The sequence below is a fragment of the Podarcis vaucheri genome (genome assembly GCF_965113315.1).
Source record: "Podarcis vaucheri genome assembly, chromosome: 5".
In the NCBI taxonomy this organism is placed as follows: domain Eukaryota; kingdom Metazoa; phylum Chordata; class Lepidosauria; order Squamata; family Lacertidae; genus Podarcis; species Podarcis vaucheri.
This window is the reverse complement of record NC_138763.1, coordinates 65,009,447-65,586,162: the sequence shown is the minus strand read 5'-3', so window position 1 is coordinate 65,586,162 and position 576,716 is coordinate 65,009,447. Positions and strand designations below refer to the sequence as shown.

General features: G+C 41.6%; 12 protein-coding genes and 3 long non-coding RNA genes across 52 annotated transcripts; 4 read left to right on the top strand and 11 right to left on the bottom strand.

Annotated features, from left to right (window-relative positions):
- Nucleotides 1-14,873: 14,873 nt before the first annotated feature.
- On the bottom strand, nucleotides 14,874-25,210 carry CYP26A1 (cytochrome P450 family 26 subfamily A member 1). Its single transcript, XM_082224900.1, has 7 exons — nucleotides 24,509-25,210; nucleotides 24,170-24,394; nucleotides 22,319-22,621; nucleotides 22,035-22,184; nucleotides 19,362-19,496; nucleotides 17,197-17,349; nucleotides 14,874-15,630 (listed from the first exon to the last, which is right to left on the bottom strand). Exons 1-7 carry the CDS (start codon nucleotides 24,839-24,841, stop codon nucleotides 15,289-15,291), a joined length of 1,641 nt encoding a protein of 546 aa, XP_082081026.1. The 5' UTR covers nucleotides 24,842-25,210; the 3' UTR covers nucleotides 14,874-15,288.
- Nucleotides 25,211-35,240: 10,030 nt separating this feature from the next.
- On the bottom strand, nucleotides 35,241-55,905 carry CYP26C1 (cytochrome P450 family 26 subfamily C member 1). 3 transcript variants are annotated; one of them, XM_082224936.1, is made up of 7 exons: nucleotides 55,429-55,905; nucleotides 50,807-51,079; nucleotides 49,829-50,053; nucleotides 48,835-49,110; nucleotides 46,423-46,578; nucleotides 42,836-43,399; nucleotides 35,241-40,620 (listed from the first exon to the last, which is right to left on the bottom strand). In XM_082224936.1, the coding sequence occupies exons 1-7, from the start codon at nucleotides 55,534-55,536 to the stop codon at nucleotides 40,222-40,224; spliced, it is 2,001 nt and encodes a 666-aa protein (XP_082081062.1). In that variant the 5' UTR covers nucleotides 55,537-55,905; the 3' UTR covers nucleotides 35,241-40,221. The 3 variants fall into 3 exon arrangements, with proteins under 3 accessions (XP_082081062.1, XP_082081063.1, XP_082081064.1); XM_082224937.1 differs by lacking the exon at nucleotides 55,429-55,905 and adding an exon at nucleotides 51,186-54,009; XM_082224938.1 differs by lacking the exon at nucleotides 55,429-55,905 and adding an exon at nucleotides 51,452-54,009.
- A 148-nt stretch (nucleotides 55,906-56,053) lies between these two features.
- Nucleotides 56,054-155,000, bottom strand: EXOC6 (exocyst complex component 6; the record flags this gene model as incomplete). 14 transcript variants are annotated; one of them, XM_082224917.1, is made up of 24 exons in its annotated part: nucleotides 154,716-154,998; nucleotides 131,319-131,490; nucleotides 130,186-130,233; nucleotides 130,001-130,091; nucleotides 128,695-128,740; nucleotides 126,415-126,619; nucleotides 125,921-126,079; nucleotides 124,688-124,756; nucleotides 121,542-121,625; nucleotides 121,392-121,438; nucleotides 120,579-120,699; nucleotides 119,046-119,117; nucleotides 118,689-118,786; nucleotides 118,006-118,111; nucleotides 116,854-116,963; nucleotides 114,242-114,353; nucleotides 113,372-113,506; nucleotides 107,486-107,665; nucleotides 102,046-102,075; nucleotides 95,356-95,497; nucleotides 90,626-90,699; nucleotides 59,116-59,228; nucleotides 57,987-57,998; nucleotides 56,054-57,266 (listed from the first exon to the last, which is right to left on the bottom strand). In XM_082224917.1, exons 1-24 carry the CDS (start codon nucleotides 154,835-154,837, stop codon nucleotides 57,137-57,139), a joined length of 2,478 nt encoding a protein of 825 aa, XP_082081043.1. In that variant the 5' UTR covers nucleotides 154,838-154,998. The 14 variants fall into 14 exon arrangements, with proteins under 14 accessions (XP_082081043.1, XP_082081041.1, XP_082081046.1 ...); XM_082224915.1 differs by lacking the exon at nucleotides 154,716-154,998 and adding an exon at nucleotides 151,223-151,379; XM_082224920.1 differs by lacking the exon at nucleotides 102,046-102,075 and having other exon boundaries at nucleotides 154,716-154,997.
- A 38,075-nt stretch (nucleotides 155,001-193,075) lies between these two features.
- On the bottom strand, nucleotides 193,076-208,958 carry HHEX (hematopoietically expressed homeobox). Its single transcript, XM_082223807.1, has 4 exons — nucleotides 208,533-208,958; nucleotides 197,585-197,763; nucleotides 196,531-196,581; nucleotides 193,076-194,085 (listed from the first exon to the last, which is right to left on the bottom strand). Exons 1-4 carry the CDS (start codon nucleotides 208,906-208,908, stop codon nucleotides 193,852-193,854), a joined length of 840 nt encoding a protein of 279 aa, XP_082079933.1. The 5' UTR covers nucleotides 208,909-208,958; the 3' UTR covers nucleotides 193,076-193,851.
- Nucleotides 208,959-222,341: 13,383 nt separating this feature from the next.
- On the bottom strand, nucleotides 222,342-243,864 carry KIF11 (kinesin family member 11). Of its 3 annotated transcripts, none has more exons than XM_082224907.1 (22): nucleotides 243,713-243,864; nucleotides 240,657-240,789; nucleotides 238,741-238,838; nucleotides 238,582-238,660; nucleotides 237,700-237,885; nucleotides 237,482-237,606; nucleotides 235,967-236,057; nucleotides 234,839-235,081; nucleotides 233,829-233,924; nucleotides 233,574-233,662; nucleotides 232,435-232,522; nucleotides 231,695-231,883; nucleotides 230,606-230,813; nucleotides 230,273-230,445; nucleotides 229,450-229,572; nucleotides 229,016-229,174; nucleotides 227,917-228,044; nucleotides 226,585-226,864; nucleotides 224,858-225,080; nucleotides 224,610-224,740; nucleotides 224,117-224,233; nucleotides 222,342-222,661 (listed from the first exon to the last, which is right to left on the bottom strand). In XM_082224907.1, exons 2-22 carry the CDS (start codon nucleotides 240,693-240,695, stop codon nucleotides 222,536-222,538), a joined length of 2,991 nt encoding a protein of 996 aa, XP_082081033.1. In that variant the 5' UTR covers nucleotides 240,696-240,789; nucleotides 243,713-243,864; the 3' UTR covers nucleotides 222,342-222,535. The 3 variants fall into 3 exon arrangements, with proteins under 3 accessions (XP_082081033.1, XP_082081032.1, XP_082081031.1); XM_082224906.1 differs by lacking the exon at nucleotides 243,713-243,864 and adding an exon at nucleotides 243,249-243,609 and having other exon boundaries at nucleotides 224,117-224,221; nucleotides 224,604-224,740; XM_082224905.1 differs by lacking the exon at nucleotides 243,713-243,864 and adding an exon at nucleotides 243,249-243,609.
- Nucleotides 243,865-252,457: 8,593 nt separating this feature from the next.
- IDE (insulin degrading enzyme) lies at nucleotides 252,458-301,043 on the top strand. Of its 3 annotated transcripts, none has more exons than XM_082224909.1 (25): nucleotides 252,458-252,603; nucleotides 263,725-263,909; nucleotides 264,912-265,119; nucleotides 266,344-266,513; nucleotides 270,425-270,547; nucleotides 271,276-271,388; nucleotides 271,760-271,922; nucleotides 272,828-272,920; nucleotides 274,321-274,412; nucleotides 274,991-275,071; nucleotides 276,109-276,212; nucleotides 278,413-278,515; nucleotides 279,621-279,743; nucleotides 280,426-280,508; nucleotides 284,529-284,673; nucleotides 286,599-286,709; nucleotides 287,455-287,575; nucleotides 290,444-290,535; nucleotides 292,882-292,993; nucleotides 293,956-294,123; nucleotides 294,600-294,872; nucleotides 295,516-295,577; nucleotides 299,082-299,154; nucleotides 299,461-299,528; nucleotides 300,181-301,043. In XM_082224909.1, the coding sequence occupies exons 1-25, from the start codon at nucleotides 252,473-252,475 to the stop codon at nucleotides 300,274-300,276; spliced, it is 3,093 nt and encodes a 1,030-aa protein (XP_082081035.1). In that variant the 5' UTR covers nucleotides 252,458-252,472; the 3' UTR covers nucleotides 300,277-301,043. The 3 variants fall into 3 exon arrangements, with proteins under 3 accessions (XP_082081035.1, XP_082081034.1, XP_082081036.1); XM_082224908.1 differs by lacking the exon at nucleotides 284,529-284,673 and adding an exon at nucleotides 283,900-284,044; XM_082224910.1 differs by lacking the exons at nucleotides 252,458-252,603; nucleotides 284,529-284,673 and adding exons at nucleotides 252,851-252,871; nucleotides 283,900-284,044.
- A 3,449-nt stretch (nucleotides 301,044-304,492) lies between these two features.
- LOC309533516 lies at nucleotides 304,493-310,858 on the bottom strand. Its single transcript, XR_014220270.1, has 2 exons — nucleotides 307,528-310,858; nucleotides 304,493-304,936 (listed from the first exon to the last, which is right to left on the bottom strand). It is a non-coding gene; the product is annotated as an uncharacterized lncRNA (long non-coding RNA).
- Nucleotides 310,859-312,034: 1,176 nt separating this feature from the next.
- LOC309533518 lies at nucleotides 312,035-320,980 on the top strand. Its single transcript, XR_014220272.1, has 2 exons — nucleotides 312,035-319,515; nucleotides 319,563-320,980. It is a non-coding gene; the product is annotated as an uncharacterized lncRNA (long non-coding RNA).
- MARCHF5 (membrane associated ring-CH-type finger 5) lies at nucleotides 319,820-340,473 on the bottom strand. Of its 3 annotated transcripts, none has more exons than XM_082224939.1 (6): nucleotides 340,351-340,473; nucleotides 329,771-329,973; nucleotides 328,946-329,076; nucleotides 323,778-323,961; nucleotides 323,206-323,372; nucleotides 319,820-322,011 (listed from the first exon to the last, which is right to left on the bottom strand). In XM_082224939.1, the coding sequence occupies exons 1-6, from the start codon at nucleotides 340,431-340,433 to the stop codon at nucleotides 321,895-321,897; spliced, it is 885 nt and encodes a 294-aa protein (XP_082081065.1). In that variant the 5' UTR covers nucleotides 340,434-340,473; the 3' UTR covers nucleotides 319,820-321,894. The 3 variants fall into 3 exon arrangements, with proteins under 3 accessions (XP_082081065.1, XP_082081066.1, XP_082081067.1); XM_082224940.1 differs by having other exon boundaries at nucleotides 323,206-323,342; XM_082224941.1 differs by lacking the exon at nucleotides 340,351-340,473 and adding an exon at nucleotides 340,024-340,324.
- A 73-nt stretch (nucleotides 340,474-340,546) lies between these two features.
- On the top strand, nucleotides 340,547-415,643 carry CPEB3 (cytoplasmic polyadenylation element binding protein 3). Of its 8 annotated transcripts, none has more exons than XM_082224930.1 (11): nucleotides 340,547-340,688; nucleotides 349,271-350,163; nucleotides 372,326-372,485; nucleotides 382,424-382,480; nucleotides 390,040-390,063; nucleotides 395,163-395,330; nucleotides 395,434-395,523; nucleotides 404,279-404,397; nucleotides 407,378-407,492; nucleotides 408,390-408,571; nucleotides 411,207-415,643. In XM_082224930.1, exons 2-11 carry the CDS (start codon nucleotides 349,282-349,284, stop codon nucleotides 411,432-411,434), a joined length of 2,025 nt encoding a protein of 674 aa, XP_082081056.1. In that variant the 5' UTR covers nucleotides 340,547-340,688; nucleotides 349,271-349,281; the 3' UTR covers nucleotides 411,435-415,643. The 8 variants fall into 8 exon arrangements, with proteins under 8 accessions (XP_082081056.1, XP_082081057.1, XP_082081054.1 ...); XM_082224931.1 differs by lacking the exon at nucleotides 340,547-340,688 and adding an exon at nucleotides 347,039-347,152; XM_082224928.1 differs by lacking the exon at nucleotides 340,547-340,688 and adding an exon at nucleotides 348,914-349,037 and having other exon boundaries at nucleotides 372,326-372,416.
- Nucleotides 342,797-351,512, bottom strand: LOC309533517. The gene is made up of 3 exons (XR_014220271.1): nucleotides 351,437-351,512; nucleotides 344,119-344,224; nucleotides 342,797-343,824 (listed from the first exon to the last, which is right to left on the bottom strand). It is a non-coding gene; the product is annotated as an uncharacterized lncRNA (long non-coding RNA).
- Nucleotides 415,644-429,225: 13,582 nt separating the features above from the next.
- Nucleotides 429,226-468,746, bottom strand: BTAF1 (B-TFIID TATA-box binding protein associated factor 1). Its single transcript, XM_082224904.1, has 38 exons — nucleotides 468,210-468,746; nucleotides 459,479-459,602; nucleotides 457,882-457,996; nucleotides 457,360-457,506; nucleotides 456,127-456,290; nucleotides 455,572-455,708; nucleotides 454,081-454,192; nucleotides 453,894-453,962; nucleotides 452,736-452,825; nucleotides 452,183-452,278; nucleotides 451,905-452,081; nucleotides 450,891-451,031; nucleotides 450,638-450,762; nucleotides 450,316-450,436; nucleotides 449,756-449,860; nucleotides 449,330-449,479; nucleotides 448,754-448,896; nucleotides 448,422-448,596; nucleotides 447,727-447,930; nucleotides 446,296-446,722; nucleotides 445,121-445,311; nucleotides 444,064-444,217; nucleotides 443,873-443,982; nucleotides 442,662-442,863; nucleotides 440,783-440,931; nucleotides 439,011-439,163; nucleotides 437,859-437,980; nucleotides 437,595-437,762; nucleotides 437,357-437,434; nucleotides 437,139-437,268; nucleotides 436,905-437,046; nucleotides 436,630-436,760; nucleotides 435,158-435,283; nucleotides 434,520-434,672; nucleotides 433,038-433,249; nucleotides 432,013-432,172; nucleotides 431,152-431,322; nucleotides 429,226-430,842 (listed from the first exon to the last, which is right to left on the bottom strand). The coding sequence occupies exons 1-38, from the start codon at nucleotides 468,221-468,223 to the stop codon at nucleotides 430,693-430,695; spliced, it is 5,538 nt and encodes a 1,845-aa protein (XP_082081030.1). The 5' UTR covers nucleotides 468,224-468,746; the 3' UTR covers nucleotides 429,226-430,692.
- Nucleotides 468,747-473,892: 5,146 nt separating this feature from the next.
- Nucleotides 473,893-499,469, bottom strand: LOC309533498 (uncharacterized protein). 6 transcript variants are annotated; one of them, XM_082224890.1, is made up of 13 exons: nucleotides 499,328-499,409; nucleotides 498,329-498,409; nucleotides 493,324-493,381; nucleotides 487,547-487,622; nucleotides 486,306-486,437; nucleotides 485,228-485,351; nucleotides 483,933-483,993; nucleotides 483,797-483,843; nucleotides 479,894-479,969; nucleotides 478,621-478,722; nucleotides 477,457-478,281; nucleotides 476,906-476,986; nucleotides 473,893-474,558 (listed from the first exon to the last, which is right to left on the bottom strand). In XM_082224890.1, exons 4-13 carry the CDS (start codon nucleotides 487,553-487,555, stop codon nucleotides 474,243-474,245), a joined length of 1,773 nt encoding a protein of 590 aa, XP_082081016.1. In that variant the 5' UTR covers nucleotides 487,556-487,622; nucleotides 493,324-493,381; nucleotides 498,329-498,409; nucleotides 499,328-499,409; the 3' UTR covers nucleotides 473,893-474,242. The 6 variants fall into 6 exon arrangements, with proteins under 6 accessions (XP_082081016.1, XP_082081017.1, XP_082081015.1 ...); XM_082224891.1 differs by lacking the exon at nucleotides 499,328-499,409 and adding an exon at nucleotides 498,804-498,906; XM_082224889.1 differs by lacking the exon at nucleotides 493,324-493,381 and having other exon boundaries at nucleotides 499,328-499,469.
- Nucleotides 499,470-499,810: 341 nt separating this feature from the next.
- CC2D2B (coiled-coil and C2 domain containing 2B) lies at nucleotides 499,811-540,148 on the top strand. Of its 5 annotated transcripts, none has more exons than XR_014220268.1 (35): nucleotides 499,811-500,664; nucleotides 501,767-501,835; nucleotides 503,277-503,343; nucleotides 503,883-503,962; nucleotides 504,212-504,292; nucleotides 505,577-505,669; nucleotides 507,897-508,080; nucleotides 508,693-508,829; nucleotides 508,938-509,063; nucleotides 510,506-510,715; nucleotides 511,043-511,140; nucleotides 512,244-512,384; nucleotides 513,139-513,265; nucleotides 513,560-513,681; nucleotides 515,281-515,458; nucleotides 516,268-516,418; nucleotides 517,440-517,587; nucleotides 517,671-517,809; nucleotides 518,139-518,342; nucleotides 518,857-518,946; nucleotides 519,407-519,501; nucleotides 519,793-519,963; nucleotides 521,399-521,501; nucleotides 522,171-522,280; nucleotides 523,213-523,309; nucleotides 523,842-523,940; nucleotides 524,112-524,294; nucleotides 525,164-525,367; nucleotides 525,725-525,814; nucleotides 526,699-526,812; nucleotides 528,157-528,291; nucleotides 530,344-530,466; nucleotides 531,728-531,786; nucleotides 537,786-537,893; nucleotides 539,063-539,169. XR_014220268.1 is itself a non-coding variant. In XM_082224884.1 (35 exons), the coding sequence occupies exons 1-35, from the start codon at nucleotides 500,617-500,619 to the stop codon at nucleotides 539,849-539,851; spliced, it is 4,380 nt and encodes a 1,459-aa protein (XP_082081010.1). In that variant the 5' UTR covers nucleotides 499,812-500,616; the 3' UTR covers nucleotides 539,852-540,148. The 5 variants fall into 5 exon arrangements, 4 of the variants coding, with proteins under 4 accessions (XP_082081010.1, XP_082081011.1, XP_082081012.1 ...); XM_082224884.1 differs by lacking the exon at nucleotides 537,786-537,893 and adding an exon at nucleotides 539,663-540,148 and having other exon boundaries at nucleotides 499,812-500,664; nucleotides 515,281-515,395; nucleotides 539,063-539,240; XM_082224885.1 differs by lacking the exon at nucleotides 537,786-537,893 and adding an exon at nucleotides 539,663-540,148 and having other exon boundaries at nucleotides 499,812-500,664; nucleotides 517,527-517,587; nucleotides 539,063-539,240.
- Nucleotides 540,149-540,788: 640 nt separating this feature from the next.
- Nucleotides 540,789-557,134, bottom strand: CCNJ (cyclin J). Its single transcript, XM_082224899.1, has 6 exons — nucleotides 553,962-557,134; nucleotides 553,193-553,323; nucleotides 547,519-547,729; nucleotides 545,562-545,861; nucleotides 545,302-545,461; nucleotides 540,789-543,541 (listed from the first exon to the last, which is right to left on the bottom strand). Exons 2-6 carry the CDS (start codon nucleotides 553,259-553,261, stop codon nucleotides 543,145-543,147), a joined length of 1,137 nt encoding a protein of 378 aa, XP_082081025.1. The 5' UTR covers nucleotides 553,262-553,323; nucleotides 553,962-557,134; the 3' UTR covers nucleotides 540,789-543,144.
- Between the last annotated feature and the right edge of the window lie 19,582 nt (nucleotides 557,135-576,716).

The following is a 576,716-nucleotide window of genomic DNA, read 5'->3' as shown; positions in this document are numbered from 1 at the left end:
TTCTTTTAGGTGCACAATGTATTTAATGGTTCTTCTTACTTGGCTTCTGTTCACAACCATTCTGTGTAGAGTTGGGTATAGCAGCACCTCTATAGTCCCTGTTCTCACACGGTTTACCAATTGCCCATGGAAAGCCCATGAGCAGGACCCTTGCTTAACAGCCATCATCACCCAATTGTTGTCCCCCAGCAACATACAGCTTCAGATGCTGGAGGTAATATGGTCACAATGACTAGTACCCACTGTTAGCCTTATCTGCCATTAATGTTCTTATGTATACACACCATATTCTAAAGCAGAGTTCCTCAACCTTGGGTCCTTAGACACTGTTGAACTACAGCTCCCATCATTCCTGATCATTGGCTAAGCTAGCTCAGTCTGATGGGAGTTGTAGCCCAAGAACGTATGGAGACCCAAAGTTGAAGAAGGCTGATCTAAAGTACATTGAAAGCACACTCCCCCCTCTTAGAATCCTGGGAACCGTAGTTTGCCTTTCACAAAACCTCAATTCCAGGCACCCTTAACAAACTACAGTTCCCAGGATTCTTTGGAGGGTGGGAAATGTGTTTCAAATGTGCTTTAATCTATGGTGTGTGCACCACCCTGGTGGCAGCCATTACTGTATCTTGCAGTAGCAAGGTAGCTTGCTTCTTATGAGTGTAGGATTCTATGAGTTCCATGGGGATTTCAACATGGGGCCTACTCCACCCAAACCCATAAGTTCACACCAGGCCAAGAAAGTTCTCAGCACTTCCAGCTTGACTTTGTGACCGACACTTTGCCCTTCACCTCCAGGAGCCCTTTGTCTGGAACAACTGCAAAGCCTCCCTACAGAATTTAGCTAATGAGGTTGTTTGTTTTTGGTAAAACCTTCAAAACCCATTAATTTGATCATGAACTCATTAAAAAGCCCATTAATGGGAATATGCATTTATTGATAGTGTAATATAAAATGCATCACGGTTTAAAATTTAATGGTGAAACGGCAGAGATCATTAAAAATGCCATTTGTAAGAGAAAAGTGGATAGTTCCTTGTCACCTACAAGCACGCACTAAGTACCTCATCTGCTTTCAGACATTGACTTTGCTGGCTTTTGGCTATCATATAAAAGACAGATTAAACTCCCATCCATCAAGGTGAAAGGTAATGATTGCCAGTGTCAGACAACACCTGTTTTTGCAGCATTCCTCAACTTAAAACTCCAGACATGCTGAAAGTTTCCAGTGAATTTTTCAATTGCCTTAGGCAATTGTGTCTGTGAAATACTCTTTTTGAATACACTCCAACATTTGACAGATGAAAATAGGGACATCCCATCCCATAATGATAATTTTACTATTTATACCCCACACATCTTACTGGGTTGCCCCAGCCACTCTAGGTAGCTTACAACATACATAAAAACATAATAAAACATTAATTTTTTTTTTTAAATTCCCTATACAGGGTTGGCCTCAGACGACTGGTGGTCAGAAAACTCTATACCCTCCAACATTTCTCCAATGAAAATAGGGACATGCTAAGGAAAAGTGGGACATTCTGGTGTCAAATCAAAAACCAGGACGGCTTCTCTAAATCAGGGATGTCATTGGAAAATAGGGACACTTGGAGTCTGTTTCTGTTCACATTTTCCTGCTCTTGTTCTAAGATTCTTACAAAACCAAGCACAACTTGTTTAGTGGCAGAATGTCTATAGAATGATGAGGCTCCAAGACCATGATCCTCTGCCAGCATAGCAGGATTTAGAATGGTGCGAATGGTGCCACTGTACCAGGGCCCATGACTCTGAGCTTTCTTTGTTTTTAAAGGCCTAGTATAGATATGCTAGAAGAAAAGTTATAAAGCAAAATGTGCAGGCACCTTCTGAGCAATTTCTATGAGATAAGCCAGCCTGGCTGCTACTGCTTTTCAGTGTTTTTAGCCAATGAGTGAAGTTGGAACTGTGACTGATGAATGAGTTATTTGGATACCAGACTACAGAAATCCCTGAGGTCCTAAAGGCCTAGTGTTGTCACCTCCTCTTTAGTGCATGTTTCCTTCCTGCCTCTGTTCATTTTCTAGTCTTTGGAATCTCTGTAGTTCTAAGTCCTTTCTTCCTAACAACCAAGATACATCTTTCCTCTGGTGCGTTCATCTAAGATCAGGAACTCCCTACAAGTTGTTATAATCTGAGGGCAACGCAGGCACTAAATTGCTGAGGGTAAGTCCATTTTTTGTCTGGTTACTGCTTGGATGAGAGACACCTAGGCACCTCATGTATGTTGCTTTGGGTTCCATGATGGGAGAAAGGTGGAATAGAAATGCAAGAAAACACGTAAATAGTACTAGATGACAACAATCATGACACATAACACAGTGGTTCAAAACAGTTAAATCATAGTGTGTGGGATTTTTTATTTTTAAAAGCCTGGGAGAAATTTATTTTTAAAATATTCACCTGGTATCAAAAGGACCATAAAAAATAAGTCCTTCCATTTTCTTGCAAAAGTTAATAGAGCAGTTGTTGTATTTAGTAATATCTATTCTTTCATATTTTTCAAAACTGATGTTTTCAATTCTATAAGAGTGGAATAACCATGCAATCTTAGTCCTGTTATCTTTCCTTGACCTTTATTTTCTTGGCAAGAAGAATCAAGATGCTTTCCATTCACTCTAATAGCCATAAAGTATAACTCTTGCTGTGAGCAACTGCTTTTCAATGCATTTCTCTGCAAAACATACCACTCTAGGGAACTCCGATGTCTGCTTCAGAATGGGTCATTTACGCATTTCCTCTTGTCCAACGTCACCTAAGGGTTTCCCCTTTTCCCACTGTACTTCTGTCTTGTTCAAAGAAAGAACAGGTGGTTTTGTTTTTGAAAACCAGGTGTCTAATGTTAGATGCAACGGCTGAAATTTTCAAACTATTATTTTGTCTGGAGTTCAAATTCAGGTCATATCCACACCATATATTTAAAGCACATGGCTTCCCCCAAAGAATCGTGGAATCTGTAGTTAAGGGAATTGTAGCTCTGTGAGGGGTAAACTACAATTCCCATGATTCTTTGGGGGACGCCATGTGCTTTAAATGTATGGTGCGCATGTATCCTGGGAGACAAAAACCTTGGGAGAGCAGCTCCATAACTGTCATGACTTATATACCTGGACTCCTAGTATCATTATGCTCTAAAATAATAACAGCCACTTAAAAGATGAATTTGACAGTGTAAGCTGCAGTTAAGCTGAGGGGTGTGTGCCTTTGAGACAGCTGTTGTGAATGTGCAGATGACAGCTGCACTGAATAGGAGTTTGGGGAAATCAAGGATTGTGCATGGGGAGAAGACGTCCCTGCTCCATCTCTGGTCTGTAAAGCAACATAAAAACGTGGCTTGAGATGCAGTGGATGACCTTGCTGGATTTTAAGCAGCTAACACAGTGGTACCTTGGGTTAAGAACTTAATTTGTTCTGGAGGTCCATTCTTAACCTGAAACTGTTCTTAACCTGAAGCACCACTTTAGCTAATGGGGCCTCCCACTGCCACTGCGCCGCCACCACATGATTTCTGTTCTCAGCCTGAAGCAAAGTTCTTAACCCGAGGTACTATTTCTGGGTTAGCGGAGTCTGTAACCTGAAGCGTCGTAACCCGAGGTACCACTGTATGTACATAGATAAAGTTGTAGGCCCCACCTGTTGATTCTAACCTCTTGAGTATTGACTGTATTCTACTTGAAGATTTGATTTTTGTAATAGACCACCATCTAAGGTTGGGGGACCATTTTGGCTCTGCAGGCCAAAGCCTTATCGGATCCTAGCCCCGTGGGCCAAATTTGACAGGTGGTGCCTTAAAGCGCCTAGGGCTTCAGCTTTACCTCCTTGCCAGCTGATGGGTGGTTTCGACTGTGAGTTGCGAGGGAGTTGTGTAACCTGAATTTGCTGGTATGCAGTTGAGTCCTGCCCGCAAAATGGCAACAGTCTGGAAGCAGACTGCAACCTCTGTCTGCTGAACTATCTGTCGGGTGGGGAAGGCAGGGGAAAGATTTGATTATGAAAAGATTTATCTACAATGTACGATTGACCCATAGAAATGGAAGGTGAAGATATTTCAGTACAAAGCAGTTCTTAACTTAATGGTCCTTAGGCAATCCTCGGGATAATTCGGCAGGCGCCAACACTAGGCGCCAGGTTAAAACTACGCTTTTCTCCTCCCAGACGTTTAGTGGTATTTGTGTTTGAGGTATTCACTTTGTGGTCATGATACCAACCCTTGCTTTAAAGGTTTCTCTGTAACTGTGTATTCTTTATTTGCGAAGTTACTATGATTGTTTCTAACGTTTTATATGTATGTTGCCTTGGAGTCCTTGCGGTCAATAGGTGGGAACCAAAAAAATGTTAACCAGCAAACTTTAAAACTAATCTTTTTGAGGACTTTTTTAGCTAGCAAAGTGTGTCACTTTTTTCTTTTTCTAAAGGAAATTTAAAGGGTTTTGTTACCAAACGTTTTATGGCATTTCTCTATGGATAGTTTTGCTGTGTCTAAGGGGTTAGGGTTTAAAACTACAGTATTGTGTTCAGCTGGATGATATAATCAAAAGCACATAGGCTGGCAAAATAAGCTTGAACAACCAGTCCTGGGAGAAACATTAACTTCTATCCATTTAAATATAAATGCTCCATTAACAGAATATAAAAAATTAGTGAACGAATTGCCAAGAGGTGAAAAGGGTCTAATTTCAATAATATGTTCTCTTTTATTAAATGTATCCCTTAATTCTACAGGCATGCTTTTAAAAAGCCTGGGAATCAGACACTGGTGCAGAAATTCAAGCTAAGGCAGGGGGGGAAACATGGGAAACCCACCCGCTGAAATAAGTATCTAGCTTTATATGAGGGAACTCATTAAAATGACTTCATAGGCAGTATGGGGCTACAGTTCAACTGTCAAGAAGAGTGGTTCCCAATTGGTGGTCTGCGGACCCCAGGGGGTTAGTATAACCTACCGGGGGGGGGAGTCTGTGGCACCATTCAGATAACAAAAACTGCCAAAGAGATATCAAAATTTTCAAAAGCAGGGGGGCCATGGCTTGGCTTTTGAAAAAATGGGGGGGGGGTCTGCAGTGTTTAGCTAATTGGGAACCACTGGACTAGAATGTTTTCTTCAATATCACTGATTTGTTGGAGAGGATGTGGAAAACCCGTGTCTTATCATTTAGGGTGGGACTGTATGTCTATTATTGCCTCAGTGACATGTTGCAGAATACACTCACAAAACAGAAAGGAAGAAGCCTTGGTGTGCAGGGCCCTCAGAGCAACTCAAATGAAAGGAATTTGAAAATTTTGAAAGTGGTCAGAATCCATTTAAGAACCGGCAGAGTAAATGCAAGTATTGGCCCATCACGCAATACAACTCTCTCCTACTTGCAAACCTAATAGCTCTTGATAGCAGGTCCAAAAGTAGTCCAGTGTACGATGCTTTTCTGGCATGGAGAGAAAGTGATGCCATTGAGAAATTTAAGATTTTGAACTAAATGGCCTTGTGGAGGGCTCTCTTTAGATGGTAATACTGCAAAATGTGTTGAGCTATGCCTGCAGCATTCAAGGCCATCTGCTGAGTGGGGCCTGGACCCCAAATCATACTCTGATGGCACCGCTGGTGAAGGGGAATAGACACCACCTGCTAAATTTCTACATAGCATTCTAATTCTAAAGGAGCCGTTGTGGTGTAGTGGTTAGAGTGTCAGAATAGGACCCAGGAGATCAGGGCTCAAATTCCCACTCAGCCAACAAAGCCCCCTGGGTGACTTTGGGCCAGTTAACATCTCTCAGCTCACCCTACCTCACCAGGCTGCTGTGAGAATAAAACTGGGAGGGCTCCTTGGAGGAAATATGGAATATAAATGTAACAAATAAATAATACAGTGGTACCTCGGTTTAAGAACAGTCCGGTTTAAGAACAATTTGGTTTACAAACTCCACAAAACCAGAAATAGTGTCTTGGTTTGAAAACTTTACCTCGGTCTAAGAACGGAATCCGAACAGTGGAAGGGCACCAGCGGCGGGAGGCCTCATTAGGGAAAGCAGGCCTCGGTTTAAGAATGGTTTTGGTTTAAGAACGGACTTCTGGAACCGATTTGGTTCGTAAACTGAGGTACCACTGGAAAGGCAAAAGAGCAGGGCCAGTGAAGAAAGTTGGTGCCCATAGTTCAAGTCTCCCCTCAGTCTTTTTTCTCCTACTCATGTTTACCAAAATCCCCATTTCTTGTCTTTATACAGCAGTGGGGCTGAATGCTGATGAGCAGTCCAACTAATGCTGATAATTTGGGATTAAATAAGCATTTTCAGGAGAGAGTTAGACTGTGTCATGTAGCTACTTGGAGCTGTAGAGTATAAGCTAGTAACAGCCAATCCACTGGTCATTAAACTACTGTAATAGTATTTCTTGTCTGAGGAATGGATATCGTCTGCTTTTAAAAACGGGAATATTCCCATTGCCTCTTCCAATTTCTTTTGCTTAACGAAGCTTATTGTGGGCCTTTGTATACTTCCATACAGTGTACAGAAGGCAGACAAAGTGAAACAAGCTCTGCTCTTTTGAGGTTTTCAATTAAGTCTTCTAAATAACATGACAACGCGGCGTATAAAGCAGTCCCGTGACAATGTAAGGCGGTCGGCCATTACGGTGATTTACTTTGGACCATTTTAAGTTCAAGGAGTGGGATAAAGAGGGAAGGAGCTTAAAACTTCTTTCATTCCGATGTAATAAATTCCGAGCATTGCTTTAAAAGATAGGGCAAAATGGCTAAGAAGCGAAAGTCAAGGGTGGAAGGAAAAAACTTGTTTTGTATTCCACTGTGATGGAAAACAATAGATTATGGGAAAGTTCTCCAGAAGGTGATCAGAGGAAAAGTTCACCAGCATCTATCATGAGCTGTGTCTGTGAGGCCTGCTGGGATGGGAGGGAGGGACATAAAGGTGTCAGCAGTGGAGCTGATACTGTAAATCACAAACATGCTAGTTAAGTTAAATGGCTGGCGAGGAAAGCGGCCTTCAGAATTCAACTTCTTTGCTGATGCCCAGAATGTATTCCTTCCCTGAAAAACCACCACCACCACTCGACTAGCCTTGCGTCATGTGTTAGTCTCTCTCCTAGTTAACTTTCACATCAATACCTATTTTCATGTTCTAAAAGAGGTAAAAAGATGAACGGCCCAGAGACCACCAAAGTTTTCTGATAACATCCTTAGGATATGCAACATTACTTCTCAAAGTCTTTCATGATTCTTCCTCCTCTGATTTTTCTCTTCAAGCACACCTATATCTATAGGTGCATGTACACACACACACACACACACACACACACGAGTATAGAACAGGATGGCCACTTCAAACTTTTAATTTTTTTAATCCCTTCTGTACTTCTGAAACTGCAATCCCATGCAATCTTATCTGAAAATAAGCCACACTGTACTCAGTGGAACCTACTTCCAATTAAACATGCAGAGGATTACACTGTTAGTTGTTTTCAGTGAATACCTTTAGGTGCCATGTGTAAAAGTGACAAACACATATGAGCAAATCATATATGTACATCATGCAGGTACACTGAACTGAGAAGGAGTCATAGTTGGCCATTGACACACTAACCAAACCACTCTGGATGACATTGCCTGACCATCTTCACTTCCAGTGCCTGGTAAGGGCATTAAGATCAACATTTGGAACCTGGATAGATTAGTCACAGCATGGTGATTATCAGCTTGCAGTAACACTGAGGCAGGTTTTTTCACCGGTGCACTAGTGTGGTATCCTCTCTGTGTTGAAATGCATGATTGCAGTACATCAGTATTGGCATTCCACCAGTTCTTGAAGACACATCTGTTTAGACAAGCACTTCCCTAATCTCTTGACTTGACTCTCCTGCTTTGAGTGCTGTTTAAACTGTTATGCTGTTTTACTGGACTTGTATATTATATATTTTAATTATGCATGTTTTAATGTAGTTGCTTTACTATGTAGTATGGGTAGCTGCATTTTTATAATTTCTTGTTATTTTGCTTGTTATAATCCTTGCTATTTTGCTATTGGCTTTTGTTTGTTTGTGAACCACCTTGGTATTACTTTTTGAAACTAAAGGCAGTATATGCAGCCTATGGCAAATGCAGGTTTGTCCCTGCATAATGCGTGAAACACCCTTTAACTCTCCAAACATCAAGGAAAATCATCTTGATACATTAATCAGCCCAGCCCTCAATATATCTTCTTATTAGGCTAATGAACTTCTCCATTATGCTAGATGTATAATGCATGCACTATCTTGTCTGTGACTCTGAAGGCAGAACTGTTAGCATCAATAATGCATAGTTGTTGTGATGCTAGGTGGTTATAAAAAGGGGAAGTCAGAAGAATAAAAGTTAATTTACATCAGAGGGTCCATTTTAATAAGGACTCAGAATCAGAACAGTAGTTCCATGCCCTTATCCAATAGCCTAGCATAGAGCCATATGAAAAGAACATAAGATTAACCCTGCTGGGTCAGGTCAAAGGCTTATCTAGTACATAGCATACTGCATCCACAACTAAATGGCCACAAACAGGACATGGGCACAATATTCCTGAATAGAAGAAATCAATAAAGATATGGAAGAAAACTATACTAATGTACTCTATAATGCATGCACAGAGAGGTACAAACAGGCTTCATCTTCTAAGAGCTATTGTATACAGCGACTGGGCCCACATCCAGAGTCAGAATAATTGGGCACCTGGTGAGGTCCATGCCCCTCTTGAGGTCCATCTCTCATTCCTGGCCCAGTCTCCCAGCCCTCCTGTCTCTGAACACACAGACAGTGAGGAGAGTGAGGAGGTGGAGAAGCATCCTCCATTCATACTCTCCCACTTACGGCCTCAGTCCAGTATACCTGAAGGAGCATCTCCACCCCCATTGTTCTACCCGGACACTGAGGTCCAGGGCCGAGGGCCTTCTGGCAGTTCCCTCACGGCGAGAAGCCAAGTTACAGGGAACCAGGCAGAGGGCCTTCTCGGTAGTGGCACCCACCCTGTGGAACACCCTCCCACCAGATGTCAAAGAGAACAACAACTACCAGACTTTTAGAAGACATCTGAAGGCAGCGCAGTTTAGGGAAGCTTTTAATGTTTGATGGATTACTGTATTTTAATATTTTGTTGGAAGCTGCCCAGAGTGGCTGGGGAAGCCCAGCCAGATGGGCGGGGTATAAATTACTACTACTACTACTACTTGGGTTGGAGAAAGGACCATCAAATGACTAGTGGAGACTGTGGAAAGGAGATCAATGACTCTGAGAAGGGATCCCACCTGTGACCTCATTGGCCATGCCCCTGTGACCTCCTAGCAGTCACAGTGGGCACCAGCTGCCACTACCACAAAGGGATCTTGCCCAACGGTCCCCAAAACGTTGCAGTTCACACTATGAACCAGCTACTACAGCTGCCAGGGGTGCCAACTTGAATAAAATATTTGAAGGTGCAGGTAAGCCCCGCCTCGCATAATCAATCACAAGATGCAGTGAACACGCACCATTTGAAAGGCTATGCCTATAAACTTGGGGGGGGGCTCAAGTATTTAAGGGGGGGCAAAGGGACCTCAGCCCCTAGGAGTTGGCTTCTATGATATGTAAAGCAGTTGACTTGCATTGCAAGGGGTTGGACTGGATGAAGTCTTGGAGTCCCTTCCAACTCTATGATTCTATGGACATATGGACAGTGTAATTGTATACACATCTACTCAGAAATAAATCTGATTGGATTCAATCAGGCTTACTCACAGGGAAGTATAGGATTGCAACCTAATCAATAAGACTTGTCTCAGCTGAAATATATGAAAAGAAATACTCTAGAATTACTTTTACCGTTTAAGTTATATGTATCACAATAAATCATTCACTAAATCAATAGTTCATTATCATACCTCAGGACATTCACCTTTGAGAGGCAACAGCTTTGATCTTTGACCTTCACATCCTGATATAAGCTCGTGTCTTTAGACGACTTCTCCAAATTCTCTCTGTTGTTTTTGACCGTCACGGGAAAGGGCCTTTGATTTCATCTCTGCTTCACCAAAGTTCCGGCTTGATTACTATAAGGGAATCAGCTGGCTGTATCTCAAAAGTAATTGTACTTCTAATCATGTCAGATAACAAGTTCAGATGCCACCCATTCTGACCAATAGGTATGTATGAAGAAAATATTGTGGGGAGGGGAGGCAGAGAGATGGTTCTGTGGAAACCATCATGCAGTTGATACAAAACAGGCACAACCACAACTGCAACCTAGGGCTGAAAGCTTTAATCTATGTGATCCGTCAGCGAAAACTTCAATTGCACATTAAAATCTAGTCACTGAAGAAGTGGTGCAGCTGACAAGTCCAGTCTCTGCATTCCAAAAAACCTTACAGTTCCACAGTCTGCCTGAGCTGCTACTATTTCCCAGAAGGGAAATTGTTGTTTCTTCAAGATCCTCAACAGGGCAGTTATTGAGACAATTACCAATGGAGAGATGTAGAAAGTAGAGACCTCTAAGGTTCCATATGAAGACCTGTTGCTCTCAAGTCCTGCTTGGGGGCTGCCCATAGTCATCTAATCAGTGGCCACTGCGAGGACAAGATGTTGGACTATGATGGTCTAGCGAGGTTCTTCTTACATTCTTAATTCAAAGTCTGCCTATATAGTGAGGCTGTGCTATGTATATATATTTTAATGTCTCTTGCTGGCACATGCCACTTCTCTGATGCACGTGACAAACTTCCTTTTTCGGGTGGAACTTTGAGCTGCCCTGCAAAAGGATCTTTATTCTACTGCCAGCCCCCCACCCTCTGAAACAGAATCATTTGGAAGTAATTAAACACTGGTCGTGATGTTCCTGTGCCTTCTCACACCCAAACAGATTTGCTAATTATTTTATCTCACACCCATCCGAGAAAGCTGCATTTATTTCCATTCCACAATGAAGGCTGCATAATTCATACAGCTCTTCAAGTCGTCATTTTTCATGCCAATTTGTTAAACAGTTTGGGCTCTCCTGTCCTGAAACGAGCCTTTTCTAAGCTTGCTGCCATCTACTACCTTCCCTGAATTCTTACCCGTCATGTTAATAGATTCTTGCCCATAAACATAGCCTTTTAGGAGTGTTCTGTATATTTCTTGCACTGCATGTGAGAGTGGGGAGCAGGAGATGTTTAGATCTAGAATGGGGACCGCTAGCCAAGACACGCACACCCCCAGCTCCCACTTACTTTCCGAACCTTTGGTGTTCTATGGAAAATATAGCCTCTTTTCTTAAAGTAGTGCCTTTGATCCCTAAGAGTTTTACAATCAGGAATTATTCTATCCACTGAAGTGTAACCACTTCTGGGTGGTGGAGAGGGGGTTTGACAGTTGTTAAAAGTACACAATATTGCAAGCATATTTGTGATGAACTTAAAATGCTTAAACTTCCTTAAATGGGTCAGCTTGGGCTAATCAGCTTTTGTGATGTATTTAGCAGATAAATTCTAGAGAGATAACTGCATTAGGCTATTGGAGCAAAAACTACAAAGACTCTTGTACCATCTAAAAGATAAACACATTTATTGTTGCAGCTTGTTGGCTGGCGCCCAGCTCATCAGTTGCGTGAAGTGGATCCATTCAGTCTGGAACACCAAACTACATTGGTGATCAAATATAAATACCTAAAATGTAAACACCTAAATGTTTGTGATGGTGACTTTAGTAGATTCCCGAAGTCTGGAATGCTATTGTTAATTAGCAGTGCAATCCTATGTGCGTCTCCTCAGAACAAGTAAGGGAGCATGGGACAGCAGTCTAGATGGTTTTAAGGAATAGGTTACACTGCCTTTTTTAGATGTGATGACTACCTGGATCCATAGACAATAGAAGAAATGGGACAAACTGTTCAAAGCAAGGTTTGCAAATCAAAACACATATTTGCCAGAGCTTTGCAAAGGAATTCTGTGAAAATAATACCATGTTGGATTCTATTTAAATTATTTCAGAACTTCTAAGCCGTCCGGTAAGGAGCATGAAGGAAAAATTGTAATGGTGAGCTTCGGAAAACAGCTGTAGCTCTCTATAGAAAAGGAAAACCAGGAAGTATTTGGAAGAGATGCTACCGATTGGCTTTTAAGATGCAGAACTGGGCAGCAACTGTTAAAGTGTTGAAAGAGGACCTGGAGGCCAGGGTTCAAGCATGAAGCCCACTGGGTGACCTTGGAACAGTCATTGTTTCACAGCCTAGCTTGTCTGGATTGAACCTGAGATGTTCTGCATACAAAGGGGATGTTCTATCACTGAGCTATGATATTTCTCCTTTGATGCTGTCAGACAAGGAACAGAAGCACATGATGTGGCTCTGATTTGGCTGTTGCTTCTCAGAATATTCAGTCTCTCTCCCTTTTTGCTTGTTCCCAGCGGTACAAGACAGCAACTGCTTACACAGAAAGCAAAGGGAGTCAGTGCAAAAGGAGCATAACCAAAAGCACCCTCAAAAGTGACCTCCATTGCAAGAGTTGTTCTGATCAAATGTATTTGAAATGAGGGAAAAATAAGCACCATGCATGCCACCCAACACCCCCATCTCTTTAAATTTGGGGTATGAGATAAATACTTATTGCAACATGCACGGATCATTAATTAGGATTTCCTGGGGTTGTATTGTGTTCTAAATAGCTTACCAGCGGGACAGGAAAAGCACACTTTGCAAGAATCCCCCATCGCTCTGTGAAATCCAGGTCCCCATTGAAATCAGGATCAGAAATGCACACTGGGGGAATGGCTTCTGCAGTTTCTATGGGCAAACGGGAATTTCCACTTCCCTCTGAAAAAGAAATAAAAGGAAAGACACATCCATCGAGTTATCCAGAAGGACCCAGAGGTTCAACAGTGGGTGCTTTATTTGTGTGGTGGAAGTGATGTATGGTGAGAAAGTTTGTGGGGTGTTTTGTGTATGAGTGGTTTTTGTTGTTTTTTGTTTTACTATTGACACAACTGAATTACCTTGGTTAATGTTTTGGTGCTTAGTGAAAGCCATGACCATAGCCAGGACAGAAATGTGACCAAATGTGTAAGTCTTTAAGGTTAGCCAAGGTTCAGAGGGTCATTCCTGGGCCATTTTATCCATCATGGTCATGCTTGTGCAGGATATTAGAAGTGTGTCTGCAGAAGGGTTTTCAATTACATCAGCAAACTGGGCGGGAGGGGCAGAGATAATAGTATTTATGTGAAGGGTACTCTAGAGCCAGGAAGATGAAGGTTGCAATCCTATACACACTAAACTCAGATATAGCATAGAGACAGACTTCTGAGTAGGCCTGTACAGGATTGCACTGTTAAATAGCTCACTTCTCTGCCTATTAGTTATTTGTATGACAATTTGCACTGAACAACACCCTTTGAGCACAAGCTGGCCTCAAAACAATTTCTTTTGATTTTCATTTTAGGCTTTAATAGTTTTTCAGCAGGAGGGAGGAGAAACAGAATCACTTTAACCTTAGGAGTTCACGAATCGATCAAACCAGAAGTTCAACATCCTATCCAATTATCCAACCTTTCTTCCAAGAGCTCAAAGTGCCATACACGGTCCTCTTCCCAGCTCATTTTCTCCTCACAAGAACCCTGTGTGGTACGTTAGTTTCACAGTCAAGCGAGGATTTGAACCAGGTTTCCCTGTCCCATTTCCCTGATGCCTCCAGAAGGCAAGACACAAAGAGTATAGCTCTCTCCTGGTGCTCTGCCCCAAGCAATGGCTAATCAAGGGTATACTATCTCTGACCATGGATGTTCCATATAGACTAGAGTGATCCTGACTGATAGGCTCGTATAAATTGGTCGTACACTACAGCTGAACCCATCCATGGGACAAGAGTGGGAGAGAGTGGTGGTGTGAGCTAGCCTTTGTTTCATACTGTTATGGCAAAAAGCAATGTCCTACTTTGCTCTTAATTTGCCTCCAGCTGCAAAAGGAAGTTTCTGTGTGCTAGATGCACAGTGATTTTTCATAAACAAATCCTGTCTTGTCTCTCTTTCAATCCAGTTTTGGATCTTATGCAATCATCTGCTCGTCTCTCCTTTAGAAGAGTGCAATGAAGTGCATTCGAGTTTTAGTTACAGCAGCCACACTGCTCAGCCAAAATGGGAGTTTTTCAGGGGAGGGAAGAGTTCATTTCAAAGGTGACCTGGGGCAAACTATTCAACCCAACCTTCCAAGCCTATATTTGCCAAGTATGTTGATCTACTTGCCTGTCAGAGAGTCAAGGCTACGGATGACTTGCAAGCCAGACCTGGCCCTAAGGCAGTTATGTATCTCGCCTGGCCCTCAACCAAGTTTTCAGCATGTAAATATTGCTCAGCTTCCTTTTGTAGGAAAGTGATGACGAGTGTCTGGAGTCTTCAGATAAAATTTATTTTGTTGCTTTCTTGCACATGGCAAAAAAATAATAATAATAGTCAAGTAGCTCTTGGAGGGATTTTTCAGAAAGCCCATTAGTTCCTCAGTCCCCCTGCGTCAATGACCTCATACCATGTGACCACATAGGCTCTCATAACCTTCCTTCAAGGTGGTGTCAACTTTCTTTATTAGACGCTGACTATTTATGAAGTGGGTCAGATAATTAACTGCCCCCCCCAAGGTGCAGTCTTCAGAGTAAAGAGGGATGGAGGGACAAATCTATTTCCAGGCCCATCTCTGATTTTGGCCATACTTCTTTAAAACACTAGCAACATTCCACCAAATTCTACTGTTTTCAGTGGAACTGCCAAGTCAAGTCTGCTTAGGCTCAAGGTGTTAACTTGGCTGAACACACTCTCATAGCAGGTCAAAATTCCCCATATAAATGTAAACAAACACCAACATTCTAGCTGCAGAATTTTTTTTTATTTATGACATAATTTGGTTCACAGTATACATATAATTCCATTTAACTTTTGACCGTGTGTCTGGATACACATAAAGGTCCTTAAATGGTTTCAACATAATTAGTAAACAAGCTTTGAGTACGATTCTTAAATAGAAGGAAACTTTATTTCTATAGAAATAAAATTATCCATTTATGAATCCCAAGGACTCATAATTACAGTGCTTGCCTAAAAAAAAAAAAAAAAGTTTAATACATGAAATAGCTTTAAAAATATTCTTAGAAAACACACTTATAAATAACTATTACACATTATAAATTTAAATATATAATATTGAATTTAGGACACTATGAAAAGTCATTGTGCATGTTTTAAATTCACCAAAACTTAAGTTAAGATCACAGTGATACTGTTCCGGAATTTATTAAACCCGACCATTGAAACTTGTGAATTTTGTTGGCAGATTGTCCTCTGGGTACACAGTAGGGCCGGTCTTCATTGTTGGTGGTCCATTTAAAAGTTGCCAGTCACAGTTCCGGGCCAACTCTACAGTAAAGATTTTTAGAAGAATCTTTGCAAATTCTTTGCCTACACAGCTTCTCAAGCCCCCTCCAAAAGGGATGAAGCTGAAGCGTGAGGAGTCTTCTGGGAAAGGAGACATGAAGCGGTCGGGGTTGAATTCATCTTTGTTGGTGAAAAGCTCCGCAACATCATGTGTGTCACAGATACTGTAAATGACATTCCAACCTTTAGGAATCTGGTAGCCCTACAAGAAACAAGAGATGGAATGAGGACACAAAACAGAGACAACGGGTCACATGTATGGAGCCATTTAGGAGAGATTAACGTCTTTTGAAAGATGATGCACCTCACCACAATGGCATTGGGGAAATGGATTCCAAGGCATGGTCTGGGTTCTACTCATCACATAGATTTACAGGCCGTCTTCTTCTATAAGACTAAGGATTGATTTAACAGCGCACCTTTCTGATTTGTCTAACAGCTCCAGCAAGATGACCCAAGTTATCCCCTTACTCACTAAGGGTAATCTACACATGGAAAAGATGCTTCTTTCACTGTTCAAAGCTGATCACCCGCTCAGGGAAGACAGAACGAATTCCATGCACCACTTCCTAGGCACATAGGACCTCTTAGGCTTTGGACCTCCAGATGTTGCTAAACTACAACTCTCACCAGCCTTTGCAAGCATGGCCAATGACCAGGAGTGATGGGGAGTTGAGTTCAGTAACACCTGGAGGGCCAAAGCTGCCCTACACCTGGCACAGGTGATCAGTACCAAGAAAGTTCAGAGGCTACCATGTGTATAAAATGGGGAACAGCTGGTCCTACCATTAGGCAGAGTGAAATGACTGCTTAAGGCAGCAGATATGGGTGGAGAGCAGACAGGGCTTTGAGAATCACATGGCCTGGCCTGCACCCCCATAGCTCATCTGCTGCGGTCAAGGACTCTCTCAGCACTAAAGTCAGTGCTGGTATACCTTGGTACATGAAAGAGAGCACTATTTTGTCCTTTGCCTCAAGTAACAAATGTCTTGGGCTGCCACACTTTCTCTAGAGCTACAGCTAATCTCTGTGAAACATAGCTCCCTAATTCATAGTGCATTAGGATGGCAACACCTTTACTATTATAGGAGGGGGAAAGAGGGCTGCTAGTTCCATACAGGTATTCCTGCACCTTTTGTAAAGCTGCATAGCGGAGATTTTCAGCAGGTAGACTTTCTTCCTAGCATCACACTGGAGAAGCTGCAACTCACAGAATTCTCTCTTGCACATTTGCAAGAGCATATGGTGCTCAGACTGAAAGGCAAGCATTGGCTAAGTTCCTCATACCAAGGCATAAGAACAGCTTCAAGAACTTACTTTTCTGGCATGACAAATGTCATGAAAAGAGCTAGTTATGTCTGACTTATTCCAATACCAAAAGAAACAAGCTTAAGCACTCTGGAACATAACAATTTCAATAGCTGCCATTTCCCCCCAAACTGTGACTCCACAGAAACTACATCTGTGTAACTTGGACCCACATCATAATCCAAAAAAGACCAGTTTTAGTCTCCCCAATCATAGAATCAAAATTGCTTCAGAGAGGGACAAATAAAGCTTATCCCAAGGCATTGCAGCGATGCAGAAAGTGTTGGAAGTTTGCTCTTATAAAAATTCTAAATGTACTTTTTATTATTATGGTATGAGCAGTCCAGTTATTGCTGCAATATTTTGTTGCGATGCTAAGCACTAAAAAAGGATCTCCATGGAAAATCAGCAGAACTGAGATGTTATAGAGACTTAATGAAAATGGGCTTTGCCTGCTTACATTTAGCTCAAAAGTCTTGAGAGCCACTCTGAATCCTCCAGGAACTGGTGGACTCAGACGGAGAGTCTCCTTGATGACACAGCCAGTGTACTTCAGTTGCTCCAAGAGTTCCATTTCCAAATGCTTCTCTTGGCTCATGTTGCCCAACAATCCCTGAAAACAAAGGATGTGTCTTGAGTACCAGTGTAGAGAGAAGGCTTAGCAATCCAGCCCCCACACCCTACAGGACCATCTGCATTCATACAATAGGTCCCAAAGCAAGATCCCACGGAGCCACAGGAAAAGAACTTCCAGGCTAAGGTCACATTCACGCCATACATTTAAAAAGCAGTATCCATGCCACATTAAACAGCCATGGTTTCCCACAAAATATTATGGGAGCTGTAGTTTGTTATGGGTGCTGAGAGTTGCAAGGAGACCCCTTAATTCCCCTCACAGAACTACCATTCCCAGAGTTCCCTGTGAAGAGGGACAGATTGTTTAAAACGGCATGTTAAAAATGACATTTCCCGCCACTTCCTTTTGCACCTGAAGGTGAAAGCAAAGATTTTAGCCCCGTTCTGACTTCTTTCCTCCACCCCCTCCTACTTTACACATACTTTTGTTGCCACTTCCTGAATGGTTGTTTTGTTTATTTTGTATATTTAGTAAAGATTTCTACCCGCATATTTCTTGGCATAATCTACATGCCACTCATGTGATGTACTTCCCAAGAGCCCGGGAGACCCTTGCTCGGTTTGAAATACACACCTGTAAAGTTTGCCACATGCATGGCACAGACATCTGTTGATTAATGGCAGCCACAATAAAATGAGATTTAATCAATTAAATATGGATACAGGCACGTTAACAAAGCTTATGTAACTATAACAGACTATTATATTTGTTCCTGGCAGAGTTGGCCCTGCCATTAGACAGCCTCAGGCAGCAACGCCCCCAAGGCAGGAACCCCTCAGGTGGCTTACCTGCCCCACTGCCTCCAGAAGCAGCGCAGGTATCATGCAAGGTCTTATGGAGAAATCTCACGGTTTGGGTGAGATCTTGCCTGAAATTGCACAGATGCCAGTACTGCTTCTCCACCACTGATGGAGGCAGCAGAATGAATGAAGCAGGGTCACCATCTGCAGCAGTGGCGGCAGTGGCAGGGCAAGGCGGTACTTCCTGTTTCACCTCTAGCGGTGAAACGGGACACAATGGCCCTGGTTCTTGGCAACAATTCCCTTTTAAGAGAACAGAGAAGGATTCATCTGCCAGTGATATTTTCTTATATTTGAAACATTAACCGTCTAGAAAAAGACACTGCCCATTTAAATGGAGGATATCTTTTTTATCTTTAAAAAAATGTGATATTTTAATTAGTAAAGCTAATCTTTATCTCTTTATATCACTACTTCTACAAAGGAAAATATTTTATATGCACTCTAGTGGGTAAGATATATACAAAGAGACTGGCAGAAGTTTGGCATATTCAGTACAGACCTTGGGCAGCAGTCAACTAAATAGTTGCATTACCATACCCAAATCTGCTCCAGAAGATTGGGGAGAACCCTAGAACAGATTTAAGGGGTGAGCTGGGGGAGGTCATTCTGTTACACAAAGGAGAAATCACCTTTAAAAGGTAAAGGTATAGGACCCCTGACAGTCCAGTTGCAAACGACTCTGGGGTTGCGGCACTCATCTCACTTTACCGGCCGAGGAAGCCAATGTTTGTCCACAGAGTTTTTCCAGGTGATGTGACCAGCATGACTAAGCCACTTCTGGCAAAACCAGAGCAGCACACAGAAATGCCATTTACCTTCCCGCTGGAGCAGTACCTATTTATCTACTTGCACTTTTGAACTGCTAGGTTGGCAGGAGCAGGGACCGAACAATGGGAGCTCACCCTGTCGCGGGGATTCGAACCGCCGACCTTCCGATGAGCAAGCCAAAGAGGCTCAGTGGTTTAGACTACAGTGCCAAATGCAACCCCTTTAGCATCATACCTGAGCATCATTCCACCTATTTATTAATAGCTTTGTTAATATGACCAGACTCATTTGTAATCTGTGCCAGCAGGGTTTCCAAACCAAGTCTCCCAGCTCCATTTCCAAGACTGTCTACAGGATCACAGCAGCCTGCTTCATGCACGGTACAACCTGTCTTCCAAACACTTAGACAACACCCACCTTCTCCTGCAATTCCTTCCTCACTTTCTGCAGCACATCTTGGTGAAGGCCTAGGAAAGTAATCAAGGATGTAGCAGCACTGGCAGTTGTCTCGTGCCCAGCAAAAAGAAGCTCCGTCGCAGATTCTTTCAGCTCCTTCAGGTGGAGAGGGAAAACAGGAGAAAGAAAATCAGCCTGTACTTTGCATCAGAATCCTTTTATTTCAGGGATATCACACACACACAAAGCGGCTGCAAAGGCAAACTTCCCAGGGATACAGATCCCGGTACTTAATGACCATGTTGTTGTGCTAAGTTCATGGGTGCCTCTTATTGCTCTTTTCTGCCAGTCTGAATGGCCTGTTCTTCTCCCAGTGCTTTCAAGGGCTACCTCCTTCCCATTCCACACCTTCCCCCTTGGCTTCAAATTGCACACTCAATATCCACCTGCTCTTCTTCACCTGAATATACTGCAATCCACTCCCTTTACTTTCCACATTCCTTTGACATCTGCATTGCTGATTTAAGAAATGAAGGGAGAGGCTGATGCACATAGTTATCAGCCACTCCCTAGTCAGCCACTTTACCCTACTAAAGATGACACCAACTTGCCCTAAAGATGGTTTGATAATGCACAAGAACATGAGGCAGGAGGATAGCAGGTCACACTGCATGGTCTATGGCAGGGTTTCCTATGTTTTTGGACTACAATTCCCATCACCCCTGACTACGGGTCCTGCTAGCTAGGGATGATGAGAGTCCAAACACAGATGGAGAGCCAAGTTTGAGAATTCCTGGTCTATGGGATGGCGCAGGGCATGTGAAGAGAGGAAGGGGGGAAATCCCATTGTGCTACTACTAATCCTTGCACTAGCAGGACTTCCACTTCTGTTCTCTACTGTCACTTTCCATCTGGTTTCCCCACAACAACTGCATCTTGCTGAGTCAAATTCATTAACTATCTGATAATCCCTTGCAATGAGAAGCGGAGAAATCTTCCACTGACTAAGAGCAGAGTTGAAGAAGGTAGGATACAGAGGGAGCCAAGCAAGCAACATTTTGATAAACTGGGTCTAAGGCAGTAGAGAGATCAGGGAGGATGGGAGCACAGTATTCACCTTTGAATCGGGCAAGCAGCAAGGATATCATCTTTGACCTTAGTAAAGTCCATTGCAGAGGAGAGGAGAGAAAAGTCAGGTTGTAAGGCAGGGATGGGGAACTTTTGGTCCTCCAGATGTTCCTGGGCTTAACTTCCCATCAGTCCTAGTCAGCATAGTCAATAATGGGATGTCCACCAACATCTGGAGGGCCACAGGTTCCTCATTCCTGTACTGCAGAGTCAAGGCAAGAATGTGGTTGTAAGAGACAGTAGAAGCAAGCACTTTCCAGGAGTTAAGAAACATGCAAGAGAAAATGGCTGGTAGTTAGATGTCAGGTTAACATTTATCTGACTCAGCCCTCTAGGTGACACTGCCACTATCATTTCAGATTGCTCCCTAACTGCTGCTCCTATTGTGTGATTTTTTGTGTTGCATGTTTTAGGAATTGGTTTGGTGTTGGGGAATGTTCTCGTTGACCCACCCAGGTGTAGAGCAGGATATAAATGGGCTAAATAAATAAGCAAGAGTGGAGCACAGTGCGGGTCTCAAACCCTGTTGTGAATTAAGAGAACAAAGCCGCCATAGGTTTAGCACCCCATTGGTAAGCAGTTCCATGGCTGGGCTGCTCCACTTGTGACTGCATGGGCATAGTCACATGCTGAATATTCCTCCATGCCAAACATAAAAACTCGGCCATTTTGAAAACTTGGATGTCCAGGTGATGGGTTCTAACCCAGTTTTCCGCACATAGTGATTTCATGGGACAAAGGTATATTATGCGTCCTTCTGTGTGTAGTCTAAAAACTAAAGACTAAGAAGTTTTGGGAGAAGGGCATGGTAGCTAAGAAAATTGGAGAGCAGCTCCAGTTGTGCCCACTTCCTACACACTGAGCACTGAGATCCTTATGAGAACTTGAGGACCATAGCAATTCATTGGTCAGCCAGTTGTTTAATACTACCACTACTATTACCTACTACTAATAGTAATAATAATAATTTTATTATTTGTACCTTGCCCATTTGTACCTTGCCCGTCTGGGTTACCCCAGCCACTCTGGGCAGCTTCCAGCATATACAAAAACATATCACTAGGATGCAACTAGCATTTTCACGTTGATTTCAGAGGGGCCCAACTAACCTTATGCCTGTTGCAACAAGAGGACATCAACTAAAACAAATTAGTCATCATCACCACCACCACTATTATAATATTCCAACTGCCCACCCCACCCCATGTGTTGAAGCCAGAGAACACAGATCGCTCCTCCTCACCATTTTATTGTCACAGCGACCCTGTAGGACAGGCTGAGAAAGAGACTGACCCAAAGTCGCTCTCAAGTGGCTTCATGGCTGGGTGGAGATTCAAAGCTCTCTCACTCAGAGTCCAACACTTGTAACCACTACAACCACACTAGCTCTCAAAGCCTGGCAACCCTAACTTCGAAAGAGCAGGTGCTATTGACTCAGGGGCATCCTAGAGTCCCTGGTGGCTACTAGACCACCTCCAGCACTGGAATCCCAGGCCCCCAAAGCTGAGAGAGAGAGAGAGAGAGAGAGCCGGGTCAGGATCCCAGCGCCTTGGGACCTCTCCCCACCTGCATGTTGAGCTGCTCCCCGTTGCCCTGCGTGTGCTCCATCAGCAACTGCAGCGCGTCCTTGTAGCCGTCGGGCGGCTCCTTCCCGGCCAGCTTCGCCTGGATGCTCTCCTCGATCTTGGCGTGGATGACATCGCGCGCCCTCAAGCCCTGGAAACAAGAGCGGATCCCTTCAGAGAGGCGGGCTCCCCTCTCCTGAGCGCCGCTCGCCATGTCCGGGCAGGGGGTCCCCCTCGGGCCACCTCCCACCTCCCTCCCCCACAACCTCTCAGACCACCCTTTACCTTGTAGAGGCCGCTGAAAGGCAAGTCGATGGGCAGCGAGAAGAGGTTGCGGATCATCTCCTCGAAGGCCTCCATGAGGTGCTGCTCGCCGTCCGAGCCCGCCGTCGGGCTGGGCCGAAAGCCCAGTAGGATGCGCATGGCGATGCGGAACATGAGGCGTTTCACCTCCGGGTAAACAAGCAGGCAAGAGCCGCCGCCGCCGGCGCTCACCAGGAGCCATTGGCGCAGGCAGGCGCTCACCTCTTCCTGGATGACCGGCATGTAGTGCTGCAGGGCCTCCCGGGAGAAAGCGCGCATGATTACCTGCGGCGGAAGGAGAGGCGGTTACTTTTAAGGGGACCCTCGGACGGGAGGAATCTTTTTTAAAGGAGGAAAAAAACCCCGCAAAGCTAAACAAGTGCTCCAAGTCTGGGGGAAAGCCGCAGCGCTTCGTCCTGCGCTCTTCTGCTTGCCAAGTGGCTCCTCCCACAAAAAATGGCGAGAGGTTTTTTTAAAAGAGGTCTGCGCGCCCGCGGTTAAAAACTTCGGTGGCGCGTTTGGCAAGGCCATGGATTCGAATCCAGGGGGTTGTTTCTGCCTTGCTGCAAGCCAAGACCAGGGGCGCGGAGAGCCAGCCTCGTACCCCCGATTTCAAAGGCACTTGCTTCCAAGTAAGTCTGCTCAGGAGTCGACCCAAATGCAAACAGGTTCCAGGCACTAAACTCGGCGATTAAGGCAGCAAGCAGATGGCTGGACATCAGAGTAAATCCCACCGAACTCGACGGGGCGGGTCGAGGCTCCAAAAGTCCCCCGTTCAAAGCAGATGAGAGAGAAAACTGTTGTTTCTCGGTTTTGAGTTAGGAGGCGCCTTTCCAAAAGAAAACCTTCGGAGCAGGACTGTGGGGAGTTGGAGGGGGGCGTCAACAGTGCCGTTTCCTCCAAATGTCGCTTCGCATTTTGGCACTCCTGCGCCCCGTGACTTGAAAGGGAAGAAAGCACCTTTGAAATCAAGGAGACTTCGCCGCGTGGTGTGGAAGGCCGGGGCGCCAAGACCTCTTTTTATGGTCTCTCGATTGCTCCCTTTTACTTCTCGAGGCTATTTATGGAAGGCGCCATTCGTTTTATGGGAGTCGCTTTTATTGGAACGGACTTTCCCCCAGATGTGTTTTTAGCACCCTGGCCTTCTAACCTCGTCCTCTTTCCCTTAGAACTCTTCCCGAGAAAGCCAGAGCCGACCTGTGTTTACCCAGAAATAAAAGCCCATCACCGAACACGTCGGGGATTTCTTCCAGGAAGCAGGCAGGCAGGCAGAGAAACGCGCGCTGGCTTGCAATCCCTGAACGCGCTTGGACTGCAGTCCTGCCTGGGAAGAGCCCGACGTGAAATCAGTGTGACTTCTGAGTATATGCGTCTAGGTTTGAGTTGCTACTAGGAAGAAGCGCGTTCCGCAGACCTGCGTGGAATTCTAAAGATTCCAAGTTGAGGCTGAAATCTAGAATTTGGGGGCTCATTTCAGTGAAAATCGGCGCCCTCTCCAAGAGCCGACGGCAGACTTCTGGAGCAGATCCCCCCGCCCCCACTGGCGCCATCGGGGGCAGAAGTCCAGGCCCCCAGTCCGCAAAATGAGCAGAAATGAGCAGCCGGGCTAACAAAGGAAAGGAATCTTCAGAAGTCCAGAATCAAAAGTCACCTAATGGCTCCACAACTTCTCTTCCCTCACCCGCGGGCTCGGAGCCACCCCAACCCGCTACAGGGAGCCCTCCTGCCTCCGGCCCCATCGAGGCTGGCGTGCCTTTCAGAGAGCTGCGCCCCCCCCCCGCCCCGGAGCTGCGGCGGTGCCTCCTTCGTCCGGCAGAGCCGCTCCCCGCTTGCCTTCTTGCGGTGCTTGTGCTGCCCGTCGTGGAGGTTGGAGAGGCAGCCGGCGCCCAGGATGGTGCGCACCGACGCCGGCCACTGCACTGCCACCAGCCGGTGCTCGCCCAGCAGGATGTGGCGCACATTGTCCACCCCCATCACGCGCACCGTGGGCCGCCCGAAGAGGTGCGTCTTGTAGATGTAGCCGTACTTGCGCCGCTTCAGCTGCAGGAATTTCCGCCGCTGCAAAAAGAGAGCGAAAAAAAGAGGGGTGGATCAATCTGGGGAGCTCAAAGGCACCTGTTTGGTTTGTGTTTTTTCTCTCTCTCCCCCGTCGTCCCTCTTCCTTCTCCTCACCTGCAACACTAACTGCAGCGTCTCCCCGAAAAAGGGCAGCCCCATGGTGCCAGGGGGCAGGGGCAGCGGGCAGCTGGGATCGCGGCCGCGCAGGCAGTACAAGTCCCACAGCTTCACTGCGGCCAGGAAGAGGAGCAGCGGCAGCAGCACGAAGGTGAGCACAGCGCTGGGCAGCAAGGCAGAGAAACCCATGCTGGCCGCCGGGGCCGGGCTGCAGCGAGCGGGGCGGGCACCTGCCGTCAGGCTGGCAGGCAGGCTGGCAGACTTCCCCCGGGGGCTGGCGAGTGAGCGCAAGGGCCCAGCACCGCGGCGGGGGCCCCCTTTTATAGGCATCCTCGGCCCAGGTCGCTGCCCACTTTACCTTGGGCCGTGCGATCAATTAGTTCACCGAAAGTTCATCCTTAATTGCCCCTCGGGCCCGGCAGGCTCCGCCCCGTCGATGCACTCTGCCTGCCTTGGGCGGGCTTTGCGCCTTCCCCGTCTCCGCCTCTCTCCTGCGCTCTGCAGAAAGCACTTAGGAGCCAGCCGCAGTTGCAAAGCGGATGCTGAGCGCCTCTCCTGCCTCCGCAGATGTCCTCGCAGCCCCCACCCCAAGCCAAGCCAGCGGCTTGACTGGGAAAGGCAGGTGCGCTTGGGTCGTCTAGGGCGAGCCTAGGCGCAGTGGCTCACAAGGAGACCTTCGCTGGGTTCCCAATAAGGCCTACTCTCCTGTAAAGGCAGCCAAGTGCTCCGGGGCACATCCCAGTGGCTACCAGCAGGAAGGACCCTGCCCTACGGTTGGAGCGTTTATGGACACTTAGGTGCGCAACGAGGCTGCCGTCTAGAGTAGGCGTACACAGTTGGATTGTTCTGCTCTGGTCCCAGTTGGTTGCGCTTCAGGCCATTGAAAAGAGCAGGGTTAGTGAGTTGCTCCTAATGCCTCTTCGGATCACCGGGTGGTGGAGCTCAGCACTTTAGGAAGGAAGGAAGCCCTGTGGAACTGGTTGGTCGGTCGGCGGCTCACCCACCGCTTCGAAGTGAGGATGCCACACGTTGCGCTAGATCCTGCGCGCACTTGCGCAGATGTAAGCTCCACTCCATAGTTTAGGAGTGCATTGCAAAAACAGGCCCGGCGACTCAACCTAAGGCAAGTCAGTCGCGTGCATCCAAGAGCCATTTCAGACGTGCTCCCAACTCCAATCAATGGCGATGTTTTGCAATACATTTAAGAGTCTCCCCCCTCCCTCCCGTGCATTTAAGCTTGGGCTCCAATCCTGTGTCATTTATTTATTCATTTACTATATTTTTTTATACCGCCCTTCATCCGTAGATCTCAGGGCGGTTCACAAGAGAAAAACACAAAATATATCATAAAAAGCATAATTAAAAATGAAGCGATAACCCCCTCCCCCCTGTGCCTTGTCTAGTAGTTCTCTTCGTTTCCATGGTTTGGTAGCCTGGGTTCGATCTTTACTCCGGAGTAAATTATGAGGTTTGCTTCCCAGAGAGGGGCTTTATCTGCTCCTTGTTTTACTGGAGGAGTAAACACGCGCTCGGACAATCCGCACTCGGACAAATAATCCGTTTTCTGTACTAAGGCACCGCTTTGTATTCCTAGACAAATGGCGCTTCCCCATTACGACGGTGCGACCACAGCCAACTTGTTTCTCTAGGATGTATTAATTTGTAAACATTTGTTGCTGTATCTTTATCCCGCACACTCGAGCCGTTCGCTTCTCCTCTTGTTCTCCGAACAACCCTGCGGTGTAGATCTGGCAGAAAGGGCAGGTTACCTTAAACCCGCTTTCAAAACAACTAGACAGGGTGGCCAGACCTGGATCAGGCAGCAAGAAGCGATCCAACGCTGGCCCAACGCTGGTTCCCTGCCAAAAATCTCTCGGTCACACACACACACACACACACACACACACCCAGGTTTGACCTGAGGGTGCTGCTGTTTGAGAGATCACACCGTGAGCAACGTGGAGAGAAAGTCGTGTGTACCAGGGCAACTTTTTCCCATCAGTGGGCAGCAGGCACTCACCTCAGATACCAGCCGTTCCTCTCTTTTTAAAAAAATACTTCCCTGTTCTAGGGGCCTTCCATAGTCTCGGCACTTGCTGATCCGCATTGTAGTTAAGTCGAGGTGCTTACCTGGATTTCACGGGAGATGTGCACCCTACAACTTCCATTGACTTCACTGAAACTTCGGTCAGTATCCTGGCGGTAGCAGCCTGGGACAGAAGTCTTATCCACTTACTCGAGGGAAAGTTGGATTTTCTGCTGTGCAAAGATGCATTGGATCAAGCTATGAGGATCTAACCCTCTGTTAGCAAACCTGTCCACGAATTGCTGACTGAATTCAGCGGCCCTTACTCGCAGGTAAGACAGGTTAGGCTGGGCCGCAGACCATTAAGCGAGTAATAATGTTCCTGAACCGTACATTAAGGTTGAAACAAATTTCTGCGGCCAAGCATTGGGGGGTGGGTTTTGGGGCGCGGGGAGAGCCCCCCACTACAAGGAACCGATCCGGTTGCTGAACCACTGTAGCTCCGGCTTCTCTCTGCCCCCTTTGGCTGGAAGGACCGTGAAGATTTAGGGTGGGAAAGCCCTGGGCCTGCCCCCAATCCGCGGCTCTCCAGCTCCGCGCCAGCGTTGCCTCCGCAGCAGCCGCTGCCTTGCAAAGGGAGCGCAGGATGTTTCCGAGGCTCGAAACCATAAATGATGTCAGCTGCCCGGGGAAGAATGGCCGAGCCCTGGCCGCTTTCTCTAAAATTAGTCCTTGGCCTGCAGTTCACCCCACCGACAGGGGTTGGATATTTACGTTCAAGGGACCTGAGAGGAGGAATCCGCAGCAGCAGCGAGAAGACGAAGTAAATTCTCCAAGCTGATGGCGCGGGGCGAATCGTAGGTTCAAACGCAGGTCAGCGAGGGAAAGGGAGGTTGTTGGGGCGAAAGATAAACACACAGAGTCGCCTCGGGGGGGGGGGGGCAGCCGGATCTGCGAGGGCGGGCGGAGAAGGTGTGAACTCGGATTCTCTCCAGACCTGCGTGGCGGGGGAGGGCGAATCAGGCTTCACTCCGCAGCCATCTTGACCCCGAATCTGCAGAAATGTCAAGTCGGTTTCTCTGGGGCCGGCCAGAGAAGTTGGAACGGAAGGAAGCGAGGGGTGGACAAGAGACGGACACACGCGCGCACCGGGCGCAAGGCTGCGCCCCGTCCCGGTTCCCAAAGTCCCGCAGGGTGCTACGGGTTTTGAGCGCACTTGCCTTGCGCTACTTTCTCCTGGAAGGGAAATAAACCCCATTCCCCACTGCTGCCCTATAAGAAAAAAAAGCCTCGGGCAGAGAAAAGTGCAGGTGCAGGAGCCGCGCAGAGTGGCTGGGGAACCACTCTGGTGGGCGCAGCAAAATAATAATAAAAATTGTTATTGTTATTATGTACCCCGAGCCCGCCGTACTCCAGGCACCTCTGAACCCCAAAGGCCGTTTTATAGACTCTGACCCCGAAGGAAGTCTCCCTGGACTCCACAATCCTCACGGCCTACTGACCTGGGGGAGTAAAGCCTCGTTTAACTGACCGCCCTATAAATCTGCCGAGAATGGCGTGGGGTGGGGCTTCGCCTGGCCTTTAGGATCACCCCCTGCCTACTCCGGTTTAAAGAACTACGATTTAAAGGCCCAACTCGAAACCTTTGCGCCCTAGCCTTGGGTTCAACTTGGTAGCATCCGCAGCCTGATCCCTGGAAAGAGGCCAGCCGAGGGCGACAGACACCTGTTTGCACAAACCAGCCAGCTGACAGTCCAATTGTCTACTCGGAAGTAAGACCCGTGGGCTCCAATGGGGGCAGTGACATCGCTGAGGGGCAAAAAAAAAAACCAAAAAAAACAAAACAAAAAAGCTCTCTCGCTGCTTGGCCAAGGCTGCGACGTCGACTCCCCGCCCCCATTTTACTTGCCCACCGAGACATACCCCGGATATTTGCGTTGTCACCCCCGTAAGACTATGCGTCAAAGGTGACCTGCGGACATCTTCCCTTCATTGGTTTCCCCAGCTAATCGTGCTTGGGAGCAAACTGGCGGGGAGGGAGTGGGGGTGTTCCTCGCTTAGCAAATAATAATAATAATAATAATAAAGCTCCAATACTTTGGCCACCTCATGAGAAGAGAAGACTCCCTGGAAAAGACCCTGATGTTGGGAAAGATTGAGGGCACAAGGAGAAGGGGACGACAGAGGATGAGATGGTTGGACAGTGTTCTCGAAGCTACAAACATGAGTTTGACTAAACTGCAGGAGGCAGTGGAAGACAGGAGTGCCTGGCGTGCTCTGGTCCATGGGGTCACGAAGAATTGGACACGACTAAACAACAAAAAGTTTTAGTGGGGTTACTAGACCAGAAGATGCCGCTTCTCTGGGGACCATCTGGACGCCCCCGCTGCCGCCTTTCTTTGCCACTCCAAGAGGCTTCCCAAGCCAGGCCGAAAATTTCCCTTTCGTGCCAGAGGGCGCTGGGTGCTCGCCAAGCGCTGCAGACACGCATAGCACTTGCATAGCCCGGGAGCGAAAGCAGAAGGGTCAGGGAGGTGGTCCCGCTGCTCACAGAGTCGCCACCCGGGATCGGCCTGCGGCTATTCTAGGGGAAATGCGGCCTAGGTGCCGCGTGTTTTCTCCCAAGGAGAGGGCGGTGGGATTCGTGTAGGACTCGAGTAAATGCATTAGTGCACTCCGTTCCACTGCAAGGCGAGGGAATTCAAGAAGCGCCTTGAGCAGCCAGCGCTTGCTTGCTGTCTTTTTTGCAGCTGATCATAGATTTATGTCGTGCATTCTGATTATGCGGCTGGTTTACGGGGAGATCCCTTTGAGCTGAAGGGGCAAGGGCATAGCCTTTCCCTTTTCTTGCGAGGAATCCTATTCGGAATAAGGGAATTTCCCTTATAAAAAGAGAAACGTTGACAGCTACGGGCAAGGGTGAACCTAGAAAAATGCAGGGGTTTGTTGGGGACGGTCGGAAGGCGCAAGGCAGTGGAAGTGTCTAACTGGTATTCTTTCAATTCCTCCTGGAGTTAAGAATGGAGAGAGAGAGAAATCAAACCGCTACGGGAGGAAGTGTTACACTTTGAGAATCGGGATGCACCCTTGGAGCAAGTCGCTCTGGAGTAAATTCGTGGACAGCAATAAGTCTGCTCTGCAGGGAATGGCTAAGTGTGCATATTTCTTTATCCTGGGCAGTGAGTCTGGTGGGGCGGGCAGATTGCCAGAGGGCACCTGGGAAGAAGCAGGTTCAGATATCACTCAGCCACGAAACTGTTGTCTACCTCACGGGGTCGTGGTGAGGATGTAATATGGGCCAGGCCGGGAGAAGCGTTTTGCTCCTCGTTTTGTTCTCTGCCTGAGGAGCATAAAATGGGACCGAGCCCACCGAGCCCAGGATCCTTTGCAGGAGTTGCAGCAAACCACATACACAGCGGGGCCATCGTACACGTGTCTCCTCAAAAGCTTTGTCTTCTTTTCAGGGAGCCGAAGGAAACGCAGCGCCCGAGAACTTCTGACTCGCATAAACAACGTTCACACGCACCCGAGCATTCTTGGCATGCCGTGCGAAAAGGACGCGGCAAGCCCCTCTCCTCGGAATGGTTTCTTTCGAGAATCGGTGCGCGTGGGGAGAATCGGGTCCTTTCTCTCTGCAAGCTGCGTGTCATCCCAGCCTGCCATTAACACTGGCCAAGTCTCTTACTCAAATGATTATACGTAATTATAATCTGGCTAGGGGTTAACAAAAGTGCGTTGTTCAGTTCGAGGGCAGCTGAAGTCGGTCCCGATCCTCCGGCTCCTCCTGGCTCCTTCCTTCCCGACCCCCCAGTCAACAAGCACTGTCGGAATGGGAGCTGATTATATTAATTATGTTGGAGGGGAAGAGGCGAGGACGGACTCCTGGCCTGTGTCGTTCTTTCCCCCACGGTTGGCTTTTGTTTTTAGTAGATTTTTTTTTTAAGGCTCACTGTGTTCCCTCCTCGCCCCCTCGCCTGACCTATATAAGCCCAGGGCCCTGGAGAGCTGGAGGGGGGCCTGGATCCTCCTCGTGCGTGTGCGCCTAATGGGGGCGGATGCCCGTCCGGTGGTGCGTCTGCGGCTCCGCGAACAGTGGCCTAACCCCGGGGCACTTGCGCGTTCCCATGCGCTGACCTGCCAGTGACCTACCGCCCGGATGAATGAACCCTGCCAGCTCCTGCGCCAAGTTCACTGTCCGCCAAATAACGAGATACGGTGGTCTGAGCACCGTTAATTAACACAGGAAACCTTTATTATCTCCGCAGCCGTCAATCCCGAGGCTGGGGGGGGGGGCGGGATTCTCCAGTGGTCAGAGAGTGAAAGGGATCATTAAAGACATCTTGGAAGAAGGTCAAGAAATTAACAGCCTAATACGAAGGGACTGGGGCGGTGGGGGTGGCAAGTTAACGGTCATTACGTTGCACTTGCGAAGGGGGAAGAAGAAGCGGGGGTGGAGTTCGGACTTCTACCGTGGGGAAAGGTCCGGGCTTCTGTTCTCAAAAAAACAAAAAACCCTATTAACTCCTGCGCAACCTTAGGCGAGTTAAAGGCTGCCACGATCCCCGAGCTAAACCCTTTAAAGCAGCAGTAACAACATCACACGCGGTTTTTGGCACCTCGAAAGACTAACACGTTTGACTGCGAATGAGCTTTCGGGGTCCACTTTACCAAAGTCCCCTTCAGCAGATGCATGAAGGGAAATAATCCTCAGGTCTGGTGGTGGTCCGTGGAAGCTTGTTAGAATTTGACCGTCCATTGCTTTCAGTAGGTCTACTACCTTTGGATATAAACCCACCCTTTGTCGTTAGCGTGCCAGGAGACTCTTCATGTGCTTATGAATGTACGAATTCACACACACATATATATTCATTCTTGTGAACTGCCCTGAGATCTTCGGAGGAAGGGCACTATATAAATTTAATAAATGATAAATAAATCAATATTTCCGCCCCAACACACTAAGAGGGCATTTTTGAAAAAGAAAACGAAAATATTTCAAACGAAATATATATGATCTTCTTATGTTGACCAATCCTATGTTTGTGTTTATTCTCCGAGGTAAGTCAACCGGAATCAAGAGCGCATTAGGTTTCTGCGCTATCCGGTTTTTAAACAGCTTTCTGTTTAAAATCCCGACTCTCGGAGTTCAACGCGCGTACGTCAGAGGCTTCAGAGATTCAATTTTCATTCCAAATTTCATTTCAATCTGGCGCGTCCACCAGCTTGAAAGCCGGATCTATCCCTCTTTCAGTCTTGCTTTTGGAAACGTACCAGCGGCTGCATTCGAGCTTCAAGTGGCCTTCGCGCCTTCGCCTGTTTCAGACTCACAGGTTTCTGCTTTTTATTCGGGCCAGTGAATCTGAGGCTTGCAATGTGCCCTGGAGAGCCTAACTAACTACAGTGGTGTGCAGTGCATGTCTCCTCAGAAGCAAGTCCCAGTGGGACTGTCTACCTAGGAAGGAAGGTACAGAACTGCAACCTGTGTCCTCAATTCCGTGCGCTCTTCCCCATTCAATACAACGGGACTTATTTCCCAGCAGACGGTCATAGGAGTGAGTGCTCTGCAATAGGAAGGGCTAAGATTCGGGGAATGAAGGAAAAGCGAGAAGAATGAATTTTGTGTCTGAAAGCCCGAGTTAAGTTCCCAGGCTTTTCCGGAGGAGGAGAGGAGAACGAAAGAAAACTGGACCAGGAACATCTATAGATTATACCCTCTCCATGCTAGATTGAATGAAGGCAATATCATGGTAGGAGACATTCGCTCTTTCCCTGTCCTCCACACTCCTGCCGGCAGGTTAGTCAACGCGTGGTAGAAGAACCCCTTTCACACGATCCACACCCGCGTTTAGGACCACCGAATTGGGTGTGAACCGAAGCAGTGGGGTAGGTGTGAAACAGGTCTCCAAAACGAAATCCAACAGTCCCGGCGCTTCTTATTTCCATTGTGTTTTTTTTCTTTTAATCAAAACCATTTGATTAAAGGAGGGAAATCTCACCATGACTTCTATCTGTAGCCTTTGGAAGGGGGGTCGTCTAGGGGAGCTGTGCTAATTAAAGTTAGTCATTGACATTTGGCTGTTGTTGTTTTTTTCTCAGTTTACCACAAAGATTCACCTTAAAAGGCAAGGTCAAGAGGGCAGAGGCTTCAGGTTCACTCGAGGGTCAGCCTGCCAACAGCATTTAACTCAGCATTTAAGGGCAACCTTCGCGAGGGGGGGGGGCGGTGGAAGAGAGAAAAAACAAAGGGGGAATTATCTTACACAGGATCCGCACCCTGAGAGTTAATTCGGAAATCTTGCTTTCCAGTTGGTGCTTCTGTACCTCCAGGTAAGTGAGTCTACTGATGGTCTCTCTGACTTATTATGGAGGTCCAAAGGTATTCTATAGACACCCATTGCCAGTTATCTAACAACCCCACTGTTTTCAGACAAGGGTTTTTCACAAGAAAAGGAGGATGAAACAGAACAGAAATCTGTAAATAATAATAATAATAATAATAATAATAATAATAATAATAATAATAATAATTAGACAAATAAGCCCTTTCTTCCGCAAAGGAGATACTTGGAGGACAGGTAAAGTGCCTCCTTCTGAAAAATAGGAATTTCCGGTGGCGGCTAATAAGTCACATTAGAGTGAAAAGTCAATGGTGGGTATTTTTATCCCCTCTTCTGATCCCAGTTTATGATGGAAGAATAGTAGGGCTGTAATGTTTACTTGAGTTATTGTTTAATCTAATTTATTTAATTCATAATTTTTTAAACTAATTGATTGTAGGAAAAAGCCTCAAAGCAGTTTACAAGAAAGATAAAACAAAACAAAAAAATCACTAAAAAAATTGCAACCATAATTTAAAACATACAGAAAGTTAAAACTGAATAGACCGAAACAAGTTAAAACTCATACAAACTTTCTAAAGCTTCTCAACTTTCTACATTTGAAATTTAGCTTAGTCTACTAAAACGGTGGCTGGTTACTCAGACAGATTTTATTTTATTTTTTTTAAAAAAGAAGAGTTAATATTTATTTGTTTATTTCATAAAATTTATATACCACTTGCTTTTAAGGGGGGAAACCGCCCTCAAAGCGGTGGTATACAACTATATAAATAAAACCTACAGCTTGGGAGAACTGTTCCCTATTCTTTCTCATGTAGAAAACAGGTCTTGTAAGGGAGTGCCTTGGTCACATGTTTGTATGCTTTGTTTGTTTGTTTGTTTGTTTGTTTGTTTGTTTGTTTTGGACTACTTAGCTGAAAGCAAACTTATAAAAATGCAGTTGATTGAACAATGACTTAATCAACTAGAACTCATAGAATTAATCAACTACAATGTTTTACTCCTGGGACAACCCCAATGAATACTAATAAAAAGTCACACTAAGAATGACAGTATAAATTCTGCTGATAGCAGTGAGACTTGATTCCCAATAAATCTGTTTCAAGCCATGGTGTCAGGCACATGAAGACTCCCTTAATCAGACACTTTAACTAGATATGAATGAAGTTTATTTAGGCCAGGGTTAAAGTCCAGTGAACCCAACAGGCATCTTCCTTTCAGAATGTAAATGAAATCAGGGCTGGTATTTTGACTCCAGAGGCCCCTGATAGGAAGCGGATTAACGAATGCAGGACTACCAAATATTCTGCAGATGTGGGTTTCTGAAACAGTAAAGATTATACAGGTAATGCTCCATCTGCTGAATTTCTGTTCTGAGTGTCTTACAGTGTAAGTAAAAACAGTGGCAGTCATAGCAGGAAGCAGAAGAAGATAACCTCATTTAAGAGATGATATGTTAAATAAAACTGTATGTTTAAATGCTTGTTTCATTTCATGATTGATTAACTGGTGATAAGAACAAAGCAGAGGATACTTTCACCTCTGCTAACTCCATTTTAAGCCAGCCATTTACTGGCAATAACACTGGAATATTATGGTACAACTACACACTATCAATTCATCACAGGCAGTATCCAAGGTAATACTTTAGGCAATTTTTATCTAAGACAGGGGTTGCAGCAATAGTGTTTCTGTTTAAACATAATAACTGCTAACAAGACCTCACCATAATGAGAACTGACTGTACTGGCTACCAATTAGTTTCTGGGCCCTATTCAAAGTGCTGGTTTTGACCCATAAAGCCTAAAACTGCTCAGGACTGCAATACCTCAAGGACCGCCTCTTTCCATACGAACCTAACCAGACCCTGAGATCATCTTCTGAGGCCCTCCTTCATGTGCCTCCTCCCTGAGAGGTCCAGAGGGTGGCAACACGAGAACGGGCCTTCTCTGCAGTGGCTCCCCATCTGTGGAATGCTCTCCCCAGGGAAGTTCGCCTGGCGTCTTCATTATACACCTTTAGGCGCCAGGCAAAAACTTATTTTCTTATTTTGATTTTATATATTGTGATCTTGTTATGTGAACAGCCCTGAGACCTCCGGGTATAGGGCGGTATATAAATTCGATAAATAAATAAACCTAGTATTGGGGGCCCACAAAACAGAAGCATGAATATATTGCCTTAAAAACTGGCTCTGGGCAGAATAACGGATCCATTCGCAGTTTTAAAAATTGCACAAAGGAAAGTGCCATGTCCACCTGATGACATGGTGAATTGAAGAGTGTTGGAAGCTGGGTAGGTAGCAATTTTTATAAATCTGCAGGGAGGAGGTAGAAATGAAACTTTTTACAGACTCAGAGTTCAGCCTTTTTCAAAATTTAAGGTTTACTTTTTGGCTTTGACATTTGACTTTGCTTATTAATTTTAAGGCAATACTTTCCAGTATCAATTTGCCAATTTTGTTTTTCTCCTCCTAAACCTAACAGTATTCACACCTGTCTCTGTGAGTGGATTCAAATTATCAGAAAACAAATTCCTAACATTTTGTAAAACACAACTGAGTTAGGACGATGTTTTCCCCAAATTTGTTTCAGCTGCAAGAGAAGGAATAGTAACTAAAATCAGGAGTTAATTTCAGACATAGTGATCATCTCAAGCATCCTTCCCCAACCTGAGACTGGACTGGACTGGAGCTAATAGAAGTTGTAGTCCAAAATATCTCAAGAGCACCAGGTTGTGTAAAGCTGGTATTCAGTAAAAATTGGCAGGAGTGGGAACGATGGGCTGATTCATCTCTCCATCCACTGAAGCAAAGAGGTGTAAAATTGATCACAAAGAAAGTTTGTTTTGACTCCTCTTGTTATTAATCTTACTGCTTAAAAAAACCCTCTCCTGTACAAACCACAGAGCAATTAGAAACAATCAACCAGTTATTATACAGTCACAGACCCCTTTAAAGTGATTAGAAATAACTGAAGTCAAAGATGCATTCTGTTGTAGTTTGTTTTAAATGCCACCAGGTGGAGAAAATGGCTATATTTTAACTTTGACAACTGCTTCTTACCTGGAAATAACTCTCTGTTGTGTGCATATAACTAGTAGGGTGAACTAATTACCAGTAATGTCTGTACTAACTTGTTTTGTTATATATGAGAAACTTGTGGTATATAGTTGGCATTCGTCTGTCTCAAGAGAGAATGGAGCACATGGATATGGAGGTTCTGGGCTGCCAATATGGCAAGACCCCCCTCTCAGCCTCACTGATGTGGTCCAAAGGAAAGCAGAGCAAAATGTTTGGCAGCACCTTGGCTGCAGGAGTTGCCGGAAGGAGGCTTACAAGGTGCCATCCAACCAAATAAAAATCTGGAACAGATGCTTTCATGCACAAAAGAACAAGAGCATCAGTAAGCCATTACTTAGAACTGAAATGACATTAAAATGGGCATCCATATGTCCATTGGTGTCCAAGCTGTGCATTAAACAAAATTATACCCCAGTACAGTGGTACCTTGGGTTACATACGCTTCAGGTTACATACGCTTCAGGTTACACACTCCACTAACCCAGAAATAGTGCTTCAGGTTAAGAACTTTGCTTCAGGATGAGAACAGAAATTGTGCAGCGGCGGCGCGGCAGCAGTAGGAGGCCCCATTAGCTAAAGTGGTGCTTCAGGTTAAGAACAGTTTCAGGTTAAGAACGGACCTCCAGAACAAATTAAGTACTTAACCCGAGGTACCACTGTACCCATGGCTTTTGCAGGGAGGACTGTGGCCTACTGTACAAAGTTAAAGGTCATGTCTGCTGTTCTGCCTACATTTGCCTCACCCAGCACTGGTATGTGGTCCCCAGAATATTCGCCATGAAGGAGTGTGGCCCTCAGGTTGGGAGATGCCCCACTCCTGGCTTACTTCCAGGTTCCACTGAGTTCAATGGGACTTATTCCCACGTAAGGGTGTCTAAGATTGCAACCTGAGGGCTTCTTTCATAGGACACTAATAGGCATGCTGTTTTGTATTTTGAAGGTTGTCCAAAGCTATCAAGATCTCTGATATACTCAGTAGATTGTCTCTTCGTAAGGAGGAAAGCCTCCAGCTTAGTCCTACAACTTTAATTTGGTGAGCTCCACTTTGGGGCAATCCAAACTTTAGCTTTGCTGCCAACAACAGAGAAAGTGTAGATGGATGGGCCAGGATGTTCAGATCTCAATACAGAAAAGAAAAAAAGGTTAGATTGAGTGTGGGTGGGACTTGGTGCCCCTGATGCAACCTAACAGGTTCAATATTTTAAAAGCTGCATTTCCTCATATTTCACATAAGGGAGAATGTGCCCTTCTGCTGTTAACACAGACTGTCCTGTGAACACCTGAACTAATTTCAATAGTTGTCAGAATAATTTAAAATGTTGTTTTCTGTTGAGAATAAATCACACCAATGGTATTTAGAAGACCAAATTTTTCAGCCTTAGTCATTGCTGCAATGATAGATGGGCTTTTTTGAGAATTAAGGCTGCAATCCAGCCCCAACTAACCTGTGCATAAGACCCATTTAATTCAATAGGACTTACTTCTGAGAACACATGGTTAGGATTGCAGTGATAATTGCTATGCTAGAAGGCGATCAGCCATACCTTCCTTCTCGTAGTACTTTTGACTCAAACTAAAATCCTCTTGCTTTGTCAGTATACAACAAGAATCATTTTTTGTGAATGTCAGCCACTGTTAACAGAGATTATTTCTCAGGTCTTCCCTGGGAAGGGAATACATCTGGTTGACCGCTCTGGGAACAGGAAGCTGGACTAGATGAACCATTGGCCTGTTTTGGTGGACTCTTCTTATGTTCTTGTGTTTCCTAAAGCATGATTTTGGCAGGGTTAATGGGTGTTCTGGCTCCAAAACCAGGTGAAGTTCTTATCGGAATGCTCCAAGGCAAGTCCAGCTCTCAACTACTCGGTGTGTCATGACAAACATTTTTAATAAACAAAACTGGACAGGACATCTTTCTGACACTGTTCATTCCTGAAAGATCTTGTCCCTGGTGAAAACGTGTACAGAATTTCACCTGGGGGCTATGTTCTCTACAGCAAAGTTACCTCAAACGTTTATTGCTAGTCTGTAGCAGCATGGTGGTCACCACAGTACAATGTTGAACCTACAACACCACTATACAACATCTGATGCATCTAGGCTACTTGAGGTGTATACATCCTAAGGGAAGACAGAATTACAAGGACAGCTTTGAAGTGCTGCTTATAAGGAAGACCTTGTTCTCAAGGAGGTGGCAAACATGTGCCTGGAATGCACTACTTCAGACTGCTGGCAGGGGGAGCCCACATGATGAAAAGTTCCTTAATTCAAAAAAAGTCATGCGCACAGAACACTGACATGTCAAAAACAAGCGTTCTAGGCTAGCTTTCTATCAGGCATGCCAGTTTTTTGCTTTGCTTTGTTTTTGTATGGAATAGCATTTAATCAAGTAGCCCCCACCTGAAATGTGAAGTGTGTACAGCAAGAACTAAGCCCCTAACAAGACAGTATTTCTGGCTGTCTACAAGTAATAGGAATGCCCATTGCAGCCCTGCACATCACAGATTCATATCGCCTGCATGTTTCCTTTAAAAAATATATATATTTCTGAGTTTCTAATTCACAGCCAGCAGCCTGGTTTTCTTCTTCTCAAATCATCCTAAATGCCACAATCCATGGGCCTCTAGAGATGGCAATTCCTAGCAGTAGCTTTAAGCAGATCTCCATCGGAAACGGAAGATGCTATTGCAATATTGTAAGCTACCAAGACATCTTGTCCAACCCATGTCACTAAAGCAGCATCCTACACGCTTGGACATTTGCATGGGAGCTGTCCACAGGTTGAAATTAACCACATATACCGCTTCTACAATTCCACTATCCACTCCTACTTGGCTCACACCAGCAACATAACCCACTCACATTTTCCCCCGATTTCTATGAAGTGCTTTCATAATCAGCTGGAGAGGAGCACTAAAAGCACTCTTGAGCCAAAAGATTGAACTTCAGAGACACCTCTCAGGAATAAGAGATTTTGTATAATACACAGCATTGGCCTATAATGAACAGGGGTACAGAATTAAAGGTATGTACTCATAAGCCACAATCTACAAACCAGTTGCTTTGTGAGTTGGAACTAATTTAAACCCAACCACTGCTATTTTATCTGGGGGGTTTTGGGGGGGCAGAGTGCCATCATTGTGGGAACTGTACCCTGTTGGCAGTTTGGTGTAAGCTTCTAGAGAGCATCTTGAGCAGACCAATGACCAAGTGAAGCTTGATTAAGTGCATGATCATTGCCTAATGGCTTGAATTTACCAAGGAGCCATCACAGGTCAGAAAGCCAGAAATAGGATCTATATATCACCTCAATGTTTTCAATGGAGTTGGCTCATACATTCAGCTATGAAGTATGAAGAAATAAGAAATCGAAAAACATGTATGCATGATGCAAACCATACCTAAGAAATCCTCCCCATATTTCTCCTAACAGCCTAGCATCCCAAATCCATAACTAGTCTGCATTTTTAAATGGTGTGAAATTAAGACCAGCCCATAGCAATGCAGTCTGGCAGATAAATCAGGCTGCAAACCCAGGCACACTTAACCTGGGAGTCAGTGCCATTGAACTCCACCTGAGTAGACCTGTATATGTATCCACATACCATCTTCTCCTTCACCTGCCCTCTGATAGGCACTACCACCACCACTCATGTGACAGTTCCCATGCCTGCCTTGCAGTATACTTACAGCAGATCTATTTGGCAGGCAAGTGGTTGATTGACTTTCCTTCCCATCAGAAACAGACCCACCACTACATTGTGATAACAGAGGAGCTGTTATCCTAAGCTGCAAGGACCTCTGAAGAATCTTTTCCAGGAACAGGTTAGGTCTACTATCAATGCAGAACACTCTCAGGTAACAAACCCTCTACTTGACCTACACAAGACCTACTTGACCTACACATCCTTTGCTTCTCCTTATAGAAAATTGACAACAATGTTTCCTAGGATTCCTTCTGAGACATCTAACTTTGGACCGTGATTTCTCTAACCAGATCCCAAAGTGGCATCACACACACACACACAAAAACAAAAAGTGCAACTAAGAAAGATGCATGTCTCTGAATGGATGCTAATAGGAAACTCACAGCCCATTAAGGACCATAGGCAGGGACTTCACCCTTTCACCTCCCACAACCAACAGACAGGAATGGGCTTGCACCAGCTGAAAAAAACCTACACTGGGAGCGGACGGATGTTTTGTCCTGGAAACATGTTCTGCCATGATCCTCAGCTGGAATTGCATGTGAGGTTTATGGTTCTCAAGTCTCTGTCTTGCTGGTTCCGCTGCTTTCTCTTCCCTGCTTCAGAGGATGGAAATAGAGCTGCAAGCCATCCACCGGGTGCACAATAGGCACCGTTTGCATCTTAGGGAAGTGTGCTGTGGCCAGCTCCCAGCGGGCTGTGCTGACCAGTTCAATAGCAAGCAACTTGAGGACCATCTGGGCCAGTTCTTTGCCTATGCAATTTCGGACTCCCCCACCAAAGGGGATATAGTGAAAGCGGACGGGGCCAGCTCCTTTGTGCTCTTCCCGTTCCTCCTGTGGCACCCAAAACCGCTCGGGGTCAAACATGTCTGGTGGACTCTGATAGATGCTGGCGGTCTCGTGCGTGTCCCGAATACTGTACATCACGCTCCAGCCCTTGGGAATCTGGCAGCCCTGCAGGAGGGAGACAGAACAAAATCAGCACCAGAGACAGCAACCTGCAGAGGGCAGCCTGCAAAGGGAAGGAGAAAGGAAGCGACTTCTATACTAGAGCATCCACAAGGACAGACCCCCATCTTTGAGGAAACCTCACAAATTCAACTCCCCCGTACCATTACCCTTGAGCAGAAGCTCAAGCCTATTAAGATGTTAAGAGACCTATAATGGGCGGTGCAGAAATACCATGGTTTCAGTGATGTGTGAATTACAACTTCAGGGAATGTACACTGAAGTATTCAAAATCCCGTTTAACAGTCGAATAGAAATGGGTATGCAACAAATATTTGACAGAAAACCTGTTAATTTCCCCCCACCACATCGACCTCTATCTTTGATGAAGGGTGTGGGTCTTGCAACACCTTGAGAGCATGCTAATCCTAACAGTGTAAGAGCCAGACAAGAATAAATCTAGCTGACACAGCACCTAAAGACTACTCTGCAGCAATGCTTACAATATTTGGCACATAATTTAATTCTTATGCAGTGTGACAGCTCCCATTATCGGTGAGGCATAACTAAAAAGTGATTTCAGGCAGCAGGGCTGGGGAAGACCTTTGCTTGAAGCCCAACTAGATGGGTCAACAGCCTATGTTAATTTTCAAGGGGTGTACAACTTTTGGATGCACATTATCACACTTTCTCTCCTACCGGCACATATGCAGGCAGCCAAAAGCAACTTAACAAGCATGTTGTGCTATTTATTGCTTTGAGGTTTTGTGACAATCAAGTCGTATGTACATTTTGCTAAATAAACACATACTGGTCGGCACCTTCTATTTGATGCTATAACAACAACAAGATGAGGCTTGATCCAGAGCCCACACTTTTCTGGGAGTTTAATTAAATATATAAATGAGACTAGTACTCATTTATGTACATGCACTGCACAAGAGGTCATTGCTTTGGCATGAATGTTTTGGGGGCTTTTTGTAAAGGGAGCAATTTCCTCTTTCATGCCTTCAATCAAGTTTACTTGAAATGGTATCTGAGCTGATTAAAAGAGCTGTTTGGTAGTTCTGTGAGCCACAGCTTCAGGTGAAATCACCTAAAAAATTATAACTATGAGGAGTTTGTTGCAGCTATGGAGAGTTAGGTCCCTTTTAACCCTAATGTTAAATCAAGTACTTTGTGGGGAACACACTTGCAGCAATCCTTCAGCTTATGAATCTTTAAACATTCTCCAAGCACAGCTTCCATTGCCAACTACTAGTCTCCACAATAGATGCTCCAATTGCAATACTTGTAGTGGCAGCAATCCTGCTAATTGGTCTAATGAACATCCAGGGTGGCCATATTCATTTTGGTAAAAGGTAAAGGTAAAGGACCCCTGACAGTTAAGTCCAGTCACAGACGACTCTGGGGTTGTGGCGTTCATCTCACTGTACAGGCCGAGGGAGCCGGCGTTTGTCCGCAGACAGTTTTTCTGGGTCATGTGGCCGGCATGACTAAGCCGCTTCTGGCACAACGGAACACCAAAACCAGAGCAGCGCACAGAAACACCGTTTACCTTCCTGCCAGAGTGGTACCTATTTATCTGCTTGCACTTTTGGCATGCTTTTGAACTGCTAGGTTGGCAGGAGCTAGGACCAAGCAATGGGAGCTGAACCCCATCATGGGGATTCGAACCGCCGACCTTCTGATTGGCAAGCCCAAGAGGCTCAGTGTTTTAGACCACAGCGCCACCCGAAACCTGAACAATTGCACCCTACCAATCCCCAGCTGTCTATCTCTTGAGGCACCTGTCTCAGTAATCGGTTCTATGGTTTATTCACTGAAACTTAATAGGACCTTCTTCACAACTGCTTTCATTCTCACAAGCCATCCCAGTTACCTATCCACTACCGGGGTCTCCTGTTCATTGTATCTCTCCCATGCTTCCCTGCCCCCCCCCCAATTCTAGTTTCTGCACTCTATCAATCATACTTTCCCACAGCAAACCCCAGGGGCCATTAGGTTTCTAACTTGTGAACCCCAAGTGCCCCTGTTGTTTCTTGCAACATCTTCTGTCCCCAAGTAGGATAAACACATAGCATCACTGGGAAAGGAGGGTGTTTCCCATGGCTCCCAAGGTAGCTGCCATTGCCCCTGTGAAGTGGTCAGACTAACCTTGTGAAACCCAACTCAACCCAGCCCAAATTCCATGCACTTCCACAAAAGCCGCACAACTCACATCCAGTTCAAAGGTTTGTAAGGCTGTCCTATAGCCTCCGGACACTGGGGGCAGCAAACGCAGCACTTCCTTGATGACGCAATCCAAGTACCGCAGACGGCTCATCTTCTCCAGTGTCAAGTAAGACTGACAATAGTGCTCATGTCTTTCCAGCTCGCCAAGGACTTGGTTTGCTTCTTCTTGTTTGGCTGCAGAGCAAGGGCAGTTTGTAGTCTCGTGGACAGTTCCTTGGGCTGCTCTAGCAATGGGACCCAACTTAGGGACTCTGACTTCCCTCTTTGTCTCTCTGTCTAGTTCTCCTTGCAGCCTGGGAGGAAGAGGCGGATTGGAATCCCTGTCTTTGTTGTCTTTTCCATGGATGACCAGAGTCTCTGGGCAAGACTGATGGTTTCTCAGAGAATCTCCTGCAGCGAGGCAATGGCACTGCCCGGTGAGATCATGGGACACCAGCTCCTGCTGAATCTTTTTTATGACCAAGGGGTGTTTCAGCAACAGGAGGATCATGGAAGTAGTAGCACTGGCAGTGGTGAAGAAAGCAGCAAAGATCAATTCAATCGCAGACTCCTGCAAGATAAGCCATTGGGAGAGAGATTAAATACCCTTTTTTTTTGCATGACACCCACAAGCCATTTAAGACAGAGTCCACTTGTGCATCAAAGTCAGGCAGGCACACACATTGTGATTAGAACTCAAATATAACATTGTTAGAGTTTTCAAGCTGTGGGGAACCAGAAAACTCACATCATTTTTTGATTCCAACCTGGCCTGGAAAACATGAGCATCCATAAGAAATTGTTGAGGTGATAGTTTTGGTGAAAGCCATGGGTATAGCCAGGATTTTTGTTGAGGTGGGACAGCCAAAGTTGTTTTATTTTTTTTTTAAAGAAATAATAAAATAATAAATAATAATAATATTTGAGGATATAGCTGTCCCCCTTAGTTACACCCATGATCAGAGCTACAGTAAGGGGCTAAATTACTTATTTAAAAATGGCTCCTCATCCCAACTGCCTTGGGCTACCAATTGCAACAGTGAATCATTCCTTAGAGGCTTGTGCAATCCACACTTGTTACACATCCAAGCAGTAGTACAGCTGGGCCTAGGACCTTGGGGCAGAGGCTTGGGGCTCCACTCAGCAGAAGGAGGGAGCAGCAGCAATAAAGTGAATTGATGCATGTTACTATCTAAGGATGGTACCATCTAAGGATGCACGTTACCTCCATCAGATTATTAAATCCGGAATCAAGAGCCCCTCTCCACCCATTAAATCCAGAGTCTAACCTGTGACCCTCTGGATACTGTTGGACTACACCTCCCATCATCCATGACTGTAATCCCTGGCCACTGGCCTCCTGGCTGAGGCTGATGGGAATTTGAGTTCAGGGCCAGACAACCCATGAGGCCAGGTGAGCTGACCACCTCAGGCGACAGGATCCATAGGGGCAGCAGATCCCCATGTCAATCTTTCTTATATCATTGTTTAAGCCAGCCTTCCTCAAACTCAGCCCTCCAGATGTTTTGAGACTACAATTCCCATCATCCCTGACCACTGGTCCTGCTAGCTAGGGATCATGGGAGTTGTAGGCCAAAAACATCTGGAGGGCCGAGTTTGAGGGAGCCTGGTTTAAGCAACAAATGTTGAAAAGTGTTGAAAAGTTTCTCTTTATGCTGAAAAGAAAATATGAAAATTATGTGTGCTCCAATCAATCTCTTCTTGCACTCACAGAAGTGGGGAACTTGTGGCCCTCCAGATGTTGCTGGGTGACACCTCCTATCACAGGAATTCCCAACCTTTGGCCCTCCATATGTTTTGGACTACAGTTCCCATCATCCCTGACCACTGGTCCTGTTAGCTAGGGATCATGGGAGTTGTAGGCCAAAACATCTAGAGCGCCACAGGTTGGGGATGCCTGTCCTAGCATCTCTGGACACACTGGCTGGGGAAGATGGGAGTCCAACAACATCTGGAAGCTGCAGGTTCCCCATCTCTGGTTTACAGAATAGACCAATTCACACACAATCCTAGCAAAGCCAATTTGCCAAAATAGCCATGCAGATGGGTAATCGTTGACTTCAGTGAAGTCACCACCTATTACAGTGGAGTCAGCATGGCATGGCACATACTTCATTGTCTGGAAAGAGGCCTTTCTAGTTTAGACAGCTGCTTATGTCATATGGAATCCCATCAACCAGCTCATGTGGTTCTGTTTATCGTTTGGATCCTGGAAACACTTACTCTGACCATTCCAATCGATTTCAATTGTCAAAACAAGAATGACTTAAAATTAAAATAAAAACAGCACAATCCCCAACTGTATTCTGTCCTTTAAAGACTACTCCTATTGATGTGGTTCCTGATGGGTGATCAGAGGCCCAGAAAGAAGTCTCACTTCTTTGAAACTGATTTTTTTACCTCTTCCCCTAAAGTGTGTTTGGGACTGTACTGAATTGGCCCTATTTTCAAGAAAAAATAGCTTCTGCTCAAGGCTGCTATTTATAATAATTCAGTTCAATATGATACGTGGAGAAAGAGATCTGGTGTAGAGCAATCAAATAAACTCCACTTCAAACCATTTGCTGCAAAAATCTCCACACCCAGCCTTGTAGGGCTGCCATCCCTCCTGATTTTCCAGGACATGTCCCGGATTTTGCCTCCGAAAATTGCGTCCTGGATTATTTTTTGGAAATCAGTCAAATGTCCTGGAAAACTGGCAATGGGGGTTAAATTGTGCCAAAAATGCCGTCAAAAAAGCTTGGGGTGTCCTGGTTTTTACTTTTTGAAATATGGAAACCCTAAGCCCTGGATTCTATTCAGGATAAGTGCAGGAGGCCATATCAGATCTCCAGACACCAGATTCAGCACTCAATATATCCCCTTCCTTAGCTGAAATTAGGAAAGTTCTCCTTCTGTCAATCCCACCCAGTGAAACCCATCTGTCCCTGTGGCAAGTGGGAGAGGACCGCAGTCACCACAATGACTTCTGGGTGCAGTACTGACACTCATCGGCTTGAGGGAACAGGATGCTGTCACAGTGCTAGAGCTAAGCAACCCATTTCTCCCTCACAAAGAATCCTGGAGGCTGTAATTTGTCAAGGGTGCTGGGAATTGTAGTTTTGTGAAAGGTGAAAAACCACAATTCCTAGGATGCTTTGTGTGTACTGCCAAGAAACCACTTCGAATTTCCCAAAGGAAAAGCATAATACAACCATAATTAACAAATGGGCATGATCCTGATCCATGCCTGGTTCAAAGTCAATGTGAGTTAACTGAACACCACAGAAAAGATGCAGAGCAAAGATTATGCCAGACAGAGTGGGAATAATTATTTCATCATATGTGGTTATTATTTCTATAATATGGTTGGGACTAACTTGGAAAGAGAGTCTTATCAGGTGCTTGGAAGTCCTGTGATAATGTCTTGCTTGTAGACTGTGTGGGATGCACCTACAGAAATGACCTTTGCACATGCTCAGAGGCACTTACACCTTTATTACTTCTTTACATGGTCATTTTGGAAAGGACCATGTTTGGTTGTGTGAACTAGGGGACAACTATGGCCACTCCAGGCGGCTTAAAGGAAGTTACCTTCAGCTCCTGCATGGTAAATTCTTTGCCATGCTCCTTGGCACTGTTGATAATGAAATCCAGAGCGTCGCTGTGAGCCTCAGGATCCTTCTGCTTCAGTTTCTCCGAGATGGCTTTCTCCATGTACTCGTGTAGCAGATTCCTGGCCTTTATTCCCTGAAGGGTTCAGAGAAAAAACAGCAATGGCTAAGGAGAAAGGCGCACGCACACACGCGCGCGCACACACACACAGGTCTAGCCCCTTTGGAGGCCAAAGAAGTCAGAAGTCGCTTATTGCTTGGAACGTTCAGGCAATCTTTTACCGTACTTCTCCAGGTAGGAGCTCATTATAATTAGAAGCGGCGCTTAATATATCCTCTTCCTTCGCTGAAACGGGGAAAGTTCCTGTCAATCCCGCCCAACGAAACCCATAATCAGTGCAGTGAGAAAGGAAATCCCGAGGACTACAAAGCCTTCAGCCGATGAGCTGCCAAATTTTGAAAAGGTGAACAATAAGAGGAAGCCGGGAACTCCAGCGGTGGGGGTGGAGGAATCCGAGATCCTGAAAGTCCACTGGTTGCTAAAGAAAAACCCAAATGAATGGCACCACACCTGGCCCAAACTTGCTCTAGACTTGCGTGTGTTTATGTGAACAATCCCAAATTATACCAGGAAGGGAATCGTTTAAAGCCTTAAATCGTAAGGCGTCGCAGCCGGTGCAATGGGAGCACGGATGAGACAGTGTTTAAATGGATCAGGCATGAACGACTTTCTGGAAGCAAAAAAAGGAGAAAGGGGAAGATATTCGAGGACATCTCAATGCCTTTTCCTCCGCCACCAGGCAGCCACCGTGACCGTACAAAGGCACTCTGCATTGACGACGCCTTTACACCGCAGGACGCAACTTGTTCCTGCCTTTTGTGCAATGCGAATGCGATCGTCTTAACTCCGAAGGAAAGAGTTCAAATGGGATTTGCTTCCAACTCAAAGAATGCTGTTTTGGATTATTGCTTTACTTGTCGGGAGAACCCAATGGATTTCTACGAAACTCGCTCGGGTGTGGGGGGTGATGAGAGAGCCTTAGGCGATCATATGGACCTGGGAAATCAATAAATAAGCCCCAATGAGCAGTCAAACTTGGTGCAGGTCTACTCAGAAGTAAGTCCTGTTGAATTCAACGGGGTCCTTAGGCTGCAGCCATAAATCTCTGTTTACCTGGGAGTAAAACCCTGTGAATTCAAAGAGACCAAGACGCATTGAATTCAAAGGAACCTAGTTTTAGAGGAGAGGTGGTCGGCACTGCGCGACCCGCGTCCACGTGCGCCGCCAAAATCCCTTCACAGCCAATAAAGGTCTTGAGCAGAAGCCACAGAAACTGCTCGGTTGCAAGGAACCGGGTGGCTTCGGCCAGGCTTTGAATCTGGACCAGTAAAGATCTCAGCCTGCCCAGTAGCCTGTCGCTCAGGTTAGAACTGGCACCTGTTTTTTATGGGCTCCGCTGGGTTCCGAATCGTTTGGGGGCTAAATGCAAGGCTCTGCTCAGGTCCAGGCAGCGCTCCCCCCTGACCTTTCCGATCTGGGAATGAGAACCAATTTGCGGTTCTGCCGCTTGTCAGGCAGAAAGAGCCTTTTTTGTGGTGGCCCCCTAAGCGTTGCTATCAGTGTTCCAGCACGATGCGACAGATGCCGGAGTTTGTCCCTTTTAAGCTAGACACCTTGGGCAATTCAGACCTTTCAAACTGAATTTCGCACCGTTCATTCTATATTAGAGTCAATGTGCAAGTGAACATTGCAACGCGGGTGAATATTAAATCCATTTTAAAAAAAAAAAAACAACCTTCCTTTTCAAAGGCTTTAGAATAGGCAGGTAGTTATTTTGTTTTAATTGGGATTTTGTGCCTTTAAAGGTTGGTTGCTGTCTCATTTGTGCTATAAAACTTAATTGCGCCCTGCTTGGGGGAAAAGGGGAGGTTAAAATAGCCTACACAAACAAATACGCAAGAGGTGCATCTCTGAGCAGGTGCAGAATACCTTTCCAGCAGAAAATTATTCCAGCTGCTTGGTCTGAATAGAGGATGGGGCTCCCGAGAGCTCAAAGCCAGAACTTCACCCCACCTCCGACCCCCAAATAGGCCAGAAAGGGGTCTTTCACTCACTTTAATACTTGCTATTGAGGAAAGCCGCCTTGGGACACCCATAGTCTTGAAAGGCGGCCTAGAAAGATGTGAACTATAGTAATAAATAAGGTCTATCCGACGTAAAGTGTAGGGATACAGCCATAAAGACACTTTAGACCAGGGGCTCTAGGATTCTGCGCTCATCAACGGCATTAGCGGGACTTCAGAATGGATCGGGGTAAGTGATCATGGTCGAAGTTGGTTCTTTGGATGGCGACGAAGATGGGGACGCGCACACATGCGCACGCAGCCCTACCTTCCGCAGCCCGCTGAAGGGGATGTTGAGCGGCAAGGAGAAGAGATTCTCCACCAGCTGCTCAAAGGTCCGAGCCAGCTCCTTGAACTGCTTCTCCTCCAGGCTGAGCCCCAGCAGGATCCGCGCGGCGATGCGGAAGGTCAAGGTCTTGGCGGAAGAATAGACGGCGACGGGGCCCGGCTGCTGGCACCAGCCGCGCAGCTCCCAGCGCACCACCTTCTGGATGCGGGGCAGGTAGCTCTCCAGGGCGGCGCGGCTGAAGACTCTGACCAGGATCTGACGCGGCGAAAAGAGAAGGGAGAGAACCGCGGTGGGCGATGTAAAATTAATTGGGGGAGCGGTCGCTACTAGGGACATCGTGCCCCAAAGCCATAGACCCATTTTTCCCTTCACCAGTCCCCCAATTCTTTCCCCCATTCTGGTCTCTTGAATGGGCTAGTCGGTACAAACACCAGAACCGCCGAGATTCTTCCCCGGACTTTGCGCGTTTTTGAATGCTGACCTATGGGGTGGGGAAACTTTCCTAAGCTGGGAGACGTTGCCTGTGTTCAGTTATACGAGAGAGAGAGAGAGAGAGAGAGAGAGAGAGAGAGAGAGAGAATGTAAGAATGGGGGGTTGCAACCCCGGCCACCAGCAGTAGCCCTAAGTGGTATAGTCCTAGCAGCAACCAAGAGAATTGCGTAAGGCGCGGGTCCTAAACCTTTGCGTGGAGTGGCTACTGGAATCTGCGACAGCGCCTAGCACAAACTTCGACAGCCAGCTTTTAGCTATAGGGCTCCCCACCCCTAGATATTGCTGGACCGCATCTCTCGTGGTTCCTCACCATTGGCCGTGCTGGTTGAAGCTGAGTGGGGAGTGGAGGCTCAACAAAGCCTGTATGGGGGAGGTGAATGCCAGCGAGCTGCCTTCTCTTTCCCAGAGGGCGCCTAGGTTCGGTTTCAGGCTCGGCGGCCAAGGTTTCCCTCCCCAGCGACGCGCCCCTCAGCCCCCTACCTTCCTGCGCTGGCGGTGCGCCTCGGCGCTGGCGTTGAGGAGGGTGTGCGAGCCCAGCAGGATCTGGGTGCTGAGCGGCCACTGGGCGCTGACCAGGCTGTGCTCTCCCAGCAGGATCTTGCGCACGTTGTCGGCGCCGCTCACGCGGATCACCGGCTTCCCCAGCAGGTGCGTCTTGAACACGGCGCCGTATCGCTGCCGCCGGGAGCTGTGGAAGCTGGAACCCTGCACAGCCAGTCAGATAAACAGAGGGATGGAGGCCCGGGCCTGGACTCAAGCTTCGCGGACAGTTTGCGAAGAAAGTCGACGGTGTCTCTGAGGTAGTGAAGAGCGCTTTCCCCACGGGGCGGAGTCCTCGCAGCTGCTTCTTTGTGTTAAACATATCCTGGTCCCCCAGAAAGAGCTCCATCGGCCCGAGATCGCCTCCGAGGGGGCTCAGAGTGGGGAATCGGTTTATTATAATTCCTAAACTTCAACCCTGGGACATGTGAAGAGTGTCTCTGAGCCTCACAAAAGTGCTTTCCTCCCTGCATTGAGGAACACCTCTGAAAGTGATACAGCCTTAGGCGCACCTGCTTGGGAATAAATCCCACTGAACTGACAGCTGGGCAAATGCGTCGTAAAATCGTGCAATTGTAGAGTTGGAAGGGACCACAAAGGCCATGTAGTCAGATTCCCTGCAATGTCGGAACCCACGACCATGAGCTTAAGAGTTTCATGCCCTACCGACTGAGATACCCCTGATTTGCCCAACCCCCGTCCCCTCCAGCTCGAGGGCTTTTGTTTTCCCATCCTGAGAAATGGGAGACTAGCGGTAGGACCTTCCCTTGAGCGGGACACCTTCGCTAGAACTCTTTTTCGGCGCCCTGGTCATGTGCAGAGTGCCTCTGGGCTGAGCCCCCGCCCGCGGCCCTGGCTGCGCTAAGCCCAGGAGGCTCGTCCTTTACCTGCCCCGCCCGCCGCCGCCCCAGTGCTCACCTGGACCAGCCAATGCAGCGTCTCGCCGAAGAAGGGCCAACCCATGGAGCCCTTGGGCAGTGGCAGGGCGCTGGCGCGGTCTCGGCTCAGGCTCCAACGCAGCGCCCACAGGTGCCGCGCCAGCGCCAGCAGGAAGGCCACCGCCAGGCAGGTGGCCAGCGCAGCCTCCAGCCAGGAGAGCGCATCCTCAGAGGTTGCCACCGGCGGCAGCATCTTCGTGCTCGGGCTGGGGAGCATCGTCCGGCGGAATTCACTGGCCGACTGTGGCTTCAGCTGGGGAGGGAGAGAGAAAGGGAATATTGGAGAGGGGAAATCTGCTACCAGATGCCAGGGCATCCTACTCCAGATTAGGATTCCCATAGAGGTGGGCTCAACTCACCATACAGGAAGCAAAGAAGCCAACCCATCCCCAAAATGCCACTTTTTATTCAAAGATGCTTTTCCTCGCCACCCGTCCATTAAAGTCCCCAAAGGAATCTGGCGCAAAGCTTGCGATCCAAAGCGGGTGCGCCCGCGCAAAACCTGAGATTCAAACCGGGAGGGAGGTGTCAAGGAGACCTCCAAGACACCTCTCCTGGTGCGTCTCCCCCCCCTCCCCCACAAAACATAAAAGGAAACCCAACAGCGCAGCCACTTTGCTCTCACCTCGGAGGGGGTCTCTTCCCGTTTCCACTGCGCGTCTGGAAGAATCGCAACCTACTTTGAAAGGATCGGGGAAACTACAGCGCACCGTCGTTTCCTTTTGCGGCCAGGGAGCGAGAGGGGGCCATTCTGCTCAGAACCGGCGTGCCTGGGATCGGGATCCCTCGGACCCACTTGCAAGCACCACGAGCCCCATCCTCGACGGTCAGCCCCTAGGCATCCAAAGAGGATTTGACCGCCCAGGCTGCTCGCGCGTGGGATGAGGACTCTGAAGAGGCAGACTTCTTCTTCATCCCCCTCCGCGCTTCCCCGTCTCTGCGGAGCTGTCAAAAACCGCCTGCGCTCGGACGCTCCTTCTCTAACTCTTTGGGAGCATCCTTCGCGCACACACCTTTTAACTATTCTCTGCCTTGCACAGATTTATATAGATATTGGCCAGCCACCTTCGCTGGGGGGTGCGCCTGCTGACGTCTCTCCGCTGCATATTTAAAACGGGGGGCCGAAAGCGCTGCGATTGGCGCCTGAGAGGGTCCGCGATGAAGGGGGGGAGGAGGAGGAGGAGGAGGAACGCGCTGCTGGGACGGACCTCTCCTGTCTCGGGAGGGGGAGACTCGCCTCGCAGGTAACCCAAGAGCAGCCCACTGGGACCCTGCCCGCCCCGCCTGGATTTGGAAAACCAGGCGTCTCATTGGAAGCAGAAGGCGCAGGACTTTATGCCAGGAGAGCTGAGACCTGGAAATAAGCCCCCCGCCCCTACTGAGCACGGTTAAGGCAATCCTAGACAGGTCTGCTCAGAAATGAGCCCCCCACCGCCCTTTAATTCAGTGGGGCTTACTCCCAGGTAAGCGGGCTTAGGGTCGCCACAGGTTAGCTCTGTAATAGTGATTCAGAGCAGGGGCGCGCAGAAAGATCTGTGGGTAATAAGACTTCTTGGTAACAAAGGCAAAGCAGGTAATTCACTTCAGTCAGCCCTTTCTCAATCAGCAACCTGGGAACCTGCCTTATACCAAGCCAGGCCACTGGTATATCTAGGTCATTATTGTCTACACTGACAGGCAGGCGCTCTCCAGAACGCCAGAAGTCCCAGGTCTACCCGGATTGAACCCGCGACTTGTAAAGCAGATGCTCTATCACGAAGCTACAAAGGTTGTTACCTGGTGGGAGGAATTTGCACTTTCAGAAGTAGTGGGTCCCAAGGTGCTGTGGGGGGTTGCCTCTAGCTTCCTGGCTCCGGGTTTAAAAACTCTAAGCAGATTCCACCAGCCTGAAGTCTGTCAACATCTGGTTTACAGAAGGTCAGGCAGGAACACTCAGCTCGACGCTCGCTAGGTGGTCTTGGGCCAATCATTCTCTCCCAAAGCTACATTGCAGGGTTGTTCGGAGGATTAAATGAGGGGAGGCTGGGGGAGGGGGGGCCTCTATGGATCACCCCTCAGCTACTTGGAGGACAAGCGCGATGTACATGAAATAAACCAACTGGGTTTCTTCTGCCGCCCCAAAGAGGATGGCTAGGTCTTTTGTGGATTGGAAGCCGCAGGCGGCAAGCCACGCGTCTCTCCCCGTCCCTCCCTAAAACAAGCCCTCCGGGCCTACTTTGGTGGGGTGTAAAAGTTCCCTCCGTGGGCAACGGAGAAGCAGAGCTACTTCAGTCCGACGGAGTTGGGTCCTGTCGTGACTGCCATTTCAAGCAATATTAAAGAGAGAGGCGAAGACAGGGAGATGAAAGCCTTTGCTTCCTAACTCCCAAATATCACCCACAGGTAGCAATGGGGCGAGGCGCCCATGAGCTGACCTGCAATCTGTGCTTCTTTTCTCTCACTTTAGTCCGGGGATTGTAGCTGGTCGATTCCGGCCCCGTCTACATTTACGCAGGCCGGACTTCCAGTTACCTTAGCTTGAAGGTAGTGAGTAGGGCGAGTCCCGCGGAAGGCTTAATAACTACACAACCCGCCCCAATCCACACAGCTTTCGACCGGGGGACGTTTCTACTACCAACTCTGCACCGCTAATACAACGAATGCTAGTGATTCTTATTAGCAAATATTAATAATATGCACCCATGAAGATCGCAAGGTTCTCTAATCGCTGCGCGGAGAATGCCTGTGGTTTGCGCCGCTTTCCTAAACATTTGCTGCCAAGTTCTGGGTGGGATGACGCCGAAGCGCCGCATCTCTTTTGCAGAGATTCGCTTCGAAGGCAGCAATTGCTCAGCAAATTTATCTCGGGTGCAGCCGGCAAAATTCCTTCAAGGAACCGGCAAAGGCAGGGGAACAGCTCTACTGGAGAGATTAGCGAAGTACGTAAATGCCGCCGCTTTCCAAGCCGCGTTTTGAAGTCACCTTCCAGCTAATTTGCTGGAACTTAAAATTAGGAAATAACACGACACACGTGCTCTTGCGTGGGCGAAGGTCTTAGGTTGCATTTGTGGCAACAGTAGCGGTAAGGGAATTGAACGCTGATAAGTTCATGTAAGCAGCTTGGTGACTCCCCTCCCCCCCCCCCACACACATTGTATCTCGCCTTTAATGCATATTGTATAGATTTATTGCACTTGCTTTTGTATTATTATTATTATTATTATTATTATTATTATTATTATTATTATTATTAAGTCCCTCAACGAAAAGACCACAAAGACATGGCCTGCGGAGAGAAGACCCGAAGGCCACAAGCGACGGGCGAAAGGCCATCTTGGACGGTGACAAGAACCTCAGGCTGAAAGACCTGAGCGACTAGTTTTGAACCCTAAGGCACGGTCGGTTTCTCTTTTCCTGTTCAATCCAAGCGGGACCAGAAACACGCGGGTCCATTCCGCACACCCCATCCTCTCTCCCAATAGCCCAGTTCCGTACTCCCTGAACTTGCTTAGTTCTGTCCCTTCCGTCCCCAGTTTTTTGCACTTATTTATTTAGAATACTTAGATCCCGGCTTTATCCCGCTAAGAGGCTCTATCTCAAATCACCTTCCTAGTCCCAATGGTGCCCATAAGAATGGCTAACGAGTGACATTAGCGGGAAATGCTACAGGATTTTCTCAATACTGGTCCTTTAAAAAAAAAGGCGTCTTTTCTACTTCCCAGATAGGGCTGCCCCTTAGAGATCCAGATCACAGAAGCATCTGTCCTTTGTGCTGGAGCGTGCGGGGCGGGGGGGGGGGCTGAAGAAGTGAAGCTGCACCACTTCCCCCCCCCCCCAGGTGCGTAAGTGCCTGGTGCCTCTTTCCCCGCTGCAGCGCCTGCCAGCTCCTATGGATGCCTAAAGCTCGGGTCTCCGCCTTCATTCAAAGTTCTTGTAGGATGTCAAGATCAAAGGACACCTTTCCCTGTTTCACTTAATGCCAAGGGGGACACTCTGGCTCTCCATCCATCTATCCCACACCCCAGTTTCCTTGTCAAGAACCGGGAAATGATTCCAGGTGCCCGGCTTGGCGCAAAGCAAGCGCGCGGGCCGCTCATCACGTCTCCCAAGACTGTGAAGGCCAAATTCCCGTCGATCTGAGCTGCTCTGTTGGCTCGCTGAGTCTTTGCAAAGCCAAGATTGTTACAGGCGCGTCCTTAGCATATAAGAGCAATTAGGGGCCTGGTCGAAAGCCTGTTCTCACAGTGGCCAACCAGATGCCTGTGGGAAACCAGCAAGCAGTATTCCAGCACAAGAACCCGCTCTCTCCCCTCCTGTGGTTTCCAGCAACTGGTACTGAGAAGCATCGCTACAGCCATCATGGCTAGTAGCCACCGGCAACTTAGAATTTGTCTAAGCCTCTTTTAAAGCCATAGAGGTCTCCGCTGCCTCCTGTGGAAGCGAGTTCCACAGCTCATCCTTGCGCGGCGTGAAGAGGCACTTCCTTTGATCTGCCCTGAATAGCTTCGTTGTCCATTTGACCCTCTCATTCCCAATTCCGCCCCCAAACTTCAGCAGCAAGCTACCGGCCCCCTTTTTAGCCAGATCTGCAGCCCTCCCTCGCTAAGAAGCAAAAGAACTTACCCGGCTGCCTCTGGAGGAAAGGTGGGCTGCAGAGGCCTTGTCGCCGGGCAGATCAAACCCTCCGAGGGTGAGGCCAGGCTGGCCCCGTCCATGCCCTTTGGGGGCCATCGGTCTTGGCCAGCAAACCCGAAGCGACAGCTCTCTGTCTTCGGCTCCGATTGATCCTCCCGGCAGCTGCCCCCATCCCTTCCTTAAAAAAAAAGAGGCACAACCCAACACCCCCAGAGTTCCTCCCTAAACAATGCACGATTGAATGCAGCTTCAATCTTGTCTCCTCCAATGAGAAAAGAGTGGGAAGAAAAGAGAGAGGGAAAATAAGCAAGATGCTCCGAGGTGCCCTGACTTTCCGGTCGCATCTCCAAGGCTGGTGGACTTGGCTGGGGGGGGGGGAATCTTCCCCGGTTGCACACTCCTTGAAATCGCGGCTGCTGCTCCCACAAACCGTAGAGGCCGCCTGGACAGGCAGGAAGATCCGAGGGCGCGGACGATCTCGACTGTGCCTGAGCCGAAGTCAGAAGGAGAGACTCGTTTGATCGAAACCCCGATGAGAGAAGGTCCAGCAGGCTGAGACGCAGCATTTCCCCATTAGGAAAAAACAATGAAACAAGCCACACCAAAGGGAGGGTAAGGTTTATATTACTGTATTCGGGACTGTCCAAATAACTTAATACACGGAGCGCATGAAAAGAAGGAAAGAAAGATACATTCTTTATGCAAGTCCCTCGATTCATTTGGTTTTTTGGAATTTAGGATACATTCGCTTTGCGTTTCGAACGAGGCTGCTCCAGTGCAGAAGTTGAAAATTGAGGGGGACGGAGTGGGGTGGGGAATAGCTAGTCCTAGAAACACCCAGATGGACACACACAGAGAGAGACCTACCTACACAACTACACGCACAACACTGGCATCGCGCTGCCTTATCCCTTACGCAGGCAGAGGAAACTGGGGGGGGGGCGCCGCGGGGGTTTAAGAATTGTATATAAAAGTCCCGTCGCTCAAATACCCGAGAAAAGTCCAGTTGTTCAAAGACCACCAAGGCCGGAGTCTTGATTCAGGTAGTTTGGAAAGGCTCTCTACAAAAAAAAGAAAACCCTCTCCTTTTTTGCCCCCACTACAAAAAAAGAAAAGAAAAAAATCTGGTATAGAAAACCTGTTGGATCACTTAAGGCTAATAATTTACAAATAATACAGGAGAGTGTGTGTAAATATATATATTATATTTATATTTATATTTAGAGAGACAGGCAACTATTGAAACAGAAAAAGTTCCTTGTTTGGGAAAACATGACCTCGGGGTTAGTGTAGGGAGCAGCAAAGGTGGATTGCGTGGCAATCTCACCCCCACCAAGTCCTTTGGAAAAGGGGAGGGGGGAATCTTGAGGCATTGCCCGCAGACCGCAAAGAAAGTTATTTACAATCCCACTGTTGCATGTACAATTTGGCATTTTGCCTTGGTAAATATACAGCCCTATTCCACCCCTACCAATGTATGTGTGTGTGTGGGTTTGTTTTTCCTTTTACAAGTTGTTGTTGTTAAGATAGCATTAATTGACAGCAGTGCAGACGCTCAGGTTCTCTCCGGCTCTTTCCATAGGCCGGTCCCTTTCACAGCATCTTTTCCAGTTGTCCATGGAGCAAGGACCCTAACCGGGGAGACGCAGGCTTAGTTTTCGGCCTGCGCCCGCCGGTCTCCAGAAACGCCCGGCGTTCAGGAGTGCTGGGACATCCCGTTCACCAAGCCTCGCAGCTGCCTCACCACCGTCTCGATGAGCTTCTGCTTGTCGCGGTCGTTCTTCCTGAACTGGGCGAAGATGTTGTTCTTCTTCACGTCTTTCATTCTGAAAGCAGAACGGGAGAAAAGGAAAGAAACAGAATTTAAGTTAGTTCGCTCGTTTTCAAAAGAAGCCCAAATTTCCTCCTCATTTGCGTTCGTTCCCAGTGCGAAGGGTTTAATGTCCGCAGCCCCCCACCCAAACGCGCAAAAAACGGCGCGCTCGGAACGTTTGAGGTTCTCAAGCAGCCGAGTTTATGGCACCAACTTAATCCGATTTTCTTCCAATCGGAACGGCGTAAAGAGCAGTCTAGGCGAAAACAACAGAGACCCCCGTGAACTTCTAAGGCAAAAAATATTTTAGGATGGCATAAACTTTCCGGGACCTGAGTTCGTTTTCCAAATCTGAAAATTCTGAGCTGGGATGACAAAGCGGGATTTTCCAGTGCACATGACTTTTTTTTTTAATGGGGGATGGAGGCTACACTAAATATTATAGATGTGTGGAAGTATCCATGGAATCAAAGGGAATTCTGTTACAATCAGTTGTTTTTTAAAGTTACTTGTACAAGGAACAGAATGTAGTTCATTGTAATTCGTATATGGGCCACTACTTGTAACCATTAAGACACTTTAGTTTGGCTTGAGTTGTTTTTTGTTTATTTGTTTGTTTTAGTCAGCCTTCCTATTAATCTCTTCGAAGCGGAACCTTGGGTGGTTCAATACCAAAAGGAATAAATTCGGAGTGACAGAAGAAGTAAAACCGAAAAAGTACAAAAATACATACCCTCTGTGGACTCTGCAAAACGTTGGGGCGTTGCGAGGGGGGAAGAAAGAAAACGAATCAACAGTTAGAAAGGAAGGGGGTAGTTTAAGGTACAGCTAAATATTTATAACGCCTTTGCATTTCAGGGTGTAGCTGCAAGCGGTGTGCCTTGAGTCCTAAACGCTCTTTGCTATTCCGCATTCGCGGCGAGGCTGAAGCTTCCAGAGAGCCTCGCTGCTTCAACCTAAAGAGGTTTGCTCAGACGTAAGTACCATTCAGCCCAGAGGGACGTAGTCCCAGGTGAAGCCTGCCCAGGACTGCACCTTCCTTCCTCTCTTTCCCATTTTCAAGGCAGCTGCCGCGATCCTTGGAACAGCTAGACTGTGGAGACGTCCATCTTTCTCCCTCTCCCTCTCGATCAAGGTTAGATCCTCAGCCAAGGCCTGCCTGCACTGGGGGGCACACTGGATCAAATGGATCAACTTTTTTGTAGCGATCTGATCTACTATCCGGTTAAATCAAAGCACGTGGACTCCTTGAAAGGGGGGGGGGGTGTTTGGTGATGGGAATTTTGCATAGCGCAACGCAAGCAAAGACCCCATACTGAAAAGAATCATTTTTAATACTGCAGTTTAGTCACATTTGTGTTGGCGTTTTTCTGCTGGTTTCTCTCTGTCTGTCTGTTTCTCTCTCTCTCTCTCCCAAAGAGTAATTACATTTTTTTGGAATAATTTTAAACCAAAAGGTCCTGCAAATTAGGACTTTTACCAATTGCTCCGAGATCCATCCCACACTTTGCCATCTTGCGTGGGCTTCTTTTGGGGGCGCCAATGAAAGGGGACTCGTCCGTCCAAGGAAATTTAGAATGGGCAAATTTCCTAAGCGGGAAGATGCAGATAGTGTGCAGTCCTAATCACCAGAGATCCGGGTGGAGCTGCTAAAACCAAAAGAAGCATTTCCCCGTTTGCAAAGGGACAGGCGGCACCTAAGCGCACGCATTTGGGTTACAACCTAAGCTTTCCCTATGCGTGTCCTGGGCGGGGGGGGGGGTGCCCTAGCATTCGCTCTCCTGCAAGGCATTGGTCTCCTGATAGCGCCTGCAGAGATGGCTAGAGGAGGAGGAGGAGGAGGAGGGCTGTGTGTGACTCACTTCTCCAGGAGGGCCAAGGCGGTGGTTGGATTGACGCGCAGGTACTTGGAGCTGGGCTGCCCGTAGTCTGCTAGGTAAGTCGACCAATCCCACACCATGAAGAGATCCAGAAGCTGAAGTGGGGGGGGGCGAGAGGGGGACACACACAAAGTGACGTTAAGGGCCTCTGGGGTGTGGAGTTTCCTCTCGCTCCCAATGGATGTGGCGACTTTACCCCGTCTCCTTCGACCACCAACTTTCATCCCGCGTTAGGAAGAGCTCAAGATGCACAACACGACCCCCCCGGGGGGGGGAGGAGAGGAAGAAAGCAAACGAAAAAATGGAAATATGCTTCTTTCGTCGTTTTAAAGCAAGCCATAAAAAAATAATCCCCCGTTTTTTCAAGGCAGAGAGCCCCTCGAACCAATTTCTAATGGTATGAGATTCATCAAATGTTACATCCGCTAATGCTAACGAGCTGGGCTTTGGCCCACAGCAGTTTATGCCACGAAATGTATCGCATAACCCACCCACCCTGGGGAAAGGCGGGAAATAAGTAAATAGGCAAAATCGAGCATAGACGGAAGTCAATCACAGAAAACAGGCGCGAACCGAGACCATGAGGGGGCCGAGAGACTTCAGAAATGCACTCCAGACTTTCGATAAAATACGGAGGCGTTAAAATAAAAAAATTCCTTCCTGTAGCACCTTAAAGACCAACTAAGTTAGTTCTTGGTATAAGCTTTCGTGTGCATGCACACGAAAGCTTATACCAAGAACTAACTTAGTTGGTCTTTAAGGTGCTACAGGAAGGAATTTTTTTATTTTGACTATGGCAGACCAACACGGCTACCCATCTGTATACGGAGGCGTTATAAAACATGTCTATACAAATAAAAACCCCAATGGCATGGATACCCCTCATTTTCCAGGGGAAGATGAGCTGCATTTCCAGAGAACCTTAGTATGTAAAGCTCTGCCTCTATTTCTATTTTTCGTATTTTCCACAGCCATTCATGGAGGGCGGGAGGTTGGCTATGCTCTGTGTCATTAATGTGAACAACAATAAAACCATACCAAATAGAAAGAAATGGGTCCTTATTTTGTGGACCTCTAGCGGCTCTAAGTTTATATGTCCATTTTTCGAGTAGGATCGATTCCCACACCTTCGTGCGCCATTAAGAAATATCTTCATTTGTTGAGTACTTTTAAGCTTGCCACAAGGCACTGCTGTGTTGTTTTTTGTTGCAACACAGAACACAGCTTAGTACCCCTTTCGGGGAAGGGCGCATTTCAGCGCTCCGCCTTACAAAGCCTCCGTTTACAAACGCTGTTCTTACACCTTAAAACGGGGGAAAGTGATCACTTAAGTTCCACAGATAATGCAATCGAAAAACTCGTTAATCAGAAAAATTGTTGGGCACCTCTCCTTCGTTTTAACGGGGGTATGCTTTTCATACCAAAATTAAAACGCGTTTGAGTGGAATATGAATGTTCGTTCCAATGCCTCTGTGCGCCTGCTCTTCCCACAACACGCTTCAAAAGTAGCCTTTATTTAAAGTACTGGCACAAGGAAACTGGAGGCGAGGAACAGAAGGAGCCGGGATAAAATAAAATAAAATTGGATAAAATAAAATAAAATCCCTCGGGAGGGACCTCCACCCCGGCTCCTTCCAGCTGCCTTTGCTCGGCTCATAATATCCAGCCGGAGCTGCTGTCAAATCTGCGCGTAATCTTTTAAAAGGCGGCGTGACTCTCGCAGGAAAGCGCCGGGCCCCGCCGCCAATTTGAAGCCCTAATCCCCTCTAAGCCACTTAAACCCAACTTCCGATCCAGGTTTCTCATTGTTTCAAAACTGCCAAGCCCTTCACTCGCTACTTGGGGCGCGGATCGTCTTCCTTCCAGCCCCGGCGGTTTCTGGAGAGCAGGTTGTTTGGCGTCTTTGAAGGAGCCAAGGAAAAGGTGGGGAGGGGTAGCCAAGAGGAGTTTCTCGCACGTTTATTCATCTGCTCATTATCAGGGCTCGGTTTGCCATTTCCTTTTCGCCTTAACCTGGAGACCGTGGGGCAAAAGGAAGGCGCGCGTAGGAGAGGAACGGCGGGGTCCCCCCAGCCATCTACACTTGCGCCGCCTCCGGGGGCTTTTTGACACTCCCAGAGAGAGATTTGCAAGGAGCTCCGGTCTCTCGGCTTCCCAGCGAGAAGAGCCATCCGGGTTTCCCCACGGTGGCCCTCCCAAGTCGAGCGGAATCTTCTTCAGCCACCTAAACTCGAAACCAGTTCCCTCCGGAGGAGGAGGAGGAGTGGGAAGGATGAGCGGCGATGGATGCCAAGCAGACAGCGGCCGGGGAGGTGGGAAGGCTGACGCTAGAACTGTCGCACTAAACCAGGGATGCTCAAGTCCCATCAGCCCCAGCCAGCGTGGTCCAATAGCTAAGGCTGAGGGCAGGCTAGAGGTTACCCTATCCCGCTACACTTTGCGAAGGCTTTCCTCCTTCCATGCCTCCAGTCCCAAGGCTGTGACTTTCCTTCTTAACTTACACCTGGAGTTTCATGGGAGCCCAGGCAGGGATGGAGGAGGAGTGGGTCAAAGCGGTCCTGGGACCTGTTTAGGGTGCCATCTTCCCTTGTCACTGACTGCAAAGCCTGAGTGCACTGCAGGGGTGCCAATTTGAATAAAATATTGTGGGGGCCCAGGTAAGCCCCACCACACATAACCGATCACATGACGCAGTGCACACATATCATTTGAATGGGAATGCCCATCAACTGTGGGGGCCAAGCCCCCTCAAATATTTTATTGTGGGGGCCAAAGCCCACATGGACCCTAGGAGTTGGCTCCTATAGTCCACCATAGATGGCAAGGATGAAGGACAAGAGGTTGCTTCCAGCTAGACTTGAGGCCCGGCTTCTCCTTTGCTTAGAAATTAAAGCACTGCCTATCCCTCATGAGGTCCAGAGTCAGGGGAGAGGAGACTTCACAAGCCTCCTCCAGCTCATCTCCCACTGGAGGCCGGTTATTTCCATGTTTTCCTAAAAACAGGCCATTCCATAGATTATTGTCACAAGTCACACTTCAGTCCGGCAGACACTACCTTAAAAGCCAGAGTCTCACATCTCTCTCTTGCTATTTGTGCCCTGCGCAGTAGGACAGATGGAACTTCAAGCCAGTGCAGTTTTTCCACATCTGCCTCAGAGACCAATTTATAAAAATAAGAGATGTCCCAAATTATGAGTGGGGTCAGAGGACAACATAGGGAAGCACCTCAGCTGGGCAGAGCCACCTGCAACCTTCTTTGAGCCATTTGAATTCTCTTGGCCACAGTGGGCAACTCCTCATTCCTGATCACCTCCCCCATCCTACCCTATAACCTCTTGGCTTCAGAAACCATAGGGAAAACGAGCCCTGCATTTCCATAGCATGCCAACCCTACCCTTTTCTGCAAGGTCTGAAGGAAAGACACATGTATGCAAACATGTTTTAACTAGTACAGTGGCGTAGCGTGGGTTCTCAGCACCCGGGGCAAGGCAAGTAATTTGCGCCCCCTAACCCGTGGATTTTAGCACTCGAGTCTCTTCCGCGCCCCCCCAGATGTTGCACCAGGTGCGGCAGCCCCCCCTGCACCCCCCCACGCTACGCCACTGCTCCCACCACAAGTCTTCAGGACAGCCATCTGAAGGCTGGCGCGGGGAGAAGGTCTCTCCGCCCCACCGCCAGGCTTCGGAGCAGCCTTCCGAAGGCTGGCGGCGGGAGGAGGTCTCTCCCGCCTTGGAGAGGTTCCCACTTCCTCGAGGGGGGCCGGCCAAACGCGCCCCCCCAAATGTTGCGCCCGGTGCAGCCGGCACCCCTGGCACCCCCCACGCTACGCCACTGAACTAGTATGAATGTGGGCACTTCTGAGGTGGTGATGACAGAAAGAGGGGGAAGCCCATGCCTGAGCAGTAACACTGCAAGCTCTGAAATGTCATTCCACCACCCCAAATAAACCTTTAAGTCTGATTGCTACATACCTGGTCTAATTCACAGACTCTGGTTTCTTACCCATCATTACTATTCTTACCCATCATTACCCATCATTGCACCCCTATTCTACTCTTAGAAAACAGAAGTAGGAGAGTATAGTTAAAGTGTCAGAAGGGGTAAATAAATCATGTTTGGTGTCCTTGGATTTCGCTTTAAGAAGAGCAAAATCCAGGACTAATCTGGATTTGTTCATGACCCTACAGAACAGCAATTTCATGTGTAAGACATTTCTTCTGCTGAGCAGCAAAACCCGTAAGTGTAGCATCAGAGTGTAGCATTTCATTCACCACATGCTAAACAGGTTTCTTGACACTATTCATCTTGGTCGGACTACTCAGCCTATGATAGTAAGCACATTGACCTGGAAGTGAGCATTGGGATTAATGGGTCTTTACTTCCAAATAAGGTGCTTATGACTCAGGAGTTCATTTTTGTTGGTAGTGCATCTTCATATTTAAAATTAAAAATTAAAAACAGGCAAGAAAAACACACAAAATGGCCTGAAGAAGCAAAGCGTGGTATGCTGATGAATCAAAAACCCTCAAGAAAACTGCTGGTATACATCAGTAAAAATAAAATAAAATCATATTCAGGATTCGGAAGACAAAAGCAAGTTCAGAAGCATACATCTTACTTAACATGCAATTTTTCACCAGAGTTACCCAAAGGGGAAAGAAAGGAAAGTTTTACTCAGTAATATTTGTCCGAATGAAAATGTCCAAGAATCAATTTATGGTAACGTCTTCATATCTATCACCAAAACCAATATTTTGCCCACAGAAGCTCCATAAGAAACTCTCAGCCATGAAACCCTTTTGAAATTTGGTGACACTCACCTTACTAGCATCACTTTCCAATTTTAATCTGATGTAGGCTATCCTACATAAATGGTTCACATGCTGCTCATATACAATTGGCTCAGTTTACAGTACAAAGTTCTGGAATAACTTTCTGTGTAAGCTTACAGCAGGAGCATAAAGAGCGAAATCGTACAGCCATCAATGTTTCTGTCCTACAAACCGTATTAAGAGCATTTTGCATTGGAAATCAATATGAAACATTAATTCAACAGCAAACCTGAAAATCCCTGCTGTGGAATTAAAATTTCAGTTCTTGCAATGTATCTCAGACTTCATAGTCTCTCCATTTAGCAATCCAGGCATGAGACTGCAAAATAAGATGTTTCCATTTTCTAATGCAGGTTGATTAATGTAGTGGGTTTCTGTATTTTTCATCATTCAGATAGATCAAATCAGTGCACTGGATAATGGAAAGCTTTGGCATAGCAAATGACTTCCCCCTGTTTTCAGTTCTTCCCTTGGCAATCTCTAAATTAAAACATTACTCATCTAGTCATAGAGATGCACAATCTGGTAACGAGCACAACAGGCCACCCATTCTTGCACCTCAACCAATTTGCCTGTCCCACCCTTTAATGTGTTTCTTGGTGTGTTTTTATAGTAGACTAATTAGTGCAGTGACAGTTTTTTTCTGGAGCGCTTTCTGACAGTGCAGCTAATTAGGCTCAACCAAACACCAGATTTATTTTGGTGAGGCATACTGAAGTGCCTGTGCTCTTTTTGTTTTCAAATGGAGAAAATTAAAACGGAACCTGCCATGCAGGGCCGTCCCTGCCACTAGGTAGAACTGAAATGAGGCAACTGCATCAGGTGGCAGAGACTGGAAGCAATGGGTGCCCTGCACACTCATAACTAGCCTGTTGCACCCTCGTGTTTGGCAAAGAGCACCATCTCATTGCCAGTATCAACATAAAATGCAACTGCTAGTCCAGTTGGCTTCTGTAAATGGAAAAGTGGGGAGGGGGACATTTTGCCCTTTGCCTCAAGCAGCAAAATGTCTAGGGGTAGCCCTGTCTGCCTAGTTATAACCCCACCCAAAGAGGGTACCATTTGCAGTGTGTGACGTTTCCTGGGATACTGATGCAGCATATTCCCATATACTTTATCATGCCTCTATGGTTGTGTTAGCTACTGCACCACGTCTCCAAGTATCCAAGTAGACATTGGCAAAATGTTTTGCAGAAGGCTGATTAATCAAATTTTTTTGGGGGGTGTCACACTTCAGACTATCCTGATGTATCATCCTTGGGTATTCTTAAAAGAAAACTACACATATCCATTCAGATATAATGCAGGCCGACTGTGGACTGCGCAGGGTGGCTATTTGAAGAGTAATGCAGGTACCACTCCTCAGATTTATCAAGATCTATGCAAGAAACATTAAAGCTGCACTACTCAAAATACTTCAGATAGTTCCACTGTTTAAAATGACACTTACTTTCACATCCAGTTCAAAGACAACCGAGGATCCTATGCATGTTTACCCAGAAGTCCCCCTCTGTTCCTTAGAGTTTACACTGTTAGGAAATGTAGAATGTACAACACGTAGGAATACAAAAACCAGCCTTTAAAAAATCACACGCATTCTGCATCAAGAGAAGCAGAACACATTCTGTAAAATGGGCATATTTTTGCACAATTCTGTTTGCATCAGTAATGGGACAGAGCAGGGAGCTAGGCAGGACGCTGAAGCTTTGCCCCCGGACCACGGAAAAGACCAATTATCCCCACATGCTTTCAAAAAAAATTCTGCAGCCACACAAAATGGGGAAATTGCTTTAAAAAGAAAAAGAAAATTGGGAATTCTCAGGATGCCGAGTGTGTATCCTGCGTCTCCCTTTTGTGGAAAATAACCAAACAGACCATATAAATATGGAAAACATATATAGAAAAGCAAAATAGATGTACTTGAATGGCATGCATGTGCCACTGTATTTTCTGCTTTTGGTACATATCCTATATGAACAGGAACAACCTTCAACGCCATCGCATCAGCTCCAGCCTCAAAGAGGAGCAGCAGGAGGAGAGTAAGCAACGGCAGAGGATGTAATCGCATCCTATGCTCAGCTGAAAGGTTACACAGCAGCCTCATTAATTCTAGAAAGTTTCTTTTTTTCTGAATGCCACAGCTTTACATGCTGCGGAAGACCAACACGCACAAGCAAATTACATAAGCAGTCCAATTATAAACTTCCCTCTCCCCTCCGGAGGGCAGGTTCAGGGGTTATGTTGGGACAACTCCCGGGTGAAGATGGTGCAGATAGAACAGCGAGCTGCAGCGACAGCAGGATGGCTGCTTGGTGCTATTACACACTTATTCTTTGTCTCACTCTCAGCTTCGCACCTTGCTGTGCGTAATGGACTTTGACAGCATGTATACTGTATGCTGTGGGTGGGCAAGAGCTGCCTGGTGACCTAGTCTTTGCAACCATGTCCTGGTCACCTGCATATGATTTGGCACTCAGGTGATGCACCGTCAAGACAAGCAATGGGATGGGAGGCAGCATCACTCCCATATGTGCCTGTAAGCCATTTCAAGGAGCATCTGTATGGTGGGAATTGCATCTGTTCCTCATAGACTGATATGAAGAACCTTTCCATCAGTTCAGCTTACATTAATACGCAGAGAAAGGCAGGGTATTAACCATCCTTCACAGCTTCTCCAAAAAGAAACAAACAAAAGATTTGATTCACTTTACTCACTATTAACATGACTATTTCATGCCTTCCTGTTTGTGGTATGAGGTTTCAAAGGCAGCTGGCAGTAACGTTAGTTATTTTGTCCACACAAGGCTGCAGAAGATAATCAAAGTGGTTTACTGGTACATATATATCATTTGAACTCTCAAGTCCTTGAAATGTGGGTTGACACCTGCAATTGCTATTAGCTTTCCATACTTCCTATGCAGTTGTCATCTGATTAGACTTCAGAGTCAATAGTAAATACAGTGGTTTAAAAATATGTCATATGTTTTAGCCCTAGGCACAATAAAACCCAGGTATTAAAATATCTCTTTAACAGGATAGTTCTGGGAGTTAAGATGAGGGGGACTGGGCATGAAGGATTTCAAAGATTTGTAATCAGGCGCTAATGCAGCTACTGTGGGGGCACGCTCGCCGGGGATTTTTGCCCTGGTGAAGCCTTCAGAGGGGCACCATTGAGGCGCCCAGCCTGTGTGTGCACACACGTGTGTGTGTGTGTGTGTGTGTGTGTGTGTGTGTGTGCATGCCAAGTGTAATAAAGCCTAGATTCACTTGTCAAATGCATAGACCTAATTTAGAAAATGAAGCAGAACTATTTCTATTCCTTTGCTATATGAATTAGGGAAAATACACTTTACCAGTATAATCGTATACATACTTAATCAGAAGTCAGTCCCACTGCATTCAATAGAGCTTACTCACAAGTGAATAGGCATATACATCTAGGGGATCTAGTATTCTCATTTCAATGAGCAGCTTTCACAGTTAGATCTAGTATTGGTGTGACATTTTGCAGTTATGTCCGTGGAAAGGTCCAGGTTACAGGATCCAGGTATTCAATAGGATCTAGCAAGTTGTTATCTCACTTCACTTTTTACCTCACTTAAAATAAAAATAAGATGCATTTGCTTAAATCTAACAACACAAAGGAAAAGATAAAGTGGAAAGTATGCTATATAATGCATCTGAATGAATTAAGTATGAGAAATTACTGTATACTATACAGTAATCCATTATATACAAGATGCTAGAAAGTCACACACTCAATTTGCTTATGACTGGATATGTATAACAATCTATTAAAAAAAGAATGTCAGTAGGGACAGGGAACAGGGGAGGCCATTGAAATATATATATATATTAATATTTATTGGTCATCTTTGGGAGTAAAAACTCAATTGAGTTTCCATAATAAGATAACCAAAGGGGGTTTTTTTTTTGTTTTTTTTTAGTTATAAAACCAGCAATAACAAAAACATACATCAATATAGGAGTGTTTGTGTAAGAGAGAATGTGTGGGAATATGCATACGTGTGTGTGTTTTTATATTTGTAAATTAGACACTGTGTGTGTGTGTGTGTAGTTGTGTTCTTGAAGAGGTACATGACGTAATGCCTGTAATCTTTTCTGATTTGGCTCAAGATGCTACTGTGACTCAGAATTCATCAGAGGAAACAGAGTGTACATGTTCATTTCCACTGAAACAGTAGAGGCATATAATCCTAGGAGATTTAAGTCCTGTAATTAATATAAAGGTGGAACAGGAAAAGAATTTGAGGGCAAGTCCAATCAAAAGGCAGATACATCTGCCAAAAATATATACACCAGCTTACAATTGTTTATGGGGATGTCAGTGTTTTGAACTTTTGTCTTAATTGTTTCCCAGACTGTGGCACACAGACCTAGTTAGTGTGAATATATGTGCTATTAACATGGTTGTGCTCTACACTAGTTCCCAATTTTGAGCCTTTCCACATTAGCGAATGTTGGCTCTGGGACACAGTGTTAACTTTAAAGTATTTACTTGGAGTTGCTTTTTTAAAAAGTGGCTGTCCTTAACTGTCTAAATATATGCTAAATGCATTGGGTTGGATCCAGAGGAAGTTAGTTATGCACTACTCATAACAACTTGAGTCCCACTGATTTTGGAAGAACTAAAGCACAACTAACTTCCTCTGGATCCAACCATTGATGACTTGCTAGATGTGCACGTTAAGATCATCATTTTCCATAGATGAAAAGAGCCTGCTGCAACTTCATTACTCCTCTCAAATTCAATGCATTTCTAAGGAAAGCATTGCATTAATGGTATGTCAGACAAAGAAAAGATGGGGGGAAATTAAGACAATTAATGGGAAATTAATGTTATCTGTCCTCTCAGGATTCATTTTCTTATTGCACCTAACAAAACAGACAGCTAGAGAAGGACAAGAATAGAGGGGCAAGTAATATCATAGTAAAGGAAACACACAGAATATATACATACTTTGAAAGACACTAGAAAAAAGGCATTATATGCAGGCATGTTTTGCATAATCAAAAAATGAGGTTTTAGGATGTCCATCTTTCCTAAACAATGCTTAGCTAAACCTGAAAGGCACATTCTCATGCATTTATTCTTTTAAGACACCAAAAAGGTAACGGAAGTGTGGAGTCCAATTTAATGCAACAAAAGTGGCAGATAATGCTACATACTGTAGGCGGAACAGGAAATAATGGGCTAAATTACTAAACCACAGGTACACAATCTCTGACCACATTCATCTTAGAGTTACTGAAGATTTCAGAGCCTGAAATCGAAATAAGGAAAAGATTTCCTGGATTTCAAGATCTCTCACATTCAGCCGCATCTGAAATGGTCTTTCAAAAGTCCCAGGTCTGCATTAAACAAAATTATGGCTCAATCTGCTTTTGTTACTGTGTCTTTGATGCTCTGGGAGAAGGGTTCTCTGTCGGCCCTTGGATTATTCATAAGCAGAGCAAACATTTTTGCTGAACGAATTTATAAGCTTGCCATAATCATGAGCTTTTAAGCAATCCTGGTGGTGTTTTTTTGTTTTGTTTTGTTTTTGGATTTGCTCCATCAAAACACAGCTTGTCAACCTTGCGAACAGTTCCTGGCATGTTCTTAATCCAAACGGTCAGAGCTTTGCTATGAGCAGCTGCTTCCATTTTAAGAACCTGCCTTATATACCAAGTCAGTCCATTGGTCCATCTGGCTCAATTACGCTCACACTGACTGGCAGCAGCCCTCAGACAAGGAGACTGTCTCTTCCAGTTCTACCTCCTGGAGATGTCAGGGATATTTCCTGTCCAGTTCCTCTCCTCTCACTAAAAAGGCTGGTATAATACTTGGAAGAGAGAGGACTCATTCTCTTACTTTCCAATGGTTTGACATTTTCACCACCCTCTCGCCTTAAATGCAGAACTGTTCAATACTGAGCAGAGGGAGAGGGATTAGCTTCCAACATTTTACAGCTACCATCCTAACCTCTCCCGTATTCTGTTCCTCCTCACCATAAGCTTGGCATAGGTAAACAGACTGAACTTTCAATAATAATAATTTATGACAAGTTGCTCACCTACACAAGGAAGTGCCCAAGACTTCCAAGCAGGCATCTGATGCCCGTTGGCGAGTGGGACTCTACAATCATATTGTCGGCATAAATTCAAAGTAGCCTAAGAGAAAACAGGTAGGAAATGAAGCCCTTCTAAATTGACTACTATACTATCGATATAAATGTCAAATGGAAAAAGAGCAATAACTCAAGCTGCCGCCTCCTCCTATGGAAAAAGATACGCCATCTGTAAATAATCCCTTTTGACCGTATCATGGGAGGGAAATTTCTTGCAACAGGTCTGGGGTATAGTTGAACTATCAACAGAAGCAGGGCTATGGAATGGAGGAGCATCATATGCAGTGGGAGAGGGAGCTCCTTCCACGCACCACCCATGATTGTACTAGTAGCAGATGGTTGGGGCTTCCGGTCCCACCTGCCTTAATGGAGGTAGCTCCCATGACAGTGGGGGGGATTGTTGGTGAACAGAAAGCAAGGATGACAGAGGGTAAATCACCCTTGCAAATTCCCCCCAGGGACTGGGGGGAATGGGCTTCACTCACAGTTTGTCTCACTACCTGGCTCTTGCTCCGGCATGAAATGTGGGAGGCAGGGAGGTGCCGAGTGCAAAAGCACTTTGCCTGGCGAAAAGCCTCCTATGCCGCCATTAAGGAACAGAGGTTATCTGGTTAATTGGCTCTTTAAAGGACTTTAAAGTACCAGTGCATGATGGAAAACGGTTGCAGCAGCACATTATGGAACATATCAGATACATACATTCTAAAAAAATGTTTAGGGGTACTCTCATTTTCCTACTCATATTGAAATACTGCCCCTCAATGAGGGCAAACTTAGATTCACAAAATGTTTAGGGGTATGCATCCCCCCAGAAAAAAAGGGCTGGCTACATGGATCAAAGGTTTGAATCGAGATAAGATTTTATTCAATGTGAGAGTCAGTTGGGAGGAGGGAAACCCACGGTTTGTTTATTCCAAGTTTCTTTTATATATTTATGATTCAGCAACCCTCTCCGGAATACAAAACAAAAAGATATTTACAAGTGAGGAAGGGACATTGGAGTAATATTGATATGAACTGTGGGAAAACTGTGTGTGATCTGAAATGAAGAAAGGAGGGGAAGCTCAAGTATGACTGTTGGAAAGACAGCATAATTCCCCTCACCTCTGATTCAAAACAAAAGACAAGGAAAAAGAGACTGTGATTTGTTTGTGCTACTGATGGAAAGCAATCCAAAATAATGTTTAATTGGGCCATAAATCTCTAGCTGAAGGAAAAGAATTTGGGGGCTGTGATAAGAATGCTGCAGAGATTCTGGGAGTTGGAAAGGAGTATTAAAGTGCGTTCGAAAACTGCCCACCTTTTCCTAGGCTAAGGGGGAAATGATGAAGATCTGTGACATGTTTTACTAGTGAGACAGAATGGTTTATAGCAGACAGTCGCCTGTTCTGAGACATTGAAGCAAGGGATGGAGAGACAAGACCTCTGAAAAACTTCAAGATTCAGTTCCTCTCGAAGTCACGATTGGAGAAAACAACAGCTAGGAAGTGAAAGAGACACCATACAGTGGTACCTTGGTTTACAAACTTAAACCGTACTGGAAGTCCGTTCTTAATCCAAGGGGTGCTTTCCCATAGCAGCAGGGGACTCAATTTACAAATGGAACACACTCAACAGGAAGCGAAACATGTTCTTATTCAAGGCAAAGTTTGCAAACCAAAACACCAACTTCCGGGTTTGCAGCGTTCTTAATCCAAGTTGTTCATAAACTAAGCTGTTCTTACCACTGTATATGGACAGAAAGAATCTCCAAGAACATAACAGTTCTCACACACAGGGCAGAATGAAGATAATAGTTTGAGTTCCTCACTTGAAGCTATAGATTTACATATTGTAACATAAGAAATGGAAATCATTAAATATGTAGCTGTTGACTAAGGGATTATTGTTATAACTGAAATGCAATTGACATGGAACGCAGTGATATAAGATCGGAAATGCACCCAAACCATCATGCAGGAGCCACTTTAACTAAAATTGGAAGTTGATTGGCATTTTGATAATTATATAATTTAGGAATTAATTGTCATTGTTATAATTTGGCTGTTATTGGGGGTATATTGGAAAATAATTATATATATATATATATATATATATATATATATATGCTTTCGTAGATTTTCACGGGTATAGGAATGCAGGTTTTGGTGTCTTCGGGTGTCTTCCCGTGTAAGAGTCGGGGTGTCTGTGCGACGTTTCGACGAGGTCTCACTCGTCATCTTCAGGCTGGTGCTTTCGGCTTCTTGTTACTGGAACAGAGCAGAGTCTGGTGTTTGAGTTCCTATAAATACTGTTGAGGGGTGTGGTGTATAACCTCCAACGTTCTGGGCAGAGAGGAAGTTCCTAGATTAGTGTGCCTTTTCTTCTTTTGTTCCTTAATTACTTGAGGGATATCTTGGGTGATTTCATGAGTGATATTCTGAATACCACTGGGTGGGTCATTAAGTGTAGATTAGTTGCTAAAGCTTTCGTGTCTTGACCTCTTGAGCTTGTGAAGAGTTTTTCTGAGAAGATGGCTGTGCTGCATTTAGTTGTGCTTTGGCTTGGCTTCGTGTATAGGGGCGAGCTGTGGTTTTGTGCCTTGTGCCAGCCAGATCTGTGTAGGGATTGCAGGGGGGTGCAGCATCCGGAGGTGCCACTATAGTTTGGCTACTGGATGGAGTCTGTAATATGTCTGTGGAGAGGGTCTGGGTTTGGGTCTGGTGTGGTTGATTGGTGACGGCGTTCTGTGTGCCTCTGGTTCTGGTGTCGGTTTTTGTGGGGAGGGCTAATTTCCAGATGTCTGGCAGGCGGGACGTGTCGTCACGCTTGTTCATGTTGTGAGGGTGTTTCTTTATCTCGATGGCTTCCATGATTATTCTCTTGTGGTGATGTTCCATATTAAAGAGCAATTTGGAATCTGCAAAATTAATTTCGTGTCCTGTTTCTTTCATGTGTTGGAAAAGAGAGGAAGTTTTTTCTTCTTTTTTGACGGCATTCTTGTGTTCTGTGATACGTGCATTTATTCGTCTGTTTGTTTGTCCAATGTACGTGGCTGGGCAGACTTTGCAGGGTATTTCATAGACCCCTTGGTTTTCCAGCTGGATTTTGTCTTTTGGGTTTCTGAGGATATTGGCTATTTTTTGGTTGGTGCAGAAGGCTGTTTTGATATTGTGTTTATGGAGGATTTTGCTGATTTTGTCTGTAGTGCCCTTGATATAAGGAAGGAGGGCCATGCCATTGTTTTCTTCTGTGTCTTGGTTTTTGGGGGGTGTTTCTTTTTGGATTAGCTTAGTAACCCTGTTTTTCTGGTATCCATTGGCGATTAACACATTTGAGAGATCCAAACTTTGGCTCAGATATGTTGACGACACCTTTGTAATTTGGCCACACGGGAAAGAAAAACTAGATAGCTTCCTCACACATCTCAACAGCCTACACCCCAAAATACAATTCACTATGGAAATAGAAGACAACAACCAACTCCCCTTTCTTGACGTCCTAATCTACAAAAAACCTGATGGCTCCCTAGGACACACTATCTACCGGAAAAAAACACACACCAACCGCTACTTACATGCACAATCACACCACCACCCTGCACAAATAAACTCCGTAGCCAAGACTCTCATCTCCAGAACCAAACACCTGGCTGACAAAGACCACTTGACAACTGAGTTACAGAATCTCTCAAATGTGTTAATCGCCAATGGATACCAGAAAAACAGGGTTACTAAGCTAATCCAAAAAGAAACACCCCCCAAAAACCAAGACACAGAAGAAAACAATGGCATGGCCCTCCTTCCTTATATCAAGGGCACTACAGACAAAATCAGCAAAATCCTCCATAAACACAATATCAAAACAGCCTTCTGCACCAACCAAAAAATAGCCAATATCCTCAGAAACCCAAAAGACAAAATCCAGCTGGAAAACCAAGGGGTCTATGAAATACCCTGCAAAGTCTGCCCAGCCACGTACATTGGACAAACAAACAGACGAATAAATGCACGTATCACAGAACACAAGAATGCCGTCAAAAAAGAAGAAAAAACTTCCTCTCTTTTCCAACACATGAAAGAAACAGGACACGAAATTAATTTTGCAGATTCCAAATTGCTCTTTAATATGGAACATCACCACAAGAGAATAATCATGGAAGCCATCGAGATAAAGAAACACCCTCACAACATGAACAAGCGTGACGACACGTCCCGCCTGCCAGACATCTGGAAATTAGCCCTCCCCACAAAAACCGACACCAGAACCAGAGGCACACAGAACGCCGTCACCAATCAACCACACCAGACCCAAACCCAGACCCTCTCCACAGACATATTACAGACTCCATCCAGTAGCCAAACTATAGTGGCACCTCCGGATGCTGCACCCCCCTGCAATCCCTACACAGATCTGGCTGGCACAAGGCACAAAACCACAGCTCGCCCCTATACACGAAGCCAAGCCAAAGCACAACTAAATGCAGCACAGCCATCTTCTCAGAAAAACTCTTCACAAGCTCAAGAGGTCAAGACACGAAAGCTTTAGCAACTAATCTACACTTAATGACCCACCCAGTGGTATTCAGAATATCACTCATGAAATCACCCAAGATATCCCTCAAGTAATTAAGGAACAAAAGAAGAAAAGGCACACTAATCTAGGAACTTCCTCTCTGCCCAGAACGTTGGAGGTTATACACCACACCCCTCAACAGTATTTATAGGAACTCAAACACCAGACTCTGCTCTGTTCCAGTAACAAGAAGCCGAAAGCACCAGCCTGAAGATGACGAGTGAGACCTCGTCGAAACGTCGCACAGACACCCCGACTCTTACACGGGAAGACACCCGAAGACACCAAAACCTGCATATATATATATATATATATATATATATATATATATATATATATATATATGCTTTCGTAGATTTTCACGGGTACAGGAATGCAGGTTTTGGTGTCTTCGGGTGTCTTCCCGTGTAAGAGTCGGGGTGTCTGGGCGACGTTTCGACGAGGTCTCACTCGTCATCTTCAGGCTGGTGCTTTCGGCTTCTTGTTACTGGAACAGTAACAAGAAGTAACAACTGTTACAGTAACAAGAAGCCGAAAGCACCAGCCTGAAGATGACGAGTGAGACCTCGTCGAAACGTCGCCCAGACACCCCGACTCTTACACGGGAAGACACCCGAAGACACCAAAACCTGCATATATATATATATATATATATATATATATATATATATATATGTAATGAATGGTGGGGAGGGGAGTGGTGGTGGTTCTTATTTGACCTTCTGCGGACAGGGAGGTCAGCACTGTGCAAACATACCAGCAGGAACTCAATGTTGGCTCCACCAGGGTGCTCGCACAGCGCCACCTTCCTTGTTGCCTTGCGCCTCCCACTCTCACTTCCCGCAAGCTTCTCACTTCCCGCAAGCAGCGACTCCACCATTTGACTGTACCAGTCTTTAACTATGCTGCCAGTGTAAGTTTGCTGGCAGAGCTATTTCAGCTCTGCCAACAGAGCACTATGCCAGCAACTGTTCCACAAGATGGAGATGCACCACTGGCCAGCACAGCAGGTACCTGCAGGTCAAGTCCTTCAGCTACTGGACCTCAATTATAAGATTGTGCTTTTAATACAACGTATTATTTTCTCAGTGTCTAACTGGAGCCACCCAGGTGTGTCACTCAAGTAAAACATATATACAGTATTCAGATGTAAATTTAATATTGATTAATTGTTTTAAATAGTCATTGTCATGGTTTTTATGTTTTTAAGTTGGTGGATTTGTTTCAACCTGCTCCTAATATAATTTGCCACATTTGTAATTGGATTTGCTGTTTTTCAGAGATTAATGCAAGTTCCCTTGAGTGCTACAATACAATGGTCCTATATAAACTAAATTAAAAAATGTATTAAAAAATAGCGTAATAAATGTTTTTAACAAAAGTCTAAGTACATTAAACCTCTATTAAAAGACTTATTATTTTCATGGATCTATACATCTCTCCTTATAACCTGTTTGCCCTAGATCTGATCAAAATCATTTTTCCTTTATAAAAGTTCCTCTAAAGTTTCTGATTTTAATACTGTTAAAATTTTAACAAACATTTTGTTGTCTTCATTGCATTATGCTTAGTACTGGAAGTATTATTCACTGCAAAGGTCCTGGTGTGCCTCTTAATTTATAACAATAAATAAAAATACAATAAAATACTCTCTGTGAGAGAACATATACAAAGAATTGTACATGGCTTTTATACATAGGATTTGAACACAGCTGCATTTTAAAATAATATTTTCTAATAATGATTCGTTCCCAATGCATTGGTTAAAATCAGTGGCAATTGTTTCCCTGTAATATGCTTAGGACTGACGTTCTGCTAATCTGTCTATATTATAAGAATAATTATCTCAGCTATTGGATGGTCAAGAGACAATCTGGTAAACCTGATCCCATAAATTAAAAAGGCATATTCGTGCAAGGCATGGGGGTAAGTGTTAGATCCAAGAGAAGTCTTTGAATTCGCTATATTTTTAAAAGTTCTGTTCCTTTCTAACATATAGGTGCTTGGAAATCCATTTGTTGTATCGGCTGCCCAGTAATGAGTTAACTCCCTGCTATTTGAACCCTCAAAGAGCTAAGGCTGAACCCTGCAGCCTGACTAGTATCAAAAGAACAAAAGAATATGTGGGAAGACATTTGTGTGAGGAATTCCTATAGCTGACCCCAAGTTATGTGCCCCACTATTTGAACCTAATTCACATCTTCAAATACACCACTCAGCGGTTTAGTTCCAAGATAAAAAGGACATTTGTTGCTTGCTTTGAATAACCTTTGGGGTTTAGGATTTTCTTTCCTGTCACTAGATTCCTTTAGGTTCAGTTTGAAAACTGTAGGTAACAAGGCTGAATTTTGATCCAGATTATTTGTTAACTCTCATTGTCCTTAAGTGATTTTGGCCAACATTTCAGCTATTCTTCAGACATAGGTGACCTTGTATTGAATGTCAATTTTTTAATGTATAAATGAGAAACTCACTGTGGTGCATTATAATAGGAACACAGTCATGTGTAAGCTACTCCACATATAGTGAGGTCCCACTAGCCTGCTCTTTCAGGTATATTCAAGTCCCACACATAAAAGCCATACAGTATTCTTTGTAGATAGTCCTTTGAGGAGTACAGCTCCTTCAAGACAGTTAGCTGGGAAAGAAAAGCAACAATGGAAATGCCATATGTGCTGGATTCATTCATGATCAAACTCCAAAATAATTAAAGAAGATAAGGTTCTATATACAGCTAGAAGCTCATTTGCAGATTAATTTTAATTAACAGAAATGGACTGAAATGTCCACAAAGAAGTTGTCCAACAGAAGTTGTAAGTTGAATATTTGTTGTTGTTTAAAAAGGTTATAAGTTAAAGTCCACATCCCAAAATATTTATACCCGTGAGTACTAGTTATTCAGATTTACACAACTTTCCTCCAACCAAAAAATTGTACCCAATGCTTAACAGTTTTATTATTAACCTGTAATCAATCAGATACTTCTAGACCTGATTGCATGTGTAATTACCATTTGTCAGATACAATTTGCCTGATAAACATGTCAGAACACTTGCTGCTTAGTCTGTTTCAACAGGTAAATGCTGCCTTTCCACAGCCTCCGGGCGTAATTAACAGAGGGGGGAAAAGGCTGTTATAAAAACACACAGAAGCTGATTCACTGAGCCAGGAGTTCACAGCATGCAACCTGCCAAGGCCTATTTCATGGCCCTCCATGCTTGCCTGAGCACTTATTGAGTTCCAGCCTGCTGTGACAGGGCAGTGGTGGCAAGCTCTGAAGGACGACAATGTTTGATGGGGGGGGGCGGGATTTCCACATGAACTTCAGGAAGGGACAGGACTAGGCCTCTAATGAATTCTTTGAAAGAATGGATGATAATATCAGCTAGTTCCCCTCTAGAAGCAAAGGAAGCACATGTTAAAGCAGAACAATTTTCAAGGGGCAGAAAACATGTATGTTTGGCACTCCAATCCTAAACTCAGGTGCTTGTACAACTATGCACACCCATTCCCCTCTGTGTTTGTTAGTGGGACACGGTTTTCAGCCGCTTAACTTAACATAATAAAGGAGGATAAAAATTGCCCATTGGTTGTGGGGTGAATCCATCCTTTGCATGCAAAAGGGAGGTGCACGTTCAGGGGTAACTAAATGCACACCGAAGTTGAGATCCAAGGCACACTTTTATTTGGAAGCAAGCTCCATTAAAATAAATGGGGCTTTACTTGCAGTGCTCAGGGTTAAGCATGCTGTTTTCCTTGGCAGATAACCGGGACTCATCAGGGTAGGGAAGATTTGGGCCTCAGCCCAACAAAGCTTGTAAAAGTGTATAGCCCTGCACTATGGGGAGCGAGGAAAGAAATCCCTACCTGACCTCTGGATAACCCAAACAGGAGATTAGCCCATTTCCAAGCAAAGTAAGTTGTCACACTGTTAGGCCAATTGCTTCTATTGACATTTTGCATAAACATCTTACACAGGATGGCCAGAAAGGACTGTTATGCCATTAACGTCTCCCAACCCCCCCTCTTTTTCGCTCTTCTTTCTTTCTTTCTTTTTTAATACCTAAGCTTTTACAGAATAAAGGCCTTTCTGAATTAGGGATAACAAAAGGGTCAAAAGGTCACAAACATTCTTTTAAGTAGGTACAAATCTAGAAAGTTTAAATTCATTGGAAAGTGCAAATTAGACCTTTTTTTTTAAAAGTACAAAACTCGGCACATACTCTAGATTGTTGAAAGAACCCATCAATTCAGCTTACTTTAACTTCGATGACATGAATACTTATGTCAAAAACTTTAGGTTACCGTAGACTGCATTTTTATTATTTACTTTAAAATATTCAAAGCTATTCACATACTCTTTAAGAAAAAAGGGAAAAGGGAAAGGCCAAATTGCTCCACTTGCTTAACGGAACAGATAAGTTGTCACCATTCATGAAGTACTGGCCCCTACACATAAAATGTTAAAAAATAAATCAAACCAAAAGATAGCATTAAAAAAATAAAAGAAAACTCCGTTCACTAACACAGCGGTATAGTGTTCTGCATAAGACACACAAAATATTTTATAATCTTGTTAGTTTTATTTTGGCTTTGATCAGAGATGGAAACAATCTCTTTTTAATAGTATGAAAGCCTCCCGCTGGGAACTGCAGATTACAGCTAATTGCTAAATTCTTTGAAATTCAGCTATAATTGATTGTGACCTTCTTAATTAAAAACCTAAAAGGCTGGCCAACGTTTCCTCCTAAAGTAACCCCTGCTAAACATATGCAATTGTGAACTATGTTCGCTATGAGACTTTATGTCTTTATATGCAAGACAATTTTATATATTTTTTGGCCAACAACGAATATGACTAGCATCCTTGGTTTAATCAGAAAACATTTCAGAGCCATTACATACAGAATTTGACAGAGAACTGAATATGGGATTACCGCTGTCTCAAACATGGCACAACACAAACCCATTCAAAACTGTAATAAATGAACAAAGAAATCAGCAGCACTCAAGTAAAAGAGTCTTTCAACTACCTGTTGAGCCCTGTAGGTTTAGATTGCTAATTGTTTCGGAATATTTATATACCATTTACTAACCAAGGTTCTTGAGGCATCTGACAACAAAAACAGACAAGGGTTACTAGAGAGGGGCAAAGGCATTCATAAGATTTCAGATGTTCCAGCTGCTGTTCTGCACTGGAAGCTCTGGGTCACTGCAGATTTCAGAGGAAATGGCTGCTGGAGCAGAACCTCAGGTCCAGGGGATTTAGCTCTCCAAACCTCTCTATCTGGCCCTTGGGATACCTCCCCAAGTCATATTCCCCACTGGTACATTTTCACATTCTCCTTGAGGAAAATCTGAGGTAGCCTGCCCACGCAAAAACACATCTGTTAACCTGACTGCCTTATGGCAGGTGTGGAGAGCTTCTGGTCCTCCATATGTTGCTGAACTCAAACTCCCATCATCCCTGGCCAATGGCTGTACTTACTGCGGCTGGTGGATGTTCAGCAACATCTGGAGGGCTAAAGGTTCCTCATTCATGCCTTAGAAGGAAGGGCAGGCAAGAAATGTAAATGAGTAAAAGGAACGAGTCCCTCCCTCTCCAAAGGAACAGGTCTATGGGATGATGAAGATAATGTTTTAGAAACAGGGAGAAAGGGGGTATGTGTGTTCTGTCCAGTTTCTTCATTGTTTCTTTATGTACGTTCAGATACATCAGTCTTACTAAAATCCAGATATTCTCCCTGACAATATGTAATTTATAACAAGGACAAATTGTTCCTATGCATAAAGCACAACTAAAACAATGTTAATTGGGGTGGGATACGTCAAATGTATCAGGAGGGATGTATTTTCAAAGATATATTTCATCAGACTTTGTAGTTTCATCTTAAGGGTCAATAGAGTCTTAAACTAATCTACTAAACACTGTGAGGTACATTAGCTATAAATATGAGAACAGGACAATCACATTAACAGGAATGCATTTTTTTAAAAAAAATAATAATTCAATAGTAAAATCTATTTAGATACTGCAGTTAAGGATAAAGTCTGAACATTAACAATAGATTGCCCTTACTTTCCTTTTAAGATATGTACATCTGTTTCAAATTGACATCCTTAAGTGAAGATATTAGCTGTCACTATAATGGGGATATAATCTCTCACACATTTGTAAGTGTATATAAATACATAAACTCAGGGGTTATGACAGCTGAACCACAGGGAATTGTTCTGCTCTGAAAAAGTCAAAAGTTATTTGGGTTCATACTAATCCTTAACAACCTAAATTCCCCCCCAGGGCAGAGTGCTTTCTTTAAATCTAGACCTTGGGGTAAATTCTGAGAGATGCCTGGTCTTGTTATATTATATACTGCTAATTCCTTAGGACTTCAAATGAACTGAGGACCGTATGCAAGGGGTGGGGGAGAATGCAGGATGTTAGGTAGGAATTGTGCAAACAAGGCGGTTGCTCTGCTAGAATACCCAGAAAATATTTTGATGCTACAACTTTTGCTAATCCTGTTTTAGAAGTCAAGCATTATAATTTTTTTCTAAAGAAAGGTCATAGAAAGTCGCCAGGTTGATAAAATGGAGTAAGGCAGGCACCACTTATGCTATAGCAACCCTGAATACAAACACAAAGAAACATTGTCTAATTGTAGTGCCTCCTTTCTCATCATTAAAGAATAAGCTGGACCGGTGGCAAAAGAACTGTCTTTTTGAGTTTACAGCTTGAAAAGGAGCCGTCTGGCAGACAGTTTTCAAAGGGCAAGGGGTCTGGACAAGTTGTTTCTGTGTAGCCCGTTAGCCTGTACACAGAGTCCTTTTGCACAAAGCAACAAAACAATTTTAGAGGTAAAAGTTGGTTGGATTAGTAGTGTTTTAGGTCACCATTTTCCAGAACTTACAACGCAATGTTTAAAACAGTGCATGGACAAATTCCAAACATATTTCACTCTCCACTCATCAGAAGAGTTGCAATAATCCACAACTGTTGGGGAGGGGAAATGTTGCTGCAAAGTCACATCTTTATTTAATTTTGTGTTAATTAATACGATTTATATCCCTTTGCTGTTATGTTTGACAAATAAATGGGGAAAGTAACAAACTGGGGTTTAAGCAAATTGCTGGGAAAACCACAGACAGTGCAATCCTATACATGTTGACTTAGAAGGACGTCCTATTGAGTTCAACAATATTTACTCCCAGGTAAAAGTAGATATAGGATTCCAGCCCCCAAAACATCAGGTTTAAGCTTCAAGTGCTCATTTGGAATATTGTGCCTGCAATAGTATGGACACTTGACAGGGACTAAATCCCACTGAATTCAACAGGGCTTACTTCCAGGTAGAAATTATAGGCTTTACACTGTAAAAGTTTCACACACACACACAGCCAACAACTCAACAAAAACTTTGCCTGTAAAAAACTTAATGAAAGAAATGGGTTCTTTCACAACATGGATGTCTGATGTTTGGTCCTCACACTGGAGTTGCTGTGGCCTATTGGTGGTCATGTGAATTGCAATGTGACAACAGCATTACAATTTTATTATATAGTTGTAAACCACTTAGAAGACATTTGGGCATATACACAGTATGTAAATAAAAAGAAATAAAGTAATAATAAAAAAGTAACTTTTGAGACTACAATGTTTTATTGAAGCAGTTCCTACAATGTATCAAATTATTAACACTCTGACCAAACCAATTTGATTGCAGGCTTGCAAGCAGCATCACAAACTTCAGTGACTAATGGTAATACCTCCAAAACTACTGAATACTGAGCATATGCATCATTTACAAAATGATTTCTCATGACAGAATTTTCATTCAATATCATCCTTCAACCATAAAGTCTCTCCTCACAAGAATAGTGCTCTTCAGATGATACTGAAACACATTATTTTGGGGCAACCAATAACTTCTTTGCAGCATGTGTGTGGAGAAACCAATGACAAACGATCACACCGACATGCAGATTCTTAGGAGAAATTGTCCCTCAAAATTGTCAAAAGAATTAGTACAACAGATCTGTGGGGGTGGGCGGTTTTCCCTCAGCGCTTACTCTGTAGTCTGCTCAGTGACATTTGGGAAGAGGATCATGCATTGTTCTTATTACTTTTCCACATTTATTCAGTCTGTCTTCAGTATAGTAACAAAAAAAAAGGCAGCAAACAGTAGTTTTCTTTATTTATTAAATTTCTATCCTGCTCTTACTTCCAAAGGAGCCCAAGGCAGCAAACGGTTATTCATTCACTCATTCAGCCTTTATTGGCATAATGAGGCTTTGTTTTTAAAGGCAGTCGCTGGCAGTGTGTCTCCAGGGTTTCAGCCAATGAACTCTCCCAGCCACACCTGAAGATGCCAGGGATTGAACATCTACAGCAAAGTAGATGGCTCTATTACTTAGTCAAAGCTCTGCTGCTAACAATTAAAAATGAAACAAAAACATGTAAAAAAAATATCAAACAAGCCACATACCCTCACAGTCAACAACTTCAAGATTACCCTTCAGCCATCAAACGCTTGGGTAAACAGGAATGTTTGTAAGTTCTTTCTAAACATTAATAATGAGGAGGACAGATATAGGCCAATGCCAAATGGGCAGCACTCAGGGATGACACCACCAACAGTGCCTTCCTTGCTCATTGTAAGGCCCAAGATGGTTGAGACTGCTTTATAAAGAACTTGGGCCCAGAGCCCTTTAGGTTACAGTACAGTACAGTACAGTACAGTACAGTACAGTACAGTACAGTTCTGCAACTAGCTGCTGTCTCTGGGCTGCCTTCAAGAGCTGCCCCACACAGAGCACATTACGGCGCTCCAGACAGGAGGTCACTAAAATGTGGACAACTGGGGTCACGCTATCCTGGTCCACGAACAGCCATAGCTGGTGAACCAGCCTAAACTGGTCGTAAGCACACCCAACCACACAGAAGTCACTTGAGACTCCAGTAACTTTAGTAAGTAGAGCAGCATAAGCAGACAGTAGAGACTGTTATTTTCCAGCACCGCTAATAGCAAACCTCGAATTAGGAACACTAAAACATGATAGCATGAGTAGCCAGCTGGCACTAGATTGAATTCAGTGGCCATTAAGCCCAGTACGAGTGGTTTGAGAAAGAACAGGGATTCAGCACATCTGGTATTTAGTAAGTCCTGGCAATTCCTCTGAGGCATCTTGTGCTGACTGATATACCAAAGCACTGAAACCAGATGTTTTGACACACTGTAGTCTCCCTACAATCTAAGGCAGATACAGAAAGCCTCTCCAGAAGGCGGGTGAAGTGTTAAGATCCAAAAGCTTCCAAGGCAATGAACCTGAGTGACAGGGAAAGGTGACCCAGTATGAGGGGAACTGCAATCTCCTGAGGTAACAGGGCTTGCCAGCCAACATGACTTCCATCTTATCATGATTGGGTTGTGTTGGATTTCTGCTGTGCAGCTCACAATTGCAGTTCAGTTACTTGGTAACCACTGTCACTATAGGAACTTTGTCTGGAGAAGAGTCATCAGCAAATATTGACAGGGTGGATCTCTGCAGATACCATGCAAGAGGTCCGTGGAATCTCTTTGCTTCCACCTTTAGAAACCAAAAGGAACACTCAGGTGCACAGCTGTGACCGGCTGTGTTCCATTAATACATTCAGTGAACAAATGTTGAAATTTTACATGCAGTCTTAATGGCTATATATTTTAAATAGTTAAATTGTAAGATTTAATTGCTACTTTTCACTCTAGAACTCTGTACCTGCTGTCTTCCCTACGCAGTACATTCTCAAAATATGTAAATAACACTTCCATATACAGGTAGTTGATTATTTTAATTTCCCCATATCTTTCCAATATTGACTTCATGAATGAGTCGCCTTTGGCATCCTGTCAGCTAAAGCTATAGGGATTGATAAATTCAGTTATTTTTGCTTTTGTTGAACTGTGCCAAAAAGAGAAATATTTTGCCCTCACAATGGAGAGATAATTTCTTTCCCTCATTCAAGCCTGCTGCGATTTAAGGGGAAAAACACACATCACTTATGACCTGCCTCTACTTTGAAATAGCATCCATTCCTGGCAAGTAATCCTTTGGTAGATTCTTGTGTTCCCTAAAACCATATTATTCTAACCCACTATTGATGGACTCCATCCATTATCACTTGGAAGTAGTGTTAATCCCTCAGTAATTAACACCTTCATTAAAGTAATTTGAGCTCAAAAGAAGTTTAAGGTGTATTATTGGCTTAGTTAAATTAAGCTTACTGGGAATATACGTCATTTGAACTTTCAGCTCCTTTCAGTTGAGTATTCCTAGTTTGTACATTATTCTGGATTTATTTGAAAGTGGGTCTAGCTACACAGAACAAGTTCCATTAATTGTAAGCTTAGAATGCTTCCAATTACAGGAAGTATCTATGATTTAGGCTGCTTCCCAAGCTTATTAGAAGAGCAATGAGATGCAAGTCAGCAAGAATGCAAAAATAGAGACCAAACTTTATATTGGACAAAGGAAACAGAGTTGATCTTATCTTCTGTGCCTTTAAGCAAAGTATATAGCACAGTATCCGACAGCAAATTACTTCTTAAATTGAAAAACAAGCATATCAGTGTAAGTATAAGATGGGCAAATAGTGGGGGGGGGGCATGAAGTTTAGAAGCCAAGGCAGAAACCCCCTCAGAGCAACCAGTAGCCAAAGCCATTAACCAATACATAGAATCATAGAACTGCAGAGTTGGAAGGGAGCCTGAAGATCATCTAGTTCAACCCCCTGCAATGCAGTTATATCCATATGGAGACTGAACTTGCAACCTTGGTGTTATCAGCACCATGATCTAACCAACTGAGCTATCCACTGACTATCAGTACAAAGTCCACAGTATCTGGTAAGCATGTGAACACTTAGGCAGTGAGCTATTTAGCATGTTTCAGCATGTGTTAATATTTCTATTCAACATTAGAATTACACGATGGAATGAACCTACAAAAATGTACACTTGTTCATCACCTTTTGGCCCTCTGATAAACAGTTGGGACTGGATTTCACAAAGCCACTGTACCTTTTTCTCACATTAGCTACCCTGAAGAGGAGTGTACATCATACTGAGTGAATGGATAACAGGTCTTAACTGCAGCTGTTTTGAACAGCTTCTAGAACCCAGTAGGATCAAGTGGATAATAATTGGTCCTTGGTGCCAAATACCTGGCTACTTAAGGAAATCCTGCTGACTCTAGAAGGACAGCAGATGGGTAAGAACATAAGAAGAGATCTCCTGAGCCTGCATAATCTGCTTTACCACAGTGGCCAAGCTCAAGAACACTGCATGAGGGCAATAGCTTTCTCCCGCTGTTGAGAGGCATTCTGCCTGTGATATTGGAGGTGTCGTGATGGCCATTTGCTTCATTGATAGCCTTATCCTTCATTAACTAGTCTAAACCTCTTTTAAAGCAAACTAAGTTGGACCATTTGATGCCTTTGAATTATGGTGCTGGAGGAGACTCTTGAGAGTCCCATGGACTGCAAGAAGAGCAAACCTATCCATTCTTAAGGCAATCAGCCCTGAGTGCTCACTGGAAGGACAGATCGTGAAGCTGAGGCTCCAATACTTTGGCCACCTCATGAGAAGAGAAGACTCCCTGGAAAAGACCCTGATGTTGGGAAAGATGGAGGGCACAAGGAGAAGGGGACAACAGAGGACGAGGTGGTTGGATGGTGTTCTCGAAGCTACCAGCATGAGTTTGACCAAACTGCGGGAGACAGTGGAAGACAGGAGTGCCCGGCGTGCTCTGGTCCATGGGGTCACGAAGAGTCGGACACGACTAAATGACTAAACAACAAAGTTGATCCATCCCCATCCAGGGGCACCGACTTATAAAAAATATTGGGGGGGCCCATACCGGGGTCCATACTGGCGGCAGGATGGCAGTGGTGCTTTTGCATGCAAGAACCGGCCTGCCCTCCCCAGGCTCCGCGCCGGGAGGCGGCCACCCCCTCCTACCAACGTCACCTTAGCCGAACCCAGAAAAAAAGCCCCGCTCCGGCGGCGGGAACTCCCGTCCCCTCCATTCTCCCCTCACCCCGGTCCCTCGACGGCGACGAATACACCGTTCCTCGGCGTTCCTCCATTCCTTTCTAAAGTCCCGCCGCTGGGGGTCTTCCTCTGACTGACCGACCTGCCCGCCCCTTCTCAGGAGCTCCCGGTCACTTTGGGAGGCGTGCACCGGAGTCCCCTGCGCGGTTTTTGGCAAGGTGCCTAATAATTTTCTTAAATTGTTGGGGGGCAGAGCCCCCCCAAACGAATTTTTGAGGGGGCTCGGGCCCCCTCAGGCCCCATGGAGTCGGCGCCTATGTCCCCATCACATCTTGTGGGACAGCAAATTCCACAGTTTAACTATGTTAAGTAGCACTTCCCTTTTGTTTGTCCTCACTCTCTCATCTTTCAGCTTCAGTTGATGATGCCAATGGCTTCTAGTATTGTGAGGGAGGCAAACTTGTTTCTGTCCAGTTTTTACACACCACAGAAAACTTCATAAACTTCTATAATGTCCCCTCACCTTTTACTCCCTTTTTTCTACGTTAAAAAAGTCCTGACCATTGTAATCTCTGAAGAGTTGCCTCAGTCTCCTAATCATTTTGGTTGCCAGAAATTTCCTGCACCTCTTTTTTTTACATGTTGTTACCTTGGGCACTTCCCAGTCTTCAGGTAGGAAGGCCAATCTATGGGACAATATACAGTTTTTTAAATGTTAGGTCAACTATTTTACATTTGAGTTGAGCAGGAGTTTGACAGTCACAGGTAGGTCCACTTGTGGCCTTCCAGCTCTGAACTTCTAGGCTTTAGTGTCTGTGTGGCACCAACAACAATTATACCAGCCTTCTCCTTCTAACACCTATTTGCATAATCACAGTTTCCAATCCTGGAAAGCAATTCCTGCAAATTTCAGTCTGTTAAAATCGAAGGCCTGCCTACCAAATCAATTGAATGTGCTATATAGCCTTTGGTCACTTTTGGATATTTAAGGAACCAGGGTTTGAAAAACAAAGAATTGTGCATCTCTGTACATCAAGTTATGAATCACAAGTCAGTCAGCACTGGGTTCAGTTGTGCAGCACTAGATCATTTTAGACCCTGGACTTAATGGTTTTATAGAGATTCCCCCTTTAGATAACCAGAATGTTACCAGTTGTGAAGCATACCATTTTCTTTCCCTCCCACTGCACAACCAACATTTCATGCTTTCCAACTGCTTTGACATTCCTAATCTGTTACAGCAAAAAATAAAACACAAAAAACCTGACAGCAGCACACTTTTTAAAAACAGAGTTGGCAAATTAATGACATTGAGTATGTGCAGTTTCACATTATAAAAATTCACTTAAAACTCTCTACCATAGCTACAGGAACAAAATGGTGTTTGCTTCTGCCTCCCTGATACTAAAATACATTTACTTAGGAATAAGGATCATTTGGTTGTAGAAAAGAATAATTGATTTTTCCATCATCCAATACCACCCATACAAACAACTCTGGGCAAAGTATTTATTTAGGATGCACATATATATAAAAGTTTGCAATCAATAGCTCAAGAAGGCTTTATCTGTGGATTTCTGCAAGAATATGTCTTGAACTGGACCAACTTTGCTATAGTCATTCCATAAGGAATTACCAATTAATTTCTACTTCTCACTTTAGTCGTTCTAGATCAGCTATGGAGGAATATATAAGAAGCAACAGTTAAATTATTATTACAGCAGGTTGCTGTAAGCAGAGGAGCATGTTTCATGTGGTTCTTTAGAGGCAGCCATTTTCACTTTGGGATGCTTGCCCCAGTTTTCGGTCACTATGAGGCCCATGTCCACTCTGACAAAATTTCTAAATGAAAATAGCATGCAAAATGGCATGCAAAACAACAGTGTCAGTCAGCTGTGCTAGCTGGTGCTGATAGGAGTTGTAGTCTAAAACACTTGGAGGGCACCCAGTTAGCAAAAGCTGATATAGGTAGTCATGTATGTTACAGCACATACATGCTGATCTACACAGCTGTTTCATGCTATTTCCTACGCAGAAGTGCTATCTACATCAAGCCTGAAACAGCCCTGAACGTGTCTTCAAAGCACCAAAACTTTACAGTTAACTGCAGTGCGTGCTACGTTTATTAATTTGTGTCAGAAATAACCAGCGAAGGCTACCCCACGCTCCTACTAATCTTGCCCGTTGCCATGAAATCACACAGAAAAGAGTAAGCTGTTGTTGAGATAACTGGCTTCCATTAGTAAGCATGTGATTGGCAGGACGATAAAGTCTTTTCCCTCACAGGTCAGCTACTTTTTAAAAAGAGGGCAACCCTGCTGATCCATCTTTTAGCTACAGTCTCTCACTGAGTCCCAATTCTCTTGCCTTTTAGCTTTGATATGGTTCAAGCTTTCCCCCTTGTATCAGCCCCTACCTGTCATCAGCTCCTCTGTACCAAACAGCAAATATCAGGAGTTTGACCTCAGGGCACAGTCCGGGTGGGCAGGTAAAACCTGACCACTGGACCCACTTCCTTATCTTTCATATCCTGCAATTCATGAAACAGTATCGAATTCAAACTAAAAAACAGAAGCATGACCTCTTTCTGAAAAAGGCTCTGTTGCCTTTCTAAGTATGCTTGAAAAGAACTGTCATTTGGCCTATTAAGAAAGAAATGGATCATAAATAGAAGGGAGAGGAAGAGTGTTAAATCCTTACTAAAAGCTAAATGTTGCTCTTTGTAAGGATTGAAATCACTGCAATGAGCCGCTAGTAGATGAGGAAGAAAACAAAAAGGGACTGGTCTTCATTTACGTTCTGTATTCAGAAGCAAAGCAAAAATGATTGCAACAAATTGTATTAAAATAGTTGTTGCTTAAATACCTGGAAGGCATTCCACTTTTAATACACAATGGTGCACCTGGGACTCTGAATGGCAGGTATAGGGAACCTAATGAAAATATTATGTCATACTTAGGAGAGACACAACTCAGTTCAGCTTTTTCTTACGTAAACTAGGATTTATCATAATGGTCTACCTTCACTGGGTAGTTGTGAAAATGAATTGGGTAATGATTTTAAAGCAAAAGATAGACTAGTTATGTAAAAGAGATTACTAATAACAATAAAAATTATAAATCCTATGATGTGAGGAAATGCAAAAGGTGCACCCTACATAAGGTAAATTGGGATTTTATATATATTTTTGCATTTTCATTTCCGCCTCTCCTCATAAGGCCCTACTAGAATCAAGCAGTCTCAAATATGATTTCAGCCTAAAGTAAAAGATTGACAAGAGATTATATTCTACAGAATAAAATGTTACTTTTAATGATGATGCATGATAACTCCAGCCTTAAACATGTTTAAAAAACAAACAAACCCACACGAAAGCCATCATTTGAACTTACTTACCACTTAACTATTTCACATAGCACCACACAGAAATATGCGTCAAGATTGTACTCATTATGAGATCAGCATATATTAAAACAGCCTTTTCATTCAAATTTACAACTCTGCAAATACATTAGAATTCAACCTCACATCCTGACAACTGAATAGCTATACCCTTTTGCTTGTTACACGTGAAGGTAGTGGGATAGTCATTTCCCCAATTTCCCCAAAATGTCAGAGGGGTAGTTGTGTTATGTCTGTTGCAACAAAATCAAGAGTCATGAGGGGCCAACAAACACATTTATGGCATAAGCATCTGATGATGTGGCTCAGAAGCACCAGGGTTTCTCCAGCCCAGCTTCCTGCAGCGGCATCTTGCTTCTCCCAAGCCACCCTCTAGCGAACTTACAGAGCAGCATGCAATGCAGCCGGGGATGGAGGGTCCACAAGTCATTGTGTGAGTGGACTTCATGTCATCTGCTAACACATAGGGTTGCTTGGACTATGAATCAAAGGCTTGGTGTTCAGTAAAATGTGACCATTAACAGGCATACAAATAATGTCTTACTTGTCTGAGGTCGATGAACGCTAACTGTAAGGTTTCTCCATGGAACCCAGGTACTGGCTCAGAGCTGGCGAACACTGTAATAACAAGAACAATAAATCCTTTCAATCAAGAATCCAGAATTTCTTTTCACTATAACATGGATCACCAAGCACTGGGATATTGACATTTTTAAGATCAATGATCTGGAAACACACCTTCATTGGCATATCCTCCCAACATTTCACCTCTGTCCTACAGTGCAGAGTTCCTGTGTCCCAAATAGCATGAAAAGGAGGCAGCTTTACTTTGTTTTGCATGGTGAATTGATCAGAAAAGCTTTTCAAAATTATTAGCAGTTCCAAAGCTGTCAGCATCTAATTTTGTCATTATAGCATTTGCTCTATAAAATCTTCTTAGCCTAACCAGAGGCAGCACCCTGCCTGCCTGATCGCTTCCACCACTAGCAGAATATCCCCTTCTCGCCAAATCTTGGAGGGAGGAGAGGCGTTCTGGTGTGCCACACTGCCGCTCATTTTCTCGCACCTGGGGCAGAGAAGATGAGCAGGAAGACATTGCAGAATGCCCCTTCACTCAGCAGCTGTGGCAAGGGGAGAGGCATTGTGGCAGCAGTGGAAGGGGGGGTGGCATGGCCGAAGGAAGGCAGTGGCACATTCCCATTTCACTTCCGGTGGCAAAATGGGATGGTTAGTCCCTAAGCCTAACCATGGTAAGAAGACTGACAGTAAGCAGGAGGGAGCATAAAGATCCAAACAGGCAGAATAATCTAAGCCGAGTTACAGAAAAGATAGAACGTTGTGTTTATGCCTTTAACAAGTTGTTCGTAATAGAATTCTACTCTTAAAATTCAAAAGTGTGTAAAAGCTATGTAAGAAGACCATACATTAAAATGCAAACCATACAGAAGCTGAGCAATTACAGTGGTACCTCTGGTTATGTACTTAATTCGTTCTGAAGGTCTGTTCTTAACCTGAAGCACCACTTTAGCTAATGGGACCTCCTGCTGCTGCTGCACCGCTGCACAATTTCTGTTCTCATCCTGAAGCAAAGTTCTTAACCTGAGGTACTATTTCTGGGTTAGTGGAGTCTGTAACCTGAAGTGTATGTAACCTGAGGTACCACCGTAGTATGCAGGTTATGTTATAGACCAGGTAAAGGGAGTAAGCAGACAAGCTGCAATATGACCATTTTTACATCACAGTCCTAACTATGCCACTTGAAAATCAGTCCCATTGATTTCCAATGGATCTTACTTTCAAGGAACATGGCGTAGGCTCAGGTATTTGAATTTAAATGCGCTTCATCCAGATGTAATAAAATTTTATTATTTGAGGCTTCGCAGTAAGCATTGCTTTTATGTCATAGTTACAAACAGATCTCCCTGTTTTGATTCATATTTGGAGTTGATCCAGTTCAATCTGAGACAGAGTCCCCAAACTCAGAGGTATCTCCATAAGACATCTCCAGAAGACAAGTTTATGTCTCTCTCCCTCTCCCTCTCTCTCTCTCTCTCTCTCTCTCTCTCTGTGTGTGTGTGTGTGTGTGTGTGAGAGAGAGAGAGAGAGAGAGAGAGAGAGAGAGAGAGAGAGAGAGAACAAGTGCATTTGTCCATAGCACCCCAAGCAATTTCTATTGGTTAATCAGACCCTGACCGTGTATTGATAGATGTTCTTCATGGTCTAAAGCAAGCCCTTGGTGCATGTGTATAATGGAGACACTGTCTAAATACATTGGGCACCTGCTTTAGCCAATATCTAGGCAAGGGCAGCAATATCAAAGGGGGGCTACTTTAGGTGAGTCGATGGAGTATGGGATTGATTCTTCCTCACAGACCACCGCTGAGTTTCAAATATAGTCTGCCACATGAAATAAGGTGTTGGGATTCAAGAAAATCAATTCTACACCCTTATGGTTCATGGTTTGGTTCCAAGGAAAAAATATCACATCAAGGATTCTCTAATTATTCCAGTGGGTTTTCACATACACATAGATGTCACTTCTGTTATGCTACCAGAACTCACCTCTTTAGCAAAGGGCTCAACCTTTGAGGAATTGTCCACTACACTGTGGTTTGTTCAGCACCAGGTTAAAAAGCTGGCTTTTTCAGTAGGCTGTTGGTCAGTGTTTTGTTTTGTTTTTTTACTTGTCTGGCTTCTGACTGTAACCTAAATATTGTAAACTATTTGGAATTTTATTCTGCTGCTACGTTTTCTGATATATCACTTGGTCGAGGAATAATGATCAGCTGTCATACTTATGATACAGTTGCATGGTCCACTTCAGCTTGTGAGACAAAAGGAAAAACTGAATTTGCTGTAGCAAGCTGCAGTCTCACATCTAGGATATTACCTCCCTGCAAAGCTGCCATTCAGCCATTCAGAATGACAAAATGAGTATTAGCCTAAAACATGAACATCTGCTGCTAAAGTGAGCACATAATCTGTGAATCACTTTGCATGGTTTTAAAGGCAGAAAGCAGTTTACACATTTCTTAAAGAAAATAGCCACCACACTGCATGTGTGGATTTGTTAAGTTATACTACTATACCTTAAACCAACAGAAAGCCTTCCCCATATTGTTTTGTCTGCTAAGACATCCCTATGATACAAAATCCAGGAATGTTGCAGAGGACACTAGGTGATGCTTCACATTCAGTTCACATGGCATTCTGGTAACTGGCCAGGTCTATCATCCTGTGTAAACTGAGACGGCATTGTGTAATCCTTCCAAAACTTTCCTGTGGTTGCACCTTGCAGGGAAGGGTTTGGGAACAGTGCATAAGCTGCCTTTTAGGCAACTTCTACCAGTTGTCTCGCTGGACATTTCACTGATGCATAATGGTGAAATCAGGTAGCAGGTAGAACGCCGAAAGTCAATTAACAATTCCAAAAGGTTTCTCTATCTGATGAGAGAGTGCTCATGGAATCACATCTTGGTATATTGGCTACTTCCTTTTTCCACATCATCTAATCGCATACAGTAGCAAGACACTTCCTAGTGTAAATGGCACTGTCACCAAGTACCAAGCTCAAAATGTTGACCCAGGAGGGGCGAAGCTGAAGGGAGTGGGTGGTAAGATCATAAATCACAGCTGGCACAGTGATTCGTGGAATGTGCCTATGGCACAGCTTGTGAAAGAAATGTCAGAAAGAAAGCAGATTCAGCACATTCTAGAGAGAGAGAGAGAGTGTGTGTGTGTGTGTGTGTGTAGCACACCCGTTAAGCAAGACTGCCTGTGTTTTAGTTGAATTTTTCAGGGAAGAGCTCAAGTTTACAAATGTTGAATCACCTATTTTGAACTTCTTGAAGTGAACTTAGATCTTCTTTTTAATACCTTAAGTAATGAGTCAGTAACACTTGTATGAGTGACCTGAAACAATGACATTTCCTACCAAGCAAAGATTCCGGCTGAATTTGAATCAAGAGCATATTTTACTTGTGGAGTGAGGTCCTACCATCCTCACTTCTCATTACTATTTTTTCCCTTTAAAATAGTATCAAAGCACTTGCTTTAATATAGCCAGTAACAGCTGACGGACTTATCTTACTAAACATGTTCCAGTATTAAAGTCATGGTTTTACTTTCTCCTTCCAGTACAGTATAATCTGTAGACCCAAGGTTACATTTTTCTACAATAATATAAATATTATAAGGTTGGAAGGAACTCAAAGCCATTATGTAATGGTTCCTACCACACAAGATATTCTGTAACAGAAGCATTGCAACAGATGCCGAACCACTATGTTATGAAAAACAAAAAACCCACAATGATCTCTTAGTTGTTTAATATGTCAAACAGGAAATGTGGGGGGCGGGTTTACAAACTGAGCAAATTTAATATAGCTTTATAAAACAGATTAAGGACATTTTAGTATATGAGAAGCAAAGAGTTGGTTTTACTGCAACTCATGGCAGCCAAAAATGGAAATGTCCAGTTGTTTGCTTAAAAACTTTTTTTAAAATTAGTTTTTTTACAGATTTTATTTTGTGTTACAAAACAAACAAATAACAGGAGAAAAATACAATGGGGGGGATTGAGAGAGATGGGGGCAGGGCATTGTGTGCTTACAATTTTAAAGAATTGAGATTCCCTATTCCATTTGTTCCACTGCTGAATTAGTATAATATATTTTCAAACATTTTAAATGTTAAGACCTCTCAATTGGTTCTTTTATAGTTCTGTTGAAAAGAAACTCACCAGAACAGTTTCTGAAAGACAAATACTAACAAATTTTAAATGAATGGCAAATAAAACTCTCTTTTTTCCGTTGCTTAAGTTTCAAATGATTTACAGACTGATCCTAAGACTTTCTCTTTTAGGAATTAAATACTATCAGAAGACATTGCCTACAACTGCAAATGTTAGAAGCTATAATGTTTTGACTGCAGTTCAGAGGAAAAACGAACACATATTAGTGTAAATGTTGATAAGGATTTTAAATGGTTACAGATCTATTAAGTTATTCCATCTTATTCCAATGAATTAAACTACTAGGCTTCTAGAAGGTATCCAACCAATGTTGTGAACTTCAGATGAAGGGTGGCATACAAATTTAATAAACAAACAAACAAATAACTCTTGAACCGTTGCTTGAATAAACAGAAATATCTCATTGATCCCCAGTTTCCACATTTATTTATTACAGTAATGCACATATAATGGATATTTACATCCTCCCGCTAAACAAGAATGACTGTATCATAACTTATAGCTCAGAATCTCATACTTACATTCACACTGTATGACATCTAAATTAAACTGCTGAATGGCTCCCATGCTAATTTGTTTTAAATCATTATCCAACAGCATCTGCATCAGGGAAGTTGACAGATGCTGGCAAGCTGACATACAAGCAGTCTGCGCCACTTTTCCCTATTAAAAAAAAAGGCAAGAAGTTGTAAGAATAGGTAAGTATGTTTTGTCAGAATGGTTATTTTCTTCCACATTTACAAAGCCCAAGAACAAACAGACAGTAAATGCTACATCTTCCTGTTGTACAGTAATTTTTTTAAAATTCTGTTTACGAATAGTAGCTTTATTTAGAATAGTATTTTCAAATGACAATGTTAATATGTAAACACACAACTGAAATCAACATGTTATATACATTCAGCAACACACATCATAAAACAGGTTTACAGAAAACACTTGCCTTAACACTATTAAAATGGATTTCCTGGAATGCTACACATTTCAAGCTTGACAATTCAAATATTCCCTTCTCTATCTATGCACCTATACATCTGGGAGAACGAGAATTCTAAAAATAATTAATCCATGAAGTCATATGCAGCCCTCTGCTGTTCAAGTATACATACATGTTTCATGGTACACATTTCTGCTCCAGTAATTATAGCATAAATGTCAGTGCCAGTGATGGAAAAGGCAGGTTAAACACGCCACCACAACAGCTTATACACATTTCCAGAGAAGCAAGTCTCATTGATTTTAATGGAAATTATTTCTAAATAAGTGGCTGGATCAAAGCACAGGTATGAATTCTAATCTAATCAGAAGGAACAGTTAAAGAATGTTAACAAAAGTTACTGCTAACATTTTAGGGCTCCTCCTCAATTCTAAATTAAATACATTGGAAAATATAAGAATTTGCTTTAATACTTTGGTAATTTGTGAGTTTAAACACTAGTATGCTCAACAGTGTAATCCCGTGCATGTTTACTCAGAAGTAACTCCCCTGGGTTCAATCAAGTTTACTCTTAGGTAAGAATCACTGGGTTTCATCTTAAGACTGCAATCCTACACATCTGGAAGTACGCCCTATCGAATACAATAGGATTTACTTCTCTGGAAACATGCGCAGAATTGTGCTATATAATAAGAATGATGCCATTCCTAAATAAAGCATTAAATTGCATTATATGTCCAGGTTTGTGTGTAATGCTAGGCCATACTGAAGGTAATGTCAGTAAGCCAAGAACAAACCATTGCATTTTTTTCACTAACAAACCACAGTAATAGGGGCATAGTTCACATGTAATGCTAATCATGGTTTATTAACAAAGGCTTACTTAAACCATGGTTTGATGTTACATGCAAACCAGGCCTATATCTTGTTGCATACCAAACATACTGATTCAAAAGGAGAGAAATGACAACCCCTCGCAGAAGATAAAGTAAGTTTCTTTGCTTTCTATAGTTAAGCTGTTGATTATAGATTTGAACTATGACTTAAAGTTTACGGTTATTTGGGGCAGATAACCTACTTAGCATATGTATGTGTTCAGCTACCTTTAGAACCAAACAGACAGAAAAAGACTCAATTTTGAAAATTCTCCTATTTTTGGTTTGCATTTATTGTATTTACTGGATACTAAAGTATATGTCCTGTTCATGGTCCATGACACATCCTCTTTGGTGGACATTTAAAAACTGAAAGCTTTTATGAAACTAACATTTGGCAGGTACAAACCAAGTGTCAACAGAAAAAGAAATAAATGAACACACACTGGAACATGCTTGAAATATCTGAAACCCAGCAATGACAAGACTGGGGGACATGCAGTTCTAATTCCCCAAATGGAACAATATCAATATGAATGGAGGGGGGAGGGGAGAATTGGGGCGGGGAGGAGGAGAGAAGAATCAATGGGCTTAATTCAATTATGATGTAGCTGATTTAAGATACTTGATGGAAATATCATTTTGATTTAATGGAGCAACTGCATTTTGATTTAATGCAGCACCCCATCAAATCAGCTCCATGTCCTATTTTACATAATTTTTTTGATGCCACTGTAATGTAGTAACAGTAAGCATATTAGTGAAGTTATCAAAAAACATAACATCCAATTAAATGCAAAATGCAATTATATTATGGACTATATTGTTATACATATATTCCATTTCACATTTCTCACCAAACCTATGCATTCAGTTGTTTAAAATTGGTTACAATAGTACTGGAGCACAAGGTAATGGTTACAATACACAGCATGATAATTTGTGTGGCTTTTTAAGAGTTAGGTTTCATACAGATACATTAAATGTTTGTTATAATGGTAGACAAATGCTAACCCCCTAAAATGATTTTTTTAAATTGCTTTCAACTATGCACTCGGACTACAGGCTTATTGCTCTCATGGCACAGTAAAGAAAAAAGCAGAAGAGGGAAAAGGAACATGTTATAACCATTTGAGATCATGTAGGTTTTTATTTTGGACCAAGATAAAGAAGCCAAGTCTAAACATTTGAACTTTTAACTGCAAGTCATAGGTACCTGAATCTGTTTTTTACTGCTCAGTTTACCAATAACTTTTAAATTGTTGTAAGTATACAGGTCTTCCAAATTAAAAATGCACAAAACTGGCAAATGAGGGTGGGCTAAAAGGAGGTATTTCTTCAAATTCATCTTGAGCAAGTGAGCCCATGTCTCTAGACTTAACAGGGCAGTTTGAAGCATCTTTTGTTACCCAACGCTTTCAATTTCTAACATGCAAGAAACTATAACATCATTGCATAGATTCTGAATGAATGTTTATCAAAGGGCCTTAAAAATCATCCTTAATCATCAGCATTGGATCCCTGTTTGGTGCTCTTACATCCATTATGTATATTTAACTTAAGTGGGGGAAACAGTTTTGTTTCGGTTCCCTACAATTACTACTACCCAACAACCACTAACACCTTTGTCTTGATTCATCAATTATCCATATTTATACCATCACGGCAAAGTTCAAGAAATAAGTATTCTCTTACATTAAAAAAGAAACCACCAATAACACCTGCTAGAAGATAGGACACCTTCAGCTTACCCACCCGTCACATTTGCTGAAATACAAGTTTGGGAGAAAAAGAAAACCCTTAGACAAACGTCTTAGATTTCAAAGGAACTTGTAAAAGAGAATCTGCTGACATGTTAAATCCTTTCTGTAGTACCCGAAAGCTTTTCTCTTAAGAACAATTGCTGTAAAGAGACATTTGGCTCCTAGGAAATTCCCAAAGGGTCAGCCATATGCATCCTTCTTGCGTGGCACCTTCACGGTACTGCTTTCTAGACTCATAGCTAGCTGTCTCAAAAGCAGCTTTCATCATTCAGTAGTGTGTCAGTCAATATGATTTATGGACTGCATTCAACAAAGTCAAAGCATATAGGATGAGAAATATGACTACAATCTGCTAATTTGTTTTGTATTGAGCCACTTAAGAGTCAAAGACCTGATGTCAGACTGAGACCGGCAACACAATTAACCAGCCGGTGACAGATTCATCCATCCTCCCTGCCAGGCTATGCCAATCAAGGACAGCATGAGACGACATTTGGAAGAATCAGTAAGAAACTCCATTCTCTAAGTAGCCTACGTGGGCTTTTGATTGACAGTTTTTGAATATAGCTTGTGGAGCGCCACCACCCTTTATCCAATAGCTCCTCGCTGCAAGCTGTGAAATAAGGCTTTTACTGCCAATCAAGGGAACAATAAAACACAATCCACAATCCCCCAAGCAAACAGGGAACAACAAGACTTGTCTGTTACATCTGAAAGTCTAGCTTCATAATTAGTTTAACAATATTAAATCACACATTAAGCAGAAGCTTTCTTTTCAATGTATCGAATCTAAAGGGTAACTCACATATTTAAGAATGCTAAATCAAGTATTCTCCTGATAGCAAGAATTGAATCTTCCTGTTGATCTAATAGCAGCACTAAATTACCCCTTCTCATAAAAATATCAGAAACAACAACAACAATCATAATAATAGGTGTGTTTACAACTGTGACTCTTAAAAACTGATCTAAAAGGCATGCTGGGAATAGCTGCAATTTCTATAACACAGAAGCAATTGATTAAGATGGTCAAACTAACTTCCACATGGCAATAGCTGCTAAGAAAGTAATTAGGATGCTTTATACGAGCACATCATAGGCAAATATGCTAGCAGCTTTTTAGGATCATGGTACATGATTGTGATCTTAAAACAAAGGTCTGGATTCTGTGATAATGGTTTCTGAATATATGTTATGAACATAAAGACTCTTGGAAAGGCTTAGTTATCAGACAAACTTTAACCATTTTCATTCCACCAACATCTAATTTTGCCAGTGATTTTTTATATATCATCTTTGAGGGGGAAACAGCATAGTCTACATTTTTTTCAGAATATTCAAAGTCTGTTTTAGACCACACAAGAATTAGATTACGATAACTCAGTTGTTCACCTCATTTGTGTTACCTCCACCATTACTAACAGTTAAATTAAAGCATCTGCAAATGTTTTTTTCTGAGGAACTCCAAGGTGAAAGCAAACACATAACAGCAAAATCCTTAGCAGAGCTGGGGGAAGCCAAATGGCTCACAACAACTGGTAACAACTCTGGAAAGATAAGGCCAATTAGCTCTTAGCAAATCAAGGTGACTGTAAGTTTTATTTGAGAAAATGGATAAGGCTGCTACGAAATCAGTTGAAGATCAGTTTCTAACTCTGGCATATTGACTTCTTCTGCAATGCTGGGCAAACCACCCAATTGCTTTTTTCTTAGTGGAGAAATTATAAATAAACAATCTAATAATACTTTCCCATTCTCCCCATCTGAAACCCTGTAAAGCCACTGCAAGGCAATGTAGTTCTGAGCTAGGTAGACCAGTAGCTTGATGCACTACAAAGCAATTCCCTATGTTCATAACTATCACCAGTACAGCTGGAAGGTGGTTGTAAGTAAGCCTGGACTTCTTCCATACATTAATCCTGTTGCATGTGATCATGGGGACTGTAGTTCATGACAGCTTATGCTATAACGCCTTTCTGTAGTCTAAAGCTAAAAGAAGACTTGTTTTCATTGCAACAGACTAATATGACTACGTCACTGGAAAACACCCATCCCTTCAGTGCCTCTATCTGCTGTTTTAGAGATGAGTCTCAATATCCAGGAAATACATTAGTGTCAGAGGGCATTTTCCCAGTTGTCCTCTCTAAGCAAGTTAGGACACACACTGCATTCTTTCTAAATGTTTAAAATGTACAGAAATTAGAACAGGGGCAGGGTGTGGGGAGGAACAGATTTGCATGAACAACTGAATAAACTTTGAATCAAACAACAGAAGCAACGACTTAGAAGCACACTTTTTCAACTAGATTGAAGACCATGAATGGTAAGAATTATCAATACGTGACTGAAGGATAAATATTCCGCTGAGCTGGATATAAGGTTTCAAACTATACTCTACATACCAATATGCTATTTTAAAGAGAGACAACCAAATGCAGCTTTGCAACATGCTTTAATGGTGAATATGCATTGAAATAAAATACATGTGTATGCTTCAGACAAGTGAAGCTTTATGATGTATAACTGGGATCTGCTCATGTTATAGTTTTCATGCATGAAGCAGCCCTGACCAGCAAATGAAATATTGTGTTATCTAGAGATAACTGGAGAAGGCATGGCTGCCATATGGTAGCCATTTGGGGGACTGCTTTGCACTTAGGACATCAGATTTCCTTATGGCTGCCATCATGACTGTCAGCCAGAATTACCTTTCATGTTATCAATACTTTCATGAGTTTTTTACCCCGGAATTATCTGCAACAATATCTTTAAGCATTTTTATCTTCCTCTAAATTTGTCTTCAGAAAGTCAGAAGTCACAGTGGAAGGGGACGTGGAATGAGTTGACCCCTTGCAACTATTTATGCTTATAGCACAACATGCGTGGAACTAACATGATCATCATATCTCGTTTGTTGCATACTTTTTCTACCAAAGTGTTGGTGCAAAATCGTTATAAAGTAGGGAAAGTGTCCTGTGGGTAAATGAGTAGAACACAATTCTGCATCAGCCTTTTAAAAAAATAATAAAGGAGGAAGCTTTGCAATCGCTAGCAAATCTGAAAGTAGCAGTTATTCATTATAATGCAAATATTTATGTTGGACCAAAGTAAACTACTCAAAATGAGTCGGTGACCTGAAAATAATTGGGGCATGAATCTTTTAAAGCAATCCATCATCTTTTAAGAAATACATTTGGGTGCAGACATTCTCCTCACTTCAAAAAGTATGTTTTTGAAAGAGACTGTCTAAAACTTTCACCAGCTCTTTATTCTCAGCCACTATCTAGCCATTTTAACCTTATTTCGTATGCACATCCCCATAGCTGCATTCTGACACCTGACCTCCCATCCAAGAGGTCTTATGGTCTCCTTTGAATGATCTCATTTCAGATGCAACACATGCCCTATCATGTTTCTATGAGGCTTTAAAAGGTTCCTTCTGCCTTGATGTCCAAAAACCAAGGTTAGTCTTCAACTTGGATTCTGCATGCAGCTACACAATTTAGTATAGAGTCAGATCGGTATAAATAGAGGGGTTTTAAATAAAGTCACTCAGAATTGAAGCAATAAGCCTGCAGGCAGTTCATAGTTTAAGTTTTCCATGTGCATGCTTTTCTTCAGCTTGCATCTACTTACCGACATAGCTGCATGGTCATTGTTGTTATTCTGAGAAGGAAACCAGTAAGGCAATCAAAACAAAACAAAAAATAAAAATGCACTGTCAACATTAAATTGCATTTGGTAGCAGTCAGAGGGGGTAGGGGAGGGCTCTTGAGAAAATAAGTAATGTCTGCCAATAGGCTTTCTTTCCTGAAGATGGGAATGGTTCGAAATTATTATTCGAGATTGATCTGCCATGGTTCAGCCAAATTAGTCTTCTGTTTGCAGCTGTAAGAGCCAAATAGACACAATTTTTAAGTGATATTCTGAAAGTGTAATGAATTAATGCACAGCACAGTGCTAGAAGCCAGAGAAATAAAATATCCTGTTTAAGCAGTATTTTCCGGCAGACAGGCTGGGTAGATTTCGTTTCAAGTGCTATTTGAAGAGCTTTGGGAACATATAATTTCAAAATTCCTTGGATTAATCCAGATCTCTGCAGATGGTCTACTACTGTGTACTGGGGCTTCTGGGATGCCCCTTTATAGCAGCAGCAGATCCCTGTAACACCCCTTGCCCCGGCAAAATGTTGATCTCCAAGATCAGTGCTTCTCCAGAGCAGCATCCCTTGAGTCATGAGAAGCCACTGACAGAAGGAAGCATCAACCCTTGTCTGTGTGAATGGAGAAGGGCTTTCAGCTCACACATGGGGGAAATGTTACATCGCAGCCATCATCAATCTGTTATTTTGCTACTTTCCTAAAAATATGTGTAAGGAATAGTAACAGACAGTGTTTAAAAATAAATACATCCATCCATTAAATGGATCAGAAATGTAAAAAGTCTTGTTTTCAGTACAAATACAAAAAAAAACCCTGCCCTAAAAAACAACAACAATGCTGTTGCTATCAAGTGGCAACACAGACAAATATAATACAAAGACACTTTTAGGGAAACAAAGCTAAAGAAACATATCTAGCAACCAGATGACACCACAGTAGCTACAAGCAATAAGGATAATTGTGCAGAGATGTCATAGTAAAGACAAGCTAGCTTTATTGTGGGCTGCAGATGTACTTTATAGTTAAACGCTATGAGGCTGGAGTCAGAGTTGTGCTCAGTAGTGTTCCACTCATTCTGGAGGTAGAAGATCGGGAGACAAACTTCACCTAGTCTTCCTTTCCTTTGCAGCCTCCAGAGCAGTGTGAGAGATGGAATAGGGAGCAGCAATGGGAAGGAGGGGTCAGGAAAGATCACCTGCCTAGCTTCCTTAGGCAGGAAATCTCCACTCCAGGCACTCATGTGCCCAGAGAAGCCTCTCCTGGTGTGCATGGAATCCACTCCCTTGATCAAAATTAGCCTCAAAAGAAGAATTAAGTTGATGTGTACTTCATTGCAGTGGATCTGTGTGTAGCGCCAACCACAGTTTCTCCAGTTCCAGAAAAGTCAGTGGCTCCTATTCTACTCTACTGGATCTCAGTACCTTCCATAAATGGAAGGAGCATTTCCATCCACAGACTAGCTAAACTGGATCAAATCTATTCATTGTACGCAAAAAGGTGCTAAGATATTAAGAAACTGACCAAGCTACACACTTATGACTAAAAGGCTTTCACAGGCATATGTAAAACACACACACCTTACATTGCTGCCTCTACATTAGTGTCTGTTTTAGATGTTTTCATCCCTGAAGTCAAAAGTAAATAAGTGACACTTGCTTGAAAAATGATATTATAGAAATGCTGGAGAAAGACTCCTCCGGAATCTGTTGTCCAATGAGACCATGTCAGGTCACTTCATGGTTATGCTTCTGGTTGTGTTCTATAGTAAAGATGTAGCCAGGCACAAGTCAAAGAACATGGCTGCATAATATATTTTGTTCACTACAGACGCTACAAACTCATAACTACTACAACCCTACAGAAGTGGCATATATATGGGGAGATTTCCCCTACAGCCATGTGGCCTAGGAACTTACAGTCTGACCCTAGAAACACACTTGCTTCAAGTTTCAATGAACATAGTATTTAATAGTTTAAGATACATTTCCCTACTGAATAAGTGGGGAATGTCCACCCCATGGGCTAAATTAGGCCTGCCGGGCCTCTCAGTTTGGCCTGCAAGTCCATTTCCCCCATGCCAAGTCTACCTGTCACTCACCTGACGGCATATGACGTCGGGTGCCGGACAGTAAAGGAACAATTGGGAATCTTAGAAAATACTCCCAAATTGTTCCTTCACAAGAGCAGCTTACATTCACAGCTGTTGAAAATTGGCATTAAATACAAACTCAGGCTGCGTTTAGCATAAATCAGACACACCGAGAAGCTACCAATTGGAGCCTATTGGGCCAACAAAGTTTGGCCACTCCTGCACTAAGACAAAGCCACCTTTATTTCTCTGATAACCCCATTGATAACAACCTACGAATCCCACTTTCCAGATTAGGAGGCAATGGGCACTTGCAAACCCTGAAGAGTCGTGGACAGTCACAGGTGGACTAGATGGACCAATTATCTGATTCATCTAGAGCAACATCATATGGTCACTCCGTCTCTCAGCAATAAAAGAAGCTTTCCCCCTACCTGCAACTACCTGGGAAGTGCAGAGCATGACGTGGATGCTGTCTACAAACTTGGCTTCTATCAGCATCTCTGCAGGAGGGTGTTTTTGTTTGCTTGATTTTTGGCGGGGCGGGAAGAAGATTTTTTCTAAAGGAAACGTCACCCCGCCCCCATCAACTCCCAAACAAAAACTTTTCAAGAGATATAGATTTGCCCCCACCCCTCTGTACACACACAGCTGCTTCAGATGTAAAACTCGCCCGGCACCTAGGTCTTTTCAGTGCCAGATGAAGGCCTTTTTGTTTTTACAGGCATTTTAAGATCTTTCTTTTTGCACTCTGGAGCACTAAAGTATGTTTTCCTGCTATAGGTATGTATGTATGTATGTATGTATGTATGTATGTATTTGGTTTCCTAATGCAGTTGATTTCTCACTGTATGATTTTTAGAGCTTTCCCTGTTTTCATGGATTCAAACTTCTATTGTTAGCCACCCGAAGACATTGTTCATTGGCCAGTATACGAATGATGTTGTAAGTAAAATTTCCTTTACTTACCAACCAAATGTCAAGACCTTCACCTAAGGCTTCTCATTGATCTAGTCAGCCAAGCCTTTCCATGAATTGAAATCCTGCTTCTCTTGGAACCAAGTCTTGCTACCCCCATCTTTTCAAGAAGGCAACCCTCCTTCATACCTTCAGCATGGTATGCCAGTCCAGAATACATCTGGAAACTCCCTGCAAATTGAAAATCAGCACAGCAGGCAAAGGCCTGGAACAGAACTGTGAATCCTCATGAGCTAGCTTTCTTAACACAGGAAAGATTCATCAGCAATGTGATGTAAAATGACTGTCTATAATCTTGCTGCATGTGAAGATCCAGGAAAGGCCTGCCAAATAATTCTTAGAAGGAACTGTCCAGCATCCATCTCCTCCTTTTCAACTGCCCTTGTTGCTCTCAATCCCTACTAAAGTGCATTCAGCTACAACCTGATATTTGATATACTGACTTCTCTTCCATTGCACAACATCTGCAGGCTAGCCATGGTTGAATATGTGTCAGTAAACATCTGGAGAAAGCCAACTTGTGGGAAACTCTTAGTACAAACATGGCCATGGTGAATCACATTGGTTAAATGTATCAAGTCTAGTCTCTGTCACTTGCCACTGCAGCCAAACACAAGCCACTGAGGAAATCTAACGTGTTTGCACTGTGCCAGAGCATAGCACAGAATTATAGATTTCGAATGACTCTCAGAAGTTTTCCAGCTTAACTTCTTTGATTCAGTACCGTCTAGATATAGTGTAAAACACTCTCACACAAAACAAGAAAACAAGTTGTACGGGACGGGATGGATCGCAGAGACCAGACATAATTTTTATTCTTGAAGCACTCCTATAATATAAGGAGTCCATTGCCTTTAATGAAATAAAATTTAAGTCGAACTCGAGCAGGTTAACTTATATTTATTTTCATAAATATAACCAGCCAATTAATAAGCAGCCAAAATAACAACTAGAACATAAAATAGACAATGACCACATACTTGAAGCAAAGGAATATTTGACTTGATAACAACAGTTTACATACTTCTTATATTTTAGGGGGAAGAAACTCAAAGTGGTTTTCAGCATAGTTTAAAACTTTTTTTAAAAAAATCTAGTCTGGGTACAATTTAAAAAACAAAACAAAATAAAAGATTCAGGGGAAAAGTTTAAAATCTTCTATGTAAAACCTGTGTTGTGGTGTTACAGCCGTTTTACACCATGTTTCCCCAAAGCTCTGTAAACACTAAACACTTTCCTGTTGTAGCAAGGTAGGCAATGGAAGAACAAAATGTAGAAAACATTATTGTGTGCAAACGTCCATTTTTAAAAGAACTTAATTGTGCAGTAGCTATTTCACCTGCAAAACCATTCACAATATGGGATATTGTGCTGGTTTTATGCTATCCTATAGTTTATTTTATTTGTATATACCGTTGGACACCACCTTGATACTTTATATGAGGGAGGAGCAGATTAATATTTTTATAAACAAAACAACTCATCTCACAGCAAGTTATTATAAACCTCAAATCGACAGATTTATAGAAAAGCAGTCAATGTTTCTGGAATGAGCATTTTCATAACATGCAGTGTTTTCCCCCAATGATGTAAGGAATTATTATTGGTTCTCTTATCTTCTAGCAATTATATGTGAATAAGCATTGGTTTACGGTGCATTTAAAAATGAATTTCTTTAAAAGAAGAAAACAAGAACCAAGCTTTATTTCACCACTGTTGTGGATTCAAATGAAATACGGCAAGGTTGCAGTTTCATTGTTAGCTGTGGCATAGAATAATGTTGGCACTGGCACCATGATTAACATTAGTCAGGGCTCTTTAAAAGAAAAAAAAGAGAAAAAGAAGAAGAAGGCAGGACTGGAATCTCATTTGCTAATTCCGGATAAAACAAATTCTGGTTAGCTCCAATGCAGATGAAACACTACAGCATGGTTAATTCTAGCAAGGGAAAGGAGGGAGTGGAGCAACTACTGCTTAGAATATCACAGTGGCCCTGCTAAGATGAAAACAAACCACAACAAGCCTTGGGTTTGCACTTTCCCTGTAAACAGACAGTGTGCTTAATTATGACTAATTGCAAATAGAAAGCAGAAACTTCTGGTACTCTCCAGCGGTCAGACCAGAGAAGGTGGGGAATGCATAATCCTGAGACTAAACAAGACCCAATCCTGCAATGCTGAACTCTTTTTTCAAGAGTTCAGCCCATTTCTGAACTGGGTCTATCTGTGATCGAAGCAAGTTTGATACAGGTCCCAGGACTGTTGTTTCTTCCACCATGTGTGTCATTCGCACCCTTAGACTGTATTACAAATAAAACTTGCAATTACTATGCAATTTGTATACTTACAGGCAAGTGAGTGAAAACCTGAAAGGTGCTCCTCAAGAAATTAATAAGATCCATTAAATAGCCACTGGCTCTCCCATCTGGCTCACTCATTGTCCAATCATAGTCAGCAAGCTGGATGAACTCATCAATCTTTTGGTTAAGTTTGGTATAAATTTCTCCTTCAGCAGCATGTCTCGCATCCTGGGGAGTGGGGAACAACAGAAGTATGCTGAAGTTTTAGTATCCTAGAGATAGTTTCTTCAAATGTAGCAAATGAGGGTCAAGAAGTGAGGGGGGGCAATCATTGCTATTGTAATCCAGACCTATCTATCTATGGAGTCCATGTCTAAACCACTGTTTTATTTTTCTGTTCACAGCATAGAAACATGCTATCCCTCTGCTGTGAAGAGAAAAATAAAACAGGCAACTCAAGGAACAACAAACGTTACAAAAATGTACCATCGTTTCTGTCAGGGAACTGACATTGGAGGGAGAGGCGAAGGGGAGGCTCCCAGATGATGCTGGCGAAGGACCCAGCAGCAGGGGGAGAAACAGCTCAGTAGAGGGGGAAGCCAATCAGCGCAACACCAGGGATAAAGGGAGGCAGACGGGGGAAGTGGAGAGAGGGCTCCAGGACTCTTCACTGGACATCAGTGAGGAGAGCCCAGGTCCTCCGCTGCCCATGCCTTCCCTGCGCAGAAGACTCCCGCGCAGTGAGAGGAGGAGGAGACTGGGTGTCAAACAACTTTTATGTTGGAAGAGGTTCAAGAAACGCCCACTGACGGATTCTGCCATTGACTGAGGCAGCCACGATGAGAAGGGGCTGTGCAGTCAGAAAGGTTTAACAAGGCAAATTAACCGAGAAAGGCACCAGTTTACGCACGAGTAACTCATACCTATTACAGTTTCATATATAAATGTAACATTAATACATATCACTAATATAGAGAGACTGGTTTTGGGTTTTTTCTGACACTCTTCCCCTCTCAGCCTGCTTGCTCTCAGCAAGGACTCTGCACATGCACCTTGGCTCTCACACCCAGGGCCCAAACAAACACATGGCTTGTGAGGAAAGTGCTTTTGCAGTCCGATTTCCCCTGGGCATCCGGATAGCTACTGCAGGAATAGGATGCTGCATTAGGGCGGCCTAATCCAGCAGGGCTCTCCTTATGTTTAATTTGATTAAACTGACAAACTTTGTGAGAGGACGGTAATTGTTTCACGTTTTTAATGTTTTGGAATGATAAACTGCAAATAATACACAACTGTATATTGTTATTGGTAAGGATGTATTTTAGACTAAATCTAAATAGTTATTTATGTAGAGCATCTAGACACGTCACTAATAATTTTTTTAAAAAAAAGACACTGGAAACCAATAAATTTGAAATCTACGAACCTTCTGCTGTAAGAAGTCACAGAACACTATTTTGCATAAGGTGTATCATTTAAAAAAAACAAAAACAGAATGCCAAGAGAGAAATCCAAGTTATTTTTTTAAACATATTAAGACTGATACAATTTGCCTCCAGGAGATGAAGTTAACAAGAGCAGAGCATGCCAAATGGCAGGACAGCTAGGCTGATGAGATGTATTCAGCTTTCCATAAGAAGGTACACAAGGATTAATAAAAAAAGGATTTTCCATCACAAGTGAAGCGTATGCATTGGTGTGATTCTCTGGGGTAAAAATAATACGTTTTTAGTAATATAGAGAGCAGGAGGTGGGGGGAAAGAATCTACAAAGGGGTATGCCTTTATAACCTGGCTGGGCTTTGTTTGCAATTAATTTTGGATTTTTGTTTTGTTTTGTTCCAGGAGCTTAGATACAGCAAATGACAGTCACAGCATGGTCCCACAGACAATTAGATAATGTGCATATAGCTTGATATAGAGACCCTTCATTAATACTTCTACTTAATCCCAGAGTGAAAATAGAAAGAAAGAAAAGGTTAAGCCAAAGAACAGAAGACAGGCTAGTACATTCCTTTCTTGAGTATACACAAGATGCAGCAATACACATAGGCGGCAAACTGTGAACTCTCACAGAACATAATAACGAGGGGGACAGACATTTTTATCTGACACAGGAACAAAAAACAGCTGTTGCTACTACTGGTTTCACATGGAATATCCATTAAAACTTTCACTAAAACTGTCTTTGGGTTCCAGAGTTCCACTCAACCAACTTCTGGACCGTGGTAGTCAACCTTTTTATACCTAACGCCCACTAATGAATCTTTCTTGATGGTAAAATTTCCTTACCGCCCACCAGTGCTGCAGTAACATGTGCCCTGTTCCTATGACCTGTTGAGCTTCCTAGTCCTAACGTCAACATTAAACATGGCACAGGGGAAAACATAATGAATTTGTCTGAGCAAAAGAGTGAAAACTGATGACTGTCAGGAGGATGGGAAGGGAGAGCCAAAGACCCTCTTTTCTTTCGTCTACCTTCTCTCTGCATCAAACCCAAAAAAACAGGATCCATGGGAGGGAAGAATAGCTCTGAAATCTTTTCAGCCGCAAAGGGGTAACCCCTCCATCCATGAACAAACCTTTTCTCAACGATCATAGAAAAGAAGAGTCCATTAGCTTATTGAAAGCAGTCTCGCCTGACAGCTCCTTGCATCATCTGAAGAGAAGAAGGCAGTGCCTGCTTCCTTTCAGCAGGTACAATTTTACCAATTCTGCCCTGCACCTGCCACCACTCTAATTCCAGGCCCAGGTCTAGTAATGTTGAGTCCAGTGCTAGATTCCCTGATGGCCCAAAGGAAGTTTGCCATGTGTATCCTTTTCTATTTGGGGGTTATTAGACACATAGCTGCAGAGACAGCCACTATTTTTATGCGTGGCAGATTCCCAGTAAGAAACAGTTATAATAAATATTTGTATTAAGCAGCTACAGCAACCAGTAGGATTCTGAGGATTTCTCCAGTGCCCTGCTAAGCAAAGGCTGGATGGCTGTCTGTCATGTATGATGCTCTAGTTGCAGGGGGTTAGACTAGATGGTCCTTGAAGTCCCTTCCAACTCTGCAGTTCTATGATTCTGTTATATATATGAAAATAAGATTCTGTTTGGAAGTTCATAAAATGTGGTTCCATATATTTCAACAGAACCAACCCATGGGATCAAAGCTACAATGCAGCAAATCCTGTAGGAAGATCATGCACCCATGGAAAACGTCATCTTTGCCATTTGCCCTGGTTATAAAATTCATAACAGTGCAACTCTTCAAATTAAGTGTTCCCAAGGCTGAAAATTCAGGAGCATGGTATTAATTCCTTTGAGTATGCCTTTATCCTGCTTATGTCCTCCGTTAACCTTGACAACAGAGATTAACATTGGAATTTGATAGGTTTATTTTAAGATTTAGTTACAAAATTAAAAGTACTGAAGACAGAACTAGCCTCAGTAGGAATAATCCTGTTTAGTTTGTTGGTCTGTGAAATCCTGTCGCATTTGGGTGTATACACAATAAGGTAATTATTTGAAATGGAAGATATAGCTGTCATGGAACCAACCAATGCCTGTTTTTGTGTGTTCATCACTTATTTTACAAAATGCAACAAATTTATAGGACTAAACTTTGAACCTATGCTACGCTTTACATTACCACTCCACATATTTTATTTATTTAACATACTCAACAAATATTTTTTGCCTCTGGGAAATACCATATCTAGGATTGAATAATCCATAAAACATCCCATAAGCCCAAAGGGTGTTTGAACCAGGTTTCTCAAAACAACAGCTCCTCACTCTACCTACCAAACTAAATTTGTAGCTGAAGAGTTTGAAAAACAGTATGTGAAATGGGGCTGGGACTGGGGGTTAGAATGGCTATTCAATGGTGGGGGGGGGGAATCGAACATTCCTTTACATTAGCACAAGGCATCTTGTATATACTTATTTGAGAGTAATATCTGTCAAACATTGAGAGCCTTTTGCAGCACACAACAGAGCTGCCTGCAGCTCTAATAAGTCCTGATTTGCAATCTCTAAAATATTCATCAGTCAGATATTCCCGCCATTTTATTTTGGCTCCAAATCGCATTGTTTTTGCTCAGGTGTAAAATATGAATAGCCTGTACAAAGTATCTTTACCTCATTCTCTGGCAAATGGATAATGTTCACTGTCTTGCAGACAAGGAAGGGGAAAGTGCACGCTCTCTCTCTCACACACACACACGAGAGAGAGAGAGAGAGAGAGAGAGAGAGAGAGAGAGAGATTCAACCAGAAATCTGCCAGGATGCTAGGGTATAAGTTATATAGAAACTCGCCTGTACTGACTTAGAGACATGAGGTGGTATTCAACTAAGTCAAGAATCTTCAACCTTTCCAGATCCAGGACACACTTTTAACACCAATATGCATTTGGATGCCAGTTTCTTAATCTTTCCCCATGTATTTGCATGGTGGTAGTGCTCCTGCTATTCCCCACGCTGGATTAGGCCAAGACTTACTGGTGAGTCCCGACCCACCAGCTGAACTAAGTTATGCACAGAGTATACCCACTGAAATTAATGAACTTGACTAAGTTAGGCACATTAGTTTCAATACTGTATTGGCCTGAATATAAGCCTCACTTTCCCCCCAAATTCCGACTATAAAAAGTTAAAGTGCAGCTTATATTCACGAACTTATGGTATGCAGCCAGGAGCGGAGGGCAAACAGCGGCAGGAGCACGGCAAAGCGGCACCTGCCCCATGCGTAGTCCCCCGTCCTCTCCCCCAAGGCCAGGAAGCAGTGGCGTAGCGTGGGGGTGCAGGGGGGGCCGGCCGCACCGGGCGCAACATCTGGGGTTAGGGTTAGGAGGCGCAAATCCACGGATTGGGGGCGCAAATTACTTGCCTTGCCCCGGGTGCTGACAACCCACGCTATGCCACTGCCAGGAAGGGAGAGAGCGAGGAAGGGGAAAAGCCACCGGTAACGCAGCACGACTCCCCCCCCCCACCGCCACCCAGTATGCAGCCAGGATCAGCGAGGAAGGGAGCAGCTTATATTCGGGTATTTTTTCTTTCCCTCCCTCCAATTTTAAAGGGGTGGCTTATATTCGGGTGCAGCTTATATTCAGGCCAATATGGTAGATTTGCTCTGAGTAAAACTCGATGCTAATCATTGTGCATACAATAAGGATACCAGACGTCCCCGTTTCCTGGGGAAATCCGTTTCCCGGATTTACAAATCAGTCCCCTGACAAAATCCTGTCATTCCTACCGAAGTTTAAAAGTGTCCCCGGATTCATTGAAAAAAAATCTGGTAACCTTAGCATACAAGGAATGAGAAACTGCTTCTTATTCCAAGCCCCAATGGCAGAAGAAGTTTGTTTGTGGCTTTCAAACTTCCACAGAAGAGGGCAAATCTAAAGGACCACAATGATGTATGGAAGGCATGCGATGCCCGTGCAATAATTCTAGCCAGGCAACCTGATTAAAACATTCTTTCACATGTGTTTCCTTGGGAAACAATGGCATGCTTTTGCTAATTAAAAACAATCTGAGATAACTACCAACATGTATAATCAAGTTTGAGAAATATGTAGGTGTAGCTTTGACAATATTGGGCACAAACATGTTCCAGTTTTGCCTCCTTCCCAATACGACCCCATCAAGACCTATATGGCACACAGTTCATCATGGATTAACTTTAATGAGATTATCCCAATTTAAATTAAGACAACCATCGAAAAACAATGACATCTGCCCCACAATAATAATGAACTAAAGCCACAGTAGTTTGCATAATATTTTTGGTGGAGTTACACATTCCTGGCTGTTACATTCATAACCTGCCTCCCAAAACAGAGAACTTAAACCAAGCTATACCCAGAAAGGAATAATTGTCTTCCCTGGTTGGGACCTGTGTATTTAAAAATGTTAACCAAAAGATGGTAACTCTTTGCATACCTTAAACGTCGATAGACCATAGAGTCTTGCAGTATGGAGAGTTTCTTGTGAAATATTTGTAATGTTGGTTATAAAGTCCTCAAGGTATTTACAAGCTTGTTCCAAATGTGTTGTGTTTATGATAATTTGCACCAGCTTTAACAACAACAGAAAACACAGAAAAGGAACAAATTCTGATAAAATACATTTTCAATACACAACCAAACTTGAATCGACTATAGCAGAAGAGACACAACTAATTTAAAGGAGATTATTCAGAATGCTTATCAGCAAAAGCTACAAGGTTGTAAATGGATTGCTACAAGAAGCAAAAATTTCCACCTTCAGAGAACCTACTATTATCTACTAACGATTATCTAATACATTATCTACTACTAATAATAATAATAATTTATTATTTATACCCCACCCATCTGGCTGGGTTTCCCCAGCCACTCTGGGTGGCTTCCAACAAAATATTAAAATACAGTGGTCTATTAAACATTAAAAGCTTCCCTAAACAGGGCTGCCTTCAGATGTCTTCTAAAAGTCTGGTAGTTGTTCTTCCTTTTGACATCTGGTGAGAGGGCGTTCCACAGGGCGGGTGCCACTACATTGTGCCAACTACAGAATTCCCATTTCTTGGAGAGGACAATGCATCCTATATCATTCATCACAATTCCTGCAGGGTGGTGATTACTTTCTGGGCTTGTTAAGTGCCACCATTATCCTGAGTGAACCCAATAGTTATACTGGTGGGCATGTTCCCTTTCAGGAGCTTCTAGTTGAGAAGCTTTGGCAGACATGCACGGCTCTTAGGGAAAGTCTGAAGAATCAGCGAACTATGCACAAGAGCACCCAGAACACTGAAGCATGCATTTCAAAACTTACCTCCGTCAAACCTATGTGAGGCTTTTTTATGAGGTTCTGTAAACAACTGCTTAAAGTTCGAGTCAGCAGCAAATTTGTCGATTTTCTAAGCATATCATCTATCTCTGTTGAACTGAAATGCAAAAAATTAAGATGGTTTGAAAACGAATGATTAAACCACTGATGAAACTTTAAAATAATTGTGCTGCCTTTTTTCTCCCTTCCCGGATAACCAAGTAGAAATCTGTTCAGCTCCAATAGAGGGCAGGCCATCAGTCAAGCAACTGCTTTGTTAACAGTTTAACAAACTTTTAAGATATGCATTTATGAAAAACTTGAACTATGTTCATAGCATCATTGGGAAAGAGTAATCATCTGCATATTTTAATAGTTCCTGGTTAGAGATGAGGACCCAGAAGTCTTATTTATTAGTTCAGTATGTGTGAAGGGAGCACAATTTACAGTTGTCAACAGTGCACAAAGCTTGATGACAAACTGGAAATAGCTTCCAGATTTCTGAAAGCAAAAGGGAACAGCACATTTTATCCAGTTAGAACCAAGCAATATTTTTCAGACTGGCTTAAATGGAAGCCTTTTTTTATAATGAATTTTTGTAATGAATTTCTCCCATCTATTAGAACCTGAATGTCTTACTATTTTGAATGGTTCTTAAAGTAAAATGTAATGCTGAAGGGTGGGGGAGGGGGAGAGAGAATAAAGGTGGTCCCTAACAAGGAGACATACAGAAGCTACTCAGGTTTGCCCCAACTTTCCCAAATTGTATCTGTCTCCATGAATAGCACTGGACGATCTTCTGCCCTCCACACCCCTACTTTTCCAGGTGGAGTCTGACTCATTATGTGCCCCAAGTAGGTCAGCTTTTAACCAACATGGTATGGTATATTACTCAGGGTTAGCATAAGAGAAGGGACATGGGTAGCGCTGTGGGTTAAACCACAGAGACTAGGACTTGCCGATCAGAGGGTCGGCGGTTCGAATCCCCGCGATGGGGTGAGCTCCCGTTGCTCAGTCCCTGCTCCTGCCAACCCAGCAGTTCGAAAGCACATCAAAGTGAGTGTAGATAAATAGGCGGGAAGGTAAACGGCATTTCCGTGTGCTGCTCTGGTTCGCCAGAAGCGGCTTAGTCATGCTGGCCACATGACCTGGAAGCTGTACGCTCCCTCAGCCAAGAAAGCGAGATGAGCGCCGCAACAACTGGACCTAATGGTCAGGGGTCCCTTTACCTTTACCATAAGAGAAGAGAGTACGTTGTGGCATTTCTTAGTCACTTTGGAACTGACATGGTTGAATACGATGCTATGGGTTTCACAAAACTAACTTTGCTACTGATGTGGAAAGGATTTTGTTTCCCAGTTCACATTGACCTACCGCTCTGTTTTCCTTGGGACCAGCCAACATTAAAGTTTCAATCTGTCTAACAGTGGAGGGCTCTATTCCCAGGCCCATAAAAACTTTCCCTATAGTCCACATTGGGATGGCAATGAGATGGCCCACAGAGCAAATTCCAGAAAATCCCATGAGGATTTAGAAAAACATGCCTGGTGCTAGCCATATTTCCATATCATAGTCCATCCTGGCTGCTTCGTGGCACAGACCCAGGTCATAAAGTCTGGCTTCTGCAGCCGCCTCCCTGCCGTGAACCACTACTAGCGGGATTGGCAGCAACAGCAGCAGATATGTTCTATACTTATTTTTATTGAACTTCATTTCATTTTTATACCACTTTAAATATTTATGGAACGAAATATCCAAGCGGCTTACAACCTACATTAAAACACCAAACAATACAGAAGAAAACATAACAGAAGGAAGTAAAATATACATTCAAAACAACATAATTATGACAATCCTTTGTTCTTTTGATAATTGTGCTGCTCTAAATGTAGATTTTATATTTGACTTCATTTAGTAATGTTTTCTTTTGAAATGTTCAAGATATTTTTTTGTTAACTTGGCAGCATTAAATGTGCATTCTGTAGTCGCATTAAATGCTTTAAACGTGCATTCTCTCGTTGACCTCCTTCATAATGTTTTATTTTGAACTCTTTTAAGATAATATTTTCATTTCCTGTTAATTACATAGCTTTGAATGTATACTTTGTATTTGCCTTTTTTTCTGAAGAGCATAGCCAAAATAAGTATAAAGTCAGAAACAGGAGTTCTGTGTACAGCTACCTGATCGGATACTAGTTAATACATTTCAGCACCTCTATATGTTCATAACCAGGCTGCAACACTAGCAATGATTCCACATGCTCCCTAGTTGCAAGAAGACTGCCAGCTGTTTGATTTTGATGCAACTTGCAGATTCCTTATCTGGTAACGCAGCCATCTTCATACATGCATTGTTGTACTGCATCTTACCATATTCGCAATTGCTCCATCTAGCTCAGCATCGCCTATGCTGACTGACAGCAGCTCTCAGGGCTTTCGGAGAGCAGTCTTACCTTTACCTACCTGGGATACAATTGAACCTGGGACCTTTAGATAGCACACCTTGTGTTCTGAGTTCCAACCCTTTCTTCTTGTATATATATAGGTCCTACGTGTCTTTTACACACACACGCACACACACACACACACACACACACACAGCTTTTGTAAATGCTTACCTGCGATGAAGTGACTCTGAAAACTTAAGGCTTGCATAAATGAATTCTTTGACCTGGATATAAATCTGAGGCACTGACTGAGACATTGGAAGTTTCTTTGGAAAACCCTGCTGCGGAAACAAAACACATATGTGCCATGTTACGCTGCATTTCAAAGTGGCTAAAGCTAAGCAGGTTGGAGAAAAGGACTGTAATATCATATGCTAAGCTAGGCATCCCCAACTTGTGGCCCTCCAGATGTTTTGGCCTACAACTCCCATGATTCCTAGCTAACAGGACCAGTGGTCAAGGATTATGGGAATTGTAGTCCCAAACATCTGGAGGGCCGAAGGTTGGGGGTGCCTGTGCTAAGTTGTATTTGGCTGTGATATCTCTATAGTCATAAAAGTTTCCCCTCTCTCTGCATAGGGAGAGGCATGCCATTCCTAACATCTGATGGGCAAGGCCGCAAGAGACTGACAACACAATTCATCATATAAAAATATGCTACAGTATTCAGATCTCTCCAAGTTGGGACCACAAATACGGCCATACATTCCAAGCTGTATAAATTGAATTTTAAAAGGCGAGGGAGGCTATAAGTATGTTAAGTTTTGCTTTTTTAAAACAAAAAAACAACAACACACTAATTCATCAGGTTATTTCTCCTTTTACAGGATTCTACAAGTGTGTACTGCTCTCTTAATGCCCAGAACACCTAAGGACTGAAAAAGAGGATTGGGTAGTAAGAGGAAATCTACACACAAAAGAAGATGAGCTGAGAGGAAGGGCCCAGGCACACAATCCCATTGTCCTCGCCTTAATCCCTAATTAATGGTTACGTCTGCACTGAGACAATAATATTTATTTATTATTTATTTTATGTATATATACTTCACCCCAAAGTCCCAGGATAGAAATACATACACTTCAAAAACAAAATTGTGCATATACACCAGACACATATTGAAAATTGATCCTAGCTCGCAGGCAAACTAGGATTTGAGCAAACCAGTTTGCCGCATTCAGACAAAATTACAATGGTTTGCCACTAACTGGAAGAAGCCTCCTCTTCTATGTGCACACAGAAGAGAGGAAAGAGGGAGTGCACTTGGTTTGGAGGATCATCATGATGCCTCCCCAGATGCTTTTGCACAGTGTGTGTTTTCTTACCTTATCAAGTTCCGGATCTTGAAAGGGAAATTTGCTAATGACAATTTTGTACTCTTCTTCATTTGAGACGGGAATTGGGCTGCAATTATCTGCTTCAAAAATATCCCTGTGCAATCAAATGAGCATATTAGAAACATAAATACCGAAACACACGGCAAACGTATATGGGCACAATCTAGCCAAAGTGAAGCACTTCTACGGCTTTCAACATTGAGAGCTAAGCATGTGCTGAACTCTGGTGTCACAGACTGCTCCTGAACCATCTAATTGCTAGCGCTCAAAGTCTGGGGACAGGAGCAGCTGTGAACCGCTGGTGGGAAGGAATACATAGAAGCAGAGGCAGCACTATTTAAAAGTGATTGCCTGTTAGGCAGAGTGTCCAAGGGTAGGAAATAGAAACCCGTGGGACTTCAGGTATTTGTTTATTTTGTGTAATTTAGACAGCTTCTGTTAGCCATGGAGATAAACAAAGACTATGTAGGACACTGTAGTCCTGCTCCATCTTTCACACATTTCACACACACTTTCAATTGTAACTTTGACAATAATTCTAAAGAGCTAGAATTTTTTTCTTTACGTGAAATCCCCTGGCTGGATATATGCAACTATATAGCCATCGAAAGAACAACCAAAACTGGTTAACATTACTTTGAAACAGGATCTTCATATTCTGTGATACTAACCTGAACAATACAGCCCATTTTTTAAGCAGCGTTTCATTGTACTGGTCCCTTATTTCAAATAAAAGATCAAAGAGTCTATTCACAGGAAACCCGTAGCCCTAGGAAAACAGTATTTAAAAACATATTTTAAAAGATGCTATCGCTGCAAGTGAGTATAAGTGAAAATATGATACCGCAAAATTTTAAGAGTTGATGCCTGCTATCAATACATAAAGGCATCCTTGGTATATACATGTCCTTAAATAATACATTTCCTTGGCTTACTGTTTAGACATTGAATTGAATTGAGTTGGGCAACAGAAGGGCTGCAAATGAACACCCAATGAAATGCTTACAACGAAGTATTTTACCACCAACCTGCAAGGTGTCAGCAAACACGACAATCAGATTCTTCAGCTCCAAAACAAGATCAGGATCAGTGCAATAGGACTGAAAGGTAAAAACCGCACATTGTGTTTCAAAAATCGAATTTTAACCAATGGAAGGCTTGGAGTAGATGACCCTTGCGGTCCCTTTCAACCCTACAATTCTATGAGTCTATTATTCTAACTGCTCAAAATGATCCATCTACAAAACAGTCATGCAACAAAATGGCATGAATGAACCAGGCAGAGGGCCTTCTCGGTAGTGGCGCCCGCCCTCTGGAATGCCCTCCCATCAGATGTCAAGGAAATAAACAACCACGTTTGACGTTTTATTGTGCTTTTAATATTCTGTTGGGAGCCGCTCAGAGTGGCTGGGGAAATAAATTATTATTATTATTATTATTATTATTATTATTATTATTATTATTATTATTGGAATGTACTTATATTGATGGATTTGCTTTTGAAATAACAATGTTGTGTTTTATATTGTTGTTTTGTGCCCTGGGATCTTTGGATGAAGAGTGGGTAATAAATGAATACTATTACTATTTTTGTGAGGTGGTGCGAATATTATTTTTTAATCACAATGGACACCACACAGGTTGCCACAGACCCATTCTGTCAGCAACAGTTAGAGAATCTGCTTTGCATGCAGAATGTCCCAGATTCAATCTCTGGCATCGCCAGGTAAGGCTGAGAGAGACCCAAATCTGAAACCCTGGACAACTGCTGCCAGTCAGTGTAAACAATACTGAACTAGATGGACCAATGGCTTGACTCATATTATAGGGCAGTTTCCCAAATTTGAATGCTCCTAAGCAACTGAAGCTATTCCACTCTTTCTCATGCAGGTATTCAGCTGGGCAAATTGAGCAAAAATAACTTTGCATTAAATGACACACATTATATAGTGATTAATTATCCCTCAACCAAATAATGCAGATATTAAATTAACAACACTGTTCCAGTTTCAAGTAGCTGGAAAGAGATCCAAGGCATTGTGTCTATGTTGCAACAGAAGTACCAAAAAAAAGAAGAGGGCAGCTCTAAGGGTTCCGCTGGTGAAGTTTATTTTGGAAACAGGGGTTTTGGAATGATAATTAGGAACTATTTCCTGGTGCTGCTTTCAGCACTAAACTAATTCAATCTGATCTAATGAAGAGGTCAGTTGAAACTAATTAGGACGGATTGCAATAATAACAGCAGATTAACTCTGCATATTCTAAACTGCCGGACTAAAGCCACAGTTTGGAAGACCCAGGGAGTTGTAAATCAGCAAAGGATTATGCAGATAGCCCAGGGCTGTGGCTCACAGCCTGAGACTGGTGGGACAAACAAAAGCTTGGCAGGCTCTCCCCCAATCTGAGCAATTTTTAATTACAAAAAAACCCACAACACCCTCCCAATAATGGACCTGGATTCCCCACCCCCTTACTTTGGCATGATCCTTCCTTTAAACACACTCATAAGTTCTTTAAGTAAATAAACCTAAAGGGCATCTTGGCAACACCTTCTCACTTACCGAATGAGTTCTAAGGACCGCAATAATCTTTGAAAGCGCCATGTTCCAAAGTTCATCAGTGTAAGCTCTCGTTATCAATCCTTGGGTTACGTGTAAAATGTGATCTTCTACTACAAAAAAACTGAACGCATAGAAAATAGTTAAGAGGAATAATCGCCGTTAAAATCATAAATAACCAAACAACAACCCGCTTCTTGTTTGTTTCTTGCTCTCTCTCTCTCTCTCTCTCTCACACACACACACACAGGTTTAAACCAGTGTTACCAATTTTTATGGGGTTTGCTGCTAGAGGGTGTTTAACAGGATTACACAAACCAGCTTGAGGGTGAAAGCCACCCTTTGTCATTTGCCTTGAAACTAGTAACTGAGTTGCAATAGCAGTCATAAAGCTAATTTGTGGCCCCACCAGTGGGGGCAAGGCTGTGGGACAGAACCAATTTCTCCTATCCGAACAGACAGTCAATGAGTTTATGGTACACATACACTGATGAGAGTGACAATTCTCTGTGGGGCCAGGGAAAAGAGGGGGGGTTGCACTGGAAACCCCATTCCAAGAGTAAGCACAAGATTTGCTTTCAAGCAAGCTTAAGCTATTTTGGGATGGAGGTTGAGCATGAGTTATTTGCTCTCCCACACACACACTGCCTCCCAGGCATTTGGCAACATCTGAAGCAGGCAGCAGTCAACAGGTTAGGCAAAAATGCAGTTAGCATTGCTGCAAATCAACACTGAACAAGCTGAAGAGTCAAAAGCTACCACAAAGAAAGGCCTATAAAGCAGGAGAGCAACAGACACCCATGTTTTGGAACTCACCCTACAATCTGACTGAAGTATCTTCTGTAACCTTCCACCGTTTCATGCTTTAAGAAAAGAATGCAATATATATATATATATATAAACAGTTATCTGATATGTTAAGTATTTTAAAACAGACCAATCTCCATTAAAAGGAAAATTAAGTACCATGTTTGACTGTGGCTGCAACACTAGTCTTGCTTGTTTCCTTCTTTGTTTTCTATAGTAATTTTCAAATGTCTCTGCATCACCCTAAAGGGGAAAATAAATATATACATAGATCTTTTTAAAAAAAAAATCTTGTGAAAGTACACAGACAAAAATGTATGTTACGTTTGTGGAATGGCAATACTCTAAACACAGCCAAAAGCACTTCATCTGAGACATTCATTTGTAACATCAGGTGACTGACAGGAGTGTGGACCCGCCCAAATGTCAAAGTGGTCCACTAGGGGTGATGGAGTTCAGGATCCAGCCTACCAGATGGAACCTGTTCCCAACCCCTAATTTCACATTTAGTTCAACAAACTCATTTTGACAATACTATTGAACAGCAAGTTGACATTCAACGACTCCTTACTTAGAACAAAAAGAACATTTTCTTTTCCAATTCGCATCATTTATAAGAAAACTTACAATGCTGATTTGTGACATTTCAAAAGCCATGGGGGAAAATATCTTGCCTCTCAAGGATTTGTTCACTGTTAAGTTTCCACCACCAGTGGATGAAATTTAAAACAACATGAAAAGCTGACAATTATTCCTGATGTCTTGGGCTTGGAAGGGTATCAACTTTATGGAAGGATGCTTTGCCAAGAATCTTAAATTTAGTTGAAAATGTAAAATGGGGGTGGGGGTGTTACTATGTTGAAAGGTCGGCCAAAAGTACTGACTGTTTTTTCTGCAGGTAACAAGAAATCAAGGCTAGCTCCTACAGCATTAAATAAACCCATTTATGATGTTTGAAGTTTAAAATTTCCAAATATGATTTACTACTATTCAGCAACATGGTTAGAATTGATTATATTTTGCTATGAAAAAGGAAATGGGTACCCTTTGGTATATAAATTGAGCAGAGTTGTGTTCTCATCCATCTGAATCTAGCACCAAAGCCATATTCTTGCAAAGTACTTTAGAAATTCAGCACTCACGAAATCTATCCAGATTATGCATAAGTGCAGTTTTGAAAGTATGGGACCGGGGCGGGGGCGGGGGGGAAGAAAGGAAAGAAAAAGAAACCAGCTATTTCTCCCTTACATCATGCTAAATTTTAATTAGATAGTTATATTCAGGTTTGGAAACATCATAGCGTGCCCAGATTTAAAGATGTCACACAGATTAGGGCTACCGTAAATAGAGTAGGCATTGCAGTTAAGGGCATTATCTTCCTTAATAGTTTCAGTATGTTCAAGTAGTATAGTTATGTGGTGTGGAATATCAGTTTGAGAAAAATGAGAACAAACCTTTTTCTGGTGTGCTTTTCACTCTCCTTGATTAACATTGCTAAGACTTCATTTAATATTTAAAATAAACATCTATTTGTGGCACATATTTAATGGCCACCCTCTATACTTCATTGGTTTCTATTTCCTATGAAATGGGGGGGGGGGTTGTCCCCTGACTCTCAGAGCTCTTCATAATGTGGGGGGGGGAGAGAATCTATTTAGATCTTTTTTATTGTGATGATTCATTCAGAAAGAACCATCTGTCTACTTAAAAACCACAACAAAAATTGACTCATCTGTATATACTGAAATTAATGTAATTTGCATGTAAGCAGAATTTAAAAAACAAAACAAAAAACCCCTCTTAAACTGCTCAAGTTCAGCTTTACTACTCTTGCGGTTAGCTTAGCTTACTTATTTAGGTTTCCATTAATTAGTAAATTCAAAGCAGAAAGATATATTGGGCACCGTAATAAGAAATTGCAGACATGGAAATACCCACTACACTCGATGGCTTTCTCAAAATGCAAAGCTGAAAGATTATTTAAAAATACAAGATCTGTAAACTAAGCTGGTGGTTTACATTATCAGATCAAGAGAACTATACAGTACTTTCAATTACTCTAAAAATAGATTCAGTGAACGGACACCTATGTATGTAAGTACTTACCATCCCATGTGAGTTTTCATCTTCAGCCAAGAGCAACATGTAATTCTGAAACAACTACTGTAGCATAATTGCAAATACAGCACAGTATTTACCTAGCAGGAGCATTTTTCAAGTAGCATTCTTCCTAAACGCACAAAGTAAATAGCAGCTGTGGGGGTGGGTGGTCCCGATCAGTTCCACAGCAGGGGGGAAAGGGTTAAAACCCTTCCCCTGGCATGGTCCCAGTCCCGACCACTGCTCCCCATCACCATGACTATTCAAGAAACAAAGCACACAAAAGCTAGTTTCCAACCAGTGAAAAGGCTTGTGATGCCTAATCAGCAACAGTATTACAGTATTTTTACTGTATCAAAGCTACTAGTTACAATTTTATCTTTGGAAAGCTCTAAAGTTTCCATTTTGCCACTTGAGTTGTTCGTGGTCTACCCCCCCCACCCCCATATGAGTCATATTTGTCAAATTAGTTACATGAGCAAGATCTTGCAACTATCCAACAGAACACACACTTTTTCACTCCCGTACCTTTCAATGGGAGCAACTTTAGCTTATGCTTAATTCTCCTACTGAAATTACATCTGAATTTAGGTATATTTAACTCATTTGCTGGAATGTGCTCTTTACCCTATATCAGGAATAGGCAAACTTGGCCCTCCAGATGTTTTGGGACTACAACTCCCATCATCCCTGACCACTGGTCCTGTTAGCTAGGGATGATGGGAGTTGTAGTCCCAAAACATCTGGAAGGCCGAGTTTGCCTATGTCTATGCTTTAGGCATATTCTTACCTAAAACAACACAAGAACCATAATTAATTTGATACGAAGGATGCTCTGTTGGGATAGCAATTACTATTGCTCTGTTGCTACCAAGAAACAGGTTCTCTCTCTCCTGATCACCCAATAACAAAAACTGGAAATCTCTCATGAATTCCTACCCTGGATGGAAGGTGCATATATCGACACAATCTTATAAAAATTCTGGTACAGGTATTAATGGATATAAACTAAAGGATGTCAACAGAGTCTGGCAGAAACAGCACACTCACATTATTTTTAGAACACAGGTGGATTTCTGTTAAGGTAGCTGCAATGGTCTTACGAAAACTCATGTAGTTTTGAGACACAGAAAGAAAACAGAGAAAAGGATAAGAGGAATGTAAAAATTAAAAATCCACACACAAAAAACGAATGATATACGTACCAGAACTGAGTAAATATGCAAGCATCGATAAACAGGAGAAAAATCTACCAGATCATGAGCTGTCAAAACCTGTAGGAAGGGGGAACCAAAACACATTCAGCTTCAGCATGACATTCATAAATCAAATGAGCATTAGAAACTAATAACAGTAAGCCAAATAGGATGCCAGCATTTAGATAGGAGGCAGACTCTGCCATGATCGGCCATTTTGGTAATTGTACAGGTGCCCTTGACAGATAAAGGCCTGATAAAAGTATGATTCCCTTCTATAAATATTGAAGTCAAATCAAAATTGCCTGAATAATATTCAGTGAGCACTTATTTCTCCACTCTTTCCTCATGGGATAAAATTAATGGTTATACTCTGTTCTTTATTTAGTAAAAAATAATAATGTAGTGCTGGAACTCATATATTGATAAAAGTGTCATGGCAGTCAGCACAAAATGGCTGCTGGGGCAGCAAAAAAGATGTGCCAGTACTTTGTACAAGTGAGTATTGTAAAAAATGATAATCCAAAAACCACTTTCCTCAACCAGCAGCTTTCTCCCCGCACCCCATTTGATGTGGCATATTGCTTTTTTAAAACTGAGGGCTTTTTCATGTGGAAAATTGCTATTCAAAATGAAAAGAAAGCTACCGGTTTTTTCGCCCTATAGGGCACACTGGCCCATAGGGCGCACCTCGGTTTTTTTGGGGGAAATAAATAAATAAATAAATATTTACAACCCCCCCCCCAGCTGCGGGTCTGGGGAAGCCGGAGCTTCCCCCGGCCCCAGCCCCTAGAACAGGAAACTCCCGCTGGGCTCCCAAGGCTTGCAGACATCTGTGCGAAGCACGGGGTGTGCTCCGGGGCGTGCCCCGTGCTTCAGGCTGCAGGCTGCTGCCCACAAGCCTTGCGAGCCCGGCGGGCCCTCCGGCCAGGCTCCCAAGGCTTGCGGATAGCTTCCTGAAGCCTGGAGAGCAGAGGGGTCGGTGCGCACCGACGCCTCTCGCTTTCCAGGCTTCAGTGAAAGCCTGCATTCGCCCCATAGGATGCACACACATTTCCCCTTCATTTTGGGAGGGGGAAAAGTGCATCCTATAGGGCGAAAAATACGGTAGATGGTCTAATGGGTTACCACAAGCCCCCTGAGAGACTCTAAGATTCACTTTCACCTATTTCAGGATTGTTTCCTAAAGGCTGAACAATAAGCACAAGTAAAATGAAGGGAAATTATTTGAGATCAAAATACCTCATCTTCATGTTCTTCCTCTTCCTCTTCAAGGTTTTGTTTTGAAACAATTTTATTCCTTGGCTCTGGAATGCCATCATTATTTATATATGGACTCTTCCCATAACGGAAATTGTTTTGCTTCTGGAGACCAGTATTAAAGGTTTTCTGCTGCTGTGCCTGTAATAGCAAAACACGCCATTGAACACACATACAAAAAGATCACATGCAATTCATTATGGTCCTACGAAAGCAAAGACAAGTAATGGCCAAGTCACACAAGACCAAAATATTTTCCAGTTGAGTTAACTGACACAGGTTGGATTCATGCAATTCCTACGTTTTGAAAATGTGAGAGGAAGTTTGCACAAGTCGGGCACCCATGGGGGTGCAGAGGGAAGGAAGGTGTTTGTGTAGCACCTCTTGTCATGTAAAGCCTTGTAAGCAGATGAATTGAGGCTAGATTACGATTGGTTTAGTCAAGCTTGAATATGCTTAGATTTCAGCAAACATACCTGTTTCATCGCTGTCTCACCAATTTTATCCGAATGCTTCCGAATACTCTCTAGGAAGTCCTTCAGATCCGACATGGAAATCTCTTTAATTTCCTCACGAAGTTTTGGAAGGTTTTCAATCATTATCTGACAAAACCGGTACTGACTAACTCTGGGAAAGTAGATGTTTTCTAGCTGTTCCATAGTCTTTAAAGCAGAATAATATCTGGAGAAAAGAAGGGGGGGTTGTTGTTGTTGTTGTTTACCATCCGAATGTAATCCTAAGAAAACTGTAACAGTCTGAGCAGTTTCGTGCAAATAAGATTAGGATCTCAAAAGGAGCAAATGTGGAGGCAGAGGGAGATGAGAAGCTGCCCTAGTACATGTTTGGCCACCTTTGTGGAGAGTTCTACACCATATGCCCTCTAGCTGCTGTTCATTCTTAGCTATAATATCTGCTAAGAATCCTGGCCATAAATGGCTTATTTAGGCTAGCGCAGGCTTTGCCAACCTGACACCCTACAAATGTTTTTGACTACAACTCCTATCAGCTGTGCTGAATGGGGCTGATGGGAGATGCAGTTCAAAACACCTTGATGGTACCTGGCTGGCAAAGATTGGGCATCCCTTTGCTTTGCTTCAGTAAATTCTCCAAAAAGATGTAAATGCAATGCAGTGAATATATGTGTATTTCATGTATTGCCATGTGGTGTGTGCAGCTTGCCTCGCTACTTTGGCAATCTGGAGCTTGCTGTCTGCTCGCAGACTTCACTCCTCTTTTGTCACGTTTTGAGTCTGAGTTGTGTTTGCCCCACCCTTTTCCAGCTGGTCACATCACCCGACTCCGCCCCTAGCTTCACCCACTCATGCTCAAGACTGTACGTAGTTTCATCTGTGAAACGTTTGCCGTTGTGCAAATAATGAAGTGCAATCTCCTGGCTAGAGTGCTGAATTGCGGTTGTGCATAATGCACAGATGCAGCCTAACAAGCTGAGATGCTTTCCCTGGCTCTTCATTGCTTAACTTTTAATCAGTGGTATAGAAGAAAAATGCATGATCAGCAGAAGTGACCATTGTATGCAATGATGATCAGGCTCCTCCCCCTGCTGTCATCTACAGTCACTATCCAATCAGGCTGTGGGACAGGGAGAGAGTTGGGTTTGCAGAACCTCTCCATCAACTCTTCAGAAAGACCAGCAATTTTTTGCTCCTCCTCTCATTGAAATTTTTCTAGGAGCTAGTCATTACAGGAACTCTGTAACTAAGAAATAGTGCCAGCATTTTCTTTTTTTACTCTCCATGTCAAACCCCTTTCCGTTTGTGCCATGTCATAGTCCTTGCCTTCAGGCTTAGAATATGTAACCTGCTATGCCCTCCCTTATTTTGCTGAAGAGAGGGGTTTAAAAGTTTTAAATAAATAGTCACAATTGTAAGAGTGTCAGAGACAAAAAGAGACAAGTGTGTGTGTGTGAGAGAGAGAGAGAGAGAGAGAGAGAGAGAGACTTGCAGGGACTAAATATTAAGAAGCTGCCAAATTAGCATTTTGATAAGTTGCCTTCATACCCATAACTACCTCGCACCAGAATTCATTCAGATTCTTCATGCAAATACACAAACATATATGTATATATACCCCAAATTGACAGATGTAACACTGTGCTTTATTGCACAGCTCCACAGGAGTTACAATTAGAGCAATTACATTAATGCTAAACAGGGTAACAACAAACACTTATAATGTATAAGTAGTAGAAAGGATTAATAACTTTTTCTTTCTTTTTTACAGTTATAATACTGCTTTGGAATGTGCTTTCAAAGAAAAAGTGCAACCCTAAGCATTCTTATTCAGAAGCCACTCCCACTGCATTCAATAGGATTTACACCTGTGTAAAATGTTCAAAGGACTGCAGCCAAAAGCAAATTATGAGCAAGGAAAGCTTCTTTGCCATTCCTACGCTGTATCAGTTATTTGTAGACTATTCTAAAACACTAAAGCAAATAAAGTGATAAATACCGTGACAAACAGAACTTAAAATGTTTTCGTTTTGTATTGCACAAGACAGGGCTTCTTTTCTCATTAAACCCTTCAAAAAGGTTAATTTTTCTCATAACATCTGTTCATTTGTAATGACAGGCATGAAACAAAGACATGAAAAGAGTACAAAGAGCAGACCACAATTCATTATATGTCTTGACCAGAGTAGTCTTTACCATCCCATCGGTAATTGCAGAAGACAAGTGGATGAACCCATTCATTAATAATAAAAAAGCAATACTTCGGCTTAAAGGAATTGTACTCACCTTTTCACATTCATCTGCTCTTTTAGTTTGCTGTACATCTCCAGTACTGTGTAAAACGAAGATATTAAAATACATAAATCCTACTACAAAAAAGTGCAAAGGTTCCAAAATACATATATGTCCTCCAGTTCTATATGCAAATGCACACTTGCCTCATGGATGTTTTACAATGAGAGGATGAAATAATACGGGGTGGGGGGGAGGGATGTAAGGCAATGGAATGAATGGTGAAGGGAGAGGGGGAGTCCATGAACAATCAGAAAAGTAAAATCAAACAGTAAGTTCAAGCCAACATCAACACAAGCTTAACCTTCTTCTTTTTTAAGTTAAGCCATTGGAAGTACCCTAGGATCCATCACAAGCTACTGGGAGCAGCACATTGTATGCCAACAGTACCACCTACTGTAATCCTTGCAAGTTACAGGGCACACACACGACAAAAGAAGGTCATTGCCTTCTACCAGAACAGCTCTTAATAAGCAGCACACCACGTGGGACAACACTGGCATATTCAGAACGGCAATGTGCAAGGGTTCGGCAGCTAAAATATCCACAAACGGTGATTCAGGACAAGGGAGATGGTATTTATTTTAGCTTGCTCCAAAGCCTTTGCTGGTGCTTATTTCCAATATCCCATCCATTTTCAGCTGCATTTGTATGATGGCATTGTATTTTAATTCATGAACTATATATATATATATATATATATATATATATATATATATATATATATTACTTTGTTCATGGCCTCAAAGCTGTTGCGAGAGGAGGCATTAAAGTCTCCTAATAAACAATTTAAAATAGCTTCAGATTTCAGCTATTTTTATTTATATACCGCTTAAATAAACATCTAAGCAGCTAACAAAATATAAAAGAAGCAAGCAAATGTGAAAAATCCTGGAAACATGAAAACAAACATCCATCATTAAAACATGCAATAAAGCAGTCCCATTAAAACACAGCAATTAAAAACAGGAGACTTGGGTCAAGAGGTCAAGGGAATGCCTGTGTAAATAGAGGTCAAATGACATTGCAACAGCATGACAACATTATATATGCATTAAGCCATGATCATTAGCTTCATCCATAATCTTTCACCAATAGCCTGGATATCAAACAGGAGCAGAGCTAAGTGAGCTACATCTCAGCTGAAATGTTCCGCCGAGGACCACAACAATGATAATTCCTTTTTAAAAATAAATAAACGACAATACATGGAGGTAATTCTCAACCAACCGTACTGAAATGCGCATCCTTCTAATTTTGCCAAGTGCTGCTTAAGTACTGCACATGATTTGTAACTCACCCGGAAGACACAACTGCAGCTTCTCAACCACTGTTGTAATATTCCTCTGCTGAAGTCTACAGTGGATGATTTCTTCCGTCTCAGCAATCACCTTGGATATTTCCAAACATACTAGAGTTAAATTGCGCACCTACGGTGTTTCCTGCAAGTATCCATTAAGCACATAGGAAGCGCCATTTTCTCACCTCTCTCCCAGCATCTTGAAGCCTTCGGTTGGTATCAGTAACTTGGACCTTAAAAATAATTTCACCTTTGTTAGACAAATATGCACATATTGCCCTGATGCAGCCGCTCACCCTTGTAATCAGATCATGCTTCATGAGAAACTTAGAACAAAGAAATGTAAATCCAAATTAACTCTACAGCTTGAACTTGAACTTTTGATCACCAAGGGTTTTTGTTAACTTCAATTAGTTATGACAGTTCTTTCTAACAGATTCTGTGGCAAACTTCTCAAATTTACTTGGGATTTTTGAACTTTTTTTGTTTCTGTAGGTCTGTCAAACAATTCAAATCATTGACCCAATTGACCACTGGTCCCTTTTTGATAACCTCAATGAGCTCTATGTTCCATTCATTGTCTGCAAGAAATGGTGATTGCATTTTACGGTAATTAAACATTCATACTTTGCTGAATGCAAACACTGGGTGGTTGATTAACATCAAACGTGGAAATCTCCAAGCCACAGCAACATTTTAATGCCGCAGGTGCAGGCAGTGTTCGACCTCAGACTTTCCCACATATTAAGTGACTCATTAGGTCATCATAATAAGGGAGCACATTCTAGTTTATTAAAAAACTCATTAATTTCTGAACAAAGATGCTCAATGACCTCATTGATGTTGTATTTGGTCTCTTGTTATCTGAATATCCTTTATATAATGCTGTTCTAATCATAACCTCTGGTGAACTATGCTCATTCTGTCTGGTGTGCATATTTTTCTTGCAAATGTGTAAAGAGAGCTAAAGGGACTAGTTATACCATTTACTTCGGAGGAAATCTCACAACATGTTTCTAAAGAATCCCAACAATTCCAACTGCCCTTTGAGAAAGCAGAGAAGCATTTGCTTGAGAAAGGAGAAAGCCTGCTGAATTTTGGGTACTTGTTTAAAAAATAGATTAAACTTGCTAAAATATTTACATCCACAATCTTGCTATGCAACTCTATTATTCTGTCTTCACCACTGTGATACCTACACCAATTAAAATGTTCCAGGCACAGAAATGTATCAATATATTTGAAAAAGGAATGTGTGATTATGAAGAATATTTTTTTCACTACTTTGCAGTAATTGTAATCATAACTAATACCTTACCTTGAGTTTTTCTGCATCAGCCCTTACTTTAAGAAGTTCTGTAATAGCATCTACAAAGCCTTGGTGGTGAAAATTGCACATCTTTTCAATCTCCTTGTCATGGTTACGTATACATCCATCTAGCTTTTCCATAAACTTTTGGTGTGCATTTGGTTGATCATCATATACAGACCTGTCAAGTATATATAAATAATTACATTTGAGTTAGCAATTAGCAGGCTTTTAGAATTTTACTAATAACAGAAACTTCTCCAAATTTGTTTTTAAAAATAATAATCCAAGATTACACATGAACTAATAAATTCGCCACTTAATTCAGTTATCAATACCGTCATAATTGCCTTTCGGAAGTGAAACACATAACCCAAGGCTTGAAGAATAAACTAAGACTTCATTTCATTAAGTCAGGTATTCAGCCAATCAAATCTCAGCTCTATTATTCATACCTTAGTGCTCTTCTCTTAGTGTGCCAAACAACAAAGATCTCCTAAATAGCCATTTATTTAAATAGACAAATTGCTGCTATGCAAAATGTATGGCCTTCAACTATGCTAGATCATATTTCATCATTTTGCATGCCACTAGGCAAATACAGTTCAAAATCAGCTTGCACAATCAGCCCCCTAGCGGAGAATGAATGCCAACTGCTCAGTGTCTAAAAATTCAAAACTTGGCTCCATTGTACTGCCTCACTCCTTCCAGGAAAGCCTGCCTAGACAAACAGAAGTAAAATAACATAAATAATATAGGGCAATACCAATTTTTAGCACAGACATGCTCAAAACCCAGAGATCAGATTCAGCATCACTTTCTTAGATGTTCTTATTTTACAACACCCTCTATTCTACCTATTAAAAGGTACACATGGCTTACGGAATTTATATGTATATTTTTAATTGCATCAAAATGGAGCATTAACCACAGTGATTCCATTAGGCTGTAACCAAAGCTGTCTGAGCTAGAGCGAACGTGGGTTCTGCTTCCAGAGTGGGACGTCACCTTCCTCTCTTCAGTCCCCATGGCTCCCTGGCATACCCTCAAAATCTGCTCTGGCAATTTGAGGGACCTACCAGTGAAGATTTTGGGGGTCCATAGCAGATGTTGGGATGAGCTTTTACTCCAGTTATGTACGTATAAAGCCCCAGATGGGAGTCAGCCGGTGCCCATGGAGACTAGTAGAACGGAAGGCATGAAATAGCAGAGCAAACTAATTCTTGCTTTGTTCACATCCTCCACCCTGCTCATAGACCGATAGAATTTTAGAGTTGGAAAGGACCCTGAGGATCATCTAGTCCAACCCCCTGAAATGCAGGAATATGCAGCTGTCCCATTCGGGGATCAAACCTGCAACCTTGGGGTTGGTCAGCACCACGTTCGAACCAATGCTGAGCTCTAGAAAAGCAACACTGAACTAAGGAGGTGGACAGGGTGGAAGTAAGGTTAGTCAGGTGGGAGGTGGCCTGCTGAAGACTGAGTTTGGTGGGGTAGGAGAGCCTCAGTTGCCCCCTAATCCAGGATATCTCAATAGACCTTCCTGTCAAAATAAAGGTAAAGGTACCCATGACCGTTAGATCCAGTCGCGGACGACTCTGGGGTTGTGGGGCTCATATCACTCTATAGGCCGAGGGAGCCAGCGTTTGTCCACAGACAGCTTCTGGGTCATGTGGCCAGCATGACTAAGCCGCTTCTGGCGAACCAGAGCAGCGCACAGAAACGCCGTTTACCTTCCTGCCAGAGTGGTACCTATTTATCTACTTGCACTTTGACGTGTTTTCGAACTGCTAGGTGGGCAGGAGCAGGGACCGAGCAACGGGAGCTCACCCCGTCGTGGGAATTCGAACCGCTGACCTTCTGATCGGCAAGCCCTAGGCTCTGTGGTTTAGACCACAGCGCCACCCACGTCCCTTCCTATCAAGATACCAGACACCAAATTACACATTTTCCCCTTTGCACCAGCAACAATGACTCAGGGAGTCTTGCCCGGCATTTGCTGTTTGCATCAGTTTGCAAATGTCTCTGGGTAAATGCATATACACACGCATATACAAGCTTATAAATGGCATTGGCTCTGCTGCTGAGCAGAGGAGGGAAATCAACCAAGTGAGACTGGAAAAAACACTCTCACTCGCAAGCCAATGTGTCTGTTGGCAGAGGGAAGCAGAACATATGCAGGAAGGGCATTGGTGGAAGAACAAAAGAGGAATGGAAGTGTGGCCGAGGAGCATGGGAAATGAGAACAAGCAGAGATTGGCAGACACGGGAAATTCAAGTCAGGCCACTGGAAGCCAAAACACAGTAAGAGGCAAAACAACGCCAAACAATTACAGCTGCTGTCATGGGAGGCTTAGAGGATGCACCAGTCAGAGAAGTAAGGGGAGAAGCATTCCTTGTCTTCTCCAAAATAGAACAGGAAAAGATACAGGAAACTCACAACTCTACCCAAATACAATCAAGCCCATTGCCACTCAGTGACCAAACCATATAGCACCACTATCCACAGTTAACATTTGATGAAATGCAAGCTAATGTACAGTGGATGCTTGGGTTGCGAATGTGATCTGTGCAGGAGGCACATTAACAACCTGCAGCATCCGCAACCCGCAGCGCCGCGTCTGCGCACATGCGGGTTGCAATTCGGCGCTTCTGCGCAAGCACTTTTGCACATGCATGAGTACCGAAACCTGGAAGTAACCCGTCCCGGTATTTCCAGGTTTCGGCGCATCCGTAACCCAAAAATGTGCAACCTGAAGCCTCTGTAACCCGAGGTATGACTGTACTGCCCTCCAGATGTTTAGGACCACAACTTCCATCATTCCTTACCATTGCCAGGCCAGCTAGGGCTGATGGGAGTTGTAGTTCAATACATCTAGAGTGTGCCAGGTTGGTGATCTCTGGTTAAGAGGAGCCAACTTCAAAATGTGGTACATGTATATGGTTCGTTTTAAACTAACAGTGGTTAGTGTTAAACAAAATTTGATGGTGCAGGGAACACAGGAAGTAATAAATAGTGAAAACTGAGAGCCATGCAGGAAAACAGAGGGATTCTGGAGGGGAGACTAGATTCACTCACATCAAGCTAAACCATGGTTTGCCATAACAGTATGCATCCATAAATGACTTTGGCCCCAAATATCTGAAAGATTTTCTCCTTCCCTACAGACCTTCTCCAGTATTAAGATCCACAGAAGGGTTTCTCTTGGTAGTTCCACTGCGCTCAGAAGTTCAGGGTGGTGGGGGCCCAGGAGAAGGCATCCTTCACCTAGGCAGCTCCTAGGCTGTGGAATTCCCTCCCCACAGAGGTTTGTCTGGCTCACATTAAGTAGTTTCCGCCATATACTAAAGATACACCCAGCGGCGTAGCGTGAGTTGTCAGCACCCGGGGCAACGCAAGTAATTTGCGCCCCCTAACCCGGGGCAAGGCAAGTAATTTGTGCCCCCCCAACCCCTAACCTGCGAGTTGCCGCTGGCGCTGCCGCCCAAACGACGCCGCTTGCCTGGAGGAGGAGGGGGGCAGAGAGGCGAGGAAAATGCAACATGGCCCAGCAGCTGCAGCAGCGGCGGAGGCGGGGCTGTGAGGAGGGGCTGTCTGGCGCGTCCTCCGTGGTGAGCGCTGAGAGCCGCTGCCTGCCGGGCGCCTTCAGCCCGGACGCGCGCACAGCTCGTCGGTTCCGCGAGACATGCAGCTCTGCTACAGCCTGCACCCGAGGCTCTTCGGCGACTCCGGAGGCAGCGAGCACCCCCCCAGATGTTGCGCCCGGTGCGGCCTGCCCCCCTTGCACCCCCCACGCTATGCCACTGGATACACCTCTTCGCCCTGGCCTCTGACACCTAAGGCCTTCTCAGTAGTCATGCCCACCCTGTGAAATACCCTCCCATCAGATGTCAAGGAGATAAACAACTATCTGACTTTTAGAAGACATCTGAAGGCAGCCTTGTTTAGGGGAGTTTTTAATATCTGATGTCTTACTGTGTTTCTTATTTATTGGAAATTACCCAGAGTGGCTGGGGAAACTCAGTCAGATGGGTGGTGCGTACATCTATCTATCTATCTATCTATCAATCTATCTTATATCTATCTATCTATCTATATCTATCTACTATCTATCTATCATTTTCAGGACCCACTCTATTCCTATGTCTGTAATTCATTAACTGTACCTAATACTGAATTTTAATTTGTAGAAACCTGCCCTGGAACCTCACGGTGAAGGGTGGGTAATAAATGGGGGGGTAATACTATTGTAGATACTTATCTATAGAGGAATAATCAATTATGGAAACTAAAGGGGGAATTATAAAACAGAGAAATCAACAGTGATTTACAGCAAAGGGAAGGCCAGCCAGAAAATTATTGGAAACACATACTAATAAAACTGATACAGCTTCCTGAATACAATTACGTAAACCAGTTGTTTGTGATCCTTATCTATATGTGTGCTTACAATGCACCCCACCTTTCTCAAAGCATTATTGGCCCCATTTTGCAGGCAGAACACCAACACAGAAAAAGAAAAGAAAATGGGTTCCTGATAGCAAAAAAACAAGTGAAAATCCACTATGTATAAGCTGCAGGAGATCGTAGTTTTGCACTGTATAATGAAGGTCCTCCAAGTTTTCAGTTCAGATGTAATGTGTTGTCTCAAGGCATCCTGTCTTTCCAAAAAGATCATAATATACAATGTAGAAAAGTGCCCACCCTTTTACAGGTCATTTGTTGTTCAATATGAAGGTAGTACAGAATAAAGCAATCAACTGTCCATAGCCGTTTTGTGCTACACATGGAAATAGCACCATCTTGTGGGAGTTATAATACATCTTTTCTTGCAGTGTCTCATGAAACAAGACAACCTTTTGCCTATCAGCACACACAATAAAGTATTTTTTTTGTATTGTCTCAAAATCTGTGATCCAAGAGAAATATGAAACAATATTTAATGGGTATGAGTGAAATTAGAAATTAGTATTTTCTTTAGTGAAAGAAGAAGCAAGAAGTTCGCTAAACATTACCGCTGTTCAACCTCCAGTCACTTAGAAGTATAAAGGGTTTTTTTAAAAGTCTGGTTTATGTAGGATTCATTTTAATGCACTCTGCATATCTTGTGTGTTGTTGACAAGGAGGTTTTTTTTAAAAAATCTTAAATTAAAATGAATTATTGTGCATTACCCCATTCATAGCACACACAAGTTGTTGAAGTTACATATGATTAGTCTTAAAATGTTACACTGCTGACCCATTTTCCTTTTCACATGTTTTATAACTCTTCTTAGGCAGTTTACTTATACACAACCTTTGTTTCTACTTCTTTCTGTTGCCCATTTAAATCTACTATGCAGTGATTTCTGAAAAATGCCACATTTTTTCCCTACTCCTTTCCCATTTGAATTAACAGATAAAGCAGATAAGAACCCATTTTCTTTATGAATTTACCATTTCCTCCAAGCCTGTACTCCTGAGAAAAGAAAGACTTGCAGCATTTACAATTGATAGGATTTGTTGGCTTTTCATCCAAATACTTCATTATCTATCCGTGCAAAATTCTACAGATAAGAAAGCCCCACAATAGTAGGATTTCATGCAGTATAATGGTACCTCAGGTTACATACACTTCAGGTTACATGTGCTTCAGGTTACAGACTCCGCTAACCCAGAAATAGTACCTTGAGTTAAGAACTTTGCTTCAGGATGAAAACAGAAATACTCCGGTGGCACAGCAGCAGCAGGAGGCCCCATTAGCTAAAGTGGTGCTTCAGGTTAAGTACAGTTTCAGGTTAAGAACGGACCTCCGGAACGAATTAAGTATGTAACCAGAGGTACCACTGTACAGTACTATGCTTTTGTTTTATTATTCACTGAAGTTCATCAATATCATGTGAGCACTAGAGGGCAGCACTCCTTCACACAAGGTGTGGCTTACTGAATAAAATGAATCAGCAACACTTAAGGGAACATATAAGCTGCTTTATACCATTGGTCTGCCTAGCTCAGGGTTGAGCGACTGGCAGCAGCTACCAATTGTTTCAGTCACTACTCTTTCCCAGCCCTATGTGGAAATGCCAGGGATCAACAAGATCTTGGTTGGGATACTACAGATGCACATTAGGCCAGATTATGGGATAAAGCACCACTTACATTAATTTCTGCAGGGGTACAAGAAAATTCTCCGAAAAGTTATTCATCATTGGCACACGTACCCTCGTTCATTTATTAATTTATTAAATAAAACAACTTGATCAGAAGATGCGAAATGTTGGCAAATGCAGGGATTTGGGATCTCACTTTCACACAGTGATGGACCTCTCCTTAAACAGGTTCTGGGCAACTTTTTGGTTTTTTTAAGGCGACTGAACAAATCATTCTGCTGGACTCAAAGCTCAATCTCATCTCAATCCACAACTAGACAAGGAGATGGTCGCATAAAAACCCCAATTACATAAAAATCCCTCTTGACAGAAGCCGAACGTTTACCATCACTGAACACTGGAGGTCTTTAAAAGCTGACTTAATGGGAGTAAACTGGGAGCATACCAGAACACAAATAATTGTGGCCTGGCTATCCCAGTCCACAAACAGATGGAGCTAGTAAAGCCAACTGGTAAAGGTAAAGGTGAAGGACCCCTGGACAGTTAAGTCCAGTAAAGACGACTATGGGGTTGCAGCACACATCTTGCTTTCAGGCCAAGGGAGCCGGCGTTTGTCCACAGACAACTTTCTGGGTTGTGTGGCCAGCACGACTAAAACACTTCTGGTGCAATGGAACACCATGGCGGAAGCCAAAGCGCACAGGAACGCTGTTTACCTTTCCGGCGCAGCAGTACCTATTTATCTACTTGCACTGGTATGCTTTTGTACTGCTAGGTTGCCAGAAAGTGGGACAGAGCAACAGTAGCTCACTTCGTTGCGAGGATTCTAACTGCTGACCTTCCAATCAGCAAGCCCAAGAGGGTCAGTGGTTTAGACCACAGCACCACCCTCATCATAAGGGCATGGGAACTCACATCACGAAGGCCACCTGGGCCTCCATACGCAAAGCTAGACCCAGGATATGCTCCTGCTCTTTCAGAGCAGTGCAACTTAGTCAAGAAGAGGACATCTTCCCAGTTCTTGGACATGAGAACAGCCCACCCCATCACCTCCTTCTTGTCAGATTGAGCCTCAGGTTATTGGCCCTCATCCAGCCCATCACTGCATAAGTTAAGCACCTGCACAGCCTCACCAGAGTCAAACTGAGAGATACTGGGCCTCATCAGCATCCTAATGACGCTGTGTCCCAAATCCCCAGATGATTACTCCTAGTAGGTAAAGGTAAAGGGACCTCTGAGTATTAGGTCCTGTCATGGATGACTCTGGGGTTGCGGCACTCATCTCGCCTAATTGGCTGAGGGAGCCACCATACAGCTTCCGGGTCATGTGGCCAACATGGCTAAGTGGCTTCTGGGGAACCAGAGCAGCGCACGGAAATGCTGTTTACCTTTCCGCCGGAGTGGTACCTATTTATCTACTTGCACGTTGACATGCTTTCAAACTGCTAGGTGGGCAGGAGCAGGGACCGAGCAACGGGAGCTCACGCCGTTGTGGGGATTCGAACCGCTGACCTTCTGATTGGCAAGCCCTAGGCTCTGTGGTTTAGACCACAGTGCCACCTGCATCCCTAGTACCTAGTAGGTACATATAGATATTAAACAATATGAGTGACAGAAACCCACAGCATAAAAGCCAAGGGGTCAAGCAGAAGTTTGGTAGCAGCCTGATGAACAACCCTACCTCCATGCCTATCCTCAGGGCTGCTAACAAACTTTTGTTTGTTCTAACTACCCAATTCCCAACGTTGATCCAGCCTCCTCATATATACCAACCAGTCTCTGCTGAAACACGGAAACAAAAGTAACAAAGCTTAGCAAAATGTGGTTCTAGTTCCATGTCTGTCTAACAAAACTGCTATTAGACCGTAACCTTGAATTGTGCATGCAAGGGGAAGTTTTCAAATATTCAAACAAAGCTCACTGGACCCTGAAACACACACACACACACACACACACACACACACGATACTGCATTTCAAATTGGATGCTGTCCAAACCGTAATTAGCATAACCCAAATGTGACAGTACAAAAAACAACAACAACATTACATTATTACAGCAATTTCTCAGGAAGCCTTGCCACAGTTTCTGCTCTAACAACCTACCAACATACATTTGCCACTAATCACCAGCTCCTGATGCTAATTTTTCCTGTATTTCATGTAGCTTTCTGAACACACACCCTTAAAATCTTTCCTAAAATGGTGTCCAGGTGCTTCCTGCAATTCAACAACCGATTTAATATGGTCATATTCTCAATCCCTAAACAGACTTTCTACTTGCAGACATTATCTCTTCCATCCCTGTTAAAAAATAAGTCACTGCTCTACTTAGAAGATTACAACATGCCTAAAGAATGGAATCTGCTTAAATTTTGCAAACAGGGGAAGATAATTTATTAATCTTAGTTCTGCCTGATTTGGCACGTTTTCCTGTATGTGCAGTTTCTGTGAATTGTTCTCACTAATAGTATCCTGTTTCTATGAGCAGGAAAGGGCTGAGTACAGTTTGTTAGTTAACATTGCTTCCTATAACCAGGGTCAATATTCTGTAGTAGTGACACTACAGCAGTTATTGTTCAGTCTGGATAAGCATGTATCACACTGATGGCTGTTAATGGACATCCTTTGTAGTGAAATGTCAACGGATAATCAGTAAACCCAGATTTGCAATGGACTTCCTTCTTCCTGTTTTTACAGCGCAAAGCAAGGAGATGCCTCTTCCTGCAAAGCTTTTGTGCTACTTACCAATTTTATACAATAAGCCTTCCCAGTAATAAGCAAGTTTGCCATTTTGTAACAGAACAAGACATTGAAGCCCACATTCTGTTTGCAAAGATTCACTTCAACCGATTGCATCCAACGTGAATCCTACTCATCGAGTAAATCCACTAAAATGAATGAACCTGAATTTATCATGTCCGTTCATATCAGTGGGTTTGCTCTGAATCAGATTAATGTTGGTTACATCCCAAATGCAACTCCACCTTTGCAGCAAGTTATCAAACTGTTCCATTAACGGGAAAGCTGTTTACAAATTTAAGTGTTTGCTTTAAAATGTTCACAAATGTTAATTCCTCTTGCCACCACCCTTTCAACTTAACCCCTGTAAGAAATCAGGCCAGACAGGGAACACCCAAACACACCTAGCAATGTTGTGCTTAATGCGTAAGCTCCTCTTGATATGTCGATAAAAAATGAACAAGAGGTTTACGGTTGGGAAACTGGTAGAATAGGTTCGGTCATATACTACCAGAAAAATATCTGAAAATTGGCCTTGATTCTACACTAAAAGATCTACATTGGCTCCCAGTGTGTTTCTGAGTACAGATCAAAGTGTTGGCGTTGACCTTTAAAGTCCTAAATGGTCTCAGCCCTGTATACCTGAAGGAGCATCCCCATCGTTCAGCCCGGACACTGCAATCTAGCTGTGAAGGCCTTCTGGCAGTTCCCTCACTGCGAGAAGTGAAGTTACCAAGCAGAGGGCCTTCTCAGTAGTGGCACCTGCCCTGTGGAGCACCCTCCCTTCAGACATCGAAGACATAAACAATTATGGTATACTACTCAAGTGATTGGTTGGGAGATGTATTTTATATCCCAAACTCTCACTATTTCTGTTATCTCAACCTTGCAATGAATAGTAAGATTCACAAGAAACAGATAGGGTATTAAACTGTAATTTATGCTGTGACAACTAAGCTCATGCTCTTTTCTGGGCACAATGATGCAAATGCCGCAGATCAATACAGTGGTGCCCCGCAAGACGAATGCCTCGCAAGACGGAAAACTCGCTAGACGAAAGAGTTTTCCGTTTTGGAGGTGCTTCGCAAAACGAATCTCCTATGGGCTTGCTTCGCAAGACGAAAATGTATTGCGAGTTCCTGCGGGTTTTTTCCCTCCCCCCCCTTTTCTAAGCCGCTAAGCCACTTAACAGCTGATCTGATAAGCTGATAAACCGCTAAAAGCCGCTAATAGCGCTAATCCGCTACTCCGTCAATGGGCTTGCTTCGCAAGACGAAAAAACCGCTAGACAAAGAGAATCACAGAACGGATTCTTTTCGTCTTGCGAGGCACCACTGTACTTTAATAGTGACAGCATGGAAATCTTTCCATCAAATGCAGTCACAGGATCCAGTAACATTCCTGAATGGGCCTGGAAGCATACCCATTTCCACATAATTTACTTTCAACACAGAAACCCCAACACAAAGCAAGTTCCCATAACTTACACATTCACTTCTTACAGCAACCACTTTTGGTGGCTTATCTTACACTGCCACTTCTTTACCGGCTTCCTACATGAAAACAAGCTTCCATGATATCATCGTTCAGGCATTAAGAGCAATATTACTTCCTAGCACGCTTCTGCAAAATGGACATTTTCCATTAGCATCCAGCAAGTAATACAGCAAGAAGAAAAAAGTGGACCTTAGGCCATTTAGCCTGCCCAGCTCTCTTTTGGCACAAGCCAGAAAACAAAAAGACCAAGCTTTGAGAAAGGATCTACAGCAGGAACAGAGCTGTGTCAGGAACAGAGCAGTCGGTGTGCCCATTTGAGTCCTGCAAAATGGCCACTGCCTGGTACCCATTAGCGGCCCAGATTTCCATTTGTTTTATTTTAAAGCAAACAATGAGATTTCAGTGCATCTTCTCCACCTCCCTCATGAGTGGGTTGGCCCCTGCAAGGAAGAGACACAGACCCCATTCCCACCTCAAGTCCTCTGATACACACAGAGGACTTGTTATCTATGTTTGGGAGTAGCCAGAAGCAGGAAGAGACTATCGCTAACTACTCTTAAAGGACAAGAAGAAAACAGTCCTTCTCCTTCCATGAGTCCTTTGGATTCCACAGAAGAAGAGAAACGCTTTTGTGACATGCTATGGAGCACCTGGAAGTGGCCAATGAGACATTTGCTGTCTTAAATGTTTCATGAAATGAGAGGTTGACTAACCTAGCTCAACCCTAGTGCTAGAGGGGAAAGGACCCATTGAAGGGGAAAGGTAGGTGGCTTCACCAACAATGAACATGAGGATGCTTGGAGAGCAAGGGGAAAGTCTTTTTCCATGTATTCAAGGACATCACCTATGCCACGTTTGAACATTACAATATTCATCCAGATCCAGGGTCAGCTGCTATCTACCGTATTTTTCGCTCTATAGGACGCACCCGACCATAAGACGCACCTTGTTTTAGAGGGGGAGAACAAGAAAAAAAATCTCCCTCTCTGCGCAGCGCCCCTTCAGCGAAGCGGCAGGAGAAACGGAGCCCCTTCCATTTCTCCTCCCACTTAGCTGAAGGGGCGCTGCACCTTAGCTGAAGGGGCACCTACCCTTCAGCGAAAGGAACCCGAAGCCTCCAGAGCACAGCCTCCAGCGGCTATCTTTGAAGCCTGGAGAGCGAGACGAGTTGGTGCGCACCCACCACTCTCACTCTCTAGGCTTCAGTGAAGGCAACCCGAAGCCTCCAGAGCGTGGCGGGAGCGCTCCCACTGCGCTTCGGAGGCTTCGTGTTGTTATCGCTGAAGCCAAGGAGCCTGCATTCACTCCATAAGACACACACACATTTCCCCTTAATTTTTGGAGGGGAAATGCACATCTTATAGAGCGAAAAATATGGTAAATGTACATTCAGATGGAATGAGGGACACAGGAGGAGTGTGGGCTAAAAGACTAAACTGGTTTGGTGCATTGAAGAAGCATTTACTAGGATGCATGGAAAGTCAGAAAGATTGGAGCATTTGTTCACTATTTCACAATGCATAATAAAAATCTATCAAGTTTAGTTTTATCAGGTCTCTTTGATCTTTTTAAAAAGGATAATCAACATTTCATATTATTGGTTGGCAGCTCCACATTTCTCTGATGAAGTCTTTATAGCAAAAATAAAAACTTTCCTAAAGCACACATGGAAAACACATAAAATATTATATGATTGTATAGGCATGATTATGCGCATCACACCATGGCAAAAGCAAGTTTGCCCTAAGTATACAACCAACAAGAGAAATATAGGCAATCATGACTTGCTTCCAGGTTAGTGTACACCCACCATTGCAAATCTTCACATTTACTCTTTACACTTTTAGACGTGCACTTAAAGAATGTTAGTTACACAGACCTAAAAAACAAGTTATAAAGCATCCTTTACTGTAGTCACTTGTTAACTAAATAAAAGTAGTGTATGGATGAATTGGCAGGGGCAAAACTGAACCTTGTGCTCTTTTGGCTGGCAAAAAGAAACGAAATTACTTCGTTAACATTTTGGTGACCAAATCTTAAAATCAACATTTATAACTGTGGGAATCAACGAACATCATCTCAGATCAAGATTTGGCCACAACTATTGAAACTATAGCAAAATAAAAAGCTTTTAAAGCACAGCACACAGCATGTTTAGACAGGACTTCCCCTAGCTGTTTGTGTGGAGTATATCAGCCATGCACTTGAACTTGCTATACTTGATCTCTAAAACTATTAATTTCAGCTTAAGAGCTAGAGGACAGATTAGACTCTAGATACAACAGCTTTCAAGACTTACTAACAGCAACCCACTGACATCAAAGAGGCACCTGTAAAATTACAATTGTGTACAATGTAGACCAAAACATTGAAGGCAGTGAACTTATTCTACATGATTTTCCCAAATACCAGTTACTTTCTAGACCTAACCAAGTGTTAAACACACCAGCCATGTCACACTACGTAGCCCTAACAAAAAGCTGTGCTTGCTGACTAGTCCCACCTCCTGACATCTGCACATACAGTACAAACATATGAGGCTCAGATGTTGGTCTTGCCCATAACACCATCAGGTAATTCAAGATTATAGGGGTGTGTGTTATTGTACCAGTTTAGCAATGAGATTTATATCGCCTCCATCCCCCATGGTCACTGTAACCCACTGGAGCTCTAGCTTCAAATGTTGGGTTGCAATTCTGTGCACAGTTATGCCTTTGTCACTTATTAAAAGGAAATTTACATACGTAAGACATTGCAAAACCTTAAGAGCTGAAATAACAGAGCTTGGCAGAACTTGAGTATTTTGTGGAGGTCAGCAAGCTAAAGAAACCAAGAGACTGACAGTACCCAAACCAGAGTAATTCTTAAAGGAAGCAAAGATGACCTTATGTACACATTTGTCCAAAGCAGAACCTAATCATATGCAGTTGGGCGAGAGTTCCATTGCACAGGGAGACATTTTCCCTCTTACTCTAGCACTGACAGAGGAAGCGATGGTAAATACACACTGCAGGGTTATTTATAGGCAATTGGGCTACTAGAACTAGACAGCTATACCTCGCTTGTCTGGTAGATGCCTCACTTGCCTTGCCTAGGACAGTTTTAGCCATTCCATTACTCCAGGCAGAAAGGCAAACAACAGAATCTTGTGGCCCCTTAAGGACTAGCAGATTCACTGTGGCATAGGCTTTCACAGACCACACAGTCCACTAAGTTTGTGCCATAATTTGGCTCAGTGGTACTCAGCTAAAATTGATGTTCACTGATTTCAATAGGTCGACTCTTCAAAAATCTTAGTTGAATGCCACCTTTTGTCTTTTAAGTTGCCCCAGGACTCCTGGTAGCTTGTGCTACCCTTCTGGAAATGGTTACAACAGAAAAGGAAATCCCTTACAAAAGAGATTTTCCTTCTACAGCAAGCAAGAGGCCTTGGAAAAATGTTCTTTATTTGAGTTCACAAAGCAGTGAAAGTCAACCCTAGCTGGTTTTAATATAAAAGGGCAGGGAGGAAGAAAGCCGAAGGCTCTGTAACAATATTGCTCAGCTTAATAATCTTTGAAATAAAGGAATATTTACAGAGCTTCAGCAAAAATCCTCCTCCCCTGGTATTGCGAAGACCACCACTCAAGCAATATGATAGGACTTAATAAAAACTACAATTATTATTTTTAATTTCTTGCTCTTCCATTCTTAAGTTATTGGGTTATTATCAACACCATGAGTCCAAAAAGATTATGTTTCCATTCTAGAGATAACCTGAAAAGAAGAAAGGCTCCAATACCTTTTCTGTTTTGTATCTCTCACAAACAGCACATGTTCACTTGAAAGTATATACAAATGTATTTATTCAATTGGATTTCTCCCAATACGTGTGTGTGTGTGTGTGTGTGTGTGTGTGTGTAGTTGTTCCTTCAGTTCTAAGCAATTGCTGAGAGAAGGAAGAACAAATAGGTAAATCGTCTCCAGCTATTGACTGCTAAATCCTCTGCCAGTTCTATTGCCAGCTTCTTATATTAGGTTATCTTAAGCCATGGAATTAGAAATTACACCCTTTCCCACTGCACATCTAAAGTTAATGTTTCTCCTATCAGCTCACTCCAAAACCTTTATTATTTCTGATGGTTTTCTCAATTTCACTGAAGAAAGCAAAATGCAGTGCTGAAATCTGAAGTGACTCCAGAGCTTAGCATGGCTTAAATCCATCCAAAGAAGAGTCAAAGGAAAACATTGGCCCTGCACATATTTGATTCTATATGGTGTTGTGCCAATTCTGAGCAAAGCAGACATAAAACAGGCATAGGGAAAGCCTCAGAGGACACAATCAGCAAAGAGGCTACTGTGAATCATAGTAGCAAACGGTATACTGGGTGCTGTTAAGTGATGAAACCACCGGGAAAGAATCATAACAACATCCCTAGTGCCTATTAGAACTGCTTGGTCTCCCTGAAAAACAAGCTTCATGCAATCTCACTTTCTGTCCAAAGAACCCTAGAGCCACTTTTGAGCAGGACCATTGTTTCTTGGGGCCCGAGGTAATGACTGTCCTTATACCATCCTTCTCAAGTTCACTGAACATCCAAACATCAACAACAGCAATGTGTATGCAGGTGCCTTAAGCACACACATGGCTTTCTTTGAAGTTCTGTTGTGAAACTGAGAATTACAGAGCATTAAGTGAGGCATCGCCACATAATTTGAATGCAGTATTGTTGCAAGAATGTGCTGGCGTTTTTGACCTAGAAAACATGGGCCCATTGTCTTATGCTTCCATCTTTCACCAATAACCTAGAGTCAATTAAGCCCAGGTATCAAATACACTTTTTTAGTGTGGAAAATGTCTTCAATAATGGTAACCTGAATTTAATTTAATTCACACAGCAGTAGCAGATATACAACTCTGCATGATTTCCCTTTTTTAAAAAAATGAATATCGGGGAGTTTTAGATTACAATATAAGAAAGAAAAAATAACTTTCAGACCCACTGGGAGTGGTAAGTGTGTCAAAATAGGACCTGGGAGACCAGAGTTCAAACTGCCACTCATCCATGAAGCTCAATGGGCCAGTCAGAACATCTCAGCATAACTTACCTCACAGGGTTGTTGTGGTGATTAAATGAGGCAGAGGAGACAGCGGCGTAGCAACCCCTGCCGGCACCTGGGGTGGACCAAAGTTGTTGATCTTTTCCCCCCATAGCTAGCATTTTTGAAGGATGAACAGTGGCTTTGCCCCCCTGCAGCTCTCCTGTCGCCTGGCAGCCCCCCTCCGATGCCCAGTAGCCACTGTGCCACCCCCCGCCCCTGCCTAGCTGGGGGAGAACCATGTACAGTGGTACCTCAGGTTAAGAACTTAATTAGTTCTGGAGGTCCGTTCTTAACCTGAAACTGTTCTTAACCTGAAGCACCACTTTAGCTAATGGGGTCTCCTGCTGCTGCTGCTGCGCCGCTGGAGCACGATTTCTGTTCTCATCCTGAAGCAAAGTTCTTAACCCGAGGTACTTTTTCTGGGTTAGCAGAGTTTGTAACCTGAAGCGTCTGTAACCCGAGGTACCACTGTACTGCACTTTGAGCTCCTTGGGGAAAAGGTGAAGCATAAGTGCAGCAAATAACATAAAAGGTATTCCAGCAGAGAAGTATGGGAGACAACAATATCAGATGCTTACTAGACATAAATTGGGGCAGGGGTGGAATGAAGGCCCTGAAATAGGCTCTCCAAAGAATTTAACCATTATCCAAGCTCCTGAAAGCTAAAGTTAGTTCCCCATCTCAGATCATCTTGTGTTAGACCCCTGCCTTATTTCACTATACTGTATAAAGTTGGTGAGTAGTAAACTGAAAACATCTAGTTTTGCAAAGTCACTACTGTACATACTATGTCATTCTACTTGCAGACTTGCAATGCACTTTAGTGAAGAAGACTGTGTTTCAGTCTCCGCAAGCAATGTCTTATGACACAAGGTATACCGACTGTATTAGAAAACCAGATCCTTATGTATAAATGGTATATCTGCCAAAGGCTGCTTGTACTAAAAAAAAGTGTGTGCGTGTGTGAGTGAGTGAGAGAGAGAGAGAGTATACACACATGCACACACAAACCTTGTTCACTGTAAATATTTAGCCTAAGTTCCAATATACTTTTTGCCCTATAATGAAGAAAGTGCCTTAAATACTTTTCATACTGCAGTAGCATATATATATAACCTTATTAAATACTGGTGGGAAGCAACAGGTTCAGCATTGATAAATATCTATCTATTTCAAAAGTTTTAAGAGGGTTTCTACAAGCCTAGTTAAAACAGCCATAACACTGATAGGAACAAAATATATGTTTTAAATGCAACATAAGTAGCATAGTTGGTTGTAGCAAGATGTAACCCATTACTGTTTCAAAGGCATTGTTACAATGGTTATTTAATAAATTGTTGCACACACAAATCTGAAGTTGTAAACTTTACCAGGCAAAGAGTGGATTTCCTATCATATTGTGCAAGAATCTCTTCCACAGAAAATCTGCCTACACAGCTGACTTACGCACAGCATTTCCAGTGGTTCATAATTCTACAAGAGGCAAATAAGCAGTGTGCACAACATGAAACTCCTCTGGGCATAGAGAACATTTGTTTCTCTTTTGTAGGAGAGAATGGGAAACCTAGATAGATGATAGATAGATGAGAGAGAGAGAGAGAGAGAGAGAGAGAGAGAGAGAGAGATGATGATAGATAGATAGATAGATAGATAGATAGATAGATGATAGATAGATATCAGGCATAGGCAAACGCCAGCCCTCCAGATGTTTGGGACTACAATTCCCATCATCCCTAACAATTGGTCCTGTTAGCTAGAGATGATGGGAATTGTAGTCCCAAACATCTGGAGGGCCTATGCCTGATATAGATAGATGATAGATAGATGATGATGATAGATAGATAGATGATAGATAGATAGATGATAGATAGATAGATAGATAGATAGATAGATAGATAGATGATAGACAGACAGACAGATATGGCCAACAACTCAACAGAAACTATGCCTGTAGAAAACCTAATGAAAGAAATGGGTTTATTTCAAACCTTGTGCAGCTGGGGTCCCTGCATCAATCCCTCCTACTGTAAAGGGGAACTGAACGAATTGCTTTCAGGAGACTTGTCTACTCATAATGAAAATAAAAGTTTCATGAAGGCAAGTATTGATTTGTTTTTCAGCTTTAAGGAACTTTAGTTCTGGCGACAGAATGAGTGTGCTCACTTTTGTAATGGGCTTCCAACCTCAGTGGAGCTTGACAGCTTGCTTAAGATTTTGACTGGATTCAGTATGCCAGAGCAGAAGAGAAAGAGCATAGAGCCTGCATGCGAAATCACCTATGTAGCGCAAATAGAGTATGGAAGCAGAGTTTTTGGAGAGGATCTTGATGGCAATCAAGCCCCTTGCTGGATGCAGGAATTGCAGAGCACGCACGCGCACACACACACACACACACACACACACACCAACAGCTGGCTGTCTAACCTCTACTTGAAGACCTCCAGCAAGAGAGATACCCCCACTCCCAAGTACCGGTAATTGGTCCCATTGCCAAATTTCTCCATTAAAAGTTTATCCTACTGTTCAACCAAAATCTACCATCTTTTAACTTTATCTATTAGTTCTGGTCCTGTCCTCTGGGGAGCAGAGAGCAACTATTTGCCCTCTTTTCTGCAACGGTCCTTAGTTAAGTGAGGAGTCCTATCATGTAACCCACCCCCCATCCTCTTCTCCAGCCTAACCATACCCAGTTCCTTCAACCTTTGCTAACAGGGAAAGCAAGCCCTATCTCTTAACATCATTCCACTTTTCCCTCACCTCATCCTTACACTCTTTCATTATTTACCGATTTAATATTTGTTTTGTGAATTCAACAAGCAAGCACTGAGAAATGGGGCACAGCATCTTCTACCTGAACACAATATTAGAATCGAACATATCCTCATTCTAGACCAGCCTTTCTCAACCTTGGGTTCCTGCATGTTGTTGGACGACAACTCCTATCATCCCTTGCTAGCAGGACCAGTGGTCAGGGATGATGAAAGTTGTAGTCCAACAACAAGGTTGAGAATGACTGGTCTAGACAGATGACATAATGAAACATCAGAACCACTATGCGATGAAACATCTACCACCAAAATATATCCTAGCTTCATGCTGTAGAACTATCCCATGGCACAAGAGAGGTGTGTTATAGGCAAGATGAAAGGGGGAGGAAAATCACTAAGACCTAAAGTTATTCTAGCCACCAGAGAGCCACCTTTATCTTTGTGGAGATATGCCCACTGGATGGTGCAGCAATAAGTAATTAGTAAGGAACGCAACAGATTTGCCCCACTTCTTTGGCACAGGTTGCAACTATAAAGCATGTAATTAGGATCAGGACATTGTAGTGAGAAACAGTAAGAGCAGCCTCGTTTCCACATAAGATTAGTGAACACAACACTTTCAAAGGAAGCCGATTTACAAGTCCAGTGACTACATAAATAGCAAGACACACCCACTGGCTTTCACAGGTCCAAAAAAATACAAACATCCAAACTGTTCCTCCAACCACAATGGGTAATACGAAATCCAACTCTTATGTTCCTTCCAATATATTTCACAACTATTTCACACAAGATGAGGCAAGAACCAGAGTCTATCAGATGTAAGCTTTGCAAGTGCCAAGGAAAACAAAAATGGCAGAAGAGAGCTACAAAAAACTTAAAAACAAACGTATTAGAATATATTCATGATAGCTACAGGGACACTCTAATTAAGCAAAACAAATAGAGTGCCAGAAAAGGTCAGGCCAATATCAGTTGCAGAGGAACTTCAGTAATAAAACTAAAAGGTGGGGGCGTTTGTCAGGACAAATGGCTAACTACCAAACCCATTTCACCTAACAGGATTTTCCAAAAAGGTGTCTCCCTTCTTCATTTGATAGCTCATTGGTCTCCAAACACAGGCAATTAGTACAAATTCAGAACTCAAGAAAGCCAAATGCAGCTTCTCTATAGGAGTGCATTTTCTCTCTCATTCCAAGGAGCACAGAACTGAATTTCTCAGACTATTGATTAACCCGATATGCCTGTCCTGGGAGGCCAGGTGAGCTGTCAGATCATGAGGAAGGAGGAGGAGGAAGGCAGACCTCTCCCACTCCCCTTCTTTTCGGTTTAAAGAAGAGCCTGCGAAGGGCAGAGGTAAAGTGTCAGGCTGAAGTAGGTACAATGGACAAGATACACGAGAGAGAAAGGCGACAGAGGAACGGGGGAGGGGGGCACCAGCAAGACAGACCACCGCCCCAAGACGTTGGGAAGGGCAAGAAACTCCACAGAAGGGAAGACTGAAAAGGCTCGGAGGAAGCTCCCTTCCTGAGACTTGGTAGGAAAGGGGGACCTCTCCCTAGAGCCTGCTCCCCGCAGCCAATGTGCGCGTGTGCCTGGGGAGGAGCTGTCATTGCTCTTGCTCCTGCTGTGGCAACCAGAGAGAGATGGGGTGGGGGAGCGCGCGCGGGGGGGGGGGAGCCTGGCACGTGCAGCCCCTGCGCCCGGCCGGGGAGAGCCTCCCCCGCCCCCTCACCTCAAGGTGGGTCCCACACAGGCCGTCTCGGTGCTCTCAATCTCCTGCAGGATCCGCTCATGCTCCGGCAGGCTCTCCGCCATCTTGGATGGGAGGGAAGCGAGCGGAGGCGCGCAGAGGGAAAGGGCGAGAGCGAGGAAAGCGAGGCAGCAGCCCGCGGGGGAGGCTCGAAGGGGCGGGGCGAGCCGCTGCGCAGAGGAAGCGAGCCAATCAGCGAGCCGGAAGGAGCCGTCGACCTTCGGAGGTGCCCGCCTCCTGCAGAACTCCCTCGGGCGCGCGGTGGCCCGGACTGGGGCGCGGGGCGCTCCTGCTGGGGCAGCCGGGGAGCTGGGGCAAGGAGCTTTCCCTCGCTGCGGGTCGGGGAGGCGCTGGAAGGCGCGGGGTTGCTGAGCACTAAGGAGCTCCTAATTTGGAGTCAGTGGCACAAAGTTCAAGAGGACGTCCTTCCCCGCCCAGAAAGCCTGTTTCCAGCCAATGGGGTGGGGGCCTAACTCTGCGCATAGCGCTAGGCTCTGCCCACCTCCGCGCTTATTAATGCCCTTTCTCCAACCTGTCCCTGCAGCCCGATCCTATGCGTGCGTATTTGGAAGCAGGGGTGCTAACTTGAATAAAATATAAGGGGCAGGTGAGCCCCTTCCTGCACAAGCGATCACGTAACGTGGTGCACGTACACCATCTGAATGGCAATGCCCATTAATTTGGGTGGGGGGCGGCGATCCCGTCAAATATTTTATTAGAGGGGGCGAAGGAACTTCGGCCCCTAGGAGTTGGCTCCTGTGTCTTGCTCGCGCTTACTTGGAGGTATTCGGCCAGAAGCCTGGAATTGCTGAGTCCAACGGGACTTACCCAGCCTGACAACCCAGTCCTAGGCAGAGGTCGGCGCACCAAACCCCAACCGGGGAGGGAGGAGGGGCATCACATACTGAGATGCTCCTACCTCTGTACATGACTGGTCTGCGCTCGTCTAAAACGACTTGGAGGCGCTTCCAGACGACCTGTTCGTTGAGCATTCGTCCTGATCGGTCTGCAGAGATATTAGACGGACGATGCTGGCTGCTGAATGAGCGTTCCCGCTTGTTTGTTTACGGGGAGGTACTCTGCGTCGCTTTCCTTATCGCAAACGTCCGATCTTTGCAAGCAGGTTTGTGGGAAAAAAGCTCCCACTCCTCCACAACCTGGATTTGTCGGTATGTGGGCTGAATCCTACCCAATAATATCGGCAGTCTGGAAACGCCCTCAGATGGTCGCTGAAGTTCTGTCTTTAGAAAAGGTGGGTGGGATGGGTGTCTAGTTATCCTACACTAAAACGGTACTCTGCACACTCTCAATGGGTCTCTCCTTTTTATAACACCTTCACATATCCCAGAGTAGAACACTGACAGCGCAAACACTTTCTTGATAAATACAATTTGCATCTATCTAGCCACTGTATCTGGAAATGGGTCGGTAAATACCTCATAGGTGTAAGAAGGAGAGAGGGTAAGGCAGTACAAGCTCTTTGAACTGAAAAAGGCAGGGCCCAAAATAATATATATATATATATATATGCAGGTTTTGGTGTCTTCACGGGAAGACACCCGAAGACACCAAAACCTGCATTCCTGTACCCGTGAAAATCTACGAAAGCAAATATATATATATATATATATATATATATATATATATGCAGGTTTTGGTGTCTTCGGGTGTCTTCCCGTGTAAGAGTCGGGGTGTCTGTGCGACGTTTCGACGAGGTCTCACTCGTCATCTTCAAAGAAGCCGAAAGCACCAGCCTGAAGATGACGAGTGAGACCTCGTCGAAACGTTGCACAGACACCCCGACTCTTACACGGGAAGACACCCGAAGACACCAAAAAAGAAGCCGAAAGCACCAGCCTGAAGATGACGAGTGAGACCTCGTTGAAACGTCGCACAGACACCCCGACTCTTACACGGGAAGACACCCGAAGACACCAAAACCTGCATTCCTGTACCCGTGAAAATCTACGAAAGCATATATATATATATATATATATATATATATATATATGTTGAATTGTTTTGGTTTCTCATAAAGCTAGGCCCAGTTGACGTCCTCCTTACTTGCAGTTCAACCTGAAACACTATTCAGATGAGGAAAGGGCAACAGGAACAAACAGGTCAACTGGATAGAGGGGTGTTAGGGTTGCCATATTTTGAAGAACAAAGAAAAAGACACATTTGCCAGCGCCTGGGGCCAGAGGGGAGTGGGAGTGGGTGCAATCTACAAAGTCCCTTCAAAATATACCAAAACAAGGACCTGGTCCTTTCCTGCAGTGTTTGTGTGTGTGTGTGTGTGTTTTGCACTTGGTTGTCTAGTACTAAGTATGCAACATAAAAAGTAGCCTGCTCCCACACCCCCAGACAGTTTGGCAAATTCAAGAAATCCACCCGGACAGAAAATTTACCCCCCTAAAAAGAGGGCGTGTCCTAGAAAAAGAGGACATATGGGAATCCAAGAAACATCCTCCTATCCTCACAGAACCAGGAGGGAGGGAGGCAGTGTTGCTACTATGGTTCTTCCATAATTTTTTAACAACTTGGACTGAAATACAAATAGATATTAAAAAATTGCTTTTCCACTTTATTTACATTGGGTGAAGAACATACGAAACAGTGGGGAAGTTAAATTTGATAAAACTGTGACATGAAAATAAAAATATCCTGGGTGATGGGCAATGTTTGTCCACTGCTTTCAATGGGTCTACTCTGAGTATGACTTAGTTGGCTCTGTCTCATAGTTTTTCTAGCAGAATCATCTTTGTAAACTGATCCTTGTGGCAGCAGAGTCTTGCTATTTTTAGAAAAACCTCTGTTGGGTACTAAAAATAAACTTGAATATGATACCTTGTAATCAAATATATAATATGGCCGTGGAAACACAAATGTATTTTTTTCTTTGCTAATTGCTGTATTTTAGCCTATAGTAAGTTAATGTGCTACTATGAATGTCAACCCTTTCGGTAATTCACTCTGCACTAATACCTTTTAATCATCAAAGCTATATCTGCATGGGTATGAAATGTAATCCACTCCCTGGGGGTTGGACGGATCAGGGGGGACCTATTTTTCAAATATAACATTTTCTTAGACTCCAGAAGCAGGGGAAATAAAGAGTATACATTCACAGAAACCAAACCAATACCATCAGAAAATCATGTTCCCCAATGCAAAGCTGCTTCCAGCACAGAAATCCAAATAACACCACCGAACAGAAGAACTGAGTCTTAGGAAGAATCTCGCCTTAACTTATGGAACCCAAATACTTTTCATGGAAATAACACATTTCATTAAAATCAAAGGATGTGCTTCAGTTTCAGAGGTGTCCATTTTTACTGGTTGTTTTAGGAACAGCTAAACCTCTACTGAGGTTGGAAGGAATGATAGGATAGCTCTGTATAACCAAACATAAATAAATAAAACCACCCCCACAGGACAGAATAAAGTGCATTCTTTGCGATATGATGCTACTTACCCTAAAGTGATTCCTAGAGGCAGCTCCAAGTACTTGATCTCACCAAGAACAGTTTCATATACATTATCTTTGTTTTCTTCTGCATAAAATCCTGCTGCATTTGGGCTGGTATTTATAGCCATGGTCAAATATTGAACTGTTTCAGTGTTAAGGGAGGACCTTCTCCTCTCTTATTATTATCACTGAAACGAAAAACAGTCAGCAATGAGAGAGTTAGGGATGAGAAAACAAACCCTGGATTGACTCTGGCAGTCCCGAAGACGTTCTGCCCGCAAGTGCTGTCACAGCTGTCATTCCCCTGCCAGCGCTTGGTAACCTTTTGCTTATGACTCCAGTCTCGGTCTTCTCCTTGAAGCCAGGTCTACTTAATACGTATCCATTTTAATGTAACAGGCAATATATTATCTAAAACACCATGTGCAAAATATTTTTATACATCCATAAAGTACAATAACAACATTGTAAAGTATACAGATTTGGGGGGTTTCCCTCTCCCCCCCCCCACTTTATTTTCCCTTCTACACGGGTTCTGTTTCTCTTTCTTTCTCTCTTTCTCTCTTTTACAGTGGTACCTCAGGTTAATAACTTAATTTGTTCTGGAGGTCCGTTCTTAACCTGAAACTGTTCTTAACCTGAGGTACCACTTTAGCTAATGGGGCCTCCCGCTGCCGCCACACGATTTCTGTTCTCATCCTGAAGAAAAGTTCTTAACCCGAGGTACTTTTTCTGGGTTAGCGGAGTCTGTAACCTGAAGCGTCTGAAACCTGAAGCGTAAGTAACCTGAAACATCTGTAACCCGAGGTACCACTATATTTATGTCTCACCACGTTTAGTGCACATATAATTATGTACTTTTTGAACTTTCAATAAAGATGTTTTTTAATTTAAAAAAATACATCCATAAAATAGAAATATACCCCTAGGATAAGGCAAAGCAGAGGGTGCTTTAAAATCAATGACCTTTTTAGCTTCTACATCAAGCTCAGTCTGACTACTACCCCTCATCCAAAGGCATACAGTCATATTTTTCCATGCTTGGCTTTTTCCTGTTGCTTTAATAAAAGTCTGCACAAGTTAAGGAAGCAGATTACATTGGGGAAAATACTGCAACGTGTACCAAGATCAATGTGCGTTGTTCTGGGAACTTTTCATAGTGATCACAGAGCTACATCTTGGCAACTACTATGCTATAAACCAGAGGGGCTGCAACAAAATGTTGCAGCAGGGAGTGCTTATTTTCAGAATTCCAACCACTCCATTTTATTCTCGGTAGTGGCGCCCTTCCTGTGGAACACCCTCCCTTCAGATGTCAATGAGATAAAGAACTATACAACTTTTAGAAGACACGTGAAGTCAGCCCTGTATCAGGAAGTCTTTAATGTTTTATGATTTATATATTCTGTTAGCTTCTCAGAGTGGCTGGGCAAACCCAGCCAGATGGGCAGGGTATTAATAATAATAATAATAACAATAATAACAATAATAATAATAATAATAATTAAATAAATAAATAATATTCTCCCTCCCATCCAGATTTCTGTGTCTCCCGCCCCGCCCCCCACCAGTCAGATTACATGGCTGTTAAAAAGCATGGTCAGATCTTACTTGGCTGGTTTGGGGGAGAGTCCCCTTTGGGGGAAATTTGCAGTCAAACACAACTATGTATGATTGCTAGTTAGTGCATGAAGGGGTTAAGGACCCCAGAATTGTGCTTCCTAGACTCTCCTCCAGTGAAGGAGGAAGTGAAGCCTTATCTTCCTGTTGTTGTTCTTCTCTCTCTCTCTCTCTCTCTCTCTCTGCCTCATGTAACCAATGAGGACAGACACACTTAAGCAACTCTGAACTTAGAGCATGTGTCTGGAGATATCTTTGCTGTATTTTCTAACCAAGAATATTTTGCCTGTATTATTCTAGCTGCTGCATGGAACAATGCATTACTGAGACCTTGAATCTGTAAGTAATGCATTTTAAAGTTACTTACAGTATGGGGTCTGCTCATTGCAAGAGGGATAGAAAGAGAGGTCAGCTGCTGTGTGTAGATGTACGGAATAAAAACGGTTTAGCAACCTATATTCCTAACACTATACTGCTGCTTAACTTTTGTGAGTTTAATCTCCGCTACTGGGGCTCTCTCCTTGCAGGAGAGTGTGCAAAGCACCATGTTTCTAAATTTATTAGTTCTCCACATACGTGGGTCACAGGGATTCATTTTTATTCCCCAACACCCTTTGAGGTTTTATAAAATAAAAAACGAGTACTTCTTCAAACCTTGGGATCCCATCCACCCTACTGATGCCTCTCTCTTGTGTGGGGGTAGTTCTATTTGGGCTGCATGAGCAATGGCATTCAGGCTGATTTTTTTTAATAAACCCCCCCCCAAAAAAAACAGATGGAACTATATGGAATTTAGAGTGTTTGTTTCTTAAATGGATCTCAGAAAAATAAAACCCCAAATTCCATTATCATCCATGATGTTTTGCTATAAGCAAAACATTATTATTATTTTGGCTTATTATTTGCCATTTACCCCAAAGTCTCAGGGCAAGTTATTACAATTAAAAAACAACAACATGCTTGCTTGAGGCATAGCTTCCCATCCTGCAGACTCCAAGAAACACCCTGACTTCTAATTATTATTTCAAACCACAGGCAACAGTGAGAGACCTATTTAACAAATTTAACAAAATAAGCATGCCCCATCTGCACTATACATCTATGCCACTTTAAACAGTCATGTCTTCCCCCTAGGAAACCTGGGAATTGTAGTTTGTTAAGGCTGCTGAGAGTTGTTGAGAGACCTTTATTCCTCTCCCAGAGCCACAATAACCAGAATGGTTTTCCTGGGGAACTGTAGGAGCTATATACATTGTGACAATGAAAAGGCCTCTGTCTACTCTCCCTGTGGGTTTAAGGTTGCTCCTTTCAGAATGATGCATACTTCAGTAGGACACAAGTAAGTTATCTTAGCCACATATGCTTGAATTCAGCTGTATGTGCACATCACAGACAACAAGGTGTTTTAACAAATGTAAGGGGGAAATAACCAGAGGAACTACTGGTTTTGTGCAGAGAGAATGACCTCTTAAATCATTAACCGAAGACAGCATGCTTGTGGCTGATCCCGCCAGCCACTGGATGTCACACAAACACAGATGAAAGGATCGCTTGACAGCAACCGTTGCCATCTGGAGACTGAACATGCACATGCAAAAGATTAGGTATTAACTTCTAGCTTATTGGAGACACCTCTTGAAGTTCAATGATTATAAAATTATTAACCATAACAAAATAATGGCTTACTAAGGGCATGATTCAGTCGTTGCAAACAAGAGTGAGAAACACAGGTAAGTAGTTCTGCTTTGACCCAAGGCCAGTCACTGCCTCCAAAGAAAGAGGTATAATGGGGTGGAAGAGCTCATGGGGGGCTGGGTTTCAAAGAATTTGTCAGGTTCAAGTTCACCCCCCATGGAGCATGCAGTTGTGGAACCCTTGAGGACTCTGTCTGACTCCATCTCAGTCTCCTGCAAGCCTCTGGTACAGGGATGGAGAACTTGTGGACTACAAATGTGTTTCTGGACTACAAATCCCATCATCCCTGACTATTGGCCATGCTTGCTGGGGCTGGTGGGAGTTGGAGTCCAACAACATCTGGAGGGCCACAGGCTTTCCATCCCTGGGCTAGAAAGTTGGAATTGGACTAAGGGCATCTGACTTCAAATTCCTGCTCATCCATAATGCACATTGGACAATCTTTGGCTAGTCTCACACACATTTTCTTGGCCCAACCTATCGCACAGGGTGGCTTTAAATATAAATGGGAGTAGCTTTCATGTACACTAACCTGACCTTCTAACAGGAAGGTTGAACTAGAAATGTCAGAAAGCAATTGTGAGCCTTGTGCGTTAACCTGTAGTGTCCAAAGTGTTTTTCTCAGCTGCTTTTATCTGGCAGAAATGATGGTGCCCATACACAGATTATCCTATTTTCCACTTGGTTCCTGGCTCCCTGCCTTATTTAATGCACGATTGCAAACACACATCGTCAAAACAGTGGTGATCATTTTGTTCCTGGATCAGTATTGTGTGAACGAACGGTTATGCAGCTGTGAAGACATGTTGTTTTTCATTCATCTAGCACAACGGTGGCAGACAAGCAAGCCCCCCAATGGCCCAGTTACCAGACATAAGGCAAAATATGCGCATAGGATGGAGCAGGTGACAAAAGTTGAAACTGCATGCCAAAATGGCACAAAACCTACCCACACAGCCAAAGGAAAACTGTTGCTTGTATAGCCTGGCAAAGGGCTGGTGATGGATGTTCTCTTCTCTATACTCTCTTGGGAAGTAAAGAAGCACAACCTTTCTAACATGAACATTGCTTACTGTAGATATTACCCACAGTAAATTTTAGTGTGGGTTTTCTGTGGGGTATGTGGCCAGGATAAAAATGACGAGGGGGCTTGGCCTGTGATACCACAAGGATTAACGTATTTATTATTATTTATCTACAGCATTTATATCACACCTTTTAGCCAAAAAGTGACTTACAAAAATCAATTCCAAGACAAAGCATGGATAGCTCAGTTGGTAAGAGCGTGGTGCTGATTACGCCAAGGTTGCTTGTTCGATTCCCTTAAAGGGATAGCTGCATATTCCTGCATTTCAGGGGGCTGGACTAGAGTTTCCTCAGGGTCCCTGATGCTATGTCTAGGTTTAATTCCTGCCATCAGTTTCACAATCTAAAAAGACATATCACAAGAGGAAAAAGGAATGGGAAGGAGGAGGGGAAAGCAAGCTCAAGCACATGTTCTTAAGTTTACAGTTCTTAATGTTACAGCTTATGTCAGTCATGGTTCTGAACCTCCTCCAACCCTACAGATCCTTTTGGGGGCTACGTTCAGAAGAGGGGGCTCTCTGGGTAGTTTCACCACCCTCAGAAGTTTGGAGCAGGGAGTGGCAGCCTCTAGGCCGTGGAATGCCCTCTCCCAGAGGTGTATCTGGCACCTTCGTTATGTTTTGGAATCAGATGCCCAAAGCATACCCCTTTACCCTGGCCCTTGACACCTGAGAGATACATATTTTAGCACCTATCCTATGGTCTTGTTTTGCAATTGATTTTCATATTTGAACTGATTTTCATATTGAATTTTTAAAGTGCTGTACCCAGACTTTATGGTGAAGGCCAGGTAAGGAAGTATAATAATAATAATAATAATAATAATAATAATAATAATAATCCCCTTGGTAAAGAGCACTGCACTGAAGCACTGCTTCCTCCATATGAGATGCAGGAGTGGAGCTGGTGACCACATCCAGGCCAGGAGGACCAGGCAGCTCCTGCCACTCACTTCTTCCCTCAGGCAGCTCAATTAGTATCCTCACAGTAAGGGGCTTGTTGGAACTGAATTCCTCCCTCACCGATAGCAAGTAGCAAGTTCCATAATCCCAGTCCACAATCCTATACCCACTTACTTGGCAATAAGTCCAAAGGAACTCTATGAGGTGGATGTCCAGGTGGACACATATAGATATTGTTGTATATGTTTTTGTGGACTAGGTGCCAGATGTTGGTGGATAAGAGGGGAATTGTAAACCATGCAGGGAAGGCCAATGAAACAGCAACCCCACAATTAACACTCCTTTATACCCGTGAGGGGTGTGCTTGTGTTTGTTTGTTTGTTTGTTTGTTTGTGTGCGTGTGTCTGCCACCATCTAACTCTTCCTGCATTAAATGAAGGGACTTTTTCCGTACAAAAAGGATTGGGCCATAAGAAATCTCACAGTCCTTAAGGTGCCAGAAGACAGCCGTTGTTTTTGTTTTTGCTATAATAGTTCTGTTTGGTAATAGTCCTGAAAGCATCTGTGAGAGATGTGTATTAGGTCCTATGGGAAATGGGTCAGTGCAAATGTACTGTTAGCATGTGATTCCTCCCCTAGTTAATAGTATGTTTATTGCTACCACAACTTCTGAGTAATATAATGAGGGCTGGTGTATCATAGTAAAGTGGCAGCTTTATTCATTTTAAACCCCTTTTTATTGCCTCTTCGGACAGGACCCTTTCACACACATACCCCTCCTCAGCCAGGATGCTCACTAGGTGAGCTTCAGCCAGTCACTGTCTATAGGGCCAACCTACCTCACATGGTTGTTGTGAAGATAGCTGGAGAGAACCATGTTCATCGCCTTGAGCTCCTTGATGGAAAGACTGGATATAAATACAATGAATAGATATAATTATATAGTCATTATTGGCTATAATTTGCAAGGTAGTAATCAGTGACTTGTTTGTTTTTTTAAGTGGCTGTGTGTATCTCTAATGCATAATTGTGGAGTGCTATTGCTTTTTTCTTTTCTTCTCAAAGCTACAAACATGAGTCTGACCAAACTGCGAGAGGCAGTGGAAGACAGGAGTGCCTGGCGTGCTCTGGTCCATGGGGTCACAAAGAGTCGGACATGACTAAACGACTAAACAACAACAACATTGCTTTTTTAAATGGAAAAGGCAGCAAAGTTTTACATTCACGTTGCACTGCACATCTGCTTCGGGAGCTATGCTGCACAAAGTCTGTGCTCCCTGTTAGGAAAGAAAGACAACAACAGTAGCCTGGCTTTCGCACTCAGAGAGACCCTGCCTGCCTACCCTCCACATTATAGACTTAGCCCAAGACCTTCAGCAAATGGCTGCCTGCTCCCCACTGCATTCAAGGTCCCCACCCCACCCCCAAAATTGATTGTTTCCCCATTTGTCTTCCTGGAAGAGCTCCATTTAGCAGCACTGGTGGGTGTCTACATCTGGAACTGCCGTTGTATAATGAGCAAATACGTTTTCTGCGGCCTTTTTTTGGAAGTAGCATCCCGTATGGTGCCAGCCATATGGAACAATTTAAAAGGTCCTCTGCATATAATCTGCCATAATCTGCCACTCAAACAGGCAATGATGATCTCAAAGGGGGCAGATAAGGAGGTGGGAGAGATGGGTGTCAAGGTGATTGTGTTGCTCATTATCTATTAACCTCCTGCGTTAGCAGCTCTTCATTATTCAATTGGCGAGGCACTAAAGGAGATTTTCAGAAGAAGAACAGTCAACACTGAATAAAATATCTGCATTGTTCGGTTCTCACACATCACCTCAGAGAGGCTTTCTGAAGGAAAAACAAATCCAGATGCTTACCAGATGCCAGGGACCATTTAATGTATCACACAGGGCAACACTCTAGACAGGGAGTTGCAATCAGCGCTGCCTCCCTGATTGAGTCCCTGATGTGATATCTGTTTGCCACATGCATGTGTTATGTTTTAGGTGAAGTGGGCCTAAGCCATGGGGATCTTGAGACTCCAGATATTGATGGACTTCAGCAATATCAGCCCCAGCCAGCACATTAGGGTTGATGGAAGGAGTAGGCTAGCAATATTTGGAGGGTCACGGATTCCCCACTTCTGCCCTATGGTAAGGCTAACCTGGGAGAAGGTTTGTATTCAGGTAGCCACTATTTAGGCAGTCATACTGAAGCACCACTAAGAAGTGAATGCTTCTGCTAATCATTCTAAGAATTCCTCCTGAGTGAACACATTGGGGAGCTTATTGTCCTGCCAAACAAAACACATGACAGCGTGAAGCTCAAATGATTTTTCAAAAGCACTCCATCTACAGGTCAGGTTTTAGTTCCTCTTTATTACACACCACATAGCATGCTTCCGGCTTGCTTCATGCATGATAATGAAGTAACCATGGAACTATAGTCATTCAAAATAAACATTGTTGTGGGAAATAAATGGGGTGTGTTGCTACACACAATAATGCCAAAACATTGAGCAACGCCAATCACTTAAATGTCAGTTTAATGAGGGCATGACCAGATTGTGTGTTCCTCCTTCAAATTAATTTATAGCTTGGTGTAAGATGCTAAACTGACTCAGACTCAAGGTTTTACTGTTCTCTGAAAAAGTGAAAAGGCATCTTATTAATGAATGCAAGCATAAATATTTTCTCCAAAGTTTCAAAGCACCTATTCCCCCACACACACATATTTATTATTCGCAGACAGAAACAGTTTTTGAAAACAAAAGTAGCTGCAAGTAATTTCCCATGTTTTTTAAAAAACTATTGTGCACTTTGCCAGACTCAAAGGAAACTAAAATGGTACTGAAGGAAAAATGGGGACATATTGAATCTTCCACATATTCCACAGAAATAGCAGGGCTTCTCCTGTAAATATCTTCCCGAGAGAGAGAGAATGTTTATGGAAAGTGAACATCACATTTGAAAATATGTCTACAACAGTTCATTGAATTGTGTAAATTGGTGTATCAGCTTATTTTTTAAAAAGAAACCTAACTAAATCTTGAATTCAAAATGTTGGAATGGCAAACAGATAACTGAAGTATGTGCCCATATTTTAACATACCTTTTAACTTTCTGCAAATGCATTTATTTAGTTCAGGTTTAGGGCTCGTGTATCAGTGTCTGAGTCAAAAGCACAGTACAAGCATCTGTGTTCAGTGCAGGATGTTGGTGCCCAAGTCCAGGGTCAGCTCTCAGCAGAATGAGCAGCAGGGCTACGTTACCATATTTTGAGAAGTGCTTCAGTTAATCCACATTGCCATCTAAAGAGCTTGGGGTGGAGAATGAGACCATTCACTACAACATCTAAGACTGCAGTCCCAAGTACACTTACCTGGGAATAAGCCCCATTGAATTCAATAGGAATTACTTAGAATCATCAAATTGTAGGGTTGGAAGGGACCCTGAGGACCATCTAGTCCACCCCTGCAATGCAGAGATATTCAGGTGTCCCATACGGGGATCAAACTTCTCAAGAGACATGGTTAGGATTGCACTGTAAAACTGCCTAACGGAAGCAGTAGCTATATTTTCATTATCCTTGATCAGGGATTGCCAATGTGATACCTGCAGGCACATGTCCCCCCCCCCCGACCTTCCCTGTTGCTATAGGGTTCTCTCCTCTCTCTGAAAATAGGCTTGAAAGAAGCATTATGTTGTAGTCAATATAATATGCTAATATAATCTGCTTGGTTATGGAGTGTGAATACTGCCTGAAACAGTTTGTCCTGTTTGGCAATGTGCCATAGGCCCAAAATGTGCAGCACTGTGTAAGTTTAACAATTTGCTGTTGTCAAATTGCTTTTTACGTAGAATCATAGAACTGTAGAGTTGGAAGGAACCCTGAGGATCACCTAGTCCAACACCCTGCAGTGCAGGGATATGCAGCTGTTCCATACAAGAATCGAACCTGCAACCTTGGCATTATCAGCACCACACTCTAACCAACTGAGCTATGTTCTGCGGGAGAAGGGCAGGATACAGAAGTGTTGGACAGTGTCAATTCAGCTGTCCATACCACTAGAATCTGCAAGCATTTGAGTGAAATGTTCATATTCTGACCAACTAAGAGCTTTGTGTAACTCAAAAGCCTACTCATTCACCAACAGAAGCCTGTTCTGTATGAAGTACCTCCCTGAGCTTATTCAAGGTAATATACATCTGGTGCCTATCCCCTAATGGAAGAAATGGGGCAGGTCATTTTTCCTGATTCCTCCTCAGCAAAACGTCTCCAAAATCGCTTCTGGAAGCTCCCCCAACCCTCCAAAACACATCAGGAAGGGCAGCTCTGAAGGCTGCAGAGGGAGTCAGCAAAATAAAAATAACCCACCCACATTTCTTCCCTTAGTGGATGCCTTTGCTGGAGGAACATAGCAAGCAGCACCAAGTGGATTCCACCTTCTGCGTTTCTGGGTCTCCAGATATCAAGTGATTCCTTTGCAAAGCAGGTACTGAGGTTATATAGCACTTTAAACACTCAGCTGTGTCCTCGGTGTTTGGAGGAGATTAAGTTCAGAGTTCATTGTGCTGTCTGTCATTTTCAAGATTAGATAATTTAGCTAGGCTCCTACCGGCAGTGTAAAAGTCTCCGTATTTATTGACTGTCTGGAATTATTATCAAAGCTTCTAAACCCCATCAACACCTTGTAAACAAAAATCCCATTATTTTAGTGGGCCCGATAAGATTTTACACGGAGTTTACATTTGTGTTATGTTGAAGATGTTAGAATAATCTGAGGTCAGTATGATGAATGGCTGCAGATTTCATTAGCAGCTATGGGTGCTTTCACACATGAGGCTTAAACTATTTATTTATTTATTGCTTTAATTAGTTTATACAGTGTGAGACACACCCTACATTGCTTAGAGCAGCAATTCCCACACGGCAGTTGAATTAACTGATTCATTGAAGCCTGAGTACAGGACATTTTTCATTCCAACGGCCAGCTCTACTACTGGGCAGAGTGAGGTGGCTGCCCCAGACAGCAGATACTAGAGGGAATTGTGAGTTGCTGAAGCTGTGTATGCAATGGGACCTGCCCTGCACCACCTAGGCCAGCCTGCTACCCTCAAGTGCACTGTAGGATGCTGTCCCATCACACGGGTTGAAGTAAGATTCAACTGGCCTTCTGGTTGGCTTTTGTACAAAATGGGAGGGTGCACCATCTTTCATTTGCTTCAGGCAGCAAAGTGCCTTGGATCAGCCCTGGGACAAGTACATGCTCTGCGTACAGATGATCCCTCATTCAGTCCCTGCCACCTCTAGCTACAAGGACCATAAAGCAGGGCAAGACCATGTGCTTGTATGTACAGTGGTACCTCAGGTTACAGACGCTTCAGGTTACAGACTCTGCTAACCCAGGAATAGTACCTCGGGTTAAGAACTTTACTTCAGGATGAGAACAGAAATTGTGTGGTGGCGCTGCAGCAGCAGCAGGAGGCCCCATTAGCTAAAGTGGTACCTCAGGCTAAGAACAGTTTCGGGTTAAGAATGGACCTCCAGAACGAATAAGTTCTTAACCTGTGGTACCAATGTACTAGGTGTGCTTGGGTCATTTAATTTATTCCAATATAGGGATGCGGCAGAATTTACTTCCTGGTGATGCTGGTGGTGCCTGTACCCAAATTATGGCTGTGGAATGGCCTTCTAATCAAGAGGCAACAGAGGCAGATACTATATTCCATGCAGAGTAATAGCTATGTCTAAACACGGCATGGTGCTCTCTAGATGTTATTGTGTCACATCTCCCATCATCCCTCATCATTGGCTATGCTGACTGGGGCTGATGGGAGTGAGAGTCCAACAAGATTAGAGTCCAGTGTGGTGTTGTGTTTACAGTGTTGGACCAAGACCTGGAAGACCAGGGGTCAAATCCCCAATTATTCAGAAAGCTCACTGAGTGACCTTAGGCCAGTCACAGCCTAACCTGTTTCACAGGGTTGTAGTGAGGATAAAATGTGTAGCAGGTACCATGTATGCCACCTTGAGATCCTTGGAGGAAATGTGGAATAGGTACGTAATAATAAACAAACATACATACATACATCTGGAGAGCACCAGCTGGTCACCCCTGCTTGAAAATAAAACCTTTTAGGGTGTGAGATTTAAATGTGCCGCCAATTTTTATTAGGAAAAAATGTTGCTTAGATCCAAAGGTATCTTTCTTTTGCTCTGACTCTGAATTTATGATTTGCAATCACCGTATTTTTCGCTCTATAAGACACACCAGACCACAAGACGCACCTAGTTTTTGGAGGAGGAAAACAAGAAAAAATATATTCTGAATCTCAGAAGCCAGAACAGCAAGAGGGATCGCTGCGCAGTGAAAGCAGCAATCCCTCTTGCTGTTCTGGCTTCTGGGATAGCTGTGCATCCTGCATTCGCTCCATAAGACGCACACACGTTTCCCCTTACTTTTTAGGAGGGAAAAAGTGAGTCTTATAGATCAAAAAATATGGTAAAATGTATTTAAATAAATCAAGTTATTTCAAGCTGAAAGGACTTGAGAACTAAGGTGTCAGTGGATTATGTTAGTTTGTGACTATGAACGAAAAAACCCACACTCACAGAAATCTATGGATGAAGGAAACTTTAAAAAAAATAAAAATAAAGATCACTTCCAGGAAACACAGTCACTATAGGAGATAAAATGTTCTCTTTTTTTATATTTCTTGATTGGTTGCATCAGGCATAGGCAAACTCTGGCCCTCCAGGTGTTTGGGACTACAATTCCCATCATCCCTGACCACTGGTCCTGTTAGCTAGGGATAATGGGAATTGTAGTCCCAAACATCTGGAGGGCCGGAGTTTGCCTATGCCTGGGTTACATATTGAGTTCATTGTCTTGAGCAGATAAAAGGAAAACCACACTGTGAAGCCTGTGTGAGTGTCTGGAGGCGGTTGGAGGATGGATGGCGGCTAACAGATTGAGGTTGAATCCTGACAAGACAGAAGTACTGTTTTGGGGGGACAGGAGGCGGGCAGGTGTGGAGGATTCGTTGGTCCTGAATGGGGTAACTGTGCCCCTGAAGGACCAGGTGCGCAGCCTGGGAGTCATTTTGGACTCGCAGCTGTCCATGGAGGCACAGGTCAAATCTGTGTCCAGGGCAGCTGTTTACCAGCTCCATCTGGTACGTAGGCTGAGACCCTATCTGCCTGCGGACTGTCTCGCCAGAGTGGTGCATGCTCTGCTTATCTCCCGCTTGGACTACTGCAATGCGCTCTACGTGGGGCTACCTTTGAAGGTGACTCGGAAACTACAACTAATCCAGAATGCGGCAGCTAGACTGGTGACTGGGGGTGGCCGGCGAGACCATATAACACCGGTCTTGAAAGACCTACATTGGCTCCCAGTACGTTTCCGAGCACAATTCAAAGTGTTGGTGCTGACCTTTAAAGCCCTAAACGGCCTCGGTCCAGTATACCTGAAGGAGCGTCTCCACCTCCATCGTTCTGCCCGGACGCTGAGGTCCAGTGCCGAGGGCCTTCTGGCGGTTCCCTCATTGCGAGAAGCAAAGCTACAGGGAACCAGGCAGAGGGCCTTCTCGGTAGTGGCGCCCGCCCTGTGGAACGCCCTCCCACGAGATGTCAAAGCGATAAACAACTACCTGACATTCAGAAGACATCTTGAGGCAGCCCTGTTCAGGGAAGTTTATAACGTGTGATATTTTAGTGTGTTTTTGGTTTCTATGGAAGCCGTACAGAGTGGCTGGGGAGGCCCAGCCAGATGGGCGGGGTATAAATAATAATAAATTATTATTATTATTATTATTATTATTATTATTATTATTATTATGCTTGTTGAAAAAGAAGAAGAATCACATGATGCTTTTTTTAGGTGGGCGATTATGGTGTTGGGCTCTTTAATACCACGTCAATTGAAAATGAGTTTTTAGAGAAGAGGTCACACTAAGTGTGCTGTACAAAGTAATTAAGCAAGACAACATAGAAGCCCGTTACAGATTATTCATATCTGAGACCACAGGAGTTTCTGTGGTATGGAGGTTAAGCAGCTTGCAAGTACAAGACACATAACATCTACCGCACCTCCTCTTTAAAGTTTTCCACACCTGGGTGAGGCTTGGGTCCAGTTTTTCATCAGAGTGCAATGCACTAAATATTATTTATGAAGTTCTGTATGGCCTGGGTCCCAGTTGCTGTGCAACACCTTCTTCTTCATACAGCCTCAGAAGTCAAAATAACAACCCAGGGTCAATGGGGCTTCTTTAGATTTTGCTTGGAGAACATTGTAATTTTTACTTTGCTCTCAATAGATTCATGTCTTAGGAGGATATGTTAAGGCAGTCTATAAAAAGACCCATATATTTGGAACTCGTTGCCTGTTTGGTCCATCATAGTCCTCCCTCCTCCTTCCCTGGCTTTCAGAAATCACGCAAGTTTATAAGCACGTTAATTTTCCAGTTGAAACAGCTGCATTGGCCTCTTCCAACTCTAAGATTCTATGATTGTATGACTTGTTTCTAGACCCAATTTAAAGTGCTGGTGGTTGCATTTAAAGCTTTTATTCAGTTTGGCACACGTTAGCTGAAGGAACACCACCACCACCCAGCTTTCTCAGGTCATCAGCAGAGGGCACCCAGTTGAGGAAGTCTGACACAGGGACAGAATGCTCTATTGATTAGCTTCAAAATATAATCAGTGTTTCTATTTAATTCCGTTTTCATGCTCATTTTATTCATTGTTTATGTTTTGTTTAGTTAATGTGTTTAAATGCTGCTAACGTTAATAGATCATCTTTAGTTAGTGTATGTTTTCCCCCCTGTGACCACAGTTCAATATGTTGTGTTACAGTTTCATTACAGACATTACTGGGCTTGATGGGTCAATGGTCTGCCTCAGCATAAGACAGCCTTGTATGTTCAAGCATATTTTGACAGGGAAAATTTCATCCTGGTAATGAATGTAGATTAAATGCATGCCAGATCCATCATTGTTTGCCAGAACCCCAAACCTGTCCATTCCTGTCTATATTCACTAGCACTGACAAAATGGGAAGAAGATAAATCTACTCTGCCTTATGAATGTTGGGTTTATTTTTATTATAACTAGACAAATCTTAGCATATGTTACATATATTTTTGCTTCTCAGCTTTAAATGTAGTCGTTTTTGTCAAAGTAGTGGACTGTCTTAGACTTCAATCACTTTGCTTAGGTAGTAGTATCATTCCCTGCTACAATAACCTCTTAAACAATTTGTAGCATTCAATGCAAAGTCCTGTTTAATAGGATTGTAACCCCGCAGCATCATTAAGAGCACTTCAGCTACATTTACTTTTTTTTACTGCCTGGATTTATTGCAACCTAGTAAAAGTGCCGGTTTGGATGGCCACACACACAAAAAATCTTTACTTCAATTTATAGAGTAGCCTTTTCTTGAGAGAGATCAGAACTAGCATGATATGAGAGAGAACGAAAGAATTCCGTCTTCTTTAATTAGTCTGTAAAAGGTAGGAGCCCCTAATACAAATATTTAACTGTGCAGTTGTACACCAGTGCTCAAGTCATCAAGGAGAAATTTACAGGCAGCTCTAAAGCCACTTGACAATGATTTTCTTGGGTTACGACTTCTCAAATTGCTGTTTATTGCCAATAGCGCTACATCTGGACATAAATAAGGTTTGTGGGATTAAGGCACTGTCTATGTTAAAATGTTTAATCTTCACTTTACATGAGTTATGTTAATGGAAGGCTTTTCTTTGTGTTCAGGTAGAGTTTTCAAGTCAAGTTAGCTATTTTTACACACACTAATGAATCACTAGTTAAACAGCCTTTTGGATTAGAAGCCAGATTTGTCTTGTTACCTGGTAGTTTCTTTCGGGGAAGAGAGTGGGGAACATCAATCCTTTGTTGAAAGATGTTGTGAGGGGGGACCAGATTGGCTATTTAATTATACAGTGGCAAAGACATGCCTGATCACTATTGATTAAAACTTTTCAAACACTGAAGTGATAGACAAAAACAAACATTTTCTTTTCTATTTCCTGGCTGGTTCTTTCTAATGCAGGGCTGCTTGTTGTGGCTGAATGTTGCTTTGTTTCCTTGTTCAAAAAAAGCCCCACCCATTTAATAGGATCAACCAAATAGCAGCAGCAATAAGAGCATGCAAGTGATATTTGACATCGCCGACCAAATAAAACACCCACTTGTCAGGAGCATACTTGGAGAAAGAGATATTACCAATCCCTAATGGAATTAACAAAGTTAATTTGGAATGTGGGGGGACTTGTTAACGCAATGGCAAATAGCACAGTTAAGCTTCACAACACAGAGAAGTTCTTAGTACATGAAAGCATTGGTTTAGCTAGGACTTTGTCACACAAACCCCCGCTCTGCGCCCACCTCATCCCAGAAGGTGACAGCCTTGTTCATATTGAGGAGGCTCCACGACACACACCCCCACACACCAGGTGCCCCTGAGGGTGAATTAACTGAAAAACTTTAGGGGGGAAAATATTAAACAGACTTAGTAGTCAGACAAGTGTCAGGAGTGCTCTGATGGTGTTTCCTGCTTGGCAGGGGGTTGGACTCGATGGCCCTTGTGGTCTATTCCAACTCTATGATTCTATGATTCTAGTATGTGAAGAAGAGAAAGGGCACTGAAGGGTTAAGAAGAGGGACTGCCGACACAATAGTTACTGGGGTGATGTTCTTAAACCCACAATAGAGAAGTGATTCTATGGCTTGTCAGTCATCTGTGGCACAATAAAGAACAACACCAACATAAGTGTTAAATTGCGTAAGACAGCCATACATGAGATGCATCATCACTTTTGTAGATAGGAAGGCCACATTTACCAAACTGTGAAAGGAAGCACTTTGTGGATAGACCTTAGAACTGTGTGGTTTGCATCACACTTGGGTGTTCGACAACAAACCATAATCTCCAAACAAAATTTTTCTCTAAAGTCTTTGGTAGGCAATTTTGTAGGCTGTCATTTCAATTTTTCTGCCTACCACACATGCACCACAGCCTTGCTTGTCTTTGCTGAATTCAGCACAGTAGAGCAGCAGCTGAAAAGGTGGAGTAGGCTAGTCCCATCTGCTGCAGTAGTGAACTCAGTTGACCAAATGAGTTAATATTAAAATAACAATTTGAGTAGCACACATTTTACAAGACAACACACAAACTGAACTTCTCTGAATTTCATATACTAGGGTAAGTGTTGCATATAACTGCAGTGAAGACCAGTATACAAAATTGCATAATATATGGGAAATTGTGTATACCAGGAGAAAATTGCACTAAAATACCGATGAATTTTCATGAGGGCTTTTTTCCAAATGCAAACAGGTATGGAAATGTGGATCAATTAATTTAAGATTAGATTAGTGACATATTTGCCTGTTTGCACTGACAGGTGCCAAGCTCAACCCCACCTTACAAATCTCTGGCCAGAGGCAACAACCTTTGACCTGTTGGCAGCTGGCACATGGCATCATGCACCAAATGCCATCAGCCAAAACAGACCCGTCCCTCTCAGTCCCAATCAATGCAGCGTGCTGGCTCTTGCTGTATGGTTGCTGCAGTGCTGGACCTACATTTGGGGGGCCGTGAAGCTCAAACTTATGGGGGGCCCTTCTCAACCAGCAGTGAGGTCTTAGTAACCCCGGTTACCTTCTTCAATTGGGTTAATCCACAACAGATCACGGCATTAAACAAAAACAAAAACACTAATACATCTCAGATTTTGATTACAATGGCTGCCCTGGATTATCTCACCTGTCAAAGTCATTGGGGTGAATAAAAATGTCCTATGCCTTATAGTTTTTGAGCCCCATGTTGGGCAAAAGATTCCTGCATTGCAGGGGATTGGACTAGATGATACTTCCAACTCTATCATATAATTCTGGGATTCTTCCCCCCCCCCCCCCGATTTTTTAAGCAACATATTCACATCCAGTTTCATCAGTGGAGAGCTTCCTTGCAATGTCATTTTCTGGAGACAAGATGGGGAAAGAATTTAAGTGCTCTTCAGCAGAGCAGCCAACTTACTTTGCAGCATCCATGCCACTGACTCTCAAACTTCGGGATTGTCAAAATATATACCACAAAAAAGCAGATTTGAGTTATGTGACTCTAATTGGGTCTACTGGTGGTCCTGGGGGGAGATTTCACTTTCTCGTAGACATGTTAGTTTCCTGCATGAAAGTAGATTTTGATGTGAGGACACTTTCAAAACCACAAGCCCCTGAGTACATTCTGATGTGGCAGATTTTCATGGAAAGATTGCATGGTTCAATTAGGCCATTTGACCAAAGTCGTACAGACAGGATCACATGACAAAAACATGCAGACTCAGAGCTGGAAAAGAAGTACCAAGCCAGCATTTATCGTCGTCGTTTTTTAACAGTGGTCAAGCACGGCTACACCATGAGGGCTTCAGACAGCTCCGACCAGCTGCTGGCAAGGGTCTTGAGTAACAGCACTGTGGGGTTTTTTTTCCTTTTCCAAGGAAGAGTTCAGAGTGGCTGTGCAGAGGTAACACAGAAAAGCACAGAAAAAGAAAAGAAAAACCCCAGAGTCAGCAGAGGAGGAGATGGGCCCCCTCACTTGAAGCAGAAGTATTGCTCCACTACACAATTGAATGGGTTTCCTGTGGCTGGCAATATAAGCAAGCATCTGGTAATGCAAGCCTGCGATAGGAAGAGAGAACTTCTCTAATAGAAGGAAAAGAAAATAGAAACAGCAACCACAAGGGGAGAACAGAAACTTTCTAAACCTTCCTACGCGGGCCACGATTTTTGCACTGCTGAGCACAGAAGTACGTAGATCTGAGTTTGAGAGAAGTTCTCTCAGTGAGACTCCTTCTCATTCAGAATCAAAAGGAGAGTGTTTATTTTTCCAGCAGAAGCAAAGGTGGCAGCAAAAACGATTCAGAGTGAAAGCTTCTTTCTTTGCACACAATAATAGTTAAGTATTTTGGTTTACATAGTAAAATCAGCCGAACCATATTTCTTTCCTTTTTTCTTTTTTTGAAAGGGGAAAAAAACAAGGCTTATGAATGTATAAAAAAAAGAAGAAGTGAAACAGCACAGATACCTGAAGCCCTACCAACCAGCCGCCCCCACTTTCTGGGCCTGTCCTTTGCTGCACAAACCAACAGAAATAGCCCTGTCCTGTTGAGATATAATTTGTTTTGCTACATAGCCGCATATGCAGTGAAGTGATATCAAGGCCAGAGAGGGTCCGCTCCTTTGATGAGTTAAGCACACAAAGGACCACATTTTGATGCAATCTGAGCTCATATTTAAGTCCTAGGCAAACTGCAACTGAGAGGAAGTGATAAAGAGAACTTCCTGCACAAAACAGCCTGAGATAACACTTTCCATAGGCTGGGAGGGGGGGAGACGGGGGGCGGGCGACGAGGACGAGAAGACAGACACAAATTGCCACATAACTAAAAGGGAACTCATTCTGCTCTTAATAAATGACCTTTTCTTTTTTCACGTGGCTATTGCAAAAGCCAGAAAGCACTAATTACCTACAGTCAGAAAAGTAAGAACCATTCTCTAACATACTGCACAGCAACACTCAGAGGGGGTTGTGTGGATATTTATTTAAAATGCACTATATGTTTAATGCATTTTTACCCATCTCTGCAGCATAAAAGGGGGAGTTCCCAGAGCAGATCAACAAAAACAGTAGTGAACAAGATACTCCCTTGCCCATCAGCTTACAATCTAAGAATCATGATGCACGCAAAAGGAAAAGCAGATTGGGACGGAAGAGGAATACACACAAATTCAAGGTACCAGTTTGCCAAGGGACCATGTTCCTATAACGACTGGTTAGAATCAGTGGAAAGAATTCAGAGTGAGGAGGAATCAAATGGCAACTGGTCTTTCTGCTGAGCCAATGGAGTGCGCCCTCCTGCTCCCTTTCTCCCTCTCCTAGACCCACATTGAATTAGGTTGGCTGCTTTGGCATTGCCTGAAAAAGAGGAACTGCATCTTCAAAAAAGAGGAGGAGACAAGACACATATTTGCATAAAATTTGCATATGTTGATGCCTGTGCACAGGTGCAAGTTTACAAGTAATGGCTACATTGTAAATAGAAATGCAGTTCATCTCACTGTAGTGGTGTGGAATGTGGCTGTTCAGGTGCTAACTGCTGATGAGCAATATCAAGGCCCCAAAGCTCTCTGTTCTTTGGGTTCTTTATCTTTAACCTGGACTCGGACCAGTCAGTCCTTCAAATAAGGATTGCCCTCTGCAAAGTAGGGCACACAGCCACCTTAGAAGATGGAAGGGCTGCCTATAGCCGGCTGCTGAAGGAAGAGAGGAGTCAAATGGAGCTGGTCTCCCTGCAGAGCTGATAGAGCGGGACGTCTTGTCTCATCTCTTCCTCTGCTGCAGCCGCTTTAGTTCTGGATATGAATTTATGCTGCGGTTAAGTGTTGCATGTACAGAGTTGCAGGCCTCAATTTCAGGGTGTGCAATGAATTATTCACTTACTGTCCCTTTCCGTTCAACTAGAATTCAGTACAGCTAAGTGAGGTTGTGCTCATAGAATCATAGAAGAGAACCTGAGGATTATCTAGTTCAACCCCTTGCAGGAATATGTAGTTGTCCCATGTTTTGAAAATCTCAAAGGGTGGGCAACCTCCAGCAAATGGGCCAGTTTGTTTGGCCCACAAGGCCATTTCCCCCAAAATCACACCCAGCAGTCAATCAGTTGGATCCAGATTTATCAGTGTCTTCCTTATGGGGAAAGCACTGGCCAAGCAGCCCCCTGCAGAGAGAAGGACTGAAGTCCCTGTGCGTCAGCTGATGAGCGGACAGTTCAGTCCTATTGGGTGCTGCTTTACCAGGGGTGCGGAAAGATTAAGGTTGCCCTGCCCCAAAGCATTGGAGATTGTTGCTTGTTGTTTAGTCGTTTAGTCATGTCCAACTCTTCGTGACCCCATGGACCAGAGCATGCCAGGCACTCCTGTCTTCCATTGTCTCCCGCAGTTTGGTCAAACTCATGTTGGTAGCTTCGAGAACACTATCCAACCATCTTGTCCTCTGTCGTCCCCTTCTCCTTGTGCCCTCCATCTTTCCCAACATCAGGGTCTTTTCCAGGGAGTCTTCTCTTCTCATGAGGTGGCCAAAGTATTGGAGCCTCAGCTTCACGATCTGTCCTTCCAGTGAGCACTCAGGGCTGATTTCCTTAAGAATAGATACGTTTGATCTTCTTGCAGTCCATGGTACTCTCAAGAGTCTCCTCCAGCACCATAATTCAAAAGCATCGATTCTTCGGCGATCAGCCTTCTTTATGGTCCAGCTCTCACTTCCATACATCACTACTGGGAAAACCATGGCTTTAACTATACGGACCTTTGTTGGCAAGGTCATTGGAGATTAGAGTGCACAAAACAAGACAAAACACCGAGGTTTAATTTTAGCCTTTGCACCTCTAAGCTGAGCCCCTCTAGATCTGTGACATGATGCAGTCTCGCAAAATCACAGCCTGCTTGAAATATATATTTTTAATCTGCTGCAACTTCAACAATGTATTTATATATTAACATATAAATGCAAAAACTTGCTATTTTTAAATGATATGTGCCTTATTAAGGTGCCATACACAAAAACTCAATAAGTAAATAAATCTAATAAGTAGGGACATTTAAAACATTGTAAGATAAGTAATATGTTTTTAGAAACCTAAAAAGAAATAAGCAAGTCTATAAAATCAGCATCTAAATAAAACAGATCAATACAAAGTTTAGAAGTCTGGAAATTTAAGAAAATTATTCAGCTTCACCAGGTACCAGAAAAAGATGAGGAGGGCATTTCAAAACCAGGGTGCCACCCTTGAAAAGACCCTCTTCCCATTTGTTTTCTTTATATTATTGTGGATTTTTCATCTCATTTATTCTAAGTCACCTAGAGTGCATTTTATACAGAATGACAGGATATAAACAAAACCAACAACTTTAAAGCAATGTGTCCATTTACTACTTCAGCTGTGAAGTAGTTTTGCTTGCAAAGAAATCATTGCCATTAGATTTATTGATAATAGATTCCAAGCTTGTTTTTGCAGGCATAGGAAATGTTGATGAGTTAATTCCCAGGTCTTCCCAGGCAATACAATGGTGCTTACTCACTTGGATTAAAACTAAATGCATTGCAAAATAGTGGGGAGAGACAGAGTGGAGAGAGGGCGAAGGAAATGTGATTTTTAAAATAAACATGCTTCTCATCTGTTGAATGGATTCCAATGTGTAAAATATACTTAACAAATAGCACAATTTCATTACATGTAAATACCCAGAGCAGATAACCAACGATGAGAGGCTTACTGGAGCAGCCTGTTGTGAAAAGCAAACAGTAGAGTACAGGATAGGAAACAAATGCATTCATGAATACAATTGAAAGATTTGGCAGTGGCAGTAATCTTGTAGTGGGTTTTTGAGCATTTTATCTTAACCATGAATGACTTTTTGCTTTCTTCAGCTGCAAAAACAACACCGGTTAGCAGACTTTCTAAGAACTCCAAGGAGAGTCCTTATCCCATGCTAGACTGTGGACAGCAAAGTGCTGTCTGCGTCAGAACTTGGTGCTTAAGGGAGCAAATCTAAGGCAGAGGCTCTGCTAAAAAAATACGACTATAAGAGTTGCAGAAGGAGCCTTTTCTTTTTACAGTAGAAGATAAGGGTGCTGTGGTTTTAGATGAAGGAAGTGCACAAAAGACCTCTCGTCCTCCCATCATGCTTCTGATCATTTAGGTTGCCAGCTATGTCACCTATAGGTCAGTGGTAAACCACATATTTTGCATGCAGAATGCCCCAGGTACTATCTGTAACATCTCCGGTTGAAGGATGTCAGGTTAAAAAAAAAAGAGAGAGAGTCTTGTGGCACCTTGTATGGTTACAAAAGCTTTTCTTGCGAACTGAAGCTGCCTACACAGAACATTTAATTCTAAAATCGATTTGGATACTTGTTTTCTTTAGAGCTATTGCATATTATTTTGTGTCCCTGAGAAACTGGTTTACTTCTGAAAATAATAGCTCATTGCAGTTTGTTTCTGCATCACCCCACAGTGTATCCATTTGAAAACAGATGTAGGTGGCAATAGGGGGTGTATCTACACCTGCCCAGTGACATCCTGGGTGGGGACATACCAAGATTGCAATCGCCACTTCCTTCTTCCTTCACCTGGGGCTTGTGCAGGGAGGAGAAGGCAGAGATAACCAAGCCAAGGGAAGGGTTCTCAAACAGTTTCTGCTGAGGAATAAGGTGGGAGAGGTTAAAGAGGCTGCTTAACCCTTCCCCTTGCCACTGTTTCCTGCTCAAAATCACACTGCCGCAAGATGCTTGTCATCCCAACGAAGGCAATATGTTTCATTCTCCCATTGAAGTTCACAGCCTCTGGAAGATGTTTTCCGATAAGATAAGAAAAGCCCAGAGTGGTCTGGTCCTGGATGCCTGGCAGCTGAAAAGAGCCAGCATTATATTTTAATTTACATTATATTATTTATATCATATCATAATTAGTGGAGAAATTGGGAAACTGTGTATATCTAGATGGTGGGGGGGCTCCATCAACCCCGGCCGAGATGACGGATGTCAGCATCAGGAGGGTCACAGGTCCCCTATTCCTGGTATAGTGAGATGGTGTGACAATTCTTCATAAAGTGTCTGACCTGTGGTGGTTCATTCACATAATGCAAGTCATCACTTGGACTGAACATGCATGTGTGATTGTGAACAAATCTCAAGTTCTAGTTCTGTAACTGTGATGGTCAGTGAGCGACTGGAAGTTATTTGCAAGTGGGTGCTTATGTCTAGAGCAGGCAGACGATTCTTTTATGGGTTTTACCACCGGTGGGAAATGGAACTTCATCCTGTCAAACCATGTGCCACAGGGAAATGCCATGCAGGGGCAGCTGAAGATATTTGGCTATCGGCAGCTAAGGACAAGATGGTGCAGACAAAATGCCATTCCACCTACTGTAGTGGACCAGACTGACAGCTGAACTTTACTTCAGCACTGGAGATGAGAGAGGGCAACTAGGTTAGGGAGCACAGGTCAGGCATCGAGGCAGGTAGGCAAGAAGGAAGCTTCACTGCCACTGGGGTGCTGGCTCAGAAGGACTGGAAATGGCAGCTTAGCAGAAATGGTCAGGGAAAACGACTGCTACCCTCCAACATCTGCCACCATACTCTGCCTAATGTTAGGGCCAGCTCAATAATAATAACAATGCACACATATATAATGTTGCCCAATATTTCTGAGAATGATCCCACAACAAACACAGGAGTGTCTAAAGGAGAGCAAGGAGGAAAAAATCCATTGTACTGATCCCTGCATACAAAGAGATAGTACAATTGTGCATGGAAGAGCAAAGGCCTTCTTGTTACTCTTTCCAAACTTTTCTTTTTTTCCCCTGAAGGCCCCATAGCCTCGCATTTCACAATTCTTGCCTGTGAAATGGAGCAAAACTAATAATGGAGCCCACAATTGACTTGTATATTCTTTAAAAAGCAGAACCATCATCCAGCACTCAGGCACACACACAGAAAAAACTCATGAAATTTGTTCATGGTGTCTCAAATGTAACTTCTGTTGATCTTCTCTGTTGACCCATATTGGGACATTCTGCACATTAAGCATACAAAGTAGCACTTAGAGATCGTTGAGGCAGACATCAGGTGCTTTATAAAGGAATGTCTATCATTTGTCTTGTATTATCCTTGGCTTCCCCGACTCTCTAATATCCAGAAGTGAACTTAAATAAATCTGTCACTCTTCTTGAACACTGCATTAGCTTGGTCAACAGCACAGTAGCCCCTCCACAGTGCAATTGACCATCATTAATGGCTGCTCACAGACATACTAATGGGCTTACTTTACGGTTAAAAAAAACGTTATCTCTGCCCAGGAGTTGTTTTGCAAATCCAGTGTCTGGAGTCAATTTTAACTAGCTCTTGGAGATATACAGAATGGCATTACAAACAAAAGCTTAAGGGGAAGATGTTTGTAACATCGGATTGGATCCTTTCAAGTGCAATTATTTCCAGAATATTGGTGCATAGGGACAACCTTTGGTAATTTAGGAGTCATGTGTAACATCTGTCTGAGATTAGAACAATTGCAAAATCCATCAGCCTTATCCATTGTTAGCAGTTCTTAATCCCAATTCAATTCTAACCCTACAGACACATAGGCTTGGTCTTGACTGAATCATTAGCCCCCCGAATCACTGAGCAAGGCAATACTGAAAATTTTAAGGTGCATGCATCATCCACCTCATTTTGCTTACTGGAAAAGTTAGTAATCTCCTGCAGGTTTGGAAAACAGGTTTGGAAACTTCGTTCAGTGTTATATCAATGTTTAATAAGATGCATGATTTTAAAATCCAAAACCTTTAATTCTGTCAGCCAAGCTCTTGACTTTACTTTAATGTGCAGAGTACCATCTTGCGTATGTTGGACCAAAAGTAAAACTAGCATTCCTTCTTGGGATTTTAACCAATGATATCCCAAAAGAAAGAACAAGATTATTTCTATACGCAGCTACGGCAGCTAGGGTACTGGTAGCCAAGTACTGGAAAAGTGAACAGATCCCTACAAGAGAAGAATGGGAATTAAAGTTAAGCAAGAACTTGGAACTCGGAAAAATGACTGAATCATAAAGGAATAAACCAATCGATGTAGTCCAAAAGGAGTGGGAATGCTTTAACACTTATCTAATGAGACAAGGTTCAACAAGCAAAATTTGGTTGTGCCTAGAATAAATCCGTAAACAGAAAAAATGTTTCCTTATACCAAGATGAGGACATGAATTGAAATACAGAAAAAAATTGTATCAGGTAGATAGAATGAATTGTGGTGAGGTAGATGGAAGTTGAAAATAAATAGAATAACAAAAGAGATCTATTCCAAAAGGGAAAGTATTTTGTTTGAGAATTGATGTTTTGGGATAGTATTGTATACTGGTAGTTAATTTCACTTCATTTTTGTTCATGATTTTGTTTTTCCTTTTTTCCTTTTCCTTTTTTTCTCTTTTTTTGCTTTGTTTCTTTGTTTTCTGTAGATTTGTTTGATATGTCAAGTCTTGTTTGCACAAAACTATAAAAAAGTAAAATTAGCAAGTCAAGTAACTGCTCAAGCTTCTCCTATTTACAGACTTGCTCTGCTTGTCAATTCTAAAAAGCCAACTTACTGCAAAACATCCTGTGTCTGTTCTGCCATAAATGTGGGACTTTCTATGTAGAAGGATCCTGGTTTGATTCCTGGCATATCCAAATAGAACTGGAAGGGACTCCTACATGAAATAATGGAGAGCCACCACAGAGACCAAATGAAGGACATGCACTACCCCACTCCAGCCCAGAGCAGAAGAGGAGTAGCAGAGTGAGGCAGGCTGGCTTCTTCTGCTCTCTGTGCCTGCTGGCTCCAAGGGAATGGGACAACAGCATATATTGGATAACACGTGCTTGGTAGAAATTAGCCATGGGGTTGATCTGCTCCATAGGTCAGGGACTCCATATCCCAATGGTAAGTGCTCACCTAGTCGATCGACCACAGGATAAGAAGTACCGCAGAGCAGAAAATAAACTTGCTTGGCAAATCTCTTTTGACCTTTTAAATGATAGGTTTGCCAAAATGAAGACAAGAGAAAGAAGTCGCACAAGTAGATTTAAGCAGCAGGCGATTCACGAATTACCGTTTTATTAATTATGTGAACGTTCTATCATTTCTGCTCTTGCTTTTTAGCAATTCTAAATAACGTTTGGAATACAAAGATGATTTGTGATTTCCTGAGATTGCAAGGTATTCATTTTGTAAAGCAGAATATATTTATTAATAGCCATGAATTAATTAATAGCTGTGAACGCTAATTCACTAGGTAAGCAAACCATTTGCCTATCTAGTGCATTGATAATGCATGGTTACGAATGAATTTTTCACCATTCAATACCTACAAGTTAAGCCGATATTCCATGTGCTACATTGCCTACTGACAGCATTTGGGGAGGGGGTGCAAGAGGAAGGCCCTCAAGATTGTGTTCTGCCCCAGGTTCTCTGTGGCCCTGTGTGGTATTCTGTGAGCTCCAAAAAGGTTATCTTGCCACTGTCATAGGAGCTTCCTATCATCTACAATCTAGTGGCAAACAAAGTAGATTTGAGAACTTGGGCAGGAGGGGGAAAAACCTCAATCAGACAGAAATGAGAGTAGCAGGATTAGTCAGCATGTAGCCTTCAGAGTGAACAAACACTGCAATGTTGAAAACAACTCCCATTGCCAAGTTGTTCCTAATGCTGATAGTTCTCCAGTACACATTTTCCTACTCCATGCTCTCTTAAGGGCAGCTATAGCCACAACTTACTTACTTACTTACTTACTTACTTACTTACTTACTTGCTTGCTTGCTTCCTCCACCAGCTTATTCAATATTTTTACAGTACTTTTCCATCCCATCAATGGGTGAAATAAACAGCGGTCAACATCAAAAGTTTTAAATGGCATAGTTTAAAAGAAAAGAAATAGACAAATGCAGCAGCTAAAACAGTTTGCAAAAAAAGGGGAGAGGATAAATCTTCTATAATTGGTCATCTCTTAAGATAGGGATGGGGAACCTGTGACATCACCTGCCAGCTGCTGCTGTTCCCCAGATCCCATCATTCTGGACCATTGGCCATGCTTGCTGGGGCTGACGGGAGCTGGAATCCAATAACATCTAAAGATCGTCAAACTTTGGGGAGAAACTGCAATGCACGCACGCACACCACCTCCAACCTAATCTATTGGCCACAACAGATTTTCACAAGGAGAAAAGGTGGAGGAAGAAGACCCTGTGATAGACAGGAAAGGCCTTTGTGGGGCCTATGCACCCAGGAGTGCCACACTGGCAACTCCCAATCTAAAGGGCCACACATTCCCCCTATTCCTTCACTATACAATATTTGGGAGGGGGGGTTGATAGGATCTAGTTGACTCTAATGTTGACTCCATTTGGATGGCAGGCATCAAGGGCCAAACTACATGTTGTATGCAGTTGTGTGCATTTTTTCTCCTCCAGGAAGGAAAAGAGCATCATCCGGAAAGTCACAAGTTCCCCATCACCGGCATAGGATAAAGAAAATAAAAGTTATTACTTGGCATCTGAACACTACTGGATGTCCTGCATCAAGGAGTATCAGTGGTTATTATATGTATATTTGTTTGTTATATTTCTACACCACTCAGCAACTGAGTCCTCCAAGTGGTTTATAAACTTTAAAAAAGCAGTATAAATCAATTCTATACAGTACAAATCAGCCCTCCAAAGCAAACTAAAAGTCAGTATAAGCACAAGCACCCACAAAAAAAACTACAAAAATATATGGAGCTGCTGTAAGTTAAAAGGCCTAGGAAAATAAATGCCCATAACCCACCAGGAGAGCTTCTCTGGGGAGGACATTCTAGAAATTTGTCACCACCACCACAAAGGGTCTGTCCCTTGTGACCAACTATCTTACTTTGGTTAGGTGAGAGAACTTGGAGAAAGGCTTATGATGAAGATCTCAAGGTTCAGCAGGTACATACAACAGAAGGCAGTCTTTCAGGTAACCTCTGTCCTGACTACTATTTAGGGCTTTATAGGATACAACCAGCACTTTGCTTTGAGCTTAATAACTGTTGCCAGGCTATCTCTGCCTAGATCAGCCCATTGCTGGTAGGTCAGCTGAAGCTGATAAAATGTCTTCTATGTCATACGAAGGCTACCTGAGCCACAAGTGGCCATACTGGATTTAAACCCACCCCCACCAAGGATTCCTTTAGCCTCCTAAAGTCCAACCCCATCCAAGGCAATCTGAGCACCACTCAGCATGGGTATCTGCAGGGGCCAACGAGGGTGTTCTCTCAACCGTAAAGGTGTTTATTTTAATGGACATAGGCACACATACATACATCCAGCTAGTCAAGAAGAGGTTTAGAAGGACTACTCCTATTGTGAATGGCTGCCAGACTTGGACTCTCTTCACTTTTCTGGAACAGTCTTCCTGGGCCAGCAGGCAACTGAGGAAGGAACTGAATGCTGCTTGTTCTGCTCTCACAACGTTGCTTCTGCAAATGTCCCAAGGTTTTAAAACCCAAGAAATATAATGGTATTATCCATAAGGGAGTTGTGGTGCCTTTTATGATCAGGCGAAGAACTTGAGGGAGCCTCAGGACCACACCAAACTGCCCCCGCTATTGAAATGGCTGAACAAGAAACACCCTCTCCTGTGAACACCTGCTTCTCGGTCCCAGGTCTTCTAAGGACCACCCTTCTTTTCTGACCCCATGTATCTCCCCTTGGGTCAGTCACATTCATTCAGTACAAATGAGCTGAAGTTAAAGTTAGGTTCTTCAGCTAGTGTTAGGAAAGCAATGGGGATCAGATTCAAGCTAAGACACTGAGTATGAATCAGATATCAACAGACTCCCGTTTTCATGCAATCTTCCCGAATTTTCTCTCTTCTTGTGATACATCTAAATGGATGTATTTATATCTCATACCAGGCATCACCAGCCTTCGGCCCTCCAGATATTTTGGTCTACAACTCCCATGATCCCTGGCTAACAGGACCAGTGTCCAGGGATGATGGGAATTGTAGTCCAAAACATTTGGAGGGCCGAAGGTTGGAGGTGCCTGTCTTACACAATAGTTGAAACAGTAAAATAAAGTCCCCTTTTACACATTTGAGAGGAATGTAATTGATTTCAGGGGAAATCACTGTGTAAAAGCAAAGAGGTAAGCTAACTGTCCTTGCATTTCCAAAGAGGCTAAAGTTCAGGTTTGGCTTGAATGATTGCAATTCATTCTGATTAGATAAACTGTAAAAATGTCCTAGACTGTCTCAATGTACACATATTTGGTATTTCTAGCCAAGCTTCTACCCCTGACTGTTCTCTCTAGTATCACGCAATGGACTCATTGATTATCCAGCACACAGCAAGCCTGCCAGGTGAAGACAAATTCTGTGGTAAATCATTCATCCTCCTCCAGTTACTTGTGTTTACTGATCCTTTTTCATGCCTGCAACTCAGTTATGGGTGGTTGTTTTGTATTTTTCATTTTCGAATCATAAAGCAGGCTGTTTTTTTTTTACTGTAATGGTTTCTTTCATCTTGGTTTTTGTTGCGAGCATCCACTCTATTTTTTTATTTTACCATTTATGGAAGCCACCCAAAGATCTCGACTGGATGGGTGGTATACAGATGTAATAAATAAATAAAAAAATAAATACAAATGTAATAAACAGGGCTTTGTTTTGCAGGGCTTTGGGACTCAACCACCGGTCACTGTTGATTTGGCCTTAATTTCAAGTCTGCTGCTTCTTTCCCTATATCGGTTGTGGGGATAGTTACATTGGCTTTTGCTGCAATATACAGTGGTATATTGTTCTCGAAGCTACAAACATGAGCCTGACCAAACTGCGGGAGGCGGTCGAAGACAGGAGTGCCTGGCGTGCTCTGATCCATGGGGTCACGAAGAGTCGGACACCACTAAACGACTGAACAACAACACAGTGGTACCTTGGGTTACGTACACTTCAGGTTACATGCGCTTCAGGTTACAGACTCCGCTAACCCAGAAATATTACCTCGGGTTAAGAACTTTGCTTCAGGATGAGAACAGAAATTGTGCTCTGGCGGTGCGGCAGCAGTGGGAGACCCCATTAGCTAAAGTGGTGCTTCAGGTTAAGAACAGTTTCAGGTTAAGAACAGACCTTCGGAACGAATTAAGTACGTAACCCGAGGTACCACTGTATATGCTTTGATTATTTTGTCATCCTATTTCACAGTTTTTGTGAGTTGTTTTGAGGATATTTGACCATCTGCTTCTGCTTACCACTTAGCCTATACAGTGGTACCTCGGGTTAAGTACTTAATTCCGAAGCGAGCAAGCTTTTGAGCTTTCCAGAACCCTTCTAACAGTTATTGGTTGGTTGTGAAGGGAAGGAGGGGGAGTCATTTGTGGATATATTTCCTACACTTTATTTTATTTTATTTTATTTATTTATTTACTAACTGCACTTTCACATAAAATTTCACAAAGCAGTATACAGACTAAAAACCCACAGCATTCCAATAAAAACATCAAACAATAAAAAACATCAGATGTAAAAATGTATTTCACCTAGTGGCATTCTACACAGGTCACATACAATATATAAAGGACTAAAAAAAAAAAAAAGGTATATGGTTAAACAGTGTGTGATCCTTCAGTCTAACAATGCATGGACACAGAAATCACTATAATAGCAAAAAATGGGTCATTAATCAGCTCTCTGTCCAGGAGTGGCAAAGCCATATCAAATGAAGCATTAAACGACTAATCTTGAAAATGATGACAAACACTGGCTAATTGACTAGCATAAGCCATCTTGAGTCAAATATTTAGTTTTGCATTAAATCCGTATCCAGCATTAGAACATTTCCTCTTGATTAAAACAGCTAAAATGTGGTTTTTCTGCTCCATTTCCCACATCTAATTAATGCTGAACATTGACTCATTTTCTAATAACATTACAAATGTATTGGCAAACATGCAGAAAGAGGAACCAAACTAGGCCTGTATGATTAATTCCTATTTCTCCATTTGCAAAGGGTGCTAATATGGCATAAGTGAGGCTATTTGCAGACACTTGCCTGAGCTGTATGCAGTTGAGTCCTCTGATTGCTAAGATAAACAGTCATCTAGATCTGGAGATAAGCACTGCCAAGAACACACTGCTGCTAATTTAATTTTAGGCTCATTAGGAGTTAAAAGGTGATCTGCTGCTACATTTGCAGGCAGTATTGGCAGAGCAATTATATCAGCATCATCCAATATGGTTCTGAATAACCTTTACTAGTAGAGGAAATTTTAAAGAAGAAAGCCGGTTTAAGAGGAATATAAAGGGAGATGAGTGATACGTATCTAAAGAGGAGTGTGGATGTGGTCAATAACATTTTAGCAAAAATACTTGCCAGGACTAAGAACAGCTATACTTTATCTACCTACCTGCTTGTCTACACTATAATGGAGGTAGCCAACAGGGTGCATTCCAGATATTTTGGACTACAGCAGTGTTTCCCAAACTTGGGTCTTCAGCTGCTTTTGGACTACAACTCCCATCATCCCTAGCTAGCAAGACTAGTGGTCAGGGATGATGGGAATTGTAGTCCAAAAACCTCTGGAGACCCAAGTTTGGGAAACACTGAACTACAGCTACCATTATCCCAGACCATTGGTTATGCTGGCTGGGGCTAATGGGAATTGTAGTCCACAACATCTGCAAGGCTCCACCTTGTCTACCCCTGCACCCCACACTGCCTTGGTCATATTTTGATGGCGATACAGTGGAGAGGAGGCAAGCAGATGGAAACGGCTGGTGCGGAGCCATTGCACCCCAAAATTTGACAGGTGGCTGTAGCTGGCTCATAATGGCTCGAGAAATTCTGAATGGGGGTGGGAGTCATTTCTGACATTGCTAGTTTCAGTTTTAGAAGACATCTCGCAGCAGCCCGGCATTGGAAAGTTTTTAATGTGTGATGTTTTATGTCGGAAGCCACCCAAGGTGTCTGGGATGACCCAGCTGGGTGGACAGGGTATAAATAATATTCTTTGTATTATTAATAATACTTCTATTTGTTCAACTCTCCCCCCCACTGATCATTTTTCTTAAAATGCATCCTTCAGAGCAGACAACAGGTGAGTACAAAGGGCCGTGTGCCAACCTGATCTGCTATGCATGTACCTCTGTTGAGCTCCTGTTTAGAATACTGTGGTGAACTTCTTGAAGCCCATCCAGAGTGGAAGCTGGTTTCACTCCCATGCTTAAAAAACCCCACTGCAGTGGTTTCCATGTAGCTTCCATGTGCTTTTCAAAATGCTGGTTCCTCTGTTGCTTAAACAATCTAGGACTAGTATATCTCAGGACACGGATGGAGAGCTTGTAGTCCTACAGATGTTGCTGGACATCTCCAATCATCCCCAGCCACTGGCCTTGCCACCTTAGGTTGATGGGGATTCGTGTCCAACAACATAGGGCCTTGGGGTGGGCATTCTTGCATACAAAGTCCCCCTCCTATGTTTGGATCTACTTCAAGAGCCAAGAAATGAATCTGGGGACTACAATGAGCAGAATTGTCCTGATTTCAGCAGCCATTCCTTGGAACTCAGTAACATCCACCTCTCCCAAGTCAAGGTGCATGATACACCCAGGACTTGACAAGATATTCTGGCATCTGAGGTAGAAAAGCCCTTAAGTGACTCTTATTGAAAATAAAAATAGAATTATAATGAATTAAAAACTAACAAATGTTCTTCCATGATACCAAAACTCTCCATGGTGGCTGCCTATGGTGGCTTCCCCACTCTGCTGAATGTGAGAGCCAGTATTGACATTCTCCAGTACATTTAAAGCACAAGATTTACTCCCAAGAATGCCAGGAACTATAGTTTGTTGAAGGTACTGGGGCTTGTAGCTGTGTGGGGTAAAGTATGGTTCTCAGGATACCTTGGGGGGAATTTAATGTGCTTTGTGCATTGTGTGGCTGTGACCATACACTGCTTTGTTTATAGGTGGTGTTGAAAAGTAATCTCTTTTGATCAAGTTGTTTTATCAAGTCGCTGCTGGTTTATTCAGTTTTTACAGTTGTAGACCAGAAGCCCAGTTGAGGTGTCTGAGCCCATATTGTTTCGAGACAGATTTTTTTCTTTTAAATCTATAGAGAGTACAGGATGCAATTGTGCACCAGTGTTCAGGGAAAGAGGAAGCCTACAGCCATGGAAGGTAAGGAGTGGCAGTTCCTTGCTACCTAAGACCAAGGGCAAGGACCTGCTCCTGCTGTTCCATCTCCAACATCCAACCTCATTGGCAGCTGAATCATATTTCAGCAACAGTGGCTGGACAGCATCCTCCATCACATCTGAGGGCAGCAGGCTAGTTTAGGGGGCATATGGAACACAGCTCTGTCCCGTAACACCTTACTGATGCTCCTCACCTGCCAACATCTACTACCTCATTCCAATTGTCCAATGGTTGGGCCAACCCTAGGACTTCATGGAAGCATTTGGAAAACTGGGAAGTCACCTTCTGCAAAGTTCTTTATTATTTCAATCAGGGATTGAGCAGGGAAACTTTTATTTATTAATTGAAAAAAACAACAACAAATGAACTCAAGGTTCTTCCTTAGGCTTTATACATCAAGAATTCAGATCCATACCTCCATCACCTTGAAAGATCCCCATATCTGATACTTAAGGCAGCCACCCCACACAATTGCCTGTTTATCTGAAACCAGGCCCCACTGTGGGGCTTACTTCTGGGTAGGCATGCGTAGAATTTCACTGTTAGTCGTTTTTTGCAACACAGCAATGAATGATGAATATAACCGAGGCCTAATATTATAGGTTAAAAGGGAGAACAACATAATCCAGTGACTTCTTACCTCCTTTCCTCTGCCAACTTGTGATCCTTGAAAATATCACACGTCCTTAATGAGGAAAGCTGTTCTCCCATGTTTGCACTTGCTATTCACCATTAGCCAGATAATTATCCTAATGTGCTAGAAAAATATAGTGACAAGGCACAGCTGCTTCAACCAGGATTGTATGTTAGTGAGTTTTAAGGACTTAAAGAGAGTAGGTAATTGACTAGCAAAAGGCTTTAATAATACTAAAAAGAAGGCTCTATCTTCAGTAAAACAATCAACCATTCTGTACTTCAATATCACCATCTCACCACAGCCACGTACCTGTTATCAAATCTATTTGTGGGAAACCGTTGTCTAAGAAACCATTTCCTCTGTGCTTCTAAACCAGCACTCTGGTCCATTTTGAAAGCATTTGTTCAATTAATCTGCTGTAATTTGCAAATAATGGAATGTGGATTCCATAAGCAGCTAAGGAAAAATTGGACCCCAATCTGCAAGACGGTTAACGGGTTGATTAACTGTTAATCATGCACTTCCTGGTGCAATTGACTATTCATTTTAATCCTTGAAGCTGTAGTGTGGGGTGTGTTTTTCCAGAGCCTGCAATGTGGCAGATACTCGCAACAGAAGTCAAGGTTGCATCTATTTAATCATGTGGTTAGCAACCAAGCCGGGTAGCTGAAGACAATCTCCATAAATTGACAAAATCATTAATGGATTAATCAATAAACTCAACTAGAACTACTTTGTTTTGTCCTTATCTCCTGATGAAAGGTTTGATGACGAATTGAGATATATCTGCTCTTGCTGATAAGGTCATCTGTACAGAATTTGTGAAACACTGCAGAATAAAAATAAAGGGTACTATCAAGTGTTAGCCACACTCAGAGGAGGCATATTGAAGTCAGTAGACTTAAAAGGAGCTTTTAGTGGGACTATTCTGAGTATGGTTTTGTTGGCTACCAGCCAAAGTTCTTTCAGCAAACAGGCCTGCTCAGGCGTGCCAGGCCTAATGAGGACACCAACTCCTCATAGGTCTTTCCCCTATGAAGCAGCTGTGGAGGCTGAAGGTCCCTGCCTTCCCACATCTGCCTAAATCTCCTGCTCACCACCTGGGTCCTTCCTACACCAATGAGCCAGCCTCTGCTCCTCTCTCTTCATACCTCTTCTAGTCCTGGGAAACCAGCAATGCCATTGCAGTAGAGGTGGCGACACCCTCCTCCTTCACCAGCCTGACTCATCTCTGCCTCTTGGCCTCCCTCCTTGCCTGCTTCTGCTTCTAGACTGCTCTCTGCCATAGGCTCTTCCTGCTCACTAAACCCTATCATCTCTTCCGCTTCCAACACTTCCTCCTCCCACTCTTCCTTATTAAGAGTGGTTGGCCACTGTGATGCTAGGCTAGATGGGCCATTGGCCTGATCCAGACGGCCCTTATTATGCTATTGACAGGATAACCTGAGTATCTGTGAAGAGCCAAACTACTGAACTGATAACAGAACCTGGTTTAGGGTTATAAAGAGAACACTTGTACTCTCATGTGAAGAGCTGTTTTGATTCAAAACTCCCTTTTGGTGAAAACGCTTGTACTTTAAACACTGCCATGCCTGTTGAGAAATCATGCACCTTTCCACATGCCAGCCACTCGCCTCAATGAAAACCACTCTGTTCTCCCTCCCTCCACCCCCCTCCAAAATCTGTGCCAGGCACTTTGGTCCAGCTGAACTGTTAGACACTGTTGACAGTCTTCAAAAGTGGGTGTTGTTTAAGGAGTCAAAGTACACTATCCAGCAAAATCAATATCCTATTAGGCTAGAAAGAGTTCTGACTATCAAAGGCCAACGAACCTAATGGCTAAAAATATAAGTACCTGACCCAGAAGATTAATCACACACTGCCATGCTGAAATTGGTGCAATTCTTCCAATCATTAACGTTTTGCTTGCAAAAATGCGCTTCCCATGTTTGTTCTCCTGCTAAATGATAACCGTTTTCAAGTTGAATCTCCTGATAAAATGAGCTCCAAAACAAAATGGGAGCCATGCTGTAAAGGTCACCCATGCCAATTCAACCAAAATAGCCAACCATCAACCAGAGAATGGTCCAGAAAGATGGAGAATAACACACCAACGTACAGATCTTGGGGTCAGTGAGATGAATAAGAGACTGCATGAAGGGGAATATACAACAGATGGTCTGGCACTACAGTATTGTTGTGACTGATTTCCACACTTGCAAATAGTAGTGGGGATTGCAACTATTGCTACGGTGCTGAAAGTTCCCTGTTCAGAATTCCAGCTATTCCTTTCAATCTCCCATTCCCTGTCCCTCCCCCCTCCATTTCTATTTTGAGGACACTGGGAAGAGAGGTGTATGGACACAGGTGCACAACGAGTAGAACTTACTTTCCAGTAATCATGCGCAGGATCAGTCCTGATCGTTATTTCCTAGCCTGTTAGCATGACCTGTCATCCTGTTTGCAAACTCAAAGCAAACTGAGGGGTTTTCCAAAAGATCAGGCTTGCTTCCTCTCCACGATCACCTTCCTGGGAACTGGCGGAAACTCACGTAGGCCTACAAATAGCTGCCTTGTCTGGAAGTCATTCCGTGTACTACAAACAGTTCATCATGAAGCAAGGGGTCAGGGGAATTTACCACTGTGCTAGACTTTCTATCACATCTGATTTATTTTAGATGGCAAAGTGGTGGGGGGAATTTTGTTTGATCCTTGATATGGCTCCTTGGACATAAGTCCCACTGCGTTCAGTAGTGCTTCTCAAGTGCACGGAATTAGCTTATTCAAAAGGGCTTACTTCTGAGTAGATGTGCCTAGGATTGCACTATGAAAGTCTTGGCATGGGGGACTCCTTCTAATTCTTGATCAGGAACAAGACAGATCACCAATGACTTTCCTTTAGCTGACTTGTGCCTCCTTGGGATCATCCAGCCTCCAGCAGTTGAGAATATCAGACAGGCTGCCCACTTAATATTAATTAAGTTCTTTGTGCGTTTTGATGTACAGTGGTACCTTGGGTTGCATATGCTTCGGGTTACAGACGCTTCAGGTTACAGACTCCACTAACCCAGAAATAGTACCTCGGGTTAAGAACTTTGCTTCAGGATGAGAACAGAAATTGTGCGGTGGCAGCAGGAGGCCCCACTAGCTAAAGTGGTGCTTCAGGTTATGAACAGTTTCAGGTTAAGAACAGACCTCCAGAACGAATTAAGTACTTAACCTGAGGTACAAGGGCATGAAAGTAATCTCTTTTGGCCTTTAGAATAAGTACAGGGATGTGACCATAGGAACTGGATCTCAAATCTTTGGGGAGGAGGGGAAGTTACAATCAAATGGTGTATAATTTTTATGAAATGAAATAAATAAAGCTAACTCCTAGAGGATGAGTTTGTTTGTTTGTTTGTTTGTTTGTTTGTTTTAAACAGTTTACCCCACTCTCCCATTAAACAGGGTTTGAGTTGTTCTTTTGCTTATGTTTTTTGCTGCATCTCTTCTCCAAGGAGCTGAGGACGGCATATATGGTCTCCTTCCTTGCGAATCTTATACCCACAAAAACCCACCCAGTGAGATAAATTAGGTGGTGGCATGCGCTTCATGAGTGAGTGAGGTTTGAACCAAGGTCTCCCCACTCCTAGGCTAACACTCTCACCACAAGCCTCCACAATACACATGTGTATATCCCACAATAGGGAATAATAATTTAGAATAATAGAATGGTAGAGTTGGACAATCCAGCCACCCGCAGGAATCTCAGCTAGATCCTCCTTGACAGATAGCCACCCAACATTCTGCTTATAAACCTTCAAGGAAGGAAAGTTCACCACCTTTCATGGAAGTCTGTTTTACTGTCAAACAGCTCCTACCGTCAGAAAGTTCTTCCTGATGTTTAGTCAGAATCTCCTTTCTTGTAACTTGAAACATTGATTTGAGACCTACCCCCAAGAGCAGGAGAAAACAAGCTTGCTCCCTTTTCCATGTGACAGCCCTTGAGATATTTGAAGATGGCTATCGTATCTTCTCTCAGTCTCCTCTTTTCCAGGCTAAACATACCTAGCTCCTTCAACTGTTCCTCATAAGGCTTGGTTTCCAGACCCTTGATCTTCTTAGTTGCCCTCCTCTGCGGATGTTCCAGCTTGTCAACATTCTTCTTAAAGATAAGGGAGTTCTCTTCCTGCCCATGCCATTGTTCCTTCCCGCACTCATATTCCAATCATTGAAGAACTCACTTCACATAATGCCCACATTGATCTGACCAACAGCATACAAATCAGTATAGCTAACCTGACCCAATAACATCCCACCCACACGCAAACAAAACTTACCGCAGTATACTGAAGGCAAACAACCATGCCCTGGTCCCACAACCTCTCTCACTGCCAATAACTAATAAATGAATAGAAAGAGAACCTACCCACATTACACAAAAACTTGCACATACACCATGTAAAAGAATGAAAGTTTACTACCCCTCCCCCTGCTCTCTCCCCCCACCTCTCTTCTTCCCCAACCTTATACTGCATACAGCATTAATGTCTCACATTGAATATAGCTGATATGTAGAAAGGACTTTAGGAACTGAAAATAGAGACAATGTCCATGCTTTTGTAACCCAAGAGAATCTTTAATAAAAACATTTTTTAAAAAAATCATGATGCCCACATTGGTTTTACATTGTTTTCAGTCAGTGGGGCAGGACTTTGGGGCAGAGGTCAAGGTGACCCCACTGAATGAACCAGAGGGCCCTCAAATGCATTAAGGCTGGTTTACCACCTTTTGAAGTATTCCCATCTGAAGAGCATCCCTGTAAGACCACTGGAATTAAGTGTTAAGTTAAATAATACATGATATGATCGAAGGAGAAAGTCCCACAAGCCCAGCATCTGAAATTACCTAACTGCACCAGTGTTTTCAGGAGATGAAAGTAAGGTTATGTCGATGGTATCTGCTACACTCTCTCCCCACTTTTTGGACCCCTGGGCCCAAAATTCAAAACATTTTGTTTCAGTCCTGCAACATTCAAAAGGTCTTTTTGCAAAGGTTCCATCCCAGAAGTGAAATTCTCCTTGGGGAATCAAAAGGGCCCTTTTCATCCAGTTTGTTTGGTGTGGTTTTTTTTCTCTCAGCCAGTTAAAGGTCTTCAAAGAAGATGTAGTAGTAGTTATATTCCCAGGAGGATATAAAAACTGATCACTGTACAAATCTATCAACAAGCACAGGCTCTTTCCTGTCATTTCAAAGTAAAAAGATCTGCCCCATTTTTCAGGTGATTGTCTCAACAAAAACACTGACTTAGAGTTATATTTCCCCTCCTCATTTTTGTCAAGCCAACTCCTCTTAAAGTGCAAGCAGAGGGAAAGTCCGTCCTCAAGGGGACCACTACTGATGAGGACTATTGAAATAGCCCTTGTCACCTTCAATGTCCACCTCTTGGTCTGAATCATCAGAGATGTCAGTATCCAGCTCTTCCTGGGAGGCCGGTGATGGGGTGTACAGTGGTCTCCCTGGAGAAGTCTCCTTATTGTGGTCGGGACTCAGACAGTCCTCTTGTCTTGGATCCTGGTGGTTGTCCCCACTTTCAGTTTCCTCTTTTTTGCTAGCTTGAGGGTTCTCCTGAAAAAGTCAGGGAGAAAATTTACAATGAAGGATGAAGGAAACACTGCAGCGGTCAAGTAGGAGGGAAGGGAGGCAAGGATAGAGATGTTTATTTATAATAACAATTTTTAACCCTTCCACTATCTCACAGAGATACCAACCAATTAAAATCACAACTATTTTCCTTCTCACAAGTACAGGTGGGGCTGGGGTGAGGGTGATCAGGTAAAAACCCTAGGACCACTTACTTGGTCGCAAGCCCCATGGAACATGGTGGAATTTACATCTAAAACCATGATGATCAGAAGGGTTACATGATTAGGCTGCAATTCTATAGAATACAGTGGTACCTCGAATTAAGAACTTAGTTCGTTCTGGAGGTCCGTTCTTAACCTGAAGCACCACTTTAGCTAATGGGGCCTCCCACTGCCGCCATGCTCCTGGAGCACAATTTCTGTTCTCATCCTGAAGCAAAGTTCTTAACCCGAGGTACTATTTCTGGGTTAGCAGAGTTTGTAACCTGAAGCATCTGTAACCTGAAACATCTGTAACCCGAGGTACTTGCTTACTAGGAAGCAAGTTCCATCCATCTCAAAGGGGCTTACTTCTGAGTAAACATGCATAGGATTGGGCTGCATAGTGTCTGTTTTGGATTGTGGCTGACCATGCCCAAAACTCCTTGGTACTGCATTAGAAATTATTTGTTTTTGATTTTCGTTAACAGATTGTGGAGTTTGTTCAGAGGATGTTGGGATTTTTTTTACTCTTTCCTTCCTTAAAGCAAAGAATGCAGCCTGCCATTTTTGCATATACAGTGGTACCTCAGGTTAAGTACTTAATTCGTTCTGGAGGTCCGTTCTTAACCTGAAACTGTTCTTAACCTGAAGCACCACTTTAGCTAATGGGGCCTCCTGCTGCTGCCGCGCCGCTGGAGCACAATTTCTGTTCTTATCCTGAAGCAAAGTTCTTAACCTGAAGCACTGTTTTTGGGTTAGTGGAGTCTGTAACCTGAAGCGCATGTAACCTGAAGCGTATGTAACCCGAGGTACCACTGTAACCTATGTTCACAGCTCCAGGGAGCATGTTCTATTTCCAACATTGCAGGGTGTTGAACCACATGACCCTCAGGGTTCCTTCCAACTCTGATTCTATCTTAGCACTTCTAAGGGCCACTTTGTCATCTGAATCAGAGCCCCGCTAGGTTTGTCACTGGGAAATGATACTTATGCATACTGAACCCCAAGAAAGCAATGAGCCCATTGACTTGGGCTGCATCACTGGTGTGATCCTAAAGCCGGTTATGATGGTGCAGGAGTTCTGCCTGTTTCACTGGGGGTGCTCAGAAATAAATGACTGGAGGATCACACTCGTTTTCCTAACACGTTCAGTTCATGGGTCAAGCCAGATGAACAGTTAGTCAGGGACAAGGCAGGACTAAGTTCTCTATCCCTCTCAATCTCCAGAGAGCTGTTGCCCTCAGATCCTACTTGTGTGCTTTCCATATGAGAAGAGGATACTGGAATAGGGCCTGATCCAGCAGGGCTCTTCTTATGATTCGGAGCGGCTCCTTTTCCTTTTAATGTGGCCATGTCTTTTTCTAGAGTTCCCAAAATAAGTAACATAATTGGCACCCACTGCAAAGACAGAAAGCAGAGCCAATTCTGGGGTGTGGCAGGGGGAGGAATAAGGTTCATGCTAAACAACAACTCAGAGATCCCAATGGGACGGTTCGTCTTCTTAAGAGTAGTCACCCAGAGTGGCTGGGGCAGCCCAGTTAGATGGGTGGGGTACAAATAAATAAAATAATAATAATAATAATAATAATAATAATAATAATAATAATAATAATAATAGCTGAAGAGGGTAAACAGCCTCCTCAGCATTCTGTGTGTGTGTAAAATGAGGATCCTGGAGTACAGGATCAGGTTTAAGGTGCTGGTTTTAACCTTTAAAGCCCTATACAGCCTAGGACCCTCGTACCTACGGGACCGCCTCTCCAGGTATGTCCCACAGAGAAACTTACGGTCTTCAAACAAAAACATCTTGAAGGTCCCAGGCCACAGAGAGGGTAGGCTGGCCTCAACTAGAGCCAGGGCTTTTTCGGCTGTGGCTCCGATCTGGTGGAACACTCTGTCACAAGAGACCAGGGCCCTGCGGGACTTGACATCTTTCCGCAGGGCCTGCAAGACAGAGCTGTTCCACCAGGCCTTTGGTCAGGGCACAGCCTGACTCCCTCCTTTGGCAATCTTCACAGAACTCTAGCCCAATGGTTGCCATCAATTTGATTTGAATTAATTTTAGAATGAAATGATTTTAGAATGTTGTATTATTTTATTGTTGTTAGCCTCCCTGAGCCCAGCTTCGGCTAGGGAGGGCGGGATATAAATAAAATTTATATTATTATTATTATTATTATTATTATTATTATTATTATTATTATAGGAATAGGAGCATCTCTCTTACCTGCTTTAGACGCCGCCATTTAGCCCGACGATTCTGAAACCAAGTTTTAACCTAAGCAATCCAACAACAGCAAAAAGAGACAAAAGGGGACATTAAAGAGAGACCGATGAAAAGACTACAGTCCTCAATACACCCACAGTGCAATGGCAATCATGCCTCCTCAAGAAGTGGGACCCACTGAGTTGACCAGAGAGCTTATTTCCAATAAAGTTTATACAGGATCACAGCTTTAATTCCACCCCTTCACAGTGGGGCTTGAGACTGCAGTCCTGTGCCATGGGCTCCTGCTGGGAGGAAGAGCATAATAAGAAACCTATGCACACTTGCATGGGAGTAAGCCCTGCTGAAATCACTGAATATTGTTTCCAAGTAGGTACGTATGTGTTTGTACTCTTGCTTCCGAGAGAAATTCAGAGAGGCCAGGCTGCATATTGGGCGTATAGTCTACTCCCTACTTCAAGAAATTGCTCCGGATCTTCCTTTATTGTGATATCAAGTTAAAAAAAAGGGGGGGAGACATTTCTTGGAATTTAGCCTAATTCTTTTTTAAAAATGTATTTTTATTAAAGATTTTCTTGATTTGCAAAGGTATGTGCAATGTCTCTCGTATTTTTTTTCACGTAACACTTTTTTTTAAAAAAACCCCACAACAAATCGGATTCATTTGTTGAGACATTAGGAAGAATAAGGGGAAAGAGGTGGAGGGGGAAAAGATGAGTGGGGGTGGGGTGGGGTCGGGTGGTGATGTTTCTATTTTACTTATTATATGTGGAGTTTTGTGTCAGCGTTGCTTGTGCGGGTTCCTTTGGTGGTGAGAGAGGAATTTAGCCTAATTCGAACCAGTCAATCGTTAGCTGCCAATGTAAAGTGGCCAGGTTTTTTTTAAAAAAAAAAAACCTGTTCCTAAAAACCAAGGTATGTCAATATACGGTAATAATATCATATCATATCAACTGAACCCAGGTGATTGCACCGTTCGGGCACGATCACTAAGGAGGTGAAGGGGAAATAACTGACATTTAGTCGGAATCCGTCTTGGAAGGGTCACCCTCACCTGCCTCTCGCTCAGCTGCAGCATCTTGGCCAGGCGCTTCCTCTCGGGCGGAGAGAGGTACTTCTGCGTCTCGAACTTCTTCTCCAGCTCGATGGTCTGGTCGTTGGAGAAGCGCACCTGGCCCCCTTTCCGCTTGTGCAGCGGCCTCTGCATGAAGGGGCTCCACAGCAGCGGCTTGCCTGCGGGAGACGGAGAGGCGGTGGCGCTGTTAAAACTGCCTCGCAAGGGGAGGCGCCTCGGCGCCCGTGGAGCGTCCAGGGGCAAAGCTTTCCACATCCCCACTTGTGCCAAGATCGCAATCCCCTCTTCGCCGAAATTGACGCCCTCCAGCTACAATTCCTACCTGTCGTCCGCGACAGTGGCGAAGTCTGATTTAATCCGAATTTCCCTCTACTTGATTCAAGCCCATGGAACGTTCCGTTTACCCCATAGAACGTTCAGTTCACCGCATGGAACGTTCACTTCACTCCATAGAACGCTCAGCCGGTTCAACTCCAGGGATATTTAATCTGGAGTAATTTCCAGCTCTCTTCCACCACCGCCGCCCGCAAAACCTCAGTGCCCTTTCTGCTCAGGACTTTGGAACAGAAGTCCAGAGGCGGGTTCAGAATGCGCAGAAGGGCACCCTAAGCGCAGCAGGGCTAGCTCACCATATTTTGACATGTGCACTGCCAACTAAAGAGACAGAGAGAGAGTTGAGCCGGGAGGGCTACCCCATAAAACCAGAATCTGAAAATACTAAGAAATAAATTCCCATGGAGCTAACTTGTACTGAAATGCCTATTTGATGCAGGCGAAGGGGTAGTGCGAAAAACCTTAGCCACCTTTTATTCACTCTTATTCTACTTTTTATTTTGGAAATCCGTGCAAACGGCATACATCGAATGAATTCTCCCAAGAAGGTGCCCGAAGACAACACACGCAACAACTTTTGATCCTTTCTTCTTTTTTTGTAACTTCAACGCGCGCCTCTTCGACACTACGGTGTGAAGCGGTCTATCAACCGTTGAAATGAATGAATGAGCAAGATCCGTAAAAAGACGCTTAAGAGGGGGCTGATGCTTATTGAACTCCCTTGAGCTCAATGGGGCCGAGTTCCCAGCAGGTGCAGAATGGATCATTTCTTCGCAAAGGCTAATAAATACACCGTTGTTAGCAAATGGGTCCCACTTTTCGTCCTTCCCTTCACACGAACGTCGTTCGTGCACTTTTGCTTAAAGAGAGAGCCACGTTCCCATACTTTAACCGCTCACTTCTTTCAGGCGCCACTCCGATTTCTGGGTACGCTCGCCCAGCGTTTACACGAGCAGCGCAGGCCAACTCAAGGAGAAGCCGCGGGAGACCCAGACGACTCTTTCCTGTTCCAAGGACTGTATTCCCTTCCAGCGATGCCGACGCAGATATAATAAAAAGGGATCCCGCCTTGCCTGATTGGCTTCTCCCCGCTTTCTAGATCCATGGTCCCGGTCACTTCGACTGAAGCCCGGGACATATCGAGGAAAGGGCGGCGTTTTCCGATTGGGCCAGCTCAAACACCTCTTTTCCTGCACCCAGCCTAATCAAACTGGCATGAATTACCCCAAAGTAATCCTCCATCCTATGATTAGGCTCTGCCTTTTACGACGCAGCCAGTGTTTAGTTGACTCCCTGACGGTGAAATACTTTTGCGGTGCTACCACTACCCAAAAGCAAACTTAAATCGGAGTCAGCCCCATTGAGTACAGCCGGACTTTCTGCTGAGTGAAAATGTCCAGGATCGCACCGTCAATTAAATAATCTAATTGATCAATTAATTAAGAAACTTAAAGGGGGAATGAGCCACCACTGAGTTCTTTCGGAATTCCTGCTGAATGAAAATATTTTCCATCAGCAATTAATAAATCGCCGGTCTAGGAGACGATACCGCAATACAGTGCCTTTTGGAGACATTGAAGGAAGTTCAAAACAGCTGACATGTTAAGAAACAAAAGTCATCACTTATTATCAGAAGAAGAAAAAAAAACCTTCTGTGTTTCATTCCCTGTTACGGTGACATACCTGAACCAACATTTTCTAGATTGATTCAGGTGTTACTGTAGGAGGGAATGAAAAATATACACCTGTTCATCGCTTCCTATGCACACACTCACACACTTGTATGTGTTTGTACATACATATATGTGTACGCACACACAAAAGCAGGCTTCCTATACACTGTACCTTTAAAGTGCATTCAAATCACATTACCACCACGGGAACTGTAGTACCCACCCGGGCTACAATTCCTAGCACCTTCGCTTCCCAGAATTCCGGTCGGAGTGACTTTGCATGTGCTTTAAAGGTATATAGCTTCTACATACACTCACAACAAAAGTATCCTGAAATCGCTTGCCAAGGGGCTAGTAAATGCCTTTTGGGATTCAAATAGCCCTCTGAGGTTGAAACCAACCGGGACGCGGGTCCTTAACTGAAAGCTGGGGGCGGGCAAAGTGAGTCACAAGATTCCAAACCGGAGTCACTAATCCGGGGCGGCTAATCCGCGGTTGTGAGGTCGGTGCTGCGCCCGGAGCCGCCTGGGGTTCCTCGCGGCTTCACTTTCCGCTCGAGCCTCCCCCGATTTGTCACATCAGCCAGAGGGCAGTTTAAGCCGCTCTCCGCAATGGGCTGATGGCAACATTTCCGCCAATGTGTTTCCTGTTGGTCTCTCTTGCTCAGAAGAAGAAGAAACACCCAAGGTTTCCTCTCGGCTCTCTCGCGCCCAAGGAAGCCGCCTCCCAAGGCAAATCAAGGCTCCCCGCAAGCAGAGCGCGGCCAGCGCAGCGCAGGCCGGAGCCGGAGACGCGCAGACCCGGAGGCGGCGCGCCCACCCCTCGCCAGCCAGCCTTGAAACCCCCGGGGCTTTCCTCTCTGCTCCGTCCCTAGCAGAGAGGTCTCGGAGACTTCCGAACGCGAAGTTTCCACTTAGCGACCGCGTCTAACAGCGGTCCGCCATTGGTTAGTAAACACCATTTTTAGTTGATTAATTCGATGGGTTATTATTACACGGGCGCACCCGCCTTTCTTCCCAGGGACTCAAGGCGGTGCCTGTGGGGTAGGTTAGGCTGAGAGGCTGTGGGTGGCCCAAGGTTATCCAGTGAGCTACAGTTGCCGAGTATGGATTGGCCCGCTGGTCTCCCAAGGTCCTAGTGCAACGCTCTAACCACTACTACACCATATTGGCTTTTTTATTTTATTGTAGATCGCAGCTAAGATAGGCGCATCTAAACCCCTTCGAAAGTCATCTGAAACGATCTGCACTTCTTGTGACATTTCGGACACTTAATTATACCTCGTGCGCACTTTGTTTCCGCAGTTCTTAATCCACGTGAAGGGAACCTTTGGCTCTCCAGATATTGCTGGACTACAACTCGCGAGTTCTATACATGAAGAAAAAATTCTGTTCACACGCTTAGAAAATTGGCATCATCTTGATGGTCTTTTTCTCGGTGTTTATTTTATTTTATTATTTTATTATTTTTTTATTATTTTTTTATTTTATTCTTGCGGGGGCGCAATTAGTGCCAGCACCGTCCGTTAAGAGTTTGGGTGTAATCTTCGACACCTCCCTTACCATGGAGGCGCAGATTGCAGCTATAACAAAGGCGGCATTTTTCCATCTCCGCCAAGCTAAGCAGTTGGCTCCTTACCTCTCTCGCCCTGACCTAGCCACTGTGATCCACGCGACGGTCACCTCCAGACTGGATTATTGTAACTCGCTCTATGTGGGGCTGCCCTTGAGACTGACCCAGAAACTCCAGCGGGTGCAGAATGCTGCAGCGAGACTCCTTACGAGGTCTTCGCTGCGAGATCACATTCACCCGGTGCTATACCAGCTGCACTGGCTCCCGGTGGAGTACAGGATCAGGTTTAAGGTGCTGGTTTTAACCTTTAAAGCCCTATATGGCCTAGGACCCTCGTACCTACGGGACCGCCTCTCCTGGTATGCCCCACAGAGAAACCTACGGTCTTCAAATAAAAACATCTTGAAGGCCCCAGGCCACAGAGAAGTTAGGCTGGCCTCAACTAGAGCCAGGGCTTTTTCGGCTGTGGCTCCGATCTGGTGGAACACTCTGTCACAAGAGACCAGGGCCCTGCGGGACTTGACATCTTTCCGCAGGGCCTGCAAGACAGAGCTGTTCCACCAGGCCTTTGGCCAGGGCACAGCCTGACTCACTCCCTCGGCAATCTTCGCAGAGCTCTGGCCCAATGGTTGCTAGTGGCTTGAATTAATTAATTTTTATAATGAATGATTTTAGAATGTTGTTTATGTTGTACTTTTGTACTGTTTTATTGTTGTTAGCCGCCCTGAGCCCGGCTTCGGCTGGGGAGGGCGGGATATAAATAAAATTTATTATTATTATTATTATTATTATTATTATTATTATTATTATTATTAACAAGCTACTGCTTTATTCTACTCTTTCATCGATTGCATTAAAAAAAGAAAAAGGTTCCTGAAGCAACTTGAAGAATAACGAGTTTATTACCGTTATCCGCGGATTTAAACCCACTTCCTCAGATGCATGCAGTCAGCTACATAAAGGGAAAAATTGTAAGGTGGGAGCTGAATGGCAATGAGATGCGAACATTACAGTCTGTGACAATCACAGCTTGAATGTACTGTATACTGTATTCAAACATCTTTTACAGCAGGCATGGCCAAACTTGGCCCTCCAGATGTTTTGGCACTACAGTTCCCATCATCCCTGACCACTGGTCCTGTTAGCTAGGGGTGATGGGAGTTGTAGTCCCAAAACATCTGGAGGGCCAAGTTTGGTTATGCCTGTTTTACAGAAACAGATTAGTGGTCATGTGTTCGGCACATAATCGTATCAACACCCTAGTGGGGGTCTGGGAACCATTCGCAAGGAACGGCAATAGGTAGCACAGATACCAGGGCAGATGGATAAACCTAATTAACAAATGTAGTGTATAATAATTCATTCGTCCCAGTTTTCGCCCACAAGAGGACGGAAGGACGGTCCCGTAGGTATTCCAGATCAACAGCACAGTCCTGGGCGCTTACTAAACAGGCAAAGCTGCAATCCACCGCACACGAATGTGGGAATAAGCCCCAACTAGCGTTGCATAGACGTGTTAGAGAATTGCACTGCCAGTGCAAATATTGTTTAAGCCGGACACTTAAATGTGGGTGTTTCTTGGAGAGGGGGACGTGAACGTTCTAGCTGTTTGTTCAAAGCATTTTGCTGCTTTCATTGTGGATTGCTTTGTGGATTTTTAAAGGAATCGTTATATCTATATCATCTGTCTCTGTATCTAGATTTTACAGAACTGATGCTTATGCTCATAAAAATGGTTTTAAGCAGCTTGGAGCCCTTACGCGTGTGCGACTCGTAAATTAATTCAAGATAAGTAATAAGATCATTTTTAAAGTGGTGCTTGTACACTGGGAGGGAAAGGGAAAGTGGAATATGCTTTGAATCCATGGAGCGCGCTTGCTTGCGTTTAGACTTGATGCCACAAATCCTGAAGTGCACGCGCTTAATCGGAGGAGGGGGCCCCACAGGCCTTAGCACTAGACAGTGGCGTAGCGTGGGGGGTGCAGGGGGGGCCCGGCCGCACCGGGCGCAACATCTGGGGGTTAGGGTTAGGGGGCGCAAATCCACGGGTTAGGGGGCGCAAATTACTTGCCTTGCCCCGGGTGCTGACAAGCCACGTTACGCCACTGGCACTAGAGCACGTCATAGGTTTGCCCTGCAAGGACGGGGAGTCCTCATTGTTTTAACGGAGCCCCGGGTCTTTAACGACCAAGCCCGATTCGCCTAGGCAGGAATGAACGCGCGTTTGAACGGCGTCCTCACGAGCTCGGCAATATAGGAAGAGGCAGATTTCGGTGTCAAGGGATCCCGAGGCACCTGACGCCACGGCAGATTCTCTGGAAATCGCTGGAAATGTCCAACGTAAAAGCTAGACGGGCGCGCTTAGTCAGATGTACCGGTAAATTTCATTTTAACTGGCGGGCTTTCCCTCCATCTAAATGAGCTACAAGGCAGAAACCTTTGAACGAGCAGATTTGTCTCATGATCCTAAGCTCATTGACCTGGATGTCATTTTCAGGTTTAAGTTCCGCAAAAATAACGTGATAAACACAGAACCAGCGGGATTCCTTTCCAAACAATGAAGATCGAAATAACAATAATCATCCCTAGCTATTATACAACGTTTTCAACGTGCAAAGTCGTATGTATTATCATGGGCGTAGCCAAGGTTTTTGTTAGGGGGGCAGAACCTCAGTTAGCCATGTATTTTTATTGATTTAGGGGGATCAGCTGCCCCTCCCTGCCCCCCCGGCTACGCCCATTGGTTTTATATATAGGCCACCCGTGCAACGAACCTATAGATTTCCATTAACTGGTTGGTTGGTTGGTTTGAGTAGGAAGATGAGACAAATTATTAAAAATATGGTATCACGCAAAAATCCAAATACTTTGGTTTGTTGAACGAGATGTAAACCAGTTTAAGTGGAAGCACGCGGAACTCCACCCACGGAGTCCGTATCCCCAAATCTTAATGAAGGCACCTCCATTCAGTTTCCTCTGGATTAAATTCGAGGTGACTTCGATTCTGGTGCACAACAACACCCCATCCCTTTAAAGGGTTATTTTTTAACCGGGGTTTTAGGCAGTGCAGTTCTGCACAGGGTCTACTCAGAAATTAAGTTCTTCGGAGTTCAGGGAACTTACTCCCAAGGAAGCGTGTGCAGGACTGCAGCCTAGGCTCGTTTAATTCAATGGAATTGACTTCCACGTGATTTAGGGTTGCTTCCTCACGGAAGTGGAGGACAAGAACTGTGTAAGAGGAAGCAGAGAAGAGCCTTTAGTTTAGCGTCTGCTGCCAAGCAAGCTTGGGGGCAAAACTCCCGTTGAAACACATGGATTTGTTTTCGTCTCCACGCAAGCGGTTTTGTTTGTTTTTTACTATGGCAGGGTGGTGCAGTGGTTAGAGTACTGGACTAGAACCCGTGTGACCAGGGTTCAAATTAGCCATAAAGCTCACCGGGTGAATGACCCTGCCCGCGTCTCTCAGCCTAACCTACTTTACAGCGTTGTTAAGGATAAAATAAAGAGAATCATATATCTTGGAGCGGGGGAGCAGGATAAAAATTGTAGCAATTAATTGCTACATTCAATTAATTGGTACGTTCTGCATCATATCAAATAATACAAAAACAGTTTGTGTGTGTGCATAAAGAGAGAGAAAGCGTGGGTCTTCAAAAACAGCAGTTTCCCCGTTTGTATAACGGGAAATCATTATTTCCTGAGGTGGGCTCGCTATTCCAGTGTTGCCGCAAGAAAACTATTTGACTCTGGCGCTTTCAAAGTTTTTCCATGAATTTAAGAGCGCACTACTGGCCCTGTTGAATCAGACCAAAGAAAGTTCCACCTAGACCTGCGGATCTGGGGCCTTTACAAGTGCCGCATAATTATCCATCGGCAGAGAGTACCCTGAGAGTACACTCCCTGCCGATTGAAAAGTAGGTAGGCTCCTCCGCTGTTTTCAGCGCCTGCTTAAAACTTTCCTTTTTTGTTGCAGCTCGGACGTGTGATTTTAGTAGGCATAAGGTTTTTTTTAAAAAAATACCGATCTGTATTTGAATTAAAAAAATATATAACTTATTTCATTTCATTTCTAATTAGCATTTCAAAGGTATATTTTAGACTTGTACACCGCGCAGAGGTCTTTCGTTCTACTAAGCGGTGTATAAATTTTGGTCGATAAGATAGAACAACCGTTCCGTCCTCAGCAGCAGTCAGGCTTCTGAGAAGCAGGATCTCGCCTTGGCTCGTTGCTCGCCCCCAGCGTCCCCATAACCAGCTTCGGTCCATCAAGGGCAGCCAAACTGATATCCTCCCGGATGTTAAGGACTACAACTCCCATCAGCCCCACCCAGCATGGTCTAGAACGATGGGAGTTGTAATCCTAAAAAATATGGCGGGCACCATATTGGGTGCTCTTGCAATCTATGGCCACCCTCACAAGCAGCCCTGCGAGGTCGGCTGCTTCTTCCATTACTACGGTGCTGTTTCCCGTGCTTGGCTTCTGTGGGATTTATCGGCTGCCTAAAATCGCAGCCAGGAAACAATAACAGACCAATCCTATGCATGATCACTCGGAAAGAAACTCTATGCCTGTAATCCACTCAGATGCCTGTAATCCATTCGGATGTCTATAATCCACTCGGAAACCAAAGCTCACGCAGACTAAGCCGTTTCCCTTAAATATATTTCTATTTCTATATATAATTCATGTCTAACGCGATCCTAACGACGTTTACGGAAATCAGTGTAATCTACCATTGCTACTGTGCAGTTTAGGATTGCAGCATGAGTATGAAGCAGCGGAAACGGGAGGTGGGATGTTTATCCATAACATTTTGGACGGCACGCACAATATACATCTAAAGCGTATTTAAAGCACATTACTTTCCCCCAAAGAATCCTGGGAACCGTAGTTTAAGGGTGCTGGGAATTGTAGCTCGGGTGCAAACAAACTAGAGTTCCCGGGATTTGGGAGGGGAATCAATGTGGCTTAAAAGTACGCAGGCTAGTAAGGTCATGAAACACATCGCTTCAGAAGGCGGCTGCCCTCCTACGCCGATCCACTTGGCAGAAAGCCCCCTTAGGAGACAGAAGGCTTACTTTCAAGTAAACAGGCCCCGCATCGGGAGTTTATCCTACGCCATAATAAGGAGAGCGGGCGCCCGAGTTTCAAAGGGCCTCACATCCCCTCACCCTGTCGGTCGGTGTTTGTGTTTCTGTCTGGCCGAAGCCTTTGAAAAATGCAAAAAACATTGTTATTCAAGATTTCGTTTGCGTCAGGCCTTAGTAATTCTGGTGAAAACAGGCTTCTTTTTTCTGCATGTGCTGATTTTTTTTAAGGAAGCAACGAGTTATTTTAGCTGTCATAAAGCCCCATCCCACACAGAGGAAATGAACAATATCAGAAAAACGGATCCGGGCTATCAGAAGCCGAGTGTTTCCTGAATTTGTCTGTATTGAGGATGTCGATAAAATAATCAGCAGTGTGCACGACTCCCGGGGAAGAGCCTGCTCCGGGCGGCCAGGAAAACACTTAACAGCTTCTGAACCCAGATTTACTCCTATCAAGAGCTCAAGATATCCTGTATGAACGGAAAGGGTCAGCCAACCCGCTCTCAGACAGCACGAATTCGAGCCAATCCTGCAAATCTTAGACGTTGCAAGGTCTGCTGGCGGCCTGCGGTGACTGGGGGGCGGGAAGGGGAAGGAGGGAGAGAGAATCGGGGCCCTCACAAGCTTCAGTTTTACACCATATGGGGCACAACCTCCCCTCTTCCGGTTCGAAAGAGAAACAAGCGCAAATATAGACAAATAATCGAGAAATCGTAAATCCGTTTCGCCTCCGGAGTGACCCCGCTTTTGCAAACCACCTGAACTTCAACCCGTTAGGCTGCATCCCTGCTTGGAGGAAAGGTTTTTTGAAGTCGATGGCACTTAAACTGGCCATGATTAAGGTAAGTCAGTTCCATTCATTTCAGCAAGAAATGAATCTGGAGCAAGACTGAAAGCCCGGAGGATTCCGCGCCTGTTGCAACTGGAAGTCGAATCCCGCGGCTCCGAAGCGAGCAAGTCCACCAGCGCGAGAGAGATCGCAGCGGACTAACCGCGCACACCCCAGCCTCCGATCCGAATTAACACCTAGAGAAATGCTTTTGAGTCGAATCGGTGCCCAAAAGAAAGAAGAAGCGTTCGGCCTGCGCGCTCCCTCGTCCTAAGGCCCATCCGACGCCGCGGAGCTGACTTCCGAGTAAGCACGCCTTGGCGAAGGAGGAGTGACAAGATCCGACGTTTCTAAACGCACGTACTTAATTCCCAGCAAATCCTCCTGCACTCCAGATCGGATCGTGCAGGAGAACAGCGCGGACACACCCTGCGCGGGGCTGGCTGCTGCTGCTGCAGCGGAGCGCCACCCAGTCCCGGCTACGGCGGCGGGGCGCCTAAGCTCGCTCTTTCACTGCCCCGCCACAAACCATAGTGTCTCCCTTGCAGCCTCGTTAATCAGTTGCAGCAAAAAACAACAACCCCAAAAGGTTTAGCACGACGGTGACCCCTCAGAGATCAAGGCTGCAAAGTCCTCGGAGCCCCCAGCAGAAAGCCAGGGGACTATGAGTCAACATGCACAGGCTTGCACGCTTCGTGCAAAAGCAAGAGGCCAGCTGGGGCTTCATGTTTCGTCCACTTCCCTGGGTTCTCTGGCCCACGAAAGCTGGTGCCGCAAAACCCGGGTCCTTTAAGGGTCCACAAGCACACGCACCGATTTCAAAAGCCCTCCAAAGGCCGCGGAAGAAGCTGAGCTAGTCTTGTCACATTTGCCGTGGAGGCGCTCGATTCCTCTCGGAAGGCCTAAGGCCCAGGAGGAGCTGATTTTTTCCTTTTCCTCCAGAATCATCTGCACTCTTCAGTGCAACTTCTATACTGCCCAACCTACTCAGAAACGTTTGGGATCCAATAGTCACTGACTCGCTCCTCGGCTATTCTAATTTAAATATATATATATTAAAAAGCTTAGCTTGGTCCTTCTTTGACAACCAAGTAAGTTTCCAACTCGGAAGCCCGTTGTCCTCACCACGATCTCAATCATTCCTCTGGATTTTTGGGAGCGCCGGCTTAAGACGCGTGGTAAGTGGGTCAACTGACCGCGGGGTAAGGGGACCAGGAGGTTAGGGGCTGGGGAGAGGACCCCATACCTTCCCCAATCCTCTCCCCGCCCCGGCCCCTTAATTGGTCTATGAATCCCATCCTTCTTGACCAGGAGCCAGCAGATCTGGGAGCGCAACCAATGTGGAAAGCCCCTGGCTTCTTACCCCGGGGTTGCGAGCGCCCCCTCCCTGCACTCCCCCCCCCCGCTTCCCTCGGCCTGCGCCGCTTACCCAGGGGGTCGTGGCGGATGAGGGCGTGCGCGTAGTCGCTGACGGCGCGGGGGAACGGGTAGAGCGGGGCTCCGGCGGGCGCGCCGTAGGGGCCCGCCCCGTAGGTGGCGGCAGCGGCCAGGTGGTGCGAGAAGGCCGGGTGGATCGGGGTGGGCTCGTAGATCGGGGTCCGGTAGGAGGCCCCCGCCACCAGGCTGGTGAAGGACGAGTTGGGGGACGGCAGCGTGGGCGGAGGAGGAGGCGGCGGCGGCTGCGCGGGGTGGGGGAGCCCCGTCGGGGCGCCCCTGCCCAGGATGTCCTCGATGTAGAAGGGCGTGGGGTGCACGGGCTGCAGCAGCGGGGTGGGCGCGTACAGGGCGGGCGGCTGGTACTGCATGGTCGCGATCCTGGCACCTCGCTCTCGCGCCAGCCCTGCTGCCCCAGGCGCTGGGAAGTTTGCTCTGAGTCTTCCCTCCGGGCAGCAGGTTTCAATCGGAGGGGGCGGGCCCGCCTCATGTCAGGCCGCCGGCTAGCCAATGAGGGCGCTGGGCAAGCGGGTAAGCCACGCCCATCGCCTGTGGCCAATCCTCCCCCCTCCCCTTCTCCAACCCCACGGTGCCAATCCACAGCAGCTGATGGAGCGGCCGCAGAGCGAATCCACAAGGGAAAGTGGGGCGGAGGGGGTTGCCCAGAGGATCAGTCCGAGGCCCCAGCTACGCTCCTAAGTGGTTCTTGACAGCAAGAGGGACAGTGAGAGGAAAAAGTACTTGATCCCCTGCTAAATTTGCCCGTTTGCCCTCTGATGAAGAAGTGACCAGTCCATAATTTTAATGGTAGGTTTATTGTAGCTGTGAGAGACAGAAGAACAACAGGGAAGAAACCCAGAAGTCAAAAGTCAGAGATTGATGTGCATTACAATGAGTGAAAGAAGTATTTGATCCCCTATCAACCAGCCAGATGTCAGGCTACCTGGTATCTTCACTGTATGTAACGAGCTGAGATTAGAAGCACCTCCTGTAAGGGAGAGGTCTTACCTGTCATCCCAGTTCGTTACAGTACCTGTACAAAAGACACCTATCGATAGAAGCAATCAGTCCAGCAGATTCCAAAGTAGCTACCATGACCAAGACCAAAGAGCTGTCCAAGGATGTGAGGGACAAGATTGTAGACCTACACAAGGCTGGACTGGGCTACAAGACTATTGCCAAGCAGCTTGGTGGTGAGAAGGTGACAACAGGTGGTGCAATAATTCGCAAATGGAAGAAATACCAAATAACTGTCAGCCTCCCTCGGTCTGGGGCTCCATGCAAGATCTCATCTTGTGGAGTTGCAATGATCATGAGAATGGTGATGAAGCAGCCCAGAACTACACAAGGGGAACTTGTCAATGCTCTCAGGGCAACTGGGACCATAGTCACCATGAAAACCCTGATCTAGATGGCTGGATCCTGCCCGCGGCAGCCTTTTTGAAGGGCTTCCCTCCGCCTCCTCTGCATTCTTTCTACCACCAAGCTTTGCCCGGATCCTGTGTGCTCATAGTGGTTGGTTCAATGCTACCTGTCGCCTGAACAGTCAGAATGGATGCATTTTGACCTGGGAGTAATTCTAGCTGAGTTCAATGGGACTCCTAAGTAAAGGTGCACAAAATTCCAGTGGGATTTTGCCAGCACGGTTTGGGAACCAAACCTTGGGGGGGGGGTCCCTTCTTTTGCACCTCTTCTGTAACAACCTAGAGGGGGGAGGGGAAATATGTGTCCGAGACACATTTTCTTGCCTTGGAAGCCGCTTCATCCTCTAAGGCAGCTTACTCTGATTACCGCAGCAACACGGGAAAGGCACTCTGCAGTCGCGCAGGGGAACGCTTACCTTCCCGCCCTTTTCACAGCTCATCCCAAATATTGCAGAACAGGTTCTGGGGCTGAGCCCAGGTTGGGCGAGTATTAGACTCCGTTCTCCAACGGGCCCTTGTTCCTTCTCTCTTTCTTGCCGATGAGTTTGTTTAAAAGAGTTTCTCCTCTCCCACTACTCTCCCACTAAACAGCGCTTGAGTTGTTGATTCCTTATGGATTTTTTCATCCCATATTTTCTCCAATGAGCTCAGAGTGGTCTCCTCCCTCCCGAATCTTATCCCCAGGAACACGCACCCAGTGAGGTAGATTAAGCCTATAGGTGGTGACCGGAAGACACTTCATGAGAGTGTGAGGATTTGAACTCAGGTCTCCACACCTCATAGGCTAACACTCTGACCATATGTGTATATCCTTCGTGCAATATGGAGGAACAATTGAGAAGCATAGAAGGGCCGAGCTGCAATGCAGGAATCTCAACTAGATCATCCATGACATCTGCTTGAAAACCTCCAAGGAAGGAGAATCCACCACCTCTAGTGGGAGTCTGTTCCACTGGCGAACAGCTCTCGCTGTCTCCCTGATCGTTTCCTCTCTCGCTCTTCTGCAACTTCTTCTCTGCCCATTAATTCTTCCGTTCGCTCGCTTGCCTTTGATCCGACAGATCATTGTTTGAAACTGCCGGCTCCTCCTTCCAATTTAGGAAGATGCTGCGGATGTCTTGAGGCTAAGCTAGGCTCGTTCCTCCCCACTTATCTCCTGGCTGGGTGCTAACTGAGCCGCCAGGACCTTTCGCCTCCTGCTCCTCCTTGCACCCGGGCCTTCCGGGGCTGGCGGGGGCGTCAGACACGGATCCATACACCTGGGATCTCCGCTGTGCCAAGCGCAGAAGTCACCATCAGATCCACGCGGGGGGGTGTATTGACTAGCAGCAGGATAGGACCAGGCGCGAGACAAGTTGGATCAAACGGGAATGCCAGGGACCGCAGTTACCTTCCTCCCTCTGCTCCCCAGGTGTTCGTTCTAAGTTTATTTTTTTATTTTAATCCCCGGAATATTCTCCGGGTCCTCCGTCCTCCCTCCTGCATTCAAAAAAGCCACTATCCCAAACAGATGTTACAGATGTCAGGGGCGTCAACTGCCGGATCACACGCAGGCTTCTTTTGGAGTTAAAAATCCCTTTATTTGGGGGGGGGGACCTCGCTTTCAATAGCCTTGAAATAGCAAAATGTCATGACTGCGAAAGGATTCTTTCTTTCTCAAGTCCATTCTGGCTTGCTTTTGGTCAGTTGCAGGCAGACGAAACCTCGGCCCGTGAAGTCGCCTGGTTCGTTTCCAGTTTGCGCATCTCGTCGAGGGTGGGTGGGTGGGTGGGGGTGTAAGGAAACGCAAAGAAACGTCGCCTTTCATGCTGGGCCAACTTCATTCAGAGAAAGGAAGGCTCCTTCTCCTGTTCCCCACCCTCTCCAACACGCCACGGTTTTGCTGGTTTGTAAACCAATTTCCTCCTCCAGCCGAGAAGGAAAACACGCCCTTTTCGTTGACTCAGAAGTCTTTTCCCGCCGCTGATCGTTGGGAAACTGACTTTTCTCGACTATGAACGTTTAAGGCTGGATGTGGGGCGAAATGAATCCTGCTTTATTCCCACTGCAATCAATGGGACTCGCTGGGCCCATAGATTTCGATGGAGTGTGCTTAACTCGCGAGCCCAACCAGGGCTATTCAGAAGCAAGTCCCGCTGAACTCAATGGGGCTTAAGCCATAGCTGTCAACTTTTCCCTTTTCTTGCGAGGAATCCTATTCGCAATAAGGGAATTTCCCTTAAAAAAAAGGAAAACGTTGACAGCTAAAGCTTAAGGTCCTAGGAAATTGGGGCTAGGATTGCAGCGTCCAAACCCATAGTTTCTCTTCTTGCCGCCACCCCCATTCTTCCAAGACTTGAAGTATCGTGGGGAGAGGGGGGAATTTCCTTCCCTTGGCTTCATTCATGAAAATATGAACATCTATATTTGTTTGTTTGTTTGTCTGTCTGTCTGTCTGTCTGTCTCAGTGTCTCCTGTCTTAAATCAACGAGGCTCATCACAGGAGAGCAAGCGGGGAGCCCCCAAACCTAGATGCAGAACGATCAGAAATCGTTGCGTTTACAGGAGCCCCATTGAGTTCTATGGAGCCAGCGAGGCTTCATCACGCGCGAGAGCCTCCCCCCCCCCACTGCGTTTGCCAGGGTCTTATAAAAATCTGGTATAGGTAACCGAATCTCTTTCTTTGATGACTTTTTTTCTGCCTACCTTAGCGCGCCCTCAAGGTCTTGCCTTGTTGCCCACCCCAAGAGAACTGGCTAACATTTTCACCTGGAAGCGTTGGATTTGCAAGTTTAGTTTCCTTAAGACGCGCGTCGGAAAAGAAAAAATAACACACAGCCACGCCCAACCTCGCTGCCCTTCGGGGATAAACAAAAAAACGACGGGTATGATCGGAACTAATCCAGCCTCAGCCCTCCCTCGATATTTTTACAAGCCACCCAGTTTTTTATTTTTGAAAAGGCGAGAGACCTCAAGATTGAAAGAGACTCAGGTTTGTTGTACTCCTAGTGGTGGGAAGCAAATAAAGAGGGAAGTGCGGGGGGGGGGCGTGGAGATTATTCTTTGCTGACTTTTATACAGGCAATAGGCCTTGTTAAAAGGAAGTTTCAATAGCCAAGTTATTGCATTCCTGGGCTGCTGCATAAGCCCTAGCAAGAGAAGTAGGAGTTTTTTTTGGGGGGGGGGAATCGGCACTTAATTTTTAGTGCCCCCCAAATAAACCCCCACACCATCTCCGTTCGCGATCCCAGCGCCCTTTTTCTAGAGGCTGAAAGCGATTAAGCCCAACTCTCCACAAAACGCCGCATTTATGGAGCTACATAATTTTTAATATCACCCTCGCAGGTTTTTATAGTCGATTGTATTATGTTTTTACGGCCATTCGGGGCTCCAAAAACCCTGCTCTCCCCACCCGGCTCCCTTCCTCCCTCTAAAACTGTCCCCGTCCGTTCTTTTCACACACTCAGAACTCATAAAATGGAACAGTTGTGACTTTTTAATGCAAGAGGGCTTGAAGTTTCAATATTTCCACTCTGCTGGATACTCGAAGCAATAAAAAATACAGGAGATTTTAATTATTTTCTGGATAAAATAAAACTTCCTCCCTCCCTCTCTTCCCCTCTCCTTTAAACAAAAAAAAAGAAAAGAAAAAGTATGGGGGAACATATGTTTGGTTCTGCCGTGGTTGGGAAGGAAATTTGCAACGCCTCCTCAGGCGGCCGCCGAGCGGTGCAGGAAAAGAGGTTGCAGCCCAGCGCGCAGAGCGAACGCCGCGCGAGGCGGGTCTCTAACCCCTGGGAGGCTAAACCCAAGTGAAAGCGCAACACAGACGCTCCCCCGCGTGGTAGCCAACCAGTGCAGAGTCTCCCGGTCCCCTCGTTATCGACATCCATCGCCTCAGTCTGCAATCAGCAGCAATAGCCACTGATTACGGTACCTAGAATTTGGCTCCCGGGCCCCGAGAAGGCTGGCTCTCTTTCAGCAGAAGGGGACTGGACTCCTCAGAGTCCAGGATGGGTAGATGAAAAGGACCCACTGGGGAAACAGGAATGTTCGAAACACCGTGGATTTTTCCAGGCTTCGTGCTTGGGATGGGGTAGGACATGGGCGGGGCCAGGATTTTTTGCGGGGGAGGGCAGACATTTTGGGGGGCATAACCTCAGATTTGTATTGATTTAGGGGCCAGCTGCCCCCCTGCCTACGCCCATGGGATGGGGTGGGGGGTGTTATTTTGTTTTTCAAGCAGACCACAACACAACCTGCACAGGAATTCCACACTCTTCTCCACCTCTTCCTTTTATTTATTTATTTTTTTAAAAAAATATTTTATTGAGGATTTTCTTGTTTTACAGAACACCTCTTCCTTTTAGAATAAAATAGGTTCCCCTTCCCCTTGCTGGTCTGAGCTTGTAGCTATTTTACAGACGTCGGGATCTGTAAAATAGTGGGAGGTGGGCAGGAGAGCAGAGTGAGCCTGTAGTAGCGTTGTTGTTAAATTTGTATGCCAATAATACAGATAATTGTAGGGACGCGGGTGGAGCTGTGGGTTAAACCACAGAGCCTAGGACTTGCTGATCAGAAGGTCAGCCGTTCGAATCCCCGCGACGGGGTGAGCTCCTGTTACTCAGTCCCAGCTCCTGCCAACCTAGCAGTTCAAAAGCACATCAAAGTGCAAGTAGATAAATAGTTACCGCTCCGGCGGGAAGGTAAATGGTGTTTCCGTGCACTGCTCTGGTTCACCAGAAGCAGCTTAGTCATGCTGGCCACATGACCCGGAAGCTGTACGCCGGCTCCCTCGGCCAATAAAGCAAGATGAGTGCAGCAACCCCAGAGTCAGCCACGACTGGACCTAATGGTTAGGGGTCCCTTTACCTTTACCTTAATACAGATAATAGTAATAGATATGGGAAAGACAGATGATGATATAGATATATAGATATAGATATAGATATAGATATAGATATGGAAAAGACTAGTCCAGAAAGCAGTAGCAAATAATAAAATTATTATTATTAGTTATTAAGGAGGAGGAGGAGGGAATGGGAAATACCTGTTTCCAGTCAAGTAGGCAGCTAGTGAGCTAGCTGGACTAATGGTGTGATCCAAGTGATTAAGGCAGCTTCTGATGATGAAACCATCCCTCCTAGCAGCCCTCTCTTCCCCACCATTGCCCCGCCTCTTTTCTTCTCCACATATAGGGTGGCTTTGGAAGATGAAGATGCCCAGTGGCTGGGTCACCCCAGCAGGTGGCCTTGAGGTGCCCCACCCCCGGCTGTCCTATATGCAAAGTTTTGCAAAGCAGAGGCGGGCGACCAATGAGGCCTGTTACAAAAGACCTATCGCTCAGTGCCCCAGGCCCACTCCCTAACAATGGCACACAACAAACCCATGTCCTGTGACTCAATGGCAAAGGTTTTGCATGCTGCTTGGGGATTTAATTTAAATGTACAGCATCTTGCAAAGTTATCTATTTAAAAATAAGTAAAAGGTAACCACAAATGGAAGAGGCAAGATAAGGTTGCAGCCTGCCCATTTAATAAAACAATAGACTATAAATCTAAAAGCATTTAAAAAAAATTGATTTATTGAATTTATATACCCCAAGGGACCAGATGGCATGTCAATAGAGGGGCAAATGGCCCTCTATGAACTTTTGGAAAGAAGGTGGACTAAATGAAAATCAAATCAATTAGCAATTGTTGAAAGCTGGTGTATTTCCACAGGTTTATTGAGCGGAATGTCCATTTATCTTCTCAGATCATTTTAGCTGTAGCAGGGGCTGTTGTCAAAAGGGAAACCTCTTATCTCCGCTGTTTGGGGCCTGTCTTGTCCAGAGAGACTGTCTCCCCTCCTCTCCAGTGCAAACAGTTCACCTGCCTGGGTGGTGCCATCTCACCTTGTTGACTTTCTCCTGTAATTGCCAGTTTATCAGCTTTGCCCCTTAAGCACCCAATCCGCCTGGAATTAAAAGCAACAAATAAACTAAGGCACAAGTGTGCATGCCAAGATAATAGAAGGTTGACATTGGCCATCTTTTGTTGGAATAAGCAGGTCGTTCTTTCAGCAGGGGATTTTTTTTTTTTTTAAGGTATCACCCGATGGAACAGGTTCCAGTTCTGAAATGTACATAGGATTCCATTTTCCTTCTGCCATCTTTGTAATAGTAAGCCTTGCACACCCCCAAGTTTCAGCAGGAACTTTCTTTGTGTTCCCAGTTGCTTTCTATTCCAAATACTAGGAACTAGACTTTGTTCTTCAGCTTCTGCATATTAGTATCAAGCATGTCCCTGTCCCATGTGTACAGTATAAAGGTTTTTAAACCCTGTTTTACCATCAAGTTAAAATATGGTCCAGAAAAAAATCAGGGGTTGCACTGAGCAATAGATCTAGAACAAGCAGAAACCTATGAAACCTCAGAGGACAGAGGTTGCCCATGATTGTGGTAATGTCAATTGCCCCTTGGCCAGAAGAAAGTTAGTTTCACTTTGCAGATGCTCCCTTATGAAGCTTTGCCTTTGCCTCCCAGGGTGGGATTGGGTGACCTCTTGTGGTGGGTTGAATTATCACGCCAAAGCCAAGAAGCATTAAATGGGGATACGGCCCAAACATAGACAGAGTTACAGGCACACATGCATCATTCCGTTTATCATCTGGTGTCCTGGAAACAACTAGAAATAATCTGGGTTTTGTCTGCCTTGAGTGCCATTTTTAGCAAATATCAGGCGATGCCAGGACTCTTTATATTCAGAATAATACCGCAATGAGAAATCAGTTTCATAATCGATTACTCCTTGTGTATTTGGTAGATTCGTTTGAATCTCTTTACTTAAGCAATCCAACCTGGCTTTGTCCAGATTGGGTTATTCCTGGTAATTTCCCCTTTTTTAAAAAATAAAGACACATCAGTTTTCTTTAAAAGTAATAAGAAGTTTACTCACATTTAGTTCACAGTTGGTTCCCTGAAGCTTAAGCTTGTAGCTACAGAACAGAGTTTGAGTTCATTCCATATGGGAATGAGTCCATGTGCTGCTGGCTGAAAGCCAGCAGGCAGCAAAATACGTCAGTATCAGCATCAAAAGAAGAAGAACAAGGAAAGATGGCTGCATGACCGGCCTTTTGATGGGGTCTCCCAGGGTCACGCCCTTCTACCTGGTCACACGCAGGGGGAGGAAGCTCCAGACTAGAAGTCCTCCTGGCTGGAGTAACACCCTCCCTGCGTGTCCACTCTGGGCAAAGAGGAAGTGTTGTACTTGACTGCTTATGTTACATCCCACAAATTCCACCAAAGGCACAGCAAAAAGACTTACTATTAATCCCCTACCATTGTAAGCAAGGGCATACACCATTCTTCTCCACAGGTGGTTACCACCTGGAACAGCAACACTGGTCATTAAATTTATATCCTGCCCTTTATCCGAGGAGCTCATGGTTCTTCCACCTTTTTTTCTTCTCACAACAAACTTGTGTGGTAGGCTAGTGACTGGCCGAAAGTCGCTCACCGAGCTTTATGGTCAAATGGGCACTTGAAACTAGGACTCCCAGTTCTGGGACAGACAACTTTGCTGTGTATATTTGTCCTTCCCACTAATGGTGAACCTGAAGGCATTCAGAAACAAACCTCTTAAGTTATATCTACAGCTAGCACACACTGGGCTTTGTGGTTATATATATATATATATATATATATATATATATATATATATATATGCAGGTTTTGGTGTCTTCGGGTGTCTTCCCGTGTAAGAGTCGGGGTGTCTGGGCGACGTTTCGACGAGGTCTCACTCGTCATCTTCAGGCTGGTGCTTTCGGCTTCTTGTTACTGGAACAGAGCTCTGTTCCAGTAACAAGAAGCCGAAAGCACCAGCCTGAAGATGACGAGTGAGACCTCGTCGAAACGTCGCCCAGACACCCCGACTCTTACACGGGAAGACACCCGAAGACACCAAAACCTGCATTCCTGTACCCGTGAAAATCTACGAAAGCATATATATACAGATCTGGCTGGCACAAGGCACAAAACCACAGCTCGCCCCTATACACGAAGCCAAGCCAGAGCACAACTAAATGCAGCACAGCCATCTTCTCAGAAAAACTCTTCACAAGCTCAAGAGGTCAAGACACAAAAGCTTTAGCAACTAATCTACACTTAATGACCCACCCAGTGGTATTCAGAATATCACTCATGAAATCACTCAAGATATCCCTCAAGTAATTAAGGAACAAAAGAAGAAAAGGCACACTAATCTAGGAACTTCCTCTCTGCCCAGAACGTAGGAGGCTATACACCACACCCCTCAACAGTATTTATAGAAACTCAAACACCAGACTCTGCTCTGTTCCAGTAACAAGAAGCCGAAAGCACCAGCCTGAAGATGACGAGTGAGACCTCGTCGAAACGTCGCACAGACACCCCGACTCTTACACGGGAAGACACCCGAAGACACCAAAACCTGCATTCCTGTACCCGTGAAAATCTACGAAAGCAAATATATATATATATATATATATATATATATATATATATATATATAATTTCACGCAGGTGTTATTTCACTACATCACATGTATAAGAATATGTCCTAGAACAGCACCAACTTTGTCCTAGGTGACAGAGGTTAAAGATCCTGAACTAAACTCTGGGCAAGATAATGAGAGAATAACTAACATAGACAATCAGCAGATCATTCAAATTAATTGATTCGGTTTTGTCTGGCGTCTTTTTCTCTGGCTAAAAGCAGCATTGAAATCTGTAGAAGGGGCTGTTATCTGTCTGTCTCTTCCTGTTATCTGGACCCTGCAACATAAGAGAAGCAGAGGGAGGAGGCAGGGGAACACTGCCTTTGAACAGGATCCTGGCTGTTCACTTGAAGAGAGTACAAAATGGCATCTGAGCAATTAGAGACCATTACAAGGAGGATAACTGACAATCCAGTTAAAGTCAAGGACTAAGATTTAAATGCCAGCACCTTTTAAAGATTATGGGGCAGGGTAACCGGGGAGTACAAGGCAGTTTAAAAAAATACTAGGGCGCAAACAAATTCTGCTTGCAAGTCAGATGTGCATGAATGAGTGGTACATATTCTCTCCATAGCTGCATTCTTGCAATATTACAGACTTTCTACCAAACCATTTGTATCCTTGTAGTAGTACATCTTTTTCATGTAGCCTTACCATCTTCATACTTAGGAGAGAGACTTATATTGTGGTATAGCAGCCAGACCACCTACAATATCATTATATATAACCTTCTGATGCCAGTCCTTTTGGTGAGCAAAACATGTGTGCTGTACTAATTTGAGACTACAAAACCCATGATGCAGAGAGATTGCAAGCAAAATACATGCTCAAATATTTGATGATTCATCCTTAAAATGATATGTAGCTAATAGTGAAATCACTGATGTGGAAGAAGAACTCAATGTCATTTAAACAGCAGCCTGATTTCCCCTGATAATGATCTGTTCAGCTTTACACCTATCCCAGAATATACTGCCTACATCTCCCATACTTCACTTTACTTCCTATCAGCTTGCTGTTCCTCTTGCCAAAAAAACTTTCCTTTAAAAGCAGCAGAAAAACAAGCATCTCTTCTGCTGCTTAGTGGGACTGCTGAGAAGATTTGTTAGCTCAACAATTCTGGACTGTGCTCCACAACTCTGAGTTTTGAAAATGAGCAGTGCTGTCCCCAGTGCCCATCCCAGCTAAACCATGTTTCTTGCCACCCTGGGTCCACCTGCCTTTACCTCTCAGCATCCTTCAGGCTTGGCTGTATCTGAGTGGAGTCAAGGACTTCCTGCGTTTCAATCTTTTGCCCAGCCTACGAACAGGTGTGTCCTTCAAGTCAAAGTGGGGAACCTGCCAACTATAACATTCATCATGCCTGACTACTGGTCATGCTGGCTGAGGCTGATGGGAGTTGGAGTTGAATGATTTCTGGAGGGCTACAGGTTCCCTGTTTAGCTCAAAGCCTTCCATTATAGGCCCTCATTATATATTGCCACTGTCCAACCTTGTGGTCCATCTATCCGGGTCCTGCTGCAAATGCATCCTGTCTGCCCTCAAGTAGTTATGCTGTAACATAGCCAAAGGAAGGTCAGTGTTAGAAGCCTTTAAGTTCCATTCCATCAGCTGTTAAAACCAGCCAGTGTTTTTTTTACTTGGTAAAGTTTCCAGAAAAAAGAACCGTTCGCAATCTTTTCTGCTCTGTACAAAATGATCCATAAGAGCGATTTCATGATCTGCAAGTACAATCTGTGTTTAACAAGCAAGGAGATGGAAAGTTGAGCCAATGACATCTCGGAAGAGTTCACCAGCCCAGTAAACAAAGCCTGAAGAGTTTTTTATTAGAGCCACTAGTAGTCCGAAGTGTATACTTAGATCCTACAAAAATATATTGGATAGAAAAACTAGCCAGAAAGCAACACACATCATTCCAACCTGGACAGCTGAATCGTTTCTTTCCTTTGTACAATTTTGCAGTGGTGTAAAATGGCAAGACTCATTTAAAGAACAATGATAGTCCCTGAAGAAGAACAAGAGGGACAACCATGTCTCAAAAACAAGATTTAATAGGCACTGTAATAACCTGTGAAATCAGAGTCAGGGCAGAAAAGCTCAGAGGCCATTAAATATAATGAAAGCAGCTTTCCCTTTCCACATTTCCACTCTTACAGCAGTTTTACGCGAGCATTTCGCAGGCATAACATTTACAATAGCAACTCTATATAAAGCCAATTTAATTATCTTTATCAAATGGCAGATAATAAATTTCGCTGTTCAACAATGAAAATCAATTGTCAACATAAGCTATGGATAACAGCTAATAAAATGACCTTCTGTAAACCTGGGATGAACAAGACTGGCTTCCGCGTTAACAGATGTAATAAAATTTCCTTCCCTGCTTTCAGGCCACCTATTCAGGTGATAGCTTGCTAGATTGAGTTGCATTATAGATAGAACCTAATATAAACGAATATCTGAGCAAATGCTGAATATTTGTTGTTACAGATTACTGAATCAGTGCTACGTTTGGAAACTATTGGCGACCCTGGACCCAAGAAAGAAATAATGAACTGAAAGGACACATGCAGCACCCTCCAATGCAGTCAGAGTGCATAGTTGCAGAAAGATCGGTTGAAACACCAATGAGATTTGATTGTGTGGGATGTGATACATAAGTAGCAGTCAAGTACAACGTTCCTTGTTTTCCTAGTGGACATGCGGGGGAATGTTTGGTCCAGCCAGTTGAAAACTTCCTGTTTCCTCCTGGCTGGGACATACTTCCTTTGCATGTGACTAGAGGTGGGCGTGACCTTACCTGTCCAGGTAACAAAAGGACAAGGCACGCAGCACTTTTTGACTTCCTCCCTTGTTAGAGCAGTTTTTAGCTAGAGATGCTCTGTTGGCTTCCAGCCAACAGAGAACACTGGGATTATCCCTATATGGGATAGCGCCACTTGTATATACTTTGTAACTAAGTCTGCCCTCAGAGATCCAATTGTGAACTGAATGTAAGTAAACTACTTACACAATATTGTGGTGTGATTACTCTTTTAAGAGGGATATAAGGGAACTTACCAGGAACCTAACAGTGAGAGGCTTACAGAAGCCTGCAACCAGTTATCTGCTGTGCGTTTAAAAGGGGAATGTGAAACTCTGCTAAGTAAAGGAACTTGCTAGCGCAAGTTAGGAGGAATATTAATAAACAATATATCCTCTCCTGCCTCCCTGAACATTCCAACAGATTAAATATGGGTGATGAGAGAGTGAATTTAAAAGTGATTGGAGCTTGATACTAAAGACAGGCAGCATACATGCTTTTAGATGTTTTTAATTGTTCTTAAATGTTCTAAATAGGTTAATACCATTGGAGAGTGTTTGCCTAACAGCAGGAGCATAGGAACAACTCAGTAAGATCCACACACGTGCACTGCTGTAGAAGGCACATGTCCTGGCTTAGCTTCAGGTCTCAGTTGTGGAGAAGACTTGCCTTCTTGTGCTATGTAGAGTAAGCCTCAGGAGACAGAGCTCAAGGGTTTGATGACTCTATACACTGCTGCCAAGGAACCTAGGATCCTTAAGATACAATAGGGTTAGCTGAACATCTTCTGGGGCTTTCTTCTGAGATGGAGATCTGTTGAGTTCATCCCCATATATCTTCACTTAATGAGTGTTATGTGTATGAAGATAGTATCCCTGAGTCTGGGAAAGCCCTTCAGAGCAGAGGCCAATCTGGGAAGGAAGCTTGATACTAAAAGTGCTTTTGGTCATTTGTTAGAGAAACCCAGGTTAATTCAATTTACAAATAAGGCACACATGTTTGACATGTTCAAAAGGCCTGTTTCCCACCCAGCAATGTGTGTTGATTCCTCTTGCAGAAAAATAAGCTTAACGATGCTGGGCATTTCATGTATTTATTAGAAAATAAGGTGTTAAAAAAATTCAAAAATAGTGAGTTAAAGCATTTATTAAGAGACTGGTATTTTCAAACTCTCTTCACAGCTAATTTGGGACACCAACATTATAGCACTACATACAGAGGTCAAACTAATAAGCCGTGAAACATTGAAGAAACAAAGACAAATGCTGTACATCCTTAGTTCTGTACTCTAAATGGATATCTTGATTTTGAAAAAGTAGGGTCTCCTTTGTCCTCCTCCCTGGTCTTTTCCAGGATCAATGCAGATCTGTTCTCTTTATCCTTTTTGATACTCCTTTTATGCTGTAGGGTTAAAGAGCTCAGCTGATCATTTATTCCACTTTATGTTTTAAAATTTACGGTACGCACTACGGTACACAGTTCACTGACTGGCAAAACCACACAGAAGATGACACTGGAAACTTGGCTCTTTTGAAAGGTAAACTTATCACAATTTTAGACTGGCCTAGCAACTTAGTGATGATTTAAAGCTGGGTCAACAAATGCAAAATGAAGTGATAGAAGAGATCGCTCCTCTTAAAGTGGGGGAGGGGGAAATCCAGTGAACAAAAAACTAGCACAGTGTAAAAATGTTCAAGTCCAGGTCTGGGCCTGTCACGCTGATTTTTTACCAGCAAGGAGCTTTGAAATGTAGGGGAGCATTTTTTAAAAATTGCATTCCTCATCTGGAGTCTACCCTACCATCTCTTTCGGCTTGTTGGGCAAACCATGCCTTAATATATGGAAAACAGGGTTCCACTAACCATTTTTTCTAATGCGTTCTGCAAAATTTAATTTTCCATCTGTATGAGAACACTGGAAAAGCCAGATACCTCTACTGTAAGCTGCAGTCAAGGTGGAATACTGAATTTAGTTTCTCATCCTTACAGAGAGACTCATCTGCATTCTGAGACAACTGTAGGTACCAGCAATATCAGCAAAAAAGTTCTGTTCTGTGGTATTTTATTGGCACAGCCGCTTAAGGTGGATTATCAAGTCTCAGCAGTGATCTATGAGAGAACCACACCAACACCACCCAGGAAAAGAAACTCGTAATTATATTCTTTACCAGACAGTATGGTCTTTTGTTTCGAGACAACTGTATTTATCGGGTTGGTGACCTAACATACAGTCGGATGTAACCTGCTCCAAATTCATCCAAGACCTGTACGTTTTGCAACATTACCTGTATTTATTCTCCATCTGCTAGTCATGGGGTGGGACAAGGAGATACACAGCACTGAAGCCCCACTGCCTGGTTTTAGCAGCTGCCCAAGTTTTATTTGGAGCCAATAAGGGTAAGATTCTTGTTTTTAAAAGTAAAAGCTACTCTTCAAGATTAACTCTCTTCCCAGTACCAAATTCCATACTTCATTCAATTCTATCTAAAATCTTCTACAAGCTTATGCCGCCTAAGGATTTTTGCTAGAAATTCTGCAGAGATTCTGCCTTTGGTTTGAAAGTGTGATGCTTCAAAGGTACAAGGTTGCACAGCTTTTGTTTTGGACAACTGCAAGTACACATTCAAGTTCACTTTACCTCTTCGTGAGAAGCCAGACTTTCTACAGCAGAGTCCTAGGCCTATCTACTCCGAAATCAGTCCCAGTGAGTTCAAGGACTACGTCCCTAATCTTCTACATTTCCAGTGTGCTTGTTATACTGAACTATGGCTATCTCCTAGCTCTGATTAGTCCCCACAAAACTGTAGATTGTTACAACCTTGTAATTTTCCTGTTCTACAGAAAATACAGCAGTTACCTGGAAGAAAGGAACTCCTCCACTGATACACACACTTGTCTCCAAGAAGGATTTTTCACTTAGCGGGCTCCCGTTGGTCTCTATTATATCCTCCTCATCCTCATCCTCCAAATCATCCTGGGAACACAACAGTAAGCCTGCTATATCAGTGAATACAGATAGAAGCCCCGTCATAAAGTTAAATGCACAGCCGGAAGGAGGTGTTTGTGTAACAGGCTAGTTTCATGAGTACACGACAAATGAAAACCTTTCATTCCTTGCTGTGTGCACTTTTGCCTCCAGCCCTGCCCACCACTGGTATGTGGTCCTTAAAAAAGGTTTGCCCCCTTGCTCTACAGCTACTTACCAACCCTAGACCTGCAGGTATAGAGTAGTATGATAGATTAGATAGATAGATATCTCACTTCTATTTATGTACTTCTGTGTCCCTGCCATTAAGAATTACACATTTGAAGAAGCATCTTTCATCCTCCCTTCTAATTTCCACAAATACCTTTTCAGGAGCTTTGGGCGTAGCTGTGACTTCTGTCTGCTTTTGCCTTAATCTTTCCAGCAGGACATCGCGAGGTTCTGTTTTCACAACTGTCACTGGGTACTGGTATCCTCTCCTTTTTGGGGTGGCTCCTTCAGGAGAAAAGTAAGTTTAAGTGACACCTAAAACCACGTCTTTTGGCACAGAAAAGCTGCTAAATTCCACACACTTTTGGATCTCTCCATGACTCATCGTTTCCCTCCAAATACCTGTCGGGACATCCACTTTAAGTTCCTCCCTCAGGAAGCCATTAATGCGAGTTGACCCATCCTCGGTTTCTTCAAGGAGTATCTCTTTCTGCTTCAGGAGCACATTCTTATCATTCCTCATCCTGTCAAGGAGCGTCTTCAGGGCTTCTGCTTCAGTATCTTTTTGTCCTGCAATATGGTCTGTGACCTTAGCAACTGACGAGCTGCAATTCTCATCTAAATCCTGAAAGCAAAATGCAAGTCTTAAAACACTCCAGAATTGTAGCAACTGGTGAACATTTTCATTTTTTATCATATGGTTCCTACTAACCACTGTAAGAAATCTAAACACCACACATACACAGCTATTTTTTTTGCTAATTAATTCATGAAAACTCCTAGATGAGCTTAATGCTAGGAACTTTCTTTACAAAATGTGGAATTAATAAATATAATGCTGGACAAAAAGGGCTTAAGCTTGGTTTCATACATACAAAGGTCCATGTTCTCAGAAAACCAAGTTAGCTTCCAGGTAGCAAAAATATTTAAGCTTTCTTCTTTGCCAGTTCTCCTCTACAAAGGCTTCTAAAACTCTGGAAAACCACTAGTGGCACTGCCCAGACATCTCCTGACTTCTTTGTCAAATTATAAGGAGCAGCGTATAGGGTGTTAACAGACACAGAAATTGGGCTGGGGCAAAAGGGAGCAGCAGCAGGTGTGTGGAAGGAACGAAGCACACCAATTTCAGCAATGTGCCCCCGCCTTCTGCATGCTCATCCTGAACCACCTAGTTTGCTTTAACTATGCTTTAATGTATCATGTGAGCCAGGTCCTGTTGCTTCGGCAGGAAGGTTGGCTAGAAAAAGTTGGTCCAGAATCAGGCCAGAGGGCAAACATTTTCTAAAAGCGCTATGTTGTGCTTGAAAGCACACCACACTGCACACAGAAATGATCGTTCCATTGTACATCCTGGCACAACCAGAGCTCAAGGCAAGGGTACTGCAACTTCATTTGCCTTCACCAATATCAGGTGGCCAAATCTGATAGTGCTGCCACTTGTGATCAAACTCTCAGAAGGCCTCATCTGCACTATACAGTTAAAGCAGCATTATACCACTTTAACAGCCATGGTTTTCCCCAAAGACTGTAGTTTGCTAAGGGTGCTGAGAGTTGTTAGGAGACCGCTACAATTCCCAGAGTTCCCAGAGAAGAGGGATTAACTATTAAACCACTCTGAGAATTATACCTCTGTGAGTGGGGTAGATGGTCCAGCACCCTTAACTAGCTAACATTCCCCAGATTCATTGGGAGAAGGCATGGCTGTTTAAAGTGGTATGGTGCTGGTTTAAATGTATAGTGCAGAGGGGGCCAAAATGTGTTTGAATTCTTCCATGTAAAGATGGGCAACTCTCATAGGCCCAGGCTTTTCAACTGTTCTCGATTGAGAATCAAGTAATTTTCACACCCAAATGTTATCCAATCCAAGATGTTTTATATATGCTAGCCACAGACCAGTCTTGTCCATCTAAAGCAAGAGTGGGCAACCTACAGTATTTGGCCTATTTTGTGGGTGGCAAGGGGTGGAGAAACAGGAAGGTACACAACAACAAGAAGAAAAAACAGGAGGCCCAGCGCACCACTGCCCCTGACCACCCAACACGCCACCCCCAAGAGATTCTCCACCCATGGCCTAAAGTGGTACAGTACTTTTGGGAAGTCTGTCATTAGGCTGTAAAATGCTAAGTAACCTTGTAGATTCTTTGTAGGTGTTCCTTTCTGGTGCTGAGGAAGGCTGCCTGTTGATCAACAATGCAGTCCATCTTTGTAGCCGCAATTTCACTCCACTTATTTGTTTCCTGGCACATGTCTTTCAGGAGCCTGTCCAGGTCCTTGCAGTGGCTGGCTGATTCCAGTAATATCTGAACATTTTCTTCGTTGGATTGCCTGATCTCTTGTGAAAAATCATTCAGAGGCAGTGTTAATCTGCTGTGCTGCGAAGTTGTAGAGTTGACAAGGCCAGTAGTCTGCCTGTATTAACAGATTTAGTAATAGATTATTAAAACTTTTGATCCAAGTACAGTCGTACGTTGGCTTTCAAACAGCTTAGTTCTCAAACGTTTTGGCTGCCAAACGCCGCAAACCCCAAAGTGACTATTCCGGTTTTCAAATGTTCTTTGGGAAGCCAAACATCCGGCAGGGCTTCTGCAGCTTCTGATTGGCTGCAGGAGCTTCCTGCAGCCAATCAGAAGCCGTGCTTCGATTTTCGAACGGACTTCCGGAACAGATTTCGTTTGACTTCTAAGGTATGACTGTACTTGCTTTTCATGGCACACAGCAGGCTTATTGCGTTGGCTATCGCTTCCTATGTGTTGAACAGGTCACATTATTACTGTGGATACTTTCCTGCATTTATATAGTGAATGAGTCCTCAAAAGCACTGAGCTGCAGTCCTTTCTTGATACAGTAACTAGTAATTTTGGGAGCCCTCTGTAGGACAAAGCCTAATCATAAATACAGTGCTTCACTGTGACAGCATCAATGAGTATCCTTAAGGGTAGCTGAAGAATGTAGCAAAAGAAACTACCTTCGTCAACTCTGTTACACGAAGTTTTATTTCATTCATCCAGCAGGCACACCACAGCTTACAACTACCAACAGCTCTCTGATTTTATGTTTTATTAAATATATAACCTTTGGACAACTAACCACAAAAATAGGTCAGGCACCCACATTGTTCAAAAACTAATTTAGACCATTTGATAATAGTTTGGAAGCAGTCCTAAACTTAAGTTTTATTCATTCAACTCCCACAATTACGCATTACTAAGTTCATAGCAGTCACAACTAATTAATGCAAGTCCCCAAAAATGTACAATAAGTCAGTTAGTTATTACTAGGCACTGCATTCAAGCATGCTTAGGTTTTGAGATTTTTGGAATCAGACTTCTACATTTAGAAGGCTCACAAATTTGAACCCTTACATAGCCTACCTGCAAAATTATTGCAGGGTAAGCCTAAGGAACGTGTGCGTAGCCTTTAAAAGACATTTAAGCGATAAGCAAGTTGAAGAGCTTCCTTACAAGGTTATACTTTCTTGGGCAGCCCCAATCCTCTTCTTCACCATTTCACCTTTCTCCAGCACTTCACTTAGATTCTGCTGGGTTTCTTGCTCTAGGAGGCCCAGAGAAGCAAGAAGCTGGGAAGAGGCCTAGAACAGATGCACAGAATTAAAACACAAATCTACTGGTTTTTAGAGACACAGCATAAAAAGAAAGCCAGTGTACTTTTTGATGAACATGGCAAAACATTTTAAATATTCTGCTGCATGTAACGTCAGGCCCTCGACAGGAGCTCGCGAATTAGGAATGGGGACAGTTACCTGCTGCACCACACAAGCTGTACATTAGGCAGACAAGCATATTTAAAAAAAACAACCTATATTTAAGTACACTCTTCTCCAGCACTATTAGTCTCCTTTTTGTTGAATATACGCTCTTATGCATGCTAACACCTCATTGTTTCCCTCTCTCAGATGCACATTCAGGAGCGCAACACTCAACTCCTTCATCTACCTAAATAGGGAGCAGCCAGCTGGCTCTCACATGGTTTCACTGCACACTGCTGTGCAGGAAGGTATCAAGGGCAGCATGTTGAAATTCATGACACAGCAGCATCTAGGCCATATTGCAGAACACACTAACCCTGTTACAAATTGGGGGGGGGGGCAGTGCAGAGGGAACACAGCACACAAGAGTGAAGTGCACAGAAACACCCCCTCCCCCAGCTGCAGGGTGCACAAACAAGTGCTTATTTCTTAAATGAACCCTATGAAATAACAGATAAAGTTCCAGTTCCCATACAAAGAACTGTGGCTTGTATGGATTGCTCAACACAAAAAAGGGCTAAATAGGCTGTGTTATAGCCCTTCTCCTGCATATTGTAGCATTTAAATGGAACCTGAAGTTGAGAGCTGCAACTTGACTTTCCCCACCTCTAAAGGATGGCAAATGCACAACTAGAAACATAAGGTGAAGGGCACCAGAACCAACAACCCTGTCCAGTCCAGTTTGCCTATCAACCATGGTCACAGTTCTGCCTGCCTCTGTCTGATTGCATTGAGAACCTGCTGCAGAGACTAACTTGGCCTATTCCTTATTGTGCCGCAAAAAGCAGAGATACCTTTTTAAGGGCCACCTTAGACAACACCACCTCTTCCTGTAAGCTCTCACAATCATGCTGAAGTTGAGCCAGCTTCTGGGAAATGTCCTCCTGTAGTTTACTCAAAGCAAGAGAATGGTCTTGGAAGAATATAGTCATTTCCTCTCTATAACCTGTCATCTATAAACAAGAAAATGATAGATCAAGGTTCAGAAATACACCAATGTTAGGACTTGTAGTAGGGTTTTTAAAAATTACTCCAGCCACACAATCTCTGTACACATCCACACACAATGCACCATCAATTCACAACACGAAAGAATTTCACTACCTTGCTTAGATACTTTCTTAAAGTATTATTGATGTTGCTGTTATATATATTTTATATCAAAGAAACTTTCGCACACACTTGAGTACAATAGTTCAGGATATGGCAGAAGCTGTTCAAAAATTACCTTTTCAGCCAGGGATGAATATTTATGCAAATTATCATGAACTTGAGAGTTCAGATTCAGAACAAATTTCAACACAGGTGACAGACTCCTCAAGGCTTGGTCCAATCCTGATGTGTGCTCTTCCTAGAACCAAGAGTAGATTGTGGGGTATAAGACAGTTCTTCTACTTTAAATCATTTTGAGTTCAGTAAGAAAACTGATTGTTGTGGGAAGTGGAAAAGGAAATGTTACAGCTCAAAACCACCGATGGCTTCTTGTTCAAAAGCCATGTTGGCTCAAAAATTAAAGCAAGGGCAGCTGTAACCTGGCTCCAGAAATGGCTACTATAACTATACTACAGTCTGGTAGAATGGTCATGGATGTACAGAAGGGTGACAGCTGATTGAGCAAGACTGTGCTTGAGAGCTAAGGCAACTCCCAAGATGCCCAATGACCAAGTACCTCACCTGTCACAATGAGGTAGATAGATCATTTGCAGCAGATCAGTTGCTGGATGACTGTATTATTTGTTTTCTATTATAACTCAGAAGCTTTTTCCCTACAGCAGCTGGCTATATTCTTTCCTAGCTTCTTCCCTGATGCCACTCTGCCAAGGAACAGGGAATGGCTGGGAATAAGGCTGAACGAGAACCATTCAAAACATCAGTAAGTGGCTTCTACACGTCATTTATTTTGCTGACTGCAGAGCTTCTCCTTCCCTGGTTTAAAGAGCCATTATCAGTTACATTTCCACACAACTGTCCATTTCAAGCAATCAGGATATTTTACAGAAACAATTCAATAATTACTTAGAAGTGTTACTGCCCACGGCACTTATACTTACTAAGAGTTTCCGGAGATCATTTTTATTTTGAGATGTCAGAGACTCCTGATTCAGTATCTTTTCAGAAGCTAGAGAAACTTCAGTGGAAACCATCTCCTGCAGAGAGCCGAACGCTGAAATTATAGCTGATGTAGTAACTCCAAAAGCTGAAGAATTGGCAGACAGAAGATCACCTACCGAGAGAGAGATGGGCGCCACAGTTTAAGTGAGTCACTTCTCAACAGGACAGTCTTCCCCATGATTTCAGGAACAAGTCTGACTCCAAATTCAGTTTCAGGGGAAGGGAGGTCTTCTGAATGACTACTGCACAGAAAGATGAATTGAGGCACTTACCAACCGAAGAAGTGTAAGAGTCCAGCATTTGTTGGTGTTTCCAACAGTTCTCATTGATGGAGTTCTTCATATCGCAGAAGAAGGCATTCATGTGTTCTGCAAATGTCCTTTGGACTTCCTCATTATGCTGTTCGACTGCTTTTTTACGATCCAATTTTGCATGCAGACCCGAAACATCTGTGGTTGTTTCTTTAACAGCACTAAGCAGCTAAGGCAGAAAGGTTTTGACAGTTTTCAGTTCACATCACACTGATTACAAAATCAGTACAGATTAGGTGATGTTAAAAAGGTAAAGGTAAAGTTAAAGGACCCCTGACAGTTAAGTCCAGTCGCAAACGTTAAGCCACCTTCAAATCAAACAAACAATTATTCCAAATTGTAGAAGATAGTATCTAGTGTGAGCACCCAAAGGAAAACCTGTGTATGGACAGTTGCTCACAAATGGCTTCCATGCAGTCAGGACTCTCGCACAATTGTGTTCTCAGTCATATTAAACCCCTACGTTTAAGAAGTTTAGTGTTTGGGTATCAGGGGCAGACTGCAGTGCAGTCCAACACTCAATTTTTAAGCAAGTGCCAACATGCAACACATGAAAAAGCTAGTGTTGTAACTAGAGGTGGCCCAAGCTGCATGGAATTGCTGGGGTCCAGAAGTGAAAGTTGAAAAGAGCTATTGAGTTCAGATAGCCTGCTGGGGAACACGCTATTTCCTAGCAACTTCCAAGCTTCATTCCAAGGCAACCCTGTGCCTTTTGCTGCAGGGCATGGTGCTAAAACACACTTGGTGCATAAACAGCAGCAAACAAAAAAGACCTTCCAAACAAAATAAAAGGAGAGATGGAAGGGGTGGGATGTTGAAGCTTCAGTCCCCTCTGAATGCCCTTCATGAGAGAAGTAGACCATTCTCTTCCCCTTTTGTCCCAAATCATTAACAGATCATTCTTATGGTTTGGGATGCATTTCAAGATTTTGAAAGCGGCCTGAAAACCTATGCAGCGCTGACAGCGTAAGTTATAATCATGGCGTTACAACCGTATTGCCCATTCAAGTGCTAGTGAGGGGGGAACTTGGGAGTGTGAATTTTGTTAACCTTGATTGCAGTGCCATGAAGTTTTTCCTCTGTGTTCTCCAAAGCTGATGCTATAAACACTTCTTCCTCAAGAAGAACCTTGGTTGTTTCCAAGTGCTTCTGTGTGTCTTCCAGCTCTTTTTCCCTAACCTGCAGGTTTGTCTTGCACTTCTCCATTTCACTTTTATGAACTGTGAATAACTCAGTGACCTGAAATTGAAAGTAATCCAAAACAGTTAAAAAACACTTGAAAGAAATACTATGAGCTGTTAGAGCAGGGGTGGGGAACATCTTTGGCCCAACTCTTTATTTCTCTCCCCCTAGGGTGAACTTTGTCAGGTGGGCGGGACCACCTGAAGGAAGGGACCCAGGGAAGGAAAAGCTTGCTGCTAATAATTATCAGAACAGCAAGCCATGGTTTGTTGTTGCATCTGAATGGAGATATTGTCAGACTGCTTCGTTACACTAGCTTCAACAAATTTAATTTGCATCTCACAGAAAAGCTTTCATGTGAACAAAAGTTGACAATGCTTTAAATATATTGAATCAAGTGAGTAAAGTACATTATTGTCTCCTTTTTCTTACCAACATTGCTCATTCCTGGACATGCTGAATGCTGTTGGTTAGATGGGAACATGTCAATGTGAAGATGCTTTATTTTCATCTAGCTATTCTAAAGCTTTTTCAGGATGTAAACATATTACCCCTCCTTACTCCTCCCAAAAGGAACCACGTAGACCAAAAACAGTCTACCAACTTACTCTTTTCAATTCTTCCTCCATTGCGCCAATTTTATCAATATATTCTGCAATTTGTTCCTCTTGAACTGTCAACTTCCCATTAAGAGCACTAAAATAAAATAAAAAAATACGCATGGTGAACACTGAACAAGTTGACTCTGCCTGCGCAAGACAATTAAATATTTGTAAGAGCAAGGAAAGAAAGACATATCTGGAAACTCCCTGTTTAAATGCTATTATGATTTTTAATTTCTTCTGTCACTAATTATTGCTACAGATTTCTTCTTAAGATATAGGAGCAGCCCATTTACAATGAAGTCTCTGAGATTAAACAAGTGCAAGTGGGCCTGTAACTTATACTGTACTTTAGGCATTCTAATATATAGATAGGAGCGTGGTACTTAAAACAAAATAATTATGTACAGGAATGTTGCCTAGGCAGCATATTAGTCAAGCAGAACCTGCAACAAAACGTTTTAAGTGTATCACCTTCATGCTCCTTCAAGAAGGTACAAACTGCAAAGGGGTTCACAGTGGTCGATTCATACTCCCCGCCCCCCTTTCCTTTTCCAACTGACACTCAGCAATCTGTGGCTGTCAAAGGCCATGGAACGTCATCACTGCGTTACTGTCATTTTTGGGAATTTTTAAAGAAGCGTTTCACTCTTCTGCATTCCTTGGGTTTCACCAGAGCGTGCGGATGCCTCAATGGCACTGTTGCAGCTCCAACCCTGTTGGCACTCAATAACCTGAGTTCATTTTTAGAGGATATAAGCAAGACCCAAAACAAAACATCTCAGTGTGCATTCACCTTCTACCATTGGTGCTCCTTACTCACGGTTCTAGTTAGCTGAGCCCTCCTCAATAATATTCCATTTCATTCCTTCGCACGTGTTCCTATTTCTTCTTTTCTAACCATCACTCAATATCCATTAATTACTGAGCATGGTCTGTTCTCCCTGGGCTATTGGGGGGGGTACTCTTAAAATTTTTTAAAAATAGATTGGTTTTGTATAAAATCCTCTCATGTTGAAGCCTCCCTCTTGGCTTTTGGCACCAATCCTATTATCACTAACCACCTGAGTTCATGATTAGAGGAAGAAACGAAGATGCCATGCTAACCCACAGCGGCCAAGCTTTGCTGTTTTCAAAGTACTCACTCATAGTTTTCCACAGAAATGTAGACACCATTTTTCTCTCGTGCAGAAGTAAGATCTCGTTTCAAACGTTCAATCTCTTCCGTATATTCCTGTTGAAACATCAGTACAGTGTTGTTACGTATCCTCCAAGCTGACTGGCCTTTGCAAACCCCAATCTCAAGAGGTCTCACATTGCAACTAATTGAACTAGATCTGCCCTGCAATGCAGTAGGTAAGATCTGAAGAGAACTTATACATAATAAAAGTATACTGAACCTTAATGAGTGCCCGTTTCGTGAGTTTCTGGTTCACTTCAGGCTTATTCATGATATTTTTAGCCCTGTGGGCATATTCAAGAGTACTCAGAGTTTCCTGTTGTACAAAAGATATAAAAGTGACAGATAAGTGTTTTCTGTTTCAGCAAGAGTCTTCCTATAAACATATAATCAATCTCCACTAGTCAATCCCAATGGGGAAAGTTGAATTTCTGTATATAGAAATGGCTTCTCACTCTGATCTGCTGTGCATCCTACCAACTTTAATCAGCCCTGCCTACATCAGGCTCTAGGGCTGTAACTCCATTTAAAATAAATCATGGTTGACTAATCATTTGAGTTTTCAAGTTGACAAAATCTGCACATTTGTGTATGTCTAAATAACATGCATTTTAAAGAAAATTGGTATACAGATGATACACATGTCACAGCAACCACCAACTCAGAAGAAAAAGGAGAGTTGTGGCACCATTAAAAAAAATATAAATTTTATTATGAAATTTGTTAGCCTTTAAGGTGCCATGTGACTCTGTTGTTTTTGCTTTAATAGGCTAACTTTCTCGAAATCCTCCTGGAGGAGGCATTCCTGCTTGTGTCAGAGAGAAGGTGGTAGAAATCATTATTATCATTTTCTAATAGTGATACAATTCTGTGATAGTTAATGTTTTTTGTATTAATTTTTTTAAGCCTCCTGCTCAATGGAGATGGAACCTTACTTAATTGAGAATTTTCAAGTTAATGTAGCTCTTTAATCAACCAAACACTGTAGCTTTACCAGCATCCTATCTCCTTTCATCCACAGCAATCTATACGTTCTGAGCCAGTTTTACAATGTTGTAGGAAGGCTTAGATTAGCATGCCCTAACCCGTACCCTGCAGCATACACAGAGTCTCCCTGGAATAGGTTAGGAGTCCAGTGATGAAGTCTTGGAAGGCCACCCAATCACTCAAGTTATCTTTGAAACAAGGTACTTTTCAGCCACTAACAGAGTTTGAAGGCAAGAACCTTACCTCCAGATTGCTCGATGCTGGAGAAACGGTAGCAATTATGGAAGTTTTTGTGCGCCCTCCAAGGGAGTCCTGCAGGATTCTAGTGAGCTTAGACTCTCTGTATGGAACGTGAGGGGTTCTTTCAACAAGTGCGGTAATGACTCTTCCCAGAGTCAACAGGGACTGGTTGATAGTTCCGGCTTCACGAGCTCTTTTGTCAACTGCTCCAGAACGACCAATATTCTCACTTCCTGCCAAATCAACCTGGAAGCAATACCGTGTCTAGGTTAATAAGCTGTGACAGTCATAGGTGAGACCTTACTTTCAAATTTTATAATAAGCCAACACAAGTAGGTAAAGTGTGACCTACTTTTTGTGATGAGCCAAACTCTCCTGTGCTACATGCCTATCTGCTAGGTGTGCGTGCAGATCCCTAATCTGCCTTCTTCTGCCCTAGGGGTCACCCACCCTGGATCTGCCCCCAAAACAATTCCAGGGGCAGGACTAATGGTTTTAAGACCCAATTTTAACACAAATTTAAAATAGGTTTCAAACTAGAGCCAAGGGATGCAATGGCAACACACAAGAGAACACCTTCTGCTTACCAGCTGGCACATCCAGTTCTGTGCAGCAGCATCCACATGCCACAAAATTGATGCCGCTGCTCAACAGCTGTGTGGCATGGATCCTGAGGGGTGTCAGGCAGAAGGAGAGCTGCGACATTCAGTCTACCTTCTCCCATGAAGATGCAGCCACTGACCAGAGAAGTCTTGGCTCTTTCCCCATGGTATTTCCACCTTGCTTGTCTCTCCTTTCTGCCTGATGTCCTGCCCATTCCTTGACACCCACAGATCATTCTGGGCCCATCCAACCAAACTTGCAGCAATGAGTGGTTTTTGTGCCCGACATTGGAGGCCCTCTTAATATGCTCCATTTGGCTCTGGATTCAGGCCTTGGGCAAGTCTGGTGCACTGCCCTAGCACCTATGGTCTCTTAAGACATGCATTTTAAGCAGATCACTTTGTTAAAACATTCAGTAAGAGTTTTCAGTTTTCAAAGCAGCACTGTGTCCCGCACCCCCACCGCTCATTTTTTTTTTGCTCCTAAATATAAACTCTTCTTGGGTTAATCCCAAGGATGAGCACCTACCAAGTTTAGCTTCCCAATTTTAACAAGCTCTTCACCATCTGTTGTCGTTTCTTTCATGTGTAGCGTGACAGAGAACACCGAATGGGAGCGACTGCAAATAGAGTGAAGCATTTCAGATAAATATTCCAATGGACATTTAAACACACACACACAGGCCCAGCATTCACTTACATCATGTCAACTCAAAGTAGAAGGTAAATTAGCTCATTTTACAGATTTTCTTCAACTTAGAATATGTGCTGCCACAAACAGCAGGCCAGAACTATTCTACCACTGCATTTTCCAAACTCTGTAAATCTCCCAGCTACAGTACAGCACCTTCTCTTTCACAAAGCTTCATTAATAAAGCCTTTTGTTTCTTATTGCAAGTAGGGCTGCAGGAAGTACTCTGTTGGTCTCTCTGGCGCCACCTGCTGGCTTCCTGCCTCCAATGCGTTCTTCCATATAAGTGGGCAGAAAGTTCAAGGCCTGATTCAAACTGTTAGATGGGACCCTTATGGGGGCATAGAACCTGGAAAGGGAGAAGGCTTATGGGTCATGGGAAAAACTGCATCGAAAGGTAGCTTGGGCCTTCTTTCCCCACTAGCCAAAACCTGGGTGGCTAGTAGCGGACTCCCACTGATCCACACTGGATTTGTGAGGGTGACATGAGCTTGTGTTGTCGCCTCATTCAAATGCAATTTTCAAAGAATTGAGTTCAGAAAGAGTTCTTATGCTTCCTCGTGAGAAAATACAAAGAAACAGGACAACCAAAGAAACAGGACAACCAAACCAAAATGAAGGACTGTAAGCTCAATAGTATAGTACATTCTTAATGCAAACGCTCCCAGGTTCAATCCTCGGTATATAGCCTGTCTAAAAACCCCACAGAACTGCTTCCTTGCACTGAGCTAATATTTTCTACAAAAACTCAACCAAATAAGAAAGATGTAACACTAAGTAGTGGAGTACTTGATTGTTCTCCCACTGTAGCAACTGCAACACACTATGCTAAATGCCCTATGATTTTTAACTGTCTTTTTATTGCTTCTTTTATTTCTTATGTGGAATTTTATTGTGTTATAATTTGCATTCCACAGAATTCAAAATCAAATATATTTTCCTTGGATGACAAGGGAGTACATAAACTTATGAAATAAAAATGAATAAAATAAATAATGTTATGCTATATTGTTGTAACCTGCTCTGGGTGCTTATGGTAAACCTTATAAATTAATAACCTTCAAAGGTGGAGGTAACTGGAGCAATGTGTTTAATGAATCCTGCAGCAGACAAGGACCTCATAATCCAAAACATTGGGGGGGGGGCTTGCCTAAGGGAACTATTGGATATAATTCTTACATATTAGAATCATAGAATTGTAGAGTTGGAAGGGACCTGCTGTCCCATACCAAGATCAAACCTGGCATTATCAGAACCATGCTCTAACCAACTGAGCTAGCTAGGGGTTTTTCTTTTTTTCTTTACCAATACCATGACCGAACAAAATGCTTCTCATGGAGACATGTTTCTTACCTGGAATACTGGTTCATTAAAGTAGCTGCAGTGGTTCTTTTTGCTGCTCCCCTTTCTAAAATCTGATAAACTTCATCCTTGTTATGCACTGTTATCTCTTCCAAACCCTTGATTATGACACCTCTCTGTCACAACAAAATGCTAGGTTAGCAAGTAATTTAAAATCCCACAGCCTTCAGGAGAAGCCAAATGGGGGGTGGGTGGGTGGGTTTTTTTACCTTGTTACGTGGGTCATCAAACATCTGCAGCTTTTCCCCAACATCTGGAGAGGGATTCAATAGATCAAAGAGCTCCTCGTTGTAGATTTCCAACAGAGATACTTTCACAGAAAATTCTGTACCACTTTCAGCAAGCTTTTCAAATATTTGATGCAGTGTACGGGGAATTATACCAGCTAATGGATCCTATAATTAAAAGTAAAGAAACATAGCATACCAGCATTAACTGGTTTTCTTTTTTGGAGTTTAGGAAGCTGACACAAGAATGCTAGCATGAGCATACACCTTTAAAATGCAAGTGTGTCCAATACAATCCATTATATATGGTTTTATGCTGGAGACAGTGAAAATAATGTTATGAGTTTGAGGTGGTTAGGCTATATTCCTGAGCCCCACATCCAATTCCTGGATCCATTACAATTCAATTGCTGGAATAGCCAGGCCAGCCTGGTAATGGCCTGCTAAGTATGACCTGTTAAGGGAACAAAGGGAGTGGCTGTGTCAGAGGGCAAATGTGTGTGCCTCCTTCCCTGGTTAATTAGAAAGACAAAAGGCCTGAGTTTAGAGTTGAATTGCAGTGATGTGACCTAGACCTAAAGCAAGAGAGTCAGAGCAATGTTTGATTTTTGTTGGAATCCAAAACTGTGGCTATGAGAGAAGCAAGACTTTATTTGGGTGGTAATGCTAGGAACCCCTCAGGTTCCTGTATGTGTAAATAAACCATGTATCACCAGTCTCCACTATGCCTCATTCCAAACGGAAACATAAGTGCCTAGAATCTTGCACCACTTGGAGAGGGGGGTGTGTGTATTTTCCAGGAAGACTTCCTTCCAAATAAACATGCATACGATTCTGCTGTTTTGTTAATTCCTCATATTTTACCTCTTCCCATGTGTATTCTTCATTAGGTGATCTCTCCCCTTCCATAGTGAAGGTCTTTCCTGTTCCTGTTTGACCATAGCTGTACAAAGGAATTTGGAATGTTAACTTCAAGAACATAGATATAGATGGAGTTAGAAGAAAAATAAATATGATACTCACGCAAACACTGTACAGTTGTAACCCAAAAGAACTTCATTCAAAATCGGGCACACAACACTCCGGTACACATCAATTTGTTTAGCCTGAGCTCCAAAAACCTGCAGAGTTCATACAAGGCATCATTGCTACATGTTTTTCAGTTATGAAACAGGAACTCTCCAACTTGCCACATAATTTCACCAGTGTCAGAATTATATTCTGATTTAGCTACAGATTCTCATCTCCCAGCCTGTCATCTCATGCCATTTGCACCTGCTTCCCCCCAAGAAGAGTGGTAGAAGTTCCAATTGTTTTCCAATCAAGAGAAATTTTTGTGGTGTAGCAGTCAGTGTGGTGGTGTAGTAAAAATAAAAAAAAATCCTTCCAGTAGCACCTTAAAGACCAACTAAGTTAGTTCTTGGTATGAGCTTTCGTGTGCATGCACACTTCTTCAGATACACTATCTGTAACTGGTGGTGTAGTAGTTAGTGTTGAACTAGCACTTGGGAAGACCAGGATTATAATCCCCTCAGCCATAAAACCCACTGGGTGACATTGGGCCAGTCACAACCTTGAGTTACCTGAAGGAAAGATGTGAAAGAAAAGTAATAAAAGGAACTTTTCCTTATTAAAGATTGTTTTAAATGAGTTTGGTGGTAAGCACCCATTGTTTAGGAAAGATGTCGGCCAAATCAAAGGTTTTCAAGGAAATGGGTGTTTTGGAGAATCTAGGACTTTTCTAAAATAAAGCTGAGGTTTTGTACTTAACCTTTAATATGTAGGCACTGTCTACCAGTAATTCCATGCAGACATGTGAGCAAGCTGGTGAAGGGGGAACAGATCACTCATCTGTCCTCTTGCTTTCTATGGTAGGCATTGGGGAAGGGAGTGGGAGGAAATACTTTTGTTCCACATTCAGTAAGTATGCTGGTAGAAGGGAGATGGAGTGAGTCATCCCTCTTCCTGCAGTCCAGGTAGGCTAAGCACTTTTTGGGCTTGCTTACAAGGTTGTGCTAGGAAGCCATCCTCTCCCCCACAAATCTGAAATAAATACCCATTTTCTATGGACATTTCATGTTCTATAGGCAACTTAAATAAGGCTGATCAGGTAAGTTACCTGTTACATGACAAGAGACTTGCCACTCCCACCTACCTCTTAATTCTTCCCAGTGTAAAAGACTTTTTTAAAAAACAAACCACTTCCTATCCATATAGTATTTGCAAATAATTTGTAAAGCTAGGTCAATTTATATTATTCCACAACAGAAAGTGCCGCATACTAGCTCAAGAAGTATGCTCATTCAGACATGACGCTCACTTAGGGCTCAGTGTTCTGTGAACGAGCATCAGCCTCATATGCTTCTCGCATTTTCTTCCTCTGGTGCAACTGTGCTGGAAACTGTTGCCTCCATTTTTCACTAAGTGTGGTTTATGATCATGTCTGAACCCCAATAAATCATGAGTCTTAACTATAGTTTAGAGAAAGCAGCCAACTTCAAACTAAAGTTTATGGTTCTGGCTTGGTTCCCTATACCACCGTCAAGACTAACTTCAGTTTCATAGTTTAAAAATGGGAAAAAAGCTTCTGATCTCCTTTTCACAGCTGTACCAGTAGAGTAGAACAGATGGGAAACACACAAGGGCCAAGGTAGGCAACACTAAATCAAATTGTTACATTATGTTCAAATCAGATATGTCCACCTGGTCCTAGTATTATCTTGTGCAGTATCTATTTAGATTGGAAATAAATCCTTAGGGTCTTAAGGCAAAAGGACTGTCTAACCAGTTGTACCTTATCCCAATGTCAGGGATCAAACCTGGACTCTTCTGCATACCAAGAATATGCTCTATTCTGAGCTATGATTCCTGCCCTAAATTCTCAAAACTGATAAGATAGCTAAGACATGCTAGGAAGCCAACCAAATAGTGATACTTACCATATCAAATGTGTACGTTTTCTTTGTTGTTTTATCCATCACCCCTCCAGTGCGAACTGAAATTTCTTTCTTTCCATTTTCACACTCCACCACAGAATAGGAGTTAGATTTGCGCTCAGCTGCATTGAAGGGCCTTAAAAAAAGGTAAGAGTTGATCTCAAATTGCATATGCACTAGTCTAGCTCCAAGCAAACACAAGGCTGACAAGATTGTAGACAGTGGATATGCTACTTTCAGATGTCTTCTAAAAGTTGTGTTGCTCTTTATCTCCTTGACATCTGATGGGAGGGCATCCCACAGGGTGGGTGCCACTACTGAGAAGGCCCTTGGAGCTAGACCTCAGTATCCGGGCTGAATGGGGGTGGAGATGATCCTTCAGGTATACTGGACAGAGGCCGTTTAAGGCTTTAAAGGTCAGCACCAACACTCTGAATTGTGCTCAGAAATGTACTGGGAGCCAATGTAGGTCTTTCAGGACCGGTGTTACGTAACCCTGACCCTCCCCGCTTAAGAACAGAATACAAACTATATAAAATAGAAACTAATTAAAAAATAAAACAAAAAACAATTCAGTTATACTAAAAATTAAATTAATTCCCAGGCCCAACAAAACATTAATCCCACCCCCAACAGAGCAAAAAGTAGACCATAAAACCAAAATTTAAAACAAGATAAATTAAAAAACTATTTAAAAGATTTGAAAGCATTTTTTACATTTGCCCCAACCCCAGAGTTTGTTCCAGTGAGCCTGGGCTCTTCAGCATTCACAACAGGGCAGTGACCCTCCAGTCTCCCAGGAGTCCCTGAAACAGGGCAAGGTGAGCCGGGGCCCTTTCCACCTAGGACAGATAGAAAGCGCCTTGTAGGGAGCAGCCTTCAGCACTAACACCTTGAACACTGAATTATGAACGCAATAGATGCAGGTTTTATGCTGAAATTTGGTTTTGCTGAACTAGCTTTGACAAGTTTAAGAAATGTCAATTGTACACAATAAAAATGGGAAAATCACCTACAGTGATGTGGGATTCTTGGAAAATCTGGAATTGTGGAAAGTTTTCCAATGCCCTAAATCCATTGAGATTCAATACAGCATATTTGCTAGGGTTATTTAGAGAGGATAACTAAAAAGTATGCTATGCATTTAGGTGATGAATCAGTATCTCATCCTCCCCCCCCCCAACAGAAGTATTATGACTGAAATAAGTGACTAAGAAAATATCAAGGATACAATTTGATTTAAATGTTATAGGTAAGCATATTTACACTATACTTGAAATTAAATTGTCCCAAGCAATCAGATAGTGGAAACTGAATTGCTTAAGATTGTCTCCACCTTAAAAAAAGAATCTTATTTTCTATGCCAAGCTAGAAAAAAATGACTCATCTCATCTCTTTCGCTTTGTTCTTAATGAACTGATAGCTTTTCTATTGACATGCACTACTTAAACCTCTTGGGAAGAGGAAAGAGGGAATAAAAGATGGCATAACAAAAGAGGCACAATGCTTTTTTTTTTCTTTTTTAAGCAGATAATGCAAGACAGTCATCACCACTGTCTACAGCAGGCTGTTTAATTTCAGCTCCCATTATTCTTGTCCACTGACCCTGCTAGTTGGCAGTGGTGCCAACTTTAATAAAATATTGGGGGAGGGAACAGGTAAGCTGCACCCGGCATAAGCAATCACATGTCACGGTGCATACAGCATTTGAATGGCAATGTCTTGGGGGGGGGCTGGCCCATCAAATATTTTATTGGGGGGCTGAAGACCCCTTGGCTGCTATGCTAGCTGGGTCTGATAGGAGCTGGAATCTAATAACATCCGGAGGAGCATGTGTTGGCCACATATCAGCCTTCCTTAGGTTTGACATATGAAATTTACAAAGCAAAAAGAGCTGGGAACTTATTCCAACATTATGATTAATATGCATCAAGGAAGAAACAGGATCTACAAATCCCAACGCAACTTAATGCATAAAAACTGCAAATGTGTAGGTTCTGTCTGCAAGATCAAGGATCTTGCTTTCTCCCCACAAAGTATCCAGTAATTGCTAAGCTAAAGTATAACTGATCCTGAATATACACCCTCTTGTTTAAAGATATGTAAGTAAGCCGACTGCTGGATCAGACCGAGGCTGAACATTCTCCGTAAAAATGCCAGCAATCAACAGGAGATGGACTTGGACCAACCACGGGGAAGATGACCAGCTACCAACCCGAGGACCACTACCAACCTTCTGCCCAAACCTACAAAACACTGGGGGGGGGGGAGAGGTTTCTTCAACAACAGCAGAACCCTGTATGCATATTCAGATGTCCCACTGCGCTGCCAAGCCAGTGCGCCCAGGACCGCAGTCTTTAGCACCCAACCTCTTTGAATTTCACCATCGCCGACAACGCCTAGAAAAAGGATCTCTTCGATACCCGAAGCATCCACAACAACACCATCGCGGGGGGATCAAGCCTAGTGAGAAGTCAGAGAGGCTTACATGCACAAGATCGAGAAAGGCGCCTAATTTGGCTTCCGCAGCTAATCCCCCATATTTATTTTCGTTTTTATTTTGCAGGACCCCCCCGCCGCCGCCGCCGCGCTCACCTGCATCTGACCACCACTTGGATGTTTTTGCCCTTCTCGTCCTTCTTGCCCCCACCACCCGCTGAACTCATGTTCAGGCCGGTGCAGGCAAGACCCCGACGCGGGCGGAGCGGAGGAAGGGAAGGGAAGGGAGGCGGCCGCTCGAGTCCCGTTTCGTCTTTAACGGCTGCGGGAGGGGGGTCCCCGCACTTGCGAGCTCCACCGGCTGGCCGAAACGCCCGCGAGAGATGGAAAAAAAGAGCCGCCGGCTCCCGGAGGAAAGAGAAGCGCTTCGGACCGGCGAATGTCAAGAAGAACCGCCTCAAACGAGACGCGCGCCCAAAGCGCCTCCACACTCGCCTACTTTGAACGACTCGCTCCTTCGCGCCTCGGCCAATCAGCGCGAAGGGAGGAGGCGCGCAGGGCAACACGGGACTTTTTCTCCCTCTTTTCGTTTATTATTTCCTCCCAGGAAGCGGACTTACGTTTTTGACTGCGTGATCCGGCGACGCAAGGATCAAAATGAAACATAGACCACTAATTCAAGAGCAGTCCGTTCCCGTTTTGTAGAAAGGACTTCTGGGCTACTTCTGACGCGAACCTCATTAGTCATTAGTCTAATACAGATATCTCTTCCTCCCACGCCCGGCAAAAGCCTGTGGCAAGATTTAAAACAAAATAAAATGTCAGGCTGAGATTTGGTGGCAAAGTGTTTAGAGCAAAGGCAGGAGTTTGTGCACAGGTCTTTACGTTGTATGAAAAAAAAAATGTATGTATGTATGGGAAGCGCATTCCAGCCTCTGGACCTGAGCCGCGGTAAGAAGACCATTTCTCACATTTCAGAGGAAAAAAGAATCGGGAGACGCATCTCTGCTGGAAATATTCGTGTATAACACCAGGACTGGCACGTGTGAACACTTGATCCCAAGCAAACGCTCGGTTATTCGGTGGTCCTGTGCGGAAGCTGCGCAGCATTACTTCTGCAGACAGACACTCTTCTGTTTTAGTCATCTCACGGAGTAAAAATAGAAATTTCCAAATAGGGAAACTACTGGCTGCTGCTCTAATCGTTTATCTCTATGCTTAGGGATTTGTAAAAGCACCGTCAGTTTAATGACAACAGGGCATGCTGGGAGTTGTAGTTTCCACGGCCCTTTTCGGCTTGCCTATCTATCACATAACTCTGAAGCTGTGAAACCTGAGTCCGGTGTTACACGGTTGCTATGCAGGATTCCTTATGGCGGAAACTAGGGAGAGAGAGCGTACTTATTTACATATGACGTGTCCAGTCAGTCACCAGGTGAACAGTTCCCATTCCCTGCCTCCTTGCTGTGAGGAAAGGAAAACTGCAGAGGGAGGAGACTCACCTAGGGCGATTCATTTGCTGGAAGCTACCATTTGTCCTCTGTGGTGTGAAAGGACCACCTTTGAGGCCTATAAAAAGGCATTTCTTAAGTATCATTGGGAGTGACACAAAGAATTTTTAACAACCTAATGACAGTTTACTAGGACCAATCAAAACATAACAAAATTATGAGCCGAGTTAGGCAATAGTAGGCAATAATATAATTACTAGGCAAGCGTCATAATTATATTGTTTTCCATGCCTGCTATAAGCTTTTCTGTTTATGAAAAACTACACAGACATGTAATTTTATCATGCATATTTGTTTTTTAAAACTTGCTTTTATTTAAATTTTGAAAATTGTATTATGAAATTTTAAAGGCTGTTTTGTCACTATTTTAATTAATATTTTGTACTATTTTACCTAAACCACCTAGTTGTTCTTAGTGCTATCTAAACCTTACTAAACAAAATTTTAAAAGGCTTTTAGAGTTCAACAGAAATTTGTGATTTAGTCTCAGTTTACACTCCGTGACTGTGCTGTGAAACCGATGGATCCAGAACTTTGCAGCACCACTGTGGATTTATGTGGCATAGATGTGGCCTGTTATTGTACGGTGGAACTGTGATACCTGCATGTAAAATCATGAGGGCTTGTTCCTTGCATCTTATACGTTTTTGCTTTTCCAGAGCAGATGGTGTTAAGACCATGATTTTACCATGCTGTCTGTGGGCATGAAGAGAAGCCTAGATTGGGGGGGGGGGGGGTGTCATGAAGTCAAGAAGTAAAAGAAGTAGCTACACCCTGTATGGGAAATGCACCAGAAGATATATTGTACATCAATGTGGTGTAGTGGCCTGTCACAATTGCTCCTTCATGCCAGTGACCTTCACTCTCCTAGGCAGCAGTTATCCTTATTTTGGCTAGATACAGCCTTACAGTATTTTGCTAAAATGTGTTACTTGTCTACTTCCCAGCTTAAACATTTAGAAGAGATAGCGTACAGCTATACCATCTTAGGAGGATCACAGCCTAAATACCTGGAAGAGAGAACAGCTGTGATTGGGGGAGGATCCCTTGAAGCAGCATTAGGCTTATTATTGGCAGCTGCCGCACCAATCATGCAGCCCAATTTAGGAAGGCCCCTGTGATTCAGACACAGGGAGAGCATCAGTGCAGACCTGCCATGCTGTGTCATTTGGTGACTACCTATGGGGTCCTCTCCGTTGCTGTCCCTGTGGAGCTCCCAGCAACTGAATGGAGGTGTTGCTTACTTGGTGTAGTATACTCTTACGTATAATCTGCCTGCTTTTTAATAAATCTTAAGGCTTTCTTCCCCAATTGTGCCTTGTCTTGCTTCTGAATCCCAGAGAAAGAGCCCCCTTGCCTTTGGCAGGGCACCCTCCCTCCCTCCCAAGAATCTGGAACAAAAATATTATATCAGCTGTGAATGGAGCTTTGTCACTGTCTTGTGTATACTGTAGCTCTCATCAGAACTTATTTGGATTCTCATGTTCCTGCTTGAACATCTTCAAGATGCAGAGCACAGAAGACGAGGCATTCCAAGACTTTATGGCAGGGTCAAATTTAAATTAGCTGTTGCCCTGGCTTCTGAATATATTTAACAGCCTGTTAATGCAGATTCATTGGCCTACTTTGGTTTCTTGGGTTTATACAAACGCCTTAGATTTGTTTGGACATGGGTGGATAACTGACAGCAGCAGGCAGGAATAACCAGTGAACAAAATATTGCAGCAAGGATCTGCCAGGTCACAGACAGTTCCACCTACTTGAACTACAACTGGAGACAGGTAAGATTGTGTGGTTTAAAATTATTGCCTATCTCTGCACAGGTGACTTCACTGTGTTTTAGTGAGGCTTTCTCTCAAATGAGTGGGTAGAGGGTTATTAACTATGAACCCCCAAATTTGGTATCCCTTCCAAACCTCTGGCTAGCATGTCAGGCTAGGACCTGGAGCTAGGGTTCTGTTCCTCACTCAGCCATGAAACTCACTGGGTAACCTTGGGCCAATCACTGCCTCTCACCCTAGCCTACCTCACAGGGTGAGATATGAATTAAATTAATAAGTAGCACTTCAGTTTAAGAGGAATTCATCCATTGGTCAAAGAACAGCAGACTACAGCACAAGTAGCTTGTGCGCTGTGCTGTAATTGACATGATTGCAATTAGGCATTTCCTCATATATATCATTACGTATAAGGCTTAATGAAAGGAGGGTGTGTATATAATTGGCATGAAATAATCACATTCTTACTAATTACTTTTCGCCTTGACTATGAGTATGAAGCCTTTTTTCAACTAGGTGTTGAGGCCAAGGCATTCGACTAGGAGCTTAAAGTGAGTTCTTATAGCAGAGCCATAGTGGCAGTGGCAGGAGGGGTAGCCAGGTTTTTTTGCCCCAGGTGAAGCTTCTAGAGAGGATTACCATTGGGGCTCCCAGCCTGTGTGTGTGTACGCAAATGTGCATGGGAGTGTGTTTTTGACCCAGATTAAATAAAGCATAGTTTCTTCCCTGCCTACAGCTGATGAGTGGTGGCAACTCACCCTGGTCCTGGAGGGTCAACAAGTGGGGCTTCAAAACCCCATATCACCTCACATCATAGTGACATCAGGTGACTGATAGGACAACCCCACCCACCTGTAAAACTTGGTTCAGCAGAGGTGGAAAGATAAGAATCTGGATCACTAGCCAGGAAAGGTTCCCCCACCCCTTTGGCTGAAGGACTAGGGAGGTCAAGGAAAGAGGGAAATGTTTACAGATTCTAAACAAGCAAAGCAGGAACTAGCCTCGGATGAGGATGTTTACAAAAGTTGTATTCTTTCGGGGTGTCCCAGTCCTGTAATATGTTGCGAAACCTGTTGCAATCACTGAGCAGGTCTGGTACAACAACAGGGAACATGTTGAACATTAGGCTGTTGGGTAGGCTCTCTAGAACAGGTATAGGCAGCCTGCAGGCTTGCAAGATCTATTTCATGGGTAGACAAACTAAGGCCCGGGGGTCGGATCCAGCCCAATCGTCTTCTAAATGGAATCAGTGTGTTTTTACATGAGAAGAATGTGTCCTTTTATTTAAAATGCATCTCTGGGTTATTTCTGGGGCATAGGAATTCGTTCATTCCCCCCCCCCTTCAAAATATAGTCCATCCGTCCCCCAAGGTCTGAGGGACAGTGAACCGGCCCCCTGCTGAAAAAGTTTGCTGATGCCTGATCTATTTTGTTTTCATTACGACCTCAAGATAGACTCAGATGGAGTTACGTGCAAAAGAGGCACATTTAGAATAAAAGAATTTGGAGCCCGGCAATTCATTTTGAATACCGTAACTTAAATGAGCTGACTCAAAAAGCTACTTCTGGTTACCCATTCTGGTTACACTCCCTATCTCTCAACTTCATTTCAGTAGCATGTGGTGGATGGTGAGTCTTTATATTGCTGCTAAAACAACTGAGGGCTCCTTGTCAAATTTCTTCAGTTTCCTCAGAGGTTTACCACCAGAACCTACTCCACCTTCTGCCACTCCTGTTAAAAGAAGGGAGACTGAGATTGAGAGCACAAATCTGTGTATGTACTGGAAGTTCTAAGATTTGTACTCCATTGATTGTAGCTCTTTCTGTGACAGCAAGCCCCATAGTTCCCTTGTTCCTACGGCAAGTGGATGTCAAAAGAACAAGCAAACACCCCAACCTCAAAGCCAGCAGGACTTGCAAGAATGTTGGTTTTTCAGCAACTGGTGGAGGATATTATTGAAAGGGCAGAACATCAGTACTTCCATTAACATATGAAACAGTTTTTGTGCAACTGTCCTCAGTTATGAGGTTCAGCTGTTGTGACGGCACAATGGCACTTTCCCACCTGGTGCCATCGGGCCGGCCCTCACTTAAATATATATGTGCACCCACCTCACAGAACACCAAGCACCTTCACTCTTTCTTTAAATGTGAGGTTTCATCTTCTCTCAAAAATCACAAATTAATATTTCACTCAAAATTCCACATATCTGTGGGCGTAAGTACAGCATCCAGTTTTCCTCAGTAATATTTAAATCTTTACAGGTCCGTTCAAAACTAAACAGGAATGCCTGTACATCATCACCTTTGACATACTTTGGAAATCTCTTTATATTAGTTGAGGTAAAATCTTCACCCCGCAACAATGGTTGTGGCAGTTCTGCTCTCAGCTTAATTTCCTTCATTTTTAAAAGAAACATGTCTTTTTCATGGGCCATCTTGGTCTCCCTTTCTCTGTATTCTTGGGCTAATCTGGCATCTCTTTCTTTCTCTTTTTTCCTCATGAGCTAATCTTCTCTCTCTGCCATATCTCTCTCAGCCTGTATCTGTGCTACCTGAATGTCAGCTGCGATTCTGGCCTTTTCTCTTTCTGCTTTAATTTGTTTTTCTTTCTCTGCTTCAACTTTAGCCAATTCTAATCTTAGCCTCATCATTTCTAATTCAGTATTAGGATTCTCCTCAAATGCAGCAGCTCCCTGCACTGGGTCATCCCGAGTCTCTTTTGCTTGGCGCTTGCTGGTCATTTTCTGACAGATTTTTTTTCTTCTTTTAATAAAATATCCTCAATACTTTATTAAACTGGTTGTTCTGTATCTCTGGGTACATTTCTGTGTGGGTTTTAACTTTGCATCACGGTGCTGCCACCAATTAATATGTGATGGTGCAACGGCCTCCCCCCCCCCCCCGGTGCCGTTGGGCTCATCCTCACTTAAATATAGTGCACCCACCTCACAGAACACCAGTTCCACAAATTCCCACAAACTACCCCAGATTATCTTGTGGGGGACTTGTGTGAGGGAAAACTTAATAATTTGGAGTCTCAAGCAGGATTTGATCAAATAAACAATATTTTATTTAACAAAGGAAGTTTATGACACAAGTGGGTAAAACATAGGATACTTCAGATTATATTTTACTTCAGTGCTCTGTTGTTGCACAGCTGTTGCCACTTAATATTTTGGTTCTTAAAACAAGGTGGTACTTCCTGTCAGTTCCACACCCCTTAGACAACCCTACTCCTGAGATACTCCAAGTAACAGACTCAAGGGATCTCCACACCCCTCTTAAGTGGTTTGGCAGTCTTCTCTTTTCGTAGAAGAATCTCTCCCCTCCTGACTGGAATGAGACCTAAGTAGACTGTATTCTCACAGCTTCTACTTCTCCTGGCTCAGCCTCCCAGTTAATTCCTGGCCTAATTACTCTTACAGGACACCACACACTGTCCTTCACAATAAGCTCAGAGACTCCTTTGTCCAGCTTGTGATATATTCCTTAGAGTGGGTGTTTCTACCCAGAACAAACTCTTTCCTCTCACTCCCCGTCTCCCTACCTATTCTCCCAACCTACTCTATCCCAAACTAAAAACTGTCTCTCCAAATCCTCTCCTTTTCAACTCCCCCTCCTGGAACCCCCAGTCAAATCATAAGCTGCTGTTTGCTAACCATTTGCTGGCAGGGAAAAAGAAACAGAAAACACTTGTTGACCCAACCTGCCAAGCAAAACAAACTTTTCCATCACAGCTGTTGCTTCAGGAGGCCCGACTGGCCTAGTTGCCCTTCATCAAAAACCCACTGGGAGCCATTATTGTTTATAGGGTTAATAAGACCCAGAATGCATGTCAGGCAATGAGCTGCTTCCCTGTGGTGGCGGAAGGCCTTATCAGGCTTAACTGGTGGCAGCAGACCTCCCTGGGCCTTGCGGCCTCCTCCTGATATGTGTGATGTCATACATATGTCAAACATGTAACATCATGCGCACACAACAAGCACCCCCCTCCATGTCACACAGACCTTGGCACCAATGCTCTGTCCAGTTCTGGGTGCCACAATTTGAGGAGGATATTGGCAAACTGGAATGTGTGCAGAGGTGGAATGTGTGCAGACGCCCTCAGGCAGTTGTGGACTCTCCTTCCTTGGAGGTTTTTAAGCAGAGGCTGGATGGCCATCTGTCATGAATGCTTTAGTTGAGATTCCTGAATTTCAGGGAGTTGGATTAGATGACCCTCGGGGTCCTTCCTTATACAATTCTCTGATTCCACGTGTTTAATATTCCTGGAAGTCTGAATTATGTTACTCTAATTAAACCATGTCAAATGTCATCTGTACAACAACTTTGGAAGAAGAAATTAACAGTCTTTTTTTTAAATTATACATCATCAGCCAAACAGAACAAGCTTGAAAGCAGCAATTAAAGTTAATGGGAACTTTTGTACTGATTTTATAGGCCTGTATAATTCTTCCAAAGATTCCTGCCTTGCAGAAATACCCTGAGATCTTCATGACCTACCCCCATTATACTTCAGGATGATGGACTAGGAAAGGGGTATTGGCCTGATCCAGCAGGCTCGTCTTATGAAGTTTGCCTAAATACCAGCCTGCATATAATTTGTGCTTTAAAAGGGAAAAACAACAACAACCCACTAACACCAGAATTTTACACCAAGATCAATAAAATTCTGTGAAAAAAGATGAATTTTATGACCAGGTGCTGGAGACAAAGAACAGGAAGAGGCTGTTGTCTTCATGGTACGCTTTTAAGTTTTCAACAAGTAGCTTGCTAGTCATAGCTGGAAATGTAACACTAGACTCCTAGATGGACATTTGGTCTCATCCACACAAAACTAGTTATATGAATATGTAAATTCAAAACAGGGTATTTGTACTTATTTGCATAATTTGTTTTGCTTTTAATCTCAGGGAGAGGCAAACATGAATGTAGGAAGGAACCTATATTTCAGACTACAGGGCTAGAACTTTCCTTTAATAATAAACAGAAACTCTTAGGACGCTGAAGTTTGTGCCCAAGGCTAGTTTTTGCCTCTGTGCCAATACACGTGCGCCTTGATCATTTAGCTTGATTTTACCGTTGCCATTTCACAGATTACCGGTATTTCTGAAGCCCTTTTTGTCCTTACACCGATTCTATGCAGCTTAGCGCATAGCCCATCGAAATCAAAAGGCATAGGCGCGCCTAGCTGCATCGGATCTGGCTGTTTAAAAAAGGATCCCACACAGGAGACAGGTGATGCTGCCTTCCAACTGCTTCATTACTGGGGCAGCCGATTTCGCATACGTACAACCGTCTAGTAGGCTGTTGTCTGCCGACGCTCGTGCCGAGCAAGCCATCCGCCGGCAACAGCCCCTGCCGCAGATCGCGTTGTTCTTCCGGAATCGGAAGGATGCCGGGCTCAAGCGGTGATGTCTCCTAACCCATTTTAATCGGAAGCAAAATCCAGTGGATGGTGGCAAGACTCGCTCCCCCCCTAGGTAAGTGTATATAGTTAGGAGGGTCTCCCGGAGAAGCAGAATGAGAGCGCGCGCGCTGGGGCGTTCCACCCATATGCTAGTTCCTTTCGCACGTGCATGCTTTTAACTCGGAAGTTAAAACGGGGTCGACTATCGAAGCAAAGCGTGCAAAGGGCGAGTGTCTTAGAAACCAAGCTGTCATCATTCTCCATAACGGGAATCCCTCGACCCCGCGATCGAGGAGAGCAGCAGACAGCTCCGCGGCCTTTTGCTCCTTTTATACCGCAGCAGCAGCAGCAGCAGCAACAGGCGCTTTCCCGCCGCGTCGCTTCTGCAGCCGCCGCCGCCGCCCTCGGTCTCTCTCTTAGCGGTCCCTCCGCAGGAAGGCGACTTGGTTCCCCTCGGCCCCAGGTAGGAGCAGCAGAAGTGCTTCCAGGCCTCGGCGCGGGGCTGAAGGGAGGAGGAGGAGGTGGGCGAGGGCAGCAGCAGCGACACTCCGCCGGGTAAACGAGAGCAGAGAAAATGGCGCCTCCGCCGGCCAGAAGCGGCTTCAGCTGAGGGAGGAGCGGCGGAGAGGTAGGCCGGGCTTGTGCACCGGCGACAACAGGCAGGGCCGGGATATAGTAATGCGGCAGTGGTTCCCCCGGCTTATTCCTCTCCTCAGCCGGACTGTGCTGCTCTCCTGGGGCTGCTGCTTCGCCCGGCCTCTCGCTCCGCCTCGCCTGCTTTCGCTGCGACAGCGGCTCTTCGTCTCCGGGTATCGTGTCTCCTTCCCCACCTCCTCCGCCACGCGGCGCGCCGTTGCCCCAAAATGGGGGTGTTGTGTGCCAGTGTAGTAGTAGTAGTAGCAGCAGCAGTAGTATTAACGGTGTGGGTGTGGGGGGAGATGTGTGTGTGTGTGTGCGCGCGCCCCCCAGCTCCCTCTTTCCGTTGTGTAAGCCGTTGAGGCGGCGCGAGGAGAGAGATATCCACCCCACCCCCCGCCACCCGGGTTTCTGCCCTGGTTGTATAACAGGCGGTTAAATGTGTGTGATTTTTTTTTTGGAGGGGGACCTCTACCTGGGAGCGGGTGAATCAGCGCTAATGCGAGGCCGTGGGGGAAGGGAAGGTGGACTCTGGCACTGAGCTGTTTAAGGAGGGAGGCTTGGCTTTGAGGGGAGGGGGCGGTGTAGCGGCCTCTTTCTCCGAGTCTGCGAAGTGACTCTGGTAGGCAAGAAAGGGGGTCGTATGCGGCTGCGAAATAGCCCCCAAGCGATTGAGTCGGGTGTAGTGGCGCAAGTAGGAGTAAGCAGGTCGTAAACAGCTGGCGCAAATAACGCTCGATGGTGGCTGTGGTTGTTTTCTTTTCCCTACCCCTGCGCCCACCCCTTGTATTTTTTGCTGGGAGTCATGTTTTTAATGGGAGGAATTCAACGTCACATTGGTCGTAACCCGTTTACTAAGGGGAGAACTTAGCAAGCGGCGAACGATCGCTGAAATTCGAGCGAAAGAATGTTTTTTTCGCAGAAAAAAATTGGGAAATCGAGTTTTTTTCTTCGCAAACTGCGATCGTCTTTAAATACTGTGTCGCCGTCGGTACACGAATGCTTTTCTCTTAGTGTGTGTGGATGTCAGAAACAAGAGCACAAAATACATGCATGCAGGCGAGGGTTTTGCAATATCGTGTTGCTGTTCTTTAAGTGCGACTGTTTTGCATGAGTTGGCAATATTAGTTGTTTACCTACAGGGCTGATGGAAAGTACTTCCCTGCAAGTGTGTACGTAACAGGTTTATCAGATCCCCGTTGTCTTTGAAGAGGATTAGCTTTTAATGCTTGCATGGCTTTCATGTGGACTTAAAAACACAGTGCAGACAACTTTGTTTAGATCAAGAATCGGGAACCATGTTAGCCCAACATTATGTAAGTTAGGAATTCATTAGACACCTTTATAAGTTGTTCCACAGGAAGGAAGCTTCTCTCCCCACCCATTCAAAACTGTGGTTTTGACACTGTTTAACAACTGTTTTACTTCATAGAACACATGCAGCAATGCTAAACACACTTACTTGGGAGTAAGCCCCCACTGTACTAAATAAGACTTCTTAGTAGACAGCTGTACAATTGCACCATAAATCATTTTGAATTCAAAAGGTATGCCATAATTGAACAGAGTAGGATTTGGCTTGTACTCAGAAAACATACTTAAATACAAATGAGGCAACAGTTAGTTTAAATACAGTCGTTTAAGTACAATATACAGCAGGTATATAGAGCATCTGTTTTCTGACACATTGGTCTGTATGAGGAAGAACAACCACATTGCTGAACAAAAGCATGCAAAGCTTTGAAAATGTATAGGCTTAGGTTAATGTAAATGGTAAGATGAGGTGCAACAAAGTGCTCTTGGAATTAAGCTCCATTGAACTTGGTGGGAGTTGCCTACCACTAAACATAAATAAGATCAGGTTGTACAGGTTTCCAGTGAATGTGTCATGTAGTAGCAAGATTTTTGAATTTAAGAACTATTATAAAAATTATTTGATCTATTTATTAAATATAAATCTGTTGCTAACATATTGTTAAGAAAGGATGACTGAGAAGCTTTCACCAAAGGTAACTTAATACTCTGATATATGTTTGAAATAAATGCATCCCTTAATTCTGTTGTAATTAGGCCAACACACCCACATCAGTAAATTTTTTAAAGAAGTGGAACAAAGGTTTCAACAACACAATCCATAAAATGAGTTGGCAATACTGCAGATTATTTCATGCTTTAATTATTCTTTCCTGCCTGTGTGTGCACCACATGCATGTACTGTACACAACATCAGAAGTAGGGCTATCTCCCATTTAATTTTTAGTTAATCTGCGTACATTTGCACATTAAAAGTTCTTCAGATGATTTGATATCTCAGCCCTCCTTCTGTGTCTTCCTGGAGGAAATGGTACTTCTAAAATGTTCTTTGAACTTTTTAATACATTATCAATACTGATTTTTTAAAAGGTGAATTGAGGATACCGTTCCAGTTGGGCACAATGTTTAATTCATTGATCAAATAGTAGTTGCTGAATCCCACAACAGAAGATAGCTTCGTTTTGCTGCAGCAATAGACAGTAGTTGGATTTTCTATCCACCCTATGAATGTTTGGACATTGCCAGTGCTAATACAATGAGATCATCCATCCAGGCTCCCATCCTACACTGTTACGCCTTTTGTTCACTTTGTTTGTTATTTTTTCTTATTAACAAGAAATTCTGTCATCTCCAGAAAAAGGTTTAACTCTCCCCCCCCATTTTTTTTGGGGGGGGGCTGTGGCTCCTGTTTGCTAACAGAGTATCTCCATTTCAATGTCAGAGTATGAAATTATGCTCTTTTACTTTATCTTGATCCCATTAGATTTATAGTACCAGTGTATCATTGAATCTGAAATGTGTCACAGTTGTGGGCTACATTGATGTCAATAACTTCTACCTCAAATCCCTGGGCACAGTTCTTGATGTTTCAGATCTTGTCTACTGAGCAGGGTATAAAACCAACCCTGCAATGTAGTATACTACCACTGCTCCTTAAGTCCAACCAGCCTGGGCTGAGAGACCCTTACTGGATGCTTCTAGGATATCAGAGAAAGAGAAGTTAAAAGCAGGGCACTTAGGAACTGGATTCAGTACAAAGGCTTTATCCCAAAAGGCAGACACCCATCCTAAATGAGATAGTTATTCAAAAGAAAAGGGGAAAGCATGTGAAAGTCCCATAAAAAGTGCAGATCTTAAATACAATTGACAATTATGAATGGAATCATGAAACTAACTTTCTAAAACTGTGACCCGAAAGCTTCCCTAGCACAGAAATAGGATCTTGCAGATGTTACAAAGAAACAGGTACAAGCAACAGGAAAGAAGAGACAAAGGGGTGAAGGCAATGGCTAACTTTATAGTAAAAAGGTATAGCAACTGGGGTGAGTCCCCTGAGCCAATGAAAACGCTTAGAAACTTCCTGAACTTGGGCATATGTTCATTCTCACAGCTGAAGTCGATTCTCAATTAGCAGGCCCAGTCGCTGACCTTGAGACACAGGAGGATGAGATAACGCAGGGGCTTCAAACTCATGAACTCATCCCAATTACTGAAATATAACTGTTTCTCACAGAGGCTTAAAGCAAGAGAGCCATTTTTCTTGATAGATCAGGCCCTATGTTGCTGATTTCATAAAAGGTTAGTATTTTGATAGAAAATTTGTGTAGCATGCTAATTGAGTTTTCTCTCTGTAAGGCAGGGTAGCTTTCTTTGACTTGAGGGATTCACTTAGGGGTCCCATTCCAGTAGTAGGTGTGGCTGCCACACACTCATTAATGTACTTGCATGTTGCATGTGTGCAGACACTCTTACACAAAATATCCACAGGCAGACAGCCTCCCCACCCCAGCTGATCCACGCTGAGAGTGATTATCATTCCCTCTCTGCTCAGATGATCAATCTCATGACACTGGAGAATGATTTGAATTCCCTTTGGGGCACTGGGCTCTTCCCACTCCAGCACTGTGTCTGTTTCATTTTCTTTCTTTTTTGCTTCTGCAGCAAAAATCAGAGTTCTGGGAGGGCCAGAAAAAAATTGCTTAAGGGGTCAGATCAGACCTGAACTGAGGTTAGCCATCCCTGTTATAAGGTGGTCATACAGCAGCAAATAACAAAGAGAGGGTATAGGTTGGCTTTTATATTTCTAAGGTACCTACTAGATAAGAATTGATTACAGGAAACAACAAAAGTGGTTAGGAAAAAAATGTGTTACTTTTTTTGGTTAAAGCAGCTGGCGAGAGTACAGTCCAGCTTTTTAACTAGGTTTTTTGTAGTATATAGGGTGGCTTAATATTTAAAATATTGGTTGACATATTTCCCAGATAGAAACAGATACCAGTTTGTCACATGGTTCCTATTTATAAGTACCCTATGAAGTAAGTGAGTAGAACCCTCTCAGCAACCTGCTCATCACACACTTAAACTACCATTGGGATCAATTCTAAGTAGTGTTCCCATGATTAGTAGTCTGTCTCCATCCTTTGTCACTGAAACATTAGATTGTGTGGGCCCTTGTGAAAATGGAAGGGACAGTGGGAAACAAGCCAATTAGAGACAAATACTGTTGGAAGGCCGAAAGAAATGTGATCTTAAACTACAAGGGAAATGAAGGAAAAGGGGAAGCAAGATAAAAAGCTAGTTTCATTATTTTCCTAAGGTGGAGGGGATAATCATAATAAAATGAGTAAATAAGTTCTACAAAGACTAAAAAGAAGAGATAATTATGCAGACCAGAGCAAGGGCAGGGAGTCTTATCTGGTTTTCTGGGATGAAAATTATACTTCAGGTATATCAAAGGTTGAAGGCATTGACAAATAATCAGTAAGATCAGGAGCTCTTGACCCTTTATTTTGTGAGGAAAGAGAGGTATCAGGTGAATATATCTGGTTATTATATCTGCTGGATGGAGTTCACAATTCTGTAGAAAAGCAGTGACCTTTGAGTGGTGCAAGATAGTCAGCTAGGGATGTAGCTGAATCATTTTGGGCTTCCTACTTGTTTTGATATGAGATAGCAATCTTTCTTTTCATTGTGCGAATAAAGTCCTACGTGCTGCAGTAAATTAACCTTTCAGTTCAGCTCTTGCAGACACCTGTGCACCTCACTGATATTTTCCCGTTAAGTTATTGCCAGAGAACTTCAGGCTTTGTGAGTATCTGCTTCTGTGTTGCTGCCCTGTGCATGGTATCAAAAAACATCTTTTCAAAATGAACTGTTGTGTATTTTTCCCTCTATCTTATTCTCACTTCGGTGAAACTTCTCTGTTTCCTCTTCTAATCATGTTAATGCCTGTTATTGCCCCCAAATAGTCTTGTATATGATGATTGAATTGGGGGGGGGGGGCTTGTAAGCCATTAAGCCCAACCCCTTGCTCAGTACATGAAAAACAGCATTTATCCTTCCTGCTATTCCATTTGAGTCACTTCCTTTGTGGCTACCCTTTAATGACAGCACCTGAAATGCCAGAACTTTGTACACCACTTGTGAGGGTTCTTCTTTCAATTAATGCCATTATGTTCATAATTTAATTTTAGTTTATTGTGTTGTATACCGCTATGGGTCCTCTTTATTTCTAGAAATTATAAACATAGTGTATCATTACTGAAAATAAATGCTCATGACAGAAGCATTTTTCTAAATCACTCTAAAAACCTTTATAAACAGCTTGGGAGTATGTATGTGTTTTTGTGTGTATCCTTTCTGTAACTCCTTCCCACGCAATTGTTTAGATCTTAGTTGCAAGCCACTTTCATCATAAAAATGTTCTGTTGAAAGCAACTCAAACTTGCATCCGTGATGTGTGCCATCGTACAACATTTCCTCTTTAATAGTACGGTATTAACTATTTCAGAACTGGTTATTATTGAGAAGCCCCAGGAAGTATAAAGATATGCTTTATATATCTAGATATATAAAGCAAAAAGATATACAAGTGGTGAATTGGGGGTGTTCATATTCTTGTTTAGAAGAATGCTTATTGTTAAAGAGCTCTGGTTTGCCTTGCACAAGCTTAGGAACTAATTTGATGAAAGCCATTTCCCTGTTGAGGTTGTGAGAAGTGTCACTAATATATGGCATGTAAGTAATGCTTTTCTCTTTAAAAATATCCAGGAGGCAGAGAGAGAGGGAAGAATAAGCCACTATACATCCAAACTGTATCTCCATAGGAAAAGTCCTGTTTTTAATTGAACTGGAAATTAATTGATCTCATTATCTGGGTTATTCCGGGTCAGTGTTTAAGCTGCTATAAATATAGATTACTCAGACTGTCACATGCTAGTTCAATACTTGTTCCCAGAAGTATTATTAGGTACCACCTTAGCAAGTGCATTTAGCTTCTGTTGAAAGTATCTTCATAATTATGATGAGTTTTTTGTGCCTCTAACAGTTGCATAACAGGTAGGATTTCAACAGATGTAGCTTTCTGAAGATTATGTACCATTGCTTGGCAAATTTGTTACATGTTTTATTTGCCTGTCACAGGCCTAATAAAGACACAGAGCCCTTGCCAGGACAAAAAAAGTAGGAACTGTGAAAGCCAAGGTGTGTGGTAAATTAGATTCATAGGAAGCGCAAGTAGGGATGAGTCATGCTTTTGCTGTAACATGCAGAAGGAAACAGATTCTTACCTACAGTGAGATCTATCAACTCTAGGATTCATTTTCTTTCTCTGCTTCTATGTAGCATTTGAACAAGAACTAAACTCGGGATTCTAAAATAAAGCAGAAAGTTATCAATTTAAAAACGTCATGATAAAAGATGCCATTTATACATTTCTGGAGGTACCGGTACTTTTGACTTAGATTTATGAATTAGGTAGAGTAGAGATATTTGTAGCTGAGTTTGTCAACACTTTGTATGTAAAAGTCTTTAAAAAATCATAATTCTTAAAGCATTTATGGTGAAATCATTTTTAATCCTGGAAAAAAGTGACAAGTCTGGCCTGTTGTTTAACGTCTGTTTAATGACTTCGATGAAGGAATTGAGGGGATGCTCATCAAATTTGCAGATGACACCCAACTGGGAGGGGTAGGTGATGCTGCAGAAGACAGAATTGGGATTCAAGGTGACTTCAACAGATTGGAGAAATGGGCCAAACTAATAGTGACAAATCTAAGGTTCTGCACACACACAATAATAACCAGCTGCACAAATATACGATGGGGGACACCTGGCTTGCCAGTAGTACATGTGGAAAGGCTTTAGGGGTCTTAGTAGACCACAAACTTAACATGAGTCACTAGTGATTTCTGCATAGCAGGGTAGTTGGACTAGATGATCCTTGAGGTCCCTTCCAAGCTTACAATTCTATGATCTATCTTACTTCCTTGATTACTAGATATAGCCAGTGACTTCCAAACAGTGAACTTGGTAGTTACAGAGATTTTTAAATTACTTGGGGTAAGTAGCAGGTGGTGTGGTGTCGCCACTTACCTGCCCTCATGTTTCTGCTGCTTAGCTGGGAGGGGAAAGGCAGGAGCAAGGGCAGCATGGTACAAACACACCAGTGAGAGCACTGTACCAACATGGCTTCACCTCCTGGTTAGAGCAACAACTGACCAGAGGTCAGGTGAGTGATGGTACTTTACCACACCACTTGCTTGGGACATGAGTGATGATGCAGATATGGTTGAAGTCTGACTCTGGAAATATGGGTGTGACACTGCTAGATCTTTTCCAAGTACAATGAACTTTTGTGTTGTATCACACTGAACAATATAAAAAGTGTGACTTAAAACTACTGAACAGTAATGTATTTAAATAGATGTGTACACTGATGAAAATGCCTCTTTTTCATTACTGAGAATAATATGTCAAAAAAAAAGCTTGTTATTGGCTGATGTGTCTTTAAATGTCACTATTACTTTAGGAAATATGTCACAATATCAGCCCCCTCATCTTCACTCCCTGTCTTTAAGAGTTTTTTAAGGTCAACAAGGAATGTGTATAAGGAGGACTAGGCTAAAAGCTATGTTAGGGAATGGACTTGGTTATTTTTTATTTGTATGTGATATTAGTGAGTTTTAATGAATTCCTCCAAAGCTCTGAATGCTGTCTTCGTTATAGAAGAGGTGAGAAGTTACATTAACGTGATTGCCATTTGGCAGGAATTGTGCAGCTGGTGGATTTTAATTAATGGAAACATTGGCTTCTGTGGGTGTCATACCTGAATTTGTCAGTTGCGGGAATTTCTGACATTGTAGCCATTTGAATTCTTCTGCTCTACTTTGTGCTATATTTTGCAACATACTGTTCATTACAAGCTTTATTACTCTAATTTAGGACTCATCCTTAACTGTGGATCGAAAGGTAAATGTTGTTAACTGTTCCATAATGTCAGAATTCAGAGTCCAATCAGCCAAAGCAGTACTTTATATACAACTTCTTAGCTCCAGTATAAATTGGGAAAGGCCCACAGGTCTCACTTCAAAGTCCTGGATGGTATCTACCAACGGTTTCATGTAGACGTTAAATAGCATTAGTGGCAGAGTGAGGCTTGTGGAACAAAAGTCAGTTCCTTTTATGCTCCACTGGTCACTCCAATACTAGATCTCAGATCATGTCCACAATCTAAGCTAGGAAATCAGCTGGGCAGCTGGCGCACTGTTGAACTTCCAACCTGAAGCTGAATCCCAACATAAGCTCCACAGAGTCCAACTGCTGTCTGCACTGAATACCTATGCAACTCTCAAATATGACATTTGTGTTTGGCTCTATTTCCTTCTGTTCTTTTAAACCCCACTACACCCCTACTTTTTAACTATTATTTCTTATTAAATTATCCTAATCTTCTGTTACTGGAGCAGTTGTTGCTGCTACAGGCTTTCACTTCCACAGCTGCCTGACCCCTCAGTTTGATTCTTAATTGTGCCTGTCTGCAACCTCTGCTCTTTGGCATGGTATCTTGACTATTTTTTCTTTTGCTTGTCTTGTTGACATCTGCTGTTTCATAGGTTAGCACAGTTCTCAATGAGGGATGTTCATCAGAACAAGATGAACACCTTGATTTTAGAAATGCAGTGTGCTGTAGCTGAGATCAAACTGGTTTGCATAAAACATCAGTGTAAAATGTTTAGTATATAAGTGAGGGCTATGGACTTTGATAGTGTCAGTAGACAATGGAATTTTACTATGTGGTTTAACCCATGGTCAGTATGAGATTGACTGGAGAACATAAAAATATTTATGCAAGTAAGTTTATTTATTTTTATTTACGTTTCTCTATTAAAATGTTTAAAAATATCCACTGTTCCATGTGGATGGATGTCCTCTGCACAGTTGCACGAGAATTGACTGTGTGGAACCCAAAATGCTTTTTGTAGACCTTGCTAACTATTTGGGGTGTGTGATTGTGATGGCTGAACGTAGTCTTTACATATGTGGTCTGATTTTGGCCTAGATACGTAATAGTCCTTAAACACACTATTCTCTAGTACAGTGGTGCCCCGCAAGACGAAATTAATTCGTTCCGCAAGTTTTGTCATCTAGCGAATTTTTCGTCTTGCGAATCACGAAATCCCATAGGAATGCATTGAAAATCAATTAATGCGTTCCTATGGTCAAAAAAAGTCCAAACAAAGCCAAATTTGGTACAACAACAGTTTATTAACTGCTCTTTAAAGTCACACATACTGTAAAGAGCAGTTCAAAAATTGAAGGGAAAATAAATTAACTTTATAAACAAAACATGTCTTTGTTTTTAGACAAAGGAAACAAAGTCGCGAGACGTTTTCATCTTGCGAAGCAAACCCATAGGGAAATTCGTCTTGCGAGGCAAATCGAAAACGGAAAAACCTTTCGTCTAGCGAGTTTTTTGTCTTGCAAGGCATTCGTCTTGCGAGGTACCATTGTACTTATTTCGCCTTCCTCTAAGCCTTAATTTTTCACATTCTTCTGTTACCTTTTTTAAAAAAAGTAAATAGCACTGTTCCCAAAATTCTATGCTGTTATTTTTCCTTTTGAAGTTTCTTTACTTTTGTGGCAGTAACAGTAATGATGGAATAGCTTTGTAGTTTTATCAAATGAATTATTTAGAACAATCGTAATGTGATGCTGTTCTGCTCCAAATAGCTAATACACTTTGTATTTGTCTTCAGTGTTTCAGCTTGGTGGTGTAATTGCCAGGAGACACTGGGAACAAATCATTCAGCACTTTAGTTTGCAGAGTACAAGATACTTGGGTGAAAGAGGCGAGAATGATCTAGGAACTGAAAAGGGACCTTGTTAACAGGCTGATCTTGTGTCTTTCTACTCAGAAATAAGTCTCATAGTTTTCAGTTTGGCTTGCTCTTGGGTAAGTGTGGATAGAATGGCAGCACAAAAGCATTTTTATTTGGCAGGTTGAAGAAGGCATGCTGTTCCTTTCAGGCATATATTTTAAATATGTATTTATATGCTTTACATGAAAGCCAAGAAGCAAGAGACTGTATGCAAAGGCATGAAAGAACAAGAAGCTCTTGCAATGATGCCTGGTACCTGGAATATGTGCAGGGATGGTTTACTTATTTTTCTATGCTTCTTCTTTTCTTTTAGCTAAATCAATGACAGGTCAGGAATAGGGTGTATGTAGCATGAACAAATACAGGAAATGCAATTATATTTATTCAGTTCCGAATAAGGGTGTAGTCAGGTAAATAGCCCAGCATGAATGACTTCACCTTTCATGTGGGCTTGAAATAATTCACAGAATCACAGACATTGAAGTAAACTGTTTTTGGCTTGTCATTGGGAGTGTGGTTGTGACATTTTAAACCTGCTTGGTCAGTTCATTTTGGCTCTCTAGCATTCTATATTCATTGTAAAGCAATTCATCATGGATTTAAAGAGCTATAGTAATCTACTCTTGGCAGATGAAAATGATGTTATAAACTAGGCTTTACTGCATCATAACTGAAATAATGCTTTTATTTAGACAAGCATATGTTGATTTTACATTGCACTTTTTTCAATATATAGCCAATATTATCAATTAGTGAAGGCTGACAGCAACTATACTGTTATAGATAAAAAGGAAATAAAGTACAGGTTTTTAATATTATAAAATAGATATTAATAAACTGGATTCACTGTGACCATTATTAGGCCAACTTGTTATTGAAAGCACTCAGAGCTGTTCTACATTTGAAGGAAGTAATATAGCTTTAGTCTATTGATTTCAGTGAACTTAAGTACGCCTTACAGTGTTGGACTGTGGACAATAAGTTTTTGATCTGGACCTTCTAGAGTTGAGTGTTCTTGAGTTGCAAATGCGTCTCCCCCTTTTCTTTCTTAGGCTATTTGAACTGAGATATGGCTTTAACTTTTACTGCTTTTTTTTTTAGGCTTCATCAAGCAACACACAACAAAATGAGTCATCTTGCTATTAAAAGAATAGCAAATGATATTATCAAATCACCTGAAGATAAACGAGAGTATCGTGGGCTAGAACTGGCAAATGGCATCAAGGCAATGCTTATCAGTGACCCCACTACAGACAAGTCTTCAGCTGCACTTGATGTACACATAGGTATATGATCATCTATAATATACTGTAACTTGGTTTTGCACTGTAATCTAATTCAAATGTGATAACTTTCAAAAAAAATGGTTTACAACCTTCTACATACTATACTGAGGCTGCAATCCTAGTTTTGCTTACTTGGAAGTTGACATTATATGGAAGTGCACAAAACCCCAGGAACTCCCAGGAAGATGTGTATAGGTTTGCAATCTTACAGCGCTGGCTATCCATTTCTACTCAGAAGTCCTGTTGAATTCAGTGTAGCTTTCTCCCAGGTAAATGGAAGTAGGATTGTAGCCTTAGCCAGATTAGCCTCAGAAGTTAGGTTTGTTATAAAACTGGCTGTATAAATTACTTGTTCTAAAGCAGGTCTAAGTTTTTCAAGGATGAATGATAGAAGAACTCAATTTATATGCTCCACATCCTTCTGCGCTTAAGCTCCCAGTATGTCTGCCGGGGAATTAAAATAGTTTAATTTCCTGGTATAAATTAATGGCATATGGCATGTCATATGAAAATTATTCCTTGTGTAATATGTTTGAGAAGTCAGATAGTAGGCCTAAAAATGATGTATTTGCATGTTAAGCAAACATGAAATTAGAACATGGTTGTTACTAGATGTTCTGATTAAAAACCAAAAACCAAAATGGTTACATATGTATGTCCTGCTTTATCAAATATCTTTTCTTTGTAGTTTGAAGTGCTTGGGATGCTCACATAAACCACTTGCCTCTGATTTCCAGCTAACACCTTTCCTATAGCTTCTCTAAAGTTAGTATGAAGCAGCTGTATACTAGCAGGTGCATTCCCGCCTAGCTTTTCTGCAAAGGGAAATGGAGCTATATAATTTCTTAAATATTTGCAGTCATAATCAGTAAGATGATTTCTCTGACCCAGAGAAAAGTGTTAAAATGTTGATTGTTCTGGATGATTTGATTGCTTTATACTGAATATGTGTAACAGCTTTTAAAGTAATACTCTATTTCTGCCCATTTCTCCTATTCATAGGGTCATTATCTGATCCCCCTAACATTGCTGGGTTAAGCCATTTTTGTGAACATATGCTTTTTTTGGGAACTGAGAAATACCCAAAAGAAAATGAGTACAGCCAATTTCTCAGTGAACATGCAGGAAGTTCAAATGCTTTTACCAGTGGAGAACACACCAACTTTTATTTTGATGTATCACATGAACACTTGGAAGGTGCCCTGGACAGGTGAGCATATCTATTAATGATTAAATATATTGGTTTGGTTTTGTCTTTCCAGCAAGCACAATTAACATGAGAGTCCTACCAGATGATAACATTATTTAGTGTATTTATTACTTCTGCGTTTTTATAATAATGACTTTAATACAATTGTAAAGACTAAATTACTGAAATACTTTTAATATCTTGGGAATAACAGTGATAAAAGAAAACATATGGAATGAGCCCTTGCGGTAGTATATCAAAATAGGTTCTAAGTGAGGAGAGACTCATCAACAGTATGGCGAGTGTCTTAAAAACTTCATATGGTTTATCATTTTGCTGTTACTTTACATAACCATGAAAGTGTTGCATAGGAACCTCACATATGTTTGTTCTATAAATATATTCTGCTTACACTCTCAGCATATGTTGCATATTTATCAGCTGACTCTCAAAGGCTCTTCTCTCTGTGGAATTTTATATTTGGTGAAAAAAGGGATATTCAAGCTACTTTTGCATACTGTATATTTGATTTTACTTCAGAGTTAGCAAAATAACAGTGCAATCTCTGGTATGTCTACTCAGAAGTAAGTTGAATTTGGTGGGGCTTACTCCCAGGTAATTTAGCATGATTTTTTTCCCAAAGACAAAGTAATTAACAGGTTGCACAGCCCTCACTCATTTCATGGTCTGTGTCCTTTTACTTTTTTTTAAAAAAAAGTTCTTTGGTTCATGTTGAGGGCCAAGGAGAGGCTTAGTAACATTAGCTTTGGTGATTTTGGAAGGGTCCTCAGTACGTCTGTGTAGAGCAGGTCCCAATAGCTCTTTTTTCACAGACACACAGCAGGCCTCTGCTAAGGAAACTTTGAGTGGCTAGTTCATAAGACAACAGCAAGAAGAAGCAGATCTGAAGTAGCAAACAAGGCAGCTGATGGTATCTTGCTCATAGAGTGTGTCCTGTCTGCTAAAAAGGTCATTATAGTAAATTGCACTAGATTAGAACACCCACTTGGTGATGAGACTACTTAGCAACAGGGTGGCTCCAGGTGAACAAAAATTTTAATTAAATTATGGGCATCTGTCCAGAGCATTGAAGACAAAAGGCTCAGACCTGGTGGGCAAATCCTATCCTGAACTGATAATAAATTGTGTGCTTCTCCACACTGAACATGAATTTCATATGTTAAACTATCAACAATGTAATTGTCGAAACATTGATTTGGGGAAATCTGACTTTTTTTCTTGCAGGTTTGCTCAGTTTTTCTTGTGCCCTCTGTTTGATGAAAGCTGCAAAGACAGAGAAGTGAATGCTGTTGATTCTGAGCATGAGAAGAATTTAATGAATGATGCTTGGAGACTATTTCAGCTGGAAAAGGCTACTGGAAATCCCAATCACCCCTTCAGTAAATTTGGAACAGGTATTTAATCTTCCATTACATTTGCACATGATCTGCTTTCGATTGGGGAGTCCCTTTAAACTGTGCTGTGCTGGGAGGCTCCAAGGCATTATTTTATATTGGAAAAAATATTTTATGAAGCAGAATGCCTTGTATAGCTGGAAGAATGGATCACTTTGGAAAAAGCAGATTTATTAGACCTGGAGGGCTTTAACAACAGGTATGGATAGCATGCCTACCTTGCATATGAGAAGATTAAAGTCAGAGCTGCCGCCCAATTAAGTACTTCTGGGGAGAAATACATGAGGACTTGAAAAAAATGCTTAAAATCCCACTAATGAAAAAACCAGAGGCTTACCTATTAGGGAAAGAAATACTGAAATCGAAAAAAAGAATTTTCTTATATGCAACCACCGCAGCTAGAATAGTAATAGCACCTAAATGGAAAGCTAAAGAATTCCCTACCAAGGAGGAATGGATTCTCAAATTAAATGAATATTTAAAATTGGCTAAACTAACAGCATCCATACGACAGCAGTCAAATCAAAAACTGAAAAATGAATGGCAATGCTTTGATGACTATATGGCAAAATACTGCTCCAAAAAAGACATGCTAATATGCTTAGACTAAGAATGTAAATGCATCAAAACAATAAATTATCAGTGACATATGTATGTATATAGAAAAAATAAAAACAACCAGAATGCAATGATAAGGGTAAAATTGATTCTAGAGAAGACGAGTAGTGGTGGAGGGAAGTTAAACAGGGTGGTGGGTTCATTTTATTTTGTTTATGTTCTTTTTCTTCTTCTTTTTTGGATATTGTATAATGATTTAATGTATAATGATTTAATGTTTCTTTTCTGTTATGTATTTTTTTTCTCTTTTTCTCTTAAATTGTATGATGGAAAATCTTTTTTTTTTAAAGAATGTGTTAAAATAAAAACATGTTGTATGGAAATTATTTGATGATGTACCCTTTACACATGGTGGTTTACTGCATTTGATTCATCTTTAAAAGCAACTGAGAATGTGTCACATTTATTTAACAGAATTTATATACCAGATGATAATTACAAAGCCTATAAGTGGCTTACAAGAAGTATTAAAATTACCAATAAAAATCAGTTTAAGAATAAATACTGTAATTAAAAACATTTAAAAGATAATTAAAATTAACAGTAGACTGAAGAGAGATTAAAGCATGTCAACATCTACATGGATGGGCTTGCGTAAACAAAAATGTTTTAAGCAGATCATAAAAGAGTACTTAGGTAGAGAGTTTCAAAGTGTGAGTGCTGCCACACTAGAAGAAATATTTCTTTATAAGTGTGGAAAAAGTATTATATAGCTGTACTGGTGGAAGAAACCTCTCTCAGCACTGCTTCTTAAACCAGAAAACAAAGCAATTCCTGAGAAATTTTCCAGAAAGATATTGTGGTTGATGCCACAGTAAAGTTCAGATGAATCAGTGTGTTTCACTTCCCTTATCTCTTTTTCAGCATAGATCATCCACCCTTTTGATTGAAATGTTCTTTGAATCTGTGATAGCAGAGGGTTTAAGTCTGGTTAAGTGAGAGCAGCATGCAAGCTCTCACTCCTAAGGTTTTATTCCGTCCGTTTATTACAGCGGTATTACCTTTGGTGAACATGTTAGGTTTAAAATGGTGGCAGCAAGATCCCTTTCTGATAATGGTCACTTTTTGTCTTAAACATGATTTCAAAAACTCTTATTTTCAAATGTAGTTGTAGTCTTTAAAATAAAAAAAAGAAAACAGAAGCTTAAAGAGTTATAGCAGCACCAGATACTCTGCCATGTGAAGTGCAGATGTTGAGTCAGATTCCACTAACCTTGTGTGCTAGCGGAAGCCAGTGCAAGGACTCCAATTAGTACAACAGGGCTTTCCTCCCCCTCCACAACCCCCAAATCTGCTCTGGAGGGTCAGGATAACAGGGCATGGGGAGGGGAAGAAAGGGGGGATCATTCTGTCTGGCAAAGCAATCAGGAAAGTGCAATGTTGAATTATTCTGTAAGGGTGGCAATTCACAATGAAAGTGTACGGAGACCTGAACTACTGTGCATTCATCATAAATTGAATAAGACCATTTGTTTATGTATCTTGAATGGTTTTTCTTATTCGTGCTTGTCTGTATTCATTACTACTATTTGTGAATTGAGCTGATCATTTTTTAAATCCCTGTTCTCATTATTTTTAGAACATTATCTTCACCTCACTTATTTTGTGATTTCTTGCATTAAGCTTGTTTTCATAACTACATTTCATCAACCCAGAATGCTGTGTTTTAGCTTTATTTTGCATAGCAGCAATGTTAGAGTCAGCTTACTGGAAATTAGAAACTCTAGTCTTGATTTTCCTTTTTCACTGCCAAAAAAAGTGAAGTAATTTAGAAAATTATTATTGATTAATAAGAACTGGGAGATAGGCACTGGCAGGCAGCCCATTTGAAGTTGCCACATGATGTCAAGTGAGTGACATCCACCCTGACTTAAACCACAGTTTCCTAAGTCAGGTATCGTGGGGAAACTGTTTTAATTATCCCGAAAGTCTTATCTAAGGCCAAGGGTGGGAGGAGGAAGCGCTTGAGCTAACTGCTCATTTCTACTCCAACAAACCATGCTTTGTTGACTCAATAACACTATATCTGACGCTGGCCTGAACATGTCCATGAACTATGAGGATATACACTGCATTTGTTGTTAGGCACAACACTAATTGTATGATTAACATACCTGTATTTCTGCTCTACACAACCTTTATATTATGAATATCAGAATAGGATTTGCCTGTTATCTTATTAAGCAAAACCCAGCAAATTAGTGAAAATGTATAAAAAAGGGTCTAATTTATTCTGGAGGTGCCACGAGATGGAGGGAACCCTGATCCATATGTGGTGGTCATGTAAATATGCTGGAGAGTATTGGGAAATGATCCACACAGAATTAAATAAGATTTTAAAACTCACGTTTCTCAAAAGGCCAGGGGCCTTTCTATTAGGGATAATAGGTGATGATATTCCAATTCCAAAAAAGGCACTCAGTATTTTTCTGTACACAACCGCTGCAGCTAGAACAGTATATGCGAAAAAACGGAAAGAAGAGGAGATACCCACGATGGAAATTTGGCAAAACAGATTGATAGTTTCACAGTCATGGTTACTAATGCTATGTATTCTAAGGAATAAGGATGAGATAAAGATAAGAGTGGAGGTGTTTTGGAGATTATTTTAGAGGGTAAAATATACAATTTAATCCACAAGTAGGAGTTGACATATGAGCAGCAGATAACATCAAAACAGGAAGACTTGAAATGATATTGGTGAAATATCAGGATATGCAGTAGATCAAGATTTCCCTACAATGTTACAGAGAGATGGATTGGGAAGTCTTAGGAAAAGAGATAAGTGATGGATACTGTACGATGTGTGTATAAAAGCTGTTAAAATTGCGCAAATAAAAGTTTAGAAAAAGGATTTGTAGAAGCAATCCCTTGAGAACACAATTCCAGATTTCAATTCTCCTAACTCCAAGCTATTCAAGCTGAGCCACAAATGGTCTTGCTGAAATCATGAAAGCAGGAAATCCGATAAACATCTTGCACTCGATAGAAGTACCATCATGTGATAGAAATATAAATAGGATCTGCATGCACAATGCCCATCATTTGTTGTTATGAGAATAAAGTGAGGGGGTGCGGAGAACCATGTATGCCACCTGAGCTCATTGGAGGAAATGAAGAGTATAAATGTAGTAGTAATATAAAACAATTGAGATGCTGTAATCTGTTTGAGGGATATGTGCAGTATCGCCTCTTGTGATTGCAGGGATTAACAGTTTTTACAGAACTGAGCACATTTAACCCAGTCATGGCTCTTATTGTAACACATCCTTCTTTTTATTTATGTACTGTAGGAAGCAAATTCACTTTGGAAACTAGACCAAACCAAGAAGGAATAGATGTAAGACAAGAGTTATTGAAGTTTCACTCCACTTATTATTCATCAAATTTAATGGCTGTTTGTGTTCTAGGACGAGGTAAGAATGCCAAACTTTTTGGGAGCTACTTTTAATATATAATCAATTTACAATGGATTAGCACTGGAACTTAACTCTGTGTGGGTGTGTAAAGAATGCAACCACTCTCCAAATCCTAAACCACAGGTCTACCTTAAATCTGTAGCATTTCTAATATCTACACTTATTAATTTGTAGGATGACTTAAAAAAAATTATAGGAAGGGATGTATGTACTCTGCAGATTTGTAGTAGAAGAAAAAGATTGTGTGTCTGCTGCAGAATTTGTCATTCTGAAAATGTCTGTTTTTATATAATGTATATGTTTCTAGCCCTAGTATTTTCTTATAGATGAATCTTAAAATATAAACATGCAGTGATGTTCCAGAACTCAGAACATGGAGGGCAGGCTTCAGTGACATGCATTTCCTAGCATGCTCCAATCTCCGTATCTTTCTTAGTCTCACTGCTTTCTGCCTCCCAGTCTAGACTCCATAGTTTTAATTCCTTAGGAAGATACTTACTGTACACAGAATACATTGTGCTGCATCAACAGTACATAGACAGATTTTATTCTGGGCACAGAATTTTTATATTGAAGAATGTGTAAAATGCATACAGATTTTAGATACTGACTTTTCTTAAGACTGTGCTTATCAAGGCTTTCTCTAAAAGGAGCAATCAAGGATAACATCTGTGAAACTTTTGACCATGTGTAACTTTCTTTTCCTCCCAAATATATGCATACAGAATCTTTAGATGAGCTAACAGGTTTGGTAGTGAAGCTATTCTCTGAAGTAGAGAACAAAAACGTTCCATTACCAGAATTCCCTGAACATCCTTTCCAGGAAGAACATCTCAGGGTGGGTTTATTGCATTGTGACTTCTTTTAAAATAAGTTTTATGTTGTGTTTTTAAGCAAGACCAGAAAACTACTGTGATAAGTTGAGTAGCGTCATAGCACATCAGAATTACTTGTACAGCAAGACAAATGTATGTTGGCTGGAAAAGGTGTGGGTGTAGGTGTAATCGGTCCCTTCCTGAAACTTCACTAATTGTTCTGCTAGAAAATGCAGTTGAGCAATATTAATTTTATGTTATGGCCTAAGCATGAAATGGGCATATGTGTAATGAACTGTGGGTGGTGGATTTGAGAAGAAAAGTAGCCTTGTAAAGGCAAAATACTGGGTTCAGTTTAAATCTGATTTATTTTGCTTTTTTGTTTGTTTCACAGCAACTTTACCAAGTGGTACCTATCAAAGACATTAGAAATCTTTACGTCACGTTTCCAATACCAGATCTTCAGAAGTACTATAAATCAAACCCTGGCCATTATCTTGGCCATCTTATTGGTCATGAAGGTCCAGGAAGTCTTCTATCAGAACTCAAAGCTAAAGGTAAGGTGTGCAGTGAGTTGACATTGAAACCTTGGGGCAATTGCTTCCCTACAGCTCAGCCCCTGAAAAGTAGGAGTGAAGTAAACAAAATCCAAGTTGCAGTTGTAATATTTCAAACAATCCCGCATTATATTACTGATGCTCTTTTTGGTTTTTCCTATCAACGGCTCAGTACTTCTTATATGAAAGATTATAAGGGATCTCATTTGTATGCAGTATATCCCCTCTCGCCAGTATTCCATCAACAGGATGACTGTTTGTGATGCTCAGGACATGTTTACCAATGTGTAACATATGTCCCCCTTGCTCTCAAAATGCCCCATTTGGGGGCCTGCACCAGCTTCAACTCCAGCTCCACCAGGAGTGGCAAGGGGGCACAGGCATATTGCCAACTGAGCTGGGGATGGGGACTTGGACTGACATAGCCTAGCTGCATTGGGAATCTACTGAATTCTAAACTGCTCATTGCAGAAGATCTTTACAAAGGATTGCCCCCAATGCACTTAGATTTTGTCTGCATGCAATGTCTTTCTGTCATTTGGTTCTTTCATAGTATTTATTTAATTTCATGGATGTTAACCAAAAACATATACAGCGGAACCTCGGGTTACATATGCTTCTGGTTACAGACTCCGCTAACCCAGAAATAGTACCTCAGGTTAAGAACTTTGCTTCAGGATGTGAACAGAAATCGCACGGTGGCAGCGCGGCGGCAGCAGGAGGTCCCATTAGCTAAAGTACCTTAGGTTAAGAATGATTTCAGGTTAAGAACGGACCTCCGAAACGAGTTAGGTTCTTAACCCGAGGTACCACTGTACCTTCTAATTTTGTTTGTGTGCATGAACAACATAACTAAGAAAAAATAAACTATTGTGTGTGAGTTTTAAATATATTCTATTTCACAGGCTGGGTAAATACCCTGGTTGGAGGACAAAAAGAAGGTGCTAGAGGTTTCATGTTTTTCATCATAAATGTTGACCTCACAGAAGAAGGACTTTGTAAGTGGATCCCTTCTTTTATTCTGTGGAGTTTGGATTTGGAGCACATTGATCTAAGTGGGCTACTCTAAGTAGACATTTTTTACATCTCCCAAAGTGAGAAATAATCTGATGGAAATCCATACTATAATAGCTAGGTCAGGGACAAATGAATTGGCTTCAAACTAACTTCCCCACCACATGCAAAAATGTAGAGATAAGAACAACCTCACTGCCAAACATTTGTAATTTTAAGATTGTAGGTGGGTTTTTTTAGAGGGTTGAACAAATGATCTATGTGCTCATTCTTAATTCTACAGATTTGAAAATTGTTTTCCTGCATCTGAATACTGCTAGTGTTTGCCCAAATATGAGGAAAGTTCTTAGCCCATCTAATTCTGTTGAAATTATCAGGAAGCTAATTGGAGGATTCCTAATTGTATATAAAACTAAGCCAAATTATGGCTTGCCACAAGGAAGCAAATGTGGGTTCTCAGAGATAAGATAGTGGTTGTTTTCTTTTCCTCTAGTGCTACTCCTACTACATGGTTTGCCTTAGCATTACATCTGATCCTGGGCTTATGCTTTATTTTGCTCAAAACAAGCCATGAGCTGGGGGCAAGGTTTGTTCTATGGTTTTGCCACTCGTAGTTTGTGCAGGGAAAATAAAACATGAACCTGGATTCAGACATAAAGCTCAGCCATTATGTTTGGACATAATGCTAAGGTCACAGCAGCATAGCAGCAGCAGGATCAGAGGAGGAGCAAAGTGGCCACAATCTTCTATCTTTGGTTGCTCACAATGAGCCATGGTTTGGTTTTGTGTTACGTGCAAATTGGGCCTCTGTTAAGATCATAACTGATCAGCAAGTTTATCTCTCTGGAAATTATTTGTATATCTAAAGGTATCATGTGCATGTTGTTTGCTTGATACTCTATATACTTTTACATTAGTCAAATAGATGTGTGAATACTGCATACATTCGGTTTGTACAACTTTGTATTAGTTTAGCCTCTGTCAGATTGAGCTGCTAGTTTTAAGTATAAGGGCTGAACTGGAAGATTGATGGTCAGCAATGCAGTCCCAACCATATCTGCTCAGCAGTAAGTCCTGCTGAATTCAATGGGGCTTACTCTCAGTTAAGTGGGGATAGAATAGCAGCCCTAAATGGCTCACCCACTGGAGCAAATAGATCGGGGAAGGGCATCGGAGAAAAGGGTTTCAAACATCCCCGTCTTCAAAGTGCATGCATGGGGCTGCTGATTCGTTTTTTAAAAGCCTTGTACATGCACATAGGAGATTCTAATTGCAGATCTCTTGTGTCATGTCTAGTCTTGGCCCTAAGAAAACTAAAAATGTTCACTTTGTGATTCCCTGAGAAATTGCTTATGCATGCAATATTTTATCTTTTTCTTGAAAGTACACGTGGAGGATATTATCTTGCACATGTTTCAGTATATACAAAAACTACGTACAGAAGGACCTCAAGAGTGGGTTTTCCAAGAATGTAAGGTATGATAATTGCAACATATTTGAGGTTTTCTTTCAAGTAATTTTAGAGATTCACACCGGATCTTCTCTTATTTTAGATACCTTAATTAGAAATAGATTGCATCTGTTAAATTTTCTTGTTTTTAAAATTAATTTATGAACTTATGAACAAACACATGACCTACCTAAAATGATGCTATATTTAATAATCCATAACTTTATAAACATAAATTCATCTTATAGAAGATTAAAATTATTATAACTTCCATTTTCTTTAAATCTGCTTAGTTAAGTTCCTAATGTTCTTGAATTCAATCAATTAGTTTCTAATGCTTTTGAATGCAGTTTATTACATACATTGTTTACTTTGCCCTAAATGCTTTGTAATAACTTAAAGCGGTTTTCACTTATTCTCTTATGTTTGCCTGCATTCATTAAACCACAGTGCATTTATTCAATTGATTGCTAACTTCAGAAAACAAATAAAATTTATGTCCAAGCTTCATTTCCCATTATCGTTTAAAAATACCATTCTTACCCATCGTTTACAATATGAAGAGTGGCATTGCAGAATAACTTAATTTTATTTCTTTTTTTAGGATTTAAATGCTGTAGCCTTCAGGTTTAAAGATAAGGAAAGACCCCGGGGTTATACATCAAAAGTTGCAGGGGTTCTTCACGTAAGTTACAAAATTGGACTGAATTTAATGCTGAAATATTTCTCAACATTTCTGAAATGTGTCAAAAGTTGGGCATCAATGTCATTAGGTTGGGGTAAAGCACAAAAAAATTATGCATGTATAGTGATAAATTACTATGTCCAAGATGAGTATTGCAAGCCAAAAGATGTTGGTATGGCACACAATTACAGTATAAAGTGGTAGTGACAGCTAATTGTCTCCTCACTTAATAACTCCATGGAAAGACTAGTTACCAAGTGTGGACTGGGACCCTGACTGGTGCCGGATATAGCTGAATAATTTGCACTGTTTCCTTCCAAGCATAACTGAACTGATTATCTGTATATTGATTAATCAGTATGACTTTTACAATGCACAAGCATGCTTACTGGTTAAATGATCTTTCCTGTACCAGGCGTTCTTAGGGCCTGGTCCTAAACATATGGTATTGTCTTATTTATCTGTAGACCTGTTAGGTTTTAGTGTCTTCACATCTAAAGAGCCTTGGTGACTTAGATCGAAGGCAGACTCACCAAAGGTTCCAGTTTGCAAAACAACCTTGGAGAAATCTTTGCTTCTACACTCTTTTTTATTTCCAGAATGAATTCATAAGTACTGAATTCTTTGCTTTTTGCTGGGGGGAGGGGGAGGGGGAGAAGATAGCCTTCTGTTATAATTTCTGAAAGTAGGGGTTTTTTTAGATACTGCTACATGGACATGTTTATGTTGCTTCCATTCACTTTGAAAACATCCTCCAGGGGTCAGCATTTGCTTCTTTTTATCCCTTATAATATCAACAATTTAGTCCAGGTAGCTTTTTTTTTATTAGCTGTGTACCTAAATGACAGTGATTCTTTCTGTACTATGGGTGACATCTAACATTAGTCATAACTCTGAGAAGATCTATTGATTTCAGTGAGTCTACTCCAAGTGTTACTTAGAGTGATAGCCAACTATCATAGTAACTATATTTTATCACTTTAGTATTATGCATAATGTCTTCAGTTTAAACTAAAAATATCACATTTTTATTGTAGTACTATCCTATAGAAGAAGTTCTTGCTGCAGAATATTTACTTGAAGAATTTAGGCCTGATTTAATAGAAATGGTATTGGATAAATTAAGACCCGAAAATGTCCGGTAAGCTATATTGCCACATCCAATATTTTGTACAGATTGAGATGGAAATATTTTGCAGGTTAAAACTGCTAATGGATTGTAGATTGTACATTTAAATCCAAAAGAACTTTACACGTGCAAAACTCCTTGAATGAAATATTTAAGTTTTCCTAATCTATACAAAGAAAAATATTTAGCATAGCATGGAAGGAGGGAAGAACACTGCATAATAATTTTAAGAACTGATAGAACCCTTTGTCATATTTACGTAACTAATGTGTAGTTCTTTGGAATTATCATACGATGTTGATAGACTTCATTGAAACTTCACACCCATGTCACTGACTCTTCTGGATGCTTTCACACGAGGGCTCAATTGAAACAATCCTCCAACCCATAGGTGAAGAAACGAAAGGAACAGCAGGCATGCTCTTCCCCTCTAGCGTGATGCTTTTCTTTCTGTTTTCTATTTATTGTAACTATAGTTTGCCACATTGGCAAACTGGTCAGTGCTTGCCCTTGAAATCAGAATCTGAAAATGAGATTCGAATTAGGTATCTGATTCTGGTTGTGGCAGGTTGAGGGGCATAGATGACACAAATTGATTATTTGGGAAACTGTAAAGATGATAGTTGCTGCAGAATAGGGACTGAGAGGGAACTTGTGCTTGTAGGATTAACTGGACTGAGCCCAATGCTTCTACTTAAGGAAAACACACTCTTCTTTGTGCAGCTCTTCTTGAGAATCACAGTGGTTCATCATGGTTTTTACCTGTGATTGTATGCTCACCCCAAGTTTGCACTTGGCCCACATACAGGGTCCATGTCAGCAGACACCCCTGACTGCTGCTTAATTCATAGTAATGTATTGACTTGCTCTGTATTTGTCATATGATTTGTAAAACAAGATTGTTGCAGCGGAGTGGAAACACAGTTGTCCACTGGCAACAGAGAGGTTTTTATTAGTGGCAGGTAACCTCTTCCTGCTATTTTCAATACGATAGACTTTCATACTTGGTGTACATAATTGACTTTTATTTTTTTGCTGAAGCCATGGTTCTCTGCCAGTGTATGCTAGAAACACTGAGATAAGCAGTGTTCTCTCATTGCCAGTGACAGAATTGTTACCATAGTAACTAATTTCAAAGGGAAATAAAGCTTCCCTCATACTATTGTATTGTGCCTTGTAGTCATACATAGTGTGAAAGAAGGCTGAGTGGGGTGCTTCATTTACAGCACAGAATCTTCCATCTTGAGATATTATTTGGCAGCCAAGGACAAGGTTAAAATGAAAAATTGCTAGTTATTTCTGCCTCTGATTCAGCCCTATCCTTTGTTTTTAAGGTTATGTTTGTACTAAATGTTCAGACTGATTAAGTGTTCCATATATCCAACTGTCCTATAGTCTTCTAATTAACTACGAGTTGGCTCTGAGGTGCTAGAACAGGATTGATAGTAAATGTTTTCTCTCGCATATAATTGGCCAGAGAGATGATAATTACTCTTGCTATTCTGCATTATTTCTCCTTACTTACCCCCCCCCCCAAGCATTTCTTTAAAATTCTAGACTATTTGAAGCCTGGAAAACTGTTAAAGCTAATTGGAAACAGTTGTTAAAATGTTGCAGAGAGCATGATCACAAAAGTATGTTGTAGTTTTACCCATGGATGACATTTGCATGGTCTTTTCCTTTGCTTCAAATTTCTGTTTAGAAATGGTAGAAAATGAATTTAGGAGCACCTTGGGTGTGTTATATATGCTCTTAATTGCTGGGAATTTTTTCAAATATTCTGTTAACGTCTTTTTTTAAATACTTGTCATGAGAGCTAGAAATCTTTTATTTTAGTGAAATTTTTAGTGAAATTTTGCATAGCTGCAAAAAACAAACTGAGCTTAATATATTAAATCCTGTAAAATACATCCTCTTATACGCAAGTTCAGTGTATAATCTCTCTCTCTCTCTCTCTCTCTGCATATATATATCTTTTATGACAAGGGGTCGTTTAACATAGCCATTTTGATATGGATAAATGTTGCTTTTTGTTTTACTGACAGGAGGATTACATGGAAAAATAGAATAGGACATATAGAATTTACAGTATTAATAACAGAATCTTTGAACTTAGTGACCAAGCAGAATTATTTGAATAGTATTTTGGGGGGGGGCGGGGGAGGTAATATGCTTGCTTGCTTACTTACTATGTTTTGGTTTTATTTTTTAGGGTTGCAATAGTTTCTAAGTCTTTTGAAGGAAAAACAGATAGAACAGAAAAATGGTATGGAACCCAGTACAAGCAAGAGGCAATTTCTGATGAAGTCATTAAGGTGTGGTGAGAAAGTTGGTGGTAAACTGAACATGTAACCAGTATTTTCACACTTCTTACAATCAGGGAGGAGGAAGGGGGGCGGTGGGGGCGGTTCCAGGGTGTCGCCATTGGAGGGGGTGACAAAATGCTGGGCGGCACTCACTGCGGGGCCTGCAGCACACCCAAGGCAGGCGTCTCTCCTGGGAGTGATGCAGTGGCTTGAGTGCCCGCAGGCTCTGCACTGCCCCAAATGGTCCGCCACCTTCCCCTCAGCTGTAGGGTGGCTGAGTGGGAGAAGGCAGGCAGACTCCTCGGAGGCCCTGCGGAGCGTCCTGCCCTGGGTCACCCCACCCCTGTGGGTGGCTGTCCCGCCCCCACGGGCGGATGGCCTCGCCCCTGGGCACAGGGCACATGTGCTGCCCCAGGCGCCCAATCGGCTTGCTCCGCCACTGCTTACAATAAAGTTTATTTTGTGTTGTTTACAAAAGCAACTGATACTGTTGCTTGTATAAGTGTGTCACATTGGTGTCAGTTAATTTCAACTGGTGTTATGGGGGGAAATAGATTTCACTTCAAAATGTGAACCAAATCCTTGAACATCTCTTTGTGGTGCAGCCAGTACTATACATGTTGGACCCTTAAAACACCTCCCCCCCAAAAAAAATCCTGATTAATAAGCTTTAGCGAGAGAGAAACTATGTGCAGAGCACCTAGCTGAACATACAGCTATGATCACACACGCAGCTGTGTTTGGAGGATTTGTGTAATATTTTCACATATTGCTAAGAGTGAAAACCAGCTGCTCACATGGTGATACATATTGCAGAAAGCATTTCTTAGTAGTTCTACACAGTGGTTAGAGCATGCACTCTAGCCCTCAGTCAGTGCTATGTTCTAAGTGTTTATGGAACATAGTTAAAAGCAAACTTAAATGGTATTATGTGAACTGCAAGGAATCATACAGATTAAATAATTTGAAACATTAGTAATAATTAATTTTGAAGAAGCATGATTCATCAGAGGTCAATAATCCTTCATAGAGCAGCACAATTGCAGCACAATTTTTTTTAACCCACCCACTGGATAATAACAAAACTATCCTCTTGTTTGCACATTGAATGTAGAAATGGCAAAATGCTGACCTCAATGGGAAATTCAAGCTGCCAATGAAGAATGAATTTATCCCTACTAACTTTGAAATTGTACCTTTAGAGAAGGATGCACCACAGTACCCTACTCTTATCAAGGTAAGCATATGTATTTAATAGTTGTGGGTGGAATTTCGGGAATATGTACCATTCTTTCCTGAATTGCTTTTGAAAGATTAAGGTCATTGAGTAGGCTGCTTATAATATGAACAGTATTGTAAGAATAGAATGTAAAAATGAATGAAAATTGGATCTTTATTTTAAGAGGTGACTAGCTCCTATCCAGTTGGCTTTTTGCCCCGTATACAAAGTATATAAACCTTCACATAGTGGTGGAAGTGAGTTCAAATTGCGGAGTTAGGAGATGAACTCCTAATGGGTCATCCCAATATCAGGTAAGCCCAGACCCTGCCATACCTGTCTCTTCTTTTCAGACTTACCTGGCAGTGGTGCAATCAAACGGCGTATGGATTTAGTGTTCATACCGGCAAAAGTCCCACAGGGCTTATAGGTCCTCCTTCCATCTCAGAAATGTTAGCATAGAAGCATGTGTTTAGACAGCACAAGGGAACATCGTAGGGAATAGGTCTGCATCACTGTGTGCTTAATTGGGGTGGGGTTGAGAAATTTGGGCTCTGTTAAACCCTGTGGGACTGCACCCAAACTCAGATGGCCTGGATCTGTATGTTTAAAGAATATAAACAGATTAAAATGATAAAAATACAGTTTGTAATTTAATAATAATAATAATAATAGGAAATGTATGTTTTCTTAAACTCAGGACACTGCTATGTGCAAGCTATGGTTCAAGCAAGATGACAAATTTTTCCTACCCAAAGCTTGTCTCAACTTTGAATTTTTCAGGTATGCACGCATTCTTGTCTTTAAAATTTATCATTCTAAGCAGAGTCATTCAAGAAAACATTTTATCATTCTAGACATGATAAAATGGGGCTGCTACAGTGGAATAACTGAGATTGTCGGTTCCCACTTATTGCTGCAATCCAGCATTATGGATGTGCAACAGTGTGCACAGGTTTTGTGCTGGCTGAAAAGTATTGTCCACGTTCCAGAGGAGCAACCATGTTAATCTGTTGCAGCACAAGCAACAAAGTCTTTTAGCATCTTAATTTGTTACTGTTAAAGTGCCACAAGAGTGTTTTAAACATAATCCAAGAGCTGTTAATGACTCTCCTCCTTCACCACACTCCTACACCAAACATACCTCTGGTGATAGAGCTTCACAGCACAGAGAATATATGCACAGAAACATGCTTCCACACATGTATGGCTATATCCAAGCCATGGGTGTGTGTTTGTTTGTTTGATTGTTTGATTAATTCATTCCTCAAAGGAAAGTAGCTTTCAGTCTATTCAGCGGAGCAGTCCCTCAGCTTTATGATCCCGATGAGTGCCTTGTTTGACCTGGGCAAGTCCACTTTTATACAACTTTGGTACCATTCTACTATCCTTATTTAACCCCTAAAGTAATTTTTGTGTGTGCTAGGAGCATCTGATTTTGGAGGAAGGTTTTTTTAAAAGTAAGATTTGTCCAAGAAGTAGAATGTAGGACTGTTGTATTTGTCAGAAACTGGTATGATAGCAGGAATTAGTATTGTAGAGCCATAATTCCCTTACTGTACACATGCATTTTGTGTCCTACCATATTCTGTGGAAGAATCACTTCTTGAGCCTTTGCAGCACTTCAAGCTGCATCCTAAAAAAGCAAAAGTGGGAATTGTAGTCCAAAAACAGCTGGAGACCCAAGTTTGGGAAACCCTGCTCTAGCCTCCCACCATTGTTTTATCCCCTGCTGTCTCCGTGTGTTGGGGAATATCAATGAGGCCAGTGGATCCAGCTCCATGTACAGTCATATGGAGGGAAATAAATGAACAGGGCTTCATTCTCCTCTCCCTTCAAATGTCCAGAACAATTTTAGAACTGCTTTTGATTTTAAAAACATTCTTTAGCACACAAAATAATTCATCTTTGTTTTGGTCTGTCTCAGCTTGGGAGCTTTGAGAACAGTTAATATGCAACAAGTAATAAAATAAATATATTTAGCATTCCTGTGAACCCATAATCACCATTGCGGTTCTGCATAAACTACGTTTCAGGTCTTGCCTCCTTCCCACCAGACTTCTGGGCCAGATAATACTGTTGCATCTCTGCATTGGCTGTGCTTGAATCATTAAATCATTTCCAGTGCAGTACAACTGATCACCCGCAGAGGTCTCCCTTTGTATCTAGTGATGATGAATTACTCAATTTGAAATTGGGATTTGCTAATATTGCTGATAATATTCACCCCATCAGATAATAGCTCTCACATACCCCAATTTGGAAACTCTGTTGCACTCTTGATTCAATGTCACTGGGATCTCAAAAGGGCCCAAGCACACCTTTCTAATCACCATCCCTAGAGTATAAACTTACTTGTAATGTTAGCAACAACCAGGGTGCCTTTCTACAAAACCTCCGTTTTCTGTCGTGTCTGGAATGTGGTGTGTAGTTTTCCCAAAGCAGCTGAACGTTCAAACAGAAAATATATGTTCCAGAGCTTCTTATGAGCTAAATATGCTCATAAGCCTGATAATTTCTCAGTGTAATGCTGCTCAGTTCATAAGGAAGGCTGAGCATTATGAGCTGGGGATATTTGTATAGACCAGTTAAAAACTTACTTTGGTGAAATTGCTTGGTTCTGAAGTCAAATTTCCTGTTAAAGTTGAAGCATACTTAACATTTTACAGCACTGAAAATGAAATTTAAGATAAAACCAAGTAAGTTAGGGTTTTACACTTAATATAATTGCTAGCTAATTTCATGGTCCCATTTTGATTTTTGAGGAAGCATGTGAACTGCAGTACTGCTTAGTTTTGTAAGAGAGTTTATAGATAGAAACTTGGGTGGTTATGTATCTTGAAATGATAATTCCTATATTAAGTAAAATGCAGTCATCCCCCACAAACTTCTTTATCTACTGATGAGTTTTGTATTGAAAAGGTTTTAAAAATGAGGTCTCAGCCTTTTCTGATTTTGTTGTTTCTGCTTGTGATGGGTCTCTACAATAATAGCCTTGAGATAAGATGTATATGAAAATGCAACATTGTCCAGTGAGTTTTAACATATATTGAGGCCGCATACATTTCTGGGAGCAAGTCTGATTGAGCCCAGTGAAACTTAACTTCTGAATAAATAGTGTTGGTTTGCATGTCAGAAATCATTGTGCAAAGGGTCACTTGTTTCACATTATTAAAAGAACATTCTGATTTTTCTTCAAAAAGAGATGTATGGTTTTAATTAAATGTTTTGTTCTTTGAATCATTATTCTGCCCCATAATTATTATTTTGCTTTAACATGCTGAATATTGTTGTACTTTTTATTTTACTTATGATAGAATTCTTCAGTAAGAAATGTTGCTTTGTGAACAATTTACTTGGGCGATGTTGATGATTTCATATTTTTAACTGCTATATGTATATATCCATAATAGATATTAGACCATACTGTACACAAATTACTTCTGCTCTTAATCTGGTTTGTCACTCTTAATATGTTGGTGCGAAGCAGTATTGTTGAAACATGACTTGAGTCTTTGAGTTGTCTTTACCTTTGGAAGTCTGTGCAGCGTACTCTTCCTCCTTGGGATATTGCAAAAATATATCAGGGTAGTGTTATGTGCTATAGCTAAATACAAAACTTTGATATTTTTGTGCCTAATATAGAAAATGCCAGTGGTTTGGTAGCAAACCTATAACTGCGCTATTTCCTGATTTTGTGAAACCAGCAGCTGTGTTCAGTGAGGTTTAATCCTGATGACAAGCAAGTTAAGTGTGAGACTGTCCTACTTGGCAAGCTTTTAGATTTATCCACTGTGGCGGTTTTTAACTCATTGTATATTTTAAGTGTTTTACATATGTTTTGTACTTGTTTGTAAGCATTTGTCTTTGTAGCAAATTCAGAATAATGTGAGCTAAAAATGGTTTTGTGTAATCTTACGCAGTAGATTTAACATAGATGTAATACGTGTGTGTGTCTGTCTGTCTGTCTGTCTGTCTGTCTGTCTCAGTGTGGAATTGTTTAATCAATCTTTCCCCCTTTAGCTGTGTGTTTGTGTTCACATACAGTCTTAATATTCTCATAACAGGAAGCAGGATTTTCTTTTTTACTGTGTCCTTGAGATCCAGTATGGAGGATCTAGCAGAACTGGGAAGTAATTGCAGCAGATATTTTACTTTCAACATTTTCTTCCAGCCCATTTGCTTACGTGGATCCCTTGCATTGTAACATGGCCTATTTGTACCTTGAGCTACTCAAAGACTCCCTCAACGAGTATGCATATGCAGCAGAGCTAGCTGGCTTGAACTATGATCTCCAAAATACCATCTATGGGATGTATGTAAGTACCAAATCAAGGAGAATCTTAAAAGCCTTAAATTTACTTCCACTAATCAGAAGGAAAAAAAATGATTTGCCGGAAGCAATTTTTCAATGGCTTTTCCAATTGAGAACCTGTTTTTTTCAGTTTCTTTCTCAACCTTGATTTCTAGCTATACTTTCTCATAATTTGAAATTTCTGGAGTCTTCAACATTTCCATTCGCATTCAGCAATTTTTGCACTTCATTTTATGTCATTCACCAGAATATTTGCAAGATTATTTTTTTTTACTTAAAACTCAAATTTACAGTCCGAATTGGAGTTGAGATACTGCTCCATTCCACTAGAGTTCCGAATGAGAAATCAAATTCCCAGTGTTTCATTCCCGAGAATATTAGTTATGAGGCTGCATATACATACTCTTCAGTCATGTTTCTTCATCCATTACCGTGTCGCTCCTTGAAGTATCAAAGCATCCTTTTGTTTTGTTTTTCTTTTTTGTTAGTCGCTACCTTTATGCTGATCCTCTCCATTGCAACATGACATACCTGTTAATCAGGTTATTGAAGGATGATTTAAAAGAGTATACATATGCAGCACGCCTCTCAGGTTTGGTCTATGCCATTGCATCAGGAATGAATGCAATACTTGTAAGTAAGATTGGGGGGGGGGGTGAACAAGCAAAATTTAGATGGCGTGAGAGTTGAGTGCTGCTTGAAAAAATGGCTACTGGTTTTGTCCTCCTTTGCATCCCTATCATAAGGGCGTGAGACTTGTGCAGTTTTATAACCATTTATTGAATGGTTTGGCCATGATTGGATTGGTTTTTTTATGACTGAGAAGTGTGCTGATGCATTACTGATCTGCATTTCTTACTCATTTGTATAGTCTAGTAACCTTGAAAGAGTTGCTATGTTTTTAGTTAAACATGGAGTTCTGCTGGCTTTCAGTCATTTAGATCCTAATGTATACTTAAAAAATAAAAAACCCCAGCCACCACCAAAGTACTGCAGGGCATCTTGAAGACTAATACATTTATTGCAGCATGAGCTTTTGTGTGCCAGAACCACCTTCATAAGACATGCAATTTACTAAATATTACTAACTGCATTATTGGTATGAGAAGACTGCATTTCAGGTTCAATATGACTTGTGAAACAGGGTCCTTATATAACAAATGAGTACATTAAAAAGTGATCTCTAGTACATGACTATTTCTTCCCTAAACTTTCCCAAAACATTGCACTTACTTTTAAGACTCCAGTAATCTCTGCATAGGTCATACATTTTCTTTATCTGACGAAACATGGGGCTGCTAAAAAGCATGCTTTTTAATGTACTGGTTTCAGTGCTAAAATTGGCTGGGGGAAAACAGCACAGTTTTATAGTATTTTTGCTTATTTACATTTGTAGCTTGCCATTTTTTCCATCATGGAACTCGGTGTGGTGTACAAAGTGTTGTTCAGCAGCCTCTCATCTGATCAGACCTATTTAGCACCAGCAAGGTTGCCAAGGTGTTATGTTTTCAGACTGCAACCTGGGATCTAGTCAATATGAGTCAAGTCCATTCTAAATTCTTTCATCATGTAGCACAGGGGTTGGGGAGCCCTTTTGACTTCATAGGCCAGATCCTTATTAGGATCTGCCTCAGAGGCTTAGTTTGCAAGGTTGGCAGAGTCTCCCACATAACAGACATCACAAATGACAGGTGAGTCGGTGCATCTTGCAGGCAGCAAGATGTTGCTAAAACAAAGGTTTTATCTTTTATATGCACAAGGAGCTTTGCAGATGCTGCTAGTCATCAGTACCTGCAAATCCTCTTTTTTCTTCTTCTCCTGTCCCCTCTAGCTCCCTATACACCTTCAGAGTAAGCTCCAGAAGGGTGGAGAAGCCTGTTTAGCATGTTGGGGGGGCAGGAAAGGGAGAGGAAACTGAAGTCACATTGCACAAGCAGCACCCAGTTGGCACTGCGTTCAATACAGCCTTGTGTGTATGGTGGTCAACCGAGTTATGCAATGATTTTATGAACCTGTCATCTTGATGTCTTAAACATTTGAAAGTCCCTACTTCTTAAAAATCAGTATATAATGGACTCTTCTGCTTTATTAACTATGGAACAGAAGTTTTTCTTTCCTATATTCTTTTCTAGATTTGGGTTCCTAGGATACTTTTATTCTTCATTTGGAAAAAGAATGATAAACTACTCTTTTCATTCCAATTAGCATATTGCTTTTCTGATTTTAATCCTGGGAAAGAGCAACAACATTTCATTCCGTTTTCTATTACCTGACATTTGAAGCATTGCTTTGCAGCATGGAACAATACTTGTTTTCCACTATAATTTTGCTTTGCAATTGTAATAGAAGATGTTAAGCCCTGGGAAAAAGTAACACAGTAATAATATCACACATAGACTTCCATGTAGTAAAGGGCAAACCTTAGTATTTCTGGTGAAATAAGGGAGAATGCTTCCCAGTGTTAAGAAGTTGCTGTTTACTGCTTTGATGGACAATCTAGAATTATAGAAAACAGAATATTTCAAACACATAACAGCTTATATATCCTTTTCCTATAGCTTTCCGTAAAAGGTTACAATGACAAGCAGCATATCCTGCTCAAGAAGATTGTTGAGAAAATGGCTACCTTTGAGATTGATGAAAAAAGATTTGAAATTATCAAGGAGGCGGTAAGCCATCTTGAACTTGACTTTGATCCTTATAAATCAGAATATCAAGCAGCCCAGGCTATCAAGCAGTGGAAGACACCATACATGCAATATTTCATTCCTTGAAGGCAGGAGGGGGTGTACAGAGCCTAAAAGTTCAAACAAGTTATGAACAATGTGTAGGGAATGTACATATGCCTGCAGAAAGGTATAAGACTGCAATGATTGGTGCCACACTTGGACTGTCGTCATTTGCACACTTGCCTGAGAGTAAGCTCCATTTGAAAATAATGTGACTTCAGAGTAGTCATCCATAAGATTTAAGTCAATTAAATTTAGTGAGGGCTTTTTCAGCTATGACTCTATCTTTCTGTAGTTCTCTTCCTCTCGCCAGCACATATATGCTGTTTCCCATCCCTTAGTGCTGGTTCAGAGATTAGGAACAGACCACAGGATCCCATGCTTCTTCTCCTCCACCTGCCAGCTGCTCATCAATTACAGGCAAATTCCTGATGTGTTTTATTGGCCCCAGTATTGGTTGATGAATGCTAGTCAGGGTAACCTTTTAATCATGGATGAATAATGATTTGCCATCCAGCTTCAAACTATGATATGAGATCTCAGTTAAGAGGGAGCCCTGCCCATCTTGAAGGGCATTTATTTCTTTTATCTGACCATATAATTTGAATATAGAACATCAAAAAATCAGGCAACGTTCATCGCAAATCTTCATTTCTTAACCATTATTTTATTTTAACCTTGTTAGTACATGCGATCGCTTAATAACTTCCGAGCTGAACAGCCACACCAGCATGCCATGTATTACCTCCGACTACTGATGACGGAAGTTGCCTGGACCAAAGATGAATTAAAAGAAGCTTTAGACGGTGAGCTGCTGCCAGTTTATATATTTTGCCCATTTTAATTACATCTTTTCTCTCTAATGTGTATTTTTACTTGTTTTGATTTTTAAATTGTTGTTTCTTAGTCAAGCATTTTTTATCTCAACTGAACTTTGAGCAAAGTATTTTAATTTCATCTCCGTCTTAAATAGTATATGCCTTCATACAACTGTTCTATGGAGGGTATGGAGATTTTTAGTAATTTAGATTGACTTAGTGGTGGTGAGAAAACCTTTTAAAACCTTATTGTCATGTTCTAGGTTTTTAAGATCTAAATTTAGAATTTAAATAATCCTTAATGATAACCAAAACCACATTTGTTACAGAGGGAATATTAAAATAACAAAGCTTTAAGCATTTAAAATAAGTCCATTGTGAAGAAGCTTAACATAATCATCAAAATATCTTTCTCTAAAATATATCTAGTTTAAAATTATCCACCAGCAATAACTAGTCAATCCAAGAAGATTGTAAGCTTCCAAAAGTATGCTCAGATGTGAAGTTTGAAGTCCCTCACAGAAAAGTCCCACAGTTTTGGTGCAGACAGATTTCAAGAGCTTAATCCCCCTAACTGGGGCTTCATTTAGTTCCAACAATCTGCCCTTAAAGGGTGCCTTTTAAATTCTGGGATCTGGACAGCATAAAAACACTTTAAGAAATTAATTCCATATTCCTGTGGAAGAAGTGGTTATGCAGTATGACCCATGGATATATAAGTTGCCTCTTATTTTTTACAGTTGCAGTTGTGCAGTTCTAAAATTCTGTTTGATAGTCTTAGGAGAGGGGTTGCCAATATTGTGCCGCCCCCCCCCCCCGTGTTTGACTCTTAACTCCCATTAGCCCCAGCCAATATAGTCAGTGTTCAGGAATGATGTGAATTGTAGTGCAAAACACCTAGAGGTCAGTACATTGAATATTCCTGTTTTCAGATGAGATTTCCAAATACTTTTCAGAACCCCAGCATGCTGAATGCCATTCCTTTCTTCCACTCTCAAGTCCTGTTTCCCTGTTACCTTTTAAAAGTCCAGAGATGCAGCTGTTCTAGCTCATCAATTTTCTTTGAATCTAGGGAAAATCAGAACATTGGAGAAAGGTACAGGCACTGCCACTCATCTGATCACTAAGCATAGTTGGTGCTTTTCCAGGTTGGCAAGCTCAACCTCCGTCATTTTAAGTCTGTGAACTGTGTAAACACTCAGTCTCTTTCAAGACAAAGGGAAGCACAGTAATATTTGTTTTATACTCTCAGCCAGACTCGTACAATTTGCTCCACTTTGTTCAGGAACATTGCATGGGGCAGGAGATATTTAATTCACTCACTCCAGTTTGCAGCCACATAGCTCACTCAGGGCTCACGCTGCTCCACTTAAAAGCCCATGTCTGTTATCAGACAAATGAACTGGGCCAACACAAACTCATGAGTGATTCTAATGACAGCAGCAGAGAATGAAGCAAAGGGGAAATCACTATCCAATCCAACCTAGTCCCCATTCCCATCTTCAGGGCCAGATGTAGACTAAATGGGTTAAATCAAACATCCTTCTAGTTTAGCATTCTGTTTGCAGCAGTGGCCATCTATATGCCATTGGAGATGCTCCCAAGCAGGACATGAAGACAAGAGCCCTCCTCTGCTGTCCCCCTCTGTTGTCCTTGCAGTAATGGGACAACTTCATTGGATGCAGCACTGTCTTTAAGTGACACTGAAACATCAGCACCGTCCGGACAATATAATCTCAGTCTTCTTAATATAATCTCATTAAGAAGACCTTGCTCCACTTCACCACCCCACGGGCCTCGCCCTCCAGCAGCACCCAAGCAGGACTTCCTCCACATAGACTGGGCTGGGAGTTATCAGGGGAGGTGCTCCTTTAAATACTTGGATCCCATAACCATCAGTCAGTGCAGAATTTGTTGCAATATGATCGCTTCTTGCCTGCCTGAGTAACAGCCAGCATAATCATTCTGCGGTAGCTGCAGCCTCAGGAACAACCCCAAATACAGCATTCATATGTTCTCTACCTTACCATCAGTGATATCAGAGATCTTATTTACACAGCATCTATTTACTAGTGATCCGTATGCCTGGCTGTAGACAGGCAGGAGGAAGAAATTTCTTTCCAATATTCCCTCCTCACCCCCTGACCCCTATGTAAGTTTCCCATCTTTCCCTTTGTACACTTCTACAAGGGAGTGGAGGTGTGAAATCTAGGTTATGCTGATTGTTTAGTTTCTAAGGTTGATTGCCACAATCCACTCTGGTGGCACTTAAACTTGTATTCACCATTTATATTCATCTACACTCACATGTGTTTCAGTGGGTATTTGGATGTGCCTGTAGCTAAAGGCATTAATCCTACCATACATATCTATGAAAAGTTTAATTAATTTCAGAATAACCACCAATCTCTGAAACTGCCATTCAGAAATAATTGCTGTCAAGATGATGGGGAATGATAAACTACATGTTCTTTTATGTAGTTAACAGCTTAAGCTTTATCTTCAGCCACCACCTGAATGACTGTTACTATTTTTGAGGCTGGATGTCTGTTTAGCCTAACTGCAGTGCAGCATAGTCTGTCTGTCTGCCTTTCTCTTTTCTTTTCTGTGTTGGAATCTGGGTCAAATAACATGTGAATTCTAAGCAAGGCAAACTACGCAGTGAGCACTGCAATTTTGTCCTGGAAACTTTCCCAAACCTGAATATTTGTGAAGAAAACTCCCACTGACTTTTGTTGATTATTATAATTTTCTTTGTCATCTTCTAAGACATGTATTGGATTTTAGGATGATATAGGCCTTGTTTTTCGAAATGGAAAATGTGATTGATTTTAAACGTCTAAATATCTATTGTAGATGTCACCCTTCCCCGTCTCAAGGCCTTTATTTCTCAGCTGTTGTCACGGTTACACATTGAAGCACTTCTCCATGGCAATATAACAAAACAGGTTGGTTTGATACATTTTTCACCAGAAGCAGATTTATACTGATAATTGTACGTAAAATCAAGGGTTTACTTAAGTTTCTCTATCTTTTGATCCATGCTTGCTTTTTAAATCTTCATAAGCTTTTCTGTCAGTGAGTCTTACAGGTTTGCTTGTCCAATATTGTTCTGTGGGTGTCTTTAACTAGACAAATGAGTATAAAATAACACAGAAAGGCTGTGACATCTATTTGAAATGAAATCTTCACAATGCTGTATCCCAGACTTAGGTTTCTGTTTCTTATTACATATCTTGGGGACAGTACAGGTGCACAATCATATCTGTGATGTCTCTTTAAGCTTACTTTTCACATTCAAGATTGAACTGTTTGGCTGTGTGATGCTTCCTTTTTGTCCCAGATAAGTAACTGACCCTGTTAAGTGATTTCTTAAAATCAAGCAAAACTACTTGAAGGTTCAAGGGACTGGCATTCCAACATGTATTGGAATGAGCTTTCAGGCAGTTTATACTTCATGGTATCTGCGCAGTCTGCTTCAGTGATGAAATAAGGCTGTAAAATTGAATGCTAGATCCACACACTTAAGTTCTCAAAGAGGCATATAATTTGAACCAAGAGCATGTATTTAGAATGAAGTCAGTGGCTAATGTTAAATGGCAGTCTGTGAGCTGGAAATAATAGACATTGTGACTTTAATGTTATAGTATAAGATTGCCTGGTACAGCTTTGTGAGATGTTTGAATATCATCTTAGCAAAGGAATTTAATGTAGCGATGTTAATGGTACTTTTGATGAAATTATAGAGCTAGTTTGCTTCCATACCTACCTGTAAAATGAGACTAGGGTCTTACATATTTGCACTAAGTGTGACAGCTCTGTATTGCGTATATTGGTTGGATAAAATAAGTACGAGGAAGGTACCAACAGCCATGTTTGTAGAAAAAACTTTAAGGTTCTCTATCTGTAGAAACTGTATATATTTTATGTTAAAAGACAACAGTGAATGAGCATGTCCAGCTCACTTATTTCTGAGCATCTTAAAATAACCCTTAATGCCATAGTAATGGTAAAATAATTTGACTTAAGGCAAACCAAAAGGGCAAGGTCTCAAAGTCCTCCCGCATGAGCCATTAAGGACTAGTAAAAACTATTTGAGTCTCCCCAGATAGTGAACTGCGCAGTGAACAATGACATCTACCATACCTGGATATTTGGTTTCATGGAAGAGGAAGTGGCTTTCCTTGACATTATTAATTTAATCAAACCACACCCTGGTTTAGCATTTTTAAATGTTGTCTTTTCTATGCAAGGTTATTTTCTGTGAAGTTAGAACCCAAAAGGTTTTGGCTTACTGAATTTGAATTTTAAAGCACATTTTAAATGAGATTTTCTTGAGTTCAGATCAGTTGACCCAGCCTTGTAGTTTTCATTTTGAAGTTGCATATCTTTCAAAAAGGCTTTGGAGTTTTGCATCTCTATAAGCACAGTTAGCTTTTAACAGCCTTTATTATTTTGGATTTAATTTCAATACATCTTGATGAGTTTGTTTCCTCTATAAAGGCTTTCCCTAGAGTGACTTGGTTTGTTTTTTTGTAGATGTGTTACTCATTATCGTAAGGTTTTATTTGGTACTTCAATGCATAGTGATTTTGATATCAACTCCAGAAAGTAAGACTCCTCTCTGGAGATGGTCAAAGGGTTTTATAGCATTGGCTTGGCAAAGGCATTTTTGCTGTTTGTGCAGCTGTATTGTTTTAGCCCCATGATGCATACACGTCTCTCATAGTTACAGGCTTAAGAGGACCATGGACTTGGACCTTAATCAATGCATAAAGTAGGAAATGAAGGGGGAACTAAGGAATTGTGTGGTTTCACTAAACTTTCAGAAACTAAATGCAGAAGAGTAGGAGACAAGAGTAATGTGGGGATGATACAGCAGCTGCTGGCTGTGGACATCAAAGTAGCAATGAGTTGACATATTTTCTGTAAATGAAGAGGGGTGGCAGGGAGGAAAAAACAATTCAGCCTTGTGTGCTAAGATGTAGGGCACAGCCATTGCATATAAAATGTGCATTTATTTATTTTTTTAAAAAAGTTGATCTTGTTTTCTAAAAGTATTTAAAACATAATGTAGAAGCAAAGATTCAGCCTTTCAGTTTTGTGTGCTTCATAGCTGTCACACGTACCAACTTGGCTTTGCATTCCTAATGCTTGCATCTGCTGCAATTAGTCATCTCCTTTTCCTTTCTAATTTCGCCATTTTCCGTAATACCCGTTATCCTTCTGTGTGCTACCACATGGACAATTGCCAGGAGATGAATAAAATCTCCAATGAATTTCTTCTCTTCCAGGCTGCATTAGGAATTATGCAAATGATTGAAGACACTCTCATTGAGCATGCTCATACAAAACCTCTGCTTCCGAGCCAGCTTGTAAGGTATAGAGAAGTACAGCTGCCTGACAGTAAGTTGTCCATTGGGACATAAGCTATAAAACATATAAAGCTGAGGTTCATGGTGCTTGCATTTGCAGTAAGTCAGGATGAAATTTCTTGATTTGTTTTTGGAAAGTGACTTGCTTTCAGTACTGCATGGCAAATATTTCAAAATCAACGCCAAAATGATATATTATTTTGGCAACAATAATGTAGGTCGGTGTTGTGAATCTCTGTGTTAGTTTTGGAGGAAAAGGTCTTCCTCACTGAATAGAGTGCAGAATTACTATACAAATGAAATCACTCAAGTCTCAGTATTTGACTTTCAAATATATATCCTGAATTTATTCACAGCGTACAAAGAGTTAAGCACTGCAGAGTAGAAAAATGGATAGCAATGTGTAGAGGTGCATCATGGGCAGATCGTGCACCATTTTGGGGCTAGTTGCTAATGTGGAAACGAGAACTACTGTTTACCAAACCACTCACTGGCATTGTTTGGGGTAATTATGCACCTGATTATAATATAAGCTGAAGTTCTTTGCTCATGGAACAAAGAAACCATGACTAGAAAAAGTACCGTATTTTTCGTTCTATAAGATGCACCAGATGACAAGATGCACCTAGTTTTTGGAGGAGGAAAACAAGAAAAAAAATATTCTGAATCTCAGAAGCCAGAACAGCAAGAGGGATTGCTGCACAGTGAAATCAGCAATCCCTCTTGCTGTTCTGGCTTCTGGGATAGCTGCGCAGCCTGCATTCACTCCATAAGATGCACATACATTTCCCCTTACTTTTAGGAAGGAAAAAGTGAGTCTTATAGAGCAAAAAGAACGGTAATTCATCTCAGTCCTAGGCTTCCAGATTGTGTTTATATAGAGTACTTATATTTTCTTCTCTAAACTAGTGTACATCGCATAGAGAGTATGGATGGTTCCCTGCTTGACCATCTTTCAAAATGACCCTTTGCATCATTTTCATGTTTTTTTAGGAGGTTGGTTCGTCTATCAACAGAGGAACGAGGTTCATAACAATTGTGGCATTGAAATATATTATCAAACAGATATGCAAAGCACCTCAGAGAATATGTTTTTGGAGCTCTTCTGTCAAATCATCTCAGAGCCTTGCTTCAATACCCTGCGCACTAAAGAACAGTTAGGTAAATAATAGCTTGCCTGTCTTCATAGATCACCTAAATATTGTTATAGTGAGCAGAATTTGGATTGTATACTTCAGCCACTATAGTTCAATGTAATGTGCTGTCCATGTGATGGCTGTGGAATCTTATTGCTGGTTTGGAGCCCTTTGTGCTCAGTGACAAATCAATGAAATCACTGTTTCAAAGAGATACAGGAGAATCATGAAAGTGATTTATACAATTTTAATATATATGCTGTTTTCTTCATGGTCAAAATGCATAATGTGAGATCCCTCCATTAGCTTGCACGAAAGCTAAAACCTGAGATTAGTTACGATAGTTATATCATCTATTCACTTGATGTAAGGCCATTTAAGGCACTAATGGTCATGTTAGAATTTGGCCAGAATTCAAGGGCAGAAATACAAACCCCTTCTGTCTTTTTTAATTATTTATTTAGTTAGTCTAATAGAATGAATTATTTGGTTTTTTTCAAGGTTACATTGTGTTCAGTGGTCCACGGCGGGCAAATGGTATCCAAGGACTACGATTTATCATCCAGTCAGAAAAACCTCCACACTACTTGGAGAGCAGGGTTGAAGCTTTTTTAAAAACCATGGAGAAGAGTATAGAGGACATGTCTGATGAAGCCTTCCAGAAGCACATCCAGGCTTTAGCAATTCGTCGCCTTGACAAACCAAAGAAACTGTCTGCTGAGTGTGCAAAATACTGGGGCGAAATTATTTCCCAGCAATATAACTTTGACAGAGGTAAGAAGCACTCCCAAGCTGGAAATGTAATTTTTTTTGGATGAAAGCTTAACAAAAGTAACAATTCAGACCATCTAAAGTGTACCCACCATGCATGATAAAATAATAATATTTAGTTCTGGAATACACTTAGAAGATTAATTAGTGTCAAAGTCACAATGCTGGGATACTGCACATAGCCGGGGTGACCTGGTCAGATGGGTGGGGTACAAATAATTTTTTTTTAAAATTAAATTATTATTAGCTATTTCTGTGGTATTATCTATTTCTTTGCCCCATCTAGACCACATTCCATTTTTGAAAGCTGCCTGGCATGTATTCTTATAATCGATTATGTGATGAGGGATTTGCATTCTAGAAATTCCAGTGCTCCTTTGCATCAGTCTAAGAACATATGATGCTTGATGCAGATACTCCTGATCCATTAATCATAGCTAAGGACATGGAATGTCACATGTGCACAGGCTTCAGAAAATGTCCTGATCCTTCAGAGTAGCAATATTTTCAGTGACAGGCATATTTCGGGTATAGGGCGGTACATAAATTCAATAAATAATAATAATAATTACAATATGCTGAGGTGTTGTGGTTTGAAGGAAGTGTAAATTTCTTAATTGTATTAATTATAATCTTTGTCATCCAGATAACATTGAAGTGGCATATCTCAAAACTCTTACTAAGGATGATATTATGCACTTTTATAAGGTAAGCTGATCATAATATTTCTGATTAGTTTAGCTTCTGATTGTAAAATTGTGTAAAATTTAAGGGAATATATTAATAACAGTTTGAGAACTTGATAAACATCACAACTTTTATCTAAATGGAGTACATACATATACCAGATGTTAAACTGTTGCTGTGTGCTATGAACATGACAATAGAGCCTGTGAGTATTCTTCTGGTTTTTTATTTTATTCCACATTCTTTTAACCAGGGTAAAAATGTTGTTCCCCAATTATTCCCTAGTCACTCATCAGAATGCTTGCTAACTTAATTCTGTGCATACTGTCAGCATAATTCAAACATGTAAATGATAGTTTTTCTCTTCTTTTTTGCTTGGACAAGCCAAAGCTCTTTACAGGAACAATTATATATATCTGGTTGGGTTAAAATTGTGACACTATATTCTAAAAGCTTTTTAAAGTAGATGGGGGTGGGGAAGAACAACTATTTTTGTTGTTGTTCTTTAGCCAGATTCTACAAAGCACACGTTGTCCTTGGGGACATCTCGGCAGCTACTATTGTCATTGTTACGTATAGCACCTGAACTGTTTGTGTGCTGCATTTAAGGAGTTATAGGGTTTTTGAACCTTGCAATCAGCTCTGTATGTATAACAGTAATTGGTGATTTTGGAAAATTAATAATATTGCCTGATTGAGCAGCTGCTTATTGCAATACAAGTACATAGCAGAGGAGTCCTATAGTCCAACTTGGTGGTTCTCAACCAGTGGGCCGTGGCACCCTGGGGTGGCTTGAATGATGGTCACGGGTGCCATGGACAACACTGGCCTCTGTCTCTCCTTCTTTCCTTCCCTTCCACCTCTGATACCCTCTTGCATCTCTGCCTCCCAAAGGCTTGCACAACTGTTTGTTGCAGCAGCCCTGGCTACGAGCTCCCCAGGTGAATGGTGTCTCTGGGGCTGGCCAGGGGGTGCTTCCCAGGCCCCTGTGGGGCAGTGGAAGGAGGCAACTCTTTTTTGGGGGGGGCAGCTCAGAGACCAGGGGCGGCAGCTACCCAGAGGATTCCCAAGGAGCGAGGAAAAGAGAGGAGGCTGAGGGAACACTCCACAAGGGAGGGTGTTTGAAAAGGGGTGAGGGGCTGGTAGCTCTGCAGGCAGGGGATGACATAGCTGAGCTCAAGAGGCCCACGGGGTACCACAGAAAAAATATTGTTGGTCAAGGGAGCCATGGACCCAAAAAGGTTGAAAACCTCTGGTCTAACTCAAGCCCAGCTTGGAAGAGACGAGGAGAAAATACAACAGGAACACTACAAAAGATAATAGTGTTATTGTTTTCCTGTCCTCCTTGTGGGCTTCCCATATCCATTGGCTTGGCCATTGTGAGAGCAGAATGCTGCACAAGCTAGGCCTTTGGTCTGATCCAATAGGGCCGCTCTTACAATATCAACAGCAGTCAAGCTCCCAGTGTCCCTGGAATAACCTCCCCAAATCAGGGGCAAGACTGCAACAACACTCACATGCCACATGGACACAGAGAGAGGCAATCTGTGCATGCTAAGAGAGGTGTGTAACCATCAAGTCACAATGCCCACAACTTGCAAGAAACACAGAAAGCTAAACAATGCCAAAAGGCACAGTGCTAAAGCAGTAGCGCACTTGCAAAACATTTTGCTTATCCCCTCCAAACTGCCAGTGGAAGAAAGCAGTACGACCAGGTGGCAGTAACAAGTAAGGGTGCAATGTGTGCAGCTTGCAAGGCAGGTAAAAATGAATACGTTAAACATATTCCAGGACTGTTGGTTCAAGTTCAGATGAACTAATTTCGCCCCTTTAATAGCTGATGCTTATTTAAAAAGGTGTGGTCATTACAGTTTTGAAGTGACTCAGACAAATTCATGCATGCTTTTTGGATCTTTGGTTTGAATATCCTAAGCAGAATACATGTTACATATATGCTAGTATTGGTTTTGGGAGTAGTACAACAGAACAAGGTGGAGGTGGACAAGGAAGCACATGACTCTTCAGCAGTAGAAGCCCCACTAATGAACCCTCCCCCAGGCTAGAAACCATACAAAAGGGTATTTCCTTCCATGCCCCAATGGTTGCAGAGCATGAAGTACCGGCAGCTGAAAGAGGCAGCATATAAGGGCAGTGCACATCCCTTTGGGTCCCTGTTTTCAAATAGCAGAGTGGATTAGGAGAGAGCTCTGAATCCTTATCCTGTCTGTCACACACAGCTGCTCGGTGTGCAGTTAAAATGCATGGTTGCAGACTGTAATCAAGAGGTAGAAGATGTGCTTTCAGTGTCAGTTATGAGGATATCCAAGATGATAGCCATGCTCCCTCCTATCAATCCACCCCTTATGCACATGCCCCCACACCATATTCCTCCATCCATACCCCCAGTCCATTCATTCCCCCATCACTGCATCTGTCCAGCTTTTGCATGTGTACACACACACACACACACACTGCAAGAAGGGATGCAAGAAAGGGAAAAAACACTGTGCATAATTTCTGTTGAACAGATTATAAGGCAGCTTCTTTGAAGTGAGGCAAACTTCTTCCTGCCATCTAAAAAAGTAAATTAAAAAATATTTTGGAATTGAAGCCTCTCTTAAAAAAATAACTGTGTAAGGAGCTTGCCATTAACTGCCCCCCCCCCAACTTTGGAATGGAGATGCTTTTTCTAGAACCACTTTGGTTACTTTTAATTATGAATGCTCATTGTGTTCAAGTCAGTGCTAATAGAACTTGACTGTGCATTGCATCATGGTTTTCAGTAGACTTGTCATTACGGCCGATTAAGAAAATGTTAATTATTGATATAAGTGCATTGTAGTTAAATTATTTGATTACAGTTGCGGAAGGCAATTGATTTACTCCCCAGCTAATTCTGTTAATGAAGCTTTTAAAAGATTTGAGCAACTGACAGCTAGATTGACTTTGAATTGCTTACTCTTGCCATATATTTTAATATTGCTCTTAAGTATTGCTGGTGTTTCTAGATTATTCAAAAATGGCTCTCATCTCTAGTAAGTGCACCTATTTTATCATTAATTTTATTTACCTTCCACAGTATGTGGAAGAGATTTTGGCAGAATTTGAGGTTTTCTTGGGCAGGCCACAAGCACTATGTAACAGCCAGGGTGAGTTAATGGGGTGGACTCACTGGCATAACTGAAATATTGACAAGCCAGCCCTGCTCCGGATCAGGGAGGGGCCCAGTAGGTCAGTTCTGTTTAACACTGAACAGGTGTTTTCATGTTTGCAAAAGAGTGACTTGAGATTGTATATGACAGCATAAGAAGCAGCAGTTGGCTGCATATCACAGTGTGCATAGGCTACATATTTCTCTTCCTTTTTGGACATTCCACCCTACTTGGATAAAGTGTCCTGCTTGGGTCAGGCATATCTGCTCCAGGCTAGCAGACTTTCTTGCACACTTTGGTCTGCAGTGCAAATGTTCCTGTGCTTTTGTTGGAATAACCGATTCTCATCTTTCTTTCCTCTGTCTTTCTGTAGGAGATGTTGTCAGTTGATGCTCAAAGAAGGCACAAAGTATCCGTGCATGTACTAGCACGGGAAATGGATTCCTGTAAGTACTGAGTGCCTTTCTTTGTTTCCAAATTATCTTCCCTCAAGTTTGCACAGAAAAACACTTGGTAGAACAAACAGAATCTTTTGCAAAGGATGGTTATGACCTCTAGTGGATCAGCGGGAGTATATTCACTCTCCAGAGTCCTGGAGAATAACAAATGTGAGAAAAGTTTGCAAGTGTGCAGATTTTCAAGCAGTACGAAAAGCAGTTCAACCCTTTGCTTTTAATGGTCTGTTTAATATCTGTGTATAAAAGTAGGTGTTTTCCTAGAGGTTTATGAACTGTTGTTGTTGCTTTAAACAGGCCCTGTTGTGGGAGAATTTCCATCTCAGAATGATGTAAACCTGGCACCAGCTCCACCACTGCCACAGGTAAGATGTTTTTTAATCATTTATGAAAAAAATGAGAGTGCCCAATATACGCCCCAACACTGTTATTACTCACTCAGCCTTATCATGTTTAGAAGTAACTATCCCTGTGTTCAAATGAGGCTGGTGGTGCATATCACCACCAGGAAATGCATTACTCATGGGACCTATCTGGCTGCTATGCTTGGGACAGTTTAACCACTGTGCGAACAAGCCTTTAGAAAAATTGTGAGTGTCGTGAATAGTATAGATTTGGGGTGTGGCACTTCTGGTACATGGAGCTAATTAGGCCCAATTAGGCTTCTGTATTTGGCCATTTGAAGCAAATCACACCTACCCGTCAAGTACAGAGAGATGTTCCTGTCTTAAGATTGTCATCATAACATATTGGATATATAGTTTTGTAAGAAGCCACTTTTTAGGCCATTTTATCTCGTAAATTTTGCATCTGAAGGAAGTTCTTATGTAAGCAAGGTTTGGATCTTAGTTATATATATATATAAGTTATATATTTTTGCTATTGGCTTTTTAACTGAAACTTAAGGACTTGGTCACCCTTTGGCTGATGATTTTAAAAATGAATTTTGCTTCAGTGAATACATATAGCTATGTGCTTGATTCTCAAAGTTTCTTTTTCTAAAATGTTTCTTTGCAGCCAGACGTGATTCAGAATATGACAGAGTTCAAACGCAGCCTGCCACTCTTTCCTCTGGTGAAGCCACATATCAATTTCATGGCTGCAAAACTGTGAAGAACCTTTGCTGGGTGAAGAACTGGAAGTGGAAGAGTCTTGTATGACTTCAGTGGATTTTCATAATGAACCAACATCTTAAGCTGTTGTTAGGACAAACAATCCTGTCCATTATGAGGGTTCCTGATTCCTTCTAGGTTCATTTGGCATTTCTGGTGTGATAGGGTTACAGCAAATTAGGCAAATAGGCTGTAGTCATACGTCATGTTTATTGTAGAGCCACTCTTGGAAACCAAAATCAAGTGGTATATTCAAAGGTCTGTGTAGGTATGGTATATTTTACAATAGTGAGGCCCTTTTAAAGGTTTTGTTTGCATAATGGAATATGAAGAAGCTTACTGAACAAACTGGTGTTATTTTAAAGGCCCTTCCTTTTCTTATGGAAAGTCATTAAGATTAAGCAATTTATTGGATGTGGAGGAACGAAACATTATTAAAATGCACATACTGATTTTTAAAGAAAAGACTTAAGCATATTGATCCTCAGAGCAGCCAACCATTTAGGTACTATATAAATCAGTGGAAATGAGGGGGAAACGTCAACAGATATATTTCAGATAAGTTACCAGGCATATTGACATAGTTTTAATCTTTATACACATTTGAGGACATTTTTCAATATTCAGACTAGTAAAATGCTGGAAACACCTGGCTAGCCACCCTTTTCTTGCCCAGAGTGTTACCTTCTGCTTGTAACCCTTGTGTTTTCTCAGGGTTACTTGGAAAATGTTTCATTTGCATAAATAAAATTGTTTTGGCGCTTTTTCTTCCGGTTGTTCACGTATTGTTTTCAGAGATCTCATCAAACTTGCCCTCTCTTGTTGGGTATGTGACTTGTTGAAAAGGCTATCAGTGACCCTTAATAGGTGTTTAAGCTGTGGACATGGGGCAGACTTCTGTGAGAAGGCATATAATGGAAATCTTAGTCTTTGTCACAAAGACACAGCACAGCGTGTGCCTGATTCCATAAATGCACCATTTGAATGTCCGGAACAGGGTGGCCCTTCAAGGCATGTGATACAACAATACCTTAATATGACCTACCACTGTTTTTGCAGCTCTTGGTGCAAGCTTTCAAGCTTTATCAGGCTTAGATATTTTAAAGTGACAGGGAAGAAGAAATCCCAGAACAAATGGAAGGTTAGCATTTGCTTAGCCATGCCAGCAATTAAACGTCAGCTCAATAGGGCAACATCACATTGAGCCTGACCAAGGCAAACTTCCCTGTGCTTAAAAGCTTGCAGCCAGTATTTTAAACACAGTTTAAATGCTTATCCTGGATCATTTTTATTTGACACTCCAGGCATCTGCAATGCAATAATAGCACAATTTAATAATCAGGGTACAGGAAGTTGGTGCCAACTGCTTTCTAGGAAAACAGCACAAAGCAGAGATTTGTATGCAAAATAAACAGGAATGATAAAATAGAATAATTTTTTCATCTCTAGCCTATTGGTTTTAGTGGAGGTTGTGCTACTAAAAGCTCATAGGAAGACAAGGGAGCCAGGTGCTGAAGTTTTGCTTAATCTGGTTTTTGGAGAGAAAAGGCATACATTTACCAAAGTAATACGTCTTTTAAATGCTGGCTTTTTTCCAAGTTTGTTATATAGATTCTAAGTCTGAAGTATTTCAAAGATCCCAATGGATTTCTAGTCTCAGCTTGGTTTTCTAAGAGAAAATGTGCCTCCTACTTCAGAAATCTGACCTGCATAGCACTAATCGTATAAGAGCACTGGTTACATGCTTTGCAGTCTGAGGCTGGAATCTGAATGTCTTGGCTACCCCGTCCACTGCTTTGTTTTATTAGTTCCAATGTTGATTGCCTTGTGAATTGTCAGAATAAAATTGCGTGTTGCATTTTCCTGGAGATACGATATATAATATCCGAGTAGGAAGTAAACAGCTAACCTTGGGACATAGAATTAACCTGCCTGTATCTTTAAAGGGCGCAATGTTTTATCATTGCTGTATTTTACTTTGCTAAGGTTCAAGGCCCCTCTTGTATCTTACAGCAACGCAGTGAGTTAAAAGAAATAGGACATAATTTCTCAGGGAGTGTTAATGCTATTGAACATTAACCCTTCATGTCCAACAAGTTCATTACTCATTATGGCTGGCATCATGGTAAAGAGGTCATTTGATTGTTTTGTTACACAGAAAGCTGTAGCTTTTTATGTGATACAGATGATAGGTTTTCCACTCCCTTCCTAACCTGCTCAAAAACTGAAAACATGACAAGGAATCAGATGAACGCTTCATGTGATAAGTGGCATTAGACATGACAGACGCTCCATGGATATTGTCATATCAATTATACCTTGATACTTAATTATACAGCAAACTTTGTTTACAGGATGCAAGCTATGACAGAGGCATCATTGGAGTTTAATTATGCTAGTATTGTTGCATATGCATGCAAATCTGTTCAGGGATTTCCTCATCCAGTCCAAGCAAGGTTGCACAGGAACAAGACTTACAGAATTTTATCCAGGAAGCTTTTAATTCGTTATCTAGGGGGAAAGACCCTGTTTGTGGCAAATAGTGTGTGTGAAAAAGAACCATCAAATAATTTCTGTCCTTAGGGAACACTGGCTAAGAGATGCACAGGATTTCAATAGTGGTTTATGCTATTCACACCCAAAACGTTGGCATACCCATGTGTTAAACGTCTGTGCTGGTAACTTTCTCTCAGCGAGAACACACTTTGGGAATTGTATGCTTAGTTCCCTGTAATAGAACATTGGGCATGAGTAAATGTTTGGTCAGTCCCAAGAATGACTTCAGAATGCTGCAGTGGTCTTAATCTCACTTCTCCCACTCTTCCCTCAGTAGTAAAAATACATTTTGCTGGAAATCTTGGAAGAGTGGAGTGAACATGTTGGAAAACGTGCCATTTTACTGTTGCGTTGCCAGCTGTCAACAAAAAAATGCTACTTTTTTTCATTCATACATACCATATTTCTCTCCACTGTGCTTTTCACAAATATTTTAAAGGTTTTAGATTTTTCCTCACAAATACCTCATTTTTATAAGTTTATCTCCCCCCTTTTTTTGTTAAAATCATTTGCACAACTATTTTAAAGAGATTGGAACGCACACTGCAAAAATTATATATTTTGAGACTTGTTAAAACATGCACAACTCTCAAGAAGAACTCAATGACTTTGGTAGAAAATCAGTTCATGAAATAGATTATTCCTAATGCAATATTTTAGAATTTATATGACAACTTACACATTGATGGAAATTGCTCCCCTTATTTTTGTAGAGCAAGCATGAAACCACTTTCCAGGGAACTGGTTGAATACAAGTCTGTTCACTGCATGATTCAAAGTGATTTCATGATTGCCAAACAATGTTTTTTTTAAAAAAAATGCTGGGGTTACAACATAAGCAGAACATTCTTTTTTGTGGCGTGATACTGGTCGTTTGCACATAGCACCACTAAACCATGGGCAAGACTCAGTGAGCGCCCATGTCCCCCCCCCTTCGCTCCTCCACAGCCAAGAGGAGGACTTCTGCCGAGCTTGGTTTCACTTCTAAAACATATTGTCTTAGTCTTACCTACCAACCAGGATTGCTGGTTTAAAACATTGTGTCTAATTTAATTAGCCAACTGCATAACTCATAGTTTGAAGTTGGCTTGTTATGAAACTGACTACAGTTTCATGTGTGCATGCAGTTCACCATTTGTGGCCCCTCAGCACCCCGAACTATATTTATTTATTCACTACTTATAGGAATGGCCAAGGCGGCTAGCAAAATATATCAACAGTATCGTAAAAATAAATAAAAATCCATTGTACAATGAACCTTTATTCTGAAATATCATGAAGTCAGTGTGTCCACATGCTGTGAATGCCAATGTGTCCAGTAGAGAGACTAAATTTCTTTTTAAGTGTTCTCCAACATTTTATGATTTCCAAGTTTGGTAGAACAAAATGCAGTTTGATAACTCAGGCATATCAGTGGATTCTCTCCAGTAGATCCAAAGCTGCAGTGTCAACAAGCAATAACAAACTACCTAGACTACACTGTAATTCAGTTTTAGTGCTCGTTAACAAAATTTATGTAACAAATCATAAATTATGACTAGACTACTGTAATTTTTGCAAGTGCTATTTTGAGCAGTTAATGTGGAATTGGGTGCATGTTGAACACAATATGACAGAGTGCTTGTCATACTCTTGACAATAAACAATCTGAATATAACCTCGAGTCCTGAAATGGTTTTATTTTTAACTTGTCACATTCTGGTAGCAATGCATTTGTCAGCAGCTGACTTTGCTGGGCACAAGACGTCATTTTAGGAATCTAGATTACAGCTTTCAGCGAAGTCTCCTAACGCATTTCACTTTTACCTTTTAGGGTCCACCCTGCTTTTTTGAAACACCCAGAGGATGGCAGAAACATTAGGAATGAGTTAACAGCTGCACTAATCAATTTTGTTTTAAGCTTTCCAAAGTATTTGTCTCCGAAACGTGGTTTGAAGTACAGTGCTTTTGCTTTACTAGAAAGGGATTTGCTGCTCCAGTCTTAATTTGCACCAAGGAGATTTCTGTTTCCTTTAATTCCAGCCTACTTTCTCTAAATCCCAGAGCCTCCGTCTATAATCTTGGAGATTTCTTGGAGAACAGGCAAGGTCCCTGCAGACTTGGAGCTAGGGGGAAAAGGAAGACTCAGGTAACTAGTGACTGGTGAACTTGATATTGATACCAGAAATGGTCATAGAACAGATAAACAGTCAGTCTGTGAGCTAAATAAATAAATAGGTACTGCTCTGGCAGGAAGGTAAACGGTGTTTCTGTGCGCTGCTCTGGTTTGCCAGAAGTGGCTTAGTCATGCTGGCCACATGACCCGGAAGCTGTACGCCGGCTCCCTCAGCCAGTAAAGCGAGATGAGCACCGCAACCCCAGAGTCATCTGCGACTGAACCTAATGGTCAGGGGTCCCTTTACATTTACCTTACTGAGGGATTGGACTACAATCCTAACCATACCTCCTTAGAAATATGTTTCTCTGAAATCAGAGCCTCAGATTGTGTTGTACATAGTTGTTTCCTATCAAAGGTGGACCATTCCCAAACCTGGAGAATATTTAGAAATGGAAAATGCTTGCTGCACATGTAAGGATAAAGCTCTGCTTTTATTTACACAGATTCTAGCAAATCACCTTGCAAGGCTGTAACAAGAGAGGCACTTAAGCAAGAAACAATTGCACTGGAGTTCCAGGCCATGCTGTTCTCTAGCCGAGTAGGTTGTCGAGATAACCCTTCACAATTAACCCCTGGTCGCCAAAGGAATGATAACAAGTGCAACACAACTTGAATTTTCTCAATTGTCCTTTGCTGAAAGAGAATTGGGCCAGAAAATAATCCTGCTGGGATACGCCCTGAAATGTTAAACTAACTTTTCCCAGGACTTTGTTCTGGGTCAGTATTTCAAAATTCAAGTTACGACTACAGTCCTGAGAAGGGCTTGTATTCAGATGTACTTAGCAGAGAGAAAAAGTGCAGGTCATGATGCAGTTATGTTTAGGCATTATACATGCCATAGGTCTGAAGCACCTGATTCCCTTCGACTAACACTTGAAATTTTAATGTATTTTTAAATATTTTGTTGGAACCTGCCCAGAGTGGCTGGGGAAACCCAGCCAGATGGGCAGGGTATAAATAATAAAATTATTATTAGTATTATTATTATTTATTCAAACTAGTTTGAAGATGCTGAGAATTGTTGCTCTGTGAGGGGTGAACTACAGTTCCCAGGGCAAAGACTAGCAGTCATAAAATTGTAGAGTTGGAAAGGGACCCCAAGGGTCATCTAGTCAAACCCAACAGACCTAACTGACCTGACATGTCAATTCTGTGATTGGATTCCTCAGTGTTTTACCTTTCCCTTTTATACCCGGGGGAAGTTTTGACCTTTCTTGGAGAGGTGGTGAAGGAGGTTCTCCAACCCCAACCCCCGTATTTCTATTTTGTTTGTATCTAGAAACTATGAACAGTATACAGTGGTACCTCGGGTTACATACGCTTCAGGTTACAGACTCCACTAACCCAGAAATAGTACCTTGGGTTAAGAACTTTGCTTCAGGATGAGAACAGAAATTGTGCGGGTGCAGCAGGAGGCTCCATTAGGTAAAGTGGTACCTCAGGTTAAGAACAGTTTCAGGTTAAGAACGGACCTCCAGAACGAATTAAGTTCTTAACCCAAGGTACCACTGTACAATGGAGCAGTTCAGCTAAGGCAATAAGCTTTGGCTGTACTACTGAACTTTCCCTCCCTCACCAATCCCTGCTCACTCCATAAATCTGAACAGATTTGGGGAGATTTCTGGGACAGAGGGCAAGGGAAATTCTGCTGCGCTAACAGAACTACTGTTTTGGACTTCACCCTGTGTTTGCATTGAGTGAGGAATACAAAAATCAAAATAATAAAGTGTTGCTAGCATGGCGGCCTATTTTGTATTACAGTGGTACCTCGGGTTAAGTACTTAATTCGTTCTGAAGGTCTGTTCTTAACCTGAAACTGTTCTTAACCTGAAGCACCACTTTAGCTAATGGGGCCTCCTGGTGCTGCTGCACCACCAGAGCACGATTTCTGTTCTCATCCTGAAGCAAAGTTCTTAACCCGAGGTACTATTTCTGGGTTAGCGGAGTCTGTAACCTGAAGCGTATGTAACCTGAAGCATCTGTAACCTGAGGTACAACTGTACTGCTTATGCTGTGTTACTGAACAATTTCTAGGAGCATTAAGTAGCAACCCCCTCTTTTTCTTTTAAAGCTTTCTGTTGTCTTTTAAAGCAAAAAGGTTGAAGAATGACGTGACACACTCGTTTGTCATGTGCGCTGCCAACGCTAAAAATAATGTTGACATTTATAGAAGATGCACATTTGAGCCAAGTTTTCCCCACACGACTATTCTTGAGCTCCAAGAGACTCTGTGTGTGTCAGGATAGGCCTTTGAAACACCTTCTCTTCTCCGCCGCCACCCTGTCAATTTTTTGGTATCCCATCCCCGCATTTTGTGTCTTTTCAGGCTGCTGCAGAGCAGGGAGAATTACTAGTCACCCAGAAGAGGGTTGGTATGTTGTGTACTGCCCTGGAGGGAGATGCTGTCAGCAATACATTATGTACATAAAAGGCACTCTGGAGGATCAGGGACAAGCTACGTGGCATGAGCTCAAGCCAAGCTGGAGAGTTTGTTTAGTAAAATTATTGTCAGTTGTAGATTTGCCACCCTGCACTCACCTGGAAGCAGATGTTGTCTACTTGGCTGCCTTCCAACAGTCTTGCTTAGGGCTGATTTTGTTCTTGTGGTGCTTGAGCAATGGTTTGTTTGTTTATTAATTACCTGCCCTTCACCCTAAGTTCCCAGGGCAGGTTACAGCATTAAAATACAATATTAAAAGTCATTTTAAACAACTTAACAGCCCTAAGGATAAGCTGGGTGCTAAAAACATACTCATTACATATCAGAAGCTGCTTTAGCACTAGCTGCATAAGGTAGGTGCCAGACATGTGGGAAGGGAGTTCCACAACCTAGGGGGCCACCACAATAAAGCCCTCTCCCAGACTGCCCTTGTCCTGAACCTTTGGGGACAGAGGAACTACCAAGAGAGGCCCCTCTTCCAATCTCAACATCCAAGAAGGTCTGTAAGGAAGGAGGCGGTCTTTCAAATATTTGGAGCCTAGGTCATTTAGGGCTTTGAATACCAACATGTGCCTTGAATTGGGCCTGGAAACAAGCTGATAACCAGTGCAGCTGTTTTAAAACAGGGTGGTGCAGTGGTCTAAACCACTGAGCCTCTTGAGCTTGCCGATCGGAAGGTCGGCGGTTCAAAACCTCGCGACGAAGTGAGCTCCCGTTGCCCTGTCCCAGCTCCTGCCAACCTAGCAGTTCAAAAGCATGCCAGTGCAAGTAGATAAATAAGTACCACTGCAGCAGGAAGGTAAACAGTGTTTCCGTGCATTGTGGTTTCTGTCATGGTGTTCCATTGCGCCAGAAACAGTTTATTCATGCTGGCCGCGTGACCCGGAAAGCTGTGTGTGGACAAACGCTGGCTCCCTCGGCCTGAAAGTGAAATGAGTGCCACAACCTTTGACTGGACTCAACCATCCAGGGGTCCTTTACTTTTACGTTTTATATATATATGATGCCATACAAGCTGTCTTGCTCTCCCATGACTCCTATGTGATCTAAATAAACAAACCTAATAATGCACAGGTCCACCATGATTCTGACCTATGATGTCACCTCAGATGAATGGAAATAGCATCTGTTTGAAAAGGGTGTCAAGCTTTGTCCAGATTCCAGGAAAGAGGTCACCAGCAAGATGCTACTTTGATATGGAAAGTGACTGAGGTCCATGGTGTATGTGTGTAGATCAGCCGCTTAGAGACAAAAATAAATGAATACATTTAACATGCTTGTTACAATCGAAATACATTTTACAGGATTGTGATATTTCATTGTGATTTGACCTCTGAATTTCTAGTTCAGTCAATCTTTGTTGTTACTCCCTCCAAAATGTCTGTATGTCCTGAAACACCCTAAAATGGATTGTTTTGGCCCTGCCACACAGTGATGGTGGATTTCGCAAATGCTGCCCATTTGCTAGTGCGGACCACTCACCCACATGAATAATCACATCTCATCTGCTGAGTAAGTGTCCTGAGGATGTGCCTTAAATAATTTCCCAAGAATCTATGATACAAGAATGGAAAAAAAACTGATCGTAGAAAATCAAAACCCTGACCGCTGTGGATTTCACATCCTAAAAATGCATAGGAACACTACAGATTCTGAGACAATGCAGAAGGCACATAAATTTTAAGGCTCCATAACAGATTACGTAATTGTAGATATTTTTTATTTTCCACATGTTTTCATACAGCTGTGGCAGCAAAGAAGTTGGTCTAAAAGAATGAATATGAAATATTTTAGCAGCTTCCCTCCCACTTGGGGTCACCAAAATGTAAGAAATTAAAATCACTGATGTTTTGCCAGCTTTTATGTCACCCATATATATGCTGCCTGTGATGGTCACACTTCACACTGTCCCATGCTAGGATTGATCTTTCAGTGTAGTCAACATGACTAACAGTTTCTTCCACAGGGGTTCCTTGATAGCAAAATCATTTTATTGCGAATTGTGACTGGTGCTGACAGCACTTTCAAAATCAATTGTGCCCAGTACTCCAAAAAAGTTGGCAACCCCTATCATAGGTAATGAGTGTTTTTATACTAAAGTGCAAACTAATATGTGATGTCGGTTCTATAGCCTATGGTCCTGTGTATTTTGTCATTGGATTTTACCTCTCAAATTGTAGCTCAGTCACTTAACACCAAATCCAGTCTTGGCCTTGCTTTTGATAGAAAGCAATACAAATCCCAGATTGGGAATATGGTGGGCAAGAATGTCAATAGCTAATCACTGGAAATCTTGCTCACCTTCCTCAGTTGATTACTGGGTTGGTAGAGCCTGGGATTTAGGTATCTCTGAGCAACTCACATATCAAAGAAAACTAACTACAGGGGAATCTAAATCAGATCACTTTTATGCTACTTGGTCTAAATTTTTTATTTATGTCAATACAAAAGAGACAGAACATGGTCCAATTAAGTTTGTGGAGAGGATAGGTTTCAGAACATTAGGATATAAAGTGATCTATCAGTGTCTTGGATTGTGATGATAAAATATGCACCACCTAATTTAATGTAGGGTATTGCCTTCCCTTTTCTTCCCCTCCGTCTTATCCATTCTAATTTTCCTCCCCACCTTTTTTATCAGTATGTTTGATGTTGTTTACATATTGTCTTTATTTTAATATTTATATTTTTTATTTTAAAGCAAAGGTATATATGTTTGTGTGTCTCTGTAGATTCAAACTGGAGCCACAGGGCTGAGGAAGAGCTATTTGACAGTGAAATGGGCTCCCTTGCAAGGCGGACTCTCCTTCATTGGAGATTTTTAAATACAGGTAGGGCTGGCCATCTTTCAGGGATTATTTAGCTGCGATTCATGCATTGCAGTGGGTTGGACTAGATGACCCTTGGGAATCCTATGATTCTATATATATATATATTTAAGCCCGCCTCAACACCATTTTTATTATTCACACGGCTGCTGTTTGTTCTGCATGTGGGAGGAAAGAGAGAGAGATTCTTGCAAATACTGGTAGAAAGCAGCCTTGCTTTGCACAAGGTTTCCTCTGCTCTTTTCTTTTACTTTTCTCGTTTGCATTTGTTCCCAGCTTTGATCCCTCCCCTCTTTTCCCTGCTACAGCTTAAGCCGATCCATGTAGAAATCCAGATATGCTTACAAGGCAACATTTGTGTGCAGAAACTGTGAGGCACACAGATCAAAGGGTAGGAGAGGCGGTGTCTTTTCCACCCCCTTTTTCTGCTGTGTATGCCAGGTATGCTGTACATTTTCTTTCTCTGCTTAGCTCAATGAAAACATTGGGGATATATTACATTGCTCTGAGCCCTCCAGGACAGTGTGGCCTGTGTCTCTTATTTTGATAGATACAGCTGTCTGAGAGATCATTGTTTTGCATGTATACTATATATATATATATATATGCTTTCGTAGATTTTCACGGGTATAGGAATGCAGGTTTTGGTGTCTTCGGGTGTCTTCCCGTGTAAGAGTCGGGGTGTCTGTGCGACGTTTCGACGAGGTCTCACTCGTCATCTTCAGGCTGGTGCTTTCGGCTTCTTGTTACTGGAACAGAGCAGAGTCTGGTGTTTGAGTTCCTATAAATACTGTTGAGGGGTGTGGTGTATAGCCTCCAACGTTCTGGGCAGAGAGGAAGTTCTGTCCGCCTGCCAGACATCTGGAAATTAGCCCTCCCCACAAAAACCGACACCAGAACCAGAGGCACACAGAACGCCGTCACCAATCAACCACACCAGACCCAAACCCAGACCCTCTCCACAGACATATTACAGACTCCATCCAGCAACCAAACTATAGTGGCACCTCCGGATGCTGCACCCCCCTGCAATCCCTACACAGATCTGGCCGGCACAAGGCACAAAACCATAGCTCGCCCCTATACACGAAGCCAAGCCAGAGCACAACTAAATGCAACACAGCCATCTTCTCAGAAAAACTCTTCACAAGCTCAAGAGGTCAAGACACGAGAGCTTTAGCAACTAATCTACACTTAATGACCCACCCAGTGATATTCAGAATATCACTCATGAAATCACCCAAGATATCCCTCAAGTAATTAATGACCCACCCAGTGATATTCAGAATATCACTCATGAAATCACCCAAGATATCCCTCAAGTAATTAAGGAACAAAAGAAGAAAAGGCACACTAATCTAGGAACTTCCTCTCTGCCCAGAACGTTGGAGGCTATACACCACACCCCTCAACAGTATTTATAGGAACTCAAACACCAGACTCTGCTCTGTTCCAGTAACAAGAAGCCGAAAGCACCAGCCTGAAGATGACGAGTGAGACCTCGTCGAAACGTCGCACAGACACCCCGACTCTTACACGGGAAGACACCCGAAGACACCAAAACCTGCATATATATATATATATATATATATATATATATATATATATATATATGCTTTCGTAGATTTTCACGGGTACAGGAATGCAGGTTTTGGTGTCTTCGGGTGTCTTCCCGTGTAAGAGTCGGGGTGTCTGTGCGACGTTTCGACGAGGTCTCACTCGTCATCTTCAGGCTGGTGCTTTCGGCTTCTTGTTACTGGAACAGAGCCAGTATATATAATCCTTACATTGCCGAGAATAGAGGCCTGAGTTGTGCCTGCTTTGGTTTGCAAAAGGGCAAGTCCATGTATACAGTAAGTCCTCAAGGATAGATTACTGTGATAATTTATCTATCTCTCACAGTCCAAATGCAAACCACAGAAAGAGAGAATTTATTTCACTGGTATTTTATTTCTTCCTTTCCAAGGTCTTGTCATAAAGTGGGACGCCAGCTTCCTTTAAAAAAAGGTATAAAAAGGTGATACCACTAACCAGAGCCTTCCTAAGTGCTTCGCAGCTGTTCCCTTGTATGCATTATGTATTTCATTTACATCCCACCTTTCCTCGGAGGAGCGCAAGTGATACCTGAAAGAGAAAAACAGGCACTTTTTATTGGGGTGGGGTGGAGATGGTGCATCTCCACCCCCATCATCCAGCCCCGGACACTGAGGTCCAGCTCCAAGGGCCTTTTGGCAGTTCCCTCCCTTTGAGAAGTGAGGTTACAGGGAACCAGGCAGAGGGCCTTCTTGGTAGTGGCGCCCTCCCTGTGGAATGCCCTCCCATCAGATGTCAAGGAAATAAACAACTACCTGACTTTTAGAAGACATCTGAAGGCAGCCCTGTTTTTAGTGTTTGACCTTTTATTATGTTTTTATATGTGCTGGAAGCCACCCAGATTGTCTGGGGAAACCTAGTCAGATGGACGGGATATAAATAACAACTTTATTCTTATTCTTTATTTTCATGCCAGGGAAAGGTCCAGTATGGTTGTAGTGAGAAATCAGTGGCCCCATCAGGAGTTTCGGTTTCCTTCAAAAGCAGCTCTCTGTATTTTGTGCGCAAGGGAGCCAGAGCTGTAGCCTCGGCGTTGCTTTTTCTGCGGCTTAGCTGGCCAAATAGCTGGCATTAAATTATGAGCTGGTAGGGAAAGGTTTTGACAGGTGCTGCAGGGCTTGTTTGGCTAGCTAGAGCATTTTGAATCAACATCTGACTTCTGAACTTTGGGAGCTGATTTTTTCCACCCTGTGACTTTGTGCCACTTAGCACAACCTCAGCAGAAATGGTTCCCTGCTGCCTGTGGCCAACTGCATCTTAGGCATGGGTAGGAAGACGAAGGCCCGGGGGCCGGATCTGACCCAATCGCCTTCTTAGTCTCGCTCACAGACGGTCTGGCAATCAGCGTGTTTTTACATGAGTAGAATGTGTGCTTTTATTTAAAATGCATCTCTGGGTTATTTGTGAGGCATAGGAATTCGTTCATTTTTGTCTTTCAAAATATAGTCCAGCCCCACACAAGGTCTGAGGGACAGTGGACCAGCTCCCTGCTGAAAGTTTGCTGACCCCTGGGTCTTAGGAGTGCATCTCACAAGCAGGGGGCACAAGGTGGGGTTGGGGATGTGGATGAAGTGGGATGCACTGGAGTGATGGGGTGGGTGGTGTTTATAGGTGCTTGCGAGCTGTGAGAGTAGAATGGGATGTGTAGTGGGTGCTGTATTATTTGTGTAGAGATATAAGGCAGAATTTGGGTATACTGTGTCTATGGTACTGGGGTGACTGTTGTATACTGGGAGTCAGGATGTGCTTTGGCAAAAGTATTGCATTGTATAGTTTATTACATATGTTATTTCTGTAAACTGCTCAGGCACATTAAGTGATATTAAGTGACATATAAATATATGAAATACTAGAGGCTGCCACCCCTGCGCTCTCTATTCACCAACCCCAACTACTTGCCAACCCCCTTCCTCCATAACTGTTCCTTCTCTCTTTATACCTCAGTGAGTGTCTATCATGCTTTTAAGCATTTTATTGGTTGGTATTGATTTTATAGAAGTCACTTTGGGAGCCCTGTTAGCTGAAGACCAGGATACAAATGTCCAAAATAAAAAAGAGAGGACCTGTGTGTTATTTTTAAAACTGCAAATGACATACAAATCATAAAACTACAGTACAGTGACAAAATAACAGGACAACAGTATGCACAGCAATGTGCTCATGCCGTTTTCACTAATATTCATTTTTACAGACATTTTCCCCAAATATATGCATCTGTACATATTTTCTGGTTGGAGAACTGCATTGCAAAATCAGGAGAAGGGTGAATTTTGGAAACTAGGTAGGTTTGCATCAAAAGGCGAACTGAACCAGATTTATTTGCGTTGCTGGAACAGGCCACATGATTTCTGTGTTCTGTACGGTAATAAACGCAATATCGCAATATCAATGCTGGATTCAGGAACTTATTTCTGAATGCAATATTTCATCAGACATCCCTTTATGGAGGCCCTTGAATCTAAACTATTGATTGTGCAATTAAAGCTCCAAATCCTCACCTTTGTGCTTCTGCTGCAGGGGTATCACGTTTCCTAAGTGCTCAGAGCACAATGTTTATGCCTGATAAAACATAATACCTCCTCTCTTAAGGACTCAATAGCATCAAGCGATTGTTAGACCGGAATGTGGCTGGACAGGAGAAATGAGCACATCAGCTTTTTGCTTTTATTGGTGGGCAACAGAATTCATGTTCCCAGATCTAAACATTCTGTGAATGTGTCCTGTTTTCCCCATGTCAGTTCATTTGATGCAGTGCACAGCTGGAGTGTTAAGAGGCAGCTCTGAACATTACAATTACTTGGTGCATTTAACACCAGTATTTTCCCCACAGAAAATAAAAATACTTAACCTAAGACATTCACCTTGAAATCCATCTTAACCCAGCCAAAAAGATGTGGTGTAGGTTTGGTTTTTTTAAAGTTGCTGTAGGTTTTTAAGCATAAGTTGGATGGCCACCAGTCATGCATGGTTTAGTTGAGGTTCCTTCACAGCAGGGGGTTGGACTCCCTTGGGACCCCTCCCAACTCTACATATTTATGATTCTATGACTAGGGGTTAGTCTGGTTGTGCTCTCAGGATTCCCCTCCATTCCTGTGCTCTTGTAGCTGCTGCAAGAGTGGATTTTGCAGAAAAAGAGACCGTGAAAAGTGGTCAAACCAGTCTGTCTGTGACGTTAATAGCTATAGCCAAGTCTGTGAAGTATCAGATGTTGTTATGTTATGCTTGAGCTAAACTGTTCCTCCGAAAATAGCTGGAAATCTTTCCAGGAGGTGAGCTTAGGCAGGAAGGTATTCTTCCCTCTCTCACCAGGCGGGAGGTGATGCCATCAAGGTGTGGGACTGAGTGTGCAGAAGAACAAAAGAACCAGTCAGGCTAGTAACTGGGAGTTGGAAAGACAGAGAGACCTGAATTCTCTCTCTATGAGAATCTAGTACTAAGAGTCTGTGAAAGCTCCCCTAGAAACCTAATGGGAGAATAGTAAGATCTGTTGGCTGTGTTAATGTTGAGAGCCCTTCCATATTATGCTCAGTCTATGGTGTGTGTGTATATGTGTGTGCACGCTAAACAAAACCATATCACAGAAACACTACAATCACTACCAACCTTCATTCTAAAGAAACGAAACCCAAGGCACTTGCAAGCTCCCTTGAAAAATTCACTGCTCAGAGACTGGGGGTGTGCTTGACAACGTATTGACTCTGTCTAAAATTGATCAGAAATGTAACACCAATTGGCATCTGCTAGAAGGACAGATATTTTTAATTGGCTGTATGTAATTTTTCCTAAATATAAATTTAATTATTATAGGTGTGTTTTTCTCTCTGCTGTTTTAAGCTGCTTTCAACAGATGTTGGGAAGACAGCATTTAATTTTTGTTTAAAAAATGTAAATAAGTCAACTGAAGTAAAAGTTTACTATGTGCAGGTACAAATATATAGGCTCAGCTCCATAAAGGATTTCACAGCCCAATGGCTTCTGCAAATGACTGGGAGATGTCTGGTTTTCCATCAGGTTGCAGGCCTTGTGGTTTATGACAAGCCATGCTGCAGAGAGATCCCTCCTGCAACCTTAATAGTGTGAATGGAACCACTAGACCTGGTGGGGCTGCTAGGAGGTTCTATGGGCGTGGCCAAGTTCTTCTGGTTTTCTCCCCATCCTTCCTTGCAAAGATACTTAAGTGCTAACAACTTGGAAAGTTGCCACGCTTAACTAAACTGCCAAGGCAACTTTAGGTTCAGTTTGGTCTTCCTTTTGGTCCCTTCTGTCATAGGTGTTTCTTGGGGCAGGAGAAGAGAACATAGAACAAAATTTCTAGAAGTGCTCGTCCACCAATAACTATAAAAAGGACAAATCCTATGCCACTACATTAAAAAGATGACCACCACATAGCTGGCCAAAAATCACACCTCAGTGCAATCTAAATTAATGAGTGGAGCAAACAGAGACGCCTTAAGTCTGGTGCCTGCAAGCTGATGATGATGATGATGGTGATGATTAAAATTCATACACTGCCTGTCATCCAAAGATCACAGGGCGGTTTTCAGCAGTAAAATACAAAATGGAAAAACACAAAATGCGTATCATAATAAGAACACCCCAAAAATCCTCCCCCGACAAACACATTTAAAAGGCCATAGATTTAGCAGCCAAGGGTCTGGTTATAGAATAATGATGGCATCATACATGCTTCCCAGGGGGAGAGCATTCCACAAATGGGGAACCATTCCTGAAAGAGCAGGTTCTCAAGTTGCCACTCACCTCACTTCCCTCGCAGGAGGCTCACGGAGAAGAGACTCTGATGATGGTCATGTGGGGACAGGCAATCCTTGAGGTACTGGGGTCCTGAGGTGCAGAAGGCTTTAAAGCTCAAAAACAGTACTTTGAAATGAGTTTGGAAACGGAGCGCAATGCAGTCAAGCCAATGCAGACATAGCACAATGGACTCTGGAAATCCCCTTGAGATTCAGCTGGTCATCCATTATTGGGGTTTGGGCTCATGGTACTCGTGCTTTGATCCTTTGGGATACTGGCAAACCAGTAAATAAAGGTAAAACAGCCTGTTAGCAGTTTAGTATTGGTAACAGAGACAGATCATACAAAGCTCTTAACAACTTGGGTCCAGGATGCTGTAAGGACCACTGTAGCCCTTATGTCCTGGCTTGACCACTGAGTTGCCCATGTTACAGAGGCCTGGCTGGCCTCCATTGAGAGTTGCACATTTTGTGTCAGAAGCCCTGAGCTGTTCCAGCAAAGATTCAGTATGTTAAATTTCAGCCATCACCTTAGATGTTTTTATGTAGACAAGTCTATGCAACCTTTTTCATCAGTCATTTTAATCATTTTATAATGTTTTTATGATGGTTTTACACACCATGTTCTGTTGTCTAAATTGGCAACATATACTCTATAAATAAAAATTCAAAGTGTTTATTGAATAGGAGCAAGAAGAACACATGAAATCTATTTAGGAACCACCATCCTCCAGTAAGCCTTTAATTGAATTGCTGTTGGTCTAACTGCATTCAGTTCAGGTTTTGATGCAGCAGGGAGGAGACTACTCATAAAATTCTATTTTTTTTACTACTGGCTTCCATGCTGTTGTGCTGTCTAAATGATTATTGCTTTGCAATAAAGCTGCCTCTACAGTCTGCAGGCAGTATTTTCATAATATAGCCAGGATAAATGCTCATAACCATGCTCAATTATTTACAGAAGAGCTTAATTAAAAGAAGTGTAGATTTAAATAAAGCAGCAAGCAAAGTTCAATGATGCGTAAGAGAGATGTTGCAGTGTTAATGCTTTCCTCTCACCATAAATGTAAATTGGTTGTCCGGGTGTAATGTGAACAAGATGCCCTGGTCATTCCAGACACAGAACTTGAATTTAACCCATAAGGTCTCACTCCCAATGTCTATTTTATACAACCCACTTTTAAAGCTATCGTCTGTCTGCTTAACCCTCTTACATCATTTGTTTTGACATCAATCTCCCTTTGAGTTAAATTGGAGCACCTTATTAAACTCCTAGATAGCAATAAAGATACAATTTATTTCAGTTGACTCTGTGTTTAACATAATAAATTTATTGGAAATCACAGTCAAAAAACACTGCTAAACACACGTTACTAAGGTACACTGGCCTCCACAGTGTTGTTGACATGATTATTTTTTAACAAAACTGCTACTGAGATTCATTAGAGCAGTTTTGTGTTGAGCAACTGTGAGTCTCAAGCACTTTAGGGCTGAGTATTTATTTATTTAGAGAAACCAACCAGCTGGGAAAAGATACAACCTTCCAATGAGGCATCCTTCATTAGAAATCTCTGGAGAAAACCAAAATTGCCTAGATAAAATATAGAAGGTGTTTAATAAACCCCAGTAGATTAATAATAATAAATAATACAAATAAAACATGAGTGCTAACAAGTTTGATCTCTGAGAGTATTAACTCCTGTGTCAAGATAAAGACAACTTGGAGAAGAATGAGCCTCCTAAGGTTAAGCTTAGCCTGCGATCCAATGGATGCCTGCAATGTTTTATAATGTTGGGGTTTTTTACATAAAGAAATGAAATATAGTCCTTTACAAAAAGAACCCGATTTTGATCAGTTGCTGGAGATAGGTAGTGCCTTTCCTATTCAATTTTAATAGGGGTAAATAGGAACCTTTCTTTTTGCAAGTTAAACAGAAATTTTCTTTTTTTTTTTAAGGGTGGGGATACAAAACACCACAGTGCCACTGGCCTCAATTGTTGAGGATTTCATAGTGCATGAAATGGTTCAGGGTTTTTTGTTTTTAAATTGAAAACAGTGACTTAAAAAGCCACTCCAACGTGGGCAGATGAATCAGTCATATTTTTGTATTTGCCACTTTTTTCTAATGTGTATGGGGGGGAGAGAGAGATCACATGAGCCATCCTTACTATGTAAACAAGGGTTGCTTGAATACTAAACAAACTCCTAGAACCCCATGGATTTTACGCATCTTTTGACGAGACACCTAATGCATATGCTGGAATTTGTAAAGCTTGGGCATGAGCACTCTTAATGGTGATCTAAATGGAAGAAGACCGGGATTAGCAAAGGCTCTGCAATTGTAATATAGAAGTTGGCACAACACAGCAATTCCTTGTGGACAAAGAGATTTTGCTGTGTACACAGAGCTGCCTTGCACGCAATAGTTTCCTGGTTTACTGCACAAATGGGCACAAGGCCAGTGCACTGGTGGATCTTCTGTCTGTGCATGGGAACTTTTGATTCTTCCTTGTGAAATCTAAGCTCCCCCTTCCCACTGCAACCCCTGAAAAGCCACTCCAGAAACTGGAGAAACCCTCTAGAATAGCCACCAACCCAATTTTGAAGCTGCTGTAGGTATACGACATCAGCCAAGCATTGAATCAATTGTGATAGTGCTTCCCTATAGCATGGGGCTCTTTGAATCCTTGATTCCACTTTCCAGTGCCTAACAAATTCAAACCCCTCTTTCCAACACCAATGTCTCAGCCACACATTGAGGCTTTCAATCTCCTACACAGCAATAGAAATATCACTTCCAGAACCACACAACTTGCATTTCTCAATGTTCATTAAGCATAAAGCAATAGGTTAACTAATTTGGGGTTGGAGAAGGTGGGCTCAGCCATCTTATGAAATTAAACAAAGAAAATGGTGGCATGGTCCAAGGATCTGCAGTGGAAAAGAGAAAGGAATTATAGACAGTACAACATAATCCTGCACAACTAAATCTGGGCAGATTGAAGATGCTCTCATAGAACTGGGATAATGAACAGCAAGCACCTTTATGGGAGCTGAAATCTGATGTCGCTAGTTGATGTATGCTAGTAGAATAATCAAACTAATATATTGGTTGTTAAATTAAGCAATGGATATAGTTCAGTGTTTAATAGTTTATTCCCCCAAACATTTAAAGGAATTAAAGCAATCTATGTTACTATATTTGACACCATACACCTAAAGAATATAAAAAAACTTTATTCAATCTAATCCAGTATGTGATCGTAAATTGCACTACTAAAAACATGTCAAAAGCACAGTAACCAAGGAAATGCTTTTTGCTACTGAATTTAAAATATAATCCCACATTCTTCACAGTACATTTGTAGTGATAAAACAATAATTTCAGCAATTTTACCATAGAACAAAATTTTAGACCAACCAATCTATACTTTTAGGTTTTGTAAGAGATAGTTTAAAAACCAGCAGGTATCAAAGAGCTGGTGTATATAAAGTAAAGATCACCTAGAAGGCTTCTTACAACAGGAATTTCTGCAAGAAATGTTTTATAGTGCTGAAAACTCATAGAAAGCCAACATTCTGCAGGATACTGCTGAATATATAAATATATAGATATCAAAAGTCAAATTGACTTACAGTGGGGGTTTTTAGTATTTACAACAAGAAACTAAAGTATTCTGTTATGCTTTAGGTTTTTCCACATATACCAATGCTGGAATACTAGCTGGTCATTATTACCTTTTAAAATATTACATTTTTATATTTAAAGTAAAGCTTGCTATGGAAATAATATTTCTTTAGCATACGTTATTACAATCAAACGAAGACTTTTTTTCCATTTGCATCACTTCTGGCCAACAACTATTTACCAGTACTTTAAAAAGATGTGTTTATTACCTTTTCCATGCATTAGATATTTGAACTGGAACATAATTTGAGAGTTTAAGAGACACTCAATGGTTCTTTAATCCTGCCAAAGCAAATACCACTTGTAAACCCAGAATGACTGTCATTTGTTACTTCGCGATGATGTGACTTGTACAGAACCCAAAATTTAAACACTGATACACTAATTTCTACTGTTAAGAAAAAGTGCAATTTAAATATCTCCCTTATCAACCTCAATCCTGCCATGTACTAGGAAATCCATCTCATTGACTGGAATGGGACTTGTGCACACATGTCTAGATTGGAACCTATGCTCCAATCCAAAGAATTTACTTATAGGTGCCACCAAAATCAAGGACACTTTGAAAATAGATTTCAAAAGAGATGCAGTTAAGGTGAGTGTCAGATAAGTCTTAAAAAAATAAAAATGGAAAATAGAAAACTGACTTCAGTAAAGCAGGATTGACTTGTGTAATCAATAGTCTTTTAACATTCACAACTGAACATTTATACTTCCTTCTAAACACAGCTATGTGTTACCAGTGCTTGTTTTTGAACCCTTGCTTCTTGATTTAGCCTGAATAATGACTCCACAATTTGGTTGTGCTTCCACAGCATACTGGCACTAAGCAACAGTCTAATATTTAAACTAGTCACATATAGATTGTAATTCAGTTTTTCAGTTTTACTGGTGGCAGACAGGAGTTAATTATATATAATGCTACTTGCATGAAAGAGCCAAAAGACTGTTGAATTTTTTTAAAAAATAAAAAAGCAATTTGCTGGTGTTCCAAGTTATCTGACTCAGACAGGTTTTTCTATATTTAATGAAACTTCTAACAATCTGGGCTGTTATGATGGACTATGCGAACTAGCAAGAAAATGAGTTGAGTTCTGCTATCACTAATTTGAGGCTTATTCTTTAGCTTCCTCTATGAATATGGGAACCCTTATTAACTGACATTCCAGAGTTCCACTTGGCAATAATAAACTATGCATATTTTTAGAAGTTTCTTATATTGGCCCATTTAGCAAAGTACTGTGCATTTACTGCAATAAGCATACAAAATATAATTCAATACAGTCTGCACATAATTTATTAACTTCACAACTGTTTGGCTTCTGTTTTGAAAGAAGGCAACATTTGCCCATAGGAAAATGATTCAGATGTCTTCCGCCACAAAGTAAACACATCAGTGAAAACAAATCACATTCTTAGGATCAACAACTAAGGAGGATTTGCCCTGCCATAATAAGGTATTTTATTATTCTATGGGGGTGGGGGGACCACAAAAATCAGCAACATATCCTCCAATTTCAGCTCCTTTAGCCAGATAATAGGTATTGGTACATTGCTGCTGAATATAGCAGATGAGATTGTAAAAGTCTGACATCCACAGTCATTTATGCACCTTCTTGCTCGGGATAGTTTAAAATTTTCCGATGAGCTTGTCGCAAATATTGCTGCTGTTTGAAATAGACCTTGAAAGCTCCTTTTATAGCAACAAAAGCAATTCCGCCCTAAAATAAAAGGGAACAATTATTCAAAACTGACAGAACATGTTTAACACCTAATATATTTTTTAATGGTTACATACACACACACAGGATTGTCAAGCCCCGTTTCCTTTGAAGTTCGGCTAATTAGAGCAATTCTGTACTAAAACCCGAAGCATACATTTCCCTGTCACAATGGGGGTAATCTAATGTTTCTATGCTGAGTTTGCACATTCTTTTGAAAGTTTTCATTCACTTAAATGGGGAGGGGAGGGTTATGGTTTGTTCTAGGGCTGAATCTCAACCTTCTCACACACACCCCGTGGGCCATTTTGACAGGTGGGTGGGGCCACTGACACAAAAGAGAAGAAGAGGATGTTCAATCCTTCACAGCTCATGCCCAGTCCTCCAGTCCATGGTTCACAGGATTGTGTGAATGCAATCCTAGAGCAAGGGTGGGGCACCTCCAGCATGTCCCAATTTGGCTCACAAGGCTGTTTCCTAAAAAAAAAAAAAAAACAACAACCCACCTACCTCCTCCATACCTAATGCTATATGGGACATCATGTGCAGTTAAGGATGCATTCCAAAGGAACAACCAGAAAGTATCCTTGGACCCCAAGCACCACCACTATCCCCCAGACCCTATGCAATAGGACCTACTGGAACTCCAAAGTGCCATATAAATGCTATCTGAATATTTTAACTGATATTAAAAAGGTAAAGGAACCCCTGACCATTAGATCCAGTCGTGGCCGACTCTGGGGTTGCGGCGCTCATCTCGCTTTATTGGCCGAGGGAGCCGGTGTACAGCTTCCAGGTCACGTGGCCAGCATGACTAAGCCGCTTCTGGTGAACCAGAGCAGCGTACGGAAACACCGTTTACCTTCCTGCCGGAGTGGTACCTATTTATCTACTTGCACTTTGACGTGCTTTCAAACTGCTAGGTTGGCAGGAGCAGGAACCGAACAATGGGAGCTTACCCCGTCGCGGGGATTTGAACCCCCAACCTTCTGATTGGCAAGTCCTAGGCTCTGTGGTTTAACCCACAGCACCACCCACGCCCTTTTAACTGATATTATGTAACAGTAAATGTAACTAAACACACCAAGGGTGTTATTTGACAGAAGTACGACAAAGGTGAAAATATGCAGAGAAGCCAAATCTCCTACACGTCTGCCAATCTAGTTCTATAAAGGAAACTTTACACAGTCTTACCAAAATTGTTCGCTGAAGATTAGAGTTAACACTGCTGAACATCAACTTGCCAACTATCGTAGCAATAGTGGGAAAGACAAGAGCTCCACAGAGAATACGAGTAGCAGAGACGTGATCTGCCAGAGGGTTGGCCTCAGCTGGAATACGAGGAACAGGACATCCAATCCCTAAAGAAAAATGCCATTGCTAACCAAGAATTAGAGTGCACTAAACCAGATTTGTATTACAAATTTAACCTCTCCATTCCAATTAGCTCTTCGATTTAATGGTTTTGAGTACTCCTAGCCAGAAAACTTATGTACTACAACACATTCTAATAAAATTATTTATGGCATTTACTTCTAGTTTCACAGATTAGAAAGTGCTGCTCACAATTACACTGTTTGTAGTCTTTATACTGCAATACCTTCTTGCAAGCTGCATTTGGGAGATGGAACTCCACTAACCAAATATTGTGCACCAAGGAGAGAAAAAGAGAAGTGCTATATTTTGGATACTAAAATCTATCTTACCACCCCTCCTCACAGAAACAGCCAAGTCTAGATATTCTACTCAAATTTTGGTAGCATTACCTGGAAATATGCTGTTCAGAATCTGTAGTTTGTTAGAATATTTTCGCCACAATCTAAGCACATAGTCTTCCCAGCGAATCATCTTTCCCAATATAAGCATAACTGGGATGGTGGGAAGTCCAATTAAAAGGAATAAAGGATCAGCTCTTTCCATAACATCGAGGCCTTCTTTATGACCCACAACCTGATGAATAAAAAACACATTATTACATTAAGCACAGCACCATTCTAAATATAGGTAATGTGGCTACTTTACAATGGCCTGACTTCAGGAGCTACAACTAAAGAACAACGTAATTTGAACCACCATCCAGAGAACCTACATGCCACTGCCCTGTACACTTATAGTAGTGCTATTAGCTTCTCTTGCACACCGAGATCAGAGTGCCAGACCTTCTCGGCTGGTGAGCAACTCATACGATTAGGCAACTGTTTGTTTCTCTTAGACTAGATATCCATTTAGAACCACTGCACCATCAAGTCAAATAATCCTGTTTCTGAGTATACGTAATTATTGCATATGAGCTTGGCAGCACAGGAAACAATCTTGTAACTGAAACCTGACAAACCATTTTAAAAAGATATAGATACATATCTGAAATGGACTAGATCTGAAACAAGGAAGTATTTTTAAGCAGCTGTTTTCAGTATTAATTCTGCTATATATGTCCAAAAGCATCTTGATATGAGTCATGAGGAGTGTTGCAGTCAAGAAAGAGCACTACTCCACAAAAACTTCAAAATAAATGTTTTATATATACATATGCTACTCAACCCCTTCATGGATCACTGCCTTGCCGTGGCGAAGGGGCTTGAAGAACTCAGAGAAGCTATGAACTACGCCGAGCAGGGCACCCAAGATGAACAGGTCATAGTGGAGAGTTTTGACCAAACGTGATCCACCTGGAGTAGGAATCGGCAAGCCACTCCAGTATCCCTGCCAAGAAAACTCCATGGACAAAGACAACAGGCATATAAAAGTTATGACACTGGAAGATGAGCCCCTCAGGTCGGAAGGTGTCCAACATGCTACTGGGGAAGAGCGGAGGACAAGTACAAGTAGATCCAGAGCTGATGAAGCGGCTGGGCCAAAGCCGAAAGGACGCTCAGTTGTGGATATGCATGGAAGCAAAAGGAAAGTCCAATGCTGTAAAGAAAAATATTGCATAGGAACCTGGAATGTAAGAACCATGAACCTGGGTAAGTTGGATGTGGTCAAAAATGAGATGGCAAGAATAAATATTGACATCCTGGGCATCAGTGAGCTAAAATGGACGGGAATGGGCGAATTCAGTTCGGATGACTACCATATCTACTACTGTGGGCAAGAAACCCGTAAGAGAAATGGAGTGGCCCTCATAGTCAACAAAAGAGTGGCGAAAGCTGTACTGGGATGCAGTCTCAAAAATGATAGAATGATCTCGATACGAATCCAAGGCAGACCTTTTAACATCACAGTAATCCAAGTTTATGCACCAACTACTGGTGCTGAAGAAACTGAAATTGACCAGTTCTATGAAGACTTACAAAACCTTATCGAAGTGACACCAAAGAAGGATGTTCTGCTCATTATAGGGGATTGGAATGCTAAAGTAGGGAATCAAGAGATAAAAGGAACAACTGGCAAGTTTGGCCTTGGAGATCAAAACGAAGCAGGGCAAAGGCTAATAGAGTTCTGTCAAGAGAACAAGCTGGTCATCACAAACACGCTTTTCCAACAACACAAGAGACGACTCTACACATGGACATCCCCAGACGGGCAACATCGAAATCAGATTGATTATATTCTCTGCAGCCAAAGATGGAGAAGCTCTATACAGTCAGCAAAAACAAGACCTGGAGCTGACTGTGGCTCAGATCATCAGCTCCTTATAGCAAAATTCAAGCTTAAACTGAAGAAAGTAGGAAAAACCACTGGACAGGTAAGATACAATCTAAACCAAATCCCTTATGAATACACAGTGGAAGTGAGGAACAGGTTTAAGGATTTAGATTTGCTGGACAGAGTGCCTGAAGAACTATGGATGGAGGCTCGCAACATTATACAGGAGGCAGCAACTAAAACCATCCCAATGAAAAAGAAATGCAAGAAAGCAAAGTGGCTGTCCAACGAGGCCTTACAAATAGCGGAGGAGAGAAGGCAAGCAAAATGCGAGGGAGATAGTGAAAGATACAGGAAATTGAATGCAGATTTCCAAAGAACAGCAAGGAGAGACAAGAAGGCCTTCTTAAACGAGCAATGCAAAGAAATAGAGGAAAGCAACAGAATGGGAAGAACCAGAGATCTGTTCAAGAAAATTGGAAATATGAAAGGAACATTTCGTACAAAGATTACCATAATAAAGGACAAAAGTGGTAAAGATCTAACTGAAGCAGAAGACATCAAGAAGAGGTGGCAAGAATACACAGAGGAATTATACCAGAAAGATATGGATGTCTCGTACACCCCAGGTAGTGTGGTTGCTGACCTTGAGCCAGACATCCTGGAGAGTGAAGTCAAATGGGCCTTAGAAAGCACTGCAAATAACAAGGCCAGTGGAAGTGATGGTATTCCAGCTGAACTGTTTAAAATTTTAAAAGATGATGCTGTTAAGGTGCTACACTCAATATGCCAGCAAGTTTGGAAAACTCAGCAGTGGCCAGAGGATTGGAGAAGATCAGTCTACATCCCAATCCCAAAGAAAGGCAGTGCCAAAGAATGCTCCAACTACCGCACAATTTCACTCATTTCACATGCTAGCAAGGTTATGCTTAAAATTCTACAAGGAAGGCTCAAGCAGTATGTGGACCGAGAACTCCCAGAAGTGCAAGCTGGATTTAGAAGAGGCAGAGGAACCAGAGACCAAATTGGAAACATGCGCTGGATTATGGAGAAAGCTAGAGAGTTCCAGAAAGACATCTACTTCTGCTTCATTGACTATGCAAAAGCCTTTGACTGTGTTGACCACAGCAAACTATGGCAAGTTCTTAAAGAAATGGGAGTGCCTGATCACCTCATCTGTCTCCTGCGAAATCTCTATGTGGGACAAGAAGCCACAGTTAGAACTGGATATGGAACAACTGATTGGTTCCAAATTGGGAAAGGAGTACGGCAGGGCTGTATATTGTCTCCCTGCTTATTTAACTTATATGCAGAATTCATCATGCGAAAGGCTGGGCTGGATGAATCCCAAGCCGGAATTAAGATTGCCGGAAGAAATATCAACAACCTCAGATATGCAGATGACACAACCTTGATGGCAGAAAGTGAAGAGGAATTAAAGAACCTTTTAATGAGGGTGAAAGAGGAGAGCGCAAAATATGGTCTGAAGCTCAACATCAAAAAAACGAAGATCATGGCCACTGGGCCCATCACCTCCTGGCAAATAGATGGGGAAGAAATGGAGGCAGTGAGAGATTTTACTTTCTTGGGCTCCATGATCAGTGCAGATGGTGACAGCAGTCACGAAATTAAAAGACGCCTGCTCCTTGGGAGAAAGGCGATGGCAAGCCTAGACAACATCTTAAAAAGCAGAGACATCACCTTGCCAACAAAGGTCCGTATAGTAAAAGCCATGGTTTTCCCAGTAGTGATGTATGGAAGTGAGAGCTGGACCATAAAGAAGGCTGATCGCCGAAGAATTGATGCTTTTGAATTATGGTGCTGGAGGAGACTCTTGAGAGTCCCATGGACTGCAAGAAGATCAAACCTCTCCATTCTGAAGGAAATCAGCCCTGAGTGCTCACTGGAAGGACAGATCGTGAAGCTGAGGCTCCAATACTTTGGCCACCTCATGAGAAGAGAGGACTCCCTGGAAAAGACCCTGATGTTGGGAAAGATGGAGGGCACAAGGAGAAGGGGACGACAGAGAATGAGATGGTTGGATGGTGTTCTTGAAGCTACTAGCATGAGTTTGATCAAACTGCGGGAGGCAGTGGAGGACAGAAGTGCCTGGCGTGCTCTGGTCCATGGGGTCACGAAGAGTCGGACACGACTAAACGACTAAACAACAACATGCTACTCAAAAATCATGTTCCTAGAACTATGTATCAAGAACAGAACCCATGAGTAAAGCTAACTTTTTAAAATGTCCGATATTTTTCAATCCACAGTTGTGCTGATAAATAACCACAATCTATAAATAATTGAAAACTCTTATGACAACAGTAGTACATTGAGCACATCTGTGCAGCTGTCAAAAGCCTGCTTCAAGTACTATATATAAAGTGAACAGATGGATGGTGAAGGTACTGCAAGTGACTCCATATCTATACTCAAAGGTAGGAGCGCATCAAAAATGAGTCCTGGCTTGTATCTTTCCTCCAAGTATTCCTCTAGACAGAAAAGATGAAAAATTGGGAAGAGGCTGAGAACAAACTTGTTCATTGAAACTATATAGGAAGTCTATATCCAGGCTGAGGGCTTGCTCTGAATATTCTCCCTTTGCTCTCAACTAGGTATTTATTTCACCTGTTTCCCAGCTTCCCTTGAAGAACAGAATACACAAGCATTTTATCATCACAACAGGGGGAAGGCTAGCCCAAGCAAGAATAACTGGCCCAAGGTCATCCAATAAGCTTTATGGTGAAACAGTGACTGCTTCCTTCCCCTGACCCTCACCCCCCCAAAATGGGAAAGGTGAGCCATAAGCAGCGAGAGAATCATGGTGAGCATGAGAAAAGCAAGAGAGAAATCTCAGATCGTAGGTAGAAGGAATTATCTGTTCGTAGGAATTATCTGTTTCTCATCCAAATAGCCGCAGTGGCTCCCATATAGTTTAGCAGAGCTTGTTAATGAATAGAAAAGCACAAATACAAGTGGGCATATGCAGAGAAATACAGACACAGGCAGAAATGGACAGATGTGAGGCTTTGCAGGATATTTATGATGAAATTCATTCAAACAGATGCTTGTGTGTGTAGAGGGAGGAGTTGAATACAGCTGTGCCTGTTAGATGGGATTTGTCAATCTGTAAGCACAGAGTTACATGAAATAGCAAGGCAGGTAAGGAAAAACCACCACATGGGTAAGGAAAGAAGAATATGGAGTCACGCTCTTGTAAACTGTGTTTTCCAATCCTCTCACGGAATTTTCTTCCTTACAAAAAACCAAGCAAACTTCTTCAGCAACTGTCTAGAAGTTTGCAGCTTGATTAAGATAATGTAACATTTAGAAAGTGCATCTGAACCTGCATCACTGTTACTGCTCCGTAAGTGACAGCTGTCCAGTAGATAGAGCCCACCATTATTCCAGCTGCAGCAAACGGACAGGCTTTTGAGATAAGGCGATCTGCCAGGTCCAAGACATAAACAACTGGACCTATAACATAAAGGAGAAATAAAGTTTTGTAGCAGAGATGATGAATCAAAAGAGTATATAGCATGGCACTACCTCCATTAACTCTATCACTGTCTTTTATGATTGGATGCTATGAGCTGCTCTGAGAATCTCAGGGCAGGATAATAATAGAACAAAATCCAACCCTGAATGTTACACTGTCCCTTGCACCACTGTACATCACCTTGAGACAATTGTGCATAAGGTAAATGATGAGATCTTCCTTATTACATAAGAATGTAAAATGTCACCACCCTCTACAGTTTGCATTGCTTATAGGCAGATGGGAGTTCGCACCCAGCCCCGCACATCTCCTTCAAGCCCCCACTGAGGCTTAAAAGGACTCATGAGGATGTTTACAAAGTGTGGTTTTAAATCCCTGTGGTCCACTTTGAAATCCCGACAATTGGGGCTTCAAAATGAAGCACCCCTTGACATCAATATGGCATAAGGTGATTGACAGGTGGGCAGCATGTGGGTGGAAGGAGCTGTGAGGGTTAGGGGTGAGGTGTAAAAGATGCAGAGTTGCCAAGGGAGGGTGAGGGGGTTGAGGAGCTGAGCAAGCAGGGATGGAGCCCCTGGTTAATATTAGTAGTAATGGTGGTAATATAATAATATTCCAGTTGTGTGCTCCCCGCAACCCACTCTTCATGGATGTTTCACATGCGCATCTTACCTAGTTTTGGAAATACTATTAAATATTCTGCATTGCACTGAGGACAGGCAACACGAGCTGTACTGTTCCCTCTCTGTTTTTCATCCACCCAGCGCTGTAGACAAGTTTGGTGAACCCATTTCGTAGAGCCTCTACACCTGCATGGTCTCACCCACTCTGCTGTTCTGTCATCCTCATCAGTTGCAAAACACACCCAGCAACTCCTGAAAGTTAAGCACAAGTGACACATCAGAAAGCTTTAGCTGTCAATATCGTAAGAATAAAATCCCCCCAACCATTTTATTGCTAACTTGTTTACCTAGAAAGGACATTTCCTAAATGCAGTGCTACTAACTCAAATTCATCAATACCATATTCTAATAGGTAGATTAAAAAAAAAAGTGTGTGCTTAATCCTAATGCCATTTCTTAAAATCATATTTTGCATCATTCGTGTCTGAAGTAATTAAGGTCCATTTGCAATTTTTTGCTTTATTCATAAAGTTAATGTATTCCAACAAATGAACAAATTATTCTACATATAATATTGAAGAAGAAGAAGAGTTTGGATTTGATATCCTGCCTTTCACTCCCTTTAAGGAGTCTCAAAGCGGCTAACATTCTCCTTTCCCTTCCTCCCCCACAACAAACACTCTGTGAGGTGAGTGGGGCTGAGAGACTTCAGAGAAGTGTGACTAGCCCAAGGTCACCCAGCAGCTGCATGTGGAGGAGTGGGGACGCGAACCCGGTTCCCCAGATTAGGAGTCTACCGCTCTTAACCACTACACCACACTGGCTCTCCATATCAAATATATATCAAATACCGGTATATTGATATTTTGGTCTTTCCTGAATAGGGAATGTTTACATCCTGGCAACACTTACAAATAAAGAAAAATGTGATTGTAAAATTAAGGAAGGAAATACACTTAATTCTCTTGTAGATTGATTATTTTATTTTTAGTTATAAATGTGTTTGACAGTAATCTAGCGAAGGGAAAATTGCCCTCTTGCAATTGATCTTTCCCCTCCTGTTCAGATAACGGAGTGATTGCATTATAAATATATCTAAGTCTGTAGAGCCCTTTGCTTTCCACAATCAATCGTAATCACAGCACTATACAGAAAATGCATAGCAAAAGAGACATACATTTCCTTTTCCAATATGGAGAGAGAAAAAAATCCATTATTCTTATCATGTCAAATCTACATAGCTATAGCACTGCAACTAAGCAGAATTCTACCTTCATTCACTTCATTTCTTTCTTACTTCCGTCAAGAATATTGTTACTGGGCAGAATATAATAAATACAGTAAATAAATAAATACAAAAATTTCTAAGAACTACAACTATTAAATGTTATTCAGGATGAGTAGAATGATCTAGAGTTCAGAATAGGAAAGTAAATCCACAAAGAAACTGTACAATTAATTACAACTTTCCCACATTTGCACAGTAAACATTTCTGGCTGATTGTGTTCAAAAAATCCTGCATAGAAATGAATAAATGCTTATTTATGTAAACTATTTTAATCTATTCCATATTTATAATCACATGATAGGGCAGAAAATAATCGTATTTCTTATTTCCAAAATGCTTATCCTGCCTTTCAATGGCTAATTTGCATTCTCAGGGCATCTGAGAAACACAAACATAAAAAACCCATCCTCATCCAGGAAAGATACACAAATAGTTGTATCAGGAGCAAAAACAACAGTAGACAATTTACTGGGAAGATAATCAAAATTGAATCTTAAATTGAAGGCAGGGTGGACTGATCAAATCTTTCATCTTGAATTTCATCTATTTTCTGAAGCAGCATGCATACCAATTGGGTGCTTTAACAATTAAACACATTTTTCTGCAAACAAATATATTTACAATGAACCTCAGACTTCTGCTTGTGGTATAAGGCCTTTACTTCTTCAGCTCAAACTACAGCATAGAAAATAGGTCTGCATTCCTACTTATTGTTCTGAACCACTTTGGTGCCTGCCACCAGGCTCAGAATAATGGAGGCAAACCAACAAGATCTGATGGGACACCCCTGCACAAGCGTTATTTACCATTATTATAAACCGTTTGGCACAGGATTTCCAGAGTTTATTCAAATAAAGATTTAAATATTTTAAAGTAAGCAGCACCAGCTGATGTGGCTGTTAGGAATTTTATAAATTCATGAATAAGGACACAAGGAACTTAATTACTACCACCCTGCCCTCAATAGCATGGGCCAGCAAACTTTTTCAGCCGTAGGCCAGTCCACCATCCCTCGGATCATGTGGTGGACCGGACTATATTTTTTAAAAAGTAATGAACAAATTCCTATGCCCCAAAAATAACCCAGAGATGCATTTTAAATAAAAGGACACAGTCTACTCACGGAAAAACACAATGATTCCTGGACTGTCTGTGGGCCTAATTTAGAAGGCGATTGGGCTGGATACAGCCCCTGGGGCCTTAGTTTGCCTACCCATGCTCAATAGCTTCAGACTTGGCAATCAACAAATTATCTTGGGAAAGTCCCCTAACAAAAAATAACATATACTCTTTCTATGGTATATTCTATCTTATGTACCCAATCTTATCATTACTACCTTTATTTCACTACAGCTCTGTCCACTATGTGTGTGTGTGTGTGTGTGTGTTGCATTCACATCTAACAAACTGTATTCCCTGTTTACTTTCAACTTTCCATTACTTAGGCAACCCTCTCCCCCCAAAAAGCAACGATGAGACAGTGGTAAGATATTGGGACTACATGGCAATAGAAAAGCATTTATCCGAGCTTTAAAAAAAATGCATACAGGAAATAAGTTCAACAACAATTCCATCTTTTCACTATTACAGAAGAACTGGAATTTCTACACATAGATACACACACACACATCAAAAAGCAAAACAGAAATAAAGTCGCAAATGCAGAAACTACTAAACATCCTCACTGAAATTTGAGTAGTGTTTTCAACCAAAAACAATATCAGACTGGTATATCAACTCTTTTACCTAGAAGACACATACATGACATATTTCATAGCTTGCTCAAGTTACAATGTATGATGGCTACCTCTGAACTGTTAATGAGTGCAAAACTGGGCCACACAGATAAAGTTGTGACATGCCTTGGGGCAACCTGACACCCCAAGAGGTCTAAAGTTCATTTGGATGACAGGAAAAAATGACTTTACAATCTTGCAAAATAACACCCTTGAATTAGTTATTAAAGGCTATACTTTGAAGTATTAAAACATGTTTAATACTAGGTTATATGCTTGAAATATAATATATATCATTAAGACTATCAAATTCATTTTGATACAGCAATGGATCAATGTCACATACATTTTTTAAACAAGAAGTTTCATCCAATTTATTGCTCAACAGCTATATTTTAAACAATGGATGGCCTACAAAAAGAATCACATGATATCCTTTATATTCTTAAGCCTTTAGCAAGTTATGAATAATGAATAGTAAATCCCTTGTTTTCTGTCATCAGCTTTATCTTGCTATTGACAGTAGCTACAGCAGAAAGAGCTAAATAAAACCATTGACACAAGGATCTCAGTTCTTGCCAGATTTTCCATTTTCTTGTATTGAATAAAACATTACCCTGGTCTTAGTACAGAATCAGGTCGCTACTCAGACTGCAACCTAAAATAGAAACAGCTAGCTAGGTCAAACAAAACATAGTTTCTGAAAACTCAACATTACTATATAAAACCAAATGAATTAGCAATAGCATACTTTCCCCAACTCTTTTCTACTTTAAGCATTTCAGAACAGACTTATTATTTCAGTCTTGAAAATAAATATCTCTTTAGTCTAGCTACTATTAGCATTCAGCTTCAGTGGAGATCCACAAGTTCTAACATCATGAAAGAGGATCTTTGCATCCTGGATTTCAAGTTTCCCAAAAATGACACTGCTGTTAATTTTGAGCAGCACATCTAGCTTAGCATCCTATTCTCACAGTGGCCATCCTGCTGGCTACAGGATGTTCCCTCTTTTAAAGTCAAATGTGATCGTGTTGGACTTCCTTGGCAATTGTCCACCTACATATATGTCAAAGTTACTCATTACTACAGCACTTTCTTCTTTTGGATGCTTCCTTGATTTCATTCTCCATCTCACTATCATCTTCACATTTTGATCAGTGGCAAGATAGTAAGCCCACTTTTGGGGCCAAGTATAATCAACCACAGCAGCTATGGGGAGGATTCTGCCCCTTTGGGGATTTCTAGCTTGGGGACTCTATGCCCGGTGTACAGTGATGCCACCTCCATGATGTCCTTGCTGTAGAGTTTATATCCAGAAATAACCATGTCCCACTGGTTTCTCTCCGTTCCACCAGGTTTCCATCATGCCCACTATATCAATGCTGTCCTCTAAGATCAAACACTCCAGTTTGCCCACCTTGGCTCAGAGGTGTCTAGTAGCATTAGCACATAAACACACAAATATAGCCACTCTCTCTCTCCAAGTATCTTTTGGCATGTGTGTTTTATGCTACATCATTTAGTAAGTCAGAAATGTCAGCCATGTGCCCCCTGCCCTCTTAACGCTTAGTTCTACCCCTCCCCTATTTAAATCATTTTTTTTCTTCATCTGGTGGGGAAGGGAACACTTCTTCTGAACCAGACCCTGTTTTGTTCCTGTCAGCTTTCCCCTCCACAATCAGTTTAAAAGCCGCTCTGCCACCTTTTGCTTTTAAATGCCAATCGTCAGGTTCCGTGCCAGTTCAAGTAGAATGTATTCAAGTATGTGAGGGAAGAGCCTGTTTTTCAATATAGGTGTGGCTCCATTTGCTCTGTGCCAGACAGCTGGTTATTACTTTGTGTCTTAAGTTCAATTGATAGGGATTTTAAAAAGTAAAATTTCAAGCACCACTAGATTACACCACTTTCCAGCTGTTGTGCACATAACAACTAATTTCAATATTTATGACCCTGTAAGTGAGGCTCTGTGGACAAAACATCAAGAAGATAGATACTCATACCTCCCTTTTCTTGATTTCTGTATTAATCTACTGCAAAGTTTTTCTTAAAAGCAATCTGGGGATTTAAAGCAGTGTGAGCAACTAAATTTTACATGGATGGTGCAGGAAGAAGAGATTCATCTAACTAGTCCTGCCAGGGGAAGCCCACACAAGGACATCTGCTAGCACAATACGGCTTCCCCCCATCTCCTCCCCCTGGTATGGAGGAACTCCTGGAACAGCACATTAGGCGGGAAGGAAAGGGCAAATTATTGCATCAAGCAAACAGAATTGCTTGCTCTGATGGAGTGTTCTGCTTAGCACATCGCTGAATTCTTCCCTGAGCCTTTTCAGAAGACACATAACCATAATTGTACAATATTAACCATTCTGTTGCACACATAATATACAGCAAAAGAATGCTCAATCTTTTTTATACAGAATGAGTGGCATCCTACATTTCTTCTAGCATAAAGAATTTTAGCTGAGCAGGTGAACTATCCTGCCCTCATCTCTCCCCCATGGACCCCAGAAACCTGCTCCAAATGGTTGAGGAAATCTCCAGAACAGATTTAGAGGGTGCACAGGGAAAGAGGGGGGAAGTTCTGTTGTATAGTTAAAAGTCCTTCTACTAGTAGAACTATTTTGCTGGATACATAATTTGCTTTTGAAAATTAATGTTGTTCTAAGCTCTCAATGTTTTCTATTTTCTGTGAGATTACAGTACTGACCTATTTGCCTGACTTCTGCAGTTTTACACACCAAACGTTGTTTTAATTAGATACAGAACTGGTCAGTAAAGGGGAAGAACTAGAAGCATCTTAGGAAACCAAGGTAGGGTTATTACTGGACAAATTTAACAAGATCTGTATGAAGATATTCTTGATTAGATTGAACTATAGTAATGAATGTTTGCCTTTAGTGGAATTACAAAAGGTCTTACGTAAACAAAAGGTAGGTGTGTATAGGATTGCACTGTTAAGTACTTAATCTTGACACTATTTAAAGACTCTACAATGTTTCCTTATCATATTGCACCACTAGGCTAGAACTTTATGCCTTGTCACTGCTACTTACACAACTTTACTAATCAGCCACTCTTCATCTGTGTGCACCAACCATCATGCTCACTCATCTTGTGAGTGGAAAGAGGAAGTAGAAAGTGCCTTTTTTGCTCTTAAATAATTCTGCCACTGGGAAGCAGACCTTCCTCTTTGTGAACATGTAGACAAATAATTCAAATACTACTGGTTGAAATACCTTATTCGTTTTGCTGATTGTGTAAATGGCTTAGGGCATTTGTTTTCTCCTTCAGTGGGTGGCAATTAATTCTAGCAACTGCAGAACTGCTACTCCCAATAATTAAATTTTCTGTTTCCACATATAGAAACTACTTCTAGTAACTGCAGTTGTGCCTAAAAATCCCTTTCTTTATTGAGCACACAGATTGTTGTTTAAATTAGCATACAGAGAACAAAAAAATGCTTCCAGATTAATTTTTTAAATGAGAACTACTTTTTCTGGAAAAAGAACATTAAAATCAACATAAGAGCATATAAGATAAAGCTAAAGTATTTATGCCTTGTACTTTAAAAGATTTATTAAGATATATATTTATAACAAAAAACATTTATCTCCAATTTCATTTACTATCCTGCAATAATATGAGAAGAATTAACATGTCCTTATGACATCAATTGCCCCTGCAGCAAATAGCACACCACCACTGAATTTTAATGTGAGTGATCATTGCCCCCTTTTTTCCATTGTATAATAATTTTCAAATACACAACTTCTGCCAACACTTACAGATGAATGTCTATTTAGAACCAATTCTCCTAAAAGTCCACCAAGCTTACTCCCCCCCCAGGGAAGTGATTTAAAATTTAAGCTAACCAATACTTATTCTCTATTGAATGGCAAATCTTGTTTTCTTTTAATGAAAAAACACTGTCACTCCCATTTTGGAGAGAAAAATGCTATTGTGCCTCTATACGTGCAGATATCCATGGTACATTACAAACATGATGGAAGGGCTGCTGAATGTCTGCACTTCCACTAGGAAACAGACACAGGCAAACATCTGAACCAGGCCAAAAGTCACCAGGGGGAGAGAAGGAACCTAAGGCAGGTTTCCCCAATCTGGTGTCCTCCAGAAGTTTAGAGGTCTACAATTTGAGCATGGCCAACAGTGAGGACTGATAGTATGAGTTGTAGTATAACACTTTATATGGGGCAGGGGGAAGAACCAGGCTGGGGATCTTCTCAGTTTTTCTCTATATGTCACAGGAAACTATTTCCATGTTAGAGAAGTCAATAAAAGATGAAGAAGGGCTGCAGAAGAGACAGATGTTAGAATTTGCTGGCAAAGCATAACTCCTGAACTTTGGTTCAGTCATCATCCATTGCATTCAATGGGGCATTCTACATCTGTGTATAGAACTGTGACCTAAGTAGCCTTGGACAAGCCACTCTCTCTTAGCAGCAGTGATCCATCTGAACTATGGAGATACTTTTGTCCACAGGCAGCTTTCCAGGTCATGTGGCCAGCATGACTAAACCGCTGCTGGTGCACAGAGAACCATGACGAATGCCAGAGCGCATGGAAACGCCTTTTACCTTCCCGCCACAGCAGTACCTATTTATCTACTTGCACTGGTATGCTTTCGAACTGATAGGTTGGCAGAAGCTGGGACAGAACAATGGGAGCTCACCCCGTTGCAGATTCAAATTGCTGACCTTCTGATTGGCAAGCCCAAGAGGCTCAAAGATTTAGACCACAGCGCCACCCGCACCCCTTATCAGGTTACATATATCAGGTAAATTAGGGCAGTTTGCTGCATGTAATGTAAGTTGTCTTACTAACTCACAACATTCATTTAAAAAAGGCATTCCTACCACAAAGATAGGCAAGGCAACAACTTTCCAAAAGAGAGTGATTCCCCTGTATTCACTAAGAAAGACTCATTTCTAAATATGATAAATGAAGATCAACTACATTGCAGTGCTTTTCCCCCTAGGGGGTACTCAAGGGTACACAGTACTAGCACCTCTTTTGTTGTTGTTAAGAAGTGAGGCACTTACTGTAACAACTTCATGGTGAGTACCAGCACCTATTTTTCTAGAAAAAAAGGACTGGTACATTGGCATTTGCCTCTCCAAAATTTCATTTAGCATTCTCTTTGTTTAGTTAAGTCAATGCTAATTAAAACTTCAGGAGTTTTGCACGACGGCTAACATGAACTAAAAGCAAGCAGGCAAACCAATGCATTTCTTCAGTCTTACAAATTCTATTTTGCTATACTATATACGATTTAGCCTAAACAGTATGAACTTAAAAGTCTTCTTTAAAAACCAATGAAACCATTTCCATCAAGGTGGTACAATAAAGAATTGTCCTAATGCTGTATCTCTCATTTTGTGGATACAAACCAACAGCAATATCCCAAGCAATTGGTATTGTACACTATACAACTTCTGCCAATAGCTCATGACAGTGTTTCCTCTTGATTTGTTAATACACTTCAAACAATGTGACCAAAAAAATCCACTTATCTATTAAGTTGGCATCTGTCTTGTCTCCAGAGCCAATGGAATATGTCTCCAGGGGTGCAGTCAAACCACTGGAGAATCACAGTGCCTGTTATGGCTGCAGAAACCAGTAACTTGTAACTGCAGACTTCTGCACTGCTTTTGCTGTGCTAGCAGCACTTAAGTGCAGGGGAAGTCCTTAACACACTGAGGGTTTGAGACCCATTGACTACCCTCAGCTGTTTTAGCCAGCCAGCTGAAGCCATTTCCTGAGGTGTGGCCACTGTTGCATGCTGACAGCTTCTAAGAGCCACAGGTGAGAGCTGACTGAGTGCAGGATGGGAACCAAAGGTGGACAAACCACCCCAGACAGCATGTGTCCCCCACCAGAGGTACTACCCCTCCTCCAACAGCCCATATCAACACCCAGTATCAATCCCTTATATCCAGTAACTACAATACAGGCAACACATGATTTGTGTGGGAGTTGCATGCTGGGTTATCACATGCGGCGGCGGAGCATGCATATGCCTGCTTCGCTTCTGCCCCCTTTCCAGGTTGCTGCAATGCCCTATCATGGTTGTGCATCAGTTGGATACACATAAATTCATTGTTGCCTGTATTATTGGAATGCAATTAAATGAGACTGTGGTTCCTCAATTGACTAATGTAACCATTTTGCCTTACTCAAGTCAATAGGGCCGTTCTCAAAGATACGGGAATTTACCTTCTGTCACTAGGTGAAAAAAAGCACAGGCTAAGTCTGGGTTATTTCCATTATCATGCCACCCACCACAACAAAAAAGCAATATACTTTATATAGAATTACTAACAGGACCCGTCTCTTACATGTTATTACTGTAGATAAAAGGTAAGCCAACAAAAACTGTGGAACTACAGTGATCACTGTAGCAGTACACTATGGAATGAAAAGATCGTACAGCAAGCTACAGTCATATAGCTGGATCTCAACTCTACAAGAATCCTTTGAAAAGTTGTCCCAACCCTCCACATACTAGGTTTCTAACTTAATCTTTATTCTCTGCTTCTCCCCTGCAACCACGAAGCCAGAACAGTAGCACTCCTGTCCTTCTGGGCCACAGAATTCAAACTCTTTTGGAATGAAGGCCTGGGGACTCTGAAGTAGTCAGTGCTGAAGGATAGTGACAAAGACATAGAAAAGGTTACTCGGACATGCAATGGTAGTATGAGCACAAGGTTGCTCCATGTGGTGGAAACATCCATGATCACAACTCATTGTTTTATACGCAAGATCTGTAAGCTACTAAAATAGGGGTTGTGGGTGTTGACATAGATGTTTTTAACAGCACTGTAGGGGCTACTAATTTTAAGATTACTGCAAGGTGAACTTAGCAACAGTTTCTACTGGAAGACATTTGACAGCAAACGGTGTGTGTGTGTGATTTGGGCCCAAGGCCCCATTAACCCTCAGAATGCTCCTGGTGGGGACACAGCAGCAACTCTCCAATCCCCTGTCCCCCCCCCAAAAAAAGACACAAACAGCCCTGCGTTTCTTTTTGTGCCCTCGTTTCCACATCCGCTCAGGCCTAGGGCAAGCAGCTCCCCTCAAATCCCCCCCCCCGTGACTTTCTGCACGCATATAGGCCGTCGCGGCCCAGGAGGGTGCGGTGCCTCCACGCGTGCTTTCCCTTCGACCCGGTTCCTGCTCCAAAATCATCCCCTCAAGGCGCACCTAGAAACGGGCCCGCCTGACCTCCCGCAGCTCCCCTTCTTTCCCCGTACCTGTCCATGGTCTGCGGTATCAGCAAGCCCGTCTGCTCCGACATCCTCTCCGGGTGCGGGGAGCCCGGGGGCTCGGCTACGACAGGCGCCAGGAGCCGGTCGGGGGAAGCAAGGCCTAGAGCCTGCCGCCAAGGAGGAGGAGGAGGAGGAAGCGGCAGGAGGCTCTCCTTCCGAGCGGTGACGGGCTCCTTTGACTAGACGGCGACCTAGGCCGGTAAAGGGGGGGGGGGGCAAGGAGAGCGAGAGGCACAACAGAGCCGCAGCCTCGGAGCGGGCGAGGGGGCGGGGAGGAGCGAGGGCAACTGCGCACGCGCGGGGCCCTCTTACCTCACAGAGGAACCGCCGCGGCGCCTGGTTCCCTTCTCGCCCACTCCGAGCTGAGAAACCGCAGAGCGCGCCCAAGGCACCATGGGAGATGTAGTTCCCGCTCTTCGCCGGCCCTGAGGGGGGGATTTAAATTCCCCTTTCCCTCCCCCTCCCAACCCCCTCGCCCTGCCGCCTTCTTCTCCTTCTTCTAACGGCGCGCTCGCTCGCGACAGTTGCTCGTTGCCCTGCTCCTCCTCGCCCGCCGCCGCCGCCGCTGCGTGAGAGCGCGGGCCGGCCGGGGTTGGGGTTTTGCCTTCGGCTGGGGGAGCGGCGAGATGGCTACGCTCGCTGAGGGAAAGGTCAGCACACACCTCGACGCTGTCAGTTCTTGCTCCTTGCTCCCCACCCTCCCTCCCTTCCTTCCTTGGGGAGGAGGAAACAGAGAGAGATGGGCGAGTGTTTCCACAACTCTCATTTCCCCCGCTCCCTGTGCGGAGACGGTGGTGGGGTGAGGTGGGGTGGGGAAAGGTATTTTTCGGTTACATCATCACATTGAAGCTCCTTCGCCCCCCTTTGCCTTGCCTTCCCCACTGGTACAGGTGCGCCTCCTTTGTCCCAGGGCATTCAGCGGGGGGGGGCAACTCTCTCCCATCCCCCCCCTCGTCACAGACGTCCTTTTGGGGGCAAAGGGGTGGCTGGGCTGTGACTCCTTGACTGACTGTGCTCGCTTAAAGAACTTCATGTACAGTATACTTGTTTGTTACCTTGATCTACTTAGCCTTTCCTCCAGGAGGCTTTTCCCTCTGTGCAAATGGTCCTTCCAGCTCCCTGCCCCACACTTTTATCCTTCAAACTCCCCTATGAGGTAGGTTAGGCTGAGAGGGGGGTGGATGACCCATGGTCACCAAGTGAGTTTCCCAGCTGAGGGGTTTCAACCCAACTCTTCACTGTGCTAGCCAGAACCACTATAGAGAATGGCTACTTTTCTTGCCAAAAGATGACACAATTGCCGCTGCTGCCACCATCACCACCCTGCCACAAAAAAGGTCACCTGCCTCAACATAAGGCAATAAGCAAATACGCTTTGAGTATGTGTTGCGAGTTGGTTAATAATATGCTTTTCATGAGTTTTGTGGCTTCTCGAAATCTTTTTTTATTGGGGAGGCTGTGGCTGTAATTGAAACCAACATTTTATTATGACTGTGTTTCTCAACCTCAATTTCTGAGTCAACAGAAGTACCATTCAGGAGACTTTTCTCCTGGGAAGAGGGTGCTGGAGCTTGGAGGCACTTTTGTAAAAGATGATTGTTTGCGTACCAGTATTCATGTTGAGTAAAGGGGACAAACACCCAGGCTGTAAATTTATGTGAAAATGTTACAAATTTGAAGTACGGTGTAACTAAGTAACCTAACCAATTGGGGCCTACTTTCTATAATGTTCTGTAAAGTAGCCAAAGGAATGCTGCCACTTTTTGACCTTTTATCTTTTTCAATATTTTGATTAAACATGCAGACTAGCATATAGACAGTGATAACCAAGTACATAGATATGATATAGAAATAAGTAGCAACATGGTTCTCTTAGGGGGATTTAGTGAAATGGGAGTACATGCATCACTGTGGCTGGTCAGGTTAGTTAAGGCTGCAACTGCTGAACCAGCTGAAGCTGGTGAAAACATTCCTGGCACCTAATGTCACTTGGAGACTTTGTAACTAGCTCTTCAAGAAGAGTATGACCCCATCCAGAGTCAAATCTAAACATTCTAATTACTAGATTTTCCAAACCATGATATTTAAGAAAAACCTGGATTTTTTTTTACTTTGTTAGCCCTCATCCATTCCAGTCCTGTAATCAGACTGGAACCTGCTGAGGTGTTTCCACACTGGAATTAGAAGGTGAAAAAGTGGTAGAGCTATCCACATATTGATAATATTGCTGCTCAAACAACTGGATCACAACACCATAATTTCAGACTCAACAAAACACTTCTGTGCAAAAATTGTCTTTTTGCTTCAAAATTGGTGCACTCTACAAATGTGAAAACTTAAAATTAGTCAGTTCCTAATAGCTCCTGTTGCTCTGTCCCAGATCCTGCCACCCTAGCAGTTTGAAAGCACGTCAAAGTGCAAGTAGATAAATAGGTACCGCTCCGGCAGGAAGGTAAACGGCATTTCCGTGCACTGCTCTGGTTCACCAGAAGCAGCTTAGTCATGCTGGCCACATGACCCAGAAGCTGTACGCCGGCTCCCATAACCAATAAAGCGAGATGAGCGGCGCAACCCCAGAGTCGTCCGTGACTGGACCTAACAGTCAGGGGTCCCTTTATCTTTAATGTTTCTGTTTGGTTAATTTTATGAAAGAATTAAACTCCATTATGTTTCCCTGATAATTTATCTCCTATCAATTTTAATTTGTACATAGTAATTGATATTGGTTTTGCAATTGTTAAACATGGCAGAACTACGAAGTGGGATGCAATAATTTGTATAACAATTTAGCTATTAGGGTTTGTAACAATTCTTAGTTATTTCTGTCTGCAGATTGGAGTTGCTTTGGGGGTCATGCTAGTGGTATACTTCTACAGAATGCTAGAAGTGTAACCTTCTGATACATTGTTTTGCTCTATTTAAAGCTGCTTGTTAGAATTCATTTGTTTTCCTATTAGCTGATAGTTTTGTATATTTTGAATATTAGCATGTAGCTTGCAGCATTGAGAATGAGTTGTTGTTGTTGTTGTTGTTGGCGGCGGCAGCTGTCTGTCTCGAGAGGCAATAGAGTGTGCTTCCGGGGGTGAAATCAAACTGCTGCATAAGCAGCACCAAAGTGACCTCCTCGTGGCACAAGCCTGGGCAGCTGAGATGACAAGACCCTTCTCTCAGCCTTGTTGGTGTGGTCCAAAGGAAAGTAGAGTAATACATTTGGCACAAGCTTAGCTGCAGGAGTTGTTATAAGGAGTTGTAGAAAGCACCATCTAACCATCTTAGGGACTGCACTCCAGGTTTGTGTAGGGTTAACTCCTTGGCCTTTTCATCTTCCAAAGATGTCCCACAAGGCAGTGGGTACAGATTTTTCCTCAGAGTTTACTCTCAAACTACTCCAACGGAGCATGATGTGTCCCCCAGTAGAGGTACCATCCCTCCCCTAATCCCCTCACACCCCAGAAGTTGTCCTCTTATACCAGGTTCAGACCATTTATATTTTCCCTTCCCCATCCATTTTTATACAGATACCAGAGGGATTGATCCTGGAACCTTCTGAATACAGATTCAATCCCAGTGGTATCTCCAGAGAGTGCTGGGTATGTTCTGAGCCTGGAACCCTGGACAGCTGCTGCCAGTCAGTGTTGAAAATAAATGGTATACCTTTTTCCATAGTGATCAAGCAACAAAAAAGCTAGCCAGGGCGGATCCTGTCTGTTATTCCCTTGTCCTTTTTGTCCACTGTTCCAGAACTTGGAAGATAATTATGAAAAGACATAGTGGACCTCCTTTAACCTGAAAAAGAGAAGGCATGCAAACAAGAGTTATTTCATTGCTGCTGACTTTCTTGGATGTTCTGTTCAGTGCAAAAATGATGCTGTGGTTGGGACAATTAATGCTTTCTTGTCTTAGGGTCTTGGCTTAAGAATGCTTTGGAGACAACCCCATCTTGGGGCGGGGAGGGATACAAAGGCTGATTTCTGTTCACTTCTGCATAGTGGAGGCTGACCCATTGGGGCAATTGGGGCACTACCCTACCAACCCAAGTCTGCCCTTACTCAACCCCTGTATAGCCATCTTCTTACTTACAACCAGTCAAGGGTGGCTCAGTCTGCCATTCACTTTGGTTCCTCCTACTGTTGGTCTTCTTGCATTCCACCCTACCAGTCACGTTGGGCACCAGCCACCACTGCTCCTGCAGGGCAGGGGAGAGGGGTGGATTAAAGGACCTAGGGGAGGAGTGGGCAGAAGCAGCTGCTACTATGTCTCTTGTTTGATCCCTACACATAAAAATAAACACCTGTTTTTCAGGTTACAGTCTGGCTCCCTATTATTATTTTAGTTCCAAAATAATATAATACAGAATGGTTTACAAATGAAGCAAGACTGATGTGGTTAGGCATGCCCTCTCCAGGAAAGGAAAGGGGACATGTGGTATAGTAACCAAACTTGGTAAAAGGCATTTCTAGTCAACTGGCATGATCTGATAATTCAGAAGCAGCATGAAGGAATACCCTCTCGCTGTGATTCTGAATTTTCAGAAAGAGTGCAGCTGCATCCATGACAGGTTGTATTTGTAATCCTAGATCCTACAAACAGTTATTTCATCTTATCTGAATTAAGTTTGTTCATTGGCATCCAGCTTCTCACAGTTTCCAGGCACTAATTCAGGCTTTCCACTGCCTTCCTCAGATCAGAGGCAGATGGAAGATGATAGTTTGTATGGGAGAAAGGCCCGATTGTACTTTCTGGAATTGACATCTGAATAAACAATTGGTGGCTGAAATCTAACATAGCCAAATCCAAACTTGTTTAAAAGTCCTGTATCTTATTAACAGTACATAATGCTATTTAAGCATAGTAATCTTTGGTATATGTCTTTCCAAGGTACTACTGTGAAGTAAAATGCTCATTGGTTGGTAATTGGGAAAACATGCAATTTTGTACATTTAACTTGGCTTATTAAAGTCACGCCATTCTATTATTATTCATAACACAGGAAGAGAGATAATTAAAGTGATTTATGATGATGCTGTACTTTGGTTAGTCAGACTAACCTGACAACCTTTGGGACTGTGGGGTTGGGAAGTAGGTATCTAAAGCACAGTAAAGGAATTCTGATACATGTGATGTGTTGAAAAACAAGGATTTCCATTTCTGCCACTTTTGTTGCAGGAATATATGTTACCCAAATTTATCCCTGCCCAAAAGCTATATGTGAATCCAAGGCATTTGACTAGGATATGCTTTAAGAATGAAGGGCATTATAATAACTTAAACAGTAAGAATATTTTGAAGAAACCGATATGAAACCTGCTTCCCATTAATAAATAAAATAAAACTTTGTGTCAATTGCCTTCCCCTTTTCAGCAGTGCAGTATACAGTGGTACCTCGGGTTAAGTACTTAATTTGTTCCGGAGGTCCGTTCTTAACGTGAAACTGTTCTTAACCTGAAGCACCACTTTAGCTAATGGGGTCTCCTGCTGCTGCTGCCGCGCTGCCGGAGCATGATTTCTGTTCTCATCCTGAAGCAAAGTTCTTAACCCAAGGTACTATTTCTGGGTTAGTGGAGTCTGTAACCTGAAGTGTATGTAACCCGAGGTACCACTGTACACACCTGAAGATGCTTAGGTGGAAGATGAGCATAACTGTTGTTTGATGTGATTGTGTGTATGCATGTACGTAATACACACACACACACACACACAAACAAACAAACAAACAAACAAATACCTTGAACATGGGGGGGTTTGTCTTTGCTTGTAATCTTCTTAGTGTTGTATGATGTGCACTGTTGGAGAAAGTACGGGATAGATTTTTTTTATTTGATCTATTATGGCAACCAGGTGTTTTTGTGTTGTACCTTTTAAAATTGAAAAATACCCAATAATTAGCTAGTAACTGTGCCCCTAAAGGACCAGGTGCGCAGCCTGGGAGTCATTTTGGACTCACAGCTGTCCATGGAGGCACAGGTCAAATCTGTGTCCAGGGCAGCGGTTTACCAGCTCCATCTGGTACGTAGGCTGAGACCCTATCTGCCTGCGGACTGTCTCGCCAGAGTGGTGCATGCTCTGGTTATCTCCCGCTTGGACTACTGCAATGCACTCTACGTGGGGCTACCTTTGAAGGTGACTCGGAAACTACAACTAATCCAGAATGCGGCAGCTAGACTGGTGACTGGGAGCGGCCGCCGAGACCATATAACACTGGTCTTGAAAGACCTGCATTGGCTCCCAGTACGTTTCCGAGCACAATTCAAAGTGTTGGTGCTGACCTTTAAAGCCCTAAACGGCCTCGGTCCAGTATACCTGAAGGAGCGTCTCCACCCTCATCATTCTGCCCGGACGCTGAGGTCCAGCGCCGAGGGCCTTCTGGCGGTTCCCTCATTGCGAGAAGCAAAGCTACAGGGAACCAGGCAGAGGGCCTTCTCGGTAGTGGCGCCCGCCCTGTGGAATGCCCTTCCAGCAGATGTCAAAGCGATAAACAACTACCTGACATTCAGGAGACATCTTAAGGCAGCCCTGTTCAGGGAAGTTTTTAACGTGTGATATTTTATTGTATTTTTGGTTTTTATGGAAGCCGCCCAGAGTGGCTGGGGAGGCCCAGCCAGATGGGCGGGGTATAAATAAATTATTATTATTATTATTATTATTATTATTATTATTATGTATTACAGTTGCTTACTTTGGATCACTGTTGGATCTTAATTTAGATGCGGCTCAAATCTCTCTCTAAAAAAATTATAAATAACATCTTGACCCAAATCTAAATTAAAATCAGAGTGACCCATGCCTAATAAAATGCTTGGCTCCAAAGGTACCTGTTAAACCAGTTTTGCCTCCTGAAGAGTGATCGAGAGGCTTTCAGCCATGAGAGAGCTGCAAGCTCTTTCTGTTTTACAAACGTGCCTTGGTGCTTTGAGCACTCTTCTCCCAGCTTGCCTCTGTTCAAGGAAAGACTTCAATCCCCACAATTCCGCGGTTGCACATGCGTCTTCTGCTTACAGTTGTCAAAGTGCTCTTGCCAGAGCAATTTCTATTTGTCATATACCAAACCCGAAAGAAGGAAATAGACACACTGTCCCTTCCTTTTATTGATCTTTAAATACAGAATACTCAAAAGGTAACTGTTATCGGCGGCTAAGCGGGTTACTGCATGCAAACGAAGTATTATGGGAGTATTTGATTTTCATGTACAGTAGTTTAGACGGGCACAAATACACGGGGGGAAAGGGGGTGGAGGAAACAGGAGGCGCCGCATACCAGCCCAATGCTAGGTATTTAGCTGCCTATTTTTCCGAGTAATACCCAATTTGCCTCTCTTCAGTTTGCCTGCGTGCACGTAATGGTTAGGTATTGACCTTGACAGAGGGGTAGATCTGTAGTGAAATCGTACGTATAAGAAGCGATGGGGGAAATAATGCTAGCTAGTGTCTCAATATGAAGTTGATTAAAAATACCTTAAAATTGTTGTAGCACAGCTTATCTGCTATATTGGAAGCAATAGTTTTACTTTACTATTGGCTATTGTTTAAATGATTTCCTAAACCGGCTGTTAAAACACAGGAGGAGAGCAATATATCTGATTGTCCCTCTTTGTATGAAATGTATTGTATTAATTTTTCTTCCTTTACTGTTGTGGTGACTTTGATTGGAGCGCAGCTAATGGAAAACTACACAAAGCCTTTTATATTATGGCTTGCTGCAGTGCTGCTTTAAAGGTTTCCCTGCACCCCCTACAACAGCAGCAAAGCTGCGTGCTACAGATGCGCTAGTTTGCTCCTTTTCGGATTAGGAATTTAGCTTAATACTCTCTTTATGCACTCCCTGCAAGGCATTATTTTTAGATTGTGTGCACAGATCAGCAATAAAATAAAATAAAAAATACTGCTTGAATATATTTCTTCTATGCCCATTAAAAATGTTGATGTTTTCACTTGATTACCTGTTATGAAGAGGGATTTTAAATTCAGGAATGTTTTGAATTTAGTGGTTATGAGAGAGGAAGTCACTACCTTCATATTTCTTCACACCCTTCTCAAAGCAACCCCTGTTTAAGTATTGGTTATTTTACTGATGCAGTTAAATAGCGTTGAGAGATACATTCGATTTTGAAGGTTGCAATATTATTTGAGAAAAGTATACAGTATTGTTATAACAAGCCTGTCCTGTCTAATTTATGAATTTGTTCAGCGTCTTTTCCAGACGGCCGTCTTTTGTTTGGCCTATTTAACTATTTGCTGTTCCTCTGATAGCGTTCTCATAGGTGCAGAGGTAGGGAATGCTCTTTAGTAACAATAGATAGAAGACAAAATGGTCATTATTACTATCTGGTGATTTATATTGGCAATATGAATTAATTAGTGTTTTATGCCTGTGCGTGGAAAAAATCTGCAGCAGGAGGATGCCTACAAGGAAGTGTTAACGCGTCTGAATACTTTCCCCAGTTTATGCGGGATTGAAGGCTTCAGTATTTTTTGCTCAAAGCAATTTAGTTCTTGGATTATTAAATGCCATATTTAACATGGGAAACAAAAGGACTATTAAAACAAACAAAACTGTATCCCCTAGTTACGTGTAAGATGCCTCCCACCCCTTCAGTAGCTTAAAAAAAAAACCGTTTGGCTTAGTTCTTTTCGTTTATTCAGGGCTTTAAAATCGTGGATCCTGAACTGTTTTTAATTATTTGGTTGAACCGGTTTGTTGATTAAGCGAAATGGGTATGCGGCTCCTTTAAAAAGTCTATTCATAGGAAAGGGGGTGGGGGAGAGTAAAGGCTGCTGTCTTTTTAACCTTGCTGAAGGACGCAGCAGTATTTATTGACGTATGCAAATAACAAGGAAGGAGGAGGGTGCACGGAAAAACAGGAACCAGAATCAGTTTCTCATTGCAGGGCGAGAGCTCTGAGTTCCGGTGTATGAGAAAGAGACGTGGCGAAATTGCTGTATATCTCTGCCCTATAAGCATACCTTTCCTTTACACTGAAGGGAACCAAGACATCAAAAAGGGTGAAACATCTTTAAATGTATTTTTAGAAGCGACGTGGAGCGATTACACTGATTCAAACTGTTACTCCTAAAGGGGTGGGGGTAGGGATTACGTATTAGTCGTGCCTTGCAACTTGCGGCAGCGTTACGCTCGCAGTGGCATTCTTGCAAGCAGCAGAGGCGAAGGCTGAAGCAGCCATATGAATGTTAACAGTCTGTCTTCTGGATTTTTTCCCTTCTTCCTCTCGTTTCAGCTGCGCAAACCATGCAGGATGATTTACTGATGGACAAAAGCAAAGCCCAGCCCCAGCAGCAGCGGCAGCAGCAGCAAGATCCAAACGCAGCAGAAGCCCCTTCTACGCCCATCACGTCAGAGACATCCAAACAGGAGGACAGCAGCCCAGTGACTAGCATCGGCTCAGCAGCTCCTGCCCAAAATAGCAAGGAAAAGATGCAGATGGAGTCCCCCATCTTGCCAGGCTTAAGTTTCCACCAGCCTCAGCAGGAACCTACAGCCGGCACCTCCTTGTCTCCCTCCTTCGGAAGCACCTGGTCTACTGGGACCACAAATGCAGTGGATGATAGCTTTTTCCAAGGGATTACCCCTGTCAATGGGACAATGCTTTTCCAGAATTTCCCTCACCATGTAAATCCAGTTTTTGGTGGCACTTTCTCCCCCCAGATTGGCCTAGCTCAGACTCAGCACCACCAACAGCAGCAGCAGCAAGCCCAGCAGCAGCAAAGGAGATCGCCAGTCAGCCCCAATCAAGCATCTTTTGCCCAGAGAAATGCTGCTTATAGCCATCAGCCCATCATGACCAGCAAACCTTCCTCCTCCTCAGCTTCCACCTCTTCTCCTTCCAGCTGGAATAACCACCAAAATGCCGCCTGGAGTACACCTTCCAATCCTTGGGGCGGGCTGCAAGCTGGCAGGGACCCTCGAAGGGCAGTAGGTGTGGGTGTTGGTGTAGGAGTGGGAGTTGGAGTGCCATCCCCACTTAATCCCATTTCACCTCTTAAGAAGCCCTTCTCTAGCAATGTCATTGCCCCACCAAAGTTTCCACGGGCTGCTCCCCTAACCCCAAAATCCTGGATGGAAGACAACGCCTTCAGGACTGACAATGGTAACAATCTGTTGCCTTTTCAGGTAATGTCTTTTATTTGAGTAAAGGGGAAGTGATATTTCAGTATTTGTCTCATAATATAATTCTATGTTACATCAAACACTGCTTTTGCCATTCTAGCACATGCCTGACTTCATTAGCTATTTTCACTGAAATAATTCAAGCTATATAGTAGCTGAGGGCACTCACATATGTTAAAAATCTCAAGTGAAAATTAGAGTCAGGTTGTGATTCAATATTCTTTGTTTCCCTTTAATTTTGACTTTAAGGATCAGAAATATTTGCTTCTTGGTGCTCCCTTTCTTCCCACCCTTCTTCCTAGGATGTATCATGTTCCAGTATTTTAATTGGTACAGTATTATTTATTTATTTTTAAATCTGAAATATAGGAACATTAATGGATCCATTAAAGTAGTTGGCTTCAAATTTGAAATTAAATGGCTGACTAAAACCGAGAACAGTTTAGGAATCTCGTTAATTACCTTCTGCATATTAAAGGGCCAAACCCTTTCTGCTTTAAAGGGCTTTACTTTATTAGTCCTGAGAAATGAGGTTCAGCAGGATTCGGTTTGCAAAATCAGGCAGATGAATGCAAATAAAATGCTGAAATTGCTGAAGTGTAATCATGATAATGTGTTTAGGGTGTGGGTTTGAAGGAGTTTTGGATGTGTGTTGACTTGAGTATCATTTGCTTTCAATAAGGAAATATCTAATGGCAACATGCAAGATTAAGAAATACAGGGAACGTATTTGTGTGAATGAATTTCTTAAACTTCACTTTTATCAGAGGAAAGATACAATAGGACATGACCTTCACAACCATATTGCAATGGAGCCTATTTACTAGCTACATAAGCCCTGAAATATTTAAAGCAGCAGTGTCCTTCATTGGTTTTGTTATCTAAGATGTCAGGACAGATCAATTGCAACAACTGAAACTGGGGAAAATAGAAGCTCTGAAATTTTAATGTAGAATGGAACTTGTCTTGGTGTTAAATGCCGCCTCAACTGAATAATTGGCACATGCACTTTACCTTGTATCCTGTATCAGATTATGAAGATAGAAGCTTTTTTGTTTTATGTTGGTTGCCCCAAGTTGTTGCTTCTAAATGCATAAATTGGACTCTTAAGGGGCAGTGAAATCACTTTGTTTTCTGGTTTCAAAGGAACACTCTTTTAAAGTTACATTTTCCAATTCAGGCAATAAATTACAATAAACAGTTACTGCTGGGATTGATTTTAAAATCCAGTATATTCAGTAGTGCAGAATAAAATCTTTTAAGAATACCTGCTTACCTAGAGCTTTGAGGAAGCAGCGCTTTGCTGCATGGCAGTGGCGAGGTTCTGGGCCATCTTTCCTGCATGGCCATTGGGGGATGCCAGAGCCTATGGGCCTATGGGATGGGGTGTTTCTTTCCAGGAGCCTACACACGGGGCTAATAGGCCATAGCAGCTTTCTGAGTGGCGGCCCTGGTGGGTCGTCCAACTTGATATATGTCAAGGGGTGACTCTCATCCCAGGGATGACCCATCCCATTGACCAACCAGTAGGCAGGTTGATTAATTCTGGATTCATACCCAATGCCTTTGCCTATGTCTATTTACATCTGTAATCAATAAAAAGTTGGGGTCTATTTCAACCCAATGCCATCCTGTATATTTTTTTACCGTTTGTTTGGCCCCATACCGTGCTGCACACCTTCTCTTGAGCATGCAGTGCTGCTTGCCTCCTTCCATTCAAATAAGAGGATTGGTTTCAGATTTCATTGTGCGGCTTAATTCTGTTAAAGGGAGAGTTGCTTAGTTCCTACTGGTTCTTCTGTGTGAAAGGAGCTGCAGGCATCTTGCCAGTTGATATCTTAAAAGTCAAAGAGGTGGACAGACAGACTTCTCTTGAGACATTTATGTCTGCTAATTGTAGTCTATTATTGCATTCCATGAAGTAAGTGTAAAGTATAATTAGATGCTTCTGTGGTGCCTAATGACAAATATGGTAACCTATATATTGCTATATAGGTTACTACATTGACTTTCTGAAACATAGGTGTTAGACTGACATGCATGACAAGTCATTTTTCCATTAAAACAATGAAGACAAGCTAACATATAGCATTTTCCTTCTAAATAATGAGTGACATCCAGTTGTGGCTGCCATGGAATGGACTTCCAGTGGTGCAATGGTATTTCCCCTTCCTTTCTACTTACTTGTTACTCCCCCCGCCCCCTATTCGCCAGGAGTCCTCCAGTGCAGATTTGGGGAGACAGTAGATAAGAAGGAAGTCCGTTCATTGGATGTTGCCCAATGTTTGCAGTACTCACATTCTAAACATTGATATATCTTGTGTTTATGTCAAGAGTAAAAGAAAATAAAAGTAATTTATAAAGTACATTTGATTCTGACTCAAAATAGATACATTGTACAGGTAATATCAATTTAATGTATTGGTTCTAAAATATGATCGAAACCTTCCTTTTCTTTAAATATCCTATAAAAGTAAAAGCCAACATAAGAATTTATTTATTTATTTTGTAAAAAGAAATATGATTTTTCAACTAAGAAATGGCTTACATTGATGAGGGATGGATTTACGACATGAGAATATTCTCTGAGGGGGGAGCCTAGAACTCATTCCATGGTTCATTTAGTAGGTATGTTAATAGTACAGACTTAACTTGTTTCATAGTTTGTGCTTCTGGAAGTTGGAGGCGGTGTGGCTTAATTTCTAACAGAATTCTTAGCATTGTTATCAAATGACAGTTCCAGATTTATTGGGGAGTATGCACTGATAGTTCCACTGCGTTCAGACTGGGCTATTATAAGTCAGACTTGTTTGGGGTTGCTTTTGAAAATGGTTCAGAAATTTCAACTTTACGAAACACAGCTGCCCAGTTGCTTGACAGGATCAGGCATTTGGAACACATAACACCTGTACTGTACTATATAATACTGCCTGCCAATTCATTTCAAGGCCTGTGCTGGGTTTTATTTTGAAATACTGCTGCTTTGTTTTTGCAATTCTAATTAAATAGCTTTCATCATTATGGTTGTTTTGAGCCATATTTGTATTAAGTTATTGTAAACCATGTTGTGAAGGCTTTTTTTAAAGAGCAGCATATAAACTAACTCAGAATAAAGCTAATTTAAGTTTATAGTATGACTATGCCATCCATACACCTGGGAGCTTTACTAAATACTAAGTACACCAAATGGCACGATTATTATTTTAAACATATGTTGCCAAGTATTTTCCCATAAAAAACAATTGGGCAAATTTGTCACACCTTTTGCTATTTGGTGTTGTTTGAAAATGTTTTCATTTTGTAGCTTTAACTTGGCATGTTTACTTTAAATGATGTTGCGACTAGATAAGGTGGCAGTTCTAAAATTACATATACATTGCAAAAACTCTTTAGCTGCCTAAATTTAAATATTACATTTAACTTACCCTGTATGAACTATGAAAACATAAAGATGCTTGTTAATACCTAGGTGAGGGTGATGATCTTAAAGGAAGACTTTGTTTTTCATCACCATCAATACATGCTTTGCAAATGGTCTCAAGAAGAATTTAAAGAATGTGGGGTGACGTACTGAAAAATTGTGGTTATTCAGTCATATTCAGAATTTGTTATCTTTTTATGAGAATCCCACAATCTGCATGTGGCAGATTTCAGTCTTCAAGGCACACAGATGAAAGTCAAATAAGGGGTCCTTGCTGGAAAAAGGTTTTGAATCCTGCCTTTTTTGTATGATGTCCTATTTAGAATTGGTACTTAAGAATATACAAAATATTATTTGATAGTGTCAGCTGCAAGCACTGAGAAGGAACCTCATTTCTCTACCTTTCCCAAATAATTTGTTTGTAGTAGCTGACTGCTTCTCTAAATGAAAGTCAAGCTGCTGTTCCCAATTATTACCTTATTTAGATGTTGCAGTATTGACATAATTAAGTACCCCATTTTGCTCAAATATTATGTATTAGAGGGCAACATTTCTTGTAATGCTTCTGCTCTTGAGTTACAGCCAGGATATCCAGAGCCTTAGATTTTTTTATTAATCTTATAGTTGGAGATCATTTAAAATATGTGTGGCTACTTTAGTGTCATTTTCATTACTTCCGCATATATCTTTGAAAAATATGCCGTAAGTTTCTAAACTTTTGAATGCCCATCATGCCTCTTGGATTAGGGCCATAGGGGAATAGTTCTGAAATCCTGAGTATACACAACAGAGTATGGCACAACAGATGTGAGCTGGAACTAAATTTCAGTAATGTTGACTACAGACTCTTAATGCTAAGAGTGTATATTTAAGAATTTAAAAATATTTTGTATTATGATTTATGTACTTTGAGGAATTAATGCTGTGCAGCTCTATCCTAGACGATGTTAGTATTATGCCATATGTTGCTCTAAAAATACCTTGCTTATCAAACAAAAAAGAGAGCAAGCAAACACAATATCTTGGCTACCATTTGCTACTGAGCAGCTTGGTTCAGCAGGAACTCTACACATGTCCTGGCACTAAAACTATTTTGCTTTCACACTGTGTGTGTAATATATTCTAACCTTTTAAAAAAAAAACCTGGCTAGTGTTTGAAAGTAATAAGAGAGCTATCAGTTGTTTTAAGGTGAATAAATTCAGTATAGTGTGGAACAGTGGACTTAGATCCAGATTCAAATTGCTGCTCAGCTGCAAAGCTTACTACTGTAGCTGAGCTTGGGCAGTCATTGTCTCTTAACCTAACCTACCCCACAGGTAATAAAGTGAGAACATCACGTGTGTTGCCCTGAGCTCCTAGATGAGAGGAATCAAAATGTACAGCCAGGCCTATCATTTTGGCTTTTAAACAGTCCTTGAAAACCTATTTATTCCAATTTGCTTTTATTTTGGGGAAAAACAATCTGAGATCTTGGGCTGCTTTTCTGATTTATTGCTGTTGGTTTAAAATTCTGTTTTTACTAATGGTTTAATTAGTTGTATCAGCTATAGGGCTGGACTCTGAGTTGGTTTTAACTGCTGAAATCATTGTATTTTATGAGAGCTGTATATTTTAATGTAAACTGCCTTGGGGGGCTTTTTTCCTGAAAGGTGACCTAGGAATATTTAACAAAAATTATTAATAAAAAATAAATGTGATAATTATATTATTGTTACTTGTTACAGATACAAAGCATTATTCTGGGTTCCTTCAAGCTACAGTTGATTATTACTTAAGCTACAGTTGATTATTACTTATTAGGAAAAGGAAGTTAAATGTTTAGGATGATGGCTTTAACACCCCTTATACAATAGTTCTGTTGCTTCTTGATAATATAATAGCAGATGCTGTTGAAGTAGTCATCATATGGGAAAATGATGGATGGGTGGGTTAGAGTGCTGGTTGAATAATTTTTCATGTTGCTTAAACTGAAACATAAAATTAATTCCATGCTAATTTCCACAGTTCATTTGTTGTTGAGACTAGAATATTAATTGATGCAGCAGCTTTTAAAATGACTAAAACTGATGATTTAATAAGTACATTTAAATATAAAAATAAAGAATTGGATGCAGATTTTAGAGAACACTACTTGTTTTGAGAGAGATTTTAAATACAGGCAGTGACCATTTTGCACGTGTTTTATTGGCACACAACCTCTGATGCACACCCTGTTTTTGACCCTAGAACAGGGCGGGCTTATTTGCACTCTGCCAATTCATGTGATAACCCAGCATGCAATCCCTGCACAAATGAGTTGCCTGTAATATTAATATGACCCTTGGTACAGATGTGCATCTTAAAATGCTATGGCATAATAATAAGCCCTGTTCTGATGTCAAAGGCTAGTAATGTGGCTTGTGCATTAGTTCTAAAGCCAGAAATAAACTGGTTATCATACCATACAATACTGTATTGTATCCAATCCCAGTTTGAACAATATGTGCCAGCTGACTTCCAGTTAAGATGGTGATCTGAGGAGCAGTGATTCCACAAACTCCAGACCTAATTTTTAGCCAAAGATATCCTGCAATGGAATTTTTTTTTCTCTTTTCCCGTAGCTTATAATTTTTATTTTGTCTTTTTGCTGTACATAATCAACTTCACTTGGAGTAATTTATTGTATGTGGGGTTGTTTCCTTTGTGCTTGTGGCTATGCTGTGAAAAGAGCCTAAGAAACTGGTGGACTCACAGCACATGCTGAGGAACACACCTGATGTTGAGCCTTTAGTTGCTTCAAGTTCCACTGAAGAGATTATGGATCTTAAAAAAATTATCTGAATGAATGTGACATCTATCAAATCTTCAATTCTGATGCTGCACACTTCAGCACATCAGATTTAATAACATATGGTCACCACTGGGTATTGCCTTTCAGATGTGCAAGGCCGGGAAGATGAGACTGTATTCCCCCTTTATATCCTTAGAGTGGAGAATTCAGCTTTACATGCTAAATAGTTGGAGTTGGTGGGTAGGTCTCATAGTAACAAATTAAGAATTATGGGGTTGAGGGAGAGATTGGTACAGGGGGAACCCTATGTTTTTCTGGCAACCCTGCTAACAGTTACTGGATATCTTGAATGGTTCTATCTTACGGTAGATAGAATGTGCAAAGCACAGCCCAGTCCCCCCCCCCCAGGAAGAGAATATGTCAATATTTTAAGATATCTAATCAAATAGGATTTGTTGCGGAGTGCATGTGAGAAGTGGGTGGTGAAGTGGGGGCCAAATGTGGATGAGATAGTTTGTTTCTGGATTATGTGAAGGAGGTTTTTGAGGCCTGGCAGACTTTTTCCAGTGTGAAGTACATGGCCCAGGAGTGTGACGTTACCTTCTTTATTATATTTCCTGCTATTTTCTGTATGTGCATCAATGGGCAAGTCAGAATTTCTATGAACCAGCAGTGCTGAAGGACTTTCTGCTTACGCTTGATCTTCCACTGGAAAATCCTGTACTGTACAGGAATAACTTTCTGTGCAGGCCTGGCCTTTACAGTGGTGCCTCGCAAGACGAAAAGAATTCGTTCCGCGTGTCTTTTCGTCTTGCGATGTTTTTCGTCTTGCGAAGCACGGTCCGTCGCAACTGCGCCTCTTCAAGCGGCTTTTAAAAAAAAGCGCAAGACGTTTTCGTCTTGCGAAGCAAGCCCATAGGGAAATTCGTCTAGCGAAGCAACGCAAAACCGAAAAACCCTTTCATCTAGCGAGTTTTTCATCTTGCGAGGCATTCGTCTTGCGGGGCACCACTGTAGTTGCTGTCCAGCTACCTTATTCTACCCAGGTTGATTACATCAGCTGTCTTCTGCTGAGAACCACTGTAGACCTGGTTCCTGCAAACTTAACTATAGCCTAGGTTTAACAGTTCCTGAAGTTGTCTGTGACGATGGACTTCCTCATTTTGAACACAGGCATTGCATGGGCGATAATTCTGTTTGTTAGATTTAAGTTTGTTTTGGATCACCATGTTGTCTCCCTCTTTTTCTTTAGTGTGAAATAACACATTCTGGCAATCCCCATTGATCTTCTGGTTTCCCCTTCCTTCTCCTTCATATACACAGCAACGCATTTGCTTTATTTTAGTTATATTATACTGTTTTGTTTTACCCTGTGTTACTGTTATAACATAGGAGAGAGGAGTTGTTGGGCTTTTACTTAGCACACCGTGTAGCTCTTTGACAATCCTGCTATCCCTGTTAATAAACAGGCTCTTGGAAAAGAATCATTTATTGGTTGTGAAGGGCCATACCTCAGTGGTATAGCATTTGCCTTGCATGTGGAAGGTCCCAAGTTTAGTCTCCATCATTAAGGAGGTCTGCTATGCATGATGCTAGAATTGGTCCTTTAGCATTGCAGCACCTACCTTTTGGAACTCCCTCCTATTATATATCAGACAAGTGCATGGTCCAGTGTCCTTCTAAGCCTTTTAAGTGGACACTTGTATCCCTGTTGGTATCTGTTCGATTTGAACTGATTTGGATATGTGTTGTAGCTTTACATTGTTTTTATATTTCTATATTTATTCCAAAGTTGTTTTATACTGGTGCTCAGCAGTGACTTGTGAGGATGTCACATGCCCTCCCTTTTTTGTTTCTTTTCATGGGAAACTGTATTTATGTTACCTAGGGTCTTCCATGAGAAGCATGCTCTTGGGTATGTTTGCATAAAAATTGGGGACAGAATGGTTCTTTGGAAAAAATGGGCTGAAGAGGGACTGCCTAGCTTAGACTGGCTGGTGATCCAAGATCACAAATCCCCGGGCATGATTGCCCCAGTGTAACACTCAAGACCTACAACTTATTCCTTCAGGGCATTGCTAGGCAAAAGCAAATTAGGTGCAACTGAGCTGTGAGGGGACAGAGGGACAGAGACCTGGAATATCCCATGCTTGAAAGGCAATGGAAAGTTGTATAAGGTTGTGCTCCATGGGCCAACCAAAACTTGTTTTATAGGCATGTTGGATTTACCACTGCCTTTTCCATAAGCATATATGTCACCTGTAAATGTGTGTTGGCACTGTGGAATATAATAGGCAACACTGAAAAACACAGTCTTGTCCTGTCCTGTGATGGTGCTATTTTGGTCACAGGTTATCATTCTTTTTAATCTGCTCTTGGGAAAACCTCTAAAATTTTCAGGTGCTGGTCTCATACTCAATTATATCCCAGCACTGTAGAATCTGACCAGGAGCAATGCAATTGGGTTCTTTGTCCCCTTTTGGTGGCCAAAAGTATTCTAAGGAATTCACCACAGCCACAATCATTCAGTGATCACAAGACTTGTCAACTCTTGCCTAGCTTGAAAAAGTGACCTTTGGCAGTAGTAACAGATACACAAGCACATTTGGTCTTCATATATAGTACTGTTTGAATCAGGTAGGGTTCATCAGCCTTTCTGGACCAGTGGACACATTTTTAACTTTGAGAGTGTGCTGTGGATGCCAGTCACAAAATAGCTGCCATGGAAGTGTAGCATAACAATAAATTAGACAGTACAGTCCTGGCAAAGCTTTTCCCATAACTATATTTCCATACTCAAGCCATGACTGTACTGTCTAATTCATATATGAAGACCAAATGTCTGAGTGCCTGTGCACCTGCTCCTACCTGCCCAAGGCCATTTTGGTTAAAGGCACTAGAACCTGGTTTTTCTCCAATACCAACCCCTAAACCAAAGCCTAGACTGCCCCATTAATCACAGAGACGTACTTCTGTGTAGACAATTCACTGCACACTGAATTGTTACTAAGTGTCTGGTCTTTAGCTCCTGTGCAGCATGAGACATCCTAATATTCTTTGCAAAGTTTTCATATTTGCCTGGGGGGGGAGTTATTTAACATCCATCTACATTTAATTGTGTAGTATTATTTGCAGAAAATAACTTCTAGGGACCTACTGATCTGAGATGCATCAACGGCAGGAAAGTTTCATCCTGGTTGCTAGTGAAAAAGGAAGGAGGGCAAGCTACAGATTCCAAGGACTAGAAAGTAAGACAGGAGCAGGAAAAATGCACTAAAGAGGAGGATAAAACAGCAGCTCTTTAGGACGCCGGGGATTCCTATTGCCTGATGTCCAAACAATTATCAATCCCAGCTGTGACTTATTTGATTGGCTAAAAACAATGACAGATGGGAGCAGGCAGCCTGGGTCATTTCACAGAAGTCACTTAGAAAGGTAGTTGCATATTTTTCTTCATAACTTCCTTTCTAGGAGGGCTAGATATTTATTTCTCTTTAAAAAAAAGAAAGAAAAGGGGGGGAGTAAAACTCCGCTGTGCCCTCCGCTGGGGCACTAATGATGGCCTTCACAAATAAGAGTGTAACCCTATGACATGGAGGGTATAAGTAGCATTTCAGCTGGAGACCATTCCCTACCCCTTGCCTCTTCTCTCCCCGTTTTATAATTGTATGACAGTATATTTATGATTTTGCTTGGTTTGATTGTTGCTACTGTTTCATCTTGTGTTCATTTGTATTTTTACAAAATGAATACTAAAAAAAACTCCTATGGATTTAAATAAGTGTGCAAGCTGTCATTGCTGGGAGAACAGCAGCAGAAATACTCAAGGATGCTATTATTAGTTTGGTTTGTGGTCCTCTGTTCTGTTTGGTCAGAATTTCTGAAGTATATTTGGTGGGTAAAAAGTGCTTTATACTTCTCATCTTCTATTAGCTGATGAGATAGGTCAAGCTTCAGAAATGGTGACATGCCCAAGGCAACTGAGATTTGCAGTTGAGCGAAGACTTGAGCATGGGTCCTCCATAGGTCACTTGGCACTTGTCCACTTCACTGCAGGGTTAATTAAACTGGAAAATGAGTTTTTATATTGTTTGTGCCATTTGTGCCTATTGCACCAAAATTCAGTGTCACATTCTAGCGTGGGTTCTCTTATAATTTTGTTACAATAAAATATTTATTGTTCACATTTTCCTATGCTCAAAGACTGTAGGTTGCTATGTAATTCATTTACTTCTATTTAGCTGAAAATTGTCATAAAATTAAAAATATTACATACAGTTCAGGTGATTTTAAATTGCTCCTTTTCAAACTCTTTTTTTCTGGTTCCATGTTAAAATAAGGAATATCTGAAGCAGCTTTCAAATGTTTTTCAGAAGTCAAAATGTGTTTTAAAATTATGTGTGATGTGTGGAATTTTATCTAGACTCTTGCAAGTGCAAAAACAGCCAAAGGTAATATCTGTATACCAAAATCTGCATTGGATCTCTTCCATGCCCAGAGGCACAGTCACCTTCTTCTGTTTACCACTGAAATAAAATAAAGATCTATTGCAGCACAAAAGCTTCAGAAGCCATGCAGAAGATGAGCAATTGCTTATTCCTGGATCTATTGATCAAAAACCTCATCTTTATGAAAGGCATGTGTGATAAGGAAATACAGAGAGAGAGAGAGAGTTTTTCTCTTGTCACCTAAAAGTGTTTCAGTCACTGATTGGTTACTGACTTACAAGTATCAGAATGCAGTAGAATCTGGTTTGAGACCCTTCCTTTAAACACACTTCCTCATATTCCTAGAGGTGTATACCTTTCCTATAGGAGCCTCTAACTTGATCAAGTAGGATAAGCTACATCTGGGCATGTTGTTGACTTAAATGTTGAAATGGACATTGAGGATGAGGTTAAATCCATGTTTCTGGAGCATAGTGTTCCTTTATGTACTGCATCCTCCAGATAGTGCAAAGTAGATGGACTAGGTCACATTACTTTGTAAAGAGTAGTTTGTATCATAAATGAAAACATTATAGGTTGGGGTAACCAATGCAGTGTCCTTCAAATGTTGGTTGTTTACAGTTCCAATCATCCCTGATCATTGACCATGCTGGCTGGTGCTGATGGAAGAGGGGAATCCAACAACATCTAGAAGGCACCATGTTGACTGTACCTAGGCTAGTTATTTAAACTGATCATACAGTGATAAAACTGAAGCTTTCAAAATGTGCTCTTTGATCCTAGTGCAATTTCTTGGGTGTGTGTGGGAAAGCATCATGGTTAACTGACATTGCAGATGTTCTGGTTGTACTTACTTAAACGCTTAAATCATACTGTTTCAGGATACAGACTTGTGTGTACTTGTAAAACGTTAGCAGATATATTGAGAGTAGATATATGTTTGAATTCAACACTTTTTAAAATTGTGGGTTATAACAATAATAGGAATAACCAGAAAAATATGTATTATTTTTCACTGCTTATGTTGATAAACTCTTATGTCCCTGTAGCTTTTGGGATTTCTCTTCTGGAGTATTTCCTGTAGTTTATTGGCTTGTAGGAGTTTTGGATGTTGCTACTAAAATAAGAATAGAATAAATTAACATTATGTTGAATCAGAAGGGTTAGAGGTCTTAAGATGTTCTGCTGCTTTGCCATCATAATAAAATATAAGTAAAATGTACAGCAAAGGTTTGCCCTGGCGTATGCTTTTGAAGGGGGAAACTTCTCATAAGTAAAAACTTCTGATTACTTCAGGATGATCCAAAATTTACTTCACTGGGACTGCATTTGAAGACTGATTCAGCTGAATCAAACTTCAAATTCTTAACCCTGTTAGTTTTAGGACTGTAATATCATAATTATATTGCTGGTTGTCATATGGCATTGGAGGTGATAATTTCAACTATGTTCTACATCTAGTTGTCACGAAAGACTTCATGCAACTGAGCTGCTGCAGAAGAAAGTGGCTTCTTTGCTCACAACTTCATCATTACATGATGACACTTCTTTTGTAGCTCCGGCTTGAACTGTGATTTTTATTTAAATTGCTTAAACACAATGAGAAGATGGATGCTCACATAATGAGTATTTTCCCACCATGAAAGAAAGGAAAAGCAGGCACAAAGCCCTAAACTTTCCAGGAGTTCTTACCTCCTCAGGCTATCCTTAGAGCTCTTCACCTGCTGCAATATGGGATGATATTGGAATACTAAGTGGGTGGGCTTCAAAGAGGGTGACAACTCAGAGTTCCTGCGTGTGCATGAAATAACAATAATGTTCACATTATTAGGCCCCAGGTCAAAGTTATTAATATGTGATGGGAGCAGATCCACAACTGTATAGGGAAAGGTTAGTGTGTTTGATTGTAAGAGCAAAATGGGTGTGTGGATGTTAAATAGAACACCCCAACTTGCATTTCCATATTCCACCGCCCCCCCGCCCCCTGCCCCCCCCCGCGTAACTTTTCTGTTCGCTGTACTCTGAAACCAAAAGTGAGACCAGCTGAGAGAAAGTGCTTGGGGAGGACAACAGAGAGTTCAATGGCTGGCAGTGGTAGGTATTTGCAGTTTTCACCTGTATGCCCCCTTTTCTCTTTAAATTGCTCCCAACTCCTGCTTTCTACATATATTGTTAAAACTTTGCCTATGAAGCCTACTTAACATTGAGTCTTCTGAGTATTGAGAATCAACAGAACAATTATGAAATAAATGAGTTTCGTCAGGGCAACTGAGCAAAATCATTTGCTTGCTGAGTAAAATTCCAGAAGCAGAACATTTCCAGAAGTGAGATACTGTAATATATGTTTCTATAGATTTCCCCCACCACCACCACCAATGAGTTGGAAAATAAATGTACCGTATGTTGGGAGACAGCAATGAATATTCATAATTTGAGGACAACATATTGTTGAGCTTGCATAATTAAAGTCTGTAAAATATCGATATGAGGTCACCCAGACAGGCTGTGAATGATTACTTGAAGCCTCATCAGGGTCAGTCTACAATATTTTAAGCTCATACCATTGGCTTTGTGGTGGCCAAAACCTATTTGGCTTGTAATTCATGTTCTTGTTAATCACCACTACCACCCTGCTTATTTTTATTCATTTTAAGACATTGTGGCATATTTTGGCAAAGGGCCACTCACGTGACTCATTAATGTGCTGCTGCATCCCAGAAACTTGCTACATTGGCTTGGATTGTGACCTAGTTGTATGATTTGTGACGTGTGCCTAAACTGTTGTAGTAGCATTTCTTTGCTAACAAAATGGGTCACAGCTTCGCCAGCATTAAAGATCTGTTATTTTTAAGCCAAGCTATTTTATAGTCCAGGAATCTACAGATTCAAATAACATTTCTCCTTCCTTGTCTTTTGAGCTTTTTAAACTGATGGCCAACTTTGGTATAACTTGTTCTTAAATTTTGAATATAGAAGTAAATTTTACTAGTTTTAGTCAATAGAAGTAGTCATTGGCTTTTTAAAATAGATTCATAAAGCAGAATGTGTGAGCAGATTTTTATCTGAAGCTTGGTGCTAAACAAAATTTAACTGTAACCTAAATGCCACAAGTTCTCAGTCGATCGTAAAAATGTCTGCAGATAATTTGCTGGAGTGCAGTCATAAAAGTAAGAATAATGACTTCCACTTTCTCCTTTGACAAAAAAGGAAAGTACTCTATAATATCTTTTTAATCTCCTGCAGAAATAAGTGGTGTTCATTTTTGAACTGCTGGGTTAGGTGAGCTAGGTTAACTGTAGGTTTCTGTGTGGTGGTATACCTCTTAATCATGGAATGGAAAAGCATAGGTTTTTCAAAATTGTTCAGCAAGCATATTATGAAACTGTATTTGAAATATTGTAAACATTAACTAGAATGAAGTGCTTGAAATATCAGTTACAAAAACCTGCAAGCCACGGCTCCTACAGAAAGTAAGAGGACCAAGAAATGTGTGTATATCAAAATCACTTTGCTCCTAGGCTCTAACCAGTCCTCCTGATTCCTAGGCCTCTGACAACACCGTCCTCTTCCTGTTTCTGAGCTCTGTGGAAGGGGAAGCCCGCTGCTGAAATAAGCATTATTAAAGTTTGCTAATGGTGGAAATTTCACCCCCTCTCTGCTATCTAAGTTGCCAGGTGAATTAAACATGGAAATTGACTGCTAGGCTAGGTCATACACAGCACAGATACACTAATAGAGCTTGAAGAATAACTGCTAATGGCTTGGGGATCAAAGAAACAGACTAACAAAAGAAAACATTTATTTACAATGTATACCCTAATTTACTTCCACAAGTTGGGTTATGCTGAGCTGTACAGATTGAAATCTCAAGTTGCTAGATCTTGATGAGGATTTGTCTTTTACTTCCAGTCCCTTAAAATATCACTGTCACCAACAGGAGGTTGGAGAAATAGTCAAATGTTCCTGTGCATTCTCATATGAATGTGTGAAGTCTTCCTTGCCCTTGGGTTACTGCTGAGAGCTAATTTTTCTCATTTGATTATGGGGCAAAAGTTTCCAATTCCTGGGAACTTCCTCTGGGCTAAAACAATTATAACACAGAAGGGTTTTTGTTGCTCTTTTTCTAACTGTGTACAGCAACATAATAATGCAGTGTGGTCACATAGCAGAAAATCCTCCTGCATTTGCTGGATTGCTTTTTAAAAGCAATAAAAAAATGATTCTACTGAAAGTTACAAATAATCAAGTAAAATTCTGTATTTCACTCACTCATCGGTGAAGAAAGAAAGAGAAGGTATAAATGTTAATTTTCTCCTTATCTGACTCCAAGATTTTATAAAGGGTAGGCTAATATACAATGGCTATACTGAAGACATTATTCTTTTAGGCCTTGTTGAAGAAACTTTGGGGCTTGAGTGTCCTTAGTCCATGGGTGGGCAAAAAGTAGATCAGATGTAGTAGGTATCTAGGCCAAATCAAATATCTTTAATACGGTCAATGACCAACAAGGGTATCTAGGCCATTTGCAATACATCTCCAAGTGTTTCAGAGCGCAATTGTAGCAGCAACAAAATAACTTTTTGTTAAAATAACATTTAACACCTAAATTAGGCTTCTGAAATGAATACATCTTGGGGTAGCCAAGAGTGAACTTTAGTGTTGGAGGAGTGTGTGCTCAGTTCACTTCTGCTACTGGTAGATCTTGAGTTATAGCAAAAGACAAAGTAAGTCTGACAAGCCTGAAATCTGCTCACCGCTGCCCTAGTCACCCTAGCATCATGGGCTTTTGGTGGCTCAGTGCAGATGCATTTTCTCTCTCTTTTTAGCATACTGCATTTTCAGGAGTTTCAGGAATATATGTGTCCTCAGGAAGCACATCCTGTGTGTGTGTGTGTGTGTGTGTGTGTGTGAGTGAGACAGCAAAAGACAGCAAAAGATCTATGTCTTGCTTCCACCTACTTATGTTTCTAATAAATTCTGTGATCATAGTCTACATGTCTCTAGTCAATTAGTCATTGGAATGCTAGTAGCATAGGTAGTTAGAAATTGGGAGTCTTCCAGTTGTTATCCTAAGTGAGGTCTCTTGAAACTAACTTGCCATTCAGTTGCGTTAAACTAACTCCAGAGTATAGACAATACAAACCACAAATTAGTTAAAATAACAGTAAGAATGTTTCCTCAGATACCTTCAGGGTGAATTTTATTTTATTACAAAGCAATTAGGCAAATTCATGAAGGACACTGTTAACCACAGTACTGTAGTTCAGTGCGGATGCACTATGCCTCAAAGTACTGGATGCTGACGGAAGCAGAGGAGGAACATAACTTTCTTGCCTTGTTTCCAAGTACCTAGACATCTGGTAGACTATATACAGAATATTAGATTTAGATTACTGTACTTTAGTCTGATTGTGCAAGACAATTTGTACATTCTTAGCATGATGTTTGATTGTTGAATATACTATTCCCTCCCCCCGCCACTTAATCTTCAAAAAGCCCTTACATTTGTATTTAAGTCAGGTTGACAGGAGGCATATATATATATATATATATATATATATATATATATATATATATGGTTTTGGTGTCTTCGGGTGTCTTCCCGTGTAAGAGTCGGGGTGTCTGTGCGACGTTTCGACGAGGTCTCACTCGTCATCTTCAGGCTGGTGCTTTCGGCTTCTTGTTACTGGAACAGAGCAGAGTCTGGTGTTTGAGTTCCTATAAATACTGTTGAGGGGTGTGGTGTATAGCCTCCAACGTTCTGGGCAGAGAGGAAGTTCCTAGATTAGTGTGCCTTTTCTTCTTTTGTTCCTTAATTACTTGAGGGATATCTTGGGTGATTTCATGAGTGATATTCTGACTACCAAGCAAAACTATCAAATCTACTCCAAGACCCTACCTACCAACCTATAAAAACAGATCCCACCACCTATCTGGAAAAAACCACCAAATCCAAAATAAAAGCCTCTCCTATCAGTGAAGAAATCCAGCTAAGAATCATCCCCAGAGAAAAATCATCCAGATGCCCCAAACTCTACGGTCTCCCCAAGATACACAAAGAAGGAACACCACTCAGACCAATAGTCAGCTCCATAGGCTCACCTCTACAAAATCTCGCTAAATTTCTCGCTAAGCAACTTCAGCCCTATGCAGAATCCATCGCTTCACACGTTACTAACTCCTTCCAGTTCATAGAAACAATAAAGAAGCAATACCTACATCCCGATGACCTACTTGTGAGCTTCGATGTTGTATCTCTCTTCACTCAAGTGCCCATTAATGAAGCCTTGACAGCCATTCAAAACAAATACAACCCCCCCCAAATACATCCTGGACCTGACCAACCACTGCCTAACCAACACGTACTTCATCCACAATGGACAAAGATACAAACAGATAGAAGGAGCACCTATGGGATCACCCCTCTCACCGGTCATCGCAAATTTGTACATGGAACACTTTGAAACCAATGCTTTAGACAAGTCAGAACACAAACCCAAACTTTGGCTCAGATATGTTGACGACACCTTTGTAATTTGGCCACACGGGAAAGAAAAACTAGATAGCTTCCTCACACATCTCAACAGCCTACACCCCAAAATACAATTCACTATGGAAATAGAAGACAACAACCAACTCCCCTTTCTTGACGTCCTAATCTACAAAAAACCTGATGGCTCCCTAGGACACACTATCTACCGGAAAAAAACACACACCAACCGCTACTTACATGCACAATCACACCACCACCCTGCACAAATAAACTCCGTAGCCAAGACTCTCATCTCCAGAACCAAACGCCTGGCTGACAAAGACCACTTGACAACTGAGTTACAGAATCTCTCAAATGTGTTAATCGCCAATGGATACCAGAAAAACAGGGTTACGAAGCTAATCCAAAAAGAAACACCCCCCAAAAACCAAGACACAGAAGAAAACAATGGCATGGCCCTCCTTCCTTATATCAAGGGCACTACAGACAAAATCAGCAAAATCCTCCATAAACACAATATCAAAACAGCCTTCTGCACCAACCAAAAAATAGCCAATATCCTCAGAAACCCAAAAGACAAAATCCAGCTGGAAAACCAAGGGGTCTATGAAATACCCTGCAAAGTCTGCCCAGCCACGTACATTGGACAAACAAACAGACGAATAAATGCACGTATCGCAGAACACAAGAATGCCGTCAAAAAAGAAGAAAAAACTTCCTCTCTTTTCCAACACATGAAAGAAACAGGACACGAAATTAATTTTGCAGATTCCAAATTGCTCTTTAACATGGAACATCACCACAAGAGAATAATCATGGAAGCCATCGAGATAGAGAAACACCCTCACAACATGAACAAGCGTGACGACACGTCCCGCCTGCCAGACATCTGGAAATTAGCCCTCCCCACAAAAACCGACACCAGAACCAGAGGCACACAGAACGCCGTCACCAATCAACCACACCAGACCCAAACCCAGACCCTCTCCACAGACATATTACAGACTCCATCCAGTAGCCAAACTATAGTGGCACCTCCGGATGCTGCACCCCCCTGCAATCCCTACACAGATCTGGCTGGCACAAGGCACAAAACCACAGCTCGCCCCTATACACGAAGCCAAGCCAGAGCACAACTAAATGCAGCACAGCCATCTTCTCAGAAAAACTCTTCACAAGCTCAAGAGGTCAAGACACGAAAGCTTTAGCAACTAATCTACACTTAATGACCCACCCAGTGGTATTCAGAATATCACTCATGAAATCACCCAAGATATCCCTCAAGTAATTAAGGAACAAAAGAAGAAAAGGCACACTAATCTAGGAACTTCCTCTCTGCCCAGAACGTTGGAGGCTATACACCACACCCCTCAACAGTATTTATAGGAACTCAAACACCAGACTCTGCTCTGTTCCAGTAACAAGAAGCCGAAAGCACCAGCCTGAAGATGACGAGTGAGACCTCGTCGAAACGTCGCACAGACACCCCGACTCTTACACGGGAAGACACCCGAAGACACCAAAACCTGCATTCCTGTACCCGTGAAAATCTACGAAAGCATATATATATATATATATATATATATATATATATATATATATATATGCAGGTTTTGGTGTCTTTGGGTGTCTTCCCGTGTAAGAGTCGGGGTGTCTGTGCGACGTTTCGACGAGGTCTCACTCGTCATCTTCAGGCTGGTGCTTTCGGCTTCTTGTTACTGAAATGTCGCACAGACACCCCGACTCTTACACGGGAAGACACCCGAAGACACCAAAACCTGCATTCCTGTACCCGTGAAAATCTACGAAAGCATATATATATATATATATATATATATATATATATATATATATGAATGACTAGGGGATGATCAGAAGGAACAGAGTAGCTGTTGGCAGATGACTCCAACACAGAGTTGACAGTTCCAGTGGGCTGCCCATCTGGCAGCAAGTGACACATAGAGTACTTCTCCTGCCAGGAAATCATGGGGATAGATTACAAGCCTCTCCATTTTGTGCCAGATAATGACTTTCTGAGCATACTTTCTTGCATAAGGAAACACCCACCAAAACCTTCCAGTCTTCATTGGAGCCCTCTGCCCGTTGCCACATCTTCCCCCTTCCCCCAAGTGAATGTTTTGTTCTGGGTGTGTGTGTGGCGGAGATAATCGCTGATGGTGTGTTGATGTGGAAGCATAATTGAGATAGGAATCTGTTTGAAATGAGCTATGCCTGCCTTTTATCTGCTTGTAACAGGCCAAACATGGGTGTTAGTAAAGTTGAGCACTCTGGCACTGCATGTTTGCCCTGTTCTGGTGTTTATTATTATCCAGGGGTTTAAGGAAATCAAAATGGTTGGGTCACTTATCTTCCATTTTTAAAGAGACTCCTGATGATTAACGTTATTATTGGATGTTACATTTCTTTGTGAAGTTCCGGAAGTTTTAGTAGGCAGGAAAGCAGTACAATATGAATAAAGCCATTACCTTGAATGAGAAATTTCTGAAGATATGAGTATTGTTTAAAATTATTTAAACTTTATCCCTTGTATATTCATGTATTTTATCCCTTGAAAAGCAACTAAAAGGATAATATCCTTGAGGAAAGGTGTTGGGTATGACTCTGAAATAGTGTCCATTCCTTTGCCTACCCTTCAATTGCTCTATCCAACATCCCACTCTGGCATAATGAACTTGGGTGGTGAGTACTGAAAGAAATTGAGCTAGAATGGGGCTTTCAGAAACAAGGGGAACATATCAGCAAGTTCAGGGAAATCTCAAAGCCCAGTAAAATGGGAGGAATAAATCTGAAACAACCTGGATTGAGCCTGTATAGTAGCTAAACAATGAGAAGGAAAAGAATGGAATAGTCTGTTGGAGGGCAGGTATGGCTAGCTGATGGAACTCTGAACTGGAGCACTTCAATTAGAAGGTAAAGTTACAACTTATAGTTGAAGGTCCTACTTGTAGGGTCCTACTTGTAGACATAAAAGTGACCTACTTCATAGGTGTCAGCAAATTGCTGAGAATTTATGTAAAGCAGTTTGAGTACAATGGTTAATATTGTTCTTCAGTGTACAAATTCCCATTAAACTGTGAATCTTTTTTGGTGATACTAGAACAGACACACATAATGAGCTTATCTTACTTGAATGTTAGGAAGTAATGGAATCACCCCACATTACCCTTCTGATCCTTATCATAACTGTTAATTAATTCACTTGCAGAAGAGAGAAAACGTGCCATATTCTTATTGAAAAAACTTAGAATATTTTGCAAGCAAATTTTCTGAGGCACTGAAATTACTGGACTCTCCTCTCCCTCTGTGTCAAGTCCTTGTGTGCACAAGTGTACTGTCTCTGGATCATGCATGTGAACAAGGCCCACTTTTAGTTCTGCTGCCCACTCATGGGTTTTCTCTCTCCAGTGGTGTAATGCAATCAATTGTCACATTTTGGCTGTGCCAGGGACACTTTATCTGAGACTACATATTTTGCTGCTCCACTTAGTCAAGAGAGCTAGGCTACTACCAGCTTGAACACACTTGGAAGTCAATTAAAGTGGATCTGTGTTTAGGGTTATTGTGAGAATTAGGTTGCCATCTAATATTTTTTTTTTGTTACAGGTTGGTCTGGGTATATATGGGCTACACCTCCCAAATTTCTTTTGGGTAAAAACATAATTTAAAATATCAGTATAGAAGCTTCCATAGGAAAGAGACAGTATTTGTTGTCATCAGCTTAATTTTAAACGGTCTTCAAAAAAAGAGTATGAAAAGGCTCTTGGATATGGATTAATAATTGATTCTTTGTGCAATGCTTGCTAACACTAAAAAAAATAAAAATAAAAATCAGCTGAAGCTGGCAAGGATTTTAGAGAGGCCACTGTGTGCTTCTTAGTCTTCTGCTGTGCTTCACTGCTTTTATCTGTTCTCAAGTTGTTTGCACAATCTTGCTGTGCCCAAGGGTTTTGTGTCAGAATAATTGCCTTATTTTTGCAAGCAGGCAATGCGAAGCTTCTTATTGGGTGCAAATGGTAAAATTTTCAGGGAACACTGTTTCTGAGCGAGGCTGATTTCCTCTGGCTACCCTATCTCTTAGTTTTGCGTATTAAGATACCAGGAAATGTAAAAATCTACCTTGCACTGATACATTATTTACCTTCTAGCAAGCTTAATGTGAACAGCAATAGGATTAAAACAAATTTAAGGGAATTTTAGCTTTGAATCTCAAGAACTACAACGTTCCAGTCACAGAACAGACCCTTTCTATCTACTCCTGCCTTCTGCAGCCTACTTTGCCCCACCCCCAAGCTGCGCTTGAGTGTCAGAGTGGCATCTGGAATAGGATTTTTATTTATTTGCACGTTTGATGAGGCTTGGGGGAGGAACAACAGGCAAGGCACGTCAGCAGAAATCCAAGAGCTTGCATAAACTCATATGATCATAGAATTTGCTTTATTCTAGATCTAGGGTGTATAAAATAGATTTATTTATTTATTTAGTGCAAATTATGCTTCACATAATTTGGATGCCAATTTCTAAATCTCTCTAAATAAACAGAAATAATTACAGTACATCTTGTTAGTTCTTGGTCTTTGTGGCTTAATGTCTTTATTTCTCAATCTGTGGGGGAAATGGAAGGGATATGTGGAAATCGTTGTCTTAGATGTGGATTTGGTTCCTTCCAGATAATGTTGCAGTAGAAGAGGAACATTCATTATAGTTTTATTCCAGCATTGATTCTGACATTCTGAGACCTTTCTGGTTACTCACTTCAATAAGCTGTCAAGTTAAAAAACTGTGTCCTTTTTTGCAACATTCACACTTGCCATGATCAGTTGCATTTATAGAAAAGAGGATCTTTCTCTTTACATGTTCTGCACTCAAAATGTTCTGAAGGACTTACCATATTGAGCTTTGCATATTTTGCTAATTTTACAATAAATTTGTGGTGAGTGGGAAAAGTGTTAAGTGTTTGCATTATTTAGTGATGACATTGTAACGGTCCTCTTATTTTTTGTTTTTTTCCTAGGACCGGAATCGGCCCTATGATACTTTTAACTTGCACTCTTTGGAAAATTCATTAATGGATATGATAAGGACTGATCATGAGCCTCTTAAAGGTAAACACTACCCTCCCAGTGGCCCACCAATGAGTTTCGCTGATATAATGTGGAGGAATCATTTTACAGGTTAGGAATATTCATATGTTCATACTCACTTTAAAAGAAAACAGCTTTTTTTGCTGCAATAACATTTATGTTATACTTTTTGCTAGTAACAAATTGTTAATATGTTTTATGCTACTCTTTGGCTTAAAAATCTCAGTTAGCTAATTAAGCATATAGTGTGGTTAATGATGCAACTGGATGCTAAATAATCATGATTTCTTTAGAGGACTTTTTTTCTTTTACAAAAAGATCTTAGACTTTCAACTTCTAATTTTTAAATCAATGAAACCTACAAAATTGATAATCCAGTTATTCTGTTATGAAATGAAGAAGAAGAAGAAGAAGAGTTTGGATTTGATATCCCGCCTTTCACTCCCCTTCAGGAGTCTCAAAGCGGCTAACATTCTCCTTTCCCTTCCTCCCCCACAACAAACACTCTGTGAGGTGAGTGGGGCTGAGAGACTTCACAGAAGTGTGACTGGCCCAAGGTCACCCAGCAGCTGCAGGTGGAGGAGCGGAGACACGAACCCGGTTTCCCAGATTACATGACTACCGCTCTTAACCACTACACCATACTGGCTTGGTTGGGTTGCTAATATTTTCAAGTGGTTGTTTAAATATCTACCCATAATTATCATGTTTCCAATGTGGATACAAATCTCAAATGGTTTGGAATTAGGGGGAAAGAACGATTACATTTTTAAAAAATCACTTCTTTGGTTGAGATAATGAAATATTGATATCTCTTCAGCTGAGAAGACCAGGCTGTTCTTTCAGCTCCAGTGATAAAGATTAAACTACTCCTAGCACTCATCATAAACTATGTGAGTGACTGGTTGGGGCAGCTTTTAGTTTAATAATTCATACTAATGTCTACTTCAACATCAGTCTCGCCAGTCTTTAGCTAAATGTGCCATATAGCTTTTAGGAATTACTTAACAGAGAGCAATGGATTTTGTTGGGGGGGGGGGAAATTTTATCACAGATATTTAGTGCACAAATTTTGAGCAATATCTAATTGCTTATCAAACTTTGGAGATCAAGCAGTTTGTCTGGGATCTAGACTGATCTTGTATTTAACTGTCCAGATGGAGCAGGAAATGGATTTGCATTCATTCCAAGCTCCATGGGACACCTAGGATATATTGGAGGTCAAAATCATCAATTTAGGTTGATTGTAGGAAGGCTGAAGGCTGGGCAAGTGAATATGGGAACTGGTACTCAGAACAGTGAAGCGTTTTCATCTTTCAGCCTTTTAATTCCAGTGAAGTTCAGAATGCAAGCCTCAAGTAAAGATCCTGTTAAAAGGATTCACTGCTTTGGAATTACTTGTTCAGCTGAAGTGAACTATTCCTGCAATGCCATTTTGACCAAATGTTTTATTTACACTTGTTTCCCACAATATTTGCATAAACTTGTTTGAAAACATTTACTGTATTTCTGTGATTTCACATAACTCAAGTATAGTTTGGGAATCCAAGTGTAAGTTCTTGTGTTTGAATGCCACCCCCCCCATCTTTGACTGATAGGTTTGGAAGGCCAAGTTTGAGGAACTTTCAGCTGCATTTGTTGGCCTCAGACTGGAAAGATGTAGCTTTAACCTTCTCTTTGTTTTCTTACAAACCAGCCACCCAAATGGCACCACGTGGGCCTGTTTTCTTTCTATTCAACATTATGTGCTTTCTGTATGTTTCTAAAAACAATTGGCTAGCTTTCTTCTTCTTTTTTTGAGGGAATAACTGGGGGGTGGTTTCTTACAGAAGAAAACTACATATACCTGAGCTTAATGGGAACTTAGACCTTTACAGCACACCTGTGCCTCTGAAATGCTCCCCCACAAAAAAACATTCCTGCACATAGACAGCAAGTGTGCCAAGAAAAAGACCCCTGGAAATGGTTTCCCGTGGACACAGACATACATATGAAAGATTTGAGTATTGTACTCAACCTCCTATCAGCCCCAGCCAGCATGACCAGTGATGATGGGTGTTGTAGTCCAGCAACATATAGAAGACCACAGGTTTCCCATTCCTGCTTTTGTGTCTGGTGCAGTATGGCCTAGGTGCTGCTGTGTTATAACAAACTTCATAACGAACAGCTCTCCTACGTATCTTGTAAAGGCAGTACTAGAAAAAGTAACATCAGAATTAATTTAAATACTCAGTCTGAAGTTGCAGTACACTTATTTGTCCTTGAATAAAACCATGTGACATGTCTCTGCAGGGGTAACATGAGAAGTATTCTATGTCTCAAGGACTGATTTACTTTGCATATATGTGTGCCAGATGCTTGAGGCAGCTTTTAATGGGCTGTTATGATGTCAAACTCAGTAGATATTTGTACATACAGTGTTCCAGTACTCCCTATTAGGCATAAAAATGCAAATGCATGTTTGAAGAAACATGGAAAGTTGATAAAAACCTGTGCATATACATTCCATCCTTTTCTAAAGGGGTGTCTTTTAGCTTGGGAGTCTTTCACAGAGACCAGTTGCAGAAAGGCAAGAAAAAGTGCAGTGCAGGCGTGTGAATTGGAGGACTAGTTTTGGTAGAAAGGTGGGATAAAAATAATTTGAATAATAAGGCTGGCTTTAGTATTGGCCTACTAACTGGACCTTAAACAAGTATCTGAGATGTTTTGGAATTTTCGTAGCAAAGGTATCAAACTATGATGAAATAAGAGGCATTTGGGGAAAGTCTGTAGCAGTCTGTGCAGTAAAAATATGCTGGTCTCTTTCTGCTAAAATAAACTATTGTGTTTGAAAATAGACGATATGAATGTGTGCTAGCCAGTTCAGTTGTCCTTCTGTCAGATAAATGAATCTTGGAAGGTCTGCTTCATAGCCATTAAGTCTTTTCAGATAAAATGTCAGCTTGCCACTGGGCACTGTGAAAAGCTTTCAACACCTATTCTTTTATGAAGTGTCCTCCTGACTTGACTTCTGGTTCTATTCTTTATACAATTGTGCCTGAGTATAGCACTGATCTTGCTGAGCCTGTTGCCTTCTCTGGAACACAATTCCCACTAGTCAACTTTACATACTGAGACAGAATCTTTGCTGCAACTTATGTTAAATGAATTTCCCATGTCTCTTAACTGTTGTGTTAAAGACCTAGAAGTCGTAGGAAGCAGCTTTGTATGATAACATATATCACCATATAGAAGCTTTTATTCTTCTGGAACTAAAGGTCTTCTCCAGCTGCTTGGCAAACCTAATTCAAGCACCATATGTGTCTTAATAATCCCAAAGGCCAGAGAAGAGCAATTAAGGTCTTATCATAAGCTGACCAGTTATGACATAGGTAGTTTAGACAGTAACAATTCAGTATTTACTATGATTTTTAACATAATAATTATTTATTAGAAAAGACTTGATCATTATCATTGGCCACCTGCTGATGGAAGCATGTGGACCACTGGTTCCATATCTGAATCTGCATTTGTGAAGTGGGGTGGGGGAACTGAGTATCATGTCCTTGATGTGTATGCTTTGTTACTTAGTCAGTGGGCACATTATAAATTGCCCTTTGCTCTGAACAGATGCAAATGTCTACCAGCCATCACTATTGTTAAACTGTAGCAGATAGGTTTTCTAATGAACTATAGAGTCGTAAAATGTATGTTTTTTAAAAAGTCTGGTTATGTTTACTTTCATTTTCGCCGAGTCATGTACCGTATTTTTCGCTCCATAAGACGCACCTCCCCCCAAAAAAGTAAGGGGAAATGTGTGTGTGTCTTATGGAGCGAATGCAGGTGGGAGGCTCTTGCTGGAGCCGTGCGCTCTTTAAAGAGCTGCGCCTAGCATGTGTGCTGCTCTTGTGGGCTTGCTCTGCTAGCTTTTCAGCGAAGCGGGAGGAGGGACGGAAGGGGCTCCATGTAAGGGCTCCCTTTCATCCCTCATCCCACTTTGCTGGGAAGCCAGCAGAAGAAGAGGCACTGCACAGCTATCACTCTTGCTCTGGTGGCTTCAGCGAGAGCTGCGCAGCAGGAGAAGGGACGGAAGGGTTTAAAGCAAGAAAAGCGAGAGCCATTTACATGCTCTGCGCAGAATATATTTTTTCTTGCTTCTCCCCTCTAACAACTAGGTGCATCTTATAGTCAGGTGCATCTTATGAAGCGAAAAATACGGTAGTTGTTTTGCTCAGCAATATTGACACTGCTGGTGATTCTTGTTTATTGTAGTTCTCTGCATTATTGAGAACCAGGCAGCTGAAGTGCATCATGATAAAGATAATGTTAAGGGAATGAAATTCAGTATTCCTGTAGGAATGCACGAGTTCTCTAACCCAAATCCAGTCAGCTGAGGTCACGTGGCTGGAATTACACAGTTGGCTGCTAACTCTTTTTGGCTCAGTACCGCTGGGATTGCCTGCTAAAAAGCAAAAACTAAAGAGGGCATTGTGTGCTGCAACATAATGTTTATATAAAGTGTGTTTGAAGTCTCTCTGTTTAGAATATTTCATTTATGAAGAAGAATGACCTCTTAGAACTTTAAAATATTTTGGGGGTTTTTTCAGGTACTGTGAGCCAAATACAAGTTCTGAGGCAGTCAAAGTTGTTTTACCTTCCCTATCTATGGGGAATCTGAAGTCCAATATAATATTGTACACCTTTTAAAACCAGTTTGCATACCTTATTTAAGCCATTAAAAAGTTTTCTATTCAAATATACTGTAAATATACTTAAATTCCACATAGATTCCTTTAAAATATAAGTAGTAATATTTAAATTATAATATATATAGAAGTATTACTGGTCAACATAGCAATTTAATTTCCAAAATCTTGAGTTTTTCAAGGCTGCACCCTTCATGTTGACGGCAGAAGTTTAGAACTATCTTGTTGATAAAATTTCAGATGCAGTACATCTGCCATAGATTTAATCAGAATATATATTTTTAATCTGGTAGGCAATGTATGTGTAACTCATTCATGCTAATATCTAAACAACATTTTTTAGGAGTAGGTGGATGGATAGGTGTTGTTATTTTCTTTTATTTTTGAAGAATTTGCAGTCTTTCAATCATGCTTAACAACATGAGAGAAAGCAAACAGCTATTTTGCTACCATTGTACACTGGCATGAATTATTTCTTCCTCCTGTGCTTTGAGCTGCTTGAAGCCTTCAAGTAAAGTAGAAGTGGGATTTGACCCATCTTACCATTACTGCTTATGTTCTCTTAAAGTTAAACATAATGAGAAACTTGATGCACATGAAATTGTTCACTCTTACCTTGGTGCCTCTGGAGTGGAGAACTATAGTCGGACTTACAGTGCTAATACTGCAGTTTCTCTTGAGCCATGCTTATACTGAATCATAGTTTTCGCCATAGGAAGTTTTGCTATATGAACAACACCTTTGTCAAAAAAAAAAAAGAATATGTGCTCTATAGTAGAGGACATCAGCTAATACAGATACTATAATCATTTTCAAAAATACAATTTTGTTCCCTAGTAGTTCTTGAAATAAACCTAATGATTTAAGTAGGGCTACTGAGAATAATAAAATGTTCAAATCTTAAACTGGCAAAAAAAAGTTCTGGTCTCTACTGGATACAAATGGCTGCTTATAACTCGGCACTTCGTTTTGGCATTTTCTAATGGATCTTCCTCCTCTACTTTTTCTCATCACTTCCCCTTTTTTATCTTTTTTAAGCTTGTAAGCATGACAGCAGGGCTTGTGTCTCATTTTGCCAACAGATGTTAGCCTCTTTGGCAGACCTTTGTCTGAAATGTGGGAAATAAATGATTCAGACTTGTTGCAATTAAGCACGTGCCTTGTGGTGAATTAAAGTTGCCCCAAGTAACTGCATGCAGGCCCACCACTGAGGGAGAATACAGGCGCTGTTGGCACAGCTCTCTGCTATGCTTTCTTGGTCAGGAAAATCCTGTCCCCACACCACCTCCCAGTGGCGAAGCTGCATGCTCCAGCACTGGGGGCGGAAAGCAGGTGGGGGCGTGGCTGGTGCGTGTCCCGGGGGCGTAGCATGCCACCCATGGGGGTGTGGTGCGTGTCCCGGGGTGTGGTGTGCATCCCGGGGGCACACAGTGCGTGCCTGCGGGGGTGTGGCGCCTGGCACGGTGGGGGTGTGCATCGGGTGTCCAGGACACAGCCACGATGGTACCCTCCCCGATGGTGCCGGGGATGGTGCGCTCCCCCCTTTCCTCCACCAGTGCCTCCTCCCTGGCCGGAAAAATAGGGAGCGCCAAAGCCAGAGAAGTTGAATGAGGGGAAGAATAAGTGTTATTGACCCAGTCAGGGTTGGCAATAACTGCCCTGTCATGATTTGCAAGCTGAATACCATACATGATGCAAACATTTCAACTGGTATACTTAAAGTTACTTTGTCCTTAACCACTTTGAACTTGAAACTGAAAATATCAACCAAAAAACACAGCTGTATTTGTATTAGTTTCAGTCAGACGTTATTACTACTGTAGTCTTCTCCCTAAAAGCTAAGATTCTTGGTTACAGCTAAACTAAAACACAGAATGCTGACTAATATTATATGTTATTGAGATATTTTTGAAACAGCAGTAATTACTAATTCTATTGCTGATCAACTTCTCAAACAAAAATTAATGTGAAGTATTTTAGTTTTAAGTTATTCACTCAAGGAGCTGAAGACCGAAACTATCATGTGTACTTTCCTATTTAGAGCTCTTAGTATTGTAAGAACAAGTATGCGTGGCTGCTCATACAATTTGACATTTTTGCTTTTCTGGGAAGGTAGTTGTCAAGAGAAACTTAAAAATAGAAGGCAAAGGGCAGGTGACAAAATGTCACACAGGCAGCACCTGGCAGAGTGACTGAATGAACACACACACACCCCCCAGATGTCACACTCTTGATTCTATTTTTATATCTGGTTGAATAGCACAATTCCAGCCTCAGCAAAGGAAAGGAGGAGAGAGATTAAATATGCATTGAGAGCCATAATTCATAGCATGCTCATTTATTCACTCATATCTAACCATAAAACAATTTAAATGGTTGGGTAACCTTTTATTGCAGTCATTATGCTGATAACTATTTTGGCAGACATTTGTGTGCCATATGGGATTCTTCTGCAGACATAGCTAGAGATTAGATTGTATTCACATGCTGTTTCTTGCTTGGGTAGTGTGCACACCTCCCTTCGGGGAATGGGTGATTGCATATTGGGTAGAGGGCTACCCTACTATACCACAGTGAGAAGCCAGTATATAACTTGCTTGTTGTTCTTGGAAATGGATATCCCATGAATGAATATGAAACAATGTGGGTAGCAAATTCCAGTGAAGGTGCCTTTTTTCTCCTTCCAATGTCAAGTGAGGCTTCTATTAAGATTTTTTAAACTGCAGCAGCAATAACAGGCCCATCTGCTTCATCCAACCAAGTTTCTGTTACACATGCCAGGTCAAGTCCTCTCATGGATGGCAGTGGTCTTATGAATCATTGACCTTTCATTGCACAGCAGCACCTTCAGGTCATGTGGGTATCCCTTGCTGATTCCAGTATCCGTCCGGACAAGACCAGACCTGGAAGCAGGGATAGTCCTCAAATAATGACTAAACCTGCCTCCTCAGTAAGGACATGGTCTGGTCTTAGCGTAACTCCTCCTCCTACCCATGATCACTGAGATCGGTTGTCCCAGTGCACCCCCCTGCCCCATGGAACCTGCCCCAGACATTTTGTTGGCTGGGACCCACTCCCAGGCAGCCCTGACCCCTCCCCTTAAAACAAAATAAAACCTATATAAAAACAAAACAACACAATAAAACAATAAAAACCAAAAACAGTAAAAATTACAAACATACCAAAATTAAACACCAGCTGAGTTCATGGTAGGCAAGATTCAAACTAGAAAATTTCTGGTTTAACTGTCTCTTAATTTGCAAAAATACAGCATACTGCTATTGCAGTCCTCTTTCAATCACTACACAAGTTTTAGTGAATCAAAGAGGGTCACAAAAGTTGCCAGAAGCAAGGCAGAGAGAGGATTCTTTATACTAACATCTTGATGGTCTCTAAGCATTTTCTGCATTGCAGCAGGTTGGACTAAATGACTCTTGGGGTCTCTTCCAACTCTACAATTCTGTGATTCTAAGCTATGTGCCTCAAGGATGCTTCTTTTCAGAATAATGGAAGAAGGGATTTATTTCTGTCTGAACTATCAGCATCCCATTAAGCAGGCACTGAACATCTGTGGGTTGCCTTCTTCTTTCCAGTGATTTAGTAGAGTTGGAGTTGACAGTAACAAGCAACAATCCAATAGGTTGAAATAATGAGAATTCTTCAGGTGTTCCTTTCTCCACACAATTAGCATTGCATTGAGGAGGAAATGGGGGCCTGCCATACTTGTCCTTTCCCTTCAGTCATCTCCCTTCATGAGTTGGAGGGTGACTGTCTACAGCAGGGAGCCTATACAAGTAGAGTAGGCTTCCTTGCAGAATTTAGAACCAACGGGAAGTCCACGTGAATGAGTGCTGCAGACAGTTGCCCTCCGACTCACGGAAGGGGATGGTGATGGAGGAGAGTGCTTTTCCCCACTTCCTCCTGAGTGCAATGTAATTGCGTCAAAAGGAACACTTGAAGAGGGCTTCTGTGAGAGTTTTCAACAGCAGTTTTTTCTTGCTGAGCTAGTGAAGAGGGACAAATACTTTCATTTCTAGGGTTCAAGATTTTGCTTAAGGTGTTAGTTACTTGCTATAACTAAATAATTTAAATTATTGAATTGAATAGTTGAAGAATAATAACAATATAATAATTAATATTATAGTATTACATAAATATTTTAGCAGTGCAACAGCCCTGGTTGGTTTGATGGCTGTCACCTTTATCAAGAGAGAGATGGCAACAATGCAACCATGCTGGCACTCCCTGATGTGTCAGCACACTTGACACTGCTTTTCATGGTGTCCTTCTGCAAAAACTCAGGGGTTTGGGAGACACTCTGTTAAAGAGGTTCTGCTCCTGTCTGTGGGGTCACTACCAGAAAGTAGCATCAAGGGTCTGTTGCCCTGCCCCATAGTTTTGGGGCTATTTAGCTATGCTGATATTTATGAAATGATTGGGAGTTGTCATCTGGGTATTTGGATCATGGTGTTATTGGTATGCTGATGACCCACAGCTCTCTTCCCATTCCCTCTGAATCTGGAGAGGCTGTGAAGGTGTTGGAGTGGTGCCTGGAAGCATGATGCACTGGATGGAGGCCAATGAACCAAAACTCAGTTTTAGTAAGGCAGATGAGCTGTGGGTGGCTGGTTCCTATGTCTTATAATTAATTGAATGACCTGCTTTGGGAGGGGTTGCACTTCCTCTGCAGGCACAGGTTCATAGTTTGGGAATACTCATGGATTCCAATCTGTCACTGAAGTCTCAAATACGTTCTGTGACTTGGAATGCTTATGCCCAGCTTAAGCTACTTTGTCAGCTGTTGCCATTCCTAAATGGTGATAGCTTGGTCTCAGTACTTCAAGCTGTAGTAAACTCCAGTCTGGACTACTGCAGTGTGCTCTACATGTAACTGCCTTTGAAGATAGTCCAAAAGTGGCATGTGCTACAATAAGAACCCCCCCCCCCCATATATATGCTTTATGTTGTTTTTATAAATATTTATTGTTTTGTTTGCTGCTCTGGACTTCTTTGGGGTTGGTTGGGATAAAATAATACTAAATGATTAACATAGGTCTGTCAAGTTAATAATTTAAAAAGTGTAAGTCTGAACTGAAATAATACATTAAATTAAATTAAATTAATAAAGTGAAATTGGCAGTGTTTAAAGTTCCTCTGATCTTCCCCTTCCATTTTTCTTTAGCAAATAGAATGCATAATTACTATTAAACATTCTTATAGAGAAGTATATAAAAAGCAAATCTTTTCTAGTTTCATTACCATTTTTTATGTATTTGTGAAATCTAGCATTGAAAAGTAGCCTACTGAACATAAAATATGATGCCGAAATGTTCTATTTTTTAGGTCGTATGGGTATAAATTTTCATCATCCAGGAACAGATAACATTATGGCTCTCAATAGTAAGTTTATATTTATCTTCTTATAATGCATTTTATATAATTTGACTATATGCAATATGCTTTTACATATTTGTCTTTTGGATACAGTGAAGAGAAAGGAAAAATAGATGAAAAGTCTATATACATTTAATCAGTCTCTACTGGTACTATAATGTGAAACAAACAAATAGAACACATCTATGGACACAGAGGTAATATTTGATCAGATGCTGATTTTGTGGAGATCCCTTATAAAATCATGAGGATCCATAATAATCTGTGCCTTATATACATGTTTCCATGGCAGTGCTGGAAATAACAGATCTGTGATTTTTGACAATGCAATCAATGGAGATGGATGTGATTTGAGATTTGATGGTAATTATTGGTGGTGCGTAAAATAAAAATGCAGCTTTGAGAGAATGTTTTGCTGAATCTCTTATGCATGTCTCACCTCTCTTTCTCTGACTCCTGCGGAGCACCATTTTCCTGCTCCCAGTTTTCCAGATTGTCCCCCTTTATACTTACTTTATCCTTTCTCAGTCATTCCACTTTCTATTATGCTGCTCATCTGATTCTTGAAAAGCAAATAGAGCTAACAGACGAAGTAGAAGTGCCCATTGTTCTGGCATCATCATCACTTTGAGCATAACTTGTTGAAAGGCTGCATGCAAAACATTATAATTAAGAACAATGCTCCTTCATTTTCTTGTACTTTTCAAACATGGGGAGGGGGATAGTCACCTTTGCCATCTCACGACAAATGGGGCTCTGAGTGGGAGAGGGCTCAGAGGCTTTGCAGGTACCAGAGGAAGTCCTCATGGGTGTTGTTGTGCCCATGGACGCCATGCTGGCAACCCCAACTTAAAAACCTCTCCCAAAACCAGTAGTACAGGACTGTGGAATGAACTCCCTGTCATAGCTGTAAACTTCTCCCTTTTCTTGCGGGGAATAAGGGGATTTCCCTTTTAAAAAAGGGAAACGTTGACAGCTATGCTCCCTGTCCTTCCCTGGAGGTTTTTAAGCAGAAGTTAGATGACTGTTTGTCATGGATGCTTTAGTTGAGATTTCTGCTTTGTAGGGGGGGATGACTCGATAACCCTCAGGGTCCCTTCCAACTCTACAGTTTTATGATTCTATGTGAAGCATAGGAGTGTCTTTCTACTATGTCACCTCATTCACTTAGCCCAGTATATGCAGGTCCCACTGTCTGCACGCTTGCTATCTGAAAGATCAGTTATCCACACTTAAAGGATTATGCCCAAATCTCACTCAGCAGGTTCACTTATCTGAACAGCTGACTTCCTTCCTTACTTCCTTGTTTGTTCGTGCTTTGTTGGTTGGCAGCAGCCATTTTCCAGAAGAAACCATGGAGAGAGGAAAAGGGGAGCGAGATCAGACAAATCAGAGAGCAGGAGAGATTGGACAAATCAGGGTTTTTTATATACTGTATATAAAAAACTTTATCTCTCTTTTGCTGATTGGCTGCAGCCATTTCAGGAACAAACCCTTGGGGGGGGGGCGGGGGGACAAGAGGAGGCAAATCCAGCTTTAGAAATATTTCCATAGGAAATAATAGAAATTGTGGATATGTTATGTGAAGGCTTGCCAAATGAAAAATTTCCAGGTAATGCATTGTGTTCAGTAAGCAGGACCTGCATGTGCAATGCAGTACCTTTTTTAGTGTAGTGAAACATTTTGGGCTTCAGCAGCCTGAGAATTATGCCCTGTTCAGGTCTTTAACTCTAATACCATATGTTGGGAAGGCAAGAACAGTAGCTTTACAATACTTGTTTATTGGTTAGTGAAGGGCATTCTGCATATGCTCAAAGGCACATGTTTATTCACACCAGAATATTGCAGCATGATGGTTTTCAGTGACTAAAGGAAAAACATGGCTGATTATTAAATTCCTTCTGGCCTAACTCTTCCCTTGCTTAGTGGGTAGCTTTTGTGGTATAGCTTTTGTGGTATGTCTAGATGTTGTGGCACTACCATAGGCAGAATGCCAAGTTGTCAGGGTTGCTGGGAGCTGTAGTTCAACATCACATTGACTATCTCTGTCTTAACATAAAAAGGCAAAGGGACCCCTGACCATTAGGTCCAGTCGTGACTGACTCTGGGGTTGCGGCGCTCATCTCGCTTTATTGGCCGAGGGAGCCAGCATACAGCTTCTGGGTCATGTGGCCAGCATGACTAAGCCGCTTCTGGTGAACCAGAGCAGCGCATGGAAATGCCATTTACCTTCACGCCAGAGCGGTACCTATTTATCTACTTGCACTTTGTCGTGCTTTTGAACTGCTAGGTTGGCAGGAGCAGGGACCGAGTAATGGGAGCTTACGCCGTTGTGGGGATTCGAACCGCTGATCTTCTGATCGGCAAGCCCTAGGCTCTGTAGTTTAACCCACAGTGCCACCCGCATCTTAACATAGTTCTGAGGTAATTCCCCACTGTAAACAGGGACAGTAGCAAAATAGTATCCAAGATATGTCTCTCTAATGTTCTGCCTAAAGGTCACCTAATAGAACCAATATCACCCTGTTGTAGTTACAGGCCACATATTAAATGTTCTATAATTTTAGCTAAGTTCCATTGTGAGAGTAAATACTAGATTTTCAAAAGGAACTGATCCGTTTGTGCTTAAACCTACTTCAGAATCCAATGCTAGACATGTTTTAGGGAATGAGGCCCTTGGAGGCTGACCTCATCATTTGAGAACAGAGTCACACTAATATACAAAATCTCTATTGCAGGATATATTTTAGTAACATGAATGTGTTCTGTAACTACACACAGATCTGGTTAACATGTAATGCTAAGCCAAACCAAGGCTTAGCACAAATGAGCAAACATGCTGGATCTCAGAGAGATTGCAGTTGCTTTGCTCCTCTGGTCCTGCTGCTGCCCTGCTGCGAGTTAATGCATGGTTTGGCTTAGCATTAGGTCTGAATCCAGGCTTGTGGTTTATCTCCCCTAGACAAACCATAAGTGGTAACCCATAGAACAAACCTTGGCTACTGTTTGGGCTTCATTAGGAGCAAGATAAATGTTGAAAAAGTTGGCTTTTAGTGTAGTTGACTTTTCCAGTATAACTGGAAGCTAGACTCTGGAAAAATCAGCTATTAACAATCGTAAGACATATTATCCACAGCAGTCAGTTGATTTGTTCATAGGAAGTTGCTTCAAACCAAAGTATTAGATTTAGATGTGGTTTGTGCACTTTTGCCATGCAGTGACTTGCCAACTTGCTTCTTGCTTCTATTCTGCTCCTATTCTAGGACAAAAGGAGGAATGGGTTGAAATATATTTTTGATAGATAGTATTTAGTTGACTGAGATTAATTAGCATTTTCATTATCCAAGCATTTTTGTCCTTCCTTCCCTAGTTCCATGGAAACGTTTTACTAACATGTCATATTATTTTCTTTATGTTTAGTCATTAGTATCATTTAATTTTTTTTGAGCGGGGGGGGGAGTTATGGTTGTAAGTTGTTTTTAATTTTTTTTAATCTTGTGACCCACCCTTGGACCTTAGATTGAAGACTAGGTAGTTAATAATTATTCATCATTATCATCATTATTCATTTCATTTCTATACTGCTTTATATTGTTAAGAAAAAAATCTGTCGTTTACAACCTACCTTTAAACACCAAACAAAGCAATCCATAATAAAACATTATTGAAGAAAGTCAAAATATAAAGTATACATTCAAAGCAACATAATTACCAGGAAACTAAAATATTATCTTAAAGATTTAAAACATTACAGAGAGCAACTGCGGAATGTACATTTGACACAGCAGAGTTAACAAAAAACAACCCCTTAAACATTACAAAAGAAAACTTTACTAGAAGGCAAATAAAAATGCACTCTTAAAACAGCATAATTAGCAAGAGAATAAAATATTATCATAAGCATAGAACATATTTGCATCTGTTGCTACTAACCACTGTTCATGGCAAGTGGCAGCTGTGGAAGTTCCGGTTTGATGACCTGGGTTTGCCCTAAGAGGCAGCCAAAACCATCTCTCATCTCTTCAGCAGTCTCAACTTTTGTAGCTGGAGTGAATCAGGCTTCAGCCTCCCAGGCCAGGTGGAAAAAGGCCTGCAGGGCAGGGAATGGGCTGTCCAAATCTCATAGCCAAGATGGTCTCCGGCCACAGTTTTCTGGTACTTCTGAACCAGTGAACTATGAGCTCATCCATACTGTTGTCTAATGTGGCTAGTGTAAGCTTCCTATTCCTTCATTATTTCTCTGTTGTCCATATGACATTCTCCTCCAAATCACTGCCTTCCTGCACTTAATGTTTGATGTATTACAGCATTTTAATATTTTTTGGAAGCCACCCAGAGTGGCTGGGGAAGCCCAGCCAGATGGGCGGGGTATAAATAACAAATTATTATTATTATTATTATTATTATTATTATTATTATTATTATTATTATTATCATCATCATTATTTTCCTTTTCCTTAAGTCTGGATTTTCTTATACCTGGGATACTCCAAAAAGTGGAGGAAAGGAATGATGAGCTTTGGAGTGGAACAGTATTCAGGGTCTCAAATAGTGGTTGTTGAAGGGTAAACAGGATCTTGTGGTGAATGGTTGGTGGAAAGGAAGCAGAAGCCGTAGAACGTTTGTTCAAAGGATGAGATCCAAGATATACAGAATGGAAGAGAGAATAGAGATATGGTAGCATTGGGTGTTCGATTTAAGACCCATGTGACGCTCATCTTGCAGGACCCAGTAGGCATGGGGAATCTTAGCTTTGGAAGGGCGAAGGCACTTGTGCAAAAAACAACTGGTGGAGCTCTTCAACTTAACATGATAGAGGTGGATCATAGATAGTCTGTGTGCCACTAAGATGATATAAATCACCTCCCTTGACAAACAAGATTTTGATTTTTTTTGATTAAACGGTTTATAAAATTTCTTAAATATTATTGTGGCTTTCGTGGGGCTTTTTAAAATTGCATTTAATTTTTAAAAGCTGATGCTTCTGAATGATGACTGATAATGTAGCATTAGGTTGGTTCTGGAGGCAAGTGCCAGAAGGTGATGGTGGGAATCTATTGCTCTGCCTCTTGGCCCTTTCATTAATTGGATGCCACAGGATTCCATCTTCTTTCAGTCCTTTTTTTTAAGTTGGCACTTAAAGCACAAAGAAATGTGATAAATAAAAGCATTTCAAAACTAGCTATAATTTCCTCCCTTCCTCATCCTATCCCTTGCCAAGGGGAACAATGATTAGTGAAACAAAATAAATAATACATTAAAAGAAAAGTTACATAACCTGCCCCACCCCATATTTATGCAAACATTAAATTGCATGAAGTTTTCTTAAGAAATCTAAGACTTTGGAAAAACTCAAGGAATCTTTGCCAAATACTTTGAAATTTTTCCAGGCAGTCACACTTAAGATAAATAATTTTCTCTTTCACAGCCATGTTGGTAAAATCTTGTGTCCAAATTTCTGGATCTGAACTAGCTTAGCACAGCAGGACCAATTGTTTAGCTTCAGTTTCTGCACATTGAATCCAAGCTTTCAGATGTTTGTTTGGCCCCGATAGATGTGTTAAGTACCTAAAATTTCATATATAGAACATAGATTAAATGGCATATTTAAGACATGTGAATGAATGCCAGTTCTGCATTCCAAAAGTTGAGGCTGTGAAGTATGTCCGTCCCTCCCAAACTGCAACCCTGCCCTGTTTCTCAATAGCTACATGAAATCTCTGAGTGAAGTCATGTGGAGTTCCAGGCTGAAATATTATCAGAGCTGAGTAACCTCAGCATACTATCTCATTAGTTTCTAGGAAGACTGTGGGCTTATGAGACCAGAGTATAATACTCCAATCCTGTTTGGTCTTTGGGCTCAACTCTGCGGGCTTTTCTTTTAAACCCCTGCTCAGAACTGGAGTACCTTAAGGACACCTCTCTTTTTATATGTTCCCTTCCATGCACTCCAGTCATCCCACTGAAAGCGATCACTGACCTGATTATTAATGTTCATAATCACTGCCTGATTATTAATGTTCATTTACTGCTGCTATGTTTTGTTGCTATTGCTTTTTTATTGCTGTTTCCAAAATATTTATTATATTTTGACCTTATTAAAGGACAAGAGGGATAAAATTTTCTTGCCAGTTTAGTTCTTACACAGCCCACTGCCTACACACCCTTTCCACCAAGGGTTATGCAGTCCATAGCTGAAACAGCAGAACATACCTATTTTAAAAATAAACAGAGTAAGTCATACTCCAAGAAATCCTATTGCCATGATTAAATTAAGCCATTTGATTCATTGGGCCTCCTCTCTGAATGTGGGTCACTTGGCTTACAACCATTTGAATTCTGTTAAGTTTATGTTGTGTGAATGTGAAAATGAGCTACATATTGGCTAGAAGAGTCAAATCTTCTTCAGCTACAATGTCAAAAATGTTCGTCTTGCAGTCATGAGCTATTCACTATTTTTATCTGGGAAGTGCTTTCTGGTTGCCACATAGATAGGGATGTCCATTAAGCTAGCTTCATACAAAGGATTATTTGTCTGGCTGAATTCCATAAAGTTCTGTGTTTAAATCATGCCCCCCTCCGTAAATATAAAAACACCTTTGGACAGTATTCCCCCACCTACCCAGGCTGCTTGCATTTTCCTCTGTGATAGAAGAGAAATACAAGGAGAATACAAAATTCAGAGATTGCTGCAGCAGGGAGGCAGCAATCAGAAAATGAAAACCATATCCATTTGCTGTTCTCAGTGTGATAATAGACCTTGCATTTCTAGGAAAAGCGTGTGTGACTAAAATGCAGAGATGCTATGTCAGGTAGTATTGTGGGAGCTTCATAAAGATTCAGCTGCATAAAGCAATGTATAGAAATTCACACTAACCCATTTAATTAACTCAGAGCTTCATTTACCAAATGGCTTGTTTCAGTTGTCTGCCTCAATCAGATAAGCACCCTTCTGTTTAGTAACCCATGTACTATTATCATAGCTCAGTTTTGTCAAGGTTTGTAAAAAACTATCAAACCCCACTTTGGGGGCTGTAATTTTTTAAAAAATAAAAAAATACGTTGACCATTTTTGTAAGAATTAGAGTTTTCTAGTGAGTTTCTTCATTGACATTATTTTGCCAAGATCTGAGATAAATACTGAAAATTAGTGTTGCTGTGAAATACAAATATGTGTGCGCACACAACTTTTAGTTCTATGTCTAGCCATTTAAACATATACTGATGGGTGGTTATGTTTTGACAATGCACATTGCTGAGTTTTCAGTGCTGTATTTATTTATTTCTACTGAGTTCTGTGAGGAACTCTTTTAAAAATGCTTTCTACATAAAAATCATTCAAGATAGGCATCTGGATAAATGTCTACATCCACTAGACACCTACTACAGATTCTTTGCTATTGGGGAAACGTGTTGCCCAGACAGTGCTTCTCTCAGTCACTAACCCTAGGACTGTTTGAATTACTTAAACTACTTTCTTCAAAAGCTGAATTTTACCGAAAACAATATATATAGTAATTACTGTTATGCCAATACCCACTATATTTTTCTGTATTTACATGCAGCCAGGAGCTATGGGCGGAGACGAGGTAAAAAAAATATTTTAAATTTTACTGAATATGGTGATGGGAACAGCAAATTGAGGCTATGTACAGCTGGTTATTTCTGTGGGGCAACAGGAGTGTTTTCCCCTTGCTGCCATAGTGGCACTAGTCCCAATACTGGATATATAGCTTTATAGTTATATGAACATAGTGGAGAAGTGTTTTTGAAAAGAGAGAGATTTTGTTTGTTTCTCTTAAAAAACACAGTGCTGTAGTGGTAGACAGTAGCTGCTGAACTGTCCAAAGTAAAATATTCATGAAATGTTGATATATTACTAATGGCAAAAAAAGTTTAACTATTTTCAAAGATCTATGTGGACAGGTGTGGACCAACATCTATGATCTCACATGCTTTAACAAAAAAATGAAAAATTAAAGTGCTCAGTTTTCTATTTTTTAAAAAAATTGTTGCTTTTAAGCATGTAAGATTATAGATGCTGATAAAAAATATCAAACATTTGCCTAGAAGAGGCACACCAGAGTATACATGTATTGTACCGCTGTTTCTGTGCCTTTGGGGACTTCTGGAGGTTTTTACTTTTCCCCAGGCACAGCTCCTAAAGCTATGACCCATTTCAGTTTTCATCAGAGACTATGATAGACCATAATAATATGTGTATATACTGTGGATAATTATTATTTTATCATGCCACCCCCAAGTCTGTAATGCTCTGTACAGCTTTCCTGTATCAGATTCTGTTTCTGCAATCATGCAATACAGATTTCTAATTGCTTGTGGTTAATTTATCACAAATCATTGTTTTGCTGCCAATTTTTAAAGTTCTTATTTAATACTTGAAACTGAACTTGAGTAATTTAACCCATGCACATATTCTGCCTTGATGGTTTTTCAGTGATGCAGTATGTTTTATTACATTGTTGAAAGAGCAGCTTCAGTTTAAAGTTATGCTGAGATTTTTTTTAAAGACCAGGCTTCTCATTTTAAAATTGAGAGAAAGGTTTCTGCTGAAATTAGCATGTTAGTCTTGAAGTTTCCTAGGAGAGAGAGAGATGGGGGGGAGGGCAGGCTACTGTGGCCCTTTAAAGGAGAACGTTATTCTTACTGGTTTCTGTGCAATCCCACATACGGCTTCTGTGTTTGCATACAGCAAACTTCAGCACCTAGAGCAGGGGTCAGCAAACTTTTTCAGCAGGGGGCCGGTCCACTGTCCCTCAGACCTTAGAGGGGGCCGGACTATATTTTTTGGGGGGAATGAATGAATTCCTATGCCCCACAAATAACCCAGAGATGCATTTTAAATAAAAGGGCACATTCTATTCATGTAAAAACACACTGATTCCCAGACTGTCCGTGGGCCAGATTTAGAAGGCGATTGGGCCGGATCTGGCCCCCGGGGCTTAGTTTGCCTACCCGTGACCTAGAGCATAGATAACAAACTTTGTGACCCTCCAAATGTTGTTGGAGTCCAGCTCCCACCATCCCCAGCCAACATGACCAATGATCCCCAAAACCAAGGGCTGTCCTTGGGGTACATGCTTAAGGGACCATAGGCTGTACTTTTGTGCTTGGATACTTCATGATGGAAAGAAAGTCCCAAATGTTGATTTGCATAGGCCTGTTTGACAGCACAGATGACCATTTCAAGAAGTATTGTTACAGGTATCAACCTCCCCGCTCCCTCCCAAAATATTGCCATGCTCTCTGTCTGTAGCCAGTCTACTCAGTCACCATTTCCAGACTTGAATAATATGGCCAAACACTATATCTGCCAATCATTCCAACGATGTGCCACTGGCTGGCTGACCAGTGAGGGCCTAAAGGATTTCATGCTTCTCAAATTTCCATATCAGCCATGACATGGCTGCAATCCTAAATACTTAGTTGTAAGTAAGTTCCATTAAAATCATAAGTCCCGTTAAAATATTTCTTAGTAGGCATGTATAGCAATGCACTGTTAATATACTAAGGGCTAGAGTAAAAATATCTTAGTCTTGTTTGCAACCTTCTATTTTAAAAGGCACAAATACTATCTGTCTTTGAAATATAAGCGCTGAAGAAAACTATGTGGAGCAGGGAACACATTAGCAACTGGATCCCCCGCCCCCGCCCCCAGCTAAGCAGAGTTTGTTAGTTAATCAAAACTACTAAAAGGAATATTCTCATAGTTCATATCCTAACTTGCATAGGGAAGTTTTCTTATTTTTCTATCTGCCTCCTTTTTTTGACTCTTACGGCAGTGGATACCTGGCTTTTCCCATCATTTCTAGGCAGGGTTACATGATGGTGCTTGAGGCTAGAGGGGAATATTAGATCTGAGACACCTCCCCTTTTCTACTTATATTTCGTTGCTATTGTTCTGCATGCATGTTACACTTTTCTGTCCTTTTCATTTCTGTCCTTAACTAAATATTGAATTGTTTCACTTTTAAAATTAGAGTTGTGAATGCAGAATAACTGTTCCCAACACCATTATCTAATTAAGAGGGAATGCAAGAACACATGCATTTCAGTTCACCAAAGGAGAAAGCAAAACAATCAACCATTAAAGAGTCATTATCCTATTCTCTATTTTCTTTTACTGAATTTTAGAGAAAATAATAGAGAATTTTTGAGTCATCTTGCACGTCGAACTTCTGTTGTTGTTTTACTCACATGTAAAATTCCATTTTGAAAAACTGTTTCCAGATAATGAAACTTTGGAAAATTATATTTAAAATGATAATAAAACAGGTTTATTAAAAATGAAAAAAGTTTGTAGGTTGACATTTTCATGGAATAGATGTTGCAGTTGCCTTGCTTTGGGGATTGCTGATGCATCAGTGCCATGGATGCTTATTGGATAACGATGGGCACGCATGGAGCAAAATGCCTTCTATTTTGGCACCAAGTCTATGGAATAGCAAAATGTATTTAGAGTGTTTTTGGGTGCTGCTGCTTAGTATTATGCTAGAAACATTTACAACCTTTGACCTACTGGATTTTAAAGCAACTTAAATGATTTTTGTTGCTTATTAATTTGTTTAGCTGGTATTTATTATTTTAACTGTCTTGATTAATTTTTGATAGAATTGGATACAAATACCTTAAACAAACAAAAATCTAGAAAGACCCACAGGGTTAAGACTATCTCTACAATTCTGAACTAGCGTAACATTTTAAAGTGAAAGCTGAGATGACCAGCATTCTTTCTAACAAGCTTCCTTGTCAAGATAAAATTTCACCGAGCAGCGCTGACACATGAACAGGGAAAGACTGAAGAAACTAATTATTGATGAAAATGTTTTCCAACATGGACTTGGATCCAAAGATAAGTTAATTTAACCTAAGGAAGTTTACAGAAGGAAAATTTTATGTTCCTTACAGCCACCTGAACCTCCCAAAAATCTTTTTCAGAGGTTTTGGCATGTGACATTGGGGGCACTGCAGGAGGTGAGGAATTGAGTAGACCTCTGTCTGATTTCGGGCAGTCCTCTACTCCCTTAGCACACCCCATCCACACCCCTTCCTACATTGTTTAGGAAGGCCCTCTGATCCTCTGGAGTGACCCTGGAGTGGGGCACAGGTGGGTATTTGTGGAGAGGAGGGCGGGCATGCAAAACTTTCCTTCCATGTACTTGTTTTTATCTTGAGATCCAACCCATAGTTTTTGAATGTAACCAAAATAGGAATTACAGTATGATTGGATCTTGCAAGGGTGTTATGTTCTGCAGTGGTGTGTATACACAAAAACATGTATACCTGAACTGCTCCCACATGACCATCCTTACCTTCCAAGCAAGGCAGAGAGCATCCCAGAGCGCAATAAGCAAGTCTGAAAACCAAGTTACAAAATGACCTTTTAAGCTCTCCACCTTGCATGCAATTAATTTGTGGGCTTTCAAACAGACTGTGCAAAGTAAAAATCATGCAAGTTAATTGTGCATCAGATGCGATCGTACTATATTGGCTACTTACATTAATTAGGACTTGCTCGTGCTTCCACTTTAGTCTTTACATTTTTAAGATGAAATTTTCTTATGCATCCAGCATTTCTTCAAAGCAAGCACCTTAGCATGGAATGTTCCCCCACGTGTTTAAAATTGTTCAGGTGTTTAATACAACTGGCCCTTTCAAAACTTTTTAGTTTCCTAAATTTATAGTATATTGCCCATTATAATTATTATGAACATTCCAGGTGACAGAATAAGAGATTAATCTTCTGTGTTTGATTTTTATTACAATAATAATAATAATTTCCTAGGCAACTAAAACAAAGATGCTGGACAAAATATACAGTATTAACATTTACAAAATCCTACCTGCAGACCTACATTCTAATCAGTGCTATAAAACATGAAAATGGCTACAGATAAATTTTGTGATCTACAAACAGAATGGGCTACTTTATCATCTTTTATCTCCTCTTTCCATGCTAGCCAAAATTAATTTCTGAACTCACTTGACCACTGTGTGTATTGTGTGCATCTGGATGAATGAGTAAGGGGGTCCCAACATTACCCTCATCATCTGCACATGTTCAAACCGGTCATTGCTGGTAACATGCTTGAAATGTATTGATATCAGAAATGACACTTATTCACACGTATGGTTGGAGGATCAAGTACATATTACAAAAAATGTGTGGTGGTTGGTTGGCATTTGTCTACGCCATCAACTCCAAGGCATGTGGTAAAGCCCCAGGAAAGGACAGAATCCCAGCAGGAGTGCTGAAAGCAAACCTCAACTCGTCCCTCATGATGCATGATGATCATATAATTATTATTCACAGCATCTGAACCCACCTATATTTAACACAGGTGTCTTACATCATCAATTTGACACTTGTAGACGCTCATCTAGAGTAACAGTGTATTATTGGTTAGTGATCTGAGTACCACTGTTCAAGTCATGCTGTAATATGGGGTAGAGGTAGGCAAGAGAAAATTTTTGTAATCTGCAATATAGAATTCACTTACCTCTGGCTACAACAGTGATTGCATAGCATGATAGAAGGGATTTTAAAACCCATTGGGGGGAAGCATGAACTGAAACATTTTAAAACACTCTTAGTTTGTTCATTGAATATGTCTTTCCAGAAAAGTGTAATGTTCTGACTTCTAATACACTACAACATTTTTTGCAGGTCGTTCTTCACTCTTTCCTTTCGAAGATGGCTTCTTAGATGACAGTCATGGTGACCAGTCTTTATCATCGGGTCTTAGCTCTCCAACCCGCTGTCAAAATGGTGAAAGAGTGGAACGTTATTCTAGGAAGGTGTTTGTTGGAGGTCTGCCTCCTGACATTGATGAAGGTACTATGGAATAGTAATGTTCAGTGTGGGGAGAGGAAGGGAAATATTGTCATTTTCCTTGAAGTTCCCTTTCTAAAGGTCTTTACAACTTTTTTTTATATAGATGAAATCACTGCCAGCTTTCGTAGGTTTGGACCTCTTGTAGTAGACTGGCCTCATAAAGCTGAAAGCAAGTCATATTTTCCACCTAAAGGTAATCGGGTTAATATAAGCCTTCTGGTGCATGTAAATGTTCCTTCTGTGTGTGAATGTTATTTTTAAGTATACGTTTTTAAGTGCTTGAAGTATTTTTAAATTAAGCTGCTTCTGATGGTAGAATATGGAATAAACACAAAAAGGATGTCCTTTTAACAGTATTTTTTTTAGAAATGAATTTAGAATTTCAGCACATGAGGCTTTGTATGTGAATAGTTTCTTACTTCTTCTCTTTCTCTAAAGACATATGTGGTTCTTGGCTTTTTCTTTTGGCTTTTCAAAGTTCTTTAATCTCTCTCTTGAGCATGTGCACAGGGTCACTCTAACAATATGCTAGATGCAATATCGTTGTGTTTGCTAGTATTTTAGGACATAAATTCATAACCATTTGCTTGCGTGTCCAGCATCTGGATTGTTTAAAAGAGCTTAAAGTTGTTGCAATGCTAGTCCATGCAAGACTTCATAGTCACAGGCATACTGTATAGGACAGGAGTAGCCAGTGTGGTGCCTTCCAGATATTGCTGGACTACATTTTCCATCACACCTGATGATTAGCCTAGAAAAATGTATGCCACTTCAATAGGCCGTATTTTGGGCTGTGAACGTACATTTCCTCTTCTCTAGCTGGGTTGAACTGAGTTGATTAATAGTAAGTGAAGCATCTCTAGCAGTAATATTTTTGAGAGCATGCTGACTAATAAGATTCATGGTTCCTATTCAGACTATGGGGCAGATCACTGGAGGATCATCCACTTGATCATTGTTTATGCTAAAAACAACTGTATTTTTCCAAAATGATTTTTAACTATAGCAAAAAATGACGCAATGGATATACTATATAAACATGTTGATGAGAAAACCAAAATGAATCAGTTAACCTGCCAGTTTGATTGCAAAGTTTAAAGATGCCTTTTCCCCAAAGAGCATTTGTAGAAGGCTATGATTTTATTTTTATTTTATCATACAGGCCTAGGGTAAAACCAGTTTCTGCTTCACCAGGTGATTCCTAATAGTGTGTGGGTTTCAGAGTTGCCTTTGAGCTCACATAAAGAATTGCAGTCCAGGAGAGACTCCTCCCTGGGGGAACGGTGGGGTTTCTTATTGCCTGTTTCCCTCCCTCTGTGGCATCGGTTTCACTATTCCACAGATTTCTGCATCCCCATAGGGAAGATTTTCAGAAGAGACGGGGGTCTGAAGGAGCAGGGGGAGAAAGAATTGGCAAAAATCACTTCCCTTCTTCCTCCAGCAGAAGCATCCCATGAGTACATGGGAACTATGGAGCCATGCTAGCATCTTTCCTCTTGCTTTAGTTTTAAAAAAATACCTATTGCTGAACTGCAAAAGGCCTTAATTGTTACTGTTGGAAGCAGTTTAAACTACCTTTGAGGAAGCTAAATCAGTGCTCTGTCATGCTTGTAAAAATCTTGTTGAGTAAGATCTATTTTAGCAGAAGACAAGGAAACAGTCTTTTCCTATTTTTATCATGGTTCTAATGTGGGAAACAGCTTTCAAAGCCCCTGCCAGTTGCCCTGAATGTCTGTCTGAAAGTGCTAAAGAACACTCGGTCACAACTGTTCCAGATTATTTATAACTGACTTCTGAGCTGTCAAAGCTTTCAGCACAAACCCTGTAGCACGAATATATTAAACTCTGTTGGTCAGGTAAACTTGGGAACAGGTACTTAATTGACAACTGCAGTACCATTCCTTCTGTGTTCAAAAGGCTAGTGCCTTTGCAAGTATGTTCACATTCTTATGTCGACAGTCTTTGTTATAATGTTTCTAACTCCTCCTGAGCACTCTTCTCACCCATCACTGGTTGTCAGGATGCTTAAAAAATAACCTTGCCAATGTTTCCTGAGATCAACATCTATGCCAGCTAGCTAAGAGTACTTTTTACTGTATCCTTTGCAGCATTTTGTTTTCTTGTGGCTTGTAAATATTTTTAAAGTTTATCTCAGGCTTATAACTGTAGTTGTGCAACACCATGGGTGTCACACCCCTTTTCTATAAGTGTGCTTTGAATCTTCTAGGTAACCCACCAAATCTTTGACCATTCAACCAGCATTGTCACATTCCAACTCTCTTAAGTGAAGGGGAGCTTTTGTGTTTTGATGGCACAGAGACACTTGGCAAGTACTGCTCCTTTTATTGGCTGTAGCACCATAGTGTGGAAACCTTCATGTCACCCAGCAGCTTTTTGGGTTAAAGACTTGGAATCCTACCGAAGGTCTGCTTGCCATCTAAAGTTGTATGTTCCCATTCCTGTCTTAGTTTTGCAGTGGTCAACATTAGGGAAGTCTTTGGTTGTATTTCTGGAATTTCCACCCACAAAGCCTATTATTCCCATTGCTTTGTCAGCCCCACACTTTTTATGTGATGAGTATGTACATCTTCAGTCAATTATGTCCCTGTAATTGTTGGGAAACTCCTCCGTCACTTCTTGGTAATGATGGTTCCAAGGTAGTTGTTGACAGAAGCCCTCCTGGCAGCCTCACTGGGGCAAGTCAGAATGGAATAGTTGACGTAGTGGCAAGGAATACCTGAGTTGTGCTGGGAAGAGGATGTTTGTTGCTTCCAGGACAGCAACACTTCAACAGCAGACATGAGAGCAACTTAACCAGGAAGTCTGCCGTGTACATTAGCAGAATCACCACTCCTCTTGGTTCTAAGTACTAGGAGTTCACATCCAAGGTTGTTGAAGCTTTGCATGAGATGTCAGGTAAAGGAGAGAAAATCTATACGAAAGATTTGACAACTTTCCCCTTGGGTTAGTGGTCCTGTACTGAAAAGCACAACTCTATTCCTTTGGTGTCTTCAGATTTAGGTAATGCATATTGAATCAGCTGCTTTCTCTACTACCAAGTTGTGAAAAACTGCCAACAACACATTCAACAGCTACAAGCAGCTCAAAGATTTCACTGAAAGAAAGCTCATCTTGGCTAGTGTTAAAGAGGCACAGGGATTGAAAGGTGCCAAAGCTATGGAGCCCCTTCCCCCATTCTTTGTCTTTTCTCCACCCTACTTTTTGACTAAGTTAATTTAAGTCACATTCCTGAATAAATACTGGCCAACTCTCCCTGCGACAGTGTTAATCAAGAATCCCGTTTTGAATACCTTGCTTTCCTCTCACTGAAGTAGCTTGATGATGATCCACCCTGCTTCCAAGTTGAATTTATTTTACCAGAGTTTTGTGTCTCGTATGAGTTCTGCTTTTCTTTTCCACATAACATCTGACCCAGCTATACAATCAAAATCCCCAGATCTTCCCCCAATGCTCTCCTGTCATTCAAATTCTAAGCCTTACTTACTAGTCAAGTCGCATGTTGCCGAAATACAAAGTTTATTGATACTTCTCACAACCCTGTTCTTTGTTATCTTTCAGGTACATTATTATTATTCTACCCAAACTCTCGGAAAAATCATCAGGCACTACTACCTACAGATTGCCTTCTTTTTTACTCTATCCAATGCTTAGGAAGCAGTTGCATAGACGCTATATCTTCCTATTCTACTAATTTAACCAAAAGACCTCTAACTTGTTGCTGAGCACTGTTACTCTGAGATGTTTTACTCCTGAGCCAATTACGGTACTAGGAAATGATACCTTAAAGTCATCACTCAAATGTATATGTAATTACTGTTATTTAAACAATCACCACAAATCATTTAAATATTCTTATGGTTTGTATCCTAAGCTAAGTGTGCTGCTTATTAAACAGTAATGCTGTGGATTAAATATTAAATCAAAAAGCTGTAATTGCAAAGGCCAACCATCTTCATACTATGTTAATAAATAGAGTCTTAGAGTGCTAAGAACATAAGTGTTTTCACACAGCTGACTTCTCGGAATTGAAGCTGAGTCCCTATATTTGAACAAGAGATTGCTATTTCTGGTCTCCGAGACATTCAAAAAATGGCTTTCACATAGCATTTTACATTCTCCATATTCTGAAGCACTGCACTATGTGTGATGTGGGTATTAGTTCCATCCATGATTTTGCTTCTATGAAAAACTGAAGTAGCATTTGTTGTTTTGAAGATTCTTGGAGTGTATTATATATTGCTGAGGATTGCAGTACAGTATGTCCAGGGCAAATGGCAAAGTACTGTATTTTTCTGTGTATAAGACTCCCCCATATATAAGACAACCCCCTTTTTTTAAATCCCAAAATTAAGAAATTGGGCCAGAGACCAAACTCGAGCTTGGGCCGCCCACACCAGAACTCAAACTCAAACCACCCATGTATAAGACAACCCCCCCCCCCCAATTTTTGACTATTTTTTAAACAAAAAACATCATCATACACAGAAAAAAATGGTTTTAGAGTTAATAAAAGGTATAACTTAGTTGATGCAGTTGTTCAAATTAAAGTATTTAGTTGCAAACAATTGAGTAAAGTGCATTTTGTGGTTATGGAGATAATTCTGAATATTTTGTGCATAAACTTCCTATTAAGTTATGAAATGCCTGTTCTATTACTTAAAATTTGTATCTCACAATTATTCATAGAAGAGACTCTATAGAAGATACTGTAAAAATCCTAATAGTATTATTTAACATCTTATAGTGTGTTCAAAATGCTTTATATGCATTATTCTGTTGTAATCGTATATCCAACAGTTATATAAGGTAAATCAGTGTCATTATCCCCCATATTGCAGATGGGGAGAAGTTTGATGAGAGAGGGTTGCTTACCTCAGGTCAGTTAGGAAGTTTGCAGCAGAAGCAAGATTTGAAGCAGGGGTGCCCTGATACAGAATTCAATCTCTTAGCCATTGTGCTTCATCACATAAAAATACATTTGGAAATATAATTGGGTACATTAAATAGCAAGCACAGAAAACATCAAAAATGATACCAGCCAATAAAAGTAACTTGCATAAGTGCATGATAAAATAAGAGCTTGGTCAGGTATGTTTTAGCAAAGATTTGGATTGATCAGTTAGTCTAGGTAAGAAAGCAGAGTCATGGAATAGGATAACCAAAGCTCTTTCCTAATGTTATCTTAAGGGGCATAGGCAAAATAAATGTGATTGCTGCAGGGTTTCCCCACTGGCTAACCTGCAGCTGAACTCTTCAAAAGCACATGCTGTGAAACATAATCCTCTTTACTGCTGTCGCCTTTCTCCCTACTTCATGTGCCAGGTATGCAAGTGGCACTGTCTAAATAAAAAACATAAATAGATTGGATGACAAAAAGCTTCAGAGTTTTAATTTTTTGTTTAAAAAAATGCAGAATTGGTAAAATTAGTTTTGAAGAAGCCTGTATCCTTCAATTTGCATATTATATGATCTTTAAAACCACACAACTCAAATTCAGTTACGTATGAAGTAGATGATTTTGTTTGTCCCCTCAGCTTCATCCTGAATGTTCATGTATATAAATGTGTGGGTATGTGTGCATACATAATATGTGGGATGATAGCTCTATCTGTCATCTCTTTACACTTTTAGAATACAAAACTAAAACTTCATTTTCCTATGTTAATGCTAAACTGGTTTCTGAAGTGGTTGATTGTGTTTCATTCACAGAAATAGAAATGTAATTTTCTTACCTGGAAGTTATTCCACCTATTGCTACCAAGTGCCAAATATAAATCATACTTTAGGTTTGTTTTTTGTCTTGTCTATGAAAGACTACATACTATCTTAATTGTAACACTGTTCATCCTTGCCTCATTGAAATCTTTGTTCTTGTTTTCTCATTCATTTGACTTTGACAAATACCATTTTAAAATTGAATATAGGACCTGAACTTTTTAGTATGTCCCTAGTCTACATTTTTAAGGGACGTGGGTGGCGCTGTGGGTTAAACCACAGAGCCTAGGACCTGCTGATCAGAAGGTTGGTGGTTCGAATCCCCACGATGGGGTGAGCTCCCGTTGCTCAGTCCCACCTCCTGCCAACCTAGCAGTTCGAAAGCACGTCAAAGTGCAAGTAGATTAATAGGTACCGCTCCGGCGGGAAGGTAAACGGCGTTTCTGTGCGCTGCTCTGGTTCGCCAGAAGCGGCTTAGTCATGCTGGCCACATGACCCGGAAGCTGTCTGCGGACAACCGCCGACTCCCTCGGCCAATAAAGCAAGATGAGCGCCGCAACCCCAGAGTCGGTCACGACTGGATCTAATGGTTAGGGGTCCCTTTACCTTTACCTAGTCTACATTTTGTTGCAAATTGTTATGGCCTGTACTAGCAGTTTAGTCTGATGCTTTAAAGTTGATGTGATTTTTTTTGAAAGAAGAGCTGCCTTATAAAACTAAGGAGAAAAATGTAATCAAAACAGTAATATGAATATGCGTGTATTGATATTTCTACGTAAAAAGATGTAGTGGCCTGCCAAGAATAACCAAACCATAACAGTTGTTTGTAATGCTGGGTGCACTGATTTAAACAGGGTTTTTTTCTTTAAAAATGTTTAGGGGTACTCTCATTTTCCTACTCATATTGAAATACTGCCCCTCAATGAGGCCGGACTTAGATTCACAAAATGTTTAGGGTTATGCGTACCCCTGCATCCCCCCAGAAAAAAGCACTGGATTTAAATCAAGGCAACTCAAATTAATGATTTAAATCAACAAGAAAAATGGCTTATTTAAAGCACTGACTTAAAATAAGTTTTGTATTGAAACTTCATATTTTCCCCCAAATAATGATGCAAACCATGACCACTAAACAATTAATTTAGAGTTGCAAAACCTTACTATAAATTATATCCTCCCTAAAAGAGGGCACATGTTGCGGTGAGACCTGGAGACCGACCACCTGTGTTGTGGGTGGGTAAGATTGGTCAGCCACAACACCTGATTGGTAGGTCCCTCAATGTTGGGTTCAATCTGGCCATCCGAGTTCCCAGGAGCTGACAACTTCTCAGTCTCCTGGTGTAATAAATGGCTTTTTCTGAGCATCAGAGGTTAATCCCCTGTTCTACAGCTTCTACAGCTCTGGATACCTACACACTCTATGGAGCAGCTGCCACAACAGCAGACCATTCCCCCTCTACCAGTTTATCTACCTTCCCTGATGGGCTGCATGACAGAGGCTACAGCAGTGTGGAAGTTTCCTCTCCTAATCCCTTTTCAGTCCCCTCCTGAGAGACAGTGGTGCAGGAGAGGGTGGGGAAGCACCTAGTCCTTCACTTATCTGACCTGCCTTTTCTTCCTCTTCTTCCAACACATCCTGTGCTCCACCCTCCAGCTCTGAAAAGTCCCCTGCTTTCAACTCTTGTCTCCTGGTCTGTGCAGTACCGCACATGTCATTGACCGCCTCTCTGAGTCAGACTCCAGCCCCCCTTCCCCCAGTGCACACTTGTCAGAGTCCTGCCAGTCCTGGACAGGAAACTCTTTTACCCTGACCCCGGTTCTGTTGGGGGCAGCTCTTCAAAGCTCATTGAAAATGGATCAGTTGACACAAATTTCTTGCATGTTTTCAATGGAGTGTTAAGGCAAAATAGATTTTCTTTATCCCTAGCAATAATTATGCTCTCTCTATGTTGATTCGTCCTTTTATAGATTAACTTTCATTCTTTACAGTGTGCTTCTGTATTTGTGATGCAGAGATGCTGCTGCTGCATAAATTAGTTTAAAGCTTTAATACAAAGAAGTCCAATAGCAACAAGGAATAATGTCTTTTATGTGGCAATTTTCCTGTGGCTTTGTGACAGGAGGGCACTACATAGGAATCAAGCTGTAAAACTATTTTTTCTACCTCATCTGAAATGTTTATGCACCATTTCCTTGGTTGAATGAGTCAGCTGGCACTGCAGTACATTGCCACTGCCTAAAGAAACTAGCTTCATAGCCTAATATGCAATATCACTCTTCTGCAGTAGCTAAAGTAAGATTAGACTCTTCTATTTTGCAATTTCTTTAGCGCTAATGCCTTTGATGTTTTTGGAAAGCAAGTCACAGCACAGCCACGCTTTAAATGAAACTCTGCAGATTTTTTTTTAAGTACCTCTGGGTTCGTATTCTTAAATCAGCTTCTTTGACTTTTCATTTCATCCTTGGATTTTGAAGTACAATTTTATTAGTGTTCAAAGCATACAATTATAAAGTTAAAAAATATGCCTGACTCTAGAGCAATGACCATTTATGCTAATTGTAACTAATTTTTTAAAAAAAGTTTTCTACATTTCTTAAGGGCTGTATTCAAGTAAGTTATATTCGGAGATGGTGAGGAGAGTAAACGAGTGGAGGGCAGAGTGGGCAAGCAAGCTGGTTGTGCAGCAGCGAGTGGGTTGAGCGGGAGGAGAGGTGCAGTAGCATGGGCGAGTGCGTGGGGCCTGTGGCAGTTGAGCAAGAGGGGTGGTGGAAGGGTTATGGCCAGTAAAATGAGCAGGGGCATCTGCTGTGTGTGTGTGCGCGCGTGCGCACGCACACACACACACACACACACAATTTCTTTCTACAGTTATCAGGCCCACTTTACTTATGCCCCAACATAACATTTCTGCTTGTGAATTTATGCAAGTACAGCAATCATTAAACCCCATCCTAAGCCTTCATGCAAATAATGCTTTAGGAGGTCAGGTATAAACAAAACAATTGACCCTGTTCAGGTCTGGAGTATTTGTATATGCCTTGTTTCCACAACAACATTGTGCCTTGAATCAACTGTGTCCACGGCACATCTGTCATACGGAATCCATGCCATGTTTTAATTTTAATATTTGTGTATTTAAATGTATTGCTTTTCCACAATAATTTGTATTTTCTGACTCTATTCCTGTTTTGTAATTTTGTTCTCTTCCAAGGTTATGCCTTTCTGCTATTCCAGGAAGAAAGCTCTGTGCAAGCTCTAATAGATGCCTGTCTGGAAGAGGATGGGAAACTTTATCTATGTGTATCAAGTCCCACTATCAAGGACAAACCAGTAAGTAAATCAACATACTACCTTTTTAAAATGTGTGTGTGTGTGTGTGTATAGCTGAAAGTCAACTACTGTTGTGCAAAAATGGCTGTCTCTGTTCTGTTATTTTGACTGTTATACTGGCATATTGCTTTAGCATATATTGACCATGTTAAACTTCAGTAAATGTCAGAACAATTTAGCATTCAAAAGTCTTTCCTTTGAGATTGTATAATAGATTAATGCCCTGGTCCAACAAACTGATCCATGTACGAGAGCTCTAGTGAGCACACAAAGCAGCTTTATCACGCGTGTTAATGTACTCTTTATGTGCATCCCTTTCCATGTGCCGGTTAGCTCCTTTCATTTGAAATGTAGATACTGCAATGTAAAATTATGTGCTCTTTCAACTGAGTTGTGAGTCAGTTTGTGTATGGGATGTTTCAGCTTGCAAATAACGATTAACCTTATTTTGCTTAAGTTCCATTGCTGCAGACATAACAGTACTGAATTCTGTATAGTTGAAGGCAATCTAGCAGTACTGCATTGAAGTAAAATATCACAAGTGAATGATATGTCATGGTGTAAGGCAGTGTATAGGTAAAAAACATGAGCTGATTTTTCTTCTTAATAGCCTCAATCAGTCTTAATATATAGTCTAATATTAGTGAACAGGCTTTTGGTTTGTGTGTGCTCCTGCCACGCCCCCCCATAAGTATGACCACAGTGAGACTTTTGCTTCCATTTTTAAAAAGCCATGGTTATTTGTATCTGAACCTGGACAAACTGACTTGACAAAATTCTGACTCTATAAAAAATGCATAGATGTGACAAATTCAGATATTATAAACACCTTCTCCAAGTTCACATGGCTTTGTAAGGCTTATGAAAATGACTTTTTTGTTGATTGCTTGGTTCAAAACAATTCAAAGACTTTGTCCCAAATTCAGCCATCTGGCTTCTTAAATGGACAGAGTAAATGCTTTCGGTTTGGGCAATCCTCTTAGCCTAAGCAAAGGAATTAAGTTCTCTACCAACCACCTTTTCTTCAGTTTTCAGAATGTATGAAATGCTTATTAAATGAATCTTGGCCTGTATTCTACTGTGTAATTGTGTATTAAAAGAAGCAAATAGGAGGAAATGCTGTAGATTTATGTGAAAAAATATTGCTCAACCTTATTTCTAGAGGCAGTAAATAAAATAGTAAATTGCCATAATTAATATTAAATTCAGAGACTGTATATGTTGCATTTAACTGAATTTATACTCATTATGGAAGAAATACAACTGAGACTTTTTGCATGAAATGATTTCCTTTTATTAATTTATAAGAGATATGAGTGAGCAGACTAGATTTTTATGTACGAAGCAAATACTTTCTTAGGCAGCATTGTTAAAATAACATGTACATATCTTAAAATCAAAAAAATTTCCTTCCAGTAGCACCTTAAAGACCAACTAAGTTAGTTCTTGGTATGAGCTTTCGTGTGCATGCACACTTCTTCAAGTATCTTAAAGACCAACTAAGTTAGTTCTTGGTATGAGCTTTCGTGTGCATGCACACTTCTTCAAGTATCTGAAGAAGTGTGCATGCACACGAAAGCTCATACCAAGAACTAACTTAGTTGGTCTTTAAGGTGCTACTGGAAGGAATTTTTTTTATTTTGATCTGTAACATGTACATATCTTGTTCTTATATTTTATTTCTGCAAGAAGCTCTGTATGTGCTGCTCACCAGTTTACTAATACAATGTTCCATTCAGTGATGAACACCCTGATTTTAAGTTTACACAATGCTTTTTGCTGGCAAGTCAAATTACCGGTAGCATGATTTGCTATGCCTGGATGGAACCCAAGAGTTGACTGGATACCATGCTTTTTATCTTATTTTTGGTCGGTTTAGCTGTCATATGTAAGACAACCAGTGTTTGGGAATATCTGAACATACTTGAAATCTGGATGATGTATTTGGGAATCCTAATGGAGGTTTTCTAGCTTACTTTGTACCTGCAAAATTAATTGGCCAGTTTGATAGACAAAGCTGGTAGTGAGCACCAAGGAGATACAGCATTGGTTAGGGGCAAGCCTGCTGCCTGCATTCTTTTTGCATAGCTGCATAAGTTGATGCTTTTACCAACTCCACCTGGTACGCAGGCTGAGACCCTACCTGCCCGTGGACTGTCTCGCCAGAGTGGTGCATGTTCTAGTTATCTCCCGCTTGGACTACTGCAATGCGCTCTACATGGGGCTACCTTTGAAGGTGACTCGGAAACTACAGCTAATCCAGAATGCGGCAGCTACACTGGTGACTGGTGACTGGGGGCAGCCGCCGAGACCACATAACACCGGTCTTGAAAGACCTACATTGGCTTCCAGTACGTTTCCGAGCACAATTCAAAGTGCTGGTGTTGACCTTTAAAGCCCTAAACGGCCTTGGCCCAGTATACCTGAAGGAGCGTCTCCACCCCCATCGTTCTGCCCGGACGCTGAGGTCCAGCGCCGAGGGCCTTCTGGCGGTTCCCTCATTGCGAGAAGCAAAGCTACAGGGAACCAGGCAGAGGGCCTTTTCGGTAGTGGCGCCCGCCCTGTGGAACGCCCTCCCATCAGATGTCAAAACGATAAACAACTACCTGACATTCAGAAGACATCTTAAGGCAGCCCTGTTCAGGGAAGTTTTTAATGTATGATATTTTAGTGTTTTTTTGGTTTCTATGGAAGCCGCCCAGAGTGGCTGGGGAAACCCAGCCAGATGGGCGGGGTACAAATTATTATTATTATTATTATTATTATTATTATTATTATTATTATTTTATGATGGTGCTTCAGTGCAGCATAACTCTTCTGATAAATTCTAGAACATCCCATCTTCATTGGTTTGTATTTATTTGGAATTAACTTTGGTTATACTGCTATTAGAAATGGGAAAGGATAAAAAGTTGTTCCTTGACTTTTGTTGCTTTCAAAATAGAAGTTTAAAATGAAGCTAATCTTTTGGCTTTTTCAGGTGCAAATTCGACCTTGGAACTTAAGTGACAGTGACTTTGTAATGGATGGCTCTCAACCTTTAGACCCCAGAAAAACTATTTTTGTTGGAGGAGTCCCACGACCCCTCAGAGCTGGTGAGTGAATATGTTTAATGGTTGCCAAAACCACGACCAACAAAACGTTCAAAGAATGATGCAGTAATAGTCTGTAGAGCTTTTCATTATATTTCAAATTGGCAAGGACTTCAATATGGTTTTTCCCCCTTAAGCAGCAAGATTAAGGAACAAACTACATACTATACAGTATTATTTCAGTCTTGAAAAACCACTTGCATTGAGATACTGACTGCTCTGCATTTTAAACAGTGAAATATAAAACAATTCATTTTAAAAGCGTAATCAGTTGACTGTCATAGATAGGTAACTGATAAGAACTTGTTTACATTTCTGGTATTCCGTTTGTCTTGGTTTATAAAGTTTGTTTTCTGTTGCTTTTGACTTTGTTTGCTTTTTTAGGATTTTTGTCTTTTACACAGTCAATCATTTCCATTTCCTGTTTTAGATTACTTGGGGCTATAACTATCAAGAATTTTTTTTTTTATATACAATGGTGCCTCGCAAGACGAAATTAATTCGTTCCGCGAGTCTTTTCGTCTTGCGATCTTTTCGTCTTGCGAAGCACGGTCTGTCGCAACTGCGCCTCTTCAAGCGGCTTTTTTTAAAAAGCGCAAGACGTTTTCGTCTTGCAAAGCAAGCCCATAGGGAAATTCGTCTAGCGAAGCAACGCAAAAACTGAAAAACCCTTTCGTCTAGCGAGTTTTTCGTCTTGCAAGGCAATCGTCTTGCGGGGCACCACTGTATGTAGACTAGTCACAAATTTGTGGGAGGCAGTGGAAGACAGGAGTGCCTGGCGTGCTCTGGTCCATGGAAGTCACCAAGAGTCGGACACGACTAAACAACAACAAGTCACAAATTAGCTACTGGAAGTTGAATGAATGTATAGGTCTTTTATAGTTTAATATTCTTTTACAGTTGAACTAGCAATGATTATGGATCGTTTGTATGGAGGAGTCTGCTATGCTGGCATTGATACGGACCCAGAGCTGAAATACCCAAAAGGTGCTGGTAGAGTGGCTTTCTCCAATCAGCAGAGCTATATTGCTGCTATAAGTGCTCGCTTTGTCCAGCTCCAACACAATGACATTGATAAACGGGTAAGCAAAATGCCATATGACTGATTGACATGGCTGACAAATTATGCAGGCATCTTAAGTGGGCTCACATCATTTGCCCATCTTATCCACCACCGTCTCTTCCGACTAAAATTTACTCTCAAGAATCTTGGGCTGTGGCCTTTACAAGACCTACTTGAGGAGATCTTTTAACTGGAGATACCATGGAACCTTCTTCATGTAATGCATGACCTCCACAGCAGTGCTACGAGCCCTACCATGAGTTTGTGATTGATCACTGCTTTAATGGCCAAAATTTAGTGTTTGCTAGATTTTAAAATGTAAATTCTTTCCAATCTCAAATGGGTTTCAATAACAGTGTGCAAAATCAATATTGTCTCCATAAGTGAAGACATAGTACAATTTCCTTGTTACTTTTTTCTGTAATATACTTTTGGATATAACAGTTGGGCTGGAAAATACACTAGAAAGTAGTTGGGCAAAAGGACTGTGGTTAAATGTGGGAAGGTGCAGAAATTCAAAAATATGTGAGGTCAAAGCAACAATACCCTTTCCTTTGAAATTGATTTCCTTCATAGTCTTAATTCATCCCACAGTAAAAACTGCTGCTGTTGGTATGATTTTAACAAAAATTGTTGTGAAAATGGCACACATACCGTATTTTTCGTCCTATAGGGCGCACCGGCCCATAGGACGCACCTCGGTTTTTTTGGGGGGGGAATGAATAAAAAAAATTCCCCCCCCCAGCCGCGGCTGCTGCCCCCAAGCCTTGCGGACACCCGTCCGAAGCACGGGGAGCCCTCTGGAGGGCTCCCTGTGCTTCGGGCTGCAGGCTGCCACCCCAAGCCTCGTGCGCCCGGCGGGACCTCCTGCCGGGCGCGCAAGACTTGCGGACACCCGCCCGAAGCATGGGGTGCCCTCCAGAGGGCTCCCTGTGCTTCGGGCGGCAGGCTGCCGCCCCAAACCTCGCGCCCGGCGGGACCTCCTGCCGGGCGCACAAGGCTTGCGGACACCTGCCCGAAGCACGGGGAGTCCTCCGGAGGGTTCCCCGTGCTTCGGGCTGCAGGCTGCCGCCCCAAGCCTCGCGCGCCCGGGAACTCCCGCCGGGCTTGCAAGGCTTGTGGATAGCTTCCTGAAGCCTGGAGAGCAGAGGGGTCGGTGCGCACCGATGCCTTTGGCTCTCCAGGCTTCAGCGAAAATCTGCATTCGCCCCATAGGACGCACACACATTTCCCCTTCATTTTTGGAGGGGGAAAAGTGTGTCCTATGGGGCGAAAAATACGGTATTTTTGTACAGGCTTGACCTTATTTACATAGAAATGTATTTTTAATGAAATAAAATAGGGTATGTGAAAAAAATCTAAAGATTATATATTTTTAAAGCTCTCATTGAATATCCAAATGGCACTGCCACCCCACCCAGGAGAGAGCAAACTCTCTAGACTTTACTTAGAAAGAAAAACACCCCACATAGATTTTAATGAGAAGTATGTAAGCATGTTCCATTGAAACCAGAAAGATACAAGTATGCTTAACTTTGGCTGACTCATATTCTTACAGATTTACAATTTTTAAGTGTGATAAATCTGATAGGGCTTAATCTATAAAGCCATAAATTCTTGCATGACTGGAACCATCAGTGTTAATCCTGAGTCATGCTGTCGCTTTGTCTCAAATGCTGAGCTCAGAATATAATTACCTTGACACTGAATCATTAAAGACTTATTTTGGCAATAGCATCTAATGTTATGAAAAGAAAAATGGGACAGGACAAGAAAGACAAGGCCTTTTCTATTCTGATCACTTTTTCCAGTGATCATGACAAGTTAATGTTTTAATGTGGTTGTTTTATTGGGCTTGAAGCTCTATGTTTAGGTCAGTGGCACTGTCTAGTACTTTAAACTTGATCTTAATATAAAGGAGATCCTAAACATTTGCTATTGTAATAGCAATGTTGTTAATACGTCAAAAGGATTTAAAAGAGCAGATTTTGAAAACATTAGACTTTTATGCTGATATATGAAGGCTCATTCACGGGTTACGTAATGATGCAAATGGAAGTTCCAGCAAATGCTTTGAAGCATAGCAGATTCCTTAGGTCGTTGATGACTGACATTGTCAGTGACTTCTATTTCCTTCCTCCTCCCGCAGTCTCCACGAGGGTTAGTTTTTGTAAGGTTTCTGGGTAGACTTGCTCTATCTAAAAATGGAACTGAGAATTTTGATACTATTAACCTGGAAGGTTAATGTAATAGTAATGAAACGAGGACCCATTCTTGCTGCTCTTGCCTGAGGCTTGTCTTGCAATATGAGTGTCCATGTGGAGGTGGCAGTTGTCCCCCCTCTAGTCCTGATTCCCATCTTTAAGTTTACTTTGCCCCACCCCAGAAAGACTCCTGTGGACACCCATGATGGTAATGTACAATGGTGGGAGCTCTGACAGATCACTTTCTAAATCCATGCACTTCTGTGATGTGACAAACTGTAGCAGCCAGAAGCACCACATTGTCTCTGATACTGAAAAGCTAAGTAGAGTGTGTTGTTACTGGCAAATTTATACACTATACAGGTTGTCCTGCGTTCAGATGAATGAGATGAATTCACAGAGCCTTCTTTTTATTTTGAGTTATTTTGTGTTTCTCCTCCCCTTCTGTAGGTGGAAGTGAAGCCATATGTGCTTGATGATCAGATGTGTGATGAATGCCAGGGCACTCGCTGTGGTGGAAAATTTGCTCCATTTTTCTGTGCCAATGTTACCTGCTTGCAGTATTACTGTGAATACTGTTGGGCCAGCATTCACTCTCGTGCTGGGCGAGAGTTCCACAAACCACTCGTGAAGGAAGGGGGGGATCGGCCACGCCACGTTCCGTTCCGTTGGAGCTGAAGTCTGGGCCTAAATCCAGCAGCAAAGAAGTACTGGAACTGAAGAAACTGAAGGGAGAAGAGAGTGCTGCCTCAGGGCTTTAGTGTTCTGGAAATCTGTGCATTCATCCTTTACTTTAATGAAGAGATGGGTCTTTTTATTACGATTACTATTATTATGATGATGATTATGATTATTTACAGTCACATTACTGAACTCTGTGTCCAGTATAATACAAGCCTAGCAGAGTGTAACTATACTGATTTTGCACTTTGATTCACACAAACATCTGCTTGGTACCTTAATTTCTTACACGAGACTTGTCATGTCTGACAATAAGTAGACTGCCATTCTCATCAGCCTTTACTGAGTTGGTGTGTATGTGAGAAAGACTTTTAAAATTATAATTTTATTTTAAAACTGGAGCATGCACTTATTTTCAGAAACTTATAGACTTGCCCCTAGCAGATGACTTACCAAAGGTAACACTCACAAGTAGGTAGGTGGCAGATGTAGCAAAAACTTAAAATGGATATTCAGCAATCATTAGTTTGGGTCATTTAGACTAGGAATAACCCTGAAAAGCCTTTAGTTGCTCTCCATTTTTACTGGTAAGGTTGATACCTCATAAGCTGGATCACATTTTCTCCACCTCCACCCCTTTTTGTTTTGCTGAGGGTTTCCTATTTGGTTAGGTCTTTTAGTGTTATGTAAATGTATGCTGCAATAGCTTTTGCTGCTATTAAGATGGTATTACTAATACCACAATACTCTATTCAAGCTAGGGTATCTATCAGTTTAAAAGATGATTATATGATTTAAAACCGTGATGGCTGCTGAAAGGAGATCTGTATAGCTTCCAAGGAAGGTCAATAGTTTTGACTGCATGTTTACTTAAATCAGGTTGCTGCATGCAATAAATTTTTTTTATATATGTCTCATACGAAAATCTGCCCACAAAGCACCAATTAAGGATTTATATAGACTACAAAGTACTTGTTATTAAAAACAAAACAAAACCAACACACAGACTTAGCACACCAGACACAAATTACTGACTGGAGGAAGGCATGCCTCAGTAAATGTAAATGCTTCTGAAATTAGGATCAGCCCTTTGCAGTATGACCTATATTACAACAAATATTTTTTTAAAAAACTAGATGTAGAATATCCTTAAAACAAATTTCTGAATGATAGACGAAGTACTTTGCGGTGCTCTGTTATATATTGTGCAATTTATTTTATATAGTAAAAGTGATTATGTCTAGTACTGTGATCAAACTTAACTGTTTAAGCCTCTATATCTAACGTTCAATCACTTCTGAAAGATACGGATACATATGCACACTCACAAAATGAATTATGAGCTCTTTAATTCCAATCTCATAAATGCTTGCACCATTTATGTAGCTGCAGCCCTTGTCCAGAAAACCAAAGAGCTCATGGCAGCGTATGTACACTACTAACTTCACTAATAGGCTGATAAACTAGGCACATTTTATGAAAGGTGGGGGGAAGTGGTGCTAAAGAAATGTCTGCATACAAAAGTTAACTTGCAAGATGTCTACTCTCTGGGTGTGACATTTAATTTCTTGAACCCTGGATGTATCCTGTGAAGCTTGAATATATTTGAGATCTACTTTATAACAGTGGACATTTTTTTAGCATGTATTCTGGGCGTGCAAGACAAACACATAAGCACACATTAGTGTGCGAACTATAAGAAAGTGAGGACGTGTACACTATTCTTCTGCATTTTTTGTGAGTTCCCTTCTCCACCCCACCCCCTGGGAGTTCTGGGGACAATCTGACTGGATCTGGCACCGCATAGTAGATTTAAATGTTACGGATTTTGTGTGTTGTGATGGCCTTGTTAATGTCTAATTTTGTACGTTTTTCTTTCAATGTTTAGTTGCAATTACTGGCTCTGAAAGAAACTTTGTGTTTAGAAAAATAGTTTTTTACTGGTTTAAAAACAAAACAAAACCATTCGTAGTATCCCTTCACGTTTTCCTCTGGGCATTTTTGTGATATTGCTTTATCCAGCCCAGCTGTCTTTTTTCTTCTGTTTGGGGTTTTCTTTTCTTTTCATCTATACAAGATTTGTTATGCACTACTTTTTGTATCTAGACAGTTTTCAATAGTTGGCAGATTATTCTTTTTTAAAAGAAAAAGGCATGCTTTCTGACTGACATGATCTTTTGCAATACCTCAATTTTGAAATATAGGAAAGAAAATATTTTCTAAGTAAGTTTATTCAGAAAAAATATATATTAATTTAATTCTGCGAGGAAATGATTTAACAGATGGGTAACTTTATTTTTTTCATGCTTATTTGCGTTTTTGAAAATGAAGAAGTTAGAGCTTTATAACTGTAATATTGAAGATCATAGCTAATCTACAGAAGTCTACCTAATTATGTGAAATAATAATACACAGTTTTGAAGAAATATCCCTCTCTCATTGTACAAACACCCTGGAAAGAAAGGAGGGAAAGAGAAAAAGAGATGCTGGAAGTTATATAAGTAATAACATGAAAACAAAAACACAGCAACGAAAGGTGTAAAAAAACTGCATTTGGTGCTGGAAGTTGTGAATAGAAGGTGAAAAAATATTTTTTCCCTTAATTTGTATATTTATAATCAAGCAATTATGCACGACTGACCAGAATTGTGAGAGTTCTTCTGTTTGTATTTTTTTAAAGATACTTTTTTAGTTTATTAAATTATAACATGGTCCCTTTTTGTTTTGTAAATGAATGTGCCCCCTAAGTTGTTAATATGTTATATTATTATGAGAGCGTCCTTCAAGAAAAGAAGTTATTTTTTAAAATAAGGTGTTCTGAACTGCAACTTGACTAAGAAGTCCCTGGGTACAACAGGTCCTCTTGTGGCCTTCTCTTGATGTGAGACTTGAACTAGTCGATTTTTTTTGAAGGCAACTTAACCTCGACTATTTGTTGTTATGTGCAATACTGTTTGTACTGTTTGTATAAAAAAAAAGAAAAAAGAAAAGAAAAAAGGCATAAATCTTTATTGCAGATTTATTTTCATTGCAAACTTTAGACATTGTGATTCACTAAGATCATTTTTCTACTGTCAAATATGTACCTTTTCTTCATGCTGGTATTTTTTCAATAGTAATGTAGCCTTTGTACTGAGACAAATTTTCATTGTTATTTTTAGAAAGATTTTTTGCTAAGAGAAATTTAAACATTGACATATTTTTCATTTTTATTTCAGATTTTCTTTAAGGAGTGCTTTCTCAACCATTAATATAGTTGTTTCTGGGAGAGACTTTCATATCTGGTCAATGTCATTAATATTATTTTGTATTTTTACTTGGAATAAATTAATTTTATGATGCTAATTCTTTAAAAGTTTATTTTTTTCATTTTCAGTTATTTTTGAAGCTAAGAAAAAACCTTTGTAATATTGTTACTAAAAGTGTCTAGTTTTTTGAAATGCAAAGCTTTATGTATTAACTCGCTGTTGTGGTTTACAATGGTGTGAAAATGGTTGGATATGTAAAATGATTGAAAAACTGTAATGAATAATTGGGCAATAAAATTACAGAATGAAGCAGGAAAATGATGTGATATTTTTGAGAAGCCTTTTTTTCCTTTGTCAGAATGATTTAGGAAGATATTAGGGATGTCACAGTACCAGTTCGCTGTCTAGATTTATACAACACCAATGCTGATAAAACACTATTGCTGTTGTAATTAACTCCAGTCTACAAAAATAACAGGCTTACAGCCATGGCTGTTTAGTGTAATGCAAATTTGCTCCCCCCCCCCCATTAGCATAGGCCCAGTCAGCATTCCTGCAAGTGCCGAAAAAACAAATGGAGACTACACAGCATTAATGCTCGGTCAATTCCCTGCCTGTCCCCCCCCCGTCCCCTCCCCCGCCAATACTCTTTATGGTCTCTTTTGGACTGTTATTTTAAATCTCTCCCAACATGCTTCAGTGTGATCTGCCATTATCTTATTTATTCCACTCGCCCCTCATGCTGCATTATTCATGCACTTCTTTAAGTGGCAACCCAGAACAAATGGAGGAAGTTGTATAGTATCTGCATAATGTTACAGTGCAATTACCATACAGTGTAATTTATGACATAGTTAGTGCTAAGTAATGCATGTGTAGCAACCGTTATTACTATATATCTGAGCACTTTTTTGAGCTTCTTGTATATTTATCCCTTTGTGTTGGCCCTTAAAATATATATATATATCACAAGTGCAACGTCTGTTGCTGCTATCAAAACACTGCTTCACTTTATGTAGTTCATCACCACCACCCTTTGCCTATCTAATCCTTACCTTTTTGCTGTTATCCTGGCAGATTTTTTTGTGCTGATGCTAGAGGTACTATTATCCACCCCTTCTGATCCTGCAAACCAAACTGGTGTTATATAAACAGAACATCCAATGGCCATCCCTAGATAGATCAGTTGCCAGATTTGATCTATTCTCACGCTGGCTTCTACCTAAGGGGGGTAATTTATTGATCTCTTGTAGAAATGTCTAGAGTTGGCCCATTGTGTCCTTTTTGTAAGAAATGTATAGGGAAAAAATAAAATAGTAAAATTTAGACTCTATAATTAGGTACTACTACTGGTTGGGATGTACACAAATTGTGCAAGTAAAATAGAAGTGGAGGAGAAATTTCTAAATTTCCTGCAAAGTGGTACAAAGTGTGTTCTTAGATTCTGCCTACACACTTGCCTTTTAGGAAGGCAGGGGCTAAAAGACAATTGTATTACAAATATGCAGTTAGCAAATAAACTTTGCTGATTTCATGATCTTTGTTAGAGTAGTACAAAAAGTATAGTGCTTTACTGGGGGGAAATCCCCCATGTTAATATTTCAGTATTGTGACATCTCTATTTGCAAGATATGAGTGAAAGATTAGTCACAGATTTGTAAAACAAATAATAAAAAAGTCTTTTGTTAAACCTGGCTTGTATGTAGTTGCTTTTTACACCAGTTTGTATAATGTCAGCTTAACCTTTTTTTTAACCAGAAAACTTTTCTTCTCAATCTCTGCTGTTGTAGTGTTTCTGTCTTACCACAGAGTATTTTATATTCATGCTGATGGTTTGCTCTATACCCCGAAAGGGTAGCAGATCAGGAGCTTGTTATGTCATTCTGCACATTTTAAATTTACCTAATAATAACGTTTAGCAACAAATAGAAATCCAGGGTGCTAATACGGGATAATCATTTCTGCTATTTATTTTTTTCTGGATGTAGCTCTGTTTGGGTATAAAGTATTAGGTATTTGTAATTTTGCTGTCAAAATAATGGACATAACTTTTAGAGTGTTCACAGCTAAAATCTCTGTACTTGTTTTTTCAACTAACTAATTTTAAATGTATCATATCTTTTACTACATGTTCTCTTAGACTGGTTTTGCTAGTAACCCTAAAAGGCTTTTACCTTTTTTTGGCTTGGACTAATGCTTTGTATGGAACTGCAGTACTGTGACTAAACATGGAGCTCAATGCTGCTATTGCTTACAACTGCTTCAACTTTGTAGTTTGGACAATTTTTTTTTCTGTAATAACTTATTAAATCTAGTTGTATGAAGTACTGACACTTGTCATCCTTTGCACATTTAACAGAAAGCCATGGGGGAAACCCTTCCTACACACTGTATGCTTTAACAACATGCATGTACATTCTCTTGCCCCCTTGTTCTGTTAGTCGATTGTCTACTTAATACGAAATGTCAATGTTTCAGGTTAATCAGTTAAACACATACACCTAATAAGGTCATTTTGTTTGTTCAATTAGTTTAATAGAAGTCTTATGAAAAAGGTGGATGCAAGCAATCATTTACAAAATGGGAACTTGTCCTTGGTATGTGTAGCACTTGGTAGCCACTTCTTTAATCCTGCTAAAGCCATAATGCCAGTTTTACTATATAGTAAGCCCCAAACCTGTGCAGGGGTTATGTTCCAGGGTTTATGCTGAAAGCCAAAATTGTGTACAGTGGTACCTCGGGTTAAGTACTTAATTCATTCCGGAAACTGTTCTTAACCTGAAGCACCACTTTAGCTAATGGGGTCTCCTGCTGCCGCCGCACTGCAACTGTGCAATTTCTGGTCTCATCCTGAAGCAAAGTTCTTAACCTGAAGCACTCTTTCTGGGTTAGTGGTGTCTGTAACCTGAAGCGTATGTAACCTGAGATACCACTGTATAGTCAAAACACATTGGATAGCAGTAATGTGCATTGAGGCCTTTCATGATGCTTTGGATTCATGTGGGAAGTTTGCCCACATGTTATGAACTTTCACATGGAAAGTTTCATTTGCTGCTCTCACATGAGGGATGGGGGTAGGCATTAGGTGAGACTTATTTGTTAAGCTAACACAGCTGTGAAGTAGCATGGAAGACGCCTATAATTTTAAGTAGTGGCTGGGAGGGGGCTGCTTCCCCTGCCGGTCCTCGGCGCCTTCTCACCCTTCTCCGCAGCTGCCTTTTTGACACGTAGCAAACACGCCTAGAATCCCGAATGGTGGTTAAGTGATTGTTGGGAAAAGTTGGCTCATAATTGGCAGTCTGCTGCTTCTTTTTTTAAAGCATGGAGCTGTGCTTTATCTCTCATGACTAAAAAGGATTGAGACATCCAGTTAAATAAGCAACACAGGGTCAACCTCAATTACATTCTAAAGGAGAATATGTGAATGCTAATTAATGACCCAGCAAATGTCTTCATAGAAGCAATAACTAACTGAAAGTTCACTTATCAAACGGTGCTTCCTAAGAGCCGAACAATGTATGATGCGGACAATCCACAGTAAGTTCTGCTTCAAAGCATCACCACTGATTTGATTGGGAATGTAGCACTAGAGTCAGGCCTACCCCTCCCTCCTACCCACAACACACCACACAGCACCTTTTCGCCAGTAAAATGGCAGAGTCATGTATCTACTTTTGCAAGAACAAGAAGTTGGGAGGACTGGTTAGTTCATACATCTCAAACCTGCTTCAGGTTCATTTCTAATTTTGTGGCCACATCTTGAGTTAGAGAATCTCATTGTTTCAGTTGCTTTGTGTAACGTATGATTATTTCTTATCTTCCTGAACCTGCTATCAGCTGCCTTCAGTGGATAAACCCAAGTTCTGGCAAGAGGATGCAATCTCTCACTGCAACTTATGATTTTATAAATTCACAAAGCCCAGCTCTTTAGCCTTTCGTTGTACAAAAGATCCACCAACCTTTGGTAATTGTAGACGGCAATTGCTCTTTTCTGTGTATTTCCCAGCTGTAACGTGTTCCTTTTGAGCCAAGATGGCCAGAGCTGTGTGCTGTATTTCATATCTAGCTGAAATTTGTCCCCCGACTCCCCACACCAACTTCGCCAGCACACTGTGCTCAAGCTCACTGATCCGAAAGTTGCTCTGCTCACAGCCACTTTTGAAAGCTGGGATTCCTTGCACTTGTTTATATCACTTTACTCACATTAATGTTGTTAAGTTGCTTTGTCATCCCATCACTCCTTTTGGAGGCATTCCACATGTTGCTTAGAATGCAGGTAGGGAACATGTGGCCCTACAAATGCTGCTGGACTACAATTCCCATCATCCATGACTATTGGCCGGGTGGATGGAAGCTGATGGGACTTGGTGTCCAACAACAACCTAGAGGATCTCAGGGTCCCCTACTCCATGCCTGACACCAGATTGCTTCTTGTAAATTAATCAGTAGCAATCCTGATCCAGGGGAGTCTAGAGCTTGCATTTGTCATTATGAAGGAAAGTAAATGTATTCTACCCCCATCCACAAAAAGGTATATCTTACCCCATCACTGCTATATTTATTTGATCATCAGAGAGATTAGGATGTTCCAGTGCCAAGTGCAGCAAGTTTTGGCGTCTCTCCTTGCTTTAGCCTGCTTCCCAATCCTGCTTTAGCTGTAGCAGTACTGCACACACTCTCTATGTCTCCATTACCACATCTAAAGCAGCCTCTTAGGCTGCCTATAAATTTGGATTGTGACATGAATGCCAAGATTCAGCCAAGCTCTTTCTAGAACAGTCCAAGATCTCTTAACAGCTTGCGTGGCAACTTGCCAGGGGGAAGTGGAAAAGCAGGCAGGCACTGTAAACCCTGCTTTGTCAGCAACAGGACAGCAAGTGTACATAAAAGCTGACTAATGCTAATTCTCCAGCAGTGGGGGGGAAAGAGCCCCACTAGAACACTCTAGTGCAATAAACCAACCAGCTTCTGGGAATCTTTAGGGAGGGGTGGGGGTGGCAGAAGTCTGAGGGCCAGACTACAGATGACAAATGTGTCTTTTTGAATTTAATGTGCAAAAATCCATGTGACGGAAAGGCTGCTAATGAACAGGATTGCATCTGTTGCAAAGGGAAAACTCAAGCCATTCCTTCCCTGCTGGGGTCAAGAGGGAAATCCCCCTCTTCTGAAGTTGTTTTTTTGCTTTGGGGAAAGATCTGCACCACCACCACCATGCTCCCGCTTTGCACCAGTGAGGGATTTCCTCCTGCTGCAAATACTAAACATAACAGCTTGCTCTTCTTACAGCTATATGTTGAGGATTGTAGACTTATATATGAATGATGCCTCGGTTATTGGAATGCAACAGACAGTGAATTCTCAAATAATGCTCTAAAGAACAGCCTGAAAATAAGTTCATGCAGGAAATATGTACAAGCATTTCACTGTCATAAAAATATATACCAGTCACTCAATGCTGATAGCTGTCTTACAATGGGGCACTTATAATTTGCTAGCTGTGAAACTGACATTGATGTGCTCCTGTAAATATTCAGTTTGGTGTTATTATGAAATAATAATGGTAGACTCTTTCTGTCAATTTTATTTGCTTCTATAGTGATATTAAAATATAACTTGTAAGCTTGAAATACATAAGCTTTATTTGTTTGTTTGGTACGTTCTAACTTGGCACATCCTGCATGCTTCTACAATGCTGGTTGACAACATTTCCCATGAACACTCATGCCATTGTCTTCTTTTAAAAACAGAGTTGTTGTAATTCACACACTTCTACTGATTCTTTAGTTTCCATGAAGTTATAATGGAGAACTGGCAATGTTTCATTTATTTTACTCTGCTTTCTGGTACCCTCAGAATGGTTTTATAATAAACTGCACCATATGTACCGGCAGATATAACTACTATAAAATTAAAATTTGAGAGGAAACCAGGATCAATAAAAACAGCATTAAAGCCCCAAACAATGTAAACCATAAGGCTGCAAATTCCACTTTGTACCTCTATTTTTTTGAACAAAAAATGGTAGAAATTCATAGAAAATATTAAGTCCATGACAAGTGATGCTATACAGAGAGAAACCACCACTATGACAACAAAGCTCACCTGGGTATCCTGATAAGCAGAGGTGGCTGGTGCCCAATGGGGCAAGTGGGGCAGAAGACAGGGAGCCATAGGCAGAGCCAACTTACTCCAGTTTTGTCCCCATCCTCCTGCTGAGTTCTACAATGGCAAAACTGAAGCTAAGGAGGAGGAGGAAGCTGATAGGGCCCCCCCCCAGGTGGGTTGATAGCAAAAAGGCAGGCAGTTGGGAGGTGGTTGAGATCAGACTGATGTTGGCAGGGCCTTAATGGGTCCTGCTCCATGGCTAGTCAGGGTGAAACTGCTCTCCCAACATGCAAAGGCTGCCCTTCACTCTCCATCAGTTTGAGAAAGAAAGAAACAGCATCTTAAACCGCTTTGAGGTTTTATTACAATCAAGCTGTATATAAATGTTGTGAAATAAATATCCAGGGAACTAAAGCTAATGAAGGGTCTTGCTGTGTTAGATGACACTGATAAAGCAGTGGACTAACACTCCTGAGGTCAGTATGTGTCATCATGCATGTTTGTGTTTTCCTCAACATCAGCCTCAGCAAGTCTGCAGTGATGAAACTGCATGCCTGGCAGAATTACTAAGGCCAGATGTTTTATAATCCAGTTAACACTGTCCTGGTTGTAGGAGATAGTTAACTTAGTTGCTTCAAAGAACATTCAATTTTACTAGGCTAATTTGTCGTTAGAATAAGCACAAACCATTGGCTTTTATGCTATATCCAGATCATTATCACTGTATATTTAGCTTATGTATGAAACCTGCTTGTTAGTTTTTAATTTATTCACTTTTTTATCCCAATATTCAGCTCACTGAACCCTCGGGGTGATTTGCAGCAGCACAAAAAATATAAACAAAGCACAAATAGAACAGCTGCTAACAAATCCACCATTAAAACAGCAGGACCCAAAAATCCCCTGTAAAACACAGGAATTGTATAAAAAAACCAAGTCCAGCTGTCATCTCCAGAAGCCTGCTGGAAAAAGAAAAGATCATAGCCGAGGAGGCCTGATGAAATTCCCTAGGCAGAGCACTGCAAAGAACTGGAGCCACCACTGAAAAGGCCTTTCCCCCATATGCCAGCCCACGAAGCTCAAATCAGGCTAGCATCTTACATACTATATCCAGTGCTATTACTCTAGAAAAATAGGTGCCAGAACTCACCATGAACACCTCCCGTGTTCTCTTATAATGGCAATGTCTCCCACCTGAGAACTGAGTTCTGGCTGAGGGGGGGAAAAGCCCTGATTATACCTCTACGAAAGAAGCCCAAGGGCCCAATCCCTCCCCAAAGAGTGCAATGAGGACTGAGCCTGCTCAGTGACCATAGAGTGCTAAATGTCCGTTGGGAATGAGAGCTGGCCTCCCTCACAAGGCAGCTGTGGTAAAGGACGGCATACCTTGAGAGACAGCATGGCTGCCTGAAATACTGAACATTTTGTATGGCAGACTACATACCTTAGGAGATTCTGAAGTCCTGGGCTGGCCCAATACATTCTGCTGCTCAAGACACAACAGAAAATGGCACCCCTGCCCCTGCCACCCTCCCCTACACCCACCAATTCCCCCTCCTCTCCCCTGCTGCTGCTGCTGCTACCTGAGGTAACTGGAAGTGACCCCAGAGAAGCCCTTGCACACTGAAGACATGTGGGGAAGGAGACTGGCGAGGAGCGGGTGGCGGCAGGAGGCTCTGCTCTTCTGAGGCAGCGGCTGAGGGCAGCAAGCTCTGCCCAGCTTCCAGCAGGTCCTGCCCTGCCACCTGGGGCGACAGCCTCGTTGAGGCTAATGGCCCACCTGATGCCAATATGCAGACGGTGTAGTTGACTCCCAGAACCTGCACTTTGAGGAGCTCTGTCTTCCTGAGGAACAGAATAGCCACCACTTATGAAATGAGCAAGATAAGCACACTTGGTGTGCAAGTGACTCTATATAAATGGTACGGTACCCCTCTTCCACAACAGGAACCTCCGCCCTCCAAAACTAGCAGGAAATCACATCCCTGTGCTGCTTTACGCAGATGACACAGCTATCCTCTCGAGAACTCCTATAGGCCTTGAAAGAGCCATGGAAACACTGGCAGCATACTGGAAGGAGAGCAAGCAAGAACTAAATGATCAGAAAACCAAAATAATGGTTTTTGCCAAAAGGCCCAAACCTTGCTCTTGGTAGGTACATCGATGGCCGCAGATTGAGCAGGTCACCTGCTTCATATATTTGGGTATAACCCATCACTCTTTTGGAGGTAGAAAAGCCCAAGGGGATTATGTTGCAGGGAATGCCAAGAGAAGCTGTAAATGCAATACTCACGTACCTAAGGACTGCAGCCTTCAAACTGTTTGAGGCCAAATCCATTGTGCAGCTTACATATGGTGCCCAATTAGGCCCCAATGCCAATTTTGAATTGTTAGAACTGGTACAATCTAAATTCTTAAGATCAGCCCTGCAAGTGCCTAAACACGTCTATAATAATAATAATAATAATAATAATAATAATAATAATAATAATAATAATTTATACCCCACCCATCTGGCTGGGTTTCCCCAGCCACTCTGGGCGGCTTCCAACAAAATATTAAAATACAGTGGTCTGTTAAACATTAAAAGCTTCCCTAAACACATATGCTACCATACATATTGAAACTGGATTTGTAAGAATTGAGGCTAAAATATGGCTCACCTCACTAAATTACTGGCTGAGACTATCCTTCCTTCCTCCCGCATGGCCTTGCTCCCTTAACTTTCAAGGATGGCTTCCAAATGACATGGAAACATGCAGTGCTAAACATAACAACAACTCTAGGCTTCACCCCGCAGATCCTACTCAACGTGGGGTATGAACAAGCCAAAAAACAAAAATGTCAAACAGTGTGTGGAAGATGCTGAACGCCAAGCAGATCTAGCCAGGTCCCTGAAATTTTTAATCGGTGAAACCAGAAGACACCTCACCTCCCAGATGCCATATATGACGAACCTTCAAATTCCAAAACAGTGAAGGGCTTCTGCTCTGGCCCTCCCTTCAGCCGTCCAGGAAAGCCGCTTTAGGAAGACACTGTATGAGGAGAGGAAATGCCCGTGTGGCCTGTCTTTTTTCACTGCCAATACTATACAGATATACAAACTAGGTTCATCTTGCCTATATTACACAAATCCCCAGGTTGCACAGAACAACTTTATACGTACCTCCCTGCTACTTCAAGATGAAAACCCAGATGTTACATACTCAGCTGCTAGATTCTGTGCTGCTATGATGGATATTCGTCAAAGGATGGTTTGCGCCACAAACTAGGCCCAAAATGCAAGGCCTGTGCTCCTTCACGCTCCCCCTCCCTTCTTGTCACTTTTAACTGTCCCTGTTTCTATCTTTTTAAGTATGCATGATATACTCACCTTTCAATTACAGTGGTACCTCGGGTTAAGAACTTAATTCGTTCCGGAGGTCCGTTCTTAACCTGAAACTGTTCTTAACCTGAGGCACCACTTTAGCTAATGGGGCCTCCTGCTGCTGCCACGCCACCGGAGCACGATTTCTGTTCTCATCCTGAAGCAAAGTTCTTAACCCGAGGTAATATTACTGGGTTAGCAGAGTCTGTAACCTGAAGCATATGTTACTTGAGGTACCACTGTACTAGTTTTTATTCCTTACCTGTTTTAAGTCTTATCTGTATGTTTTATCTTATGCTGTTCTGTGAGCGGAATGAAGTTTGATACTGACACAGGAGCTCAAGTTCCCTGATATTTCGTCCTCCACACTTCAGTTCAAATTGATTACATACAGTTTTATTGCCTCTTGTTTAGTCAGCCCATCTTTCTTTCTCCTGCCCAAGCTTTGAGATGGCTACTGAACACTGCTAAGCTTTATCCCAATGGCATCAGCTGCTGCCTCAACTCATTTCCGATTTCAACACTTTGATGGCAGGGAAAGCACCCTGCCTGGTGTCTTCAGGTTGCCTCCAGCTGCATTCCAGTGAATTCAAACGGCTTTTGTAAACTTAATTAGTGGCTGAGCAGTTTCAGAACAACTCTCGAGCAATAAGCTCTCCTTCTGTCTCTCTCATGCCAATACTGTTCCTATCTGGCACTGCTGCTGAGAAGTAATTGAAATGGAAGATCTCTTTAAGCTCATCAAAATACCTGCCAGGTAAGATGTAAAAAACATCTTTCCCACCTGTGCTGTTAGGGTAGAACTGTACATTGTCCGTCCCGCAGGCGGATTAGAATACCTGCAGCTGGGGACTCTTGCTCATGCTGGTGTACAAACTTCTAAGGCCTGCACAAGCCTATCAAAAACAGCCATGGGGGAGAAATACCAGCCTTGTTCCTCCTTCCCTTGAACTGAGGAGTGGTGCAAGGGAGCCTAACTTTGTTTACCTGCAGCAGCCTGACAGGCAACCACCAACCAATACTTCCTTGGGGCATAAATTAAATAAATTTAAACCTGCAGCTAGAGATTACAGAGGAGGACGGGGCATTGTTACCATGGCAACCCACTCACCTTGACCCTCCTGAGTCATGATGTCCCTTCACATCTTTGAAGCAGCTACTGTTCTGTCTGCAAGTTTGCTGAATCATCTCTCCACTTCTTTCACCGATCAGATTATTCGTTATTCAGCAACAATTCTAAAGGTCCTTTTAAGTATAGTAGAAAACCCAGACCGCCCACGTTTAGTGATGTCCACAGCACAATATTAGTGTGGACGGGGAAGCAGAGTTAGCGGAATGGTTTAAGCCAAGATTCTAACAATGCTTATTTCTAGGCAAGGTTATAAAGGGTTCCCTCAAGTTAAAAAACGAGAGGCCTTCAAAATGATTTGTGTGCCCTCCTTGCATTAAAAGATGATTTTCCAAGTTTCAAACTTATTGTACTGTTGTCACTGGCAGCAGCTCTCCAGAATTTCAGACAGAGGCATTCCTAGCCCTACCTGGGGATTTGAACCTGGGACATTTTGCATGCGTACTGCCATTGAGCTATGGCATTTGCCTGTAAGATCATGTAAAGGCAGTCGACGTCGGCTCTAGAATGCTGCTGGGTGATCTGCTTTCTACAACCTAACCTGCAGAGCTGCTGCTGGCAAAATGAAATGTTGGACTTGTACCAACAGGAAGCTGTGTAAAACAAATCAAGCCCAAGGAGAAAAAAACGAGAAGGTAGGGAAGGATTCCTCATTTGCATGGTGCTTTGTAGGTTGCATGCACAAGGCCTAATCATCATGGGGCATTAATTAAGAGACTTTGCCATGGAGGAAAAATGAGGCTATAAACAGCTCCTCTGGCTGATGAAAAACTGAGGCCAAGATGATCACAGCAAATGTCATTTAGCACCAGGGATATTAGTCTTGTAGGAAGACTTGAGCAGTCATCCGCTAAGGGGGAAGAAAACATTTCATTTGCCTCTGAAACAGCCACATTGGCCTGTAGTAGTAAACAAATGACATCGAAAAGGAAATGAATTCAGATGTTGTGGCTGCTGCTGCGGCTATTAAATTTGTATACCGCCCTATATCTGCAGGTCTCAGGCTGGTTCAAAGGATAAAGTCAGAATATAAAACCACAAAATACATAAGCCAAACTGAGTTTTGATAATCAGGACTGAGTTTCAGTTTGATGACAGTTCTTCAGTCTCTTACTGAGCCCAAACACTGGTTTGGCATTTCTACTGCCTCATTTGAACAAGATGAAAAATTAGGATTTATTTTTTGAAGGGGGGCAGGGGGGATAATCTGCATATTTGATGGCACCACATTCCAACACTCTTGATGCGTTCACTCAACCATTTCATGCAGGAATTAAATAGCGGTGGGATAATAGAAATTTAACGCCATGGAGCTAAGCAGGACCCTCAACACCACCTTTTGGCCATTCAAATAGGAAATTCATGCCTGTAAATCACAATGTGGACAGCCTAAAGCCTCTGCAAAGTGACTCACTTGGTTACTATAGAAATAAAATTGCCAGGTTTAAGGTCCCATGGCATTTTAAAGCAGGTTGATGCAGAACTTTGCTAGAACTAGAGCTTAAACAATAGCCATCATTAATATTTACCTCACTCCTGTGGGTGTTGTAACAGAAGCACAGCAATGCCAATGACAACCAATGTACTAAAATAAGTGTAATGTATAAATAGCAACTGTGGGTTATCCAAGGCAGTTTGGTACCCCTTTTGGAAGTAGCCTACTATTTAACAGCATTTTTCTCTCAGAGCACATATATTTAAGGTATCATCAGGTAGTTTATGCTGTAAATCAGGCATAGGCAAACTCGGCCCTCCAGATGTTTTGGGACTACAACCCCCATCATCCCTAGTTAACAGGACCAGGGGTTAGGGATAATGGGAGTTGTAGTCCCAAAACATCTGAAGGGCCGAGTTTGCCTATGCCTGCTGTAAATACTTGAAGCTTAAATGCTGATCATGTACATATTTTACTGTGTTTGACTGGTTTACAAACCACCCAATTGACTAGTAAACTGTAATAAAGGTGATGAACTGATAAGTCAGTGTTACTTAGGGATGCTGGAGGCATTTTATAGCTAGACGACAGCTGTAGTCTATTTTATTTTATGAGTGGGAAGCCTCTGCTTTCTAACCTTATGGTTTCCGTATTCCAGCATTTAATCCCACCTTCGCTTCTTGAATTAAGGCCAAGGTAGCTGCTGCTGTGAGTGCCAATGTGCTGTTTTCTTCGCCCCATAGTATAGCAGTTTCCACAATGCTTCCTACCCATATTTTGTAGCTTCCAGAGGACTACATGCCCCTAGACATCTCTTCCCATTTACCACATTAAGAGTGCGGGTTTATACATCCTTACTTGAATATGTCTGACTGAGCTCAATGAGATTTACTTCCTAACAGACACAGATGGGAACAATTTACAGTAATCCTTACAATGCAGAAAGTGACATCTAAACATCTTCCTAAAAAGGAGTCTAATCTTCCATACAGCAGCCCTAAAATAAACACGCACAAAACTTTTCAGCTCCCTCCCAATATTCATACCGATTCTTAACAGAGCTCATTTAACAAGGTATGTAAACATTTTTAAGATCACAGGTATAATCCAGAGATTTGATGTTCATTTTAGGGCTTAATGGTTTTTGGCTGACTATTCTTTTGTTAGGTAAAGTGCTGATGAACTGGACATCAATAAGTCATCAGGGGCAATTGCTTAGCATCTAGAAGGAGATGGTCTCCTGGCAGTTTGGGATATTTCAGTGTTTTTAAATGAATCAGATTTTGATGTGAATTGTATATAGGGGAAAGAGAAAACACAGAAAGCAGAGTAGGTAGTTTGGAAGAAAACAGAAGAGAAGAAGTCAAGTGTTTCAAGCTGAAGTTAGCTGAAAATGGAGGAATAGCTCAAGATGCTCTTTGAGGACCTGCTTGAGAAGACTGCCTGCCTGCTTGCTTCCACTTATGCACCACTTGTATATTTTACTACAAAGTTGCTTATACTTCCAAATTAAAAGCACACACACCTAAATCTGGTGGTTCTGCATCTGACTGTTTGGGCCAGAGGGACAGCACACAGCAGCATGAACGCAGCAGTAAACTCATTTCCTTGTTTTGAACACATTTAGCTACTGAAACTGAGTTAACCCCTCTACAAACCGCCATGATGTATTCCAAATATGGGAAGAGCTCACACATCTCTTTGCAGAGAAGTGATCGCCCATTGAACGTTAATGATCTGTACACATACAAGAAGCACAGCTCACTTACAATTCACGACCAGGGACCAACACAAGTTACCTAGTTAACATCAAAAAAATGCAGGCAGTGTTTATTGATTCTATAAATAGCCAGGGCTACCTACAATGGCTGCCAGAAACTATAAAGGATGGTGACAAGGAGCATAACCAAATAAGCTCATCATTTCTAAATACACTGCAGAGGATAAGCTCTTGCTGAAAGGTGGCAAAAGAGGTTAGTAGCAGCGTGTGTGAGAGACAGGGGGGTGGGAGAGAGAGATGGCGTCTGACAACATTTCAGGGAGGTGAAAGAAGATAATTTGTATTGTCCTAAAATGTACAGTCTAAATAAAACCTAGATATAAAGAGTAGACCTAAATTTGTGCACACATATTCTAGTAGAAGCCAGACATTTATATCAAAGTACAACTGATAACTATATGCATGCTTTATGCTGCCCAATTTCTTTATCAGGCATTTTCATAAGAAGCTGAATTAGCCTGCAAGGACAGACAGGATGGATACCAAGATCAGTCATTAAAATCCTCTGCTGAAATAGCAGTAGATAGATCTGTGTCACACTGTGATTTTCCTCAGCCATTTAATAGAAAAACCAGATCACACAATCTTGTAAGTGTTCAGTGCCAGGAAACCAGCTGCATTTCCCCCACAAAACAGTCATCCAGAGAAATGCCAATTTTATTTCATTTTTTCCATGCAGCTGTCAGGTTTATGACCAAATATACAGAAAGAACTACATGAGATATATAACGGGATGATTAATGCCAGTTTGGCTTTTTTTAATTATTTTTTTTACGGAATGCTAGTTTAATGTTACAGTATGGCAGTTCATATATCTACTGAAATCTGACACACGTTCATTCATATGCAAGTGCTGCAAAATGACCTTGCTCTGTAGGTCAACATTTAAAACCATCTCTCTATGTTGCTGAAATCTCATGGCTATTCAAGCTCCGATGCTGAATTGCACAGCAAGCGGCAACCCTAGATATGACAACTAAACATATATTTCATGTATGCATTCTGACAGCTTATGTAGGTTTGCCTTTAATATATTTAGAAAACCATGTCCACGTTTGGTACAGACATGCACATCTATGCACAGACATATGTCACTACTGACTCCCTTTTAGAAGACACTTTTTAAAAAAATTGTACAACTATTGTTATTCTTACTCTGTTATTAAAGCTTCCTAAAATTTGTTACATGATTTCAGCTTGTAAATACTTCTTTCCCTCTGATGCCCTGAAGGCATTTCTAAATAGACTACCTCTCTGGACCTCAAAGCTTCTTCCCTCTTTCACTTAAGAGGTTCATGCATTAGAGAGTCTTTCTAGCATGGAACCTCAATTTTATAAGATCTACTGCTAGAAAAACTCTGTTTATATATTTGCTCTTTTGGTTAAAAAAAAATAGGATTGAAGTCTACTTCATACAATTGTTTTCTTAACTGGGCTATGTTCTAGCCATACATATATACATATAGATATGTACACACACAAACTTTAAAAATGGCACCCTCTAAACAGGATGTGGAAATGGCCTAAAATAAGCCATTACCTGCAATTCCTATGAAAAAGTCAACTGCTCTCAAAATGTCAGAAGACTGAAGAGCACCACATACTTAAATATAAAGTTGAGAACTTTAATACTTGAAGTTTCATTTAATTCCCTAATATTCTTCCAGAGTGATAGGCTTCGCCATTATTCTACCATTGTATATATCCTGAAGAGATCTAAACCTCATTCTAACTTGTTAGACTAAACATTCTTAAAGTATACTATGAAAGTTAGCTAAAGTGAGGTTTAAAAGAACAAACTAGTTAAATACTCAAACACTCTGTACAAATTACTGCAGCTTGAGGGAAGAGGGAGCAACAGGCATATTTCAAAAGAGAAGTAACACTTATCAACATGTGCAAAACCTGTTAAGACCTGTTTTATTTTTCTATCAAATAAGAATCTGTAGCTATTCTGGAAATTCAGAACTACCTTACAGTAAGTTTACATTTAGAGGTTTTGTATAATGCAAGTATTTAAGACTTTAACTATCCCAAAGTGACAAAGGCGGCTCTATTCAAAATGCCAGCCCTTTCTCATAATTTTTCCACAAGTATATTTACATGTTATGCTTGAAGTCCACTATAATTGCTTTAAGAGTTGCTGAATATCAGCTGAAAATGTCAACTAGCAACCACTGTATTAAAATGGTCATTTGAGTGAATGCATAAATTTTTCAAGACTATATTCGGTGTCATACTGTTCTTGATCCCACAGGTCTCCAAGATTCTCAAGAACGGACTTCATAGTTGTTTTTCCAGAAGCAGAAGGGGCAGCATCTGATTTTTCATTTTTTCCATCCTTGAAGGTATTTGGAAGGTGAAGTGGAAGAAAAAGAGAAAGAGAAGCACATTGAAATCTGTGTATTTTAAGAGCCAGAAAGCATCTGCAAATACATAAATCAGTACTTAAAAGATCCAACAATCGTAAAGCAGAAGCAAGAGGGTACCTATCTTTCTCAAATCAATGAAATGAAAGACTTACGGCAGAGAGGGAGAATGGCTATAATTCCAAGGCAAATCTTACCAAACATTGTTGACTAATCCAAAGCATTACAACTATGGTAGCATTAGCCGCTTGCTTTCAGATCATATGTGAGCTACTCTTTACCTTGTCGAGTGTGAAGAGGTCAAGTAGCTGATCTGTCCCCATGCTTTGCAGACTAGTATTCTCTTGACTAATCACTGTATTTGCAATATTCATTTTGAACTTCTGCAGACCCATTATTTTTTCTTCCAAGGTTCCCCTTGTAATCAGGCGATAAACATTAACGACTCGTTTCTGCAGGAGACAGTTAATATTCGTGAGCGTTCAAGAAACTACCACAGGGTAAAAGAAAATGTAGGGGAAGACACTCGATATACACTCAATTACACCATAATAGAAAATAAAGGAAGCAATAGAGGCCTTCATCACTGGAAGCAATTTTTTCACTGTACTTTCAATCCAGGTTTTGAACAAGACAAAAATGTTCACAGCATAAGAGAACCCAAGCCTGGCTCAACGGTGGAGAGGAAAGGAAGGAAGCAGACCCCAATGAGGACCTTTAAAGGAATAAATGGAATAAATTGCAAGAAATTATGGAATACATAAATAGTATTTTTTCCTTCCTAGGATAGTATTCTTTCTTCCTAGGATTTATCTTGGATGTTAATGAGATCCTCCCTCTGATAAATAGCAAATATCTATTTTTGGGTAGGGTGAAAAGTGAAGAAACATTTTTTTCAGGGGGAGGGGGAAGACTGCAGTAAACCAGAACTTTTTGCCTTGAATCTCTCTTTGCTAGCTAGTCTATGCTAATGCTTTCAGCTCCACATCTCCATTATTTTAGAAAATGGTGGTTATAAACTGAAATCACAAACTCTGAATGATGGGGGCTATTTATGGAATTGGTTTAGGAAGCTTAAACCAATTTTGGATTTATTGAAATGGTTTTAATTGCTCCCAAATCGGCAGCAATCTATGTTTTACCTGTCCAATACGATGTGCTCGGTCCATGGCTTGGAGGTCTTTCATTGGATTCCAGTCATGTTCAACAAATACCACTGTGTCAGCTCCAGTTAAATTAAGGCCCAGTCCACCAACGTGAGTGGTGAGTAAGAGGACATCTATGGAGGGATCATTATTAAACCTGTGAATGAAAAAAGCCAGTTTAGATTTACATGGTTGCACATGCAGAAAAAGCTTGAACCCACAATGGCAGGGCTGAGCAGACAGAGTGCTGGTGGGGTGGAGGGACTGGAGAGAAAGGGAAAGAGACAGGTCAGAAACTGACGCTGGATTGTGTTAAAACTGTAACAACTTTATTGCTTGCACCTTCCAGAGACTTTGGTGTTTCATGGACAGAAACCACGGCTTCACTAGAAACTGCCCATCTGCTGACAGGGCACTTATAGCCTAACTCTTGAGGTGGGAGGGAGAAGAGGTTAGAAAACCCAGCTTAAGACAAGTCAACGGTATGAGCTACTTCTGAATACCTTCACCAACCTGGGTCTGTAGATAGCGCCATCACCTCTAGATGGGACTGTGGGAGCAGCCAATTTCTACTCATCCCAGTTACAGTCCCTGTCCAGTGACAAAGTGCCAAAATCCATTGTGACTCAAGAGCAATGAGTGCAAAATGTGAGTTCAAACAAAATAGTATGCTAAGAGGAAGGCAAACTCTTGTATGGCTTCCAGTCAGGAACCCAGGCAGAATTTCTGTCCATTAAGTTAACATCTGGTAAGAAAAATGTCATCTTGCAAAAGTAAAAGGGGGAAAAATACCCACTGTTGCTGATTAAGTTCACCTTAATGCCATTTTCATGTTTATGCTGGGCACCAAGGATGAGCGTTCCTCTCCTCTGCATCCAGCATAAAAGCAGGCCATTGGGGCCATTTGAGTTATGCATTCCAAGCTGACGCAAGTGAACCATAGGATTTCATTTCCTTCAGCAACTGTGGGAGCTCTACATGAAAGAGCTACTCTGTTAGAATATATCTGACACTGGATTTACCTTGACACAATGGAATGCCTCTGACCAGCAGGTATGCTGCCATCCAGTCGCAGGTAAGTAACAGAAGGCAAGTGGGGCTTGAGAAGGTCGTGTTCAACTATATCCAGCATACTCTTGAGTTGACAGAAGATAAGGATCCTGTGTTGTGCAACTATGGCTTCTGTGCCGCTTTCTGAGGAGCCTCCGTTTCCCAAGCCACAATCTAGCAGCAGCTTAAAGGCCAAATACAAAAGCATGCCATTAGTCATTGAACTTAGTAGGCATATATTCTTCATTCAAAACGATTACACAGATTTCATCCATTGGGGGAGTCATCGTCGCTCAAACAGGACAGTGCATGCAGAATTCCAATGTTTAATCCCTGGAATTGCCAATTAAGAGACAGGTAGCAGGTGATGGCAAAGATCGCTGCCAGAGAATCTGGACAGCTGCTGCCAGTGAGAAGAAAATACAGGACCAGCCAAATCTAACATAGGTGTCATAATTTCAAAACATGAAACAAATCAAGCTGCAAAGAAGTTAAAAATATTTGATTCTTAGACCCTCTGGAGGTGCACATGTACATGCATTAGAAACTAGAGACCGGCTAGGACACATCAGCTGCAGCACCATTTATTTCTCTTTTTTAAAGTAGTTATGGGTGAAATCTACTTCATACTAATGACCGCGTGCGAGTATTTTGGCATAAGCTTAGAAATGAGACACAAGTGACAAAGCAAGAGGCAAATCTGCTTTTCATAAAAGACGCTGATTCCAGGATTGCAACAAAACAAGAACAGAAATCATGCACATGTGTTCAGGATGATAGAATTTCTATTTCCTTAATGTTTTTTTAATAAACTGATCTATGTTGAACACTTTTATCCTGCCTTGGTCAGAACACACCTGGAGAACTGTGTCCAGTTCTGGGCACCACAATTTAAGGAGGATATTAACAACCAGGAACATGTGCAGAGGAGGGCGACCAAGATGATCAAGGGTCTGGAAACCATCTTATGAGGAATGAGTCGAGGGAACTGGGTATGTCTAGCCTAGTAAAGAGGAGACTGAGAGGAGATATGATAGCCGTCTTCAAATATCTAAAGGGCTGTCACATGGAGCAAGCTTGTTTTCTGCTGCTCCAGAAGCAAGCACCTGACGCCATGGTTTCAAGTAACAATGACTAAACATCAGGAAGAACTTTCTGACAGCAAGAGCTGTTCGACAGTGGAACAAACTCCCACTAGAGGTGGTGGACTCTCCTTCCTCTGAGGGTCTTGAAGCAGAAGTTGGGTGGCCATCTGTCATGTAGGATTTAGTTGAGATTTCTGCATTGAGGGGTTGGACCAGATGACCCTCAGGGTCCCTGCCAACTACAATTCTATGAATTTGATAATTGATACCACAATTTCTTTCCCATCCCTTTGTTACATATAAAAAAGGAATAGGCTTTAAGGAGAACACTTTTCCTAAAACTAGATATGCAGCCAGGGTTTTCCTCACCTGTTTTAAAGCAGAGAGTTTAGGTGCGTGCTGGATGTCTCGAAGGGAAGAATTCTCAACAGCAAGCTTTTCTGTAATCCTCTTGTGCTCTGGATGATGAGCAGTTAAAACTAATGCTGGATGGTTGCAGAGTTTCCTTAAATACTGCAATGCCTAAGAAAAAACCCCATGAAGGAAGCCATTAAACATGCATAACAACTTAATATATATTCAGATAAGGCACAAGATAGTATATTTCTCTTACTCGTCGAAATCTTGCCAAAGATTGGAGGTAGATGCCATACTAACAGCTAACTAATGTTCATTGTTTAATCATAACCAGTTGCGGAGAGCAGAAAAAAATATGATAGACAAATTTGTCCCTGGAGCAATTACTTTACCCTGTATTTTTAAAAAAATAATTTATTTGCTTCCTGTGAATCTAAGAATAGTCCGCACTCTAGAAGTTATAACATATTAATTAATAAATTTTACATTTATGTATCACCAAGCTTAAAATCTATTTTGGAAATTTAGAGGCAGCTCACTGCTTTGGTTCAATATAACTGCAGTGTTTAATCAAACAATCACCAGTTACATAAAAATTACTACTTTTATTAAATGTTTGTAAGGAAGATGTAACAAAATGAAATTTCAACCTGAAACACATGTCCTGTGGCTTTAAGTTTTGGTTTCTCAGTTTCCTCAACCAGTGACACTGCTGAAACAGTTTCTTCCACATCACATTTGGCACGAGACTTGGCAAAATCTTCATAAAGCTGAACCTATTAAGAAAGGAAGAAATTTATGCTTAATAGATTATTGTTCACTTCAAAATTACCTCACAAAGCGGTGTGTTTTTAAAGAGGGTGGTACTGTGGTCTAAACCACTGAGCCTCTTGGCCTTGCTGATCAGAAGGTTGGTGGTTCGAATCTGTGTGATGGGGTGAGCTCCCGTTGCTCAGTCCCAGCTCCTGCCAACATAGGAGTTTGAAAGCATGCCAGTGCAAGGAGAGAAATAGGTACTGCGGCAGTGGGAAGGTAAATGGTGTTTCTGTGCGCTCTGGCACTTGTCGTGGTGTTCTGTTGCGCCAGAAGCAGTTTAGTCATGCTGGCCACATGACCTGGAAAGCTGTCTGTGGGGAAGCGCCGGCTCCTTGGCCTGAAGCGAGTTGAATGCCACAACCCCATAGTCGCCTTTGACTGGACTTCACCATCCAGGGTCATTTACCTATTTACCTACTCCTACATTAACCTCAACAATATAGTTGACAGAAGGTAAGCATCCTGTGTTAGACAGCCATGGTTTCTGTTTCATTTCTTAGGTACTGTTGTTTCCCAAACTGTAATCCAGCAACAATTTAAACTACTGAATGCTCAACACACTGCCATTTTCAGGACTAAGCCGCTGCATTTCCTCTTTGCAAGGGAATATACAACCACAACTATCTTATTCTTAACATAAGACCAAAGTCTTATGCTTAGAAAAGGGCACTCTATTCAACTACAGTGGTACCTCTGGTTGAGCATGGGATCCGTTCCGGAGCCCCGTTCGCAACATGAGCAGAAAGCAACCCATGTCTGCGGGTCACAATTCGCTACTTCTGCCCATGTGCGTAACGTCATTTTGAGCGTCTGCGCATGCGCGAGCAGTGAAACACAGAAGTAGCCTTTTCCAGTACTTCTGGGTCACTGCGGGATGCAACCTGAAAATGCTCAACCTGAAGCAAACATAACATGAGGCATGACTGTATCCAGAGGGGCAGAAGCTTTTGCTCCACACCAGAGCAGCATTAACTATCCTCACTGTTGATTCCCTTCCATTTATTATTATTATTAATTATTATTATTATTATTATTGACCATACACTACATATAAACTACAGCACAAGACAAAAGCTATTTCAACAGTCCAGGAAAAAAAACGGTTTTGAGTCCAAGAAGTTATGACTAACTGCTCATCAATGAGGATGTTGTTATCTTGGACGCAAGCCCCAGCAATATTTTTCAGGCAGGACACAACGTAATAAAATTCCAATTTGGAACAAGTATAGGATCTGAGAAGATCTACAACAGGCTTGTTTGTTGTTTACTAATATCAGCGGAATGCAAACCAGCGCAAGGAACTTGCCTGTAGAGGACTGAGGATGCAGTAATAGTCTTGAATAATTTTGGGTGGAAGATCCTGTAGCACATCTTCTTTCATCCTTCTCAACAAAAATGGCAGTACTTGCCTGTGCAATGCTTCCATTGCAAGAACACCTGCAAATGCCCACCAAAGGAAGAGCATATGGATCAGCAAAGCCACTAAACAAGAACAGGATTCTTCTGGTGTCTCACCCACAGCAGGATTAACTTTCCCCAAGAACAACAGTGCTTCATTAAGCAACAGAACTTGCTTCTTACCGGCCTCCTGTTCTCGACCAGAGCTCCGAGCATCTCTACTTGCTAAGATGGGCTTGCTATAGCGAGCTGCAAACTGGCGCTCAGTACCCAAAAATCCCGGCATAAGGAAATCAAACAGTGACCACAATTCTAAGACATTGTTCTGAAAATAGGATAAACAATCATTGTTTTTAATTACGGCAAACTGGGCCAGTTCTCATGCATTTATTTATTTCAAGAGATAGCGGGGATTACCTGAATTGGTGTCCCAGAGAGGATTATCCTATAATTGGCAGTCAACTGTTTTATTGCTTTGGACAGTTTTGTTTTTCCGTTTTTGATGACATGGCCTTCATCAAGTATACAGTAGTTAAATTTAATATTTCTAGGAGAGAAAACACAACTAATCAACTTAAAATAGCTTTGAAATGTACAGTATCTTTCAAAATAGCAGGAAGAACTATAGCTTTTACCTGAAAAAATCAATGTCATTTCTCACAACATCATAGGAAGCTACAATTAGGTTGTATCTTTTCACATGGTGCTGCAACCTTAAGAAGATAAAGTATAAAAAGTAGAATTTTAGAGACAGAAACAAAAAATAAACCTGTACACTTATTTTTAGTACTTTTCACATAATCACAACAGAAGGAACTGTCACTACAAAGCAAATCTTAGAGCCAAGCTTCTACAATATATTACAGTACTTACCTAGCCCTCTCTGTGGGAGGGCCAGTATAGTGCAAAGGATTTAGATACTCTTTGGAACAAAATTTGCCCACTTCATCCACCCAATGGCCTGTGAGTGTGGGAGGGCACACCACTAAGGATGGGAGTGGAACACTATCGGCCATCTTAGTTCTTGCATATTCTTGGGCCCTTTGGAGAACAAAACCAAATCACAAGAAATGTTACATCTTCTATACTGCAGATATGTTGATGTAAAAACTGACTAGCTGTGATTGTGCATGCTACCTGAGACAGTGATCTCCTGCAAGAATACAGATGGACTGCAAGGTTTTACCCAAGCCCATATCATCACAAAGGATTCCATGAAGCTTGTATTTGTTGAGAAAAGCCAACCAATTCACACCTTCCTGTGAACAGAAAGGAAGAGGAACATAATTTAGGCTTCTGTTCTTATGCCCCCTAAAAAGGACTCCACAATTATTAACATTTAAAATACATTCACAGGCAAAAAAACAGACAGCAAGTAGGCTAGATAAAGTGAAAACAAGAGGCAAAATTGAAATACATTAAAATTCTGGTGCAAAAAAAAAAGTCTTACCATTCATCTAGCAAAAAGAAGAATAAAAAGCATTTTTCTCCCCAGTAACCACACCTCTTTGGGGGAGTATTAATGCTTTTCTTAGAGATTCTGCTAGAAGTAAAAGCTCAGTCCTCTCCTCCCAGCCAGACCTCTGACACTTTAATGTTAACATTTTACCACTTCATGAAACTGCCAGCACTCAGAAGTATGCACTAGAGCCAAGAATTTGATAAATATTTCTAAAATGTCTTAAGTACAAAAAAAACTTAAAGCCACCTAGTACGGTGCTTGCACAGAGGAATTTATTTCCAACTCTGCTCATGTATTTTATGATTAATCTCAGGAATCTTATTAGATACAATTCTTGATCAGTAGAAGCTATACAACTCTACAGTGGTACCTCGGGTTAAGAACTTAATTCGTTACAGAGGTCTGTTCTTAACCTGAAACTGTTCTTAACTTGAAGCACCACTTTAGCTAATGGGGTCTCCTGCTGCCGCCGCGCTGCAGCTGTGCAATTCCTGAAGCAAAGTTCTTAACCCAAGGTACTATTTCTGGGTTAGTGGAGTCTGTAACCTGAAGTGTCTGTAACCTGAAGCATATGTAACCCAAGGTACCACTGTACTTGCATTTTTTTCCAGGTAGGCATTAATTGGATTTTTTTTTTTTAATGTTCAAGTCTTCATAAAATTATGATTGGAAGCAGTGTTCAGAAGACCAGAAATTATATGATTTTCATATCAGGTTCCAAAATACAAATTGAAATAATAAAAGCTATTCAAACCAATCCACAAGACAAATTTGATAAGGAAATTATGTGTGTCTTGAAATGAAAAAAACTTCCCATAAGAATTTACCTGCTGATATTTTCTTAGTTCTGCTTTAATCGGTACTGGAATTTTATAGTTTTCAAGTTTTTTCCCATCCAATAATTGTTCCAGAAAATGGCGCTCTTTGGCTTTAATTTTGATTAAGTCCTCAGGCATATTTGGTGGGTCTGGAATGCCGGCCTGAAACAAGAAAATATATATTTATATGTACAGTATCTTGCATATTTAATTAAAATAAGAAATAAAGTTCATGATATGCTAAAAGTTAATTTTAATTCATGTTTCAATTCTATCAATACTAATATTCTACAAAAATCATAATGAAATCACACAATTTGAAAGTGTCATGGACTTGAAGTAACTCAGCTTTCAGACTTTTAACACAGAATGGGAATTAAACATTCAAACAAACTACTGCCTTGCAGTGTAGTTATTTTCTTGAAAATAATGCTGTAGAAGTGTGTTCAGTTCACAATTAAGAAATAGTGATGCTTCCATTACATGATCTACTCAGGAATCGACAGATAAATAGCAATCAGCAGAACAAACAATTACCATAATAGCCTGAATATAAGCCTTACTTTTTTCCAAATTCCGACCATGAAATTCGTGACCTTACAAAAATTGGCTTTTAGGATATCCCTGCTGAAACAGACATACGGTAAAATGGAACAGGTGTGAGTGCATGCAGAATTTTAAGGGAGCGGCTTATATTTGGGTATTGCCTTTTTTTCCTTTTCCCCCTCTGGAACTTTAAAGGTGCGGCTTATATTTGGGTGCGGCTTATATTCGGACCAATATGGTAATTAGTTGAGATTCCTGCATTGCAGGGGATTGGACTAGATGACTCTTGGGGGTCCCTTCTGACTCTATGATTCTATGAATTGGGAGAAAGGTAAGTCTCAATGAAGTGCAGGTGTTCAAACAGAACATCCCCTGAACTCTGCAGATATATAGGTGTTCAAAGCCTCAACAGCTATGTCATCTAACATGCAGGTTCCATTATTTATATAGCACCATCTGCTATATACACAGTATATATACACAGATCTGTTGTGTAAGGTAACCCACACAGTGGTCTGTACAGGATGCTTTAAAGACAAACTTATGTTGCAACCAAACAAGAAGGACAAACTGTACAGAGAAGTGTTTTCCCAAGCAGATTAAACTATGACCAGGCATTGAGAATTAATGTTTTAAGTGACATTATGACACGGTAAAATCAAAAGAGTTAACGGTGCTTTACGTGACACAGACACCCACTTTGTCAGTTTCAAGCCTGCCTCCTTTAAACCGACAAAAGGTGAGGGAGGAGAGAGGAGAATGTAAAGGACTCATTTATCTTTTCTACAACACTGACTTCTTTGTATGCTGTTATGTTTCTTGTTATTCCTGAGTGGTTTCTTGATCTTTCAGTGTTAAATTTCACACTCATAATAGAGATAGTTTCAGTGTTTGCAAATGCACAAAGACAAATTTATCTAAGTCTAGAAAGGTGCTAGGATCAAGAATGAATCGAACATCATATGAAAGAATGCATTTGAAATTCAAGGAGTGAATGCTCAATCCAAGTATTTGTAAAATATAATATTCCAAGCTCTAAAACTTCCCATTTTATATTCAGTTGAGAAGATTTCTGACACAAAATGCATTACTTGCTGAATCCCAAAACTTACCTATTTACCTAAATAAGATGCAATACCGAAAGACTGCTACTTTCTATCACTATATGCCAATACGCTTTTTTACAGGGCTCGCTCACTGACTCTCTTCAGTCAAAATGAAAGACTTTGACTTACCTCAAGAGGCATTAATCTAATCAGCGTAGCAAAGCACTGGGTGGCCATGAAACGTACACTGTCTGTTTGATCGCTCATTCTGCCCAGAACTGGAACCACAAGGAGAACTATATAGGGAACAATTCCGACATCTAGCTGTTCCATTACACCTGGATTAATAATTAAGGAGCTTCTCTTTACCAGTTTTGGAGCCATTTCCACAACAATAAATCCATCTTATCTAAACCCAAAATGCATCTGAACAGCAAATTACTGAATCACATATGCATGAATCTTAATTTCTGAGAGCAGTGTTGCCCTTGTGGAATGGGGCTTTCCTGCCTCCCACTTCCTAATGCAACCCCTGTTCCCCCTGAAAATATGTATTTTTGATGCAGCTGGTCCAATTATGAATATTTGTGACCCCTGAAAACTTCTCACTTACATTTTCCATTTTCCCTTCAGATAGTTCTTTTACAGGTCAGATGGTACATTTTAAAAAAACTACCTTCCAGCTCAGTGCTAAGAAAATGGCACCAATATAGAATTTTCTATTGCTATAGCATGCTGTGCAGTATTCATCTTAATGGAAAATAACATTGTTTTTTTAAAGGAAACAGGGTGGAACTTTGGGGCATATATAGGGGAGGGAATCCCACTTTTTGCTTTTCAATGGTCAGAGGAAGACTCATGTTGCATAGATGCAGCATGGGATTGGATGCAGGCAGCCCTGCATAAGCTAAAGAAAGCAGACCTGATAAAAGCTGTATTAGGCGCAGCCATGAAGTATCCGCTGGAGTGAATTCCTTCCATATCAATGTGGCGCAGTAATTGCTGTTATCCTTTCCCTCTCATCAGAGGCATTCTTCCTCCCACCGCCCGCCCCTTCCCGAAACACAACTTGGAATTATCAGGTTCTTCAGGACACAGTGGTACACTCACCATGGCAACCACAGCGAGGACATGTGTGGACTCCTGATGATGCTACTTCTCATAGTGTTAACTGTACATTACTTGAATTCTGGCTTCCATTCAAAGGGCCACATGCAATTTTCAACCTGCACACAAGAACAATTCAAGCTATCCTCACACCACACAACTCATGAAGGTCAAGGGATCTCTGGTGTCTTTCAGCACAGCCTTCACTAAATGCATAAATTGTGGCAGTTTAAAAAAATTTAGATGGAACTGGAATCATATCAAGGCTGGGCAACTATGAGCGTAGGCACATGATCTTCTCAACTACTGAAGCAAGATACTCTCATGACTTTGTGGAACTGAAAGCTTGAGAATATGAGCAACTGGGAGTCATGTACCTGGGTCAAGGTAGAAACAGTCTCTGGTCATTACCATCAGAGTTAGTGGGTTGCAGAATGGTTTCCAGGACACTTTCTCTATTCAGTGGTACCTCAGGTTAAGTACTTAATTCGTTCTGGAGATCTGTACTTAACCTGAAACTGTTCTTAACCTCAAGCACCACTTTAGGTAATGGGGCTTCCTGCTGCTGCCGCGCCACCGGAGCACGATTTCTGTTCTCATCCTGAAGCAAAGTTCTTAACCTGAAGCACTATTTCTGGGTTAGCAGAGTCTGTAACCTGAAGCGTATGTAACCTGAGGTACCACTGTACAGGAGTATCCAGTGTCAATATACAGAATTCCAGGCTTTGGACTAGAGCTCAAACAATTATTATGCATTTCCTTAAAAAATATCTTTCTTCTACCAAGCCTGGAATCAGGTGATCATATATACCATGCTAGTAAGAAGCAAATATTTCTGCTCCAGTTCAATCTTGCGGAAGCACTTGCCCTTTTGAAGAAACTCCCCAGGCTTCACAAAACTTACATTTCAGCACTTAAAGTCATACATGAATACCTCTTCCTTAGAATCAGGAAAGGATACAAGCAAGAGCTTCAATTGCACCCTCTTGCTTGGTACTGTCATCAATTGCTCCCAGCCAAGGAAGAATCTTTTCCAAGAAAATGTGCATGGTTTCCAGGGTGGCCACTTTGCTCATTACACCTACACAGCGAGCAGCCATGTGCCTCACTGCAGTGGTGGGGTGTTGAAGGCACATACAAAGGTAAGGCAAGTGCTGGATCAACTGCAAAGAGAAATCACAGCTGTTTTAAAACATACTGAATGCCAACCGTGAGTATTCTATTTTGCTAAATACTGCAACCTGCATAAACTCAAAAAATAACTTTATCATAATCACAAACAGGGCATTAGGTGCCTTTAAGCTACTTGGCTCCTAGAACTTCTGTACAAAGAGGGAAATGTGTAATGCTAGTGTATAGTTTTATATTCAGGATGGAATGAAAATCGGAACATATTAGGTGTTCTGCAGCTTAAAATATTTTGGGCTCATTTCCAGAAGGAACAACCATAACTTAACTAAGAAGTTCATTACAAGAGACTGTTTCAGTAAAAAACAGAAAAAAAGCAAAATATATGTATCATATCACCTCTTGTAGAGAAATCATATTATCTGTGCAGTAAAGTTTACTATGAAGGATGGTGCATCATTCCTAATAAAATGATGAATGTAAAGAGTTAACTGAACTGAACAAAACAAAACAAAACGGTGTTCCTGCAAGGAACTAGAGGGAACAAGAGTAGCCCAATATCAACATGGAGATCTATGGCATATGTTTAGGATGGTTTCTAGTTTTATGCTCCAAATCAAAGGCATCAAAAAGGGTGTTCTGCTTTAATTGGTAATTTAGCGAACATACTGCCTCATCTTGTTATCTCATAATTACAGACCAGTAAGAGTGTGGAAAATTACCTCAGTGGTATTGATGAGTGAGTGGTTGTTGGAGCTGCCGTTGTTTGGAATAGAATAGCAGCAAGGGACTTGGGAAGAGGACTGTAACTACTTGGGGTCTCACTTTGAAAATAACAGAGATTTAAACACAAATATCCTAAACTTACTTCATCCTTTATAATTGCAAGCTACTGTTGCAGAAGCATTTTTTCCCCTAGTTTAGAAAACATGCAAACACCAACCAATTGTATTCTTGAACAGCATCACTTATGTTATCCATTTCCAAACACCTACACTGGCAATTAAAATTGTGTTAGAAATAAATTCAGAACATTTAAATTACCAAAGGGTGAAGCTGAGCATCCATAGAAGCTGCAGTTGTTTCAAAAACCTGTAGAGAGTTCACTAACTCCTGGGCTGGACCATCTCCCTTTTCCAACAGCACTTTTCTGTCTACAAGAAGCAATATCATATTATCAGAAGAGTTTCAGAATTCAGCTTTTAGAATACCTATACCGTAAGAAATACACATACCAAAGTTGTCTATGTCAATACTGTTCCTTAAAGAACCAACCATAGTGTCCCAGAGATGTGGCAAACCCACGGCCATTTCACATCCAAAGTGTTTAGCAATAGTGGATAAAGTAAATTCTGCTCCTCTTCTCTGTACAACATAAGGCTTCTGAGCCTAGAATTTGATAAGGTAAAGAGAAGGGTTATGAAGCAAAGTAAAGTTTTTATCCAACCATACAGCCTGCCCAGAATAAATTAGACTGCCCTAGACTACATATCAAGCTGGAAACAGAAAGCAATCACACTTACACAGAGAGAACAAAATAAGATCAGCAACATTTTGAGGCAAAAATTGCCACTGATATAGGCCTACAAGATATAAATCACTTCTCTCTCAACAGAACCATAACCAGAAGAGACAAACACAATACGAACAAGCATCAGATTAATGTCAAAGGCTGTTGATTGAAAATGCATGTGATCAAGGAACAGGCATAACTGCTAAATCTTCACAACTAGTTGACTATTTCCAAAATCAAATGAGATTCTGAAAATGGGTTTCAAGGCCAGTGTTGCACGTATGTTCATTACTGAATATCTGTGTGTGCAAATGGACTATCATTAATCAGAGACAGGTTATCTCAAATAACTGTGCTTTCAAAAAATGAAGCCTATTCAGAGTTACAATGCATTGTGTAATCAACTTATGAACATCTTGTGTGCTAACCAGTGAATAGAAGAAACCAGGAAAATACTCTAGAAAAGCATTGCCAGAAGCATTATTTTTCTGTCCTTTCTTTTTAATCCTCTATGTTTTCTATTTGTCGTAAACTGTAGAAACTGATGTTGACACATGCTGTATTTGATCACTCACTACACATATTCTATTGGCTACAGCAGGGTATTTCTTTCAAGCCTGATTTCAGTGGTGGGACGGGACACTGAAAGTGCCAGGGAAGGCCTGTGAGGGTGCATGGGCACCACATTAGCATCTCTTGCTATACAGGGTCATATACACCTGGAGTGGAGCACCACACAACGACATTCGCAAGAATGAAAACGAAAAGTTCACACCCACTTCGTCAAGCTCTGTGGTTACATTTCCACTACTGCTTGTAGGTAGATCTCCAATTTGGGCTTTGGGGGCCTTTGGTGTAGGACCTCGCCTGCTTGTGATGGCAAATGCAGCTTTCTGATGCCTGTACAGTGTGATTATACCTCTATGCTTTGTGACCGTATGATGCATCCCATCTCTTTCAGAATTAGATCCTACAATAAAGAAAGGTGGCAATTAAAACATTTTTTCACACCCAGGGCGCAATTATGCTAATAAAAAACAGTGAGGGGAAACCAGGAACATATGTTTTCCTCTCCAGAGGATTGAGAGGGTGGGGAAGGGAGAGTAGAGGAAAAGACATGAAGGAGAGACTAGAAATACAGTCTGGAAATTCAGTTCTCTGATAAAACACTTGAGATGAATTAAAGAAAGGGGCAAGATTAAAACAGAACACTAAAACCATTGTTTTGAAATGCACACCCTTAAAACGAAGTGGCATAATGGGGTGGGGGGAGGGTGGACAATGAAATTCAGATGCACATTCTTTCTAGAGAGAAATTAAATAAATGATATGTCTAGATGTTATTCCTCCCTCCCACCTTGCCTGGAAGAGGGACTTGGATAAAGGATCTCCTCTAACACTTTTAAACTTCCAGGGTGAGTGAGTGTTCAGATAAGGACAGCAATTTCTTCTCCACGCAGTGACAGTAAATCAGGGTAGGCTCAAACCCAAGATCCACTTCCTCAATCTCTTCTAGAAGCCCTGACCGGGACTTAATCCATGGATCAAACACTAATGGTATTCCCAAGAAAGAAGCATGTTCAGAAAATGAATGTTTCCCTTCCTATAAGGAAACTTGAAGCACTGCAAGCGTAATACAATAAAGTTGCTGTTCATTAAGAACGTTTCTCTCATTAAAAAAATCACAGTGCCAAACACAAGAATGATCAACCAGTGGTCAGTTGGTACCACCAGGTTAAACCATTTTAGGAGTTTCTGTAATATTTTCCTACTCTGAATCCAAAGAAAGCATCATGAGCAGTACCAGGCAAAGATGCTGATTTTATTGCTAGCTGGAAAAACTGCTTTGACAGTCTGTCAAGGATTATTCAAATGCCCCAAGCTGTTTTGGACAGTCTCTTTGTAGGTTTCTCTTCTACCAAGTTACTCATCCACAGAATAGCACATAACCTACCTTTTGAATTTTCATGGCTGCTCTGAGGTTGTGCAGGGCATGATGCTAAAGGAGTAAGATGTGAGTCTACACAGAGAGAACTGCAAAGATTTTTTATGATCTTTGAGTTGGGACACGGAGATCTTGTTGTACACTGCTGAAGTAACTTTGCTATGCACAAAGCGGCATGGTTTTGTACTAGCGTGTTCTCTTCTTTCTTCACAGCTTCCATCAGTGGTTTTATGACAGGGTTTAGTTTTTCTGGAAGTTGTTCAAGATTCACAACAGCACAGGCAGCAAAAGTATGCACTCTCATCTGCAATGTTTGCCATTCCTGGTTTGTTTCTGAAACAGTCATTTGGACTTGTTGCCGTTTGCTTTCTAGCTGCTGCAGAACATTAGGATTTAGATCAAGAGAGGCTGTAGCTTCATTGAAGACAGTAGTGACCTAAGAAAATGAAAATTAACCCAAAGCAACATTGCTCTATTACAACAGAAAGAAGGACAGCAAAGTTTGCTGGTTTGTTTACACATGGTGCTAGAAGGTGATACATGTTTTCTGCTTGCCCCCCCCCCCGAAACAGGTGATATTGTACACTCCACCTCCAGAAGTAGCCACGGCAGACAAGAGTACATGTAAGTTCAAAATAAGCCTCCATGGTAAAATCTTAGTAGTTAAGATGCTTAGCACACCCATTGCAATGCTCAATGCATTCTAGAGAAAACTGTCAGAGATGTGGCAGTGGCAAATGCAAGATAGTCCATAATACCCTGGACAAAATTTTGTCCAGATAGATCCATTACTAAACATTGATGCATCATTTCCCCATGTTTCCAAGTTTCATAAGTATGATGAAAAGGAAGGCCTTGATTATGAGCTGAGCCGTATGTGACCCTCTTAATGAGGGTGTGCCTGTATTTCGATATCCTTCTGCCTGTTCTGGAATCTCAGTATGAGAACAGATCCCTTTTCCTCGCAATTGGAAGTGGCTGCAGCAAGTACTTATGAAACGAATTACATGATTAATTAACAAAATTAATCAAAGAAAACTAGTGTACTCTTTACAAAACACAGTATGCACATGTTATTCTCATAAAAACTTAACTGTTGAAACTTTTTTCATGGAGTGAGGGGATTAATATGGGTCCCTTCTGTGAAATTAAGATCTGGCCAGCTCTGTTAGTGGTGAAAGATGTACTGAGGAAGAAGTGCCTTGCTTTGCTTATACGGTCCACATCTACAAGCCAGACACCTCTACAAGATGGAAGGGGATTTCACTCTCAAGACTGGTAATACTTCCCACACTATATTTATTAGTAATATGCATGGGGGGGGCAATATCTTTCTGTGTAGCCACAGGTGAATGCTTGTATGCTACCACGGCTGCTCAAGCTTTTTTTTACACTGCTCACCTAAAGATTGGAGGCTAGCCCTTTCATTGAGTCACTCACCAATTCATTCGCTTGATCTATTGTAAACACACTGCAGTTTACTCTGCTGCCCATGTCAATGTTTGCATCAGTGAATGAGGAGATGAGTTGTTTACATTCATTTTGCATTCGGGTGAAGGGAACAGCAATTTCATCATAATACAGATGCTCAGAAAGGACCCCAAGCAAGCGTGACTGGACAGCAGTAGTCACTTCTTTGTTTTCCTGAAAGCAAACACCATGTCGTTCAGCTGTCAAATTAGCTATTTTAAGTGCAAGCAATCTTCATCGTCCTTGAAGAATAATTTGGATTTGTAAAAATTATATTTTTTTTTACAAAAACTGGCATTTCCAACATATACAACTGCTTATAAGGGGCCAAAGAATTGATGCAACTAGTTCTACATGTCCAATACAGCTGATGGCTTATTTTCAAACTGCTAGTCACCCACCCACTCTACTACATCTCTGAGAAGCTCTGAACGCAGTTTTCTCACTACGTGCATGCCTCGCAATACATTTTCAGTCACAGTCTATGTGCATCAGGAGTACTGAACACAGCCCTGTCAGCTACATGCTTTCAACATTAAAATTAGCACCTTGCTTATCAGCTCATGACAGCATAAAGAAAATGTAAATCTGCTCCAAAAATATAACTGGAGCTTAATGTTTTAACTTTGAAAAAACATGCATTTTTACTGCAGTACATGTCTTACCTTCTGCAAGGAAGCCCACTCACAGATTACTAATGCAACACTAAACCTCTGCAAAGCAGACTTGGAATTCAAGTGGAAAAGCAATAGCTGGGCTAGTGATTCAGCTGGCTTTATTTCTTGGGAAACAGTATTCACACCTTGATCACAAATACAGCAGCAAAGTGCTCCAAGCAATCTGGAACAACAATCAATTTTATATTAGTTACACTTCAAGTAACACACTGTTCTGCACAATCAAACTTGAATTATGTTATGAATAGCTTGTCTATAAACTCATTGATTTTCCAAAAAAACAACAACCCCTGTTTTAAGATTTTCAGTAATAAACTGACTTTGCTGCCATCATCCGGGCTCTCATAACAACATAATCCCTGGTTGCTAGATCTTCGGCGACACTTTCTGCTCCAGCAATATATTCCTGTACTGCTTCTTTAGTCGGGGTTTGACCTTGCCGCACCTTGCCACCTGTCTTTTCCTATGAACAAGATATAAAAAGTTGTTTGTGCAAGCCTCATTTGCTTTCACATCCTACTCTTTTGTTTTTAAATTTGGGCTACAGATATGAGAAAAGCAGCCTTCCATTACAGATACATTTTACACTACAATGTAATACCTTTTCAAGTCAAATAGTATTTAGAAAACAATCCTGACTCTATGTATATAATTTCTAAAAATACGCATTGTGTAGCTTTGTCTTCAATACTACTAACCCTTCTGGTGCAACCCCTGAGCCTTGAATGGTTTCAGGCTCCATGATTCTCAAAGTAAGAGGCAGCCCTTGCCAAAAAAGTGCAAGCATTTAGTTAGAAAATGCCTAAGCTTGTGACATGCACAGTTCAGATTACTCCATAGTATAATGCAACAAAATAAGCAAAACACCACCCAAAGGAATACAGGTCTCTTCTGACCTTTGATCTGGCTTTCACTTCTAGCAACATATTTAAATCAATAGGCAAATGTGATGGCTGCATCATTAAGCAGAGCCAGGCTCCCATCCACGGACACGCAGCTGCTACTACATATTGTAGGGAAGCCTTGCTTAGTAATTCAAGCCACACCTAAAAAAAAGGAGAAACAGGATTATAAAAAAACAACAACAACCCTTCATATTCAAACATCTTACATTACCAATTTCTTTAAGACTTTTCTGTGCACATAAAATACATCCACAATTTTCACCAACATATTCTAAGGAACAGCATTCCACACTGTATGGTACAAATCAGATTTGACCAATGCTAAAACTGAAAGATAGAACATTACAAGACAGCATCCGCACACAACCAGATTTACAAACAGGGCAAGGCAAATTTAAGTTGCAAAAGGGCACATACCTTATGTATTAGTTCCAGAATTTCTTGATTGCTCTCTAAAATACAGAACTGAAATATATGTCTTAGCATGTCTTGCAAAATGGGAGTAAGCCAGGCTGCAGAACTCTAGAAACAGCAAATAAGAAATTATCAAAGCAGATTATTCTAACAAAACAAGCTTATTCTCAAATAAGAATACCAATGGTTTTTATTTTTATTTTTTATTTTTAGGATGATAAAGCAATATAGCTACTGTTTTGGAGAGCAAGCAAAAGTAATTCCTTTCTCACTTGAGTGTGCTATACACACAGTATATGTGAGTGGTAGAAGTTTACAAATTAGTTCTCATACAGTTGGAGGGACAACTCTCCCCACTCCCGGCAAGCCATACTGGAAAGACAAAAACTCCACATCAATGTATTTTTATCCAATAAAATACTAACCCTTTTGAACCAACTTAAAAAAATAGGAGGAGACTTTTAAAAGCAAGGGAAAATGAGAAGATAAACAAAGAAGTAACTGATAGATTAGAAAGGGTCCACCAATGTCTAGAAGACCACTAGAAAGTAAATAACTCTCACCTGATCCTCTGTAGATAATAGGGTAAACAAAGTTTCTAATGCTGCTTTTCGAACAGATGATATTGTATGGTGTAGGAAAGGCCACACACGTGGTACCAGAACTGTGAGTGATTGCTGAATACTGAGGTAAGTGTGGAAGGAAAAAGAAGATCACATTGTAATTCATATTCATTTGTCTTCATATAAATTTATAAAGCAAAATCAGTGCTGCTGTGTAGGTATGCTGACAAGTAGAATTCATTCTATATATTATTAAGACAAGGTATTTTGAGAACAGTGTATTTTTACATAAAAATTAAAATTGTGAAATGAATTAAATTACCTGCATTTTCGGACCTGAGAATACGTCAAAAGGGATGAAAGAAGGGTCATAATGCTATTTGTGGAAGCTGTTAGATCGTCTAGTTCCAGGAGTGCATCCCAAAGTACATTAAGAATAAAGGGAACCTAGATTATAGACACAGAGATGAAAAATACATGAGGTGAAGAGGGTTTCATAAAACATGGATTCCTAAGACTTGGTTTTTCCTTCAGAAGGGTAACAAAACATTTAAGTGTCAGTGTGCTCCACTTACATTCTGTGGCTGAAGATGCACAAGGCTTTCCACAACTGGTACTAAAGATGCTGCAGCAACAGCTCTAACGTCATCATCCAAGTCTTGCAGGCCTTCAGTTATTGCAGGCAATACTTTAGGCAATAAAGTATCAATTAAGTCCTGCAAAAGCAAGAATCCTTAAGCTGAAGATCAACGGTCAAAGCAAATTCTAAGCCTGTAGGCAGGATGACTGTTCCTTTTCAAGCGCACATAGGCTATTTTCACTTTAGGTAATTTAGCATCATTCTGCCTAACAGCAGACACAAGTAAGCTGAGTGTCTATCAGTCTGAAATGGAGTCACTCAAAATATAAGGTAATAGTTTCAACATACACACAATATTTTCTAGGTACACAGAAGTATGCAAGTCATGAGAACACTAAGAAAACAACAAAACAGAACAGAACAGGGTGACAAATACCTGCAAACTTCCAGGAGCAACAGAATTCTGATGGAAATTTGAGCTCAACAAGGAGAGACCAAGGGGCCAAAGCTCAGGCAGACTGTGTGAGTCTACGAATAATATCTACGGTTGGGACATGGTATGTTAGGGTGACAGCTGGATAAAAAGAAAGAGGGGAGGGAGCATTGGCCTGCTGGAGTTCCTAACATCCTATTAGTAAGTATCCGGGAGATGTGCATGTGGGAAACAATAAAGGAACGTTTTTCTGCCCACCTCTCAAAGTGGGGAACCTTTCTATTTCTGTCTTAAGGGGTGAAGTATACACCAACACTACACTGCAAGTTCTATTATTATTATATTATTAACAATGAAGGAAGCATTACCTAGTCTTATCATCAAAGAACACATTTCTAAGCCAAAACTCCATCCTCCTGGTGGGTACTGATCAGGGCAGGAAAGGCCCACAAAACCGCTCAGTAGAGATATTCACATACACATTGGACATGTTGGCACAATGCCACTTTATACAGCAGCCAAGACTTTGAAATCAAAGAAGAAACAATAGCACCTTGAAGATTTAAAACCAATTACCTGACGCACTGCCAAAGCATACTTTATCCCCAGCAGGCCACCATGTCTCACTTCCCACTGCTCCTGTGCCAGTAATTTTAGCAAGATAGCCACAGTTTTATGAACTCCACTCTCGTTCATGTACTTCAGCACTACGCCCAAAGTCTGAGCACAAGTCTCTCGTACTGGTGCCACAACCTAAGGTTTAAAGGGAAATAAACACACCCAGCGTAATAAAACAAAGGCATCAGAAAATTGAGCCCCATATGCAAAGTAAGGTGTCAAAGTTTGATACTTACTTCATCTGAAACAAAATCACCAAATCTGTCTAATGCAAACACACAAAGAAGCCTGATAGCCAAGTCTTCCAGCCAGTCTTGGTGTTGTTGAGTCATCTGTTTAGAAAAAAGGTAAATTTTGAAAAGGTGAAATATTCAAGATTATTACTTACATTTTTAGTCGCTTCCTGACAACAAGTTAACTAAAAGTGACTTACTATATAGTTCCAACATTAAAACTAAATATAAAAACCAGAACACAATAAAAATTTAAAACAAACAAAAGGCAGGTCTAATATAACCCACCCTACAAAAAAAAGGCAAGGAAGAGTCAAGATAAACCCAAAACTCTCAAAATGAAGGTCCAAAAGCTAGCATATTAAAAACAAACAAACATTTTTGCCTGGTGCCAAAAAGTAGATAATGATGGTGCCAGGAAATGACAGTGCTTTCTGTAGCAACCTCTCTCCACACTTCATTATTTTTATAACAAAAGAACAGTTGAGAACTCTGCACTACAGCTGAATGTACAAATGCTCACAATGAATTATCAAGGTCTGCATATTGATCTTACCTCTTCTATAGTGCTGTCTCCTATTTTACCCCCACTTTTTCCATGAGCTTTAAGTACCTCTCTTAGTCCAACACCTGCACCATGCCGAATCTAAACACAAAACAGATTAAGATTTATTTACATACATGAAGGTCTCACTATCCAAACAATGCATTCTCGGGAAATCGTTTCTTGACAATTTCCATTGATTCCTATGGGGAAATTTCTAATGTGTTCCCAACCACAGAATTTTGATCCCAAAATGATGAAACAATTTATGAAAACCCTCTGAAATCTTGCAAAAGACAAACCAGGAAGGAAAAAATGCTCTCTTATTTGTTCAGTCTCCCCCACTTCCTCCTCTCTCAGATCATTCTGGAAAACACCTCCCATAGAGCACAAAAAGTAAGCCTCGTTAAACTGCTTATTTGCTTACAGTACTACACACAGGTCTGGCTGTTTGGATAACTGAATTGGTGGTGTGTATAGTGAGGTTGTCCTGCCAACCTAGCAGTTCGAAAGCACGTCAAAGTGCAAGTAGATAAATAGGTACCGCTCCGGCGGGAAGGTAAACGGCATTTCCGTGCGCTGCTCTGGTTTGCCAGAAGCGGCTTAGTCATGCTGGCCACATGACCCGGAAGCTGTATGCCAGCTCCCTCGGCCAATAAAGCAAGATGAGTGCAGCAACCCCAGAGTCAGTCACAATTGGACCTAATGGTCAGGGGTTCCCTTTATCTTTTATAGTGAGGTTGGGTACTAATAACTCATGTTTGGGCAAGTGATTTTTTGTGTAACGAGCATTTGGATAGTGGGACCTGCCTGCATTCAAAGCACACAGACCTTGATATGCCATGGTCCATTTCACCCTGAAGGGAATGTAGAGCTTGAGGAGGCAAAGGTCCCCCCATCTCTGTACTAAAACCTACACAATTGTCCCACTGTATCCAATGAATGAAAAGGGCATCAGTGGTCTTGAATGTCAAGTTACCTTAAAATGGTTAGAAGTGCACAGAATGAATAGAACTGACTTAATGGTATGGTCTGAACTATTCGTTAGTGTCAATACAAATAACTTATAAATTGGAAACAAAATGATTAGAAAAACTGTCCCAAACTCAATCTTGAAAGTGTCTATTCTTTTCAACCCAATGTAACTGAGGATAAATTATTATTTTTTACCTCCCATGATGGGTTAAAGAGATCATTGCACACTTCTTCACAAAAACTCTCCAGAGGCCATTCGTTGGTCTAAAAGTGAGACATAAATAACATGGACTATTACCACTGTCACCAACTGAATCACTGGACAAAGTTATTGAGGTTGGATTTTGCTGTCAATTCAAATTTTGATGAGGGTATACTGTACCTCTTCTGGCATATTCTCTACCAAAAGTCTGGAGTCAGTTGCAGGTTGACTGATGATAACATTTGCAATTTTTCTTCTCTTTTCATCAGGCTCACCATCAGTGCTATCATTGCTACAAAGAACAATGAAATGTTTAAGTGTCAGTTACTTGTCACATAAGTTACTGTACTCACTATTAGCATTTAAAGATTGATGATTTTAAATGAAAGTGTCTAAGACTCCTCACAGAGCAACTATTGGAAAATTTGGGCATGCAGGTGCAAATATATTGAATGGGAATGCTTCCAAATCAGAAACTTAACAGTATTATATTTGAAAATATAAGAAAAAAGATTGGCTTTGATTTATCACTAGATTCCTTGGTATTATTTTACTACATGAAATAAAAAATGCCATTATTAACTTGTAGGCAGCTGCTAGGATAGCTATAAATCATAGACAGAAACAAAGGGATACATCCTCTTTAATGTAAAGGATGCAGGACATGCACGATTAATGTAAGTTAGATGGAAAACAGTCTTATCTATATCTATCTAACCAACCAATCTTGCAATGGAATGGAATAGAATGGAATGGAATGGAATGGAATGACAAGGTTCAAGATATACACATGGCACTGGGAGTACTGAAAAGGAACTAACAAGACATCTTGTTGCACTGTAGAGTCCTCTTTCAGGATTTCAGCTAGGCAACTTTCCCAGGATACCCCATTCCTCCGCCTGTCATATCAGCATTCTGTGGCTATTAAGAATGTTCTGCCATCTTGGGGCTGTTTTAGGGTTTTTGTACTCGCGCAAACCTTAGGGTTTCCTCAAGCTTGTAGATACCTTCCTTGTACGCACAGAAAGTGCTGTTTTGGCCTCATAATCAATGGCATTCACTCCAGAAATTGAGAAATAGAGGGAGAGTGTTGTAGTATGTCTTTACTGATGTACTTTTGTAAATCAGTCTTCCAAGCTTGGTGCCCTCTTGATTGTTTTGGACTACAACTTCAATTATCCATGAAAATTGGTCTTTCTGGCTGGGGCTGATGGGAACTCTAGTCGAAAACATCTGGAAGGTATCAGGGTTGAAGAAGGCCGTTTTAAAATATTTTATTATAATGGTAAAGGTAAAGGGACCCCTGACTGTTAGGTCCAGTCGTGGACGACTGTGGGGTTGCGGCGCTCATCTTGCTTTATTGGCCAAGGGAGCCAGCGTACAGCTTTCCAGGTCATGTGGCCAGCATGACTAAGCCGCTTCTGGCGAACCACAGCAGTGCACGGAAACGCCGTTTACCTTTCTGCCAGAGTGGTACCTATTTATCTACTTGCACTTTGACGTGCTTTCAAACTGCTAGGTTGGCAGGAGAAAAGACCGAGCAACGTGAGCTCACCCTGTTGTGGGGATTTGAAACGCCGACCTTCTGATCGGCAAGCCCTAGGCTCTGTGGTTTAGACCACAGTGCCACCTGTGTCCTATTATAATGGTAAGTTCAAATTGATACAGTACCTCTTCTCATTGGTTTCTACCGCATCTCTAGACTTCTGCTTCGCAAACAACTTGGCCATTCTTTTAGCCTTATTCTTCTGCCTGCTACTCATACCAGCTCGAAATTCTGAATCAATCAACTCAGCAGCTTGAAGAGTCTGGAAAGATACAAAGGTTCAATGGTTATTCTGGCTTAGATCCACATAAACATGATTTGAGTTCCTCTCACACAAAATGTTATTCATGCAGCTGCCTCCTTTCTGTAGCCTCTTGTACCCAGCATAACCTCTGAGGAGCAAGGGATTCTTTGAGGAGTGCAACACGGGGCATGTACGGCTGAAGTGGTAACAACTGGAAATTCAGGACCACTTTGGGTAAGTAAAAGTAGCTTCTATCTGAAATTTACAGGAGGACAGACCTCCCCCCTCACCTAAAACTTTCAATATCATCCTCCATCAATTACTGTGTGATATATTTTTCTAAAGTTGAAGTTACGACAAGCATAGTATTTGAAACTTAATTGTTTACAACGTTATATCGAGTCTTTGCAGTCAAACAGTCTGAAATTTTACCTACAGGTTGTTTGTGAACAAAAAATGATGAAGTAGGAGTGTAGTCCAAATCCTCATCATTGAACAGGTCTTCTGTGTTCATTCCAATGGCAGCCCCCATATCAAGGCCAAGCTTCTTCTGCAGCAGCTTCCTCTGTCGTGCTATTCTCTCTTTGGGATCAACTTCACCTTAAAAAGTAAAACGGTCTTTAATCTCATGCTTATCCTTTACTAACATGAAAGCACTAAGCACATTTTAAATCTAGAAGCAGAACATTTACTGAAGAATAACTTCTATTTCTCCGCTTCTTTCAATATATACTCTTCACTGCCACACTTTGTGTCTGAAGTATATGTCATCTTGACTAGTATAGAAAGTTTGGTTTAGACATAAAAATGCACATTTATATATTAATATGCTATTTAAAATATTTCATTTTTGCTATTGCCATCTGCAACATGGTTTAAGAGGTAAATTTCTGCTTCTTTAGAAGTGCTGCTATATAGACATTTTCAACACTTCAGACTGTTTTTATAGGTATGGCTTATAAACTAAAAACACATGAGCAATAATTCTGGGACCAAACTGAGAAACAGTGCAAGAGCCATAAGAATATAGGAAGATCTCCAATTTTAGACATTTCAGATCTTAATACGACTTGGTTGGGTATCACCCACACCCCACAATGATACTGTGTGAATTCTTTCATGGACTTAGCTACCAAATGTGGAACGAGTGATACAATTCGCACCTAACACTTAGCCAATGCAAATGTGTGATTTCCCAGAGTGAATATTGTTATTGCTGCTCTCCTCCATTAGTCCTGCTGCAGGTGGGCTACCCATGGCTTGGCTTAGTATTATATGAACTAACCCAGGCTTATGGTTTGTCATGAGCTCAGGTTTGGCTGTAGTGCAAAGCCAAACCACTGTTTACCCTCTAGTACCATGGCAACAGCAGGTCCGAGAGGAATACATTGGGTGTGATCTTCTCTCCATCTGTTTGCTTATTCATGCTAAGACATGCTTTGGTTTAGCATTGCATCTGAACTGCACCATTGTATCTAATGTAGTTAAATAAACAGATTCTATTTCATAAATCTGATATATCAGTTGTAAAACCTGAGTAGACATATTTAATCACAAAAATGCAGAGACTATAAAATATTTTTAATGATTTGAGATAACGAAAGGTGACACAATGAAAACAATGTAGCTGAAGTATGTGGCACAGTTAATGTATTAAAGGAGCAAGTACCAGATGTGTCATCTTGAACCTCGAATTCTGCACCAGCAGACCCAAGAAGAGAAGCACCATGCTTTAGAAGTCGGCAGATATCAAATCGGTCAAAACGCAACCGATCAGAGGCAGAGGATTCTTCCACTGGACTTTCGCAGCCATGTTCTAGGTAAAGGTTAACAAAAAACTTAGAATGAGATTAGTGCTGAAGTAACTGGTTCAAAAATATACAACTGCCATTCAATGTCGTTTCACTAATGGGTTGAAGCTTTACATATGTCTAAGCAAAGTGAAAGTATAGGTAACAGCCACATAAAGTACTTCATAGTAGAGAGGGGGAAATTGTGTTCCATTATGACTTTTTTGTTGTTGTTAATAACCAAACATACAATATTGCAAAGCAGGTTTAGAAAGATGGCTGCAAACAAGGTTTAACAAAAATGTACTTATATAATAATAATTTATTATTTATACCCCGCCCATCTGGCTGGGTTTCCCCAGCCCACTTCACAGTAATACTTTTAGTTCTCTTGGGATCACCTTGCTTTGGTCGTGGAGTTGGGTTCCATTCTGGTACATTTTTCACAATTGCTTCCACAGCTTGTCCAGCTGCAATACGGGTATCCCAGTTTGTACTCCTTAAGTGTATCAATACCTTTAAGAAGTTCAAAAATGAATTCATTATGCTCTTTGTTTCCAAACAGATGTAATTAAATTCAGCAGCCACCAAATATTCTGGACAACACTCAAGAGCTTATAAAGTATGATTGATTAAAAGCTAGTCATTGAAATAGAAGGTCATCAAACGCAGATCACCATTATCTTTACATCCCAATAGCCTATCAAGTTTACTTCTGTTATATATCACTTGCTTTTAAAAAAATTATTAGTAGTTTATAAATGCCTACACACACACACACACACTTTTTGATATATACATGTTAAGCAATGGTCTGGTTCAACTAGCTTTTTTTAAAAAAATGTGGACACTTTTGACATAATTCTCTTTTCTTCCAGAAATTCATAGGGTTGCTACTTACACAGAACACTAGATTAACAAATTTAAGGATTTAATAGCTATTTTTACTCAAAAATAGCTCAACAGCATGAGGCTCTTTGCATCTCAGCTCTTCCTGAAACCATCTGTTTCTACAGAGGATATTCAGTAAGAACTTAAGAATCTGCTGGATCAGCCAGTGGCCCATTTAGTCTAGCATCCTGTTGTTACAGTGGCCAACTAGACCCCTCTAAGTCCAAAAGCAGGAACAGAGTACAATAGCACTCTAGCCACTTGTGATTATCAGAAACTGACAATATTAAGTCACTTCCTTAACCTATCACAGGACAGAAGCAAGGGTGGCACAGAAGCTGGACAGCCCATTTACAAGAAGTCTGCAATATGTCCAACTTACTTCTGTCATTTTTATAAAAATGCCATGGAGGAAATCAATGATTGTGTTCCACAAAAAATTAGACAGTAAATTCTGTGGATTTTCAGTAATGATCTTCCCTAATAAAGTGTTTTACGACTAGTATCATAAGAAACAGCCACTATGCAGAGAGGTTTTATCAATTAAAGCCGCAATCATACACCCACACACTTGGGAATAAGCTACATTACTAAAACTTTATTCACAGCAGACATATACAGGATTGCCCTGTAAATACAGAATTCTAACACAGACTTATATGCTATCTAAAGTGTTCTATCAAGTAAATTAACAAAATACACAATTAAATGTATTTCGGTATTATTCAACTGATTCTAACTTAAGGCTTTCCACCATCACCAGGTATTTAAGGTTACAGAAATTCACATTTGGCTCATTTTGATGACAAGGAATACCTCCAACCATAAGAGGCTAATGGAGAGTGGTGCTACTGCAGAACAGGCTTTCCAGCACTGATGTTGTTGTCATACACCAGTATGGGGGAGTGCAGGGTGGCAGCAAGGTCAGGAAGGTGTTGGTGTATTGGCAGAATCAATCTAGCAGTCCCAGAGGTGAACCTGAGCAACGTCTGCCCCCTCATCCTGGTACACAGCAGCTGTGGGGTTACCAACTCCATGGTGGTGCCCCTCCCCCTGTTCTGCCTAATCCTGGCTCCAACATGATCAAATATTCAACAAAATGCTTACTTTGGCTAAGAGATTATGTAGTTCATGTGGATGAAGTTTCACAACCTCCCCAAGTTGTTGTGCAGCTGCTTTCCTTGTGACTGGCGTTGTGCCAGTGTCCAGTAAGATAAAGAGACGATCAAGCCTAGTATGGATGACAAAATGAAAATAAATATTTAAAAGATGTATCTGCAAATTTTGAGGCAGCCTATGTTCTAAAGATCACATGACTAATTACAGTGCATTGCACTGACTATATTAAAAAGGGAGTTTAAATACCATGGGACTAGACCAGGGGTAGTCAACCTTTTTATACCTACCGCCCACTAATGCATCTTTCTTGATGGTAAAATTTCCTTACCGCCCACCAGTGATGCAGTAACATGTGCCATAGAACCCCCTACCGCCCACCTGGAATCCTAAAACGCCCACTACTGGGCGGTAGGGACCAGGTTGACTGCCCCTGGACTAGACTAACAATTCAGATTCAGTCACATTTCTGTCACAGTGAAATGTAACCATACAGACATCCAGATCTTTAACATCAGGTTGACTTCAAACAAGGTATGCTGTCTCTGAACATTTTTACTCATTATACTTGACAGTGTGAACTGAAATACTGCACAAAGAACTTCACAATCTGCCCAAAGCAAACTACCCAGTATACTACTTTGTAAAGCAAGTTGTGGTTACCAGGTTTGTTGCATCTTCTCTCTGCCTCTATTTGTAAGCTGATTCTCACTTCTTTTTTACTATGTAGTAAACTTACTTTATAGTCATTTTTAGCATAGCACTTATGCTATATGGCTGCTTGAGCAGATGTTGGCTCAGTGATGGACTGCTTAACTTAAAATACTTATAACTAAGTACAGCCTGCAACATATGCACATTTAACTTGTGTGTGTTCAGGGTGACTGAAAAGCCTCTTCCTTGCTGCTACTCTCCAAGTTTCTGCTGGCGGGGATACTCAGATAAGGGTCTCCAACAATTATCTCAGGATCCATGTAGGCCCATGTCAGAACAAACATTCTGCCATGTACAGGAGTCCTCACTGTGCAACAATTACAGGAATAGAGATTGAGAACTCCTATCCATACTGTAGACATATGCAATACACAAATTAACCTGTATTTCTGCAACTAGAAAGTGCAGCAACCTTCATGAGAAGATCACACAAGGCCTTTGCTTTCTTATGAATTGTTGTCTCCATCGGGTGAGTTGTGAACTAGTTTTGAGATACCAGAAGCAAGTGCCCTGCATCTGATGTCCTTTTGAGTTGCCCTCTCCCTTGTGGATGACCTTTTCATCTATTCCTCAAATGCTTGTCACACTGCTACCAAACAGTACAATCCTATGCATGTCTATTCAAAAGTGTCTGGGAATATAAACCCCACTGAATTCAATACTAATTACTTCTGAATAGACATGCACAGGACTGTAATGTAAAGTGCTATAGTTTCAAGGCCTCAATCTTCCTTTTAGTGGAACTAAGTGCCGCTAAACAAAATGGGCATTCTGAGTAAACTTGTGTAGGACTAATCTAGCCAACCAGATGCCTATAGGAAGCCCAAAAGAGCAACTCTTGAGTGCAACAACACTCTCCCCTCCTGTGGTTTCCAGCAACTGGTGTTTAGAAGAAGAGTGCAGCCTCTGACAGAGGAGGTAGAACACATCTATCAGGATTAGTAGCCACTGATAGCCTTAACCTCCATGGATGTCCTGGATCTTCCAACACTGAGCTTCAACTGATATCCCTGAGTTCTAGTGTAACTTGAGAGGAAGAAAAACTTTTCTCTATCTAGTCCCTCTATACAATGCTTAATTTAACATACTTCAATCACGCCACACTTACTTGACTTTTCTCCAAACTAAGAAGCTCCAAATGCTTGCAACCTTTCTTCCACCCCCTGGATCATTTTGTTGCCCTGTTCTGAAACTTTTCCAACTCTACAATATCATTGTTGAGATGAAGTGACCAGAACTGTACATAGTACTTCCAAATTGGTTTCACCATACAGTTGTATAACAGCATGATGGTATTTTATTTTCAGTTCCTTTCTTAATAGTCCCCAGCATGGAATTTGCCTTTTTCACAGCTGCCTCACACTGGGTCAATGCATTCAACAAGCTATACATTATGATCCCAAGATCTCATTCCTGGTCAGTCACTGCCAGTTCAGACCCTGTGAGTGCATATGTGAAAATAATATTTTTCTGCTTCAACATGCAATCCCTTTTTGTTTTAATCACCCTGAACTATTAAGTATCATCAGCAAACTTTGCTGCCCCACTGCTCACCCCATTTATGAAGAAATCAATAAGAACAGGTCCCAATAAAAATTGTTGGAAAACTCTACTTCATACAGCCCTCCATCAGAGAAAGACTGTCCCATTTACTGCTACTCTTCTGTTACTTAACCAGTTCTTCCTGATTTTAAATGGTTACTGTTTATATTTCAATTTTAGATGGTACTATTTATATTTCAATTTCCCCAAAATTGGTTATTTCGGGGGGGGGGACTTGGGGAAATGTTTTTCCTTATGGCTTAAAATTATAGAAATTTTTACATCTCTATACATGATACATCAATGAAATTACAGGATTTTCCCAGAAGACTGAGTAGAGACACATGGGAGAGGGCACTCAGGCTCTTCCATTAATACCAATTCCATCACAGACTTGATAACTATCTATCCTACCTCCCGCTCCCATATCCTGCCTCCCACTCCCATCCACTATCAGTTCACACACAAGGCATTTGGGCATAGTCAGTTTCAGAGTGTCCTTGAGCAAGAGGAAGCAGGACACAGAATGGGAAAGAAGAACCAAGACAATGATCTTTGTTCCAGGCATGGGAAGAACAGATACAAATCAGTGGATTTGGGCTCCCACAATACCAAGTCCTACTTAAAGCAGAGTTCAAGAACACACTGCTATTCATAATTAACATATTTTTGACCCTTGGTTTTCTCAATATGGCTCCTAGTGGAACAGAATGAATATGTCAATAGTGAAACCATTTTAAATACTTTTACCGAGAAATCCAGATAATCTACTAATTTGGAAAATTAAATAATAAAGTTAAGCAAAATTCTAGTGAAATAGTGTTACTATGTATAGAATAGACTAGAACAAAAACCCACCTATACCACAAAAAGGCACAGTGAGTGCTTTCTTCGAAGTCTACCCATTCTGGACCACAGTTAACAAAACAATGTTTGCAATTAATGAGTTTGTTGACAACCACCAGTCAAAGTATTTTCTAGATAACTACAAGAAAAAATAAAACTATTTAACACACATATAAGAACCAATATTTTTTGCTGAACCACAATACATTTTAGTTGTCTCTTGCATTTTTGCTCCATTTTAAAGTCTTAGTATTTCCTTTTACAGTAACACTGTTCCCTCCATCTAAAAGCCTAACAAAAGTAACATAAGACCTTTTTAAAAACTCCCAACGAAGTCTCTGAATATTTTCATTAGACCAAGTGACAGTGTGGACCTGTCATTTTAAGAACAACTAGGTACAAGCCACACAGAGGCTCACCCTTTCGATTTTTTTTTTTGCCAGGTGTCAGAATGGCTTTAATTGGCCTTACACGGGGGTGTAATGAAATTAATCCAATGGTTCAATTTCAAGCTACAATGATAATTGCTGAAGGGGGTCTCGTTATACCCAAGAATGCTGCTGTTATTGGGGCACCATGTTTGGCTACTCAGCAACTGTTGGCAGTAGTTTCTGTGCTGGAAACTTATGTTTCTCTCTGTATGGTATGTAAAATTTGTGCTTTATGCAACACTTGCAGGGATGAGTTGAAGAATTTGTATCAAGATGTGGCTACTTTGTGATTTCATGCTACAATTGCAGCTTTTTTGAAAATAGCATCTTCATGTACAGTATGAGGTACATATGAGCCATCATTTAGACAGGGGGAAACTCTTTTATGCCTGTGATTACTAACAGAAAGAGATGGAAAATCCATCAACAAGGTCCATAGACAACTGCTAGATTTTTTTTGTTTGGCAAAAGACGTCAATTTTATTCATCAGTTTCTATTTTTGTATCACTTTGACCACAAGGTTCCCTACTTCATAGTTTCCTGTCTTCTTTGGATGTTTAATTGCTCAAACTCCTACACCACTTTCCCAAACCTACTGTTGTTTACAAAATTGTAGGTGCTTCATAACTAAGTCAATAAAAATCTTATATAGCTTAATTTTTTTCTCTCATTCATTTTCTAACAGCACAAGATAGTGGTTTATGTCTTATAAACCTTAGGGCAAAAGACGCAGAACAATCAATTCAACCTTTCAAATGAGAAGGGGCTATTTTTCTTTAGCTGCTAGTGAGCATTAATGTTTGTATAAAACATGTACAACCACTTCAGGAAATTGTGGCTTTAAAACTGGGAATCCATGGACTTCCTAATGTCGTTGGACTACAACTCCCATCAGACCAAGCCAGTATGGCTAATTGTCAGGGACGATGGGAGTTGCAGTTCAGCAATATCTGGAGGCCCAAAGGCTCCCATGCCTGCTTTAAAATGTTAAGAATATCATGATTAACTCAGACCTATCATCTTCTAATTTGCAAATGACCCTTACTGACAGGTTACAGAAAGTAGGGAAAACAAACAAACTGCCTTGACCTGAGATGACTATTTGGGCCCACTATTTGGTACTTCAATTGTGTCTTGGCCAAGCTATGGCCTTTCTTAGAACTATTTAATTAGACCTCAGTGATCCATGTTCCAATAACCTCCCATACAGATTACTGCAATGTGCTCTATGTGGGGCTGCTCTTTAAAACAATCTGGAAGGTGCAGCTGGTGCAGAATGTGGGAGTTCAGCTGCTAGAGTATTGTACATCACTCCCAATTTTGAAAGCACTGTACTGAATGCCAGTGAAAGCACAGTACCAGGCCTAATCCAGGATGCTGGTACTAGTGTACAAAGCCCTTTACGACTTGAGACACAAGTACCTGAAAAAATACTTTTCTCTATATGTTCTGAGTCACAATGTATATAACCAGGGTGTGAGACCCTTCTCATAGTGAAACCACCATGGATGGCAAGGAGGATGGGAATGCAAGAGAGGGCATCCTGCCTCTAGAACTCTATCCTGGGAGAGATCTGGTAGACCTTCATTTGCCAAACTGAGGTGGAATTTGAAGAAGTTTGTGTTTGTGCAGGCCCCTGGAAGGGAATACAGATAGCTAGACATTGGAATTTCATGACAGACAATTACTGTATACAGTGGTACCTCAGGTTAAGTACTTAATTCGGTCCGGAAACTGTTCTTAACCTGAAGCACCACTTTAGCTAATGGGGCCTCCTGCTGCCGCTGTGCTAAAGGTAAAGGTAAAGGTACCCCTGCCCGAACGGGCCAGTCTTGACAGACTGTGGGGTTTGTGCGCCCATCTCACATTTATTGGCCGGGGGCCAGCGCTGTCCGGGGACACTTCCGGGTCACGTGGCCAGCGTGACATCGCTGCTCTGGCGAGCCAGAGCCGCACACGGAACGCCGTTTACCTTCCCGCTGGTAAGCGGTACCTATTTATCTACTTGCACCCGGGGGTGCTTTCGAACTGCTAGGTGGGCAGGCGCTGGGACCGAACAGCGGGAGCGCACCCCGCCGCGGGGATTCGAACCGCCGACCTTTCGATCGGCAAGCCCTAGGCGTTGAGGCTTTAGCCCACAGCGCCACCCGCGTCCCTGCCGCTGTGCTACTGGAGCACAATTTCTGTTCTCATCCTGAAGCAAAGTTCTTAACCCGAGGTATTATTTCTGGGTTAGCAGAGTCTGTAACTTGAAGCGTATGTAACTTGAAGCGTATGTAACCTGATGTACCACTGTATTATTTTGTTTATGCTGAAATTACCTTGGGGACCCTTGGGGGGGGGAGGGCAAGATCTAAATTTAATGAATATTTTATTATTTATTAGATTTATATACCGCCCTTCATCACAAATCTCAGGATGGTTCACAGGAAAAAATCTAATATAAATTAGCAGTAGACATTTGAAATATCCAGTGACTTTTGTCAACTTGCTACTAAAGATCCTTTCAACCATCCCCCCACTTACCACTGGCTAAGTTGGCTGGGGATGATGAGGACTGTAGTCCAACAGCAGAGCTAGAATGCTGGGGAGCTGCTCTGTGATAATGAGCTCAAGGTGATTGGTGGACATTTGGTGATTTTTTATTGTTTTCTATTGTATTTTTACTGTACCCTTTGGTATTAATATGCTGCTCACAGCTTGAGGTGGCCCTTGAGCCAAAAAATGGTATATAACTAAACCACAACTTAATAATGTGATATCTAGGGACCTAAAGTTGAAAAACACTCCTTTAAATAAAGCTGCTTTTCCGTGCAAAACATACGCTCTACTAGAGAGCTATGTGAAAAGGATCTAGGAGTCTAACAGAACACAAGCTTAAAATGAGTGTGATGAAGCAGTAAAAAAAAGCTAATGCTATTCTAGGCTGCATTAACAGAAGTATAGTGTCCAGATCAAGGGAAGTAACAGTACCATTCTATTCTGCTTTGGTCGGACCCTACCTAGAGTACTGTGTCCAGTTCCAGGCACCACAATTTAAGAATGATATTCACAAGCTGGGATGCTTGCAGAGGAGGGTGACTAAGAGGATCAAGGTTCTGTAAGCCAAGCTTTAAGAGGAACAGTTGAGGGAGTTGGGTATGTTGAGCCTGGAGAAAAGACAAAAGATACGATAGCCATCTTCAAAGATCTCAACAGCTGCCGCATGCAAGATGGAACAAGCTTGTTTTCTGATGCTCCAGAAGCTAGGACCTGAACCAATGGATTCAATTTACAAGAGAGGAAATTCCACCTAGGAAGAACTTTCTGACTGTAAAAACAGTGGTTGATTGGCCATCTCTTGGTGATTCTTTAGCTGCAATTGCTACATTGCTAGGGGTTGGACTAGGTTACTCTTGTGGTCCCTTCCAACTCTCCAGTTATGAGATTCTATAAAGCATCTTAAAAAGCAGAGACATCAGCTTGCCAGCAAAGGTCCGTATAGTTAAAGCTATGGTTTTCCCAGTAGTGATGTATGGAAGTGAGAGCTGGACCATAAAGAAGGCTGATCACCGAAGAATTGATGCTTTTGAATTATGGTGCTGGAGGAGACTCTTGAGAGTCCCATGGACTGCAAGAAGATCAAACCTCTCCATTCTTAAGGAAATCAGCCCTGAGTGCTCACTGGAAGGACAGATCGTAAAGCTGAGGCTCCAATACTTTGGCCACCTCATGAGAAGAGAAGATTCCCTGGAAAAGACCCTGATGCTGGGAAAGATTGAGGGCACAAGGAGAAGGGGACAACAGAGGACGAGATGGCTGGACAGTGTTCTCGAAGCTACCAGCATGAGTTTGACCAAACTGCGGGAGGCAGTGGAAGACAGGCGTGCCTGGCGTGCTCTGGTCCATGGGGTCATGAAGAGTCGGACACGACTAAACAACAAGAAGTATCGTCACAAGCTACAGTAAGACAATTATGTAAATAACTGCTGGCAGAAGCTCACTAGTTATTGCCAAGCCAGTGTAACACAAGGCAGCTAGGTTTTAATTTACATGATCAGAAAAACGGTGAGGGCTATAACAGAGGCAGAGCACATGATTTACATGCAGTTCCCAGGTTCAATGCGTGGAATACCCATTTCCAAATAGGGCTGTCTGAAACCCTGGAGAGCTTCTACCAGTCATTAGTCTAAAGACACAGATTCTGTGGCTGCCCCCAGTGTTGGTCGTAGTCCAACATCATCAGTCCCAGACAGCATGGCCAAGATTTGGGGATAATAGGAACTCTAGTCCAGTGACAGCTGAAAGTCCACATATTTTGCATCCCTGGTGTAGGCAATACTCAACTAGATGGATATGACAATTTCCTAGAAGTTTTTCAAATCAGGCTTTTCATGAAGAAAGGTAACAGCACTGCTGCTTAACAGAAAGAATAACCAGAAGAAAACTCATGATAAATAAAACACTGATCAAATGGAACATAACGGGCCACAAGTTAACAGCTTCTAGGTTCCTAATTTGGTTTAGGACTACAGTGAAAGCATCTTTACGATGTGGGGACCTCATGCACCAGGATGTTCAAACACTGGAAAGGGCATGATGCACAGCTTCTTCGTATACAGTGGAGGCCTCCGTGCACACACATCATGCATAGACAGGCACACACATTCAAAAAGGGAAACCCTAACAGCCTTGATGACTTCTCATTCATTTTCGTTTAGCCAGAAACCATAAGTGTATGTGTGTGTCTCATCAGATTTCTCCACGGCCCTTTATTCAAACTCACTTAAAGTTATGTTGAAATGAAGTTTGACACCTACCACCCACCGACCCCCTTAAAGCTTCGGGAGTCCCTAACTTTAGGGTGTATGTGTGTGTGTGCAGGGCCTAAGCTCCTTTCGCCTGCACTCATCCTTGCTTCTAGACTCCACAAAGCTTCTAGAATCCCGGGTATAAGGCGGTATATAAATTCAATAAATAATAGCAACAGTAAAAACGTGTGTGGGGGGTGCCTGCCTACCACGACTCCATGAGCAGCCACCTCCCCACGAGGCGTCCCTCCGGAGTAAGAAAGGCAGGCGCCTGCCGATATCCCGGGCTACTATACGAACCCGAGGAAAGAGCAATTAAACGAGGAACGAGGCGGAAACCCTCTTAGGAGTCCGCCTGCCCCCTCAGCCCACTCCTCCCCCCACCACCTCACACCGACCTGGAGACGGCCATGGCGAAGGAGAGACGGAGCTAAGGCCCGGCTGAGCAGGCAGGGAGCCACCGCGCTGCTGGCAGGAGGGAGCGGGGACAGGGCCCCGGCCTGGGCCTCCGGGAAGCGCGGCGCGGCCCGAGGGCGGGATGGCGACTAGGCGAGGCTTCGGCCCGCGGCGGCTCGAGCCCCCCTCCTCCCTTCGGCCGCCTGAACGAGCAGTAGCGACCAGAAACTCCACCCGCGCGGATTAAAGCCTCTATTCTCCCATCACCAGGGAGAAGCCCGACGCCTGGTTTTATATGAGCAGCCATCTTGTATTTATTCCCTTCCTCCATGGAAGCCGCTTCCTGATTGGCATGGACGCCAGACCACAGCCAATGGGAAGCGTCCTCTGAAGAGAAGCGCGGGGGAGGGGACAAGCAGGGGTCCGGAGAGGAGTTCGCGGAGCCTGCTGAGGAGGAGGCGGCGGCGGCCATACTTACGGGGCAGTACCATTCGCCCAACCGGATGGGGGTGGGGGTGAAAGGAAGACTCGGTAGTTTTAGCGGTTTCCCATCCGCGGAATAAAGGGAAATAATATATCCTCCCCCCTACTCTTCCGGTTTCTCCGAAAATAAACTTAACTTGGAAAATAAAGCGGTGAATGTGTTAGTTCCCGGAGAAATAGGTCTGTTGTCCCCTGTTCTTGCTTGCAGGTTTCCCACCGGCATTTGGTTGGCCGCTGTGAGAACAGGTTGCTGGACTAGACGAGCCATTGGACAGATCCCGCAGTCCCTTCTTATGTTATTCCCCAAAAAATGCCCATGTGGCATTTCTAGCTTCCATTTCAGTTACAGAGGGGAATTGAGTACCTGTGGTGCTTTTAACCCCGCTTTCCTAGGAATGAGCTGCACTCCAGGCCTTCTGAATAAACATGGTTAGGATTGCACTATTACTATGGCAGTTCTACATTTGGCTTTCTCTTGCCCTATTTATGGTGAAGGAACGGGCTACTATGCCCCTGGACGAGAGAATATCATGCGAAGGAGTTCAGTTTTAGGTCAGTTTCAGAAGGGAAAAGTAAATCCGTAACGAAGCAACTCAAACTTACACACCCTCATGAAAGTACTGTTGAGCACATTTGATGATGATGATAAAATGGGCAAAAGATATTGGGCATAATATTCAAATTGGCTCTTGGTTAAGGCTATGGAATGTTGGAATTAATTTCACTGCGTGTATGGTCTTGAAAGAGAATACAATGAAACTGATGTACAGATGGTACTTAACTCCAACTAAATTAGCTAAGATGCACAGAATGAAAAATAGGAAATGTTGGAAATGTAATGAGAAAGAAGGAGATTTTTATCATATGTGGTGGACTTGTGATAAGGTTCAAACATTTTGGGAGAATATATATAATGAGTTAAAGAAAAGGTTAAAATATACTTTTCCTAAGAAACCCGAAGGCATCCTGTTGGGAATGGTAGGGGCTAAAATATCCAGATTAGACCAGACATTAGTGTATTTATGTATGCCACCAAAGTAGCAAGAACTTTACTTGCCCAAAAATGGAAATAAATACCAATGATACAGGATTGGCAAAAAAAGATGATAGACTATGTGGAACTGGCAAACCTGATGGGAAGAATCAAAGTGACCAAGTGTTCCAGAGAGACTGGAGTAAATTAATTTCATATATAGAAAATCAGTGTACATATTTAAAAACACTAGCAGGATTGAGATAAAACTTGCAATGTTTATAAGAAGAAATTTTCTGCTTGTATTTTAAAAATCTGAATACTTTAGAAAAATGTAGAATTGTGATGATATAATTGCGTGGAATTAAGATATGTCTTAGAAAACCAGAAGATGGATGGAGGGAAGCGGAGAACTTGGCAGAGCTAAAAGTTAAAATGTGTTTTAAGTTGATATATTAATGTTAAAATTTTGGAATATATATATATATATATATATATAGTACTGTTGAGCTCATTTTAAATCTAAAAATGCAAGAAATAGAAGGTGTCGTCACAAGGAGACTCTGCAGTAGATAATGCTAACAAAGCTGCACTCTTCTTGCCTCTTTTAAGCTTGAACACCATGTAAATACTGAGTGCTATAACAATCTTTATAATGGGAAAGAACATGAGATTCCCGCCACTTCGATAACTTGGGGTATGTTCACAATACCACCTCAAAACTACTTTTTTTCTGGTGAATTTTACAGAATTTCCCCCCCAGCTATTCACATCAGCATGGCTTCATTAATGTCAGATTAATTTCTGTTTGCGTATGCACCATCTTTACCCTATGCAGAGGCGTTCACACCTTGGCTAGAGATGAATTAGGAAGGGCTTAAGCACTCCAATCAGTGTGAAACTGGTTTGAGAAAGAACACATCAGAAAGTATTTTAGAACCAGGTAAAGGACATGTATTTTGGATAACATGTGAACATGGATTAAAACCCAGCACTGGAAACAGGGTGAGTGGACAGTAAACAGGAATGTGAATATAGCCTTAGTTCATTCATCAGTTCTCACCAACTAATCACCTTAAATTTCACATATTCCACAATTCTATAGGTGCAATCTTTAGATACTGAAAGGATTGTGAACTAGCCTAAATTCAACAAAAATAACTACCAATCATGAAAAGGCCACATTTTAACTTTTTTTTTTACACAGCTCAACCAAAATAACACTTAGAAAACTCTAGTGAGCTCTGAAATATCAGCTCCACCAAGACAGACTAAAAACTAATATAGTCCTTTTTACAAAAGCCCTAAACATGCCCACACAATATTATATCCTGTAATAGAAAGTATGAGAAATAATTTATAGGTTAATGTTAACTCCACCCAACCCTAAATTTCAGCAGTCATCAATCTCCAACTAAGTCATAGTGAGAGTAGACCCATTTAAATGAATTGACTTAAATTACAGCCTTTACATTATGACTGTAAAAACAGAGCCCTGTTGGATTCTATGAACATAAGTTTGTAGCATTGACTTTGTTTAAGTCATACTACATACTACATTGTGCTGGAAATTTTGCCTGACGTCATACATTTTTCAGCAATTCATTACAGTATTTTAATGATGTGACCTAAACACACCTTAAAAACATGTTTCCCTGGGCAGTTCCTTGACTGATTCAGAACCTAGATGGGACCTGGATACTATATGTAGCCTAGATTTAAAGATTAAATAACATTATGCTATATTTAGCATTAAGCCCCCAAATAGGGTTGCCAGGTCACAACCCAGAGAGCATGTGCCCTTTTACAGCCCCCAAATAACACAAATCTATGCAGCTGTGGCTTCTTCTGCCTTGATCACGCTTCTCTTTCTGCCTGCTGCGCAGCCTATTGAGAGCCCTGCTTCCTCCAGCAGTGGAGAAAGGTGTGTAGATTAATGGACTGGGGGAGAAACAGGGTGGGAGAAGTGGTGGCTGCATCCTCATTTGCAGATTGGATGGCTTTTCCTCTAACTAGCCTGTGCCACCCAGTGAATGCCTGCTACTCCCATATTTGGTGCTTGTGTCATTGCTTTGGCAGTGTGGTATTAGTTGCTGTCTCCCATGCTGCACAGCACCCACTATTGGTTCCATTTAGTCCCACCATCCCTTTCTCAATAGCCAGTGGCCTTGTATTAGAGTCGGGCTATTTTCTCCTTTCCCGTTTTACTATTCCTGACCTTTCCTTCTCGTTGGATGTTCCAGCCCACGATATGGAAGTGTGTTGTGGTGGATATAGTCTTGTGCTTCCATCAGGAAAATCTCAATTCATTCACCAGTCAGATATGAAACGCACACTGTTCTTGTCCAAGTCTGGTTTAAACACAGAGCGTGACGATAAAGTGGGAAACCTGCTCGTAAAATACCCTTGGAAGAAAAAAAGACATCCTCTCAAGTAACCTGGTCCTGAGTTATACAGCCTTACATGTTAGTACCAATACCTTAAATCCGGCCAAGTAGCAGATTGGTAGCCAGTATAAATCCTGCAGGCAAGGCGATATATAGCGGTTTGCCCCCACAAGCAACTGAGCTTTATGAATCATGGCATTTTTTGTCCTTGCAAGAAACACCCAAGAGTCTCTTCAAGTACTTGCTTGCCTGCTTACTTACCACCACAGGAATGAGTAGCAGCTAAGGCTGTGGACGGACCTCTCTATCCAATCTGTGGCCCCAGATTGGGTCAATTTGCTTTGTGCTGCCCCGTCCCTCCCCAAATCTGTCCCCAAAGCAATTCGTTGGTGGGGTTTAGGATTTTTAAATCCCTATTTTAACACAAAGTTTAATTTAATAAAATAAAATAAACAAATAGTCCTGTAGTCTTGATACTGATCTTGCTTCTAGATTCAAGATTTGTGTTTTTTGAGATACTGCTTATAGTAGTACCTCAGGTTAAGTACTTAATTCGTTCTGGAGGTCCGTTCTTAACCTGAAACTGTACTTAACCTGAAGCACCACTTTAGCTAATGGGGCCTCCTCCTGCTGCTGCACCATCAGAGCACGATTTCTGTTCTCATCCTGAAGCAAAGTTCTTAACCTGAAGCACTATTTCTAGGTTAGCGGAGTCTGTAACCTGAAGTGTATGTAACCTGAAGCGTATGTAACCCAAGGTACCACTCTACTTAAAAATCCTCCAAAAGCATGACAGGAGAAAAATGATGAATGCCTCCAATGACAGTGAGGACTCTACACAGCTATCTTCAAGCCTGAAATTTCTTTACCTGTTTGTAATATATAACACGGAATTTAAATTCAACATGGAAGGGAACCTGCTGCTGAGATTACATGGGCAGGATACTAATAGAGCACAAGTCCTCAAGTTTACAATTTTTCTCAGTGGGTAGGTTCCCTTGCTGTCATGCTTTTAAAATAGGAAATACACTGGTACCTTGGGTTACGAACAGCCTAGTTAACAAACTTTTTGGATTACGAACACTTCAAGCCCGGAAATGAGTGTTCCGGGAGGGGGGGGGGTTGGTGGTATACAAACGTACTCCGGGGGTGCACTTCCGTTTTGAGTGCCACACTTCCGTTGTCCGGCAGCAGAGAGGGGGGCATCACGGCTTTTCCCGCAGCTGTGAGGGAGGGCAGCTGTGCACCCACTAGCCATCTGGTTGGTGGGCGCAACTCCCCCCCATGCTGCTGTGGGAGACACATGCTCTAGGGAGCATTTCCCACAGCAGCGTGGGGGATGGTGGATCTGTGTGGATCCAAGTTCAGCTACTGATTGATTGTGTGACTGCGGAAATGAATAAAAGTCTCCCATCCAAACAATGACTATCATCAGTGCAAGTAGGAATGTTTTGTAATTTTTATTTTTATCATCTACAATACTGTTTTATTTATTTTATAGTACAGTACATTGATTATTGCTTTCATTTTATGGATCAATGGTCTTGTTAGATAGTAAAATTCATGTTAAATTGCTGATTTAGGGGTTGTTTTTAAAAGTCTGGAATGGATTAATCCATTTTGCATTACTTTCTATGGGAAAGCGTGCCTTGGTTTAAGAACGCTTTGGTTTAAGAACAGACTTCCGGAACTGATTAAGTTCATAAACCAAGGTACCACTGTACTGAGAAATTCAAATTGCTACCATCAAATGAATTGACCACATTACCATAACTCTTTTATTTTCATATTTTGCAATGTATTTCCTTTCAAATTCATAGTAAAAGTTTATTGAGAGCAGTCTTTGTCTTTAAATTATTTTATTACACATTTCATAAGTTGAAGCAATATATGTACATTTCAAAATAGGGGAAGTGAGACGAACACAGCTTTTGTGGTGCTGTAAGCTGCGGTCTTCCAATTTCACTATAGGTAACCACTATTTTATTTACAGAAGTTGGACATTTGTCTCCACATACACATAACAAATGTCCCACTATCTACATGTAAAACCCCCCAAACATTTGTGGAAACTAGTCTTACTACTGATACGAGTGCTGTAATTTTTAAAGATATGCTTATTCAGTTTGAGAAAAGGTTTGGTCCCCACACAAGGGATAATGGGTAAACATGCATAGCCACACATACTTGGCTCATTTCCAAATCTGGTGCTGTTTTGGAGGTAAATCATAGTGTGATCTATCTTCATCTTCAGATGCATAGTCTAAAGGCAAACCATAATTGTAATCAATTGTTACTACAGGCAATCTTTGCCTTTGCTCTGTCTCCCTTGTAATTTTATGTTGAAGTTCCCTTCCAGGGTCCACTGAAACTGAACTAACTTTCTGTTGCACGGATGAAGAGTGATGTACTGGCTGTGAGGGAAATGGTGCAAAGCTGGTTTTTCTTCCTTTGTTAATTTCATCATTAGAAGGACGGCTTCTCCTGTAATCTTCAGGGCAATCAGGCCTATAATGTGAAAACAATTATTAATTGTAAACTTCTTCACCTGATCAGGCAGTCATCAAAGACAGGAGAGACAAGCATAAAAGGTTGCACTTTACAAAAAGAGCTATGAATTGCTCATTGAAACATAAATAATATGCATTATTTTCCTGAATACTTCCTTTCTTTGGAAAGGAACCTGTCAAATTTAAAATGTAAAAGGTGTACTCCTCCAAGTGATGATAACGAAATTCCCTCCTAAAAGCTTTTTAGTTTCAATACATTTCACAGGAAAAATGTTACCAGTATAGGTCCCAATGCATAGGAAGATTCATACCTGCACACAAGGCTCAGCCTCTACTCAAGAAGTGATTTCAGGGGTCTCTTCTGAAATATGATCCGTGTACACAGTGAGATGATCATGCTATGTGAGAACAAGAAGTCTCGTGCATGCTGAGACCCTTGTGTCTATCCACCCCACTCAGAATTTTGGACTGTGGTGACATAATACAGCAGTAGTGTTTTGAAGTGTGATACAGAGCAATCCAAAGCCTCTTTGTCCTGGTCTGGAGGTGTGGTTGGTTGGACCGAGTGGAGGTATTGCTCCAACAGGCTCCTGCTGCCTGTGGAGTGATGCCAGCATCACAATGTCAGTGCAGACCTTCTCTTTTTGCCTACCAAACAGGCAAATGTAAGGACCACCGGTGGGATCCCCGCCCCACTGGCAAATAGCCCCAAAGGAGAGAGCTCTGAGGGCAGGTCGATGCAGAGATCTGCCTGCCCCTACTTTCTGTCCCGGCCACCATGAATGGCAGGGCTGCAGATGTAGTGGTGGCCCTGCCACGTCTGCTTAGCCCCACCAGACTGGGTTAGGATTTCCCCCCTTTTATTGCTTCCCCTTCTGTCTTCCGCTGAGACTGTCAAATATCTTCCTAAGAATATGATCAAACACATTGTCTCAACAGGAATATCCCCAAACACAAATACTTAACTATTTTGCTGCTTCATCTCAGTGTAAATTACTTTAGTTTATAATGAATTGTTGCAATCGAAAATGGTTACTTCCTGACTTCCTGCTGTACAAATAATAATATACGGTAGGTTACATGTTATAATATACAGGGACACGGGTGGCGCTGTGGGTTAAACTAGAGCCTAGGACTTGCCGATCAGAAGGTTGGCGGTTCGAATCCCCGCGACGGGGTGAGCTCCCGTTGCTCAGTCCCTGCTCCTGCCAACCTAGCAGTTTGAAAGCACATCAAAGTGCAAGTAGATAAATAGGTACCGCTCTGGCAGGAAGGTAAACGGTGTTTCCATGCGCTGCTCTGGTTCGCCAGAAGCGGCTTAGTCATGCTGGCCACATGACCTGGAAGCTGTACGCCGGCTCCCTCGGCCAATAAAGCGAGATGAGCGCTGCAAACCCAGAGTCGGCCACGACTGGACCTAATGGTCAGGGGTTCCTTTACCTTTACTTTACATGTTATATATCACACAGGCAGAGAAATAGGTTTGTGGTCAGCAGCATGAATCCACACCACACTGACCATATATATACCCTAAGGATCAGTTACTTCAGGCCTTCTCTACTAAGGCCTCATTTGATGTGATGATGTGATTTCCTTTAAAGCTATATGACTTTTGGAACTATATTGCCTTCACTGCCACTTGATCCTGATAAGCCATCCAAATTCTAAGAGGGCATCATTAAAAAGAAATAAATGAAAACTTATTTAGGGCTACAATTCTGAGTCCAATTATACCCAGTAAAATTAATGTTATCTGGAGCCACAATGCCACCTCTCTCCTACCCACAGTTAACATACTAGGAAACCAGCTGCAGGATTCTCTCCAAACCCTCCTCTGTTGGTTGCACATACTACTCCAATACCTTAACTACAAAAGGGACACATTAGAACTGACGCCCAACCACATCTAATTCTAACCAGGATTTCCAGTTAAGCATAATTTGAAGCCAGAGTTTGATCTTGATCAAAATCCTTTTTAAACTGGAACCGATGAATTAGTTTGTGCTGTTGTATCGCTTAACAGCAGCCACGGTGGGAGAAAGGAACTGAGAAGAGGGTGGAGGAGATGTAGGGTGTGATTTCAGAGGCTGCTCCTAATTATAGCTAAGAGGGAACCAAAAGTTGTACCTGCTCCAGCCTCTAAAGAAAAATCTTTATTTTCAAAGCTGAGTTCCTCAAGAATGAAGTAATTCTATGAAAGGATGTATTATGTCCACAGGAAACTGTCTTGTTGCAAAAACAAAGCAGGAGTATGTATATTATTAGAAAATGTCAATCTTTTAGTTTATATTTTTGAATGTGAATCAGTGACATGCTCTGCATAAGTGCCATGATAACGCCTTTACCTGCAATCTCTATTATAATCATTTTCTCTGTGAAGTAAAGGAGATTCTGTGAAGTGCTCATGAGAAAGAAAAGGATGACCTCTATAAGGAGCAAAATTGACATATTAAAATAGTGGAAAGTAAGAAGCATTCTGAGTATAAATAATATATATAATAATTAGCATAACATTAAAAATATATATGGAATATGAAGTTTATACAGTCAGAAAGTTAATTGTATATGGAGTTTAAAGAAAAACAGTATTTGAAACTTGATAATTTTCACCAGTATTCGTGTTCTCAATTCCATAAATACAATAAATTATCAAAACTATAATTTGCTAATCTGGCTAGGTTACAGAATTCCACTGTAGATGGGAATATCAAAAATAGCCAGGATATCAGGCTCCTTGACCTCAGAAATCTGAAATCTAGCAGTACATAAACGGAAAAGGAGTCTTCCTAACCGCTTTGTACTGTTCTTCCGTTGTATTAGTTAATAGCAGCTACTGTCAAACACAGGAAACTGATCTAGAGAGATGTATACTCTGAGCTAGTAGGGTAATTCTTACCTTTCTAAATATTCTTCACATGGCACATCATCATGGGGTATGTCGTCATTAAAAGGTCCCCTATTTCGAAAACCTTTCAGTTGTGTTTCCTCAGCGATATCACTGTAAGACCGATCACCATGAAAACGTCTACATCTTGATCCAGAATCTCTATCATCAAAATCTTCTAGTGGCACCTCTCTTTGTAAGTCATCGATGTGAGGCTGGTGGTCGGGGAAAGGTGCCATTCTTTGTCCATGACCCCTACTAACAAACTCAAAGTCTCCTACTGGTGGCTGCATATCATCATGAGGGGGACAGTCATGAAAACGTCTAATTCTTTGCAGAGATCTCTTGTGGAATGTTAGGTCTTTTAACTGCACGTGTGGTTGAAAGCCATCATTAGGTTGCGGTTCATAAAATGGTCTCCGCCTTTCCACATGGCCCTCCTCAACCTCCGTATCTAGTAGCATACTTCTGAGAACAGGGATGTCAGGAAAATGTATTTGCCTCTGATCACGACCCACATTACTAAGATCTTCTGGTGATACCCTTCCTGGAAAGTCGTCAGAAAACTGATCATGGAAAGGACTCAGCCTATGTTCTGAGCCCCTTAAATCCATCATGCGCATTTCTTCTTGATAGTCATCATCATAATACTGGCGGTCAGGGAAATGCGTTTGACTTATTTGTACTAGTGGCTGCAAATCATCTTGAAATTGGTGATCATGATACGGTTTTCGTCGTTGTCCTGGACCTTTGTTAATGAAATCGAACTCTCTCAATTGAACCTGTTCTGGTAATTCATTGTGGCCATAGTCAAAAACTCTTACTCTTTTCCCAGGCCTGTTAAGGAAAGGGTTCTCATTTTAAGAAAGGCAAGTATTGAAATCAGCAGATAAAACCAAAGTGTAAAGAAATATCTCATCTCTTAAGAGTATTACATTTACAATTTATATTTTTGGTCATAGTTTTAATGTTCACATGTCAGTTTTCATTATAGAAGAAATCCTTGAGTGGAATTATTTTGACCTTTATTGCACTTTCCACAATTTAAAACCTAATTATCATTAAATTATGGCTTAATTGTAAGCATTACAATAGAACTATACAGATTTCATTGTTCTGACAATATTTTTCATACTTCTACTTTCTACTTAAGAAAAATGAATTTCTGCAGGTTACCTAGGATATTCTTCATTTGGGAATGTATCAATATGTTCATCAATATCATTTGGTGGAGGTGCAATATCTCCATCAGTATCCCATAAATTCATTCCAAGATTGCTAGAAAATGTCAAACGGAATGTATTAATTGTTTGCTGAAGTTACTGATGGAAAAATACAAAGCAACATTATAATGAAGAAAGGAGGAAGTTTTCAACCACATTTATCGGTTTCACACCTGTATGTAAATCTATGTTTATACTTTCACAAAGCTGGCTCTTGCTGTACAGTTGTATTTTTATGAGCAAGGGACAGATGTGCTTAATCAGCATGTAGGACACCCAGATTTCATATTAGGACATGTTACTCTTTACTTATCAGTTTATCAGAATGTATATTTAGTGTATATTCAGGAAGTGAACAAAAAAGTTGTCAGGTTTGCATTTTTTAATATCTTTTTTTTTTTTGGTACAGAAATTATCAGTTTAAACTAAGTGTAGAGATATTTCCTATTCTATTGATTCAAGAAGGAAGCTTCTATTGATTCTGGAAGCTTCTCTGTGTGATACAAGCTGGAAGTTTCTAGCTAACAAGCAAGCTTCTATTCTGCCTAGAAACAAGCAGAAGTTTGAACAGCTGGTTTAAATGGGTTCTGTTATCTCTTTCTGTCAAGGTCATGCTGATTATAATAATAGGCCAGAAGGAGCCTATTTCTTTCCTCTGTTCTTTTTCACTTCCTGTCTCTTTTCTTCTGCTCTGTACACAGTATGCTTAAGCAGTGCCTTTTTTCTAAAAAATGTTTAGGGGTACTCTCATTTTCCTACTCATATTGAAATACTGCCCCCTCAATGAGGCCAAACTTAAGATTCACAAAATGTTTAGGGGTAGGTGTACCCCTGTGTCCCCGCAGAAAAAAAGCACTGTGCTTAAGTGTTGAGGTTTTAGTCATATTGTAAGTTTAAATTAAGTCTGCTGCAACTGGATTTCTTATGGTCTGTGATAATCCTGAAATTTATGGATTTGTGACCATAAAGTTCATTTGTCTTCAGTAGTAAAAAGCTCTGATGAATGAAGTTGATTGCCTCTGGTCTCTTTTTTGGGAACCCTGCATTGTGTTTAAGTTTTTACTAACCATACACTGAGGTCTGCTCTGAATCAATATGGAGCAGAATCCATGACAAAAGTACCATATTTGTTATCACAATCAAAGTCTGAAGAAGGAAACACTGAACTTGTATAGAATAACAGAAATGGAATGTATTTAGCAATGAAAAGCTATGTATTTACTTACCTTCTCATTGGCTGTGTTTTGAGATCTGCCAGGTATATTTTCCCATCAATATGGTGACCACGAGCCTCCCCAAAAGCTAAACAGATTTTGCAAACATTAGTTGTGTGGAATGCCATTTTGTGAACAGTGGAGGGAACTGTTGATAGGGGTTCAAAAACTGCAGTGCATTTCTGTTCTAGGAACAAATTCTGTTATACTTACCATGGGCATTTCTGTTCTTCTCAAGTGAAGAAGGCCAGCTAAGTTGGGGAAATTTCCACGCCTTGAGGTTGCAGGTCCACCCCTACCCTCCCTCCCGATCCCAAGGCAAAGGTAGATGGTTCAAGGATCATTTTAGATCTTTGATGAGATCCCCTGTGGATATGATACTTGCTTTGAGGAGAGGGGAAGGGATAGGAGCACAAACAGCTAAGCTGGGGGAAAATGAAGGAGCTATTCTCTCCCAGGGAAGCAGCTTGAACAATGGGGCCTAGCTAATCTCCTTTACTTTAAAATAACAAAGAGTCACAGGTGAGCACAGAATTTCTTTCCTTGAGTGCAGGAGGCTGTCTAGGTTGGGGATTTTGAAAAGCAGTGCATCTATGGATAACAACTCTCTGGAAAGCCCATTTGCCAAAGTTTCCCATCAGAGGATGCAAAGATGTTAATTTTGTCATGTCCAGTGATAGCAGAGTTGGCTGCATGCAATTCTGTTCTGAAGTGCTCTGTCACAAAAAGCCACTGAAGTTGATTCCTCAGTGACTGAGTGAGGAGCTATTTCCTCTGGCTTCCATAGGAGCTTGAGGCTTGGGTGTAAAGCAGGTACTATTTGATAAAGGCAAGCTCACAATGGGAAAGGTCAGATCAAGCAGCAAAGTCTGGCCAAGGCAGACAAAGTCAAGTCACAGCAGGCACCCTCTGAGTGGGAGTGACCTTCCTTAGATATTTATAGAGCCATCATGTTTCACATTGAGGACACAGCATTCTGTTCATCAATTTAAAACAGTTCTTCCCTAGATAGGAATGTAGCTACCACCTTCCTAGAATGTTGGTTGAGAGAATGCATCGCATTGTTATGACCCCCCCCCCAAGCTTGGAACCTTGCAGTGCATGGTAGAGGATGAGGTTGAGGTCCCTTCCTCCAGGGGTGGGGAAGAAGTGAGAGGAAGAACCATTAGTTTTCCTGGTCAGTGGACACAGCCCTGTCACCGTCCTTGGACTCAGCTGATGAGTCCCCTGCTGGATCTCCTCCCCAGGTTAGAAGAAGTCAAACACTACAAAATCAAACAAGGCCCTTTAACAACCCAGACTGCTCCTCCAGGGAGGCACAGCCACATTACAGGTGGCTTTCTCCCTGCTAGTATATTTTCTCATAGCTACCTTATGTAGTAGAGAGCTTTAGCAGAGCAGGGTTGCTTGGAGCTATCCAAGGTCCTGATTTTCTTTGTCCTCTGCCTTCACCTGACCTTGGGCTTGGCTGGCTTGGCCCATTGCTATTTAAAGATATGATTGAAGTTTGCTGGGACTATTGTTCTCCCTGCTGCTTTCTGAGTCATCTAGTCCTTCCTTCCTCCCTCCCTTCCTCTTGTGCTAAATTGTAGGAACCCTGCTAGATTGTCTCACAGCCTCTATGTAGGAGTTGACTGGGCATCCGAGAAGGTAGTCCAGAAGGAGACTGCAACATCACTCTGAAGTGTGGATCCCTCCCCCAACTTATTTGGTTTCATCAACATGAATAATGTTGTTTTAAAACAACACAGCACAACAACACCACACCACAACACACCACAACACAACACGATAATAACTGCATCAGGCTGGTGTTGACATATTATTTGTTCTATAAACTGTTGCCTAGAATTGTGGTGTGTGAGGGGGAAGACATCTTAGATCTAATTCATTTTTTACTAGAGCCCCAGGTTCTAACAACCAGACTCATGTGCAAAGACACAAAGTTAGAATTAAAGAACAGGGTGCCTCTGAGCATATTCTGAACCGAGGAAGTTGTTGCCAGTATCAGAAGTGAAATTAGATCACAGCACTTTCACACAAAAATTACCTCCTGGTTAGCTTTCTAACGTCTGCTGCCTAATTTAGGTGGCAAAATTTGTTTTGCTGATGCCATTGTTAAATAACTGGGAGACAGAGGGTGTAAACACATTTCCCCTTGTGCAACAGGCATTTCCCCTCCTGTCATCCCCTATGCATGCCTCCAAAATAAGCTGCAGAGGGTTCCCTAAACATCTGGTCCAGAGTCTGAGGCTGCATGGCAGCTGAAGGTGGGAGAAGAGGAAGGGAAAGTCATGCTGTGCTGCCAGAAGCCTGTTCTGCTGGTGCCACAGCCGTGTTGGATAAAACCCAGAAACGCTTGTGGATCTGAATAACTTAAAAATATACTAGTAGATCACGAACTACCATCTGCCTACCTCTGGCCTAGAGAACTTGTATTATGAGGTGACAGACAAATGCAAATAATAAACAAAAAACAAAATAAACTGTGATTAACAAATCAAGAGATAACCTCATCACAGTGCCTCTTACTAAGACAAATTCTTCCTTCCTTCCTTCTTTAACCACAATAAAGCAGTTAATTGACCCCAAAATTAACTGCTGTTAAGGTTAACCAGGGTTCTAATTTAACTGTGATCTGGAACTGTAGTTAGAAGGGAGAATTTGACCAAAGAAGGAGAGAAGGTATGAGGTCGGGATGTGTATTTCCAAGGCTGACTCTTGATTTGCCAATCACGGTTCTCAGAGAGCTAGTGTTACTACACTGCACTGGTCTAGTGGGTGCTATTTCCCACTGCTGCTATAAGCAGAATATTTTCAATCTCTGAAAAAATAAACTGTGCCCAGCTGCAATATATGGTTTGTCATTATGAAGATGGACAAGCAGGAGCCTCCGATTCACATACTCCACCCTCATCCTTACCTCTTCTCCATCAATTGGTTAAGAAAATTGAAAACTTCTGCTTTAGCATTAACCATAGTTCCCTGTTTCATTCACACTCAAGGAATTGTGGTTTGTTTTAACTGGGGTTACTTAAAACTAATTAGGCTTAAACTCTTATCAAGAAGGATCATCCTTTTTAACTAACTGCAGTTGTTTGGGATCTTGAGAAAACCACAGCTGGACCAAACTGCAGTTCCCTACTTTTGATGTAACAGGGGCATCTGATGATTACTGAAGCAGAGGTTTTTGACCTAGTCCTCATGTACAAAGTAGAAGGTAAACTGAATATATGAGCCCAAGGATCAGAAAGGCTCATTCTCATAACAATGAATTATGGTTTGTCATTTCATTTAACCAATGTCATGGACTCTCACAAAAACAGCTTATTACATCCACCCCACCCCACCCCACTAGGCATGAGAGTTATCCATTTGATGAGTAACTTAATAAAAACCTGAAACTTTGAGTTCTTAGATACACCACTGTGGTCTCTAACATGTCTAGAAATATATACTGAAGTCAGAGACAGTGGAAGTTGCTGTATCCAGTATCTGCATGGTTCACATCACGGTGATCATGCAAATGAGAACTCCACAAAATAACACATTAAAACGATTTACAGACATTTTTTACAGACAGTGCCAGGACTGAATTATCATGAGCTACATTACATAAGCCAAATCACATGAAGAAGGCTCTATTTTCCCTTACACAAGTGTAAAGTTTTCTGTGCACATATGGAGAGATTGTAATTTTGCACTTTTGGTATAGCATCCTGCTGCTCCTATGACCTCCAGGAGAAGTTTTTTTTGAGTTGCATAAAACTAAACAAAAAGAAAGGAGGTTGCAAAAGTCTCAGTATGATTGTGGCTGATTTTGGGGGGCAGCCTTTTGGATCCCAGCTATGGCAACTGATATAACAACAAAGTGCATGCAGAACCTTGACTTTTGATCAAGGGGCACACAAATACCTTGGATTGCTGTTTCTGGATCCCAGCCTTCAACGTCAATAAGATATCTAAAGGAATATATGCACAGATGCAGATCACCAAGCAGAACATATCACTCTACTGAAAATAACTGTTTAATATTTTATATGATACTTACCTACAGATAAGATAACCTGTTCTATTAATTCCATTAGTACAGTGTACTCCTATGAGCTTTGCTATTTAAAAAGCAAAAGAATGTGAATATAAAAATACAGTAAGTGCACAATAAAACAAAGACTCTTGCTGTTTGCAGAACTGGTCCAGTAGTGCATCTTTAATCCCTTAATGCTGAATGTAATGGCTCCTACTTAGAGAACCACAAATTTAGCAAATGGCTATTTGCACTCTGCTTCACTTGCAAAACCTCTTCTAAGATGTGATGAAGACTCTGAAAGCTGACAGTCTTGAGCCAACTTCTCCCTCCTTTTCTGCTTAACTAGTAATTAGTATTGTTAGGACTGAGATGGCATCTTATGTAGTCTGCATGCACTATACATGGAGCAGAATTCACCTAAGGACTTCTCCTTCTGCAATGGACCTTTCTGCCTACCCCATCACATGAAATTGGCATGGTGGGGAGATCAGGTAAAAAAAGGTAAAGGATCCCCGGATGGTTAAGTCCAGTCAAAGGCGACTATGGGGTGTGCCGCTCATCTCACTTTTTCAGGGCAAGGGAGCTGGCGTTTGTCTGCAGACAGCTTTCCAGGTCATGTGGCCAGCATGACTAAACTACTACTGGCACAACGGGACACCGTGACGAGTGCCAGAGCACATGGAAACGTTCGGGGGGGGGGGATCAGGAGAACTCACAGAACGGCATGCAGGGGAGGAGAGGGGTGATCATTCCATCCAGCAAGGCAAGCTGCAATGCTTGTGCAGATGGAACATTTGGAAGCGCGTGACATTGAATTCCACCCGAAGAATTGCTTTTGCAGGTCCAAAACTGAATGCAAGGCTTTCCCTGCAGCTTGATCCACACTATGCAGAAATCTGTTAATGCATGTGGATTGACTTTTCTGGACTGAGACAATGATGTGGATACACATTTTTAATGGGAATTGTTTCTACACAGTAGCCGAGATCCAAATAAACACACAAACAGCTTTGCATGCACAAAAGGGCTTTGTATTTGTATTTCTTGAATAGCAGTCTCATGCTGCGTAGCAAACCTCATTTGAAACTGGGCCAAACTACACAATATGTAAAATGCATGTATTTAGTGTCTCTGACTTTTCTTATTGAAAAATACACTGTTAGTAAGGGAGGAAATGGAAACATTGTAAAATTCCAGATTTGTTACATTGGAAAACTGTGAATCCGTATTCACAGATTCCAACAGCAATTAGTAAATTATACATATACGGACAAATACTGTCAGTGTTTTACAAAATGAAAATTACTGTTAATTACCATTTTCTGCATTTTCCCATAGGAACTTTCTGACCAATTTTTTGAATTGTAGAATAGTAGGATCATCTGGAACTTCAAATCCAATAGTATAAAGCTTCTTATAGACCGCATTTTTAGGCAAATCCTATCAACAAGAAGGTGAACAAACGTAGCAAAAAATTGTAATTTAATCACTGCATATCTCTAAGATTGATCCAACTTTTAAAAATTGGCTCTGAATAAAGTTCATTTTGTAGGAACTGAAAGTGCACAATTATGTCTGGTGAATCATTTTTCAAAACACTCTTGCATCAGTCATAATTACTGTTGGTACAAATCCCCAAACTCAGAAAGGGAATGTGATTGCAACAACTCCAAGCACTTTTGTGTCATCTGTCTTCCTTGCACTGCAATTTATTTATTTATTGCACAAGATCTGACAGGAAACCTGCCCCATGAGATCATATTTGGAGAAAGGCCTATAGAGTTTTAAACATATGACATAGTGACGTGGCTAAGTATCCAGTTTCAAAGGTTTGAACGTCATGGCATCATTATAATCATCCGCCAACACATAAACAGATGTCAGCTGAAAATATAATCAGAGTGCTTCTCTCCGTTTCCAACATTTTTGGAATTTCATTGTGATATGCATTTCATAATTTGATTAAAATCAATGAACAGAAAGATCCTGGTTTCAAATTGGCAAATCTTACTCTCATAATCCTGTCACTATGTCTCACTACCAGTCTAAGTGTCTGATGTAACTCAGTCACACTATAATCCACTAAAGCGAATCAGCCCATTGATTCTAATATACTATTGTAATGAAGCCTAAATGCATTCTTGCTCTTTCTCCTTACCTCTCCTTCTCTTCCCTTGTTCTGCTGTTTTGAATGCCCTCAGGGGCATGGATCTAATCCTGTTACACTAAGCAAAGCCCTGTGCACATAGATGGCAAGTATAAATAAATAATTGGCATTTGGAGCTCATCAAGTTCCTCCACTGTTGAATGCTGCATAACACATAGAGAATTGGTATGTTTTAAGATCAGCATTAGAAAGTACGCAGCTCGGAAATACAAATTTACTATTATTACCTTCACATGATAGTATCTTGTTGTATATGTTAAATCAATAATTAAGCCAAGCTCTATATTTAGAGCTTTTATTGCAGCTATCAGATCTTTTGGCGTGAACTTTTGAGTTGGTGTCAGTCGCTGGTTGATTTCCTAGGGTGGAGAAAAAAGTAATTATATATGAGAAAATGTACCCATTGAAATGGAAAAATCTGACTCATAAAACTGAGAATTAGGAAATGAAACAGAAGCATTCAAAAGTAACAGGTAGTTTTGAAGCACAAAAATTCTTAACTAAAATTAAACAGGAGGCAGAGGTAATATGAAAATTCAGACAGAAGGTTGTTGAAGGGGTTTCTGTATTGGCTGCTGTAAGGATAATGCTAATTTAGAGCCCAAATGCCCTGAATTGAACATGTGGTATTTTGCAACAACCTGAACAAGTGAAGTTACTGGAACTTCTGCCTGCTTCTTTGGAGAGAAACTGATAAGCAACGTCTAGGTGGAGCAGATCATTGTGGAGTAAACATCTATACAGTTTCACCATTTGAAGCATCCTTCTCAAAACACCTCTTTGCATCATATTGAGTAACAATGCTGTTTATCAGATAGTAAATAGCAAACCAAACCTCCCATTCTTGAGCTTGTAAGCAACTCCACCCAGTACAGACAGGCTAAGAAACAGTACTTCTCAATTGGAAGAAAATTCTCTCCCCTATTCACCTTTCTTTTCTTAAGTTCAATTTACATATCACCCCCTTCCTTTTCCTCAGCCTTAAGGAGTGAGTAAGCAAGACCAAATTCAATCTGTGTAAATTGAGATTCCTGGAAAAGTGTCAGGTGACCCATTGAAAAATATGGAAATGTGTGATGTAGGTGCACATAGGATACAGGTTTGACCTTTGTATGTTCTGGAAAGAAAGTGCTTTCTTTCTTGTAATCTCAGTTAATAAAACTCACAAGCGCAACTGAGCGGCAAACAGGGTTTTTGAGACAAAGGGCCAATACACAGAACACAATAGAATACCCTGCCCTACAACCATGACAGTCTTGAGCCACATACAAAACACAGCAGGGATAGGAGGATACTAAAAGAAAATAGTCTTGTAGTTTAAAGACTATTCTGTTGCTCTTATCTGATATTGTGCTGAATGGGATTATCCAAAGGGGGATAAGTCAAACACTTAGGTAAAATATACCTGAGTTTATGTGTTATGCTTTGTGATTAATATAAATGTATGAAAGCAAAATTTTATACGTACCCCTTTCATGGGTGCTTTGAAAGGAATGAACCGGGTTCCTGCTATAGGTTGTCCAATTGGCGATACATTCCGCCATCTGTTAAGAAAGGGGAAATATGGTTGTATTTAATTCTGTATGCATTGGAAAAATACAGGTTATGACAACAGCGTTTTACAGAAAACATATGGACTTCAATCCAGAGATATGTACAAAAAGCAGAAACTTGCTTTCAGAATACCACACCAATTATATGTTTTGGTGCAGTTGATATTGGTTCTGAATCCAGATACTCTTTAATGCTGGAAGAAAGGGAAGGAGGTTCTGGATTTCCTCCCCCTACCCAACATATTGTTGTCTCTGACCAAACTCAGGGTTCAACCACACAGTACTTGGTGCTGTACCTGTAATCTTCAGGCCAGTGTTACTGTGCCCCAGAAGCTATGTAGGCAAGCATTTGTGTACACTTCATTTCCAATCCAACATTGTTAAGAAGGTTGATTTCTCCTTTTCTGTAGTGTTGGTCATGCCATTCCAAACAGGTAAGCATGTAATGCTTACTGAAATCTCAGAGCATAAGCCTGCCCTATTGATTTTAATGGGAGAGAGCTCAAAATTCTCCTATAGAAATGTGCTCATCTTTCATTAGGTTTCTAGAAGGGCAGCTGAATTTGTCTGTCAAAGCACAAATAACAAAAGAATCTTGAGGCACCTTAAAGACTAAGAAATTTATGAAGGCATAAGCCTTTGTGAGCGAGAGTCTGCTTTATCAGATGTATGCTCTCTTCAGTTGCAGGTGGGAAGAGGATTATCAGCAGTGAAATCAGAGAGAAATGAAATTTCAAAATTTACAAAGGACAATTAAATTAGGGTCAGAATGTCTGCAAAAAAACCAGATTGAACATTCCCCCAAACCATGACAAATGTTAACATAATCAACAGTGATGCTGAGTTAATTAACGTATGTAGTGAGACAGGAAACCATTTTCTCTTGCTATTATTGTGAGATGATAATCAAGTTTTTTGTTGCCAAACAGCACATTTTGCTATACAGTAGTACTTGCTACTACTATTACTACTACTAATTCCATGGGGCTACTACTACTAAATTATTTAGGACATTTCTATGTAAAAAGCACACAAACCAAACAGAGGTAGTCTAGAATACACTGATATGATTAATGGCATTGAATGCCATTGTGAGATTCAGGAAGGTCAACAAGGCTACACTGTCCCTATGCATCTCCTGCCATAGGTCCAAATCTAGGCTGGAAGCAAGACAAAAACCTGTATCATTTCAAAAGTTTCTCTTTGAAAGCAAAGCTAAAATATACATTACTTAATGCAGCAACATATAGAACTAGAAATGAGGTTGGCATGCTCCAAGCTTAGAATGCATCTTTAGCAATTTTTAAAAATGGAAGTCACTGTGATGTGGCTGTTCCTATGCTATTTCTGGCAGGGTTTGAAGGAAGCAATTGTGAGCTGGTTTAACATGTTTATATCCCAAGCCATCATCTCTGATATATGAGAAATAACCATTGCTCCAGCATTGTCTGCAATCACTTCCTAAAAATTTTTACGAGGCGCATCCATACTGCAGCAGCTTCTATGTTGTTGCCAGTTACATTAGGGGGCTGTTGTGTATTGAGCACATATAGTAAGCATAAAAACTCACGGGACTCATAGATTTAATTTTGGCTTTAATTTTGTATTTTATATGAGATACCCTATTATGGAACTAGAAAATAGAAATTTTACTTGCAAAAGTAATGGGAAGCCTCTGGCAAAGTGAGAGGTAGGTGAAGAGTATCTCTTGCTACTATGGAAGTCTTTGGCTTCCCATGTTGTGCTAACCGGGTTGCTGCATAGGTAGCCTCAAACTATGGCTTACTGGGACTGCTGGATGTGCAGGCTCCTGCAGCAGAGCTCACAGCTGCTTTGCTCCTCTTAAGTCTTTTTCACACCAACAACATGCTGAGCTAAACCAAGGTTTGGCTTAACGTGTCATCTGAACCCCAGCTCATGATCAAGCTCTTTCCCTGCAAACAATGAGCTGTAGCTAAGCATAAACCATGGCTAAGAATAAACCATGGCTAAGAGCAAACCTTGGCTACAGTTTGTGGTTAGCAAGGAGAGAGCTTAACCACAAGGCCAGATTCGGACACGCTAAGCCAAATCTTGGCTCAGCATGCCATATGCATCAAAAGGACAAGGGAAGCACACATACTTCTTTGTGCAAAGTAGGCATCTTTTTACTGTGGATATTGTGAGGAACGTTTTTCACATTTGCGGGTGCTAATGCAGGATATAGGGTGGGGATTTGAAAACAGAAGCATGGATAGTGAAGCTATCCTGCAGAAAGCATTATTGCCTGGACACTTAGCCATGTCACATTCATTGTCTCTTGCACTATTATTGGGGATTCATCATGCAACTGAACATAAAACTCAGCCAAGAGGCCCTCTAGTTTGCTTTTAAAAAATCGGGATTCACAACTATGCTCTACCATTCTTCATAACCTGTCCCTATATGTATATTCTGCTTATTAAACATACCGTATTTTTTGCACCATAGGGCGCACCTAGTTTTTAGACGGGGAAATCAATAAAAAAAATCTCTCCTGCCGGGAGAGGCTGCGCAGGGCTAAAGACGCCATAGCCCCGTGCAGCCTCTCCCTGCCGGAGGGGTTGTGCACGGCTATGGCACAAGCCTGCATTCGCTCCATAGGACGCACACACATTTCCCCTCAGTTTTTGGAGGGGGAAAACTGTGTCCAATGGAGCGAAAAGTACGGTACATATGATGTGTATTGATAATGGATCTATGTGAAGGTAATTTTGAAAATGTGTATGCATTTCCAGGGATGTGTATGCATTTCAGTACCCTAAATAATTCATTGGCTATCCTCTCATGAGTAAAAGTAGAAAAATTACTCAAAATAAAAAAGCACATTTGCATATTTTGCAGTATCATAAGAGTCAGCTGCCCATTTTTTCATAAGCCCATGTATGACTACAAGGGCATGTGCAGGCATACAAGACCATTATTTAATCTCCAACTCATTCTTGTTGAATGTGTAAGGCATATTAGCCTCCAACACCAATTTAAAACTGCAAGCAGTGTTTTAGGAATGCGGAGCAAGAAAGAGCAGGCTTAAGATAAATTCATGGATGGGGAACCTCAGCCCAAGGGGCTAAATGCAGCCCTTAAGACCTATTTACCTGGCCCACAGATCTCTCCCGTGACCACACCTCTTACTGGTCCTTAATTATTTTTGCCTGGCTGAAATGTTTTTAAACTCTTGATAGTTCTTGGTTGCCTGGATGGAAGGAGGTGTGGAAATGCATAGAGAGGAGTTTACTATACACAATTAAGTTTCACAATTCCCAGTCCACTTCTGCCTCTGACTATGCTCATTGTTTGCCTCTGGCCCCATCTGCTACAAGCATGCTCCTCAAAGGGAATGGGGACCAGGCTGAAAAAGGTTCCTCATTACTGCATAAAGCAATGCAACTATAACCTGTGCTACAACACTTAAGGCTTTGACATAAGGATCTTCTCATCCCTTATATACCAATGACCATCTTATTATAACTGCTCTGCATGTCAGGATTGGGGCTTCAATGTGGTGACGCCTACCCTTTAGAACTTCCTCCCATTACATATCAAACAGGTGCCATCTGTACTCTCTTTTCAACAGCTCTTGAAGACTTTCCTTTGTAACAATTTTTCTGAGTGGATATTCCTACCCTAATGTTTTCTGAATACATTTGAAATTGTTTTCAGATATCCAGTTGCTTTATGCAAGTTTTCATTGTATTCCAAAATCACTTTAAGATGCTTCGAAAGAAGCAATTATAATGGGGGGGGGATAAAATATACCCCCCCTATTCAAAACTCAATACTCAATAGTATTTATTGCTCAACAGTAGCAATGGATAGCACAGCCTGTATTTCTTGCTTTATATACATGCTCCCAAAGTATGAACACTTATCGCTATGTCTAACAGTCAATAGTGCATATTTCCTAAGTTGTACTTAGTGGCACTTGCTTCAAAAATAAACTTATTTTGCTTTAAGCATGATATGGGTTAGTGTGTTGGACTAGGACCTGGGAGACTAGGGTTCAAATCCCCACCTCAGGCATGCAGCTCACCAAGTGGATCTGATTGGGTCAGCCACTGTATCCCAGTCTAACTCACGGGATCACTTTGAGGATAACATGGGGAGAGAACCATCTAGCCACCTTGAGCTCCTCGAAGGAAAGGTAGGATAAAAATGCAATAATGAAATTATTAATAGGCTGAATAGAAGAGAGCTTTGTATGTCACTAGCCAGCTTTTACTACAGCTGACAAAGAAAGTGCCACATTACCTTCCAACAGTTTGGCAGATTGTTTCCATAGCTTAAAGGTTTTCATTGGTTGCTAGTGGTATGCCAATCCATACCATAGCTATATTGAAAATGATGCTGATGATAGCAGAAGCAGCAATCCACTCAATGTGTATGTATGTGGCTAGAGGTTAGGAATACTGGAAGCTGTCTTATTCAAGGTTGGACCATTGGCTCACATAACTCACTACTGTCTGCACTGATGGACAGTGACCCTCCAAAGCTACACTATAATACTTTTGTAGTAGGTACTCATTTGGACTCTTTCAGACACAGTGCTTGGTATCCGTAACAAAAAAGCAACACAGTAAAATTTTATTTTTCAAAAAAGAAAATTTATATACTGCTTAAGCTTTTTTTTTAAGGAAAATGGTAAACATTTCCTTTATTACAGTAAATGTTTTCCACTATGTGAGCTTCAGCTTCCATTCTCGAAATGAATTGCCTCAGAGTAGTTTATAAAAAAGTATAGCTGACAGGTGAAATAAAGAGACACAGAGGTGGTAGAATTGTTATATTTTATTGTCAGAAATATTGGCTTGTCTGAAATACAAATAAAGTAAGATTGTGGGGCTTTCTTCAGATTAATTCAAAGATTGTATGGAGTAATTTCAAGGTTTACATATGTAACCACTTAATGAAGATAAAATAAGCAAGCGTTATCTGCTGCCACATAGCGATGCAACACAGTTGTTCACTGACCAAAGTATACTTACCATCTTTGAACACTAAAACTCTTATCGTAGGGATAGGCTTTCATTCTCTGTTTGTAAAGCTATCCATCTACCCAAACTGGACTGGGCTCCAGCAAGCACTACTGAATTCAAACAGCATGCCAAACCACTGATTATGATCCAAATTTGCAGCTTGAGTTTCCAACAAGGAAATGAGTTAATATTTAAGTTGTGCTTTAACCAAGCAGTATGATATTTGATAAAAGCAAGACTCAAAGACTTATTGGTTCATCTTAAGATTATTTTATCAGTGAACCTTGCCTCAGAAGTATGCATGCAAGTATCCTACAAAGTCTTTATTATTACTAAACATGTTTCAAATTTATGAATGTTAACTTTTATTACTGTATTCATTTTATGGTAGTTGCATTCCAAGCAGAAGGCTTTTTGATACTAACCTGCAGTAAATATATCTGAACCATCTCAAATGGTTGAAGAGGCTGCCAAACATTTTTTAAGATACTAGGAGAAAGAGGCAATACTCATGAACCCAAGCTGAAAATGAAACCAATTTTTAAAAACATTTGACTCAATATGTCCTGGGCAAAAATGAGTACGTATCTGCCACCTTTTGGCATACTATAGCTGCCACACATAATATTACTGCTTGAAATTGCTTCCTTGGTAGCAACAGCCTCATGCAGTGAGCCATTTCATATGTACTGCCTCACCTTGATGGTCAACTCCCACCACATTTTGTCTCCACACCAATGCCAAACATTCCAGCTTCTGTGAACATGGAGATAAATGAAATAGTTGAGCCTGATCCTCATAGTGAAGTGATGCATACAAAACATCTCACCACATGGAGGCAGTTTCAGATAAACCAAAACCAAAGTCCTCTCCCCCGTTGAAAATCCTTCATCTGTCATGGACTCTTTACATTCTCCAAGAAAGTGAGGAAGGTCCTTGTCATCCATTATCTTAAAACTGACATGCAGAGCTGAAGTTTTTTGTTTTAGTTGTTGCTACCTTGCTATACAAGGAAGCATCTGGCAAGAGGAAAAGATATATCTCCTCAAGTATCATTTCCTGATTAAATACTAGATTGGGCAAACTGCCAAGATTTACTCTGAATTGAGGATGACCCCTTAAGGCAGACATGTCCAAAGTCTGGCTAAGGGGCCTAATTCGGCCCGCCATTCTATTTAATCTGGCCCGTGTGGCAGTTTATTTCCTGGGGTAAAATCCTAAAAAACAACAGCAACAAAAAACACCCTCAACAACTTTCTAAAAAAAGCTCAACAATTATGGTCGGCCCTCACTTCATCAAATCTGGCCCTCTTTGAAAGAAGTTTGGACAACCCTGCCTTAAGGGGAGAACATAATTGATAGTTTTAAACATGATTTGTCTCGTCTTCTTGAAGATTTCTGCCTTTCACGCCACTGAGAGCCATGCATCAAACTGAATGTTAGAATTATGCTGAACATTAAATAGGTGAAAACCTACTTAATATTATATTAGTCTAGGATCAATTGAAGACAGAAGTGCCTGGCGTACTCTGGTCCATGGGGTCACGAAGGGTCGGACACGACTAAACAACAACAGGATCAATTAGAACAGAGTGACTAATCTTTTTCACCCTGAGGGACACACTAGGGGCTGCCACCCCTCCAAGTTCTGCATGCCAGTAGTGGGTGTGCCCAAAGAACATGTGTACGCTCTCCTACTCTGCTATGCTGGTATACAGTTCACCATAAAGGCAAGCACACATGCAGTAGAGTGGGGTGCAGAGGACAGACCAGCAGAGGAGGAGTGAAGGTTCCAGCATTCTTCCTTTGCACTGTAGTACTAGGGTAGAAGGCTTTCCTCCTACCTCAATGCTATAATGGAGATGAAAAGCCAACAGTTCCAAATGTTTTACATTCCAAAGCAGCCTTTTCTCTCTTTTGTGCAATGCCACTGCAAGGCAACACAGGAAACAGGAAGAAACCTTTCTTCCTGTTTCCTGAGCTATAAGGCCTTCTTGCAATTGTATCGCACCAAAGAAGAAGAGGTGCATTTGCAAGCTAAGCTGAGACAAAGGAGCCCAATTTTTGGAGAGCTGGTGAGGCACCCTACAGCAATAACACTATGCCATCTCAGTGGGAGACTTGCCTCATTGCGCTCATGCAGTGAAAACTTTGGAATGAAATCCATCTCACGCAGACTTAAGTTGCACTCATCACTTCCTCTAACAAAGAGATCAGGTAGTAAGTGATGGCAGAAATGGAACTAATGAGAAAAAAGAGAGGGGTACCAGCATGTTCAGAGAAACCCCATGGTTCGCAAAAGTATAAAAAATGTTTTTAAAAAAGAATCCCAAGTGGCAAAGCCCTCAATGAGGCCTGAGAATACTCAGTACCTATGGAAAGTTGACTGTCAGATGGAGAAAATCAACAGGGGTGAAGGTGGAATTGAGTTTTGTGGAGGAAAACAGAGCAGCTGTAATGGTTGTACACAATTCCTCATCTGAGTTAAAAGCTATTTTTTCATAATAGGAAAAAAGGACTGCTTGCAGTGACCCCAATTAACATCTGATTTAATACTTCAAACTGTGTTACAGAAATACACAAAGCGAAGAATATTTCAACTGTCCCTCAAATCATAAGGAATGAAAGGAGAAATACTTAAGCAAATAGCTCAGAGTAAAGAGCTATCTTATAATGCCCTCCTCAAGACTCTACAATTAAAAAAATTAATAGAAGGAAGGGAAATCCGTCTTTATTCTATTTAGGCAAACTGAAATCGATAATATTTATCACCTGTTAAAAGAATGATCATGCAAGCACCTGAAATTATGTAAATAAGTGCTTCATTAACAAAAAAGTGATTTTTAAATGTTTGCTAGCCTACGTGTCTTATGAATAATTGCAAAGTAACATAACATTTTTAATACAGAAGTATAGTTCCTTCTTACAATAGGAAACAAAGACATTTAACTGTACTCACTTTCTATTCCTTATTATTTAGCTGCCTAAAATAACTTAGCTGTTTAAGTTGAATGTTGAATTTCATATTTCCTAATATGAAAAGAGAAAATATTTACCAATCTGAATTGCTTAATTAATTTTTATTAGATTGTTAATTTCCCTTAAGTATATAATGACAATGCATTCCAAGTAATGTGTATTAGCACTTTGGATAATGTATATTCACCTATATTGTTAGCAAATTCATTATAGGTATAACAATTACCGGTAACACAAAATAAAATAGAATAACAATGTGCAATTTGAAATAGTCCAGCTATAGTGTACAATTAAAGGAGGACGTAAAAACTGGAACCTTCAACTTACTGTGAAAGTTATCAGGTTTTTTTCCCTACAGTAAAATATGCCTCATATTGGGAAGGTAAATCTATTTCTGAATTATTTCCCTTTAATTAAATATTTATACACCTCTTTTCATCAATACTTTCAAATCAGGGTACAAAAAATAAAAACAAGTCATACAACATACACAGAAAGCAGCAGCAGATAAAAACACAATTAAGTCATATAATACAGCAATCCTATACAGTACTCTCTTACTGAAGAGGAAGTTGCACTGAACTTCATTCTCAATAGACATACATATTTAGAATAGAAAAATTCTTTTAAATGACTGAGTAAATACAAAATGTTTTTGTCTGGTGCCTAAAAGATAGCAATGGTGGCATCAGGTATACTACCCTTGCCCATATTGTAACAAATACAATCTCTGATATTTGGTATTTGAAAGAGAGTATCAGTGAAAGACCCTCTGACATGGGAGGAAACCCATTGATATGCATTTTATATTTTTGATCTGCTTTATGCATTTACACCTGGCTTTGGACCAGAGATAGGATCTTTTCATTGGTGTGCTCCAGATGTGTAACTTCACTACGTTTTTGGCACTGGGAACAGCCATACTTCTCCCTATTTTAAAATGTTGCTTCTATTCTTACTGATGCTCTTTATTGGTGTTGTTTTTGCTTTTATGTTAATGTTCAATTTTAAATCAAGGTTTTCAATGTGTTACCTTCATCGGAAACGTCCACTGAGAGGCGAGATGGAAACCTTTTAAAAACTGAAAACCCCCAGCACTGTCTTCTTAGCAAAAGCAGCCAATGTCCATTCTTTATAAAATCCTTTCAACCAATTTATCACATATTTTTTTCATATACCCCTCACCAAGGATCTACTAGCCAAGAGGTATCTGGGCTGCTATTTGTATGGGTGTACTGTGAAGGCATAGAGAACGGCAACGACATAGAAGAACAAATGAGAGATGGCAGGTTGTGTAACAGCTCCTTAAATGAACAGCTGCTGCCAGTAAACTCAGCCAGTAATGAATTCCATCTAGCAGCACATACTAAGATGGCTAATATAACTGTCAACAACACAGGCAGCTCAGTGCACAGAGGCTGTAATGTGCAGCTGCAATTGTATAGTAACTTCAGTACTGAAAACTTATCTGTGCCTAGTTCAGTGCACAATTGTGATAGTCATGCATTGCTTCTCTTAGTATGTTACTAAGCTGGAAGAGGTGAAGTCCTGTTGGTTATCAGCTACACCCTAAAGAAGTTGTGACGATTGGCCTCTAGACAAAAAAATCAAGCTCTACTATGCTACCAGTTCTAGCCTAAAAGATAATGTACCAATCTTGCAACTACAGTTCACTTTTATTTGCACTATTTTAATTGGTACCTAACTTCCCAATAATTCCTTACAATGTTAAGCTTTTGTTCTCAATGCAGAATTCCAGCCAAGTTATCCTTCTATTGAGGGTTGGACTACCAAGTTGATCTGTTTATTAAAATCAATGCATATTTCAACTGTCTGTTAAATGCATACTCAATTTATGTTGGTAATTTAATGCCAGGTTACAAGAGTGTACAACAGCAGGAGGCAACAGAGGAAGACGCAGAACAATTCAAACTAAAAAATATGTCATAACCACAAACTTTGCTTTCGAATTGCTGCAACAGTACTCCTTTAGAAATAACACTGCTTAGCAATATTGTTTCTATGTTTAATTTTCTAATGTCACTTCCTGAATTACTTCAATTTTATCTTGATATTTGGATAGCTTTATCAAACTAATCTCTACATTTTAAAAGCACTTTTCCATAGAAAAGTTGTATTATGTTTTAAGAGAGTTCTGGGGTATTTTGGCATGTCACAAAAGTGGAGAAAAATTGGGACCTTAGGGGCAAAATGTGATGAAGGAAAGCAATTACTGTTTAATAACTGTTAGACAATTATGCAAGTCAATGCTGACAATCCTACAGTTAAAAATAACCACACTTGAATAATACTTTGGTAAAGTTGGGCTTATGTAAATAGCCCGTGCTTAGTCAAGTAGCATATGTTTCTGCATGTCATGTAATTAATAAAAACCACATTTATGACATGATGATGTGGTATTATTCTGCCATGTCACAGAACTGAAATGTTAAGAACGCAGTTTCAATTAATTCCTCTTTGCACACATTTGAGGATCAAGAGAGAAGAAACAGGAGCCATCTATGGCTGATGGAGGAGCATTCACAAACACGGTGGGATAAAATACTTACCTGGGGGGTGGTAAGCTGTGACTTCATATTGCTGCAAATACTTACCTTAGCTTATGGTAGATGGCAAAGACGGTGCTGCAGCAAGAGAGAACAGGTGGGGCTGTCAGAGCCCCCTTCCTCCCTTCTCTCCATGTAATATTTATAGGATACTTACCCAGCGGGAATACTATTCTTCTTAACCATGGTGAAAGCAGGAGTGGACAAGAGTGCGAGGCAGCAGAGAAAATGGGCAGCACTGCAGCAAATGAGAGAGAACCGCGCCGTTAACCCGGTGCCAGTCTCTTCCTCCAACTCTCACAGAGCTGAGAGCCCTCAAAGGCCCAGGTGTGATGCAATGGTGGTAGCCATGCATAAATAAAGCAAGGGAGCAGAAGGTCTAGCTTTTGTTGCCAAAGAGGAGAGCTGAACCCTCACCCAGCGCTTATCTCCCCACAGTCCAGCCCCATACCACCACACCAACCTTACTTTGAACACAGGAGAGCACAGGAGGACGGGGGATCAGACTGCAGGGAGGTAAACGGGCGGGGGTCCCCCAATAAACCCGGTTTGCTTCCAAAACCAGACCCTTGCCCCCTCTCTACTGGGGCACTGGGAAAGAAGAGCCTGATCGACAAACAAACACCCCTCACCGTTTGCTTGGTCTTAAATGCACGCACTCGAGGAGGTGGAAATGAGTGGGTGGGGGTTTTAGAGGCATTAGCAGCTGGTCGGCTTGTGAGCTTTTTTGGGGGGGGCAAGGCGCGGAGATAGAGCTGAACCTCTCAGCCCCCCTAAACAGCCGCCCGGCAAAGCACCTCCATTTTCCAGGAAGCAAATCTGGCGGAAGAGAACGAAGCTGTCTCGCTGGAAGCTTGGAGGAAGAAGAGCTGCCCGACCAACCTGCCGCGGGGCGAGGGGGGGGGGCAGGTTTCTGCTCCCCGCCCCCCCCAAGCGAGGTGGGGAGAAAAGGGGGCGGCACAGACTCCATAGGAAGCCCCGGCTCCCCGGCGGCGGACACCGAGGGCCCCAAACAAGATGGGCGTGTAAACTATCTGGGCAGCGAACCCTTCGGGCCCAGAAATCAACCGAGCTGCGGCGCGGCCTTCACCAGGCCTCGCAAGAGGACCGGTGGCGGCTTCGGCGGCGGCAAAAGCGGGTGGGCGGCTGCTCGTACCCTCAGAAACGCGTTTTTCTGTCTCCAGAGAGAAGCGAGCGGACCCAGCGACGAAGAAAGCTTCCTCCGTCACGCTCCGTCACTGCGCATGCCCCGCAGCCGGTCAGAGCGGCAAGCGCATGCCCAGCGGCCGGCGGCGGCGCGCATCGGAGCGCATGCTCAGAGAGGGGCCCTCTTTTGGCCGTTTTAGGGGAGGACGCTTCAGTTTCTGGCTGGATGGCGAGCGGGGCGGGATGGAGGGAGGCGGTGCGCGTGCTTGTTTCGCTAACGGTGGAAAGGTTACGGTTATAGCCAGGGCGGGAGAGGACGTCTCTCTCTGCTTCAGAGAGGTTTGCCCTTTCACTTTGCCTCACCCTAAATGGAGCTGGGACTTGGCCGGCTGAGGAGACGGTTCTCTCCCTTCTAGCTCCCCTCAGGAGGAAACGGTCCCGCTAGTCAGGAATGCGGGTGGGGGGGGGAGAAGGAGTTTCAGTTTTTGACGAGAAGGGAGCGTGCCTATCGGTGCATTTCTGTGCTGGGGTCAAAAAAGAGGAAGAATAAGATTTTGTCTTACTGCATGTTTATTTTCTAGGATAACTCAGTCAGTAGAGCATGAGACTCTTCAGCTTTTTTTGGGGGGGGGGGGTGTTGAGCCTCCTGTTGAGTGAGAGCTTCCTTCGTTGCAGGACTCGATGATCCTCGCTGGTCCCTTCCAACGCTACAGTTCTGCGATTCTAAGAACTTAGGACTTTCTGGTTGTAAACTTCTGGACCATGTTTATTGGCGATCCAGAAGCAAAACCCCTATTCTCAGTCAGAACTTGCTGGTAGTAATGCTCCCACTTCTCAAGTTGGGTGCTTATTTCTTAGTCCTGTTTGCATTCCCTTGTTATCTTGTGGCAGCCACTTGAAACAATATTGCTTTCACTGCTTAGTCGCTGTAACAGACAGACCTGCACAGCTATTTCAGAGAACTCTCAAGCCATTAAAGGTGGCCTGCCAGGGGATTGACAGCTGCCGCTCAAGTGTGGTTGGTTGGTATATGAGCTGTGGTTGACTTGGAATGTTCCAAGTCACACAGAGCTTCTGTAAGCACATCAGCACACACTTCTTCTGCGTTCTACACCTGCACTCAATGAATGAGCAGTACTGGCACAGAAACATTCTGTACTAGGCAAAAGAATAAGATGAGCCTTGATAAGACACAAATATGTGGAATGGAGTAAAGATGGACTGGTTTTTACATTTTAATATTCTGCATATTCTTTCCCAGTTTCCTTGATGACCAACTGAATCCAGTTTTGATATAAAATGGATCCTGACAAAGAATTAGGAATACTACTGGATAGAAAAACAAAGGCAAGCTATGAAGACTATTTTTAAATATTTACATTATTACCCAACTACAATGCCCTAATAATTAGATTTGTTGATCAGGTTTTTTTATTCTAGATAAGATAGTGATCATAATAACAGGCATATGTTTATTATTATACCCCAAGAATGTACTACAATTAACAATTAATATGGTTATTATGAATTTCTTATAATACTCCTATAGATAATAGACAAGTGTATTTTAAAAACAAATACATATAGATTATGGCTGCATTCACACAACACTTTATTCTGTTTTCCGGGTGTTTCCCTAATGGTTAAAATTTCAGGCAAGTAGATGCCTCTTTGGAGGTGACGGTGTGGTTGCTTGCTGATTAAAACTGAAATTTATTAACACAACAACCTCACACATACACTATGTAAAATAGTGTAAGTTTACCACTTCCCCTTCCCTGCACTCTCTGTCCCCACCTCTCTTCTCCCCCAACCTCATATACTACATTAATGTCTCACATCAAATGTAACAGATTTGTAGAAAAGACTCTACAACCTGCAAATAGAGGCAATGCATGTACTTTTGTAACCCAAGAAAATCTTTAATAAAAATTATGTATAAAAATCCTGAAATTATTTGTTATTGTTATTTATGACAAACAAAATTGTAATAGTGAACATCCCTACGTTGCAAGAAGCCTAACCTTAACAATATAATCAAATATTTTTAAAGGCAGCATGTCATGGTACTGAAATGTATTGAAAAGCTTGAGGTTATTTAGTGTAAGAAGATAACTTGGCAAGTGAGATTTAGTTCCCAAATCACCCAACTACATGTAGTCCCTATTATTTTTTTATCACTTCACTATGATAGTCTCTAAATGGTTTACAATAATACAATATAAAAAGTAAAAAAAATAGTTAAATCTATAACATCTGACTTGGATTGAAATGCTTGGTGGAGTAAAAAAAAAAAAAAATCAGTAGGCGCCAAAGGTTCAGTTAGGAAGGAGTTCCCTAAAATTTACTTCATCCTTCTATGCAACATAACCCTTTTATTTACATTTGTTTATAAAGTTGTGTATCATATAGATTATGATTATAGATAGTTTTCTTTTTTACCATCCAGAAAGAAAAGGTTCAGGAAAGAATTGCAAGGAAAAGTAAATCTTTACAGAAAAGAAGTGTCAGAAGAAAGGTACGTTCATACATTTTACACCATGACATAGCATGCAAAACATTTACTGAAGCAAGAGTTTGGAAAGCCTTTGCTTTTTAAATTTTTAAAAAAATAATCTCTTCTCTACAGAGCTTACATGGAAAATGTATTTTCCCCCAAATCAGTTTTATCTTGAAAGTGAAATCTTAACTGAGCAGTGCCATTTTATTGCACGTGTGGGTGAAGATATAATGACATCAGGGTAAGTTCCTCTAGACCAGCTTTCTTCAACCTGATACCTCCAGATGTTTTGGACTACAATTTCCATCATTCCTACTAGCCAGTATGATCAGTGGTCAGGGATCATGGGCGCTGTTGTCCAGAGCACCTGGAGGGAAACACTAGGTTGGAAAGCTAGTATTAGACATTATGAAGTGAGGCACTTCAACTAAGGTTGCTGTTTTTGTAATCATTTCATATTGTAATATTTGGTTTTGCATTCACTTCAAAGACTCATTGGCGGAGCACTCAAGGGCTTTGGGGGCCTTTCTCTATTTTCCTTTAGTCCTACAGAATCTCTCAAAAGGCCACTTTAGAAGTTCTAAATACAACAAGAGCCATGGCGGAGGAAGGGGGGTGCGGATCCATCCCAGGTGTCATCACTGAGGGGTGTGTGTGACAAAATGACAAAAATAGGAGAGTTGATTTTTTTTAAAATGGGCTCATGAAACTTTTTAGTTCAGTGAATGAACATAACGAAACACGGCTGCCAGTGGGCGCCACACCGCGGGGGCCGGCACTTACCGCGGGGCCTGCAGCATGCCTGAGCCACATGTCTCTCCTGGGAGTGACGTAGTGGCTTGGGGCCTGCAGGCTCTGCGCTGCCTGAAATGGCAGTGTAGGACTTGCGTCTGCCCTCCACCTCTCCCTCAGCCGCCCTACAGCTGGGGGGAGGCGGCGGAGAGGCTGCACGCAGCGCGCCCCACCCCTATGGGTGGCTCGCTCCACCCCCAGCTGCAGGATGCGTGTGCCGCACCTGGCACCCGAGTGGCTAGCTACGCCACTGAACAAGAGGAACTAAAATGGAAATGAGTTTTTGAAAACTCCATTATACATATAGATACATTTGTTGAACAAATGGGGCATCTTGTGTCATTGACAATTAAATGTTTATAGCATGTTGACCAACTCTAAATGTTATTTTGTTTCTAATATGAATATCATATTCTTCTTTGTTTATCCCATTTACTATCTGAATGATGGCATAAACCTTGGCTGCATCACAACTTGAAGTTTTTGTAGGTTGCTCACTAGTAAACATTTTGGATGTCACTAGTTTTTGTAGGTTGCTCACTAGTAAACATTTTGGATGGGGTGATGGTATATGATGTATACAGCTGAAAAAATGAATAAAAATGTGAGGGAGTAGTTTAGATCATTTCATTGCAACTTTTCTCTTTTGGTAAATTGTTTAATGTAGCAAACTGAAGATGACATGCATGTTGATAGAAAACAAAAAGAAACCCCGGACCAAAATCCACAGGAAGGTAGCTCAATGTTTTTACTCCTTACCAAGTTGTAATATATCACAATGAAGTTCAAGGGCATTTCCACAAATGTGGCTCAGATTAAATTTAGATGTTATTCAAACGTCAAACCTGCATATGACCTTTTCCTGTTTTCATTCTATTCTAAAGTACTGTAATAATATTAGCACTTGATAAAAAATAATACAGAATATTCTGATGTGCTAGAATTAGAATATTCTAATTTTAGATTCTTGTCAACTTTTTGTGCAGATGTTGCAACTTGAAATCATGTGTTTTCTGCATTTTTCTTGTGCAGTGAACTAAATGCATTTTCATTTATAATTTGCACTTTAAGGAGCGAGCTTGAAATGTGAATGTATGACTCAAATAAAGAATACTTAATCTAAATCCTTCACAAACTTTGAAAAACCTACTGGATTGTCATTTCCTTGAGAATCCAAAATTGTCTATATGAAAAGTACTGCAAAATACATTCCGATAATATTCAAGTATTTCATTGCAAAGTGTGTTTTAAATGTCTGTGCTTTTTATAATAGCTGTGGCTGTAGAAGAAAAACAAAGTAGATTAACTGAAGTATTACGGGATAGAGTGAGAGGGAAGTTGAGAACTGTTAAGGTAAATAGTTTTAATTGAATTTTGATTTAGCATTCAAATGAAACATGTAACTTATTGTATGTATGATTCTATAAAAGGCGGTAAATTCAACCAATTTAAAAGACTCAACATTTCTCCCACACCAATTGGAGCGCATCAGAAAAAAGAAGTTAAGTGCTGAATATGGAAAGCCTCCATTTTATCTCAGTTCTTGTTTTCTCTTTGTTTTTAAAAATAGCAAGAAGCACACTAAAATATCCTTTATTTTAGGCTGAACAAGAAGAAAAACCTTTCGACAAACCCTACTCCGATACTAAAGAATACCAACACAACTCTGATGTGAGCACTGAGGTAATAAAATATTTGTAAAATTGCTACCAACACTGATAAGCTTTTTATATTCAATTTGGTGCAACAAATTCTAATATGAGCATATTTTTGTAGAATGTGTGATTCTGGTTACTACTGCCATTACATATAGAAAACACCTGTGCCATCAAGAAGATGGGTATCATTCAGTCCTGAATCTCTTCTCAATGCTTTTTTTAAAAGCACATCCCCATCCCCTCAAAAAAGGATCCTGGGAACTGACATTTTTAGGAGTGCTGACAGTTGTAGCTCTGTGAGGTATAAACTACATTTCCCAGGATTCTTGGGGGGTGGAGGCGTGTGTGCATTAAATGTACAGTGCATATTCAAGAATCTCGGTATCAGAGAGGTGGGGAGGGGAGAAGCAAGAGGGAGATGCTTGCTACTTGTTCATATATATATATATATATATATATATATATATATATATATATATATGCAGGTTTTGGTGTCTTCGGGTGTCTTCCCGTGTAAGAGTCGGGGTGTCTGGGCGACGTTTCGACGAGGTCTCACTCGTCATCTTCACGACGACGAGTGAGACCTCGTCGAAACGTCGCCCAGACACCCCGACTCTTACACGGGAAGACACCCGAAGACACCAAAACCTGCATTCCTGTACCCGTGAAAATCTACGAAAGCATATATATATATATATATATATATATATATCTGATAGCTCTGTAATCTGGAGCTTCTTCTTGCTGTGGCACAAATTCGAGAAAAGCCAAAGAAGCACCCCGTTCCCTCTTAAGCAACATGATCTAGAGGTGTTTTAAGTTGAAGTTGAAGGTCAGCTGGAGAAGACTGAGAGATAGGAATTACCTTTGTTTACAGAAAGATTGGCATATGCTGTCTCCGCTCTACATTCAGAGTGCTAAGTTCTGAATGATGAAGAAGGTAAATGATTTTGGCAGCAAAGCTATGGGCAAAGGTGTGTGAACTAAGGCATGATAAGGGAAGGCCTAAGAGGAAAATGTTTCATTAGACAGGGTGGGAATGAGAAGATGATGAACCAAAATTTAAGTTGAGAAAGATAGAGATGAATTGGTGGGTTTTTATATAAGAACATGTGACTTGACTTGGTGAGAAGACTGAATATGAGAAGGAGGAAAGGAGTAAAACAGCCTCAGTTCTAGGTTAGATGGTGATGTTGTCAATGGATATAATAAAGGATAATAAAGGAAAATGAAGTTTCTGGAGAAAGAGAAGGCTACCCAGTATTTAGCACTACTGACTGATAATTATTCACTAAATTTTAAATCTTAGAATGAAGTCTCCTTTGATGAGGGTTTTATATTTTTTACATCAACTTTTGAAGATTACTCAAAGCTGAAAGAAACTGATCAGGTCATTGACCAGGTACTGCTATTCTTCTCTTCATACAAAGTGCTTTCTTTTCTGTTGCATTATGATGTTGGAGTGTCTTGAAAGTCTTCTGTCAAATAGATGTCTAGTATTTGAAGTTGTTTATAGCTACAGTTAATTCACTTTCTCTGTTAACAAAGAAAAATTATGAAATAAGCTATTCAAAAGTTTTCTTCAGTGGCCCTAAACTTATATACAAAATAACTACCGGTATCTAGCCTTAAACAAAAGAAAAAGAATTTTATTTCATTCATTTTCTTTTTTTCAAAGTACCTTAGAATCATAGAATCATAGAGTTGGAAGAGACCACAAGGGCCATCGAGTCCAACCCCCTGCCAAGCAGGAAACACCATCAGAGCACTCCTGACATATGGTTGTCAAGCCTCTGCTTAAAGACCTCCAAAGTAGGAGACTCCACCACACTCCTTGGCAGCAATTTCCACTGTCAAACAGCTCTTACTGTCAGGAAGTTCTTCCTAATGTTTAGGTGGAATCTTCTTTCTTGTAGTTTGGATCCATTGCTCCGTGTCCGCTTCTCTGGAGCAGCAGAAAACAACCTTTCTCCCTCCTCTATGTGACATCCTTTTATATATTTGAACATGGCTATCATATCACCCCTTAACCTCCTCTTCTCTAGGCTAAACATGCCCAGCTCCCTTAGCCTTGTACCATAGATTTCCTAGATATATTTGACCATGATCCAAATAAGTATTTGACTTACATTTATAAACAATTGTCATGGACCTGGAGCTTTCTTTAAAATATTTAACTTTTTCACAGACTTTTCTTACACTTTCTAGTGTTGCAAAGAACAGTTGGCCACTTTAATACTCTGTTGATTACTTCAAAGGGATGAGCTGGGTTGCAATTAGTTGTATATAGGTGAGAAAGTGCCAAAATGAGCAACAATATGGGCTGGACTGGAGATTGCTTGTGAGTGAGCTGGAAGGAGAGAGATGCTTTGAGAGCTAGGGACAAAAACATGTCTTGCTGTGTTCTGAATCCAAAGCTGTGGCTAATGGAGAAGCAAGACATTACTGCTGTGAGCCTCTCTGTCCTGTGCTCAAGTTATATGTATGCAAATAAAACCATATAGCTTAAAGACACCACAGTCTCTACTGACCTTCTTTCCAAGGAAATTGAGCCCGAGCAAGCACACAATCCCTGGAGACTCTCACTGCTTGGAGACTGGGGTGGCATGGAACCATATTTGGCATGGCCCTGTGTCTTTATGACTATATCAGAGTCCTTAGAACAAATATGTGAGAAGCTATAGAAAATGAATACAGAAGTTTATTTTGTTTTCAAGTGAATGAGAGTGAGGAAGACAGCATTTTGGATGAAATCACTATGCATTTCTTTCACTTGCTTTGTTGCTGGAGGGAAATACACTGATATTTGTTTAAGCAGAGACACTGGGAGAGATTAGGTATTTAGGCTACACAAAGCACCAGACCCTGTATATTTGTTTTTCAACAAGATCAGAGAGGTACTGCCAGTCTCCCCACACCTATGGACTAGACCAGGGGTTGTCAACCTGGTCCCTACTGCCCACTAGTGGGGGTTTCAGGATTCTAGGTGGGCGGTAGGGAATTCTATGGCACAAGCTGAATCCTTCCATCGAGCACCACTGGGCGGTAAGGAAATTTTACTATCAAGAAACGTGCATTAGTGGGCGGTAGGTATAAAAAGGTTGACTACCCCTGGACTAGACCATGCACTGAAATGCCTGCACATTCTGAATGTAAGCAGTATTGGTGATACTTCATTTTTGAAGTATTTGTGGAAAATGCCTATTGTCATAGAGATAGAAAATAGTGATCCAGGTACTGTATTAAGGAAATCACTTAATTCTTCATACTTGGATACTGTTCATTAAACCTGAAAGTTGAAGTAAGAGTTTTCTAATTCCAATGAAAACAGTTAAATATAACAAAAATTGTAGCTATCAATGTTTATCCATTATAAATAATCAAAGGGTAACAATAAGGTGCTTCCTTTATTAGGACCTATTGAAAGATTAGAAAGAAGTGAGAAAACTAGTCCTAATAATGGTGTTACAGCACTACATAAAACATACTGGACTCATAAAAATATAAAGCAATTTCTCTGGAAATTACCTATATCTATTCCAACATGTTTATGTAGATTGCTTTCTGTTGGTATCTGTCCCATCGCTCTCTATATTTCTATCACACTTATTTTTTATTATGATTAACAGAAATCTATAAATGACAGCCTTCAAAATGTCTGTGGCTTAAATGAACAAGCTCCTTTGCTTGATCATGTGAGAGAAATACTACTACCAGAACTGCTTGAAGTAAAACCTCCTGAGTATGAATGCAGTAATCTCGATAAGCAAAAGCAATGGGACCAACAACTTTTTCTGCCAAGCACTTCCCCGGGTAATGTATGTTGCAAAATATGACAGTGACTTAGATCTTACAAATGTGCATGTGAACACACAAATGCACAGTAGGCTGCAGATAGTCTGATCCTGTTCATTTTCTGGTACAAATGCAGAAATTACCTCACCAGGTAAGAGGCCATGGAATACATGGAAACTGCGTGTTTCAGGTTAGCCCATTAAGAGACTAGTTCTTCAAAAGTGGGCAGAGTTTAAGAGAGGTGGGCTAGAGGCAGAAACTCTAAAGGCCCTAGAACACTTTCAGTCCTTGTCAAAGCAAGTTGTTTGCTAGGAGCTCTGCTTGGTGCTGTGATAATAGACCTGCCTTGCTACATGAGCTTATCTGCAGGACCAGAACAGGACACGTTTCAGTATCAATCGTTCTGAGAGAGAAGGAAGGATTAGAGAGAAGAGCTAAAGTTAGTGAAAGAGAGGGCTCATTTTAAAATTTGCTATATTTGGCGTAGGTGGTTAAGCAGTTTGTTTTGTTACTGTTGTACTTTTCTGGATCAGATTTAAATATCTGACCAACAAAAAGAAGAGGCTAAATTATTTCAAGAATTTACATTCTACCTACATGTCACCCTAACTTCATAATAATTGTTCTCAGTTATACAGAGCTGTAAATTGCCAGACAATATGGCACCACGATTCCTAGAAGATGAAGGATTTTATATTCCAAGAAAGCCTCGTGTATCTAGGAATACATACTACAAAATGGAAAACCGTCTTCTTCAGCAAGATGGGGTAAATGTGCTGCTTAGTTTCTAAAAAACTTCTGTTACCTAAATAATATGTTTAAAAAGCAGATGACTTGTTTAATGTTGTTTGTGCTTCTGAATCATATTTATTAAGGGGAAAAACTGGTTTGAAGAAAGCGGGGAAATAATGTCATTGCCTTCTCCAGTCAAACCATCAAGTTACTACAGAGTGTTTTTTCCTTCTGAGATTGACCCACGATTAAAGACAACATACAGGAAGGTTTGTTTTTTTCCACTTTAAAAAACAAAAACGCTTCCTTTTTAACAGTGGCGTAGCGTGGGGGGTGCAGGGGGGGCCGGCCGCACCGGGCGCAACATCTGGGGTTAGGGTTAGGGGGTGCAAATCCACGGGTTAGGGGGCGCAAATTACTTGCCTTGCCCCGGGTGCTGACAACCCACGCTACGCCACTGCTTTTTAAGACTATTATTTTGCTAGGAAAAGCTTTATATTCGCGGGCTAGAAATACTATGTAGGGCTGGGAGTATATTTTAGATGGAATTGTTAATTCACATCTTTACAATTAATGAAAGTTGAGGAAGCTCTCTACTGCACTTGGAGTTGTGCAGTGTACTACTAAAATGGAGTGAATATATTTGAGCTAATATTAACAGTAATATATAATATCTTATGTTTTAGCTAAAATATTTTAATGTACTTCATTCATTTTATATACATACAGTACACTTAAAATCTAGTGATCAAATAAAATACTATAAATCTAGTGATTTCTATAAATTAGTTTGCTAAGGAATCAAACACACATGAAGTTAAATAATGGTCTGAAAGCACACCACCTTGTTCATAGGTAGGGTCTCATTAGTACACAATTGTCTGGAAATCACACGTACTTGGGTGCTATGTCTTGGGTGCTATGATGAAATAAATTTAGGATATTAATGCGATAAAATTAATATTAAAAATGTTTAGTTTATCTGAAGTGAGACTAATAGTCACCAGAGTGACTTAGAATAAACACCTTTGATTTGGGGTGGAGGTATGTTTATCATGCCTTTTTACATATGTAATATTTATGCTCTCATGTAAAATACACCTTTAATTTTTGTAGATGTGATAAATTCTTGAACAGTGGTACCTCGGGTTACATATGCTTCAGGTTAAATACGCTTCAGGTTACAGACTCCGCTAACCCAGAAATATTACCTCGGGTTAAGAACCTTTGTTTCAGGATGAAAACAGAAATTGCACGCCACCGGCGCAGCGGCAGCAGGAGGCCCCATTAGCTAAAGTGATGCTTCAGGTTAAGAACAGACCTCCAGAATGAATTAAGTTCTTAACCCGAGGTACCACTGTACATATATTTAAGGCTGAATCATATAGTAACTCAAAAGGACTAAATAAGAGTAAGAGTTAGTTTAGTAACCAAGAATTAAGACAGAAATAGTTTTTAGGAGAGTCAATTGATACGAGAGTAGCATCACTTTCCACAGTGTAGACTTACACACATTTTTCTCCACTGTTATCTCTGGTCAAGGAGGTTATTCAGGTTTTTTTTTAATGTTGTGAAAACCTAGAAAACAAAGCAAAAACTACCTATCAGAGCCAAAAACATGTATGCCAGATGAAGTAATTCCTCATTTAAACCATATTCAACTCTGAAAAACTTGTTGCTTCACCTCAAATTTCCTTTTTTTTAAACACAGGCAATGCAACCTCAACTGGAAAACTGCATCATAACTAAGTCAGAGGAACAGAGCAAAATTTATCAACTGGATCTTAACATATCAAGTATTGTGTTTAGCCATCATTTTTTTTTCAACTGTGAACAAGTACTGGCTGCCAGGTTGCTTGACCTTTATGACTGCTTTCAACAACGGCAGCAGCAAAACGTTACTCTCTTGCTATCTGAAAAAGTAAGAAAATGCTTTATCTTACAGTTTTAGTTATAAGGTATGATGTAAAAGGCTTTAAGACTTCAGGATGTCACAGCTTGAAGACTTGGTGTCTTCATTCTGACAGAATGGGCAGTAAAATGGCAAATGTAAATCCATGTAAATGAATGCAAAGTGATGCATATGAGGGCAGGAAAAAACCAACAACCCTAAATATCCAGAAAGGATATTGTCCTGTAGAGTGTGACACTTTCATTTTAAAATATTAATAATTTTAACAAAATATCACATGAAGTTATTTGCTAATAAAAGAATTAATGCATTTTAATAAATTATTTTTAATTACAGCTCAAAGCATTAATAAGTTCCACAAAATTACTGGAAAGTAACTTAAAAACAAGTGAGCTAAGTACGAAAACTTTGAAGGATTACAGATCACAAATAAGGTACCTGTTTAAAATGGGGCAGGAGGAGGAATTGACCGTGCTATAGGTATATACTGCTTTGGTCAGTTCTGATTTCCAAGAGTGCAAAATTGAAAATAGTGAGTAATCTGCATTGACTCAAAATCAATTCCCTGAGGCAACTGATTAAGCTGCTTTGAGGTTTTAACCACATTGTCCCACCCCTATCAAGTAGAAAATAAATTCTATGAAATAAAATGAAAAACAAACATCACCATCATCATTTCAAATTGTTACCTACCCTTCAGCATCAGATCCCAGGGTAATTTATAACAATGTAAAATTCAAAAAAGTTAAAGCAAGTTGCAGTTCCAGGAATAGGGTGGGTGCTGTAAATATATATCTTGGGTGTCAAAGCCCAGGTAAAGGAGTGCATCTTCAGCATACAGTGGAAACTATGTACTGTGAAAGTACCAGATGCAGATACATGTAAATTGTTATTCTGTTATTTAGTTGTAGGTCTAGGCCCAGACCTCTTTTTCTTGGAAGTGGGTAGCATTAGTGGGTAGTTTGGTGGGTGTCAATCTGAATAGTACAATGAATCCCTTCCAATTCTTGGGCTCCTGCATCTGTGCAGATAGAATGTACAGGCTTGCCAAACCAATTCCTTTATTAAGGTAATGACTTTGTCTGGTTTGTTAAGCACCATGATTAGCATAACCAAAGAAGTTGCTCTGTGCCATACAACAAATGGGTGGGATTTCCCCTACCCACCCACTCTCTTGCATAGGAGAGCATTGGCATCCTCTTGCCTATGAGCTGGAAGCAGGAGACACAGATATGAAGTGAGCTTAAGTTGTATATATGTGGAAATAAAACCATCTATTCTAAAGATGCCACAGTCTCTGCTGACCTTCATTCCAAGCAAACCAAATTCTGGGCAAAGTGCTGGAACCCCTAGAATCTCTCACTGCTTGGAAACTGGGGCAGTGTGTAACTATATTTATAAAATACGTTAATTGCAGGGGAAATGAATGTACAATTTATGTCATGATTTTAGATTTAGTTTAACAACTGCAAATCATTAAATGGAATTTTAAGTTTGTGCTCAGGTTTTTTTTCTGTTTTGCATTATAAAATACAAGAAATACCAGAATATTACATGATATAGAACACCAAAGAGATAAATGCTTAATACAAAGTATTATGAAAGTATGGAAACAAATAAAATCTCTACGGAGACAGCAAGGATTTGTTAGTTCTACTGTCAGGCTGCAATTTCAAAAGTAAGTGGTAATGATTATCTTTCATATATGATTTTTAATTCTTCAGAAAGATTTAATCTAGTCCTTGTGTGTTTGTGTTTCTCAAAGAGAAGAAATGGAATTTATCACAGTTTGTTTGTTTATATGTACTGATAAACAGCTTGATATCTTTAAAATCTCTAAAAATTAATCTAAAATCTAAAAAGACAAGAAGCAGGATTTTGTGTGCTCAGTAAACTAACAATATTTGGAGATCAAGGAGTATGTTTCTCTGAGGGTGTGATGTAGGGCAGTATATTTTGTTGGAAAGCTTAGGCCAGGCTTCCTCAACCTCGGCCCTCCAGATGTTTTGAGACTACAATTCCCAGCATCCCTGACCACTGGTCCTGCTAGCTAGGGATCATGGGAGTTGTAGGCCAAAAACAGCTGGAGGACCGAGGTTGAAGAAGCCTGGCTTAGGATGTGTGCCTCCATCTAAGCTTAACCTGTATATTTGTAAATAAATTCAAATATTACAAGATGCAGTGGACCTCCAAAGATTTCCTTTCAAAGGAACAAAACTCAGATAATAGCTGCAGAGGCAGAGCACTGGAGGGCTATAATTGGGTGTGAGAAGAGTGATGGGTGAAAGAGGTAGCAAAGAGGTTAAGCACTTCCTTTCTCCAGTTATATCCTCTTCACATTAAAAAGGGAGAGGAATCATACAACCAAATGTCAGATAACATTTGAGCCTAAATGTAGAGGTTTCATTGTTTTCTCCCCATCTTTCAATAAGGCTGACATATATCTCAGAACTTGATGAATTCGAAGGCAACATATCAGAAGAGAATGAAAATGCTCCAAGAGATGAAAGATATACTGATTTATCAAACAAATTTTCAGCAGCTGGAAGAAGACAGAAGGTTCTTAAGTTGAAGGAGTTGCAGAATAGTAAATCATTGTGCCATAGGAAAATGGCTGTGATTGGCACTGTTCCCTGTTGGTTTGTGCTCAGTTAATTTCTGGCGCTTATTGTAGAAATCTGGTTGACCTTATGAATATTTTATATACAGTGTAAATTCAGAATTGAAGAGTACTCTATCTCATGCATGCCAGTATAAGCTTATTACACCAGGTTTTTTAATTGGAATGCAGATATTGTGGTTTGTTTGAAATAATATATTGGGTGCAATGAAAATACAAATATTGATTTCTAGGGATGCTTGGATTCAGCTCATACCTTCCAAACCGCAATGGACATCAGAGGGATAAATGAACCTCTTTTGGTACCACATCTTACCTTTGTAACAGAAATAACAGCAGACAACATGTGCCCTCTGTGAGTTGCAGGTTTCCTTTTTTTTTAGTTTTACAAAGCACCTATATAAAAACGTATTTCCCCAGTAGTATAAATACTACTGGGGGAAATTTATACATGTGTAGATCTATATATATCTATCTAGATATCTAGATAGATAGATTAGATTATATATGGCACAAAGAGAAGACTGTGCACCTGTAGTTTTCTGCTTATTTATTGAGTTTTATAATGCTTTATGGTGGGGGAAGGGGGAAAATGCCCCTTAAGTGAGCCGGCCCCCAGCCAGCCCATCCCACACCTCAGTTTGCTTCTGAAAGTGGAGATGACAATGACAATAGCCTATGCATGTCTGATATCCAGAAAGAACTATGTTCCACTGGTTCTTTCCACCCCACCATTATGCCCATTACTGTATATTAATGCTGTCCTCCAAGACTATTTCTGAAGTTCAGCATTTCCCATCTTGAAGCAGTAGGGGGAGCCAAATCCTATGTGAAGACCATCACTGAAGGGAAAACCTGGAAATTTCCTGGCTGTTTGGCTGCCAGTTACTCTGAATTTCTGCTAATTGTAGGACACAGTGCACTATGGGTATAAACCAGTTACATCCATCGGCTTATGCAGGCCCGTCTTACCCATTGAAGCTAGTGACACGGGGCGCCAGGGTGCCAAGTTCTGGAGGGCGCCAGGCAAGAGTCTGGGGAACACCAAACAAGCGTGCTGAGTGAGCAAGGGTTCGTGCGCTGCTCCCACCGAGCGTTGGCTCGGTTTTTTCCCTTTTAGCCTGCAGGCGCTGAATTGTGCGGCGTGCCAGAATGCTAAAAGGGAAAAAACCGAGCTGACACTTGGCTGGAGCGGCACACGGTGTGCTGCCTGCCATGGCCACTGCGTCACAAAGCGGCCACCTGAGCCAGGAGGCACTGTGGCCAGCCTCCACCTCTTCCCCACTGGAGAGCCGCCCTCCAGCCACTGCCTGCCTCCTCTAGCCTTAAAAAAAGGTCAACTCTGGGAAAGGGGGGCGCGGGAAGGATCTTTGCACCATGGCACCGAATTTGCTTAAGACGGCCCTGTGCTTATGCAACATAAATCTTCTGGTTTACCATCTCCCCCCCCCCCCATGTCCCCAAATCTGCCCTGGAGTAGCCTCCACCTCTTCCCCAGCCCAGATTTGGGGTATGTGGGAGCTGCAGGTTAGAGGAGAGGAAGAAGCAGTTTCACTGTGTGAGCAATGGCTCCCTAATTTTTGGAGCTCTTAATAATTCTTGTGGTAAAAAGAAACACATATATGAGAATTGTGACTTCAAACCCAGTGATAGAAAGAAAATGTATCTTTATTATTGATTTCAAAATCTTTAATAATTTTGCACAAGTTAAAGAAAATATGTGATTATGCTGTAATCCCCCACTTTTTGGTTTGACATGGAATATATAATTAATATTCAATTTAATTCTGTACACATTAAACATTTAAAATGTTTGCCATAGTGAGAACCAATGTAGGAAAAGTGTGAGCACATATTTTATTGTACTTTGAAAAGTTTCCTCTGATTTGTTGGCTGGTTGTGTATATAAATATTAATATATTATTTGATCTGGTCTGTATTCCGGTATGTTTAGAGATGAACGACAGAGAAGGGAAAAAGTCAAAATGGAAAAATACTTTATTAAAATATATTACAACAATAAATTGGTCTCCTCTACTTCCGAAGCGCCTCTTCAGCAGGATTTTAAAGTAATATTTCAGCAAATTTTTAGAATTCAAGTATTAAACTGGCCTGAATCTCTTCGATTAGAGGTATGCCTAGTTATATGATAAAAATAGTTCAACAGTGTACCATAGCTGAAGCTGTTCTTTACAAACCATGCACTTTGAAGAAAATTGGTTTGTATTTTGATGTAATATTTAAGAACTATTGTTCGTACTCAGCATAGCTTCCTGTATTTTTATTTTAATGGGTAGGCTGCATAAAAATTGTGTGAATCTATGGTGTTTCATAATGTGTGAAAATATCACATGTCTTTTTCACGCTTGTCAGGATTTTGGCATCTCAAATTTCCGTGGCGCCCTGTGCAATGCCAAAATCTGGCACTCCCTGCCTCTTGCCTTCCATTGGATATCATAGTTGTGGCACCTGCTTCAGCACCCCAGACGCTCCTTGCCCGGAGTGATTGTACCAGTCACACTCCCCAAACCCACCTTTGATGCTGTGTTGTATTATCTGTACATGCCAGTGGAAAGTGGGGCCAATTGTGGCTTCCTTGTAGGACGTGCATATGGTAAAGAAGAAAATATGTAGTTACATTTTGGGAGTACATCATTAGTCCGTGTGATACAGCCACTGATTTTGTAATGTGTGGATTTTAGAATATATTTATAATCTTAGATCAGTGGTAGTTTTACACAATATTGTGCTGTACTGATGACTACTTGTTTACTTAAAAAGAATCCACTTTGCACTAGGTACAGTACTGATTTATATCAGCCTTTTAATACATGTATAATAGGGTTTCTTTGCATATATTTCTTTTCTTGCCTTTCTTTGGTTAAGCTGACACAGCTTAATCTTCTTTTTTAAAAACATTGGGTGATTTGTTTAATTTTAGATATTTGAATCAAGTAAAAAACCGACTTTGTTGGCCAAAGTGTACTTACCTCTTCCCAATAATGTTACATTGAAAAGCAAAGATGTTTTGGAGGAGGCAGAGTTTAGTTGTGAACAACAAGTTAAACCTTCCAATGGGGCAGTGGGAAGCAGTAAGTTCATAATATATATTTTTAACTACTATATGCTACAATATGTCTCTGTGGATGATCAGTACAGGAAACTAGATATGGGAAGGGTGCCTCTATTAAGTCTGCTGCCTGTCAGTGTGATAATGGCTTTCTTTTTTTAAAATGCTTATTTCTCCCATTATATCCAGTGATATATCTGATAGAATTAAAAGGTTTTTACATAGAGCCCCCAAACTCTGAGGATATTTAGCTTTCTACCTTTAGACCTCTGATAAGTCACTGTGAGGGCTAGTCAATATGCAACGATGGCAGATCCATGCATTTAGATGTAGCTCGATGGGCATAGCCAAGGGGGGGGGGCAGCTGCCCCCCTGAAACAAAACAAACAATAAATACAAATCTGAGGTTCTGCCCTCCCTAACAAAAAACTCGGCTACACCCATATGTAGAACTGTCCCAGTCACGGAGTAAAAGGAGCACAGGTAAGGGGTGTAAACCCCACCCTTCACTGACAGCTTACCTTCTTAGAGCACATCATCATGATTCAAACACCAAGCATTTATGGGGTAACAGACTGTGAAGAGGTAAATTGAGGGTATTAAGGTTTCAATCAACTGTACAGTCTTTTATTATTCAAAAACAGACCATCATATCCTCCCTCTTCATGTGAGTGGGCAGATCCACGTTTAAACACACGAAGCTGCTGTTGTCATGATTAGTTTGGCCTTAACACTGCAGTCCTAACCATTTCCATTATCATCATGGTGGCCAGGATACTTCACTCTGATCACTTGTTTTTTATCAGAAAAAAAACCCCAGCTCAGGAATTGGGGTATAAATTGGATGTATGGCAGTTATCTTTAATTTACTCAAAAGTAGGAATGCTTGGGGGTGTTAATGGTAGTTTATATCTCATATTTGTTTTCTCTCTCTCGTCTGTGTAGGCTTATCCACATTGCGGCATTATTGTTAGTAATAATATGTTAAACATAATTATAAGGTCTTGTTATCAAAAGGCTTATTTCAGTTATGTTTTTGACAGATGTATCTTTTTTCCTTGATGAAAAGGAAAGAGAAGAACTATGTATTCTGACATCTGGAAAATTAATGTATTCTTTATCTTGGACAGTTGATGACACAGGAGCTCCTTTAGCACCCACATTTCCGCCCCTTCATGTTGCCTGCATTAGGTAGTAAGGTTTATATTTGCTGAATAGAGTTCCATCATGATGAGACTTGTTTATCCCTTTAATTCTTTTTTCTTTATCTTTAGTGTGCCAAGGTGTATTGATTCAGGAAAAGGAACTGGAATTTGGCAACATTATGACATACAGAAACTAATTGAGTGGGCAAAAGAAGCCAATATTGATCCAAATAACCCTGATTATTTGGATTTGATTGAGATAATCATGGTAAATATTTAAGTCTCAGTAGCTAGTGTATCAGTTGATACTTAGGTCTTTGTCATATCAGAGACTTTTTGGAAATGTGAGGTGTGCATCTGACACACATTTTGCTGAGTTCCTGAACCAGGTTTGCAAGATCCATGCACCTGCACTTTCTGATGTGCAAAAGTTGTGTTTTCAATTGTTATTCTTTATCATTTCAGCATGCATGTGGAACATAACATTGCAAGCGGTATTAAGAGAAGTAAATTTTTTAGTTTAAATTTAAAAACAACAGCCATACTTATTTGTTGTAGGCAACTAACTTGCTAAATAAATTATTTTATATTTCCTAGTATACAAAATCCTTGGAGCAAAATGAATCAAAATACTTTCGTCTTGAACAGCTGCAAGAAGAATTTAACTTTGTTACTGCAGAAGAGATTACAAATTGTAAACGTTTCCAGCTGTTGCAGCTGAGAAGCTTGGGACAGTTAGATTTCTATGGTTTCCAGCAAATTCCTCTGTATGACAGAGAAATACCAGATGCAGTCTTTCAGGTATTCCACTTTAAAAACAAATGTTGGCCTACAATTTTGGATACTGTTTGCTTGAATACAAACAGTATTGGCTATGTGTTTCATTCTAATATCCACATTCATGTTGGGCAATATTGATTATGTATTTTTAGGAATGGAGCTTTATGATGCCTTTCTACATAGTTTTAGTAAATTCATTTAAAAAATTTATTTCCATCCTGTCTTTCTTTCAAGAAGCTCAAGACTGCATACATAATCCCAGGCTCTTGAATAACATATGGAGAAAACAGAAAACAAGGAAATATCAAATATTTAATGTTTATATAGGAAATCAAAGATATACATTAATTCATACAAAAAAGTACTCAGAAAGTATTATTCTAAAGCTGAGGGACAAAATGCTTGAGAGTTATGCGAGTTCCCCAGATACAATGAAAGATGGAACATAATTGTAGCAAATTAACTTGTATATGGCCAGCTGCACAATCCAGTGAAAATTAATGCTTTATAATTAATGAACTAATTCTTATTTCAGGCATATGGGAACCAGTTAGAAAAGGACATGATGACAGATGCAGATCCTATTTCTGCACGAAGGAATAGTTCAGCCACTTTTGTTAGGATGGTATGATACTTTTCATAAATTTAATATGAAGCATAAATGGCTACAGAAGAACTGGAAATACAGCTAGGTATTTCAGTCTGGGTTGGGTTCAAAGACTGTTTGAGTCATCTTGTGTCAAACTTGGTTTCAAACTTGGTATGCCTATGAAGCATCAAAATTGTCATCGCTGCACCTGCAACAATGATCATATGTAGCACACCTGTGCTTAACTGTCCCCACCATTTGCTGTTGGGATCTGGAGGAACCCTTTCAATTCCCACTTAGAACTAAAAGTAATATCTGATTTCAAAATAATAATAATAAAAAAAATAGATTTTATCCATATCACGTTCTAAAAACGTAGTCTATAATGCAAAAACATTTGAGGTATATTGGACCTTACAATATTGGTGTCTATGTAGCTAAACCCATGATGATTTAGTTTCAGATTGCATTCATCGAGTCTCTTTTTTATATACAGATGAGAAAACAAGCTACAAAACGAATTGTGACCATTAGGCACAAGTTTAACTTATCAGATATTGTGAATGATTATGAAGAAATTATATCTATGAGGTACTATATTCATTTATTATGTAAAAGGTTAATGGACTATACCCCATTCACTTTGCTGCTTAGTGTAGGGCTATGTACATATATTTTTGGCTGTTCTATAATCTTCATAGACCACCTGATTAAAGTTTCTGAATTTTACAGTTCATTTTATTACAAAAAGCCTATAGAAAAACATTGAAGGTTAAAACTTATTTTTCTAGAATTAAGTTACAAAATGCATAATTAAGATTTAGATTTTTCTCATATGAGCATATGCAAGTCTGATCTAAATTATTTCCTTTTTTTAAATAGTGAATTGAGTAATGCAATTTTCAAGCTAGGTGAACGCAAAAGACATTTGAAACCACAAAGGAAAGAGAGGCGAAAGATCCCAGCACAGGCTGTCTCTGATGGAGATGTAAAACTTCTCATCAGAATATTGAGAGCCTATAATATTCCTGCAAGAAAGGCACCACCAACTAAGTAGGTACAGAATTCCTATATTATAAAGACCTTGACTCTTGAGAAAGACTGTTTATATCAACACATTGTGTCATAGAGAATTGCATAATGGTTGGCTTCCGTCTGTCTCGGGAGTTGCATACATATTTCATAATCTGTTCTATATGCCTATCAGTATAAAGTTTCCACTTGGAAACATCTAGAATGAAGGAACAATTTCAACTGCTAAGAATACTGCTACAAATATTTTGTTAAATATCTTCAGTATCTTAAAAGTAACTGAATGTAGTGAGACAGATACAGTGGTTAAGTTAGAAAAAATATTTATGGGAAAATCCAAGTATAACAAGAATTATAGGGAAAGCATATTAAAACATAGTGCATATTTTACTGCAGCTTCTAATCATCAACACATTGTTAGCATTTTGTGCTATTTTTATCCGAAGTTCAGCTGTGCAGTGAAATACTATTTTAGTGTACAGATATGTAGAAGGATTTTGTGAAAGTGTAAATGGTTAGCATAATAGCCACTAAATCTAATCAAATTATGTTGAAAAATCAAGGCTTTAGTGTACAGTATTCTGAAACAAACTAATAATAATTTTACATGTTACTGTGTTTGAAAGTATGTTTGTTCTTTTATACATTACTATGCAAGTAATTTGGATTACAAAATAGTATGCTGTAGCTGCAAGCAAACAGAGCTTTCTTTCAGAGAATCTAAATAATATTTTAACAATAATGATTGACATAGGGGGCAAATCACAAAATACTTGCACTGGTTTAGTCTCATTGACTTGCATAGAATTACAAGCGTTATGCTGAAATTCTGCCTTAAGAGATGCATTATTCATGATTTTGCTTAAGTAGCAAAGCACAAAGAAAACTATTAACTATTATTGCTTCCAAACTCAGAATGAAGGCATGGATGGATGGATGTGGTTTAAATAAAGAGGCACAACTTTATTAAGCCACTGAATATTGAGCTACCTGCATCAGGCAGACTAATCTTAATTTAGCACACACACTCTACAAATGTGGGTGCCTACCAGGTTGTGGAGGTACAGCAACGGGGTACTGCCTCCTGCTGTCTCTGTCTTGCTTGGCCAACTCCATCTTGGCTCAGAGCCCCAGTTCAGAAGATTGCTGCTCACTGCTAACCCCTTTCACCTGGTTAGCAATTAACGGAAAGCAAGCTGGCTGCCTACCTGCTGAGATTGCGCCTCTGATAACGTTCATTTTTTTCCTGTCTCAGTTTGCAAGTGTGTATGCTGCAATGTCAACTTTCAAAGTGGTATTTTCCTGCCTCCACTCCAGCAGGCGTGCATTTCCACTGCCTTTTATTTCTAGTAACAACCAGCCAATTATGTACCTATACATAAGCAGGGAATCTTGATGCATGTTAATAAGGTAAACTGGCTGAAATATGCATGTAATTCTTGTTTACTATCTCAAGGGTTGGAGTTGCTAATTCACCATCCTATTTACCAAATCGTATGTCCAGAGGCAGACATATTTTATCAGGAAATTCAGCCTATTCAGCAGACCCTTTGTATGAGGTAATTATTAGAAAAACAACATTTATATGCTCCCCTCTAAATTAATTTCCAAATCATGTCTATTTTGTGTGTGCAGAAATTAGTCTAAAGACTGCAGTATATTTATACATAGTTTCATCTTGTGGTTAAAAGTTTGCTTTCATTAAACAACAAGGCCTCTTTTTTTGCTTCTGAATATCAGATATTTCAGCTAATTTGAATGCTAGTATTCAGGGGGTGGAATTTGATTATTACATTGAGGGAGAAGGGAGCAATCTGTGCTTGAATAAACACCCATGCTGTGCTGGCAGGACTTCAACGAGCTTTGTGGCATAGGGATTGAAAGTTATCCTATACATTGCAGTAAAATACATTTATTTTTGGAGAATGAGGTGATTCTAAAATTTTATTTTTAATGTTGAAGACATAATGTCCTCTGCAATAAGACTAGGTAGAGAAGGGTTCAGACTGAATCCAGGACTTAGGTTGTGCTCTAGCAACACAGAGCTCCAGGGTTGGATCAGCAAGGAACAAACTAAGGCTTGATGCCATACAGTAGTTGCAGTCATTTTTAAAATGTCTGCAGTTTATCTAAATAACTGTAATAAGGAAAATGTATGTGATCAATAGGCCTGAAAATGAGACAAAACCAAAATAAATTCCAGTATGTACTGCACATTTTTATTTTAGGTGGGTGTCCACCCTTTTGTAGAAGTTACCTTCCAGGACACAATCTATCAAACTAGCACTGCTGATGGCTCTCATCCATGCTGGAACGAAGAACTGCAAGTTGATTTTATGTAAGTTACGCGTATCTCACTTTTAATAATGTATACAGTACTTCAAGTTTTCTGTGGCCAAATGTTTTTTTTTACATTGCATCCTGTTCCATTATTTTAAGTCTCTGATTTCAACTGTATATATCGGTTACATATGTTAAATCAGTAATCCCTGATTTTGCATGGTTGTGGAAATTATCTGAATATTATCATAGGGGTTGCCTTGCAAGGAGCCTGAAGAATATGAAATGTTGAAGGCTTCAGCCTTTTTTGTTTTGTTTAGAAATATAGGGTTGGATCCCAGGTTTCACATTCTTGAGTAGAAGCAGTTCTGATCATGTATTTGGTGAGTGGAGGGAGTCACAGATTTCCTCCCAGCTGCAGAATCTCCTGGAGGATAAAAGATACCAGTGATGACTAGCTGTGATGGCTATGTTCTATCTTCACTTTTGGAGGCAGTATGTCTCTAAGAACCAGCTTCTTGGAATCACAAGTAGGGAGGGTGCTGTTGCACTCAGGTCTTCCTTGTAGTCTTCCCATGGGCATCTGTTTGGCCAGTGTAGAAACAGGATGCTGGACTATATGTGTCTTCAGTCTGACCCAACGGGGCTCTTCTGCTACCCCACCTCCTCAACTGTTCATGGCAGGACCCATTCAGAATGGCTTGAGAAGTTACGCATAAAGATGCAGTGCACAAGCAGAACATTAAACCAAAAACTCAGTACAGTATGATAGTACAGTCATAACTCGGAAGTCAGTCCATTCCGGAAGTCTGTTCGGCTTCCAAAAGAATGTTTGAAAACCGGAACACTCACTTCTGGTTTTCGATCGTTTGGGTACTGGAACGTTCTACTCCCAAGACGTTCGAGAGCCGAGATACAACTATACATAGTTTCAGTAACTTTGTTGTCAAAATGTTTGATTTAAATTTTTTGCTTTTGTTTTTGTTTCAGCTCTCCAGGACATGATTATACTTTTTCAGGGCTATCTAAAATCAAAGACAATATAAATATTAACATTTTTGATGAATTTGTGATTGAAAAGCATGAGGTAAATTGTAGACTAAATTTGTTCGGGTAATGTGTACAAGGAATCACAGAAGGTTATAGCATAGTATGGTGGAGTACAGTATTGTATTACAGATTTTAAAGAAAAGTCTGGTATTTTGTACACCAAACCCTATTTCAGCATCATATTTGAAACTAGACAGCATTTTTTCTAAGAATGTATTTATAACCCAGCTAAATCATTTGATATTTTTACAAGTATTAGGTGTTACCTCTTGTTTCTAGTTTAAATATTTACCCTGCATTTCTTTTCAAATTGTTTATTAACACTAGAAATAAAATTGGTGTTATTTAATGAGGAGAGAATATTATTGCAAATCTGTTTTGTGCCCCCAAAGTTTTTGATAAGTTGCAGCTAGGAAAATACTTTTGGTCTGCTTAAACACCTTACACCTTGTTTAGGCAGTAAGTGAATAAAGATGTGAGATAGTTCTAAGATTCAGCTGTTGAGGAAACATAGTTGAATAATGCATACTAAAATACAAAAGATTAACGCAAATTATTAACTTGGTTAGGACACATGTCCAAAAAACTGCAGTGGTCACTCCTATGTAAGAAAGAATTGGCTTGGATCAGTTATGTTTCCTTTCTCTACACTCCTGGAGCAATCAAAGGTAATGAAGAAGAATCATGTTTTTAAAGATTTTGTATCATTAATATAACTGCAGATAATGAGTAGCTTTTAAAACAGCAAGATTGTAATACAGCCATATCATTAGATTTTTAAACTCTTAACTTAATACTTGCATTTGTTTCAGTAAGCCAAATAATGTGTGTTTTCACAGATTTGTGGTACATTTCAAGTAAATATGCCACCGGTTTTGCTTGGATATACTTGGAGTAAGACATATGTTCCTCCCAAAGAAGAATGTCATGGCCAGAACTTGAAGGAATATACTTTTTTAACCATCTTTGCCACTATTGAACCTCAAATATCTTCTACTGAAAATAATTTAGAATCAGACAAGGTTGGCCTTTATTTTTTACTCTGTTTAATAAATAGGATATTTTGCATGAAATTATTGCTTTGAAATTTATAACTGAGATTCTAGGTTAAAATAAGTTTTTAAGGACTTTGGAAGCACCTGCTGGATCAGGCCAATCAGCCTTCTAGTCCATCATTCTGCTTTCACAGTGGGCAACCAGAGGCCTATGGAAAGCCCAAAAGGAGGACCTTATCACAAGAGCATTCCCCACTACAGTGGTTTCCAACAACTGGTATTCAGAAGCCCACTACCTCCAAGCATAGAAGCAGAGCATAAACACATGGCTATTAGTTATTCATGGCTGTATCCCCCATGAATTTTTCCAGTCCTTTTTTCAAACCACCCAAGTTGGTGGTCATCATTGCCTCCTGCAGAAACATATTCCATAGTTTACATGCATGCTGTGTGAAGAAGCACTTTAGTTTGTTTGTTTTGAATGTTTCAACATTCAGCTTCACTGAATGTCCATGAGTTCTAATATTAAGAGACAGGGAGAAAAACTTTTTGCTATGCACTTTCTTCAGATCAGTATAATTTTATACTGTTCCATCATGTCACCTCTTACTTTCCATTTACTGTCCATTCATTCTCTACACCAGACATAGGCAAACTCGGCCCTTCAGATGTTTTGGGACTACAACTCCCATCATCCCTAGCTAACAGGACCAGAGGTCAGGGATGATGGGAATTGTAGTCCCAAAATAGCTGGAGGGCTGAATATGCCTATGCCTGCTCTACACAATCCCTTTTTATTTTAACAATCCTGAACAATGAATGACCCTGAACAATTTAATATCATCAGCAAAGTCAGCCACATCACTGTTCACTTCTAACTCTAGATTGTTTTTCAGTTCTTAGATCATGAAGATCAAACACTGTTGCAAAAAGCATACGTTTTTAAGCAAACATGCAAAGCATTGTTTCCAAAGAGGAGAATAATAACCTCAGCTTTTAACAATCAAGGAAGAAATATTTTAGTAACAAAGTACATTACCTCTCTGAATCCACCTCAGCAGTTATTAGATATGTGTGCTGATGAGCCTAACTCAACTTCTGTAAGTATGTAATGTTTATCACAGAATCAGCACATACTTGGTGGGCTGGGGCGCTCACAGCAGGGGTCCCACAATTAAAGGCAAACTGGTGGAAACTATGAGCTGTAAGGCTGGCATTGCAGCATTTGGTTCCAGCTATGAAACTGAGACGTGATGCTGAGGACGGTCAATATCACAGCAAAAGCTCACATCCATCATCAGGGTGGCATAAGATCGCAGCTAACCTGTGTAAGAATGTAAAAAAAAGGTAACACAATGAGTTAATTATTGCTTGATGCCTTTAATTAAATGCCAAATGTCAGATGGATTATTTTAATATGTATTTCTGAGACAAACATACTCCTATTTGTTTTGTAGGATCTTATATCACGATTTGTATCTTTAATTCCTTGTATATCAGACACTGGGGATGAAAACGATGATGTTGATCTTTGGATGACATCAGAGGTATATGACATTTTATTTCTTCTATGCTTTTTTTTACTGGTTTGATTTTTTAAAATATAAATTGTGTTCCTTAACCACTTTAAAAAGGATTTTATTGAAGAGCAGGGTATAAATTTGTTAAATAAAAAACATGTTTTGATGTTCCTTTTAAGTCATAATAATATACCTGAAAATATGAGTAATGATGTTTGAAATGTTTCTGCAGTTCAAACAGGTTGAAGTTTGAGGGTCTTCTAAGTTAATTAAGATGAGGGGAGGGGCAGAAGCTAAACTGATAAAAGTAACAAGTCACCAGCCCTGCATAGCTTTCATGCAAGTACTATAGTCAAAAAAGAAATTCCTTAACCATGTGTATGCCACAGAATTCGATCAATATATTACACCATTGGAAAGAAAGATTTTAAGAGGAAATTACAGGTGTTATATCTGTTCCAGTTAAAATGGTAGAAAGTGTTACTAAAGCAAGACTTGCTAAAAATATGGTAGAATTAGGGCCCCACCAGAATGATGTGGGTAGTTGGCAAAACTTGGATGGGGGCATCTTCCACAGGATTACAGAGGGTTTCCGAACTTCATAGTGGCTTTCAAAGGGGTACTTTCATCCCAAGCTAAATAAAGCAGTACAGCAGTATGAGCACCTTGAACTTAGTCTGCTTATTTTTATTATTTTCATAATTATATGTTTATATATATCAGTGGAAGTAATGTAACTTGTGAGAGCATTGTGATTTTTTTATTTTGCTACTTGAAGTTAATCTTTAAATAACATGCAAGCTGCCATTTCTGAACTTCCTCGTGGCAATGCCACTGTAGTATTATTTTGGTGGGAAGATGAAGAATATATGCATTGCTTTTTAAAATGAATGATCTTATATTTCTAACAGAATTTCCTTGAACTTGGTATTGGTAGTAAAGAAGAACATGCAGTGCTTCTATGTAACTACTTTCTGTATATTGGGAAAAAAGCATGGGTACTGTTGGGAACTTCAGTGTTAGAAGTAAGTCTGGCAAAATATTTCAATCTTTGTTACTATAATTCAAGGGTTGGTGAACTTTTTCGTTCTCAGTTCAGTGCAGATCAGTATGGAGAGAATCAGTGTCAGCAGGAAACGATAGAGGGTGCATGGTTGAACGCTAAGTAGATGTTCTACTTGGTATGTCTGTGTTCCGAAGAGGAATGGCATGAAAATAAGAGTAGGCATGAACAACAGGGTCAGTAGTGAGCCCAGCACTGAAAGAGAGCAACACAAACAAGTGCAAAAACCTTGAATGGGCAAGGAAATGAACCAGCTGACTCTGGAAGTGTCATCAGCAAATTCAGCCATTGAGCCAAATGAAATGCAGGCTTCAGGTTTCCTGCCTGTGGTATAGTTCTTCTCAGAAATATAAGCCACATAACAAGTGGAACAGTATAAATTCATAGCTTTATTAGGCACTTAACTCTGAATCCAACCCATATGCTTAGGCGTAGCAGGAACAGGAGGACAGTGTTAAAAGAAGCTGCCAGATTAAAGAAAATCCATTAAAGTTATCAAATAATAAATTGTTTCAGGATAAGTTATTTCAAAACCCCGTTTAAATGGAGTGTAGTCTTATCTTTGATATTAAATGATCAATCATGTGTGATCCTTAAGATGTTGTATTATTGATTCAACGGCACCCATGGCAATAATTTCTTAATATTATTTGTTTTAGATTTATATATTCTTCATTACTTAATAATAGTTACCCACCTCTATCCCATTCTCTTGAAATAAAATGGTCCTAGCTTTTATCAAGCCAAGTATTTATGTGAATAAGGATTGTAGGATTTCTAAAAGATACCAAATTGCTATTTTATTTCTCAGTATATTAGAAAGTATAAGGAGTAAATATAATATATAGTTTCTCCTGTATTTGTAAAGGAACAAAAACTATACATAGGACCCAATAGTAATCTTTTGGCAATGTAAAAACTGGAATAAACAAGCAGTATAGATATGGCAATAATCCAAGAGTAGAAACAGAGAATTTCCATTACTAGGAGAATGATGAAATATGATCTTGGATATGGTATACATGTTGAAATTGATAGCTATTCTAAAGGTTAACAAGAGAGCAAGGGTCTTATTGAAAAATAGTCATTGTTCATAATGTATTAGTGTAATAACAAAGTGCAAGATAATGTGTTTTATTTATTTCTTCCTTCCCTCTTGTATAAACACAGACATTATAGGTTAAGTGTAGCTTTATTTATTTTCTTATTTTTTCCATGTTATAGAGGCAGGAAAATAGAGTTTTTTAGCATTTTTTTTGGTAATTTTTTTAACAACAAAGCTGGCTGTATCCTTTGCTTATTACAGGGGAAAGTAGCTTATGTAGCAACACAAGAAAATGGAGAGTATTTTCTGTGGAATCCACTGAGTGGCCAGTGCTATAAGCAATTTGATGCATTTTGCCCTCTACAGAGTGTTGATTGTTTAATCAGCTGGGAAAATGTAAGTATGATTAAATAGAAATAAAGTAGAAAAACAATATACTGTTACAAGCTTCCTGCATCACTGTGGGAAGATTCATTGGCAGTGGTGGGTTTGTAATACTGTATTTCTTTACAGTAACAGAACATAGTGATGACAAATACACCCTTCTAAGTAGATTTAACAGCTTGCACCAGATTTCCAGAGAGCAACATTTATGGTCTGGCCCTCCTCCTGCAGCCCTCTTTCCACCTAATTTCAGCTGTGAAGCTCTCAGGCAGCTCACCCTTTCACTCACATTTAAATCACCAACCAATTTTAGATGCTTTTCCTCAGCTGAAGAAGGCCCAGGACACACCCAGCTTGAGCCTGATAACTATATTTGCCGATAAAAGTTCCCATTAACCATCCCTGTTGTGAAAATGTAATCTGGGTAGAGAAATTGGCAATATTATGCCACTAATGAGGGATCTTTGTAAAGTTTGGGAATTAATACAATTATTGTTTGTTTCCAGGTTGGTGGCAATGAGTCTCCAGCTAAGATATCATTCTACAATATAGTCATATTTGGGACTATTAAATCTGTAAAAGTTTTATAAAATACTGTAGAAAAGCCATCTGGACCAAGAGATTTTCACACTTCTAGTTTTTAATCGCCTCTTTTATTCATTCTTCTTTAATTACCCATTCCATAAGTTTTGCCTCAGCTTCCTTTACTGTTGGTATTTGTGTTGTGCTTAAAAAATTGTATCATTTCTGAAGGGGGGACTTTGAGGAGTACAAGGAGGAGAAAAATTCTTTATACTTCTCAGATTTGTTATGTAGAAAATACTTTTCTCCTGGTTTAGTTTTAATGGCAGTTATAGTTTCTTTATTGCTTTTATTTCATAATCTTGTGGCTAAGAGTTTAGACCCCCTTCCCCCCAGATTCGTATTTTGTTTTGTTTTGTTTTAAGTACAGCTGTATCATAGTTTCTTTATTTCTATGGTCTCCAATTCTTTCCACTTTATTTGCAATTTTTTAAAAGCACTTTTGATCCTGTAACTGTGTGTTTGTTCCAGAAGGGAAATTTCCTGTTCCAGTTGTCATTTTTGTGTCCTACGTGATATGTTTAAAATGATTTTTCCTGTATACATGCCCGTTTCAACACTGCCTTCATTGTTTCCCACAATAGACCAGAGCTTATTCCTTCCGTATTATTTTCCTTATTTCCCCCCCTAATATTTTAGTCAGTCTTTCTCTTATTACAGTCATACCTCAGGTTAAAGTCGCCTCAGGTTGAGCGTTTTCAGGTTGCATTCTGTGGCGACCCAGAAGTAACGGAACGGGTTACTTCCAGGTTTCGCTGTTCGCGCATGTGCAGACGCTCAAAATGACATCATGCACATGCGCAGAAGCGGCAAATCGTGACCTGCAGGCGCAGGTTGCGTTCTGCTCAGGATGCGAACGGGGATCTGGAACGGATCCCGTTCGCATCCAGAGGTACCACTGTTATTAATTTGTTATGAAATACCCTAGTGAGGTTGTATGTTCAACTGGAGTGAATTCAAATTTTGTGCAGACTGGGGCATGCTCTGTTATTTTGATCTCTACTATTTATGTTCTTTCACCACATTTAACAGTGGGGTGGATGTCAATAAGAAGTCTATTCTGGATCACAAGCTAAGCACTGGGTACACATATGTGAGTCATATCTCTCGGATTCATCTCCCCACAGACATTCCTTAGTCCCCACTCTTGTATAAACCTCACCAGTTTCAGTTGGTCTCTGCCTTTGTTAAGTTCTGTAGTGCTGCTACATTTCTGGGACAGCCCACTTGTTTTGCAAAACTCCATATAAACACTGGACCTTCCATATTTTGAATCAAATCCAGTATAGAGTGATGGTATTATGTATTAATTTCAGTGTATGTGGAAATGGGAGTATCATTCAGTGACAGCAGATGTTTTATAAGCAGAAGGTCCTAAGTTCAGTCCATAGCATTTCCAGCTAAAAGGATATGTTGTAGCAGAACTAGTTCAAATATGTGTTTATTTCAATTATTTATTGTTTACATTTTATGTCTTGATAGGTCTGGTTCAACATACAGCAGAACAGTTCACCAATGTGTGTCAGTTTTGATATTTCAAAGGAAAGCTTATGGAAACAGTTTCTTCCATACCATGTTCAGGATTTAAAAATGCAGACCGTACAGGTGACAAATATTTCAAAAAGTACTTACCTTGCAAGTGACTTGCCCAGTGGGGCAGAGCCTCACTGGATGAGCCTACATATTACATATTGTGGTAAGAAGGAAAGAAGAATTTGAGCTAGAATTCTGCTTTTAAAAATTGCAAGTTGCTCTAATACCGGAAAGCTGTGTGTGCATTTAAATCAGGGGTGAGGAACCTCCATGTCACAGGCCTAATTAGACCCACCAAGATTCTCAGTTTGGTCTGTGGAGCTATTTTGGGCAAACCACACCTACTTGTCAGTCAAAAGGCATCAAACACAAAAATAATGCGAGCCTTTGTTGTACAAAGCAGTTTAGCAGGGGCACTCAAAAAGGGTGGTCTTCAACATCATTCAATCAACTTTAGGTCAGTGTAGAAGACACAGGTGTTTACTATTTAATAGAGACCATCATAGGATGGAATGCTGGATTGTAGAAATTCTGTTTCCACATCTCAAAATTAGCTTTGAGCCTTGCATCCTGGAACATGAATCTATATTTCAAGAATACAACTTGAATTTACTAATATATATCTCGGTAATTTTTCTTCCTTTCCTTAACAACATTTATACATGGCTTAACCTCAAAACAGTTTACATAAAATAGTATACAATATTCATAAGGAAATAACCATAAAACCAGCAGACTTTAAAAATAAGTAGACAGATTGTGTCCACATGGAAACAGACAGTTCAATTCTTTACTGTCGGCATAGCTCAGTCAGTAGAGCCTGAGACTCTTATTCTCAGGGTCATGGGTTTGAGTTGGGCAAAGGATTCCTGCATTAAAGGGGGTTGGACTAGATAATGCTCGTGATTCCTTCCAACTCTACGATTGTATGGTTCTATAATTCTTTTAGGAGGAAAGAAACATGCAGTCTCATGGAATCTGGAACCGGAACCACAGGCTAATCCAACATTTCCTCATAGTAGGAAAACAGATGAGAGCTGAAGTTAGAGGGAGGAGTCTATTGTCAATTTTATCTGTGCTCTCACTCTTCTCCCATCAGTGTTAGCATTTTTCTACACAGCTTCTCTCATTATTAATCTCCATACCACAAGCAATATTTAATTGGTGCCAGTTATACTTCAGGAATCTCACTCCCTGACCATCTTATACGTTACAGCTGCATTTTCCTTCTAACGTATGTGTGCTTTGTATCAAAAAACTGTGATACCTTCAGAAAATCGTTCCAGATCCTGCTTAATGTGTATCTGTATATATTGTACACTATCTGTTTTAGCAAGAAGAACTATTTTACACCCCAACTGATGTAAGTTTAGTCGTGGAGCTACAAAATAGGTATGTACTTTAAACAACATTCTTTCAAATAACTTTTAAAGTTTAGGAGCTTTGGATCAAACTACACGCTATGTTAATAATGGTAGTGGTTTTTTTATTTTTTTTTTTTTTTTTATAATAATTTTTATTACATTTTTTACAGAAATAACAAAGAGATCAAAAAGTAAGAAGAAAAAAAAAGACCAGAAAAAAAGGAAAAAGAAAAACACGACCATTTCGATAACTCATTTCAAATTTCCATTGGACTTCCCCCATCCCTCGCAGAATGCATTTCTTAACAATAAATTTATCAGCAAATTATATCCTTATTTCATATGTTTCTTTCTATTTTCAATTACAGTTTAAATTTAAATCTCTTGATCAATATATACTCTGAGCAATATACCATAATATCGTTTTTACCCATTTAAACCTTAATTCTTTCATAAATCTTGTCAAATTTCATAAATAATTAAGTTTTGTTACTGGGGCTAGATTCCCAATCACACGACATCTTATGTTTCATATAACTTATAATACTTTTGCAGATAGTCTTTAAATTTTTTCCAGTCCTCCTCCATTGCTTCTTCTCCCAAGTCTCGAATCCTTGCAGTCATCTCGGCTAATTCCATGTAGTTCATCAGTTGCGTGTGCCAGTCCTCCAGTGTGGGCAAATCTTGGGTCTTCCAATGCTTAGCGATAAGAATTCTTGCTGCTGTTGTAGCGTACATAAAAAAAGTTCTATCCTTTTTAGACACCTTCTGGCCGACAATGCCCAGAAGGAAGGCCTCTGGTTTCTTGGGAAAAGTGTACTTAAACACCTTTTTTAACTCATTATAGATCATTTCCCAGAAGGCCTTCAGTCTTGGGCAGGTCCACCAGAGGTGAAAGAATGTTCCCTCAGCTTCCTTGCATTTCCAACATTTGTTATCGGACAAATGGTAAATCTTAGCTAGCTTAACCGGGGTCATGTACCACCTGTATACCATTTTCATAATGTTTTCTTTCAAAGCATTACATGCAGTAAACTTCATACCGGTGGTCCATAACCTTTCCCAGTCATCAGACATAATATTATAACCAATGTCCTGAGCCCATTTTATCATTGCTGATTTAACTGTCTCATCTTGAGTGTTCCATTTAAGCAGCAAGTTATACATTCTCGATAATAACTTGGTCTTTGGTTCAAGCAACTCTGTCTCAAGTTTCGATTTTTCCACCTGGAAACCTGTTTTTTTGTCTAGCTTAAAAACCTCATTAATTTGGGCATAATGCAGCCAATTTTGCACCTTATCCTTTAGTTTTTCAAAGCTCTGCAATCTCCAGTTACCTTCAATATTTTCTATTATTTCCCAATATTTCGGCCAATAAGCCTCCATATTGGTTGTTTTCCGAGCTTTGGCCTCTATTGGTGAGATCCACCTCGGAGTTTTGCTTTCCAATAAGTCTTTGTATTTTTTCCAGACCATATATATTGCTTTTCTGACAATATGGTTTTTAAACATTCCATATGATTTACCCTTGTCATACCACAAATACGCATGCCAACCTAACGAATTGTTGAAGCCTTCCAGATCTAGGACATCAGTGTTTTCTAATAGAATCCAATCTTTCATCCAGCAGAAGGCTGCCGCTTCATAGTATAGCCTTAGGTCCGGCAGGGCAAACCCCCCTCTCTCTTTTGCATCAGTTAATATCTTAAACTTTATTCGGGGCTTTTTGCCCTGCCAGACAAACCTAGAAATGTCCTTCTGCCACTTTCCAAAGCATTCCACTCTGTCCACAATCTGCAAGGCTTGAAACAAAAACAACATCTTTGGCAAAACGTTCATCTTTATAGCTGCAATTCGGCCTAACAAGGATAATTTCAGTCTTGACCAAGTTTCTAAATCTTTTTTAACTTCTAACCAACATTTCTCATAATTATCTTTAAATAGATTCAAATTCTTGGAAGACAGATTGACCCCCAGGTATTTCACTTTCTTAACAATATTTAGTTCTGTCTCTTTCTGAAACCCTTCTGTTTCCATGGCCGTCAAGTTTTTCCCTAAGACTTTAGTTTTTTGCTTGTTCAACTTAAAACCCGCCACCCGACCAAATTTCTGGATCAGTTCTAAAACTCTTTTTGTACTGGGTTCTGGCTCCTGTAGTGTTAAAACCAGGTCATCTGCAAATGCTTTCAGTTTATATTGTTTCGCTCCGACCCGTATTCCTTGTACCTGCCGATCCTCCCTTATCATGTTCAGCAAAACCTCCAGGACTGAAATAAACAATAAGGGGGATAGGGGGCACCCCTGTCGTGTTCCTTTTTCAATATGAAGTTCTTCTGTCACCACATTGTTCACTATCAACTTAGCTTTTTGTTCTGAATAGATTGCTTCTATTCCATTCTCAAACCCCCTTCCCACTCCCATCCCTTCCAAATTTTTCTTCATAAATTTCCAGGAAATATTATCAAAGGCCTTCTCCGCATCAATAAAGATCAATACTGCTTTGGTGTTAATATTTGTTTGTAAAAGTTCCAAGATATCAATAATGTTCCTGGTATTGTCAAACAAATGTCTGCCTGGGAGAAAGCCGGCCTGGTCTTTATGGATTATCTCATTTAATACTTTTTTAAATCTGTTGGCCAGAATATCCGCAAATATTTTATAATCCACATTTAGGAGTGAGATGGGACGGTAGTTCTTGAGTTGAGTCTTTTCAGTTTCCACTTTAGGTATCAATGTGATGAATGCTTCTTTCCACGTATCTGGTGCCTTCCCTCCCCCCATAATCTGGTTACAAACCTCCTCTAGTGGTTGTATCAAATAGTCTTTTAACGTCCTATAATACTTGGAGGTAAGTCCATCAGGTCCTGGAGATTTGCCCAGCTGCATATTCTGAATGGCATCCTCGATTTCTTGTTGTGTTATTTTACAATTCAAGGTTGATCTCTTCTCTTGAGATATTTCTGGAAGACCATTTTCTTTCAAAAATTGTTCTATCTCGGTTACATCCTCGGGTCCTTGTGTATACAGCTTTTTAAAGTATTTCTGGAAACACTTTCTAATTTCTCCCGGTTTCTGAATGTTCTTTCCTTCAACTTCTAGATTGGTAACGTAGTTTAATTTTTGTCTCTTTTTCAACTGCCAAGCTAGCAGTTTCCCACATTTATTCGCCGATTCAAATGATCTTTGTTTCATTTGTTTAATTCTCCATTCCACTTCTTGGTTAATCAGTTGCGCATATTGTGACTGGTGGAATTTAATTTCTCTTAAGGTCTCTTTGGATTTTGGGTTTAATCTTAATTTTTTCTCGCCGTCTCTTATCTTCTCCAATATCTTGTCCTTTTTACCATTCCAGAGTTTTTTCTTAATCGTATTCTGTTGTATCAGAAACCCTCTCATAACAGCTTTGCTCGCGTCCCAGATTGTTCTTTTTTCCACCGAGGTGTTCAAGTTGATTTCAAAATAGTCCTTTAAAGCTTTTTGGGCCTTCTTTACAATCTCTTGATCTCTTAGCAGGTTGTCATTCATTTTCCATCTGAAGGAGTCGGCAGTAGTAAATCTCATTTCCATTTTCAGAGCGTTATGGTCGGAGCAAGTCTTTGGGCAGATTTCTATTTTTGTGGTCTTAGGTGCCAGCCCTCTAGTTGTCCAAATTTGGTCGATCCTTGTCCATGACAGGTGGGCCTCAGAAAAGAAAGTTCCTTCTTTACCTAGGGGGTTTCTCGTCCTCCATGAGTCAATTAAATCCATATTGTCAGTTAGTTCAAAGAAAGTTTTTGGTAGTCTTCCATCTTTAGTCAAATTCTGGTTCTGTGACTTATCCATAAAAGTAGAGACAACCCCATTCATGTCTCCCATCATAATGATGTTAGAATAGTCCAGATAGTCCAATAATGTCTCATGCAGCTTCTTATAAAATTCTGATTTCCCCTCGTTTGGTGCATAAATTCCTAATATCAAAATTTTCTCTCCTCGGGTCGAAATCTCAATAGCCAGGATTCTTCCTTGTTCATCTTTAAACAAAAGTTTCGGTGAAAGAGTCTCTTTGGCGTAAATCACCACGCCTCTCTTCTTGACTCTGTCTGATGAGATGAATTCTTGGCCTAATCTTTTATTTGTTAACACCTTCCTGTGTACCCTTGTCACATGGGTTTCTTGCAAACAAATTATATCCAAATTCTCTTTCTTTAGGATATGGAAGATCCGTTTGCGTTTTTCTGGGGAATTCGCGCCATTAATGTTCCAACTATACAGCTGCAGAGACATCTTGTATCAATCTGTTGTTACTCTTGTGGGGTGTCCTCTTTTTTGTCCGAGTCCGAAGGTGGTAACTCTTTCCCTAACTCTGGTGGTGGCCAAATAGCTGCTCCTTTCTGTAGGTCTTCTCCGTGATCGTGTAGGAACTTCTGGCAATCCTCTTTCGTTTTGATTTTTATCTTCTTTCCTTTGTATTTAAATAAGACACCTTGTGGGAACTCCCACCTGTAAGGTATTCCGTTACCTCTCAAAAGTCCAGTTAGGTCAGTGTAGTTGGCTCTTAGATCCAGTAATTGTTTAGGGATATCTTTGTAAATTTGTGCTCTTCTATCCTGGATCACAAGTGCTTTATTGAAGTGTAGATCAAGTAGCTTGTCTCTCTCCTGTTTAGTCCTTAAAATAATCAAACAGTCTCTAGGCCTGTCCTTCCCAACGACTCTTCCCAATCTAAATGCAGTCGTTATTTTGAAATCTGTGTCTTGGTTTATACCCCAGAATTTGGAAAATTCTGCCGTTAAAAAGCCGGTCAAATCCTCTTTCTCAATCTCTGGGATAGAGCGTAATCTCAGGTTATTTTCCCTGTTTCGCAGTTCCACCAAAGACAGGTAGGCCTGCTGGTCTGTAATATGTTTGTGGAGCGGTCTTACCTCTCCTTTCAGTTCCTCCACTCCTTTGGCTGCAGCCTCTGCTTTTCCAATCGCAGCCTCCGCCAATTTTCGATTTTCAGATGTTGCGTCGTTTAAGTTTCCAATATCTTGTGAATGCTTGGCCACCTGTTCCGAAAGTTTGGTAATTGAAGATGTGGCTAAGTCAATTTTTGCAGTTTGATCATCCACTTTTTTGTTCAAAATTGCGAATTGTTGTAACATTTCCTCTAAAAGAGTGTTAGATCCTCCAGATGCCATATCCTCACCTATTGGTTGTTCAGCTTCTTCAGCTGGTGTTGTTGGCGAGGGTGCAGTCTGTAAAACAGCAGGGACTGAAGATCTACGTCCCTGAGAAAACAGGGTTGTTTGTGTCAGTTTGCCTTTCCCTGCCTTCGACGCAGCTCTTGTTTTTACCCTGTCGCTCATTCCACACCTGTCTTTGGATTCAAGGTCAGACTGTCAAAAGTTTCATGAGAAAGGCAGGCGCAAGCGTAAACAATCTAACCACAGAAAGACAAAGCAAAGTTGGTTCTCAAGAAATTGTAAGTCCCAAGTTCCACTAGAGGGAGTAATGTTGCAATTCAGGGAAGAAGAAACAAAATTTCAGACGCCATTAAAGTTCCTTAAGTTAAGTAAATTAACGATGATCCTTGGAAAAGACCTTTTCCCTCTAGCAGAGCTCTCACAATATTGCCATAAGTTTCTTAAAAGGTGCAAAGTACAGTTGTTTAATTGTATCCAACAGTAATGCCTCTAAGTGTCCATTTCAAATTTATAAATGTATCCGCAAAGTAGCCTTTTGTCCCACTGCAAGTCCGGGGCTGGGGGTTTTAAAGTCTTTAGAATTTAGAAAAGTCCAGTAGAGGAGAAAGTCCCCAAATAAGGTACAGAAAATAGCAAGGAAATAAAAGTAACTTGCCTGCTTCAGTTTCCGACTTTTCCGAACGTATGATGTCTCACTTTAAAGCATTTAATGTTACCACTCTTATTTTCATAGAAAAGCCGCAGGCTGTAGTTATATCATATCATATTGTGGAAGGAAATACCATAGTTTAAATATGCATTGTGTGAAGAAGTGATTCTTCTTGTCTGTTCTAATCTTCCACTGTATAATTCTGTGTTCTAGTATTATGAGAGAGGCCTGAACTCAGACTGAAAAGAGTCTATGTAATACACCATCACCAACCTGTCAAGCATCTTCCATAAAAAAGAAAACAGTGAAATACTATTCTAGGTCCAAGATTTGTTTCATTTTTGATGTCCTCTACTTTGGGCTAATGAAGGTGATGAATGGTTGGTGAAAGACCCCATGTGAGAGGCAGGCAAGGGAAGATCCAGTGGCGTAGCGTGGGTTGTCAGCACCCGGGGCAAGGCAAGTAATTTGCGCCCCCTAACCCGTGAATTTGCGCCCCCTAACCTGTGGATTTGCGCCCCCTAACCCTAACCCCCAGATGTTGCGCCCGGTGCGGCCGGCCCCTCCTGCACCCCCCACGCTACGCCACTGGGAAGATCTCCCAGGGTGAGAGGCTAAGAGAAGAAAGGAAAGCTCCCAGTTGAGAGCTGGAAGAGTCAATCCCCTTCAGTGTGAGACTAGGGTTAAGATCTACCTTAGAAGGGGGTTTTGTTCCCCCCTTTCTCTTTTCTCTCTTTTTTTGGTTTTATATACTTATTGTTTTTTATTATAATATATGATTAAAGGTAAAGGTAAAGGGACCCCTGACCATTAGGTCCAGTCATGACCGACTCTGGGGTTGCGGTGCTCATCTTGCTTTATTGGCTGAGGGAGCTGGCATACAGCTTCCGGGTCATGTGGCCAGCATGACTGAGCCGCTTCTGGCGAACCAGAGCAGCGCACGGAAATGCCGTTTATCTTCCTGCCGGAGTGGTACCTATTTATCTACTTGCACTTTGACGTGCTTTCGAACTGCCAGGTTGGCAGGAGCAGGGACTGAGCAACGAGAGCTCACCCCGTCGCGGGGATTCGAATTGCCAACCTGATCGGCAAGCCCGCGTCCCTAATATATGATTAACTGGCATCAATTTAAAAGATGCCAAAAAAAGAAGTTTTTTCATCCAGCCTGCTGACCAGAAGGAAGCCTTGTAATAAGTCATCTGCCTTCTTCTGTTGCAGTGTCAGTTATGCCACTCAAAAGGCAAGGCCCATTAGCAAACTTGACATCATGACCACTTTCCATTCAGCCTCTCTTCCTTCTTATCATAGCTTCTCCTGCATGTATGGTTTGTATGTAATTTTCCCCTTTGCAAATATTGTTTGTGTCCTACATTCCATGACATCCACTAATTTAGACGTTTTGTCACTACAATGTTAATACAACACTATGTTTTGTTAATACAATGCTGTAATGGTTACTGTTCATGCTGCTACATTTTTTAAAAAAACAGGATTGAAAAGACTTTGAAAAAGAAATTTATGGAATGGCGATCTCAGCAGCCAACTCGGTGGCATCGACAGTGTACCAGTGTCTTACGACAAATTCTCTCAAATCTAGAATTTAGAAATGGACAGACAGCTAGAGAAAAAGAAGAAAATAATTTGGAGGCTTTCCAGGAACATTACTGGGTTAGTGTTTATGCTGCTAGATTATTGAAATGTCCTGTTCTCAGGGACACTCACTCCCATTATTTCTGCTCTTATAAAGGGGGTGGGGGTTTGGATCTTTGCAGTCAGGACTGAGCCACAGGCAGACATCACTTAGGAGCTAGGCACAAGGGTTCGGAGATAAGGGATCAAGCCTAAGATTTAGAGTTGAGGAGGCTAGTGCTCAGAGGTAAAGCCAGAACTCAGAACCAGAACTTAATTATTTCACTAGGTGGCCTTGTTTTTATTTAAACAAACTTCAGACATGAAACACAGTGTTAAGATACTGAAAAATGTTACAGAATTTATACTTTCTAAAGTTTAATATCATTGCTGAGCAAATATGCAATGTTTGATGTTTGACAGAGTGATTACTTTATAATTTAATTTCTAATTTTTTGTAGGTTACAGGATTTCCTATTCAAATGCCGTATCTGGATCTACAGTCAATAACTGAAGCTGTTTATCAGACAGGAATTCATTCTTCAGAGGTTCCCAACACAGAATTTGCTCTTGCTGTGTATATTCATCCTTACCCAAATAACATGTTATCTGTCTGGATATATTTAGTATCTTTGGTACGCCATCAGTAAGCAGTACACAAAACTCTTCAGGAATCAAGAATTTTGATGCAGCCTTGAGGAGCTTGCTGATTGTGATGTCTGAATTTTCACTCTTATATCAACAAGTAGTAGTTATGTCTTGAGATTCACATTGCTTTTGCAGAGATTATCTCTTAAATGTTCCTCACATATTGCTTACTAGATATATGTAAAAATGCTGTTCATTTGTAATTGTATTAACTTGTGTTTTCATTTACTTTCTGCAGTGGTAAACAGCATGAAAAAGATTTTAATAATCAGAAAATAAAAGCTTTCCTTGCACACATCTCTATATTGCAAGATTTAAATTAGCCAAAATGTTATATTGCTGGTTCAAGGACATGTGTTTCTAATGACTACCCAGTGAAAGCACCCTTGAATCAATACTCACCATAAAGCCAAGGGACCAAATCTCCTTTACCTTTGGATAATGTCTGAAATGGCATATTAGCCAGCGATTTGGTTCATTCTGTAGACACTCCTGCATACCATACTATGCTCAATAGTCAGTGTCTTCCAAGTTTGCAGTTATGTATGTTTTGTATTTCCTTTAGTACAAGAGTAGAAATACATTGTTGAATAGCTAGCTGTAGAATTCTATGTCATTCTGTTAGCAATTGCCCTCTAACCATGCTGATTTCAATGTGATTTCAGCATAAATAGCCTATAGTTCCACTGCTAGTTGTTTATAACCTAATACAGAAACATTTCCTGTCTTGCTTCCTCTCCTTCTCAGAAGAGGAGGATGTGTCAGTGGTGGAGCATAAAGTAGACCTTTTTTGCTATAGATTTTTAAAAAAGTATTTCCTGCCTATTTTGTTTATAGAGTTAGCATATTTTTTAAAAAAAAAACAAACATGCTGGGACATATGGTATAGAATGAGCTCCATTCAATTGCTGCACTCAAATATACAGACCACTAGAGAGATGATTGCTCAAAACTAGTTTTATTTTTAAAATGAGTGCATGGCACTCAGCTGGAATTTTTTTATTGTAGACATTTCTCTTGCATGACCACGACACATAATTCCTTCAGTTGGAATTTCAAGTAGTGTGTGGATTCAGTGGAGATTGACCAAAACCATTTTTTTATATATAAAAAAGCAATAACTGGAAATGGTTCACAGTGCATATTCTATTGTCAATATCCTGCTAGTATGTCAAACTCAAAAGGCTACGGTAAATAATAAATAAATAAAAAATTCAGAGCAGAAAACCACAAACCCAATAGCACATAGTGGATCCTTTTAAGTCTAATGACTTAAATACAAACAATACCCTATTACACATAGGCTTTGCTGTTAACTAATTACCCTCCCCCATAATTCCAGTGTTAATTATCAGCTAATGTTTGAGTGTACAGGCCTACAAAATAGACGTCTTTTGTATTAGTAACTCGTTTGCTGTCTCACACATGGAGAATGAAAATGAACCCAATGTAAAAAAAGAACACAAAATAAGTAACCTGCTGTTATTTCAAGTCATGGATTACCACAAGACTGTACATTCAACGTATTATTGAGGTAGTCAAACAATGAAGAGTCTTACGTATAGTATTACAAACTAATTTGAGTATCTTTCCTTTTCAGATGCATTCTGTAGTCCTTCATCCTCACATATTAAAGTGAAACCACCACAAGTGATACCATCAGACCTCTACCTCTTCTATTTGTAACCTTCTCTCTGCCCCTTTAAAGGACAGCATGTGAGAGGAAAACAAGGCAATACCTTAGGAAAGAAGTAGCAAGGACACTTTATCAAATTGGTGGTGTTCTCAGAATGTTCCCTTCTCTCAAAAACTCACATTTGTCAAAGACACCCTGAAAATATATTACGGTATAAAATAATTGCCTCAGAGGATTGTTTCTCCTCTAAATTAAAGAATATTTTCTTGCAGCATACTCAGCTCTAGGAGAGCCTTTTCATCAAGCAGTGCCATTTCTCTCAGAGCACCAAGTGTTTGGGGATGGTCCCTTTTGTGAGGAAAATCTGTTGACAATTTTTATATATACTTTCCCCTATCAACTCATACTATTCTTTTGAAAAACTTAATCCATCCCTAGACATCAGGAAGCAAGTGCTACCCTCTGCCTTCAACCATCATGGATTCCTTCTCACATCTACATCAGATAGGAAGCTAGAGAAGATGTAAGGTGTTCACCCATTTGCCACTCTGTTGCTGGTATGAACCCAAATATAGGAAATTAAATAGCTAAAAACTATCACCTTTCTGATAGTTATGCACTTAGCAGTCTTTGTAGGACTATCTAGTTCACATCAGAAAAATATCTGAATCACTATTAATACGATTGTAGAAACAAGAAGTGGTAGCTGTTCTGGTAGAGCCTGAGAACTTCAATCCCGTATTTGCTCTGCAACTATCATGTACAATGCTATGCTTCTTGAAAAGATTTAAATTGTACTTTCTCCCAATTTAAGTAGGAATTCAATACAATGGAGAGGGGGAAAAAAAGGATTTGGGTCATAAATAGTTGGTTACATAATCTAGGGGAAACCACAAACAATATTCAGTTGGCTATGGTACAACATTGGTTTTGTTTGAAGATAGCACACCATTCTTCCCAATAGAAAGCACAATTTTGGATTAAGGGAGTAGTCTGGATGAGTATCTGAACTCCCTTTGGTATTTGCTATGGCCATTACCCTGAGTGAGGAAACCCAAGAACACTACTTAAATGATATACACCAGTATCAAAGTAGTTTGATTATTCCCTGAGTTAGTATGACAGTTTAGCTCTAAACTGGTTTCAGCAAACACTAAAGTACTTTGAAGTATGAGATATACAAAAAAGTTAACCCAAAGGGCATTCTAACACAAAATCTCATCCAAAGATCTTGAACGAGAGCGGAACTGCCAATTTCAATCAATAGGTTCTCTCCTCTCTCCCATGTGGCTCTCCATCCTGAAGGAAAGCATGGCACTTGGTGGAGTTTAAAGTCTTATTCAATACTGTATAGCGAAGGGTAGATGCAGTGGTCCCTTTAGAACCACACAGGATCATTCCTCTTCATGGGAAGACAAACTAAGCCAGTGCAGCAGTTTCTCAGCATTAGTTTTAAGTGCAGGCTTCAACTGAACAAATACAACTGTGAACGGGGAGTAGTCCATCCTTCTCAGGTTATTAACACCTTATCAGTAGGTATAATCTCATATTAGCAGTTCCTGCAATCGAGTTACCTTTAAAAAAAAGGATTCAACTACTTCTCTGCTGTTAAGAGGAAAAATAGAGGACTGTCCTTCTTGCAGCGTTTTGCTGTAGTTATCACCTCTCAAAGCAGGGAGTAATGCAAGGATAACGTCCAGCGATCTGATAGCTTCGGTTGTAAGAAACACTTATACATGGCTTCACTTCTATGGGGACAGTTAGTGACATTCCAGCAGCCGTCTGTATATGACCTCTAGCCTGGACACCACCTTGTAAACCAGCTGGGCAAGTCTGCAGTGGATAAGACGACGTGTGGCCAGATGGCAAAATCTGCTGGCAGTTTTGCTGCTGCGCTGTTGGATGAAACTGCTGAGGAGTCTGATGTGCTTGAACATACTGGGGTATGTGCTGCTGTGGAGGCTGTGGGGTTGTTTGAAATAAACTGTGCTGGGCTGCTTGAGAACCGTGCTGTCCTTTTTGCTTGTTGGCTTCTTTTACATCATTATCATGGGCTCTAGAATATAATATTAAAACTTTGTTTCACTATCCATTTTAGAGAGGCTGGAAACCAGAACCCACCCATTCCATGTATGTATGTATGTATGCATGCAGGCAGGCAAGCAGGCATATTGGGGTGAGAGTATTTCTTCATATATCAAAGCCTACTTGATATGCATGGAAATTTCTGTGGGAAGAAACTGAGGATGTCCGTGTGGGGAGAGAAACACACATATACAGGTGTGAACATTATTTACAATGCTTTAGATCCTGCCCCCCGTTTCAACAACAATAGAACACAATAATAATCTCAGTATTCTGTTTCACAGACATTACCTCATGTAAAGCAAATGTAACAAGCACTTACATCCTTGTAAAACAATTGGACTGGGGGGCAGAGGGCGGGAAGAGACTTGTCAGAAAATAAGCAGCCTTCCAAAACAGATGCAGATCTGAATTTACATTGCTGATGCATTTTAAAAACAGCATCTAAGGTTGATTTTAAAACAGGGTGTTTCTTTTTTTACATATGCAAAACTTGGTATTTTTTTTTTTTTTTGGGGGGGGGGAAACAGTAAACCAGAGAAGGGGAATCTGTGGCTCTTGAGTTGTTGGGCTCCAGTTTACATCAGCCCCAGTCAATATCACCAATGGGCAGTAGTTTCACTCCAACAACATCTAAAAGCCCACAGGTTTCCTATCCTTACAATAAAATACACCTCAGAAGGTTATACTCTGAATGGCTATTATTTTTTTAATAGTTTCAGTATGCTTAATAAGCTCCGCATTCTGGCACCTTAAATCTGCAATCCAAAACACTGTCATTTGTGAACATAGCTTGTTGAAATTGATAGGGCATGCATGCAAGACCATGAGTTTAGCAGCAGGGCATTAAAAGGGTATACTTTAAGCAAATGAATTCATGAATGTTTGAAACAGGTGACAGTTTAATCAAAAATAATAAGTTTCATGTTTATCACCATCTGGTGGGTATGAATGAAGCACAGAACTCCTGAGTCGTCTTTACAACTTCCTGTATTTGACTTATTCTGGCTATCTTATGGATATTGTTAGATTAGTTTTTATGCTGTTAAACGTGTATGCTTCTGCTCTTTCATTTTATTGTAGGTACATCACCTTGGGTACTTCAGTAGAAAGATAACCAATAAGTGCACTGATAGAAGTCAGACAAGGTACTGTTTATGCAACTATTTCTAAGGCACCAAAGCCACCACAAGCCAGATTTTCCTTGCAGTAGTAATGCAAATAAAAACTCCACAATAAAAAGCCTAAATAAAAATAGTTGTATGAATAAAGCCATCATACAATTTCACACCTTCTAAAGTGGTGGATTGCAGGCTGAAGACAATGGATGCAGAGCAAGGCAGCACAAGGAGGGGGAAACCACATTCAAGTCAAAAGCCGATTTTGTCAAGTGGGTCCCAAGGAAGGCAAGATTAGAATGAAAGTCCCCTTAATAAAGGCACTTTGTACCTTAGCCAAAACACACAAGGTTGAAGTCTGTGATAACTAGGATGAATTTCAGGCAGAAAAGGGGGAAGTCATCGGGGGGGGGATAATAAAATGTGGCAATTATTGTGAAAGCATTTAAGCTAAAAATGAACCAGTTGCCAGAATCAAGAATGACACCAGCATGACTACCAGTTTCTTCAAAGGGATCACAAGGCAAAACAAAACACATACACCCCACTGCATTCCACCACTTGGGCGATTTAAACCCACACCATCACGTCAGAGACTGCTTGAAAAACTTACACCAACAATCGTTCAATGCATGGAACCAGGAAGTCCCAGGAGTAGGCAGTAAGGCGATGGAGTCTTGCTGGCCACGTTGGAGAAAGACGCAAGATAATCCTTGAAGAAGCCACACATGCAGCAGCCACTAACGAAGGGGCATAATTTAAAAATGCATGATCTGGAGAGACATCGGAGGATCACGGTTTAGTCAAGCACAGTATTAGCTGTGTAACCTAAGTAACTAGGGGGGTCTTTAGAACAAAGCCATGAAAACGCACCTTGCAGGGATACTTCCAAAAAGTAGTCGGCATATTTTGCCATGTACAACTTTGTCTTGTCCAAGCAAACCATTGGCCATCCATCGTGAAGATCGGACTCGTGAACGGCAATGGAGAGGTAATAGTCAATGAAGTGAGCAGCTGTCGGGAGGCAGAGGTTCCACTGAAAGGTTTCTAGTAACAGCAGCTCCATGTGCAGCAAGTTCTGTTTGGTTAGTACCAGGTTCATGTTAGTCATACAACCCAAGCTGTTTAGCTGTTCAAGTTTGGGCACACTGTCTTCCTTCTCTTCAAATTTACCTTGAGGGAAGTGAGAAGGTAAAATTCCATTACAGCATAGGTACACGATAAAAACAAATGTATTTATGTTTTAGCTCCTCGTGGAGGAACGGCAGTGCCTCAAAAAGAAACGGATCAACGTTGCAAAATAAAAATAATAGCAGCTGCTATACAGCAGGGTTAGCCATCAGGATGCCTTCCAGGAGTTGAAGCATAACTGTCATCATCCTCAACCATTGTTCAGGCTGGCTGGGGCTGATGGGAGTTGAACAACATCTGGAGAAGAGCATGCTAGTCAGTCCGGCTACAGAGGATTAGCTAATTGCCACCACCTGCAAAACATTACAACAGGGATTCTGTTGCACTTGTAGTACCTTATATCACCTCATAGCGAGAAGCTGCAGAGGTAGATAACGGCCTAACCAGAGCATATATACACTTTCTATTAAGCATAAAGGATATACATTTACAAAATCTATGGTAGATCTGGTCCTCAGTTTTAAAATTAAATATAGGTTGCTCATTTAGGTTGACAATATAAATGGATTTATTTATATGTTTCTTTTTTTAAGGTTTTGACAAAAGCGTTTTGAGTAGACTCAAGGCAGATTTGGTTTGCCACTTCAGATATATTCACCGAGTAGAAAGCGATTGCTTTTTATTTGGGATGTATGCCATACTCAATGCCGCAGTATCTGAAATAACCAGTTTTGGTTTCCGTATTTTTGTAAATGTGATAGAGAGAGGATTCTGATGTGGACAACTAGGTATAGTATCGAAATATTTGAAATTCTGAGGTATTTCATCCTTTGTTAAATTGCGAAATCAATTGTCCAGAAGCTCCTGAGGTAGACACAACAACTTCTAGCAGGAATTCTGCTGCTCACCCAAAGCCCTCTTCACAATTTACTCATTGGGACAGGGGCTGCTTTTAGCTCTACCCTTCATTACATTAGCTCTCTGCTGCAGAAGTTATGGTTTTCTTTCTATTTGCTGAGGATCCCGGCACAATCTGAAATGCTTCCTGCCTGGGGTTCCACACTGTGTAGTGAGACTCCACATGTAGACTCCCAATTTATAAGTTATGATCAACATGGCAGAGGTGGGAGGAGTCACACAATTTCGGGGGCAGGTTTAAACACAGCCCCAGTCACCTTGCTTTTGATGTGATTCATACAGTGGAACCTCGGAAGCTGAACGCCTTTGAACTCGAATGTTTTGGCTCCTGAACGATTCAAAACTGGAAGGGATTATTTTGGTTTTCGGAAGCCGAACATCTGGCATGGCTTGCAATTGGCTGCAGGGCGCTCCTGCAGCCAATCGGAAGCCACGCCTTGGTTTTCGAACTGTTCCGGGAGTCAAACAGACTCCCAGAATGGATTAAATTCAAAAACCACAGTGCGACTGTACCTGAGGCAGGCCAGAGAGTAATGTGATATTAACACAGGACATGTGGATATAAGAATGAGATTGAATCTACATAGAACAATGCTCATTGAGAAACTGCCAAGGCCCTGTGTCTCCCTCACAATCCTTCGATATCATGCAGGGTGGTGCTTCTCTTTTTTCTTTTTGCATAGTTATAGGACATGTAACAGACTGGAAAACGGAGGAGCTTTTAACCGAACAATGGGAAATATGATTTTCAAATCTGTTAATCCTGTTGCTTCATACTTACTCGCTAAAAGCAAACAGGAAAGAGCCACCACATGCAGCTGCTGAATGGATATGTCGTAACGGTCCATAAAGAGGTCCAGGAGATAAACAGCAAGATGGCGGGCAGCAGGGCAGAGCCTGAAGCGATTGCTCACAATGGCAATCAAGTCTGCAAAGTATCTTCTCAGATTTAACTGGGGAGACTGGCCTTTATAGGATGGAAGCTTCAGCTCCTAAGTGGAGAATAACAGGCACTTTAAAAAAGACAGCCACTACTACACGGGCATTGAAACTAACCAAAATTAAAGAAACTGAAGTCATTTTTAAGGTTTAGGAACCTAGGGTTTACAGTTTCTCTTTTTTTTTTCTTTCTACTGATGACACCACACTCCAGATCTTGTGATGACTCTACTTGAATGTTACATTTACAGTCGTACCTTGGATCCCAAATGCCCTAGAATTCAGACGTTTTGGCTCCCAAACGCCACAAACCCAGAAGTGATTGTTGCAGTTTGCGAATGATCTTTTGGAATCCGAACATCCAACAAGGCTTCCGTGGCTTCTGATTGGCTGCAGGAGCTTCCTGCAGCCAATCAGAAGCCGCAATTTGGTTTTCGAACATTTTGGAAGTTGAACGGATTCCGTTTGACTTCCAAGATACAACTGTATTTGTTGTTCTTATATCACTCCTTACCTCCTGCCAGAGCAACTAACTACTGTCTTAAAACTCAATTACAAATAAAGCAGGAATTACAATTATCAACAGATCAAAAACAACCCTTTAAAACACAACCACATTCCTGCATCATTCCTAGAAGATAGTTGCCAAGGTCTGTATATAGCCACCCAATGCCAGTCTCTTAAATGTGTCCTGTAAGTAGGAGCAGAAGCACTTTTACACCAGTGTTTCCCAACCGGTGTTCCGCGGCACACTAGTGTGCCGTGAGACACCGGCTGGTGTGCCGTGGGAGGGAGGCGGGCGAGTCGGGTGGCGAGAGGCGGCGGCGGCGAGGATCCGCGTCGAGCCGGGGGCGGCTCCGCGGTGGTGGTGCCGAGCGGCGGGGCAGCGCGCGCAAAAGGGAGGAGCGCGAGACAGCGGAGGAGGAGGAGGCCGGCATGTCCGGGCAGCAGCAGCAACAGCAGCAGCAGCAACTCCCGGCGACGGCTCCTCCTCCGCCCGCTATCGCCGCCACCACCACAACAGCCGCCGCCGCCTCAGCTGCCGCCGTCCCTCAGTCCCTCGCTCTGCTGCCTCCTCCCACCCCGGCAAGGGGAAGGGAAAAAACGTTCACTTTTGTGCGTCCCTCCCGGCGTGACGCTGCGCGCTGACGTCACGGGGCGGGGCTTTAATGGTGGTGTGCCGCGAGATTTTTTTCCGGTAAACAGGTGTGCCGTTGCCCAAAAACGTTTGGGAAACACTGTTTTACACAATGCCTCCCAGTCCCTACTCACAAGTCTAGCAGGATCCCATGGTCAATAGTATCAAAAGTCACTGAAAAATCAAGGAAGAAGAACAGGGTCCAGGTAATCAGTTTCTTCCAAGAGTGCAAGAAGCTGGGCTGCTACAACCCTCTCGGGTACCTACCTTCCCTCCAAAGGGAAAGCCAGGTGGAAGTTGTCAAATAGCTCTGGGTGCACCGCCATCTCACATAGCTACACATACACAACATCCTGCATGCATCCAAATTAGCTACAATGAGTGGTGAGTTCGAAATGCACTTATCATCCAGCCCATTTCATCAGCTGCAGCTCTTTTGAGTACCAGGGAACAGCACTGACTCCACAGCACTAGAAAGGACACTCAGGAACAATAGTGTTGACGGCCTGCCACATCTCCCTAGAGACTAAGGCCTTGACAGAATTACTAGCTCCATATGCAAGAAAATTCCACTGACCATTCAGGAATCCACTGGATTCCATCAGTGCCCAGGAGTGGGCCTTTTTTTGTATTTTTATTTATTTATAACGTAATGGAGTGTAACAGCAGGTGTCAAATAGAAGAAGAGATATATCTAGAATCAAACATGGGAACAAATTTCCATACCAAAATCAAACATAACAAAATACCACAAGGTTCCAAGTAACACAAATGGGTTTACATTGTCCTGCATCTGATTACTGCAGTACATTATAAAGAGTCAGTTTTTGGACAAAAGCCTTATTTTGTTGCCTGTTCTCTCCAGTTCTCACCATATATGTAAGGGTTGTTCATAGGCCTTTCCATCCCTACCACCACCACCCAAACTACTTTAGCCTTCAATCCTATTACTTGTAACAGTGCTCACGTAACAGACAAGGCAAAAGGCTTCTTCAGCTGATCTAGAACAGTAACACCCCTATGCATATGAGCAGCTGGGACAGCCCACTACACTGGCTTCTATTACATTAGCAAGATCTGCCTATAATCATTGCTTTCACAACACCTCTGTGGTGGAAAGGGTTACTGGATCTCCAGCTCACAGCTGGACCAAGGGGAGGCAGCCAATTAGCACATCTGACTAGCAGGCATGCCAGCACTTATCACCTCTCCAGACTTGTTTGTACAAAACAGATGCTATGATCCATCTATTCGCATGTAAGTACCCAAGAATTCACTGGAGCTAAGAATACAAACTGCCAGCAAGTCTGTAGTCTAGGAAGTTATGAAAGATCATTACAACGAGCATTGGGTGTTGCTAGAACAGGGAAACTTTATCCAGCACTATATCCAAGGGCTCAAAAAAATTGGGCTCTGTAGAGCACGAGACTCTTAATCTCAGGGTTGTAGGTGCAAAAGATCCCTGCATTGCAGGGGGTTGGAATAGAGGACCCTTGTTGGTCCCTTCCAACTCTACAATTCTATGATTCTAAGTGTTCTTGGTTTTCACAGGGAAAACCACAGATAAAATGCTTTGACACACAAAGGCCTGAATTTACTTTACTGCTCAGCTGCCTTAGATAGCGATTATCCTTTGTAGTTAAGGGTTAATTGCAAGAGTCACTGCTTTAGTTACCTGACTCAGAGCAGTCAGCAAGGTAAGACATCACAGCCCAATAGGACGGAGAATCACTTCCACTGAAGACAAGACAAGTCTATAATTAAAGTAATCAAGACGGAATATCCCCAAATAATAGTTTGGATTTAGTTTGCAGCAAAGAATGATTTACTGCGGAATAAATCCAGAATTTCAGGATCTTTTTTCGAAGGCACATCTGACTTCAGCTATCTTTCTTAGCTCACACTGGGATCAACAAAGGCTTTAAGAAGCTGGCGAGAGAGCAGAAAAATGGGATGATAGTCACACAAACCACTCATGCTTCAAAACAGCTGCCAGGCCAAGTACACTGGTTTAGTTTCAAAGAGATGTTGATGCTTCAGTTGTCAGTAGAACAGAACGGGGCAGCCCTGCTCCTGTTTGTGACCTATATGTGAGTATGACTAAGGTGCTGTTCAGACAGATTAATGCTTAAAAGGCTGCAATCCTAAGCATACTTACAAATATGTAAGTTCTGGTGCTTTCAGTTGTATTTACATCTGAGTAAATATGCTTAGAATAAGATGCATGCTCTCCTTCCTCAAGAGAGAATTGACCCAAGTTGTCAGCCACATCCAGACCTTTACTCTTTCAGAACGCTGCTATAATTAAACATCAACTGACATTTATAGCAGTGGTAACTGCTGAGAGTGCATTTGTACAACCAGAGGCAACTACACACACACCAAAGGGTTCAGAAATAGGTGGCAACTATTTATGAAATTAACATAAGCGAATCAGTACAGTATATTAACTGGTAATTCCAGAAGAGTTGCCATCATTATTCCAGCAGGGGTTATGTGCCTTTAACAGTAGCACGAAAGGCAGAAATTCAACCACTGCACCTGTTGAATTTCTACCCTGTTTAAAACCACAGGAGTCCTGCCAGAAACAGGTGGCAACTCTTAACTCCAGAGCAGATAACGTGCATTTGTTTATTATTAAAAACTAAAATGAAGAAGACATTCCAGATAGAAACCCAACGTTTTAAGTTTGGCAGCCTGTAAGATTTGTAAGTAAGAAATGTTCTCACACTGGTCCTTTGAGGAAGACCGCTGCATTTTTATTGCAGTCTGCCTCTAGTCTAGGGGAAAGAGACAAATAGAGCTAATAGGCTGGCAATTTCCGACTAGGATCTATAGCACTAGCCAGCTGTCTAATGTCCCTTTAACGACTATGACCCAGCCTCTCCCACAGTTGTTTCTGCCGCCCAGCACCCACTATCACATTTTATTCATTCTTTAGGTAGTTCCCATGAAACTCTGGCTCAATAGCCCAGTTAAGCAGCCTTGAACTTCCACACAGCGCAACGGGCTTTGGGACAAGGCATCTGAAGTTGCCTTGATGATGATTTATTTCAAAAAAAGGAAAACCCTTTTGTATAGAAGGTAGAATAAAGCCTTTTTTGATCAGGGATGAGTCACTTTGGGAAAAGCCAAGACTAAACAGGTTCTCACAATTCCTGAATGAGTAGAGAGAAAATAAACAGGTCCCTCAATGAAGTTACTATCTGAATAGGAGTTTCATCTCCACATGCTGTTCAATTAAGAAAGGAAAGCTGATCAAGCAGAAGAAAAGTTTCAATGAACTCTTTGAAGACAATGCAAAATATATTGCCCTTTGTTTCTATAGCACTTTACGTGAAACCTTTGACTCAGCCACCCTTCTTGATCCTCAGAAGGAACATTTCAGACTCCTTTTGAAAAAGCAACAGGTCCAGTTTCAAATGCTCACAAATATACATACATCTGGCAGACACCATGACTCAGAAGACAGACAGGCAGACACAGATCTGCGAGATCTAAGTTTCATCTCTGCCACAGACATATAATGCAGCCTGAAGCAAGTTGTGTGGGCAGTCTGGGATGTTTACCTTAGGCCCCAGTTCAGAGAAAGGTGAAGTCTGATCCTAGGCAGTTTTAGGACACCAGCTTAGAGTCTAAATTTGCTTCCATGAACAGAATACAGTACAAGGAACATTGCTTTGGCAACTTTCCCCTCTCTACCCAGTCTCCTCCAAAAACTGTTCCTAGTGGCTGGGAGGCCCTGGTACACCGTGCTGGGTGCACATGAAAGTTGACAAGAGTTGCCCTGTCCCATGAGAGAACAAAGCAGCTTAGGAATTAAAGCCACCGGAACCAATGGGATTGAATGTACCTAAGCTTTATGGTGCAACCTTATGAGTGTCTACTCAGAAGCAAGCCCCCTTCAGTGGGAAATACAAGGCCGGTTATCAAGATGGATTTAAAACACAACTAACTTTCAGGGCATAGGGGCCTCAGAAGCAAGTCCCCCTGAATTCCCAACAAGCATGCAGTTAAGTTTCCCCACCTGCACGTGAACATATTAGCAGCTTTGCTCCTGAAACAGCCCTGTGAAGGAACACAAGACTATGAAATCCATCTGGAGGTAAACAGGCGGCCCATAAGGCACGGCCTTCCTGCAAAATGTAAACGCTGGGGACAAAAGAGTGAAGGCAGGAAGCCGTTTGATGCGCCCAATGTGGGGTGGGAGGAGGACAGAGAGAAAGAGCAGCAGGCAGCTGTTTCGCCCTGTCACTCAAAAGAAGCAAACTTAATTCTAGCACTGAGCAGCCCGAGAACTACCTTCACCCGGAGCAATTAAAATAAAAAAGTGGGGAAAAGTGGTACAACACGATGCTGCTCTGATGATCTGAGTTACCTTGTAGCGAAGCGCTTGGTGGATGTCGGCAGCGAGCTGTCCTTTCCACCACTGCCCCTCTAGCTCCATGGGACAGGGTGAGGCGGCCGGGAATCAGCAGCGGGCGGCGGCAGCAGCAGCAGCACCGAAGCCTGCACAGGAGAGGGAGCGGAAGCAGCCCGGGCTCAGACCCCCTTTTCCAGGGCCGCCGCTTGCGCCCAGTTAGAAGCAACCGGGCAACCCACCCCACCCCACCCCGCCCGAGCTACGAGAACTCCGCGATCCCCTCCCCACTCTCTTTCCAGGGAGGGAGGCTGGCCGAGGGAGCTGCGCTTGAAGCCACGCAGCTGATCCCACTCAATGCACGCCGAGAGAGAGGCGCGCAGGGGATCCTAGGAAGAGCAAGAGAGATCGAGCTCAGAGTTTTTGGTGCCGCGCCCGTCGGATCCCCCTGGTGGGAAGCGGGGAGCCTGGGGTTGCATTAAAGGGCGGCGGCGCGGTGGGCGCCCAGCTGAGCTTCGGAGGAGGCGGAGGACGCCTTGGCCTCTAGACAAGGGCTGCGGGGAAGAGCGAGCGCCGACCACCTCCTCCCCGCCCAAGACCGTCCCGCAGCAACTGCCAACTTTCCTCCTCCTTGTGGAAAGCGAGAGCGCAGCGCCAGATGAAGCTGCAACAAAGGGCTTGACACGCTTCCTCCGCCTGCTGCCCGAGCTTGCCTCTGGAGAGTCCCCTTCTCCTCCTCCTTCGGAGCTCCGCGCAGCCCCGCCGCCGCCGCCTCCTCTCCACTTACCCGGAGTTTGCCCAGCTCCACTTCTCTCTTTACAGCCCCCGGGCCAGCAAGAGATCCACCTCGGGGATCTCCCCGGGCATCGCCCCACCTCGAACGCCGATCTGCAGCAGCAGCAGCAGCAGCCTCAGGCTCGGCATCCCGCGGGAGCTGCGCTCGTCGCCCGTCGCCATCCGGCGGAGCGGCTCCCTCCGTCCATTGTTAAAGGGGCTCCGAGAGCGACTCTGTATACAAAGACAGCGAGCCGGACACATGCGGCCGCGCCTCCGCCAATCGGCGCTCGCCTTACAACTCCGCTCCGGCCGCGCGCTCCAATCAGCGCGCGCCATCCACTCCCTTACCCCCGCCGCTGCCATATGCGCTGGAAGTTTTTGGGCCAATTGGATTGCCGTAGGCCGCTCAGACTTAAAAAAGCAAAAGCGAGGCGGCGAGCGGGCGGGCGGGGAGTCACGTGGTCTGGTTTGGGGCAAGTGGTTTTAGGTGCGCTCGGGTAAAGGTCGCCTTGCGTGGATTGATTTTGGTGTTTTTTTTAATGTTCAAGGCGGGGATCTGTAAACGACTGGCGGGGGACGTCTCGCGCGTTGTGAAAGTGTGTGTTTTGAACAAGTTTGAATAAGCGTATATGCTTATCAGTTTAGAAAAGGTTGGGTGCGGAGAACAGCCAGGATCGAATAAGGGGATCGTGATAAGAGGAGTGGAGGCTGCATTGATCAAGGGTCAGAGAGCTTGTCTGATGGCCTTTGCTCCTCTTCCCCCTCCAGCTGCTGGGAATCACTTGATGGCTCTCCTTCTCAGAACACACTTCCTAAATTCAGCTGCACTGGTGCAACGTTTGGCATTTTACTAAACCGCTCGGTTAATTGATAATTTGTAGAGCTCGGAAACATGAAAGTTGTGTGACTCAATGCGAACCATGTTTAATGCATGATATTTAATTAGCAACCCCAAACTGGGATGCCTTGCCTAATAGTCTGTAGATATTATTTCAGGTGGCTATGCAGAGTAAGGAGAGTTGGGCTGCATCCTTTGCACACTTAACAGAGAGTATTACCCCATTAAATACAGTGCTACCTACATCCAAGTAAACATGCACAGGATTATGTTGCATGGCTGTGCTGTTTAAGATTCATGTAAGGCTCCTTAAGTCTTAATGCTTCCTTACTTGCACTGCGTGGTGGCTATGCCCTGGGTAAGTTTGACAGAAAGGAGTGGGACCTCAGAGTGAGCAAGCACAGGGTCAGGATGGACATGTGGTAAAGCCATAGCTTTTGAGCAAAGCCATCCAGACTCTGTTGTTGGTACTACAGTCATACCTTGGGTTGAATGTCCTTCGGGTTGAGCGTGTTCGAGTTGCGCTCTGCAGCAACCTGGAAGTAATGGAGCGTGTTACTTCCGTGTTTCACCGCTCGCGCATGCGCAGATGCTCAAAATGACGTAATGCGCATGTGCGGAAGCGGCAAAACACGACCCACGCAGACACGCTGTTGCGGCTTATGTTGCGTTCAGGATGCGAACGGGGCTCTGGAACAGATCCCGTTCGCATCCCGAGGTACCACTGTACTGAGATAGCTGAGTTTGTAGAGACAGGGTTGTGGGTTCAAGCCCCATGTTGGGCAACAAGTTTTCTGCACTGCAGAGAGTTGGACTAGATGACCCTCCTGGTCCCTTCTAGGTCTAAAATTCCATGAAGTGGGACTTCTGAGTGAGTATGGATACAATTTGGTATCACATCTTATGACTTTTTTGACATGATGCAGGCACTGTTCCACATTCATGGAGAGGAAGGAGAAGGGCTTGGGATTTGTGTAGCTGTTTAATAGTTGCAGCCTCTCTTTCATAAAGCATGAAGTCTGCTCAAGCGAATAGAGCTTGTGTGAGAAGAATGCAGTAGCTGGACCTGTCTAGTCACTTTTGCAGCCGAGGAGGTTTTGTGCACATGCTATCATCCATGCTAAATTGTATTTAATTCAGTGAGAGATGCATGCAAAGGATCACACCAGGGTCAGGGCCATCATTAGGCCAAGTAGGCAGCTATCTAGGGTGCAAATCTCTGAGGGGCGCAGTACTGACCTTTGAGGGGCACTGTTTTATACAGATTAGTTTTTGTTATATGTTCTAAACAAAAAGTTTACTTGGTATTTTTCTTGGCATTCTGTGGTTCATCTGAAAAGTTGTACAGTGCTGGCATAGGATTCTTTAAAAAAAAAACTTGTAGAATTATCTAGCCCTTTTTGATCCTATCACAAATGAACATTTGCACAGGGAAAGATCAAGAAACAATGGTTGCTACCTGGGAAAAGATATCCAAAATGAGCTTACCGTATATAGCTTCTAGTAGATGTTGCTTAGCAGAACAACTTAGTATATGCAAACTCGGCCAAATACTGCTCAATTATTCTGGACTGCACACCTGATGTTAGTCACATTGAACAACTTACGATGATTGTATATTATGTTGATGCTATCAAGCCACAGATAATGAGAAGTCTGAGCCTGAGGTTATCATAAGAGAACATTTCTTGGGATTTGTTCCACTATAAAGGAAACTACAGGTGCCTTTATGACAGAAACTCTTCTTGGACAGCTTGAGCAAATGGGATTAACAATTGAGAACCTTGTGTGGTCAAAGTTACGATGATGGAAGTAACATGAAAAGCAAAGAAAATGGCATACAAAAGAGAGTCTGGGATATAAACCCATGTTCCCTTTTTGTGCCCTTCAATGTACACTCTTTAAACTTGGTAGTCAATGCTGCTGCTAAATGTTATTTGGAAGCAACCAGTTTCTTCAGTTTGGTTCAACAGATCTGTAATTATTTCTTTGCATTGACTCAGCATGGGAAAATTCTAACTGGCCATGTATCACACTTAGGCATCGGTTAAGCCAAGGAGTACATCTCTTTATACTACAACAAAAACTCCAGGATAATGTGCCTAATGTTTCTGTTGCTCTAAGAATACTTCCCACACTTCCAGTGTCAATGGCAAGTGGTGAACACAATTTCTCAAAGCTCAAACTTATATAAACTTACATTTTGCAAGTAGTTGGCTTGGTAGCTATATGAATTGAACATGCCCAAGTATCAGCACTTCACTTGAAGGAATTGGTGACAAAATTATCAAAGGAAAAGGCACACAAAGTGAGATTTTGATGTGCCTGAAATTGAAACTTTTAGAAGACTACCGTATTTTTCGCTCTATAACACTCACCCGACCATAACACGCACGTAGTTTTTAGAGGAGGAAAATCCGTAGGCATGCCACTCGTAGGCATTCCCTCCATAACACGCACAGACATTTCCCCTTACTTTTTAGGAGGAAAAAAGTGAGTGTTATGGTGCAAAAAATACAGTAATTGTTTTAACATCACAATTCACACAGTTGTTCAAAATGGTTTGTGTGCTAAAATAAATTTAGCAGTTTCAAGTTTTGTGCTTTTCATTTTTTCAACAAGACATCTGTTTTTGAAAACTGATGTTAGCAATTTTGGAGTAGTGGGGGTGGGGAGTGCAAGTAGTTAGCCTGGACTAGGGTGCAAAATTGCCTGGGACCGGGGCTGGACCACACCAAGACAGTTTGCTTCTCCTGTGACTGTTTGATCATGCTATGGAAGTGTGAATCCCAGCATCCTTTGTAACAAGCCATGTCTACTGATGGTGCTGTGTAAATAACAATCCTGGTTGTACAGAATTGGCAGGGCCAAACTAGATGTGCTACTACAAGATGTGCCTATTTGTACATATGTTCCCTGAATTTATTCAGGTATTTGTACCCTGTTTTTTCAAGCAAGATGTCTTCCAAGCAGCATACAATGCCTTCATAGAGCAGGATACAATATCTACTATAAATGGTCTCTAAGGTGCTACTGGACAATTTTTTAATTTATTTTGACTGCGTCAGACCAACACAGCTACCTACCTGGATATATAGTGTGTGTGTGCTGCCCACAATAAACTCTTAGGTGTGTGTCTTGTTGAACAATGTTCACTTTATGATTTTCTAAATTACTAGTGTGTGCTTTATGGTGAAATGGCCAACAAACTAGAGCAAAATTTAGGATGCCAAAGATTATTGATAAGAGAGATCACAGTGTGATTTTGGCTCATGCCTTTCAGTTAGCATAACAGCCCTCTCCTTGCATTGCAGAGAAAGTGACAAAATTTATTAGGGACTTAGAAGAACTGTGTGGATCATTAAATACCTGATCCATTTTAGCAAATCTATGGGAACAGAGTGTTTAAGCTTTACAGTGGAGCATCTCTGAAAAATGGTCGCTCACACAGGAAGAAGGCAAAATTTCAAGTGGGTAAAGAACACTGTGTAACTGGAACAAATGACTTGTTTTCCAAGCCATAATATAGCTAGGGCTACCCTAAAAGCAGGTCAGTGTCAACTTTGACTATGAAGGAATTAGAAAGCAAGAAGGGGGGTGGTATAGCCTGAGATGCCTTAATGCATGGGTAGCAAACAGGCCCAGGTGCCAAATCTGGCCTGTGGATGGGCCGGGAATCAGCGTGTTTTTACATGCGTAGAATGTGTCCTTTTATTTAAAATGCATCTCTGGATTATTTGTGGGGCATAGGAATTCGTTCATCCCCCCCCCAAATATAGTCCGGCCCCCCACAAGGTCTGAGGGACAGTAAACCGGACCCCTGCTGAAAAAGTTTGCTGACCCCTGCCTTAATGCTTGATGCGCTGAGTCACCTTTTCAGACTTTGTTGAAGTACACTGCTAGTATGAGAAGAAGAGGAATGTGGCTCAGGATCCCAGTATTTCAAGTACCACCCCCCCCATGAACCAACCAGTACACGGCATTCATCATCTGACGTGCTTCTTTTTGTGCCCTGTGTGAAACACGCCTGGTACCATCATTGTCTGTTTTTAGGAGCCAGGCAAAAACATTTACTCAGGCTTTTGGTTTTCAGTTAGAAGGGCAGTTAGATATGCCAGTGGCCTTTGTTGTGCTCTCCTTGAGTGTTTTTGCCCTGCTAGAATATGTCCTGGAACTCCTCTTACTTGCCTGTCTTGAAGATAGGGAGGTTTGTGGAAAGCAGTCTACCATACGAAGGAAAAAATTATGCTCAGTGCTCACTTTTGCCTCCAGCCCCACCTGGCATGGAGCCCTTGGAAGGTGGCCTGCAAAGGTAAGAGGGCCCTCCGGCTGAAATGGCTTCCCCACCCTTGTCCTGGAATGTGTAAGGTAGTGCCACAATCCTCCAGGAGGCTCCACAGGAAATGCTCTGGCAGCACCTGAAACAGCAGAAATGTCAGCCATGAAGTTCTTAGTTCTCGGCACACACCTGGCAATGGAAGCAATGTTGCACTAAAAGCTAAAGCTTCTTCTTATCATGTGTTTGTATTTTATAGGGGTAGGGGGAAAGGATTTTTAAAATATATTTTTGATTTTTTAAAATATAATTTATCAATTTATAATTATCAATCTTCAAGGTGTTGTGAGACTCCTGTGGTGTGTGGAATTCTCCCAAGGTAACACTGGATGTTTTTAGTTATGTCAAGTGATGTTGAATCAAGTTTTTCTGTAAGACTGTGCAGCTTAACTTTTTTGACGGCCTATCTATCTATCTATTACCCTATTCTTCATCCAAAGAGCTTTGGACAATGTACATGGTTCCCCCTTTCTCCTAACAACAATTTTGTGCAGTAGGCTAAATGATTACTAGACCGCACCTAAAAATTTTGTGTCTAATGGTGTCCCTTAAAGTCATGGAGGGCTCATGGACCCAAACAGTAGAAAGGAGATTTTTGTTGTTGTTTGTTACCTCTCTTGCTGCAGCACTCTGCATCATCCTTCTTGTCCCAAAGGGCTCCCTAACCCTCTGGCACATTGGGGAAATTGGCAAAAAAAATCCCTCCCTCCCTATTATACTGATGGAAGCCTCAATAGGATTAAGTACAAAGGACACCTTTGAATGCAAGCAATGGTGGTTCTTGTTTATTTTATTTTTTTATAAATTTTTTTATTAGTTTTTTGATTTTTATAAACACAAACATTACACAATACAGACAAACAAACACACAAACAAACATGTATAATTTCAGATCCTTTTTTCTTAAACCTTACTTCACCGACTTCCCCATACCTCCCCTTTCTGCATCCCAATTTTCAAACTTGTTTCAGCAAATCCTACCCCTTGGTTTTATCAGATTTTCCCTTATTCTTTTCTTTTACTTAATCTTTTACAGCTGTAATCCCCTTTTTCTAAAACCTCAACATTTTAGCATTCATTAATTTTACAATGTTTCTTAAGATAAATTTTAAATTTCTTCCAATCTTCATCTGCTGTCTCTTTCCCCTGGTCACGGATTCTGCTGGTCATTTCAGCCAGTCCCATGTAGTCTATCACCTTCATCTGCCATTCTTCCAGAGTGGGTAGATCTTGTGTCTTCCAATACTTTGCGATGAGTATTCTTGCTGCTGTTATGGCATACATAAAGAAAATTCTATCTTTCTTTGGCACCAATTGGCCGACAATGCCCAAGAGAAAGGCCTCTGGTTTCTTAGGGAAAGTACATTTAAGTACCTTTTTCATTTCATTATATATCATTTCCCAGAAAGCCTTGATCTTCGGGCACGTCCACCAAAGGTGATAAAAAGTACCTTCAGTTTCTTTACATTTCCAACATTTGTTATCAGGCAAGTGGTAAATTTTTGCTAGCTTGACTGGGGTCATGTACCACCTATAGATCATTTTCATAATATTTTCCTTTAAGGCATTACATGCCGTAAATTTTATACCGGTGGTCCACAACTGTTCCCAGTCAGCAAACATGATGTTATGACCAATGTCCTGTGCCCACTTAATCATAGCTGATTTAACTGTTTCATCTTGTGTATTCCATTTCAGCAACAAGTTATACATTCTTAACAAATTCTTAGCATTGGGTTCTAATAATTCTGTTTCTAATTTTGATTTCTCCACCTGGAAGCCAATTTTCCTGTGGTGGTTCTTGTTTAACTCCATCTCCAACTACTGTATTTCACAGGAACCAGGCAATAAACTACCCAATGCAAAATGAAAATGCCCACAAGACATAAAAGAAGTAGAAGGATCCAGGAAAGGGAATAAAGTGATATACGTTCTGAGCATATTGTGGCTTAGTTGCAAAGCTGATAGCTCAGCAAGGATACCTGGGATCAATTCACACATTCAGTCATTATCAAGTGACATTTTGGTTAGGTTAAACATCTGCTAGGTAAAGGTAAAGGTACCCCTGCCCGTACGGGCCAGTCTTGACAGACTCTAGGGTTGTGCGCCCATCTCACTCAAGAGGCCGGGGGCCAGCGCTGTCCGCAGACACTTCCGGGTCACGTGGCCAGCGTGACAAAGCTGCATCTGGCGAGCCAGCGCAGCACACAGAAACGCCGTTTACCTTCCCGCCAGTAAGCGGTCCCTATTTATCTACTTGTACCCGAGGGTGCTTTCGAACTGCTAGGTTGGCAGGCGCTGGGACCGAGCAGCGGGAGCGCACCCCGCTGCAGGGATTTGAACCGCTGACCTTTCAATCGGCAAGCCCTAGGCGCTGAGGCTTTTACCCACAGCGCCACCCGCGTCCCTTAAACATCTGCTACACTCCAGCAATTGTCCACACAGCCTTCTGTGTCATAATAAAGGGAGCCTGTTTACCTAGATCAAAATCCCTAGAATATATAAGTCCCATTGATGAGAATACTTTAAGTGCATAACTTGATAGCTGCCCTATCACCAACCACACAAGGTAGTCTTTACAGTAGTCTAGTGTAAGATGTCCCACTCTGAGCCGCTATTTATAGCAGAGAATCATCATTGCCAGCAACACTAAGTTTGACAGGGAAGTACAATGACTATATTTATAAAAAAGCTGAATAGTTTTCCACCTCTAGAGGGACCACCAGGATCAAAGATTAGGCATGCCAGCTCACTTGAGGAAATCCTCACTGTTATGCAACAACCTTTCTATTTACCGTATTCTCTTGGTGTGGCATATTCAGAGATCACCAGGTGGGGAAAACTATAAGGGGTTAAAATCAGGTTGTCGTCAGAGTCAAGGTTTCCTCACTGAGCCGCCTTGGGTTTTAGCAAGGCCATTAACTGATTGGTACCAGCATTACATTATCTCAGTGCAGAAAGTTATATTGAAGGCATTGGAGAAAAATACTGTTAAGAGTTCCGTTTAGAATACACACTCATTTTGTTTCACGTAATCTGGAATTATTCACACTCATCCTCAATATGCTGCTGCTGCTGCTGCTGCTGCTAACAACAACAACAGCAGCAGCAGCCGCATATTATTTATACCCCGCCCATCTGCCTGGGTTTCCCCAGCCACTCTGGGTGGCTCCCAACAGAATATTAAAAACACAATAAAACATCAAACATTAAAAACTTCCCTAAACCGGGTTGCCTTCAGATGTTTTCTAAAAGTCAGATAGTTGTTTATTTCCTTGACATCTGATGGGATCATTGATTTGTAAGAGAAAACTGGATTCGATAGGGCTCACTCTAACTGACTTTGAAATCTCTGATCCCAAAGATACATGGGAAATTATCAGAAAGACTCTCACAGAAAAAAGTGTTCTCACCATGCTTGAGGTTGCAAAGCACAGCACTTGCTCTCCTATCCACTTAAATCTCCCTTTGTGTAGAGATTTCCAAAAGGGATACATGACAAATCTGAAGAAACATGAATCGTATAGGCTGTTTATGTTGGCCAGATTCAACATGTTTCCCTCGATGGTAGTGAGAGGAAGATACTTAGCTATCCCAGAATTAGAGCATCTCTGCAAATGCAGAAAACAGGAACCCGATACTCTAGAGCATATATTCTTTTCCTGTGATTTCGGCAGTTATGCCAGAAAACAATTATTTGAGGCCCTAAAATTTAATAGACAGATTTTTACACAACCAACTGTTCAGGACCTGCTGGCGGACAGCGATGATCAAATTACATTAATAGTGGCTGAATTTTTAAGTGCTGTCCATGAAGAAAGAATGGGCTATGATAAAGAGACTTAGTGGTTTTTAATGGTAGGTGATGTTGCTGTGTTGTATTATATTATCTTTGTACATCAATTCATTTCTTGGAGTTAAGAATAGGACTAGGATAAATTGTGTTCGTTGAGCCCGTATTTTATACAGTCTGTATATGATGTTTGTTTGTTAATGTGTGGTGTGTTATGCCTAATAAAGGATTTTGAATTTGAATCCGATGGGAGGGCCTTCCACAGGGCAAGCGCAACTACCTAGAAGGCCCTCTGCCTTCAGGTTCCCTGTAACGTCTCTTCTCTCACTGAGGGAACCACCAGAAGGCCCTCAAAGCTGAACCTCTGTGTGTGGGCTGAACGATAGGGTGGAGACGCTCCTTCAGGTATACTGGGCTGATGCCATTTAGTGCTTTAAACGTCAGTATCAACACTTTGATTGTATCTCGATTGTATCTAGATTTTGCCTTCCACAAGGGTGTGTGTGGCTATTTGATATGTGTTTGAAAATCCTCCCCTTGATTAGGTTATCCATACCATTTTCTCCCTGCACATACCCCTGGGTAAATGATGAAGGAAGTGCTAAGTGTGATCTTGGTATATACCCACCCACAATGTCACTGGGGAGGTGTGGACACATCACCACCATGTCCAATGCTTGGGCCACCTACATCTGGTTTCTTCTGTTTTAAAATGGTCATGGGGGTGTGCTTTTCAAGTGAACGCTTCTCGTCACCTCAGGATGGAGAAGCGGGGAAAGCACATAGCATTAAGCCCTGGTTTAATGTTATATCTGAATATGAGCTAAAGGGTCATTTGCTATAGTCTTCGAGTTTATTTCATTTTTTTGTCATATGAAACTGGTAACAACATTTCAAAATAGGCTCATTTCTTTTTCTCCTTGCATTCATCCTCCTTATAACTCTACTCAACATTCATTACTGTAGAGAGAGAAACAAGGTGTGGTAGTTTTGAATTATTTTTGTCTCATTCTAAAAAGAAACACACAGTGTTATTTCATAAACTGCTGTTATTTTAGCTGCCGATTCTACTCATGGCCCACTTCCTGCCCCTTTCAACTTTATAGCGGACCTGCCAACTTGCCCACTTTGGCCAGATTCATTTCCTTATACCATAGGAATGGCAATGTTGTTAATTAAGATAAACTGCCCACGAGCTAAACAGGCTTGCTATATGACACTGCAGCACCTTCAAACACTGCCAGCTTTCTCTGCAAGTGATGGAGTTCGTTCGTAAATTAGCTTGCCATCCTGGCAAGACCTTGGATTTGAGTTAACTAGTTGGCCAGGTCGACCAGTTTCTTTCATGACTGCAAAGTAGCTCTTTTGCTTGGGAAGTGGGAAGGAGTAGGGAATTCAAACTTTCCCTCTTTCAAAGGTTGGCAGCTATGTAAATATTCTTTCCCCTTGTGGGAATTTTGCTATCTTTTGAAAAGCAAGTATGTGGAGTCCAGGTGGTCCACTGTAGTGTTGTACTTTGGCTTACAGCAGGCATAGGCAAACTCAGCCCTCCAGATGTTTTGGGACTACAGCTCCCATCATCCCTAGCTAACAGGACCAGTGGTTGGGGATGAAGGGAATTGTAGTCCCCAAACTGCTGGGGGGCCAAGTTTGGCCATGCCTGGCTTACAGGGACCTTTTTAATTGGGTCTCTTTACTGAGCTATAACATCTGCAATGTTACATCCAGCGTCTTTCGGTTGCTGTAGTTCTGAGATGGAGGATTATTCTGCTTTCTTTCCAGTAACATCTTGCTTCCCTGTGCAATTTGAAGTTACGGTAAGTACAGGCCTCCATAATCTTTCGCCTTCTTATCTGAAGGCTGGCATGAAGTTGTTCCTTATATTTTACCACATCCATTGTACTTAAAACAACAATTAAATAGTATTTCCTTAGTTAAATGTGGAAGTCCTCCCCCCCCCGTACACTGCTATTCTTCCTCAAAACATGTTAACCTAAGGCCTGCAGGAATCTGTGGAACTTCCACCTAACAGGCTTAAGCCAGGAAATGGTACCTTGCTTATGTCTTGCTTGAAATTGCTAGACCTTAAGCACTACACTATAATATATTCAAAGATCTGATCCTTTGCTCACTCTCTAGGGAGTAATTACCATTTGGGTCAACAATCCTTACTTCCATGTACGTTATGGGATAAAGCTGCATGTCATACCATAAACGTGATTGACTGCTTTCCTAGTGCCCTCCAACCTGATGGACCTTATTCCATTTTTGCAAGCCCTCTGGCGAATGGCAGGAAGCTGTGCAGGCCACTGAAGCTCTGTCTCTTAACCACTGGAGATATTATTCCTACCAAAGAAGGATGGGGCTGGCAGGATCAGTCAGAAGGGAAGGGAATAGAGGACCCTGTGAATGGAAAAGGAGAGAGTCCATGTATTGAGCTGGGAGAGGTCCCTACCCTGTTATTGCTAGATGTCACCAAGCAGGATGGGGAAGCAATTGAGACAGTCCTTACCTTATCTCTGGAGAATGGGATGTCCACTCTAGCTGAGGAGGCAGCCGGCTCACTCACAGAAGTGGAGGAAAAGCCAGAGGAACTGATGTGAGTTCCATCACCAAGGACAGACTGCCATCTGTATTGGCACAAACAGACGCTGCCCATTTACTGGAGTGCACACTTGAAAGGCCAGTCTTCTCATTGGGGATGAGAATTGCACAATCCCCGCCACCTAGAAAGGAAAGCGGGTGAGGCATGTCAAGTGCTGGAACAGCATATTAGCTAACGCCTGGTCATGAATCTTACAGACTTGCTTATAGACCTATGAATTGTGTAACCTGTAAAGGTAAAGGTACAGGACCCCTGGACAGTTAAGTCCAGTCAAAGGCAACTATGGGGTGTGGTGCTCCTCTCGCTTTCAGGCCAAGGGAGCCACTGTTTGTCCACAGACAGCTTTCTGGGTCATGTGGCCAGCATGACGCTTCTGGCTCAACCAAATACCGTGACAGAAACCAGAGCGCACTGAAACTCTGTTTAGCTTCCCATCGCAGCGGTACCTATTTATCTACAGTGGTAACTCGGGTTAAGAACTTAATTCATTCTGGAGGTCTGTTCTTAACCTGAAACTATTCTTAACCTGAAGCACCACTTTAGCTAATGGGGCCTCCTGCTGCCGCTGTGCTGCCGCTGCACGATTTGTGTTCTCATCCTGAAGCAAAGTTCTTAACCTGAGGTAATATTTCTGGGTTAGCAGAGTCTGTAACCTGAAGCGTATGCAACCCATGGCATGCTTTTGAACTGCTAGGGTGGCAGGAGCTGGGACAGAGCAACAGAAGCTCACTCCGTCATGGGGATTTGAACCGCTGACTTTCCGATTGGCAAACCCAAGAGGCTCAGTGGTTTAGACCACAGCACCATCCATGCCCCCCTGTAATCTGTACCTTAAGCTAATGCTGAGACCTCTTGCCGATTTCTTGAAAGAATCTCTTGGAGTTTCCTGGAGCTGAGAGTCCAAGTACTGTCCCTGAGGGTGGGAGCCAGGATGGAAAAAACACACACCATTCCGTGTTCTCCTCCATCTTCTGGGCAAGTTGCCTAGAAGTTTGTTTATAGACAAGAGGGGTTTGAATAAAATGTAAATTTCGTGGATTTGAAGCCAGTTATATCTCGGTCTATTCATTTCCTTTTATTTCTGGACCTAATATTGGAAGTGAATTCCTTCTTTTTTTAACCCCACATATGCTAGAAACCCTTTTCTCTCTAGTGTCTAGCCACTATACAGGGCATTTATTTTTATAGAGACGAACAAGGGATGGGAGAGAAAAGGAACAGTCCAAGTTCCTACTGTAATTCAACTCCTACTCTGATACATTTGATTGGTCCAGTTTGGAATATTTATATAAATTTGTGTAGAAGCCTTTAAATTGTCTAACAATTTCTAGAGTTTGGTTAGTTTCACCATCTTCTTTTAATTTCATTTAGGCTACTCTCTGGTTGTAAATTTCCAGGTTAAATTTCCTTGCCAGTAATAACTTCTGCAGTAGAAGATACTCTGTTTTGCCTCTTCAAGTACCAACACTGTTGTTGTTTTTTTACATTGGGAAATGTGTGATCTATGTTCTTTGAATATATTGTAATATAGAGCACGTATGCTTTTACAATTAAGAATGCCCTGCTCTCCCTCAAATATTAAAAATGGTTTTACAATTAAACTCCTTGCAGTGCTGAGCAGCCCGGGCACGATGTTGTTTCTGAAAGTCTTCCTTCAATGAAGGATGGTTCACAGAAGAGTCTTCAGGGCTGTGTGTGTGTGTAGGTTTATAGCAGTAATGCAAGAATCGTTCATCACTTTTGATATTTTATTATGTTTCAACCACATGTGATGATGTATGGTAATATTTTCTTAAAAGTTTCAAGTACCAAGAGACCGTATATATATATGTATATGTATGTATAAGATTTATGTTCTGCCAAATCTATATAATCACTACTGTGGCACCAGCTGGAAGGTGTAAGACCTCAAAGCGAGAAGCTGCAGTTGTAATTTAAATGAAGATATTTTTGTTTCATTTTCTTGCTGAAGGATTTGCTAGCCAGCAACCAATCTTGCTGTGATCCTTTTCAAACCCCTGAAAATTTGGCTCATCTCTCTTGCCTTCCATGGTGGCAGGAGAGAGAAAAAGGCAAGGAGGAACTTTGCTGATTTACATTAGAAAACTCACGTGTTTGAATTATGGAATAAATGGGAGGGACTCCTTAAAGAAACCCAAAACTTCCATCTCTCCTCTCCACAATTTTAGCCACCCAAAAGTAAAGCTAAGAGTAAAGTAAAAGTAAGAGTAAAGTAAAAGAGTAAAGTAAAAGTAAAGCACAATGTGTTAAGGGGTCCATGCCCTTGCATGGGCGTAGCCAGGATTTTTGTTAAAGGGGGCACAACTTCAGTTTGCTATGTACTTTTATTGATTTTTATTGATTTAAGGGGGGCAGCTGCCCCTCCCCTGACCCCCTGGCTACGCCCATGCCCCCTTGTAATTCAAGGACTGCAGAATAAAGTGTTATGGGCAGTCATAATGCTAGCAACCACCCATTCACCAACCTCAATTTTTGAGCAGCTCACCATAATCTCCACTTGAAAAATACAGTTAATAGCACTGGAGCTGCCCTGTGATCAGGCAGCATTTTAAATATTCCATCAAATTTTTCAAGCCCTGATGTGCTTCATTTTTATCCCTGCCTGGAAACTTAAGAGTGTTTTGAATACTTTTTTTGTGGGGGGGGGGAGATGAATTCAGATTGGCTGCTCCCAGGTTTATGATTGGGAAAACATAAAAGGCAGTGGTAATTTCTTTTTCAAAAGTCACCACAGTCCCTCAAAAGATACTGTCATGTTATTACAAACAAAAGGAAAAGAGGGACATGAAAGCAAATGGCTGCCTTCTGACCTTATTGCAGTGCTTATGATGCCATGTACAGTAGTTAGTTTCATTTTCCCTGTCTCTCACCCCCTCCCCCTTAGTCTGGGTGTGTATTTGCATCTATTAAAGGTAAAGGTAAAGGTACCCCTGCCCGAACGGGCCAGTCTTGACAGACTGTGGGGTTTGTGCGCCCATCTCACATCTATTGGCCGGGGGCCAGCGCTGTCCGGGGACACTTCCGGGTCACGTGGCCATCGTGACATCGCTGCTCTGGCGAGCCAGAGCCGCACACGGAACGCCGTTTACCTTCCCACTGGTAAGCGGTACCTATTTATCTACTTGCCCCCGGGGGTGCTTTCGAACTGCTAGGTGGGCAGGCGCTGGGACCGAGCAGCGGGAGCGCACCCCGCCGCGGGGATTTGAACCGCCGACCTTTCGATCGGCAAGCCCTAGGCGTTGAGGCTTTAGCCCACAGCGCCACCCGCGTCCCATTTGCATCTATTAAAAGTGACTAAATACTGGGACCAGCTCAGTAACATAGTTCATACAGTATGTCTGTATCGTAGTGTTAGTTCAGATTATGTCTCTGCTACTCTCAGAGGTCCAGATTCTATCCAATTTCCAGCTGAGGTCATTGCATAACAAGATCAGCCAGGCTTCCCAAGGTTACTTGGTAAGTGGTTCTCCTGGGATTACAGCTCAAGTTCTCTATACATCCAATCCGTTATACTGTCCAATGTTAGTTTCCTTCTACTCATACACAATTCATATTTTTTTTGGTGGGGGAGGGGGAAGAAATGCTATTCCATTTTTGAGGCTGCAAAGTAGAATGTTATATTGGAGATACACACACAAAATGGCAGCCAAACAATTTGCTTGTGGCGTTCGTCATCTTCATTCCAATGCAGTGACTCATCTTATTGCCCGGAAGGCCAACCTGGGTTGTGTCCTCTCTTATGCATTATACATGTACCATCAATGTTTTCCTGAACAGCACCAAAAGGACACTTTCTCTGCTCAGCCATTAATGGCCTTGGGTATCATTTCACATCTGCACCATCTTTGCTCAGCAAACTGATCCTCAGTTAGCACACAATGAGCATGAACTTTCTGAAAAGCTGTATATTACACTCATCCTTTTTTTTTTTGATCCTTTATATGTCTCAGAGGTCAGCAGCGAAGTTCACGTATTTCAGTGATCCTTGGGAAAATCCCCAAAGTTCATTCCCTATGGCTTGGTTTTATTTACTCCATTTTTAGGACCTGTTACTTTCACAGCTGTATGAGAAGTCCAGAAAGCAAAGCTTTCCCGGGGAAATAGAGACCTTTCCCTACCAAGCACTTACCTGCTGAATCATTGTTTCTCACCTAACTGTGAGGGAAAATGTTTGCAATTCTAGGATCTAAAAAAATAAGAAGTGAAGTTTGTCCAGAAGATCAGCTTTCATTCCTGAGGAGTAGAAAGTGATCAATATTTTTTAAATATATACAAGGATTCTAGTGGGATTCTGGGGAATTAGAGGCTGTTCTGGAAAAACTAATGAACAGCAGTGTTAAAGATATAATTACTAAACACATCGATGAAAAGGTTGTGCCAATGCATGGCTCCTGCAAGGTTAGGACCTCTCTCACCTTTTAGAGTTCTTTAAAAATACACACAAGCATACAGATAGTGGTGATCCAAAAGGGACGTGGGTGGCGCTGTGGTCTAAACAACTGAGCCTCTTGGGCTTGCCAATTGGAAGGTCGGCGGTTTGAATCCCCACAACAGGGTGAGCTCCTTTTGCTCTGTCCCAGCTCCTGCCAACCTAGCAGTTTGAAAGCATGCCAGTGCAAGTAGATAAAGAGGTACCACTGTGGTGGGAAGGTAAACTGCATTTCTGTGCGCTCTGGTTTCTGTCATGGTATTCGGTTGCGCCAGAAGCGATTTAGTCATGCCGGCCACATGACCCAGAAAGCTGTTTGTGGGCAAATGGTGGCTCCCTCGGCCTGAAAGTGAGATGAATGCCCAACCCCATAGTCACCTTTGACTGGACTTAAGTGTCCAGGAATCCTTTACCTTTTACCTTTTAGTGGTGATCCAGTTGACATTGTGTGCTTGGACTTCCAAAAAGCTTTTGACAAAGTATCACGCCAAAGACTCCTGAGTAAGGTTAGCAGTCATGGAATAACAGGCAAGATCAGGAAAAAGTCTGGATAACAGGAAGCAGAAAGTAGGAATACATCCTGTTTGTTTGGTGCATGGGACAGTAGGGCAATAACTGAACTGATTACAGCTTAGGAATCATGTTCAGCTGTTAGGATGGACAACAAATCAGGTTGTCTGGGCATTACCACAGATTCATTCTCATCTCTGCTGTTATGAGAATTATAAGGTCTAATATATAAAATAAATGCTCATAAATGCACAAGGCAAACACATACATAAGTATATAAACCATGTGTCTGAAATAGTACAGGAAAAAACCCTGAAGCCATTTTGACTCTGCCAAATTGACCAAAAATATTTCTCTGCAAGGAGGAAGGAAATGGGAGAAGCTTTCCAGTTGTCTTTGTACTTCAGGGGCTTACACCTCCATGTAAATACAGTCTGGCAAGTACCTGTTAAGCTGAGCACACTATCAATAAGCGTAAGAGATTCAGGAACTAAGTATTTACCATCTCAAAGGAATGGCCAGGCTATGCAGAAAAGGCAATAAGATAAGGCATTATCAGGTATCCTGGCAGACAGGAGAGAAGCAACACACTCAAAGCTTCAGGGCAGGCAATTTTAAAGGCTATATAGTGGTACCTCGGGTTACATACGCTTCAGGTTACATACGCTTCAGGTTACAGACTCCGCTAACCCAGAAATATTACCTTGGGTTAAGTACTTTGCTTCAGGATGAGAACAGAAATCGTGCTCCAGCAGCACGGCGGCAGCAGGAGGCCCCATTAGCTAAAGTGGTGCTTCAGGTTAAGAACAGTTTCAGGTTAAGAATGGACCTCCGGAACGAATTAAGTATTTAACCTGAGGTACCACTGTATAACAGCTTGCACACCAGTGTTCTGGGTTCCTCTCCTCCCTCCCTGCATGGGGGAGTGGGGGACCCTGTTGCTACCGTTTAATAAAGACCATGCTTACTAGCTGCTTTGCCTCTCAATATTCTCTGGTTGTCCTCTGTTATTTTCTCCTACCAATAGAGAACCTACATAAGGACTCCATACGGGCTCTTGAATCCCCCATAAGGGATAAAGGAGCAGTTTTTTTTTCTTATAACACTGCTATAGTTTTATTTCAGTGGGACCAACAGTCTCAGTGTACACACCACCCATTTAAAGTGCCCCCTTCCCAATTCTGGTAACTAGTTTTGTAAGGGAAATTGTGACTCTATGAGGGGTAAACTGCACTTCCAGTATTCATTGGGTGGGTGCTCTAAATGTATGGTGTGTACACAATCCTATAATACTTTCTTGGGAGTAAGTCTAATACGATTCAATGTTGTTACTTCTGAATAGGCTTGCATGGGATTGCCCTGCAATTTCATGAATTTAAGTAGGAAATTGGCTGATTTATTAGTATTCATTTATTAGAATTGGTACTGGTCTCTCCACAAAATGGCTGACAGCTCTCTCTCTTTATATAAGACATTTCATTGATATCCATACTAAGGCAACACTCTTGGTGTTTTACTATATTGTATTTGATCATCTTTGCACATATCCCTTCTGTGTGTGCTCTTTCATCTCCAAGGGGAAAAGAACAACAATAAAAAAAAGTTTCTGGTTAATACGAAGGAATTTTCCTACCTTCCAGCTATTTTCATATAGTAGCTAAAGCTGATGCACAGTTCATAGCAACTGCATGCTACCTTCTGGTTTTTAATTTCAAAATGCATAATTCCGCCCCCCCTCACAAAAGTATTACATTAAAAATACCACAACAAAACTAATTGCCCTGAGTAAACATATGTATAGAGAGAAGGTTCCAAACAGTACAGCTATCTGCAAAAGTCTCAAGCAGCATTTTAAAAGCCTCAAGGGAGTAAGATCTAAAATAACAGGCTGATTAATGTGCTTGGAAGAAAAACTGCAAAAATAACTTTTATTTAGCCTGTTTTGAAATCACAGCCGCAAAGAAGTAACTGATCCACTGTCATTAAGCTGAAAATCTTAAAGCCTGGGGGCACAATTAACAATCACATGCACACCTGCTGCCTCAAATCTGTCTTTTGAAATCAAGAGTAAAGGGACTGCAGAGTTTTATCAAGGGAACAAAAAAAATAAAAATAAAATTGAGATTCTAAGGTTTCTCTCCTATAGGGTCCTAGTTCAAATTTAGTCAAGTGGGTGAGGGGCTGGAGTCTCTGTATGTTGTGTGGGGCTGCGTACACACCATACTTTTAAAACATAAGACTCCCCCAACCTAAAATTGAGGGAACTGTTGTTACCCCTCACAGAGCTACAGTTGCTGGCACCCTTAACAAACTATAGTTCCAACAATTCATCGACAGGAAGTCATGTGTTTTAAATGCATGGTGTATACACAGCCCATATTATAACTTAGTAAAGGTAAAGGGACCCCTGACCACTAGGTCCAGTCGTGGCCGACTCTGGGGTTGTGGCGCTCATCTCGCTTTATTGGCCGAGGGAGCAGGCGTACAGCTTCCGCGTCATGTGGCCAGCATGACTAAGCCGCTTCTGGCGAACCAGAGCAGCGCACGGAAATGCCGTTTAGCTTCCCGCTGGAGTGGTACCTATTTATCTAATTGCACTTTGACGTGCTTTCGAACTGCTAGGTTGACAGGAGCTGAGACCCCGTTGCGGGGATTCGAACCGCTGACCTTCTGATCGGCAAGTCCTAGGCTCTGTGGTTTAACCCACAGTGCCACCCGCGTCCCAGTATTATAACTTGGGAGAGAGCAAATACTCAACAGGGCTTTATCTTTTCGAGCCACGCTTCTTATTGTGAGGATCACTTGTGATTATTCAAAACAAAGGCAAAGATCTGGTTTTGTATTTGTGTGCGCACGCAAGTGCTCTTGAAGTACACTCTACCACTCCATAACTCTTATCATATCCACTTATCTGGAAGGGGGAATGGTTACTCCAAATGTTGCAAATAAAACAACAACAACACTTATAAGGGCTCTGGAAAGTCCTTTGTTTCTAATCTGGACATATGAACATTTCAGTTAATGCTATCTCTCTCACCACCTTGTAAAAGCATTACAAGGGAGGCAGTGCCTCTCCAGTTGGTGTACACTGCAAAAAGAATCAGTGAAATATGTCTTTGGCTCCCTGGTGAAAGAAGGAGGAGCCCCTGATGTAGGATGCTCCAGGTGAGAGCTAGGAAGCAAGGTAGCCCTGTTGAGACATAGGCTGTCCAGCTGTTTTATATATTGATGAGATTCTTTGGCATGGGTTTTGTTGGTTCCTGGAGGGATTGAAAGTGCAAGCTTGTGTTGTGCTTTGCTTATGTTGACTGAAGTGGTTTATTAGCTTTGCCGCCTTTTCATCCTAGCTCATTTCCCTCTTTCCTTTCCTTTTCCTCCTCCCATTGGTTCCAAAAAGAAAAAATGGATAAGGGGAGACAGGTAATAGGCTACCCACCCACCCACCCAGCATCTTCTACCCCACTGGCACTAGTCCAGTAGGACTTGGGAAGTGGTGGTAGATCTACCATAAACTCTCTCACCTCCATAGAATTGCTCTGCTCATGATCTTGGCTTTCTCTGGAAACTTCAGGGAGGGCTGTAGCTCATTGGTAGAGCATCTTCTTTACACGCAAAGGTCCCTGGCTCAATCCCTGGCATCTCAAGCTGGGGTGAGGAATGTCTCCCATCTGAATCCTGGGAATGCTAGTCAGTGCAGAAATTTTGAGTGGGTGGACCAATGGTCTGACTCAATATAAGGCAGCTTCCTGCCTTTCTAGATCTGAGGCACCTCAAAAGTTCAGTTCCCAGAGTCCCTGAGCAGGTTAGCTAGTTTAATGTTGTGGTACACATTAGCATGTTTACAGTGTTTGTGGTGGATTTTTTTCTGTTCTTCCCTGAGAGATGAATGGTACTTACTTTTACAGAGGGTACTAAAATATATTTCAGTAGGAAGAGGAAACATTTTAATTAAGCACAGCATGGGTCCCAACACGTCTTGACAAAATGTCTTTCCCAGAAAATAGAACCTATATGAGAACAACTGATGAAAACATAACTCTTAAAAATACCAGATATAAAGTAAAGACACTAATTAGTACATTATAAGTAATCTCAGTACAGCATATAGGGAGAATGTACGGTATGTAGAGCTGTTTCTAAGAAGACCTACAGATATGAAATGTGCAAGCTATTTATCCAACCACTTTACATAATTCTTGATCACCTGTGTGTGTGTGGATGAGCTACTAAAAAAATTGAAACTCTAGTCTTTAAATATGAACAGAATAATAACCATATTAGTTGTGATATAAGCAAAAGCAATAAGCTGTGAAACAGCAATGATGAAGGACTAATTAGCACTTCAAACTCAAAGCTCCGAAAGCTTAAAAGATCCCCCTGGATAAAAAGTACAGAGGAATTGTATTATTTGACTAAACTGGTGGTTTTAATATTGACATTTACATCTGGGTGCCAATAGTATGAAAAAAGTCAATGGAAACATACCTACATTGCTACAGTAGATGCTTGTTATGATGATATCATTATATAGCTAGATCATATCATCATATTTAAATATTTTTATTTTCTAGTTTCATCACAACTGATTTGGGATCTCCCAGTGAGTTTAAACTCTTTTTTTTATGCTGCTTTGTATCTGGAGGGAGAAACACCGTATTTTTCTGTGTATAAGACTAGCCCCCCCCCCAAAAAAATGTAAAAAATTTGGGGACGTCTTATACATGGATAGTGCTGAGAGTGGACTGGCGATTGATTGTTGCCCAAAAATAGGGGGCGTCTTATACATGGGGGCGTCTTATAGATGGAAAAATACGGTATATAATTAAACCAGTGTTTGGGATATATTTTGAAACAGCAAAAATTAGCATTAGCCAGTTGTGTGTAGTACCTTGCTTGTTTAATGAAGATTAAAAACCTTATATTAAACAGGAATATATTTATATTTAGATATAAATATATTTGTGTAACTACAGGAACTTATGATTCAAGTATTGAAAATTAAATTAGAAATATTTGGGGAAAACTTTTTAGGGAAGATCTAATGGAGGGAAATTCTATTAAGTAATTTAAATTTAAGTTAATACTCCTGTCTTAAATATCCCATAGGGGCCAATCCAGAAAAAGTAAGGAATGTTCAGCTGATATCAATAGATCTTAAACACTTCGATATGAGCTTACATCCCATCTATTTAATCAACAACGAAGCTAATGAACCAGTTTGAACATAACACTAAAACATAATTTAGCATTACTATATTGAGCCACTGTGAGCCTCAGCCTTGGTCATTTCACCTTCTAGCACAGCAGTGAAAAATAGTTGAGAAGTTTTTCCTTCCATTTTAGATTAACCACAGTTTTCTATGTCATCTGAACTATGGATAATCTTAATGATAGCTAAACCAGCAAGCTGTTGGACTAAATTTAGTTAAGATTAACAATATTTTAGGGCAGAGGTTGCCAACCTTTTTGAACTAGTAGGCACATTTCCAGTTTAAGAGCGTGCTGAGGCTGTCAATCACAAATTGATTGCAGTGGAGAGGGCATGACATAAAATGGCTGTAATGGAAATTGTGGAATAACACTAGAATTAAAGAGAGAAACACTCTTGACATCCTAGGCAGCTATACCCTCATGGCTGTGCAGATCTCGATCTCTCTCTCTCTCTCTCTCTCTCTCTCTCTCTCTTTCTCTCCCACCTACTCATCCACCCTACTGTTGCTATCTAGTAACAACTAGAAGCATTCCTCAGCACAAGGAGAAATATAAGATGTAGCCACAGCACTCTCAAAACAATATTTTAAAGCAATACAAAAATCCCCAAAGAAAAAGCAATACAAATGTTTTCAATGATTTTGAATCCTGAGTGATATTTAGGATATGACACCATCTATTAGAGTCAAAGCAATTTTTAAAACCTGTTCTTCTCTCAAATTCCATATTGTTCTTATCAACACAGAATTCAATTTGCTGTTTTTATACGTTAGAGAGATCTTCTCTAAATTTTACAGGTTTGCATGTATTGTGACTTTCTTTATGTGAAATTAGCAGACAGAAGTTTCAACATTTTTGTACAATCTGCAGTTTCACTTCCTCGCTATTTACACTTCTGTCTTCACACTGTCATTTACTTCTGTTAAGGAAACCTTTCATTTAATCACCTGCTTTATTTTGTATCCATTTAAAATACACCCTACGCCCTCAGGATATTGGCAAAGATATGAATGCACCTGTTC

What these genes read in the sequence shown, in the direction of transcription:
- CYP26A1 (XM_082224900.1), bottom strand. Translation starts at nt 24,841, where the DNA reads ATGCCTATAAAAGGGGGCCCCCGCCGCGGTGCTGGGCCCTTGCGCTCA. An exon ending in CGCTGCAGTTAGTGTTGCAG is followed by an intron (nt 24,395 to 24,508) that starts GTGAGGAGAAGG and finishes CTCTTTTTGCAG; the next exon opens with CGGCGGAAATTCCTGCAGCT. An exon ending in CTTTCAGCGGCCTCTACAAG is followed by an intron (nt 22,185 to 22,318) that starts GTAAAGGGTGGT and finishes TCTTGTTTCCAG; the next exon opens with GGCTTGAGGGCGCGCGATGT.
- CYP26C1 (XM_082224936.1), bottom strand. Translation starts at nt 55,536, where the DNA reads ATGGCCCCCAAAGGGCATGGACGGGGCCAGCCTGGCCTCACCCTCGGA. An exon ending in TTTCCTCCAGAGGCAGCCGG is followed by an intron (nt 51,080 to 55,428) that starts GTAAGTTCTTTT and finishes CTCCCTCCCCAG; the next exon opens with CTGAAGCCACAGTCGGCCAG. An exon ending in CCTTCAGCGGGCTGCGGAAG is followed by an intron (nt 46,579 to 48,834) that starts GTAGGGCTGCGT and finishes TGAACCCTTCAG; the next exon opens with GGAATAAAGGCCAGGAATCT.
- HHEX (XM_082223807.1), bottom strand. Translation starts at nt 208,908, where the DNA reads ATGCAGTACCAGCCGCCCGCCCTGTACGCGCCCACCCCGCTGCTGCAG. An exon ending in CATCCGCCACGACCCCCTGG is followed by an intron (nt 197,764 to 208,532) that starts GTAAGCGGCGCA and finishes CGTCTCCCGCAG; the next exon opens with GCAAGCCGCTGCTGTGGAGC. An exon ending in AATGGCGGCGTCTAAAGCAG is followed by an intron (nt 194,086 to 196,530) that starts GTAAGAGAGATG and finishes TGACTTTTTCAG; the next exon opens with GAGAACCCTCAAGCTAGCAA.
- KIF11 (XM_082224905.1), bottom strand. Translation starts at nt 243,319, where the DNA reads ATGAGTTCAGCGGGTGGTGGGGGCAAGAAGGACGAGAAGGGCAAAAAC. An exon ending in AAACGTACACATTTGATATG is followed by an intron (nt 238,839 to 240,656) that starts GTAAGTATCACT and finishes TGAACTCTGCAG; the next exon opens with GTTTTTGGAGCTCAGGCTAA. An exon ending in TTCATGGCACTGCAATCAAG is followed by an intron (nt 230,814 to 231,694) that starts GTTAACAAAATT and finishes TTTCTGCCTTAG; the next exon opens with CTGCTTAGTGCTGTTAAAGA.
- IDE (XM_082224909.1), top strand. Translation starts at nt 252,473, where the DNA reads ATGCGGCAGTGGTTCCCCCGGCTTATTCCTCTCCTCAGCCGGACTGTG. An exon ending in TGTTTGTGTTCTAGGACGAG is followed by an intron (nt 270,548 to 271,275) that starts GTAAGAATGCCA and finishes ATATGCATACAG; the next exon opens with AATCTTTAGATGAGCTAACA. An exon ending in GGGTTTTCCAAGAATGTAAG is followed by an intron (nt 274,413 to 274,990) that starts GTATGATAATTG and finishes TTCTTTTTTTAG; the next exon opens with GATTTAAATGCTGTAGCCTT.
- MARCHF5 (XM_082224939.1), bottom strand. Translation starts at nt 340,433, where the DNA reads ATGGTGCCTTGGGCGCGCTCTGCGGTTTCTCAGCTCGGAGTGGGCGAG. An exon ending in AATAGTATTTCCAAAACTAG is followed by an intron (nt 329,077 to 329,770) that starts GTAAGATGCGCA and finishes TTTATGTTATAG; the next exon opens with GTCCAGTTGTTTATGTCTTG. An exon ending in ATCTTCAGCGAACAATTTTG is followed by an intron (nt 322,012 to 323,205) that starts GTAAGACTGTGT and finishes CTTTTATTTTAG; the next exon opens with GGCGGAATTGCTTTTGTTGC.
- CPEB3 (XM_082224926.1), top strand. Translation starts at nt 348,947, where the DNA reads ATGAGAAAGAGACGTGGCGAAATTGCTGTATATCTCTGCCCTATAAGC. An exon ending in GCCTCCTGACATTGATGAAG is followed by an intron (nt 395,331 to 395,433) that starts GTACTATGGAAT and finishes TTTTTTATATAG; the next exon opens with ATGAAATCACTGCCAGCTTT. An exon ending in CCACTATCAAGGACAAACCA is followed by an intron (nt 404,398 to 407,377) that starts GTAAGTAAATCA and finishes TGGCTTTTTCAG; the next exon opens with GTGCAAATTCGACCTTGGAA.
- BTAF1 (XM_082224904.1), bottom strand. An exon ending in GTAGAAACCAATGAGAAGAG is followed by an intron (nt 454,193 to 455,571) that starts GTACTGTATCAA and finishes TGTTCTTTGTAG; the next exon opens with CAATGATAGCACTGATGGTG. An exon ending in TCTCAGGTCCGAAAATGCAG is followed by an intron (nt 450,437 to 450,637) that starts GTAATTTAATTC and finishes CACTTACCTCAG; the next exon opens with TATTCAGCAATCACTCACAG.
- LOC309533498 (XM_082224887.1), bottom strand. Translation starts at nt 498,871, where the DNA reads ATGCCTCTAAAACCCCCACCCACTCATTTCCACCTCCTCGAGTGCGTG. An exon ending in ATGGGAAAATGCAGAAAATG is followed by an intron (nt 483,994 to 485,227) that starts GTAATTAACAGT and finishes CTTTTTAAATAG; the next exon opens with CAAAGCTCATAGGAGTACAC. An exon ending in TGTGAAGAATATTTAGAAAG is followed by an intron (nt 476,987 to 477,456) that starts GTAAGAATTACC and finishes TGCTCCTTATAG; the next exon opens with AGGTCATCCTTTTCTTTCTC.
- CC2D2B (XM_082224883.1), top strand. Translation starts at nt 500,617, where the DNA reads ATGGATCCTGACAAAGAATTAGGAATACTACTGGATAGAAAAACAAAG. An exon ending in CAGCTGGAAGAAGACAGAAG is followed by an intron (nt 513,266 to 513,559) that starts GTTCTTAAGTTG and finishes ATTGATTTCTAG; the next exon opens with GGATGCTTGGATTCAGCTCA. An exon ending in TAAAAATGCAGACCGTACAG is followed by an intron (nt 530,467 to 531,727) that starts GTGACAAATATT and finishes TATCTGTTTTAG; the next exon opens with CAAGAAGAACTATTTTACAC.
- CCNJ (XM_082224899.1), bottom strand. Translation starts at nt 553,261, where the DNA reads ATGGAGCTAGAGGGGCAGTGGTGGAAAGGACAGCTCGCTGCCGACATC. An exon ending in TTTGGAAGTATCCCTGCAAG is followed by an intron (nt 545,462 to 545,561) that starts GTGCGTTTTCAT and finishes ATGTCTCTCCAG; the next exon opens with ATCATGCATTTTTAAATTAT. An exon ending in TGCATTGAACGATTGTTGGT is followed by an intron (nt 543,542 to 545,301) that starts GTAAGTTTTTCA and finishes ATTATATTCTAG; the next exon opens with AGCCCATGATAATGATGTAA.